The 576,716-nt window shown below is 41.4% G+C and overlaps 25 protein-coding genes across 42 annotated transcripts; 13 read left to right on the forward strand and 12 right to left on the reverse strand.

The window, feature by feature from the left end:
* Positions 1–8,839: 8,839 nt before the first annotated feature.
* Positions 8,840–70,428, forward strand: LOC138592100 (FERM, ARHGEF and pleckstrin domain-containing protein 1). Its single transcript, XM_069662723.1, has 27 exons — positions 8,840–8,978; positions 13,448–13,654; positions 42,295–42,399; positions 42,500–42,542; positions 42,825–42,903; positions 44,759–44,856; positions 46,162–46,276; positions 47,693–47,840; positions 47,951–48,046; positions 48,125–48,288; positions 48,429–48,497; positions 48,588–48,681; positions 49,587–49,800; positions 55,197–55,384; positions 56,794–56,883; positions 58,503–58,636; positions 59,723–59,804; positions 59,890–60,127; positions 60,230–60,360; positions 60,477–60,545; positions 60,686–60,775; positions 61,049–61,131; positions 62,445–62,560; positions 62,755–62,918; positions 67,187–67,294; positions 69,021–69,172; positions 69,271–70,428. The coding sequence occupies exons 2-27, from the start codon at positions 13,475–13,477 to the stop codon at positions 69,350–69,352; spliced, it is 3,132 nt and encodes a 1,043-aa protein (XP_069518824.1). The 5' UTR covers positions 8,840–8,978; positions 13,448–13,474; the 3' UTR covers positions 69,353–70,428.
* Positions 70,429–71,935: 1,507 nt separating this feature from the next.
* Positions 71,936–156,233, forward strand: LOC138592101 (dedicator of cytokinesis protein 9). 2 transcript variants are annotated; one of them, XM_069662725.1, is made up of 55 exons: positions 71,936–72,331; positions 109,748–109,864; positions 115,961–116,050; positions 119,464–119,546; positions 121,283–121,352; positions 123,059–123,154; positions 124,037–124,171; positions 127,063–127,237; positions 129,486–129,538; positions 129,932–130,006; positions 130,113–130,253; positions 131,134–131,346; positions 131,806–131,928; positions 132,358–132,440; positions 134,003–134,125; positions 134,354–134,433; positions 134,562–134,749; positions 134,847–134,912; positions 135,010–135,102; positions 135,212–135,335; positions 135,421–135,539; positions 135,682–135,768; positions 135,911–136,000; positions 137,468–137,583; positions 138,313–138,382; positions 138,478–138,603; positions 138,706–138,777; positions 140,100–140,246; positions 140,349–140,432; positions 140,546–140,657; positions 141,510–141,688; positions 141,794–141,910; positions 142,165–142,276; positions 142,363–142,496; positions 143,774–143,888; positions 144,002–144,068; positions 144,163–144,210; positions 146,202–146,269; positions 147,167–147,282; positions 147,406–147,543; positions 147,634–147,816; positions 148,654–148,767; positions 148,886–149,101; positions 149,303–149,360; positions 149,556–149,662; positions 150,517–150,639; positions 150,758–150,871; positions 151,091–151,096; positions 151,498–151,527; positions 152,100–152,246; positions 152,330–152,540; positions 153,070–153,260; positions 153,351–153,451; positions 153,528–153,666; positions 155,189–156,233. In XM_069662725.1, exons 1-55 carry the CDS (start codon positions 72,215–72,217, stop codon positions 155,312–155,314), a joined length of 6,228 nt encoding a protein of 2,075 aa, XP_069518826.1. In that variant the 5' UTR covers positions 71,936–72,214; the 3' UTR covers positions 155,315–156,233. The 2 variants fall into 2 exon arrangements, with proteins under 2 accessions (XP_069518826.1, XP_069518825.1); XM_069662724.1 differs by lacking the exons at positions 71,936–72,331; positions 151,091–151,096; positions 151,498–151,527 and adding an exon at positions 105,129–105,280 and having other exon boundaries at positions 146,133–146,269.
* A 568-nt stretch (positions 156,234–156,801) lies between these two features.
* slc15a1a (solute carrier family 15 member 1a) lies at positions 156,802–164,161 on the forward strand. Its single transcript, XM_069662711.1, has 22 exons — positions 156,802–156,840; positions 157,532–157,619; positions 157,924–158,065; positions 158,194–158,313; positions 158,424–158,523; positions 159,058–159,148; positions 159,255–159,338; positions 159,439–159,521; positions 159,636–159,722; positions 159,804–159,893; positions 159,978–160,022; positions 160,108–160,140; positions 160,226–160,314; positions 161,383–161,464; positions 161,600–161,719; positions 161,818–161,964; positions 162,056–162,102; positions 162,220–162,327; positions 162,437–162,548; positions 163,423–163,560; positions 163,688–163,795; positions 163,925–164,161. Exons 2-22 carry the CDS (start codon positions 157,613–157,615, stop codon positions 164,159–164,161), a joined length of 2,070 nt encoding a protein of 689 aa, XP_069518812.1. The 5' UTR covers positions 156,802–156,840; positions 157,532–157,612.
* A 1,905-nt stretch (positions 164,162–166,066) lies between these two features.
* Positions 166,067–181,818, forward strand: stk24a (serine/threonine kinase 24a (STE20 homolog, yeast)). 2 transcript variants are annotated; one of them, XM_069662609.1, is made up of 10 exons: positions 166,067–166,560; positions 169,701–169,931; positions 174,055–174,111; positions 174,225–174,333; positions 174,590–174,747; positions 175,723–175,908; positions 175,987–176,132; positions 176,227–176,443; positions 176,617–176,753; positions 177,728–181,818. In XM_069662609.1, exons 1-10 carry the CDS (start codon positions 166,519–166,521, stop codon positions 177,759–177,761), a joined length of 1,317 nt encoding a protein of 438 aa, XP_069518710.1. In that variant the 5' UTR covers positions 166,067–166,518; the 3' UTR covers positions 177,762–181,818. The 2 variants fall into 2 exon arrangements, with proteins under 2 accessions (XP_069518710.1, XP_069518711.1); XM_069662610.1 differs by lacking the exon at positions 177,728–181,818 and having other exon boundaries at positions 176,617–176,757.
* A 271-nt stretch (positions 181,819–182,089) lies between these two features.
* Positions 182,090–190,297, reverse strand: ino80da (INO80 complex subunit Da). The gene is made up of 10 exons (XM_069662608.1): positions 190,184–190,297; positions 188,303–188,549; positions 187,400–188,211; positions 187,195–187,288; positions 186,883–187,107; positions 186,640–186,749; positions 186,345–186,478; positions 185,976–186,199; positions 185,726–185,883; positions 182,090–185,629 (listed from the first exon to the last, which is right to left on the reverse strand). Exons 2-10 carry the CDS (start codon positions 188,518–188,520, stop codon positions 184,608–184,610), a joined length of 2,997 nt encoding a protein of 998 aa, XP_069518709.1. The 5' UTR covers positions 188,521–188,549; positions 190,184–190,297; the 3' UTR covers positions 182,090–184,607.
* A 561-nt stretch (positions 190,298–190,858) lies between these two features.
* LOC138592176 (NADH-ubiquinone oxidoreductase 75 kDa subunit, mitochondrial) lies at positions 190,859–197,536 on the reverse strand. 2 transcript variants are annotated; one of them, XM_069662860.1, is made up of 19 exons: positions 197,499–197,536; positions 196,733–196,812; positions 196,280–196,380; positions 196,087–196,194; positions 195,899–195,975; positions 195,680–195,761; positions 195,428–195,558; positions 195,150–195,335; positions 194,930–195,064; positions 194,721–194,835; positions 194,488–194,633; positions 194,267–194,395; positions 194,017–194,146; positions 193,775–193,935; positions 193,539–193,693; positions 193,017–193,192; positions 192,809–192,943; positions 192,600–192,672; positions 190,859–191,438 (listed from the first exon to the last, which is right to left on the reverse strand). In XM_069662860.1, the coding sequence occupies exons 2-19, from the start codon at positions 196,809–196,811 to the stop codon at positions 191,347–191,349; spliced, it is 2,211 nt and encodes a 736-aa protein (XP_069518961.1). In that variant the 5' UTR covers position 196,812; positions 197,499–197,536; the 3' UTR covers positions 190,859–191,346. The 2 variants fall into 2 exon arrangements, with proteins under 2 accessions (XP_069518961.1, XP_069518962.1); XM_069662861.1 differs by lacking the exons at positions 196,087–196,194; positions 196,280–196,380; positions 196,733–196,812; positions 197,499–197,536 and having other exon boundaries at positions 195,881–195,938.
* Positions 197,537–198,369: 833 nt separating this feature from the next.
* cmklr2 (chemerin chemokine-like receptor 2) lies at positions 198,370–201,236 on the reverse strand. Of its 2 annotated transcripts, XM_069663354.1 has the most exons (3): positions 201,017–201,236; positions 199,889–200,005; positions 198,370–199,797 (listed from the first exon to the last, which is right to left on the reverse strand). In XM_069663354.1, the coding sequence occupies exon 3, from the start codon at positions 199,766–199,768 to the stop codon at positions 198,689–198,691; it is 1,080 nt and encodes a 359-aa protein (XP_069519455.1). In that variant the 5' UTR covers positions 199,769–199,797; positions 199,889–200,005; positions 201,017–201,236; the 3' UTR covers positions 198,370–198,688. The 2 variants fall into 2 exon arrangements, with proteins under 2 accessions (XP_069519455.1, XP_069519456.1); XM_069663355.1 differs by lacking the exon at positions 201,017–201,236 and having other exon boundaries at positions 199,889–200,484.
* Positions 201,237–204,707: 3,471 nt separating this feature from the next.
* On the forward strand, positions 204,708–228,674 carry LOC138592917 (disintegrin and metalloproteinase domain-containing protein 23). Of its 4 annotated transcripts, none has more exons than XM_069663814.1 (26): positions 204,708–204,896; positions 205,539–205,756; positions 206,573–206,649; positions 210,362–210,425; positions 211,423–211,505; positions 211,636–211,699; positions 212,923–212,995; positions 213,468–213,535; positions 213,685–213,750; positions 213,922–213,990; positions 215,480–215,646; positions 215,955–216,039; positions 216,129–216,216; positions 217,817–217,868; positions 219,055–219,154; positions 219,260–219,331; positions 219,414–219,500; positions 219,581–219,661; positions 219,780–219,830; positions 219,942–220,005; positions 220,089–220,194; positions 220,946–221,065; positions 221,193–221,361; positions 223,447–223,558; positions 223,955–224,045; positions 226,825–228,674. In XM_069663814.1, the coding sequence occupies exons 1-26, from the start codon at positions 204,821–204,823 to the stop codon at positions 226,868–226,870; spliced, it is 2,349 nt and encodes a 782-aa protein (XP_069519915.1). In that variant the 5' UTR covers positions 204,708–204,820; the 3' UTR covers positions 226,871–228,674. The 4 variants fall into 4 exon arrangements, with proteins under 4 accessions (XP_069519915.1, XP_069519914.1, XP_069519916.1 ...); XM_069663813.1 differs by lacking the exon at positions 223,955–224,045 and adding an exon at positions 224,829–224,919; XM_069663815.1 differs by lacking the exon at positions 226,825–228,674 and adding an exon at positions 224,829–224,918.
* A 3,341-nt stretch (positions 228,675–232,015) lies between these two features.
* Positions 232,016–234,348, forward strand: LOC138592615 (protein FAM237A-like). Its single transcript, XM_069663448.1, has 2 exons — positions 232,016–232,382; positions 234,224–234,348. Exons 1-2 carry the CDS (start codon positions 232,016–232,018, stop codon positions 234,346–234,348), a joined length of 492 nt encoding a protein of 163 aa, XP_069519549.1.
* Positions 234,349–236,164: 1,816 nt separating this feature from the next.
* On the forward strand, positions 236,165–241,326 carry casp10 (caspase 10, apoptosis-related cysteine peptidase). The gene is made up of 13 exons (XM_069663817.1): positions 236,165–236,314; positions 236,683–236,983; positions 237,097–237,202; positions 237,347–237,482; positions 237,864–237,943; positions 238,027–238,075; positions 238,876–238,895; positions 238,983–239,013; positions 239,126–239,209; positions 239,348–239,433; positions 239,579–239,699; positions 239,788–240,286; positions 240,460–241,326. Exons 2-13 carry the CDS (start codon positions 236,691–236,693, stop codon positions 240,614–240,616), a joined length of 1,662 nt encoding a protein of 553 aa, XP_069519918.1. The 5' UTR covers positions 236,165–236,314; positions 236,683–236,690; the 3' UTR covers positions 240,617–241,326.
* Positions 241,327–241,715: 389 nt separating this feature from the next.
* On the forward strand, positions 241,716–248,621 carry prkra (protein kinase, interferon-inducible double stranded RNA dependent activator). 2 transcript variants are annotated; one of them, XM_069663158.1, is made up of 8 exons: positions 241,716–241,919; positions 243,728–243,903; positions 244,317–244,398; positions 244,753–244,831; positions 245,086–245,203; positions 245,305–245,399; positions 245,496–245,658; positions 247,671–248,621. In XM_069663158.1, the coding sequence occupies exons 1-8, from the start codon at positions 241,867–241,869 to the stop codon at positions 247,826–247,828; spliced, it is 924 nt and encodes a 307-aa protein (XP_069519259.1). In that variant the 5' UTR covers positions 241,716–241,866; the 3' UTR covers positions 247,829–248,621. The 2 variants fall into 2 exon arrangements, with proteins under 2 accessions (XP_069519259.1, XP_069519261.1); XM_069663160.1 differs by having other exon boundaries at positions 243,750–243,903.
* Positions 248,622–251,383: 2,762 nt separating this feature from the next.
* Positions 251,384–292,789, reverse strand: osbpl6 (oxysterol binding protein-like 6). 4 transcript variants are annotated; one of them, XM_069662826.1, is made up of 23 exons: positions 292,517–292,789; positions 283,376–283,611; positions 271,575–271,697; positions 271,142–271,195; positions 270,486–270,599; positions 270,203–270,373; positions 267,697–267,838; positions 267,414–267,517; positions 266,863–266,955; positions 264,873–265,041; positions 262,795–262,925; positions 260,831–260,938; positions 260,296–260,427; positions 259,363–259,450; positions 257,370–257,623; positions 256,800–256,937; positions 255,769–255,832; positions 255,526–255,604; positions 254,974–255,118; positions 254,738–254,882; positions 254,398–254,524; positions 254,192–254,314; positions 251,384–254,002 (listed from the first exon to the last, which is right to left on the reverse strand). In XM_069662826.1, the coding sequence occupies exons 2-23, from the start codon at positions 283,520–283,522 to the stop codon at positions 253,891–253,893; spliced, it is 2,763 nt and encodes a 920-aa protein (XP_069518927.1). In that variant the 5' UTR covers positions 283,523–283,611; positions 292,517–292,789; the 3' UTR covers positions 251,384–253,890. The 4 variants fall into 4 exon arrangements, with proteins under 4 accessions (XP_069518927.1, XP_069518925.1, XP_069518929.1 ...); XM_069662824.1 differs by having other exon boundaries at positions 267,697–267,841; XM_069662828.1 differs by lacking the exon at positions 266,863–266,955.
* Positions 292,790–295,040: 2,251 nt separating this feature from the next.
* LOC138592346 (cytochrome c-b) lies at positions 295,041–296,663 on the forward strand. The gene is made up of 3 exons (XM_069663123.1): positions 295,041–295,143; positions 295,804–295,980; positions 296,073–296,663. The coding sequence occupies exons 2-3, from the start codon at positions 295,809–295,811 to the stop codon at positions 296,216–296,218; spliced, it is 318 nt and encodes a 105-aa protein (XP_069519224.1). The 5' UTR covers positions 295,041–295,143; positions 295,804–295,808; the 3' UTR covers positions 296,219–296,663.
* Positions 296,664–298,006: 1,343 nt separating this feature from the next.
* pde11a (phosphodiesterase 11a) lies at positions 298,007–335,045 on the forward strand. The gene is made up of 20 exons (XM_069663545.1): positions 298,007–298,795; positions 299,230–299,388; positions 308,584–308,673; positions 309,263–309,403; positions 309,542–309,606; positions 311,092–311,224; positions 312,113–312,188; positions 315,809–315,876; positions 315,972–316,064; positions 316,937–316,987; positions 319,716–319,862; positions 319,985–320,092; positions 322,162–322,271; positions 322,983–323,073; positions 326,404–326,504; positions 326,671–326,748; positions 326,891–326,954; positions 327,285–327,359; positions 329,273–329,356; positions 334,812–335,045. Exons 1-20 carry the CDS (start codon positions 298,007–298,009, stop codon positions 335,043–335,045), a joined length of 2,757 nt encoding a protein of 918 aa, XP_069519646.1.
* A 3,990-nt stretch (positions 335,046–339,035) lies between these two features.
* agps (alkylglycerone phosphate synthase) lies at positions 339,036–367,501 on the reverse strand. Its single transcript, XM_069663153.1, has 20 exons — positions 367,302–367,501; positions 363,837–363,926; positions 362,623–362,713; positions 362,421–362,541; positions 362,229–362,303; positions 361,139–361,210; positions 360,809–360,888; positions 359,166–359,246; positions 357,381–357,506; positions 356,989–357,097; positions 352,024–352,151; positions 351,437–351,488; positions 350,013–350,089; positions 349,820–349,932; positions 347,479–347,548; positions 346,935–346,996; positions 346,117–346,206; positions 344,797–344,896; positions 344,638–344,695; positions 339,036–340,566 (listed from the first exon to the last, which is right to left on the reverse strand). The coding sequence occupies exons 1-20, from the start codon at positions 367,484–367,486 to the stop codon at positions 340,445–340,447; spliced, it is 1,902 nt and encodes a 633-aa protein (XP_069519254.1). The 5' UTR covers positions 367,487–367,501; the 3' UTR covers positions 339,036–340,444.
* Positions 367,502–372,490: 4,989 nt separating this feature from the next.
* On the forward strand, positions 372,491–379,275 carry nfe2l2a (nfe2 like bZIP transcription factor 2a). The gene is made up of 5 exons (XM_069663691.1): positions 372,491–372,638; positions 375,668–375,934; positions 376,208–376,300; positions 376,404–376,571; positions 377,622–379,275. Exons 1-5 carry the CDS (start codon positions 372,603–372,605, stop codon positions 378,885–378,887), a joined length of 1,830 nt encoding a protein of 609 aa, XP_069519792.1. The 5' UTR covers positions 372,491–372,602; the 3' UTR covers positions 378,888–379,275.
* A 674-nt stretch (positions 379,276–379,949) lies between these two features.
* Positions 379,950–386,583, reverse strand: hnrnpa3 (heterogeneous nuclear ribonucleoprotein A3). 3 transcript variants are annotated; one of them, XM_069663693.1, is made up of 11 exons: positions 386,532–386,583; positions 385,326–385,448; positions 385,101–385,247; positions 384,809–385,019; positions 384,641–384,730; positions 384,449–384,520; positions 383,693–383,740; positions 383,341–383,478; positions 383,107–383,223; positions 382,944–383,017; positions 379,950–381,541 (listed from the first exon to the last, which is right to left on the reverse strand). In XM_069663693.1, the coding sequence occupies exons 1-10, from the start codon at positions 386,535–386,537 to the stop codon at positions 382,959–382,961; spliced, it is 1,011 nt and encodes a 336-aa protein (XP_069519794.1). In that variant the 5' UTR covers positions 386,538–386,583; the 3' UTR covers positions 379,950–381,541; positions 382,944–382,958. The 3 variants fall into 3 exon arrangements, with proteins under 3 accessions (XP_069519794.1, XP_069519795.1, XP_069519793.1); XM_069663694.1 differs by lacking the exon at positions 379,950–381,541 and adding an exon at positions 381,550–382,842 and having other exon boundaries at positions 383,107–383,214; positions 383,353–383,478; XM_069663692.1 differs by lacking the exon at positions 379,950–381,541 and adding an exon at positions 381,551–382,842.
* A 104,517-nt stretch (positions 386,584–491,100) lies between these two features.
* hoxd3a (homeobox D3a) lies at positions 491,101–492,424 on the reverse strand. Of its 4 annotated transcripts, none has more exons than XM_069662749.1 (2): positions 491,989–492,424; positions 491,101–491,846 (listed from the first exon to the last, which is right to left on the reverse strand). In XM_069662749.1, the coding sequence occupies exons 1-2, from the start codon at positions 492,422–492,424 to the stop codon at positions 491,101–491,103; spliced, it is 1,182 nt and encodes a 393-aa protein (XP_069518850.1). The 4 variants fall into 4 exon arrangements, with proteins under 4 accessions (XP_069518850.1, XP_069518849.1, XP_069518848.1 ...); XM_069662748.1 differs by having other exon boundaries at positions 491,977–492,424; XM_069662747.1 differs by having other exon boundaries at positions 491,953–492,424.
* Positions 492,425–501,191: 8,767 nt separating this feature from the next.
* Positions 501,192–502,312, reverse strand: hoxd4a (homeobox D4a). Its single transcript, XM_069662750.1, has 2 exons — positions 501,886–502,312; positions 501,192–501,490 (listed from the first exon to the last, which is right to left on the reverse strand). The coding sequence occupies exons 1-2, from the start codon at positions 502,295–502,297 to the stop codon at positions 501,192–501,194; spliced, it is 711 nt and encodes a 236-aa protein (XP_069518851.1). The 5' UTR covers positions 502,298–502,312.
* A 12,500-nt stretch (positions 502,313–514,812) lies between these two features.
* On the reverse strand, positions 514,813–516,078 carry hoxd9a (homeobox D9a). Its single transcript, XM_069663408.1, has 2 exons — positions 515,511–516,078; positions 514,813–515,057 (listed from the first exon to the last, which is right to left on the reverse strand). Exons 1-2 carry the CDS (start codon positions 516,064–516,066, stop codon positions 514,813–514,815), a joined length of 801 nt encoding a protein of 266 aa, XP_069519509.1. The 5' UTR covers positions 516,067–516,078.
* Positions 516,079–518,162: 2,084 nt separating this feature from the next.
* Positions 518,163–519,932, reverse strand: hoxd10a (homeobox D10a). The gene is made up of 2 exons (XM_069663575.1): positions 519,176–519,932; positions 518,163–518,437 (listed from the first exon to the last, which is right to left on the reverse strand). Exons 1-2 carry the CDS (start codon positions 519,930–519,932, stop codon positions 518,163–518,165), a joined length of 1,032 nt encoding a protein of 343 aa, XP_069519676.1.
* Positions 519,933–523,814: 3,882 nt separating this feature from the next.
* On the reverse strand, positions 523,815–525,507 carry hoxd11a (homeobox D11a). The gene is made up of 2 exons (XM_069663482.1): positions 524,691–525,507; positions 523,815–524,050 (listed from the first exon to the last, which is right to left on the reverse strand). The coding sequence occupies exons 1-2, from the start codon at positions 525,505–525,507 to the stop codon at positions 523,815–523,817; spliced, it is 1,053 nt and encodes a 350-aa protein (XP_069519583.1).
* A 4,705-nt stretch (positions 525,508–530,212) lies between these two features.
* Positions 530,213–531,479, reverse strand: hoxd12a (homeobox D12a). Its single transcript, XM_069663627.1, has 2 exons — positions 530,927–531,479; positions 530,213–530,451 (listed from the first exon to the last, which is right to left on the reverse strand). The coding sequence occupies exons 1-2, from the start codon at positions 531,477–531,479 to the stop codon at positions 530,213–530,215; spliced, it is 792 nt and encodes a 263-aa protein (XP_069519728.1).
* Positions 531,480–543,417: 11,938 nt separating this feature from the next.
* On the forward strand, positions 543,418–545,424 carry evx2 (even-skipped homeobox 2). The gene is made up of 3 exons (XM_069663721.1): positions 543,418–543,814; positions 544,213–544,448; positions 544,810–545,424. Exons 1-3 carry the CDS (start codon positions 543,418–543,420, stop codon positions 545,422–545,424), a joined length of 1,248 nt encoding a protein of 415 aa, XP_069519822.1.
* Positions 545,425–557,693: 12,269 nt separating this feature from the next.
* lnpa (limb and neural patterns a) lies at positions 557,694–566,379 on the forward strand. 2 transcript variants are annotated; one of them, XM_069663083.1, is made up of 13 exons: positions 557,694–557,729; positions 558,662–558,761; positions 559,223–559,264; positions 561,258–561,445; positions 561,541–561,599; positions 561,693–561,733; positions 562,724–562,807; positions 562,899–562,950; positions 563,052–563,273; positions 564,377–564,482; positions 564,685–564,755; positions 565,062–565,217; positions 565,397–566,379. In XM_069663083.1, the coding sequence occupies exons 2-13, from the start codon at positions 558,735–558,737 to the stop codon at positions 565,570–565,572; spliced, it is 1,224 nt and encodes a 407-aa protein (XP_069519184.1). In that variant the 5' UTR covers positions 557,694–557,729; positions 558,662–558,734; the 3' UTR covers positions 565,573–566,379. The 2 variants fall into 2 exon arrangements, with proteins under 2 accessions (XP_069519184.1, XP_069519185.1); XM_069663084.1 differs by having other exon boundaries at positions 564,392–564,482.
* The last annotated feature ends 10,337 nt before the right edge of the window (positions 566,380–576,716 follow it).

Below are 576,716 nucleotides of genomic sequence, written 5' to 3' on the forward strand. Positions count from 1 at the left end.
GTGAAAATATTGTTATAACATGAAACATTTCACATTACAACATGTTACTGATCTTTTCTTTTTTCATCCAGGCTTGGCAGCAATATGCTTCCGTACATTTCCGTACACCTGTGACTGAACGCGGTGACCGTGAGTATTTATAACTTGTGCCATTCGTTAGCTTGAAGTCATCACCGCTGAAGAGAGCCGAGTTGTTGTCAGCCCACTCTCAGCCTGATGTTTCATGCCTTTTTATATTGGAAACAATGTTGATGTGCAGGAGGGGGAAGAAGGAACAAACACGCCGCGCCGGGCCTGTCAGGAGGCCTAATAACATGGTGTCATGGCAACCAGATGGCAACACATGAGCTGTCACTTTCACCGTTTGATCTGCAGATGTAACGGAGGAGATATGTGAAAACAACAAGCTAAGATTCCTCTACTGGATACACGAGTTTACGTCTTAATCCATGTTTATATCAGTGACGGCATTAAAGGGTGATTTCAGCTTAGTTAGCTTCTGGTGTTAACTCTATTTAGAAAAGATGAAAGGGCTGCATTTGTATGTCACTGATGGATTTTCTGTGGCACAGTTATCAACAATCATGGTCTGATTGTTCTCACAGAACCTAAATCTATACCATCTGTAGCTGTTATGTAACGTAATCCTCTGGTACCATAAACTGAGATGCTAATTACATGGATTTAAACAACAGCTGAAGGATTTGGTGTATCCACACACTTCGGACAAGACAAAATACTTGGACTTAATGCTTTTTCTTTGGTTGTAAGTTAACATAAACACATGGCACCATAATGCTGTTGTGTTCCTCCACAAATGACATCGGAAAGAGATATAAATGCAAAAAAATGAAAGATAAAAATATCTTTTCATAAACACTACCAAATATGGTATAAAAATCTACCAAAATCTATTTATAGGTATGTGTCTGCGGTCAGGCAGAGATCCTCCACAGTGTATTTCCCTGGAGACAATGATTTCTACCCAGACTCACTGAAACAGAAATGTGGCTGTATTAAAATCAGTGTAATCCTGCTGTCTTTATTTTACCCTCAGAATAAAAGCAGGATGGAGCGTGTGATGAGGCTCCCCCCTGCTGGTTTCTCTTTGTTGTGGAGGTGGAGGCCTCGTCAGGATCTCCGCCGTGCCCATGTCTGAGGGGAGGAGGCTTCATTCCTGAGGCTTGGATGGTCGCCCTCCGAACAAAACAGATTCCCTCCCTCTGTTTGATCAGCTGGAACAACTCTCCTCCTCCTCAACCTACCTGAAAATATCGGCTGCCTCTGTTGACAAATGCTGGAAAGACAAAAAGATGTTAAATAGCTCAAGACGGTTTCATTAATGAGCCTGCTGACAATACTTAATATCATTTAAAGTAGAGCTTGAGCGATATCTGTCGACCGATATTGGCCTGACAGATTTCTCTGTATTTGTGTTTTCCAGCTATTGTTTACAGATCATAAAGTGAACATATATTATAGAAAACATTGCATGGGATGAAAAAGAAATGTAAGCTGTGTCTCAATTCAGGGGCCTTTCAAGGATGCGGTCTGTGAAGGATGAGTCATTTGTAGTCTGTATAGGCCGCTAATGCCGAACTAAAATGAGGCAGTCTGGTCTACGGAAGACTTCCTGTTTGCATCACCAGTCGTTCCCGCCCTTAACCTTGCATCATCAAATGCCGCTCCTGTCACCTAGCAACAGGTAGCTACCGGGCTAACTAGCTAACATAACTAACGTCACGCAACTTAACCCTAACATTTGTATCACTAGCTATTTAATTGAGTGGAAAACAAATACTTTTACATTTTAAAGTTTATTCCACAGCTGTTCAAGAGTCCGTCATCTTGTTTGAATTCGAGCAATGAATCTTGGGATACGCTGGGCTGCGAAGGATGCACCCGATGGATCATTTGTGGCCCGGGAAAAGGAGGACGCATTTGTCAGCCGCATCTGAAGGAGCCTTCAAAATGGGACAGCTTTCAGTGCCTAGCTGTGATGCAATCAGCCTTCAAATACATCCTTCGAAGGATGCAGGATACCTGAATTGGGACACAGTTTCTGTCATTAAATTGCAATAACCCACAATGGTGTAAATACTGAACCAAGCAAGGACCCAAATGTAGGACTTGGGGACAGGATGCAAAATTAAAGTGTGTTTAATCACATGAGGTCAGTTAAACAGGCAGAGGCCATGTCTACATATTTCTTGGGTATGTTTCTTTGATGAATCCACTTTTGTAATATCATCACGCCTTCCTCACGCCGTGAGAACTACAATTGAATAAACATAATACAAACGCATCACCGATTTATATAGCACATGACCTAGCATGAAACAAATCATGTACAAAATGAAATTTAAATATATATAACAAAGACAAAAATAAAGAAACAAAAATAAAATAAATAAAGTTCTTAATAAGGTCCTTTTGATCGTCTGCTTTGACTTCAGACGCAAACACCTGCTCACGTATTCATTGTCCAGTGCATCTACTAATTAGGTCATAGTGGTAACAGAGAAAACTTTAGTTCCTATACAGAAACATATAAACAACAGACCAATGCACTCACTAATTTTCTGTACTGTATGATACAAACAAATATAACCACATCAGATTTAGATTTTAATTTCACATCAAATTAATTAATTATTAATCTATTTATTTATTGTACGTAATTATGGTCAAATCAATTGTGGTTCAATTATGAATTTATTATCATGAACATACGTTATTATGCAACGGCATTTACACCAATTGTAATAAAATATAAGGGCAGGCAGCATGGTTTTAAGAGAGCCAAGCCTGGAAGCACCATCAATTAGACTGTAGTTATTGTACTGTGTGTGTGTGTGTGTGGGCCCAGACTCAGACCAGACTGACTGTTACTGTGGGGGTTGTCGAAATGTAAAAGTGGAGCTCGGGCTCTAATGACCTGGTATTCAGAGAAACAGTGACAGGGCAGGAGGAGAGGCAGCGGCTGCTGCTGCAAAGATTAAAATAGAAACTGAATCTCATTTCCATCTTCTGTCCCGTCTAAAGGTGGATTCACCCTCAGGGAAGGATATTGTGTGGGAATGTTAAAGCATTGTGTCTCAGGTGGCTGTCAGGGGAATTGAATAGACAGACAGATGATTATATTCAAATGTGTCATGGTTAGGCAACGGATTTGTATAATGTACTGTATAAGCAGGTATATATTATAATAGATACTGAATATAGTCACTTCCAACAGGTACAGATTTTATTCTTAAACATAGAAACAGTAGTTTTATGAAACAAAACTACAATACTATTCCAAGGTGTTGGTTGTGTGGGTTCTCCTATTGCCTATTGGGTATTGGGTTTTGTGATTTGCTGGTGTTCTACTTGTTCTCTGCTTTACTTTACTTTACTAGCACTTTGTAAACTCTTGTTTTTAAAGGCGCTATATTAATAAAGTTATTATTATTATTATTATTACTTTTTGTTCCACCAGCCCAGCTAGTTTCACAACTCAACTGAAACTGGACTTTTGTTGCCAAGCAACCCAAACATTCTCCTGCACTCTGTGTCTACAGGTTACCAGGCTACAGGTGTTCAGAACACCTGGCTGAGGCGGAGTGATGTTATATACTCTATATCAGCACTCATGAAATGCCTCTTATCCAATCAGATTAAGTGGTCGGCAGTAACTGTTGTATAATAAGGTATATTGCTGGATTGTAATTATTTATACATCAATTTAATGCAGCAGCAGTAAAGATAGAGCTTGTTTTTATTAATTCATATATTGCTGGGTAGCTCTGTCTTTAATAAAACACCATAATGTATGTGTCGACTGGGTTTTATTTAATTCATGTCAGTCTATTAGTAACTAGTAACTAAAATGTATCAGTATAACATATCTAAAAATGTGTCCATGATCTGCACTGGGCTTATAAAAGTGCTGGTATTGTATGTTAAGGTACAATAAACCCACCTGTGTATTTGATAGTGATTCGATGTTACATACAGTACATGTAATATTCCTTCATACTTAACAGGACTGCTCTAGGATTTTTGTTTTGTTGTGCAGTGTCTTTTAATTGAATTCAATATTCTTTTAATGAAATGTAATAATGGACTCAGTGGAAAGCAAGACCTGCAGATGAAAAATGCACCTTTAAATAATTACACCCAATTTCTTTCAGACAACACCTGCAAGAGTGCTGGCTGGTAGACATTGTGTGATAAATCTTACTTTTATCTATTAAATTATGCACCTACAAACAGGTGAATTTCAGATAGCTTCCAGATAAGTAATAATAACTGGTTTTAACAACGTGTGTAATGCATGAATAGAGCGGCTACAGATAAATCAGTGGACGGGACACGTTGTCAGTGAACCAGGTGTCACAGGAATGTGTTCATTTACATAATTTGCAGGGCGCTTTTATCCAAAAACCTTCTGTATTAATTTCCGTAATAAGACCTGCTTTACTATCTCATCTCAAGGCCCTGTCTACAAAGACACCCTGTGTCACAGTCTTATTAAGTCAGAATACATGAAGGCGTGTGTGTAGTGTGTAATAAAGTTTGGCAGTGTAACTCTGGTGGTGGACATAAATGATTGGATTGTTGATGGAAAAGGTGACAATAAAATGAGTCAGATAAATGTCCAGGAAGCCAAGTGGAGATCATACAATATACCATAATCTAATGTATACAAGTATTTCCTCACTCCTTATTTCCTTTGCTGTTACATAAGTGGGTAAGGGCTCTCCAAGAACACGGCACAGGATCCTGATTGCTTACATAACTAATCCAGAACATCATCATTGTCTCCTGCCTGTTTTCTCTGAAGCTCTTGCTGGTTTTTCACGCTCTTGCTGACATGTTCTTCTTCTTCGCCTTGGCTCCAAATCTGTGCCTCAGGAGGGCCTCTGAGGCTGCCAATACGCCGAGTGTGATTTCTCCATCCTCAGTCCCACATCACCAAGGCGTAGGAGACTTCTTCTCTTCCTGCCAGTGAGAAGGTGGGCGGGCTGCAGACATGAAATACAGACAAGAAAAAAATTCACACTGTAAGCCTCCCAACACGCTACTTGTCTTTTATCCCTGCCCCTGCATGCACATACATACATGGAGGAGTGGGCGATGTGGAGGCACAGGGCCTCCAACCATACAAGGAGAAGCAGGGAATACAAGGCAATGAACACTTAGCTAAAGCTGGAGAGTCACATGATAACATGATTACGTAGTATAGACTTTCCATTGATTGATTGATTTATCCAAGGCCAAAGGGGTGGCATGGCACCTCTTAAAATCTGATTAGCCACTGTTAAAGTCCTCCTCCCTGAGCCAGAAAGTGACATATAGATGGCTTGTCAGTATCATGGATGGATTACAGAACAGGGTAAGGGCCCCTGGAACAGTGTCTTAAAAGAAATCACCAGCGAGAGACACATAAGAACCACAAAGAGACCCAGAAGGGTCACAAAGACAAGACAAACAGCCACAAAGACAAGACAAATGATCACAATAGGACACAACATAACTGTAAAGACAGACCAAACTAGCATAGCAAAAAGGGATGACCAGAAATAGATGCAAAGTAATAATAATAATGATAAACTTTATTTCTACCTTTCATACGTAAATAGATAGGTTTTTAATTTAGTGGACTGGCTTTCCTGATGTCTCTGGGTAGTGAATTTCGTAGTTTTTGGCCATAATTGAAAAACGCTGCATCCTCAGATGATCGCAGTGGCCTTGAAGGTAAATATTGGCCAAGGGGGTTGGAAATGAACTTTGGTCCTTGTCCAATAATAGCTCTATATATGAGGAGGAGGACCTTAAAATCAATTTGAGATCTCACGGGAAGCCAGTGCAGAGCAGCTAAAACTGGACTTATTTGCTCTCTCCTCTTGGTTTTGGTTAAACGCCTTGCCTGTAGACTTTTGAATGAGCTGAAGTTTCTCAGTGTTTTTTTTAGGGAGGCCAGTTAAAAGTGTGTTGCAATAATCGAGTTTGAAATGAAGGCATGAATACGTTTATTACACCAAGACTTGTAAATAATAATATATTATAAATATAATAGGCTTGGTGCTATTTAGCCAACAGAGAGACAATGTAGAGCAAAGCTCCATTATTAGATCTGTTCTTCTAAATAGTCAGTCCAGTAGTGAGAGGCATGGACTTCCTCTTCTCGCTCTCGGCTCATCTTTAGATCAGCCGCCTTCTTTACCTGTTAATGAGCCAGCCTGTGACAACAGCGAAACTCTTGGTGGCTCAGACGCACCGCAGCCGGCTGGCAGCGGATCAGGAGAGATTAACTGTACTATCACAGCTGGAACTCCAACACTTCCCAACAGCAAAGTGGAAGACAGGCAGAAGAAGAGTCAGAAGAACGAGCAGACGAAGACTAAGAAGAACAGGCAGATGAAGATTCAAAAGATGAGGCGGATGAACAAGCAGGATAGCATCCAGATAATAAAGCAGGAGAAAAGTCAGAACGATCAGGAGAACGTTAAGGAGAACAGTCAGAAGATCAGCAAGAAGAAGAGGAAGAAGAAGAAGAGGTATCAGTTGGAGTGTGACAGGAGTGGGTATAGGAATAGATAAAGAGTGTCACGCCCTCTCCCCTCTTTTCTTCTTTTTCCACTTTTCTTTCAGGGTTTACTCCGGGTGCTCCGGTTTCTTCCCACATTTTTAATTCGGCCATCGAAATAAAATAAAATAAGCTTTTAAAAAGTATTTATTCTGATGTAATGGTGTTGATTCAATGCAGTTAGGAAAATTGAGGACCGCAGTTCTGGGACCACATATCCAGTACCCAGCGACAGTGCCACCTATTGCACGGATGTAAAACAGCAACTAAGGCAGTGTTCTGCCGAAATACCACTTTTTGTCATACAACTTCTAGTTTTAAAGGTTTATTACACCCAAATACTAACTCTACAAAACGTTTAAAGGTGTATTACACCCAAATACAAACTCTATAAAACATTTAAAGGTTTATTACACCCAAATACTAACTCTATAAAACGTTTAAAGGTTTATTACACCCAAATACTAACTCTATGAAACGTTTAAAGGTTTGTTACACCCAAATACTAACTCTATAAAACGTTTAAAGGTTTATTACACCCAAATACTAACTCTATGAAACGTTTTAAGGTTTGTTACACCCAAGTACTAACTCTATAAAACGTTTAAAGGTTTATTACACCCAAATACTAACTCTATGAAACGTTTTAAGGTTTGTTACACCCAAGTACTAACTCTATAAAACGTTAAAAGGTTTATTACACCCAAATACTAACTCTATAAAACGTTTAAAGGTTTATTACACTTAAATACTAAGTTCTACAAACAACAGGTTTATTACACACAAAAAATAACTTAATAAATAATAATAATGTTTGGGGACTTTTATGTGTAAGATTTTACTTTAAGAGTGCCTGATGTAATGCATGAGAGGAAGAGGACAGCCATCTTTTAACTGAAGAACTCCACTAAATTTTTATTGTATGTTTGAACTTTTAAAAGTGGATCAAATGCAGTGTATGCAAGATAGTATTACAGGACACAATACTGACAGGGAACAACGTAGAGTTCAGCATGTTGACTCACACACTGACATGGAGTGTTTATACTCTCTGGCAATCCTTAATAAATTCTCAATGACATGGTTCCGAGGAATGGTTTAATAACAGCATTTTAATAGAGCAAAAATAAATTCAATTTTTATTCTAGTAGACATTCCAACATTTTCTAAGACGTCAGATGTCTGGCTTAATCACTGGCATGACACCTAGAATTTTGTATTTGATGAAATGGTACAGCAATAGAACTAATGCACTTTAATAATTAAATCGCTGGACATCATCAAATTTGAATGAAGGGCTGAAATAAGCCAAATAATTGTTCTGGCCTGAAGCTACTCAGTGGCGAAAGTGAAAGCTGCTTGTTAAGTAGTTTTACTGTAACTTTGTACCATAATAGATTTTGTCAGTAATTTAGCACAGTCATACGATGCATACGCTAATGGAGGCGACCAAAAGAATACATTTTATTACATTTACCATGAAGTTTTAGGACTATTACAATTTATGAGAGTAGATCCCCAATGGTATCTCAAACTAAATCTCATGGGGTCAGAGAGATTTATCTGATGATGGGGATAAACAAGAGTTTATAATATTTCTCATGTTTGCCTTTTATATTTGAAATACTTGACAAATGAACCTGTTTATTGAATGTGTTTTCACTTCAGATTGAATTTGGCTATCAATAATTGACATTATTGATTCTTGACATAATTCACTAACAAATGACAAAATAAAAGAGAAGTAAAGGAGAAAATTCAAATTATTTTAAATGATTTTTTCTTAAATTACAATTATTAATTACAATATGACAACATTTTGAAAGTCTAATGATTTTTTTTCCAATTTATACATATATATTTTTTGTTTTAAGCTATAAATAGTAAACTAATTTTTAGATCGGTATTTTTGATATAAAATATGAATATATAAAATACATAAAATATAAAATAAAGGTAATATTATAACCCAAATGTGGATGTTATATTTTGTTTGAATAATAATGAAGATAATTGTCTAAATTTCACCTGAGGACAGGCTATGGGAACAAGCGTTGTTTCTATAACGCTTATGTTGTTCTCTCAGCCACCGCTAGATGGTGCTGTTGTTCTGTGCCGCTGTGCTACTGAGAAGGTGGAGGTGCTGCACCTCCTTCATTGTCTGAGCAGAGGCACCGGGAGTGGATCCGCCGCTCGGTTCAGTGTAATCCCGTCTCTTCCCCGGCTCACTCGCTCAGTCGTCCGCCATGGCGACCGCTGAACGCCTCCTCTCCGGCACGAGCGGCTTCTAAAACTCCACCGAGGCTTCTTTTCTCAGTCTCTACCGCTGGACGTGGATGTGAAATACCTCCTTTCAGCTGGGAAATACATAACGCGTGGATCAGCCTGCATTTCCAGAGAAGGGGTAAGAAGAATCGTGCAGCCCGAGTCCCTCTCTTACCCTGTGTGCTCTTTAAGGGAAGTGATTCAACTTGTTTGAGGAGATTAGGGTTAAGTCCTGGGAGTATCTTTGCCGTGTTGTTTGGTGATCCTGTGGTTTTCTAGGGACTGAAATAACTACCAGTGTGTAAAAACCTTTATCTGCAGAGAGTTGAACTGTCCTATTTGTCCTCCAGCACACATATACCTTAGCTGTATGGATGTGTGCAGACGCCGCAGTCGCTGATGTGTCGAAGCTGTTATGCTTCATCCCTCTGTGTGACATTTAAATAATCAAATGTCTCCAGGAAGTGCACGTTTTATATGTGTCTCATAGTTTCCTCAAGCTGCCCATGTGAGTCCAGGCGGTGCATTAATGTCACATCTACTGTACTGGCTGAGAATGTCCTGAGGATTACAGCAGGCTGCTCTATTAACCTACATTACATGAATGGTGTGAACACAGACTGTGTGAGGTGGAGAAACCTCCCTCATCCCTTCATTTCACCATTTTCTTCACTGTATTCCCAATTTTTATAAGGCTGTTTTGATGTTTTCAAATGGCAGCCAAGCTCTGGTTCCAACAAGCATGTATCCTGTTGGTTGTCATTCTTTTCACTTAATGAACACATGTCGTTGCCAATAATACAGTGGGAACTTATAGTGATTCATGCAATGCCAGCCACACCCAGGTATCAGTGTCTGTAGCAGAACACACAGGAAATTGAGCTCCTTTTTCGTTGTTTGGGAGCTTCCCTCAGGTAGACAGCTGCCTGTATCAGCCCCGGCCTCTGGCCATTCAGCTGTCACTAAAGGATTCCAGCTGTGCAGAGCTGGACCGGCACCAAGGGGCCCTTTGTGCCCCTGCACACAGAGGAGCCACTGTTACAACCCTGGAGACTCTATAAGGCAGCAGTCACAGATCCATGTTGCACACTTGTGGGGAATTTCAGGCAAACAAGTTCAAAGGTAGGGTGAGAAACACTGAGGGTCTGTGAATGTCCCCCTGGCTCTGTCACACTTTGGAAAAAAAGGTCCCAGCTGCACAACTGGTGACTGTTTGGTGTGTCTGTTTGGACCTGAGTTGCCTTTTCAGAGGAACACACACACCTACACTGGTTGATAAGTGATCCCTGGTGCAGGGGAGGGTACGTGTTGGCTGAAATAATCACTGTCTTCTCTTTCACTGTCCTCTGTTTCACTGCTGCTTTGTTTGAAGAGTGTCTGGTTACGCTGCATGCATGTGCAGGTCAAATAAGTCATGAATTTACAGACTCGGCATGACACTCTTGCCACTTAACAAGGCGAGGGCCACCGATGATGTCTGTGTGGGGATCAAATGTCGTAAATGACTGGGCCCGAATGAAAAATATGCCTGTGTTTCCATTCACGCCCCCAATTAAAGCATTTGGTCTGGTTTCCATCAGCCCAAGGGAGTGTTTGTCTGCTCTTCAGATGGAGAACTCTAACAATATGCACCCACTGCTCCGTGACTTCAGTGTACAGACAGGTGACAATGATAAAGATGGACTCTGTAAACACTCTGGACCTTTTATTAGCTCATATGAAACCTGTACTTGTTGAATACTTGTTAGGGCTAGCTTTAGGCCTTAATAGGTCAACAAAGTTAAGAAGAACTTAATAGGGAGGAAGTGTAACTGAAAAAACACAACATTCAAATGTGCAAAATTCAGATAGAGTATGTATTTGATGTTTAATTTAATGACTCATTGCTTTCTGCGTATAAAAAGTAGAAGCAGATAAGGACTTCATAGGAGAATGATTAGCTTTTGAACTCAACTAATCTGGATGTTTTAGATCCAGCCATCAGAGCACGAAAAGATCAGTCCGTAAATAATCGGCTAAATGACTAATTTTAAAAAGTACATATATTTCAGATCAGTTTATTATGTCTTAAATAAACAAAAAATTCCAAATATTGGGTGCCAAAATAGGAAGATTAACTGGTTTTCCCCTTTTTATACCACTAAAAATTGAATATGTTTTTGACTGTTTGACCGACAAGATGTGAACTTATAAATTAACGAATAAGTCGTAAAATGTAAAAACAATCCATAGTTGCAGCCCTACTTGTTGGCCATGTGGCATCCTACTTAATTCAACAAATCCGGCTGAACTACAGTCTGCCATGTTTGACCGGAAACTTCACATGTCCCTCCCCTGTGCATCATAGACCATCCTCACACAGAATTAAGTGTATCAACTGTCCTTGGCCTATTTTCTCCATGCACTCTGCTGGATTACACTATCCACTCCTTTGAAATGCCTTATTCAGCGTTGGTCTCAAACTTGGCAGCAGTCACTCACCAGCGCAGCATCTGAACAACTGCCCACTGGCCTCGGTACTCCGATGAAGCACTTGGTGAGGTCTCGGGATGACATCAGCCTGCTGGAATGTGCAATGAAGTGAGAATTAAGCAGGACAGCAGGGCCTGGGGGGATCTGGCTGTGGATACTCGGGGTTGGATAGAGGGCTGCTCATGTGTCAACCCAGAGTATCGGTATACGAGTCCGTGACTTCGGCCAAACACCTGGGACAAAAGCAGACACTGAGTGAAACTGAACATTATTTCAGATTCTGCACCTTGACATTGATTTTGATATCAGACAGGAACATTGCATGAGGCAGGGCAGCTGTCAATCATTACTGCTAGCTAACCTTTGCATCAGTTCATTCATTAATTTCAGACATCTTTCAACCATTTAAACATTACCGTAAGCTAACTATTTAATCCATTATGTCATTACTATTAGCTTAGTATCCCAACCATTATCATATTTATCTGATTGTATCCATTATTTCAACGGTTAATTCCTTACTTTAAGCTAACTAGCTAATGTAAATGTGTTGCTTATATCCATTACTTCTAGTTATCTATTTTAAGCATCTGTTACGTTTATCAAAGTATTTCACCTGTTTTTCATTTATTTTTAGCTAAGTATTCCAACCATTTATCCACTTTGAGCTAATAATATACATTACCTTTATTTCAATTATTTATCAGCTACTTTTAGCTTACTAGCTATTTCATCTGTTACTTATTTCCAATAGGCTACTTCTAGCTAATCATCTAAACTGTTTACGTCAGCAAACTATTTCAACTGTTTATCTATTACATTTTAGTTGTTCTACGTCTTATCCACTACTTTAAGCTAATTATATTCGTTGGGCTACTTTTAGCTAACTATTCTCCATTAGCTTTAACTTCTTCAACCACTTACGTTTTACTTTAGTTTAGTCTTCCAACCATTTAAACCTTACTTAAGGCTAATTATATTGATTATCTTTTAGCTAAATGTATCTACCTATTATACTTCTAGCTAACTCTTTTAACTGTTTATTTGTTAGCTACTTTTAGCGGTATAATATCTTTTGCATTAAGCTAATTGTATCCAGGATTTTTAGCGAGCTATTTAAACTTTTTATCAGTTACTTTAAGCAAGCTTTTTTTGCCTCTTATGTATTACTTTAAGCTAACCATTTTAATCATGTATCTGTTACTTTTAGCTATTTCACCATTTTACTATCCACATCTTTAAGCTAATTATATTGATTAGTTTTTGCTAAGTATTTCTATTTTATGTCAGTTACTTTCTATTTTATCTCAGTGACTTTTTCATACGTTATCTGTAGCTGACTGTTTTTCTGTCTCCGCCCCCCATTACCTTTGGTCTATTTAAACCAGCTCCTATTATGTTAACTTTCTATGTGGATACTTCAAATCAAATCAGAATTTTTGTTGTTCTTGAAATGTATCAAGTTAGCCTTCTCTCCATCTTTTAATATCGCCTTGTACTATGAAATCACATAGTAATGAATGTTTAAGGCTAACTTGTCTTTGCTGGTCCGTGCTGTGTACCTTTAAAGCAACAGCATGAGAGTTGGACTGTGAATCCAATAGTCTTCCCTAATGTTTTTTTTGTTTTTTTTACCTCCATCTCTGGTAATGCAAACCCACTTCTCTTTCACTTCACCTCTCCTTCAGCATCCTTATGTATCTGCCTTAATGCCCTTGAGGCCAATTAAAGCCCTGGTACTTTATGTCTGTGTATTGTTGGCCCTGGTGTCATACGATTGCCATTGTATTGACGCATTCGTCAAATCAAATTAGGGTTGCTTGATTTGTGCTTTGAAATCAGGAACACGCTCAGATCTTTTTTTGTCCTGTAATTGGTTCTCCCACAGGCAACAATTATCAGCCATTAGCGGCGAGTGCAAATACTGCATTTACAATCGCCCTGTTAATGTGACACGAAAGGTTGTGCAGCATCTCCTCTGGGCCCTCATACATTGATTTCATTTCACCTGCTGCACCACTGATGCCCTGTTCTTACTGCTCTGATATATTTTTGTAACTCTTAAATTGCATTATTTCTTGTGCTGTTCGTATGAAGAAAATAAATGCAAGTATGTCTCCCTGACTTTCTGTGCAGGCTGGGTAGTGAGCATTGCAGCGCATAATGGCAGAGCAAGACCCCGTGCCAATGGCCGCAGGAGCAGGGCAGCGTCTTGGAGCCCCAGAGACTCTTGGCATCAGTACTCTGGACCCTGGACACAGACCCCCGGCAATGCCCCCCGGACGGCAAGTGACCATAAGAGTCCGTATGTTGGACGACACGGAGGAGCTCTTTGACATCTCGGTGAGTTGTTAAATCCTGCCAATGCCCAAGCGGATTTCTTGACAGGAATACTAATGTAGGATTGGGACTGTTCATTATTGCACAGTAGCCAAGAAGCATTTCCCTTTTTCATCATAGCAGCAGCAGTCTGGTAACAGGTTGGCATGGCAACTGCATGATGTTAAGATGTTGAATGCATGGATGCTATTGGAGGGAGCTTTTAGTAATGTCAGGGTTCCTCCGGTTTATTTTGGTGGTTTCTTTTATTCACTGCCTCCTAATCTCCTTAACCGACTCAAACCTGTTCTTCTGGTGTCACACAGACAACACTTTTCTTTCTCCACAACATTTCAGGATGTTCTTTTAAAACCACGCACACCATAACGTTTCACAGTCCTCTCCCACATCGGTGTGCTTATGACGTGCGAGGATCCTTCTGCTGTCTTGAAAATGCTGTGAAAGCAGGCATAAGACAAAAGAGAGAACAATATTTTTTTTATGTCTTTCAAAGGGAAGAGCTGCAGTTTGAATTCCATTCATGATTTCAGGATTTAGAGGATTAACGTCCTCATCACAGAGATCTATATTTAGACATTGTAGTCTAGGCAATTTGCACAGATTATGCAGAAGTTGAGCTAAAATTACCTGAATGTAGGGACATAAAGCAGAGCTTTTGCAGATTGCACTTCAACTTCTGGGAGATGAAAAGCCTTTCAAATGTATGTTTTACTCTTAACCTTGTTAAAAAAGGAAGGCTGGCGATATTTAATATATTCCATAAAGGGCCAGTTTGTTGATTTTCAACCTCAGTCCTATCATGCTATTATGGGGAGCTAATGCCATTATGGTAGGAAAAAATGCTTTTTCGCTCTGTGCCTTTGGAGGACGCTATCCGCTTCTCCAATGGACCCTGGAAAACCTCCGCCAGAGGACATAAAATGCGTCATCTGGCGGAGGCCTGGGAGCTAGCTAAACTACACTTCCCCAATCTAGGACGCCCGCCTCCGATGTTCAGTATCGTCAGGTTTGAAATGTAGACTGCACTTTTTTGACTTTTAAGATCCACCGGTATATTCTCGATGTATTTCGGATCCTGTACCGCTCTGAGCCGTTGCCTGCAACGATCAATGTCCTTGACTGGTAGTTTTTCACCCCAGCGTCTCTCACTGGACCGTTCCTTTCAGTGGGAGGGGTGCAATGCACGCTGGGTGTTGTAGGAATGTAGAATGGGTGAAACCACAAGCTATTTGAACTTTCTCCACAGCTATGGCGCCGATTTCAAATATTATTCCTTCTATCAATTACAGAGAACACCAGCTTTGACTGATAGTGGCTTTTTACAAGGGCAAATAGCTCCTTTAATGTCAACAAATCCCATGACTAGAACAAAACCAACTGTGAACTGTTTTCCGCTTTAAAAAGAAGTTATGCTCACTCCTTCATGCCATTGAGCTTCATTCTCAATAAAAAACTGATAAAACACCACTGTAGTATAAAGAGTCAGTCCCACATACGATGATCTGCTTGCTAGTTCATTAAAAGTCTATAAATCAAGGGCTGAAAATAGTCCCCAACAAATACACCACAACTGTTGGAGCTATGTTTGGTAAAAACTACAATGTCCAGCTGTTTTTGTAGGCTTTTTTTTTTAAATTAATATGTTCATGACACATTTTAAAACATGTACATTAGGCTTGCAGCTGAGTGCAGCAGACAGGGTAAGGTAAAGTCAGGATATATTGAGAGACGGACTAATGCATTGTTGGTTTTGGTGTTTTTGTAGGCTCTTCTGACAGAAAGATGAATATTGCATAAAACCAGCATCCTTCTTTAAGACTCACAAACGATGACTAGATACAAGGCCCTCTTTCCCCGAGGATTCCTTTGACTTTAATAGCATTTTAAACCGTGTCCTTGATTTAAAGGCAGAATCACAGGGTGGAGTAAGTAAAAAGACTGTTAGAACAGAAGAAGCAGCCTCATTCTGTACCCACATCCCTTCCTGCCTGCAAGAGAAGATGAGTAGATAGAGCAAAGTGAAGAGCGGTGATAGAGAGAAACACATTCAGCGACAGCCACAGAGGACGCATTTAATGTGTAAGAACGGGACCCGGCACTGAAACTGCTGAGCTTCACTGACAGTTAGTGAGTGTGCAGTGCATGGTGGATGTGTCCTCCTGGCTGTTTCCCAAGGCAGTATGGGTAAATGTTGCTCTTACAGCGCGGCGGAGCTCCCTGTGCATGACTGCTAATCTTTCCAGTGGTATCATGTGTTGTACTTAATACTCAAGGCTTACTAGATTCTCGCAGTGAGGTCCTGTTAAATCCCTCATTTAAGACACATTATTTTAGTGTACTTTGGGTTGGACGAGGCCTTAAAGCTTCATTCGATTTTGTTTTACGAGATTGTTGTTAATGTTCGGCTTTTCTCAAGTTTATGTGCCGCATCTGTCTTCTCTCTGGTTAGAGCAATGATTTCCCCTGTACTAGCCTTTCAAAATTAAATATCCTTCAGCCTACATCTGATAGGAGGTGGTAGAGGCGGGATGGGATTTTATTCAGCCTGCTTCAGGGCTTGTAATATGTAAAAACCTGCAGTGAATCTCTGCTCTCTAAAGCTCTCTAAGGAGACATCAACCTCAGAGTTTTGTGAGCATACACTAGATTTTTATGGGAGTTTTAGTATCTGGGTGTCTAGAAGTGCTCTAGCTTCCAAAAAAATACACACACTGCTGTCTTCTATGTATGTTCGATGTATGGGTTTAAAGAAAATACATTGAGTAACATGATATTTTTGTGATGCTACATTGATTCTTGTTTTATTAATTAATTGTTTACAGGCAAAGATTTTTCAGTGGGGATGCATTAGGTATTATACATAAATATATATAAATACATTAGGTATTTTGACTCCCCCTCTTCCACTCCGACATGACTATGTAAATTGAGAGGAGTGAAATGGTAAATGGACTGCACTTACCTGTATATAGTGCCTTTCTAGTAGCAGGCTGTGGCTCAGTGGGTCGGTCGTCTCTGAATCAGAAAGTTGGGGATTCGATTCCCTGACTGCTACAGTCACATGTAGACGTGTCCCTGGGCAAGACACTGAACCCCAAATTGCTCCTGACGGCATCTCCTGATTGGAGACTGGCACTTAGGCCTTTGCCATCGGTGTGTTATTGTGTGTGTGAAAGGGTGAATGTGACGTGTGTGTGTGTGTGTGTAGTGTTAAAGCGTTACGAGTGGTCGGAAGACATGAAAAGTGTCATGTAAGTTACCATTTGCCATTCAACCTTTCCAACATTCTCACATCGGAAGCAATTTAGGGCAATTTTTGGGCTCTTGGCCAAGGTTACTTCCGTATGTAGACTGGAGGAACTGGGGATGAAACCGCCGACCTTTCAAGCCTCTCAACCTCTGAGCCATAGCTGCTTAAAATATCACTAGCATGAGCAAATATTGCTAGCGTAAACAAAAGCTTTTAAATAGGCAGTCTCGTAAAGGACAAGATATCGCCTTGGTTAGGATGTCACAATATATTGTGCTTTTTTGTATGAAAACCGTTGTATCGTGATACGTATTGTATCGTGACACATGTATCATATGTGTGATATCGTGATACGTATTGTATCGTGACACATGTATCATATTTGTAATATCGTGATACGTATTTTGTAACGAAAGCTTTTATTTTGAAAGGATGTAAAAGAGACTTCCTGTCGATCATAAAAGTAATGCGACTGAGGTGAAACGGTAGACAGAACAGTCAAGGAGTTAAATGTTTTATGTTTTAGCACCCCAGAAGAGGCATAAGTTATATTTTAAAGACATATTTCATGTTTAACTATGGTTTGTGTTTAAATAAGTTTGAATTAAAAATAGCTTAATAACTCATGCTAATAAAGTTTGATAGAGTAAGCTAGTTTTGCTCCAGTTAATACTCTTTTGTGTTTCAACCAGCACTTACGTTGGTTTTGGTACTACTCCTATTCTTAGTCCTTAACTTTTTGTTTAGACTTTCGCTCTCAGGCTTCATATTTTAGAATAAAAATAATATTAAATTAATAAATTGCAACATTCCTATTGTGTATGTAAGGCATTCAGGGCCGTAATCGTGTAATGTAGCTATAGCCAAGTTTGTCACTGCAGCGGACAGGCTGTGCAGAAACAAGCTGAAGATGCTGCTCAGGAGAGGGTAACAAAAGGCCCCCGAAAACAGAACGCTTTATTCATGCTCAATTTAACTCACATTATCTTCTCTATCTCAAGTCAGCACGGGAGATAAAAATCTCAGTGGGCTTGATATTGTTTTTCGCCCAGAGGTGTCTAAGGGATACATTGTCCTCCATCATCCACTCACTTTCAGGGCGGAAAAGATCTGTTATCTTTTAAAAACTTTCTGTAAAACAGGACAAATGCTCACATTTATCGTCACTATTGGTACTTCTCAAGAAAAAACCCCAGTCGTATCGAGTTAATAAAGATTAGTCGCCCTTAAAGGGCCAGATACCTCACAAACTTGATCTACCAAGGATGTTTTGCTGCTTGGAGTGAGTCGCCCAACTTTAGCAGCATCTTTGTTTTCGTTTACATTAGTTACATCCTTTAAACCTCCGCCTTTTTGATCCAGCTGAGATGTAGGATACAGAAGACGAAGCTTACGTCAACTTGGCTCAGATCCCGCTGATGTTAATCTCCCCCCTGCAGCGTTGAAGGGAGATAACTGCACGGTCTACAGAACACGTTTGTCAAGCAATTATCAAGTCTTTCATTTCGCAACAGAAACGCACTGTATTGTTTGGGGAAAGCGGAGTTCATCTCGGGTGATTTTACAGTCAGAAATTATCTTTAATGTGTCTCTTTAAGAACACGTAAAAAGTATTGACATCACGCTGAAACTGACACTGAAGGCTTCGGTTCCTGCTCCACTGGCTCAGAGGGGTAAGTTTCCACCTCAGCGGGCAGAATATCAGATGGTTGAGAAACAAAAAGGGGGCCATGGAGCCATCTCGTGGGTCACATACCATGCTGTGGCCTACTTAGCACTCTGACACACTTGTGCGGATGCTGATGATGTTTGACTGGACAAACCTGGACTAAATTTCTTTGCTAAAATAACCAACTTTTCTTGACTTTTATGGATTTTCAAATAAAAATGGGCAGCTTCTTTCTGTCAATTTTGCCCGTGCAGAGTTCATTAGAGCAGGAAATCCAGACTGTAAACCCTCAGCCTGCACGCAGACCTCAGGCTAACACACACTCGCTCCGTCTGTGCTGATGTTTTGACGCTTATGTTTGCTGATGGCTGGTAGACGCTCTGCAGAAGTTGCCTGCGCCGAGTGTGATTGTAGCATGGATTCAGGGGATAGGAGATTGGGGGGGATGGGATGATAAAGGCAGAGCAGAGGGAGGAGAGTCATGCTCATTCCTGTGAATGAAGGAAACAGTCAGGCTCCATTAGCCAAACCTTACTGCCAGAATACTAACGAATACAACCTCACATAAAATGTTCCTCTTCTACTTCAGCAGCATTAGAAATTCACACACGACTCTGTCTCTCTCTCATGTTGCACTTCTACTTATGTTCTTGTAACTGTAATGAGCCTCTGAGGGCTGCAGTCTGTCCTCTCCAGCCACTGTGCTGTCCATTTCAGTCACGGTATGGCCCCTTTTTAAAAGGCTACTGTGCAGAGAAAAAAAAGCTTCAATTCATTCATCACAGACCTCTTCATCTCTTGGCATTTTCATTTGCTCTCCATGTTAGATTTGTACCCGGCACAGCCTCGTTAGACCACAATATATTGCTTTTGCTCTTCTAATAAGCAATTTTGTCTACAGCAAATTAAAACACAAGCACATAGTAAAACACATTTTAAAGCCACACTGGGCTTGTACACCACTTGGGTCCAACCTAAAAATACCACAACAACTGTTAGATGGATTAACAGGAACATTTATGTCTTCCTGAGAATTCATTGCTGAGTACCCCTCCGGTACCAGAGCGAAACAAAAAATACATATTATTATTGTTATTATTTTAACATCTGTATGCTACTAACATGTATGGGTGTGATATAATCGCTATCATTGTTGCATGTCCTGGAATCCTAACCAAGAAACAAGCTGAGCTAGCGTTAGCTGCAGCGCAGTTCAGCACGGCTCCTTCTGACATCCAGTGTTTGGAGAAATCCTGAATTTATTGACATCAAACTGCTTAATTTTGTCTCTTTTAGTTGTCTTAACTTTTATCTAAAAAAAGAAAATACTGCCCTAAAATGTGTGTTGGGAAAATTGCTAGCTTTGGCTAACGTCACACTCTGTGCTAGCTCTTTTACTGCTGTGTAAAGGTGTTTGCTATCGTCTCATGCTGTGTTTGCTATCTCCTCATGATAATTAACCTGAAATCTGTTCGTCTTAGCCACTCTAAAAGAGTAGTGCCAGTGACAGACATAAAATATTAATCCTGTGTTGTCTACTGTTATGGTCTGCAGCCTATTATTTGTGCTGCTAATAACTTGTGGTGTCAGATCAGGGCATTAGCTTACTTAGCTTACTTGCATCTTAGGCTGTATTAAAAGCATTTGGTTATAAGAACAACTGTTACATTTATATTAATTTGCATAAAACTTTCTAAAGTTGAAGATGATAAAATAGAACTCCTGCTAAACATCAGTATTTACACCTACATTGTCATTGTGAACATTTTAGCATAATGTTAGCTTCAACTGCTGTATACAGCCTCACAGAGCTGAGTCTCTCAGCTTTGTTTCACATCCACAGTAAAGCCAAAGATATTGTTCATTATAGCACGAGGACACAGAATAATCATCTTTGTACTGTTAACTGAATGCAGTATTTAGTAGGTGGGGAGCATCAGAGCTCCATGAGGGGGTGTTGATACTGTTAGCATCAGCTTCTGATCAGCGAGTTCAGATAACAAATCAGCAGATAAAGATGAACATGATTTTGGCTCCCCTCCTAGCTGTGTTTCTACTTAGTCAGTGCCGCCCTCTGATAATCCATCTTTATAACATATGACACTCTGATCTGTCTACAGATACTAGAAAGCACTGTAGCCTGGGGTGCATCGCTCTGTAGGAGCTTCTTACATGTTTGAGGTCGACCCACCGAGTCACAGTCATATTAGCCGCAGAGTTCATGTGACAGGGTGTAATTCATCTTTTACCGAGAAGCTGACCACACTGTCCAGGATCTCAGTGCATCATTCCCATGGCGGGACTTATAGTTTATCGCTACCATTTCCAACATTTGTCACAGCAGGGCAGAAACAGAGGTGAGCACTGAGAGAGCAGATTTGATCTCGATGCTTGTGGCCAGCAACCTATTTTGGGCCACAGAAAAGGCATCTGATGCTTTTTTCCCCCCTCATTCCCACAACGAAACCATGAGAAACCAGGGCAGCAGGGACCACCCAGGCTAAAGAGGGCCATGTCAGAAATGGAAGGACTCTCACACTAGTCCACAGGGTTTACCATCATTCCGCCGCTCGCCCCTCTGTCCCACATATGCTGTCACCCGTTCATTGTGAAGGAGAGCAATTAGAAGAGCCTCAGTGTGCCTTGTTGTCAGCTGAAAGCAATGCGGTCCACAGATAATGAGTGGAAACATGATGAAGGACTTCTTTCAGCTCTGTCTTCTGCAGCTTTGTTATGGCTCTTCAATGACTCACTGACCGGCAGTGTGGAGGAGGAGCTGAGATGTTTCTGCTCTGTTACCACCTGTGGATCAATGCCCAGATGCACACAGAGAGTTGGTTATTAAAGGTGCTTAAAGAGGTACCTTGTATTGTAAATACCAACTAATCAGTTACTAATTTGAATCGGCTAATGCTCACTAAGAGTATGTAATTCAACATTCATGCTATTGCCGTCAGTATGCAATAAAACTAACCATCATGAAAGTATGATTTTTCTAAATTTAAAGTAGGTTACAGTAGAGAAAACTGAAATGATGAACTATTAGACAATTAATCCTTTACCATTTTGTAATTAAGTAACTCACTTGCAAGAATTTTGTGCCTTTACAATGTTGGATGTCCAGAATAAACGTGGTAAAGTTTCAAATCTGTAGGTAAAAGTATGTTGGCGTAATCCCCCGGCTTCTCAGCTCAGGCTGCTGTGAACGCCAGGTTTCACACAGTTTCTGCACGCTGCACCTTGTGATGTCACAGCAGGCTTCGGAGAGCTGGCCAATCAGAAGAAAGTGGGCTTGTAGGGGCGGGGTTTTCCTAAAGGGACAGAGCTGTATGAAAATTATGCTAAGCTACTCCACAGGTGTCACAGAGTGATGCATTATTTTGGGGTTTTCGACAAAAAGGCTGTTTAATGGCATCACCTTAGACTTTATTCACTATTTCCTGACATTGACCAAACAATTGTTCTATTTCCAATGTAGAAAACAGTCTTCAGATAAGTATATAATGAAACGTTATCGTAACTATAGATTTGGAGGGAAAAAAAACAACATATATATACACTCTTTTGCTGAGCGTTAGCTTAGAGGATACAAACTACTCTCGTGTTTGTAGGATAACTTCAGCTACAAGCTATACGCTACAGTCATTAGCTTAGCTTAGCATAAAGAATGGAAAAAAGGGGATACTACAGTTATCTTCTGGACTGTACTTAAACTATCTGTACACTTTTCTTTTGAGGTTAAATGGTAGATGGACTGTACTTACATAGCGCTTTTCTAGACTTGCGACCACTCAAAGCTGCTTTTACACTACATGGCACATTCACCCATTCACACACACATTCACACACTGATGGCAAAGGCCTAAGTGCCAATATCCACTCAGTAACTATGCACATTCATACCCGATGGCCACCAGGAGCAATTTGGGGTTCAGTGTCTTGCCCAAGGACACTTCGACACGTGACTGTAGCAGTCAGGGATCGAACCTTCAACCTTCCGATTAGATACGACCGACTACCACTGAGCCACATCCGCACAATCCTTGTTTATCATGAAATGGATTCACATCCACGCAACATATTTTAAGCTCATAGCTTGTCTGTGTCTACTTTTCCATTTTTTTAAACATTGGACCTTACTAGAAATTATTTATCCTGTTATTGTCGGCATAAACACTAACTGGCAGTATTAAACTAAATAGAGCATTGCAATTCAGCATTGCCCTGGCACAGCGAGACAGGTCAGCGTAGTTGAAATTCAAACCACATATTATTTGTGCAGATTAAAGACCACCCGAGGTTCTCAGTATCTCATATTTCATGTTGTGTATCTGCAAGTACGACAAGTCTACTGTAAGTGAGGCAGAGCTAAGAGGGAGAAGCTCCAGTGTGTTAAATCCTGTTAAACTCAGAGCTGTGCTGGGGACACGCTCTGCTTCCCCCAGCCTCGCTGCGCTTTAGGGGGAGAGCTGATGGAGGGGGCTGAACGATTTGGGCACGGAGGATGATTTGGCACCGGTATTTCTTGATGAGCTGTCATTGGCTGAATACGAATGGGATTTGATTGGCTGTGAGAGCATTTGGGAGAATGAGGCAGCCGCCAAAAGCAAGGATCCAACTCTCTCCTACTTTTACACCACGTCAATGAGTTTTCTAAACTCATTACTGTCACCCTCATTCACTAATATGAGTCACGCACTAGTTACAGCGAGATCTACTTAGATTAAGTGTGCAGCGACTGGAGCGTTCCTCTAATGCAAAGGGTCATTTTTGGTTCTGTGTGGAGAATTAATTTTTTAAATGAGCTTCAGGGGCAAAAATATGCAAGTAGATGTCGATTGTGGCGATCTTCCCATCCACCACTTTAGATTGTCTTTACAGAGAGTTGTGAATGAAAGGATTGTTAGAGGAGTGAGCAGATAAATATCGCCTCTCTGATTTTTATCTCTCATGTCACCCGGGAAAGTGTTTACAGCCTGGCTGGGGAGACAATCAGAGATACAACAAGAGGTCTGGGAATTACCAGCATCCAGACATCTGACGTTTGTCACTGCTGTCTGTTCTACTAACGCGCTACATTTGTTCACTTTTGGGAGCCTTAAAATAGAAACACGTCTTGTTTTCTTACTCAAAACTACAGTCCCAATAGTGTTGCTTCAGCCCTCTTTAATTTGTTGTATTCTTTCCTCTTTTCTATTCTCTGTGGCCTCCTGCCAAGAAAAGGAATTATTCGACATCTATCACAGAAAGCACCTCGACTGCTACGACCTTTGAGCTGCAGGAGACTCTCGCTTTGGGTGCCTGAATGATGCTTTCTCTCCGTTAAACATACATCTCTATGAAGTTCTGCTTTTGAAAGGCCACATGGAGTCACGCTGGTTTACGTGTGGGTTTCCATCGCTATGCACAGAGGTGGAAGAGGAGTGTCTGAGCCGGTTGTCGTGCTGCAGAGTTCTGTCTTCCGCTGATATCAGGAGGAGGAGGAGGGAGGGCACGGGGGTCTCCATGCAGAGTATTAATGTGAGTGTAGCGCTCTAGCATGGGGATACGCTGCTGCACATCAATTATGACTAACATATTTAGGAGGCACAGCCAGCCGCGCCGTGTGCTGCGAATACGTGTGCGACTTTTCTTTTTGTAGTCAAATCCCCTGACTTTAAATATGACTGACAATAAGTTTTTAAAGGATTATTAGCTCGTCTTGCTTTCACTGCTGATTGACCCAGTTTTTCTTGAAAGATGGCATTGTGTTTGGGGTGGCGAGGATTTGGGAGGGGAGGGGGGTCATATGCTTCGTGTAAGCATAAAAATATAAATGGCGGATTTGTGCGCTGTGCTCTTGAAAGCAGCAGCACAAAGAGAAAAGCCTTTTTTCAGATTTTCCACTGGTGACTGATACACACGAGGCTGGAAAATATTAAAAAGTGTTCAGTAATGCGACCATGTGTCTTGCATCATTCTTGCACCGACTGTCTGTCTGTCTGCTGCCAGAAAACGCTCTCATACTTTCCTCACATGAACTCTGAACCCTCGGTTGCCTTTCTCTCTCATGGCATGAAATTGAAATCCCACAGCGGGATGAGGGGTGGGAGGGTTGGGGGGGGGGGGGGGGGGGGGGGGGGGGGGCGCTTGTGTTTCCTCGTACAGCCATCTTCCTCGCTCACATCCTGAAATGTAATTGGGTTGCGGAGGATGAGAAACACAGGAGAGGAGCAACAGAAATGATGTGGTGGCGGGTGGCTGAGAATACTAAAATACTGGAAGATTCTGATGCTTTAATTTAAACATGAACATTTTTCTTGATCAAATAATTGAATCATTTATGTCAGTGTTCCAAATGTGGGGTTCAAATTGAACTTTTAATTAGATTAAATGTATCTCTTGGAAGTATTTTCAGCCTTAAAGGAGCAGTTCGCCCCTTGAAAAAGCCGCTGTCAGTCAAAGCTGGTGTTCTCTGTAAGCAATAGAAGCAATAATATTTAAAATTGGCGCCATAACTGTGGAGAAAGTTGTACAAACAGCTCGTGGTTTCGCCCATTCTACATTCCTACAACACCCAGCGTGCATTGCGCCCCTCCCTCTGAAAGGAACGGCCCAGCGAGAGACGCTGGAGTGAAATACTACCGTTTTCACTGCAAGCAATGGGACAGAGCGGTACAGACTCCGAAACATGACTAGGTCTGGTGGAAACAACTAGGTCTGGTGGAGGTTTTGAAGGGCCCATTGGAGAAGCGGATAGCATCCTCCAAAGGCACAAAGCAAATTTGCGTTTTTTTCCTACCATAATGGCATTAACTCCCTATAATAGCTTGATACGACTGAGGTGAACTGGCCCCTTAATGAAACAAGGTACATCCTTAAATGTGTGTGAGGACACTTTTTATTCATCACACTTTATCGTATGAATTCTCCTTCTTCCATTTGTACTGTCTTTGTACTCGTCCACAGCAGTTAAGGAATGTTTTCTTCCCGTTTTTAAGGAGAAAATTACTTAAATTCTGCCTCAAACCTTGAGCTTGGAAAACACACCCAACCTAAACATCACAATTTAGGAGTGCTACATCTTTTGTGGTTTTCCGTGTGCACTTACACACTCACCACAGCCTGTATTTCCTAGTCAGGAGCATTTCCGTTACGCTTGATATGAGGGAATGCTTGTTCATCTGAAGCCCCAGTCTTCCCCAGATTGTGAGTAAAAATGTGCAAACATTAAAAAAAACAGTGTTATTCCCTCTCAGAAGAATGTTTCCTGATTGCTGCAGAAAAAGTGCCATTTTTAGGAGACAGCTTGGAGGATTCCTACCCCAGAAATAAAAGCAATTGACTGCTATTTTAATGCTAATGCTTCCATCATATGCCGCCACTTCCTTTACCATAAAACACCAGCCAACAGAGCTGTAAAAAAAAAGGTTTAATAGTGCAATTCATATCAAGACAGCCCTGCCTACAGAAACCCATTTCCCCTGCTGTTCCCTGATAAAAGCTGTCACTAATGCTGTCTGGAAACATTATGCCGCTCTGCTTTCTATACTGTGCACAGGTGCTTTGGGAACAGCGATGCCCTTATAATAAGCCTTGTTCCTATGGTAACCAAGATGGATGTCTCTTTGTGGGAGATGCTCGTGTTTGTTTGCTTCAGACGGCGGAGACGTCGGCTCTATCGGCCCCGCGTGTCAATTTCACAAAGACGGGATGATGCGAATGCAAACATGACCTGTGATGTCTTTGAAGGCTGGAGGTGGATCCTCTGACTTTTAATGCCTGTGCACATATATTATTCCTCTGAATGTCGCCCTTTGATGACAGCTTTCTGATCCTTTCATTAAGCTGTTGAACCGCGGCGCCGCGTCCCACTGTGTTACCAGCTCAGGTAGACATCACAGTACATGATGGGTGTGGCTTGGAGCTTATCCTCGCTCCCTCTGTGATGTCCTCCTGGTCTTGAATAAAGGGTAAAGCTCTCCTGGGAGCTGGTTTTCCTCAGCGGCTCAGCGGCTACACAGCAGCAGAGCCCCTCTTCAATGAATTATGAATTTCTCATTGAGATTCTGCGGCTAATTAACATGTCAGACCTGGCCAGCAGTGTTATAGCATCCTCATCCTTTGCCTCTGCATCACTTCTACCGTATTTTCTGCCATGTTTCGTCCTGCTTCCTGCATTTTGCTCTCTCTGCAATAAAGTCGCTCCCATGTTCCTTTTCCCTGACATGTTGCGCATCAGAATTCCTCTCAGCTGTACCTGTGCAGCCGAGTCTGCGTCCCACCGCTGCCCCGGCTGTAATTGAATTTGGGGTCTCTTGGGTAGATAGGGGTGATGTGTGGGAGGGAGAGAGAGGATGAATGAAGCAGCGATTGAGGAAAGGACGTCAGAGTGTGTGTGTTTAAGGGAGAGAAAAAAAGCCCCATCTGCTCGCATGCCTGCTGGAAAGGTATTGACCTGCTCCTCTTCTTCTCATTATTAAACTGTTGCATAAGCCACCACGGAGAATAAAAGCAAACCAGAAGATTTCATCTGTCCTGAAGCAACAACACAGCCGAGCTCATAAAGCTGAGTTTTCGCTTCCTCCTCTCTTAAGGCGTGTTTGAGCTCCTTTTCAGTATTAGTCTGTGCACTCGAGCTATTCTCTGGCTGTCTCTATTGATAAGTGATGCGCGGAAGTCCAGCGCTGAAAGAATCAAAGCTCTGTCAGTGTCGGGATGCCCCTTAATAGATATCAAAGGATTTGTCCCAGGGGGCGTCTGCTTTCAGACAACCAGTGGGGGGGTTGGTCTGAACTGAACGAGGCATTCCAGGTCTGTAAAGTCCCAGCACCAAGAAAAGCCGGTTAATGCAGCTTCTACAAGTGGAATTGGGTTGTTTGTCTCATCTTGTTTTTGCTTCCCGCTGGCGTCCCGGGTCTTGTGCTTTTAATACGACTGACTTTATTTCATTTAAACCCATTACATAGAAATGTCGTCTTAGTGCTCGTTCACATAAACTCAGTTGACGTCCATTAAAAAAAGAGGCAGAGGCAGCACGGAGGCATTTAGCCTAATTCAAATATATTCGGTTAGTGAAATTACACTCGAATGACTGTGATGTCAGAGCAGTCGTTACACCATCATGTGTTTTAAACAAGATTCTTATTAGCAGTAGAGTCAAAGTGTTAATGCTGAGTTACTAATTATCTAATGAGTTTGGAGCAGAGACACATGGGACAGGATGCAAGTTGAATTTATAGAGCTCCTGGGTTCTGATAATGCAGGATGATTCAAACATGCATGGTCACGTAAAAGAGGAGGGGCTTAAAGCATATAGCCAATCAGCATCAACAGAGCAGTGTATCTACATACATCATTTCAGATCTGAGGGTGGATCTACAGCAGGCTAGTAGAAATGAATTTGGAAGTTGGTGATATAATTGAACAAACTATGTGATAAGACATATTTATAGTTCTTATAGTTCAAGCCAAAACCTTTGGAATACTGTCAACAAATTGCCTGGGGGATTTCCAAGGCTGTTTGCACTGCAGCTTTATGTTGTCTTGCAAGATGGGGAGCAAATCTTGAAAAATGACAAAAACTGAAGGCGAGGGAGGGAGCTGGCAATAAAAAAGAAACCTCAAATTGACTTTTTTTCATAATTAATTGTTTCTGTCATTTTCTGTCATCCTTCCTGGTTCCAGCTCGGCAAATGTTACAATTTGCTGTTTTATATGAGGAAATCACTGACTGTGGCCTCTAAGAATCTGAGATTATTTTTTTGCTTTTTGCCTTTATTTATGGCAAAACGGCTGGAGAGGGACAGGAAATGTGGGGAGTAGAGATTGGGGGGTGACATGCACTAAATGATCGGCAGACCGGGAGTCGAACCTGCAATCAGTGCGTTGAAGACTGTGGCCTCTGATATGGGGCACCTGCTCTACCAACTGAGCTGAACCATAAAAAGAAGATGCTTTGTGGCCCATACTGAAAGTGGGCGACTTCTTACTGCCGACTTTCATCTGTTGTCAGTATAAATGATTGGAGAATGCACCAGACAGCCTGCTCTACATTTGAGGTAATCACTCCAAAAATAGCCTGCAAAGCCTATTAAGTTACACGATTATACATTCATAAAATCATACAGATAGCATGTTTAAAACATAATGATAAAAAAGGTGGAATTGCTTTGTGTTGTGTTGCAGAAGGTCTGTTTCCTGGCCTGTGTAAGCTACTCTTTTGATGTTACAAATCATTCACAAAGGTTACTGCTTTGTAGACGGACTCTTGACACATTTCTTATCCACTCCTCTGAACTGAATCTCCTCTAGAGCGGGGCAGCCATGCTGCATACTGTGGGTTACCATGGTGATCTTTCCTGGTTTAAAAAGTGAGCCAGCATTGTGCGGCTGACAGCCTGGGTCGCACCCAGCGTTGGCTTGCTAACATCACTCAGTGAGACAAACCCCAGGCCTGCTTTCAAACCCAAGACATTTAAGAGGGAGCTGCTTGTGCTTTTACTCACAGGAACACTCATGTTCTCCTCTCATCTATTGTTTATGTGATGTTAAATTAGTCAGAGTGGTTGTTTCTGTCTCTGAGAACCCTTAAACCTCACTACTCTTCAGCAGGAGTTCAGTGTTCCCATTTCAGGAGCCAGATTTGTGCGTGCGTGTCTGTACATCCTTGATAGCCGGCTTAAAGTCACACTGACTTTATATCACATAGATGGGTGTGCTTGAGAAGCCAGGAACAGGGTGTGGTGTTAGCACCCCATGTATTTTAGCTTAAAAAAACCATGGTTATGGTCGCAGTAATTGCAACATTATCACACAGAGAAATGGAGCTAAAAGCAGCGCTGCTAAAAGTAGAGCACACATCATTTTACGTGAGCGTAATTACTTGCTATTTAACCTTAACCACATGCTTCCTTTCTGTTCCGGATGATTCCTCCATTTTTTTCCCCCTTCTGATATAAAGAATTACAATTTCCTTTATGTTGCCATGGTTACCGGTCTTGCTCTGTCTTCCTCTGTGGAGATGAATTGGTATTCAGTTGTCACAGAGGCCTGAATTCCTGCTGGACCCGATGGCCTGCAGACATAGAGCAACAGCTGCCTTCACAGAGGCTGTGTCTGCCGGCTTGTGTTAGTGCCAGATTTCTCCGCAGACAACCTTAAATGTGGAATTTCACCTCAGGACAGCGTCCACATTTGTCACACTGTGGAGAACGAGTGACAATGTTCATCCTGCGGGGTGGTTCAGGCAGAGGGTTGAGGGTTTAAACTGTGCTTCATTAAAATTGGTAGTGCAATGCTGCAGTAAATGTTATCTGTCAAAGTGACTTAACACCTGAACTGAACCGTTTCAGTCCAACATGCTTCTGTATCCTGTTCACATATTGCTCAGTGCAGGCGCCCTTTAACCAAGCCTTCCTTTTAATTAAGGCAACGCATATTTGACTTTTTTTTGCCAACTAATGTTTTAGAAATGCATTTCTTTAAATGTTGCTATTAGGTTTTGAGTTAAATGTCTTAACATCAGCTGTTGTTGATATGAATTGCACTATTAAACCTTTTTTTAAAAAACTTATTTATTTGTGTTTAGGGCCAATTAGCAAATGTTAGCATGCTGACAAACTAGTTGTTGACCATTGTTAATGTCAGAAGTGCCATGTTAGCTGTGGCTTTGCGAGCATCTTAACATGCTAACATTTTAAATGGTGGCCATTGTTAATATCACACCTGCTGAACAATTTTGTTTTAGCACCGGGTAATATTAGCATGCTAACACACTACATATAGAAGGTGACCAGTTTTAATATCCCACCTTCTAAACAACTGCATGTTAGCATTGGTTTTGTGTGCATGTTAGCTTGCTAATACACTTCCTAAATAATTTAATAAAATTATAACCACTGCAAACGTTGGACTTTCTAAACATCAGCATGTTAGCATTGGCTTTGCGAACATTTTAACTTGCTAAGATTTTAAATGGTGGCCATTGTTATTATCACACCTGCTGAACAGTTTTCTTTTAGCACTGGCTTTTTGAGCATGTTAGCATTCTAATACGCTAAATTTAGTAGGTGACAATTTTTTATATCACACCTTCTGAACCACTGCATGTTAGCATTGGTTTTGTGTGGTTATTAGCATGCTAAAACACTAACTAACTAAATAACTAAAATGATTACCACAGTAGCCTAAACGTTTGACCTTCTAAATATTAGCTGTTAGCATTTTTATTGTTAGCATCTTAGTATTCTGGCATTGGCTCTTAGCTAGAAGCACAGCAGCTTGCAGATTAACAGCCTCACAGAGCTGCTAGCATGGCTGTAGAGTTAGCATCAAGAGTATCAATAAGGTGGCTGCGAGCGTGTTATCGTGTTAAATAAGAATAACACTGATTCAAAATCTTTTGCTGTATCATCCACTGCGCCCAGAGGCACTGAGACAGCAATTTTTAAGATATAATAACCACAAACTTTCATTTCAATGGGCAGCCAACTTGCGCACTGGGTTTCTGAACTACATCATTAGTACTTTTTCAAACCGAGAGTGCTTCTTGACTGTTGACCTTAATCCTCATTCACAGGAAGTGCAGCCTTGGTCTGAGGCTCTTTTCTCTACATCTGCGTTATCTAAGGTCAACTATATTCTGACAGGGAAATCCCAGAACACGCTCACACTGGCCAAGTGTTAATTATAGGTTCATTGTGAATACTTGAAAATGCTTGAAAATGATGACATTGATTTTTTTTGGTCCATTTGGCATCCCTGGAGAAAGTGTTTGTACTGCTATTGACTAAATACATTTTAGGGCTAAGGATAAGCCTGTGCTTAGTGTGATCTGAATATTTTAAACGTATTGTATTCTACCAAATTAGACTGTTAGTCAATGTTGGTTTTCCCCAATGGATGCCACAGTTCACAGACTGGGCAAAGAAACATTAACAATGCTGTTGCTAATTGTAGCTATATATCAGAAGGACCTATAACAAGTTTCCCATATGTGTTGGAGGAAATTCAGTCATATATGACCATATTTGGGATCTCAGGTCACACCAGCTATCATTAATACAGTAAATGGTCTCCATCACAGGGCAGAGGCGCTCGGGATTTGCTGCTCTGAGGGCTAAGTAGTTTAAGGCTAATCTTGAGGACGCCGACTGATTGGCCTCACCGGTAAAGCAGCATGTGCAGCTGTCATTATTTATTGCTGTTGGAGATTATGGGTAAAGGAACGTGTCACACGACGACCGGCACATTCCTCAAGAGACCTGCGGCTCCAGTGCTGAAAAAATCTCATTAAGACCTCACAAGCTCCCCAAGTCCCGTCTTCTTCTTCACAGTGTGTCCTCAGAAAAACCTGTGAGGTCTGAGTGAGGCGGGGAGGCAGAAAGCTGCTCTCTGTGGCCTTTGAGTGAGAGTGTGTTGATGCTACACATACAGACAGCAGTTTCTACAGTGTGAAATGATGCTCAGAGTGATGTTGCCAGTTGGTAAAAAGCTTTGTATTTGTACCATTGCTTCGTATTTGTCTTCATCCTAAATGATAAATACTCTGCTATTTGTCAGTTTAACCTTTATCGATCCAAGCTGAACCATCAATTTAACTCCGACTGTGTTGGACGGTGATCAATCAAATAAATTGAAGAAATAATTGAGAGATTAATCAAAATTGAAATAATCATTAATTTCCATCGTAATTAGGAGTGTGTGATGTGCATAAAATCATCTCTCATGGTATATGTAGTCTTCATGCAGAACACGTAGCTGATTAATCAATTAGATGAGACTATTTTGATAATTAATGTATTCTTTTAGTCTTTTAGTCAGAGAATTTTCTGCTTTTTTTTTTTACATATGATGAAAGATTAAATATCCTTAGGGTTTGGTTGAACAAAACATTTGCATATTACAGGTGCGACTAAATATCAATATGGCATAATATTGTCGTCTTTTTATCAATTGGCTGAAGAAGAAGATAATTAGATATTTTGATGTATCATTATATGATTTTCTTGCAATATATCAGTTATTGCAGAATCGGTGTATCGTGATATTATCGTTATCGTGGTCCACGTATTGTATTGCGTAACGCAACGTGTATCGTACCCGTAGTTACCCTGCGATCCCCACCACTATTAAATATGTCACCTTGAAGTCCGAGAAGTTATAATGAGCCTTTTTCTTAATTGTTATATTCTTAATATATTACATTTTAGGGCGCTTGTAAACCTGTATTAGATGGCAGATATAAGGAAAAAGACCAATATCAGTAATATACTGCATGACAGGGGCGCCCTGTAATGAGCATTCCTAATAATTTTGTCATATATGATAGAAAAAACATACAAGATTAACCTTTAGTACAAGGAAGTCGTGCTTATGTAGGAATAGCTACCTTGTTTTTTAGTAATTTCCCATGTTGAATCCCAGTTGCGGCTCTTCATTTTTTGCTATTAAACCATTTTAGTATCTGACCTCTTCTGTGTTTAAATTAATTTTGTTGTTGCAGCATTTTTATTTAATGTGCGTTAATTAATGACTGAATTTGGCAAGGCATGATCTGCATATTAATTATCTTCCTAATAATGCTTATGCACCATATCTTAATGACATCCCATATTATCGCCGTGCCCTCTCTGCTGCTCTCTCTCTCTCCCTCTCTCTCTCCAAAACACTTGCAGCACATAAGCAGATATCACAGTGATTATGCAGATCAGCCTGTCTGGTCTAATGTTAGCGAGCTGCTGTTTATACATGCAGGGTGGCACAGTAACTTTTACTTAATTAACATACCTTGGATATTAATTTTTCCACAACATTGTGTCCCATCTGTTTGTATCTGATGAATGTGTGCAGGTTTGAGTTGTGGTAAAGGATACCTGGCCTGTCACTGCTCTGTCTGAGCCTGTGCCAGGTCGCTAATTTAACAGCTGTTCATCTCACTTTAAACATATTCAGACATTAAACTGAGATTTGTGGTATTGTCTTACAGCCCCTGCAGTGTCTAATGGTTAAATTAGGAAACTAAATATTGAAACAGTCGGACCAAACACCTGTGTCCACGCAGTAACAGACGCATACATTTCTTCTTACTGTGCCACAACTGATGAAAATCTAGATAGAGGAGGTTTCACGCTGAGTGGAGACGTAATTGATGCTGGTTTGTACTGGCCTGGTTTACTGGGAGTAGGTGCATGAAACTGGAAGGTAGCCCTGCTTGGTTTGCACTTAAGCTTGGCGGACTGTGACTGATAGTGGATTGGATGTGACTTTTTAGGGTTGCGGTTTTTCCAGGTCATTAGCCAGAGGACTGATGAGTACTTTGGCCATTATGAAGCATTTCTTTACTTCCTTATTTCCATGTTTTTTCTGCCAGTTAAGAATTCATTTAACCATTTGTAACTGACTAAAACGTAACAGCCATAAGTGCGTTGTCCCCATGATAATCTCTTTGGTGTATACTTTACTAAGACCATCTGTTCTGGGGTCAAACAAGGCATGTCTGGAGCCTTCTGACCATTTTAATCAATCCGAATCATTAAGAACTACCTCTTTGACATGTTTTGTATCCAGAGTATACCGCGTATGAAAGGCTTGTCTCCGCCGTGGCCTGACCTTGTGGAAGCTGTCGCTCACAGTTACACTTAATTAATCTCCTAATTAACCTATTGATTGCTTTCGCAGTTACAGTGCTCTGATGTATTTACCGCTAAGTGAGGGAGCTCACTGTCTCTTAATTCGACAGGTAGTGGAGGTTCCCTTTCCACCCAAATAACCCACAGTTAGAAAACTTAACTCTTTTAATAACAAGTTTTAAGGTAATTTGCTAATGTTATATAAATGTACATTTTTGAAATATGTTTCTTACAAATTTGGTTAATTTTATTTTGAAGCGATCTAGGCAAAATAATAGTATTTTTCTTGTCTTGGAAATATGCGTCAATACAGTAGCTGAAGCATCCATGTGAGGTCTAAGGGCCTGTGTCCACTAACGCACTGGCAGTACCCACAACCTCAATTTAAAAGCGCTTACTGTTGCTAGGTTACGAAAGTTGTCTGGCGGCACTTCTGCTTCCCTTGGCAGTGACCGTGAAGTCTGTTTTACATTGCTCTGTACGCTTAATATTTTCTTTTATTCAAAGAAATGTAACAAAGAAAACAGAAAAACAATGGGAAGGAATTGTGTCCTGGCGTTAGCAGCAGCTCTACCTGGAAATTGTACCCTCAAAAAAACGAAAGAATGTGGTTGATAAAGTTGATATCGGAAGCTGAAAACGCTGTACTACATTGGTTTTGTATAGAAAATAGGCGCTGTCAGTCCAAAAAATGCTGTTAGTGGACACAGGCCCTTAGACAACATTGTGTCTTTAACAGTCACCTAATGAAGAGCCTGTTTAAGCTCAAAGTTTTGATTTATTTCTGTATATTATAAAGTTTTAAAGTCCTCAAACAAGCCGCAAAAATGACTGTACAATGATTTATATTGCTGGACTAAAAGGATGTAGATGTGTTTGAAAGACTGATTAAAAGTGAAAGATCCTGACATATATTTTAACTTAACTTAGCTGCAACTGTAAATGAAATTGTCATGTTGAAGTTGTGAATATTTCAGAGCAAAAGGTCTTCTCATTCTCTAATATGGTAATAGCAGTTTAACATGTATTATTCAGTTCTTCTGTCTGCTTTTATCGAGCCAAACTAAACTCTGAGTTTCAGCCTAAATGTGAAGTGACGCTTCCTCCCTCTGACTGACAGTAATCCGTGGCTCTGGGAAGATCTGCTGCTGGAGAATAACCAGCATGGGTCCAGAATTTGAAGCACTCTGAAAGAGATTGAGGCAGATGAAGGAAAAGGAGGCCAATCTTTTTTTGGTAATTCCAGCTGCTTTAAACCCCCCCCCCCCATCTCTTGCTCTCTGCTTATTTTAACGATACTGCAAGTTAAGCTGGGGCATGATAGAATTTGAAAACGTGTTGCATCAGTGCATGTTTAACACAAAAGCGTGACCCAGTGTATACAGGAAAAGCAAAGCATGTTGGGATATTTGCTCGACTCTCTGCTGCTGCTTGTTTAGCGTCTGCAGACAGCGTTAGATCTGTCTTGTGATTTATGGCGCTGTGACTAACAGTGGGAGATCCTCGCACAAATGAGCAGAGCTATGCACTGTTATTCAGCCGCACAACGGTCACAACAGGACACTTAATTATGCTTTATGCAAAATCAATATGTTTCGAGCAGCCCAGACAGGCTCGGAGGAGGGCAGGGAAAGAAAGCGGGGGAAAGGAGGGGCAGAAGGAGGAGGAGGAGGGAAGCTACCTCCAGCTAAGCTACAACCCCTATTGAATCCAGGGGACATTATTTTCATGGTTGTCCTCTCTCGGCCTGCAGGCTGGCCTACTGTGACTGAATGACTCTGACAGCTGTGGCAGACCAATCATCACTTTTCCCTTCATTTGTGTTGATATTTTTCATCTGCAGGAGTTGGGAGTTTTAGAAGAACCCCCCCCAAAATAGACCAAAATAATTCAACAGTATTTCTTGTAAGTGTAACACTACATTAGCAGGGACTACGATGAACGCATCATGTTTTAATTCATGTGTAATTACATCAAATCTGCCCCTAATTATAGCCACACTACTCCTAACATATGCACGGTCACACGTCCGTATGTGCAGCGAGGGTTTGCAGGTAATTTGACAGGATTATCCGAGGGCTCTCCTCCCTCCGCTGTTCTCTCTCTGTCAGCTTCCCGCTGTAGTCGAGTCACCCTGGGAACCTCTGCGGAACATGACCTGAATCTCAATGAGCTCTGGCTGCTATTGACCTCTCTGTCCTACCATTCCTTTACAAGGCACAGTTATACACCTGCATGCATACACTCGCAGCATCTGCACAGATGTTTACATGTGCTGTAAGGTATTTTAAATTGCTTTTTTTTTTTTATTTGAGATGGAACCCGAGGGAGGATTGGACAGGAAGTCAGTGCAGCATTCACATATGTTTTCAATAACAGTTTGGGGATGTATCTGCCTGCTACTGGAAGTTCAAATTTCAGCCTCGAGCAGTGTTATCAGAGGTTCACTTAAAAGTATCATTCCTGGAGTTTTCCACCTCTACTACTTCAGATGTGCAAAGAAGAAGCTTGACTGCATCTCCTGGAGTCCGTTTTAAGTCACCAGATGCAGTTTGAAAGATCTACATCTTCATATTTTGCTGTCTTATCAGATGAGTACTACAAACAGTCTCAAAAATGACCTTTTCCCACTTCTCCATTCGCTCATTTCCTTCTTTAAATCAAACAATCCCTTTCATCTTTGACCTCCATCAGCTCCCTGCGATGGTGCTGAATGTCATAGCTGAAAAACCTCCCGCTGTGAGATGACTGCTCCATTATCTGTCAAGCTATAACTGACCCAGCGGGGGCCCTTAGACCAGCAGGGGTCTGGCCTGGGAGACATGGCGTGAAAAAATAGCATATATTTTTTCTATCCCTGCTGATATCCTGTTGGACCACTTGGCGTTGGAAAGACGTCATCACCCACCTCCCTTATCCAACCATGATTTCCTTTGTCCTTCCTGTCTATCAGGAGCCTTAAGGTATTGGCAGTCTGTTCACCACCCGTGCCACCCACCCAGCAACACTCCCCCAGGAGAAGTTTGGTGAGCGCAGCCCGGCCGGGCTTATTGCAAGTCAAGTGGAGCGTACCAAAATCTCCTGGAGGGGAACAGTAGAGGAAGCTTCTTTACACCTGACCTTTCTGTTGTTGTTGCTGACAGGAGCTTACTAACAAGAGTTGGGGGGGCAGGGGGGGGGATCTGGTCTGGGAACCTCAGGCGGACATGTGTGCAGACATCGCTGTCATCTTTATTTAGCCTGCATGCGTCAGCTCGAGCATGTGGAGGTCAGTGTAGTGATGCGAGCGTGCTAGCGCTCACACACATGTAAACAGTAGTAGCATCCTATGAGCCCATGTTCAAGCCTAATGGACCCAGACAGACCCTCCCTGCAGGACCCGGCCCCGGACTGCTGAATCAGGATGCATCGGCTCACTCGGGACTTGGCCGCTACTGTGTAAACCGGCGCCAGTGCTTTTATGGATAGAGGTCATAAAAATGGAGATTGGTGACATTTTCTTGGCGTGGTTGAAGATGAAAGAAATGTGAGCTGCTGAGCGAGATGTTTCCTTAAGAGTGTCACCTTTCTGCTGGGGGAGAGGCCACACGACATAATTGTCTTTGCTGATCAAATATCATAAGAGTTTGTAGTATCTGCATGTGTCCTCCATCATCATCAGGTAATGTTTTTTATTTCATACTTAATGCAGCTGTAATGAAGGATATTAACAATGCATCAGTGACTATTTGAAACATGACAGTGTGAAAGAGGTCGCTGGTATCGATGAACTTACAAAGAATTAGCACCTGAATCTGCTGCTCCTCCTCCTCCAATCAGCTTTATAGTGCATTTCAGCTCATTGTTGAGTGGTTTGGCCACGTTTTTCAAAGCCCCAAAAACCCACTGTGCACTATACACCGATCAGCCATAACATTATTGCCACTGACAGGTGAGGTGAATGACATTGATTATCTTGCTACACTCCTGTCAGTGGGTGGGATATGTTAGGCAGCAAGTGAGCGTTTTGTCCTTGAAGTTGATGTGTTGGAAGCAGGAAAAACAGGCAAGCGTGAGGATGTGAGCGACTTCGACAAGGGCCAAATTGTGATGGCTGGACGACTGGGTGCAACTCTTGTGGGTTGTTCCCGGTCTGCAGTGGTCGGCACCCACCAAAAGTGGAGGCTCACTGATGCGCGTGGGGAGTGAAGCCTGGCCCATGTGGTCTGATCCAGCAGAAGAGTTACTTAGGCTCAGATTGCTGATAAAGTTAAAGCTGGTTCTCATAGAAAGGTGTCAGAACACACAGTTTGTTGTGTATGGAGGATCCATGGAGGCCCCACCTCGCAACTCACAGGACTTGAGGGAACTGCTGCTAACGTCTTGGTGCCAGATACCTCAGCACATCTACAGAGGTCGAGTGGAGTCCATGCCTCGTCGTGTAAGGGCTGTTTTGGCGTCAAAAGGGGGACCTACACATTATTAGGCAGGTGGTCATAATGTTACGGCTGATCGGTGTATGTCAGCCAATTAGCAACGAGAACGGTGGGAGTTTTAGCAGCTCAGGAGCCAGATATTTCCCTCAGAAATCGGTAGGGACCAAAAACAGAGCTTACAGAGAGAGGGACATTCATCAGGTAGCTCAAGTGTTCCTCCATAGTTCACCAATTCAACTTTAAAGCTGCTCCCAAGGGGCCTAAAAGTCAGCTCTTGCAGGTTTGAGTGTATAGCAAATGACACCTTAATTTTTTTGCGTAGTGCTTAACATTGTAATTTTGAGCCTTTTAGCACTTGTTAGCATTGATCTTTTACTGCGGTATGATTGTTAACTGCTATGAATCAGTCAATCAAAAATATCTGCTATGAAAGAGGAGTATAGATCAGATTCATCAGTGCCGATATTATCATTCTGTCTTTTGGCTTTGTGCTGCTTTTATTCCACAGCAGACACCATCATTTTCAAAAAGTACCTTATATTTTGTGATGGTTTTGCCCTTCCCCTTTTTCAACCTCACTCGCCCCAGCAAGAACCTGACTGGCCTTCAAACAGCCCTGATTTCAACCCTTTTCAGCACCTTTGGGATGAACTACAAGGCCAACTGTGAGCCAGGTCTTATCACACCACATCACTAATGCTCTTGTGTCTGAATGGGAGTTAAATCCCTGCTGCCTGATCCCAAATTCTTGTGGAAAGCCTTCCAAGAAGAGTTATATCAGCAAATTATGCCCATAGTTTTGGAATGAGATGTTTCATAATTACGTACTCGTTTGGTTTCTCACGCTTCTTTTGGGGAATTCACAGGGGAGTTGTGCTTATGTGTTGTGCCTTTTCAGATTAATATAACCACAGCAAAGGTGTGGCTTTCACCTGCTAGAGTGGGACTTTCGTGTGCTATCATTATACGTGTTCACATGTTGTGTATTTTGACACCACCTAAATATATTATAGTCAGAAATCAGGTCAGAAGACTGGAGTGCAGTTGTGTTGAAACCACTCAAACCCTAAATCCACATTAACCTTCTAACTAGGCAATTTGCAAATAGTAGTATTTTTTTTTTAAAAGATTCTTTTATGCATCTTTATTTATAGGACAGCTACAGAGAGACCGGAAATAATGTGAGAAGAGAGTGGGGGATGACATGCAGCAAAGGGCCAAGGGCGAGACTTGACCCTGCGGCTGCTGCGTCGAGGACTGTGGCCTCTGTAAATGGCTGCTCTACGCACTGAGCTAACCCAGCCTATGAGTTAGCATTGATTTTAAAAGTATAAAAACCTAACATTTAAGTGTCTGTAAACTTTCCTGAAATTGGGTTTCATTCTGCCATTGTATCTTGGATATTTACTTTTACAGTTACACAACAAATTCAGCAAATGTCAAACACTAGCTTTTTTTCTAAGTGTTGTCCGCTAATGATTTTTGAATGTCACCTCCGACTGTGAATATTCTTACGCAGAAGTTTAGTTTGGTCATTGAGCAACTATTTTTCGAGGGGGCCGTTGAGTGTCAACAGCGAGAGCTTAGTTCCGCAAAAATATGCTACTAGCTAACGCTACACAGCCGTCTTTTAGCATTGTGTTTATGGCTAATGCTGCATGTGTATGCTAGCTGCTAACTGTGACATGATTAGGGACGTTTTCTGCAACTCTTTTCAGTGACTAATTGAAATGAATAATTTTCAGATGGCTTCTGCTTTCTCCTTGGGATTCTGACACAACTCAAACATACTGTTTAGCGCTGTACTACGCTGATTATCACATGCGTCATTGCTGTGTGCTGAGCCAGGCAGATGTCACTTAAAACATGATCTGCCGCTCCCACACAGTCTTAAAAAATGGTCCAAACAACAAATTAAGCTGTTTCTGAACTAAAAATCAACCCCTTATTGTCACTCAGATTTATGTGGGTGCAAAGTGAGAAGCTCAACTTTGATATCATATACACATTCTCCCTTTTCAAGCTGAATTCTCAAAGGCTTTAAAAGTGGCACTGTATCATTACATTGTTGTAAAAACGCTTCATAGACTTCAGAGTGAAAACTGTGTCACAAAGTGTCCTCCAAGCGCCTGCGTCATGACGGCAGTCAATCTCTGCGACTCGTGCTTCATTAAGGACAGCGCTCTTATTGTGGCGGGCTGCAGCAGTGTCAAATGGCAGCACCATAACTCCAGGGCTGCAACAGCTGCATTTAATCAAGCTCTGCCTTTGCTCTAATCAGCCTCTGCCTAACCCATCTCTGCTTGGCTCGTGGTCACTTTGCTCTGACAACAGATTTATAAGTCTGGATGTGAGAGAGCTTCGCAGGAACACTCCTCGGCCTTCACTGGATTCGGCTCTCTGCTGCTGCTGAGCATATTTGTGCGCAAAAACATGAGACACACAATTCATTCCGGGGTTATATCGCCTGCTGGTTCTGGTACGAAGCAATGTGTGTGAAGCGTGTGTTTTGGCTCATGGCCTCTTTCCCTCCAGCCTCAGTGTGCCCCCCCTCATCAGCACCCTCACCATATGGAAACAGCTGGTCCTCAGTGGTGGGATGCCCTCTGCTCTGCATGAGGCAGCCAGGAGAGGGATAGCGGTGCTACACACAGGAAGGGACAGACGCAGGGAGGAGCGATGAGGATTGGGGGTGCTTGTTTGGGGAAGATTATGGATTTGGTTGGGGAAGTGTAAACCCTGTCACTAAGCTGTTAGAGCTTAAGTTTTTACTCTCTAAGCATTAAAAGGAACACGGGCAGTCATGCCTCGCCTTTGAAACAGCACGTGGATTTACAGGCAGGCAAACCCCCTTTTTGTCGGATGAAAAGACAATGTCAACATAGTTCAACTGTAAGAGGGAATCCTTGTCGTAACTCTGTCCTTTTTATGTAAAAGTAAGGGGGAAACTGCTTCCCTCAGACGCCGCCATGGATCTTTATCCATGCTACAGGGAACTGCGACTATAAACACTCACTTCTGTAGCTGTGATACGCTGCGCACTGGTGCAGACCAGTCACGAGGATTCAGCCATGCAGAAAGTCTCTGACAGAGCTCTGTGTCTCCTTAGGGCGTCTGTAACCGCAGCAGCGTTTCCGTGGAAATCCCTGACATTTATTTGACCTTGCATGGGAACGTTTCTCTCCCTCCAAAGATGCGGTTGATTTTTTTTCCTGTGTGTTTATGTGCAAGTATTTGTCAGAAAGTGGATGGTTAAGTAAGACTTCAAAGTGTTTGTGTGTACTGTTACTGTATGTGTGGAAAGACGCGGCCAGGCGGAGTCTTTATCGCATCCTGATACTGTATCAGACTCAAAGGCTGCTGGTCCTCGTCAGTGGCAGCAATGACACTGAAAACACAGATCAAAGACGAGGTCCAGCACCCTGTAGCTGCAATAGCTTTTTGTGGCCGGCTGAGCTTTTGAACGCAGGGTGGAGAGACGGAGGGGGGATACAGAGGAATTTAGACGGACAAAGTTGTCAACTATTTAGGTGACGTTAACTTCCCCAGGGTGTCACAGCTCTACAAGGCAGCTCTTATTTTGTTTCTCACTAGTAAATGCTGTCAACAAAACTTCATAGTAAACATGGACGTCAAAGCTAAGACAAATGTAGTTTTAACCAGAGTTCTTTGTTTCTTTCTTTTCCTTGTGTTCACAGCAAAAAGCCTCGGGCAAGGTGCTGTTCGACCTGGTGTGCTCCCACATGAACCTCATCGAGGGCGACTACTTCGGCCTGGAGTTTCAGAACCATCAAAAGATGATTGTGAGTCAGGATGGAACAATTGTAAAATTGAGCTTCATAACAAATTTAGTTCTGCTTCTAACCAGCTCCTTGATGTGGTGTTTTTTATCTTTTTCAACAGGTTTGGTTGGACCATATCAAGCCTATTATCAAGCAGCTCAGACGTAAGTTTTTCGAAATCTTTATGTATTTTTTCAAGGCAAGTGTCCCAGTTTTATCCTAACAATAAAACCAGCTTCCGTGGAGGTTCTCTGTTTTTGTTTGGACTGACTTGATTCAGCTTTATCGCTATGAGGATGTTGTTTGTGGTTTTGGCCGTTAAATTCGGTTGCATAATATGGAGTGTTTGTTTTGCTAAGGCTGCTCTTATTTGATCTAGCTGTACCTGATCAACTGGCAACTGGCTGCATTATTTTCTAAGTGTTAATCTAATGTTTCCCTCACAGGGCCGAAGCACACAATCCTGAGGTTTGCTGTGAAGTTCTTCCCTCCAGATCACGCCCAGCTACTGGAGGAGCTAACAAGGTGAGCGTAGTAAGCTCATTCATACAGCACATAGTAAACTAATTTCATCTCTACATCATGCACAGCTTTCAGTCTGCATTGAAATACACGTTTTATATATTTAATGAGAGTGACTTCAGCTCTGACTGAAAGCGATTGTAGAAGCATAAATGAAACATGCTCACCTGTTCCCTTAAGATTTATTCCCTCCACGGCGCTGCGATTCACACGTCACGGCTGCCATGTTTCTGATTTAGGCCTCAGGAGATTAGCGTGGAGCTAATGATTTTCTGGTTTCTGTTTCCATGTTGTGGAGCCACTTGCATGTTTTTACTGTCAGAGTGGAGAACGCAGAAACTAATATCGCTCTGACACACCTGTGAGTGTGTGTAGCTCTTGGCGGAGACACCACGCATACTTCAGATGCTTTTTTTTTTACAATGTAGCTTGCAACAGTGGGCGCAGTAATAATAATGGGAGTTAATAAATCATTTTGAAACTAGCTGGCTTATAGTGCACACACATTTTAAAGAGAATTCTGTGCACGTTTGGCGAAAAACATGCATGAAATAACAAACATGTGGTTGCATGTAGAGCCGAGGCAGGGTAGTTAAGATCACGTGGGTGCATGGCATTCAGAACAACAGCATCAAATAAAAAAGGAAAGCTTGTACTCAGTGCCTCAAATCTGGATTTTCATTAGGTTAATATTCTGAAAAAAGGAAACCACATATGTATCAAAAGCCGTCCATCAACATCGCTTAAAATCTGCAGGCATTACACAGAAATGCACACAGCATCCAAATCTCCTACATGTAGGAATGTTCATTCATGAAAACAGATCGTATCCAAACATTATTCTCTGGAAAGTTCAAATTGGTTAGCAGAGATGAGAAATCTTATCTACAGTGGATCCAAGTGGTATTGAAACTTTGTGATAAGATATTTGTGGCATGACTGAGTTTTGCCGTTTTCATCAGTGCGACTTTAAATGGATCTGCAACAACTAAGTAATCAATTATTAAAACTCCACACAACATTTTGTGGTTTTAGCTCCTTCAACATGAAGATTTGATGCTTTTTTCTCTTTTGATTTGTTGTGAACAAGTTTTGTTTTGTTTTGATTTGACAAAACACAAATTGAAGGCATCATCTCGGACTTTATTTGACATTTTTCGCTTTATTTCTGAGATTTCATCGACCAGAAGATCATGGATCAAACCATACTAAATACAAACACCTAGTTGCAGTATAAATTCAAACCCCCACAAACACAGATATATATATATATACACAAACATACAGTATATACAGCTTAAATAACTGTAAACACATACAGTATAGGGGCACTGGTTTAGCTCAGTTGGTGGAGCAGGTGCCCCATGTACAGAGGCTACAGTCCTCGACGCACTGATCACAGGTTGGACTCCCAGTCGGCCGATCATTTGGTGCTTTCTTCTCCCCACATTTCTCCTCTCTTCTCTCTCAGCTGTCCTATCGTATAAAGGGGAAAACATTCTGAATGTTTGCATTTTAAAAGAATTTTTATTATTATCTCTTTACTAAGACTCAGTTAAATTGTCTGGCAGCAGAAGCAGCACTGTAACATAACACAGTCAGTAAATCTTCTACAAACTGCTTCTCTCCACTTATTAATTATTAAACTCAAAATGTGCACATGGGCCAACTTTATTTGGAAGCCTGGTGTGAAATTAAAAGCACCAGGGTACATTGTGTTTTATCATAAATTTAGTTACAGCAGCTCCCTCGGGTGTCTTGTTTGAATTGAGCGTTCATTTGATCGTGCTCCAGCACTGGAAACCACCACCACATCTACTCCATCAGATCTGTAAACTCTGTTTGTGTTTGTGTGCAGGTACCTGTTTGCCCTGCAGATCAAACAGGATGTTTCCTGTGGACGTCTGACGTGCAATGACAGCAGTGCGGCGCTGATGGTCTCCCATATTATCCAGTGTGAGTTCCCCATGCCTGCTTCCTCACTTAGCTCCAGAGACCAAAGAGGCGATCAGATAAATGTCTCTGAAGACATATTGTGCTGTTTTTACACAGCTTATCATCAAAGCTTTATGTATAACATACATTCAGAGCTACTGTTCACATCACGGTCCTGTGCAGGGAAACAACAACAACATTAAAGACGATGAATGGTAAAGAAAATGTCAACAGACTCTGACTGATGAGACAGAAAACCTCAATCAGGTGCTGCGCTGACTCCTGCAGTCCCATTCACCATGTCTTACTTCACCATCAGTGGAAATGTTTCTTAAGTTGAGTAATAACAGCTAGGTTAGCTCATTTTAATGTGAGTAATAACAGCTAGGTAAGCTAATTTTAATGTGAGTAAAAACAGCTAGGTTAGCTCATTTTAATGTGAGTAATAACAGCTAGGTAAGCTCATTTTAATGTGAGTAAAAACAGCTAGGTTAGCTCATTTTAATGCGAGTAAAAACAGCTAGGTTAGCTTATTATAATGTGAGTAAAAACAGCTAGGTTAGCTCATTTTAATGTGAGTAATAACAGCTAGGTTAGCTCATTTTAATGTGAGTAATAACAGCTAGGTTAGCTCATTTTAATGTGAGTAATAACAGCTGGGTTAGCTCATTATAATGTGAATAAAAACAGCTAGGTTAGCTCATTTTAATTCAAGTAAAAACAGCTAGGTTAGCTCATTTTAATTCGATTAAAAACAGCTAGGTTAGCTCATTTTATTGTGAGTAATAACAGCTAGGTTAGCTCATTTTATTGTGAGTAATAACAGCTAGGTTAGCTCATTATTATGCGAGTAATAACAGCCAGGTTAGCTCATTTTATTGTGAGTAAAAACAGCTAGGTTAGCTCATTATAATGTGAGTAATAACAGCTAGGTTAGCTCATTTTAACAAGGCTACAGAGTTAACTGTTGCTATGGACGTAGCTCTCATTGTTAGTGTAACAGTATTTTTAAATGGAAAACGCAAAGATAATAATTTTTAAATTGATAAAATAATTTACAAATTAATAGGTCGGGGTCCTGCTCACCCTGTCGGGGTTTCATTCCACTATAACAACCTGCACATTATACATCATTACATAAATCTCTTCTGGAAGAAAGGTGTTTATCCCTTTTAATATAGAGTTAAAGCATCTGTGCCAATAAGCATCAAAACTCTGGGGACTAAATTTGGACATTCATTGTTTTTTTCCTTTGTTTTGTCACTTCATTCATTTTCATGTATTTATACACTAACATGCATTTTTCCTTTCTTTTCCCTTATTTAGCTGAGATTGGGGACTTCGAGGAGAGCCACTGCCGGTCACACCTCCTCAACAACAACTACATCCCAGATCAAATGCCCCTGATCGACAAGATCATGGAGTTTCACTCAAAGAATCTGTGAGTTTCCTGTGTCTTTAAAAAAGCCTTTTCTGTTACCCAGATCTTTTTTGGCTCTGTTCATAGTGTCGCTTTAGCTGTGACTGAACCCCAATTATTCTCTACACCATGAACAGGAAAGGTTGTTTCAGACTTCGTGCGTGTCCTGCTGTGCAGTTTTATTACACAGGTGACACATTCAGGAAAACAAGCACAGAGTGAATGGGTTCTTTCTCCAGAGTGCTCTGTTCTCTGTTATCGTATATTGAATTGGAAAGCTCGCCTTTGTAAGTTGTTTTACAGCTTTTACAGTTTGTCCACTACTCTATCAAACCCCTTGTCCCCCCTCTTCGTCAGACCGGGCCGAGCCAGGGGTGAAAACACAGTTAGCATCTGTTACATAAAAAAATGCTCCTTTAAAATTTGCTTATTTTTCCACCTAAGGCTCTCCTTGTTGATAACTGCAGTTCTTCCGGCAGGCTGCTAAGTTGAGTCAAATCTCTTATTAAAAACCACACACAGGAAACAGGAAGGCTAATCCACTGATAAGAATTTGGAGAGTGAGTTAGCTTTTTACAGCCCCTCCCCGACCTTCCAGCAGAGCTCCAAAAACTCTGATAAACATTAGAAACCTGGATCCACTCTGACTCGGTCTTTGACCTCAATTAGCGGGACACACAAGTAGGATGATAAGCCAGGATTTAATTTATTTGTGTGAAAATGTGCTGAAATCATAATGAACACTGCGGTTTGCACAAGTCAAAATGTTCAAACCTGGACATAAGAGAAACTTTATAATTCAACTTCTCTCCAGTCTCTTTACTGCTTTTGTTTTACATCAATACCTGGATTTACAAAAGGTTCTTCTCCTCTCATAAACTAATAATGAGCTAATCTATCACTCTTACTTCCTGACCTCCCTGCTCTTTAATGGCTCGCAGCCCAAAGCCCAATTATCACTAAATCATTAAAAACCTATTAAAATGTACTTGTTTTCTTTAATGTCTCCCTTAGTTACAAGCTGGAATCTGTACGTTAAAGCTAATGTGACTTAAGCATAATTAAATAGTGCATTTGTTGCGGTCTATTTTCAGCAGCGGATTACGACACATTTGTTGCTTAAGGGAGTATTTACAGCAGCAGGATGATCTATATAGGATTAACTCAAAGGAACCGCAGTGTCCATGTCCACGGGCTATGAACTAAAATGCCACTTAGTGCAGCAGTTTGTTTGCACTTAATCGTTTTTAGACAACAATGGGGGGTGAAGTTATATTAGTCTTTAGCTCATTAACAGACAGCTCAGGCACATAAAGCATTAACTCTCTCTTTGTTTTGGTCTTTATTTTGTCAGGTAAGTTGAGGACTATGAAAGAAGAATATCTCATTTATCACCAGCCTTTTTCTTTAACTTCTTTCCGTTGTGTTTTCTGGCAGAGGTCAAACACCAGCAGAATCCGACTATCAGTTATTAGAAGTGGCGCGCAGGTTGGAGATGTACGGGATTCGCCTCCACCCTGCCAAGGATCGTGAAGGCACGAGGCTAAGCTTAGCCGTGGCACACACGGGCGTCCTGGTGTTTCAGGTCAGTTACAGAAGTTAGTAGGTCAACACTTGTGTGTTAAATAAACAGAAACTTGTGGGATTGATTTCTTAAGGTGTTAAAGGTTTATAATTTATTTCTCATCGCTGCAGGGACACACAAAGATTAACGCCTTCAACTGGTCTAAAGTGCGAAAACTGAGCTTCAAAAGGAAACGCTTCCTGATAAAGCTGAGGGCAGATTTAAATGTAAGTTAAGCCCCTGTTTAAAATACAAAACCCATCAGTGTTTGGTGTTTTAAGTCATGTGTTTATGTGTCCTCCCAGAGTTCATATCAGGACACTCTGGAGTTCCTGATGGCCAGCAGAGACTGCTGTAAAATCTTCTGGAAGATCTGTGTCGAATACCACGCCTTCTTCCGCCTCTTTGAGGAGCCTAAGCCCAAGCCAAAGCCTGTGCTCTTCACCCGAGGCTCCTCCTTTAGATTCAGGTAGATAGAGTTGTCTCGTAAAGCTGCTCTCTGTCTCTCAGCGCCACAGCTCACACAGCAGCATCTCCCCATCACTTAACAGCCTACTACAGCGCTCCCAGAATAGCTCATTACTATCTCTCCTGTTCCCGTCTCTGCAGCGGTCGCACACAGAAGCAGGTGATTGATTATGTGAGGGAGTCTGAGTTTAAGAAGATCCCGTTTGACAGGTAAAAGGCTGCACGACGTGTGTGACACAGTTTGTGTAGGCGAGGGTGTAAGGAGTTTATAACACTGACCTTTAACATCCTGTCTTACAGGAAACACAGTCGGGTCCAACACAGCAGTCGGGTCCAACACAACAGCCGCCTGTCGCCTTTGCCTTCTCCACGCCACCATGAAGTGCCAGCGGAAGTGAGTGTCTCACTTTTTCAGACGTGTCACCTTATCAAACCTTTTTGATATTTTAAAAGTTATATAGCTAAAGTTATTTGATTGGACATGAGGCATGCCATGAGCGTGGATATAGACTACAACAGCACAGGGACTTTAAGCTATGAGTATCACTCCGCCTCATGTGCTCTTATTACCGTAAAAGTCAACGGTTTGATTGATCAATCACACAGGCCCCCAAAGCAACTGTTAACAGACTTATTTTACTAGTTGCATGAAAAATGGAAACAAGATAAATACAGATGAAGGTACATAAAACAAAGTAGCTGCTCTGCAGTTACGTGTAATTATACACAAAGAAGCAAGTGTACAGGAAAATGTCTATGTGTTGATTGGCAACAGTTCAGTTCCAGTCGAGTCCCAAAACAAGTTGCGTTGTTGAAGCCATAGAACCTTTTTATTGTTGACTGATACAAGCCGCTTGTACAACCGTTGTGTAAAAGCAATATCAGACTTGAGGTTGTGTGGTTGTTCTGAATTTCAGCAGGGGAGTGATTCGGTCATGGGCACAAGGCCGCAGGAGAAGATAATTACAGCCGTGCCGATATTCAGTACAACAACACTCCCTCTTATAAGATAGTGTCTAATTAATACTTATGAACACTACTGTTAATACTTAGCAATTAATAATTAATACACTGTTAACACACCTGTTCAAGCTGAGTTCACATGTGGTCGCAGCTCCACGCCATGCGTCCAAATTGCCTTGGACCCCAGCACACCTTTGCAGGTCTAATTTACACCCATGGTTACACGTTAACACAACCAACCAGGGGTCACACAGTTAAACTGTAGAAAGGAAAGGGTATTGTTGTATATATGTGACACCTTTCAGTCAGTATTGAATCTCTGTCCTTCTCCGTCAGCATGGTGCTCCCGGGTTAGAATCTCCTCATCGGCGTCACTGGACGGAGTCTGCGTTGGTGAGCGCTGAAGACCCCTCAGCATCGAGGACAACGAGGTTGAGCCCAACTCACCAGCGAAACGGCCACGACGACAGAGACAGAACGGGGTCTGTGTCCAGGACGGAGGAGAGAAGAGGCTCAGCACGACAGACCCATCCCGAACATCTGAATACAGGTCCAGCATTTCGGGCTTCAGGAGGCAGCATCTCCTCGATTCCGTACATTGACTGCAGGGATGTAGATAGTGAATACAGCCCGGGCAGGGACCAGGCTTTAAGAATGAATCACAGTTATAGAGAGCAGGCCTTGCTGCCACAGGGGTCGGGCACTGGGAGTGTAAACGGGCCACTGCAGGTGCAGCAGGAGCACTTTCTAGGTATGACGCGGTACAGAGAGAGAGATTCCCCCTCCTCTACTAGACAATCGCTTAACATGAATCCTGAGTTTAACGAGGCTCCCAAACACTCATACCAAAAGCTGAACCAAAGTCCCCTCCATACCGCCATGGTGGACCCTGCACATTTTAGAGAGCGGCTCTGCAGCAGCCCTCTCACAGTCCAGCATGTCGCTCAAAGGAGTGCCGTCCCCAGTCCGGTCATGGACCCCCTCCATCAATCAAACTCCCACGGTTACGCTGAGCAGAACGGCTTCAGCTCTGCTCTCCCTCCCTGCGATGAGAGCAGATACTCCCCTCTCCCGAGCCGCTCCGCTCGCTTACACAAACCCCACAAAGTGCGATACCACCCGGACACAAACCCAAACCAGGGGACGTCTTCCTCAGGGCAAGAATCGCGTCCCGTCCTGTCTCGGGCTGAACGTATGGCCGCTTTAGAGCGCCGCATGGTCGCCAACGGCCTCTCAGCACCGGGCAGACCTAGGTCCAGTCTGGGGCACAAACGTTTAGGGCAGGGTGGTGGAGCCCACATGGGAGGAGTTCAAATAAATGACTGCTCCACTACAAGTGGTTCAGAGTCCAGCGAGTCTGAGTCTGACACTAACAGGGGGAACAGCAGCAGTAGAGAAGTAGAGGCTAACTCCTCTTCCCCTATTCCCAGGAACAAGTTTTCCTTCGGCAGCCTCCAGCTGGATGAGGAGGCAGATGAGGACGGCTGCCAGGCCTTCAGCGATGACGATGGCGCACAGATTTTTAGCTGTTAGCGCACAGAGAGAACCCTCTCCACGTGGGAGTTTAAAGGGTTTAGTTTGGGTCCAGATGGAGTAAGAAAAGCTGTGTTATGTGGGTGACAGATTATATCTGTGAGAGGGCGACACAAATCTCCACACTACATGTTCACGGTGTTCTTTTTTAAGCTACTAGAAGCACTTTTTGAGCTTTCATCGAGGGGTGCATGAAGGAAGGAATCTGTGGGGGGTTATTTTTCAGCCTCCCTGCGGATACACACAAGTGCCATGTTAGGATTAAACAGTGAATAGCTACTAATCAATAAAAGCTACAGAGAATTAGTGGCTCTGTTTATGTCTGAATGATCAAAATTAATGTTACTGCTGCACTTTTTCTCACTTTTTTAAACATTTATTTGACATTTAGAGTAATTTCGAGTTGGCGTGTCTCAGATGCCTTATGAGAGAATCACATATCACTTTATTGTCGTCCGTAGACATTTCTCTTTTCTATTAGATCGATCGAGTCGTTCAGTATTCTTTCCACACTTTGTGCTCGTTATGTATTTGGATCCCTCGGATGTTTAACCGCGGCAGTAATTGTTGACTTAGTAGGATTTATTCGGACTTATCCTGTCGTCTTGTTTGATGTATTGGCGCTCTTGTTGCTGCATCTAGCTTACGATTGTTATGAGAGTAGTAATGGCGTCTCGGTGTAGGAGCGGAAACTAATTAAAACGCTGCAAATACCAATTCAGACATCTAATTGGGATATCAGGGTTGTTTACAGTCGTTCCTCTCTTGAAACAGAAACTTCCATAAACGTGGTGGGATTAGATATAAGTTAAATAGTCTAATGGCTCGGTCCGGCTGAGGTGAAATGCCTGTTGCAGGGGTGTTTTATCCACTTCCACAGCAGTTTATGGCTCTTATACCCACCATTGACGCCCTCCATCTGCACTTGACTCCCGCTCGAGTATCTCTGGCTGTAATTTGTTATCGAGCTCCAACAGCTGCGGCTTCCACAAACTCCTCTAGTTCCCAAAGATTAAAAAAAAAAAAAACCTTCTTAACAAATGGCACTGCACTTTTTTCAGTTCTCTTTTGCACGTCCGTCCTCGTCTTTATCTGTGTTCGGAAAGTGATCACATTTCTGTTCTTTCTTTTTCTTTGTCCGATGTAAGCACTTGTCTGTCAAGCATGAATCTATTCTGTTATGCTTTGTTTTTTTTTCCCAGCATGTAAACCTGTTCTGTCACTCACTTACAGTCTGTGTGGTGGAAAGATTTACCCGTATCTGGGTTCCCTCCTCTGCACCGATCCAGCTAACAGTTTATTTATTCCCGCGCAGACAGAAAAATCTGGGTAAGGATGACAGGAGCTTGGGAATATGCTGGGAAATAGAAGCAGGTTTTCGTAACTCGGTATGTGTATGTGTGTACTGTACGTGTGAAAGGCAGTTTAAGGGCAGCACCTCAAAGCGCGGAGTCTCTCGGCTCATCCGTCACTGTCGAGTGCTGCTTTGCAGTACTTGCAGGCTTTTTTAACATCGATCAAGCTGCATATCTGTGGTGACATTTTGTTGCTTTATTTGTGTATGTGTCAGGATCTGTTATTTATAAGCCATTGTAGTTACGGATTTCGTGTTATTGGATATTTCAACACTATCAAAAGCCAGATTCTTGAGTTATTCAGCATGGACATGACAACATTTTGAAAAAGAGCATCACTGGGAGTCGGTTTAGCTCAGCGGTTAAATCGGCGGCCCATGCACAGAGGCGCTTCGATGCGACTCCAACCCTAGGCTCTTTGCGCATGTCATCCTCCATTCTCTCTTCCCCTGTTCCCGACACTATCCACTGTCCTCCCCATAAATAAAGGCAGAAAAGGCCCAAAAATAATCGTTATAAAGAAAAAGTGCATCACTGAAGCCTAAAGGTTAATAAAGAGGGAAGAGAGGGGAATGGAAAAAACTAGAATTAGCCAAAATTGTTGTGGAAAAGTTGATGTCCATGTAGAATATATAAAAATTTGACAGCGAGACACACCGTTGTTTGTTTTTTGCAGCTTATCGTTTCAAGCATATTCAGCTAAATCTTGGCCAATCATGATGCTCCTTAAAATACAAAAATTATCTTTGGAAAAACATCCAAATCTGCATAAAATAGATTAGAACAGAGCTTTAAAATCCAAGATAAGATACTGTATGTTTAATCGTGGGAGTTGCTGGATCTCTGCAGTGTGAGGAAACCCTCTATGGTGCACAAAGCTCCCCATACACCTGGACTGACACGCTGTTGTTACATGGAGCAGATAGAAAATACCCATCTGTACGCTTGCACCCGGGTCTGTGGGTGTGACTTGTGTGTCAACCACTCCTTCTTCCAATGCATGCTCTGCTAAACCGGGACTGTTACACTTCTCGCTATCCTCTGCATGTACTGTGATATTCAGGTAGTTCTCTCAGTTACATCACTGTGATTTCATAATTTACTATAAGAGTCTGCAGAATGTGATGTAAGCCCAGACTTTGAGAATACTGAAATCATGCATTATCATTAGTAAACAGCATGTTCACCCATCTCTGTGTTATTGCAACAAGTACTGATTCATATTCATGGACTCAAAATGCAAATGTTTCCTCATTACCATCTGACTTCAGAACAGTAATAACATTAATGACAAATGTGTCACATGTTTGTTCGAAACATTAAATAACATTCATAAGTAGGGATGCACGATATTATAGGCACGTTATCGGTATCGGCAGATTATGGATTGAAAATGACATATTGGCATCGACAGATGTAATTTTTCCGCCGATATTTTCATCAATTAAACAAGGCTTTACTTATGCCTAACTGCTCAATGATTCCTTAAAAAAGCTGTTACGACAACTCGGCACGAGTGTGCGTGCGCACTGCCTGTGCAAAATTCTCAACAACATACAAATAAAGACTCAGTCTCAGGAACTCGAGTCAATGAATAGAAGTTAAACAACTTTCACAGCTCTTAACTAGCTAACAGTTAGCTCCCGTTCTCGTCATTTTACTGGACTGAACAACATCAAACACGCCGAAAACACACTCACGGCCAAAGCCGAGGCTAACAGAGAGTAACATAAACATCAGTGCAAAACTAACTTACATATTCATGGACGCACACACGATAAAAAGAGTCCGTCAGTGGTCACTGTTGTCTCTGTACTAGATGCAGAAAACAAGTCCGGGCATGTCTCCCTCACTGCCGTTTTTCAGGTGTCCGGTGGAATGCTGCATTCAGGTGCACTCAGAAACATGAGTGATCGCCTCTTCCGTCAAGCTACAATAGGAGTAGGCATGATATCAATTCCAATACTGATGAGACTTGATGTACTCTGTTTTTAGGTGGAGAAGAACATGTGCCTAATATATCGGCAATCGGAAAAAAGGATTAGAAAATATCGGCACAAAATCCAATATCATGCATCCCTATTCAGAAGGATCTTTTATGTATTTAATAATAGAAAAAGGCTTAAAAACTGCATGAATTCACACTCTGTTCTCTGCACCTTCACTTCAATCCTTCACTCTTGCTCACCTTGCTTTGTTTGTCTAACCATGTGTATATATGTTATTTTAGAGTCAATAAAGATGATGACCTTTATGAAGTGAGATTTTCTGAATCTTATTTCTGAGACTCTAGTTGTTGGTGCTCACTGTAGACGCTAGACTTTTTCCTTCCTACTCCCTGTAGTTTGTGGTATTGGTTGGTGAATGTCTGTGTGCAGTGTAGTCGATGGTTTCCGCTCCTCCTCCTCCTCCTTCCCTCGTAGAGTAAATCCCCTTCCACAGTTGTGTTGCACTGGTTGTTTTGCATGCTTCACTGTTGTGTTTTCTGTCGGCACGCGCGAGGACAGCAGAGAGAGGTGCAGCTAAAACATAGTAAGTAAGCTCAGCGAACACGGTCAGGGAAACGACACTAAGCTGTTCCTCTTGATCATCCAGCGAGCATGTTGATTGACGAGCTGTCTGGACTGTGGAGTGAGTCATGGCTGATGTTTCATTTTGTGCAGGAAAGTCCCTCCTTAGTGTGGCTGTTTTCCTGGGTCAAACTGTGTCTGTATATAAATAGTTTGGTTTAGCATGCATAGTTTCTCAAAGGTTGTTTTTTTTCAGTGTTAGATTCTGAACTTCCCGGAAGGTTTTTATTCGTAAAATGTCAGTGTCTTCGGAAACTGACCTTTATGTAAAACTGCAACTAATGATTATTTTCATCTCCAATTAATCTGCCAATTACTTAGTCTTTTAGCTGATTAAATGTTGAGTCTCTAAATGTCAGTAAATAGTGAAAAATGTCTCAAAATTTCATCCAAAGATATCCATTTAGAATGATGTTCATTTTTGTGCATATTTCGAATCACTCACTTTCTAATTTTCCTCTCTTGGGTTCCTCAATGACCCCGTGCAGGAGTGGTCTCCAACAGCCCTCGCCTGTCCGCGTCCTCCGGTCACTCCCACGGCATGGTCAACGGTCAGAAGTCACTGGAGCTGTGCAGCCACAGTCCTGACGGCCGGCAGCCCTCCCCTCTCACCAGCCCGCTGCTCAACGACGCCGGCAGCGTTCGCACGGACGATGAAGACGAGGTTCGGAGGAAGGTTTGTGATTTCAGGGCGAGATGCTGTTAATAAAAACAATTAAGGGCGTTCAGAGCATTTCCCACCAGCGCTTACTGTTGCTAGGACACCAAAGTTGTATCGCGGCCCTCGGTAGTGACTGTTAAGTCTGTTTTAAATTACTCTGTATGCTTATATTTGTTTTTATTCAAGTACATTTTACAAAGAAAACATGGAAAAACAAACAAACAAAAAAAAACAATGGAAAGGAATCGTGTCCTTGCGTTAGCAGCAGCTCTACACCTGGAAATGGCACCCTCGAATAAATGAAAGGATTAGCTTCTCCTCCGCCATTGTTGTTGACAAAGTTGAAATCAGAAGTCCCGCCCCTTTATGATTCTGACTATTTTTAACAAATGACTGAATATATAGATGGACGACGTGTCTCCATCTGCTCTCATTGTACGAAATTGATGCCAAAATACCCCGCATGACAGGCGCTGCCATCTTGCGATGGTGACGTCATTTGGAGCCAGAGTTGCGCTGTTGAGATCGGCAGGTATAGCCGCCGTAGCAACTTCCGCTAACTAAAACACACACTTAAATTTGGATTGAGCACGTCTGCGTATCTAACAGCAGAACAGCTTCTTTTGTTGGTCTGAAGCAGACGTTCACAGATATGGAAACTGCGAACGATCCGATTCTCTCAGATACGACTCGGTTCCCCTCGTTCGCACCAAAGAGCCGTTTCACTGCCTGTCCTAGATCCACTTCTCTTTATGCCGAAGTACTTTAGTGCTGCTAAACCTAGTCCACTCATGGGAATTTAAATTATATTGGTGGGATGTCTAAGTTCGAATCTGATCCAAATCTTACCCTATTATTATGCTAGTGATTATTTCTCAGATAAACCTAGTAACCTCCGACCCCTGATGAACAGCTCTCGGAAAGGAACGGAACCAGAAGAGCCGGCTCCCTTCAAATTCCCAACACTAGTTGACACAGGAAAAATAGGGATACTACTGTAGGTGCTCACGGTAGCAGGTTAGTTAAACTCCAGGTGAATGCCAGGTGCTCTTGAAGGCTAAAAAATTAACTTGGAAGGGGGGAACGCACTGGGCTTTCTTCTGGCCCACTCTCATCGAGACAGGGGTTTAGTTTACGGCTGCAAAATTGATGTTGTTTTCGAGAAATGCCCTGATTTAATAAAGGCATTTTAAACTAAATCCCTGTCTCGGTGCGAGTGCGCCTGAAGAAAGCCCAGTGGCTTCCCCCCTCTGACTAGTGGACACAGGCCCTAATGCTTTTTCTATCAATCTTTTAAAACTTACTTATAATAGCAGTGAGAGACTTAGACAACCTGTTCTGACTTATTCTCCAAAGGCACTAAAGCGGAGTGTTTTCTAATCCTAGTCCTGTCCCTCACTCCTTTTCTTGTGCTTCCTTCACAGAGGTTCCCCACCGATCGCGCCTACTTCATCGCCAAAGAGCTCCTGACCACAGAGAGGACGTATGTGAAGGACCTGGAGGTGGTGACTGTGGTAAGAACACCCGAGTCCCCTCGCCAACACGCTGCCCGTCTGTTTGTTTTCCCCTGCGCTGTCCTCTGGGGAGAAAACATTGATTATTCCGGTTAGCTGCTCCATCGCAGAGCGCCCGCCAAAACACAGAGCCAGGCAGTGACACAGAGATATTCTGGCAGATGCGATTTCATTTTTTATTCATTCCCAGCACCCGTGCTCTGAAAATTCATTTATCCGTCTCACTCAAGGCTTTGAATACTAAACTGTGTTTGTGTTTAAAGAGAGATTTAGCTGCACGGATGTGACTGCCTATTTCAGTCTGTTCCTTTGGATTTCACTGTCTGCGTACAAGCATATGGACCATTTCATTTGACAATATCAGAACGGAAATGTAGCAGAAAACAGGATATTAAACATGTCGCAGAGCTCCTTCAACAGCAAACAAGGAGGATGTTCTGCTGTTGTCCGATTCGGCACAAGCATGTGGAGAAAAAAGCATCACTCCTTTTTACTTTAAGGGCTGCAGCTTTTTTTGTCCTGTACTTTTCAGAGAGGCCTTTCATGCATCTCATAAATATTTGGGTTGGCTTGTGTCCTCGTTCTTTTTTTTTCCAGCTGTGTGCGCGCTGCCTTTTCCTTTCTCTCTTACCACCACTCTTCCCATTTGCTGGTCATTGCTGCTGTTCGGGGTGAAGTCATCTGAACAACAGCTGGCGCTTCTTCTAAAAAAAAAACCCCTCTCTCCCATCACGTCAGCATGATAACGCTCTCCTCTGCCCCAAACATGCAGCGTTTGACTTCAATCTAACTTAATGGAAGTTGGTGTTAGGAATGATTGGCTATTGATTCCTCCATTCATCCTTTAGCAATTAAAGGATTTAAGAGACGTCACAAGACTGAAGCACAGCGGCGGACACACAAATGAAGGGCTTTTGGAAGTATCCTGGGAAATTCTGCATTAACACGACATTGATCAGTGCTGTGCGAGCCTGAGCTGCATGCCTTGACAAGCTCGAGACCTGAAAATCAGGACTTGAGTCACCTGATGTCATGGAGGGAAAACCATTGCACTGCAGTTTAATACTTTTGCAGCTTTGTTTCACGCTTGATTTATGTGCTCTGAAGCAGAAAATTCTCTGGAAAATACCTCTGGTATTACTCTTGGTTGTGCAATATGATAGCTTACCCTTCCCTTAAACACAGGCTCTACATTTAAACTCTCAGAGCGTGTTATTTGAGACATTCAGGTTCATAAGCACGTGTTAAAATGCCCGCTAGAGGTGTACTGTAGATTTTCCTTCATGTTTCTTTTTTCTTTTCTTTTTGCCTAGGAGGCGAGATCACGAGGGCAACCAAAGATCCCTCCTCCACTCAAGAGTGTGCTTTGCTTATTGTCACTTTAAGAACGTTTTACAAGCACTGTGCAGAGTTTGACACGAGACGGCTGTTTTCCTTCACTTTGCCTTCTATAAAGAGTTTAAGATCTGCTGCTGTGACCATGAATTTTGTGACACTAGAACTAGTTAAGCAGCCAATCACGGGCCAGTATGCAACTGAAAGTCAAAACCCGCTATGCACACACACTCAGAATTGACTTAATGATGCTCAATATTATTCCTGTGTATGTGTGTCCTCAGTCTTTCCAGAGTGCTGTGGGACAAGACGAGGTGACTCCAGACTCCCTAAAGAACACCGTCCTCTCCACCTTCGAGCCGCTGCACAAGTTCCACACGGGTTTTCTCAGGGAGGTGGAGCAGAGGCTCGCCCTGTGGTGAGACTTTATTTCACTTCCTGACACATTTTTAAAAAAAAGTCCCTGCAGGGGCGCTTGTTCAGCTCAGCGGTTCGATCGCACGTCCCGTGTACAGGGGCTACAGTCCTCGATGCAGCGGCCCCATCCTCGGCCCTCTGCCACTGTCCGGTCTCTTTCAATAAAGGCATAAAAAAAAATTGATAAATACATTTTTAAAAAGTCCCTGCAGGTCAAGAAACATCCCCACGGTTTTGTTTAAGTCCAATTCTAGCAGCATTTTAATGAGTTTCATTGACATTTAGTCTTAAAGAGAGCGACCCAGTCCCTTCAGATGACCCAAGGAGCTATTGTCTCCATAGCAACAGTCGCGCTGCATCCCGGCCGGCCTTTTCTTGCCTGTGGGTTTCTGCTGTCTGATCTCCTTAATGATGTTGGGCTTTATCTTACATAAAACACACACACTCTTTCTCTTACACACACACACACATGCAGACAGTGAGGCATAAAGCCCGGCATTATTTACGGCCATTAGCTGCAGACGTGTACAGTAGCGTTTTAATTTCACAGCCTATACGGGCCAGTCATCCCTATTACTTCTAATTAAAGCTCAAAGTGCGCCTTCAAATTAAAGCTCAGAGTGATATCACAGCCCACTCTGCTGATAAGAAACCACATTTACATGTGAATGCAAATGATCCAGCACTACATGTGTCTCTTCTTTAGCTTTGCATATTCAAATGTTATGTAGAAATATACCTCTGTTGTTGTGACCTTGATTAGAAAGCTGTCTGTCACAGATTAGGGAAGTTATATTGGACATGTTTATCCACAGCAGCTGCTTAAATGCTTTAAAATGTAACACAGATTCTGAATGAATCGAGTCATGGCAGCATGTTTCTTCTGCAGCCCGTGTGGGGAATGTCGCGCTCAAGGGAGACACCTGCTGGTGGATGTGTTTCTTAAAGTTTAAAGAGCCGTGTGCAACTTTATTCTAATTTTTCTTGCATAATATGAAGCTCAACTGATCAGTCAATGAGATTAAAGTGCTTATGTGTAGCTTAATCAATGCATTAAATGTTTAAAAGATTTTTTCCACTGATTTAGGGAAGGACGCTCCAACGCTCACATCAAAGGAGACTACCAGCGCATTGGAGATGTCATGCTCAAGAACCTTCAAGGCTTAAAGGTGAGGCCACCCCTCTGTGTAAAACTCTATGTGTAATTATAGTGCTACATTTAAACTCATTAATGTGTTCCATATTTATCCACAGCCTCTGTCTGCAAACCTTCACAAGCAGTCTGAACTTCTGGTGGAGCTGGAGAAGGCGTGCAGGGCGTCCCGCAGGCTGGAGGGTCTCTGCAGGGACTTTGAGCTGCAGAAGGTCTGCTACGTCCCCCTCAATGTGTTCATCCTGCGGCCTCTGCACCGCCTCATCCACTACAAGCAGATCCTGGAGCGCCTGTGCAAACACTACCCGGCTACTCATGTGGACTTCAGGGACTGCAGAGGTACAGCACTCAGGCCAGTGTTCATAGAGTCACATTTAGGTCTTGTTGTGCTGTAGAGTAATGTTACAGTCAATCTCTGATAATCTCTTGGTTGGTCTGCAGCTGCTCTGGCAGATGTGTCTGAGGTGGTGGAGCAGCTCCAGGGAAGCTTAATAAAGATGGAGAACCTCCAGAAGCTTCTGGAGCTGAGGAAGGATTTGATTGGCGTCGACAATCTTGTTGTCCCTGGTCGGGTGGGTTTAAAGCCTAAGAGACTGGACTGAAACTATTTTAATTCTCTATCAAACATCTAAAGCAGAATGTACAGCATGTGTGTGAAAATGATGCATGTTTCTTTTTCTCTTTCCAGGAGTTCATCAGGTTAGGCTGCCTGAGCAAACTGTCTGGAAAAGGCCTACAGCAACGAATGTTTTTCCTGGTAACACTCACTTTCATACGTCCCAGTAATTATAGTTATTCATCGGATAAAATGTATTTAATTTACTTGTTTAAACACAAGACAAACACAGTGACATTTGGTTTGAAGGATTGTTAATTTTTCCGTCTCTGCCTCGACAGTTCAACGACATCATCTTGTACACGAGTCGAGGGATGACGGGGACTAATCAGTTCAAAGTGCACGGGCAGCTGCCTCTGCATGGCATGACAGTAAGTGCCGTGTCCCTCCATCGAACACAAAGTGCTTCAAACGGCTGTCACCAGTTTGTCATTACTGCGAATGAGCCGCCTCAAACAGCTGAAGTGCAGCCCCCCTTCAACCTCCGCCACAACACACACACACAACTTTTCCAACAACTAACTACACGTGTCCTTCTCCCTCACTTCCTTTTCATCTCTCCCTTTCTGTCTATTTCTGTCGCTGCTGTCCCAGATACCGCTGCTCTCTAATGTTTTCTCCGTGTCTCTGTGTTCTTCCTGCAGATCAGAGAGAGTGAGGATGAGTGGGGTGTGCCGCACGCCTTCACATTGGTTGCAGAGCGGCAGTCGGTGGTGGTGGCAGCAAGGTAAGAACAGCGCCTTAAAGAATCCTTGAACCTTGACTTAAAATTAACCCAGATTTGCTGCACTTTTCTTGCTGGAGCATGAGGATCTTTTTATAGAGACATTTAAGAATCTTCACATCAAATCGCATCAGATGACCTCTCAGAAATTATGACAGATTTAAGACATGTAGCCTACATAATTAGCAGAGAATGTAGGAGCTGGTTTCATGAACCTCATGAGCACAGCAATTGATTCAAAGGCTTTCTTTGCCCTGGGCTTTGTCGCTCAGGCTCGATAAGTTTAATGAATTACCCACTGATAAGGGAAGTTTTAGCTGCAGTTTCTTGAGGGTTCTGTAAACTCCTCTACACTTTTTAAAACATTTTTATGGAACTTTATTTTCTGAAGTTTTTTTTACATATGTAGTATCTTCAGTTTTCTAGATCTCTCTGTCGTAGCCTTCAGTTTTTGCATCTCTTAACCTTTATTGCTTTCTCTCTGCTGTTTTTGTCTCTTTATTTTTTCCCCCTCTCTAAACAAACCGACGTCAAATTTACCGGACTTCTTTCGGCGGATTGATATGATTACAGTTCCTTTGGAATGTGTGATTAGAGCTGCATCCCTAGCGACGGTCTGTTGTTCATAGCAACGGAATGCTATCGAGAAATAGCGGACCTCAGAATGCCGTAATTAACCAATCACAATCAAGTATTTAACACAGCCGTGTTATAATCAGGGATAATGCAGGAAAAGATATTAATGCAGAAATAAATCAAATATGAATGGATCCTGAAGAGTGAGGTCTATGTCAACAGAGCTAATGTGATTGGAGGTGTAGTTTATTCACTGTCAATTTACTTAATTTTTTATGAATGATTTCACTATGTGCATATAATTTATTTTTTCTTGTATTATTAGATTACCAATGTTTTATCAATTAATAATGTGTTGTCTGTTAGATTGATATGCATGTATAAATACAGGAAAGGGGATTCCACCACTTTTTTTTTGGAAGGGGGGATGTTTTTGTTTATTGTATTTTAAGCTTTATGTCTGATGTTTTTAACAAAGCTGCTTTTTCAGTCTGAGAGAACAGAAGAAGAAACCCTTTTTCTGTTCTGTTCTCTGCTTTCAAACTAACATGTATCTGATCCATCAAAGAGCAGATGGAGGCTTCCTGTCCTTTTTAAAAATGTTGGCAGGACACTGGGACTACCATGGATCCAACTGACATTCCTGTTAACTGGACTTTTCCAAACCGCCGGGCCCTCCCTGCTGTGACTAAAGATGGGAAACACTGAGCACTTTATCTGTTTGTGTGTTTTCCCTGTAGTTCAATGAAGGAGATGGAGAAGTGGATGGAGGACATAAGGGGGGCGATAGAGATGGCAAAAACCAGCAACGGGCCTACGTCTGATATTCTGAGCAGCAACCTGATAGACAGCAACAGTAAGTGACCACGGAAACACACAGTTAAATATATAACATAGCAACTTTTTGATTAATAGCCCCTCCTACTAAATCCCAGATACACAAGACTACATTTGATCTGTGAATGAGCTGACACTGTCTGTGTTTTAGCGCCCTTCTCCCCTCATCCCCCCGCTCATTACCTAGCAGTAACAACCTCCTGACTTTCCCAGAATGCCCTGAGGACTCCTCGGTGGATGCGGAGTCCGAGGACGACATAACAGCGCCGCACACCTCGCTGGACAAGCCTGCCCCTCACCGTGGTAACACCATGGTGCACGTGTGCTGGCACAGGAACACCAGTGTGTCCATGGTGGACTTTAGCGTAGCTGTGGAGGTACCAGAAAAACAACCTCAGCACTCAGACCTCAGACCTGCCTCTCTCCCCCTGCCTCACTGTTTTCTCTCTCTGTGTCTGAGTGTTTGCTGTTTCTTAATTCACTTTGATTATCTCTCTGTGGGAGCAGTATCCTCCTGCGCTGCACTCCAACATCGAACAATATATGATTAAGATTATGTTTTTGCTGCTGTGAGCTGATGAACTGACATTTTTTAAGGCTTATTCTTTTCTTTCTTTAACTTAGAATAATAAAATTCCAAATACCTCTTAATTACCTCTAAATACCTATCATTTTTCTTGGGACATGATGTTTAGGTGAAAATCTTTTAAAGGCAACCTGCAGAGTTTTCTTTAAACAAAAAAGTCGTGCAAAACGTTTTCATATTGATATTTAAACCCTATTATTCATTCGGAGTCGCGTCTCTGTCTCTCATTTTATCTCTCTGTTTGTTCCACCAAATCCTGATGGCAGTGTCCGGCCCTCTAGCTGCTTTAACCTTCACATTTCACATCAGCTAGTCTCTAACTGTGCTGTCTTCAGTGTGGCGCTGAGCAGGTCGAGTACAGAGGAATATTAAAAGCTGCTCACCGCGATTAAAGATGCTGTGAGAGCACAGAGAGTGAACAAAGACATAATATAGTGTTTACTTAAACCCTAAAGGGCTTAAGCAGGTGAGGATTCCTTGTAGTTTCACAATTAAAACTATTTTCACATTGTTTTCATGGTGCAGTGGTTAGCGCTGTCGCCTTACAGCTAGAAGGTTCCTGGTTTGAATGCTGGTTTAAATGCGGGGGGAGGTTCTCCCTGTGCATGCATGGGTTCCCTCTGGGCTCTTCCTCCCATGATCCAAAAACATGCTTGTTAGGTTTATTGGTGACTCTAAAATTGCCTGTGTGTGTGAAAGCGACACACTGCGGTTCCGCCTCAGCACCGTAATGAAGCTCCGCCGTCATGCAGCCTTTGCCATTTTACATCAGACCAAGCGACGCCGGCATTAAGCCGCCCCAGTCTGTGTTTTTACACAGCCTACATTTTGGTCGGTCAGTCAGTCGGTGGCGTATTATTGAAACACTCACGGTTAGTTGCTTCGTTCTCTTGATTAATTCCTCCTTTACCTCAAGCTGATACCTAATTATAAAAAGACGTTAGAACAATGATCAATAAAGTGTGAAGGCGGCAGATTAGTTAACCCGCTGAAATCTAAAGAGTGTTAAGAAGCATGTAACTACTTAATTCATAGTTTTTATGTCTAAATAATATTGGTAGTAATCCTATTATTTAATTTACTTAATTCCAATTATCCATCCATCCATTATCTATACCACTTATCCTGTTCAGGGTCACGGGGGCTGGAGTACACCCTCGCCAGTCAATCACAGGACCGACACATAGAGACAGACAACCTTTCTCACTCACACCCACGGGCAATTTAGAGTTACCAATTAACCTAACGAGCATGTCTTTGGACTGTGGGAGGAAGCCGAAGACCCCGGAGGGAACCCATGCATGCACGAGTAGAACATGCAAACTCCGCACAGAAAGGCCCACCTTGCCCAAACCGGGGTTTGAACCAGGGACCTTCTAGCTGTGAGGCAACAGCGCTAACCATTGCACCACCATGCAGCCCTAATTCTGATTATTTACTCTATAATGGACATTCACGAAGAAAACAATTCACTCTTATACACACTGACAGCCTTCAAATATCTAGAGCCAATACGTGTCAGCTCTATGATTGACTGGCGATCAGTCCAGGGTGTACCTCGCCTCTCGCCCAATGACAGCTGGGATTGGCTCCAGCCTCCCCTGCGACCTTGAACAGGATAAGCGGAATAGATACTGGATGGATGGATGGACATATTTACGTGGGTTTTTGTTACAAAATATAAATTATATAAGCATTATAATATTTGACATCAAGCTTTCTTTATGAGCATTCTAGTTTACAAGGACAAAAACTCTACATGGTGCCTTTAAAGTGATCGTCTCCTTAAAAAAATGAGGTATTCTGACACACAGGTTGTTGAAAATAGAAAATGATGGGCCTCATAGATTTTGCATTAATATTGTTCAATAATTGTTGTATTAGTTAAATGTTTACGTCAAGTTATTGACTGTTTCTTTGCAGCCTTGTTGAGGATACTGTTCCTTCCCTCTGTACCTACTGTATAGTAAACTTTGTGACGTCCTTATCTAAGTTCAACACTGTGGCTTTCCTGTGTGCTTCTGTCCTTTCTCTCCTCCCCTGGCACTTGAATTCTCTGATCGTCTCTACACAGAGAGAGAGCAGTACGTAGATGTGCTAACAGCTCGCTCTAACAGCCCTGATCTCGTTCTGCTCTTCCTCTGTAGCTGTAACCACGTCCTCTTCACAGCCCGGACACACCGTCGGCCTCCGTGTTTTTCCCTGTCACTGCATGCTTTTGTTTCACCTACTCAGTCTGTGTTTCTGTCCTTCCCTCCCTGTCTGTTTCTCTCTCTCTCTGTCTCTCTCTCTTTTCCCCATGCGTCTGTGCGTTCCTCCGTGGTAGAGGACCCTAGTCCAGTCAGTGAGAATAAGGCCCCCCCAGTGGGGCCCCCCAGTGGCCAGGGACCAGTGCCTCTGTCTGTTATCTGCTGGTACCGTGTTCAGAGCCTCTCCTTTAGTGAATCCTGCAGGAGTCTAGAGGTAAAGGAGCCAGGCAGACAGGATAGGCCCTGTGTGTGGGTTTACTTTAAGTGCAACATGGGAAATAAGTCACTTTGTAGGAGATTAATTATAGAAAAGAAGATGCTGTAGTGCCTCATAGATACAGTTTATAATACACATGTGTACAGCTCAGGGACACACGCTAGAATCACCTTGATTATTAGATATAATGTAACACAAGAGCCCCAAACTGTTATGTAATGGCTTAAGTTACTTAAAACAGTAGATTGACATTTTATTTTGAAGTAAGAAAATAAGCACAGAGGATAAATGGATAAGGGTTAGTCTATATTTTTGTTAATGTCAACAAATGCCATGAAAGGACCAAAACCAACAATGTGTCATCCGTCTCTCACTTCCCTACGACGTCTGTGATATTCAAGCCTGAGACTATTTGTTGTGAAGTCAGAACATTTATAAAATACATGGTTTAAATTTTTTAAAAGGCCAAGTAATACCCTAATAGCAGTAATAGATAGTAGATAGTAATACCCATGTATTTTATGGTTCTAAAGTAGGAGTAAATGGTGTGTTTGTGGGGGACTATTTTCAGGTGGATTAATACACATTTGATGCTCTAGTGAGTATTTAAAGCAGACTTACCATAGAGTATATATACTATGGTGGTCGTATCAATTTTAATGGAGGAACATGACACCAAGTGCAGCAATTTCCCTCTATAGTTTTTGGAAAACAATAGAGCTCTATGGCACTAACGGATATGCTATCTGAAGCTTTGGACTGACAATGACTGTATATAAAGACGCGTCTCCATCTGCTCTCATTGTACAAAATTAAAGCCAAAATAGCCCCCGTGACGGTCGCTGCCATCTTGTGATGGTGACCTCATTTGGAGCCAGAGCCAGCGCCGCCGTAGCCACTGCCACTAACCAAAGCACACACTTAACTTACCAAAAGAACCAGCAAGGACCGCGCATGTCGGTGTATTTAGCAGCTGAACAGCTTCTTGTGTTGGTCTGAAGCAGATTTCAATGACTGTAGTGATTGTTTTAGTTACATTTCCTCCTCTGCTCTGCTAATCCGGAACAGATCGGCTGCAGGAGCCGTATTTGTCAACAGAGCTGTCAATCATCCTTTTGACAGCATCAAATAATTAAATAAAACTAAACCTCTCAGAAAAATGAACACTTGGACATAAATAAGCATGATAAGAACTGACTTTCAAGACAGAAACCATGTTTGAGAAACATGTATTTGGCGTGTATTTTGATTTTAAAGTTTGACTCATGTCCCATCTGTTAACATGGAGGAGGCGGGCTTTATGACCTATACTGCAGGCAGTCAGCAGGGGGCGATAGAGATGTTTTGGCCTCACTTTTAGGGAGCTGTCATGTCATCCATCTTTTTATGCAGTCTATGCTTTGGGCACAGACAATTGATCAGTTCACTGTTGGTTTTGGGCTTTTAATGAGTATTTGTTACCAATAGGAAAACTCTAGAATATCAACAGACTTGTCCTTTAATTTCATAAATACTTACCACATATTTAGTGTTTTTAATGTGTGTGTGAGTTATGAAAGTTTTAGATTCCAAACTTGTTTTTTCTCTTTGCAGAATCAGCTGTCGGGAAACTTACTGAGGAAGTTCAAGAACAGCAACGGCTGGCAGAAGCTCTGGGTGGTCTTCACCAACTTCAGCCTGTTTTTCTACAAGTCTCACCAGGTGATGAACGTTCACTCTCTGTCTTGTTTGTCCAGCGAACTCATCGCAGCCTCTCCCACATTCATTCCTCTCCTCACTCTGCGCCAGTTAAAGTGTTTACCCTCCTCTGGACTTGAAAGCATCACATGTCTGTGCAGAATGTCAAATGTGCGTGCTATAACGCAGGTTTACAGGTTTTCCCATGCAGTGTTTCATCTCAGGTTTTATTTTTGTTGGCTGTCTCTGGGCTGAAGATACTGGGAGTTTCACATTCTCACAAGCAAGCCTCATTATTTAGCTATCATTACAAACCCAAAGTATACTAAAAAAGAGAGCTATCAAAGTTGTAAAAAAAAAACAGCTCCTCTAAGTTACATTTCATTTTAAAACAGCACAAATCATGTAGAAGGCGAAGAGAAATAACCACCTGATAGTTCCCCAGAAGTTCATAAGAATATGAGAAAGTCAATATGACTGTGAGAAATATGTATGTTTATACAACAGCTAGTTCAGACCAAGTGATCTGATTGGATGCGGGGCATTCCATCCATATCCATGGTGATATAGAGAACAACAAATCCAAGACTTTTCACTCTGTGTATCACTCCGCCTCAGCCAGGTGTTCTGAATACCGTTAATTAACATTACAGCAGACCGTGTATGTCTACATGAATCAAGGTGGTACCTCTGAATCACACAGCAGACTCTTATTTCACTGGTTGATGATAAATTAAAACAAACAGATAAATGTACATGATAAAAGCAACTGATCTGTGGTAACCTGTAGACACAGAGTGCAGGAGAATGTTTGAGTTGCTTAGCAACAAAAGTCCAGTTTCAGTTAAGTTGTGTGACTAGTTGAGGAGGACCAAAAAATAATCTGCTGTTGATTATAAGTGTTTATTACTATTTGCTGCTTGTATAGCTGTTGTATAAAAGCAATATCACACTCGAGGTCGTGATGTTATGCTCAATATCAGCACGGCTGTGATTCGGTCGTAGGCGCAATGCTACTTAATACATCGACTACAATTCTGATAATAAAAATACGGTGCTCTTTTCTGTGTTTATCTGACAGATGTAGTAACTGCTTACTTTTTAAGTGAGATTTTACATTTAAAAAATAACATTAAAAAAACAGGACTGTAAAAATTAGAGCCGTCGTTCCCAACTTTATAGTAAAGCAGTGTCTGGCTGTGTCTCCTTGTCATGTTTCAGATCTCTCTTTTAAGAGTGATTGCTCTTGAGAGACGTTTCTCCTCCAAACTTCTCAAATGATTTCGTTTGAATAAATGTTTAAAGCCTAAAGAGATAAAACTTGTAAACGGTTTAAGGATAATCCAAGAATGAACACAACTTTGTGGAGCAAGAATTTATATTTTTCTCTTCCATTCATCATTTCACAGTCGCTCATATTTATCTTGATAGATCATTCTCACCATTCTAATAATACAGTATTTATTGATTTATTAATTACATGTTTTTTAAGAGTAAACAATTCGACATTTAATTCTCAATGTTAATTTTGCTGATAAAGTTACGTTGACTTCGTTTGGTTAAAAACAGTTTTAGATGGAGGACTTTGACCTGTGATGGAGTTTCTTTATGGTTTTACATTTAGTTATGTTGCGTGTTTTTCTGCTGTTCTGTCTTGATTGCAGTATTTTCCATTTTTGAATCTTAATTTATTTACAGACCGAAAGAAACTTTAACACCACGTCAATGTTTATTGTGATCTTGTCCTTAGGATGACTATCCCCTGGCCAGCCTCCCTCTGCTGGGTTACTCCGTCACCATCCCCACAGAGTCTGAAAACATCCACAAAGACTACGTCTTCAAACTGCATTTCAAATCCCACGTCTACTATTTCAGATCAGAGAGTGAATACACATTCGAGAGGTAAACAGTGATATCATACACATACATGTTTACTTTTGTTGTTTTATTTTAGATTCCCGGATGTTGGAGTATTAATATACGTCTCTCTCTTCCTGCAGGTGGATGGAGGTCATCCGCAGCGCCACGCTCCCCTCCGGAGTCCCTCGCTTCCTAAACAGCAAAGAGTCCCACCCTCACTGATTGTCCCACCTTGTTTCCACACGCCGTCTCCCTCGGGTGGCCCTGGCCTGCCCCCTCTTATCCTCTGAGACTCTTTGCTTTTCTTTTCTACACATATCTGGGACATTTGTACACGTGTCCATGCACATTTGGTGCTTTTTAATGCTTTAATGGTGACATGTCCGCTGGTTTAGACTGCATCAGAGACTGCATTTTTTGGCATTTTTACTCTCAACTCTGAAACCTCTTTTTAAGGATGTCATTTTCTACTGTTTTCTAATGGTCTGAACCACTTCCTATCTTTCTGCTTTTACATTTTGTCATTGGTTGTTTTTACAGCAGGAACATGTTGATGTATAGGTACTCAGAATTCTGTCTTAGATGCTTAAACTACCACTGCATCGTCATTACTTTTATTTGTTGGTCGAATTTTTCTTTTTAAAGAAAACTGCTGCTTTGAAAATGTCCTGCAACTTCAGTGCCAAACTGGTTTGTATCAATGTCCTGGACTTTTTAATGCTATTTTGTTACATTGGAGATGAGGAGCGTCTCCTGTACTGTAAACCATGAAATCACGTCAAACATGCCACCCTTTAACACTGATGCTCGGTTTAACCCGGCCCAGCACAATGTGTTCTTGTTAAAAAAAAAAGGTGTTTAAAGTATGAAACTATTTTGTTGTGTTATTGACATAACGTAGGATTGATCACGACGGGGCCAGGGGTAGCTGCCATCACAGTTTAACACCATTTCTAGAAAATATTTGCTAATCTCTGTCGTATGAAAACAGCTCAGACGCTTTTATATTAACTAAAGTTCCCCTTCAGCTGAGAAAACGTGAGACATGTTCATAATCTCTGTATTATGCAGGTGTGATGGAAAGCTTTAAAAGATTATGTGTGAAACAAAAGAGAAACTTTCAGTTCCAAGCGCCGCTGCCTCCTGTACACAGATACCAGATCCTTTCTATGGGTCCAAAGTGATGGACATATGCATTATGACGCGGTGGATCGAGTGAAGTGGAAAACCTCAGTTCTGCAGTGTTTTTCCAGATAACAGAGAGCTCTTTGGAAATGAAAGCAATAAAAAAAATCTTATTCAAACTGAGATTCTTGTTTTATTTATTTATTTACAGAGACTCAAGAGGCAGGACGGATGCTTTCAGCCTGACAGGCAGTTCTTAAGTGTGTTTACAGCTGTGACCTACAGATGGCATCATCGATCAACACGTTTGGTTCAGTCATAACCACCACAGTCTCTATGCAGTATTTATCTTTGATCACACAAAATGTTAGAAAGCTTTGTTTTGTCCTGCACAGCAAGTGTGCTATTGCCAAAATATGAATTAATAAGTTATTTTAAATCTGATGCTAGCAACAGGGAGGCAAAAGCAATCATTATTATATCAGCTTACTTGTATCTAACCTGAGTATTGTGCAGCCAGTAGCCTGTGTGAACACCTGTGTATTTCTCTGTCTCATTTTACACAGTATGAAAGTCCTATTCACAAAAAAACATTAGAAACATACGCACTGCTCTCTTAGAATTTGTTGTCAAAGGAGAACAGGACACCGATATATGTTGGGAACAATGCAAAGTAATAGAATATTGTGTTTTGGCACCACACAGTTTATAGTCTGCAGCCTTGAATGAGATCTCAGTGTGTAAAAATGTGTAAAACATAGTTTACTAGAGCGTATCATGAAAAAAATAGGTGATCCTTTCTTGCAGGCCATGTTTAACAAGTGCCTCATCTTGCTCAACACAAAAGATCCCACTTAGAATTAAAGTCATTGACTATCATCATCATTCATGTTTTAGTAATAGAGAGAAAGTGTCATTTGTTCAGCTGATTTTACTGTGAGTAATACACCATGTGTGCATTCACACGTCAGAGGGAACAATGGCAGTAAAAGCACGACTTCTCCAGAGTTGTGATTTTTGTGGTGAAAGTAAAATATTGATTCAGTCGCTCACATTGTGAATGCTTGCTGTTCAAAGTCCAGTCCCAGCTGCGCACACGGCTACACACACACACACACACACACACACACACACACACACACACACACACATAGTCAGGAGTGGGCTGGCCCTTCAGGGGCACGTCCAGGGGGATGTCCTGGGGTGGCATGGGCCCCGCCTGAAATCTGATTGCCCACCCCAAAATCCTAAATGATGATTTATGTTTAAACCAACTTTTTGGGCAGCTTGTAGCTTTTGTGGCATTTTAATAAAGTACTTGTTCTTTTATTGGTTCCTTAAACTGACTTTGGAAATCTATTTTAGTCTTTAAAGAATTAAGAATGGAGGATTTATAAAGTTAAACACTCCTAAATAAAACACTGATTCAAACAAATTTAAGATCTGTGTAATACCTCAATGTTAGTAGTTATATGATTAGTGGAGATAGAAATGGTAAATAAATGCCATCTGGATGTGTGTGTGCACCCATACTTTATGCCCCCCTGCATAAGTCAGTGCCCCAGATGGGCCACCCCAGTCAAAAAAGTATAGACACGCCCCTGCCTGTAAGCCGGTAAGGGGCGGAACGTGCGCCGAGGAGGGAACCAGATTATTCACCTCCTGTGTGGCGCTGGACGGCCAGTGAAACCCTTCTGAAGAGGACACTCTATCATGACAACAATCACTCGGATGGAAGCAGACGGAGCGCTGGAATAATGCAACACACTTTTAAAAGCGGAAAGTATGAGACAGAGGAGTGGGAGTGAACCAACAGCCTCTCCACAACATGACCCCGCTTCAAACTCGTGGTGCGCACTAGAAGGAGAGTAAACGGATGAACCGGTGATGACTTTTCTCTAAACTTCGCTGATTGTACAAGTGGATTAAACTGGTATTGATGCAAAGTTGTGCGCAACGATGGCTACTCCTGTACACCCGGAGACCAGGAGGTTTACGCGGGGTCTGGGGAAACCTGGCACGGCTGCTGAACTCAGGCAGAGTGTCTCTGAGGTGGTGAGGACGTCCGTGCTGATTGTAAGTACACACCTAAACCCCCTCTACTTCCCCCACCTCCTCATACTCCTTCTCCTTGACACCACCTTTGCTATGGTCATCATGTCTGTTTAAACACTTGTGGACCTGATAATGGCACATTACGCATATTTTAGGCTGACTTTGGATCAGCTGGGTGGGGATACGTGGTTTGTTGAGTGAAGTGAGAAGCTTTTACATCGTTTACCGTCATGTTTACCTGTTTGGATCAGCTGGGTGGGAGCACGCGTGGGCTTTCTGGGTGAAAGTACACGTGATATTTTGGATTGAGTGACCCTGACATACAAATGTGAGAAGGAAGGAGGTGGAGTGATTTGGGGTGAATGAATGAGGTTGTGTTGTGACAGACAGATACATGGAGGAATGGAGAGATTGTGTAATATGTTAGGGCGATTCTTGCCTTTCTTTCATTTTCATTTTACAACACATTTTACAACTTGACTTTTGAACTTAATTGAAAGGCCTCAACATGCTTTAAAACATTCACTTTCATTTATTCCAAGTGTCTTACTTCCTGTAGAATCAGTGCCTGATTAAGGTGTTTTGTACTCAGTGTCACTGAAGGCATCAGTTTGCACTGAGATGACATCAAACCTCCTCATAAGGGAAAGCATGTGTCTTCAGTTTCATGCCTCAGACACATAGAAAGTGTCCAGTAACAGTGACATAACGCCGAATTGGACCGTCCACTTCAAGTAACATCTGTGTGTCGAGGACCTGCTGTGTGTCTGTATCAGCTTTCCTCAGAGCTCAGGAGGAAAAAGGAGTCGGCCCTTTTGTTTTGCGTCCATCTGATTGTTCCAGCTTTCCTGGAAGAAGTTGCTAGGAGACCGAAACGGACACCGTCCAGGCTCTCTGTCAGGGAAATGGAATCCTGAGTCAGGATCCCAGACATCCAACCACACCTTCATATTATTTATTCATTCTGACTCCGGTGCTCCGCCAGAGACGCCTGAGGGAGGAGGGCAGAAAGGGAGACAAGAATGCAAACTGAATTGTAGAAATTTTGACTGTTACTTTTTTTTGTGTTTTTATCAACAGACATCCAGCAGTTCATCTATTCATATTCTAGAGGGCTGAAATGTGCAGGGGTGGATCCAGAACTTGTGAATGAAGGGGCCAGACAGGGGCCCCGTTTTTGAGAAGGGGGGCACATTTGTTAAACGTCTAAAGATGTGTTAAGAAACAAGTTTAAAGCTGTGTATCTTGCATATAGTAAATTGTACATTATTAATATTCACAATGTTTGTTAGGTGTAACAAATGTCTTCCAAAAATCCCACTTAAATACACACTTATATATTATAGCAATAAATGGCGGTTTGTAACTACTTATAGCTTGAATGAATCATGAGGAAAATGGGCCTGGACGGCGCACGATCTCTCCGACATATAAGGAAGACACCCAGACTGACAGCTGTGGTCATTTTGCACCTTTTTTCCATCTTTTTGTGGTCGTTTTGCATCTCTGGATGGTCAGTTTGTGTCCTTTTATCAGCATTTTGAGTCTTCTTGTGGTTGTTTAGCATCATATGGCGTCCACTGTGCATGTCTTGGTGGTCATTGAGCATGTCATGGTGGTCATTGTACATCTCTCTGTGGTTGTTTTTATCTTTCTGTTGTTCTTTGCCATCTTTTTTTAGGTTGTTTTTGCATCTGTTTTTGTAATTGTGCATCTCTGCCTTGTCATTTTTTGTGTCCTTTTATGGGAATTATAGTCTTTTTGTGGTTAATTAGCATCATGGCGGTCACCGTGCATCACCTCTGTTGTTCGGCATCTTGTTGTTCTTGTATCTGATTTGCATCTCTGAATGGTCATTTTATGTCCTTTTATGGGAATTTTGAGTCTCTTTGTTGTTGTTTTGCATCATATCACGGCCATTTTGCATCTCTGGGAGTTCATTTTATGTCTTTCTCTTGTCATTTTTTCCTGGTTTGCATTTCTTTTTGTTAGTATTTTATGTCATACAGTTATTTGTGGGCTTTTGTAGTCTTGTTGTTGTCACTGTGGTCAAGTTGTGTCTCCACTTTGCTTCTACATCGATGTATGATTGACTCTCCAACCACCACTTTAAGCAGAAGTATTATGAGTTGACCCCAGTGACCCTAGATCTTAACCTGGTAGGCCGTTCACTAATCCGTCCAGTCTGACACTAATAAGCCAACTATCTTTCATTGTCCGACTCCTGTCCACCCCTCAGCACCACCCCTGTACACTTGTTCATGAAGAAGTGAATGATGTATATGTGACGCTGAGTTCACGTGCTTGCCGAAGCCCCTCAGTGGGACAGGAATGTGAGCGCACATGAGACGGCTGTCCACGCAGCTAGTGATTAATTCCTCCATGAAACATGTAAATACCACCGCAGGAATAGAGGGATCTGTTCCAGGGACATAAAGAGGGGATTGTAGCTGCTGTCACACGTTCTGACTGTTGTTTTAGTTTCGTATAGAATATTTTTCTATCCATTTAAACGCCTTGAAACACATTTCTTAATTAAGGTTATATAATAAAGGTCCTTGACTCTGTTTTGGTGTCAAGTGCTCTGTCGCTCTCTTCCTGTCCCTGTGCATTTTGGCGAAGGCACTCTCTCTGGCCTGAGCCTCTTTGTTTATTGTTGGAAGTGGAGCGCAGAGAGGTTTGTAACAGGCCGGAGCCCTCAGCTGAGCCGTCCCTCTGTTTGTGCACACTTCAGGCATGCTGGGACACTATTAGCTCCATGACGGCTGTCATCAGCTCTGAATTTGTAGAGCTGCTGATGCACGACCAAGACGCTCCTCTCTCAATCTTAACTGTGTGTGGAAGTCAAACCGTATGATGTCTTTCCTGCAGCTTTCACCAGCATGTAAATGCATTGGCTCTTTGCTATATAACAAATCAATGGTGGTTGGAAATGTTTAGTTAGCGTATACAGTGTATGGAGCAGCTCGGGGGCAGTTGTGTAATTGTAATCAATAGTTCTAACTGCCTGCCACCTAATGGGGATGTACTCACATCCTCAGTGTTCCTGCCTCATGCACGACCCGAGGGAGCTGTACGTCATTATGTAGGAGTGATGCCATTAACCGCACATGGCCTGTACACACACACACACACACACACGCAACTGACTCAGAGGAGAAAGTGCAGGTTTTATATGAGCTGCAAAAAAGTTCAAATATTGACAACATGACTATAAACAGAGCACACATGTTGCTTTTTAGTGCTGTTGTTGTGGGGAAAGTCCCATTTGCTAGCTTAATTGCTTCTCTGCGCTCCTCTGGGGGTCTTTGTGCTTGTCGAATTGGCTGATGGACAATTTAGATGCTTTTTAATCAGCTTGGCAGTTACGCAGCATTTCCTGTCCTGTTGTTTTGTCCAATTAAACTCAAATGTACATCCACAATCTCATCCTCCCTCTTCTTCCCCGTGCATCTCCTTCCTGCACGTTCTCCAAAGATCCAGCGTCACATTTGGTGAGGTCATTGCACAAACTGTGACCTCACATGATAAAATACAAATCTCGTGTAGTTTCGTCATCCGCCTGGATCTTATCGTCCACACCCGCACACCTCCACTTTGTAAATTTTCCAAAGAGATGTGGGAATACCTCACCAGGAATACCTCAGGTGGGTGTGTACGCTGTGCATTTTTCAGCAGATGTGTCATGGACTTTTTTTTCTTAACTTGTAGTTGAACATTGCAGACTTCAAGTCGTGTCTTATCATGTAGCGAAGCCGGATTTGTTAGTCATGGTGCAGCTCCACAAATATGTGCCCAGTAGATTTCCTGATTAACCCTGTCGACTCGAGATCAGTCTTCATAACAATAAGTCTACTAAAGCAACTTCTCTTGTTTGTCTGGAGCAGACGCTGCTGGCTGTCAGTCACAACAACACAGGCCTGTCAGTGTTGTGTGAGGCCTAAGCTGCTTGACCTCCCCCTGTATTCCTCACTCTGTCTGTCACTTTGAGGCCTGATGGTATCACACTAAAAGGCTGCATGCCTCTGTTACAGTGATGGTAAATGGTACTTTAGAAGAACAAACCCAGGGGGGTGGAGATGAGAGAGCAGATGAGTTCTCTGAATGGGTCAATAATACATGAGGGTGCTCTAGTAACCAACGCACCCATTAGGAGTCTCTCTCTCTCTGACTCTCCTTTGCTGTGTTTTAGACAAGCCCAAAACTTTGATACCGTTTGTTCCACAACTTTCCAACCGACGGGTGCCTCTCAGTTCAGACTGTTACAGTCATGTTGCGTAACAGCCAAACTTGTTTCTTCATAAATTAATTTTCCTCAACAGCGAGCCAAATGCACTCGGTTGCCAGTTTATCAGGCAAACCCAGTTAAAATTAATAAGTCTTGTACAACACCCCTGCAGTAAATCCTACTTTTACAGATGTTTTAATGTTCAGTTAGTGTTAAAGCTGCTTTAAAGAGGCGATGATTCATCATACAGTTTGTGTTTCTATTGAGTTATACAAACAGTTACACTATATACCAGCTGACAATTTGATGGGGTTACTTGGGGTCTAGTCCCCTCTTGGCTTCCAAACACACACACATGAAGGGAGAGCAAATAGGGCTGCTGTTTTTCCACCTGTCAGCTGGAGGAATCTCAAACTGCAACTCAAAACAAAAAACTATTAAACTAGTAAGTGAATGCTTTGAATTTGTGGTTCAGTGGTAGAGCGGGTCGTCTCTCAATCGGCAAGTTGGCGGTTCGATCCCTGACTGCTACAGTCACATGTCCAAGTGTCCTCGGGACACTGAACCCTGAATTGCTCCCGGTGGCATAGCTATCAGTGTATGAATGTGAATCTGACATGTAGTGTAAAAGCGCTTTGAGTGGTCTGATATAAGCAGTGATTCATAGAGAGTAAACAATGACTGTAGAGACGCGTCTCCATCTGCTCTCATTGTAGGAAATTAAAGCCAAAATTGCCCCCGTGACGGGCGCTGCCATCTTGCAATGATGACATCATTTGGAGCCAGAGCTGCACAGTAGAGATCGGCAGGTAGAGCCGCCGTAGCCGCTAACCAAAACACACACTTAACTTACAGAAACAAACAGAGCTGTCAATCATCTTGTCTACTGTATCAAATAACTCATTAAAAATAAACTTGTAAGAGAAATGAATATGTGGACATAAATCAGCATGATAAGAACAAACTATAATGACAGAAACCATGTTTGAGAAACATTTATTTGGCGTGTATTTTGTATTTATAGTTTGACTCATGTCCCATCTGTTAACATGGAGGAGGCGGGGCTTCATGACCCATACTGCAGCCAGTCAGCAGGCGGCGATAGAGAGGTTTTGGCTTCACTTTCAGGGAGCTGTCATGTCGTCCATCTTTTTATACAGTCTATGAGAGAAAAGGAAAAGTGAGAAATACAGCACACTCATCAAACCCACTATAAAAGTTGTCTGCCTCGGGTTTGGGCACAGCTTTTGGCAGTTGTGGTTATAACACAAACCAGATTTCCCACTCCAGGCTCTTGCACTTGGAGTGGGAAGCATGGGAGAATTACTCAACTGAGCTCACGAAGGTTGAAATAATATAAAGCACTTTGTCAAAAACTGAAAGGATTTCCTTCATCCAGCCCTGACCGACTCTGGTTAGTCCACACCACTAAATACTGCAGCAGCAGAGCCAACTCAAATGATCCGATGGCGAGACAGACAGGGTTTTTTTTTTCACCCAGTGCAGATGCAAACTGATTTAATATCGTGGACAAGAGTTGAACTCGGCCTGTTTATCTCTCTGGGACGAGCTGAAACCGCTTCATCGTGCCAGAACGTATAAAACCACATGTCAAAATAAGTGTTGAATATGAATGTTGATCCAACGTTTGAGGTCATGTTGGATTATTCACTACTTCCTGACTCAATTTGAGAAATTCACAAGTATTTGATGATATTTTATCATCAAAATTCAGTGTACTGTGTAATCTGCAATCCATTGATTTGTATGGTTCAGTGGTTGCCCCCCTGAGATCCCTGTCTATGTAATGATTTCATGCTTGTTACGTAATCTTATTTTGGCATTTCCATTACACAAATGCAGCCGTGGTTGGGTAATCTTGTTGACTTTTTCTTAGAACAGAAGAAAGCTTACTGCCACCACGAGCTAAGCCTCCCAAATCTTTCCATGCAGCCTGCCTGAACAGGAAGTGCCCATGACTTCCCGTCCTTCATCTTGGTGTGGGAGAGCAGAGGCCTGTCTTTTCCTAGATAGAGCCGGTTTCCTGTGGCTCTGTTTGGGCTGACCATAAGTTTAAGGCAGGGCTCGCTGTTAAACCGCCCACTCCGTCTGAGCGTTCTGCCTGATAGAGCGGAGCTGTTTGGAAACGCAGGAGAGGTTACCATAACAGAGAGGCAGCTGATGAAGAGCCTGGCCTGTGTGTGTGTGTGTTTTCCTGTTAGCAAGTGCTCGGCACTCTGGGATTTATTTTACAACCACCTCCTTAGAATGTATACACTTCTCTAATCCTGTTCGACTCCAGTTTTCACAGCTCATAAGGCAGTTATTTTTCTATTTTGGGAGCATTTTTCCAGTCTTATTACAGAGTAGACGTTTATTTTGAAGGCTTGAACGCGACCTCTGTGTCACTGTTAAGTTAGCCCCAAACGCTGCTTTGTAATCATCTAAATCCCTATTTCCATGTGTGTAAAGCACATCCATCTGAATCACTCCTCTCACATCTCACATCCTGCAATGGGGCCTTGAATGCAGCATGTTATCATCAGATTAGCAATCAAGCAGAGGATTGCTTTGCCTCTTTCCTCGAGGCCATTACCGTTGCTATTTTTGAGTCAACAGGGCACACACCTAAGTGCAGCTGTGGAGGACGTACTGAATCACAATTACTTTGCTGTTTCGTTTTCCTCTCTGAGTATTATGCGGTTAATCCAGTTTGCCCTCTCTGTAAACTGATAACAACTCTGGCATCATTGTCTATGATCTGATAAAGAACAAGATTGGAATGACTGGAATAGAGATGGAAGTTTAAGTGTTGCACAAAAGACTGCAGAACATATCTGAGGTATATTTATTTGAGATGTGCCAATACAACTTTTTCCTTTCAAGTACAAAGTCTGATATCTAAATTTACAAATTACAGAGTACCGATTCAATGGCAATGTGAACAGGTTTGTTTGGCACGTCTCTTTGTCTTGTTACAACCAATGATCACCGTAGAAACAAGGACTTTTAACATAAAACTGCTTTATTCTGTATTTTTATTACCAAATCATTTGTTTTAGTAAAGCAGCAATCCTCTGCTGATCATTTGGCTCTCATTAAAAACCTTATGTAACATTAACACTTAGAGAATCGTTACCTGAAAACCAATCACGGATCCCATCGGCTATAGTCTGAGTCAGGTCTGTCCTCAAGAGGAGAAGAAAACTTTTAAAATGCTCGTTTGTTGAACGGAGGTCGGATCAATCTGATGCATTCGAGGAAGTCTGAACGCTGAACGGCTTTTGTGACACTGTCAAGGGAATTCATCTGGAGTAAAATTTTTGATCTAGGACGGATTGTTAGCTGAACTTAAGCAGAGATTAATTAGATGCTAAATCATCGTCAGACGACGCTGATGGGAGCCGGGATGCTTTTGCTGTCCTCACAGACTGTTTTTCCTGCATACGCCGCAGCCTGCTGATATGTGATTGGTCAATATTACTCGGACTACAGGTACGTAGTTCAATCAGAACACTTGCCTTCCCGGAAATCCACGTCCCTGCCTACAGATTCTACATGTCTATGTAGAATCTGTAAATAGAGATAACCTAAAAACAAGCAGAGCACTAGGACACAAGCTAGGCTAACATTAGCGGGAGCTCAGCTAGCATGAGCTGTGTTAGCCAAAACCTCTGAGAAACACTGAGTTTAAACATTAAACTGCTTCATTCAGTGTAGCTTTGAGTAATGTTACACTCTCTTGTTTGCTATTGTCACGTGATATATTAGCTATAATCAGTTTTTCTTTCCTGAACAGAAGAGTTAGCCGTCTAGCTTGCTGGTGTCGATGTCAGTTTCTTTCTGTCTTTTAATTGCTTAACACCTCTGGTCCAGATTTACTGTATGGATGGATTGCCGTGAAGTTTGGTATAGACATCCCTATTCCCCTCAGGATACATTGTAATATCTTTGGTAATCCTCCATTGTGTATTTTCTGCCATGCTTAAGATTGTTTTGGGGGGGTCAGAGCATTAGCAGTCAAAGTTCAGTTTGGTTGAACTCTTGGCCTCTTAATCTGGCGGAAAACCAGAGCAGCGTGCATCACTGTGGTTTGTGCAGCTGCCTTCTCCCTCTGAAATTATGGCTTTGCCCTTTGCCATGCTGCACAGGCAATTTATCTGAAAGCCCTGCAGGTCCTGTTTATACTGGTTGAGTCGGTTATGTCAAATGCATATCGTGATCTGCCTGCATACAAATATTTTATTTTGAGAACAACCTTTTAGCGTCGTCTACATGAGATATTTGTGAGGGAGTGCAGGCCTATAAAACAGTCCCCATTAGCCCCGAGCTGCTTCATATGAATGGCGCCACTACAAACAGGTCTTTACATGGCCCCGGCCCACACATGAGCAAGTGATTCAGAGAAATATATCAAGTGTAGGTGGATGCTGCTCTGCCTGCCACCATTGATTCATTAGCTTTGTGAGAGTCCATCCAGAGTATTAGCCAACGGGTGAAACTGGGCAGCTCCACAGGCAAAGTCATTGCCCTGCACACGTGCACCGGCCTGCGGATTAAGCTCATCGGATAAAGCCCTGAAAAGCACTACAACCCTCCTGAGTGGAGCACTAAACACATAAATGTTGGCTAATGGAGAAATGTCTAGAAAGAGCAGACTAATGACTAGCATGTTTCCTTTTATGTGCTCGTGTGTGGTTTCTGTGAGGTGTATTTACTCCCTGAGCCTCCTTGATTCGTCTATAAAAGAAAGGTTTCCTTCACTGCAGCCGACCGTTAGCATGTAATTGTGGGAACATGCCTGTTACCATGACAGAAGCGATTGGAGGGCACGCTGTATGCTAACACATTTAACCTTGTCATTATATTTTCCACTCAATGGACGGTATTTTGAATCACTGCCAATTAAAGGATTTGCCCTCTCTCCTGAGTGGTTCACTCTTTTATTGACTAGTGTTTACTTTGTTGTAAGCTACACGCTAGTCTTTGAACCTTTTCAACTTTGATAACCTTGATTTATGTAACCTCTTATAAACCATTTCTATCCATGCTAGTCACCACTTTGGTTGAGCTGAAATATCGGTCAATCTATGCATTGCTACAAAAGTTTGTGTCCACCTTAATAACACAAAACAACTAGCCCATCGAGGCAAAGGTAGAGCAGCAACTCCCATGTTCTGCGATGTAAATTGACTGTTTCTGTCAATGGAGTAGGATGGCTTCGGAAAGAGCGACGTAACAGTAATTTCTGTTTCTTAAAAAAAGCCTTGTACCTTAACTAACCTTGAATAACATGTAGAGCCTGTCAGCCCACTTTAGGTGGACTTACTTCAACAGGGCGCATTATATTTTTGTAACACATGGTAAATAAGGTCGTATCCTACCTCCTTTAACGAAACCCAACCGACCCTGTTACTGTGGAGATACTGACCCGTCCCAGAGCTTTTCAGATTGTTCAACAGTACCAACAGAGTCAAAAAAAGTAACGTTAGCTAAAAATGCTAGTGTAACATTGTTATATGAGGCCCATATTTCAGGTAATTCTCCGGCCTCCTATCCCTAAATATTGAACGTCAGGGGTCACATTAACCAATTTGCGATTGACATCTTTAATTTCTATAATGCTCTTAGAGGGGCCAATGGGGCTGAAATATGGTGGATAGACATTAATGGTCCCAAGAGGATGAACCTGAGCAACTTTGGTGATCCTCTAGGTGATCGTTGGTTGCTACCATGAGTTTAACATTTTAGTGAAAGTCCTTTCTGCTTTATAACTGTTTGTGTTTACTGCTATATAGGAAATGTTAGTATGCTAATACTAATACGCTAAACCAAGGTAAGCATTATATCTGCTGAAGATTAGCATGTTAGCACACAGGTGGTACCATTTAGCTTAAAGCAGCACTGTGCCTTAGTTAAGCCTCCCATGGCTACTATGGCTGTAGAATCTTGTTAGATATTGAATACATTGACGTGCGTTTGTGGTTCTCTTTCCTTAACAAATATCAACATTAGAACAGGTTAATCATGAGAAAACACTTGCTTGTTGCGTTCCCTTTCCACCTGTCTCTCACTCTCGTTACTGATGTGACCACAGGGATTAAGTGTCAAGCGTACAGCCCTCTCTCTGTAGGTTAATCTGCTTTGAACACCATATCTCTCCCCTTGGTTGACTCTGTTGTGGTCACTGACCTCCCATTCACACCCGTTACGCAGATCACAGCGGGATCAGCGCCCGTCGGATGTGGTGTAACACAGAGAGGTGGATTAGCATACAATTAGCCAATACAAAAGATTGTTCCTGTATTGAGATTTGGAGCTAAAACCTATAGAAAGAAGTGTTTTAACATTCAAGACAAATATTAAATGTGTTTTTCACTGGAGTGGAGATGATTGTGAAGTATTTATTTGTTCTGTGTGAGGATGGAGAGCTGCGGTGAAGTGTTTAGGGAACTACTTAGAATTCCTGCCTTGTGCTGCTATCAGAGATGAAAGCGAAAGTTAACACTGACGCTGTTATCGCTCATCTGGGAATTCCCTGAAAGTTTAGGGTACTTATTCAAACTGACTCAAGCAGAGGCGAGTAAATGCATCACCATGTAGGTAAACAGATAAAAGTGAGAGTCTCCTCAACGTGGAGTTTAACCCTCCCCTGTGATGTTTCCCTCTTTCCCACACTGCACGCTGTTAGCCTAATTAAACGGAGGCTAAAGTCTCTGCCGTTCTCATCACTCAGTCGTGTGGCTTTGTGCAGCGTGCGGTGTGCGGACGGGACCTGCCACAGCCAGAGGGGATAAACTCTAATGACTTTTCACCAGGCCGGCTGCATAGTTGGCATTCCTCACTCTGACACACTGTAGGCCGGAGAGGGGACGAGGGGGAGGGGCTCAACCTACAGGAGGCGGGCCGGGCTGCGAGCTGGGTGGTTTGCATCTCACCTTTGGATTTTAATGTAAACTTGGTATGCTGGAAGATTAGACAGACTTTTGACATGGTAAACAATGCATTGATATTGCAGTAGAAGCCATTGGTGGAAGAATTACTCAAAAACTTTACTTTGGATAAAGTACAATACAAGAATGTAAAAATAAGTTGCAAAAGAAAGTCCTGCATTCAAAACCTAACCTGTGTCAAACATGGCTTGGATGGCTTTCATGCCTTATGGATGCGTGCATGTGCTCTGTCTTTGCAGTCACTGCACATTGTCAGAGTCTTCCAGAAGCTAAAGCTAGTAAGCTAGAGGGGAGTGGCTTTGGTATTACTCCAGTTGGGTGCTTTTAAAATGTAGCTTATTCTAGCTGTGTGGTTTTTTTTTAAGTTAAAGCATAAAAATAAAATAACTGCACCTGAGTATTTGATTTTATGTACCGCTGGTGGAGTTCCTGTGCAATGCTCAGCCACAAAATTTAGTCTCGATGAGTTGCCCATTCAAGAAAAAATTTACATGAAACGCTGAGCTCTTTTTTTTTTTCTTTGAAAGCTGAAACAAGTCCATTGTGCGCTCTCTGCCCACAGTAAACAAATGAGTTCTGTTTCAAGTGACACATTCAATGAGATTTGGGGCCTTTATTTATAAAAAAAAATGTGAGCAAGGCAAGTAGTGCAAGAGCTTGGAGACATTAATAAAAGTGTTCCACAGTAGGAAACACATGTGACCCTGGTAATCTGTGTTTGGTTTTTCAGTCGAAGCCGGTGCATGATGTAGAGACGGAGCTCTACGTGAGGCCTTGTTTTTGTTTGCTCCCTGTTTGTTATCAGGGATTTATGGTTAGGAGGCAGGATTGCAGTGGTGATGGATAAATAAAGTTAGCTGTTAGGTGTTTACAGAGAAGCAGCAGTGTGCCTGAAGGCCTGCTCTTCTTTTAGGATGGAGGAAAACAAAGTGATCTGGACCACAGTCGGTGCTTCGATGAAATTCAAGTTGTGTTGTATGATGTGCCTGAAAAATGTCACGCATGGTGTTGAGCAGTGTCACTTCCTCGTTGTTCACTGTGCACACCGCTGTGCAGATAAACAGCTCAGTATCCCTGACTTGACTTAATCTCCTTTTCGTGTCTCCACTCTTTAAAGTCCTACGACACCATCCCCCTCTCACGTAGCACCGTGTTGTATTTACTTCAACCGTCTGATCAGCTGAGATAACTTCAGTGTTTCTCAGAATATGACACAAGTGTTTACAGAAAGTGCTTTTCCTTCCACATTGTTCCCCAAATATTTCACAACAAAAGCCTTGGATTGTTTTGAACTTAGATTCGTGGATAAAAGATTTGATTCTGTTTTGCAGCTACTATCCGTTTTTCCCTGTCTTGACAGGCGCTTTCTTAAGTTACTCATGTAAGACTCGCAAATATGTCAAATCCATCTTAGTTGCCATGGCAGCAACACTGCTCAGGGTAGCATTAACCTGATCTTCGAGGCAGGTTAAATCTCACAAAATACCAGCAACAGCGACGAGATCAGCAACAAATAATGAGATTTTTTTATCATGAGAAAGTTCTGTGAGTCACTTTATGCGTCTGCTCTGCTGTTCCTAACATATAAAGTGTCTTATTCAACACACAGACAAAATGGGCAGTTCAATATGGACTGTTCCAGGGATGTATCCTGTGACATGTGTTTCCTCTTCCAGGAAGGGTGGGGGCTTCGGAGAGAGAGGAGGGGGGTGTGGGCAACAGATTGGTTAGCTATAAGGCAGTGCCAACAAACTGGAGCTACAACAGGAAAGTTCAAAGTCAATCCCATGTGTGTGAGCCAGTCAAAAGTAACAACAGGGCTGGGAAAGCACTGATTGGCCAAGATTGTTTTTTTAACTATAGCTGTGTCCCAATCCAGGCGCTGCATCCTTCGAAAGACGATTTGAAGGCTGATTGCGTCACAGTGGTGCATCAAAGTCTGTCCCATGTTGAAGGCTCCTTCAGATGAGGCCGACACATGCGTCCTCCTTTCCCCTCGGGCCACAGGGGGTGCATCAAGTACAATCCTTCGTAGCCCAACGTATCCTGAGATTCATTGCGTGCCAATTCAAACAAGATCGCAGACTCTTAAATGGCCGAGGAATAAACTTTTATACGTAAAAGTTTTTGGTTTCAACTCAATCAAATAGCTAACGTTACACATGTCAAAGGCCTTGAAACAGATTATCTTTAAAATAATAGGTGAAGTTATGTGACATTATTTATGCTAGCTAGCTAGTTGGCTCGCTAGCTACTTGTTGCTAGGCGACGGGAGCGGGCGTTTGGTGACGCAAAGGGTGGGAACAGGTGGTGACACGAACAGGAAATCCTCCGCAGACCAGACGGTCTCATTGTAGTTCAGCTTTAGTGGTCTACGCAGGCTACAAGTGACGGTGCCTTTATAGACCGCCTCCGTCAGCCCCTGGATTGGGACACAGCTTATATTGACTAAAGTCATGCTGTCAAGTGTTTTTTTCCACCTACAATTTCTTGAGTTATCTATGTAACTAAAAGGTTTACATTAGAACACCCTCATCATGCAAATTACTTTTAAAATTGAGGATTTAAAGTTTGTGTTTGCGTCAAATCAGGGATTTCAATGACATCCTACAGGAGTCGGACATAAGAGTAAAATCCTCTATTTTGTAGATGTAATTTTGTATTGCAATAGTGATATATCTGGAAGATAATGACAAACAATTTTGGGATGAAATAACCAGATAGCAATGTTTATTTAGGCAAATTCATCAAAATAAGTTTGATCATTTTAAAAAACTATATTAAAGCTCCTGTGAGGAACTTTCAGTTTCTGTCAATTTTCCCGCCTCCTGTGGACAAAGAAGTACCTTTTATCTCTTTGCTGATCTTCTCCTGTACATGTGTAAGTTGTGCTTTCTGGTGAAAAATCTTCTCCTGCTTTCTTTTATGATTTAAACATATAACTAATCAAGAATCTTTGGCGTGAAAAATGTAAACAAAGGCTGTTTCGCCCACGTGCTGTCCATCTCCTCGTGTGACACCTGCCCCGCGGCAGCAACGAAATAATCAATCCTGTCACTATTGGTCTTGCTTACTTCTGTAGGTCATATCGATGCATCAGTATTAATTTCAGTCTGTTTCATAACCACCAATAATCTCCTCACAGGAGCTTTAAGTTCCAGTTTTGTCATAAAATTCTTACTTCAAGTTGTCAGAGTGTTAACAGTATGGCCAGTCAAAACATTTCCTTGTATCCGAACAATGCAAATGACTTCTTCGCCCTCTCTACAGTCCCCATCATGTATGTCAGCTGCTTGTGAGTGCCTCGTCGTCCCCCGGGACCTGTGTGGTGCAGTGTTACACTTAAACCCATGCGCTGCCACTTTAGCAGAGGTGCAGGTGCACGGACATGCTTTCATCTCCCCCTCCATCCTCTGCTTCCCTTGATTGTCAGCCGCGCTCATTGAACGTGGCTCAAGAGGATTTCCACTGATTACTAACAAAGAGCCGAGTGAGATTAGCTGATCCTTAAAGGGTTCCCAAACTCCTGCCACCCCACCTGCCCACCCATTATCCCCATCCTGTCTCCCTGCCACACGGCGTCGTCAAGTCCCCGCAAAAAAACACCCCCAAAAAATGTGTGTTGTCTTAGTTTAATAACAAAAAAGATTGCATTACCTTTGCTCTTTTTCTCCTACTCTAACGCCACCTGTTATATGATTCTCTCTTCTTATGTCTCTTCCTGTTTGTTCGACTTTCACATTAAATCCTGTCTCATGCTGTTGTGCAGTTAAGAGGCTATAAAGATTAACCTCCCTCTAACTCGTCTCAGTTGTATTTACACCTCCCTCCCAGAAGGCCCGGCATAAGATGACAGCAACTTACTACAATTCACTCTTGACACATTTTACATGCTCTGCTTTATGTGTGTGCGTCCAAGTCACACCTGCTGGTGTGCTTCTCTTTAATCTGCTCTGTTTTACAAGCTTTCATTGCGCTCCAAACAGAAAGCAAAGCACCTGGATTAATGGTTAACAGCTGATTGCTTCATCCCTTTATTATGAAGCCATTCTTAATGTGTCATTTAGCTGTAAATAACTGATGAGAGTTTGTTATTAACATGCGATTTGGTCGTTCATCATGTCGACTAAAGGCTGCAATTACTCCTATATAGATGTAGCATAGCAACATTGGATCAGTGGCTCTAAATATTTGCATGTCAGCTGGTAAATCGTCTCAGGTTTCTTAGTTACAGCCTTTAAAACAATGTTAGGCCTGCACTTGACTTACACAGTGGAGCTATTTCACCTTGTGATGGCCTCATGTCAGACCAGTGCAGGCTTGTTTCAAGATTTCACAGCTCTCAGCTTCCTCGCTGCATGTCAGAGCCTGACCGTGATGACATCACTCCCTCTATAATGTGCCTCGCACCTGGGCACTAGCCACTGACCTGTCGGGGGGTTGTTCAGGCCAAAATAACACAGTGAGGACGAGCTTTTCTTAGAGGTAACATTTGTGTTCATCGCTGCAAAACATGGATGTTTTAGCTTCCTGTCTTGTACTAAATAAGTATCACCTCACCGTGTATTTTAAACCTGTGAAAACACTGTAAGCAAGTTCCTTGTAACTCTCCCGTACAGCTTGTATTCAGTCACCTCTTCTTCCCGTATAACGGCTCAAGTGTTGGGAATAATTGTTTCCACGCCGAGCTGAATGGAAATGACACACATGTGACAAACAATGGCTGCATTATACGCACAGTCGATGTGAGCGCAGGGAGGAACATGTTGCCTTCTGTTTCTATAGAATATAATGTTACACAGTGTGGCAGAGCAGTCGCTGAGGAAAGGGCCGTCACTGCAGCTTTTACTGAGCGAGATTTATCAAAATGATTGTCTGGTTTTAGCTTGTATTCAATTAAATGGCTTGCTTATTTTATAGAAAAATACTGTAGAAGTCAGTGTAGTATCATGCTCTGCCTGTAGGTGGCAGTAACAGCATTCATACACTTGTATTTGTACTTTTCCCCCTCTAGGAGAGCTCTGTGTGTGTATGTGTGCACACATGTTGGTGAACAGTATCTGACAGCTTACTTGTAGGCTCTTTAATGAAATCCGATAACAAGTTACTTCCTTAAATGTGTCTGTGTTTAATGCTCCCCTGTAGTTGTTTATTTTCTTGTGTGCTGTGCAGCTATTAATCATTCAACCTTGAAGTCGAGGCCTCTGCATTTTATCTAAAAGAAGTCCTTTCTGAACACACAGTTTGACCAGTTTTGATGTGCACTGAAAGCATGAGTAAGCAAGTGTTTTTATTGGATTACTCTGTGTTGTGTGTAGTAAAGCCAAAACACAGTTGGCCTCGGTATTAGGGTGACTGCAGGCCCTCGGGGCTTGGCACTGCTTCAGACCATCTCTCTGCTGGAGCTGCAGTGAAGCCCGCGTAAAGGCACGGCTTGGATAGTACCATCCATTAATGATAAACTGAACCCACTGCAGCAGCCTCGCTGCAGATCCAAAAGAGCGGCGTGCCACTGAGGAGCACAGAGTGACCGGCATGTGTGTGAATGTGTGTGTGTGCTTTGTGCAGCATTTACTTATTCTGCGTCTGGTGACCACACAACAAAGAAAAGGAAGCGGTACCCCCTCAGGAAAATGGGTCATTTTTTTCCTCCTGGGATAAATAAACCATCCCAAAATACCAAGTGAAAGGAAAAGGATGTGGCCCCAGTTGTATTTGGTTTGTAGGTTTAAAGAGGGACAGGATAACCTGGTGTCAGCCGCAGGTCAAAGAGAACTTAAGTTTCATCCAAGTAGGAGAAAAAAGCTACGAAATGCTTAAAGCAATTCATGAAATACATCTTTCCACAGCTCCCTGGGTCTTAATGTTGTGCATGCCACACTGGTGTGACTGGGGCACTAAAACTGAGCCAGTATAAACAACATTAGTTTCACCTGTGCTTTACTGCTATGACAAGTCAACATATCTGCTGTGGGAAAGCAGACTCAAATCATGTTCAGACATGAGTTCACTTTGTTGCCTTTGGAAGCCGACTTAATAATGCATACGTAGAGATTCAAACTCATTACTTTGAAACGGTCTTTGATTATGTGGTGAACCTCAATATACTACATCATTACTCTGAGATACTAGGTGATTGTTTTGAGATACTAAGTCCTTATTGGGAGATACTGAGTCATTATTTAGATTGTCAAGATCATTCTTTTGAAAAGCTAAGTCTTTATTTTTGAATAATACGTCATTTTTTCAAACACTAAGTCATTATTCCATATTACTAAGTCATTCATTTGAGATACTGACCTTATTTGTAGACACTAAGTCAGGGGTCTCCAACCTTTTTTCATCTGAGAGCTACTACGCTGTCACGTCGACTGAAACGTTGGTACCACAGACGAGGCACACACACTCGTCTTTCACATTCGTGAATAAAAACTTGCTGGAAATAGTATGTTTTCTGCTTTTTCTTGTTGTGGCCACCTTCATTGTCCATCATAAATCTGGCTAAACAGGCTAACAGCAACAAACTCCTCACTTTAGCTCAACTAGCGTACAGCGTAACTGACCCGACCTGTCGATGGAGGTTGCTGCAACATTGCTGTGATTGGTTAAATCCAGGTATTGACAAACTTGCCAGGAGCATCACCGTTTTTATTGACAGCTGATAGGCCTATCCTGTTATTTTGTATTGGAGGGGGTGGGAATTAAAGTGGGAAGAAGGTTACAAGGTGCATTTATTGCCGTAGCTCGTGAGCTACCTGTTGGAGACCCGTGCACTAATATAAGTCACTATTTCAAGAAACTAAGTGTTATTTTAAGATACAAAGTGTCCTACTTAGTCCTTATTCAGAGGTTATAACTCATCATGTTGAGATACTATGTCATTTTTTTGACAAACTTAGTCATTATTCCATATTACTAAGTCATTGTTTCGAGATACTAAGTCCTTATTCCCAGGATATGAGTTATTATTTGGAGATACAACAAGTTTTCTTTCTAAAAAAACCCCAAAACTTTATTATTCTAACATACAAAGTCATTATTTCAAGAAACTAAATCCTTATCTCAAGGTACTAACTCTTTTTGGGAAACTAACTATGTATTCTGAGGTACTTAGAACTTATTTCAAGATACTAAGTCCTTGTTCAGAGGTAATAACTCATTATTTTGCGATAGTATGTCTTTATTTATCACTATATTTAAAAAAAAACTTGGTCTTAATTTGAGGAATTCATTTGTCCGTCACATTGGCTGAAATAGTTTTCGGGGAGTTGCCCGTTGTGTCGTGTGTCTGGGTATTTTGGGGTTGTAATGTAAACTTGGCAGCTAAAATGTGAAGCAGTCAGGCTTTGGAAATTCCAGGCCTATCTTTGTAGCCCACCCACATGTGTAACTGTAGGGCAGATCACCTACATAACTTTCCTCTTTAAAAAACTTTAAAAAATGTCGACTCTGGAAGGCAGCACACATCGCCCAAGCTGTGTGCTCCTTCAATAAAATTTCACTTCTTCCATTTGTGTTGTTGAACTTTGGAGGAGGTTAGCTTTCCTTGCATCATGGCATATCCACAAAAAAGTTTTGATTGAGTTTGAAGGGCAGCGGGCAGCGAGAGGCGGCTGTGTTATGACAGGGTTTACGCACACACATCAGCAGGAAACAGCCACTTCCTTTTTGGAGTCCCTGGAGAGCTCCAGCTGGGAGCCAGCCTGCTTTATCTGCACGTCACTGCTGGAAATGTGGCTGATGTCACCGTGGTCCACCGCCTCTCTCTGGACAAACACACACACTTTTGCAGACCCTGGGTATGGAAGCACGACCAGCTGTGGACTTGACCTTCATCCTTGAGAGGCTCCTCAGATGAGATGCCAGCTCCTCCTAAACTCCCCTCTTCTCCTCTAAATCACGCAGAGATATATCTGTCTGTGTTGTGCGAAGGATCGTCCACCTCTTAGTGTGAAAGGGAAAACTCAAAGTTGACCCCTCTCTGTCCACATGTGCTGCTTTGATGTTGGTATTCGGCTCCACCCAGCACTCGCTGCTAACAGCTTGAAATTGCAGTATTAGTGTAAGTGGTGTTATTTTTGGGTTACAGCAGGCCAACAGTTACTTAACTTGCCGTGTTAAATCAACAATATACATACTTTACATGAACCGGAAAACTACAATACTCTCTCTGGATCTGTGATCACTTGGGTTGGGTACTACTCCCCATTATTTGGTGCAAAAAATAAAGACGTGTGTTTATTAGGGTGTCTGATAATGTGTCTCTGGAAGGGGGGTTGTAACTGGTTTAAGGGCGGTCCTCTTCCTATACTAACAACAGCTTAATTCTGCAAATGTATCAGTAATAGAAAACAGTATGAGAGTCAGTAATAGGAAACATTATGAGGGTTATTTCCAGGAGGTTGAACCCACTGCAGAGGGTGAAGCCTGGCTGTAACAACAGCAGCAGTAATCCATGCAGCTCCACACACCCAGCAGTGTTCAGATCAGCTCTTATCTCGTCTGCAGCTGCTGCAGGTTTCAGCCGAGCCTGTGCAGCAGAGCCTCCACATCCCACTGAGGATGTTCACACTCCAACATTCACAGAAAGCCCCATGCTGTGCCTCAGCACGCTTTAACCCCCCTCCTTCCACTGTACCACTGTCGCCCCTCGACTGGAGCTCCAGCTGAAGATTTAGTGTGGCTGACACAGTCCGACTGTGTGCTGCTGGAGGCTACAGTACCACTTCATCTGTCAGCTACGGACATGCACAGTATAGACGTACCCGTGCTGTGCACTGGAATATGTCACAGAAGAACTAATATATACTTTATTGAATGTACTCTGTTTGTGTCACAGTGAATAAAGATAATGTAAAGGATATCTTTACTTTCCTAGCTGCTCTTATTTTGAAGAGGCGTGTTGCAGACAGTGTAACTGACACATGGGCAGCAGAAAGAAAGTCTGCTACCTCTAATGACTCAGCAATCCTCTGTCTGACATTAATAATTTATCACCAGTGGAGGATATTGTCGGCCTGTTGCAGAATTCACTACACAAACTCACTCGAGCAAACCGAGGGGGTGTCCAATCATTTCTTTTGGCATCGAGCCCTTTTTCACTAGATCGTTTTACATGGTGAGAAACATGACATGTGGGAGAAGCCGGTCTGAATTAGAAATAAAGTTTTAACAGGTTACTGATCGAGCATTCGTAGTGATGCAGAGCTGCCACTGCTTCATGAGTTTAGGTTTTAGCCCTCATACAGCCCGAATCAGATGATGAGGTACTAGTCTGCTCACAATGTAAGTAACAAACTGGAGATCATCATGATTATTTGTACAGTCCAAACTCATTCATCACAAATGTTGCTTCAGGGGTCTTAAGCAAACACGCTTTGACCACCTGGTCTGATTTAGACTTATTAGCTTGCTATGTAGCTAAATATTAGCCCAACTTGAATTGGGATATTAGCATGTCAGTATCCTCATGTTTTTGAGTCATAGTTGCCCAGTGGTTGCTGATTGATTAGCAACTGAAAAAGTGAAAATACAGGGGCCTGTATTTGAGGTTTACACTAATAGCTAACTGTTAAACACTAGCTAACATTAGCATTTAACCATTCATAGCTAACATTTCTATTTGAAAGTGTTACATGATACAAAAGGGAAGGTGTAAATTCCTAGCTAACAGTAATGCTAGCTAGCTATCAGTTAAACATCAGTGATGTTAGCTACTGTTAGCAAGTAAAGTTAATGTAAGCTAACTTTACTTGCGGTTTATTCGAGACCTGTAGCTGCCTGTAGCTGCATTTCTCCCGATGTTTCCTGCTTGCATTTCAATATCAAATACACAAAATACTCAAAACATTAACAGTTTAATTACCGCTGTAAACTTTAGCATCATCATCTTTCCCAGCTTTACCATTGTCCCGTGTAACACCCTGACAGCAGTATAGTAAGAGCCTCATGACGTTGTTGCAAACATGTCCTCCCATGCAGAAGAAGAATCTGTGTCCTCAGGGCCAAAGATATGTGATCACCAGCTGTCACACTTCAAACACTGTCCGCCTGTAGTCGTGAATCATTATCCATTTTATCTCGCTCCTATTGAACCCACTTAGTAATAGCTGACAGCAATAATGACAGCTGGTTCTTTAAGGCAAACACATTTTTGCTTCATAAATTCCTATTGTTGTAATTTATATTTTCAACTTAAGAGTATTGTGTTTTACGCCTAGCTTGCTACAGGAAATGGCTTTACTGTATCCATATTATTCAGCTAAGTAGAACTGACACATTTGGGCTCACACAGCTTTTTGGTCAAAGGGTAATCTGCACTCAAAAAGTAAGAGTTATGAAAATCTGTTTTGCTTCTCGCCTCAAAAAGGAGATTTATGACTTTGCAGTTTTACCAGTTTCACAGCAGATTGCTTCTTGTTATTCTATACAGTAAGCCTAAAATCCCTCTTAGCAGCGACAGGGGGGTGGAGACTGGATCGGAAGTGTGAGAAAAGGGATAAACCCTGACGAGGATGTGCATTTCCCAACAGATAAAGGGGCATAATCAAAGTCTAGTCGTCCCTCCCCCACTTACTGTCTTCTTTTCTTACTCTCTCCTTCTGAATCCCTTCGTCTACAGCTGCTTTGCTCCGCAGCTCCTCGTACAGTCGAATGTAGTTCAGTGTGTCAAGCGCTCCTGAAATATTAACACAGCAGCAGTCTGGAATGTGTGCAGGCACCATCATGATGTAAGGGAGCACTCCACTTTCCCTAAATGTGCATGTGTTTGTCCAAGTGTTTGTGTGTGTGCCTGTATACATGTGTGTCAGCACCTTTTAATGTGACTTAAAGAAAGGTGGACGCTCACATCTATCTCTAAAAGACTAATGCAGGTGAGCCCAGCAGCTGCTGCCAGTGGGACTGACTTTATTTTAGCAGCAACATCATGTGCGTGCCACTGCGGTTTTTTTTCACAATTCCCACTGAGGTCTTAAGAGGTCTTTGAGTGTGTAAGTTGCAGCTGGAGGAAGGAAGAGACAGAGATAAATAAACCACAATGAACATGACTTTCCGTTGTCCTCATTATCCGCATAATTAGAAGGTGAAACACGGGCAGCCGCAGGAAGAAGATATGAGTCTATCTGGGAGGGTTTGTCACGTGAATTTAACACCTATTGGATTTATGTGTATAGTAAAATGAGAGAAAAAATTCCAGCTTTTTACAACACATTTAAGGCCTTTTATATTCCGTCTTCCTGTCCGCCATCCTGAGACATTTTAATCAAAGTCGGATGACTCATTCCCTGGCGTTTTAAAACCCAGTGTATTATCAAATTGTGCCCTTCCACTCCCAATGTATCTGTGTACTTGGCAGAAGTGGCAGCATGTGATCAAGCAGCAGCTAATCTTTTATAGGAGAAAAAAAAAACTCTATTTGATGTCTTGGCCTAAAAGGTTCAAATCCTCCCGTGTCCTTGGTGTGTTTTGTAAACATGATTTCTTTAAGGCTTGAGTCAGGTCGCTGCAATTCCCAGCAGATTAGGACATCCCAGTAAGTATGTAACGCTTGATTATATTATGTATTTTAATGATTTTCTTCTCATATTAATTTTGTTGAACGCAACATAAGCTGCCTGCTGCATATTATATGCCATCCAGTCATTGTGATTCATGCACTTGTTCTGCCATCAGCCCCTGTTTTCTCGACTGAACTAAATAAGCATTCAGCCATATTGCTGTTTGCCTGACCATGGAATCAGACTCTCCCTCTGGATATACGGCTGCTTTGAGTGTAATCCATTTATTTCACATTAATTCACCCGGCTCCCCCAAAGGAGTCTCATTTTATGGAGTAAAAATTAAAGGGATTAATTCCGTAATTTGTGAGTGGCCAAATCTATGCAAAGTGGGAATGAATGGAAAATGAAAATAGGAGAGGATTAGAAAATGCACATCGAGGCTCGGAGGAGAATGAGCAAGTGAGACAGATGCACACACGAGCTGGCGTCGCACCGAAGCTCAGCATTGGTTGAAGCTGCAGCAGAGCTCTCACAGCATCCCCCCCCATCCCTCGCTCTCTGCTCTACCTCGCTCACTTACTCACTCACTGTATCTCGTCTGCTGACTGAGGTTTTCCTACAAGCTCAGACTGGGGAAGCCAGGAATTACAGTCAGACTCTTCTCCGCGTGTGCTTAAAATTCACTCTCCAGCTTTAACTTCGTTGGCTCTCCTCTCTGGATCCTTTCGCCTGGGCAGCAGCGCTCTCTCCCCCGGGTCAGAAGCTGTGGATTTGTGGGTCAGAAGAGTCGCATCATGGACCAGGGAGGAGCAGGGGACGATCAAGGAAACTGGGTCACTGGCAGGCTCTCCTGACTGATGCCTGTGTGGACCTGGAGGAATGGGGTGCACCACCAGCACGGTTGTGTTTGATGGGCTGCGTACAGTCTTGGAGAGGAACTGTAGCGGCTACATCTGTAAGGGAGCAGCTGAGCCCATTGGGCCGTCTGAGGCTGAGCGGGCGCTGAGTCGGAGAGAGTCGCGTGTGGTGCCAACACCGAGAGTGCTTAAGGTGTGTGTGTGTGTACATGTGTGTGCACGTGTTTATTGTGCTGTTACAAACTACATGCTATTATTAGAGCTTAAATGAAGACTTGTTTCAGTTATCCATTCATCTTTTTTCATCATTATGCATCATTTAGTCCTCTACCACGTGTACCCCAAACCCAAACATGTTCTACTTTTTTTAATAAAAAACAGAAGAGAGTAAGAAATCCTTTAATTTTTACTTTGCCTTGATGGATAACTTTAACAATATGTTATCAAAATTTTAAAAATAACATTTTCCAAAAATTGTTTAATCTGCTATTTGTCTCTAATCTTTAATACGTCTTGTAAAGGAGTAGCTCAGTGAGACCCCATCTTCCCATTCATCTGTAACTGTTATAAAGGCTCTTTGATTTTGCTCAATCAGCTGTCTCCTTATGCTGCTGCATCATACAAGCAGTGATGACATTCATTAATAGCTACTTACAAATGATATAAAACAGGGAAAAGCATCAAATCCACACGTTTCAGAAGCTGTAACCTGCAAAAGTGTAATTTTTGCATGCTCGTCCATCCAAAATATAGCTACTTCTAAATGGGGTGTTAACTTACATGTTTGCAAATTATTTATGCTGCAGTTCTTCCCTGATTTCCTCTCATAAGACGGCAAAATTCAGGACATGAATATAATAAATTATTCATAAGGAAATAATTTTACAAACGAGTGCAGGTTGTGCAAAATGTTGTCAATGAAACACCCCTTATTTTCAGATTTCCTCTAATAAGACAGCAAAATGCAGGACATGACTATAATAAAGTATTCAGATGGTAATAATAGCTATATATTATAATAAAGTGCAATCTTTTCCTCTGTAAATGAAGCACCCCAAATTATGACACAATAATATACCTGCTGGTGCTTTTTTAAAGACGCAACTGCAGCAATAATATTCATCATCCTTATTTCAGGCTTGTGCATATGCATGAGTGTTAACAGTATGAAATGTAGGGCAGTAGGAGGGCTGCATCTTGCCTCTCACTATAAGCGCTGCACGGGTTAAAGCCTCTGTGGGCAGGGAGGTGGGTGAGGGGTTGAGGGGGGGTGACAGTGAGCTCTGTGTCTGCTGGAAATCAATCACCGCTCTTCATCTGTGAACCAGCGGGCTTGGCAGGGCTTCTGCTGCTCCGTACCAGCTTGTCTTGCCCTTCTTGTTTGTGTTTACTTACTGCTGTGTGTGTGTGTGTGTGATGTCTCTTTCCCGTCGCTGGTTCATCAGATTCACAGCAGAGAGCTGAGTAGAGTGACGGTGGTCCTGGCTGAGAGCAGGGAATTAGGTCAAGGGCATTGCTTCTCCTGGCTCAGGGATGGTCTTATCATCCAGGCGGGGTCAATTAATCCGCTGTCAGCATTTAGCAGTCTCACAAATCAATACTTAAATGTGAGCAGGGGAGGTGGTGTGATTAACACATATTTGTCAGAGTTCAACTTTAAGGAGCTTTGAAACCAACAAAAGGCAGTAAAGGGTTAGCAGACGAGTCAAATATAGAAACCAACACATAAATAGATCATCTAAAAATAGCTTTATAATTTTATTTAACATTCAATCACTTGTATCAAATATCGTTAGCTACTTCAGAATAAGAATCAGTAAGATGTATCTTTTATCTTTTGATTTACATTAGCTAGCCTGTCTTTTTTTATTTTATTAGCATTAATGCTAGCTCATTTACTGTTGTACCTATTGTTACAACAGCACATTTTAGTGTTTAGTTTTCTCAGCTGTGTGTTTGTGTAATATCAGGCCAGCAATTGAGAGGAGCGTGGCTAACTAGCTTAACCGCAAACACTCGCCCTTAATGTCGAACACACGGAGCATCAGCCCTTCCAGCTAGCTGATAGCTGGAGCTAGCTTTCTTTATAAACCTACATCAGCTAGTACATGTACAGTAAAGTCAATGATACTACTGCTGGAGACACTTTATTTTGAATTTTTGTTACAATAGGTAACACATTTTAATTGGCAATGTTAGCTAGCTTAGCTCTTAGCCAGATGGCTAAAAAGCTTTCTTTCTTATTGATGTTTCAGTTAAATCTTTGAGTTGTCGGATACATTTGCTGCTTCTGAAATTCACTGTCCTTTATCTTCGATAGATAGATGGATACGATGGATACGGGAAATTTAGGATTATCTTATTCCGGACTTCAACTAAGGATGTCCAAACTTCATCAGCAGCACACTGTCTGTCTCTGAAACATGATGTTGTTCGTCATCACTATTTAAACCTTGTAAACAATTAAAAAACAATACATTTATCCTTTTAATCCCCCCTTAATTGCACACTGTCATCATTTCTGGAAATTTCAAACACAGATGATGGTTTGAAGGCCAGGCACACTCTCACAATCACACAAACTAAGCTATCTTCGGAGGGCTGATCTGTACTGGTAATTAAATGCCTTATTTTTACTGCTCTGTTATTTCACACACTGATTACAACAGCTCCGCCTTTTCTTTCCTCATGGAAACTTGCATCTCATTCTCCCCAGGAGGTGATCTGCCTTCAGAAATAAAAGTCACTGATTTGAGATAATGCAGTAATGTGCATGACGTAGCAGCCGTGACATTAGCCAATGGTTTGTCATCTGCCATTTTGAAGCAGCGAGTTTGGCAGCATGATGGACGAGGCCATGTAGGTGTTTTGGAAACAGAAGTGACCAAATCTGAACGAGAGGAAAAGTTAAACGGTCTATGCCCAGGGCTAATTCATTAGCTGGCTAATTAGATCATTTAAGGCGGTGTGTCAAACAGAATGAGATTCCATGTGTGGTAGTTTGTATGAGAAACACTGACCAACCTAACAAGCTGGGTATAGACAGATATCTGCTAAGAAGTACACCACAGAAAGAATTTGACATTTTAACATGAGGTTTTATGGGTATCGACTCACTTTTGGAGCCAGCCTCAAGTGGCCATTCCAAGAACTGCAGTCTTTAGCATTTCTACATTACCTAAATTTTTCTGGTTTTTGCTTTTTTTTTCCTCTCAGAAATATTCAGTTTCCTTCCTTAATTTCTATGAAATGTTTGAGGCATTAACACTGTACAGACGCGCTGAGGTGTCTGTTGTTTTCATCAGAGGAATGTTGTTGCAGGGAAAGAAAGTGGGGGGCGGCGTCAGCTTGGTCACAGATAAAAGCACCTTTTTATCCGCTGATTTTTTTGGGAGTAATGCTTCTAACTTAGACCAGTAATGGTTTTTACTTTCAATGAATCATGCCTAATGAGTCAATTATTCTTTGTTTATCTTTTGGGGAGTTGATGAAATACAGAATGGTGTCTGCATGTCATCAAACAGAAACTATTTACAGATTAAATCCAGTAGATGTAGTGGTGACTAATACTTTTATTTCTCCTTGACTAAATTGCATCATGCTCATTATTATAGTATGCGTTGATTTTTTAATGATAAGTAGGCCTATTTTCATAGTATGGAGGATATTGTATATTTTCATAAATAATTATATATAATTACATACATTCATGCAGAAATGGAAAGGCCTAAATAAATGTGTAATTTAATATATTTCACAAGTAAAATATATGAATAAAATCCTCTTTGTTGTCACTCTAAGGTGGAACATTTAAAAATAACCCTCACAACATTTTTCCCAGTACAGCCCTGAGGACATCGACAACCTATAAGACCACCCTCCTCCTTACAGCTGTTATGTCTTAGCTTAATGGATGTACATTAAAACAACAGCACATTTGGCTCGGCTACAGCTTTGTTTTTCTTTGTGATTGCTTCCTACTTTGAGATGTTTCAGCCACCCTGACGTTACCCCAAGGAGGACTACAGACGTCACAGTATTGATGCATTTCTCTGTCGGTGTGTGTGTTTGCGTTCCACACTTGCTGACTGATACACGGGACCATTACCACCACTCAGGCTCACGTACTTAAAGACTTTCTGGCAACAGCATGTTGATTTTCCCACAGATTGGGCGGCAGCATCATTCATATCCAACACAGTTACATTTAAGGCTTGCACTGATCAATAGAGCTGCTTTACTACACTGCTGTACAGATACTGGACACTTTTGTTTTCTAGCTTTGCTGTGCGAGACCACTGTCTTTGCCTCATGATTACATCCTGTTATTTTCGATGCCATTGTGTTCAACATCCTACTACAGTGATGGGACTAACAGAGGGTGTCGTGTCATTATTACCTCTATGTTAAAACCTCATTCTCGGCTCACAGTACACTGCTCTCTGGGGGATGGATTGAAAACAGGCTGCAGGACGGAGGGTCCTGGTCGTGCTGTCGTAGCGGGGCGGCGAGGGGTGGGCCGTGTTTTTGTTACATTCCAGGTTACACCCTGTTTTGCTTTGGCTGCTTTATGCTGGGAAGGTCCAGTGATTGCATCAAGCCCTTGTTATGTAATGAAGAAGCCCGGTCGTCGTCCTGTCCAGGCTTAAAATTACGACTTGATAGATGTCGCTCACTTGGATGGGTTTCTTAATAATGATGTTGTTTATTGAGAGACAGCAAGTAGATATACAGTATACATAAATTGCACAATGGTTACGACAAGCAAAATGAAGTCAGAGACAAAAAAAGGGCCAACTATAGGCACTAAGGTAATGCATTGGATACAGCAGAATGAGGTAGCGATATTAAAGGAGCTTAATTTCAGTCTGACGTGTTTTCCACAAACCAAATTTGACCATGCATCAACACTGTAATTGAATTTAGTTTGTATTCTGTATAATTATATTGAAAGTAAGTTACACAATTCGTTTATTGGAAAATGTTGTGACATAGTGAATGTAAATTAATTCTTTTGTTGGCCTCTCCTCCCAGTTGTGACTCAGTGTTGGCACGTTTAAAGCTAACAAAGTCGTAAATGGCCTTATTGCTGTTTTTTAGCCCAGTTCCAGGCCTCTGAATCACTGCCCACATCTCTGACAATTATAACAGCGTGTAGTCATCAATGAAACAATATCTTTTTTTTTACTTATAAAGTCATCTACACTGAGTATAAAGCATTTTCAACTGCATTTGGGCAGAATGCACTTTAACCAAAACATCCTGTTGGCCTGCTTCTGGCCACTGGGAACACTTTGTTGCTCAACACAAGTGTTTGTTCTGCTGCTAAAAGGGCTTAGTTTGTCTTCCTGCTCACACAAAAATGGCAACTTGCCCCAAAGAAATACATTTGTGTCAGTTTCCATGAATAAACCTGCAAGACTTCGCAAGGTCTGATTAAAGCACCAAGCTAAAACATGAGAGCACTGTGCCCCCACAGCGTGTACAGTAGTTGTGTAAAGGGCTGCAGAGAAGAAAGGCCGTCTCTTTGAAGTGAGTTATCTCCTTTTGCTGCAGATATAAGATTTCTGGGAGAGGAAGTCTGCCTTTGTGTAAACTCGGAGATCAAAGTAAAACGTCTTGTCCTCTAATGTAGCACAACTTTCCATGCACATTTAACTACTTTAAAGGGAATGTCCAACAATGCTTGGAATATCATTGTAGCCTGGAGGCCTATGCTTTACTGTAGCTGAATGGATAGCTAACAATGTAGTGTAGCGTCTGGTTGGGCAGAATGATTTCATGGATTAAATTGTGTCTCAGTGAATCAGTGTTTAACCATAAATCAGAGTGTGTGATACAGTAAACAAGCATGTGTTTTTCAAAGATGGCTGATAAAATTGGCCTCAGGGTTGTGGTTAGAAGAGGAGGAGGAGGAGGAGGAGGAGTACACTGCATTATCTGCAGTGAGTGCCCAAACTGGAATTCTGGTTAGCTAAACATGCAATGAAATATTGTTCATTAAAAGGTTGCATGTTTCATTATCTTGCTGGGAAAATCTTCCGTGCTTTAAATAAGGTTAACTTCTGATTCCAGTTCAACAGTGTTACATCTGTTGTATGTCTTCAGGCCTATCTGAGACAAGAAGTGTATGATGAATCACTCTGTTGCCCTTGAACCCCCCTTAGAGCGCTGATATGCCCCCAGGATGACACTGATTTGTAGCTAACTCCGCTATGCAACCTGTTTCCACGTGATGAACAGGATTAGCTTATATCCCTTAAAACTCCACACAGTCACCCGTATATCGAGCTATGCTGATCTGTATCTATGCCTGAGGGCTGTTCACGTCATAGTCACCTTTTTTATGCTGTGCTTATTATGTACCAGACAGGAATGACCTGATCTTATTTCAAAGTCTGTTTTAGCCTCCAAAGAGCATTTACTGTAGAGCTGCGGCAAGTGGTTAGCGTAATGGTTTAGGTCGGGTTCACTTTATCGTAAAGTAAATCTTTGAGGGCATCCATGAGGCTAGTGTTTAAGATCCAGATGGTCACCTAGCCGGGTTTGGCTCGAGCTGGGACACTTTGTTGCACGTCATACAAATATCCCCAATTCTCTGTCTTTATGTGTCTCTAATGTCTCTAAATGTGGAATGTATTTATTTTATAGAGATAACACAAATTGATAAAGAAAGATAATTAAACACCTCAGTTGGCCTCCTTTAACAACTCCCCAAAGGCCTCTTTGAGTTACGTGTTACATTTTGTTGGTGACCTGGGGTTTTACTGATAAGAAGGCATGCAGGGCTGGCATCTTTACATTGAGGTACAGACTACTAAGATACTGCCTGTAGTCAACGGGCTCAGCTATTGTTGGTAAGGAAATAGCTAGCTATATGATCAAGTGACTCATTTAAAAAAAACCTCAAACATCTACTTTTGGAGTCGTTGTTTGCCAGTTTGCTTTGAAGGCATCAACTAATTTGTGCTAACTGTTTCAAGAGTTCAAGTTAAGCTAGCATAACGTTCAACAACATGGTCCCAGACTTCTCTGTAGGCAAGAAACAGAAACTGATAGTGATAGTTGTCTGTCTTTGGGTAAGATAGCTTACATATAGTTACGGTACTTCCTGAAGTATTTTTCAAGATGCTGATATTGCTAACTAATTTAAACTGTCATGTAGCCACATGCTAGCTTAATACACAGCACCCTCCACCCTAACTGTTACTCATAAAGCTACTATTTTGCTGCTAACTGCTGTTCGTTAGCTAGTTATTGGCTGTGTCCGATTCACATAGTAGCCTACTTGTGAAGTTGTCCACTATTTAACGAGTTGGCAATTTTAGTCAGTGGGCTCAGCTGTTGTTGGTAAGGAAATAGCTAGCTATATGATTAACTGACTCATTTTCTATTGTACAAAAAAACAAAAAATGTCTACTTTGGAGTTGTTTGAAGCTAGCTAGCTGGAAGGCATCGACTAATTTGTGCTGTCTACCCCTTCTTCAAGAGTTCAAGCTAAGCTAGAGGCTAGAGACACAAACTGATACTGATTGTTGTTTGTCTTTGGAAAAGATAGCAGAAGAGATAGTGACAACTAATTTAAACCGTCATGTAGCCACAAGCCAGCTTAATACACTGCACCCTCCACCTACTCATGAAATCGCCCCAATAATGAGTTGGCAATTTTAGTCACTGGGCTCAGCTGTTGTTGGGAAGGAAATAGCTAGCTATGCTTAACTGACTCATTTCCTATTGTACAAAAAAAAATGGCTACTTAGAAGTTGTTTATGGGCAGCTAGCTGGAAGGCATCAACTCATTTGTGCTGTCTACCCCTTCGTCAAGAGTTCAAGCTAAGCTAGAATAGTGTTTGACACAATGGTCCCAGATTTCTCTGTAGGCTAGAAACACAAACTGATACTGATTGTTGTTTGTCTTTGGGTAAGATAGTGGACACATAGTTACTAACTAATGTATTTGTCAAGGTGCTGATAACTAATTTAAACTTTAATATAGCCACAGTTGACATGAAGCTATCTTAATAAACAGTCACCCTCCACCCCAACTGTTACTCATAAAGCTACTATTTGGCTGCTAACTGCTGTTCGTTAGCTAGTCATTGGCTGTGTCCAAATCACTCAGTAGCCTACGCATGAAATTTTCCACAATGTTTTGGCAATTTTGTAATGCCTACTAATCAAGAAGGAAAAATCCCCTCATTAATCACAATATTGATCCATACCAAAAATACCACTGCCTGTGTGGGGGCCATAGGGGCATGTGACAGTGGCAGGAGAGCAGCTGGAGAGCTGACCTGGCCCCCCTCCCCCCTCCTCGCCCCTGGCCCCCCTCCCCCTCCTCGCCTTAAGCTTGGACACAAGCGTGAAAAGATAACATCCGCCCCTGCTGTGGCCCTCTGAGGAATCTGCAGGTCGGGCCCACTCCTAGGTGGGTCGAGTGGGGCTGCGTTGTGCTGGAATGCCCCTCGAGCAGTTGCATCAACAAGCAGCGAGACAGAAGCTGGTTCCTGATCGCAGCTCTGTGTGATTACTAACAGTTACTGTCTCTGCTGCAGTCATGCAGAGGAACCAAGACAACAATAAAAACTTCAGTTTGTCTCATGACTAATTGATATACTGCACTACTGATTCAGAGATAGTTGACTTATCCACGGCTGAGTCTTTAGCACTTAATTTGGGTCAAGATTTGTCAGTGTTGTCTCTAAAATCTGTTGAGCTCAGTCTGGCAGCTTATCTGTGATGTTTGCGTGGAAAATCGCTGCTAAATCACTGCCGCTGCTTCATGTTTTGGCTCCCTCATATACTGTATGTCTTCCCTATATGCTTCAGTGGTTTCCTTGAACACGGTGGCGGCACGCATGCAATTGAACTGTCCCATTGTTGTCTCTCTTCTTGATAAAGCTCTTATTTCAGCTGTCCCACACAAGGCGTGGACGGTCCCTGACCAGACTGTAATACTTGAGGAATGCGTGTCTTTTGTTTGCCTTTGTCAACCCTCTGTCACTGTGCAGGTGGATAGCATGGGGTCAGATGACTTTATTATGTGTGTGTGTGTGTTTATGTGTGTGTGTGAGGGTGTTTAACTCCCCCAGGCAGCACAGCTGAGTGTGGGAGGGGCCTTCTCTTCTCCTCAGCCTGGGTGTGAGTCCGCTGCTTTCAGAGACAGAGCAGTCTGAGAAGGGAGGGCGTGAGCACGAGTCTGTGAGGAGAAGCTTCCCAAACTTTTTCCAGCACCTGGGTTTTTCCTGGTCGGATATGCTGGCTGTCCGCTTCTGCTTGGGATCTAGCTCGGAGATATTTTACCACAGCTGTTGACAATGCAAGGACGGGCTGGTAAAGCTCCAAAGAAGGAGCTGGTCATTGAGAGTCCGCAGCAGTACAAGAGTTTGGGTGCAGCTGAGACTGAGGTAGACTCCGTGCCACAGGTGGTGGTAAGTCATTTGAGGACTTTATAGAAACATGTGAGACTTTTGTTTTATGTTATTACTGATGTTGGCTTTTAAAGCTGATCTGTTGAAGCACATCCGACAGCGTGCAGGGCTGTAAAGGTTAACCACAGTCATAAAGTCCAGAAGCAGGTGTCATGTGAGCGCCCAGGCTGGTCTTCTTTTGTCATCTCTTTCATGAAACACAACGTTGCCAACTCACACTCCAAATTTGCAACGTTAGCACGACAATTGAGCAATGTTGAACTTTACCTAGACTTGAATACCTACAGGAACACAGGGCACGGTTTTCTTAGGTTTAGTCTTAAAGATGACCTTGCCTTGTAAAACATTTTATTTGGCTCAAAAGTCAACCCTGTGATAACTTCCTGCCTCGCTACGAAGGTGTGCAGTGGTTGGATCCTCACAGAGTCATCTTAACAGTCGGTAGCAGAAGTGACAGTTAGTACACGAGCACTACACAGCACCATTGTTCGTTGCTGTGAGAGGGTGCTGTGATGGGAGGAGTGGGTGCTGCAACTAAACAGCTGCTCGATCACTGCTGAGAGGGAGTGGAGGAGATGTCATCATAAGTTTGTGTTTTATGCTCTTTCCAGGAATGGCTGTTTGTTAACTTATGTGGAAAATGCAGCCTGGTTTATATTTATACTACACTCAAAAGTGTTTACAGTGTAGTTTAGAATTTGGAGATAAAGGTGCAATATTTTTAGTCTAAAAGACATAAACTTTGCAAGTGTTTAAAAAGCTGTTTCCAAGGATTAAATAGAAGATAATTCAATACAAAGTTTGGACTATGGTCAGCACTGTGGGTTGAGGGAATGACAGAGCTCTTACTTGTGTACATACGTTTTCTTACTCAGTGCTGAGTTTACTGTGTGGTTGACCACCCTCAGCCACTGACAAAGCAGTGTGGGAGAGCCCAGAGGGGTTTGGAGGACAACAGGAGTCAGCAACGACAGAGTGAGGTTAGGAATCCATCACTGGTGAGAAGAGGGCACAATCCTAAAAAAAAGGGGTCAAAACATTTGGCACCAACTTTGCATATTAGACTCCACGTCAATCACAGGTGTTTTGAGTGAAGTGGCTCCAGCTTCCCAGACAGTTAAAGGGTTGGGACAAAATTCAAAGACTTGTTTTCTGTTAGGGTGTTGAACGCCCCAAGGTTGTTCATCATTAACTCTTTCCACTGCTCACTTGCAGAAGAAGGTGTTTGTTAATTCCCTTTCATTTCCTGGACATGGATACATGATGACAATGCAGCACTGTGTTCCTGTTGATCTTAAGGTTTCACCGTCTGGTACAGGATGTCTAGTCTGTGTATAGAGATGGAGAGATTTAAGGCATTTTAGGTCAGGTAAAGCAAGACAAAGACATACTCGCATCTTATCTCTGCCGTGTCTTTAATTCCTTCCTGAGTTACCTATCCGACCTGCATGAATCTCTACATCAGTCGCTCTGCTATTTCTCTAAAAAAGTAGATTGACAAGAAAGCCACACCACACCAAACTCCTATCAGGCTACATGAATCTCATGTTTCACCCGTAAGATCAAATTTCTATAAGCACAGGCTTTTGACTGGACTTAAAACATTTGTCCAGCTGACTACTTTCATATTGTTTCACCTCATGTCACCATCGTTTCTAACTGTATCATTTACCCAGATTAAGCATTTTAGTCACCGTGTAAGCTAAAGTTAGCATAAGCGCCACTCGCAGCCCCAGATGCCCAGCTGAAAACCTTCACCGTGACACATATTTTCAACATGAACCATATTTTTTCAGTGGTTTAACCAGTTTTAATCACAAAGTCTGTTTGGTTTGGACAGAAACCTCTGCAGAAAACTCAGCTCTCAATAAAAAACCTTCTCGATATAATAACTAAAGAAATCCAAACCTGAAAAACGACCTTGTGAACAATGATAACTGAAGGAATCCTAACCTGAGCTGAGCACCAACAAATAAGCTAGCAGCAGCTTAGCCAGCAGCTCCTTCTCATGTCCAGTGTTGAAGACAGATTTTTAACATGAACTTGATTTATTCAGTGTGTTTACCAGTTTTTATTACTTTGTCAGGAAGACAAGATCTCTCCGAATAATTTAGCTAATGATAGAAACCTTGTGAGCAATGATAACTAAAAGAATCCTAACCTCAAACAAGCTGAACATATAAGCTAGCAGCAGCTTAGCTAGCAGCTCCTCCAGATGCCCTGTGTCCGCTGACGTAGAGCTCAGTGCTACGTTTTTACCTGATAACCAACTTGTCTGTCAGTTTTGGTGAGAAAGTAATCTCTGGCTATAGTTTTACTCTGAGTAAAAATGATGAACACAATGTAAGGTCATTTTGAGACTATGTTAAGTTTTCAGCCGTGCAGTTGCTCCTGCCTTGCTCTGTTTTGGAGATTCAAAAAGGACATGTGAGCCAACTCAGGGTCTTGTTGACTGATTGACTTTAAGGTGGAAATGATAGAAAACTGTTTGGTGAAGTGTATCTGCATTTAATTGCAACTACATTTCTGTAATTGCTTTGATATATCTGTAAAAAGAAATGTGAACTGATAATGTCGTAACCTGCTGTTGCTGGCAGACAAGGTGGCACCATCTCTGGCCTGCTGTCCTTGAAACTGATACAAGGTCCCCTCTGTCCTCACTGCGAGCCGTGCTTTGTTATTAACAAGGTTGCTAGCAACATGTATTTAAGCAGGTCGATATCCACGACTCTCCCTCTGAGATCATGCTAGTATTATCAGTCCCAGATGTGGAGGCAACATGTGAGTTGTGCTGTCGCTCAGCCCTGAAGTCCGCCGATGCGTCACTGTTCATTTTGCTCTCTGCCGTCTCTCTGGCTGTTAGATTTATCCTCCCGTCCCATCAACTTGAAGTGTTGACAGCTTGCCCTCAAACTAATGGCTACTGCATCTTTGCAGCATAAGCTCCCTCCAGCCTCAGCAACTAGAGTTTAGTGGGTCAATACTTCAACATTGTGGAGGGCCTACATCACAGCGCACCATAAATCCATAATCACCTTTTGATGACATTGCCACATCTGTTCCTGAGAGTCAGCTGCAATACATCATAGCACGTGCAGACTGACTCACTAAAAGTAACGGGGGATGATGGAGGTTTGTTTGTTTTATGCGTTAGAGTATAATAGTGCTTTAAATGCCGATTATACTGAAGTGAGCGTATTTGTTTGCTTCTTTCCTTGACTTACATGTCATGCGTGATTGCTCTCACGGAGGGATAAGCTCATCAAGACTTTGCTGCTGCTGAGGCGGATGCATTTTCTGTGGGCAGATGGAGCTCTGATAGACTTATCTCAGTGTAACTAACAGATAGCATGTGTTGCTAAAGCTCAGTGTGCTGTAACAGTACAGCAAGATCAATCAAACTCAGTGTGGAGGCCTGTCTGTGCACAGGACTATCCTTGCTCCTGTGAACAGTTGCTTCATTTATTGGATTGGGTTTGGAAACTGGTCTACTTGCTCGGATCATTTGAGTACAATAGCAAACAATATTTTCTTAGTAGTACTTATTTTTAAAGTAATAATCTCGATTTTAATCTAAATAAATGTCTGCTAAGTCACTGTCTATCGCTGACTGAGGTAACACAATTGTGACAGAGCCTATGGCCCACTGATGAAAGCCTTTGCATTTGCAGTATTATGGACTGGCTGTCGGTGGCGATTTTCTCGGAAAAAATCACAAGCGGCGCCCATTTAGTGACGCGTTTTCCATCACCCAGCAGTGGTTGGTCTGTCAGAGAGGGTAGGCAGCAGCTGCTTTTCCGGTCTCTGCAAGTGTTAAGAGTAAACAGTAATCTACTATGGCTGAACAAACAAAGAAAAGGTCGATGACTACAGATACAACTTCAAAAATAAGTGAAAAGTGAACAAATTCGATGCTCAGATGAAGGCAAACAGTCTAAAAAGGAAAGCGACCGTCAGAGAGGAAAATCAAGAGTTACAACCGGAGCCAACCGTGGACGCCACACATTACCGTTTATCGCCATAGGTGCCGCCAAAGAGAACAAAACTGAGATCTTTGAGATTACCACTTTGAGTGGTATACAACTATTTTCCTAAACATGCACAGAGATAAAATTCTCCTATAGTGTGTGCACACTCGCAGCTGTTATTGCACTTGTATTAAAGTAGATGCACCTAGGCTGCATTCAGGTTGATCAAAAAAAACACTGCCATGCACCACAATGTCCCTGCTTAACGTCTAATCAGAAATCATTGTTGGATACTGTTTTTCACGTCCTAATTTCCTGTCATCTCTCTCCTTAATCTGGCTAAGTAAGGTGTAAAATGCCCCGTAAAAAACAAATTGTGCCAAGAGTATTTCCTCCCTTAAATATGCATGCATATTACCCTTTAGATTAGTATTAAAAGTACCAGTATTTGCAAATGTCAAATGTCTTAGTAACAGAGTGCTGAATCTGTCTTCTGCAGGTGAAACCGAAGGTGATCGAGCCGCTGGAGTATGAAAATGTGCTGGTGCAGAGGAAGACACAAATCCTCAGCGATGTCCTCAGAGAAATGCTGCAGTTCCCCCTGGAGGACTTTGAAGTGAGTTTAACACCTGTTGCATGCATGGATGCGTCACATCCGACACTAAGAAAAACTTGTCGTAAAAGCAGCACTGTTGTAAAGCTAGTTGTGGGTGAAAGGTGTTGAATACGATTTAACAATGGAAGTGTTGTACAGTTAGTGGTGATATTAAGCTTAGTGAGTGGTAATAACATGGCGGGAGTTACTGCTTTGACTTCCATCTGGGCTGCTCTTGTAACAGCCGTGGAACATGAGCCGCTTTGGGTGAAATATGTCTCCTTATAATGTATGTTAGCTTGATTGTTTATATCAGTCATTAAGAAGTTTTTTTGAGAATTTGCTCCGTACCCATATAAGGTCAAAACATTCATTGTTATCCGTCCAAAATCATTATTTTCCCACCCACTTGCGTGTTTTATTTGTTGTCTTTTCCTCCGGTCCGGGCGTGGCCCGCGCTGGGAGTACTGGGCGGGGTCGTTCACAGAGCCTTTCTCTCTGTTTACATCCTTCCATGCTGCAGCGAGAGCAGGGTCAGGGGCCATCTGTATAATTGGCTCATTCTGTCTCCAGTGTTGTGACAGAGCAAGTGTTATCTGCAGCCACATTGTACAGGACGCACGCTCACTCACACTTTTCCACAATGAGGACGGAAAATCTAAAGTGGAAATCTGGCCCGGTGCTGGTGCTCCGGGAAATGAGACTTCTTTGAAAGATGTGTCCTTACCGAAAGCTGCAGCAGAGAGATGTAGGATATATCATCACATCTGACCCTGTCGCTCTGTCTCACGGTCCAGTGGAAATTTTATAGAGTCTGGGCTTTTATTGTTATAGCTCTCATGGCAGTGAGAGTCAGTATTTCTTACAGTGATGACTTTAACATCTCCTGTCTGGAATTCTGACACTGGAGAAAAAGACATGTATAAATCAATAGGGATGATTTTCAGGATTTATACACTGTAACAAATATTGTTACAAACGTATTGTTTCAATACGTGGGTGGGTAGGTAGGTTTTAAGATGCTGCCTTTACTTTCTTTGCACCTAACCTGTAAATCTGGGGCAGTTCTCCATGCCACTGATTGATTTTCCATATAAGACATCGAGGATACTCCAAAAAATCTTTCACCACAGCGCTAGTGGAAATAAAATCCACAGCAACTTTATACAAAATGCAAAGGCCCAAATATCAGTTTCTGAGAAAATCAAACCACTTTCAAAATAAGGTGTTTGATTAAATGGTCGTGCAGTTGGATGATTTGACTTTTATACCTGTTACATCCCAGGGATAGAGATAGTTCAGATGTTTGAAGTGGGGTTTTATGAGGTACTTATCAATAGTAAGTGAACTACGTATAGTAGATAACAGTCAGCACGGTCGGTCCCTGTGAGGAGAGGCCGGCCGGAGTTCCTACCCTGTTGCTAAGCTAAGTATCGCTGCAGACGTTGTCAGGAGTACCACGTACTTTAGCCACTTAAAAGGGTCTTGCATATCCCCAAACATTTTGGTCTAATTGTACGCTGTATTTTATTATATGTCATCGCTTCACATTGACGTCAGACAGCCCTTTCCCACGGCACTATGGTTCACTCTGCACAACAGCCCTGTATACCTACACATGCAGCGCACGGTTAGGAGAACTCCGACCATGCTGACTGTTATCTACTGTACGCTTTCTACTTTACTTACAACTACTTAATTATTACTTATTACTTACTTACTATTGATAAGTACCTCATACAACCCACTTCAAACATCTGAACTATCTCTTAAATGTCTACTCCCGCCTGGCAGCTTTGTTGCTTGTCCGCCTCCTCAACTCTCCCTCCCCCTCAAGTCCTGTTTTCCCTTTGCTGTCTCAAGAAAGTAAAAAATACTTTTTATAAAATGCATGCTATTTTAAGACATAAAACAACACATGTATATTTGTAATACACTTTTTGGAAACGAGTACGACACTTTTTCTCAGGAATTCTGAGGACACCAGTTAGCACTACATGTAGTAGACAGTATATAATTGCACTTAAATACTTGATGGGTCTCAAATCAACCTGTCCTTTGAAATGCAACCAGGCAACACATTTTTTTAAAGATTTTTTGCAGACTTTTTTGATGGTGGCATTATTAGATCGAAGGTACTAGGATGCTTAATTTGTAACAGTGATTAAAAATAATAAGTTAAAGGTAAAGTCTGTTAAACTAAAACTTCTCTCTGACCCAGATCAAACCTGACTACACAGGGTACATATGTAATGACTATTTTTAGAGCAAATATTCCTTAAATAATTACCAGTCACTGTAATGTACAAACTATTGGCAGGTTGGAATTGAATAAAAGGGAAATAACTTTGTGTTTGGCGCAGTATAAATCCAAGTGTTGTTACAGTGTACAAAGGCCTGGCAGCTGGCTGCTCAGTGACAGCGCGGCAGCCTTGACTTTGTCTTCTCTTGTATCACACTCCTCCAGCCTGCTGCTGTGAACGTAGCGTACCAGCTTAGCACACAAACAGCACGTTGTCAGGGCCTGACAGGTGATTCTGACTGAGAAAAAAAAAAAACACTGCGGGCACATTGATTGAACCAAACATCTGTTCCGACTTCCCCAGACTCTTGTTCGAGCGCGGTCTAATCTGCTGCTGTGTCAAGGCCGTTTCGGTGCTTTTAGTGAGAGGAGGTGCAGCCAGTGTGAGTTCATACAGAAACCTCAAAATTCACAGAGACAGGGCTAAGTACACAGCACTAGTTTGGGGGGATTCACGGCCAAAAGAGGCAGAAAGAGCTCCTCTGTGTGTAGTTATTCTTGTATTAAAGGTTTTGGCTGTTCTTTAGTAATAGAAACAACTACCAGGTGGTTATTTTATCTTATCCCCAACTGGCACATCAAAAGTCATGTGTTGGTCCTGGTCTTTGTGAGCCATATATTGTCTCCATCTGGTTTTGATCTGGAAGCTGTTGGTACAGGGTAGTACGATGCAGTTCTCCCTATGCAAGCTTTTAGGATACATTTGTTGAGGATTACCAGGAGGAGGCCCTTACTTTCCTCTTCTCCTTAATTCAAGGAATACTGTACGTCTAGGTCCATCCCAGCTTCCTAAAACTGCAGAGCAGGACATCATTTTCTTTCCTTTTACTTTAACAACTTAAGAGAAACAACCCATGCTGCATGTCTTTAAGTATCCATTTAAAAGCAAGTCACAAAAATATATTGTTTCATTTATATTAAATTCTGCACCTTCCTGCAGAGTTGCACGGAGGTGTAGGCGTGGTAGTTTGTTGTTTAAGAGCGAAGATCAGAAATGATATCTTATTTTTCCATTTAACAGCTTTCTCGTCATTAGCGGCGCTCGCTCTCTCCACGTCCTGCATATGTCACTCAACCACAGCTCTCTCGCGGCAGATTCGGGTTGAAAACTGATTGTAGATGGGATTTTTTTCAAAGTCGCGGTACCTTTTTGGTTCTATCAAACGTAAAAATAACAGAGATTGTATCTGGTATCAAAAAGTCTCAAAGTATCAAACATTTTGACAACCTTAGTTTGCTGATCCCGTTAATTTACCTCTAGTGCCAACATGAGGTAAATATATTCCCAATACCTGCGGCTATAATTTTTGTTAACTACTAATAAGCAAATGATACCTATCTAAGGTTATTAAAATCCATATATTATACCTACGATATATTGTTGTTGGGAGAATGTTAGCATGCTGAAGTTAGCATTTAGCTCTCATGCTGCTGGGCCTCAGAGCTGCTGGAATGGCTTGTTGGGGACTAAACTCAGCTTTAGATTTGTTTATGGCAGCAGTTTGTATGAGATTGTGTCCATCCTCTTAATAATGAGACGTATCAGCCAATGCATTGATGTGGCTCACTTTGTTGAGCTTAGGCTTAAAAAGAAGGGATGATTTTCCAAATTAAATGTTGATAAAGTATCCCTATATCCCGTGCTAAATCAGAACTTACTTAACCAGAGAAGCTCAAAGTTCTCCCAGGCGACTCGTAGCCCAATTAAAAGCTTCCTGTTTCCCACTTCCTGGCTCCCTCTCACCTCCATGCCTGTTTATTTCTGCTGCTTAGAGTGCAAAGATTGTCATCTCGCCTGCAGGAAGCCTGGCTAGCAGAGAGGAAGTGGAGCATTCAGGTTAACAAATACGAGATCGGTGTGGAATTTGTCGTTTAAATGGCCGGCGCACAGTTAAATGAATGTATATTATGATTTGAATTTGGTCTTTAAAATGTCTGAAAATGTGTGTTACATTTTTCTAAAGCCAAAATGTGCGGTCCAAACTCCAAAAGAATGGAGGTAATTATGGTAAAAACAGAATTAAAACTTGACTTATGTTATTTTTCTTCAACAGAAACACACACTTTGTGGTCTAAACCATTTAAATTTGATTCGGCCCGCAGTAAATCGGACTGTAAACTAACGACACAGAACATATTTCAGCTCAAAGAACTCATGATAATCATTTGTCTGCATCCCTCACACAGAAAACGCACTTTCTTCACACTCAAAGCACGAGAGCATTTGACTTGCACAAAGGCAGCATTCACTTGTTTCAGTTTAGCTCAGTCAGCTGAACTGTTATCACTTAATGCTTGTATTTATATTTCACTCTTGCTCGCAGGGATTATGTGCGGTCAAATGCACTTTATTTTTGTATTTCAGAATTAATCCTCCAGACAAGACCTGATGATAATGATGATGATGGTGATGTTGTTGCACATCAGTATCAGACTCAGGGCAAGATTAAAAATAGAGCTCCGACCATCATAAAGGCACACTCAGCGAAACGGACCCGTTGGCACAAGATAAACGATATACCAAAGATATACCATTGCATGTCTTAAAATATTTAACAGTTTCTATCAGGTTGAAAATCAGGTTGTATTTTTAATTGGGACAAACTTCATAGCATGTTTTTTTGGCCATGCTAGTGACTCGGCTCTTGGGATGACAATGGGCCCGAATCAGCTCCAGCTCATCCAGATTAGAAAGAAATATTTCAACAACTCTGAGATGGATTCCCTTTAATATTTTTACAGAAATTATGCATGAGCTTATCTTTAGTTTTAGGTTGTACTTTCACTTTTCATTTTATGCTATTATCAGGTCTACATTTTAAACTGTCCAGTCCTTTGGGTTACGACTACCTCCAAAACTACTCACATCAGTCACAGCTGTACTTCATGCTTAGAGCTGATTGACAAATATTAGCATGCTAACAAGCTAAACACAGATTTTAAGCATTGTTAAAAGTGAACCTGCCAAAAAATTAGCTTGTTATTATAGTTATTTTGAGCAGTTAGCATGCTAACATTAGCATTCATCCCAAAGCCCTGCTGTTCTGATCTGAAGTAGCACCTTTCAGAGCAGCTAGCATGGTTTGGGCACTACAATGGACTGCATATAGCTCTTTGCTAGTTTTCAGGCCACGCAAAGCTTTTACACTACATGTCACACTCACCCTTTCACACTCGCATTCATACACTGATGGCAAAGGCTGAGGTGTCCATCTCCAATCAGGGTCTGACCATTTCCGCACAGTCACACACTGATGGCTTGCCCAAGGACACTTTGACTATTAGACAACCGCATGTAGCATCCAGGGATCGAACCGCAAAGCTTTGGTTCAAAGACGACCCTCTCGACCACTGAGCCACAGCGGTATAAATATGATTTTATGCTTTTTGACGTCAAAGGAAGAGCTTTGTTTTTTGTTCCGCTATGAATATGCTGTTTGGCTACAGATCACTGTGGACCTGTTGCTCATTAGCGAAAGGCCTAAATGAAGCATTAGAGGAGTGCCTGTACAACAGTGGCACAGAGCCAGACTCAGGGTGGGTCCGAGTGCCGAACAGTATGGACAAAAATCCTGCCTCCTTCCCGCACTGCCCCTTTGAACCCTCACAAAGACATCAGTCCTCTCTCAAACATAGAACAATATTTGAAAGATCACCGCAGAGCAGCTGTGTCCAGCTGAGACCACAAACTGTGATGCTGAGTGGAGGTGTCCCGATGAGCAATTCCTCCCACATTGTGTTTCAATTTCACTTTTACGATGTTTTCATGTTTGTTCTGTTTCTCTTGGTGAATAAACTATTGCTTTGATTTTCAGATTTCTACTTTGAGGAGGCACGGGAGAACTCTCCACCCCACAGTGCCTGAGAATGCAGAGAGGGAGGCGCAGAGCCTGTTTGTCCAGGAGGTGAGCTGATTTCAAGCCCTGAAAACATGTTCACCTAATCTGTGTGTCTGGGCTTTTTATCAAACTTATTTTTTAAGAGGGGGTATTATGTTGTTTGACACTTTAAGAAATATATATAATGTTACAATGTTGGATGTCCAGACTAATCGTAGGTGAAGTTTCAAATCTGTATGTAAAAGCATGTTGGAGTAATCCCCTGTTAAAAAAGTCTGTCTGCAGGCTGCTGTGAACGCTTGCTCTTAGACAGACTTCTCCAGATGCTTCACTTTGTGACGTCACAAAGTGGAGGAACTCTTTATTTGGGCATCTGTCTGAGAGACAGCAGAACTTCCTGCCCCCTGGCAAAAAGTGAAGTTTACTCGGCCACAGGGTACAAACACTGAGGTCTGTCTCTCGGCAGGCTTCGGGGAGCTGGCCAATCAGAAGAAAGCTGGCTTGTAGGGGTGCGGTTTCTTAAAGGGACAGAGCTGACTGAGTCGTTTCAGGGAGAGGCTGTATGAGGGCCTGCACAGAGCACCAGTGTGAGAAACATGAGGAGTTGTTTTAACTGTAAATTATGCTAAGCTACTCCACAGGTATCACAGAGTGAAATATGAAGCTTGAAATTAGCATAATACCTCCCCTTTAAGTAGCTTTAAAATAGTGTGATTTTAATGATTATGAGGAAAACCTTTAGCAGGTTGGTACTAAAAATAAACACACACTAAAAATACATGAATAAATTCACAAAAGGCACAAGACATTAAAGAGACAAAAATGCAGACAGCAAGTGCGAGAGGTTAGGAGCAGGTTAGGAAAGTGTCTCACCTGCACATGAAACCACAAACACACATGGCTGCAGAATAGTGGCACTAATGTAACTCATTACCCAATTTGTGTCCTAATATTAGTCGCAAGGAACACAGAATATCAAAGCCCATCAGGAAACGTCTTCTTTACTTCACGTACAAAGCTAATTGGAGCATTTATCTAACTTTAAGCAGCCTCTTTTTCTCTTGCATAAATGTTATCTGGGCTTATTACAGATCATTTGTGGAGGCAGCTGAACTATTTGTTCCAAATTTCCTCGGTTATATCTATTTATGCCGGGGGATGCAGGAATGATAAAGCACAATTAATTTCTACTCTGCAGGAGTTTATCAAACTTTGGGTTGTTTTCTGTCAGTGTTGGTTTATAGTCTGAGCTGAGCCTTGGACAAATCTGCTGTCAAACGGTTCAGTTGTGGTTCACTTCAATTCAGTTTGGCTGCAGTACGAGGCCACAAGACTAAACAAGCTGTAAACACACTTCAGTTCTTGTTGGTGCTGATAAACTTATGAATTACGGCTGCAGAGGAGGAAATGTGTTTCCCTCCAGACGTCACAGTGGTTAACCATCTGGCCTTAGCACACTTCTCTTACTGTCTTTTTACGCCACAGACCAACTGGCTGCCACAGTTCACCTTCCAGGTCAAAGGTCAGCGTTCAGGGGGCCTTGTCTGAACTCATAAAGATACTCAAACTCCCGGTCAAGTGTCGCGTGACATCACCCGGACAGCTGTGCGGATGAACCCAGCGGGAGCCTCTCTGTTTCCGATCGCTGTCCCGCTCAGGTTGCATCTCGTCTCCCTGTCAGAGCGTTTCTCGTAAACAGCACGTATCTGTACAGAAGAGATACCAGCGAGCTGCTCCCATCACTGACTCTAACAATGAACAGATGTCTCGTTTCCAAGTAAGGGAGGTGGAGAAACACTCCCTCCCAGTTTGTACTGGTGGGTGGTTAGACTGAGGTGGAGTGTGAACACTCACCATGCGCTGCTCGTTTCCCAAGGTTTTCACTGCATGTGGGAATTAAAGGATGCTTAAAACAAGCATTGTGTGGTGATTCATGAAACAACTGTATCAAAATGCTTTTACTTTCAGAGTTTGCTCAGCGGGTTTTTCCTAAAATGTGGGATTTTTTTCTGATCACCAGAAATCCTTCCACATTACGATCCATTACGATTTTGAAGAAAGAAGTGAGCTAACCTGATTTCAGAGCCCGCTTCTCATCACTGCGAGATGCTACGTCAGCCCTTAATAACACACACAAGTTGCTGTGATCTATTGTAAGATGGAAGCTAGTATTCCGATCTTACAATGGAAATGCAACCATCTGCTCGGGAAAATATGGAGGCCAAAGGCCAACTGATTTTGTTCAGAGAGATTAAGATCGACCGATTACTGTCTCCATGTTCCTGTGACATCAGGTGTTCATGTCTGAACGCTGAGTTTCCTACTTGGACTTGAATGACCGTTTTATTTCACTTTTCCACATTAGAAGTCGTTTCTTTTCCAAGTTTTAAGTAGTATTGATTGCCGCACCTTACTTAACTATCCACGTGCATTGTTGGTAATCGAAGCATCAGGTTTTTGGAAAATAAAGAAGACTACGTGGACGGAAAAGCAGATGTCTTCTGCTTCAACTTTGATCTGTTTTTCCCCTTAATTGTCCACTGTGAGTCTGACAAAGTTATAAGAGCGCAATGCTTAAATCAGTGGGTCTGTATGCTAAATGGATGATTCAACAGCACACTTTCTGAACCATAAGTACCTTCAAAGACAGATTGTCTTAAAGGGGAAATTTTTTAGCTATGCAGTCAATTGTCTATTATTCTAAAGTGTTTTTGAATCACGTTAGTAAAATGTGTTTTGTTTAAAAAATTGTAAACATATTTTAATTTAATTATTTTTCGGAGCCTCTCCTTCCTCCTGAAACGAACAAGCCGTTTTGCCATTCAAAGGTCAGACCTTAGCCACGATTGGCTGACAGTATTTGGAGTGACTGCGTAGCCCCTCCCCCACATGTGCGATCCCACTTGGGGGAGCGGCCGTCGCTCCAAAGTTGTAGCAAACATGGCTGCTCTAGGATCGATTATTCGGCCTTATATGTACGAGCAAGAATGGCCAGGAGGTATCGGAATGATAAGTTGGTAGTCTGAGGTGAATGACGGTGAATGACGATTGGTCGATTTGAGCTAAAGCAAGGTTCCATGTAGAAACCTGCAGCTGTTCTGAACGGGCCATTTCAGAGGCGACCTTTTTAAACATGTCATTCTGGAAAAACATGGAATTATGCAGTTTTCACTTTTTCGCTGTGAACAATAAACACCCAAAAATGTGAAACCCATGCAAAATATGAGAATATCCATTCAACAGATATGGCCCCTTTAACTTTCATCCCCAGTTTTAAACAATTATTGCATCTTGTAAGCTCTCTGTCCTGCCTTCAAATGTGGTCATTCTGAAGATCTATAAATACATGTAAACAAAATATTTGGTTTCAAGTTAACTGACACCTTAACAAAGCGCTTAACTGTCCTTTGTGTTTCAAAGCGTTCACAAAATGTACAGTGTGTTATAGTGGTGTGTTTTTTGTCTCCCTCTCTTCTCAGTGCATTAAGACCTACAAGTCCGACTGGCATGTCGTCAACTACAAGTACGAGGACTATTCTGGAGACTTTCGGCAGCTTCCAAAGTAAGTCTCCAATTAAAAACCTGCTGTTCACAGAGGTAATGTGCTGCTGTGCCAACAAATTCTTACGATGGGCAAGTAAGAACAGCTCCTGCAACAACTACCGCACGTAATATATGGATGCCAGAGGTTTTAAACTAAAGAACGCATGCAAACATTCTGTTGTTTTTCATGCCTCGTAGACAGACTGTCACCTTTTGTTTCCTGCTTCTGACTGAATGTTTTGACACAATTACAAGGAAACGCAGCGCACGAATACTTCTAATTTCCACACAACAAAAGAGCGTTTCCTTTTGACGACACTTTGGATAATTCCCCGACTTCAGTCAGCGTGGAAACCACCCACATTGTCCTCACATTGTGTCATCAGCTCCAGCCTCTTCCCTGCAGAGTATCTGTTTTACTGCCAGTACGCTGGAATACGAGTTGACGATGACCTTGACACCATCGCTGCTGCCAAATGTTCTGTCGTTTTACTGAAACTGGGGAAGTTAAAACAATACACCGTGACGCGGATCGCCTGTTAAAAACCTCATATTATTCTCTCTGAAGTGATTCTTACCTCTGGCACATGTTCATTTTCCAGCAGGCAGTATACACCTTTACATGTTTCCCCGAACACTTATAGTAAGTGCTGCTTTGAAACAGGCCTGGAAGCTGAATTTGCCATGATGCAGCTTTTTTAAGACTCTCTCCAGACAGCTTCCTTTATGTACTTTAACATTTTTAAAATGAACAAAAACATAAGGAAAAATAAAGTCAGTCACGTCACTAAATGTCAAACTTAATGTGCTCACAGATAAAAGTATCATTTTATATAGTGATAAATTAAGCAGAGGTGGAAAAAGTACACGCATTCTTAGCTGAAGTAGAGGTACAGATACCTAGATAAAAAAATGTTTAAAGTAGGCGTGCTAAATCAACTTCTAGTACAAGTACAGGCTCTGAAATTGATTCAAGTACAAAAGTAGAAAGTAGCCCTCTGCTGTGCAAAGCTAATTAGACCTAACGTTAGATTTGGAATACTATCTAACATTTCCAAGTTCAAATAAATTAAGAAAACATCTGTTACACCTCTCAAATGTTTTCTTTTACGAGTATTTTTCTGCCAGTTTTCGCCTTTATTAAAAGGACAGCTGAAGACAGACGGGACATATTGGGAGAAGAGAGTAGAGGATGAAATGCAGCAAAGGGCCGAGGGCGGGAGTCGAGCTTGCGGGCTATAGCCTCTGTATATATGCGCGCCTGCTCTACTGACTGGGCTAACTCAGCGGCCCACATCTCTCAGATGTGAAGTGCACCGATAAATACACCTTGGAATATTTTTTTTCTGTATTTTAATTTTGCATCCATTTAGGTAAATCCTGTCTTGATGTTGGGAAGGCAGCGAACAATGATGCAAAATAAAGATTACAGATTCCCCTGCTTAGCTAAAAAATGAAACCAGTAAAAAGTTCAGATAATTGTTTTTCAAATTTAGGAGTAAAAGTAAAAAGTCGTCCAATACATAAACACTCAAAAAGACATATCAAAAGTACCTATATTTGAGTACCTACCTAAAGTACAGATACCTAAAAAAGTATTTGTACTTTGTTACTTCCCATCTCTGAAATAAAGAAAATATATGATCTTGTGATTAAACATGTAAAATGTAATTTATCCTCCATTATTGATACATACAAAAGATATCAGTATGTTAGATATTAATATAATTTTCATGTGAATTTAATCTTTTCCAGCAAAGTGTCCCGGCCTGACAAACTGGCTGTCCATGTATTTGAGGTGGACGAGGATGTCGACAAAGATGAGGTGAGTCTTTGTCGTCTTAACATCCCATAATATATCAGTAGGATACCACAGTAGTATCTATGCAGTCTATAGTGCTAATGAGCCATTTCCTGTTCCTTTTTACCCGGGATCACATCTTTTTATTAGAAACCTTGCCCAGAAAAACACTATATTCTACTAAATGTGTCTAATGACTGTTTTTATTACAGCTCTTAAAGAGATAAAAGTGTTTTAATAACAGTGTCTAATAGCAGAATTTAAAGGAAAGATTACGTTTAATTTGATTTAAAGACTTTAAGTGGCGCACCATGTCTAAAAAGAACCTTTTATTAACACAGAAATCTTTTCATCCTATTATAAATCATGTGTGACAGAGTGGGCGTGTGTTGTTTGTTGTCTTTGGAACGGCTTGTGTAGCAGGAGCGAGTAACTGACACACACGTTTGATGATAGAAAGCTGCAGCTGAAATGTTATCTAACGCAGGATAAGGTCAAGCAGCCTCGCAAGATGTATGAAGATGATTCTGACCTTTTTCGCCTCACATGATATGTCAAACTGCGCCCCCTATAGGCAACAAAGTTTTAGCTGAGAACACAAAAAAGCTTTCCTTAAACTGCGATTGAGGAGAGCTGTTTCAGGTTGGACAGGAAAGGGGGCGGGACTTCAACACACAAAGGTCCAAATCCTCCTTTATTCACCTCTAGCCTACATTCTTTCAAACAGGGAGGATGCTTGGACAGACGAAGAAAAACTCCCCAGAATAAATCACACATCCATAATGAATGTGTGTTTTGGAGCACATCTAAATTTGGCTTCTCTTTGTTTGACCGTACATTATTTATATCCCGTCCTTCACCAAATTTTCTGGAGCTCAAATAAAACGACCCCACTTCCGAATGTAGTCTAGACAGTGACGAGCAGACACAGGCACCAAACCTCTCCACATGCTTTTCCCATCACTCCACAAAGCACCGCGAAAAAAACTACATCTCCTGCCAGCACTTTTAATATCCCCTTTTGCTTTGTTAGACCGAGAGAAGAAGAAGAATCGGTGCTGGATTATAACGATGACATCTTGAAAGGCCGTTAACTCTTCTCATTGTGAGAGCAGGATTCACTTCCTCGCTGTATTCCTTCAAAGCCGGGGAGCGTTAACTGTTACTGACACATCTTTTGCTCATACAGGCCTGATCTAAACCAGGACAGGGTGGTACAGTCTCTGGTTCTTTCATTACTCCCTTAATTAGTTTATTCGACCGCATCAAGCTAGCTGCATCATGCTAGCTTTGTGTTGAGCTCCAAGCGAAGGCCTTGATCTCACCATACGAGTGTGAGACGATGGGGTCCGTGTGTCACGGATCTGCTGTGAAAATACAGATATTTATTTAGTTTGATGGTCATAGTTTGTGTAATGTTCCTCTGCCTGCTTGTTTGGACTGAGACGGACCCACATCACGTCGGGCTCTGCGTCATCTCAAAGCACAACATCAAAGCTTTCCTGCACAGTGAGACGGGGCTGAGGCAGGGTGTGTTTGAAAGCTTTGTGATAGGATGATTCACTGCAAAAATATCCAAATTGAGGCATGTTTAGTGCATATTTCTTTGAACAGTTTTTATAAGAATAGAGTATTTTTCCCTTTTCTAAGAATTGCAGCTAGTTTGAAACATGAAATAAACTGAATGATTTATGATTTGTTTGATTTCCTTGTGTCTTTGTCTCCTGCAGGACACGGCCTCCTTAGGATCCCAGAAAGGCGGGATTTCCAAACATGGCTGGCTGTCTAAAGGCAACATGAACAGTGCCATAAGCGTCACCATGAGGGTGAGTAAGTGGTTATGCCCATACTCAGAACTGAAATGATCGGGGTGCCGCTAAATTGCATGTCCCATGTACAGAGGCTCAGTCCTCGATTTGGCGGCCCCGGGCTCAAGCTCCACCCTCGGCCCCTTGCTGCTTGTCAGATCTACAGATTATTAAATAGCAACCAATATGGTGGATTAATTATCTGAAATCAATTAAAGCAAATATGGCAAATAGTTTTCTAAAGTGTCAGGATTGCTTGCCTTGCTTTGTTCTACATAATAGCAAACCAGATACCTGTGTCTCTGGCCTGTTAGCTGGACGAATTACTCTATTTGAAGAGGCACCATTGGCTGCTGAATAATGTATAATTAAAATAACCATAGCTGCATTACTTTACGAATCACTAAACACTAAATTGTATGAACATCATTTACTTATCAGGAGAGTGTAGATCTTTATTTTGAGTCTTTCTTTTTCTTTTTTCTTGTTTTATATAAAAGCATTTTAAGAGCAAGACATTTTAAAAAAAGAAAAGATGAAACATCAGCTAAACAGAGGGTGGTTTTGAAGGTGCACATACTGTTTCTTCTCTTGTCCTTGTCCCCTGTTATGTGGATATATTTGTCCCTAAATGTTACTAATTATGTCCCTTTAGTCAAGTGTATTTTCTTTGAATAGCCCATAATCACAAACATGCTTCAAAGGGCTTCACAGCATCCTCACTTATCCATCCATTGTTTGATATTAATGGTTTAGTTGTTGTCTTTTACATGCGGGTTTCTTTTTGATAGGAGCCTTATATTATAGTGTTTAATGGAGAGGTTGTCGAGGATTAAAAAACACTGTGATTGGTTGTCCACAAATTAAAAAGTTGAACGTTATTTCTTGTTTTTGTTCCAGTCGTTCAAGAGGAGGTATTTCCATCTAACCCAGCTCGGAGACGGCTCTTATAACCTCAACTTCTACAAGGACGAGAAGATCTCGAAAGAGCCAAAAGGAACTATTTTCTTGGACTCCTGCATGGGTGTGGTTCAGGTACGCTCTGTCTTACATACTACAAATGTTCAGCTGTGATTAGCCTTGAACCTAGAGAGAAACTGAAATACTGTTTACAAGGACGAAAGGAAGGAAGGAAAAATATATTTTCCAACATTTTGGTCAACACTCGAGCTTTATCAGGCAAACTTTCAACACAGCGATGATCTGCTGCTGGAAAATATCTGTGAGCCTTTCCTCTCTTCATTTCCCTGAAACCTGAGCTCTCTGCTCCCCGGGGTCTCGCTTTCCTGCTGACTGTCAGCTGGTGAAACAAGGTGAATGCTGAGGTCTCACTTCTGTGCACTTTCCATCGGCCTCACAATCAATACCACGTGCAAACATCTGAACGCGGGCCAAGACCGACCGCATTATCATCCGTCTGTCATACAAGGAGATGGAAAGAACCTGATTTTACAGATGAGGCGCCCAGCTGGCATGAATCAGGCAGTCAGCAGGTTGACTGTGTGATTCATGTCTTGTGGTGGTGGTGAGTTATCAGAGGGGCGCACACGGTATTTGAATGCTTCTAGATTTGTGGAGGTTATGGTTTCCGTGCCGTCCCCGGAGTTCCTCAAACTTTGTGAAACCTCAGACCTTCACTCTGTTACGTTCCTCGGAGGTGGAAGAAGTAAAGTAAGAATGCACCTGGTTCAGTCTGTTAAAAATACATAGGCCTACGAAGGCCCAGAAAACAATGTTACAAAATACATTTAGTTTGCTTCAAAAATAGAAACAAACACGAGAAAAAGAAAGCAATTTTTTGTCGCCAGTTTTTTACCATTCGAGATTTTCAGTATTGAAATGTCAAGGACTGTGGCCACAAAAATCACCTTTGTTGACAGTACAGTTAAGAGTGACAGGAAATGTGGGGAGAAGAGAGAGGGGGGATGACGTGCACAAAGGGCCAGAGGTCGTAGTGGAGCCAGCAGCCAATGCAGCAAGGACTTTGCCTCTGTATGCAGGGCGCCTGCTCTACAGACTGCAGACATTGAACTCTATAGAGAAGTAACAAAATCTTATACTGGAAACAAACCTGCTAATTCTTTGATGCACAAACTATACAACATTTCTAATCAAATCAAATTTGATTTGTATAGCACCGAATCATAACCAAAGTTATCTCAAGACACTTTACAAAAAGAGCAGGTCTAGATTGTACTCTTTTTATATGGTATTTAGAGAGAGACCCAACATGAATCCACCATGAGCGGCAGAAAAACTTTCTTTTAACAGGCAGAAACCTCGAGCAGAACCAGACTCATGTTGAACAGCCGTCTGCCTCGACTGGATGAGCCGAAAAGTGGGACAGAAGGAGATGCAGGATAGAGACAGGCAAAGAGAGCAGCAACAATATGTGTTCTTCTGACATCAACTACAACAGATAATACAGACTTAAGGTCACACTGTCAATAATATTAGCAAGAACAGCATAGTAAAGATAAAAGACAATAATGTAGATACAGAATAATGATAATGGGGAAGACTGATATTTCTCTTTATTCAGATTGTAGATTTTTTGACTCGATGTCACTTTTTTTTTATCGTGCATTTTTTACTACCTCGACATCGCTGCAAATTAGGGAAACCTCTGTGATTTTCAAGGCCTAAACAAAGATTTTAAGTAATTTATCTTCAGATTTTAAGGATTATTTTTTGCCTTTATTGATAGGACAGCTGAAGAGAGACAAATGTGGGGAGGAGAGAGCGGGCGATGACATGCACCAACCTGCGCCCCTTGACTGATGCTTTTATTTAGTCCTTACCAGCCTTTTGCTCGAGATATAGAGATGCTCTCAAAATGTGTTGTGAGTTGTGGGTCTTGCACTTGTTACAGATCCTGCACTATAATCAAGAGTCATTCAATAGCCTGCTGTATACCACAGGTGGTAGCTGTGGATTATTCTCTGGTGAACTTACAAAGATCCTGTGACTCAACCTCACCCAGCAGAAACAGCTGTATGAGTGGAAGTGCAGATGTTTAACTGCGCAGCTGTAATTGCGTGTGGAGTGACATCATGCTGAGCCTCAAGCCGCTCCTGCACTTTCTTAAGATGCCAACATATGCTGAAACACACAAAGCATTCGCCCCGTATTAATGAGGTGCGCGGCGGTCCCTGCTGGTTAACAAGGAGCTGAAAGGGCAAAGAAATGTAACCTGATAATTGTGGTTTCAATTTCTCTTTTCTTTCATCTTATTCTCTGCTGTAAGAGCGCTGAAAACTGGGGACGATCCTCCCAACTATCACATGATTACGTCTGTTTATCAAGAGTCCGGTTTTATTTCCATGTTTTCTCAGGCAGGCGGCAGATAAACGAGCCTGCCTCCCGATCACTCCCACTCTGCTGTTGCAACACAACATTCAAGCTGCAGTGATAACCACAGCACAACAATCCACTGACTAATCACTTTGCTTTTCCACAAAAGAAACACTGCTTTAATACTTTGTTAAATATACCTACACATGGATGAGCTGCAGCAGATTTAAGCTCTAAGCTGGCTGCGATAAAGAGATGCTAAAACTGGACAGTGACATCACTATTTATGGCTTTTTGGAGGTCAGAGTTTGGCTCATTTTCTGTTGAGCTCCGTCCCACTTTAAAAAGTCTCTGCTGTGGTCCTGGCAGCGTCAGAGGCTTTGTTACGCAGATGGAAACACTCACATTGTCCATTTACTTTCTGTGGCAGTTAAATTAAACCTGTGCTCTCATCACTTTCCAAAGCAGTGACTCACACTTTGCAGTGATTTTTTGTTGCTGAATTGTATCATATTTGTATATATTTATTTTGCACACCCTTTGTACCCTTTTCTACCTTTTATTTCCTAAGTTTGTTTCTCTCATTTAACTCATTTGTTGTTCTCTCTTCTTTTCCTCTCTGTTGGCTGCAGAACAACAAGGTGCGGCGGTTCGCCTTCGAGCTCAAGATGCAGGATAAGAGCACCTACCTGCTGGCTGCAGACAGTGAAGCAGAGATGGAGGATTGGATCAACACACTCAACAAGATCTTACACAGCAGCTTTGAGATCGCCATGCAGGAGAAGAGGAACGGAGACATTCACGACGGTGTGTGCCTCTTTCTGTCTGTCTTTATTTTTCCGGCGCCTGAAGGAACACAAACATGAAATAGAATATTATTTTGTGTTAGTCTTAGTAATATTATCTGACTTTTTACGAGAAGTGATTCAGGTTTTTCGTAGTCTTGGAAAAGCATACATGGTTTAATCAAGAAATCTGTTTGGAGACTAAAATATGCTCTTGTGCGGCCGCAGTGAGTGAAATTATGCGAATAATTTGAGTGTGTTGCTTGTTAGAGTTAGCAGTGAAGTTGTAGGGCTACAAAGATCAGTCAAATGACTATTTTGAGAATTTTTAAAAACATTTTCATGTCAGTTTTCAAGAAAAATGTCAAATTCAAGCTTCCGTAATTCTTATGTTGAAGCTCCTGTGGGAACTTTCAGTTTGTCTTGATTTTGGCACCCCCTGTGGACAAAGCTGTACTTCTTATCTCTTTGCTGATTTTGTCCTATACATGCTTAAGTGGTGGTTTTTAACAAATCACTCACTTTAAATTTCTGCCCTGGAAAATGTAAACAAAGGCAGCGTGCAGTTAATCGCTTCGTCTGACAACTACCCACCAGCGGTTTCAGGCATTAAAATAACTATATAGAAATAATCAATCTTGTCACTGATGGTCTTGTTTGCTTTTGTAGCTTATGTAGATATATCAGAATTAATTTCAGTCTGTTTCATAACCAGTGAAAAACTCCTCACAGGAGCTTTAAACTGATCCAGAGGAGTTGCCTGGGCTCACCTTGAAATCTGATTGGCCACCCCAAAATCCTACACTATGATTGGCTGTTTGCCTTGTCAGAGGCGGTACTTATATTAAAATCAACTATTTGGTCTGTTTTGCAACAGGCTGCTAGTAGCTTTCTTTGCATTTCATTGTGACACATTTCCTTTTGGTAGAACTTTAAATTGTTACTCTGGACATACAATCCTCTGTTTGAGTCCTTAAAGACTATTTACAGTCCAAAAAGTCTGGATCCGCCCCTGTTTGGACTCTGCGTTGCATGAAACACGATACTTTAAGACATTACTTTGGGCTTTAGAGAATTTTAATGGACATAAGAGCTGCAACAATAAGCTGGTTTATCAAAATAAAATGTGATTGCCAACTATTATAAAAAACAATGAATCATTTCAGCTGCTTCTCCAGCAAAAATTCAGAACATTAATTTGTTCCAACTTAAATGTAAGTTTGTTCTTTCTTAAAATGGACAAAAGACGCAATTTGAAGACGTCACTTTGAGCTTTTGGTGCAGTGGTTGGTGCTGTCGCCTCAAAGCTAGAAGGTTCCTGGTTCGAATCCTCGAACCTTTCTGTGTGGAGTTTGCATGTTCTCCCCGTGCATGTGTGGATTCCCTTTGAGTACTCCGGCTTCCTCCCACAGTCCAAAGACATGCTCGTCAGGTCAATTGGTGACTCTAAAATTACCTGCTGTGAGTGTGAATGGTTGTCTCTATGTGTCAGCCCTGTGATTGACTGGCCCCACCTCTCCCAATGACAGCTGGGATAGGCTCCAGCCCCCCCTGCGACCCTGAGCAGGATAAGCAGTATAGATTATGGAAGGATAAACGACATAATTAATCTAATAATCGTGCAAATAGATGACATAATGATCCACAATGTTGCAACCATGAAGATTTAATTACCTTAAATAATGTCATTGGTTACTCAAGCTAAAACGGTGATATCTGAAAACTAAGTCCTTAAGACGAAATATACCCGGAGTTATTGTATCCAAAATAATAATCAACCACTCTTAAAAATCCGTTAAATCCTCTCATCATTATCAGATAATTTACTCTGGGCTACCCCATATACCTGAGGATGTTTTTTTAGATCAGACACCATTCATTCAGTCACGCCAACTTCCACTCACCACTCCTGGCTCAATTCTCCCTGTAGTAACGCAGTGTAGTCTGAAGCGATGTGATACCAGACCACCCAGGCTTTTAATACTCACCTCCTGTCTCACAGGAGGTTTAGCCATGCAGGAAAGAAGCCGAATGCCTCGGCACAAAAACACTCCACTAATCTCCCCTTACTCCTCAGGCTTTATTAATCGCAGCGTGCATGAGAGGAAAAACAAATTCTGTTTGAGGAGATCTCAGAGCTTTCTTAAAATACATCTTTAAACCCGCATCTTCAAAATGACTGTTTATCAAACTCTCACATGTCAGTAAGCGATTAAGGAGGTTTTACGACACAAGGGGGGTTTAGTTAATGTTTCTGTGTTTTCCTCTAGATGATGATCTTGCAAAGTCTGACAGTTCCTCTGGCAGTATGGACAGCTTTCAGGTAGGTCCTTCTTTCTCAGCTTGGAGCTTAAACACTCAGCACAGCACCACAAGGAGTTGCAGCATGAGATCTCTGCATCTCATTGAGGTTGAGCGAAAAACCTCTTCAGCCGCAAACATGTGGCTTGAATCTAGATTTAAGACTTACTGGTTACACACCTAATTTCTTACTCACTCATCTGTTTTTCCAGATCGTCGCTGACGTTACAGACCGCTTGTCATGTGACATCTCACAACATTTTCCATACTGAGCGTCATTTACGGATTGGCACACAAAAAAAACAGTTCTTTTGTTAAAAAAAACAACTGAGTGGAAATTTCTCAAACGATGCTTCTGATGTTTCAGACAGTTAGTGGTTTGAATCGATTCAGGAAATGCCTCTCTTCTCCTCAGAGCGCCAGAGACATCGAGTCGAGGATGAGGAACGAGACCAGACTGAAGCTGTTCACTCTGGACCCCGACACGCAGGTAATGAAGTGTAAAGCACATTTCAGTTACTCCCATGTGGTAACAAGATCCAACGTAACACTCCCTAATCAAATATAATACCTTCCTTTGTACTGTCCTTCCTTAGAAACTGGACTTCTCAGGAATCGAGCCGGACGTGAAGCAGTTTGAGGAGAAGTTTGGTAAACGCGTTCTGGTGAACTGCAATGACCTCTCGTTCAACCTGCAGAGCTGTGTGGCCGAGAACGAGGAAGGACCGACAACAAACGTAAGGATGATCTCTTTCTGGACACAACAGGCTCCCAATAACAGAAATATCATTATCCGGATTACGAGGGACGGATGAGGAGGTTTGTTAAGAGCAGCCGGATGGACTCGCCTCATTATTTGAGCTGCTGAATAAGTCCTGTTGCATAGCAACCAGGCTACAGGCCCAGTAATGGGGAACGATCTGTATAATGGACTGTGATGTCCTGCTGTCCCTCCCAACAGAAAGTGTCTATTAAAGTGTCAACATGTCAAGACTCTGTCTCCAAAGAGACACCACTGACAGGACACACACACTCGTACACACAAACACGCAGAGCAGAGTCTGAAGAGTGTTCGACCAGCTCCCTCCTCTGAAACTTTAAGGGTATAGATCATTATTGGAAATTCACTTTTTAAAACTTGAACATCTGCCAACCACTGACAGATAAATACAATTCACTCGCCACTCAATGGTAACTCATTCCATGTTTAACCAGCATTTGGCTTTGGCTTTCCCAACCTGGTATAGCTATCATCTACAAATAAGATATATCTATAGTAGCGTATATCCCTCATAGTGGACCATAGTGGCTTTATCCGTCCTGAACTAACAATAAACAATACCACAGGCAGCTGGTTTAGCTCAGTTGGTAGAGCAGGTGTCCCATGAACAGAGGCTGTAGTCCTTGTCGCACTGATCGCAGGTTCGACTCCCGGTCTGCCGATCATTTGGTGCATGTCATCCCCCACTCTCTACTCCCAACATTTCCTGTCTCTCTTCAGCTATCCTATAAATAAAGGCAAAAATGGCTGTATTAAGCTTTTTTTGCAGACTGGTTTACAAATGCAAAAGAAAAGATTAAAAAAACTAATACAAACCATCTTCTTCTCCTGCTCAGGTGGAGCCGTTTTACGTCACTCTGTCGCTCTTCGACCTTCAGAACGGCAGGAAAATCTCCTCTGACTTCCACGTAGACTTAAACCACCCGTCCGTAAGGGGCTTAGTGTCCAAAAACACCAGCCAGTATATGAACGGTGGAGGGGACGCCCACCCTGAGGGGCAGCGGTTGGTCCATGGAGTGCCAGAGGCCACCATGCAGTATCCAAAACAGGTAAGTCATGAAAAAAGACACATAGTACACAGTGAGTAGTCTACAGCCAGGATATTGGGACCAGCTTTGAACTTAACGGTAATGTCAGCATGCTAATGGGCTAACTATGCTAAATGCTGATATATCAGGTATGTTCACTACATTTACTTAGCTCGCTAGCATGCAATGTTTGATAATTTGTGCTAAACAAAAAGTATAGGTGAGGCACTATAGGAAAAATCAGTGTGCAACAATGTTGTGTTGGGATTCATCCTTTGGGGAACATAAATGTCCGCCCCAAAGTGATGGATCATCCAATGATTAGCGTTAGCATGCAGCTAGCATGGCTAAAAATACTGTGCTAGCTCAAAAACTTCCCTCCTAAGATGTGTATTTTGTTACATATTCAAATGTATCAATTGATATGTAAAACAAATACTTAACATGCATGAAATTCTAACATTATCACTGTCTCCACAGGGGGTGTTCTCGGTAACGTGCCCCCACCCAGATATCTTCTTGGTGGCCCGCATTGAGAAGGTGCTTCAGGGGGGAATCAACCACTGTGCCGAGGCGTACATGAAGAGTTCGGACTCCACCAAGGTACTGACCCACACACAAACTTTTACCACCAGCCTCTTCGCAGCTCTGCAGCATGTTCCCCACACTCAGCGGATTCCTGAAGATTATTCCACATTATACACTGATAATCATCCGTGTTTTTAAGTGCTGAGCAGTTGCACCGAGTCTCAACAGAAGCATTGACTTTGGCTGTACAAATGTGGTCGTGCACCCTGCTGGGATTGTGGTGTGTAGAAATGCGATTCTGGAAACATGTGAAATATGCACATACTGAAAACCTGTTATTATTCATGCGTGTTTGTGTGTGTGTGTCTGTGGAGGGCATTTTATCTAGACTCTGTGTTAAGACTGGCAGCATGCTGAATATGTTAGCCTGCTGCACGGCCTAAAACAACTTGTGTGTCTGAAGTGATGGAGCTCAAATCACACTGTGTTCCTGTTTTCCACCAGGTGGCACAGAAGGTCCTGAAAAATGCCAAGTGGGCGTGTAGCCGGTTGGGCCAGTACAGGATGCCCTTTGCCTGGGCAGCAAGGTAAACTATCTCTTTAACAGTTTTATCTTTATTTATTTAATCAGGTTCTTCACTTTATTTTCAGCCTTAAGTAGTGTTCACTGTATTCCAGGACCACATACAGAGACACACATAAACAGTACATACTATATCAGAATCGGCATCAGTTTTATTGGCCAAGTATCTGGGCACATACAAGGAATATGACACTTTTTTTCTTAACTCTCAGTGTACAGACACGCAAATTGACATACTACACTTAATACAAGAACAAGTTAGACAACACTAAAAAACTAAGACTGCTATATACAAGCTGTCACAGCCCGGCTCTTAGACTGCGACAAAAACGGGAGACACATGGGTATACTAATCAAAGAATTAATTTATTTACAACATAAATAATCAAAACCAACAAAAACATGTAGATATGAATAATGTGTAAAGTCAGTCGTGTGGGGTGTGGATGGGTGTAAATGTGTTGCATGGATGTTGTTGTGTAAAAACAAAGAAGAACAAACAAAAGAGCAACGCAGAGGTGTGTGGTGATAGGAGGTCTGCCCAGAGACTGGCTGCTGCTGCTGCTGCTCTGGCTTAAATACATGAGACACACCGGGCCCAGGTGTGTCCCATTCACCTGATTAGCCTGCCACCAGGTCTGCAGTCCTGGAGACAGAGAGCAAAACAGCAGTAGAGCCTACCAAGTAGAGGGGCCGTGACAAAGCCTATGAATACAATTTATTTATACATTATTTAAAAAACACTTATAGACAGAAGACACAAGACAATAGTGCAATAGAGAGTATTTTACATGACAGTACATACCGTATTTTACAGACTATGCAGTCTCTCAGTAAGGACACAATAGTAATTTAAATACAAACGATATATTAGATGTCATCCAGTTAAACCTGCATGGAGAAACAGAACCAAGCAAAGACATTTAACTTAGTTCTTTCTGAAAAATACTTGCTGCTCTTTTGCTCTGCCTTTTATTCTGTCTATAGTGTACCTGCAGCACAGTTCATGAACCCACATTACATTAGTCCAGGTTTATCATTTTGAGCGTACAAAGTCCTTCCTAATCTCATAATCTCATTGCAGTTAACCAATTCAATAATAAATGAAGCTTTTAAGTCCTTCATCAAGCAAAAATATTAATCCTTTTGATTTTGATTATTTCTATATAGTTATTTTTAATGCCTGAAACTGCTGGCGGGGGGTAGGTGTCAGACGAAGTGATTAACTGCATGCTGCCTTTGTTTACATTTTCCAGGGCAAACATTTAAAGTGAGTGATACTTATGACTGTTAAAGAAAGCAGGATGAGATGTTTTGTTAAAAACCACCACTTAAGCATGAACAAGACAAAATCAGCGAAGAGATAAGAGGTACAGCTTTGTCCACAGGGGGCGCCAAAATCAAGACAAACAGAAAGTTCCTCACAGGAGCTTTAAGATAATTGTAGATTTTAGCTCTGGGCTGTAAATTTCCTTAATTTGTCCAATAAGAAATAATCTTGCTAATTCAAACAGGGTATTTGCGGGACAAGAGATATATTCCTGACTCTTCTTCTCCTTCTCGCAGGCCTTTGTTCAGAGACGCTTCAGGGACTCTTGACAAAAGTGCTCGATTCTCGGCTCTGTACCGACAGGACAGCAACAAGCTATCTAATGACGATATGCTCAAACTGCTGGCTGATTTCAGAAAGTAAGTATCGCTTTTATGATGGCTCTGAATTATAAATTGCCTGAGTCCTCTCGCAGATGTTCTCAAAAGGTAGGTTGCACTTTGGAAAACGCTGGTCAGGTTTAAAAATCAGATGTTTGCTCACATCTGTGAATGTGGTTTGATAATATATACCATCCGTCTCTTCTCACTCTGGTCTGTGGGAGATGATAGCAAAGGCTTAACTGGAGTTTATTTTCCTTTCCTCAGGCCAGAGAAGATGGCCAAGCTGCCTGTAATCCTAGGAAACCTCGACGTTACCATTGACAATGTAGCCCCAGACTTGACAAGTAAGGCCTCTGAATTCTCTCCATGCAGCCAATATTAGTGATGAAAGCTGTTTCTGCTCAGACCGGATCGGTCACGTCGTCTGCCGGCTGTTTATTTGGTCTCCCCCCCCTCCTGCTTCTGTATGTAGATTGTGTTACCTCATCCTACATTCCTGTGAAGCAGTTTGATGTCAGTGAGAAGACCAACGTGTTCTTTGAAGTGGAGGAGTTTGTGCCGTGCATAGCCAAATGTTCTCAGCCTTTCACCATCTACAACAATCACCTCTACGTCTACCCTAAGCACTTGAAGTACGACAGCCAAAAGTCTTTCGCAAAGGTATCAAACTTTTAAATGTTACTTTTCACTTTATGGTCACTTTCCTTTCCTATTGTTGGCTAACTTGGTCAATTCCCACTCTTGTGTCTTCCCTCAGGCTAGAAACATAGCTGTCTGCATTGAGTTCAAGGACTCAGATGAAGAAGAGGCTGTTTCACTGAAGGTAAACTCAAATATGTCCTGCAAATTGCTTCCAAATCCCCAAAGCACACTCCCTCCTAACACCGGGAGCAATGCTAACTAATGCTCTTATTGCACAGTGCATCTATGGTCGACCTGGAGGACCTCTGTTTACCAAAAATGCCTTTGCTGCAGTATTACATCACCAGCACAACCCTGAATTCTACGATGAGGTAAGACTCACTGCACCAGATGTCTAAAAATACAAGAACTAAGCGCCATTCAAGAGCGTGATTTAATAAATTCAATGACTCATTGGTTATTTGCGTTCTCTTTCCTTAGTTTAAGATTGAGCTGCCAACTCAGCTCCACGAAAAACACCATCTGCTCTTCACCTTCTACCACATCAGCTGTGAGAGCAACAGCAAGGCCAGCACCAAAAAGAGAGACCTGGTCGAAACTCAAGGTGACACACTGTTTCCATATTCACAATCGCCTCATTTCAGCTGACTGTTTCGGCTGACTGTCTTGCCTTCTGTCTCCTCTCTCAGTGGGTTTCGGCTGGCTCCCCCTGCTGAAGGACGGCCGGGTGATCATGAACGAAACACAGATTCCTGTGGCTGCCAACCTGCCCGCTGGATACCTGAGCTGTCAGGAGGGAGCCAGCAAGGTAGAGTGCATGTTCAAAGCCACAACCCAGAATAGGTCAACATGTGATCTATTGTGGCATCTGTTAAGATAAAGGCATGAAAACATTACAAATATCTACTGAATCATTGAGTGAAGGATTGTTGCATTGTCCTCGTGTGCAGCACTCAGGTCCTGAAGTCAAATGGGTGGATGGAGGCAAACCTCTCTTTAAGGTGTCCTCTCACCTCGTGTCCACTGTTTACACTCAGGTTCGTTTCTTTTATTTAAAACTCTGATTCACCCTTTGTTTTTCATTATATTTATTTTTCATATCTGCAGTTCTGTTGTGATTTCATCACAACCCAGTTCATGGAATAAATTGTATTCTGATCTTCTCTGTGTCTCTCACAGGATCAACATTTGCACAACTTCTTCCATCACTGTCAGAGCATCCCGCCTGCACCCCAGGTGTCAGGAGGAGAACTGGTCAAGTACCTGAAGGTAAAACAAAAGTATACAAAGCAGAGATTAAGTACATGTAGTCTGGAAATGTGATATATTAAAGTTATATACATACAACGGAAGCCCTTAGCGGACATGCATCCATACATTATTTACTCTATTATTTCTGGTTGTTTTCTCGACTTATTTTTCACGTTATCACGAGATCATGACGCGGCACCGCCATAATGTCAGACGATCATAACTCTTATCACCAGAGTTGTAAAAGCACAAAACAAACATAGAAAGAAGCTTAACTTACCTCATTAGTGTGGGCAATGGCAGCATGGCCTGTCCTGGTCTGTAACATCACAGTGAGCAGCTTATTGTTTTGTTTTCTAGATCACGTTATAATTGGAAAACCAGCTTTGTTTTCCCGAGATAACATGAAAAATAAAAAAAGTCGAGATCTCCAGAAAACGACCAGAAATAACTTATGACCGGATGCATGTCCACTAAGGGCTTCCGTAACATACAGTCATTGTATTTAGAGGTTTATGCTTTTGCTTGATGTTGCTTTTTCTACTAAAATGTGCCCTCGTGTATTTGTTAAAGGAAGTGTTGTTGCCTTGTAGGTCAATGAATCCATCAGCTTGTATATGCTGCACATTCTTCAACCAGTCTGTTAGTGCTACTCTAAGTAATACTTAAACCACAGTTGATAGTATTGACTGTATACACTGTATGACTGACTGCACATGCTCTGCAATAATGCATAAATCAAGGTTGGGAATTCAGTCTAAACCGAGTGATATTGTATCCTGTAAGTGTTTGTTTTCTTTATTAACTTGCAAATTACCGTCACTCATTCTCAGAGACAAACCGCAGACAGTCATACTTAGCTGGTGCTGAATCACGTGCAGATTAATGTTCTACTTTGTGCCCCAGCTTGCAAACAGCACACTGTCCTGACTGTTTGCACAGAGCTTTTTTATTACTGTTTATACAAAATGTAATTACACAAATTTAAAGCCAATACCCGTAAATCTAACAAACGTCTACCCCCAGCTTTTATTTTCATTCGTGTATTTTCATCTGGTCGCTCAGTTATCACTCGCTCTTATCTGAGTCCTCCCTCAGCTGACTCTCCCCCTGGTGGATACTTGCATGCAGAGTGAAGTATCTCTAGGGCTCTAATGTAAACACAGCAGTAAACACGCACAATGGCCACAGGGTCACGCAGCAGGTCAGCCGTGCTGCCTGGCAGCTTGCCAATTGAATTGGCAAGGCTTGTGCTAGCTTCCTGTACACAGTCTGTTCTGCACCAGTACCTACGCTCTGCCATGTTCCAGGCAACTGAACCAAAACGTGTAGGTGATTAGAGCAGCGCTGTTCATCACGTCTGTTGTTGTTTCGTCCTACTGTATAATTCATTAACCTTCTGTGATCTACATCACAACGTCACTGTGTTCCACATTTATTCTCCTCATTGTAGAAATAATGCTCTGCCTTTTTTTTAACCCCCAGAGTCTGCATGCAATGGAGAGTCATGTAATGATCAAGTTCCTGCCCACCACCCTGAACCAGCTGTTTCGGGTGCTCACCAGTGCCACCCAGGAGGACGTGGCAGTCAACGTCACAAGGCAAGTTTCCCTGAGGCGATCTTTGACTTGATCTTTGCTCTGTACTTGTCAGTCTGTAGGGACTTGACTTGGGAACCGGAAGCTGGGACTGGTGGCTGGAGAGGTGCCGGCGCTCACTCTGACATGTCTCCATTAATGCATGTCCATGTTCAGGTGTATTTCAGGCCTATGTGTGTATAGCATGTTTCTAATAACAGTGAAAAAAGTTGATTTTCCCACCGGGAATTAATAAAGTATATCTTCTTCTGCTTCTTCTTCTTCACCAAAGCATACAAATTAAGTAAAATATAAAAAATAAATGGAGTTAGAGTTGGAAATATGGCATTTTCTGCATTTCTATGCACAAGCCAACTTTGTTGGAACCTGCTTTTAATGGCAAATTTTCTGTTTTTTATGACTTTTCCATTAAAATATATTTTTTTTAATGAATGACTATAAAAAAACAAACAATTTATCATTTATATATTTTGCCAGATGCAGGTCTGGTGCTGGAAACATCATAAATGATTGCCCATGTGTGCGAAATGTGTTTTTCCCACCTTCATTAAGATTTTTTGTTCAAACACATTCCTCAATAAGACTTCCTCATGTGCAGGAACATTGAAGTCGTCATTTAAATTAGGTATTAAAAAAGGGTTATGATGCAACTATGTTTAAAAACTGTTACTAAAAAAGGCCTCCAGCTCCTTTTTCTCACACATGCATTCCTTTCTCATTGTTTCCTTGTAGAGTCATGATTCACATTGTTGCCCAGTGCCATGAGGAGGGGTTGGAGCACTACCTGAGATCATATGTGAAGGTAAACTTCACGTGCTACGTATCCCAACTCTCTATCTAAATGTTGTGTTTGTATTAAGTGATCCTCATTGTCCTCTCTGCATATGTCTGACGCAGTATGTCTTCAAGACGGAGCCGCACACGTCGTCCACCTCGCGATCAGTGCATGAGGAGTTGGCCAAAGCTATGACCGCGATCCTGAAGCCTTCCACTGACTTTCTCACGAGTAACAAGCTCCTCAAGGTAACATAGCTCCACTTTTTAAAATGATTACACAGTGTGTGATTATAATTGACATGAATTTCCTTTTTATTGTTGTCTGATTGATGTTTTCCTGCCCTGCAGTACTCCTGGTATTTCTTTGAAGCCTTAGTCAAGTCCATGGCTCAGTACCTGATTGAGAGCTGTAAAGTGAAGGTAAGTCTGTCACGACATGTGTGTTTGACTCAGGGGTGTCTGCCTCTGTGTGTTTTATTACAGCTTAGCTTCTTCACTGTAGCTTAAGACATGCCAGGTCTTGTGGACAGCCACAGCACCACAGTCAGAGTATTACGTATCCACAGGCTGTCCCACACCGCGGTGCAGTTTAATTAGATGCATTTGTTCATGCCCAGTAAGCAACCACATCCCTGTGTTTAACCTCCACTGGTTTATATTGTGGAGGCCGCAGTGGAAGCACGTAAATCCTCCATGAGAGGACAGTGCACCAGCCTGGAAACTTGAGGTTTCAGCACAATGCTGGAGATTTGTTATTGTCAACCAATCCCATGTCAAGACAAAAACCAGAGACTTTTTCAGTCTGTCTCTTATTAGGTCCAAACTTCCTAACACTGTCTGTGGCTCCAGCACAAATATTTAGGTATCAAATCATTTTTCAAAACAACAGCATTTGTTATACATTACTTTATATAGAGTATATAGTAAAGAATTTAGGGACTATTTTCAGCCATGTATTAATACATATTTCATGAGATATTAAGTATTATACAACAGTTAGTTCCTACCATGTAATCTGATTGGACGAGAGGCATTCCATGAGTGCTGATATAGAGAAACAACATCACTGGGACTTTTCACTCTATGTATCACTCCGCCTCAACCAGGTGAATACTTTTAACTAACATTACAGCAGACTGTGTATGTCTACATTGATCAGGCTGGTACCTTTGAATCACACAGCAGACTCTTATTTCACTGGTTGATGATAAATTACAGATAAATGTACATCATACAAACAGCTGATCTGTGGTAACCTGTAGACACAGAGTGCAGGAGAATGTTTGGGTTGCTTGGCAACAAAAGTCCAGTTTCAGTTAAAGTGTGGGACTAGTGTAGTAAAAAATAATCTATTGTTGATTATTACTGTTTACTACTATTTGCCGCTTGTGTAACTGTGACGACCGAATCACAGCAGTGATGATATTCAGTGTGACATCACTCCCTCTCGTGTGACATTGCTTAATTTTCCGGCATTAGAACAGTGTATGTTGGACTGATTTGGATGTATGTAGATTTTAATGAGGTAACATAACCTCAGTGAAACATAGTGGCACATTGGTGTGTTTAAGTAGCTATCAGACAGCAAGGCAGGTCTATGTCACAGCTAAAAGCTCAGGGAGATCTTTCATTGCATTTTTTGACTATAAGAAAAATGTAGAAAGTAACAAGACTACTCTTTTAATGTGGGGTATATTAGCTAGATAATTATATTTGTACATACATTTTGCTATGCCCTACAGCTGTCCAGGAATCAGCGCTTCTCAGCGTCCTTCCATCATAGCGTGGAGACTCTGGTCAACATGATGATGCCTCACATCACTCAGAAATACAAAGACAACCTGGATGCGGCCAGGAACGCCAACCACAGTCTGGCAGTCTTCATCAAGGTCAGAAATCACAGTTACTGTATCTCACACGTTAGTATATTATTGAAAATGTACAAATGAATATCTATTTAATTATTGCTATTTTTCCCTATTCATGTGTAGCGCTGTTTCAACCTGATGGACAGAGGCTTTATGTTCAAGCAGATCAACAACTACATCAACTGCTTTATGCCTGGAGACCCAAAGGTACCCTGACAATACAAACAGTAAATACATTCATACAAACAAATTTAACAACAGCTTGTTGAAATGTGCAGATTCTTGTTTGGGTATTAAAGCTGCCGCTGTTTCTGTTGCAGACGCTGTTTGAGTTCAGGTTTGAGTTCCTGCGTGTCGTGTGCAACCACGAGCACTACGTCCCTTTAAACCTGCCCATGCCTTTCGGAAAGGGAAGGATACTGAGGTTTCAAGGTGAGTAGGCGCTCAAAAGTCTAACTAAACCATACATAAAAGAGCCTTTTGTTGTAGCAGCCTTGATTTTACAGAATGTACTTTTTTTGTGTTCCTTCATTAGCTTTATTATCTCCATATGATACGGTGGAGTCAAACGATACTCTAGTCGGTAGGTGCCGGGGTGTGCTGCTTGCATGTCATCTCCAAAAAGAGCAGACCTCGATCTAATCATTCAGCCATGAAAAGAATGGATAAAATTATTAACTGGAAGACGTGAATTAAATGAATGATCTTCCAGTTCCATCCTGAAAGATTATACTGTTTATAATTAGTTGCATATATAAGCTGGGACTGGCTCTTTGTGCAGATGCTGGGGATTATATTTGCAAGCGTTTCTGTTTTGAAGTGGAGAATGATTCCAAAGAAAGCAACATTACTTTCCTAAATAATCACATCTTTAGACAAAACAATCTGTTTCGTTTGATTAAAGTCTTTTTGGGGAATCGTGAGTGTGATTTGTAGTTGCTTTTCTTGTTTTAAATACGGCTGGAAGCCATCTGTGAACAGCTGTGCAATCATAAGCTTCAGTCCTGTTTGTCTTTTTCTACAATGATCACTGTTGATGTGAAGCAGCAGCTCATTTACACAGCTTGAATGTGTCAGACATGAATTCCAAGCTTATAGATGGAAGAATGTGTCAGAAACTAAGATATTTGCATCGTTCACCAGATTTTAAACGTGATCAACACTCTGTTTATGTCTGAGCTCGTCTGTCCTGTTTCATCTCTTTGTAGCAGACGAATGAAATGAAAATACTTTCATTGTTTGGACTCTTTTCTCCTCACACCTGCCTCCTCTTCATCCCTTCAGACCTCCAGCTGGATTACTCGCTGACAGACGACTTCTGCAAGAACCACTTCCTGGTCGGGCTGCTGCTCAGGGAGGTCAGTGCAGCTCTGCAGGAGTTCAGGGAGATCCGTCAGAACGCCATCCAAGTGCTGAAGAGCCTGATGATAAAGCACACATTTGATGACCGCTACACCTCCAAAGTAAGCAGCTCTTTCTTACTTCTTTGTTTCTTTTGTCTGCACTTCATCTTCTGATGTCGTTTGTTATCAGGAGAAATTCTAATGAGAGATCTATTTGTTTTTCAGAGCCAGCAAGCCAGGATGGCCACTCTGTACTTGCCCTTGTTTGGTCTGCTTCAAGAGAACGTGAACAGGCTGAATGTGAAGGAAGTCGCCCCTTTCCCCATCAACCACTCCAACAATGTAAGGGAGCCACCTAGTGGTTTCTGTTTAGTATTATATCCTCTTACATACTGTAGCTTGTATTTAATTTCTTAATACAGGAAAAAAGCAAAACATAACAAAAGCATAACTCCTTAAATCTAGACTTCTAGATCTATCTAGACTAGAGTATCTAGATCTTCTATCTAGTCTCCTGCACTTTGCTCTCTGACTAGAACCTGTGGATTTTAGGATCTGTCCTTGTATCGATTAAAATGTTGCATTTTTTCCCTCAGAATGGAAGAGAAGATTCACTTTTCACCAACGCTTTGATGACACCTCCCAGGTCCAGCACCTTTCTGGACACCAGCTTGCACAAAGATGTGTTTGGAGCCATCTCTGGCACCTGTGAGTGGAAAGATGATGCTGAAAGAATCTTCTTTTCTTTTTGGTTCCTTTATTAATAAAACACTTCTTCGTCTTTTTCCTAACAGCTTCACCTCACACCTCATCAACCCCGAACATTAACTCTGTGCGCCACGCAGACTCGCGTGGCTCACTCATCAGCACTGATTCTGCCAACAGCCTGCTGGAGAAGCACAACGACAAGGGCAACTCGCTGGACAAGGTACATCTGAGAAAGTGCTGCCAGATGCCTGCAGAGTAATTTCATAGAACTTCTATTAGAAATCAAACTATCCTAAAGATAGCAGAGGTCCCCTTGTAATGACAAAAGTACCACAAGAAGTCAGCCCTTGTTAACTTGTACCATTAACTCCCCCACCTTACCTGTACGGCTGGCCGTGGCAGAAGGAGAAGTTTGCACGGAGACACTCTGTCAATGTCCCGCGCCTCTCTACGGAGACTGATGAGACCATGCTCTCTGTGCGCACCAAGCGCGTCACCATGGACTTCTCCCTGCTGTCTGTCCCCTGGGTGTCAGAGGGCACCCTGCAGCCCAGCATTTCACTTCAAGTACAAAACCTTCCTTCACACAGTCATCCTCCCCTCTTAGGAGTGTCCCACCTGGGAGTGTTAGAGTGTGTGAGAGTGTCCTTGTGTCCTAAGCCCTTTCTTTGCCAGATGAGTCTCAGGCTTCGGCCTGTTCGTCTCTGGTGCTGTAAAGCAGCCCTGCTGTACCACAGGGCCTCACAGGGTTTGTCTCTGCTGTTTTTCCAGATGTTCCTCAGCATGCAAGGGATTTCTTACTGCTACGTGTGCCGTGTCATTTTCCGCTTTCAATGATAGACAGCCTCAAACTAAATCTGAAGGGTCCATTAAGCAGAAAACATTTGATTTACTTTAGGTTGTTTGTTTTATCTTTTGTTGAAGCTGTTTTCATTTTTGATATTTGGCGGCTTTTATAGCAATGTTGGTAAAAGCATAGAGGGGAAAGGAAGATAGAAATAACTGCAACACACCTCCACAGTTTTTTGTCTACCCCTTCTTAAAAACTAACTTTAGCCTTGAGATATCCACCCCATTACAAAGCCATGGCCTCATGCTTTCCACTCAGTCATCCCCAGCCAGTCTCATGGTCTAGACTAACTGCTGGCAAAGGAACGTGCTTGGTATACCGCCAACCCCCTTGCTGTGGTAGAGCTGTTGCTCCGCTGCTTTGGTTCTGTTTTCTTCCTGCTCTCTGCCTGGGAGAAAATGGGAGAAAAAAGCTGGGAGAGAAGGTGGTTGTTTTTCCACAGTGCATTTTTACCTGCAACATCTGAGTGAATGATGACCACTACTGTAGTGTACCTCGTCTTTTGGAATTTCAAAATAAAAGCTGTAAACAGTTTCTATCACACTGTGGTTTATCTTGAGGCATGAAAGGGAGTTAGACAGAGCTACTGACCGTAACAGGATAATCTGTGTGTCTTTCTGTGCCTGACTGGGTTCTCTCTCCCTCAGAACCAGCCTGCTTCAACGCTGGGCAGTACCCTCCTGCGATGTGATAAACTGGACCAGTCAGAGATCAAAAGCCTCCTCATGTGCTTCTTACACGTGCTCAAGAGCATGTCTGAGGGTAAAATCTCAGCCCGTCTCTTTCACACTGAGCTTATTTACTTGTCTACAATCGAAAAAATTAATTAAAAATTAAATTTATAACAAATGAATATGAATGTCTGTCTCTTCCAGATGCTCTGTTCACGTACTGGAACAAGGCCACATCCGCTGAATTAATGGACTTCTTCACTTTAGTCGAGTAAGACATCTTGAATAGCTTTAGTAACAACCCTGACATGATAAATATAGTTTATAAGTTATTGTGGCTGATGTTCACTTTCTTCTCCTCTCAGAGTTTGCCTCCATCAGTTCAGATACATGGGAAAGAGATACATCGCAAGGTAATGTTATCATGAATGCCAATCTCTCAAGGATTTTAAGTTAAATTAGTTCTTGAAGGACTTCAGCATTTTAGTACAGTGGTTCCCACCTTCCTTCTGCCATACCCCACAGCCCCTTAGAAACCAACCCTTAAAGACATCAACTGACATGTTTGAATTGTGTTCACAGATTTTAGATAGGTTGTTTAACACTATATAAAGATGTAAACTCTTAAAATATTTTTCATACAGCTGAATTTTCAATGTTTTTTGTCAAATATGTATACTAAGACCACTTGAAGTTGCAGGAGTTGAAAGGTCAACCTTTTGTCCATTAGCTTGCTAACGGATATTTTTTTCACAATTTAACCTTGTCTTTTAACTAAAGTAAGCTTTAACAATTAACCATAAACAATGTATTACTTTGAGCTCAAAACTGGATATCTATTTCTTGGCTTCATCCACTACTATAATCGACTTTAACAGTTTATCCATTGCTAACTGTCTGTTAGCTTAAGTGCGGTTACTTTTAACGTTAGCTAACCATCTCAGTGTTTGCATACTTTGACCTAATTCAACAGTTAATCCATAAAGTTAAACTTACACATTTTAACTGTTCATCCATAACTTTTACCTAATTATTTCCACTGTTTATTACTTCAGCTTAGCATCTTCACAGTTAAGTTGATATAGCTAACTATTTGACCGTTTGCGTAAAACTTTAAGCTAGTGCTTTTAGCCATTTATCCATTAATGTTACTTTTAGCTAATTAAGTTAGTTCAACCGTTTACTAACTAGCTAACTGTTTTAACAGTCTGTCAGTTATTTTTAGCTATTTAATTTTATGAGCCTTACTGTTAACGTGTCAGTTTTAGCAACACTTTAAACCGTTTATCAAGTACTTTGAGCTAGCTAGTTCAACCATTTATCCATTGCCCTTTGCTTAATATTTTAACCTTTGTTCATTTGTTTTAGCTAAGTCAAATATCTATCCATAACTTATTATCTCAACTGTTAGCCATTACTTATAGCTAAGTAACGTTGAACCTTTAGCTATCATTTTTAGTAGTGCATCCATTAGTTTTACATTAGCTTATCGTAACTCAACTTTCTCTGCACCCGGACTTTGACTCTCAATTGTGACGCATGGTGTTTCAGTTGATTTAAAATCAACTTTGATTGTTATTTGTTGATTGAGTATATTGAGCACAGTTTTAGACAATGTAATTAAAATGTATTTAAACACACATACTGAACTATCCTCACTTTTTGGGGGGTGATCTGGCCTTGACTTCCAGAGGGCTTTGGGTGTTCACTATCTCTAACCTCCCACCACTGTTTCTATCTCTATTCACTTAAATGCTGGCAAGTTTAACAAAATAAAACAAAACCTGGCTCCTGCCCTGTCCTGCTTGGGTAAGACTAAAAACTAGAACTGACTCTCTTCAACTAAATGCATGATATCTTCTCAACCAGTAAAAGTTGCAGTGTTGTGACACAACGCCTGGCTCTTAAGTCATGTGCCATCTGTCTTTCTCATTCTAATATGCATGGCGTTTGCATTAAGTCACTGCTTTATTGCTGCCTCTGCTGCTTTGATTTGTGTCTAATTAAACTGCATGCCAACAAATATACAGGGCACTGGTTTACTGCAGCAGCTGCTCAGTGAGTCTATATGTAAAAGACATACACGAATATTCAAATATTGTTTTCCAGTTGGATTTTATTTGGTGTTTTTTCATTTGAATTACATCAGTTCTGTAGTTTACAATATGTAAATACAGAATTGACCTTAGCTTTGAAAATCTAATCAAAGCAAATCTGCTTTTGCAACCAGGACAAAAAATTGGAACAAAAAAACAATTCACCCTAACCTGCTTCACTAACTCCTTCTCTGCTACTAGTCTGCCATTCATCTAACATTGTCCTGTTTCCTCATCAGGAACCAGGATGGGGCAGGACCCGTAGCACATGAGCGGAAGTCTCAGACTCTGCCTGTGTCCCGTAACAGGGCGGGAATGATGCATGCCCGCTTACAGCAGCTCAGCAGCCTGGATAACTCATACACTTTTAACCACAGTAAGTGTCCCATACTGTCATTTTTATCACAGGTCCTCTACGAGAGGACCCCCGCCGCTCTCAACCTCACCCTATTTAGTCTGACTCCTCAAGCTTTTCAAACATCATCTTCATCAACATCACCCTCTTCCTCATTCTCTGTGTAAACCCAGCCTGCTGTCGAGCAGATAATGCCTTAGAAAGTATGGGTGCATCATGAATACATTAAAGTGGGGCTAAGGAAGCTGTGTGCAGCTTTATGTTGATTTTATATAATAGTCTTTAGCTGTGTGCTCAGTCTGTTGAATGGCATCATTTAATACAGTTTCTTTGTGTTTTCAGTGTAAGAAAGATTTCAAGTATTCTTGGAATATCTGTAGACCATGGTAAGAGTGTATCAGGTTAGCAGGCAGTTTGCAGACTACTTCACTGGCTCTGTTCATTTGGTTGAATTACAAGCATGCCTATTTTAACAGAACATTAGCTTTCAGAGTCTTCACATCCATCTGGCCAGCTCATCTGCTCTGAGCCTAATTTTACATTTCACTTTCTGGAAGAAAAAAAAGCAATCCATGAAAAATATGAAAAGGGTTTCATTCCAAAACACTGCCTTTCATGATACATTCAATCTCAAAATGTTGGCACTTGAGCAACATATTTGCTACAATTTGTAAACCAAATGAGTGCCTCACCAACGTGTCACCATTCATTTGATAGTAGGTGTTGATTTTTGGATGAAACTTAACCTTTTCAACATAATGATATCCTCCATCTTTCAAGCAACAGCTTTGCCTTTAACACTAAGATTTCATATTTCCAGAGATATGATATGATGTGATATGGCCTTTCTGAAGAGTAGTGAATTAGTGAACTGGTGTAAAGTGAAACGACTACAGCTTTCTGTTTCGTCCGTTTTAGCCTACAGTCACTCGGATGCAGACGTGTTGAATCAGTCTCTGCTGGAGGCTAATATCGCTACTGAAGTGTGCCTGACGGTCCTGGACACCCTAAGCATCTTCATCATGGGATTTAAGGTAACACATGAAATATAACTCGTCTCCTTTAAACAGTTTTTGTACTGGAACTATTTTATCTTAAATACTGTGCTTAGGTTATGTAAAGATAATGTTTCTAAATGATACTCTGCTTCTCCACAGACCCAGCTGTGCTCTGACCACGGCCACAGTCCGCTAATGAAGAAGGTGTTTGAGGTCCACCTCTGTTTCCTGCGGATCAATCAGTCAGAGACGGCCCTCAAGCAGGTCTTCACTTCGCTGCGCACTTTCATCTACAAGGTGTGAAAGACGTTGGATACCTGCCTAAAAATGATCTATCATCTTAGACGTTCATTGTAGCTTACATGTCTTGTCTTTTTCACCCTCCAGTTTCCCTGCACCTTTTTTGAGGGGCGAGCCGACATGTGCGCTGCTTTCTGCTATGAGATCTTGAAGTGCTGTAACTCCAAGCTGAGCTCCATCCGCAGCGATGCGGCCCACCTGCTCTACTTCCTCATGAAGAGCAACTTTGACTACACGGGTCGCAAGTCGTTCGTTCGTACGCACTTACAGGTGAGGTCGACGTTTGAATGGGGACCCAACTGGTTTTCAATGCTGTCATGTTCATCATTCTAGCCTTGAGTCCTTAAGACTCTTTGCCCTTTTTATTAGCTCAAACAAACATAATTAACTTTATTTATTCACTTGAAAATCAACATTATCTTGTCATATAAACACGATTTTAAAGTGATGACAGGTTTCAGAGATCGACTACAGAAAGAGACGAAATACATCTTACATCTTACTTTTTGAAAAACAAAAGGAAAAATATAAAAAAAGTATTTGACAGAAAATTTAATTTGCAATAATTATTATTATTATTATTATATTTACAAACATTATATTACAACTGGGGTGGCAATTTTCTGATGACGAGACCAATAAAGTTCTTTGGGAAACAAAGACGTCTTTTGATGTAATTTAATTGAAGAATAATAGAAGATGAGTAAAAGCAATTCACAACTCGAGCTGGGTCAGACCAGTACTTCACAGTGTATGTTATACATAACAGAAGAACTCCCTCTCACAGAGACAAAGCAAGGTGTTACTGTTATGACTTTAGCAGAGGCGCCTGACTATCTAGAGTTTACCCCTTGCTTTGGAGCTCTCGACCCAGATAAGGCCACCAACTATCTCTGTAAGACAGAAGGAGCAACAGTAAATCATGCACAAGACCCTGGAGAGGAGTAGACAGTGCATATCCTTAAAATTCACCTAAGCTGATTATACCATGATTATTGACTGTATAATAATAAAGAAGTTAGAACACATCATCAAACATGTTAACATTGTTCTCTGTGGGACCTCAAAGACTAAACAATATTTATTGATTCGTTTTCCTTTCTTTAGGTGGTGATTGCTGTCAGTCAGTTGATTGCTGACGTCATTGGTATTGGCAGTACCCGATTCCAGCAGTCTCTGTCAATAATCAATAACTGTGCCAACAGTGACAAAACTATCAAGGTCAGGACTTTATTTATGCACATAATTATCTTCTGGTTCCACTTTAATAGTTAAAATAATGTGCCCAAACTAGCAACAGCAAAGCTGACTGTTCTCAATTCTGCATCCTCCCTAACAGAACACAGCGTTCCCATCAGATGTGAAAGACCTGACCAAACGTATCAGAACAGTTCTGATGGCCACGGCTCAGATGAAGGAGCACGAGAGAGATCCGGAGATGCTGGTCGACCTGCAGTACAGCCTCGCAAAGTCGTACGCCAGCACGCCTGAACTACGCAAGACGTGGCTGGACAGCATGGCACGAATACATGTGAAGAACGGAGACCTGTCGGAGGTGAGAAGAGCTCAGTCTATGATGCTTATTAACATGTAATCTACTGTAGGTTTGTGTCTGTAGATGATTCTATACGACACCAATGATCAAGCACTGACTGGATAGATTTGGTATTGGTCCAGTTAATTGCACGTGTCTTATATCATTATACTATCAGCATCTCTTTTCTTATCTGACCTGAGTTGTTATTGTTGTTTACAGGCGGCCATGTGCTACGTGCACGTGGCAGCACTTGTGGCAGAATACCTGCGGAGAAAAGGTGATTATCTTTTTTCATTTGCACGCCACTAAGCAGCTCTGTTCTGTATTTTCTCTTTAGGCCACATGAATATTAATGTCTGAAAAATATTAAAGAATTATGTTAGCCTTCTCCTCTTAGCAATCTTTCTTTAATGTGTTGTAAGAAAGATCCAGCTCACTGTTTAAATGTTATCTCCCCTCATGTTGCTTGCAGCCATGATCAAGCAGGGCTGCTCGGCGTTCCGGGTCGTGACTCCAAACATTGATGAAGAAGCAGCAATGATGGAGGACGTCGGCATGCAGGACGTCCATTTCAATGAAGTATGCATTATTAATGCAAAGAAAAAGGATAAGGAACCATGTTTAAATGTGACTGTGCTAATGAGCAATCAAAGATTTGACCAGGGATTTAGATACAGCTTCATGTGCAGATTACATTTAGATTACTAGCCCTCAAGTTGAAGGCACTTTTTGTGTGTTGCCTTGGACAATAATATTATATTATTAATATATAGAATTATATATAATAAGTCAGAATTACTGCATATTTTTGTTAATTAAACACAAGATTCTTGTGCCCTATTGATAAGGATCGGCGCCTAGTCTAGAAACCCCTCCCCTTGTGCCCTCATCCCAATACTTCAGAGCTCCAGATATTAACACTGCTTATACTACCTACCCTACCAAATGGCTCCTAATGACCCCCCACAACTGCAGTTAGATGGGCAGTGAGAGCCAGCACATCAACAGGGTTATCAAGTGGGCACCTCCCTTCGCCTGTGTTTCATCAAGCTAGGCCCACGGCTTCTCGGGGAAGCTCAACAGTTAGCTCTGGTGTCCCAGAACCACCCACCTCCATGCTAGCTCTCACCGCCCATCACACCCACACACAGAACCTCTTTGTGCTATCATGTCCTGATGGAGAAATGCAACTATTCCTGGTGCCAACGTTGTATATCTCCCAGTAATGAGATGGTTGATTGTGTTTTTAAGCTATTATAAAAAGGTTTTCTCATACGCAATCTTGCAGTCTTCTACAAAAAGGTTTGTTACTCATTAGACTGCATTTCTATGTGCATTTGATCATATCTGGTCTTAATAGAGGAGGTTTTGCCTTATCAAACACTTTCTTATGAAGCTATATATTTCATTTCCCCCTTCCGTTATTCCCCCAGGACGTCCTAATGGAGCTCTTGGAGGAGTGCGCTGATGGGCTGTGGAAAGCCGAGCGTTACGAGCTCATCTCCGACATCTACAAGCTCATAATTCCCATTTATGAGAAGCGCAGGGACTTTGAGGTACACAGCTGCCTGATTGGGAAGTTTATTTCCCCCACAACGATCAATAATAATTTAGCCTCGTGTTGTAACGTTAGTATCTACAAATTTTTGATGTGATTTTTATAACTTTGCACAGAAACTGGCCCACCTGTACGACACGCTGCATCGGGCGTACAGCAAAGTGACAGAGGTCATGCACACAGGAAAGAGGCTGCTGGGCACCTACTTCAGAGTGGCTTTCTTTGGCCAGGTCAGTTTACCTTCACGAGGGTGCTACTTTTAATTTGCTGCAAGAATTGAGTTGCTGTTTTTTTCACAAAAAAGCACAAGTATTAATTTAATTGCTGATGTTAAAAAATAATGCACAGGTGCTGCTGAACGCTGTTTTATCTTTTAAAGCATGACCACATGCTGCGGCATTTCCTGATCCACTCTAACACCCTTTTCTGCTTTTTATCCTCTGTTGAAGGCAGCGGTAAGTTGTGCAATAGACCTCGCTAGCCGCTCTGAGCAGCCTGAGTCTTTGTGTGGTGGTGTTGGTGCTGCTGTAATCCATTGCATTTTTCAGTCATAGTTTGCTGTGTAAAGTTACAGTAACCACTGCTGCTTTCTGTTTCTGAGATCTGTTGCATGGCGCTCTTCTACTCATTTACTGCTTTTGTGTTACAAATCTAAGTTTGTAGGATTTAAGTACTGACACTGAGTTTTGTCTTATCTTGTGCAGTAATACGATAAATCTGTTGGGTGTGGTATCCATGTCTCTCTTGACATGAGGGTCTAACTGGTGTTGCTGTAGTTTGAAGTGTTGATTTTATCAGAAGTATTGAAGTAGTTGTTGTGGAATAACATGATTTTCTGCTGTCCACACCCTTATAGCAGTACCAGTTTACTGACTCAGAGGCTGAGGTAAATCCATATGAAAGCCAACATAGCAGTTTTGCTGCAGTGGTGTGTTAGGTTGTGTTGTGCTCCTCTGCTAATGCAGTGCTCTTCCACGTGCATTGCTTATCTTTTAGCCCTTTAACACCTCTTCGACTTGTTGTTAATCATACTAGTTAACCCTTGAAGGGCTGATAGTAGGATTCACTCTCACAGTGTAAACGCATGGCTTCCCCCATCTGTTCATGGGACTCTCTTAACCATTTTACATACAAGAGAAATGACTAATTAACGTGCTCCCACTGACAGTGTGAAATCTGTGCCCCCCATCTCTATCATTTGATGTGTCTCACATCATTTAAACTGACACTAGTTGGTGTTAGCAGTGGAGGGTTTTGTTGTATCTGTGTTTGGATGTTAGAGCTGAGACTTGAACATTTTAGATCAAAATAAAGCTAATTTTACAACCTAATTTTAACAAACTGTTGGCACAACTCCCTCCCACAACCCATGTATGGTTTGGTGTTGTACTGTTTGCTTCTTTGAATCTAAGCACACTGTTTTTTTCATCCCTTCTGACCATGTTATGTCTTTTTTAGGGCTTCTTTGAGGATGAGGACGGTAAGGAGTACATCTACAAGGAACCAAAATTCACCCCTCTGTCGGAGATATCGCAGCGGCTCCTTAAGCTGTACTCTGACAAATTCGGACAGGAGAACGTGAAAATGATCCAGGACTCTGGAAGGGTAACACTTTGTTAATATTTAATATGTGACATGCATGACCTTAAACATCCTACCTATTTTTTAATGACATGCATTCTCTGCAGATCAACCCCAAAGACCTGGACTCTAAGTACGCGTACATCCAAGTGACACACGTGACCCCGTACCTGGAGGAGAAGGAGCTGGTAGACAGGAAGACAGACTTTGAGAAGAGCCACAACATCCGGCGCTTTGTGTTTGAGATGCCGTTCACCATATCCGGCAAAAAGCAGGGCGGGGTGGAGGAGCAGTGCAAACGCAGGACTATACTAACCAGTAGGTGACCATATATATACTGTAGGCTCTAATGGCACATGGGATAAGCTCTTAAAGGGGTACTCACGCAATTCAGAAATGCAGTACTATAAAATGTTAAAAGATTTTCAGTAAAGGAAGTCAATTTTTGGGGGCTAAATATGAAGTATCAATGCATATTCCCTGTAACCTGACTGGCATGGGCACATCTCTTGACCACGTTTGAGGCCACATACACACACGATATTGAAGTCGAGTGTTAATCACTTAAGGCCTCACATTACTCAGCCCCGTGTGTGATTGTAAGATCTTGATTAGATTGTGAACATGTCAGCTATTTGTCAAGGATCTTTTCTAATCGTAATCACAGTTTTATTGTTTTATGGTGCAAAAGCTCCAAAAGTTCAACCTCGTCTTCTTATCTTTATTATCTGAGAGCTTTCAAAGCATGTCCCGCACGCGTTTGAGCAGATCCTGAGCTGTAAAACACATGCAAGAAGATTCATCCAAGTTGGTGACCCCCCCTTCTTGTTGTCTTTCTGTCCCCCAGCCACACACTGTTTCCCCTACGTGAAGAAACGTATTGCGGTGATGTACCAACACCACACTGATCTGAGCCCCATCGAGGTGGCCATCGATGAGATGAGCAAGAAGGTGGCCGAGATCAAACAGCTCTGCTCCTCCAGTGAGGTGGACATGATCCGTCTGCAGCTCAAACTGCAGGGCAGCATCAGTGTCCAGGTGCCTGCTCTGAATTCTGTCTACATACACACACACTTAACAAACAAAATAAGACAATGAAAATAACATTGCTGCCACATCCTCCCTCAGGTAAACGCAGGGCCGCTTGCATATGCCCGAGCTTTTCTGGATGATTCAAGCGCCAAGAAGTATCCTGATAACAAGGTCAAACAGCTGAAAGAGGTCTTCAGGTGAGATTATTTGACATAAATCTTCATCAATTTTGTGTAAATTCTCCTTTAACACATTTAACGTTTTTTTAATCAGGCATTTTGTCGAGGCATGTGGCCACGGCTTAGGCATTAATGAGCGCCTGATCAAAGAGGACCAACAGGAGTATCACGATGAGATGAAAGCAAACTACAGAGACCTCGCCAGGGAGCTGTCCATCATCATGCATGAGCAAGTAAGTACAGTATCCGGAGCTGAAGGATCACTGTAATTACTTTATGCGTAATGCATTTTAACACACATAATCTGCCCCTGAGACCGGGTTTGATATTCATTAAACGTTTGATCATGTCGTTGATAACACGCTCTTTGATAACACTATTCTCTGTTTTTCCCTAATGCTGACGTGAGCAGATTGGATGGTAATGCAAGAAGCAGCAGTGTGCATATAAGAGTTGTTACTTGTTGGTCCGGCCAGAATCACGCATCAGTTATCGGATAGAAAAGTACATTATAATAGGTATAAGGTTTTGCATTATCAAACCATTCAAAATTCTGATTTTACTGTACGTTTTGACCAATTTCTTGTCTTTGGAATATCATATCAGCCACATTTTTCTATTATTTTGCTTAATTGTAAAGTGTATATAAATGTATCAAATGTTTCTAAATGAAAAACAGCTTCTAAAGGTAAGGACAATCTCTTGGCCTTAAAAAGCACTGAATTGGTTGAATTGGCCTTATCTGTACATACCTGCAATAAATATGAAATGTACTAAACATCAGTCACACGTTCACTGTGTGACTAATCCTCCTGATTAGGGACTAACATTTATTTTAATAACAAATTAACCTTCTGATTGTACTCTTTATTTAACGTTGTTTGGTCTTAAACATGCAGAAAAAGTGACTTCTACAAATGTCTTGTTGTGCCCAACCAACAGTCAAAAACCAAAGATATTCGTCTTATTATGATAGTACTCTGAACATCCCAGATGCAGCAGCTGGCAAGACCAACAATCAGTTCAAACTTGTCTCTTTTAGATTTGTGACGTGTGTCCTTCCTGCATGTGTGAATAGTATTTATGTGTGCCTGTACATATATGTATATACATGTACAATGTTTATATGTATATACATGCATCTAGAAGTGTGTGCTTGTTATACATTTGTTTTAATTTTATACTTGCATAAAAAGATAAGTCCTATTTTTTTCTGTTGATGTTACGTGGATTGATTGTTTTAACTTTTTTCTGTTATTTGTATGTGTTCATCTCCACTGAGGGAGTGTTGAGACGGCATCGTAAAGATATTGTTTGTTAAATAAGTACAGCGTCAGATGTCAACAAATGTGAACAATGTCTGTCAGTGCAGTAAACACATGGCTACAGACAGCAGCTGATTAGCTTAGCTTAGCACAAAGACTGGAAAGGGGCAGAAACAACAAGCACAGCTCCGTCCAAAGGGAACTAAATCTGCAAACCGGCACTCCTAAAGCTCATTTAATAATGTCTTATATCGTGTAATTTGCCGGAAAGAGCTATGCTAGTTGTTTCCAGGTTTAAAGCTATGCTAAGCTAACCAGGTGCTCGCTGTAGTTTTACTGTACAGACACAACAGTGCTATCAATCTTCTCATTTCACACTAGTAAAAACAAGCATATCTCCAAAATGTCAAGTTATTACCAAGTTATTATTATGAGATGGTATTTGACAATATCATTCTTATATCATTATATCATTCTTCTTTCATTTCAGATCAGTCCTGTGGAGGATGGCATGAAGAACGTTCTTCCAGACTCGCTTCACATCTTCAACGCCATCAGTGGCACGCCAACCACTGCCACCATCCAGGGCATCCCCAGCTCTTCTTCTGTGGTATGATGCACGCCTGGGCTAGCCTTGAACTCGGCACCAGCGCTACCTGCTAGCCAGGCAATCCGGTGATGCCATATTGTCCCTTCCGAGCCCGGCCCTGCTTCTCTTCAGTCGGCGTAAAAGGGAAACTGACAAAAGCACGGACAACTCTGAGCAACTCTCAGTGAACAATGAGAGGGCGGGGTCACACAGGAGAGATAACAGACTCTGATCCTGCTTTACGGCCAGACATAATGAGATATTCTGTCTTCTTCCTCACCTGTTTCTACCTGAAAAGACTGGGCAGTATTCTCCATGGAGACGTTCCTGTTGGGATCTTTAATATGCATGTCATTACTTTACACCCACCACCATCCCAGCAGCCCATTTTTGTTTGTATGATAATGTCTCACGTTGTGTTTTTGTATGTACAGTATCCACTTTTATAAGCCACTGTATTGATGTCTTGATGACCAGTATATGCTGCATACATCGACGCTCATCTCCCTGTATATGAAGTTATATTTCTACAAAAATGCGACAAACTTGCTCCTCTGACTCGTGTTAGCATTCAACCTTAAATCACTTCAATGTCTTAGAATGGAGCGTTTTTAAATATTTAAAGCCATTGCATACAAAAAAATATATACAAACTTGTTTATTAATGTATATAAAAAAAGGAGTGTGTGCAATATTTGCAAAGTTTCTTGCTGTCTGGGGCTCATACACTGTAAAGATGATGTTCACCTTCTGCCAAAGCGATGAGGTATGGATACTGTGGAAGTAATATGAAGCTTTTACCATTTTAGTGTTCAATGAAATGTTAAAAAAAATGTTTTATATTCGAGCAGCGATGTTTTTTTTATTTTTATTTAACACAAAGTCACTGTTCTGCTGTAAACAGAGATATTCCCTTTTCTTTTAAATAAAATACACTCATTCTCTGCACTTGTACACATGAATCATTTATTGTAGTTTATTCCGACAACTGTTTTGAGTTCTTCAGGCATTAATACAGTTTTATGAGGTGTCATGGACTGAACATGCCTGACTCCATATCTCGTGTATCTCATGTTCCCACCCATCATAAAAGCAACACAGTCAGCAGTGAGGAGGACGGGTGACAGGCTAATAAGAAGCAATATTACAGAAACGCTCCCACTTCCACTAGTAAACAGTGAAGGATCGATAATCGACCGCTCTACGGAGGAAATTTAAAGGAATATTGAACAGGCAGTAGCTTTACTCAGAGGTCATGGCAGGTGAGTTTGTTAACATTTATCTGAATTTTTAGTTTAAAACCACCAGAGTCTATATTCCAGAGCAGAAACCTCAAGTCAGTTAAACCAAGAAAACATGTTGCACTCTTATAAAGGCTGCATTATTGTTTCTTGATTCCTTAAGAAACTGTGGGAGAATTCGAGAGTATTTTAAAAAAAAAGAAAGAAGAAAGTTTGAGACCTATTAATGAAATAGGGCTTGTTTTTTAAATGAGTTTCTTCTTGTGTGCAGACAATGAGGATCCCAAGAAAGGGAAGAAGAACAAAGGAACGGTAAAGTACTTTATTTGTGTTTATTGTATGTAAACGCTGTTTTTGATTTTAATTTATCAGTCAGACTAAATGATCATCCGTTAAAAACAAAGCTATGACTCAACAGCCACGCAATGTACGTCCTTGTATTTTGCTTGAATATTTCCATTTTATGCTTCTTTATACTAAAATTCGGCTGCATTTCAAAAGGAAAATGTACTTTTACTCTAAGCAATTTGGTTGACAGATACGTGTACTTTTTTGGTAAACATTCTACGTGTAGGGGCGCTCAGTCAATCCCCCACTCTCTTCTCCCCATATTTCCTGTCTATCTTCAGCTGTCCTATTAATAAAAGGCAAAAATGGACCAAAAATTATTCTTTAAAGAAAAAAAAAGAAGAAATTATTCTACATGTAAAACATGATTACATTAGGAAATTTCTGAAATGTAACAGATTTAAGTTATATGTGGCTTAAAATTGGCAGAACTTTGACCAACTGCACACACTTACATGTTAATGTATCTAAAGAGTAATCAACAATACAGGCTAATATAACACTGAAGTGACTCTGACACATAAAGAACATATTGTTGGTTACACTTTTGTACCCTTATTTTAAATTTTGAATGCATGTTTTTAACTTGTAGTTGATTATACTTTGTAATACTGTAGTTGCTCATTGCTATACTGCTGTCTCTTTTATCCATCAGAGCGTAGAGGTGTGTGGCTACCCGCTCAGCATCTTCTTCATTGTTGTCAATGAGTTCTGTGAGAGGTTCTCCTACTATGGCATGCGAGGTGAGAATATTGCAGAAACCAAACTTTGATCTGTCCCTTTAGCTAAACAGTCATATTTGTGCTGAGTCTAATAAAACCTTAACGATACCTTTGTCACGTCATAAAACTGATTAATTTTACAGCTGTGCTTTGATATAGTTTTGGAAGTACTACTATCAGGAGCATTAAAAGGCACAGATAAGTGCTGTATTTTGTAAATGTGGAGAACTTGTTTGATATTGGATGTTGTAACTTTGAAGTCATACCTTGATTATTATTAAGTGTAAAATAAGAAGAGGTCTAAGTTTTCTCTACCTGTCCCCAGCTGTCCTGGTGCTGTACTTTAAGTACTTCTTGCGCTGGGACGATGACATGGCCACCTCCATCTATCACACCTTTGTGGCTCTCTGCTACCTGACCCCTATCCTCGGGGCCATTGTGGCTGACTCCTGGCTGGGGAAGTTTAAGTGAGTGGCTGCAACAAGTTCGAGTGATTTAATGCATTAAGACAATCAACATATGCAAGCAGTTATCTCTCAGTGGTGGTTGGTAACTTCCTTCATCCCTGCCATCTCTTTCCTTCTTCCCCTTACAGGACTATTATCTATCTCTCCATTGTCTATGCCATCGGCCAGGTTACGATGGCTGTCAGCGCAATCCACGACATCACTGACACAAACAGAGATGGGACACCAGACAACATGACCTTTCATGTGTGGGTTTCTTTTCTACTACACAAATAATTGAGTCAAACTCCAGAAGGTCGTTTTTTTGCCACATAATTCTACACTTCTCCCTGCTCATGCACATGTTCTTCACATTTAGTGTCATGTCCATGGTGGGTCTCTTCCTCATCGCACTGGGAACTGGCGGCATCAAACCCTGCGTTGCTGCCTTTGGTGGAGACCAATTTGGTGACCATCAGGTTAGAAAATAGCGTCACATCTGCTCCTACATGAGAGATGTTCTCCGTTAAAGTTTAACTTATAGCGGTGATAACAGCAACATGCTTTGTTTGAGTACTTCATTGCATTATTATGCAATGAAAACGCCACAATAGTCTTGGTGTAGACAGCCATGCTAGTGGCTCTGTGATGCTAATCTTCCACACAGTTGCGCAGTGAGCTAAATGCTAACGTCGGTATGCTAACATGCTCTTATTTACAATGCTAACATACTTATACTTAACATCGGTATATTTACAGTGTTCATCATGTAGATTAGAATGTTAGCATGCTGCATTTGTGCTAAATTTCATGCTAATCGATCCCGTACTTAACGAGATATTTGTGTTGTGGCTAAAGTGACAGCACTGTCCCTAGAGCTATGTTGCCAGCATGGCTTAGAATTGCTGTATCATTTAATATCATAAACGAAGATCACTTAAGAATTGATTACCCATCATATTCAGCATTACACAACACGTGATTGAAGGTCACTGATTTGTTTCTCTGTGCAGGAAAGGCAAAGGAGAACTTTCTTCTCTGTGTTCTACCTCTGCATCAATGGTGGAAGTCTGCTGTCGACCATTATCACTCCGATCCTCAGAGGTAGATAAGAGAAGGGCATAAAGTTTATGATGAACGGTCCCATAAACTTGAGTGCATGTCATAGTCCTTTAGTGAAATTTAAATAGCTGTTTGTCTCCATCTTCAGCTCAGGAATGTGGCATCTACTCTCAGCAGAAGTGTTATTCTCTGGCCTTCGGCGTCCCTGCAGCTTTAATGATGGTTGCACTTGGTATGTCTGAACAATTTAGAGACTGTAATTGTATGCAGAAAGAGGTAATGCTTGTTTTTGTGCACTTATAATGACGTCTTACCTTTGATGTCTCTAACAGTGGTGTTTATCGTTGGAAGTGGTATGTACTACAAAGCTGAACCGCAGGGTAACATCATGCTAGATGTGTGTAAATGTATTGGGGTGAGTCTGGATTACACCTTTGCATCGACACATTCTGCATTAATGTACAAGTACAGTTTTTCAAGGTGTTTCTAAAACCATATTTCTCCCTCACTTTGCTCTCCTGTCATCCAGTTTGCCATTAAAAATCGCTACAGGCACAGAGGCCAACAGTACCCCAAGAGGCAGCACTGGATGGACTGGGCGGAGGAAAAATATGAAGTATGTTTATTTCATTCTCTAAAGTTTCCAACACAGGAAATAACAGCAACTCATATAACTCTCTCTTTGTTTGTGCCGTAGAAACTCCTCATTGCTCAAATCAAAATGGTGCTGAAGGTGCTCTTTTTATACATCCCACTTCCGATGTTCTGGACGCTGTTCGACCAAAAGGTATCACGAAGTTTCTCTTCACTTTTAAAGTGAGCGTCACTTGTTTGGAGTAAAAACTTTGCTAACTCTGCGTCTCTATTTAAGGGTTCCAGATGGACTCTGCAAGCCACCAACATGGATGGAAACTTTGTACGTTTGATGATAAAGCCGACTATAAATATACTTAACATATTTAATGTGTTTATGTGCTAATAGTCAGTGTTTGTGTCTGCAGGGTCTCCTAGTTATACAGCCTGATCAGATGCAGGTAAGTTAAAAAGAACATTTTTATGATAGGCGATGTGCTGCTCTGTATTTAAGATTCTCACTGTCAAATGTCTGTTTTTTAAAAGACTGTCAACCCCATCCTGATCCTGACTCTGGTGCCGATTATGGACAGCCTGATCTACCCTCTGATCAAAAAATGTGGCCTGAACTTTACGTAAGTACAGCAGGATATCAGTGAGACTGCTTATAAAGAATCTGACACTTTATGTTTACATATGCTGTACCTGTTTCTTTTTTTAGGGGGGCTTTTTATGCTTTTATTAAGAGAGAGAGGCAGTAGATAGTGTCGCAAACAGGGGAAAAGAGGGTGGCCATGACGCACGGCAGGGGGCCGAGGGTGGGAGTCGAGCCCAGGGTCACCGCATCGAGGACTATAGCCTCTGTATATGGGACGCGCTATTTAGCCCCTGAGCTAAACCAGCGCTCCAAGCCCAGTCAATTTTTTGATGAATGAGAAAACATTTTCCATATGTCATTTATATGTAAAATAATGCAGACAGCCCGTTAGCTCAAATCAGCTTAGCTTATGTTAGCTTAGCTTAGCGTTAAGACATAAAGCAGTGAACTAGCTTTGCAGGCTTTGTCCAAAGGTAACAGAAACTCCCTACCAGCACTTCTGAAGCTTAATTTTTTACATGCAGGATCTTGTGAATGTATTCAGCCACAGTTGGCGCTTTGTGTAGTCTTTCCTGGTAACTGTTGCCTTACAAAGAAAACACATCATTTTGTATCATATTTTCTTGTTGGTTTTCTTGAGAAAAGAACAAACCATATATAACGTGTAAATTATTGAGCAATAGGGGTGCTGATAGAGGCTTCAATAAAGGCTAGCAGTTTTCACATCTGCAAACTTTATGCTAAGCCAAGCTAAGCTGCTGCTAACTATAACTTCATATTTTGAGTGTTTTTCCCAAAATCTGAAACTACTTCTTTAGCTTCTCGCAAATGTGGATGGTGCTGAGATTAACCTAGCAGTGTCAAGTGAATTTTTAATGTGTTTCCAAAAACAAACTTCGCTGAGAAAATAGTCAAACTGTTAGATTTAAATAAAACACCTGTGTGCCTTTACACAATCTGATTCAGTTCCTTAATAACCATCTTTATGTAGAAAAAATTACTTAAGATCTTTAACAAACAAAGTGTTGTTTAAATTGAAAGTCAGAGCCTTCACTGTCTCAGATTCTGTACAAATCAGTAACAGAACTTGATGTTAATTCAACAGATCTCTGAAAAGAATGACAGTTGGGATGCTGATGGCAGCCATCGCCTTTGTCTGCGCTGCTTTGGTTCAGATTCAAATTGACGTGAGTAGAAAACAGTAATTGTGTTCATTTCTTAATTGTAAAATGTTTGTTCGGGGGGAATAATTTACTAAATAAAAAATAAAAAAAGTACTCTTGGGTTACTCACTCTCCTTTCTGTTTTGCTCTAATTTTCAGTACACATTGCCCACCTTCCCATCTGCCTCCCAGGGTCAGTTGAGATTACTTAACATGGGAACAAATCCAGTCACAGTTAATCTGCCCGGTAATGAACCTCTGATACTACCTGCAGCTAAGGTATGTCTTCATATGATAACACAAAATGTTATTACACAAAAGTCCCACTGTTTATGTGCACATACTCTGCAAGCTTCAACAGCTGCTTCATTTTGCAGGCCAGTGAGGAATTCTTCACATTTGATGCAGAAAAAAGTTTCGCAGTTTCCATCGGTAACCCTCCAGTGACAAAAGATATTTTATTGGCCGAGGGACAGCGACACACACTTCTCATTCCTTCAGTACTCGCAGATGAATGGCTGTTGGTGAGTAAGAGGCACAAAGTAATGGAATAATGACAAACTCGAGGTTTTATCGTGGTCAAACTAACCAACATGCAATGTCTCATTTCCTCAGACTCGTGATTTAACTTCCAAGCCGCAAGAAGGCAACAATGCCATCCGGTAAGTTAGATCACAGATGTTTGAACTGTAACAAATACAGGTTGAATTCATCTTTTAGTTGCACTAGCTGTTTTAAAATGTTGTAAAATGTTTCTGCTCAATATGTACCTGTTTCAGATTTATAAACGGAATGAAAACAGTGGTGAACGTATCGACTCCTGCAGTCAACTTTGGAGAGATAGAGCCATTTTATTATTCCAACTACTCCCTGATTAAAAATGGAGGGTAAGGATGTTTTTTTCATCCTGACATGTCCACTCTTTTATACTTGAATCATAATTTAATGCAATTAATAATACAGTGTATTAAACTAAATCTCTTTTCTAATGCCAAGGTCCATATTTACCATAATGAGCGGTTCACAGTCGTGTGAATACAAGAGGGACTTTGGATTTGGAAGTTCATACACCTTCTTTATCCCCAGCACGTTGGTCTTTGGAGCGAATGTAAGTTTCACAAATTATTTCGGTCAGATGTTTAAGATTTTATCTCTTCTAATGTAACATCAATCAGTGTTAAATGTCATTGCAACACAAGCATTGATAACCTTGTAGGGGAAAATCATCCCGAATACTTATGTGTATTGTCATGGATAGTCTATATATTATTAATATCAAATAATCCCCCCATCAATAAGAACTATCTACGCAGCCAAAGCCTGATTATTCCTCTGTGTCATAGAGCTGCACTCTCGTCTAAAATCTATATAAAACACATGTGTGCCACATTGTTTGTGACATGTTCTACGTGTTCCTTCACTACAATTACCATGGCCATATGGCACCAGGATAGTGTGTGTGTTTGTTTATTACTAATGCAGATTAATCTGAAGCTGAAAATAGTCCCCCCAAAATGCACTATTTACTTCTGTTGGAGGAATGTTTGTTGAAAACTACAGAGCCCAGCTATGAAAGCTCTTAGCGGAAATGCATCCATACATTTTCTTTATTCTGTTTTCCCCTGATAATGAGTTATTTCTGGTCGTTCTCTTGAGATCTCCATTTATTTTTCTTGTTTTCCCGGGATAACAAAGCTGCATTTTTTGGGGACTATTTTCAGCTTCAGATTAATCTACATTATTAATATTTATGGCAGCAGTTTTATGAAAACACAAAGCTTTTATATATATAAAAAATAAAACTACAATTGTGTCATGTGTGTTAAAAGATTTACCTCCACAAACATGGATTAATACAATGTTGGTTTTGGTCTTTTCACAGGATTTTTTGACAATAATAATCTAAAATTAGCTATCCCATATATTTTATTGTAACTAACTCCCCTAAACATATAGTGATTATGTTTCTTTATGTGTGCTAGTGTCAGGAATCTATTACTGTGACGGAAGACATCAAACCCAACTCAGTTCACATGGCTCTCCAGATCCCGCAGTACTTCTTCATCACTGCTGGGGAAGTGATGTTTTCTGTCACCGGTCTCGAGTTCTCCTACTCACAGGTACAATTAAAAGAGCACACATTTCCAGGCACAAAGTTTAGGACACACTGCATATAAATATTTAATTTTGCATGTCCCCAAACTTCTATCTAATGTTTTTTTGCTTTATTCATTTTGTGTCTTCAAGGCACCCAGTAACATGAAAGCAGTGCTGCAAGCAGGCTGGTTGTTCACTGTTGCTATTGGAAACTTTATCGTACTGATTGTGGCTGAGCTTGCAAAGATTCCCAAACAGGTAAATGAAAAAAAAGACTAAGATTTATGAAGCTCAAACTAATCATCAAATACCAGAAGAGACAAAATATCTCTATTAGAAATGTTAGACATTAATAACACGTTTGTCCCTCTGTCTCCTCTGTCACAGTGGGCAGAGTACGTCCTATTCGCCTCTCTGTTGTTGGCAGTGTGTCTTATCTTTTCCGTCATGGCGTACTTCTACACCTACATCGACCCTGCGGAAATCGAGGCCCAGTTCACGAAGAAGGTTGATGACGATGACGATGACGATAAGAGCAAGCTACAGAAAGATTTTGAAATGGAAAAGAAAGGCTACATTCAAAGTCACGATGAACACAATACAAATGTACAAACCAAAATGTGAACAGTCTGAAAGGCAGATTAGCCAACCGTAAAGCACAAGAGGTAGAATTGTGATATTGTGTTATAGATGATATTATGTCTGCGTCTGGTTGGGACACATTTTAGACTAAAGACAAGTTAATTGGGGGCAAGCTGTTATTGGGTCAGTTGTTAATGTTATGTTTGAGGGTCAGTTGTTAATGTTATGGTTAGTATTAGGAAAGGGTAAAGGTTAGGCAACTAGTGGTTTGGTTTGGGGTAAATCTCCAAGAAATGAATGTAAAGCTATGAAATATCCCCAAAAAGTCACCAAAGTAAACGTGTATTTGTGCTCGAGTGTTTGTGTTTGTGTGTGTGTGTGTGTGTGTGTATGTGTGTTTTAAATATTTTATATTTGAATGACCAAATGACTCATGGGTTAGCAAAACACACTAATTCCTCCTATATTATGTTCATTGCAACAAATTCATACATTAATAACAGTCATATTATAACAATGGCATTCAAAAAAATTTTTTTTTTAAACATTTAATGTAATTGCTCTTTTGTATTTATGTGTCAGTTTTGCTCACGTAAGCAATAAAAAATAACCTGTATGCGTGTTTTCATTCACAATTTTTGTCTTGAGAACTTTTGCCAAAGAAATATTGATAATAGTTTCTTGTTCACAGCACTCTCTTCAGTTTTTAAACTTACAGCGATATAAGAATGAATGTTTTCTTTTTATAATAACTATATTCAATACTTAGAGTCCTATTATGTCACAAAAAGGATTGTGTTGCATAATGTCGGTTCTCTTAAGAAAAACACAGATCTTAAATCTGCATGCCATCAGGGGATAGATTTTGTAAATTAACTTCATGTTTTTTCCCCCAAACATCTTTTGTACAGTGTTTATGTTGAACATCAATCGCAGGTTTTATCATAGGTGTTTGCATGATGCTGCAGTAAAGTATATAAAATATGATCTACAAACAACACGTTATCACAAGTTAAGGAGGAAAAGCCAGTTGTTGATAACTTTGTAGATAAGAAAGCAATGTTTTTTGCATTATATGTTGTGTATAAAAAGTTTTCCGATGAGTGCAAATTGGAAAAAAAATTAAGTAATAACGATATATTGGTAAAAGGCCGCAATCAGGCCACTTATCACTGATCATATCTGCTGACATGTATATATTGGTTATGTGTTAAAGAAAATGTAGATAACCTTTTGTGAAAAAGGCCTTTAGTCAGCAATGACTCAAAGAAGGCATTTGTTACTGCTGTTATGCACATGAGGAATTTCTGCATATTTTGTGCTTTAGTGGTGCTTGTTTAATATATTTCCTAACAAAGTCAAAGTGACATGCTTGGGGATTTTGGGGCTACTGCTGCCTGTGACCTTGGTGCAGCTGCTAAGCTTTTGTTCAGTTGGCTATCCATGTTTAGTTGACATTAAACATTAAACTAATATGTACAAGCTACGAGAGACAATAGTGCAATGATGAAGAGTGCAAAGGATGCTGAAATTATATGAATAAAAAAAAAAATATATAGTTATGTTACAGACAAACAGTGTGCATAGAGTCATGTCAGATGAGGGATATTTACATGATTAAAAGGTGTGTCCCACAGAATGAGGTGAACAATCTTATTTACAGGTACATTGGATGTTGACTATAGTTAGTATAGTAGTAGTTAGTAACTACATCTATAGTAGTTAGTATAGTACAATAGATGTTGACTATTCCTACAGGTAGTGTAGGACATGTATATATGTCTATGGTGTAGGCTACATTTTAATTTTGAAACTGGCACCTGTGTGAACTTCCTTCCTCCTCTGTGACGCTGTTTGATTTACGTATGACGACATATGCACTGTCTACTCTTCCTCACTCTGATTGGTCCTCCGGAAAATGAAAATGACATTAACCAAGATGGCGCTGGGCGACAGAGAAAAGTGATGAGAGAATAGAACAACAAGAGATACAACTATCTAACAGTGTACATTTATTTACTCTGTGCGACTATTTCAAACCAAACCTCTACTTTATCTTCGGGAAACTGTCAAGCAAATACCGAGAGACCGCATCGGTCTACGGAGATATAAGTATTCAGCTAACTGTTTGCTAACTAGCTGCTAAAGTAGCTAACGTAGCTAACGGTCGCTAACTGCGGAAGGCGAGAGGGTGAAACTGGCAGCTCGAAGTACGAGCCGACAAGTCAGGAGTATTTTTAAAGTCAAGCGACTTGTGCGTTAAACTAACCATCTTCACAGAGTTTGCGGCACGGACCAGGTCGTCCAAACCAGGGGTTTGTCAGGAAACTAACCTTTCATATCTTATAAGGACAACAGAAAAAGACGAGGAAAGGCGTCATCTGTGCTGATCTGACGCCATGGCTCATTCCCCTCTTCAGAGCGGACTGCCAGGGGTTCAGGTAAATAAAGTGTTATTTTATGATTAACTAACTTTCAGCTGCAAGTTCATTTGACTCAGAGACACCTGACCTTTTACTTAACTTTTCCTCTTATCTTCAGCTCGGAAGTTTAACTAGATGACTGTAAATAACTTTATCTGCAGGAACACTGCATCATTATCACGTACACCACTATCAGCTTTTCTCTCCAGTGATAAATGCACCTATCTGTCAAAGTCCAACATGTGTTATGACAGTTATGAATGTGAGTCATCCATAACAAGACTGTCTTTGGTATGTCAAATCTAACGTTGCTGAATGACTGACGGGCCGTCAAATCATCACAGCAATCATTGTCTGAAAATGCCCAGCTCAAATTTACAGAGCCCAAGTTGATGTATCAAAGCTGCTATTTTGTCCGGGTCTCACTGTTGTATGTTTGACCAACAGTGCAAAACCAGATATTCATTGTATTATAATGTAAGACGAGGAAATGCAGCAAATGATCATATTTAAGAAGCAGGAAAAAAATCTGTTGTTATTATTTTGGCTTGAAAAAAACACAATCATCAAAATATTTGCCAGATTTTCTGTGAACAACTACTCAAATATTTTTTACAGCTGCAATTGCTTCTGAGACCCAAACTGATGCGACACATGTAGACCTTTGTCTGTGTAGTTCCTTTTTTCCTCTGGTGATATGTCAAATCATGAGCCCAGTGTGTCATTTGTACTCCTCTTATCATGTCTGTTGTTGTTGTTGGTCCATTTTAAGTCAGTAAATAGTAAAACTCAAGTCATTTAACGCCGTTATTCAGCATTCAAAATATTCAAGATATTTAGCCTACAATCACAGTAGTTGCAGATCAGTATTCTGTTGATTGATTCTCTAGTTTTGACATCACAGCTTTTTCACTACTTCAGTATTTACTTCTTATTGTAGTGTAATTACATTAGGTGCCTTGAATACAGTATGTTTCATTTTTTTTAAGAGTTGCATTTTTCACTTGAATTATTTGAAGTGGTTGAAGCAGCCACTAGCTGGCAGTCAGGACATGTCCTGCCCGAAGAAGAGGTATAAAGTAGGCCACACTACAGTTGATGCAACGATGACATCCTCCTAGAATGACATAACTAAGACATGCACGGCTATTCCATTGATTGCACACAATACTACCACTTATCTTGAATTATTAATGCTTCATTAGCATATGCACAGACAAATTGAACACCTTATATTTTCCACTTATTCCTACTTTTTGTACTGCAACTTCTGCCCAACAACCCCTCAGTATTTATACAGTTTTACCTTCTCTTCACTTAAAAACACAGGATTAGTTACGAAAATGGACCCGAGAACACATGTTACTGTGCAGAGGAGTGTTAGCAGTTAGAAGTCTGGCAGTGAGCCTTCAACCGAGAGGGTGTGGTGCGTGGATGACACCAGACTACACAGTTGTGTGGTGCAGATGGGAGAGCATCAAACACATGCTTTGAGAGCGAGCTTCAGGCAGCTTTAGTTGTCGCTGTAAACCTGCTGACTGTGGATATGGCAAGTACATTCCCATCATGTGTAGTCTGTGGCAGCAGCGCCATTGTTGTTTTTCCCATTGTTTTTACAGAGGTCAGCCTCAACATTATAATTTTCACCTGGATGACTGACCACACCAGTGTTATGATAGTAATTTGGTCGTGTTGTTTCTACTCCGCTTTATTCTGCACCGCTCTGTCTATTTGTCTTTGCTATCAAATTCAGCAGGACCCTCTTTGCCAGTTTTTCAAAGTGCAGCTGCTCACCTCCCCTTCCATATAGGTTTGAGCACCATGCATTAGCACTTTTACAGGAAACCGTTCTCTTGGGGAGACTAAAGCAGTCTGTGTGAGCAGAACAGATCACCCTTTTAGGTCGGAGTTACTTGGTAAATTAAGCATTGGGCCTCAGTTCTTTATGATGAAAAGCTAATGCGTTTTTGCATTTAACATTTTAAGATTACCTTCATAATACCGATGTGATACTTTTAAAAAAAATGATTTTAAAAAGCATATTTTTTCAGTTTAAGATAAATTTTGTTATATTTTTGTAATGGAAATGATGTCACTACAATACTCTACTGAAACAATGTAGGCTAATGATTCCTCTGCACGAGGGGAAATTGAACCGGCCAACTTAAAGACCATTACTCCCTCCATGGTGCTCCATGGGGAAATAAGCCATTTAGTCAAGTCAATAAGTCAGAGAGCAGTCCTTGTCTTTCTGTTGAGGCTGTGTGGTTGTGGTGGAGGTCATAAAGCCTTAGATATGTCCGAGTTACACCACGAGATTGAAGTGTTCATTTGATCTTTAAGGTGAAAAATTGGTCTGCGTGCAGAATCTGTAACACTTGTTGCTGTTATGAATTCTGGTCTTGAAGCCCACACCAAACCACTCTTGATTATTCTAGAGGACTAAGAGGTGACAGATAACATGTAGCCTAAGCAGCTGAGCTATATAGAACAATGTCAAGATGTCCCAAGCCTATTATTATTGATCAGCGTTGCTTTATGAAACCTGATTTTTTTTCCACACTGAATGCTTGTTATGCCAGTTACCATCCTTCTGAAGAGGGATCTATTGCCACACTAGTTTGTTATAATAATAATCGCAGAAGTGGGTCAAACTTAATAGTCTGTACAATATATTGCATTTGACCGTAACTTTGAAAACAATATTTGTTGAAGATACACTGCAACTGCGGTTGCAGTTTTGATGATAATTTTCACACTGACATCTGCATTTCGTTCATGCTGAATTGAAAAAGAGGCTGTCTTAACCCTCATCACATTCCTGCCACAACTGTTTCATATTGACACCCTTCTCTCCGCAGACACTATAACACACTGAGGGAAATCTTTAAAAGCTGTTAGAGAGGCATGTTTTTCTCCTCTGCCAATTTTAAACACAAAGATAAGTTAGTACTATTAGTACTACTAGTACTATCTTTGAAGAGGAGTTTTCTGATATGTTGGAAAGTGAATCTGCTTATTTTGAATGCTGATCTTTTATATTAAGAATTTTAAATCTATATTGTGCATCATAATCTAGCTCGTGAGTCGCCTGTGGTTCTACATGACTTTAAATTCACATCTCTCTCTCTCTCCTCATCCCTCTCCCTGTCACACAGAACTTCAGAGCTGATCCGGAGGAGTATTTCACCAAGCTGGATAGGATAGGCAAAGGCTCTTTCGGTGAAGTCTTTAAAGGCATCGACACTCGGACTCAAAAAGTTGTGGCCATTAAAATAATTGATCTGGAAGAAGCGGAGGACGAAATAGAGGACATTCAACAGGAAATCACAGTGCTCAGCCAGTGCGACAGTCCCTTTATCACCAAGTATTATGGATCCTATCTCAAGGTAACCTTTCAAATGATGTATGAAGTCAGTTTGTTATAATCCATGCCCGACATAATGCACATGTCAGTAGTGTGCTCCTGCAAACAAGTGTATGTGATGTAGGTCACTAAATAATGTATAAGGGAAATGGATTGCATGTGTAATATTGCACAGATTGCTGATGAACAACAAGAAGAATAGACCAGCACTGTAGTAGTAAATAGCTTGTGGGCTTTGACACTGGCGTCTGTATGTTTTTAGACATTTGTTTTGTTTGCTGCAGACTGAATGACAACTAAGCTAAAAACGCCCACTTCCTGTTTCAATATCAAGCTGTTCACTTGCATATTGGATAAACAATGTAGGAAACCTTTGTATATGTAGAGAAGTGCAGATCCTGCGAGATTCATCCTGTCTGAATGTTAACACCTGAGTCACAGGTTTTATGTCAGATTCAGTGTGTTAAAGTACAGAGCCAAAACAACCATCTTCTTTACATTAGGGGAGTAACAGTGCAGTCTAGTCATCCAGAACCTGTACAGGACGCTTGGATTGGTATGGCTCTGTGACCTTAAACAGCCTATTTGTTTCTGGAGCACGAGTTTTACCCAAGAAGTTTTAGCAATTATAGAATGCTAGTGGGCTAAGCACAGTTAGTCAAGCCGAATAGGTTGCAAAGACTGTCAAACTATGTGTCGCCATTGTTCAGCTGATGTTGTTTATGTTACTGGAAACACTTCAAACACGTCCTTTATGACGGGATCACCGAATGTGTTCATTAAAGCAGAATGAGACGAAAAAGACTGGAAGGCCAGTCCATCTCTCCATTGGCTGCCTCACACTGCAGATTAATACAATGCCAAAGCAAAGTAGTAGCAATAGTTCTTATTCGTACAATAAGTAAGACATTCCTAGAACTAACGAGCTACTGTTAAATGTTTACATATTTCAAAATGTAATCCCCTCCTTACAACAAAGGTCATGAGCTGTTACCTCAAAGCGGCGGTACATAAAGAAACTGTGGATTCTGTATACTGTTACATCCCTTCTTTGTATATAATCAAAGCCGACCTCTGATCGTAAAACAGTCTCAGTTGTTTAGATCATTCGTAATGCTGTATTGACAGCATCACTTAGTCGCAAACCACATTCTGTGACTGTTGTAGATGGCACAGGCACACCACATGTGATGGTGCTTAGAGTGCCTCTCACAGCTTTTACTACGGTACTTAACAGCAGTAAGGAGAGAAGTGGCGGTCCATTAGCTCCAGTCTGCTGCTGGCTGAAGGAGAGAATTAAGGCTTATTTGTGTGTAGGGTGTAAGCATAGTATTTCTGCTGTGTGTGTATTTAAGTGTGTGTTACAGGATTTTGAAGGGTAGATCTACAGTTTTCTAGCTGTGCATCTTCTTTGGTAACACACCTCCTTTATTAGAGATCATGAAAGAATTAATCTGTTTTTGTTTTTTTCACTTCAGTTTTGTTTAGGTTTTTGTTGTCTTGTGGTGGCATCTATTGATCATGCTAATGGCAGTGTCACTTCTTCCAAATAAACTTGCTAGTGCTGCTGCTACAAAAAAAAAAGTACATGCCAGAGGATTTCTGCCAAATAGGACGTCCCTACAAGTTTTTTGTAACGCAGAAAAACATTTAAAATCTTAGAGGAGATAGTTGGTTGAAGCATACTTGTTAAAGGTTTTGCTCGTACTGTTTATGCTAAGGTGGCTATCCTTTAAAAGCTCTGGTTGTTTTAACTGTGAGGCTGGCTTACCCAGGAGGGTCCCACAGAGTCGCACTCGAGGTGAAGAGGGAGAAACATGAGGCTAGGATACTGTGAAAGGGAAAGGTTCATGATAGTGTTCTGAAAACAAATCGAATTTGCTTATACCCCTTTCCCACCAAAATTTGTGTGTTGATGCAGGTTTCTCAGACTGCTACGTCACTGTCTGAAGTCACAAACATGCCGGAAACAGGGTTAGTAAACAGTGAAGATGTTACGGTGGTTAGGTGTTTATTGTATCTATCACTCATTCAGTCTGTTTATCAAATTTGGCGCCGACAAATTTGGAACAATGTTTGAGCGCTGCTCGGACGGAGACGGGCGAAATTTGTAGCTGAGATGATGACGATAGTCATAGCATCACGCTGGAAAGGGGGCGGAGATTAGCATGTTGACCCGATCGTCCCATTATTGGCGATCAGAGAAGAGGCGCTATATACCCGGACCTACTGCAGTCATTTGACCCGGGTCTGAATGCCGATTGTAACCTTTCCCACTAAGCAAAAAAGCCGGGTGTTAGCAGGTTTTTTTGATCAGTGGGAAAGGGGCTGTATTGTAGTTTGTCTCACCGATTTATCCTTTCCACCATCATGGTCAGCAGCAGCAGTGACTGTAACACACAGCACATAAAGACATTAAAAGTACTTTAAATATATTAACACATATATATATATTGTATTGTCTAATAAATTGTCTTAATTTGTGAAAAAATCACTCTCTTCTGAGATAAAAACTTCAAATATCAACACAGAGACGTAATACACATAGTTTTGGATTCAGTGTGACTAACACCTACCGAGGATATCGTTATCGCAGATGTCGACTGCAAAAATCTGTGTAGAAATCACAGGAAAAATAACAACAACTCAAAATAACTTCCTGAGCTTGTGAATCGTCACTTTCAAATTTTAGAAATCAAAGTTATCTAGTGATAGTGGTTAGTGCATCTATGGGCACGACAGAATGCTAAGAATAAATGTGAGTAAAGATTTCCTTTCGGTATCAAGCTCTGTTTTGTTTGGTATCACACTCTGCCCTTTAAAAAACAGATCCCACAGGTGGATGCTTGGCTGGGCTGTTTGGTGTGAGCAACATTGTCAGTGTCTGTTTTGACAGAATTAGCAGAAACAATCTGAGAAGTTTGACATCTTCTGCAGGAAACATCTGCTTTCCCAAGTTTCTGAGCAGAACTGGATCTGACAGCCGAGATGCTTTTGGTGCATCAGCAAAGTTCAGGTTTCACTCCCACTAAACTCAGTCTGCTGAAGAGTGGATGTGCAAAGGTGATGCCAGAATGACAAAACAACTCATGTTTCAAGGATTATTATTAGTTGTTAATATGATCTGTATAATGAGAGCGGCTTTTTAAAGAACTAGATTATTTTACATTTATTTAAACATGTCACACAGTAGAAGTCCTCAGTCCTCCTATGCTACAAAAGGATTAAGCAGACCAACAAACCAATAATCAATATCAATAATGGCAGATTAATTGTAAACTGACCACTTCTGTGCTATGGTGGTGTCTGTTTTACCAACAGACTGAACAAACAACTCATCAGTCTGGGCACTTCCTTAAACGAATGCTACTTCAGCAATTCACAATACAGTAGTTCCACTGTGTAGCTACATGTATACTACATCTTGTCACCATAGTAACAATAATTATCTTCCATTTATTATTCTTGGCCATGTTAAAAACAATGGTTCAACCAACATTTTTCATTGTATCAATATTATTACTATTTTTCATAGGAAATCAAATTCAAATTACAATCTATACCCATGGTTCTCTACTGGTGGGTTGAGACACTGGTGGTGTTTTTAGTGGGTCACAGATGTGTGCATGAAAATAAAAGGCAGTATCAGCTGATTGGGTAATCCCAGCTACAGTTAATGTACATTCTTGAAACTTGATCAGCCCTGCAGTAGTTGCATTTATGTTGCAGTTTTGTAGTTTATTTCTGTTGTACTAATTGTATACCATTATACTGTTGTGTTTTGAGATGTTGACTTCTTGTGACGTTTTGCTCCGTCTCAGGTCTAAACTGCACCATTTTCATGAACTAAATTTGAGTGATTGAAACATTTTATAAATTTAGGTCACGAAAGAGGTGGTAGTGGGTCCTGAGGCTAGACCAGTTAGGAACCACTGCTCTATATATTACTCAGCTGTGGGGTTTGCTTGTTGGCCTGTGCAACCTCCAAAAACAGTTTAACTGACAGGGAAGTGATAATACTTAAAAGCAGGAATACAATTTTATTTAGTTTTTATCTTGAATTGGACATTCTAAGTATGAGCTGTAGGACTTTCTTTAACCTGCAACTTTAACAATATCTAAATTAATTACTGACTTTTTTTCAGGGTACAAAATTATGGATAATAATGGAATATTTGGGGGGAGGATCCGCCCTGGATTTGGTAAGTAAATAAAGTAATTGAGCAATTTATTTGTATGCCATTATGACAGTTGTCTAATGTGAAAAACTTTTGTAATATTTAAGTAACTTCCTCTCATGTTTCTGTTCTCCTAGTTGGAACCAGGTGCTCTGGATGAAACGCAGATCGCCACGATCCTGAGAGAGATCCTGAAAGGGCTCGAGTATCTGCACTCTGAAAAGAAGATCCACAGAGATATCAAAGGTGAGTCTGGCACGAGCCGTCACATTGTTTTTACAAGGCTTGTAAATTCTTTAACTTTGGACCTCTCTCTCCTCTCCTTAAAAGCATAAAAGTGAATGCTTCAGTGATGTTTAATCAATGTTCACCATCTGCTGAGAATTATTTTTATAATTAAAGTCAATAACTTCAGATCAATTTACGAGGTCACATTTTATGTCTAAAAGTAAAGTTTAAATTTTGTTATCTAAACTGTAATTTTTTTGTCTCTTGCTTTCAGCCGCCAACGTGTTGCTGTCAGAACAAGGCGATGTGAAGCTGGCAGACTTCGGCGTGGCAGGCCAGCTGACAGACACCCAGATAAAAAGAAACACTTTTGTTGGTACTCCTTTCTGGATGGCACCTGAAGTCATAAAGCAATCTGCCTACGATTCAAAGGTCAGACTCTTCTGGATTATTGTTGTATTGTGTTATTAGTTGCTCGTAGCCCTACTTTTTAAATATAAAAATGCATGAGGTCTTGTCATTTTGTACAAGAGCAGTTGCAAGACACAGCAGCAGAGTGTCATAAGTATGTCTGCCAATCTAAAGAGCTCACTGTAGGTTTGCCACATCAACTGGGAGTAGTTGGAGTTTTCTAGGGGGCTGGTTGTCCTGTGGGCCAGCCGTGAGTCCAGTTACACTAGCACATGAAGGAAAGGGGGGGCAGTGAGAGCATAAAGTCAGCACTGTGTTTAGTGTGTGTTTAGATGATTTTACCAACTTCCTGTGGTGAAGAACAGCTGAACGTGAGCTCATGTGGGCAGACGAGTGAGAGAGATCTTATAGAGAGAATAGACTTTTTCTTATTCTATATTGTAAATGTGCAGTTTAATAGTGAAATGTCTCTGAAGCTGTTTCTGCTCACAATAAGATTTTTTTATTGAACATGACAGTGACAGTTTTTGACATGAACAAAAGATCAGCATCAAAATAAATAGAGATTATACAGAAAGAAATACATACTGTAAGTGCTTATGTAATGTGGATAATGTGATACAGTGAAACAGATGTAACGGTAAATCAAGGCCACTCTAAGACCATTACAGTCTTTACAAGCACCCTGTTTATACGACTCCTACATTAACACGACGTGAACGTTGTGTGCTTGTTTTTCTAGACTTGAAATGACCGAGTGCATATTTTTGGGATAGCCACAACATGAGTCAGTGCGGCTTTACAACACAGCCACTATGTCACAGCCTTCAGTCTGCAGAGCTTCCTCTATTACACCCATGCTGCCTAAATCAGCCGCTTTAAATGCCATTGCAGACAGCATTGTGCCACTGTGTCTATTTGTGGAGGAGTGTGTGAGATTCTGCTGCTTTAATAACCGCATCTTTTTCTTGTCCCAAATGTCTTTTTGTTTTACAGGCAGACATCTGGTCATTAGGAATAACAGCGATAGAGCTGGCTAAAGGAGAGCCGCCGCACTCTGAGCTTCATCCCATGAAGGTCTTATTCCTCATCCCAAAGAACAATCCACCAACACTGGAAGGAAACTACAGTAAACCACTTAAAGAATTCATTGAGGCCTGTTTAAATAAGGAGCCTAGCTTTGTAAGTGTAATGGAGTCTTTGTTATGAGAAATAATGCACAGTATTGTCTGAGTATAACGATTTGTTTGTGTTTTTTAGAGGCCAACTGCCAAAGAGCTGTTAAAACATAAGTATATTGTACGGCACGCCAAAAAGACGTCATATCTGACAGAGCTGATTGACAGATACAAGAGGTGGAAATCAGAGCAGTCTCGGGAGGCATCCAGCTCTGAAGACTCTGACGAGTAAGTCGTCTGCAACGTCAACAAATGTGAAATTTACACTCTGAATCAAAAACGAGCAACACCAACGATTTCCCCTCAAATCCTGTCCCTGCAGGGAGTCAGACGGCCAGGCATCTGGAGGAGATGATGCGGCCGATAAAGAATGGATCTTCAACACCTTCAGGGAGCAGGACATTAAGAAGTTTCAGAATGGGGCCGCACAGCCTGCTGAGCTCGAAAGACAACAAGACAACCAGGTGCCAGAGAGTCCAAGTCCAAGGAGGCCTTTGTCACAAAGCTTATCAACCATCTTCTCTCCATTGTTTTCTGAGGTAATGTCAAAACAACTAAGCATCATAAAACAGTTTTAAAAAAGCATCCATGCTTATCACAGAGAATGAAATCTTTGTGGTCAGATGCACTCATTTTGTCAGAGAGTACTTTATTAATATAATATTTAGGAAGTTGTTATTTCATTGTTTTCTAAAAGCTGTTTTTGTTGCAGTTGAAAGAAAAGGGTGAGACAAGTAACGGCAAGCCCGAGGCAGCGGAGGAGCTGCGGGAGGCCATTTTCCTGGCAGAAGAAACACACCCGGGGATCTGTGACTCCCTGGTAGCTGAGCTAGTGCAGAGACTTCAGAGGTAAAGTGGGTTCCTTTTTCCTTAATTGTATGCTTAAAAAATTTGCTTCCTAAATTTGATTTATTTCCTAATAAATTTGGGTTGTTTCAGCAGGACAAAAGACAGAGATGGTGTCAAAAATATGTGAGGAATTTATAGGGTGGACTATTTATTCACATGTATTAGGACACCATGAGGTCATCACTATAAATGCATTGTTTTATAGAAAGTCTAAGGCTAAGTCCCGCCCCCCTCGGTTACTGTTGCTATGCCTGTCAAGCTTTTGCACCGCCGTGTAAATATTATGGCGTTTAGTGATAGATGTTCGCGTCAGGATGTTGCGCACATATCGTGGGCTTGATCCATACACTGGATAAAGGCTGTGCCGATATTATCGGCGGTGGTAGCGAAGGCCAGACAGGATCACAAGAGGAGACCAGTCGACTGTCTTCCACAATTTTTAATCCATGTCCGACGTCTGTCCTCTTCAGTTTTTGGCTTCGGAAAAGCGAAAAATTAGACACCCCCCTCTAAACTTTGAGGATATCTGCTGTCGGACCTTTTAGATTCCATATGCACACAGTTTCTGCATTCCTCCTTGTTCTGAAAGCTTCGCTGGCCTCCCACGCCTAGTTTCGGTTGCTAACGTAGGATTGGACAGTGGCCGTTCAAGGGAGGGGCTTAATGAAGGGTCAATTCTCTTCATGTAGCACTGCCAGAAGGTCAAATTCACCTCATCCAACAGATAAGGTTATAACACAAGTTACGGATGACATCCTAGCATTTAGTATGTTAACTGAAAGCATGTTAGCAAGCACAAAGTTAAGCTTAGACTGATAACAGTTTGACAAGTCTCACCCTATAGAGCTGAGCCTGAAGGAGGGAAGGTTTCAAGCATCATCAATCTAACAGTTTGCTAGTGTTTAATGAGTCACAAGTGTGACTCAAGACTTTGTTGAGAAGATGATCTAACCGTTCTCTCTGCTGTTTCTCAGGTTTTCTGTGCCACACGCAGCTGCCACTCACTGAGAGCAGCTTCGTCCAGCTCTGCTCTAATTCTCCACCCTGGTGGCAGCAGTCAGATCTTTTCCTCTGACCTCCACAGCCGAGATGAAGTCTCCCAGGAAGGTCTCCATCACTCATTTGCCTGAAGCAAACCCTGGCCTACTTAATGTCTGTTTATACGCTAGCACACCACCAGAGGGTCCTATTCAGGACAGTGAGTGGCCAGCCTGCTGTAAGATGTCCCTTCTCAATACCTCCTTCACAGCTGTTTTCTTTTCAAGGGTGGAGTTAGCTTTCTTTCTGCGACCACTCTTGACTTATTGATTTTAGTGAGTTTGTGTCTTTTTTATAAAGGTTTGCACTCGGCATCCTTTTAGAGGAAGTACCTTGCTTAATTAATTGTGTGCATGTGTGTGTGTGGCTGTGCGAGATATCCTGTGTAACGTGCGGTGAAGAGTGACGAGTGGGGTTGAAGCATTCTATTGAAAACTCAGGTATCCTGCTTTAAGTGGACTGGGTCCTCTGGGAGATGGAAAGAGCTCTATAGGGTGGCTGTACAGACTTGTAAATAAGCTAATTTCTACAGATTCATGAAAATTAAAGGAGCGTTTCTAATGGAACCACTGTGTACAAATGGCCAAATGCAAACTGTAGATAATGGTTTTGAGGTAAATATTTTGAGAGACTAAAACGGCCATATATGAGATTGCCTTGCCTTTCTACTCGTTCTTTTGTATATCAGTCTTTGATTTCTCCAGTTGTTAAACGTTCTCAGTATCATCCAGCGAATGAAAATGGCTGCCCTCTATCATGTTTTACTCTTGATTTATGATCTATTTCTTAATTAACTTTTTGGTTTCACACTCTATGCTGTGGTTGTAATTATGTTGGAGAATGTAAAACAAACAAACAAACAGGCTGGACCGCTGAAGCCCCCACCAGTTCTAAACACTGGATGCTCTGTTGCCAGACCGATTCAACAGTCTGTTGAAAGTCTGTCGGACTTTGCCTCATCCACATTTCTTTTCTTTTGCCGTGTGTTTTTTGACTGCTTAGATAAACTGAGGTTTCGTCCATTCATTCCATTAACAGGGGCAGTGCCATCATCTAGTTTCTTAATCAGCAGACTCTGTTAGTCTTCCTAGGAGCTGCAGTGGTACTATCTATCTCCTCAGCGTACCTACAGCTTTAATTGCACTTCAAGTATAAATGCCTTTTGACTATAAACAAAGTAGCCATAAAACAGTAGCATGAGACTTACAGTATTTTGCAGGTATGCTAACTGGGACACAAAAAGTCCTCCTGAAGTCTCACAGCTTGGACTCTGGACTTGGTCATGCAGTGTAATATTTGCCTGGCTGTATCTTTCCATTTGGACTTGTGAGAGTTTTTTAGTTGTACAGTAATGAATATAGGCTTCTCACATAGTAGACGACACTGCTGTCAGATGTACATATTAACAAGAAGCCAGGAGCTGTTCAGAGACCAGCGGCACTGCTACTACTTCTGACTGTAGTTTTAAAGGAATGTGCATGATAGTAATACAGTCTAAAGCCTATCGGGTGGCCTGAGCAGTGTGCGTTGTAGCACACTGCTGCAGGGCTACGAGGAATGTCGAGTCCTGAACAGAGTTGAATCAGCCTTAGAGTATTTGTGATGAATGGGATGAATAGTATCAGCTTTAAAATGTTAGATCAAATGTTTTTGTTGTGATTTCCTCCTCTTCTTCTTCTTCTCCCTCTGGCATTAAAATGCATATGCAGCAATATTTTAAAAGACTAATGATCAAAAATATTTCTATCATTCCTTGCCAGAATAACGTGCGCATGAACAAATGGACCGATTTTCCTCTCAGGCGAGAGGAGCTTCCCTGATTCTTACGGAGTCGGATGATGCTTTTTTTGGCTTTTGCCACAGGGCAGTGCACGGCACACAATCCACAGGACGAGTAAAAGAGAGAGTCAAGTTTGGGAAATCTATAAGAGAGTTTTAAAGGTTTTCTCATATTTGTCTGCTAAAATTAAATCTACAGTTTGAAGCCAAAGACTGAAAAGGGAAAAGGCTTGCCTGGCTCTGTCCTAAAGTAAAACTCCCCACCTGTCAGCACTTGAAAGTGTTAAAGGTATGTGTAATCCTTACAATACATCTAAGTGTGAAATGACAGCTCAGACTTTTACAGGAGGTGGATATGTCAGACTATTTCTCGGCTGGGACGAGTAACTTCCTGGAGTCTCCTCTGGTTTCCAGTAAACGTCCTATTTGTTGCTTTTAACATTGTTTTGTCTAACAAAGTACAAAATGCATTTATTTGTGAGCTTCTGCTTTAAAGGGTTTTTTTCCCTCTGGATCGAGCCAAACTCGCTTTTCCCCTCGTTTCCAATCGAATTGGCTGCTATCAGTAGTTTTTATTTTATCACTCTCATGCTCGTCTCATATCCCTCTGAATACATGTGGGTTTTTAATTTCTGCTTTCTGCTTGTGGTGGAATACACAGTTAAATAACTAAAAGTCAAATGCTTGTGTTGATGAAATCAAGAAAAAGAACCAGACCTAGTTATTTTGATCTGTGAAGGCCGCTACTTTCCTCTCTTATGTTAAAAAGCTCTCTATTCAAACTTGTCCTGTGAATTGTGCCGTGCAACTCCTCCATTCCAAACTGAGACTCATTCAAAACAATTTGCACCTTTTCCATGTGCTGTTCTGACTCTTTCTCTTATGTGTTGCACTTTGCAGATTTATTTTGGTTTTAGAAAAAGGTACTTTAAAACAGCTACAACATTTTGTTGCAATGACACCAGTTTTATTTCCTTTTGCCCCCCCCTTTGTGTGCTGTATGGCAATAAAGCAGTGTGGACGCCAGGAGTCATTTCTTAGCACAAGTAGGCATATATTCTATGAAACTATTTTTATAACCCAAAAGAGCAGTTTTAAGTAATAGAGGGAGTAAAGTTTGGTTCAGTGATGTGTTTCAGTTTCAGTAAACACTGGATAGCAATCTCTTCAAATGTACATTTCATTTTGTGTGACTTTGCTGACAGTTTTATAGTCCAGTATACATGTTTGCTAATTCAGGACAGTGCTGTTGGATTTATTGAGAGTTGTCAAATGATTAAGGAAAAATAAAAATCCAGTACAAATTTGACGAACAGTTGTGCCATTGCTTGAGTTGCAGATCCGCTTGGAAATATTCCCATTTTTGGAGTTCCAACTGTCACGAACACGGTCTCAGTTTAGCTTAATTTGTGCACAGTCCATTATAGTGCTAACTGTTAATTGAGGTTCATTACCAATTAATATGCTCCAACTGATAAACAGTACAACACAATCCCTGAAGATATACTGTATACTGTCATTTTGTTTCCTTAGCTGAAAGAAAAGATAAAAGATGAAGAGAAGAAAAAAGATGCAAAACAAAGAATTTGTAATAATTCAAATTTTAACAGCAACTTAAGACATAATTGTGAATTCTAACAAAAATCACAAAATTTATTTTTACTTTAAAAATCATCAGAATTTATGTAGTTCAAGTGCCTATTTCTAGCTGATCTGGGGCTTTTGATCATATCACATGGTCTTCATCTGGAGATGGACTTGGCCAGTTGTGATTGAATTGTAGATCTTCAGATTCCCTTAAGGATATCAAAGTTCCGATTCTGTGACAACTGTGCTAACTCCATCTGCTGACAAAGAGCATGTGGTATGATCAAAAGAAACGCAGCAGCCACTAAATTAAGCGTAATTTTATTTTATTTTTTTCCACACAAATTCAGATAGAAAATCAAGTTTCCAGCACTTCAACTGACTCACCTTAACTTCTCTTTTCACATGACTGACAGAAAGAAACCTTCTGTTTGGACTCTGTTTTTCTTTTTATTTAAGAAACTTTATATAACTTCACTCTGATCCGAAATACAACAACTGAATTTGCGCATCTTAAAGTTTTCTGATAACTGGACGCTTAAAATTTAATCGACAATGGAGGCATTTAAATTGAATCCATCTGCTGAGAAAGATCCTGATACAATCAAGTGCCCCAAAACAGCTACTAAGTGGCTCTTGTAGTCCAGTAAAATGAGGTTCTGGAAAGTGTACATATTACCTAAACGGACATTTAAAGGCAGGAAAAACACATTAACTCTCATATAACACACAAACTCAGAAAGTTCAGTAGTTACATTTCTCGATTAAATGTTGAGTTTCTTACAGAAGAGTGCCTTAAGGCGCGTCTTTGCTCCCGTCCTCATTACACCTGAAATTCTGAACTATCTGCAAACAACTTGGCTGAAAATTCTTACTTATTTTGACTTCCATTGCCATGGAAAAACTTAAGATTAAATGTAACATAAGCCTGTTGCAGCGTGCACCGCACTTCATCCTGTTAGATGGAAACGATGTGTCACCAGTTTAGAAAACACCGACCACAAACCATGTCAGCAAATACCTCACAGCAAGTTTTATTTATACATCCAAAAACAAAAGATCAAATTTCTCACACTATATACAGATATTACATACAGTGTTTGTACACATATTACATCATTTGTACACAAGAAAATATACATAAAAATGTAAACCTTTGTATACAAAAAATACCTTAGACAAATTAAACAAGGACCAATAACAAAAGGTGACTAGATTAGCTCATCCTATCTTTAAAAACAGTAATACAGTACATTCAATGAGTATAGGAATTTGTCAGCCATTTCTGAATTCAAGCAGTTAAATGTGCCTACGAGCCCTGTTCGTTTTGTTCTACGTGATCTTCAAAGAGAAAACTGGTGCGGTGATTAATCTCATGCTATGTGGATACAGCAGTAATGCCTTGCAAACATTTCAGAATTATTCTTTTTAATTGAACTTTCCGGGGGCACCGTGTTAACGATTATTAGTGGAAACACTGCAGTAACTTGAGAGGCCCAGTCGTCTCTGGTGGAGCTACGGGTTTACACTTCATGATGTGTTTTCTCTTTGGAAGGGAGAGACAGAACTGGGCCTCCTCACAGCTGGAAATGGGGAGGAATGGGGAGGGGGGGTTCTGGTGCAGGCTCAGAGCCGGTAATGATGGCAGCTGTTCATTTAATGAGCGTCCGAACAACAAACTTAAAAAAAAAAAAAAGGCAAGACAGACATGGGACATGTGAACACCACCGGCCTCCACCCGCTGCTGTGCAAATCGATGTTGGAAAAACATGCTGTACTGTTTTTCTCCACAAAATGAAATGATGTGTATTCCTATGATTTATACCATCAAGAATCAAGCCAGTGACCATTACTTCATTATATTAATTACGCCCCATGCAATCCCACTTTTTTTCCCCCCTGGAGTTTAATAGCTATCAAAAGCATTCTCCATCAGAGTAAAAACAATCATACACAGCATACAAACATTGATCCCTCCAACTTCATAGAGAACGTAACGAGCGTTTTGATAGCCATTAAAAAACAAGAGACTCATTCTACAAGACACAGGTTCCACTGAATACATTGCAAATAATTTCAATCCATTGCTACTCAATAATTCACCGACAAACCCCAAGATAGAGACTGCTACTCTATATACCTAATACTCAACAATGTCTGACAATCTGTCAAATGTCTTATATAATATCTATTAAAAGCCATGGTTGTACTGCTGTGTGAGTCGTTAACAGACAGGGGAGGAGCTCTCAGTTCTCGTTTGTAATTAAAAATCAGACCCCAGGTTTGCATTTAGCTTAAAAACCACTGAGTAAAACAGACAGTAAATCACTACCTACGCCTTCACTGGGATTTTTTTTTAGTGAGTTTCCTTGAAGTCCTGAAGCTGAATTTGACTTTTCAGTGACATAAAATTCATTAAAGACCATTGTTTAGTGGACCAGAGAGCACCTTTGAGAGTAGACACTTAAAAGTCCCTGGATTGCGCCATCATCACCCCAAACATTAACACTGAAACTCATTTATTAGCCTTGAAAATCCACTCGAGAGAAGAAGTTAGGCTGACCTGATCATTGATCTCTAGAGGCTCTCCTTCTGAGAGAAACTGCTGTAAAACCAAACGTTTACAACAACCTGCAGAGGCCAAAACATCTTCCTGATCCAGCCTTGATTCAGTAAATGAAGCTACATGTAATGAGATCAATAAAATACCTTACGATGCTAGAGTTATGTTAATGTGTTTATTGCTTTAAGAAACTATATTTACCTTCAAGTGTCTACTAGGCCACTCAGAGTCCCACAACCAATGGTGAGGTCAGAGATATTTGACGTCTGAGCGAACCAATAAATGAGCACATAAACAGTATACACAATATAAAAACAGCTGTTTAAAAGTATTTTGGTAAATCCATATGACTGTGAAATCTGACTCAGTAAGATTCTATATCATGATAACAGTTAAATAGCTTGAAACATAATGGGTCACAAAGATCACAACCAGTACTCGTCTTTTTCAGAGGGTGACAGAAGCAGTGTGTCGGACAGGTGGAAATAAAAATGGCCATCTGAGCAAGGCAGGGTACAGTTGATCATTAAAGACAGGACTTTTAAGTGGCAAAGCGGCCACTGAGTGTGACACATAATCTCTGTTAAGGTCCTTCCACCATTCACCTGTTCATTTCATCACAGAGTCTCGCCCCCTGCTGAGGAAACCACAAGGCATCGAACGAGTGGACTCACACTGACTTAAAATCCCAGAGACCGTCTGGCTGCAGGATGAAAGAAGGAAAATAGAAAATATTGAGGATAATCTGAGGTTTGTGCAAATTCATTATCAAATAGTGCACTATTACCACATTGCACACATGTAGCAGATGGAGACGGGTGGTCGACTGGGTTCTAAGTGACTGTGAGTCCACAGGCCGTAATGCAGCCGCTGCAGGACGCCTGCTCTCATTTACTCTGCGTGAAAGGTGGTGTGGCGCTTTTGGCACTTGCAGCGGTGGCACTAACTATTGAAAAGCCAGCTGGGGGCGCTGTGGAGCTGTGGCTGGGCTGCACGTCTTTCGGGATGCCACTGTGGGAGGCCAATTGATGGCCAAAGGCCGCGCTGAACTGAGGGAGCTGTTGCTTGGGCTGTGTGGAGGTCAGGAGATCATGTGATGAGGGCGAGGGGGCGGAGGGAGTCGTTAGACCTGTTAGGCCGCTCTGAGGCATCGCTGAGAGCGCAGCCATGGGCTGCAGCGTCACAGAGTGGGTGGTGGCCGGGGGAGTGGACAGGGAGGTGGATATGAGATGACTTTCGGATCCTATGAGATTGCCAAACTGCGCGGGGTCGGTGAGGGGGAGAGGGAGATTGTTCCATGACGAGCGCGGGGGTCCTGGTGCCCCGCTTAGAGGGACTTCCAGCAGCAGAGGGGGGTCCGTCTGGAAGGAGCTGGCATGGGGGGAGGATATGTGGTCACTGTACGGGGAGGGCACGTGCTCACTGCTGTAGTGGCTGCCTTGGGGAGACGATGTGGGTGCGTCCGACTTGGCCAGCACATGTGATGTGTGTGTCCGGGAAAACGTTCGCTCTGTTATGGAGGTCTGAGTGAGCAGGGAGGTGGTGGAGGGGGCTACGGTAGATGAAGAGGATGAGGTCAGGTTGGAGCCCGACGTCGGGGGCTGGTTAGCGGACTGAGATGGCGGTGAGGGGGGAAACTGACCCCCAGAGGACTGTAGTAGGTTGTCCTCCAGCTCCAGGCTGGTGAAGTTCTCCGCAGGGATGCGGCTGTTCAGCAGGTCCCCCATCCCCCCCGGCTGGACCGGACCGGGGAACACGGTCATGGCTCGGTGGTCCACTCCTTCAGAGGGAGCCAGGTCTCCGATTGAGGTCAGGCACACCAGAGAGTCTGGGTAGGACCCCATAGCCTGCAGTGCACGCACCAGCTCCTCAGCCTCCTCCGTGGTGGGCAGCAACTCCCCGTTCTTACCTACAAACACAAACATTTATCATTAGAACATCCTTCGGTGGGCTTTGTTACTTAACACATAAAAGGCAGTGCACAAAAAAAGAGCTGCATGACAACCTTCAAACAAGTCAAAGTCCGGCAGGTCGTCAGGTAGTCTGGGTAACACGTCGGAGAAATCCTCCTGGTTTAGCTCAAGGTCATTTGGAATGTCTGCCATTTCATTGGTGATGTCGTCAGGAAGCTCCTCTGTGCTCAGGTCTGGAGTTGAAGGACTCCTGCAACAAAAATGAGATAAAAACATGCTTAGAGAAGAAGCATCTTTCACTGACTTTTATCTCAACAGTGTAGCGACACAGGAGTAGCAGACCTGATGCTGGCCTGCGAGGGCATGGTGAGGCTTGTAGAAGGCATTCCCAGGTTCCCCTGCGGCAACGCTGGCGGGATGGGTTTCTGAGGCCTCCGCGGCCCTCTCCTCCTCTTCTTTTTGTGTTTTTTGGTGAGCGCCGGTGGTTTGGTCTTTTTACGTGGCTTTCGCTGTTGCTGCTGCTGGTGCTGCACTCGTCTGTTACCGTCCCCTCGCAGGAAGTTATCCTGCGTGGAATAATGGAAGATCATTTAGTCGTCATGGACAGGCTTGCTGTTTCCTCTTACTTTTAATCTTTATGATAAGTCAGCAGATATTTACCCTTAAAAAAAACACAAAAAAATATTTCCCATAATGCCAAACTTCACTCACCATTTTTTTGGCATGCTCTTCACAGAGTGGTGTCTGGTGCGTGATATCAAACACAGGGATGGAGCACTGCTGACCATCTGCAAATTTGGCTGTACAACTCGCGAAGAGCTGCTGGGAACGATTCAACAAAATGTCTACAGAGAACAATCAAGGAAACAACAAGAAACACTCGACAACAGAGCATGAGATCATGATTTGAAAAAAATACATTTTCAAATAGCAAAAAGAATCACCGCCATTTTTCGACACTTGTAGCGACCAATCGGAACAATCAGTGATGTGGTGGAAAGGATACGCTGAAAGCAGTGTTGAGTGAAAGGCAGAGCTCTGTTGTTGCAGGCCTGGCCCTTTGTGCTGCCAGTGCACGTCCCTGTATCTGTGTTCTGCTGCCTTGCTGGAGAAATGCTGTAGAGATATACACAACCAGGACTCATTAGACACTGGACGTACACTTGATGTCTCTATTACACACAGGGTTTTGTCGGACTGTTTTCCTGAGAGATAAACTAAAATGACAAATGTGACAATTGTGGGGCACCTTGAGGAGCTTTGAGAGGCACCACGTAATTCCTGGATCAGCTGCCCGGCACAATCGGGGTTGTTACTGGCAGCTTGCAGCAAGGCTTTGCGGAAGGCATAGCGATATCTCTTCTGGCGGATACTCGCCCTCTCCTCCCTGCACATGTGCTTGTATTTTTCTCGGAGGTACGAGCAAAGCCGAAGTAGCCGTGTTCTCCGCGAGGAACCTCTGTCTTCTTCTAGCCTGTTTATAGAACAATTAATGGAGTCATGAAGAGAAGTGTCAAGACAGACTATACCCTATTATGGGGTAAAGCACAGGGATACCAACCCATTCTGTGGTCTCAAAGAGCTCTGGATAGGAACGAATGTCACAGCCTCCTCTTCGTCATCATCGTCAGCGCTATCTTCAGACCAGTCCAATCCTGGAAGACGATTTGTTAGAGCAGCTTAGCATCTCAGCAAGCACATATCTAATTCATAAGTAAGAAAAACAGAGTTTAAAAAGTGATGGTTAATGTATTTAAATTAGGCACCTAGATGAGGAAATAGGTCTCCATGCTCCCGGTGTCTCTTGGCACAGAGCTGCACCAGGTGTTGCAACCTGGCCAAGCAGCTGGCAGAAGGTGAGAAGGCAGCGGGACGCATGACAACCACATGCCGCTGATTGCTACTGCCACTGTCCTTGCAACTAACAGGCAAGTGCGTAGCAGTGAAAGGCATTTTCCTGCTGAGTGATGGCCCAGAGGGTTGCACTGGACTGGGTGCTGCATTTGCGGGCATCCCTGGAGGCAGAAAGTTGACCGTCTGAGGTGGTGATGGATTGCATAATAAACCCTGCTGCTTTCCTGGGAAGATGAAGGAAGTCACGCTGGAGTGCTGGGGTGGTTGAAGAAGACCTGACTGCTGCCGTGGGAGATGAGTGTTGAGCGGTGAGGAGGGGTGGACGCGGGAGACGGGGGAGGGACTAAAGTGCTCAGGAGGTGGCTGGAAGAGGTCCGTGTCATGACAGAGTTTCTGGTTGAGCACCAGGCGACTCTGTAGTTTCTTTTTGATGGCGTTGGCCTTCCGAGGAGCTCCCACATCCTCACCGTCTGTGTCATCCTCGTAAAAGGCAAAAGGGTCCAGGAGTTCCCCGTCTGGGAGGGGTAACAGGCGTGTACATGGGGGAGATGGTGGAAGTTCATCAAGACCATTGGAGGCTTTCAGAGCTAATGAGGGCACAGTTATGTTGAGAGCCACTGACTCCAGGTGAGCCCGCGAGCGCATGTCCTCCAAAGCATCATGTTTCTTTTTCCGTTCCTTCTTAGGGATAAAGCCCAGGACCTGCAGGTGGCTGTTACAGTATCTGAAAAACAAGAGCACATCCTCAGCATACTATTCACACCTGCAGCATCAAGTTTTCTGCACACAAAAAAAGTGCAAACAAACATACACACCTGCGGTCCTCAGACTTGGGGATGGGGTTGGTACACCTCTGGCTGTTGTACTTGGCCACATATTCACATTGCTTGAAGGGGGCTGTTTTATCCTCCAGGACGTGCCGGATACAGAAAGCATAGCCATTTAGTCTGCGCTGCTTGCAGAGCTTTGGGCTGTATGAGCACAACGGCTTATTGTCCACCTCTGAGAAGTGTATGTGTTTGCCTTCATACATCACGTTACTCTTGTTCGTGACAACATCAGCTGATGGGATAAAGTCAGGGGAAACCAAGAGTTACATCACAAACTCTTCATACTACAGAGGTAACCATGCATGCACATACAGGGTACAGAGGCAGGGAAACATTAAACTCTACAACCGCTGACTGCTTAATCAGCCCATTTGTATTAGATGACAACCTTTTTTTTTTTCAGAAGAAAACTGTGAAATTCAATATTTTTCGTCATGTTAGAATCTAGAGTATGCTATGAATAACACATAAAAGTTGGCAGAGGTTAAAACACATTATAGTCCAGACAAACTTTGCCTCTGAATACTGACCAGTTGCTTTTGCGCCCTCTAATTTTCAGTGTCAAAATCTCTCATTGAGAAACGGCTGGTAAACAGAAACTAGGCAATTTTATTCAACAGTGTGTTCAATTATCCTTCGAGGTAGCACTTAAAAGATAGACTGATGGTGGTAAAACAGAATATTGCATGCCTGTAGTCTGCATGACAAAGTTAAATGCTATGTAACTGTCACTTGCTAGTGTGACATTTAGGGCATCATTACAAGACAAGCTCAACACTACATTAAAATTCAACTTTCAAGTTTCGGCAAAGAATACAAAATCTGCTTTTAAATGTAACGCTTCATGATAAATGACCATTACAAATAGGATGCTACAGGTTTATCACAATACACTTAACTATTACACCGTTAGCTTCCCAGCTTCAGCAGTAGCTTAGCTGCTACTTTTTTAGAAAGAAAAAGTGTTTTCAAGTTGGCTAAGAGAGCAGTATGATCCTGACAGCTGAGGTACATGTTGGCCAAACACGTACAGGTTGACTGGATACCATTCGTATAAGCTTGGGTTAACGTAAACGACTGTAAGTAAAGACGGAGAACCGGACAGGCAGCTAACGGCTCCTAACATTAGCGAGCTTAACTGCCACTTTAGCCCGAGGAGCTAGCTTGGAGCCGAAGTGAAACTTTAAATAATAAAACTATTTACATATATGTGCGCAACACACACCCTTGTCCTGCTATATAAAACATACCTTTATCCGGCTTAAGGCTCACACATATTTTTTGGAAAAGACCAAACACGAAAAGTGTAATTTGGTGGTAAGCTAGCAAAGCTATCAAAGCTAAAAACACACATTAGTAGGCGGTAGCTAACCAGGAAACGGAAACATCAGCAAACAGTAACACTATAAAGGTCTATTTTCAGTTTAGTTTTATGTAGGGAAATGCAAGCATAATCAGACAAGGGCAGCTATACGTGATCGGCCACAGTCGTTGGATTTTAGTGTATTTAAACATGAGACATTTATGGCCAAATACTTTCTAACAAAGGGTCTACATACGAGGCTTACGGCCTGTCCACGAAGGCCTCCGTTAAAATCGATATGAATTATAGCCTCTATCGTTACATAATGTGCCAATAGCAGTCTACAGGACTTAAAACTACTGACATCACTCAACTCCCTACTTCTGCTTAAGGCCCTGAGTCATTTGTTCGGATCACAAGTTATAAAATAAATGAGTCATTATTTAGGGGCCTCTTAGCCCTGATAGCACAGCGGCCTCTACTTGGAACGTCTGGCCGACTGAGGCCCAGGTAAAACGGTTAACTCAGAAATCGAGACCGAGGCTGTATACGATTTCGCTTACCTTGAACTGGTATGGGCTGTGTAAGGTATTCGCTCCAGATAGACGGCTGAAAAGACGCTTAGGATCAGCTAGGCTATTTGTGTATCGATATTCGAGATAGGATAGTAACAGTGATCTTCATCGAGTTCAGACTATCTTGAAATAAGGATGCATGTAAATATAGGCTATCCAGAGCAAATTACAAGCCGTAGGTAGACTGCTGAGGATTTTTGTTGGATCCACAGCAGACTCCTCACAGCACCACTACAGGCACTGCGGGGACATGACAACAACCCGCTCAACAACAACAACCTCTCCTACCATATTGGAAATTCAACTTTGTTAAAAGCCCCTACATTGAAGAAATGTCATGTTTTTGTCTTTATGAAAGAAATTAGTTTGAACTAATGACAATGCAGTTTACATCTCTCCAGGTTTAAAGCAATTGCGGTAAATCATAAGGGCTGAGAGGTTCAGCAAAGTGTTAGAGTGTATATTCCACCTGGACCACGGCTATCGTCTTCCATATGAATGAGTTACCAGCTCTGCTGCCACACTGTTGCCGGCTGATCACTGATGATGAGCCACGTGCCAAGTAGATACAGAAGCAAGGGACTGGAAAAGGTAACTATTATCACACCAAAACACAACAGTAACATTCATAAATAATTACAGTACAAACTTAAATAGGGCGTTTGTAAAGATCATCAGGTTTGCTACAGAAAACGGATTTATTCATTATTAGACAAAAAGCTACACTTGTAATATACTCCATATACCTTTAGGAAAATATAATCTTAACACTTTTTTAAGCTGTTAATTTCACAGGATGACAAAAATACTAGAATTATCTTAGAAGGATAAGGATTTTAAAACCTTTGGTCACAGCTACTAATATGTAAATGTTCTAACAGGTGAAAACAAACTGTCAGGAGTGCATTTCTGGAGATTTGGTAAACCAATGCTTACATTTTCACCTTGAAAGTAGCTCATACACACATTTCTGCAGGTTAATAAAGGGAGTCAGTTCCATAATGTGTATAGATGAAGAGGCATCTATTGTATAACATCTGCTACAGTAAAACTCAAGTGCAAATAAATAGGTTTCCAGGAATGTGCAAATAGCGGACTTGTGCGTATCATTTTTTTCAGCCAGTGATGTATAGATGGCTATCCACTGGGCTTTAACATATGGCTGGCTCATCCACAGCTTGTGCTCCCTCTGTGACAGCTTTCACACACTTGGCCATCGTCTGTGAGGCTCTGCTTATCGGATCTGTGGGAAAAGATTGATAGCAGATTTTAAATCTGTACACTTAAACTGCTACAAAAATCAGCATAATTATGGGAATAACTAGAAAATCAATGCGTTATGATGGTTTGATTAAAAAAAAAAAGTTGAATGAAAATTTGCTTTTAAAACCCTGTTGTTAGGGATGCAACGGTGCTATGATAGTAGAGTACGGGTTTGCAGCAACATAATGTTTTATGTCATGTGGGTGTGTAAAACCCACATATATATAATACAAATATAAGGAAAAAAGTAATATAATACTCATAATACTTTTTTTTTTTTATGCAGACTCAGTTACATGGGACGTAAATTAAAATAATAAAAGTAGGGCTCCAAATTCTGGTGGTAAAATAATACGCATATAAAAAATTCGAAGTCAAGAAATAAAAAAGTTCCTGCAGAGAATCAGACTGTCGTGAACAGTATCAGCACTAGTAACAGCACTTAATTTTTTTCCCCATCCTCTGATGACTGAGATGTAAACAGGATGTGTTTATTCATTGATAACAATGTTAAACTCTTGGGGAATCATCATTTGGGTCTAGCTGCTTTGGAAAAAAGCTCTTTTAATAGCGGTCAATAAAGGCAAATAAGGACAAATTGCAAATTAGCTTAAGCTGTAAAAGCTTATCTTATTATCTAGGACAATTTTGACTTTAAGATTATAAGTTAATTTTTTTCTTAGCTTAGATTCTTTATTTTCCTTTGCAGGAAATTTGTTGCCAGTCTGTACAAGTGCCTCTCAGACACATAGATCACATAGATACCGCGTACAAAAGGAACATAACATAACGAGATGTCCCTCCCTTCCGTTTCAGGGCGGTGTTGTTTAATGATGCTATGGCAGAGGGAACAAAACTCCTACCATAGCGTGCCCTTTTAAAGGCCAGAGCCCTGTATCTGCGACCTGATGGAGGCAGCGTGAAGGATGAATTGAGGGGGTGTTCGAGGTCATGTACAATGATATGTGCTCTGTGTGATGGCTTTGCTGTTGAGGTTTGAGTGGTTGGGGGTGGGGAGGCCAATTATTTTGGCGGCTTATGTTATACGTATGAGTTTGTTCTTATTGGCGACATCGGTATATATTGAAATTAAGAAATTGATATAAAAGCTACTTTTTTTCCTGGAGTAGCAGTGACCCACCTGTCATATAGAAATCCTTCACAGTGAGCTGTGGAGGGACTAAGGGTTCAGTGAGGACAGCCTGGTTTACAGCCTGAAAGACATAAGCCAGATATTATAATCATCAAGGAAAATAATGTGAAGCAAAGTAAGATGATATTAAAATAAAACTGTATTAGTGCCCTCTCTGTGAGAAACTGAACACATGCTGTAGGAAGAGGAAAGCTGACCTTGGACAATTCGTTCGCCTGTTTAAAATAGTTGGCCTCCTCAACGTCATCATATCGCACCAGACTTGGGGAAACCTCTGCCAGGCGATCACGCACTTCATCAATGGTGTCATATGGCAGGGTCACTCCAGCAAGCTTTAAAAAAAGACACCATTTAGTCTTATTCTTTATTATTTTTGTGTAATGATTATCTTTTGTTGTTGTATACCTCAGATATGGCTCTGATGATCCTCCAGTCCTCCCGAGCCATGCCAGGAGAAGTCACAGCCACTTTGGTCTGCTGGGCACGGCCTTCAGTGTTCACATAGGTGCTACATTTCTCGGTATATGCAGCTCCGGGAAGTATGATGTCAGCCATTGGTGCACCGGCATCGCCGTGATGACCTGTGAGGTTTGGGCATTGAAATTGAGCAAGAAAAAGGTAAAGCTCCTTGACATAGATCCTTCAAGAATAAACCTGAAAAAAACCCACTATTTTTCCAACTTGATCTTTTTGTTGATAATGCTGGGAAAGCAAACACTCTGGTCAAAAATCCAATCATTGTTAAACTAGGTTTAGATATTTGATTGTTAAGTATCCAGCACCTGCATTCATTTAGATCCTGTATGCATTTACTCAGGGTTTTTCCTTCTGCACATGTAAAATGGAATTACATTGCCTCTCTCATCTGCCATACATAAATTACTCTAAATGAAAGCGCTTCTGATGCTGCGCAATAAAAAAGCTGACCTTGATAAATTATGAAGCTATCCTTCGGGAGATCTTGCCGAGTAATGCAGCCAGCATCAGCTCCTAGCAGAAACAGAACTTTGGGTGGGTTCTTTCTGATAGCCTCCACTCCTGGCTTGTACCCAAGATCAAGTGCAGCCACTTGACTGGCAACCCTGAAAACAACAGCAAAGATATTAGTATAAATATCCGTCCTTAACATTGTCCTGTCACTTTAAATTTTCCAAGACATTGACCTGTGAAGCACATTGAGAACCTTCCAGGTTTCCTCCACACCACTGCTGACGCGAGCATTCTGCGCAATAGTTGACACAGCAGCCATTATCGCAGCTCCGTCCTCTCTCTGCAGGCAACCGCTTCCAACCACAACAACAGGATGCTTTGCTTCAGCCAGGACCTGCAAGAGCAGATAAAAGACAAAGTATAAGGAAGAGGCACTCCAGTTGACTTATAACATTCAGTGCTTTAACAATGTTACCTGGGAAAACGGATGAGCTCCTGACGCAATTTCTTGAAGAACCGTGCCAGATTCCCCAAGATGGTCGTATGTGTAACTGAGGTCCACTTTTTTTCCCAAGAGAGCCACTTGCAACTCATTATGAAGCCAGCTGAATCAGAGGTACCAATATCATATCAGAGGACATGGATTTATGTTCAACATACATCAGATTTAATACTTTAACACTTTTCAACAACCAGTTATACTGAATTTACAGCATTTAACTAACCCTTTTCTGATTCGTGCATTGAACAGAGGAGCCTCATAGCGTGGGTTTGTGCCAACCAGAAGCAGCAGGTCAGCTTCTTCAATGCCAGCAATCCCAGTGTTCAGAAGATAGTTTGAACGCAGGTCAGATCTAAAAAATTCAGGGTCAAAATAAAAACCTAACATCAGCGCTAGTACATCTGGCTTTGTCTTTAGAAGCTTAAACTCTTTCTATAGTCTTACCCAGCTCCAGCCATTGGGAACACTTCCTCAGTGCATAAATTATCACTATTCAAACGATTTAGCAAGTCTTTTAGGGAAATGAGAGCCTCTGCATCCGCCAAGCCTCCGACAACAGCAGCAACATCTTTTCCCTCAACTCCCTGCAACTGTCGAGTGAAACAGAAGGTATTTTGAAACCAAAAGTTGCAAACTATCGCACACTGTTATGGGTCATTTAATAATAAATTACATACTGCTCCAGCAACTCGAGTCAGCACATCCTCCCAGGTTGTTGGAACCAACTGTCCAGACTCGTTTTTCATCATGGGCTGAGTAAGCCTCTGCCTCTTTAGTCCATCATAAGCAAACCTGTCGGCATGAAAGCAAGGAAGAGTTCAGATGCAGACATCTTACTAAAAATGTACGTACATCTGTGAAGAACTTAGTGTGATAAGACAGGAACCTGGTTTTGTCTGAAATCCACTCCTCATTTATATCTTCATTAAGACGAGGCAGGATTCTCATCACCTCACCCCCTCGAGTGGTCACAACAATGTTGCTACCAACAGCGTCCAGAACATCAATGGATTCAGTCTTCCTGAAAAACGAATAGAGTACATGTGTAAAAACTAACCGTTATCCCAAGATGTTAATAAAAATGTCAAGCAAAGTCATCCAAGAACCTGGTCTCCCAAGGCCGAGCAGTGAAAGCATATGGTTTAGAAGTCAGGGCCCCCACTGGACATATATCAATTACATTCCCAGATAACTCAGACATGAACATCTTCTCCACATAGGTCCCAATCTGCAGGTCATTGCCTCTGCCAGTAGTGCCCAGGTCCTCCACACCTGCAATCTCACTTGCAAAGCTGTCGGAGCAAAAGAACAAAACATAATACTTATAATTCTAAATTTAAACTGCCACTCAACTTAATCTAGATATAATTGATGGATAGCTCACCGCACACAGCGAGTGCACTGGATACAGCGAGTCATAATGGTTTTGATGAGAGGGCCAATGTTCTTGTCCTCCACAGCTCTTTTGCCCTCTGTGAAGCGGCTCCTGTCACTGCCAAACTGCATGGACTGGTCCTTCACACAAAACAGTGTTCAGTCTTATAAGTCGATTTGATATATTCTAAAGAAATCAATGTTTGACACACAATCAAGTCTATGAGAAAAAAAAATCTAGTCGGATAGTAGTTATTGTTACCTGCAGATCACATTCTCCTCCCTGATCGCAGATTGGACAGTCTAATGGGTGGTTAGCCAGTAGGAACTCCATCACACCCTCTCTGTGTAAAATTAAAAAACCAAAATGTCCCACAGAAAATGTTGTATTATTACAGACCAATATTAATACAACAAAACATATATATATTATCAGTGAAAAACAAAGCTTATAATGTCTTACTTGTGAGTTTGATCCTACCTGGCCTTTCTTGTCTTGTCAGAGTTGGTTAAAATGTTCCACCCCTTCATGACTGGCATAGCACAAGCCGCCACTGGCTAAAAGAAAAGAAAATAATTTTAAGTAGGCACAGCTCAATCTCTTTCATGGTAGGAAAAGAAATAAAGCTTGGCTACAAAATAACACACATATACAGCCTTTAAACTTACCTTTGGAACCTTCTCTATCTCCACAAGACACATGCGACAGTTTCCAGCAACTGACAAGCGCTCGTGGTAGCAGAAGCGAGGAATCTGCATTCCTACTTTCTCACATGCCTGGGACAATAATGAGTCACAGTGTTAAATCTGATAACAATGCGTCAAGATGACAGGAAATTTTTGCATGAATATACTGCATTACCTGCAACACAGTGGTTCCTGGCTCCACCATGACAGGCATCCCATCCACAAACACCTCCAGGAGGTTACTGGCAGGTGCAGTTGCTGTAGCTGCATAGCGAGCTTCAAGCAGAGACAAAAAGCAATATTGTCTCTCATCATCCAATTAAACAGTTACATAATTAACCATCATTTCTATATCACATCATGTTAACAATGTTTTCTTTTTTCAAAGTAATGACTAATTATTTCCACTGACAACTCTTGGCCTAATTGAGCCAGCAACAGCCTGGCACCAAATTTGGCAAAGCTGTAATCCTGCCTATAATCCACCAGAGGAACAAACTGACAAGGCTCCGGGTGCTAACTCAAAACACACAATTAACAAATGGGTGTTCTGCAGAAATACAGGACACACATTGTGCTTATCGAAGGCATGATCAATCAATTAGTTGATGAAGTGGCACATTGTTACCATTGTTAGCTGCAGCCGCACCCCCTTTGGTAATAGCTGCTGGCACGAGACTCCGGCTCACAGCAGACAAACGCAACATGCTGAAAGAGAGGCAGCATCACGTGCAAGGTCTAACATTAGCTCTTTTGGTTAAAACAATTGTTAATTTGACAACAAGGCTTCAAGATTAGTCTGTTTAGTCTGTGATAAAACCAGGAAAACAGTAAATCCTCCATGCGAATGTAAGTAAGCTAGCTAACGTTTGTAACACCGGGTCCATCAAGAAGCAGTAAAACTATGCTGTGGCGTATTTGGAAATCACGCCTAAACTATTTAGGGTGAGTTTCACTTCACTATAATGGTATAAACAAACGTGTCATGTTATAATGTTGGGACGTTAAGGAAATGTCGAACAGCTGGATAAATAATGTGTCAAGCTAAAGTAAAGGTTAGCAATGTTGACATTATTTATCGTTAGCCGACCGTTAGCTCACGGCTCTGACGTATGCTAACGTTTACGTTACTCTAACGTTTTAAATATCAACTGCCCGCGCGTGAAATTGTATTTATAAAGTGCAATATTAGCCCCACAAAGTTAGCATATCTTGCTACAAACAAGCTAACGGAACCAATGAAGGCAATAGAATTTAAGCCGGCTACATTTCAGAGTTTATTTCATTGAAGAAGTGATATACAGAATAGCATGCATTCAGTAATCGTTTCCGGGACGTAAAATGTCTATAGACCGAATGATATTTAATGAACAATGCGATGACCACTTGCTTACCTTGCCAGTGTTTGTCCTCGTGAGACTGCCAGCGACGCAGATTGCGCACTGTCTTGTTATTGTGCTGCGTCACGGATTAAGTAATCCTGTATACTATAATCCAAATAGGCAGGCTTCCTCTCTCCTCTAAATACTTACTAGTCTAATCGTACAGTTATTCAACAACAGCCATTACAGTGTTAATGTAAACCCTCTTCTTAACAGCTATTCATCTCATTTACACTCATTGGTGACAGGCTGTGGTGACAAGCTGTGGTGCTGTGGTAGTAACAGCAGGGCTGTCCCCTCACTTTCAGATTGTATAGTGGGTAAATATATGTCTTAATCATCTACCAGCCTTAATGAGATATTTTAAAATGCACAGACCACAAGATGGACAAAAAAGGTCCAATTTAGTTGTCAATAGAGTGCAGTTGAACATTTTTTATTGAGGGTCAAATGTTTTGCTCTATTTCCCTATTTATTGTTATTCCAGGGATTCGGCCCTTCCTGACACTAGGCGGCACTCCTGGCATCTCGCAGTAATCTAATCTATACAAGTCAGAGTTCACCGGAGAGAAATAACAGGAAATGGCTGAATTTGTAAACAGACCCTCAGGAAATGGAAAGGGTTAGGGCACTTACAAGGCCCCCCTGAAATCCACCTGGAAATCGACTCTGTCTGTACATAAAACATCAAAGCTCCCTCTTTAATGAGGTTACATTGACAGACCCCTCTTACATCAAATGAAACAATACAAAGAAGGTGTTAAAACAAAGTACAGTAGATGTTTAGAAGAAAAAATGTATTTAGAATATATTAGAATAAAACATTTATACAACTCTTAACTAGTTTAAAAATCTGACAATATATTAATAGATGACAGTAGGTATAAAACTATATAAACATATATTAATGCTAGATTACAAATAGATATATTCCACATTTTACATCTGTTACAACCAAAAATGCAGTTCGTCAAGAGTACAATAGAATAATAAAATATGTAAATACATATTTGTTCCAATGCGCTAACTGTTGTATTTTTCTTGGTCCATCAAATGAAAGAAAATTCAGAGTAATTACACATAGCTTCTTCCAAATAAAACAAAATAGGAAAACAGCTCTGATATTCTTCCACATTTATGCTAAAGTAACAGCCACTTAGCCTCGTATTTTCCATTGACGCATAGTCTTATAATGGTTGTAATCATAGAGTTGATGATTCCACAGTCTCCTCTGGCACACCATTCTGGTGACCTCCCGACACGGACTCCATCTCAGTTGCAGAGACTGACTGGCTGAGCTCTCTCAGTGACCTCTTAGTAATATCAAGGCATGCACGCTTCAGGATATGACGCACCTTTTTGCCCAGCAGCATGTACAGCAGGGGGTTAATGCAGCTGTTAAAAAAGCCTAAGCTGGTGGCGAGAGGAAAGCCGGCTCTTAGTATGTTGTGCAGATAAAACGAGGAATGCATTGATAACTCCATCAAGCTAAAAGTATGAAAAGGTGCCCAGCATAAAAAGAAGGCCAGAATAACAGCTGAGACCGTTTTGGAGAAGCTGGATAGACGCACCGAGCTCCCAGATTGATTCACTTTGATCGTCAGAAGTATGCCTGTCACACATATTGCAGTGAAAGGCAAAAGGAAGCCAACAGTAGTACGAATGACCACTATCATAATGTGTCTCATGGCTGCTGTATGTTCATCCCTTTCGTGGAAGTTGTTGAAGCACACCACCTTGTCATGTAAGCGCAATATGTCACGAAAAATCAGTGCAGGACTGCTCAAGGCAGCAGCTAGCACCCATATGCACCCACATACCACCCAGGCTCTCCTCACAGTGCGGTGCTTCTGAGACCAGTTGAGGTGAACCAGTGAAACATATCTGTCTATGCTGAGCACTGTGAGGAAGAGCACACTGGCGTACATGTTCATCACTGACACAAATGAGTTAATCTTACACATGGCCACGCCAAAGTCCCAGTGGAAGTCCCGCAGTATGTAATCAATGGAAAAGGGTAGGAACAGCACGAAAACAAAGTCTGCCATGGCGAGATTGAACAGCCAAACACTGTTGACAGTCTTTTTGCTTTTAAACGCTGTCACCCAAATGACAATTCCATTTCCAATCAGACCCAGCACGAAGGAAATAGTGTAGATGACCACTGAGATGATGTGCATGGTTGCCGTCTGCCTGTGGTCCACTTTAAGATCCTCAAAGTCGCCGTACTCCAGGTAGTAATCATAGGTGTAGTTTCCATAGTCTTCGCTGGAGTCATTCATTGTTGCAAGTGTCTCTGTGGTAGATTTATCTGTGAGAAGCGAATGATATCATGCATTCCTTTAAAATGAGCTTAAAAACATCTGCATCCGTTGTAATCAACCTGTAACATGTTTACTCACCTCACAATGTTTGTTTACGCCGGGCTGTTCTCCAGAAGGATCCTGTTTCCTGCCTTGCCCCTCTTTCCGATTATTCAGTTTCTGTGTTGAAGTTATGACTGGGTGTGCCCCGAGTAGCTGTGGAACATAGTGTCAAAATCCACTTGGATCATCAGTGTGGACAGTGAGATGCCCGACAGATGAGGCAGACTAAGCCCTCAGGGGATGATTCATGTTGTTTTTTGTGTAAGTAAGCCTGGATGAACTTTAGCGTTACTGAGTTTTCAAAAAGCACAATGTTTATGTCTGGATGATAAAAGGCAGGGTGTTTCAATGTGTGTCTTTTCCACGGTTATTACAGAAGGTTATATTTCATCACATATCACTTATATTTGTATCGTCATCAAGGCCAAAATAAGACAAGTTTTACTTAAACTAGATTAAAACCAAATTATACTTTAATTTACTTATTTATATTACATTACTTAAGATATTTTTCATGTACATGTACAACCTGTTAATAAGCTCTACAAAGGTTAAAGGAAACAGTATAATGAAAAAAGGTATTTAAACTAACAGAACAACATTAAAAACATGAATTAAATCTCAATATGCATGATAAAACATGTAACACATATCTGTAAATGTGCTGATTAATTACTTGAAAGATACTTCAAACTTGATTGCAGAATCAGTCCAGTAAACAAATAATTAGATAATAAAACGGGTATGTCCTCCTAATCAGAAAGCTACTTCATGTATGCATACCTTTGTAAACAATAGAGAAACAAGTTAATAAAAAATAGCCAAAAGAACAATACGAGTAGTTACACCTACATTTCAAAGAGAAAAAACTGTTATTTTAGAAGAAAGAAAATCACTACACTGGACAGAAAAAGTAAAATAAAATAAAAAAAGACCAGAAAGTTATCGGTGAAAAAGCGGAATCAGTGCAATCAACAAGCCTGTGTCTACATAAAATCACAGTAAACAATGCAGAAACTTTGATTGTGTAACAAATATCTAGCCTGTCGATTAGGGAATAACTGTTCACAACATTGCAAGTGCCACATACACACTATCGGCATACTTAATGGATCAACATGAAGAGTTTTTGTTCAAATCTGAACACAAGAGTCCATCGCTTACCCCAAAGTGCAGCGCTTCCCTTTTTCAGTGAATAGATGCAAACGCCGTTAGCTCCCGGATGAAAGTGGCTGCTAACTTAGCCCTTTGTAACTCCCTTTTTGCCGGGCCTCGTCCTCGATTCCCCACTCCTCTGCAGAAGTCTCTCTGCAGCATGTGTGTACTCTTTCCGTGAGTCCATCCAAGTTAAACTGTGTTGCTGTGAAGAGACGGTGGAGCTGAGATGTGCAGTGGGCGCGCCGGGCTGACGCGTCAAACACCACAGACTGAAGAAAAGTTATTGGTCAGCCGCACGGAGTGAAGAATGCTTTCATTCAGACGAGCTGCGGCTGCTTTTCACAACAGCAGGGGGAAACCCTTAGCGCCTGCCCCCCCATGGAAAAGTTTAATGCATATTTTATTGTTGACATTAAGATTTTTCCCGCCAAGTAAGGGAAAGTTTATTTGACCTTTTTGCTTCTGTATTTGCTTTGTACTTCCGTTGGAGGAAGTATTACAATCATTTATTAAAGTAAAAGTAGTACATACAGTATACTGTTAAAGTACAGCATTACAAGTTGAAGTCACATTGAAAAATTAACTCAATTAATGGTACTACTAACACCATAGTGCAAAAGATAATCCATTAGGTCTACAAAAAGTCCTACATTGAAAATAATAATCAGGTAAAAGTCAGCCATCTAAAACATACTCAGGTAAGGGTAGTAGCCTACTTATACCACTGTAAAATACGTCCTACATTGAAAAAGTTACTTTAGTAGAAGTATTACTAACAACAACCTGTAAAAAAAACTCCAGTTTTGAAAAAGAAAGTACAAAAGTAGTACAAACACCATTTTCCAAACATGCCATTACATGGCAAAAGTCCTGCATTAAAAAGATACTTAGGTATAGGTATAATAAGGACTAACTCAATTCAAAGTACTATTAACACCACACTGCAAAAAAAGGCACCATTAGGCTACAAATAAAAGTCTTACATTAAAAATAACACTCAGTTTAAAGTCCAACCATTAAAGAAATACTGGTAACACTTTCTTTGAAGGGGTGTGCATAAGACTGACATGACACCTGTCATGAACATGAATGAGTCTTTATGAATGTTCATGACTGTTGTCATTAAGTGTCATTCAGTCAAAGTTGATCTCAAACAATACAATGAAATTAGCAAAATAGTAAATAAACCTGTCAAAGAACAAATATAGAGTAAAAAGTACAAAATCGACCTCTGAACTGTTGTAGATTAGAGTTAGAGAGCTGCACAGGAAGTAGATAGATAGGAAGTGAAGTACGTTATCTTAAATGAGGTACAGTGCACTACTTGAATAAATGTATGTCCTCTTAAGAGCCATATAAGACCATGATTAAGTACTTTGTTGATTAGTGCTCATTAAAAGAGAATAAACCTGTTGTAGGCCTTCATGTTTTGTATCTGGATGTGCAGGCAGCCTTTTTGCATTGTACCATGTTGTCTAAAACAACTTGGTAAATGTTATTTAAAACACCAAATTGTTATCTGTGCCGACTCTTTCTGATTTATTGACTGTATTATCCCTGCATGGCAGTTATAGCATAGCGTTGTATGATTTATCCTTTGAACAAGAGGGACAACAGGTGAAGAACAGCAGTAAATTCCCACAGACTTAAAATTCCTTGCTGTTAAAACTTTCTCGAGATTTATATCAACAAAGGTTTTTTCCAAAATGACGCAGGTTGAACTAACAAAGACTTTTCTTGCTGCTTACTCAGCCCTTTTTCTTTCATCAGATAGTCAGACAGCCTGGTCTCAGTCGTCTCGATCTCCAGCGACCCAAAAAGACCATCTCATCCCTCTGTGGACCGTTCCGCCCTGAGGGGGGAGCTGTCACATCCTCTAATATCTATGTGTGTTGTTTTTGTGTGTGTGCTATCTGTGGCGCCTTACAATCCAAACTACAAGTCTTGCCATGGACTGATTACAGTCAACGCTCACAGTTGGATAGACCCCGTTCACTGCAGGAAATCTCATGTGTACTGTTCCAGTGATAGGACATTCTCTGGGAGGGAGTCGGCCTTTTTAAAGCAAAATAAAGTTGGAGGAAACAAATCTTACTTTATATGCATTACATAAAATGTGACAAGGAAAAGGTATAGGTAAGGTTAGCTCAGATTTTATGTTGCTGTGATTCATGGGTGATCTTTCTACTGTATCTGAGGTGGACGACTATAACTCAGAAAAGTTATTAGTCATAAGGTAAAAACTGGAACTGTATGATCTAATGTACAGGCCTTTTCAGAGAAGACAGGTTGATACATCACAAAAGGAAAAGCACAGGTTTAAATACTAAATTTTAAGATGGCTGAATTCCATTTAGCTGCCTCAGTTTCAGGGCCCTCTTGCTGTGCATGCTTAAACAATATCACAGTTTAGTGGTACACTTGAGTGAGTGGAGTCCTCGTTAATGTTATGAGTAACACCTGTGCTTTTCCTGGGCGGCCATATTGACAAACCCATACAATTGGCGACTACATTAAGTACTGCATTTTGCTATGTGAATTATTCCTCTACCAGGTCAATTACCCACTGTTTACTTGTATATTTTCTAAGAGTGTATATTTTATATATTTTGTTATCTAGTTTTGTACTTTTTATATATATATCTATATAGATAGATATATATATTTTGATCTTTATTTTTTACCCTCTGTGTGCTGATTCTTTCCTATTGTATTGTACTGTATAAGCTGCTGGAGACTGAATTTCCCAGAGGGAGTCATCCTAAAGGGATCAATAAAGTTGAGTCTAAGTCTAAGTCTAAGTCTATCATAAAAGATAGCATAAAACTTTGAAACAAAAATACATGTCAGTTCATTAACATATGTAATGACATAAAGTATTTGTATTTCACTTAAGTATTTCCATTTTATCACACTTCTACTTTACAACATTTTCGGGTTAGGCTATATTGTGCTTTCAACTAGCTAGGCTACATTTAGCTATTAGTACTTTCTGCATTTAAAAAAATTCAAAACATATTAGCTTCTACAACAAGATGCACTGTCATATGCTAAACCACACAACAACAGTATAGCCTAAGGGAGTTAACTTCCTAATGAAAATAACTAACTCCTGACCTCTTAATTCATAAGTAGGCCCATTTTACAGCTTATACCTCTGTATTTCTGCTTCAGTTAAAATATGCAGTAGTACATCTATGTGGGGAATATGTTTTACATTGTGTAACAGGAAAAAAACACTAGTTTTTCTACCACTGAGGAGCAGTGAAATTTGACATTTGTACATAAATATGCAATTAAACAAAGTAGTTGAATCTGTGATTCAATAAATCATGCCTATTTATTATAAAACACTATCATACAAGATAAAGCCATTTTATATATTCTCGTGTATTTCCTTTTACATTTTATTTTTCTTGTTTGACCATCAATGTCACCGGGTCACTTCCTGTTTCTGTCAGTTGTGCCTGTAAGGTCACCTGCACGGGGCTTCCTGTAGTCCAGGAGGGAGGAAGGACATGTTTGTCCTCGTCGAGGAGGAGTCTGCCGCTTGACTTCCAGTCGCTGCTGCCTGGCCACCGCCTTCTTTCTGCTCCCCCCTCCCTTCCTCTCCTCTACTCCCCATCCTCCTCCTCCCTCCCTCCTCCTCCTCCTCAGCCGCTACTGCAGCAGCAGCAGCAGCATCCCGGTGCCTCCCGGATCCATGAAGAAAGCCCCCCTGCACGGCACCGCCTCCGCCACGATGGGCCGCAAGCTACATACTGCGTTGATGTGTTGATATTGAGATATTTCAGTTATCAAATATGAATCATGCATTTGATATTTCTGGCCACTTTGCTCGTCAGCATCCTCTCGCCTTGGCTTCATCCATCACTAGCGTCGTCCGGTATGTATTGCTATAGCCTGCTGGCTTTTTTGGTCACTTTCATCTTATTAAATACACATTTCACTTTCTGTGTGTGGCTAAAATGATATCTGACGGTGTACTGCAGGTGCACAGCATGGCGTTTCCCCCCTCAAAAAACAGAGAGGGAGTTATTTGATGTAATATGCGGCGTCTTCAGCGTGATGGTGCATTAGGCAGACTACAGCATCTCAGCATCTTTTGTCCAGCATTTAAAAATACTGCTCTTTATAATGTATGATCAGCACTATTGAATTAGCAGACAGTAAGACTCTTCACTGAAGTGCATAACATTGTGTTCTGTTGTTGTCTGAGTCTATTTGGATTGCATAATGCACTCTGCGTTTATCTGTCTGCTGCAGAGTTTTTCACTTTGGCAGTAAGCAGATCAAAAGTACCTCTCAATGAAATGAAGCAATTTAAATTCTGTAATCCAAGCTAGCTTAGCGGTTTACTACAGCATTTCGCCAATCTTACTGAACTGTGTCCAGAAAATAAGCAGTGAAGCCGTGGTCACTTGCCTCAGTATTATCAGTGCGTTTCATGAATAAAGGATGACAGCTGGCTCTGTGTGTGTGGACCGCTCAGGTTTTTCATGTCTGTGCATTTGGGATTCTCTCGCAGTTTCTCAAGGAGTCGAGGACAAGGTTGAGAGGGACGCAGTGCCGGCTCTGCTGAAGCAACAGGCAACTGCAGCACCTGCTCCAGACAACGGAACACACCATGCAGTAGAGCATGTGATCACCTACCCCTCGCGGTTGATCTACTACCTGAACGAGGACTCAGAGAGTACCTACCATGACCTGGACACCCGGACCAAGGGCCAAGCTACAGAGGGCCAGGTGAGCCAGCATCCAGCGGGGATGGAGGAGAGAGATTGATGCTGGGATGTGGGGAGTTATTTCTCAGAGTCAGAATTTGGTTTGTTGCCAAGTAGGTTTACACATATAAGGAAATTGTCTCGGTGCTTTGGTGCATTACAGTAAATAAAGAAAAAGTAAGGAATTTAAAGCAGCTGTGCTCTTTCTGTCGAGAGCAAAATAAACAATGAAAATCTAAAAGAATATGTACAATATATCTATTATTAAAGTGTAATGAAATAGCTTTATAGTTTATGCAGCAATGCGCAATATACAGAGAGGTAATAACCGAAGGATGTGTGTTGATTTAATGCACAAGAGTGAGATGTAAAGGCTTAATGCATTAATGAAACTTTAATATGGTGTAAAGTAAAGAAGTAACCATGAGGCGGATACTGTTGTGATCATTAGTAGGAGTGTTTGGTCACTTAATAGCACGCTGTGTAAGTTTTAATTCCACATTATGTCTTGAGTTAAGCCTTAATCCTGCTTTAAAGGCCTTTTTACTGCACAATGTCATGTAGATACCCATCACCATCAGGCATAAGACAAGAGAGATAAGTTTCATTATATGTGTAAAAACTGGAATAATGCCAGAGCGACCATGCAGTAGAAGCCTTTCTTCCAGTATACCCACTGTACATTACCATCTGTCATCGCCCCACCACATCTGTTATTTGTGCACTGTGCTGAGGAGGATGTTGAAAGTGGACTCTAGAGGGTTTTGTACCCAAGGAAGGCTATTATCTATCTTACACTTGCCATAATCTGCAGTGACTACTCTTTTCTGTCTTACAGGCAGTCCATCTTGCCCAGGCTAGTTTCCAGTTAGAAGCATTTGGCTCCAGATTCGTTTTGGATCTAGCATTGAACAAGTAAGTCTTTCTCTTATACATACAGTTTTAGTTATAAAGATTGGTGTTATGGCGAGAGAAACTCCATACTTAGGTAGGTCCCTCTGCTGTTAACATTAACAGCTATTACAAGGGGGCTACTTTTTGTGTTTACTTTTGGTCAGACTCAGAGATAAGATTTTGAAATGATTCATGTAAAACTCATGTTTATTTTGAAAGCTGTGGGAGGCTCAGGCAGCTCGCCACAAAAGACTCTACAACTAAAACACAAAGTGCAAAGTTAGCACAATCCACAGAGCCACATTTATTACTTATTTCCCGGAATTTCCCTTTAATCATAACAGAACTCTACACTTGTAGTTGAACTTTTAGGGTGAGTGATTTTGTACGCCTCTCACAACAGCAACTGCTGTCAAGGTCATGTTGACGGTAATGTTACAGATGGTTGAGAATCGCAGAACATCAGTATCATTATTCATCCCAGGGTTAAAGAGAAGCAGTGTAAAGGCAGTCCAAACATTCATGCCAGCAGATCCACACTGACACTGTCTCTGGGGATGTTATAGAAAATACTGCAGCAAACTATACAAAGACATTATAGAAAAAGCATCAAGGGAAAGCTGTGATTTATGGTTTTATTTTGTAACGCAGGGCCCTTTAGTTTTACTAAATTAAATGTAGGCCTAATGTGCACTGTAAGCTATATCATTGGGGAAAAGTTGAACAAGATTAGACTTGAAGCTTACATTGGATTGGAGAAAGATTCCCGTTACATGCATCATTTAGGTCCATAAATCAGTAAACTTGCTACGTAACCAGTTTGCTTTTTGTTCCAATTTAAAAACATCAGTGTGAGACTCAAAAGTGTTAAACGAGTGTAAACGTACTCATAGGATGTTTGCGCAAGACCGTGTGAGCAAGCACTACGTGTCATAGCTGAAACAAAAACGGACATCGCTCGTGAATCACAAGTGCTTTCTGCGACTGCTGTTTGTAAAAGATATGCACTCATATATGTGATTAATGCAGCGTCAGTCCAAGATAACGTAATCAGGGAGGCTGTAATTTAATATGTCAGCGCGCTGGATCCAGAAGTGCTAAGAGCAGTTTGACTTCAGCTGCCAGACTGCAAACAAAGACAAACTGTTTAGCAAAATGATTTGGAAAACCAAAGTCTGTATATTTAATGAGCTTTAATTGGTTTGCATCAAACGACGCAGGGAGACAAGTCAGGCCCAGTCTGAGGCACGAGGCTCCGGACACTCAATGCTATTGATTTTCTCCCTTCACAAAGTAGCTGGTGTACATATGTGAAGGCTTAATGTGCATGTGAACAAGGACTTTAAAATGCTTATTGAGTTTCACGTCCTTTAATGTCATTTAAAGCTGGATTCTGTGATAAAATATGGTAATTTTATATTGTCTACACGGCTAAGTGCTGTGGGACTTTGAGTCTGTGTGACGCCATTCAGTCACTGATTTTCTGTGTAAGAATAGAGGAAGTGTCGTAAACCTAGACTGCAGAGAACTTACTTTTATATTGCAAATGCTACAAATTCAAATGCTTCATAATTTAGAGCTTAATTTGATCACTTTAGCGAACAACAAATAATGTTTCTTTGTAGGAGTATGGGCATCGTTTCAACACCACTTCTGCCAAACCTACAGAAAAGTGCAGGTTTCTGCAGCAGTTAAAAGCACGTTTTTTAAATGTGCAATTGTACTCAGATAATATAGCAGAGAAAAGATTAGTTTGCTGTTATAGCTACATGCTATTGTCATATGTTTACAGAAGAGCTGTTGTTCATGTATCAGGAAGGCCAATGGAAGTGTAATCATCCATCATATTGTCTTTTGTCTTGTTCTAAATGTATTATATTCATTGATTCTTTGTGGAAATGAGACAAAGCAGAGGTGAAATATGTCATGTTTTACACATTATGCGTACTAACACATACATTGTTTGTAGCAAAGGGACGGAAACAGGAAGAATTGAACATGCTTTATTCGTTTCCAGCTCACACAATCTCACGGACACACACAGTCCATCATGTGTAACAGATATCGCCCCGGTACATTGTCACACGTTCAGGAGCTGCCACATAACACAACAGCTACTCTTTGCAGCGACAGAGAGGCCTGAAAGTGTGACCTTGATTCCCAGCTGGCTGCCTGTACCGTAGGTTATCTGTGCGATACATGAGCTAACTTCGGTGTGTGCCTTTTTTTTAGTGTGAGAACAGGGGTTTGAATTCCGCTTGGTGTTGTAGCTGCAACAGAACAGGACTGATCTAAATATAGATGGGGCTGCAAACTGCCAATGGGTGCTGCCTTTTTTCCTGCTCACCTTACTGTACCTTGGAGCGCAAACCAAGGAAGAGATTTTTACTTTTGAAAAGATATTTAATGTGATTTAATTATGTGGAAGAGGGCAGGGAATGTCTCCATGTAATAAGACTCAGACCAGCTCATTTCCAGAAGTGTTGAAGAAGCCGTGTGTCACTACAGGATTCAGTTTGATCTGGCGCCAGACTTAAAACCTCCTGCAGTTTTTTGGTCCCCCCTCTCTGCCTCGCCTCTGTCTCACTTTCTTCTTCTGCTGCTGCATTGTAGCACTCTGCCTCCTGTGAACCGAGGCACCTCGGGGCAGGACTCCCTTCTCCTGGTCTTCACACTTTCACAGCTCTCGCACACATTTAAACATGCACACACGTATCTCGACGCACTCACATTCCAGTGCCTTACCCTCTGCGCACTGCAATGCTTTCCACCACTCACACAAACACCAGTACACTCTCGTATGGTCCACTCTCCTCGCCCTGCCTCATCCGTCAAGCTAAAAATAGCCCCTCACTCAGGAACCTCTCACAGACGCTGCTCGTGGCTCGATTCTCCTTACTTAATGGTGCACTTCCTGCTTACATGCTGCTGAGCATCACTCAAAGATGTCACACTGCTAGTGTCACAAGGCGGATTCATCACCTCCATCTTTCTTTGTCTGCGTGTTGTGACACTGCTACATGTCCATGAAGAGGAGGATGTTTTTGATTTGCAAGGTTACTCAGGAAAAAAAGCGCCATTGTGGCAGAAATCGCAGCCCCTTGAAGTCAGCTGTCAGCTAACAGATTGAGTGTGTGTGGAGCGGTGAGGGACGCTGACTCAGTCAGCGGGAACCGCCGCGAGGACCATTGTGTTCAAGGTTAAGCCGAGGCCTCGCAATCATCTATCACATTTATCACTTCATTGGCAGCTTTCTGATGAAGTGACTTGTTTCTGTTCCCGTCATGTGCTTTGCTTCTCGAGCTGTGATCTATTTTTGGGAGAACCAGATGACTGTTTTCAGGAATTCTGCGTATTAACTGAGCCTTTTATATCTTGTTATTACATTATTTATACCAAGGATCTTTTATTTTACCAATCGCTGTTTTGTTTATGGAGCCTCTGCCTGTGATAATTAATCATCCCGAGGAATAAATGCATCATAATTCTTCCTGCGGGCAGTCAACGTTTAACATCTCCGCTACACTTTTGAGATACCATGGGAGTGTTTGTGCAGGCTAATCCGGGCCCAGTGGTGATGAGTGTTCTTGTTTACATAAAGCGATACTCACCGTTAGCTTAAAACCACAATTTGTGAGTCAGATAAAGCAAAGTCAGACAGACTCTGGTGTGTTTCTATTGTCGCTGCATCACATCCTTCCACCCTAACCGACTGCAAACTCTGTTTTCACAGTGACTTGCTGTCTTCAGACTATGTCGAGATCCACTTTGAAGGGGGCAAGCCGGTTTTGTCAAAGGTAACGCCTCCTTTTGTTGTTTCGTTTTGGTGGCCTCTTGTTTTCTTTTGCTTTTTGGCGAGTACAATGTGTCCTCATGTTTCCTATTTTGTACAGTCATGCACATTGGCAGCGAAACAAAAGGCACAAAGATGTTTTGTTAAATTCTTAGGAAATACGCTTTTAAATAAAATACAGGAACCATTTGAGCATCCATTTCCTGTGAATCATCTTGCACGTCATCTCTTTTTGTGAAAGCGTCCTGTAATTAAATTGAACACTGCTGTCACATCTCATTTAAATAAGTTCAGATGCATCAGGAAACGTTCCCTGCAGACGCAAAAAAGGACAAAATGTACACGAAGAGTTACACAGATAGATGGATACGATGTGAAAATGTATCCTTTTAAAAGAACAGATATAAAGAGGAGAAAAAAGGGGAAGGAAGAAAGTACTTTGGGAATGAGAGATGGTTTCTGCTGCTGCTGCTGCTGCTGCTGCTGATTCAGGCAGAGGGCTGGGCTGGGCACACTGTAGCTGAATCAGCAGGGTTTTGCTCCCCTGCAGCCTCCTGCTGGAGCTCTGGTCACGTGACGAGGGAGAGAAAGCCCTCTGCAGTAGCGGTGCAGCGTGGGATGGGTGAAGTGAGGTGGAGAGAGAGAGAGAGAGAGCGAGAGAGAGAGCCAGGGAGAGAGGGAGTGAGGGGGGTTGGATGTCCTCTGCTCACCCTGGATCCGACAGCTGAGTCACAGATAGTTCCAGGACCGTGCAGTGTATAACTTCACATCTTAACAAGCATAGACTCCCCACAGGAATGCATTGCAAATACACCAAACAGGCATCTGTGAGTCAAGCTGTTACCTCCTCTGAGATGCTGGAAAATTCCTGATAATTAAGTAAAAAATCTGACACATTCATCCGAGCAATCTGTTAATGTATACACAGTTTAGCGTGTTGTGTTGCCAGTATTGTTGCTTTTGTTCAGATGCTGCATTAGCGCTGTGTCTTCTCCCCTCAGGGTGGTGAGCACTGTTACTACCACGGCCAGGTGAGAGGGAACGAAGACTCCCATGTGGCCTTATCTACCTGCAACGGGCTGCAGTAAGTGAACAGCAGAGTCGTGTGTAATCCTCGCCGTGTTCAGAATATTTCTGGATACACTCATCTCTGCTCCTATTGACTCCTTATCGACTGCTCTCTCTCCCTTGTCTTCTCTCCCTCTGCCTGGCAGTGGGATGTTCGACGATGGAGTCTATATGTACCTAATTGAGCCCTTACAACAGACTCATTCAATCGTGAGTTATTCCTGTCGCCCAAAAGCAAAATATGTTTCACACGAAGGTTTTGTTCTGCTTCTCATGTAGTGTCACTAACTGCTGTTTGTACTGTTTACATGTTTACAAGTATCAGTCCACAGACTCAACTGTTTTAAAAGATTTGCTTATGGTCTAGTACAATCAATTCTGTACAGTATGTAAAGGTTTACTTGATTTATAACTAAATATATTAAGGTAATTTAATGTGTTAAATAAGGTAATGTGATGTGAATTATTTAAGCCAAATCAGTCATGTCCAAAGCAGTGCACTGTGATGTATTCAACTTCCTTAAAACCTCTTATTTAAACCATAGACATTTATATATCATCATTCAGCCATCATGATACGACGAAAATCATTAAATGGATAGATTGAGATTTTCGGAAATACGCTTGTTGACCTTCTTGCTGAGAGTTGGATGATAAGATTGACGTCCCTCTCATGGCTGTACGCTAAATAGGAAGCTGCAGCTGCTAACTTAGCTAAGCATAAAGACTCAAAGCAGAGGAAACACCTAGCATGTCTCTGTCCAAAGAATTACAAAAGCATCACTTACCACAACCTCTAATGGGCACCAATTAACCCATTAAAGCGTGTGTGTTTAATCTGCTCACAAATCAAAGTGTAATAACAACCATTATCCTTTTTACGGGATGTGTGGGACCACTTCTTGGCTAGAAGCAGTGATTACTTAGTGTTGTGTTTCCACTGTGAGGTTGCCTATTAACCACACGCAACTCCAGGAAGTCACTGTGCCATGCCAACAAAAAATACTAAACAAAACCTCTGTTAAATCACAGCCAGACTTTCTTTTACGCTGTCTTTTTTCTGTGGATTAAATAGACGAGCTAACTTTATGGTCAATTTTGCTATCTGTGGATTGAGACAGGCTAGCTGTTCCCCCTCTTTACGCTAACCTAAGCAAAGCTAAGCTAACCTGGTGCTGTATTTAGCATTTAGAGGTTAGAGTGGTATCTTACCCTCTGCAGGAAAGTAAACAAGCAGATTTCTCAAAATGTCAACAATTCCTGGAAACAGTATTGAGTTTTTACACACCATGTTTCACATATAAATCTTCCTTATCATATTTCTCTTCACAGTTTAATCTCTTTAGTTTCTGTTGTTACGCCTGAGCCCCTCCTGCACCAGTGCCTGCCTGTCCCAGTTCCAGTCTGTTAACACTTGTTGCCTCACCCTGCAGGGTACAGCTGCAAGGCCTCACAGACTACGAAGAGCAGCCTCCCTTAACTGGAACAGTGATTCAGAGGAACAGGGTAAGGGTTTGGTTCGCTGGCATCCATCATGTTACATAACCTCATCCATCAGTCCTCCACCCCTAAGCATCACCACACCTCTTTTGACCCTGACCTTATGTCCACCACAAAGCACGCAAGTATGGTTCACAAGAAGTGGTTCCTGTTTTTGTACGAATGGAGCTTTTAACTTTCAGGAAAACACAATTTAAATGACGTTTCAAGCTCAACAGCTTAACAAGAAAGTGAAAATAAATGGAAGAAACAACTGGAATTAATGTTAACAATAGTTTTTCCGTCAAAAGTATTAGATATGTGTTGCTCAAGTTTAATCTCTCGACTGTATTCTAGCTCGCTTAATTAATAACACAGAACCTCAATTGAAATTCAGGGAAACAGTTTTGGATATTAACAAACACATCTCTTTGGTAATGCCTGAAAATTTCTTCATTTGGGTGTTGAAGTTTCACTCCTTCCTTCTCTGTTATGGCAGTTGATGAGGAGCAGCTCTTCTCAGAGCTGGAAGACTTGTCCTGGCTGAAGCGCAGGAAAAAGCGAGCTGTAAGTGTCGGATCTGACCTCCGTATGAAGTCATGCATCAACTTAACCCACCCTTGTTTTGTTGTACAATGAGTTGAATACAAGAACTTTGATATGGATCATATGGTTGTGGTCATAATGCAACTTGCCGATGTGTTTTTATTTTGCAGATGCCTCGCAGTATATTTGAGGAAATGAAGTATTTGGAGGTCATGATTGTCAGTGACCACAGTATGGTATGTGGCCTCATTGATTGCAGCAACAAAGAGAAACTGTTTTTCCTCATATCTATAATACAAATATTTTAAAGTCCCACAAGAGGGAGCTGTACCATTAAATGTAGCATACTACTTTTACTATAGCTTTCACATGTATGTCTGCCTTTGTTCTTTTATTGATTTCTGCAGTATAAACGACACAAGACCAAGCAGCACACCAGGAATTTTGCAAAGTCAGTGGTGAATCTTGTGGATGCTGTGAGTAAATGTTTAGTTACTGTTTTTTGACATGAAAAGTGAAGAATTTACTTTCAAACGCAAGTTATTTTTTATTAGCCACTGTAGCTTGAAGTCTCTAGAAAGAAGTCTGCTTTGGTGCAGACTGAAATTTCTTATCTATTGGATGAAATGACATGAAGTTTTTCACAGACGTTCATGATTGAAAGTAGATGAGTCCTAATTACTTTGGTTTACTTTCCCCAAAGACTTAATCCCAAATAGAGACTTGTTCTCTCGAGCTGCCTGCAGAAACAACAACCAACTCTGTTTGTTCTATTCTGTGTGATGTTAGCATGGTAACATACCAAACAAAGATAGTGATCATAGTGAGGATTATACCTGCTTAATAAACAGCTGCATGTTAATGTTGTTTTTGTGTTTTGTAATTATGAGACTGTTAGCGTTCTGATGTTAGCATTTAGCTCAAAGCTCCACTGTTAGCTCCAGTCTCCACATAGCGCCTTTTCCTGGCAGAAAAGCGCTGGCAGGGCGATGGGGAGCTCTGGGATTAAGCGCTTGTGCGGTGAGAGAAAAAATGCTGCACACGGTGATAGAAAAAACATTGCACTCAGATTTTGTTTCTATGACAACAATAAGTTTAACTTACTACACAGCTAACAGCGATAAAAGCACAACACTTACCAGCAACATTTAGTGTCCGGCCGATCTGCTCCCTCAAATGGGCTTTTTGGTCTCTATTGTGATACTGTTTGTCATATCGTACAGCTCCAGGTAGACAGAAACGGCCAAAACAAGTTGCTCCTCCATGTTTGGTGGTAACCAGGGTGACGAGTGGCGCCACATCTGATTGGTTGCCTGAAAAAAGCGGACGTGGGGACACCAGCGCCTTTCTGAAAAGTTCAGAGGGAGCTCGGAACGACCGCACAAAAAAGGCGTAGCGCTCAAAAAAACGACGCTGGGTGCAGCGCTTTTTCTCTCTGCGGCCACATGCGGCTGCATACGCTTTGTGGACACAGGGCTTTACAGCCTCTCAGAGAGCAGTGACCAGGGCTGCAGACTCTTTGGTGTTTCAAAGCTGGAGTTAAACAGAATGTGTAATATGCACCCATGATAAGGTAGCCTACATGTTGCAAGAGTGCAAGAGGTTTGAGACAATGTAACTGCACACATTTTAGCGCGTCTGATCATATAATAGTCAGTATATTGCAGTTAAAACCTTCTCATGTGTCTTACCTGAGTACAACTCTCTAACACAGAGTTAAGAGATAGTATGGTCATGCTGTAAGTCCTTATTGTATTGTGCCAGTGTTCGTTCTGCTACCTTGTCATTTGCATAAACACTCGCCTCTTCTTTCTTTATCCCAGTGTGCTCATCCCCTAGTCTGTCCTCCACAGACAGTAGAGATTTAAATTCACACCCGTTGTTGTTCTCCTCTCCCTGTGCTGTGTCTTCTGTCTCCTTCTGCCTTTCTTTATTCCTCCCATTCACCGCACGCCTCAATGGCAGATCTTCAAAGAGCAACTACATACACGCGTGGTGCTCGTTGCTGTGGAGATCTGGACTGACAAAGATCAGATCCCCATCAGCGTGAGGCCGCTGGAAATGCTGCGGGATTTCGCCAAGTACCGGCAGCAGAGTATCAAGCACCATGCCGATGCTGTGCACCTCATCTCGTAAGTTGTGTTTCCTTCACCACTTTGTACATCTTCTATATTGATGGGAACATTTTTTACGCTTAACCAAGATTGCAGCTGCAATTGCAATGTTTAGTTTTCTTTTATTCTTATATTTATTGTTGTGTATTTTTTTTTGTAATCTTACCCTCGCATCAGTAAAAATTTGAGCCTGAATCTGCTTTTCAGCCACTTCTGAAACCAAGAGTTGTGCTGGATTAAATAGCTGCATAAAATCACTGACAATAAGCGTGTTTGACATCATTTTTATGCAACCTGAAGAACGCTCATCATGTTGTTTCTTGTAGAAACGTGACCTTCCACTACCGCAGGAGCAGCGCCGCATACTTTGGAGGCATGTGTTCTGTCAGCCGAGGAGTAGGGGTCAATGAGGTGAGATTTGTTGTCTAGCATCGAGCGTCACTCGACCACAGTGTGTGAGCCTGCAGGTGAATAATTCCTGCTCTCTCTTGTGTCCACAGTATGGCACCAGCTTGTCCATGGCCGGGTCTCTATCCCAGAGCCTGGCTCAGAACCTCGGCATCCAGTGGGACCCGGCGTCCAAGAGAAGTACACATGAAACACGTATTGTTTTCTCACAGCTAGTTTAAGTGAACTAGGCAGAGCGAGCTATGAGTTAAAAGCACAGTGTTCAAATTACTCAAAACAAAACACATTTTTCCACCTACCCCCATTTGTAGATAGTTTTACTTTTATCAGTGACCCTATGGCCACTCGTTTCTTAAAGGGCTAGTTTGCCGATTTTCAAGCTCAGTCCTATCATGCTATTATAGGGAGCTAATGCCTTTATAGTAGAAGGTAAGGTACGCTCGCTAAGGTACAATTCCTCAATCTAGGACGCCCGCCTCCGATGTCTTGTCTCATTCCAAATCGTCAGCTTTGAAATGTACACTGCAGACCCAAGAATTTTTTAAAAATCCACTGGTATATTCTTGTCGTGTTTCAGATTCTGTACCACTCTGATCCATTGCCTGCAGCGAAACAGTAGTATTTCACTCCTACGTCTCTCGCTGGGCCGTTCCTTTAAGAGGGAGTGGCGCAATGCACGCTGGGTGTTGTAGGAATGTAGAATGGGCGAAAGCACAAGCTGTTTGTACAACTTTCTCCACAGCTGTGGCGCCAATTTAAAATATTTTTGCTTCTATCGATTAGAACACCAGCTTTGACTGATAGTGGCTTTTTCCAGGGGAGAATTACTCATAAATATCTCTAAAAATAACCCTTCTAATTCATGGTAACTTATAGCTGAACTATAGCTGAACTCAAAGCAGATTGTCCTGGAGTTACGTTGGACAAAACTGTCAGTTGCTGTATTTCTGCAAATTTTGTTTGATTGAAAAATTGCTCTCAAAAATTGGCCACAGGGCGGTCTGTGGCTTGTAATCCAGGACATGGTTGTTTAAAAGATATTTTCTTTTCAGTGCTTGGAACATCATAGTTGCAATTAACCCCTGTGGTGGGCAGCAGATGTCTTAAAACTTCCGTGAATAAACAGAAACTGTTGGCATGGCTGGATACCTCGAAGTTTATGCAGGAAAAATTCACAGTTCTGATCATCTGAGATCCAAAGAATCTACAATATAACCTTCTATGTGTATTCCAACAGCCTGAATAAAATATGCCAAATTATTTTTGTAAATGACTCTTGGAAAGAGTGTGGTTGTCTTAGATCTGAGTTTTAGGAACTTAAATATCTTTTGGCTTTTAAAACAGCAGATGGTGCCGAAAAAACTACAAGGTGCCTTTTGTTTATCTGTAAACTCATATCAGTGCCAGGAGTGACAGATGCACTGACTGACTTTGAATAAGTGGTCTAAAAGTAGTCTTAGCGGAGTCGTGCTCGAGACAAATTAATGCCATTAGTTGTAAGATCCCAGAGAGCCAAACAGCTGCCATGTTTGAATTCTGCAAACTCGACAATCAGAGGAGTTCTTATTTTCCCAAAACTGGCCGAGCTTTATGAGAGATCGTGAAAAATAAGGTGCAATTTAAATTCACTGATTAATGTTGATTTAAGTGGAAATACAGTCATGTTAGGCTATTTATTTTAAATACTTGTCTTTTTCTGAGCGCTGTTACATGTCTCTCTTTCTTCCCTCTCTCCGTCTCTGTCACTTTGTTTTTTTTCCCCATTGTCTCTTCTCTGCAGAGGAATGTGGTTGTGCTGACTCGTGGACTGGCTGCATAATGGAGGACACTGGGTAATTTCCAACATACCCCTGAGACAGATACACCCCCCATACACACACACACACACCAAAGAGCCGGAGAGTGAATCAATTACTTTAGTTTAACAGTTTGATGTGATCAGGCAAATTGTATTTAATACCAGTTTTAAAATGGGCTACACTGCTTTTATTAACTACTCTTATCTTTTAAATAATTGCCAAGGAGCAATGACATAACAAGCACAAAAAGCATAATAAGAAAATAGAGGTGATAACAATGAGAATAATAAAAAGCATGTAACACTAAAAAAAAATGATACTGCATCTGCGGTGCCAGAAATACAACAGTTATTTGTAATTCGCTCTAATGGAAGTGTTGATACCAAAAGCATTTATGCTTTAAGCTTAAAATTTGATATATATTAATGTAAACAGAAATTGCCACCACAGGCCCCTCCTCCGGGGCTCTTCGTCACCAGAAGCTCACTCTAACTCTCTCATGCGAGAACATGCCCACCCCGCCGAGCTAACGCCGGCAGCATCACTGTTAGTTTTGCGCTAGCATGCTAAGCGCCGCTTAGCTTGTCCTACCTGGTTTGAGGCACCTACCTGTCCAACAGAAAGAAGGACAACTCTGCATCGCTCTTTCGCCATGTTCGCCGGTCTGAATGGGGCCCAGTTGCTAATTTGAACCTCTCCAACACTCACCTATACGCTGTGATTGGCTCAGGGAAGCACAACAGCGCCCCTCCTGAAAACGTCCTGTGCAAAGCAAAACAACAGAATAGATGCAGAGGGAAGGGTCTCACAAGGGTCTGCACACGCACTCACCAACACAAATGTATAGAGGCCCATAAGTGATGATTTATATTATATTGTATTATATTTGTAAAAGTCTATATTTTATCTTTCTAGGAAAATCCTACTTATTATACCTTTAAAGTCCTGCAGAAACCCTGTGTAGGAAGTGTTAAGAATTTGTGAGCATACATAGCAAACACAAATTAATAGCAGTTACAGTAGTCAGTAATAAATAGCTTGAAAAATGCACAAAGTGTAATTACACGATACAGAAGTTAAAAACAAAGACTGTTGAACACTCATTACTCTGAAAAAACACCCTTTTTCTGGCTTAAAAAGCACTTATTAGGAAAGCAGCTCCTCACACATATGGCACCCCTGCGCTGGTTAATTATCACCTGGTTTTCTCACTACTCAGGGTCCAACATCCCCGGAGATTCTCCAAATGCAGCATCACAGACTACAAGGAGTTCCTTCTGAAAGGTGGAGGCTCGTGTCTGTTCAACAGGCCAACCAAGGTCAGATACTCACGTCTGCTCCGCTCTTTTATATGTCACTACTATCATGAATCATAAATGCCTGCTCTTTCCTTCACATGCTCCTCCTCTCTCTTTTTCCCGCAGCTGTTCGAGACAACAGAATGTGGTAATGGATTTGTAGAAGTGGGAGAGGAGTGCGACTGCGGAGCGAGATCAGTAAGTGTATTTTCCCTCAGTCTGTGTTTTTTTTTAGTCTGCATGTTCAGATGGATGAGGCTCTTTTTCTGTGTATTTAAAGGAGTGCTACAAGGAATGCTGCAAGAAGTGTTCCCTCGCCAACGGGGCGCACTGCAGTGATGGCCCATGCTGCAATAACACATGTCTGGTAAAGTTTTTTCTTTTACTGCAACAAATGTGTATTTATACTTCTGAAATCTTAACTGTGTCCTCCTCTTTTCTTGCCAGTTTTACCCGCGAGGTTACAGTTGCCGCTACGCTGTGAACGACTGTGATATCTCAGAGACTTGCTCTGGAGACTCTGGACAGGTGTTCTTGTGTTGTACTGTTACAGTCGCTGTTGTGGCTTTCATACGACTCATTCTTTTGCCTGTTGAAGATGCTATGCATGGTTAAGATGTTGTCTTATGTTTGTGACTGTTTGCAGTGCCCTCCCAACCTTCATAAGCAAGATGGGTACCTCTGCCAGGTCAACCAGGTACGCAGACTGATGACAGTAGAACACGATATCGGTCTGAAACAGAGCATCTGCATCAGAGCAGATGAGTGAGGGTGTATTTACTATCTCATTCTTTGTGTCTGTCTGAAGGGCCGCTGCTACAATGGAGAGTGCAAGACCAGAGAGAACCAGTGTAAATACATCTGGGGCTCAAGTAAGAATAGTATCATCATACAGAGAGACTGTATACAGAGATATTTGTTGCTGTGCATTTCACCCCTCCTCTCTTTAACTCAGAGTCTGGAGGCTCGGAGAAGTTCTGCTATGAGAAGCTGAACACGGAGGGGACAGAGAAAGGCAACTGTGGGAAGGATGGAGACAAATGGATCCAGTGTAGCAAACAGTGAGTTTCAAAGGAACGCAAATTAACTATGGCATTTCCTCCAGTCTGGGCTCCAGCCGTTCCTTATAAGATTCAAGTGATCTTAAAGCCAAAGTATTGAGGTCAGCAGACGGAACAGGAACATTGTCCCGAAGAGCATTTAATGTATTTAAAGAACTCGATACAAGATCCAGAGATGAAAGCTTTCGTTCTAATCAAAGTCAGTCTCCTGGCTCATATTTCAAACAGATTTTTCTCCACCAGATTTGTTTTATTGTCATGCAGTCCACTCCACATTAGTTTCTCTTCTACTTTGCCTGCAGGCCCGAGCTCATAAAATAGCTCTCCAAAACTCTAGAGATAACTGACCATTTTAACTGCAGTATTGTGTTTGGGCAGCAAGGCTCACTTGCTAAAAATCTTGGCCAACATTGAACATTACAGTGCTTTCTACAACTGTATACAAATGTATTTACGAACTATAAAGGGGCTGTCAAGTCAAGATCAGTCAGTTTATTTTTAATGTTCATCAAAGTGGCTTCAAGAAAAATGGGAATTATATTTAGATGATTGTAACAAAAAAACAAGTCGCACTAAATTAGAGCAAACATCTCGTAGTTTCATTATTCAAAAGGGCTCAAATGTAGTTGTACTAGATGGGTGTGTAGACAGGGTTTCAAAGTGATGATAGATGGGGAAGAGCTGACAAATCAATTGTATATTGAATGGAAGTTTGGCATCCGTACAGATTTCTCTCTGTTGTGTTTTGCAGTGATGTGTTCTGTGGTTACCTTTTGTGTACCAACATCGGCCGCAATCCACGCATAGGACTCATGAAAGGAGATATTACCCCTGCTTCCTTCAACCATCAAGGCAGGCTGGTAGACTGCAGGTAATTACATGACAACCATATAATGACTTGTTGATGCTGTGGGAACTTATAGAATTACTATAGTCAGTTGTTTTTGTCAACTCCTCACCTTTCTTCTCCTTTCCTTCCCCCGTACCTTTCCTCACAGTGGTGGCCATGTTCTTTTGGATGATGAGACTGATTTAGGCTACGTGGAGGATGGGACTCCCTGTGGGCCGTCGATGATGTGCCTTGACCGCAAGTGTCTGCCCATCCAGTCACTCAACATGAGCACCTGCCCCACTGGACCTAACGGACAGGTGTGCTCTGCCCATGGGGTGAGTCCTGGTGTGAATTAACCCAATTCTTACGTTTTGCTTGTGAGTCTTCTTCGTTTTCACTAAGTAGTCCAGGCCAGTTCAGCTCAATACACATTAGAGCGGTCATCTGTAGTTTTGTGTTTCAGTTAGCAAACAGTTGTAGATCTTTCCAGTAGAACCACTACATTCTTTCGGTTCCCCTCTATTGAGGCAGAGGTGGAGCTAGAAAGACTGTCGCCCTTTGATTGTTCAATTTGTGAAACAAAGGACTCAATTTTTTGAATATCCCATTGAAGAGGAAAACTTTTATCGAGGATGATTGACTGTTGCCAATTTACTGTATTAATGATGGCAGGTAACCCTCTAATGTCGGGCTCAGGGTGGGAAGCTCAAATGCTGTTGTAATGTTGCCAAGTTGCAAATTATATACACGTAGGAAATCTGAACAATCATTACCATTTTGCTTCTTCTCGATTTATCAGTAACTGAAAAGACAATGGATGGTGAAAATCTGGAGGTACATAGGTACGGAAGCCCTCAGCGGACATGCATCCATACATTATATTTACTCCGTTTTCCAGTTATAACGAGTTATTTCTGGTCGTTTTCTCAAGATCTCGACTTATTGACCGACCGATGAAAACTAGCCTTCTGGCTAACTCAGGTGCATTTACATTTTGTTCAATTGTTGATTCATGTACATTGTCCCTTTTCTTCAAATAAACTAAATCTATCATGTTATCACGAGATAAAAATGCAGCACCACTGTCGCGTCAGATGATAATAACTTGTATCCCCAGAGTTGTAAAAGCACAAAGTGAACATAGAAACAGGCTTAACTTACCTCATTGGTGTGGGCAATGGCAGCTTGGCATGTGGTGGTCTGTAACCTCACAGTGAGCAGCCTGTTGTTTTGTTGTTTGGATCGCTGGAAAATTATCCTGTCATCATGAGAAAACAAGCTTTGTTATCTCGAGATAACGAGAAAAATAAGTCGCAATCTCGAGAAAACTACCAGAAATCACTCGTTTATCACGGGAAAACAGAGTCAATAAAATGTGCTCTGAGGGCTTCCATATATAAGGCCAAGTTTTAATGTAAAGATAAATATCTGATAACCCCAAAGCCACCATTAGACAGCAGTTAACTTTTCAACATCTGCCTAGCTAACATTAGGAAAAACACAAATTCCTAGCTAACAGTAATGTTAGTCAGCTAACAGTAGTGTTAGCTAGCTTACGGTAATGTTAACAAGCTAATGGGAATGTTAGCTGAGAATTGGTTGAATGCTAATATTAGCTGTTGTCAAGGAACAACTAATGAGTTATTGACAGGGCTGGGAGGGCTACTTTAATGTATTCCGATACAGTTACTAATTACCTGTTAAAAAGTGTAATCAGTAACCTAATCGAAGTATCACAATTTTAAAGCAAAGTAACTGATTACTTTCAGTTACTTTTGGATAACTTCAAAACTAAATCTGCAAATAAAGACAAGAGAAAATAAATTTCCACCCGTTGAAAGCATTTTTTTTCACCACCACACCAAGTGTCATAACGTGTGCGAGCAGGTGCACGGTATTATCAGAGACGGTCAGATGGATGGTTTAGAAATGAGATGCCGGATGTTATCGAGCATCTTTGGTATAACGTCCTCTTCATTTTAAAATGTATTTTAAAATTGTAATCCTGCTAGTAATCCCCATTTTTAATAAATGTAACTGTAACAGAATACAGTTGGCTTTTCTTTGTATCCTAATTACGTAACGCTGTTACTTGTATTCCGTTACTCCCCAAGCCTGGTTATCGAATATGTTTTTACCTTACAATATGGCCTGATTTTTCACAGTCTGTTATCTTTTCACTTGCTGTCAATCGAGTTTCTCAGATTCCCTTTACTAATTGCATTAGTGTGTAACAGCAATACGACATTATGTCAGTATTTGAGCTTCTCACCCTGAGCGTGACGTCAGAGGAATATGGCCGCCCTGTGAATATGTTGAATGGGCATAGTTAAAAAAAAGTACCTGAGTGTGTCAGCATCTTTATTTACAGCTCCTCCTTCCCCCTCGTCCCCTCATCTATTTCTGTCTTATCTGTACAGGTGTGCAACAATGAAGCCACATGCACCTGTGACACCACCTGGGCGGGGACAGACTGTAGCATGCCTGACCCGCCTAAAGAGCCTGAGGCCACTCAGGACGAAGGACCCAAGGGTCGGTTTCCAACTTTTTCAATCTATGGCACAGATTCACATTAACTTCTATACTGTATAGTGGGTTGCTCTGCAATATTGCAATGACATTCTCAGTTAGCTCTGACTCAGCACAGACTTCTAGACATGAGTTTCACAGTTGTACTTGGGTCGTTAAGGTCTCCCGTATTAGATGGAGACAAAAGAAGAAGGTAAAGTCAGTGTTACAGTTGTTTAGTTGATACACAAGCTCAAGTGAAGATCAGCTGTACATCTAATACTTTGTCCACAGGGGGACTGGGAGGTGGATAAGGGGGCTCACAGAGCGATCCGTGTCACTTCATCCATGACTCTGAAGCAGAAGCCTGCTGTTTGTTTTTGACAGGGTGGTAATAATGCTCCTTTTCCCTCTGCACAGTGAGCGTGGCCACTAACAGGCTGATAGGGGCAGTAGCAGGGACCATTCTGGCCCTGGGGGTGATTTTTGGAGGCACAGGGTGGGGAATAGAGTAAGCATCTTTAACCCTTTCACAGCTCTTCCTCTCATAGTGGTGCCTCAGTGTGCGGGCGGTCTCGTGAGCCGGCCTGAGCCCGTGTGTGCGTCCCGGTGGCTTTGTGTTTTCTTGTGTGTTGGTGATGACCATATAATTGTCATGTGATTGGATGTATTCAGTGTTGTGTGATTGATTGATGGATTCCTCTTCCTCCTCCTCCTCCTCCTCCTGCCACTTCCTGTTGTTCCCCATTATTACAAACCTCTTTCTTCATCCTCCCTCTTTCTCTTCTTGTCCCTTTCCTTTCTCGGATTCTTAGTCGTTATGTGGTTGCTCCTGTGATCCTCTCCTTTCTGGGGCATGTGGGGCATTTAGATGGAAAACAGTCCTGAGAAGTGTCCAGTTAGTGACCTGGCTTGTCCGTCAGTGGTAGGCTGTGTGGTGACTGGGACCCCTAAAAACTTTTTCAGGCCACATATACACAACATGTCACCTTTTTAGCGATGGATACCCAGGATCTAGTCTGCTGCACATCCTTAACACACAAACCACTGATAACCTCTACCTCAACTGACACCTGATTAATAAAAATCCCTATACTTCACTATCTTCATGTTACACTCTAAAAGGGGCTGAAAAGCATGCAAAATACATTCTCGGACTCAGTCATTTTGCTGTAATAGTATACTTATGGTTATGTTTTCTGTTCCATGTGAAATCGTCATTGTATAGTTACATGTTATTTATACAGTAAGTGAGTATAGAAAATCATGTTTTTTTCCCCATAACCCTTTACAGGTCCTAGTGCCACCAATCTAATAATAGGCTCCATCGCCGGAGCCATCCTTGTGGCTGCCATAGTGCTGGGGGGGACTGGATGGGGCTTTAAGTAAGCAACACGCCGCATGCCTCTCCTGCTCTAACTCTAGCATCCCTGCTGCTTCTAGACACCAGGGTTTGAGCTCCTGCTACATAATATGGACCCCAGGGTGGACGATGCATAGAGCATTTTAACACCACACATGGAAAACACATGCTTCTCATGTGTCTGCTCACCTGGTTGTTTTATAGACGAGGATGTGGATGATGTCCAAGGGCGCACATGTGTAACGGCTGATTTGGAGAGACACCAGGCTTCATGTGAGGGGCCGTCTGTGGATCTGTAGCAGAACCTCAAACTGATTAGACGGGCAGAGCTCAATATTTGACATGCATGTTAAGTGAAGGAGCTGATAAGAGAGGGGAAAGCATACTTTTAGCAGCTAAATGGTTTAACAAAGACTTGTGTATCCTTGTATTGATACATTTAAATTTTATTTCCCCTCTGAAATCCAAAGATAGACCTTTTAATATACTGTTTATCTGTATATCCAGTTACTTTTCTGTCCATAGATTATGTTTCCTTAATTCCAATCTACCGCTGATTAGCCTGCTGTCTTGAGCAACGGGGGTGTTACGCATCTTAATCTAAAAAGGCCTAAAGAGTAACCTAGAAATACAATCCTGCAGCCACCTAAGCATGCCAGGTAGCAAAGCATCATGAAAAAAAAACACGTAAAAAATAGAATAAGAAAGAAAACATTTCTGCATGTTGACTTGTTGATTTGGAGGAGGTCAGTTCATTGCACAAAGGCTGAGCCACACCCCGAGAGATCTGCTCCAGGTTTGTCAAGCTCTCATCACTTCCATGATCTTTTTCTCAATCCATTACTGTTTGAGGGTGAGACTTAAAATGGAGTAGTGAGAGCGACACAGAGAGAGAGAGAGAGAGAGACAGAAGCGAGGACCTTAATGTTGGCCCGCAGCCTTTGTGCCATGGCTGGCCACATCCACCTCGATGGCCAGGCTCCGCCCTAGAGCAGACTCTCGGACCCGCCCACACCAGCTGCCATTGCTGCCCGCTTCACAGACCTGGTACAGACACGGCGCATCGCACTGCATGAACCACGCACAACAATAGTGCCACCTTCAACTGGCCTACTATTGGAACAGGTGCATGACAGAGTGATAGAAGCCCCACAACAAGCCACAGTACGGGGAGGTTATGCATCACTCCTGTTGTTGTATTTGTTGTTGTCCCACTGTTGTGGTAGTAGTAATTGTTGCTCCTGCTGCTGCTGCTGCTGCTGTGGTTATTGTTTATGTGGTTGTCTCCTCTTTCCCTCCTCTTTAGACTGTATTTTATGTTAGCTCTTTCCTCCCAGATGGTTATGTTTTGAGTGGAACTAATGTCTTTCCCATCAAAACTGGTAATGAGACGTGTCTCCTACACTTCTTCACCTCGTAAACTGATGTTGCACGTACAACCCGGTTGGCAGTCGTCTGCAAGAAGGCAACAGAGGATATTCATGTTCACACCATCAAATGGAATTACAGCTAAAAGCATACTTGGAGAAAGATGTAATTGTTCTGTTAGTTTTAATTGAAGTAAAGCTCAGTGTCAAATAATCTCTTGATACTGTTCTCCACTATTTTTACCCGACAGTCAATCATCATAAATGGGTTTTGAAAAGATATTAATACCTCTGACTGCCTCTTTCCAGTCACTGCCACACTGGCTAATATGGACCAGCCTTTCCTCACTTTAATGTCTTCAGCATTTTGATCTTGAAGTCCTCAAAAAAGTTGTATTTTTTGGCTTTTAGATTAAAAAAAAGGTTAAAGAATTGTTTATGCCATTATACTTATACACTAAACTGAAGAGATGAGTGTGGTTGCTTGTCCAGGTTGCACTAGCTGTGGTACCGATGTGATTCTGACATACACTGACTCCTGTTTCCTGTCTCCTTATAAGAAATGTGAAGAAACGGCGATACGACCCCAACGCCACAGCCATTTAACCCAAGGAGAGATGGCAATCACAGACGGACTCCTCCAAGGCTTCCTTAGTTGGCTACCTGACAGCTGGACTGCACTTATTGCTGCTGATCTTTGGCATTAGATTTACTTGAAAAAGACATAGTGGACATTTTAATAAATTCCATCGTAGTTACATTAGAAATGCAGCCTTTCAACTCCACCACACCCATATAACAAAACCCACGACCCTCCTCCCTGATCTCTAGAGTGACAGAGCTCCTCTTCCATCCTTTAGTGCCAGTGCACAGGCGTTCAGGCGGAATCCACACCACTCTCTCACCTGGCATGATTATCCGCACACAGCGTGCTGCTTGCTGGCCCCCTGGCATGAAGAGCCCCCTCAGCAGGGCTCTGCATGGCTACGAAAGCTATGAATATACCGCAAAAAAACATACAAAGAGAAAAAAAAAACGGAATTATCTTATGCAGGAGATAGCCTTGTTAAAAACCAAACCCAGTGGAAAGCCGGTTATAGCTCCCTATAGCTCACCTGTAGGAGCTGTAGATGAAGGGGGGCTGCATGTGAGGACCCATAAGGGCAGTGCATTTCACATAGTGAATGCACAAACACACAAATTGTACATAAATAAGAAGATCAGGTTTGGATTTACCAGTATATTTTACAAGGACATCAATTGCTTTTGTTTTTTATCTTAGCATGTTGTATAGCGGGTGTTTTTGGCAATGTTATTGAAAAAAACTACAATTAGGATTTGGGCCAAAATTGTAGACGCACGCTGCACTCAGCCTCCTGCAATAGTCTGGGCGGAGGTCAAAGGTTAGACTTACCACAGCAGACAGGGCCGCCATGGTGTTGAGGAGAAGCATGTCAGTTCTAGAGGGATTCAGACTGATATCACGTCAGATTAAAGTCACAAGATTTCCCCCTTTCCCGAGGTATCTTCAACAGTGACTCAAAAGCCAAAGATCCAATCACCTGAACATATGGATGTTGTTGCACACAGAGCACTTTCCCCTCTGTCTGCAGCCAGTGGTGCCTCTCCTACTGCTGAGGGCATGAAGTCTGTCTATGCAGGCGCTCACCTGTCCAGCCAGGTCTCACGTAACAGTCCTCATCAACACCCACTATACTGGCTTAACCTTTTTGCTCTCATAAACTCTTAGCAGAAATCAAGTTCAGCTCTACTGGAAACGCTGCATGCAATCACTATAGTGGGCTTATAATTCTATATGGGAGTCCCTAAAATCCGCAAGAAAAATATGCTACAAAAGATAGGTGCATGTCAACAACAAAAACATTTAACTTTTATTTACTATGCAAAGAGAGATATTGCACAAAAGTATGGGTAATAATAATATCAATGTAGACAAGGAATTACAAAAAACTCTTGCTAATCAGCTAATCTTTTGTATTTGGCCACTCCCACGTCTCGTTTCACTTCGCTTCAACGTACTCAAACTATCAATGGACGAATAAAAAAAAAAACTGAGTTAAAAATTTCCAATGAAAAAGCGAGAGAGCACTCTTTTACATCTGTGGAACTGAAAATCATTTCTGTGTGTTTTTCATCCGATCTGATATTTTTAATCACACACACGCACAAGCACTTACACTAACACACTGTATGGTGCCTGTGCATATTGAGGCCTGAACAGTTTCCTTGTGCAGGGCTTTTATTTCCAGTCCAGCTGATAGTTGGTGTGTTCCAGGTGCTGCCATAGCACTGGCATCGTTGTGATCCTCCATGTAACTCATTGTCTGGTGTCCCTCTCTCACTGCATCATGTACAGTTGGACCGATGAATAAACTAATGACAAATTTTACCCAAGTGGTTCTGTGTTTTCCCTTGATGTGTCATTACTGGTTGTAACCCTGAACAACATTCTTTGCTAAAATGTTATGAATATATTTAGTGAACAATTTCACTACATTTTTGACTACTGCACATTGCTGTTTCATAATTACATTTTCACAAATAGTGAAAAAAAGTACAGAAAATTGAATGAACTGGAAAGTTACAGATGACTTAGCTTGGTAGTGACATGACTCCACAAGGTCCCTTTCCCTTGTAAAAAAAAAAAAACCCTTGTAAAACCACAAAAGGCATTTTTAAACTTTGGTATTTGTCCTGTTTAAATACCATAATAGTTAACTCGAGGCGCTGTCCTATGGGGTACCTTTAGCTAATTTTGGGGGGCAGAGTCATACAGGGTGGCTTCTTGTCAGCAATTACTGGCAACAGTTAGATGAGCTAGGTAATGACACGATTCCGCCACTCTACACATAAGCCCTAAAACCACAATGCATTTGAGCTCTTTTAGGTTTGCCTATGACACAACTGAAAGTCCCTGTACCTGAAACATTTCACTTGTTAAACCACAAGTTGCTTTTTTTTCTTTTTCCACTTGGTTTTATGTCGTGTTTAAATATGATATAATATATTCATAAGTTAACTTTAGAGGAACTGTTAGCTTGTTTTCTACACCTTTGGACAGAGCCAGGCTAGCTATTTTAAAATGTTTAACTTAAGGAGGGGGCAGAGTAATACAGAGTGGCTTCTTGTTGACAGTTACAGGCAGTTTACAGTTAGTTTAGCTAGGTAGGCTACCTTTTTAGACAGAGCCAAAATGTTAGCCTACCAGCTGGTTGCTGTAACTTTAGCGCAAGGAGGGGGGCAGAGTGATACAGAGTGGCAACTTTCTCATCAAACACAACAAAATAGTTTTGGGAAAGATGCTTATTTGGCTTCTTCTTGAGAGTTAAAGGAGACAGCTGGCTTAGCTTGGCTATGACATGGCTGAAAGTCACTGTACCTGGTACATAGCCCATGTTAAACCACAAGTGGCTTCTTTTTTTTTTTACACGCAGTTTTATGTCCTGTTTAAATATGTTCATACGTTAGCTTTAGAGGTACTGGTGGCTGTTTTTTTAACGCCTTTGGACAGACCGAGGCTAGCTATTTTAACATGTTCCAAGGCTTCAAGCTAAGCTAAACGTTAGCCTGCCAACTGGTTGCTGTAACTTTAACTAAATGAGGGCGCATAGTGGCTGCTCTCTTCAAACACTAAGAAATAGTATTGGGATAGATGCATATTTGGCCTCTTGTCGATTGTAACAGTTAGCTTAGTTTAGCTTTAATTACACGACTCCAGAAAGCCACTGTCAATTTCTTATTAGTAGTAAGGAACAAATGCCATGTGTGCTTTTTAATTAAAAATCAGACGTTCTGAAATGCAGGTAAATCACTGATATATAGTATATACAATATATTTTAGCTTCTGCACCATTTTATATATTGTGTCTTGCGTCTCATTTTTACTTGCATTATTTTCTTTTTTTACATTTAAACATACTTTTTTTAGTTAGAGCCTGCAAAGAGTTTTAATGCAAAGACTGCTTTACTGTAATTGTTTGTGTGTCACTCTTGCCTCAACTTGGCTTATGAGTGTGTCTCACTGTCAACTGTCACTCACTGTGTCACTTAAAGACTGACAGCACCCAGAAGCAGCTGAGAGTCATCAACTGTCAGTGAGAGATTCAACTGTGTTTCCTGCTGGATGATCTACAGTGTGTACAGAAATCTTTCCTGTCTTACAAATGTTCTTCTTTCATAACACATGCTCACCAAACAATGATTCTCATTTAATAATAATAATTTGTGCATCTCTCTTCCTGTCTAGAAGCATCCTAACATTACATTTTGTGTTTCACTATGCATATGAAAATGGTAATCATTTAAAAGTTATAATTCAGGCCTTGCAGCGTAAATGGTCGTAAAGTCTGCTTCTTTGCATCATCAGAAAAATGAATGACTGAGTAACAAACTCACTCAGTACATTTAGAGTTGGCCCCTCACTGCGCAAGTAATTACATTCGAGATCAGGTATGCATGTGACATTTCAGTAAAAGCATATGACTGAACCACTCTCTGGAACAGCGTTCAAGACTGAGCTGGTTTTTACAGACAGCAGAACCGCCCAACTTTCTCAGGTCACATTGCTTATATATGCTCCACTAGTTTCTGACGTTTTATAGAAGATAATTTATTTATTTATTTTATTCTTAATTATAAATAATCAGCAAATTGATCATTCTAAATTCAAATTAGATACATAGATCAAGCAAATACTCACCTGGAGCCCCATGAGAATATTGTGTTTCATTAGAAAAGATCTGAGCCAACATATTAAGATAAAACACACTTTCTCTTGTTTGGCCAGATCATTTGTAGCTACAATGCACAAAGAACCCCATTTACATACATTTTCTTAGTTTGGGATAGTACCATATTTCATAAGGAAGCACCTTATCTTAAAGCACTGATCATTTATGAGTCTTTCTATAATAATTATTTGTACCCTTTAAATTGACAAATTCACCAGTTAGTTTCGCCCCTGTAATGCTGCACCTTTAATGCACAAGAATGCATTAATTTATAAATAAGCACAAAAATAATGCAATAAAAGCCAATTAATTACAAAAGTGTATCAAACAAAAAACAACAACATACAAACAAAATAATATTGCAAAGGACTGTAACTAAGATAATTGCCTACGTAAGCCTTAATAATATTGAAAATAACAATAACATGTTCTTAAAGGTAAAACTTAGGAGCAAAAAAAATGCTGTAGGCCTGTATTAAAGAAAACAATACCTATTTATTATACAAGCTGTAGGCTAACGCTGCTCGCAAAGGAGGGAGGCACTGACGTCAATTAGGACCCAACAGATATCACCAAACTTCAATCAACATTATAGTCTTTTTAACCGGGCAAGCTTTAGTGGTAAGTACATTTTTTCCACTGCAAAATAGTCTAACTGCTCTTTAAGCTAATTTTGTAATATTATTTATATTTGATCCTATAGCCTATTTAGTTTTTTGTGATTAATCTCTGGCCTAGTCTGCATGTAGATTTGAAGAACAGATTATTTTTTTTAGCATGGCAGTTTATTGTTAGTAAATTATTGTTTACACTTCATAATACACACTAATAGATAGTCCACGCCATTTCTTCTTTTTTTTGTGCTTGCAGATATAGCCTTCTTGAATGCATTTGTTCACTGAGCTACTAAATTAGAAATAGTATTGTTATTTAATCAATATCGTTATGTAAATTACTGAATAATCAATATTAGAAACAGCTGACCTGTGTTGTGTCCTAGATGGCCCCGGTGCTCCTGAACATCCACGTGGTCACAGTGTTTGTGCTGAGCTGCGCGCGTGCCGTCCACCTGCAGGGCCAGAGGCCAGCTCAGGTGGACCCCTTGACTGCCCCCCAGGCGAACCCGCAGTGCTGGGACTCGTCCTCAGCTCTGCTGCTGGAGATGCGCTCCCCGAGGATCGCTGACACGGTGCCAGCCTTCTGGGACCTGATGGTGTTCCTCAGGTCGTCGGACAACAGCAAACACACGGCGCTGTTCTGGGACCTGGCCCGGGTCTTCTGGGACCTTTACCTGGATTGCGTGATGTCCTTGAGTCACGGCCTGGGAAGGAGACACGTGACCGCGGTGCACTCCCTCTTTACTGACAGTAAGTGGCCAACACACACGCATCTGTCAGACAAGAGAGGGGGGTCATTTTAATATCGGACTATACAGTTTATATATTTTACTCATTTATTATCAATTAATTAACTAACCCTTGACCTGGCACACCTTTAAATAACACTTAAACATTGACTTTGCTGTGTTATTTGAGATATTGTTTGTAATTTAAGGTTTGATGACACTATTTTGCTGCCTATATATTCTGCAAATTAAAAAGTAAATGTAAAAGACATACGTGAATGCATGCTGTAATCAAACCAGACCTGTGAAATATGATACGTTTTCTCTTACATGTGTATATTTTAGCACACAGTAGCTCACAAACATCAGCAGTTACTTTCAGTCATGACATTTTTTTAAATGTCATATAACCAGTCACACTAGATCAGTGGTGAAAGGTAACTAAGTACATTTACGCAGCTATTGTAATTAAGTACAAATTTAAGGTACATGTACTTTACTTAGTATTTTCATTTTCTCCCTCTTCATATTTCTATCTGCTCCACTGAATCAGAGATCAATATTTACCCTATATCATTTTTTTTTTTAGCACTAATCCATAATCTATAATCAACACATACATTATAAAGCTGTATTAAAGCTTATTATAAAACTCTATTGATACCTGGGGGGAAATTCACAAACTACAGAGCAGATACATGTATATGTTAAAATTGATTCTGGGTTGCACGGTTGGTGCAGTGGTTAGTGCTGTCGCCTCACAGCTAGAAAGTTCCTGGTTTGAATTCAAATGAAGTGCATGCGTGGGTTTCCTGCCACAGTCCAAAGACATGCTCGTGAGATTAACTGGGGACTCTAAATTGCCCATAGGTGTGAGCGTGACAGGTTGTCTGTCTGTATATCAGTCCTGCAATTGAACGGTGATCAGTCCAGGGAGTACCCCGGCTCTCACCCAATGATAGGCCTCAGCCTCCCTGCAACCCAGAATAAGTGGTACAGATTATGGATGGATAATTGGTTGCACCTTTACCAGCTGCAACATAAACGTGATGTACATTAATGTATCAATCATTTTAATTCTATACTATAATAGAATTCTGAACCAGCCATTTTTCATGATAAGTACTACTACTGATGCTTGAAGTGCATCTTGATGGCGATGCGTTTTCACTCAAGTCATTTTTGAATGCATGGCTTTTACTTGTAAATTGGTGTGTCTACACTGGTATGGCTGCTTTTTCTTGAGTGCAAGATCTGAGTACCTCCTCTACCTCTTGGCTACACATGGACTTACTCCAGGTCTGAGTGGCCTTTTACTGATAAAGACAAAATGCCTTCAAAGTTATTACTTAAAGGTCATGTTGCCCTTAACATCTTCATAGCAGTGGAAGTAGTGAGAGGAATATATGGAAGCTGCAACTGCCTTCAATTGAAGTACAATGTATGAGCCAGGAACTCTGAAAGTGTTTAGGGTCAGAGGTCAGGCCCCAAGAAAAACAGTTTTCAGAAAGATTAAGAAACTCGTAAGGTTATAATCACTCTTCAAATGCCTGAAGTATCATCTTGTCAACCGACAGCAGGACTCACATCTCCCTCACTTCCTGTCTTGAATGTGTGCGCTTTGGTGTCTGTTCCATTTTGAATCATGGCCAGTGAACTAAAAGTGCCTTGTGGTGTCGTTGTAATGTTGGATATGAATAGTGGCAGAGCACAGTTACTGAACACTATTAATTTTAGTGCATTAAAAAGTAATATAGCCAAAAGTTTCTCTAGAAAGGTTTTGTTTAATAGAAGACATGTCTGAATGTGACATCTGACTGTTGTACCATTCTCAGCCCTCGTGTCTCTGTGTGTTGTTTTCAGAGTCCTTCAGATTCAACAGCTCGGGAGCGAACTCGCGGGCGTGGCTGAGTGTCCGAGTGAGACGCAGAGGACACATAAAGACCCTGAAGACCAAACCCAAATCAAACACACACTACCACAAATAATCCAGAACATATTGTCACATTGACACATTTCCCCCACAGAATAATGACAATAGTTCACTTCCTATAGATACTTATAGGTTTTGTCCACAGGCCCTGTTTGTGGTTAAGCAAACTAAAGTGTCAATAAAATAGATGAGCTCAGCTGACAACATTATTATTTATGTCAATTTATAATACACCTGGAAGTGTATTATAACTGTATTATCCATCCATCATCCCAGTAATAAAGTGCTTTTAGAATATATTGTTGCTATATTTATCCACACCGTACATACTGATTCAAAATATTTGGACCATGTTTTATGTGCTCTTATTTTTGCAATCATATACCTCAGGTGTGAGGTCCATCTGAAAGTAATGTTTTTGTGTGGATTGTAGGTAATATTAACATGGGAATAATTGTAAGATTACCTAATTGTACATTTTTTTCACTGTAATAAATTCTTGTATCATGGCTGTAAATTGTTCTCAATCCAAATCAACTATTAATCTGCAAATTTCAGCATCAGATTTATGGCCTATAACTGTGTGTAGTGTACTTGCTCTCAGTGTACTTCAAACTTGTAGTTCAATAATATTTGACAGGAAGAGACAAATATACATACAGTTAACATCAAGAGCATCAAACAGAAACAGAAAAAGAAACAATGTCCACTAGCGTACAATGTCTCTGTTTACTGTAACCTATAACAGTAAAGGTTAAAAGGTATAATTAGTAGGATTTTCTAAGAAAAATAGAATATAGACTTTTACAAATATAATATAATATAAATCATCACTTATGGGCCTCTATACATGTGTGTTGGTGAGTGTGTGTGCAGACCCTTGTGAGTCCCTTCCCTCTGCATCTATTCTGTTGTTTTGCTTTGCACGGGACGTTTTCAGGAGGGGCGCTGTTGTGGTTCCCTGAGCTAATCACAGCGTATAGGTGAGTGTGGGGGTGGTTCAAATTAGCATCTGGGCCCCATTCATACCGGCGAACATGGCGAAAGAGCGATGCAGAGTTGGCCTTCTTTCTGTTGGACAGGTGGGTGCCTCATACCGGGTAGGACAAGTTAACCGGCGGGTAGCATGCTAGCTCAAAGGTAACCAGCGGTTAGCATGCTAGCGCAATGGTTACCATGATGCTGTTGGTGTTTGCACGGCGGGGTGGGCGTGTACTCACATGAGAGAGTGAGAGTGAGCTTCTGTTGACGTAGAGCCCAGGAGGAGGGGCCCAGTTTGAATGTGCTGTTGACAAAATGCAAGGAAAAATCCTACTTATTATACCTTTAAGTTTTAAAGTACTGACAGTTGCAGTCTTTTATTCTACACAAATATTAAAACACCTGAGAGTCTGTTTTAAGTTAAACGCTCCTATAGATTAAACATGACAAAGTGCCCTCACAGTGCCTTTCCAGCATAGATATCACATAGCCATAAGCTCCCTTTAGTCATTCTTCTGCTGGTGCCCCCGATGCAGATGGTGGTCTTTTTCATTTCTGGCCTCTGCCCTCAAACAGCTTGAGTCTGCCCCTGCTATAAGCTGTTTACTTCTGCTTAATTTTATAGATTGTGATTCAAATAAAGGTTACTGAGCCTGGTTGAATGATTAAAATGCTTTTATGATTTTTTATGATAAATATAACTTTATACCGACGAGAAATCAACCCAAAGGTTATTTTAAACGGGCTTGTACACTGTCCCTGTTTCTGGTGTCAAATCTAGGTCACAGAGTGTCAGTGTTTGACGTAATCCAATAGAACTTGATTCTCAGGGCGCAAGACTTGTCTGTACTTTCGATTTCTACTTCCTCCTTCTTCTCGGTTTTGTTTGGACAGGGATTGCGAAGCCTTACGCAAAACTCGACCAAGAGAAATGTATATTTTATCGGTAGTCTGAACTCATCGGCAGCACCTCGAGTATGCTGAGGTGGACAACAAATATCCTGTTCAGTCACACCAGCTGAAAACTCGTCTCCAAACAGGTAAGAACGCGCAGCACGCCTTACAAGTGTATAAATCTAGTTTACCGGTTCAATCGAGCAGAAATGCAAGTTCAGCAAGTTTTTGGCTTTTAAACAGTGACTGAAGGTTGAACTGTTAATATGATCATGTGATGTTATGGCAGGCTATTGAGATTATGCTACTGCTTGAGATAAGACACCTATTTTGTTTTTTCGGTCACGGGATTTCTTGGCTTTGTTGATTTGTTGTAACTTCTTACATGCCACCACTCTTACATGTACACAAGGAGGTATTCCTTCTCCTAGGCTTTTGTTAACATCTGTTGGAAGATTGTAATGTAGTAGTAATAGTAAATAAAGTAACAAACAGCTGGTGTTGTGAACCACAGACTACAAGATGTCAGGCCTAAAGGACTTCCAGAAGCTGCTGTTGGATGCAGGAAAGGCCCTGCGTAAGGATGAAGTAAAAGCTGTAGCGTTTCTTTGCACCGACATCCTGGGCCGAAGCCTGACCTCAGCGGAGACAGTCAATGCGCTTTTCTCTCGCCTGGTGGCTCAAGACTCCCTATCTGCTGAGCAACCACATCTGCTGGCTGAGCTTCTTCTCACCATCCAGCGCACCCGTCTGATCCGTGACCTCGGGCTCCCTTACCCGACATCTACTACCAGGAGCCTCATCTCTCCTTACAGGTAAACCATATATGTTTTTAAGTTAATAATGAAGCAAGATTTTACAGCAGATATTTATTCTGTGCAATGTCAGGAAAATTTCGGGAAATAGTGTTGTTTTTCTGTATTTCCAGGAAGCTGCTCTACAACCTGTCTGAAGAACTAACTGATGAGGACTTGAAAGATATAAAGTTTTTGTTAAGTGGACAGCTCCCCCGAAGAAAGCTGGAGGAAAATGTTGTGAGTGCATCAATCTTTGAAACTTAAACATGAATAAAACATGTGTTGGGTTGTTATGACATATATTTGAATTTTGCTTCTGCTATAAGGGATGCATCACATTACATTCTGGCAGAATAACGTGTAATTTGCTGAACTTTTCAGAGTACACTGGAGGTCTTCCTGGAGATGGAGCACATGGACCTCATAAACGACACTGATCTAAACTTGCTGGAGACATTACTTCAGAAATGCTGCCCCATATTGATTGAAAAGATCAACCAGTTTAAAGCACAGCAGGGTAAGCTTGTAGGTTTCAAAAGAAGAGGAAGGGGGTGAAAAATACAAACAGGAAGTGGTGAGGTCGGTGCAGCAGATCAGGAAACGCTTGCTTTACATTGAATTGCATTTATAATGGAGAGACTTGCCCCCACAAAAACTACACCCCTGCATGACTTAACATAACATTTACCGCAGCTTTAAGGTTCAACAAAGTCGTAGAAGTGAAATGTAATTGTTGCATTGTGGGGATTGAAGTAGGCGGGGGAGGAAGGGACTGGAGCGGAGGCTGAAAGAACAGTAACAGTTTTTCACGCTTGAAGCATGTAATTCTGATTTCACTTTATTCTTTAATATGTGGTTATCTGTGTGTGATTCGTTTTAATACCTGTCTGTTTTTTAGCAACACTTCTTCAAAGCAACCCTGTTGCTCAGGAGACAGGTCGACCCAGATCTTTAACTTTCCCCTATGTGGAAACCCAGGTATGTTCTTTAATTCTGCTTTAAATCCCTCTGAATGACATCCTCTGTTTCTGACATTGTCTTTTTTCTGTCTTCTTTATCAGGGTCCTCGATCTTTACATCCTGAGAGCATGTTCTCAGGTGAAATGCCAGGTAAACAGACAGACATGTTATAATAACTTGTCACAACACTTTGATGGTGTTTTCAGGGTGAAGTGCTTTTCTTCATCATAGTTATTTCAAGTGGCAGGTATGGGCATAAATACTGAATTAAGATAGTTTCCTTCTTGCAAACCTCTTGCAATTAAAATGCTACATTGATAGATACTTGAAGTAATAATCTCGAATTTCTCAGTTTCTATTTTGCGGCACCTGATGGCGATAAAAGGCAATTGCGGGAGCAAATGTCCCAGACGTCCGCGTTGGCTCCGGTTGTAACTCTTAATTTTCCTCGCCGACGGTCGCTTTCACTTTTAGACTGTTTGCCTTCGTCTGAGCGTCGAATTTGTTTCTTTTTCTTTGGATTTCCACTTATTTTTGAAGTTGTATCTGTAGTCATCGATCTTTTCTTTGTTTGTTCAGCCATAGTAGATTACTGTTTACTCGCAACACTTGTAGAGACCGGAAAAGCAGCTGCTTAGCTCCGCCTACCCTCTCTGGCAGACCAACCACTGCTGGCTGATGGAAAACGCGTCACTAACTGGGCGCTGCTTCTGATTTTTTTCAACGAAAGTCGCACCAGACATTCAGTTTATAAAGGCTTTCATCAGTGGGCCACAGGATCAATCACCATTGTGTTACCTCATTCAGCGAACGATAGTGACTTAACAGACATTTATTTACATGAAAATCTTCGAGATTATTATTATTCACTCTCACGTGCACTCCTCAATGAACAGGATGTTTTTTTAAAGAATTATACATTTAATTACCTTTTTTCTTCTTCTCTGCAGAGTTGCGACCCCTGGCCGAGGTGAGAATCTGTCTTGAGTAAAACAGTTATAAGATAAAAATCGTGCAAAACAACGTGTTTAATGGCCTTTTCCTTTGTGTCCTACAGTCTACAATGAATTATTCCAACACTTCTGTGGGTGAGTCTCAAGCCGGGTTATTGTCTTACAGTTGAAACTTTTAAAAACTATTTAAATAGTTTGTTATGGTTGATTTATTTTGAATCTTCTTACATCACTGTTTTTTTTCTAGATTTTCCAAATGTGCCTGCTGGAGAATTTGAGGCCCTGACACATGGGCTGAGGGATTTACGCACCGAAACTAGCAGCTTGAAAGGTCTTTTCACATATTTTCTGTATTGAACTTTAGGTGAAACAATATATCAAACCTTTACTTATAAAAAGTATAGGTGTTTGTCTCTCTATCTCTGCTGGAAATGATTACCGTTCTACCCTGTTATTGTGTGTCCCACAGTGAGAAGTGATGCCGCTGTATTCACGCAGTCTGAAGTAAATGAGAACTCCTTTGAAGAACAGACGTCTCAGACTACAAACACTGAGGTGTGTGATACCTTAGTAATAAATCAATATGCTTAATTTATTAAGCTACTGTAATGTGTAACTTATGGCAGGAATGTATTATTGCATTACCAATGAAAAATGACACTGAATTGCCTTTATTAACTGGGTTACTGATTCTCTGTAGGATGTGGGATCATATCCCATGACTAATACTAAGAGAGGCTTCTGTTTGATAGTAAACAACTACAACTTCACTCACTCCAAACAAGGTCTCCAGAAGCGTGAGGGGACCATGATTGATGAAGGTAAACTTGTTTAATGAAACTAGCGCCATGTTTCCGTCCCTGCTCTGTCTGAACTGCCTGTTTCTACATTTATCTCTGTGCCTTCCAGACTGTCTGCGCAAAGTGTTTGAGTGGCTTGGCTTCGAGGTTAAGATCCAGATGGACTGCAAGAGAGAGCAGATGCTGTCCGTGTTTCAGGAGCTCGGCAAAAGAGACCACAGTAAGATGGACTGTGTGGTGTGCTGCGTTCTCAGCCACGGCCAAGAGGAAGGCGTGTACGGAGTGGACGGACTCGCTGTCGATCTTAAGGACCTGAAGGAGCCTTTCAATGGGATGAAATGCCCGTCTTTGGCGGATAAACCAAAGCTGTTTTTCATCCAGGCCTGCCAGGGCACCAGGCTGCAGAAGCCTGTGTACATTGAGTCCGATGGTCCTGAAAGCAGAGATGTTTTAAACGATGCTGTTGTATCGAGAGATTCCATCCCATTCGATGCAGATTTCGTGCTGGCAATGGCCACCGTTCCTTCTTATGTCTCTTACAGAGAGAGGAAAAATGGCACGTGGTTTATTCAGTCATTGTGCCAAAACCTTGTGAAGATGGTGCCCCAGTAAGTGAAACAAAGCATCCAAAACTGTTAAAAGATTTACTTTTTTTTAACTGGTGGAAAGTTACTGTGTCAATTTTCTCATGCTGTATAAAACACAATTAATTAAATTGATGTTTACATTCTGTTGCTAATCATTCCATACTACTTGTTTGTTCCACTGTTGTTTTTCACAGGCGTTCTGACCTTGTGTCTATCCTGACAAAAGTGAATGCAGATGTCAGCCAGAGGACGGACTCCACCGGTAAGAAAAAGCAGATGCCACAACCGTCCTTTACACTCAGGAAGAAAGTGATCTTTCCCGTCCCCCGAGCACCTCCTCCCAGCCTCTGACACTCACGGACCGCTTGTTTGATGGACATACAAAACACATGATTGTGAAGTGTTCTTGTATTACATTTCCTGTATACAATTTTAAATGTGTCAGGTACAATATTTTTTTAAAAATTAATAGCAATACCCAAGCTACCTCCATTAGATAATGTGGTTAAAAGCTCAAAAAAGGCTGTAAGTTTTAGTTATATCATGACATGTTTTAGGTTTTATATAAGACTTTTATACACATACTGTAAACAAAGTCCCAAGTCCCTTTTCCAATTTAGAGCCTGACCACAATTATGCATGTCTACTTGAATTTTAATGTTTAACTTTAATGTTTTGTATATGATATATGTATTTTCTTTAAAAAGCACATTTTAATATGGATATTTTACAGATGCTATTAGCAAAATATCATTCATACCACTACCAGGGCTGGTATATTGTCCTGGTATGTCTTTTAATGTTGCTTTATACATACAGTTGTCAAAAATCATAAATCAATTAAATATTCTTATGTTGTTTCATCAATCAAACAATAAAATGAACATTTAATTACATTCATAAGATGAGTCTTCAATGCAGCTGTTAACGCAATTACACATAAATCCAAATATTTGCAGTTTTTCAGCTTCTGAAATGTGAGAATATTCTGCAGTTTTTTGTTTAATGTCACTGTAAATTGAGAAGACCTTTTGACACATAATGACATCATGACTGTAATCCAACATCTAAATAATTAAAAATACTTTCATATGAAATACTTTTAACCTCTACTACACAACAATGTGGAAGCAGTTTATTATTACTTTACTTTTAGTTTTTGTAATTGTAGTATAAGATAAGATCAGCTTTATTTATCACCCACAGGGGAAATTTACTCATTACAGCAGCTCACAAAACAGGCAAATTGAATAAAGTACTCAAATAATAAAACAAGAAAAAAAGCAGGTGGCAACATAAATTCCGTGAACCGCTTTAACGATGAAGCTGACACTATGATCATATGACCACTAGGTGGCGGTAAACATTTAGGCGCCAACACATTGTCAACAGTTGACCCATCAGTGAACCGGATGTTGATATGATGTTAAATTCGGTAATTTCCCCGGTCAGCTACAATGAACAGTTGTTAGCAATTTAAGGCCATTCATACTTTTCATGATAACATAACTAAATGAAGAGAAATATAATATCTCAAAGTGGAGTCTGAGATTTTTCATTTACCCGCAATAGAGCCTTAAACAACAGAAACACATGTAAACATGTCTCAGGAGGGATTTCAATCACCAGCAGTACAAACCTCCGCTGAAACGAGGTTAGTTGTTTCATTTCTAATTTAAGATAATTTAACGTTTGTCTACCATAAACAATAATACGAAGACAGTATCTAACGCGCTCTGGCAGTGTTAAGTGAATTAATATGTAAAGTTGACTTATTATGAGACTGTTAGCTTTCTCAATTTCAATTAAATTTTACCAATGAAGCTCAAGTTGAACTCCTAAGAACTGAAACTGAAAGAAATACTGTAAATGGCTGGCTATTGTTTGAGCATGAAGAGTTTTATCGTGACAGATCTTTGGTTAACTAACTAGCTATCTGCTACCTGAGCATTGATTTATGTTTACCAGGTTTAAATGCTGCAGCTGTTCGGTTTTGGTTTATTTTCAACAAATATTGCTCAAATGTAAAGCTTGGAGATTATCCTCCAAAGTCCCTCTGTTAGCGTCATAGAAAACGTCATTTTAATTAACCGAAGGCGTTAGTTTAGTTAGAGTTACCATGATTAGCTAAACTGGCTTACGTACAGTACTGTAGGTTTTAAGTACAAAACTCATTCTCCATCTGTGCCATAACTACAGTTAAAAAAGCAGAAAAAGCTACTCAGCCAGACCAATATCTGTGTGACAGATATGGAGATAATTGTTAATCAGAATTGCAAAGGTCCAACCTTAGCCTTAGCTGTGATGTGTCAGCTAGCTGCAGCTAACTCTGTCACCCTGGCAACCGTAAACTTATTAGGACTGATTTCAAGGAAGTAGCGTATCTGATGATCTGAAAGAGACATTATAACTGTTTTCTGTTGGAAAACGGGATTTTTTGTGATTTCAATTCCTTCTTCATCTTGCTTTTGATTGTCCTCAGCATTGCGTTCAGCCCTTAAGAGTCATGTTATATATATTATCTCTCCCTCTTTCTTTACTGGTTGCTTTGCTTTGTTCATAATTAGGGTGTTTTCTTGAGACTTTTTAACATTTTGTGACTAGGGATGCACTAGGGATATTATCGGCATGCTATCAGCCTTGGCAGATATGTAATTTTTCTGCCGATATTTTCCGCGCGATAAAACAACGCTTTAATTGTGCCTAAATGATCAATGACTCCCTAAAAAGCTTTACGTAATGCTACGACATTAACTCGGCGCGAGTGTGTGCGTGCACTGCCTGCAGCCCGTCAAGCGTGAAGAAGGGTGCAGGATGTCTGCGGTATGGCAAAGTCTCTTTCTTATTTTGCCAGTGTATGTGTACAGTTTATAAAGCACTGTATTATGTAATTTCTGCATCTGCCAGTGGGCCACTACAATAAGAGTAGGCATGATATCAATTTACTACAGGGGAGACTTGATGTTCTCTGCAGTTAGATGAAAAAAAACATGTGCCTAATATATTGTTATTGAAGTTGGCAACCGGCAAAAAGGGTTGGAAAATATCGGCAAAAAATCCAATATCGTGCATCCCTATTTGTGACAGTTTCATTGGGTGGTGATTTCACAAGCAATCAATGGCTCTGACTTCCTGCTGAGGCATCACGTTTACAAGCACTAGTTCATCAGTAGTTTTCATCAATCTTAATAGGAAGCTACTTAATTAAGCCATCATCAGATTTACTGGATCATATTTTTATCTGCTAATAAACTGCCACTATCTAATTGGAAGAAATTCATTGCCATTTATCAGGTGTTAGCATATCAGTTTGTTTCGACAATACCTTTTGCCTGTTGTTTATTAGTTCTACTGATTGTATTTCTGGTCGGTAAACTTTCTGTGTACTGCATCCATATGCAGCCATGGCAGGAACCCAGTTACAGTCCTTGTAAACTGTTTATTTTTATTCAATTCACACAGTGTTGAAACAAATGAATTGCAGAAGGCCAACCCCGCCAAGACGCCCATACAAGTCCTGCATGAATATGGCACCAAAAGTGGGAACCTTCCTGTGTATGTGATGGAGAAGGCTGAAGGAGAGGCTCACCAGCCCAGCTTCGTCTTCAGCGTCAAAATCGTAGACGTAACCTGCACAGGTACGTTACAATCACACCCCTGCCGTGCACACTGCTGCCTGACACTGAAAGTAGCCTTGTGTTGAGTTGAAAATCACACATGTTCTTTAAAACAAAAGCGCAGCAAAAGCTTTTGCACTTATCGGCGACCCGCTGAAAACAGCTCCACAACCCACTTTTGGGTCCCGACCCACCAGTTGAGAACCAGGGCTCTATATGACTTATCCTTTAGCCAAGGTGCCTCACTTGAGGGATAGAGCAGTGTAGCTTCAGAGAAGAGGATGAGAGGCATTTGTGAAGTTTGAAGTGTGAGGATGATAAGAAATGATACAGCTCTCTTTCCAGTGCGTCCTGGATTAGCATCAGGTGCGGTGCTTTCAAAAAATAACTGACACAATCTGTAATGTTGTACGCTTGCTTGTATTTTGATGCAGGTCAAGGTCCCAGTAAGAAGGCTGCTAAACACCAGGCTGCAGAGGCTGCCCTGAAGATTCTGAATATAGACGCTGGAACAGTGTGAGTAGAGCTGAAATGATTATTGATAGATAAGTTTGCTTAGGAACAACTTCTATCATCTATTAATCACTTTTAATCATAACGTTCCAACATGATAATATCTGTCAATGCTTTGGTACATTTTGATGGGCATTTTTTCAGTATATTTTGGATAAATTGATAAAGAGATTGGTCAATAATTAAAGTAATTGTAAGCTGAGTTGAGTTTGTCAAAACCTGGTTTGCTATTAAAGTTTTCCCTAATGCATTGTTGCAATGCACACATCAAACTGCCTTACTGACAGCCTGTAGCGAGTGTTGATTCTGCTGCAGCTGTGGTAACTGCTTTGATGTAATTCCTCTAATTCCCAACAGGAACGTTCCTGTGAAGTCTGAAAGCAACGGTGTCGCAGCGGAAACAAACAACCATCCCAACTCAGTGGGAGTCCTGCAGGTGTGTAAATCGCTGTGTGTTCTTGTTTTTGTCTGTAATTGTGTAAAAGCAAATTTCTGCTTACATTTGTTTGAAGATTATCTGCCCTGACCTTGAGTCAAAAAGAGTTTATTTCTGGATATTGAACATTTTGTCGACACACTCAGCTGTAAAGAAATACTTTATTTTATTATACGCACAATTAGTAGTTTGAAAGAAAAACAAACTTTCCCTTCTCCTCTTTATCTCTTCTTGTTTGGGCTGTTGTTTTTCAGGAGTTAGCGCTGCAGAGAGGATGGCGTCTTCCCGAATACACAGTTTTAATGGAGGCTGGTCCTCCGCACAAGAGAGAATTCACTGTAACCTGTCGAATGGAGTCGCTGACAGAGAAAGGTACAGCTGCGTTTCTCTAAAACCTTTTCAAGTGGCTGCAGTTTTCCGTTGTTCGTCGTGCTCTTAAACTCTGTCTCGTGTTTTTTTTTTCTCGTGTTCAGCTGTTGGAAATTCAAAAAAGGCAGCAAAGAAGTCGGCTGCAGAGAAAATGGTGGCAAAGCTCCAGAGTCTTTCAGGCTGCTCTGAAATCACATGGGTACGTCAAATATTTCTGAGAGGCAGCTGCAACATTTATGAGTTAAAAGTCTTGTGTCAGTTTTTTATGTGTTCGTTTCCTTTCTTTGTTTTTCAGACTCCTCAGCCGAGTGTCCGCTTTGAGAACTTAAGGAATTCCTCAGCAGAGAAGATAACTTTGCTGAGAAGAAACCCGCTGAGCATTCCCAACACGGACTACATTCAGTTGATGTTGGAGCTGTCCAAGGAGCAGGGCTTCGAGGTCACGTACTTCGACATTGGTGAGAAAACAGACGCTTCATTAGTTGCTGAGAACAGTGTGCTATCCGTTTAGCTGTAGCGGTCTCTCATGCCCATCACTTGTGTCAATTTAGAGGGAACATTTCGTATGCTTCATGACTGTGACTTCAACACTGATTATCAAACTATTCTGGCTCGATAGAAACAACTCCAATAGTAACAAAAAGTCATCGACTGTACTCTAATGATCCGAGATGCACATGAAATAGAGCAAACTTTCATTATTTGGTGCCTAAAATGATGGTTATCTTTCTTTGTAGACGCATCTTAATGAACAATTGTCTCAACCAAAACAATGTGTTTCCTGTTACCCCCTTTTTTTGCCAGTAAAATGCTTTGAATGTAGGGATGCACGATATTGGATTTTTTGCCGTTATCCGATATGCCGATATTTTACAACTCATTTAGCCGATTACCGATACTGATACCGATATATTTTTTTCCCGCACACCTAATTGCAGAGATCATACAACGGTCGGGGTGACGGGTCTTGAGATGGTTAATCAAGTTTGGAGTGTTGAAAGACTTTGCCTTGGCTCCTCCTCGCATCACCGAAGCTGAGCAGTCATTGCAAATAGCAGTTTTGCGATCTATTTCGGACACTTTGAAAAACTTCCACACCACGGACATTTTGGCTTCTAACTCTCTCATGCTGCAGGTAGACACACGTGACGTCATCACGCTGCGCCGCGCAGGTCTTCTTCACGCCGGGGACAATGCGCCGAGGTCGGGCATTTAATCAAGTATGCAGCAGCCCATTATTTTATCGGTTAATTATATCGGTGTTGGCCGATATCCGATAGTTCATTTTTAAGCCAATATCAGCCGATACCGATAACGTCCCGATAATATCGTGCATCCCTATTTGAATGTTAAACAATGTCAGTTGGATATGTTTGGATTTTTTTTGCCGTAACTTATAACACCTCTGATACAGCTGTAGGAGAGTAAACACTGAAAAGTAAGCCTAGATTAGATACATACTGTTGGACCTCCTGTGTAGGTCCACAATTTGAATCCAGTCCAAGAAATGATGGAATATCGCCTCTACCAATGCTAACTACTATTATTATAAAACCACTACTATAAAGACAGATAATAAGGGAATAAGTACTGCAGAAAAACCGATGAGGTTTTCTTGGATTGTCTTCACATTTTGATAAATTATCTCCTCTCACTTCTTTTTGGTATTATGGGTATTCCAGAAAAAATGCAGACATTTTGCATCCAAATTGCTTCCAAAATAAGGTGAAGATTGTCACGTCAATGGACTGGAACATCCGCAATGATTGCAGATCATGATAGAAATCTGGGTTACAGGCTGAAGGATGGGCGGACGCATAAGTAACTGAAAGGATAACACCCTCGGGAACACTGTGGGTTTCCACTGAATGAAGCTCTAGCCTTACGCTCTAACGTTTCTCTCGTTCGTATTACACACCCAAAATTCCCCAGAAACGCTCGGTAAAAAGTTTTAACTGTTTACTTAGAAAAAACTGGAACAGAATAACTGTCAAAGTTTTCCAAAGAGAGAGGAGAGATCGAGAGAGCTCACACATCTGTGTGTCTGAGCAACTTAAAGGGGCTGTTACTAGGAAGCAAATAATTCTATTTATTTATTTTTTTAATTTAAATTTTAAAAAAATTAAAAAAAAAATTTTTTTAATCCGACGGCCGATAAGAGATCAATTTAAAACTGGGTTATTTTGGCTCTGATGCATATGCTTAAAGGCATTTAAACAAAGTTAAGTGTTGGAGTTTGTATTATTCAAAATTTTGACGCCAATATTTTCACTTTTACTGCAAATGAATATCGGCTTCAAATATCGGTTATCGGCCTCCTTGACTACTAATAATCGGTATCGGCCCTGAGAAAACCATATCGCTCTATCTCTACCAGATACACATCATGAACTGAATTTAGGCTCCTAAGAACACTATTATTTGTATTTGCTTGTCCTGTCATGTTAATCGTTTGGTTGTACTTTTGCAGATGAGCTGACGGTGAACGGACAGTACCAGTGCCTGGCGGAGCTGTCCACCTCCCCGGTCACCGTGTGTCACGGCACAGGCATTTCCTGCAGCAACGCCCACAACGACGCAGCACACAGCGCGCTCCAGTACATCAAGATCATGGCCTCCATCAAGTAAAACCACCACAGTCCACATGTGCTTCACGTATAATGTCACATACATCAGCTGATCATGATGAGGCTGTAGTTTACTCTTCCCACTTGTCTTCCTGTGTGTGGACGATAGGAGGTTAAGTATATTTTTATAGTTATGTATAACATTAAGAAGATCATGCTCCATAAAAACACATTAACTTGAATCAGGCAGCTTTAGAGACGAAAATACACAAAATTAGGAATTAAATCAAAATAAGTTTGTCTTCAGGTTCATGTTTTATTTGAGATTAAATATTTAAGTAAATATAAGGGTGTAAAGTAAGTGGGAACATAATTGTGCACATTATGAAGCACTTCCTTTTGACCTTTGTTACATATAGAGTTTAAACTGTCTGTTTGTTTTGTTTTCTCAGTGTCGCTTTAAGTTTTTTATCAGGATGTTTTTAGATTCTTTTCTTAGGTGCTTTTTTATTCCGCATATTTCTCCCTGCTCAGCTGTGTTTTGACAAATAGAAGACTCAAACTTTTAATTCACTTCAAAGATAACTTCCCGTCTGCTTAACTTATTGGAAAAGTCACCTGAAAATGAAAGTGAATTGAAAAAGAGAGATTATTTTGACTATTTATTTTTTGTACTCCCATTCCTCCATCTCCCATAATGCAATCTGCAGTACAATTATTTCTTTAGTCTTTATCTGGTTGACTCTTAAAATACATTCATGTTACTTTATATTCACATTCTGCTGGTCTGTCGCCATGTTTTTGCAGTGTGCCTCATAGTAGCTTGTGATATATTGAATAAACTGTCCGCTGTGCTCTGCTGTATGAACTGACCCCGGGTGGAGAGCAGCAACAACGCGTGTGTATGACACACGCCTTGTTGCTGAAAATAAATGCAAACACTAAATGTTACCCATTGTTGGTTTCTGTTAATGGTCACACAACAGTCGCAGTATTGACATTGCAGCGCTGCCTCCCAGAGCTCTTTGCAGGGTTATTGAATGAAACATCTCTCGTGGGAGCCCACCGCTCGACAGCCATCAATTCATGAGGCGGCACGTCCTGCTGTATTAGTACAAAGGCAATTACATCAGGGCCTGCGAGCCCGGTCATTCACTCTTGATTTGTGCGCTTAATGGCTAAGAGAAGAGAAACACACACGGTCGTTTAAAGGGGGAAGAAATATATATTTAAAGATAATAAACGTTATTAAAGATAATAAAGAAATCTCAGGATTTAGGGCTAAACTGACTAATAATTTTTTAAAAATAGGATCCATTTCTATTACTTAACTACAAGCATATATTTGTGTTCTACATTGAATTTTAACAGGTGTATTCGCACTAAATATAGTCACACATGTTTTGTTATAAGCAGAATCAGATTAATAATGCAGGTGATTGTTGATGAAGTCAGTTTCTTTTAACCAACCAGAGGAATCAAGTCAACTTCTAAGAAGAAGAAAAAAATGACCAACTTTACCTCCGTCGGGTCGCGGTGGCAGCAGGCTGAGCAAGTCAACACAAACGTCCCTCTCTTTAGCATCATTTTCCAGCTCCTCCTGGGGGATCCCGAGACGTTCCCAGGCCAGGTGGGATATATGATGTATGATGAGAAATGATCATTTAAAAAACTGTAATCAACATTTAAAAGTGGCTTTACATTCATTGATAACCTCATAATAACAATAACAAACTTCTGGTGTTGGATAATGACAATTATCTAACAACTTCTAACGAGTCAGCCTTGCTGCTTTAGCTAACGACAAACCAAGATAAATGTTCTTTTTGATCACTTGGGGACAACAAAAAAGGTCATAGGTCATATTCTGAGATGATATGGTTACTTGTTCAACCTCCAGCAGTTACAAAGCAACATTATCATTCATGTAGAGTTGTCAATCAGGCTAACCGGTTTGTGTTAATCCAACATTCGCTGCACTTTTTTTTTAGCTTAGTTCTGGTCTCTACTGCTGAAGTAAACATAAAGCATTTTTGCTACGGATTACTCCGGACACATTCCCCATTGGATCCCCATTGTACCTCCTTTCCCTCCTGCGGGGAATATTGATAATAATATGTATAACCCCCAGTTGCTGGGTGAAGTCAACATGTTACAAACTGGGCGTCAGTGGCAGCATCTTTTTGTTAAATCTTAAAGTCACTCAACTTTGACCTTTAAGTTTTCTAGTAAACCAGAAAGATAAACAAGATGGATCTCTTCTGATGGTGGAACAAAACAAAAGTAAAGACGTCACCCTGGGATGGGCATGTTTCAGCATGCAGCTGATTTACTTTGATGCCCTTTTCTCCAACGTAAAAACCACACGCTCGTCCTCAGTTGAGTTTTACAGTTTTATTAGAACAAGCACTATATAGCAGCAGTGTACAGTGTTCATGGAAAGATATGTACTTAGTTAAAATTGCACTTTAGAAGGTCTCCATTAGGGGAATAGGTCTGAAAGAAACTGAGCTGACACAGTGCTTAGTGATGAATGTCAGTCCAAAACAAAAACAACATGAGAGCCCAATTGAGAAAACAAAAAACCCTTTTTTTTTGTAAGGCATCTGCAACATTCATTGGCAGGCTAAGTTGTCTAGACATGCAGGCAGAACGATGGATGAAGAAAGCATGTTTTTTGTTTTTTTTTCACTACAGCCCGACTCTTTGATGCCAAACACTACGCAAAGCATCGCCCCGACCTCCACACGCATCTTCTGTGATTGTTAAACTGACGTAGGAGGAAGAAAAGGAATCAGCTTCAGTAGCAGTGACCCATCTTCTAAAATGTGCTGTATTTACAGTGATGTTGGGAGTAGCAGAGCAGTGCAGAACATCTTATAACACTGCAAGCATTTTACAGTCAAATAAACCTTTTTTTTTCTCCTCTAACGTTAAAGACGTCTCCCTTTAAATCCGAGACATTTTGTCCCACAGCTCGATCTTAACTCTGTCTATCAGTGTAATTAATCCTCTGTAGGTAAGTGGAGCCCGGATAATGTGCGGCGTTTGACGTTTTAATGACGCTCCTTCTCAGCATGGGGGGGGTTCTTATCAGTGGTGTGTTTGTGAGGCATTAATAAATGCATTAAGGCACAGCAAGTGAAACTGATGCTGACGAGTTGAAGCATTGTGATTGGGGGGGACAAATTAAAGCACATAGAAAGGGGATGTGGATGCAAAGCAGTACTACCTTTTTGGCTTGTAATCTACAGTACCGTATGAACAGTGCACACAAGGATGGATATTTATATTCACTCTTTTGTCTTCTTCTGTGTCCTCAAACTGCAGTCCTGAATGAATCAACTAAAATGTGCTCGTACATGAGGACAATGCGTTACTTATTTTATGTTTTCTTAATCTGTAACACAAAACGGGGACATGAGTTCAAAACATTAAAGCTAATCTACTTTGCAATAAATACACAAACTGCAAATAAGTACCCGGTGCTTTGCAGGAAACCAGATTTGAATATCAGTAAAGTCTCCGGGGAATCAGACACTTTAAAATCATTTTTACTGCACAGTCTTCACACGTACTATTTTTAACCCTCAGCATCCTGAAACTGCTTTTTTTTTTTTTTTTTTTTTTTAAATTGTAATGAAAATAAGACAGAGGTTGTTTTATTTGGACAGTTGATTCTCATGGATGACTGTGCTGCTGCTCTTGGCCCTCTAGCTCCCCACAAATGTCCATCTGGCAAAAATCTTTTAAATCTGAGAAACAGATCACCTCAGGTGCTAACACCAGCTTCCAGACTCCGAGCTAAGGTAGAGCCTTATCTCCGTCCGAACGACTTTGAGAGAGTAATCCATGCCTTCATTACATCCCGGCTCGATAACTCTCTGTATGTGGGCGTATAACGGTCGTCTCTGCGGCATCTCCAGCTTGTGCAAAACGCTGCCGCACGTCTGCTGACTGGGAGGAAAAAGCATGACAGTATTACGCCAATTTTGGCCTCCCTTCACTGGCTCCATGTCCGTTTCAGGATGATTTGAACATTTTGTTTTTATGGTTTTAAATGGAACGGCTCCGTCTTATCTTGTCGATCTCCTGCGATATTAAGCTAAACCCCAGTTAGAGCACTTAGGTCAGCCAACCACTTGTTCTTAGAAGTCCAATCAAGGCTGAAAAACAGAGGGGATCGTGCCTTTGCGGTGGCTGCTCCTCAGCTCTGGAACAGCCTACCGATCCGCATTAGAACTGCAGTCGCTTGACACTTTTAAGTCGCTGCTAAAGACCCATCTTTTCTCAATGGCCTCCAATTCCAGTTGAGCTCGACTCTTCCCGTTTTATCTTATACCGTCGAGCAATTCTTTTATATTCTGTTTTTCGGTTTTATCTCTGCTCTTGTTCGGTTTTATTCTTCTATTTTGTTATTTTAATATTTGCGTTACATCGTGTATGTGGATTCTCTTGGTTGTACGGCACTTGAGTTGTTTTTTAATGTGCTCTATAAATAAACTTGCCTGGACTTACACGTTACAACCACTAGGTGGCTCCGATGGTTCAGAATGGAATAACTGCATGCTCGAGGCTGAGTGAGTCATGGGAGTGCTGACATAATTAACTGATTAATTGATCAATCAAAACAAAGTGTATTCCTTTTTTGATTATGGAGCAAAAATCAACAGAAGTAATAAAAATACCAAACAGTTGCTGGTAAATGTTTAACAATTAGGAAAATTAACTCTGCCTCATTACACAGAGTTTTATATTCAGACTTTTGGTTGTTGGTAAGAATTAAGATGTTACATTAAGACATCTCTTTGGGCTTTGTGAAGCTGTGAAGCTAATTAGTCATAATTTCTGAAAGGAAATAATTTAACTTGTTAATAAAGTTTTTGATAGTTTAACAACAGTAGCATATTGCATATCTAGATTTTTGTAACTGGATTCAGTATTGAGCATTAAAATGTGCATACGTGACTTTTACCCTCTTTCTTAATATCAAGTCAAGACTTTTTAATAAAGCTCAAAATCCTGACCGTGTCTCAGAGGGATTCACAGTCCGCACCATCTACTACACATTCTTTTCTTAGGCCTCTGATTCAGCCCGACGTCTGAGAGAATCCACTACTTTACCAAGACCAGAGCAGATTCAGACAGACTGAGCGTGTGCCCACTACATATGGAGGGAGTTATGTGTGTATTTATGTAACCGTGTGAGTCAGAGGAGTTGGTTTCGTGTAGCAATGTTTAAAATTAGACAGTAGGGTAGGGCTGGTGAGGTTGTCCCTCTATTTACACATAATTCCACCATGAGGAGAAAGTCGACCTCGTGACCGATCTGTGTTGACGGTTTCAAAAGAAGAAAACAGCTGTAAAGGTTGTAGGTGTGTCCTGCGTCACATGTCCAAAACATTTGAACGGGACCTTCACGTTAATCCCACTTCTCCTTTCAGAGCTGCTGAACGTATACATTAAAAATCCCATCTATGGACACCGTACTTCCTCCTCTGCAGGCCACATTAATTTTAAATGAGCGGTTTCCCGAGAGAGAGTACTGCTATCACACAGATCCATCAGTAGTAAAAGGCAAAAATAAATAAAATCTGCCGATTCACATAATGCTATTTCACTAAAGATATTTTATAAAAATACCTCTTTTTTTTCCTACAATAATTGATGATACAGTAAATACGGCTTAATGCCGGTGAAAGCTGCTCTCTAAGCATGCATGTAATCGTAGGTAATCAAAAGATCTACGTCATAGACTACTCTAACCCAAACGGCTGTCAGAAATCAAATGGCTTCGACTAAAAAGCGCTAAATCGCGTGACTTGTTCGGGCGTCTTTTTAAGGCAAGGACATACTCAGAAGTCAAAGGAGCTGAGGGAACATCTACATAGGAGAGGGACCTTTGTTGCCTTGACAGCCCAGCTTCCACAAGCACAATGAAGGTGATCCTACAGGATGTTTCCATGGATGGAGGACCTTGACGGGGTTGCTGGGCATCAGGCCGTCCCTCAGCTCTGCGGTCCATGCACACGGATGTCTTTTCATTATCATGTTTCTCCCAACACCTTATTGTGCATAGGTAATGGCCTTCTTTTCTGGTATGATCATGGCGATCCCCATGTGCTACCACAGGTTCGCGGTAGGTTCCATATTGATGAAGCCGGGGTTCTTGCGGAGCTCCCAGTACATGTTGTTGGAGACCCACCTCTCCCTGTGATTGGCATCGACCGTTTTCCTGGAAGAGAGGACAAAGAGGTGACAGATGATGTGTTTTTTAGGGCAGTTTTCATACTTCATTACTCTTTATAATATCGAACATATAAACCATGTGTACCCAGGGCTTCACACATTGGATACAAAAGGATAAGTATTTCTGTCTCTGCATATGCACAGTAAAGATCAGGTTACTGGGTGCTGTCCTTACTTAAAGAAGCGTGGCTCCTGTTTGATGTCGTTCTCCTCTTTCCACTTCCTCCTGGTCCTCTGAAGGTCCTCTATACGCTGCTTCTCTGAGGACGCCATCTCCAGGTTCCCCTCCTCCAGATGCCTGCGTGACCACAACATGATTTTTTTAATAACAGGAACATGATGCCAGAAGATCAGTTACATCTGATTGTATTTCTGCTGTACCTTTGATCGGGCCTGAATCGGGCGTCTGTACGTGGCAGTACATCTTTCAGCTCGGGGCAGAGCTCGTTCAGTTCAATGGCAAACCTGGTGAAGCCGTAGTACAGCTCATAGTCTGTGGGCATGGAGCCTGACAAGGAAGGAAACATCAACAGTGAGCTTCAAGTCCCCAAATCTTTCCTTTCCCATCCAGAAAAGTGTAAGTGAAAATATTATATTTTATTCCCTGAGAAGCATCCCCAAGTCTAATAAAAACTCCCACTGCACCATAAGTGACCAGTTAAAGTAGGTTTGAGTCTCATTGAAGTGGAGATGTGACTTTGGATGAAGACCCAGTGCCCACCTGGCCTCCACACGCATTTGGCAGAAGGTGGGACACCGCAGTAAAGGCCCTCGTGCCATTTTCCAAACAGCCGGTGGATCACTTTCCCTTCTTGATCCATCACAAATCCTTGAACCTCATTCACATTAGAACTCCAGTAGTTTCCCTGAAACACAAACACCCCCTGGTTAACCTAAGAGGCAAATATCACATGAAATCATAGCAAGGCAACGATGTCCGTGATGTGGACGTTTCACCTTGACGAAGGTGAGTTTGCAGAGACAAGCGCTGCTCTTCGTGTTTCTGATGGTGATCTCCCCGTAGTGCTCGATCCACCGCCGTCCGCTCAGGATGTTGTGTACGCAGGTGGTGACTTTGTTCCATTCATAGTGATCTCCAAACCTGGAAGTAAACAATAACAGCTGATCGGCCTGAGGCGGTGCAGGAACGACATTAACCCAGCTGATAAAAGCCTCTTACAAACGTACAACGATAGACTTATTCTGGAATTAAGCAGCCGCAGATTTTCAGCATTAATGTCTTAATGATTGTGTGTGGTCAAAAATAGCACTCCTCCTCAGAGCTCGGTGAGGGTGTTACTCAAGGATTAGACCTTCTTGTGGATTTATATGGCTCACCTGAAGCGTTACACATTTGTATTTACAATTTTAAAAGATTTATGGAAAAGACAAAAGAAATGTGAAGGTTTTAAAGTGAAGTGAAGTGTCTTTATAATGGTAAAATAGTAACACAAGTTTGCTGAATCATTACCGGCAAGTTGACACAAGTGCTATTTACAAGCCAGTTACCTGGGAATCATGAGATTCACCGTCCCAATTGGTAAAATCTCCATCGACTTTCCCCAAAACTTGTTTTTCCATCTCACATCTGAAAAGCAAATGACAAACATCAGAAGTGAAAAGCGATTTTCTGTCAACTGTTTTTCAATCAGTATGATTCAATGTAAGAGGCTAAACTGGGCTGGCAGACTCCTCTGCTGAGCCGCCGTTCCCATGAGGAAAACCCCCTCACTAATGAGGTCTGTGACCCACCTTGCCAGAAGGTGAAGTTCTTGGACTCACAGTGGCAGGCGGAGATGGGAGGGTGGTGGCTCACCTTTGGGACGAGATCAAATAAAAATCCTTCAGGTGACAGCTGTTACTGTCGCAATTATACATCATGTGTGTACATCTCTGTCAGTCTCCAAATGATGCTACTGAAAGGCTGTGATTTATTTTAGAGCTGAAACAATTACATGATGAATCAGTAAGTTATCGGACAGAAATATAATTAATCTATTATGAAGACTAATTTCCCTCTCTAAACATTTTAACCACCTTTACTCGACTGTTTAAGACAATAAGCAGCAAAGTCAATAACATAAGTTCAGTCAGACACAGCATAACAGTTTGCGTTTGTCGTCTAGGCTCCGACCGCATCACTCCCCACAGAAATTTGAGGACTGATGACATAATATCCTCCCTAGACGGAGCCTGCATGAGGATGCTGGGGTGGTGGTGGGGCAGAAAGTAGGAGCGCAGTACTGGTGCAGGGCAGCGGCAGCAATGACTGGAAATCTTGCAGCTTAAATGGTGATTTCGGAGAATGACGCTTGTCAAGTGTGGAATCAGTGCAGCTCTCGTTGCCTGCCTGAACTGGCTCGCAGGCGTTGCTCCATACATAGTTTTTTTGCAGCCTTGGTTTGCTGTTAAAGAAAGCCTCAAGACTGCACCCTTGAAAAGTTCAGTGAAATGTGAGGGAGCGATGTGCAAATGAAATGCAAATAAGAGTCTGTGTGCCATGACCTGTGTGAGCAAGTCCAAGTGATGGAGCTCCTCTGTGCAGTAGAAACACAGTGAGAGGATGGATGCACTGGTTTGTAAGTGAGTAGTCACTTAGTTCAACCAAATACTGCACTTATTCTTTCACAAGCAACGACAAATATTGGAAGTTGTTTCTCAGGTCACGTGCTTCATGCTGCACAAACTTGTGCGACTTTAAAACATTTGTTGTAGATCACTTAGTAACAACATAGTGCTTCTGTGTAAAATGCACTTAATACAGTCTCTGTGCACAAACGTACCTGTTCCGAGAAAAAACAGAAGCCCTTGTCTTCCCGAATACATTCATAACTCTCTCCGAGCAGCGGGTTGAATGGCTTACTTCCTGCTCTGTAGTACGTGGATGAATAGCCTGAGACGGCGAAAGCTGCGACGAGAACCTGTCAGAGAGTCAGAACAACACGGCAAACATAAAGAGAGGGGATTAACCGCTTCATATTAGCAGACGGCTTTGTGAGGAGTAAGCCAAATATTAGTATGCATTGGACATTATCAAGAGGACAGGAGACAGATAAAAATAGGAGGATCCAAGGTCGACAGCTGCATCGGAGCGTAGCATCGCCTCGCAGACTTTGCCTCTGAGTGAGACTATTTATGTCGGCTCGTGACCGGCAATGTCACCTCAGAGACAGAGACAGGTATGATAGACACAAAAACACAAACAGGAAGTTAAAAAATGAGTCTGAAAGTTACAGAATTGACCAAAAAACTTCAGATTGCTTCAAGAAGAGCAATGAAGGGTCTTTAGACGCAACACCTATCCTGATTAAAATCTGATTCGACGGCGTGTTTGTGACCGGCGGCTTCTTTACCATGCGTTCAAACGGATCCTCCGTCTCGGCCGCCTTGTCCAGCAGCTCGCTGTACTCCAGCTCCTCACACATGCGCTGCAGGGTGTTGAGGGGCTCGTTGAGCTCCACAGGCATGGACACTTTGGACAGGTCCTTGCCGATGTTGTTTCTCAGGATGTTCCAGAGGTTGATGTTGCTGGTGTCGGGACACGGCGCCGGCAGGCAGGTGCGTCGCCCGTTTCGGAAGGCGCTGCCAGCAAAGTCTCCGTTGGCCACTGGGAAGAGAAAACCTCCTCATTAACAATCTGCACTTGGTTCAACGTTATCTGTGACAGTCAGTCTTCTTAAAAACATGCTTAATATTCTACTTTAATCTTCTAATCTTTGTTTAAAGAGCAAATTTAAGTTTGACAAATGGCAGCATACTAAATCCGAGACATTAACTGGATCAGAATAATATAAATGAAGCCAATACAAGTTGTATCAAATCAAAGACACGGGGAGACAAATTGGACGACCTCTCCAATAAGACAATGATTAAAAAGAAGATTTAAGAGCTTATTTTGATTAAGCTCTGATAATTTAAGAGCCTGGAGATAATCGCTGCAGAGCATCTGTCCTCTCCTGTTATCAGCCAGGTGCATCAAAGTCTCCCTCTCCACAAAGAGCCTTAAAAGTCATCAAAAAAGTCTCCAGACTGGGATGTGGTCGTGCTGCTGCGTTCTGGTTAGACGCCTGGCCTGATTTTTTTCAGCGTTCCTTGATTGGATGTGATATATTTTGATTGGTTTCTATGATGTATGCTGATGTCTGCTTGGCAATGTCAGTGTCTGCTAACTGGGGACACGTCAGTGTGATGCTGAAGGGCTCAAAACATCAAATACACTGACATGAAAGTGGGTCTACATTTAATGTGTAGAAAATGTTTCATTTGATTACTTTCCTTCCTGAACTTGCCAACCTATTTATACTATTAAAGAGGGGGTGTTACGCTGTTTCACATTGAAATATATATAATGTTGCAATGTTGGATGTCCAAACTAAAAGGGGGTGAAGTTTCAAATCTGTAGGTAAAAGTATGTTGGAGTAATCCTCAGGCTTCTCAGCTCCGTCTGCAGGCTGTTTTTTTCTACACGTCACAAAGTGCAGCCTCAGCAGGCCTCAGAGAGCCGACCAATCAGAAGACAGTGGGCTTGTAGGGGGCGGGGTTTCTTAAAGGGATGGAGCTGACTGAGTTGTTTCAGGCAGAGGCTGTATGAGGGCCTGCACAGAAAAGAATGATGAGTTCTTTTAACTGTAAATGATGCTAAGCTACGCGACCACAGAGTGAAATATGAAGCTTGAAAATAAGCATTATACCCCCCCTTTAATATATACTGTATATATAAAAGGAGATATTATTTAAACAATGTCTGTGTTTTATTTTTTATTTGTACAATTTGAGATGGAATTATCCTGCACGTACACTTGATGACTTATTAATGAGAGTAACATTAATTTAATTCTGTATACAGGGGAACTCCTGTAGGCATCATTTTTCACGGATTAGACCATTAAAAAGTTAGAATCATTATTAAAAGTCTAACTTTTATGGTAGAATGGGTATGCAGCTGTTAAAGTGTGCTGCATAAATTCAAATTCTTTGAAATGAAACATCATCAATCCCAGTTCTGCTTCAAACCTCAGTCAGTAGGAACCTTCTGTACATATCGCTGTGTGCTTTGTGACAAAGATGGAGGAGGGAGATCCCTTCCCTCCTTGCATAGATAGCTTTCATAAAGTTTAAGTGAAGCCCTTGGCACAGAGTAACCCTGCAAAGTCAACTGCCTCCGCCACACTGACAAATGAGCCTGCTAGAACTGTAATGGTGTGCGTCTGTGTGTGTGTGTGTGTGTGGATGTTTTACAGTGAGCATCCACTGAGTGGGATCCCCTCGCTTTAATTATTTTCCCTTCCTTTCATAAAAAAAGGAACTGTGGATGCTTGACTCACGATTGCGCAGGAAGGGACCTACTTTGTCTGGAGACGTTATCGGTCACGCTGGCGTTGTCCTCGGAAATGTTATCGCTCACATCGCTGACGTATGACTCATCGTCTGAGCCCTGTGAGGGGGAACAGGTACAGAGCGGAGGGAGTCAGTACAACACAAACCCTGATCAGATCTCTCTCTCACACACACAGTTTCTGCAGTTTGCCAGTGGCTAACATACTGCAGCATTGCTCTGCTATCTGTCCCGCTGCAGTAATCATACGACAAGATACTGCAGCATTTTCATACTTTATATATAGCAAACACAATGAGGCCATTGACGCCTCCAAAGAGGAGCATATTGTCGCTGAAAAAGCCCTGTTACAGTCTCCTGCTGCTGGTGAAGCGTTGGCCAACAGTGTAGCACAGGTCTGAATGGGTCTGCTGTTGGAGCTACAGGACAGGTGGTTGATGAATTTCCTCTGTGAGTAATCTTTCAACAGGGCTCAATGCCTGCCAGGGGAGCTACAATGCTTAATGGCTCCTCAGAGACCATATATATTTTGAGCAGGGTGTTCACAGGAGCTAAAAGAGGGAGAAGGCAGAAGTGATAGTTTAAAGTGATGCACCAAAGTGGCTTTTTAACAAAGCTAGAAGCTACAAATGGAGAGGAGTGAGCAGAGGATGATTGTGACATACTACTGAGGGAGTCATCCTCGGGCAATTTGGAAAAGAGCCGTTCTGTGTTCGACTTTCCGTTACAGGCTATCTCTGCTTTTCATGCTGCCCTCATTAAATGCTGACTAACTCCAGCTCCACACACAGCCACCACAGTGATGTTTTATCTGGCTTCCCAGCAGCAGCGCTTCTTTAACCCCCTCCTTCTTCGATCCACTTCCTCCACAGCCTTCGCTCCTCCGGCTCCAAACTGCTGTCATTTTTTCTAAAAAGCTGTTTCTCAAACGTCCTCTGTTGTACCTCATTCTCCGACGAGCTGGCTGACAGAAGCACTTCCTGGGCATCAAAGAACTCGGAGACAGACTCCGACATCGAAAGTCGGCTTTCATTAGAGGCCTGCTGAGTCAGAGGGATCCCCATCTGTTCCCCTTCCTGCAGGCAAACACATGCAAACACACGAGACGTTCAGCGCTCCTCAACTGCTGTGATGACAGGTTTAAGAACCAAAACAGACCTGAACAAACTCATCAGAAGACAACACAGCTGATTTGCAGCATGTGTATCCTTGCTAGAGGGCGAGCTCCCATCCGTTTCTAATGAGTCATTTTTTCCATTAACCTTGATGTCAGCCTCTGCATAGAATAATGATCCTTTAAGCTTACCTGCCTGATCACACTGGAAGGAGCGCCAATGAGTAAGGACAGGAATCAATGATGCGATTGACAAACGCAGGAGGCGAACACTAAAACTGGGCGGCCTCGGGGGCGTTGTGGTTTTATCAGTGTAAGAGGTAAAAATGAGTTCAGCCAGTGACACAGTGACCACAGTGACCTACCTCATCAGGCGTGGAGATGATGTTCACGCTGACCACTTGTTCATTCAGGACAGATTCAGAGTGGATGCGGTTGAGTCGGGTTCGAAGTTCTGCGTTTTGGGACAGGGCCTGAATGATGAAAGATGTGGTTTAATATTCTGTTAATGTCGAAACATAGTAGGTTACGCTGGTCACAAAAACACTTGAAGAACTCTTTTCTGCCTGGGTTTAATCAGTTGATGGACTCATTTCTCGCTTGCCTCTCTTTTCACTGAGCATGTGCAATGTGAAAGACATATAATGTTACAATGTTGGATGTCCAGACTAAATGTTTCAAATCTGTTGGTAAAAGTATGTTGGAGTAATCCCCAGGCTTCTCAGCTCAGTCTGCAGGCTGCTGTCAATGCCCGGTTGGTTTCATACAGTTTTTTGCACTTTGTGACGTCACAAAGTGCAGCCTTAGCAGGCTTTGGACAGCTGGCCAATCAGAAGAAAGCTGGGTTGTAGGGGCAGGGTTTCGGAAAGGGACAGAGCTTCAGGCAGAGGCTGTATGATTTTTTGAACTGTAAATTATGCTAAGCTATGGTATCACAGAGTGAAATATGAAGCTTGAAATTAGCATAATACCACCCCTTTAAGTTGAACAAGATTTGGCGGCCGTTTTTACTGTAAAGTAACTTGGATGTAGATAACCATGTAGTTTTTGTTTGGCAGTAGTGATGAGATGATCTAGTGTTTGATGAACTAGATGTGGATACTTTGAGAGACTATAAATTAAATTGTATAAGTAAACACTTTTACATTATCATTATTTGCATGTCTTTCCTCCTCTCCATGCTGGCACTGAAGATATGCCTAACTTAAGCAAATATAAGATGGAGATGAGAAACCACAGCCCTCATTCTGGGCCAAGATGCAAAGAGGTTAGCTGCAGCTAACATGAGGCTGCAGATATGGTGATAGTGTTCGTAAACAGTTGCTCCTGTAAACCCTGAATCCTGAAGACAATATCTGCCCCTTAGCTGCAAAATGCTTCACTTTGTTCGCCAGCTAGCTGCTAGCTATGTTTGATGTTTGGTGTTGGGAGAGTAGCATAAAGTGGGTTCAGCTGACCTTTTTTTTTCTGGACACAGCTGCTGGCAAAAGCGACCTAAACTACGAGCTGAAAGAGGATAAAACCCCCCTATAGGGCTGAGAGGAAGGGCAGGCGATGATGCTCGGTGGGTTTGTCAATTCGAACAACCCCCAAATAATCAAGGGATCCATTGTTAAAGTAAAGATATTGATTATAGCTGCCTAATGTTAACATCATCCAAAAATGTAGTCATTTCAGCTCAGATTAAAATAGTTGACATGAAAAGCTGTATCTGTAACAACCACGACCCCAGCCTATCAACGTCCCACCGAGCTTTAACATAAAAACCTGACCTCCAGCCTACCACAACATTGTCAGACAAGCCTCCAATTAGGAACAAAGCCGAGATAAAGCAGCAGAAACATTTCGCTGAAATGATGTCAACTGTTAGCAGAGGAACAGTCCAATTAAATCACTGGAGTAGAGAGGCAGCCCTAAGGAGCAGAGTTAATGAACTGCATGGCACATTTCTCTGTCTCCAATTAATATGGGAAAAGATGATTGAACTTTCACTACTCACTCGCCTGCGCTCTCATCTCCACACATCATTCCTTTATTGGGATTAGCATGGCTGCTTGGCATAAACTGCAGCTTGTGTGGTTTATCCGACAGCCCGTCATCATGAGCACAACTCACAACATGACAACTATAATACGGGTTTGACTTTAAAAACACGGTGCTTAAATTACTGCAGTAATTTCCCCGGTAATGTCCTGATCACTCCTCTTAATAGCATCTTAATACAGCATCATATTTAACATCGCAAATGTAGCGTGTCTAACAAACAGCTGAGATTAACCCTAACAGAAAGACAGGTGCATCATGGGTAATGGTGAAGGATGCTTGTTACCTGTGACAGAGACTTCCTGAGAGAGTTGATCTGGGTTGACTGGTCTGTCTGCTCCTGGTCCGTCAGAATCTGTTTGATCTTTTCTTTCTCGATGGCCACGGTGTTGAAGGCCGACTTCAGCAGGGAGTGCACTGAACAGAGACAAGAAAAGATAGTTTTCATCGCACTGTAAGTTTTTCTCTTTGCTTTGTCACAACCTTTAAATAAAACTGGTGGATGCAAACTTTCACACAGAATTCAAAAATAGCTTTATTTATAATCCCTTTGTTACTTTGTGTCTGTTCTGTTTTATTTTAGACTTTTTGGTTCTTTTAATTAAATATTTAATGAAAAAAGCATCTTTGTGTTTCTTGAAATGCACTCAAAAAATAAAATATACTTTATTATACCATTATTATAGGCATAGTTAAAGTGAATCTCGAAGATTTTCATATATATATTATCAATAAATGTCTGTTATGTCACTATCTACCGTCCACTGATGAAAGCCTTTGCATTTGCAGTATATAGTATTGTTATGGAGTGGGTGTCTGTGGAAACTTTTATGGAAAACATCACAAGCGGCGCCCAGTTAGTGACGCGTTTTCCATCACCCAGCAGTGGTTGGTCTGCCAGAGAGGGCAGGAGGAGCTAAGCGGCTGCTTTTCCGGTCTCTGCAACTGTTGCGAGTAAACAGTAATCTACTATGGCTGAACAAACAAAGAAAAGATCGATGACTAAAGATACAACTTCAACAAGACTAGGTCAAAACCTAGTATGTGGCGCTTTTGCGCTTTTGTGGGCAATGTGTTACAAGGACTGTCCTTATCAGGCCGATGACAACGTGTTTGAAAGCAGGTGCGCGCTGCGGACGTAGGTGAGGACAGCAGACGAGCAGCGGAGGAGCAGCCCCGTCTACTGCCCGAACAAAGTATCCAGAGCCGTATAGACAGAGAGAGACAGAGAGAGAGTCGCGTCAGTGGAGGTCCAATATGCTCCATGATCCGCCATTGTGATGTCGCAACTCTCTCTCTCTCTACGGCTGTGAAAGTACCATCAGTCAGTTACTCAGTCAGTCACATACAGACCCGTGTGTCGGGCTGACCCCGGCGGTCAGCCAAAAATAAGTGAAAATCCAAAGAAAAGAAACAAATTCGATACTAAGATGAAGGCAAACAGTCTGAAAAGGAAAGCGACCGTCAGCGAGGAAAATCAAGTTACAACCGGAGTCAACCGTGGACGTCACACATGCAACACTGTTTGGATATCTGGGACGTGTGCTCCCACAATTACTGTGCCGCCAAAGAGAATGAAACTGAGATCTTCGAGATTACCACTTTAAGTTAACCCAGCGATGCACTGAGTCAGTCTCAGTGACCAAAATGAAATGAACACAAATGACTTGTTTCTAATTTCTATTGTTCCCAGGTTTATTCATCAACATGCTCATTGGTTGCAGTAACTTGTGTACTTTAAATATAATTTCTTGTTTTTGTTCAACCAGTCTAAACGCCAAAGCCGGAACAGGCTTGATGAAGTATGAAATCATTGATTAAACTTAATTATTTGGAATTAATTTGCTGTAAACCAACAAACTGATAAATCAACTAATTGTTTCAGAAGTAAAAAAATAAATAAAATTACAGTTTATACTAACTTTAGATTTGGCTATTTTTCCCTCAGTTATGATAAATTATGATTTATTGATGAATTGATGATTTATGTAACTAGAGGTTTAGTCAGATTGCTCAAACTACTTTAAACAGCTAATTATCTCTTACTGCGTAGTTGCGCAGGACTATGGCAAGCCCTGTAGGTCAATATTGATCCAGGAAGTTGGTCTTCAATGGATGTTAACAAAAACAAACTAAATGTAACTGCTCACTTTTTTCTGTACTTCATGTTGGCAGTCACAACACTTACTTTACATGCATAATGCTATTATGTCACACCTAACAGAAACCATGAGCAAAACTAGTGCATGAAATTGACATCCAGGTTATGGAAAAAAGAAACAGATTTACATAAGAAATAAAAACACTGGTGCGTATCTCGCCTGAGAACCCTTGCTGCTGCAGCCGTGCATGCCGCCTGCCTACCTTTCTGGGCGATGGTGCAGAAATCCTCCTGAAGCTTAATGTAATCACTGGCACACTCCACACTTTCCGTCAGCCGGGACACGGGAGGCTGGAAGTCCACCAGCTCGGCACAGAGGTTTGGGTTGGATGAGTGGAGGCGGACAGGGGACATGCTGGCAGACAGAGGGACCTGGGGAGGGACGATGGCCACAGAGGACAAGTGTCAATCAGCCGAGAGGCACGACGATGTTTCGTGTGTCTGAGAGCCAGAACCTGCTCTGATGAGGCTTAGTTAACTCTGTATTATGGCACTTATGATTCAGTTTGAGCAGCAACTTTCTCTTCCTATTAATGTCCTGGAAATAATTTTGAAAAATACCAAAACAAAATAACTGCATCCTCATTCTTTTGCACCCAATTCATGAAGATTCTCTGCCATCATTTTAAATTAGTAAATCAAAGGAAACTGCATTTGCTTTTTTTTTTGAGATTTCAAAGAAGCGTTATTAGTTAGACGTTTAAAATCTCTGCTACCAAAGACTCTTTAGACTCTCTGAAAGCGAAAAAAACAAGTGATTGAAAGCACATTCAGTCTTTTCAGAATCAGCATGAATAAATATAATTGCAAAGTGAGAGGACATAAGAAAAGATGGGAAAAATCAATCATCAGATCGTGATCACCACACAAATACACACTGAAGAACACAGAAAAGCAAAAACAATTTGACTAGTAAAGAGAGCAGGAGGAGTACAGCACTACATGTGTAGGAATCTAACATGTGTCAGTTACATCAGGGTCTCTCTGAGCACTTCACATGGACTAAATGGCTGTACGTTTTACAGAAAACATTCTGTAGTTCGTCTATTGACATAAGAAACCAAGTTAAGTACGATACACAAGTGATATACGCTCACCGGCCACTTTATTAGGTACACCTTACGAGTGCTAGGTTGGACCCCCTTTTGCCTTCGTGGCATAGATTCAACAAGGTGCTGGAAACATTCCTCAGAGATTTTGGTCCATCTTGACATGATAGCATCACGCAGTCGCACATTTAAAGGGGTTATTTGAGTTGCCTGTTTGCCTTTCTTTCAGCTCAAACCAGTCTGGCCTTTCTCCTCTGACCTCTGCCATCAACAAGGCATTTTGGCCCAGAGAACTGCCGCTCACTGGATATCTTCTCTTTCGGACCATTCTCTGTAAACCCTAGAGATAGTTGTGGGGGAAAATCCCAGTAGATCAGCTGTTTCTGAAATATTAAGACCAGCCCGTCTGGCACCAACAACCATGCAACGTTCAAACCCACTTAAATCACCTTGCTCGGTTTGAACTTGACCAAAGCCCTTTTTACACTGCCAGTTCAAGGCGGGATTATCACGCCTCTGTTACATTCCGTCTTCTATGTAGAACGCACGGAGGCGTAATGGTGGGGTAAAGCCGGTCCGCCTCTGAGCCAGCATCGGAGGAAGAAACAGAGGCGAGATGGCGTCTGTGTAAACAGCGGAGCTGGCAGGGCGGAACAGCCGTGTGTGTGTATTTGAAGCATGCCTCGCGCATGTTTTGCTTCTGCAACGCCGGAACGCTCTGTAAAAACACACACTGGGGGCAGCCTGACAAAGGTGGCAGAGCTTCGTTACGGCGCTGAGGCGGAGGTGGTGTAAAAAAGGCTTAAAGTCTACATGCCTAAATGCAGTGAGTTGCTGCCATGTGATTGGCTGATTAGATATTTGCGTTAAAGAGCAGTTTAACAGGTGTACCTAATAAAGGGACCGGTGAGTGTTTATCTTTTCTTGAGGTACCAGTAAACTGTACATCTACGTGTATCATAATTTAATCTAAACATAATAAATAATAGTTTTTCATTGTGGCTTAAATTATAGCAGTTGTTCCATTAACTATGAGGCTGCATACCTGAAGAGTGACCGACTACTGCGAATATGTAGACATTAAAACTCCTGTGTGTGTTTGTGTGTGTCTTTATGTTGCAAAGCAATAATTCAAAAAATATACCTGAAGTTGGAATTTTGCATCTTTGCCGACACTTTTTGTTCTCCATCTTCTGTTCAAGCGCTTTTCTTTCTTTGACAATTCTACACAATTGGTCTTTGCGGCACACATGGATCCAACAATGCAAAGCGGTGGTTTACGGGACAAGCACATCACAGATAAAGCAAAAGTTAACACACAGATTGATGAAATGGCAAAAAAAAGACAACATGAGTCGCAAATAAAATACTGAAGCGGTGTTAAAAAGATGCAAAGATTTAGATACCACAATGTTTGAATTTAGTAGATACAGATCAGTTAGAGAAGCCGGTGGGTGTCCGGCTGAATCCGGTTTGCCCAGGCGGATAATGAAAGTGCCTGCTGGGGTTTTAAAAGACTGTATTTTTCCAAACACTGACACATCTACATCATTACCTGTGTAAGACAGGCTCCTGAACACACCAGCCTTTGAAATGAAACACACAAATAGCTTTCCCTGATCTCTGTACCCGTGCATGTGTGTGTGTGAGTTTCTGTATGTGCCTGCACGTCTATATTCCTGTTTCTTTTTGTACCTGCATTTCTGTGAAGTTGGGCGCTGACTGTGTCCTTTGTAGAATCTCCAGACTCTGCAGTAACCGGCTCAGCTCGGTCAGGTTGGACTGGCATCGTGCAAGCTCTGAAAATCAAATTCACAACCCACAGCAGACGAGCACATTCAGCGCAACGTGTCACAAAACGATCAGAATTTCTCCCCTCAGGGTTCAGAGGACTTATCACAAAGCCTGAGGCTTGATTTCATCTCCTTCTTTGTGAAGTCAGATTTGATCTCAGCATAATGATTTCAATTGCAGTTACCCTCGGCACACTTGTCCATCTCCTCGGATTCCTGCAGCCAAGCCACCACCTTGCTCTGTCCGTTGCTGTAGGAGGCAGGAAGGCTGTTGTTGCTGCCGCTGATGGGGGCCACCGGCTGCCACGGCAAACTGCTGGGTTTGGCCTGCTGTGGGGCGACACGGACACAGAGGTCTGACTGTTCTGTTGTTTACGTTACGAGATGATTTTTATAAGTAGTAGAGTATTGATGTGAAGAGTGTTCTTTATTTTAGTCTCAATCATAGACTGTAAAAAAAGACGGATGACATGACAGCACCCTAAAAGTGAAGTCAAAACATCTCTATCGCCCCCTGCTGACTGGCTGCAGTATAGGTCATAAAGCCCGCCTCCTCCATGTTAACAGATGGGACATGAGTCAAACTATAAAATCAAAATACACGTCAAATAAATGTTTCACCAACATGGTTTCTGTCATTATAGTTAGTTCTTATCATGCTGATTAACATCCAAGTGTTCATTTTTCTGACAAGTTTAGTTTTAATTAGTTATTTGATGCTGTAAAAAGGATGATTGACAGCTCAGTTGACAAATACGGATTAGCAGAGTAGAAGAGGAACAGCTACACTACACTACAGTCACTGAAGTTTCCATATCTGTGAACGTCTTCTTCAGACCAACACAAAGTAGCTGTTTTGCTGTTCAATATGCCCACGTGTGGGATCCTTGCTGTTTTTTAAGTAATTTAAGTCTGTATTGGTTAGCGGAAGTGGCTGCGGCGACACCACCCGCCGATCTCTACTGCGCAGACTCAGGCTCCAAGTGAAGTCACCAGCGCAAGATGGCAGCGCCCATCACAGGGGGTATTTTGGCATCACTTCCGTACAATGAGAGCCGATGGAGACGCGTCGTCCATCTTAATATACAGTCATTGGTTGAAACGTTGTGATTAGCCTGTGAAACGTTTTTGTGGCACTGAGCAAGTGTGCGGGCTCTTCCTCTTTTTCTTGCTGCCGAAATCTATATGAAACAATAACAAAAAACAGATAAGAACTAAAAATCACATTTGAGAAGCTGGAAGCAGCCAAAACTTGGCATTTGGGATTTTTCCTCATAAATGCCAAAATTAGAATTTATATGATTTTCTGTTAATTGCCTTATTGTTCCAGGACTACTGAGCATACAGAGACACCACTGGTATGTAAATCTATCCCTTATACCAGACTGTATGACTCATCTTTGCCCTTGACTAAGCCACCTGGCCCACCTGCAGCTGCTGCCATGAATCTTATATTAAATAAAATAACAAGAAAACGAACTTTTTCATTCAAGTGATAAAATCATGAGAGATAGAGATGTTTTATCTGCTTTTAGGAGCTTGCAAAGCTTACATGTCCTCAGTCTTTGATGCAACAGTTAATTTTGACTCTCTCATTTAAGCTGTTCTTCTGATAGAGCTGATCAGACTGCAGCCAGCTGCTCTGAATGCAGACCCCACTGATCACCTGTAACAGTCTGCATGAAGCACGGAGAGACGGCCGTGGCTGCATCCTCAGATTTTGCACACAGTTCACACAAGTCAGCGAGGAGACGTGTTCACGCTAAGCTGAAAACAGACTTGACAAACACACCTTTACTAATCCCAATTATCTGTATACAATTACAGATCCAATCAGTGTAACAGCATTGGGCTGATATCCGTGTACACATTCACAGCCACTGATTTAACCATTAGCCACATAACACGGGGCAAAGCTGCAACAACTAAGTGTTAAAAGCAGATTCAGCTTCTAGACATGTAAACTGTGACTTTAACACTAGCGATCAACAGTATATGCATGGAAATGTTACATTGAGGATATGAACAGTGCACAAAGTGAGAGGTGATCAGATGTGGGCGATCGAAGCACAGAGACAGACACGATCCGGTCTGGCCCTGAAGTCTTCCAGTTCTTACTGTTGATGTTCAGTGAGTTTTACTTCCTCTCCTCGGCGTCATAGTTTTGGTTCAGTATCTCAGTTTGAAATAAAACAGAACTAGGCAATCTTTTATTCCCCACGACATACCCGTCTTGAATAAGTAATTGCACTCTGCTCGGATCACAGAGAGATAGAGGGCTTTTAAAACTCGATGCCGACTTGACGTATGAAAAATATTCAGGCTGCTTTGATTAGAGTCCATATCAAGATCAAATCTGTGATGTAACGTTTAAGGGTTTCAGATGATCTCTGGGAAGAGCATTAACCATTTATGAATCTGAAAGATTAATAATTAAAACATTTTTCAAGCAAAAATGTAAAAAAGTCTCTTGTTCCAGCTTAAAAAATGTGAGGATTTGCAGCTGTCCTCTTTTTTATATGCTTTTAAAGTGAAAATCTAGATGGACAAAGCAAGACATCTGTAGACATAGCTCCTGAAACCTGGCATAAACATTTAATTAATTCTTACAGAAAGTAATCGTGGATGAATGGCACTTCATCCTCATAATGAACACAAAGGTGCTACAGGGAGTAAAGTAGGGCGCCTCACCTTTGCTTCCCTCGCCACGCTTGAGGCAGGTTGTGGGGACTCGATGGCAGCTGGGGGAGGAAACGTTCGCATGGTGGCCTCCCGAGGAGATCGCACAATCTCATTCTGTCGGTACAGCCGGTGATGACGCAGCTTGCACACCCAGGCATCGAAGATGTCTTGTGATTTGACCTGGACAGGAGGAGGAGGAGGAGGAGGAGGAGGAGGGACAGGTTTAAACTCCTGCTGACCTCTTGTTTATGATTGTTGAAATGAGCGTACTGACTGTTCCCATCAGTGTTACCTTCAGGTGATAGATGTGCTCCTCAGTGTCCAGGTCGATGCGACGCGCCCGCTTCTTGATGGACATGACTGAGAGGCCGACGTCGATGCTGCCATGGAGTTTGCCTTTTTGGATCTGATGCCAGAGAAGCACATACCTTTCATTGTACTCAAAGATTTCTCACACTCACAGTTACAACAAACCTTTTTAAACTACAGTCTGAGGAATCAAAAGAATCCTTCAAGGTTTTAATCTTCAGAGCTTTAACCCTGAAAATAAGTGAAGCGCACAAATTTCCTATGTGCATGTGTGAACCTGAAGTTACAAGCTCAAACTTGTTTCTTTACGCTTGAGCTAACCAATCGGCTCGCCTCCACGTTGTCCACTAACCATCCAATCAGAGGAAGCTAAACTGTCCAATCAGGGTGCAACTTATTTTGCAAGCAGTTCAGGTTGTCACAGTGTGCCTTATTCTCTTGTTTCTTCACAGTCACTTTTACATTTTCCCATTTTGTCGGTAAAACTGAAGCTCTGCTGCAAAGTGACATGGCGTGCTGAAAAACATCGAACATCACGACCCGTGTTGCAGATGTTTCTGCTGACTCATTGCCAAGCCGAGCTGATGTCAGGCCAGGCCGCCCTGTTTGTGCCTGTAGGTCATAGTCAGGGTTACTTACATCAATGGGGGACTTGGAGTACTTCAGGATACCATTGTCCAGAACGAAAAAACGCTGCAGAGAGAACAGAAAAGGAATGTTTTTGTAAAATACCAGGAAGGACAGACATTGAAAATGATCACATTGTACCCGTTTCTACCGTGGAGCCAATATAAATGCAAAGTTGTGTGCTTCTGTTCTCTTATATTAAGCTATCGGGCATTTGTTCTGCGTGTGATCTGCAGCTAACAACAGGGCCTGGTTTCCACTGGAATTGAAGAGATATTGACTTCAAAGGAAATGCGTGTAAAAGAGGCCCAGATAGGTGAAAGCAAGGTGCATGAAAAAAGGGATTTTCACTTTATTTGGCTGCTTAACATTCAAGGAGCGGCTGCGTCTGAAATGTTTTTACAGCACAAAAGCTTATGTGTATCGTTTAGCCAGTGTGTCTTACCTTGTGCCAGCCTTTCAGGGGCCATTTCCGCTTCTTCAACATAAACCCCTCGTGCTTATCGGGCCTTAGGACGTTGCTCTGACCGATTTTCAGCCCCTCGATGATTTCCCAGCTGTCTGCCTCCTAGAGAGGAATCAAAATATAGCGACGTGTCAGAACTTATCCGCTGGAGAAAACAGAAGATGCACTCGCTGTAATAAAGGGAAAATATGCTGCTGTCATGTCCACTGTCTGACTGAACAACAGGAACACACTGCTTGATTCGTTTCCCCATACACTACACATCTAAAGAAATACGGCCCCATTCAGATTCCAGCTGCTCTCTCAGCATTTCCACTCCATTAGCTCCTCCTGACTGTGCTCATCCTGCTGCTAGTGGGTCTGTAAATCAAAGTGACGCCTCTGGAGTACAGGGGCAAAGAGGTCGGGCAGGGACAGGTAAGACATCATACCGTTGTCCCGCTGGGAGAGGCACGGGGGATCATGGGATCAAACTTTTGATAGCAGCAAAATGTCTAGAAACAGATCATCAGCATCATTCTGCACTGGCCTAACATGATTCATTCAACGTCTTTAATAAGTCTAATTGATGGTTGTTTGCTAAAACTGTCAGACTACTGTCACTAACTGATAACACAACACCAACACAGTCCTGATGAAGCTAATAAGCCTTTTTTTCAGTGTTATACCCTTTAAAAAACAATGTGTAAAACATGAAGGACACAGGAGTCATACGCCCCAGCTGTAATCAGCTGACAGCCTACTGATTGAATCATCAACACACCAATCACAGCCCATTCTTCCCACAAGGCAGTCCATTTAAATAAGACTTCGGTCTCACTGATCCCTGGTACACCAATGCTGCACACACATCGCTACTCCTCGCAAAGCTTTGCCTCCATCTTTCTAGTCTGAAGCCTTTGGCCCACTCTTGTATACCTTGCACTGCGCTTCCTGTGAAGCCGGAGCATTCTGCTTGGCTAACCTAGGGAGCATCTTAAAGGAGCAATTCGCCCCTGGAAAAAGCCACTGTCAGTCAAAGCTGGCGTTCTCTGTAATCGATAGAAGCAATAATATTTGAAATTGTCGCCATAGCTGTGGAGAAAGTTGTACGAACAGCTTGTGGTTTCACCCATTCTACATTCCTACAACACCCAGCATGCATTGCGCCCCTCCCTCTGAAAGGAGCGGCCCAGCGAGAGACGCTGGAGTGAAATACTACGGGTAGCATCCTCCAAAGGCACAGAGCGAAATGGCATTAGCTCCCTATAATAGCATGATAGGACTGAGGTTGAAAATCGGTGAACTGGCCCTTTAAGAGTGGAGGCAACAGCGGCAAGCATTACTGTATTTCCATTTGGCATTGAATGGTTAAATCTATGACATGTCTGTGTGGAGTTTGCATGTTCTCCCCGTGCACGTGTGAGTTCCCTCCAGGTTCTCCGGCTCCTTCCCACAGTCCAAAGACAAGCTCGTTATAGTTACTGTAAAAAAATTGCCTGTAGGTGTGAATGTGAGCATGAATAGTTGTCTGTCTTTATGTGCCTGTGATCAACTGGCAACCAGTCAGACCAGTCCAGGGTGTACCCCGCCTCTGCCCCATGGCAGCTAGGATTGGTTCCCCCTGTGATCCTGAACGGAGTAAGCTGTACAGACTATGACATGCAGTCCCCTATTTGGGGCATTTGTCTGTAAGCTAAAGTAAGTAAAATACTAATAAAATAGAATATATCACTGATGAAGTTTGTTAGATTTCTCATTTTATATTTGAGTAAGTAGTTGTAGCCCCTTTAAGGCAAAACCCTCAACTTAGAATAAACAAGCATCTTGAGAAAACCAACAAACAGCCTGTGGCTCTCCTTCGCACGGTGTGATGATGCGACCTTCAAGACAGCTTGTTGGGTGTGTGTTACGACACAAGACCTTGGTTTGCAGGACACTTAACAAAAGGACAGCTTGTTTAATCTAATGACCCGGCCAACAGATCTGACTGTTAATGAGGTCATGTTTCTCCACAGTCGACACCCCCTCCTCTCAGTAGCCCCTCATCAGCAGAGGAGCTCAACTTCAGCAGGAAAGTGTACCTCACTCCTCGAAGCAATCATATCATAAAAGGTAGCGACCCACCTTTAATGCCTGAAGTTATCAGGTCGTTAACATTTAAACAAGTCGACCGTACTATGTTGCCTGTGAAATAATGAAATCATCTTCAGGAGCGTCTGTATTAAGAACATAAAAGCTTTAAAAAGGACGAGCCACTTCCCTCGACAGGCTGTGAGAGCCCTTCAGACAAACTTCCTGTGTTGTGTGCAGCATTACAAAGCGACTTTCAAATGGCTCTCAATTGATAAATCAATAGCGCACTAAATAAAGGATGGCTTGCCCTGTTAATAATGCAATTCAATGCATTTTCCTGCACAATCATCGAAATCAACAAACTCCTCATGAGGAACAGTCCACACAGCGTAGCTTCACATATGCCAAATATTGGTTTATTTGGAAATGACTGCTACAGTCAGAGAATTTGCTTTTGTTACTTGACCCTGGAAATAGAAGTGAATTAAGGAAGTGATTTCCTGCACTCTGCTCACAGTCATTGATCCCACTGCAGGATAATTTCAAGCTGAATGAGCCGGACTCTCTCGGTGAGTTTAATGATGGAGCTTGTGGAAGGAAGAGGCGGTCAGCTTTTTCAATGTTAACACTTAAAACGGTTTGCTGCATGAGCTTGTTTGTTAAATATCGGCTACATTTGACCTGATTAAGTTTTTGGCTGACCGCCGGGGTCAGCCCTACACACGGGTCTGTATGTGGCTGACTGACTGACTGACTGACTGACGGTACTTTCACAGCCATAGACAGAGAGAGAGTTGTGACATCGCAATGGCAGCTCATGGAGCATACTGGACTTCCACTGATGCAAATCTCTGTCTATATGGCTCTGGATACTTTGTTCGGGTAATAGGCGGGGCTTCTCCTCCGCTGCTCTTCTGCTGTCCTCACCTACGTTCGCAGCACGAACCTTCTTTCAAACAGGTCGTAATCTGCCTCCTTGTTTGGCCTATGCACTTTACTTCTCTGTGTCTACCTCGTAAAAGACTTGTGGTAATATGGGAGTATACGTTGAATATAATCCCAATCAGAACGCCAATCTAACACTCTGTCTGTCTCAGTTACATATGCCAACTTATAGGTCATCCACCAGCAGCACTGACACTCAGCGCTGTAGCAAAGTACAGCTTTTAAAAACAGCAGTGAATCAAACTATTATAGTTAAGGTCTCTCTGAGCAGCAGAAAGGACAAACACTCCTCGGAGACGCCTTAGGCTAAATCAGCTCTATAAATATCAGTGAGACAGCCCACTGCTGATGACAACTTTCTCTAACACGTCTTCTCCTCTCCAACAGACACCGACTGTCTACTTGTAGAGGGCTGTCTGACCAACTTTCCTGAGGTGCTGCAGTGCAAAAACAAAACAGAACCAATTTCATTTCTCATTTCCTACTTTACCCTCCGTGCGCTGACAGTAAAATGAATACAATTATACAATAAAAAGTAGGGATAGGCCGATTATCGGCGCCGATATTCGGCATTTTGACGCATATCGGCATCGGCCTTTTTTATTAATCCGACGGCCGATAAGAGATCAATTTAAAGCCGGGTTATTTTGGCTCTGATGCAGCCGCGCCTCTCTGTCTGCAGTCACTACTCTGTCTCCAGCATTGTCCCACCCACAGCACTGATTGGTTACACGCAGAGCCATGGCACGGGTAACAGCCAATCAGCAGTGAAAGCTGTGCATGCAGAGTGCTCACACACACGACGGAGGAGAGGAGAAAAAGTTCATTTCTTTGTTTTATTTACTTTATAAAACTTCAGGAAGTTATTTATTTATTTATTTAAATTTTCAGTTAACTTTATAAGAGACGCTGCTGACCCTGGGAACTCCCTGCGCTTTTTGTTTGTTTGTTTAATAAACATATGCTTAAAGGCATTTAAACAAAGTTAAGTGTTGGAGTTTGTATTATTCAAAATGTTGACGTCAATATTTTCACTTTTACTGCAAATGAATATCGGCTCCAAATATCGGTTATCGGCCTCCTTGACTACTAATAATCGGTATCGGCCCTGAAAAAACCATATCGGTCTATCTCTAATAAAAAGAGTGATAGAAGTAAGAAAACAGACAAATCTCTTTTATCTTACATGAGTTTAGAGCCAAGGGGTAAACGACAATCATTATTTTATATTATATTATCCCATTATCTTGTGCTTGTGTTCTAATTTTAACAGGTTGATTATGTTGTTGTCTCATGAGAATAACTGTTATTCTCTTGATGTAACAGAATATGTTCATCAAACATTTTATTTTGGGATAATGAGCCGATAATCCCACGAGCTTTGAAATCTCCTTTGTAAACGAACTGTCAAATTTCTCTGGTTAGTTGACCTTTCTATGACAGAAAATCAATCGCCATCTGATTTGATAATCGATGAATGTTTAAGTCAGATTTTTTGCTTAACATATGTTGGTTACATTTTTCCTAATGTGATGAACTGTTCTTTTTTTCTCTGTGTAACATCATAATAAATGATATACCTTTAAGTTTGTATTTGTTGGTTGGTTGTACATACTCCTTAGTTTAAGTTTAGATAAAGTTATTTAAAATGATTGCATTTATGGCCGCTCTCAGCTTCCGTAGTTTACAGTTATTCTTTATATATTCCTGACACCTGAGCAGCACACAACTTCAAATGTGATAAGGTGTTAGAGTGGGGATGTCTGAGGCTATATGAGGGTGAAATTGGATTTCTTAAATCAGCATGTTTTCTTGGGGGCAGGAAATTGATTGTACAGTCAACCTTCATGTCTGAGCCTTAGCATGGAAACATCCCCTTTTTTTCTCAGGGGATTTGCTTCCACTTAAAAACACCCTGATTCAGTTTGTCATTGTGGTTTGCACTTCAGTACAAATATATAAATATCATATTAATTACTGTTCTATGTGATTTAGTAGATTAGTCCTCAAAAGCAACAACAAGTACGACAACTACATGTCTCATCCCGTAGGCTGAACTTTAAATCTAAATAATCGTCTGTGATTGTAATGATTTATTATGTCTATGTCTGTTCTTCTCTCTCTCTCCGCTGTAGTTTGGCCTCTCTTGCAAAAGAGAACTGGATCTCAATGAGATTACCTCATCCAGTCAAGGTCTTATAAGAGTAGGATGGTGAGTAGGTGGGGTGAGGGAGAGTGGGTGAAGGCAGTGGAAGTGGAGTCGGTAGATATCGATACAAATCTGTTTTTAGCCTAAAACTTTGGATGAACTTAATTCAGTCTTAATATTCAAGAATCTCACAGTCTTTCCTCTGTCTGTGTGTGTATTTTTAGGTGCGGTGGTTAGCACTGTCGCCTCACAGCTAGAAGGTTCCTGGTTTGAATCCCGGTTCAGAGAAAGTGGGCATTTCTGTGTGGAGTTTGCATGTTCTCCCCATGCATGCGTGGATTCCCTTATCCTCCCACAGTCTAAAGACATGCTGGTTAGGTTGATTGGTGACCCTAAATTGCAATTGCATGCGTTGCACTTGTAAGGTTGTCTGTCTCTATGTGCCCTGTGAATGACTGCCGATAAATCTGGGATGTACCCCGCCTCTGGATGAATTTTTATTGCTAGTCTTATAACTATGTAGCCACAAGATACTGACTACAACATAATTACAGTTGAAACTTCCAGTATGTAGTCTTCTGTTTTACTTGTGTGCAACTTCTTCTACTTCTTGATAGCACAGCTGTAAAACTTTCCCATCTCGTCTCCCACAATCACCACTGAACAAAGACACTCCAGCAGCTAATAACCACAGAGCAAGCGTTGTGAGTGCTTGCGAGGATGGATTTCACTGCAGTGTCTGTCTGGTTCAGCAGTAAAGCTTCGAGTAGGAGGGTGGGCTGCCACATGGGTGAGAAGTTAACACCTCGAGAGACTGCGTATAAGCACAGCGTCACGCTCTGTGTAAACACCACAGCGTCAGTTACAGACCTGCGAACACATGTGAGACTTTAAGGAGACATATAGAGGTAAAGGGGTTCAACAGGAAGTTGTTTTTTCTTTTCGGATTTTAGACCGATAAAAATTGATCCTTGTACTTTTATTATTAGAGTTTTTATCTGACTCTGAATCCAGGACTTTTATCCCTAATATCCCATCCTAATATATCAGGCAATAAGCCAAAATCTCTTCATATTAAGCGATAAAGCAAAGGGATCAAGGCGGTTCAAAAGATTAAAACTACCTACGGTATGTGTGTTGTTTTTTACCGTCACACATTTGTTTGTTTCTTCTCTCTATCAAAACTATCTCCTCTGTTTTTGAGTGGATCTGTTCTGTGCTGAAGGAAATTACATTATCAGTTATTTGGCTACAGAATAAATAAATCATTTTTAATAACATTTCTGAACAGGAGAGATACTGATTTATGGAGCTGACAGTGAAGCGGCTCCTTTATTCTTTCAACTGTATTTTCTGGTCATTACCATGAAAGCAGCCGCTATCTGACATTATAGGATCTGATAATCGCATTATTGATGAGTCCACTGTCAGAGATTAAAGGGACCTTTGTATATTATTAAAAATGAACAGTGTGATTCTATCTTTTCCTTCTTCTCTCTCAAAGCTGGAAATGTCTTATCCAACAAGGAAATGACAAACAGCAAGAGGAAAAATTAATAGTTGCAGTGACATCCTGAACCAACGTGTAGCTTTGTGTGTGTGTGTGTGTGTGTGAGAGAGAGATAGAGAGAGGCTTTCTGCAGGTGGTGCCTGTAATTGCTCTCATGAGGGTCTCCAGAATGAACAGTGGTCGTCAGCAGGGGGGGAGGGAGTGACACGTATTGATTTGAAAACGGGGGCTGGATCTCATTAAGGCTTTCCCCCAACAAAATGCCCTGCTCTCATTTTTCTTCAAAATCGGGTCCTCGGTCAGGCTGGCTCAGGGTTTTTTTTTAAGCTCTACTCTCTGCTTCCTCAGGACGTCTCTGGGGTAGAGATACTGTCCTGTAGGGGGGGGAATCACAGGGTATCTCACAATACGATACGTGGCCCACAATAGCGATAATATAAAGATACATCGATTCTGCGATAGTTGATATATTGCAAGACAATCATATAAAGATACATACAATGATATATTGCCGTATCAATATTTTGTCCCACCCCTACTGTACTAGGGCTGGGTTTCAAAAATCGAATTTTCAGATTCTAATCGATTCTCATTTGAATGACCCAATATCGATTAATAAATCCCGAGATCGATGTGTAAAAACGTGTCTGATTACTCACGTTTCTGAGCGCCCCTGAACGCAGCACGACTCAGCGCATCTCCCCGAAACACGGCAGTGAGGGAGACATGCCCGGACTTGTTTACCGCAAACTACTATGAGTGATCACCGACCGAGTCTTTTGATCATTTGTGCGTCCATGAATATGTAAGTTAATTTTGCTCCGATGTTTATGTTACTCTCTGTTAGCATCGGCTTTGGCTGCGAGTGTATGTAAGTATACCTTTCCCCACATCTTCTTCTTCTTCTTGGGTGTTCTATGGCGTTTGGCACACAACGTTATGGTGCATTACTGCCACCAACAGGTATGGAGTATGGATCGGGATTCTAACTATTGTACTAAATATTTAGGGGGGAAAAAATGGTAGAATTTCCCCATTTCTTTTAGTCTCGTGTGGTTTTGTTCTTGGTGCTGTGAGATCTCGTGGCCAAATCTCGCACAAGCTGAACCCCAATTCATTTAATCAAAACCATGAGCCAGAAGTACAAAAATGATCTGAAACTGGACAAAAAAGCTCATTGGCTGCCTAATTCATAAAATTGTTATTGTTGTTTTGACTGCTGTGTGTTTGTCAGGATAAATAAAAAGTACAAGATGTAACTTCTTTGGGGTTAATTCTTATTGTAAACATTAAACATTTTGATAATGCACCAGGTTAGAGGTGCATTGATATTGTAACTGAAACACCCCTAACAAAAATTGTTATTGAATCGAATCGGGTCGGGATCTTGTGAATCGGAATCGAATTGAATTGAGAAATCCTTATCGATACCCAGCCCTATACTGTACTGTATATCTTCTCCAGCAGGGTACAAAATAATGTCTATGAGAATTCCGACTAATATAATCTTCGCAAATCCCTCCGCAATGTTTCCAGAGCCACTTAAGCAATAATCTTTTTTTATAATATTTAGTAATTAATTTATAATTTTTACCTTGGGAACCAGTCACTAGACTGTGATGTGATTGAAAGCTCCAGAACAGCTCCTAAGATGAATCTCTTGCTAAAAAAACATAATGTTTCTAGAGACAGGATTGGAACTTAAATTTTAAGCAAACAAGGCAAAGTAAAAGGCAAATTTTAGCTATGCTAGTTTAAAAACATGCTGTGTCTCTTGGTACGTTTTAAATGTATGTAAAAAAAAAAAAAAAAAAAAAAAAAGACATATATCTGCATTTATCCGATTAATTCTAATCTGGCCCTGCTAGCTAACCCTCCCGAGCTTATAAGACCCCACTTGACATGCAGCTGGCAACATGATATCATGGGTCAGAGGTGTCTGTGTGGATATCAGAAGACAGAAATGTTTGTTTACATTTCCGGGGCATGTGGTTGAGGTGTCATTTATTAATTTCTCCCTTGTGCTGAGCTAACAACAAGGGATATCTGTACCAAGCAGTTTTCCTTGAGCTACGCTAACTTTCGGGTTATGTAATCAAATTTGGAGAAGCATCGCTAAACACACACACACAGCCAGTTCCACTCAGAAATATGCCACATTATGGAGGCTTAAGACTCGATCTAATAGAGGAGGGTTTGTGGTTTGTTTTTGTTTCATACATCTGAATCGAGAGCTGAAACATCAGGGTTTGTATCGCAGACAGGAACATCACTGCCTCCTCATTAAGCAAACTTAGCTACATCATAACACAAAGCAATTAAAATGATTTGCTTCCTTATTAGTACGCTGACTCTTGTCATCTTGAGTTCTTGATCAAGCAGGTGTACACAACTAGACTTTAAAAGCATTTTGCTGCTATCTGTCTCCCTCTTTGGCTCGTACCTGACTTCATTAAACGCATTCAGAGACATGAATAACAAAAGAAGTGCTCATGGATAAGCTTGCTCCCAGATTAGGCTGGCTTTAAGATTACGGGGGTGTCTGGGAAATTAAATGCTGTGCCCTTTCACCCATGAAGGCCTTGTTATCAGAAGCCACAGCCGACATAACAGAGAGGGACAATGAACAGAAGAGCTGAAGGGTTAACTGTCTGCTTCATCAAGCAGCAGGCCTTCAACTGCAGGCTTCAAGCGGGCCTCATTTCTCAAACCAGCTCCGTTTTACTCGTCGGAGCGCCATCTCCCGCCGAGGCAAGCTGGGCATTCCAGAGAGTGCCACATGTTCAGTAGAGCACCAAGCCTCCGCCTGTCCCTCATGAAACATTCATCACCCAGTGCCGACGGAAAAGCTGTGATGTCACTGATTCCAGTTTGGGTGTCCTGTTTCTGCGCGGCCACAGTGACACAGCAGCTCAGTGAGGTAAAGAGGGCCGGGGGCTTCAGGTGGCTTACTGCAGGGGTTAAGTTTAAGCACTTGTGGTGTGAACTGTGGAAGAAGAGCCGGTCTCATTGTTTACCATGCCTCTGCAAGGTTTTTATTTACTAACCAGGGGATTAGGGCTGCAGCAGCTCGGCTGATTAGTCATCTAATCGCTTGATAATGTCTCGCAGGGTTGATTGTCTATTAGTCCTTTTTCTAATGGACTTTTCACAGTGATTTAAGTATTTATCGTCATCAGAGGAGATGGTTCTGAGTCCATTAGCAGAGGGAAAATAGAGTCCTATAAACTGGAAAGACACTGCTTAAACAAGATTTTAACAGCAAATTAGTCCCAGCAAATTAGAGTTGGGCACAGATGAGTTTTTTGCTCAGTTTCACAAACAATCCATATTTTGGCTTTTTAATTACTGCTTGGATTTCTGGCATGTCAACGTGTGCTGTCAGAGAAATAAAAGCTCACTGCAGAACTGACAAAAGATGTCTTCTTATTCTCAGCTTGGCTTCTTTTCGTCTGGCTTTTAGTTATATTCTGAGGATACAATCATCTTGTTTAAATAAACTTTAACTGAATTATCAACTAATTTTACACTTTAGCACTTTATACTGTGAAAAAGGAATGAACGAAGCCAACATGACATTGGTTTATGAACACTTTGAAGCCTTGAGTTCGGCCTTTTTGCCATCGCCATCTTGTCTTATAGAAGCAGATGTTACCATATTTTGAAAACAGGATGGATACACATTTGATATCTCTATCCTTGTTGGCAGGTCTCCGTGGCAGCGACTTGTCAATCAAATGTCAGCCACACCCTAATCTCTATTTACAGATTCTACATAAAAATGTAGAATCTGTAGGCAGGTGATGTGGATTTTATGGGAGGCAAGTGTTCAGGTTTCCCTTTGCAGTTCGCTTGTAGCCGAGTAATATTGACCAATCACGTATCACCAGGCTGCGGCGTATGCAGGAAAAACAGTCAGTGTGGAGAGCAAAAGCAGACGGAACGTAATGACATCCCGGCTCCCATCAGCGTAATCTGACAACAATTTAGCTTCTTATTAATCTCTATAAACAGACATCTGCAGCAAGTTCAGCCAACAATCCGTTCTAAAAATCAACTTGAGATGAATTCCCTTGACGCTGTGTCAAGATAACTGTCAGATTTCCCGACTTCCTGGAATGCATCAGATCGATCCGACCTCCGTTCATCAAACGGGCATTTTAAAAGTAGTTTTCTTCTCCTCTTGAGGACAGACCTGACAAAGCTTCATTTCTACTTTTTAGTAATCTGCATTATGATGTTGAAAATTCTGCAAAGGTAAGACCCGTTTATTAAAGTAAATCACAAGAAAAAACGGCATGTTCACCGTTGTGCCCAGAGGCCGAGCTTGGCCACACCCTAAAGACCTGCTTTAACATGTATTATACTCTAAATGGGTGTATTGAAGAAGTCTTGAAACTTGGGATTGAGCCCATAAACTCGTTAGGAAAATGTTTTCTGAGGTAATAAATCAACATGGAAGTAGGCTAATTTTCCCAGCTGGTTTAATACAATCAGAGTTCTTTTGTGCAACCAATAGAGACGCCCCCTGCTGGCCTTTAGAGAGAATGCAGGTTTAAGGCACTTTCTGATGGCTTTACTTTTGATCTCAGAGGCTACGGCGATCATCTTGTTTGAATACATATTTTTCACATTATTATAATAAATGTAACTGTAAGAATATTCATAGGTTTGGGCTATGTAGAAGTTAATCTTAGTTTAGTTAACAAAGAAAGTCTTAGGCCGAGGACAGCCCCACAAAGAATACAAACATAAAACGTGCAGGGCTTGTGGAGGAAACTTAGGGCTGCTCCATTAGTTTTACAAATGGTGATGCAGGACGATGGCTGGCAGCTGATTTTATAAAAACTGACAAGGTCATCGCATAACGCTTCTGACTGTTTCTGTTGAACAAACTGAAGCTGCTGAATAAATCTTTCATGATTTAATATTTCCCGGCAGGCCAATTTCCCTTCTATCCGCCTGTTTTTCTGTTGCATAAACTGTCCCACAAGAAGAAGACTGCAGCAACACCAAATAATATTCACTCAACCCAATATAACCTCTGCTTAAGTAACATTCATTCTGAGCTATCCCCAGAACCTATTTCTAGATGGATTTATCCTGTGGAAGGCCAATTACCTGCCGGCTGTCGCGCTGGGACGAGGAAGAGGAGGAGGCGCTCTTGTGGACCGGTGTGGAGGACTTGTTGCTTGGCGTGGAGCCCCTCTCCTCAGAGCTCATGGTGCGGCCGTGGGGGCCTCGCTGGTAGTGTTGGTGGTGAGACATGATGGGCACCGTGGACCTCCCTCAGCGCTGGGCCCCGCAGATCAGGTGCATCCTCTGACACGCTCTCACACTCACTGCTTTCTGTTCATCTGCAAAACAAACAGGAAGTTAAATCATTGTCTTCTCCATTCTATAGCACTAATGCTGTTTATCCCAGACAGAGACACATCGATCAAACCACGCTTATAGTCTTGTTTATTTCTTGCAGAATTGAGTGTCTGGGCCTCTTCCAGGCTTCAGAACTGTCCTCCATCAATTTCACTGTGTTAATCTAACTCGCAGATACTTAGTGGAGACGCCCGGAGCTTTTCTTTGAAGCATGGGTTTTTAAGATTCCTCTCATTACATGTGCTTCACTGAACAAGCCTTTCATTATGTGTGCTAGGAGACGGGTGCAGAAAACTCTCCCATTTAAGAAGCTGAAATCTGAGAAATCGAAGCATTTTGGATTAGTTAAACTACAGTTAAACTACAGTTAAACTGTACATCGTGGTATATCTCCAACAAGGAGTCCACTGACAGCAAGTTAATCAGCAGCTTTTAAAACAAAATATTTGTTCAATTCAAGGTTCTTAAAGGGCCAGTTCGCCGATTTTCAACCTCAGTCCTATCATGCTTTTATAGGGAGCTAATGCCATTTCGCTCTGTGCCTTTGGACACTTCTCCAATGGGCCCTGGAAAACCTCCACCAGACTACAAAACGTGTCATCTGGCCAGGGAGCTCTCTAAACTACACTTCCTCAATCTAGGATGCCTGCCTCCGATGTCATGTCTCGTTCAAAATCGTCAGGTTTGAAGAATTTTTAGACGGTCCACCGGTATATTCTCGTCGTATTTCGGATTCTGATCTGCCTGCAGGGATCGATGTCCTTGACTGGAAAACGGCAATAGTCTCTCGCTGGGCCGTTCCTTTCAGAGGGAGGGGTGCAATGCATGCTGGGTGTTGTAGGAATGTAGAATAGGCGAAGACACGCCAATTTCAAATATTATTGGTTGTATTGATTACAGAGAACACCAGCTTTGACTGACTGGCTTTTTCCAGGGGAGAACTGCTCCTTTGAATTTGACAATTTGCTGCTTTTCTGTGTCTGATGTTACGTATAGAAAATTGAGTATCTGGGTATTTGACAGTTGCTCATTTTTCAGTTCTCTAAAGTTTTAAAGAACGAAAACGATTTGCAGATTAATCAAAGACAAATTAATAGATGGTTTAGCTCATACATCACTGAACTCTGTTTGCAGTTAGGAAATGTGGTAAACGACCGTGTACATTTGAATGCAGTCACTGCCTCCACTGCAGGAGACGAGATCATCCCACAGGCTGCGTTGCAACATAAATCCTTAAACATCTAATTAGCTCCTTGATGAGGATCGTAATTAGGTGAGGATGCCAAATCAATATGGAAAGCATCTACAGCTCAACTGTATGGTCACAGAACAGCTTCTACAAATACTAACCAAAGCCACCAGAATTACAACATCCTCTTGTGTGAATAATGAAACCTCTGAGTGTTTGCAGGACCTTATCTTTAATAAGTATACTCAATCCAGAATATCTTGTTAACCTCGTGTTCAAACAGCAACGGGGCGTTCTCGTTTTCATCATTACTCGTGGCAGCTCGTAGCTCCATGCTGACACTGAAAATACTGCCTGCAGTGGTGCTGTGTAATCGCCTGAGCTCTCAGGAGGTCCCAGCTCTGATAAAACATACATCGATCGCAAGATAACAGAAAACAGAGCGATAAACAAACTCTGTTCAATTCAGAAGCAGAGATGCTCAGTGAGATACTGAGGATGATAGAGGACCTTCACGAGGGCAGATATCACAACTGAGAAACACATTACTAACGTGGATACATAGAGGACAAAAAGAAGCATTGCTTGTTCAGTTTCACTCGGCTAGAACAGACTGTTCTGTCATATAATGTGATGGAACCAGGAAAATAACAGATCTATAGAGCAGCTCCACAATGAATCATATATGGAGGAAAACATTGTTGCACTGACGTGGTTTATAACCTCCATCACAAACAAACAAACAAAGATGTACTGAACATAATTATTGACCAGTATTTTAGCCTGTGTGTAGTTTCTGTTTAAAACAAGATGGATTCATCGAAACATGATTCAATCATTATTTCTACTAGTTAAAGGGCCAGTTCGCAGATTTCCAACCTCAGTCCTATCATGCTATTATAGGGAGCTAATGCCATTATGGTAGAAAAAATGTCGCCTATGGAGGGCGCTATCCGCTCCTCTTTGTCCAGCAGAACCACAGTCAACTATTAAAACTAGGGAAAGACCGATTATCGGCGCCGATATTCGACATTTTGACGCATATCGGTATCGGCCTCCTTGACTACTAATAATCGGTATCGGTATCGGCCCTGAAAAAACCATATCGGTCTATCTCTAATTAAAACCTCAGACTTTTGAAGTGTAGGGTTCCAGTGGACCCTGGAAAACCTCCACCAGACCACGTAAAACGCGTCACCTGGCGGAGGCCAGGGAGCTTGCTAAACTACACTTCCTCAATCTAGGATGGTCGCCTCCGATGTCACGTCTCGTTCAAAATCGTCAGGTTTGAAATGTAGACTGCAGACGCAAAGATTTTTTAGACGATCCACCGGTATAATCTTGTCGTATTTTGTATTCTGTACCGCTCTGAGCCATTGCCTGCAGCGATCAATGTCCTTGACTGGAAAACAGTAGTATTTCACTCCAGCTGGGCTAGGCTCCAGCCTGCCCGCGAACCTGAACAGGAACAGTATAGATAATGGATGGATGGTTACAGATTCACAATTGTGCTGATTAGCTGCAATTTTTGGGACTTTTTTGACACTTTTAATGTCTGATATTTTAAATTGATAAATTATCAGATGAATCCATAAAGAAAATACTTTTTCATCTTGTTGTGGTAACCAGATTCAAAGAGAGCTCGTAGTAGCAGTGGAAGTAGTAGTAGTGCAGTACAGTGCAGTACAGGCTTACCAACAGAAGTGACACAAACTGTATGTCTTATTCGGGCCTGTATATGTTGACAGGCCTTGTATACAGCTCTGCAGCACCCTGTGGGTTTCACTACAGGATGTGTCTGCGAGGCTCTCCCATGTGTCAGGGAAACTCCCTGTCCGCTCTGCAGCTCCTCACGCTTCAACAGTGAGCACTCTCACATGCAACTGCACAGCACACTCACACACTATCATCTATAATTTAGATCCTTTAACAACGTCATCATCCCTGCCCCGTCTTAAGCCAACCACCATCTAAGCTACTGTGAGACAAGGTGCTAAGTCCATTCAGATAATGTGTTGCACTTAGCCTATTTAATAGATCTGCTCTCCTTGACCTAATATGGAGGCAGACAGGGGGAGTACTTTTAGTGTAGAGTTCACTGTTTAAATACACTGTACATTGTTGTCAATGAATGTAACTGCAGCACTCATTTACTGACTAAATTGGTCCTTCGTTGTTTACCAATAACTCTTCATGTAAAGCTAACAAATCACAGCAACGCAGATGTAACACCAGTAGTGCTAAGTATAGCCAGCCATAGTTAGCTCCCCGTGCACGAGTAAATAAAAGCGCCTAAATGAGAGTGTCTTAGTCGCTTCATACGAGCTTGTTACCACATTGGGGAACGTCTGATCAGGACCTGATTAGTCACTAGCTTAATCTTCTAAATCCAGTCACTGTGATTATGTTCCTTTAAGCAGGAGGACGAGGCAGGTGCTGCCATGTGTACACACCTAAACACCTGGTCAACAGCTCGGGGAAAGTGTCAAACTAAATACTGTTAAATGATGAGTGTGTGCTGTAATGTGCAAAACGTACTGTATCAGTGCAGTAAGTCTGATTCCATCCTGTTACAATGCATGCATGATACCTTTACTGGTTGTGACTTTAATTCAATTTAATGATTGATGGGACTGTCTTGATGTGTCTGTTTTTGCTATACTGCAAGCACCATTTCCAATTAAGACCATCGAGACCTAGGCCTGTCAAGGTACTGAATTTTTCTAACCCCGTTAAAGCACTAACGCCCGCTTGGGGTTCGGTGGTTGACCGCCTCCTCAGCCCGCTGCCGGAGTATGTTCTGTTTATTTAACTACAGCCCATCCCCCACACATGAGTGAACACAGCATGAGTGGTGGAAATGCGAGTTTATTAACCGCTACAAAGGTCGTATCCTTAATTGTTGAAAAGACATCCGTGGCGACAGGCTAGTTGTTGATGTAGCGGCTAAACTAGCATGCACACGGGCTCGGCTGCGTGATTCCCTGGGACGCATGGATCGTGAGTTTACTGCATCCCTTTAGATTTGAATGCATCAGAGATCATATTTAACAGAAAATAGCTGTGATAAAGGTCAATGGGTCCGCCCTGCGTTTGGCGTCACATAGGCTGTCACGGTCATGCGGTGACCGTGACAGCCCTATCGGGACCAATTGTAGGGTAAACAATCTTGTGCTTGCTGCAAGAGCAACAGAGTTTACCGAATATCTGAGCACTCAAATCCCTGTCCAGAGAACAGATTATTCAAAACATGAGGCTACAATAACAAACAAAACACAATAAGGATTATGACTAATTTAGTTCCAATATTATCTGGGGCACAAAAGTAATTTGATACGTACCATTAATGCACTTCAAAAGTCCAAGGTTTTAATAGTGGACTGTGGTCCTGCTGGACAAAGAGGAGCCTTCAGCTGCATGAAGCCACAATGGCAGCAGTATGTCACAGCGCGGGAAAATGGCCGTTCTGCCCACATTCCTTTAATGCCACAAGTTGGAGTAAAATGTCACCAAACTGAGACGACTTAAACACTCAAGTCAAGTCTACAATGAGGCCTATAGCTGCCCGAAACAGTAAACACCACTTTGTATTATATCTGCAATCTGATCTGAAGCTACACACTGCTGAGACGAGATCCAACTGATGTGATTACATTCAAATTAAACCTGCTCAAAATGCAAACAACACGAGGGGCCCTTTTCAGAGAAAGCTGGATGAGCAGTTCTATAAGGAAACATCTTCTGTTGTGGTCACCACTTCCTCTATCAGAAAAGTCTATCAAATTTGACTTTTTTAATCCATAAAAAAACCAAATTAAAATGTATTGATTTATCATTAGCCAATACACGCCTACAAGTCAAACTGTAGACTAATGAACAAAACTGCATCCCTGCAACATGTCACCTGTTTGTTTCTGCTGATGCATTAAACATTAAAAAGAAGTCTTTATGTAAATTAGCGTCTCCTCTGCTTCACTTCCACATAACCATCCCATGTTCGTGAAATGTCTGCATAAGCAAGAAGACACTTTCACTTCCCTCTGCCATCTCTCACGTTCACCCCAAAATGCACCCTCAGCTCAATCACACACACAACAACGTTCTGTCTGAACCATTTCATGCTTTCATTCAGAAAAGCAACAGCATTTTGGTAAAGACCCCAAATCAAAAGTGAGACGTTTAGGAGAGAAGTATTTAACCTCTGACCTGTGCCTCAACTGGTTATATACTATGAAATTAAATTCTTGCTTAATGTAAAAGATTTAAAGGCAAAGGGTCATTTAAAATAGACTTGTAGTTAGTGAAACACACGGCGTGGGCATAAACAGGAGACAAGGCTTCATCTGTGGCTATTTTGTCCCCTACCGCATATCTGCAGCCAATTTAGGACTTCCTTTATACGAACACAGCGAGGGACATTTCCTGTTTTGCAGTAAAGTTTAATGGCATATTGTTAGTGCTTTCTGTCACCAAAGATCTTATGGCTTTCACTGATGAGCGGATTAGCAACAATTACTCGATATACTGATGAGTCATAAAATGGAAATTAGCTTAACGGCGTCTTAATTTCCTTAAAACCATTTAAAGCTCACACTCGTGTGGAGCCGTGTCTATAAAATGTCTACATCGGCAATTAAATGCTTCCCTTTACCCCCTCTTTTCCCGACCTTTGCTGGACTGATTTGGTGCTTTTATTTTGAAGACAGTAACATATTTGGGATTTGGACTGATGATCAAATAAAACAGCGAATACATCGAGCTGTAGGAAACTTGTATTTGGCATTTTTCACTATAATCTGCAAATGAACTGATGATAAAAAATAATCTTTAGTTGCAGCTTTTAAGTGGATCCAGCGACTCCCATTTATCCTTGGCTCTGGCAGTCGACTGATTCTGCAGTTGAGGAAATTGAATAAACTGTCAGAGTCTTTCTGTGTTTCAAAGCATCAACTGAGCAAATGAGATGCTTTAGCATTATGGTCATTATTCTAAACTACTGTTATCTTTAAATTGTAAACAAAACACTGGTGTATTAGTACATTTTATTAAACAGTGACTGATGTTAAAGGCTGAATATTAAAGCTATTTCAGGATGCTGCGGCCCAGTTATGTGAAATGTAATTCTTTTAATTTATGCACTTTTTATGGCCCAACTGTTTGCTTTAAACACAGTTAAGTGTCTGTGATAATATGAATACTACTAAACTTTTACGGCTCCCCTAAACTTTCAAAGGATAAAGTCTTGAGGACATTTAAGAAGTTTGAGCCGGCTGGCACAACGCCAACAACATGCTTTGTGTTCAGTCACCTGTGATAGCAACAATCTGCTCTGCTGAAAAACGTCTTTTAAAAAGATGATGTATTCCAACAGGCTCTGGGGGCTTTTCCGTAGTCGAGTATGTGCTGTGACCTTAGGGGGGCGGTGGTGAGTGAAAAGTCAAATTTGTCCCGCAGGGATCAATAGACTATCACGAATGAAGCAGTGACTATCATCTGTCCTGACGTGGGTCAAGCCAGGAAGAGCGGCGCAGAGCTGTCTAGAGGGCCGCAGTAATCCCTCTATCTGCGCGCTGCTCTGTGAGATCTCGGAGGGATGAGGAAAATAAACTTGAGATTTAGTCACTCAATATGTCGAGCGACACAGCGAGACCTCGGGCTAGCAAACAGATGATAAATAAGAAGCATATTTGGATGTTGGCTGATGCCAGTGCACATGAAACATAAAGCTTCCATGTTAATGGCATCAAACCTGTAATATGATGAAGCACGCTGGTAACTGTGCCCTAATAGAGGAGCGAAGACATTCATGTTTATGTTGTCTCCACTTCCAAGCCACCCACAACATCACATTATCGACCAGCACTCTGGAGAACCAGGTTTGCTGTTCTCCCCTCTCTGTTGCATAATTAAAGGGGGCCCAACAAAAGCAGACTCATGTTGTCCCAAGATTATATTACAGGGTCTTGAAGGACAACAATTGTCTGAATTTACAACTGGCTTATAATGCATATCGATCAGCACAGCAGTGTTTCGACCATCTACCTGGGTTGTGCGATATAGCAGGCTGAATGGATGTAGATCTTGGGTGACATCTGGGAGCAGAGAGCAGCACATCTCTTAAAAGTAGGCCTGTTTTTCTTTTTTTATTCCAACAACGTGAACTGGACAGAGCCAGTTTGTCCTGCGCTGCACACATTACATCATCTAGGTAGTGCTGGGTGCAATACTTTTTAAGTACTCACTGTCTTTTGCCCATATTGGGAACTGTCAGGAGCGGAGAGTTGGCACTGAATTCTTGCTCAGATCCTGTCAGCTGTTGCCTTTTTTTATGAATGCACAGTTTGCATTTAAACTGATGCATTTTATATGTCTGGCTTACCTTAAGTGGTAAAAGGGGTTTTAAAATAACATCTGATTAAAACCAGGAGGTATTATTATGGTATTGGAAGTAAAAATAATTAGTCACATCGACACATCTTGATTAAAACAACAACTTGGCTCGCAAAAATTAAAATACCAAAAACTAATTAGGCTAATAACAGATTATAAAGTGACTTTTCAGACTTAAAGCAAAAGAAATGGGCAGATTTACATGAGTCATGCACCTTAAAACCACATGTTAGTCCGGCAATTACTTTAATAAGTAATGGACTTTGTGCTTGAAAATGTCAGCTAATTAAACGAGTAAGAAGGAGCAATTATCTGCTCTACTCCTCGGTGTCAATATTAATGACATGTGGCAAAAAACAGAGACTGAATCCAGTGTTTTGCGCATCAAAGTAAGGTTAGCTTCTGCTTTATTCATGCTCTCTTTCTATCAAAGCATAAAGGCATAATAGGCTGTGATAATACTTCATCGAAATGGGACTGGGACACCTTCAGCAGGAGGGGATCTTTAGGCCTGGGCCAAGCAATATATCAGAAAATCAATCTGATCAAAGCAGCATCCATTCAAGACAGCATGCCGATGACTACAACTGCACAGAACCTTCTAGTCGCCTTCTTTAATTAATGTGATATATTTGTGTATTTTAAACAACTGCAAAGTCACAGGCTGACCTTCAGTTGAAAAAGCACACTGAGTAATATTGTGGAGCAATTCTGTTAAGTGAGAGAAGTTGGCTAACTTTCAATTAGTTACCATATCAACACGGGCAGCATAATAAGAGAGATATACACGATTATGAGTGGAGATGATGCTCATCAATTATAATGTGATATACGAAGGGACAGCTGTCAGATGGGACCGTAGGGGAAGCGATGGAGCTCAGTTAAAAAGGTGAAAATGTCAGTGACGCATTACGTTTACATCATCAAAAGCAGTTACAGAGTTGGCTGCGCGGCTGCTTCATTGCTCCACTACAGCGTCCATGTTTTAAGGTGTCCTATATCATCACAATGCCCGCTGCGATGCTGGGACATGCATGTTTTGATACATAGTCAGATGCTCGTCTTATCTCTGTGTGTCAGGTTAGCAGCAGCTAGCAGCAGCGGAGGCTCGGTGGAAATGTCTGACTGGTCCTCGCTGATTCCCTCAGGATGCAAATACAAAAGGATGAGATGCTGGGGACTCCGTGTGAACACAGCACCAGAGCGAGGGTAGTGCAGCTTAAATAAACATGGCAATAACATGACACGGTGGTTTTCTCTTTTTAAGCAAGAATGGCACCAATGGAGGTAGAAAAAAAGCTTATTACCTTATCACAGACGCGTTGTAATAACCATGTCTTTACAGTTCTTGGCGCAGGAAACAATTGAAGGGGTCTCCCTTGACTGGGCAGAGATTCCCAGCTCCTCAAAGACACACGGCCTCCATTAAGGGGTCCACAGGGAGTAAATGTATTTCTTCTTAACAAAGACGAGTGATGTAAGGAGGCTAGACCATCATGAAAAGTCAAAAGAAAAAGTGCTGTGTTTGCCTGTTTCCTTGAATGCGGGCTTGTGATGCTCAGCTCAGCTCAACTGCACTCCGCTCGCTCCTCCCTGCAGCAAGATCGGCTTTGAGCGGGAAGAAATCGCAGGAGTGGATCAAACACAGGCGGTCTGAGGCTGCGCACAAAACATGGCGGCGGAGTAAAACAATTCACGGACCCGGAGTGGACAATTATCATTATTTTGTTGGTCAAAGTACTGAAAAAAAGACATAAAAACTAAGCTGAATAAACAGGACAATGTACACAAGCATGTAAAAATAAACGTATACTAGGCTATACTTATATTATAGGCTAGGCCTATGTAAATATGCTAGCAAAAAATTTACAAAAAATACACCAACAACATCAATTTAAATTATACAATCTAAATGGATAACTGTAGTTAAAACAGTGCGAAAACAAGCATATTATGGACATACTTGACGTGATAAGGCACAATATGTAGGCCAACATGTGCAATATAGGCTATTGTATACAGAAAGCAGGATTTTTATTGACAGTGGCAGTGCATGATGACATGTTAAACAAACATGGTAGGGGTAGGCAAAGCAATCGATATAGCACGTTTCTAGCTAACATAAAGAAACCAGCAGACTTAAGAAATAATCTTAAAAAAGAATAAATTACAATAAGAGGGGGCTTCATAGAAACACAATGGCAAGTCTAAAGGTGGGTCTTGAGTTTAAGCATTAGAGTGACCATGCAAAGCTCTAAAAACAAAAGGAGTAGGCCTACTTTGAGTTTACATTTCAGAAGCCTAGTGAAACGTCTTTCTACAAAACAAAATTCGGACGATAACGACGTTAAGGAACGAGACTTTGACGTAATTCCAATCTCGCGATAAGTCTAAAAGAGCGTAAGGCTGAGGTGAGAGTTACCGAAAAGAGAACAAGGGAAGTAAAGACAGTATGTCATTAACTTATATAAAATTACAAAGCGGACATTTTAGTGGGAGAAAATGCGGTTTGTGAAGAGCTTGCTAGCTACTGCAAGATAGCCTAGTTTAAAAGTCGTTAGCGGACATTAACTTTCCAACACCAAGGCTATTTTCATTTGTTTTGGTTTTCTGCACGGTCACAGGTTCGGCATAAAAGTAATTTTTATTAAGGTCACAGCAATTTTGACAAAGGCAAGGACAACAGATGCATGGAGAAGGCATTAAGACAAATATTTGAGTGTAATGAGGGTGGTCAAATGGCTGTCACAGAAAGACCAGAGACTCCCTCTCAAGTTGTTTTTGCACATAGTTAAATTAATCTCCGTAATCCCCACTGTGTGTGAAAACCCCAGGAGTGCACATGTTTCCAAGATACCATGGCACTGGAGCCCCACACACGAATGAACACCAAATTCACACACACACACATGGGTGACTTGGCCCATTCAAGCATTCAATGAAACTAGACCCCTTAACAGGCTGTCTGTCTGCTTCTCTTTATTCAATACAATAGCTAAGTGTGTGTATGATACTTTCATTGTCATTGAAGTCACCTTGTCCCACCTCTTATGTGTGCTAAAGTAACTTGAGAGGCAGTTTGTGAGCATGGATAACCATAAACTCCTCTCATCTGTCTGTCTGTCCTAAAAAGGATTGGATATCAGATTTCATGGCTGGCTTACCCAACCTGATCTCTGACATGCCCCAATTTAAGCTTTTGCTCTGTCTATGAACTGACCATTGCCAGGGTAGACTTGTGACCTTGTGACTTTGTAATGATTTAACTTTTTTTATTTGAAGCCTTTCTGTTATAGAGCAACAGATGGGTTGTATGAATCCAATAGGTAGGCGTTTCCTCGTAAAATGTGTTAGAAATAAAAATACTACTCATTATTTACATTTGGATAAAGTCTTGAAGGTCACTAGACCTACCTGTTTTGCCTGTCTATTACAGGAGTATGAAATGAACACATACTTTTACATACGTTTGCTGTTATGCATGACCATGAGAATGCAGACAAATCATATTAAATGCCCTGACTTAGGAAATGTAATGTAATTTAAATCAAATCACCCTTTAATACAGTAATCATGATTATCTGGTGTCTGATAACAGTGGACAATTTTTTTTATCATGCTCTGGTTTTTATTCATTAGAGGTGGTCAGCAAATGTGAATAATCATATTTTCTGATAATGAAATTGGTAAGAAAAATGAAGTACTGATTATAGGACTGCATTGCGCAATTTGATAACAGAAGTCACTGAACAAGTATCTGTCGTAACCAACAGTCTATGGTCGTAACGAGGATGATGAAACAGGTCAGCTGACTGATGACGTCAGCGGGAGTAACTTCAGGGGAAGGAAGCACATTTCTGGTGACCGAGCCGGCAAGAGGACAAAAGCGGAGGACCAAGTCTCGAGAAGGCTGTTAAAGACATATCACCACGAGGTAAGAAGTCATTCATCGAAATACAAAGCTTTTCTGCTCGTTGTTCGTAGTGTTGTATATTTTTATACGACTTAAATCTGCCTTTGCCGGGTCCATCTGTGCAACGTGGTCTACTACTGGTGTTTCACTGTTTCCGGAGCGAAGTCTTCACTTATATTTGTTTAATCTAATAGACCTGTATCACGTGTTTTCTTTTTAAAAGTTATAATCAAACTTACTTTCTTTACCTCTACTTACATAGTACATAGTTATTTCCCCTTTGGCATATTTAACATTAGGCCCGTCTAATATACTGTAAGTGACCGTCTTTTTCCTGGTATTCATAATCTCACAGAGCTATTATAGATAGAGATCATACTGATTGTTTTTGTTCTTTGTTTAATCCTAGAAACTGTGGTGTAATGAGTTATATTACCTCTAATCAGTTTTGTAACATTGCCAATGGCACAGTGGTTGCGCAACATTAAATTGAGCTCCCCCTTGTGGCTGAAACCGGGTATTGTTTTTTTATCGTCTTAATCTAAAGCAGGAAAGATTAAATACCTATAGTATGCAATTTTACCAAAGTATTTTGACAAAAGTCAACAATTATTCAAGATATTGTCAAGTAACAAAGTACTCAACTCTAATCTTCTTGTATGTATTGTTTTTTCTTCACAGAAACCATGCCTGCAGACATTGCCAAAGGTAAGAAGGCGTTTGTCCAGAAGTGTGCCCAGTGCCATACTGTGGAGAATGGTGGCAAGCACAAGGTTGGGCCTAACCTTTGGGGTCTATTCGGGCGTAAGACTGGCCAGGCAGAGGGCTACTCCTATACTGATGCCAACAAAAGCAAAGGTAAATACTGTACACGTGTATTTACAGTCCAAGTAATTGTGTTGTATGGTATGAACATTATTCAACACTGCGTCTGCTCCATTTAATTCCAGGCATCACTTGGAATGAGGAAACCCTAATGGTTTATCTGGAGAACCCCAAGAAATACATTCCAGGTACAAAGATGATCTTCGCTGGCATCAAAAAGAAGAATGAGCGAGCTGACCTTATAGCTTATCTTAAGTCTGCAACTTCTTAGAGAACATTTAATCTGCACATCTTTGCCAATTGTTGTGTCCTGACAAACTGCGTAAGAGGCCATGACTCGTCCTTTCAAAATCAGGCTGAACGTGAAGCAATCTGAGTGATGTTGGCATGATATGTTTGTCACAGCTGTACCTCTGTTTCTGATGATCCTCCTTTTATGGTGGAGTAAATTGATATCCCCTGGTTTTAACAGGTTACTTTTCTAAAATAAATTATTAAACCATATACTGTGTATTCAGAATGTAGGGACTGAAAGCTGTGTGTAATGATTGTTGATTAACTGTCATCCAGTATTTTTTCTCAGTTGTTTCTTGGCTTATAATCGAGATGTCTTAATGATTGTTCCAAAATGAATAATATGCCTTTTCTGCTTCCGATTGATTTTGATGATACCTCAACTGTCGTTTGTGATTTTTGAATTTGGAAGTTAAATAAAGTGACACTAAATGTCATTAATGTCAGTTTGTCTGTCTCAAACAATATATTGTCTGATCTGGTCGGTATGGTTTCTTACAACCTATGCTGGATCCTACTGTGGGCTTAAATCTTTCCCATGAAGGGGATAAATATCACTTGTTCTGTCTACCACATTTTGTGGTACATTAATTCAATCAGTAACATTTTAAGAGATCAATGGATAAGGGTCGTTCATGATAGAAGACATTTGGCATGACTTTTATCCGTGAGTTTGATGGTGTAACCTATATTTCCCGTCTAATTTGTAGCCTATAGCTCCCTCTAGCGTTCAAATGTCCCACCTGCACATAGCCCCTAATAATTTTGTATAAAGGAATTTAAGAATTTGACATCTCCCTGCCAATAAAAGTCGCTGTTACATTATTAAATGATTCAGACCCACCACTGCAGAAGTTTGGGGGGCCGTGAAACAGATGTATTGTCGAGTAGTAGTGTCTCTGATATGTTATGACACATTATTCTGCAGGCGACATTCACTCTGATTGCTCTTGTCAGCCAGCAGAGCCATCACCGAAGCCTGGTCAGGGATGCATTGGAATCCATTACGTTTGGTGCTGCATTTAATTATACTATAATCTATCCTTATGGGGGCCTTTTGCTCTAAATGAGTCATGTGCATCTAGAGGAGCACTGGGTTATTGTTGAAATTATGAGCATCCACCTCTGTAATCCACCATTTCTCAAATCTTTATTTGCCATAAAGTTTACAATGCTCACCATATATTATGCTGAAATGATTTAGCTATGAATACATCCAAATTTCCAATATCCTCAGCATCATCATCATCGTCATACTTTGAGAGCCTCTGTAAGGAGGACAAACGGTTCAAATGTCCACAGGGCTGACTGCTGAAGTAACCCGGAGCTCCTGTCTGTATGACGAAACGAGCGTCAGAGGTACCGAGCCAACCACAGCCAGCGTCATTTGCACACAAGAAGACCCATACGACGGTGATGCTCGGTAGTGGCTCTCGGGGAGATTTTCGAAGCCTTTGATGGTCTACTTGTGCCTCATTTGGCTTCCAAACCACCTTGATTTTGTCTGCTTTAATGTTCTTAAATGAAATGAACGGTTTGGAGATGCTTTGGAGGAATTTGCTTGTGCGCAAAGGGAGTCTCCATCCCTCTCCTCACAGAGTGGAAACTGGATATGTAGCCGGAGCTCCAGGGGTGTTTCCAGCATAATGCAACTTGGAAGTTATCAAATGATTCTCCAGTTTAGCCCAAAGTAAAGCGCCATAGATGAGATTTCTCTGCGCGACTTCATGGATTTGGGGTGCTGAGGACCTTCTGAAGAACAGACATGGCAGTGCCAAATATGGTGTTCTCTGACGTGGAAACTTTTCTGGACTCGCATCCCGAGTTATTCGAGGACTACCTGAACAGAAAGGGGAATTATAGCATGGTGGAGAAATGGCTCAAGAATCACCAGGCGTGCAAAAGTCCGGCGGCTGCAGCTCCCGCCGAGCCGAGGGAAGAGAAGAGCAGCGCGTGCAAGGACAGCTGGGCAAGCAAATGTGACGGTCTGCAAAGGAGAGCCTCTCAAAGGGAGCTGCGCAAAACTTTCGCCAGATCAAAGGCCATCAATGTGAACAGGACATACGACGAACATGTGAACTCCAGGGCCCAGGAGCCTCTGACCAGCATGAGGAGGAGAGCTCTGCTCAGGAAAGCGAGCTCTCTGCCTCCGACCACTGCGCACATACTGAGCGCACTGCTGGAGTCCAGAGTCAACATCCCCCAGTACCCGTCCACAGCCGTGGATTTTAAATATTACCTCAAAGAACACAACGAAAGAGCGTTTTTCCTGGAGCTTGTAAAAGACATATCCAACGACTTGGATCTAACAAGTCTGAGCTACAAAATCCTTGTGTTTGTTTGTATTATGGTCGATGCAGATCGGTGCTCCTTGTTTCTAGTGGAGGGAACAGGCAACAAGAAGACACTAGTGTCCAAATTCTTTGATGTGCACGCAGGCACCACAGTTTTACCCTCCATGAATTCAGATGAAGTTCAAGTGCCGTGGGGTAAAGGAATCATTGGATATGTGGCTGAACACGGGGAGACAGTGAACATTCCTGACGCTTATCAGGTGCCTGCTCCTCTTTGTGCATGCATGCTTGTGTGCATATGCATGAGTCAGAGAAAGAGACAGGTCATTTTCTTTCCCTCTGTTATTTAATTTGTCACAGGTGATTGATCATTAATCAAACAGAGCCCAGAGCGTGAAAAAAACAGCACCAACAGTTTGCAGGACAGAGCGTGTGTCAAACCACAGATCCACACATGTAACTCTCTGTTGTTTTTGCAATTTGACGTTGTTTTCACTGATTTTAAGACAGTAACATATATGAAATTAAAGCTGCAAGGACTTCTAATTACCTTCAGATGCCAGTTGCCCTTCATTAGTGTAGAAGAAAAGTCTAAGCAGACCTCCCTACATTAATGTCCAAACACAGACACTGCATTTTCTTACAATTAGTGCTTACAGTCTTTCTTTTGCTGCTGTTCCTGTGCCTTTTGCAGGATCGCCGTTTCAGTGATGAAATCGACAAGCTGACAGGGTACAAAACCAAGTCACTCCTGTGCATGCCCATCCGCAACAGTGATGGAGAGATCATTGGAGTCGCTCAGGCCATCAACAAGTCTTCAAGTGGAGAGCTCTTCACTGAAGATGATGAAAAGGTAATTTCATTTTTGTAGTATAAGCGCTGGGTGAAGACACAATGCTAGCATAAGCATGGCGTGTAGTCGCTGGATAGTTTGTGTTGTTTTTTTGGTGTTGAATTTCAAATTGTTGTCTCCACTTCTAACCACGTATGACCTCAGTTCTTGTGTGTACACTTGTTTCATGCACACGTTTCATCTTCATTAAAACTCCCACAGAGTTTATTTTATGTCTGAATCAAACGACTGTTTCAAGCACAAAACAGATAAATATTAAGAACATTCTCAGGTCAGGCTGTTTGGGTATAAGTAGAAAGGAAAGTTGCAAAGAAATTGTGTGCAGACATGCTGCCCAGGGGATGAAACATAACGACAAATGATCCTGTGACTTTCCCTCTTGCACCACCACAAAGTTCAAAGTTCAAAATCTCTACATCTACAATGATTGGCAGAAGGGTTGGTACTGATAATCATGGTTGGGTTGGCTTGGAATTTCATGTCTCTCTGGATGACGTGTAAAAAGTTTGCTGAGTTTGCCTTTTGCGCTATCATCAGGTGAAAGTCTAGTTATACAGTATTTTGGTATAAATACTAATGTCAATGCAATTAGCCTAGCTAGCAAATGTTAGCATGCAAACACACTAACCTAATAGGAGTAAACATTACCTGCCAACAGTCAGCATGTTGACATTGAAACTGTAATTATGTTGTCATGCTGATGTTGCACTTTGGAGTATCAGTGTCTTAGTGAAGCTTTACAGAGGTGCTAGTGTTACATTGTAACAAAGAGTTACGTTGCAGAGCAAAGAAAAAGTACTTCATGATAAGCTTCTGATTCATGTGTGGCATTTCAGAGATGCATGTTTTTGTAGGCAAATACTGTTAGCGTGGCTTTATGTCATTTTCATTCATGTTAATGTTGTTAAACTCTTGAGTTTGAAAAAGCAGATAGCCTATGTGAAAAGGGTTAGGTTTTTTGTCCCTTTTATATTTTGTATTTGGACCTGCAAGCATGCAACATATTTCAGTCATTGTTGGGTGATTCTTTTTCGTGTCCCGATTCTCAGACAGTGTTGCTGATTTTGTTTTTACTTCGATGTTTGAGCTGTTGAACAAATCTGACATGGATGGCAAGACTTCCTAGAAAGAATTGTTGAGTTATCTTTTTTGTAAATGGTTAGATGACACTATCTTAAAAAGCGTTGTTTTTTAATCACCATGACATTTTCATGTGCCAGACTTTCACTGATTCACTCGTCTTCAGTATGAAACCTCAAATTCCCTCAACTTTCCAAAGTGATAAAGTTGATCAATTAACAACTACAGTGTACCTAAATAAGCATATGCTTTTTTGAGTGTTAACAACAATGCAATGGGATTTTCAAAGTGTATATGTAGCCCTCTTATCTGTGCTTCTGTCCACATCCCATATGCCTCAGACTTTAAATTTGGCTGACACCTTGCTTATCCCTCTTTCCCTCCTCTTGCATCCTTTCTTTTTAAACTGAATATTTCACAGACACCAGCTTACATTCTGTTCCTGCTTCCAAACTGATGAATATGTTTAACTAAATAAGTCCCCCAGTTCACTCTGACATGTAACATATGTAGCATAAGTCTGAGTCTTAGTTCTCACTTCGTCTCTCAGCATCATCAACATCTCCTATGGCAGCAGCTTCCAAAGACCCTGTTGTAATTCCACAAAGAATAACAACGTTGTATAAGCTGTAACAGAATCTCTATATGTTAGATCTTTACCTGAGTGCTTAGTGGGACAGCCAGGGTGTCACTCTTCAATTTAGAGTCGATATTGAGTTCCACCATCTTTTTTTTTTTGGCAGGCATAACTTAATCGTTCTCTTTGATGACTGCTTCAGCTCAGTCTGTAACCGGATCAGTCAAGTTGGCAGTTGCAACAAATGAAACGACACAAATCTTTGTGAATGAATATTATATGCAACTATAATATGTCAAAACAGTAGGTGGGGGTGTTACATCTTGCACAGATCCAGATAGTCTTGTGTTCGAGACTGACTGTTTATTTAAATTATTGCTATCATAGAGAGGCAGGAGGAGGAGCACGTGTACGATCCATCAGCACACTTGACTGAGTGTAGCAGAAAGACAGCGACAAGCCGACACACTGACTTGTTCTCTTATTGCAGCTACGAGCCCTAAAGGGAAGAAAGGATGCAACATGAAAGCACAAAGATATTCGTGCTTTTATTATAGAGTTCGGTTTCATTGCAGAACATTTGTTCAATTGTAGCTCTGTTGTAAAAATGTCATCTCTAAACTCCATTGTTCAAGATAGATGCAGATTAGACGTTCTTTTTCCCCCCTTTCCCATGTTTTCAGTACGTTTCACATTGCATTAACATCACGCTAATGCCTGGGATGGCTGCAGCTGAATTAGTAATGAAATGCAATGCTAGCATCAGAGAACACAGTATGCTCCCTGCACAGCACAGCTGCAGCTCTGCTTTTATGGAAGGCCTTGCAATAAGAAAGCGATCACACTTTTCAAAGCATTAAATGATACTCCAATAGCAGTCTTTACAGACTTATTAAAACAAATGTCGTTCTCTATGAATTGAACCTTATAGGATATTTGAACACATTATGTGGCTGGTTTTAAATCCCACGCTTCTTTAATCGCGTCATGTTGCTACCCTGCAAGTTTGCAGTCCTTTGGGGAGCTTGGATAATTGTTCAACTCATACATAATTGCATTGTCTCATTATCTTCTATAGAGGAATATAGTTATTGACTTAATTGAAGTGTATATGCTGACCTCATTGTGCTATCTCTTCCTCTTGCGTCGTCTTGAATTGCTTTTCTTTCACTTTGCATATTGATACATTTAAACACATTTTACATTAAATATATTATTCAGGTGAGCCGTTCTCTCCTCTCACTGCTGTGCTCCCTTTGGCCGCCAAACTCTCAGTCAAATTGGCTCAGAGCAATACTTTAATAACCACTTTCACACAGTTCCCAAATGTAAATTAACAGCTAAAGATGCCACAATTTCTGCTTGGAGCCACATGTTTTCAAACTATTCCAGTAGGATATCAGATTAAGTCCAAATTAGGCAGTGTATCATAGCAAACCGGTTCATAACATAGGTGTAAATAAAAGAGCAAATTGACACAAAAAGCTTAAATGCTTAAATCTAGAGAAAACAAACATAAAAGAACAATGACATAGGTATTTGCATTATGAAGTATTTGAGTAAGAATACATAGAGCAAATTTGCAACAAGTAAGCATTACAACTGCATATTTTAAGCTTGTATTTGCAACCTAGTGCAACACCCAGTCTTTTCAAGGTTAAAAAACAAGAGGACCTAAAACTATGCCTTGGGGGATTCCAAAGTAGAACATTCATGTCTACTGCAATACATTCAGAGGAAAACAAGAAAAAAAACAATGGATGTAAAACAAGAACACATAGAACTAAATATCTGGCAGATAATGGTTATTCATTGACTTGATTTGAGCCATTTCACTGCATATATGATAGCATTGATTTTTGATTTTTTGTGTCTTTATCCAATCGATAAAACTGTGTAACTGTGTTATGAAAGAGGTTTTTCACGATGTGCAAAGCTTATAGTTTTCAGTGAAGACCATAACTCGAGTAGACTTTTTCTCTGAGCACTTAACTTTATACAATATCTTGTATAAATAATTATGTAATGTATAAAAGGAAATTTATATCCAAATTTTAATTTAACCAAAAGACAATGGCCGGTGTGACAGTGGAATCGTTTGTGGAGAAAGCACAAATGATAGTTTCTGCCTTTATCTCTGAATGAAAATTTTATTGATGCATACAATACAATAATGTAGATATCATTTATTTCTATGTCACTTTTAACTTTTGGAAGCAGCTGAATTTATTGAATTCAGTCACTAGTGAATAACATCTAAATTCAACCCCTTGAAAAGCTTTAAAAAAAACTGTGGTTTTCACATCCATAACAAATTTGACCTTATTTAATTTTTAAGACTTTATCATAAATTATTGACACAAACTTCAGACTTCCCAGAAACAGTAACTGCAGTTCATCTTTTAAAATGACAAAGGACATGTTTCTTTTGGGGTTTTGCTTCAACCTCAAAAGAGACACTCTAGTTTTAAAGGTTTCATGCATAAGCTACAAGGATTTATAATGGCAGACCTAATAATTGTCTGAGGAACATTAAGTGTTTACAAAGACTTGATCGGTCTTGATCTTCGTGCACTGTTTAGTTCTTATGGCCTCGCTTTGCTCTTGGCTTATTTCCAGGTACCTGCAATGTGAATGTAGAACAATTGAATTATTTATGGATAATAGCTATTGAGCAGCTCTCCTGGTTTTCTAGCGTGTTTATGAGCTGAGTTGTGTCCATAAATTACAGTCAGTCAGTTCAGTGTATTTAAATGCTCGATTCTGTGGTAAGAAACTTTAGTTTAAAAAAGTAATGTGACATATGACACAAGATATTTATTTGAAGTCTCTGAAGTGTCTTCTGTTATTCACTTTACTATTAATATAAATAATAATGTAAAATAACATTGATTACATTAAAGAATTTGTTGAGCTTTTTATTCCTGTTGCATAAATATTTGATGTCACCGTCAAAAGAAGCAATCATTGCTAAGCGTATTAGCAACTGTTTTGTGCTTTGCTGACCGAAGCTAGGGAGTCCCACAAGAGATCAGAGAAAATGGAGAGCTTCAGTTTTTCTTATTAGGAACAATTCCACACATGCAAAGTGAAAAACCAGTAGCTGTTTTTTCCGCGTGGTAAGTGGAGAAAGAAATGATTGGGTATGTAGTTTCCCTTTGCTTGCCTTATATGACAATCCAGTTGTGCGAAAGGAAGTCATTGAGGTTAGAGAAACTGACTGTCCCCGAGGCCTTGGCCACTTAGTTTCGTTATTAAACCACTCTTTACTGGTCAGTCCACAGGTCTCTAGGCAAAAACGTCTTGTTTGTAATGCAACCTTGTATAATGGCCTGCCTGACAGAATGTAATTAGAGAGAGCAGTGCTTTTCTTGGGTTCCACAGGCAGATCCATAGCCAGATCCCTGAAGTCCTGCTCGCTAATGAATCTGCTCCTGCTGGGCTATTGATGGCCACTGTCTTTCCGGAAGATAATTATTAGAGAATTCCACAGGATGGCTGACATGGCATCATGTTTGAGCTTATTGCTCCGTGTCATCTGTTTTCAGTCTCTGGAACCAAAGCATGAGGTGCTTAATTATGTTTGATGACTGAATGAAGTGCATAAAGTTAATTTACTCATTAGCATGACAGAGTAATATTTCATATCACATACAGATTATAAATGTTTGTAGTTATTTATTTTGTATTAGGCATAATGCTAAAGAGTATCATGTGCAGCGTGTCGGAGCACAAGAACTCGTTAAACTAGTCAAACACAGCATTTAACAAAAGGGTGACAAAGCTTATGTTTCAAACTCCCCTTTTAAGATCTGGTAATATGTATAAATACAGCTCCGGAAAAATTAAGAGACCACTGCAAAAAAAGGTTTTTCTCTGGTTCTTCTATTTATAGGTTTGTGTTTGTGCACTCTGGAGACAACGGTGAACATCCGAGGTTTAGCCAGCGGTTAGCGATAAACGACTTCCGGTCAAGAAAAAGAAACCATATTTGTGATGTACTCTAATTAACGGGTCTTACCTTTGCTGAAATTTTTGACATCATGCTGCAGATTTTTAAAAAGTAAAAATTATGCTTCGTCAGGTCTGTCCTCAAGAGGAGAAGAAAACTACTTTTAAAATGCTCGTTTGTTAAACGGAGGTCGGATCGATCTGACGCATTCGAGGAAGTTGGGAAATCTGAGCGCTGAACATCTTTCATGACACAGCGTCAAGATAATTTATCTCAAGTTGAATTTTAGATTTTAGATGTCTGTTTACAGAGATTAATAAGAAGGTAAATCGTTGTCAGATGACCGCTGATGGGAGCCGGGTTGTCATCACATTTGGCCTACTTTTGCTCTCCACACCAACTGTTTTTCCTGCTTATGCCGCAGCCTGCTGATGCCTGATTGGTCAATATTATTCGGACTACAAGTGTAGTACAAATGGAAACCAGAACACTTGCCATCCCTAAAATCCACCTCCCTGCCTACAGATTCTACATTTCTATGTAGAATCTGTAAATAGAGATTAGTGATTGTCTAAAGTTAACTTTTATTTTATTATATAACAACATTTCTCACTACTTACAAATTTGTCATTTAGGTCTTTAATTTGCAGAACATGATGACTGGTTAAGATAACAAAAAGATGTTTTTCAGAGCTCGAATAATGCAAAGAAAACAGGTTCATGTTCATGTTAAAACAGCAGAATACACATGTTTTAACTCAGGAAGAGTTCAGAAATCAATATTTGATGGAATAATCTGGTTTTTAATTACAGCGTTCATGCATCTTGGAAGTCTTTTACATCGCTGTTGGTGACATTATGCCACTCTTGGAACATAAAATTCAAGCAGCTGGGCTTTGTTCGATGACTTTTGACCGTCCGTTTTCCTCTTGAACACATTCAGGAGGTTTTCAATGGTTCAGATCTGGATTGGGCTGACTATGAAATGAAGAGAGAGATGCTGATTTAAGGAACATTTGGCGTGGTCTCTTAATTTTTTTCCAGAGCTGTAGGTCTGCTTTACATTGCCATTTTTAAAATATATTTTTTAGATACTTTTTTCATGTATTTACACAGTAGCAGTTCATACTCATAGAAGTTTGCAGTCAAAATTTTTAAACTAAGAAATTAGAAGCAAGCAAAATATAAACAAAAAACCCCACATAATAATAGTAAGCAAGATGATGATACCAGATTCAAGCGTGCACACATTAAATTCAGTACTGACACCATGGGTATAGTATCAAGTATATACACACATATCCATATCTACATATATACTTATACACATATCTACCTATTCCTTTGTCATACACATACAAATGTAGACACATACGCACATATTCAAAAACAAATATACACATATGTGTACCTACGAAAACAGTATACTCTTCACACATATACATATACATGGACCATCCAGACATTCAGGAGTGGCATCATTTCATCATATGTATATGTTTCCTCATTCTTTTGCTCCTTCGTCATTGAGTCACCCTTTAGTATCAACATGTTTTTGTTGCTATTGTCCCCATGCTCACAAGAAATTAAAGTTATGCAGCCTACCCTGTCTAGCAGTTGGATTGTGGAGATAAACTGTCGCAATTAGAGCAGGGTGTCACAACATTGTCCTGTCTGTGACGCTGTTTTTAGGTCTACTGTTATCATGGCCCCGCAATAAGAGTAGTCAAGTCATTTAGGAATCAGTTGTGAGAGGAAGAAAAGCAAGGTAAAATGTATATTTAGATATTTATGTATTATAAAAAAATATCAAACTGAAGAAACCTCCAGAAGATCTGTGGACTATTTCTATTTCAAATGTATTTAGTTTTTACAACCTTCCTACTTATCGACACCGTCCTAGAGGACACATTTGTGTCTGATGAGTCTCTAAAAGGTGAAACAGATACCCCAGTATCAGCGGCCACAGCTGAGTAACTTCCCATTCATGCATTGTTGTAGTGTCCCCACCCTCAGGTCACGCTGGAGGCTGGTAAATATTAGTGGGTTTGTTGTACTGATTGTGTTGTTTACACAGCAGCCAGATGCTAAAGATAGATTGCCAAACAAAGAGGCAGAGTGAGGAAGCACACAACCTAAATTCTATTGATCACATGTTATGGGGGTTGAGTGTCTTCCTGATAAGGCTGCATTGTAGTCGTATAGAACTCAACCTGTGTATTTACATGCAGTCGCTGCCGCCTCTCAGCAGCCTGCGCAGAGCGTGCGTGCATATTGATGTTCATTATGAATCAACTGTGGAAAGAAAATGTAGTTCGATTCCAAACTAGTAAGACGTTGATTCAATTTCAGGATACATATTAACGACAGTCATTTGGCCACATCAAGCGGTTACATTATTTATGTGAAGGAAATATGAGTGAAATAAGGACTTTATGTTATCAGCCTGAGGCGCAGTAACGCAGACTAATCAGTCAACTGGTAAAATGTCAGTTGAATTGATTAATTTGTCCGAGCAAGTAATGATGCCAATGAAAGGCTATTTCTTATTTGTCCCAATTCAGAAGAGAAGTTCTTCTTGGAGGAAAATACTACTCACTCGCTTTAGAATACTACTCAATCTCTGAGGTCAAACAAAGCTGAATGCAACATTTGCAAAGTAGTTCATTTCTACCCTCCTTTGCACTCTGCTGTCTGTAGATGCTTGGACTGGGTTAAACCAGTGGAAGGGCTGTGTATGGTGTGCATGATACAGACTAAATGGGGAACCACTCACAGAGATCCTACTTTTATTTCTAATGGCGAGTGTCCTGGCCAAGACAGGAGCAGCAAATTTTAACAAAGTTTCAGATGTACAACACACAACAATTACAAACACAAGTCAGCATTTTCTGGGTCACATAGCGGAAAGTCATTCATGAAAGCATCAACCTGATGCATCTTCATCCAACGCCTTCAGTCTAGATTTAAAGAGATCAGCTCTAGACCCAAATCCTCCTGCAGCAGGAGCAGCATTTTTCCCCATTTCAAGACGCACCACTGGGACAAATAGCGAAACTAAGTCAGAGTGTAGACTGTAGCTTCCAGCCTTATTCATACGTAATTAAGAGGGACGCAAGTTAAGAATTGCCTTATAAATAAGGACATGCCAGTGATTTAGTCTACGGTTGGCTCCCTAAGCATTCAGGGAGCAATGATGAGTTAGGGCCTTAGGATTTGTAACAAACATTAATGCTCCGTGATATACAGCATCCAGAGAGTGAAGGCCTTGAGAAGGTGCATGCATATATAAAACATCACCGTTGTCAATCAGGGGCATAAAAGTAACAGCAACAAGTCTTTTGTTTTTTGCAGCAAAAGAAAAACAGGATTTATTTCTTCTTTACGAGTTGCTGAATATGAAGCTTAAAAGATAGCCGATCATCAGTTAAGTCCCAGGTGTTTATGGGAAGATACAGACTCAATCACATCACCCTGAAATGTAAAAATAATAATAATAGTGATACCTTATAATGTACTAATATTGTGAAATCAGGCACCATCTTTGATTTGTGTGCGTAATGATGAGTGTTTAATATGTCTACAGGTGCTGCAGATGTACCTGCCATTCTGTGGTATCGCCATCTCCAACGCCCAACTCTTCGCCGCCTCAAGAAAGGAGTACGACAGGAGTCGGGTAAGGGCAGCAGGGCCGACCAGGATAATAACCCCCACCCACCCGTCCCTAGGATCAGCATTACTTCCTCCCCCCTGATGCTGACATGGAGGCTGAGTATTGATCAGCAGCGGCCCACTTGCTGCCACTGCAGTGGGGATCACAGCGCAGCATGCAGCCCTGCATGGACACTTTCTGTGGATGTGTTAGTGGGGAGGGGGGATGGGCCTGTTTCCAGACGAGGGCCTGGCCCGCGATCTAAATCTCTTTGGGAATGTTAAGAGATGCACTAATTCATGTCGCACATTGATCTGTGATGGAAGAGAACATAATGAGAACACAGCTCAGTGAATGGCGGAGAGCTCCCTTTACAGCATATGATTTTTATGTGTTTGTGTATTAAATTGGATTGGCAGTGCCTAAGATAAAGGGCCTAATTAACTTTTATTGGGCAAACTAATCATGTTATCATCCTGATGGTTTATGGGTTAAGGAGAAAAGTAAAAATCAGGCTGAGCGCGGCAAAACATCTTTATTGGAAGGGTTTCTGTGTTACCTGCTGGCAGGCTGTGGGGAATAAGTGGTGTCTTTTTCTCTCGCTGGTGTTCAGGCACTCTTGGAGGTAGTCAATGACCTGTTTGAGGAGCAGACTGACCTGGAGAAGATTGTCAGGAAGATCATGCACCGTGCCCAGACATTGCTAAAGTGCGAGCGCTGCTCTGTTCAGCTGCTGGAGGACATTGAGTCACCGGTACGGAGTCTTTTTTGAACGTTGTGCATGTTCATGTCTGTTCTTTCTGTCTGCCTTCATATTTATCAGTGAAAGCTGTCCATGCATTTCTTCCAAGAGCTTTACTTATTCTCCGCTTTATTTTCTTCCCTTTTTCAGGTGGTAAAGTTCACCAAGTCGTTTGAGCTTCTGTCCCCTAAGTGTAGCGCAGACACTGAGAGCAGGTATGTTCAAATCGACTCCACTCTTCACTAACACGCCTTTTCTTTCCCTTTCTCACGTCTAATACGAGCAACCTTTTCACTAAACAGTCATATCTGCTCCGTTGTTTGCCCTCGGCTCCGCGGCACCTTTAAATTCTGCACGGAGCCTTGTTTGAATTTGTAAAGCTTCCATCAAGGACGAAAAGTAAGGGACGTATAAAAATTGAATATTCTGTCGTGCTGTGGGAGTAATATGCGGATTGTGAATAGAAGGCATACTGTAGGAGCCCCGCTTAATTGGGTTTTGCTGCTTCTCTCGGCTGCCAGGCACGGCTGAGTGGAGAAACAGAGGCTTAATATTGTGTGGGATGTTTATGGATGAAAACCAACACTGAAAGGAAGGAAAATTATCCCCTGAGTCCTGCACTTGCCATAACTGATATGGTCACTTTAAGGCAGCAAACAGCAACATAATTTAAAAAGAATATCATACAAGGAATAAAGATAGTAAGAAATAAGGAGTAATCAAAGAAATGTCTGCTCCACTGGCCAAAAACACACTCCCTACTCATCTGTGTTTCCAGCCAGTTTGTGATTTCAAGTGTTAAAACTACACATTTCAAACGAAGCATTATCTCTGCCATGTCTTCCTAAAGGTTCACATCTGAATAACAAAGGCTGCTGTGCAAGATTTATGTGTGTAATTAAGTGAATAAATTCGGTGTCAAAAGGCGGGCGAACTGTAGGATTTCTTATGTGCCTTACAATCCCCAGCCGCCCCCATGGGGTGGATAACGCTGAGCGAGTGTACAGCGCTGCGAGCGTGTCTGTGGCAGCTAAATGACAGACATAAGACAGGGACGAGAAAGAGAGGTGAGAGAAGGAGCAGGAAAGAAAAAAGGGACTAATGCATCTTGCCCTCACACCCATGAAGTTTATCCCCCAGCGCACACCGGGTTCCATATCAACACACAGCTGTATCGCTACATCAAAGGGACTCAAAGGATCTGACATCAGTGTCTCTCCGTCTTTATTCTAATCTTGAGAGACAAAGTGAGCCGCAGTGAACATTTACCTTGTTGCGTTTGAAAGTAAAAAAAAGTCAGCAGCAGCTCGCTGCAATAAATATGAATGGGAAGTCTGTGCAGCGATGCAGGTGTTTCTGTGGCACAGTGTGGGGGCGTTTGGCAATGAGGAAGACAATCGCACAATTAACTTTTCATCATTTCATAAGCTGCAGGAGAAGCTCGCTGATATATACTGTATGAGAAGTTCATTAAATTCAAGTCAATGTAAAAGAGGCTCCGCGAGGAGACATAGCAAGCTTCACTTCAGGCGTGACAGAGAATAAAACCTCTTTACTTAAATATAATAAAAATATATCTTAATAACAACTAAATTATGAGCTAAGGAAGTGTTACAAACCTCTCTTGAGGAAAGGCAAGTGGACAAATTAGGCCCAGAACCATTTCTTTGATCATCTTCTGTTATGTTTTCTAACCCTAGTTTCAAAGACAGCATGGAGAAATCGTCCTACTCCGACTGGCTCATCAACAACAGCATCGCAGAGCTGGTAGCCTCCACAGGACTCCCTGTGAACATCAGCGACGCCTATCAGGATCCTCGCTTTGATGCTGAGGTAAAGACACAACGACCTACCTCTCAACCTCATAGATTGTAAGTGAAATGATGTGACCTCAGTTAGCAGTACGAAAGAACAGCATGAACTATCCGCTGGCTCGCGTGGAGTCCCTGGTATTTTTAACCTCATGAGGACGTTCACAAGTAGATGTCACATGCGAGTCAATGAGGTCACATGGGATTCATTAACGGCTGTGAAAGCGCCCGCGGAGCGATGATGTCAGGATGGCGTTTTGGAAGTTCGCAGACGGATGGTTTGAAGCATGAATGAAGGAGACCATCGATGTCAAACTGTAACATCCATCCTCGAGATGTTTATCTGTTTACATGAATGTTTGACATTCAAATAACATAACAATTACGCTGCTAATTGATGGAATTTTAATCTCTCACGTGTTGTCATGTGACCTTAATGACTCGTGGTGTGCAGAGTGCACACAGATGATCTTGGTAAATGTGTACTGTGTGGAAAAGCTACCACACTGCTTCTCACTTTGTTAGCGCTCTTACTGCGGTTAAGGATTGTTACTGACCTCTGCATCCTGCAGATTTTATATTTTTATGCAGCCTGCTTTTCATTGGAGCTGGAGCATGAATGCAGCAACGCTCCTCTAGATGAAACACAGTTAGTTTATAATGGCCTAAATAATGATTTAAATAATAAGATTTGTGACAAAGTGAAGTTGCAATTTAATTTGGTTAATTTTCCAGTAATTTCTTTGTTAATCAATCAATGGTTTGTCCCATACTTTGTCAGAAAATAGAGGAAAGAGTCTTCATAACCCGAAGAAACTTTGTTGATGGAATTATGAGGATAAATAGTGCAAGGAATTATTTAACGCAATGGATAATAACCCTTACTATGTACCATACTTACTCTCTCTAGGCAGACCAGTTCTCAGACTTCCACATCCGCTCTGTGCTCTGTGTGCCCATATGGAACAGCAACCATCAAATCATCGGTGAGTTGACAAATGGAGCTTCTATTTCTCTTAAATAAATTTGATTTACTTGAAGAGTTTTATTAGATATATCGTACAATTTTTGGGGGCGGCTGTGGCTCAGTGGTTGTCTTTCAATCGGAAGGTTGGTGGTTCCCTGGCTCCCTCAGTCTACAAGTTGAAGTGTCCTCGGGCAAGACACTGAACCTGGCATAGCCATCGGTGTGTGAATGTGATGAATGATTGACAGTTGGGCACTTTAGGTAGCAGCCTCTCTGCTGTGACATGTTGTGTGAAAGCGCTGTGAGTGGTCGCAAGACTAGAAAGCGCTACATAAGTCCATTTCATACGTTTATTAAAAGGAATGCAGACGGCTTTTCAAAAATGTAAGAACCTAGCTTAGAGATTTTATCCCGATAGAGCATTATTGAGGTCAGCCAATGATGTTGGGCGATGAGGCCTGGCTCACAGACAGCGTCCCAGTTTATCCTACAGGTGTTGGAGGTTGAGGTCAGTCTAGTTCTTTAACACCCATATCGGTAAGACACTTTCTTTGTGACATGAAGCACTGATTAAACAGGAAAATACCTTTCCAAGATGGCCGCCTCAAAGTTGGAAACATGCAGTAAAAAAAAAAGATAATGACTTTAATTGACGGACAACATTAGCTAAACCAATCACAAAGAGACCAAACCACCAGACATACTTCTGGCCTTAAAGTGTACATCTGATTAAGATAATTACGTAGATATTTAGCCCTTAATTCATTTTGGAATCATAATGTAGGGTTCACATTTTGTGCTGCATTCTGGACAATAAGTGGGACAGGAGCTGAGGCTGCATGTGTGTGCTGCATCACCACTCCACACTTAGAGGTGGAGTTCCCTGTTTCTGGCCGTGTGCTTCGTGTTTGTGAATCAGCCCCGGGCCCCAACACCACACTGACACTCTGATAAATCATTGATCTCTCGTCTGGTTTTAGTGCTGGATATTGCGGGGAGGAGCAACGATAGCAGCTCCGCTCGGTCCTCTGAGATCTGACGCAGGAAGTCATTAGTTTTATTCCAGTGCAAAGTGATCAGCATTTCTGCTGCAGATGCTCGGTTAAGACCTGCGTGTTTCGGTGTGTGTGTGTGTGTGTGTGTGTGTGATGTCCGTGTGTACTCGTGCTTTTTTTTTTTTTGCGTAGGTGTAAGCGCATTTGTCGGGGAGTGGAGAGGAAGGAGGAAGAGGAACAGAAAGAGTGAGGGGAGAAAGAAATGCAGCGCGTGTGGGTGGCACCTGAGGATCGGGAGTGAAAAACCATTTTACAAACAAGGCAGCAGGAGAGGAAATTCTCAAGTCAAGGATGCATTAAGTTAGAATATGAACGTCCTTGTGTCGTCTGCCAAGGTTACAGTCAGCTCCTTCGAAATGTGCGAGACATAATGTGACAATAATAAGGTCTGATGTTAGCAAAGCTCTTATAAATACTCCATGACAGTAGCTTAACTAAAAGCAGCTGGAAACACAGTTATTTATTTAGTGTGTGATTTCTAAGAATAAATGACAAGTTGGCTTTGCTAGCCTGAAATGTCGTTTTGGGTTGATTCTTGGAGATGTTGTTGGCTCTTCAGAGAAAGGCAGCTCATGTTGAAGCTCACGTTCAGCCGGCATTGGTCTAAAAAATAGCAGGTTAACATGGACATTCAATGCAGGAGTATGTAGGCTCAGGATTTTAAACTCGCCTGCTGACTGACTGTCAGATCAGTTCTTTGCTTTTATTAAACATGTTTCATTTCTGAATGTTGAATCAGGACAAATCATGTATGTGATAATTTAGTTTAAAGAGGGGGTCTTATGCCGTTTCACATTTTAAGACATAAAGTTAGTTAATGGGTGAAGTTTAAAATCTGTAGTTAGAAGTATGTTGGAGTAATCCCCAGGCTGCTGTGAACGCCAGGTTTCACACAATTTGTTCTAGAAAGTGAAAAGCCTTTAGTTTATTATTATTGTGTATAATAGCATTACAATCACATTTATTAGTTTTTTATTGCTTTACTGGCAATAATACATACATTTATCAGCAGTTAACTAAACAGTTACAAGCTTTTTGCAGCTTCAATCTAAAGTGAGAACAGCAACTTATTAAGGAAATAAATATAATAAAATTCAACTTAGCTGTCAATTATTTTATTAATTGAAAAAGGATTTCCCTTTTCCACTTAAAAATAGTCCGTTACACTCACAGTGAAAGCTGCGTCCATAGCAACGGTTAACTCTGTAGCCTTCTTAAAATGAGTTAAGCTAGCTAATATCACTCACACTAAATGGAAACGTTTCCACTGATGGTGAAGTAAAACACGGTGAACCGGGCCACAGGAATCAGCGCAGCACACGAATGAGTTTTCTGTCTCGTCACTGTCAGAGTCTGTTGACATTTTCTTTTCCATTCACCGTCTTTAAACTCTGCTGTATCCCGTACTGTGTTCTGTTTAATGTTTACTTCATGTGCCGTCTTCAGTTTTGTAGATCACTCTGTTTTAACTTTTATTGCTTTCTCTCCGCTGTTTTTGGTCTCTCTTTTTTCCCTCTGTAAACAGACCAACTTCAAATTTGCCGGACTTCTTTCAGCAGATTGATATGATTACAGTTAGTCCTCTGGATTGTGTGATTAGAGCTGCACCCCTAGCAACGGTCTGTTCTTCATAGCAACAGTCTGTTATCGGGAAATAGCAGACCTCGGAATGCCCTAATTAACCAATTAGAATCAAGTATTTGACTCAGCCGTGTAATAAAAAGAGATAACAAACATATAACAGAGCTGTGTTTTACAATCATATTATTTTTTTTCACATTTCTGGGAAACACTTGCTACATTTGTAAAATGTCAGAGTTAACAATTATTTGGTGCCACAGGGCTCAGAGCAGTCATTTAGTTCGCTTTACTCGCTGATAGATCGCACCATCATTTCTGAGGGGGCAATGATAGATCAGAAAAGACACCAGCCCTCTATTTTGAATTTAATAACGCCATAATGAAAACTGTTTTCAGCGTCAACACTAACCTCTGTTTCACCTCTGTGGATTTACAGCTAAACATTTAAATTAAAATGTCACTTTGGCAGCTTTGTTTGACCTTTTACAGATAAGTAAGAATGCTAATGTGATGTTTAATTACTTTTTAGCATCATTTCAAAGTGACAATAAAGTCTCCATCAATTAATTTTTTTTTACACCTTATCAACAAAGCCGTTCTCTGTTTTTAATTACACGATGGGAGAAGGCACCTAAACGGGGAATAATGCTGTCAAATAAGAGAAGCTTCAGTCCCGCTGCTGCATTGTGGGAAATAACTGGACGCCAAAGATTGCATTGATTGAATGCCAATTTCACCAAGGCTGCATTTAAGTCATTTTGTATAACCAAACTGCTTTCATTCACACAGCTGGTTTTGCTATACAGAGTATCTGAATATGCTGCTGTTTGTGTGACAGGATGTTATGTCTGCTTCATTTACATTAATAATGAACGCTAGAGGATGACATGGAGTGTGTGGGTTTGATCCTCTTTTAATTGCAGGCAGGTTACATGGAGACTCGTCAATATCACCCATAAAACATCAAGTTTCAATGTAGTGATAAACTGTCGTTGTGTAACAGGTGTCGCCCAGGTGCTGAACAGGCTCGATGGGAAACCGTTCGATGATGCAGACCAGCGTCTGTTTGAGGTATTATATTCTGTCATTTTAAACAACCAGCAGCCTGCAAGTGTGTGACGAACTTTTGTTGTTAAGTGTGTCTGCTTTTGCTCTTTTTTTTTTAGGCATTTGTGATCTTCTGCGGCCTCGGCATCAACAACACCATCATGTACGACCAAGTGAAGAAGTCCTGGGCCAAGCAGTCTGTGGCTCTGGATGTAAGAACACAACATTCACTTTGGTTTCCTGCTTAATATCACAATTACTATGACAGCTGCTTCAGCTTCCTGCTGTCATGCAACTTCATTCCCTCCCTCAGATGATTTTTCTCAGTGCGTCCTCTCTTTTCTTTCTACCCCATTAGCTCTAATTGTGTGTTAATTTTCATTTCCAGTCAACATATGTTCTGTGCTGAAACATTTACCCACAAGTCATTGGTATCAGCCGCTGCTGCATTGCTAATATAAACCCTTTCTTACTTACTCTCTCTCTGGGGTCTTTGTGCTTGCCTCCTTTTTTTTTTTAAGTCTCATATTTCCACAAGAACGTACGCATAATAAAAAGTGCTGATCTCTCTTCGTAGATAACCTTCTCACAAAGGTTTTATTGAAAATTAATGAGAGGCAGTGAAAAGCAATCCCTCATCTGCCCTGCAGTATGCAGCCATTCAGCACCGCTCAGCCTTTACAGTATGTCCTTAGATTACAATGGGGATCTTTCAGGTGCATTATAGTAGTTAGCAGCACTCTGTTTCACAATAGGTGAAGCAGAGAACAGAGAGAGAGAGCGTTTAAAGGAGAGGCACAGAATGAACTAATATGTAGATGCATTGCTTCTGGCAGCACTGAATAAACATGAGCATTTATGATCAAATAAGCAGCTGCAGGTCTGTGCGAGGTATTTCTCTCAGGAAATGAAGGGAACATGGCGATGGAATCAGGGCTGACATCGCTGCTCTTGTAGATCGTTCTAGAGAAGAGGGTTGACTTCCTCATATAGAGGATCCATCGTACTGTACTGCTAAAATGCCAGCGTGCTATTTTATGGATTTGAAAAAAACATTGAGTGACACTGTGTTGTTATTTTGCAGGTTCTGTCTTACCATGCCACCTGCTCCAAGACTGAAGTTGACAAATTCAAGGTAACACATTGTCACTGTTTTAATCGTTACATTTGTCTTGCAGAACTTGTGTCGACTCATATGAGACATTGCTTATTACTGAATTTGCATTGCTATTAGGAAAAGACTGGTGTGTTTTATGTGTAGCCGGGATGAGTCACACGCTCACGTTCAAATTGTCCTCTCTGATTTTTTTCTGTCAAAGCAATTAAAAGAAATCCAGTTGTCTTCCAGCCAGTGTGGTGGTACATGAGTCCATGACTCGTGACTCAACTTGGACTCGAGCACTGATGACTCAGACTTGGACTCGAGCGTTGACTGCATTTGGACTCAGAAGATGGAGAGGAGGACTTGGACTTATTTAATTCTTTTAATTTTTTTTGTATGAGGCCCAAATTATTATTTTAGTTTCGAGCAAGGGCTGGACCGTGCGTTCACCTGCACGCGCGTTTACGTGCCGTCTCGTTCAGCGACAGTTCCTGGCAGGAACCGCCTAAAGAGGCGCCACTAGTCGCACGTGTTGCTTTCAAAGATTTTACAGCAAATGCCCACAAGAGCAGAGCAACATGTTCAATTTGTTAAAAGAACCATGGAGGAGAAGATGGAACAGCCTCAAACTCCCTTATGCTGTGCTGAAGTGGAAAACCGACTCGGCTCAGACACAACCTGGAAATGGACTTGACTAGGACTTAGGTAATGGGGACTCGACTCGGACTCGAGATTATGTGACTCAACTACAACACTGCATTCAGCGTAGATAACAAACTTAGAAGCTACTTCATTTGACAGAGGAAACAAAATGTTCATACTGCTGAATAAAGTTGACAAATAAAAAGAAGCAAATAATAAATTAAATATAAAATAAAGTTTCTTCCTAAATTTCTGGATAACAACACAACATTTGGACCTCTATAAGTACATCAGATAAAAATCAACCAGCATTTTGTGAAGTAATCCTTCAACAACAGAGGATCATTCACAAATTAGCCAACCATCTGCAACAGCGTCTGCTGCTGCCAGGAGGACTCTCCAGAGCACCACGTTTATATTTAAGGCACTCTGAGGACATCTTGACCACGAGTCTTGCCAGGGAGTATTTTTATACGAGCGAGTCCCCCTCTTGCTTTATTGTGCACACGCAGAGTAATCCCCACACACGCATACCCCTCGCGTGATTCAGATCAGCCCATTGATCTCACACTCTTCGGCTGGCTGATAGTCAGAAAATGACAGCAAGCGTAACATCAATAGGAGTTTGTTAGACTTAACGGTACACACAGTATGTCCTCATGTTGGCATTGCCTTCCTAACGGATCCATAAATACAGAATATTTTCCGATTATAGGTGTTCTGATGAGGATAGTCTGTGCTTTACATCTTGCGGTGTATACACTCTCAGTTTGTGATCATCAGGTTGCTCTGTCGGTGCGTGTAATTGCCGTAATGAAATTTAATTGTTTTCTAGCACTGAAGATGCATTCCTTAATGCATAGGCTTTAAACCGAGTTCAATTAAGACGTATTAGAGAAAACAAAGATATTAAAGGCTCATTATGATGACACATTTAATACAATTATGATGCAAGGCATGAGTAGAAAAATGGACTGAAATTCCTTTGGTGCCTGAAATCTTGGAAGTTTAGCTTATAATGCATTTGTTTTGCTCATGGGCCCTTTAATTACAATACAGTATCTTTCACCAGCTTTAATAGGACGAAAACGTCCACAGCAACCGGGAGCAGTTATTGGCAGCCTTTCCTCCGGGTTTCATTTCCCACTTCCTCCTCTCTGTGCGGCGGCTACATATGTGCCGAGAATTCCCCACTGAAAACAAACTAATTGTGGTATTTGAATGAATTATTCCAATCAATAGGCAATTATTCTCAATGCATTATTTATAGAGATGAAAAAATCAAAATATCTACATTTTTAATTGGCATGACATTTCTGAAATATAGATATGACCTATTTTCCTGCACTTTCATGTGTACCATTTTCCCCTGTGGCCATTACCGCCGAGTGAGAACCCCGCATTTTCAGTTTGCTCTTGTGATCTTTCAGCCCCCACCACCCAGCGCCGCGCTCTCCTTCCTTCTCCCCCCCCACTTTCTTTCATAACTGCTCCACATATGAAGCCTTATGGAGGACACTTGACTGGGATTCCACCAGAGTGCAAATGGCAGCGGCAAACAAACCCGGCTGACATTTCTTAACCTGCGGCTGTGAATTAAGAGAGAGCGGAGTATACCTGCTGCCCTGATGAGCAAACACGGAGCTCCGGTGGCTGTTAGAGAGGAGAGAGAAACTATCACACACACGTCTGTAAGAGAGCTCTGACTCTCAGGTTGGAAAGCGTGGAACAGTTGTATTATGAAAGCTGACTGGAGGCAGATTAGACCTGTGCTCGTAGTGCTCATTAGACCACAGAGGACAGAGAAGCTTCAGGATGAATATGGTTAATTGGAGTCACGTATGTCTCGCGCATTTTTGTTTGAATATTAGTAGAAAAAAAGCAGTTGATGATTACGCCTGCACAGCTTTTTCAATGAGCTCTGAAAGTAAACAACGGTGAAATCCTCCGGTTAGCTCCCTCATTAATCTTAACCCTCTCCAAATGAGTCCTCAGAGTCTTAATTAGCATGTCTCCATATTTCCATGTATCATCTGAAAATGGCACAGCATCCCCTGACCTCTCCATCCTCCTCTGCTCCCTGACCTCATGCTCGCTCTCCTAATTAATGTTTTCTCAGGCTGCTAATATCCCCCTGGTTTGCGAGCTGGGTATCGATAAGCTCTCCTTCGACGATTTCTCTCTGGATGTCGACGCCATGATAACGGCCGCTCTGAGGATGTTTATGGAGTTGGGAATGGTGCAGAAATTTAAGATTGACTATGAGGTGAGATTTTCTCTTTATATTTGACTGGATTTGCCCACAACACTTAAAAACCTTTGGAAGCTAAATGCTAATTTAGTTTCATGACAACCGCTGACCCGTGTTCTAATTTCTTTCCCCTCCAGACCCTGTGCAGATGGCTGCTGACTGTCAGGAAGAACTACAGAATGGTTCTCTATCACAACTGGAGACATGCCTTCAATGTCTGCCAGTGCATGTTTGCCATGCTAACGGTAAGCATCATGCTATAATAGCTGTACATCATAGGATCAATTCAGTCAGAGGCACTAGTGCTGAGGAATTAACCATTTATAGAAATGATTCATAACCTTAGATTGCAACAAAGCCACACACACACACACACACACACACACACACACACACACACACACATGCAATAACATTAGATTTAATAGCAAACTCGGCTATCATCTGACGACGATATGGCCTCTGGGAGCAACGGTAAACATGTCGGGCGTGTCCGATTTAGCCAGCGTTTAGCGATAAGGACTTCCAGCCAAGGCTTCCTGTTCCGTGTGCTGCTTTGTTTACAGTCCAGTTAGCAACTTGAAAAGCAACCATGTGTTCAGATCAAAAGTGAAGCAAATTTCGCCCCTTATAAACGTTGTCATTTCTTGGTTCTGCCGGAGGAACACCTGTTTATCTGTTTGTGCTGAGTCTCAGTTTCACTGTAAATAGTAAGTTACACAGAGGCTGCAGTCTGGCTTACTGCAGCGGTATTAACCCGAAAAAATATGTTTTTCTAGTAATTTACGTGTAATTAACAGGTCTTAAGTTTGCGAAAATCACAAGGTCATGAGGCAGATTAATAATAAGTAAAAATGGAATGCAAAGTTCTCAAGAGGAGAAGAAAACAACTTAAAAATGCTCGTTTGTTGAATGAAAGTCGGATCAATAATTTGCATTCAAGGGAGTCTGGAAATCGGCTTTCGTGACACAGCGTCAAGCGAATTTGTTTCAAGTTGAATTTTAGATTTAGAACGGCTTGTTAGCTGTTAGCATGCAGATGTCTTTTTATAGAGATTAATAAGAAGCTAAATCGTTGTCAGATAGACGCTGATGGGAGCCGGGATGTCATTGCGGCATTACGTTCCGTCTGCTTTTGCTCTCCACACGGACTGTTTGTTCTGCATACGCTGCAGCCTGCTGATTCGTGATTGGTCAATATTACTCAGATACAAGCGTAGAACAAACGGAAACCAGAAGACTTGCCATCCCTGAAATACATGTCCCTGCCCACAGATTCTACATTTCTATGTAGTTACATTTAATTACATTTGAACTTGAACATTTGACAAATGAACAGTGTCATGTTTTCTAATCTGTTGTCGGTGCCATCATCCTCATTCTGGCGCACCTATAAAGATGTTATTTACATTAAGCATTAATGATATGTCTGCAAGAGCTAAGAGCAGGAGCAACCAGAAAGGGGCGGAGCCTATTGAAGTTTCTGATGCCCCAGATAAAAAAGTAACTTTGCGTTTATAGCCACAAAAAGAGTTGATCGACAGGGAGGACAGGGACTTATCCTTGTTGGAGAGCGCTGAAAGAAGAGGTCATATGTTTTGAGCGCACATCCTCACTTTTTGTGTTGTTACAAAAAGGGGAGACAAAAGTTACCCACTGCAGGTTTAATGAAGGCTTAATGTTCATTTACCAGCTGTTTTTTTTAGGTAGTCAGTACATGACTATGTTGAAATGGCTGCGATTCAAATTACAACTCGTGTATAACTAACTATACAAACAGCTGGTTGTGTGCAGAGTCAAACCAGCAACGTTTGTTTGAACACAGACCCCCAGAGAATTACTTCATCAGGCCTGTACTTCATGAAGTCCTTTGGGGCAACACACACACACACACACACACACACACACACACACTGTTATACAAACACCACAGAGTAGTTCATTTAATCAAGCACAGCATCAATGCACCGTGCCCCATCTGAATTGATTATTGGCAGGGGGAAATGAAACAGCAGAGTGTAAGCTGTTCTGTGGCCCTCCACTCTCCTGCCATGTGCTTTAATGAGTGGACTGAGGGCCGTGCTATCTTTGCCGCTATCCTCACTATGACCTACAGTGACTCACTCGGCTCATGGCCTCCAGAACCCATTCATCTATTTGACTGTGTTACTGCGGCCCGACCGGCTGACCTGCGAGACACTGTTATTTAAGGATAATGTGCTTTCGTAGAATAAGAGAAAAAGAGCTGCTGTGATCAAGGAGCGTGTGTGTGTGTTTGTTTCCTCATTGACCTCTGCTCTTCTCTTCCAATCAGACGGCGGGCTTCCAGGAGACTCTTACAGAGGTGGAGATCTTAGCGCTTATTGTGGGCTGCGTGTGCCACGACTTGGACCACAGGGGCACCAACAACGCTTTTCAGGCCAAGTAAGCGCTTTATGTTTGCCTCCACCATACACACACACACACACACACACACAAACGCGCTCCCTCCCACGCACTGTTTACAGCGTGTTTTCCCACCTGCAGCAGCAGTCTGCAGTGTTACAGCCCAGATCAGCCAGAGTCAAGCAGCAGGTTGTATAAGGCTTATATAAGGGTCTGCTTAACGAAGAGTCTGTAAACACAGCTGAGTCTGAACACAATTAGATCAGCAGGTAAAACTGCTATTAAATTCTACACCTAATGGTCTAAGTTCTCACAAAGGCTATGATACAAAACAGGATGGAAACACCGTGAAAAGAAAATCTAAACAAGGGAAAAAAAGCTCTTTATTTTACTTTGCACGTGGCTTTACTTTTCAGATTTATTATTTGAATGCCTTTATCTTTTAAACCATGTCTTTACCTTCAGTGCACCAGCTACCCGAGTATTCCCTCTCTGCATTAAATGATCATATTCAGTGTGTAACTGTTGAATTTCAGCTGCAGTTAAGATTATGGCTCTTCAGCTTCTTATGTTATTGAGCCATAAGTTGGCGACAGAGTGCGGAGAGGACTGCTGAGGGAATTCCAACAGACTCAACAGCACACTTTGTTTATCAGTATGTGTTGAATGCTGATTATGTTTCCCTTTTCTTGATCCCTGTGTGTGTTGTGTGTGTGTGTGTGTGTGTGTGTGTGTGTGTGTGTGTGTCAGGACCGGCTCAGCCCTCGCTCTGCTTTATGGGACCTCTGCTACGCTGGAGCACCACCACTTCAACCATGCTGTTATGATCCTGCAGAGCGAGGTGCGCTATGTTCCAATATCTGCTGCAATGCAGTTACCATGGAGGTTCTGCTGATGCCCAACACTGCATGTTGAGTTTGTGCAACACAAATTGTATATCAGTACTCTGCTGTGTCGTGTACTCACAAAGAGACTAGATTAAAACACAGTTTAAAGTCTAGTCCAAGCTAAAACAACAAAGACATTAAGGTACAGATACATGTTTGTATTATGTTGCATCTTGTATAAAGGTCATGGACAAAATAGTAGGAACACAACTGTAGTCAGTATAATGCAACATAATGCACCATAAACTCCAGAATACCAGTGGAATAAAACATCTGTAAAACATTTTCAACAGAAAGTGAACATTATAAACTTAATGAAGTTTGGATTTATTGTTGTTGTATGAGACTGTATTAGCTGTAGCTGCAAGAAAGTGTATTTAACATGTTCACTTAAAGTAACTTTTCATGGCACTTGTATCCTCTGAAGAAGCTACGTACTGCTATAGTTTATAGGCAATTACTACACGGCTGTGTTAAACACTTGATTCTGATTGGTTGATTAGAACCTTCTGAGGTCTGCTATTTCTCGATAACAGACCGTTGCTATGAAGAACAGACCGTTGCTAGGGATGCGGCTTTAATCACACAATCCGGAGGGCTAACTGTAATTACATCAATCCTCCGAAAGAAGTCAGGTAAATTTGGCGTTGGTTAGTTTACTGAGGGAAAACAAGAAAAAAGACAAAAACAGTGGAGAGAAAGCAATTAAGGTTAAAGACGCAAAAACTGTAGGCTACGATACAGAGATGTACAAAACTGAAGACAGCACATGAGGTAAACATTGAACTGAACACAGTACGACACAGTGACGAGACAGAAAACCTGCGGCCCCGTTCACCGTGTCTTACTTCACCATCAGAGGAATTATTTCCATTTAATGAGAGTGCAAACAGCTGACTTTACTCACTTAAATGTGAGAAATAAACCTATTTTAAGAAGCCTACAGAGTTAACCGTTGCTATGGACGCAGCTCTCACTGTGAGTTTCCAAATCAATATATTGTGTCAAATAATTAAAAAGCTGTGTAATATGCGGGATAATGTATCATGAGCAGGTTGTTATTGTTATGATAACAACCTGCTCACCAGACATGATCCCTTATTTGACTTGTTATGGAAAGAGTTTAAACGATGGCTCCATTCCATTAATTGTCCCAATAAGTAAGTATGGACCCGCCCATCTAAATGGGATGAAGTCATATTTAATGACAATAGAAACCTCTTGGCCTTGCAAAAGTTTTTCTTTTAAATGTGCTTATTTGCTTCCTTGTCAAAAGTAGGGTGAGAGGATAGATGCCCCTGTCATGTTTCATGACAGTTAGCTTATCTTAGCATGAAAACAGGCTAAAACAGCTAGCCTGGTTCTGCTCAAAGCTAACAAAAGTCTGCCGACTAACAGCCCTGAATTTCATTTGTTAACAACTTCTATCTAGTTTCATCTGTACAGAAAACAAAGTGTACAATTTGGAGGGTTACACTGCACAATCTTAACAACTTTCCAGGTCACATTGACTTCCTGGAGAATCACTGTGAGTTTGACAGCCAACCATTTTCCAGGACAGAGCGAGGCTAGCTGTTTCCTCCTGTTTCCAGTCTTACAGTATGCTGATTGATAGTGGTTTGGATCTTCTAATATAACCCAGCAAGAAAGCATATTTTCTTTGATGTTGAACTTTTCCTTTAAGGTACTATATATATTTATAGCTTCTTAGATAATAATAAAATGCTAAAGCACACTTTACCTTCACAAAGAAAATCCAAATCCATGTGGTGCCTGAAGTCAGCTGTATGTGAGCGAGTAAACAAACAGCTTGGACTGCCCCCCGAATCAATGTGATCACAGAGGCGATAGATTTGCTGGTAATTGGTTGAGAGAGACATTTTACCAGGTGACTGGGTTTGCATGAAGTTGTAATTAAAGACGTTTTTGAGGGAGCAGCTGAGACGAGGATTAGCAGGGTGGGTTCCAGTGGCTTCATTATCAAGGTGCTGACAACACAGTAAGCTGACAAATGTTTGCTCGGAATATCATAATGGCTTCTGTTGAACTAGCGCTGTCCCATTAGCATATAAATGAAGAGTGTGGCTAATTCGAGTAGAATTAGCTGCTCTGCGCGAACCGTTAGTTTAAAATGTAAACTTTTGAACGTCACTCATTCTGTTTGTGTCCCTCGCCATTCCCCCTCCCGTCTTCGTTCGCTCTATTACGTAGCTCCATATGTCATGCTAACGCGTCAACAAGTGACTTGAGACGATCTTTAAACTTCTCGGCTAATTTCTGCAGGTCCTTATCGTCCTCTCATTCTTCATCCTTTTCTGTTGTCACCTCTACATCCCCTGTTGGCGCCACAGACAGACGTATCCATCTGTTCAAACTGTCCTCTAGAGGAGGGAGCCTAAGTGCTGAATGAATGTATAATACATGATGGGGAGAGGCCTGTTTTAATGATGGAGAGCCTCAAGTGAGAGATGTTGCTTCATATTAACAGCTGCTGGGTTCCCTGCTCCCCTGCACACATCCATTCAGGTTTACTAGTGCCTGTTTGTTACACTTATGGTTTAGTTGGGCCTTTGAAATGCGAGACTTTTTAACATGTCATGGTAGAAAAAGCAAAGTCACTCCCTCGTTCACTCATTCACCTCCACCTATAATAAGTAACTTAATAGTTTGCACTACAGTAAGCAGAAATGTAAGATTTCAGACACTGAGTTATCATCGTTAAGCCTCAACACTGACAGGTGCGGTGTTGCACGTGCAGGCTATAAACACAGCTATTAGATGTGACGCATTGCATCGTGGGATTGTTAACAGAAAGTACTGAAAAAGCTTTTTTGTTCCATTGTAGAAAATTCAGATTGTAAGACGTAAATGAAACTCTGATAAATTGCACATGGTGGCGGCTCTCTGACACAGGCCTTGTGTTGTTCGTGCTGGCTCCATGTTATACTGTAGTGGCTTAATGGTTGATGTTATTAGTTACCTATAACCTTGTGTCCTGTCTTGTGTGTAAAAGGCCTGTTAACTAAAAACCAAACAGCTCCTCCGATGGCCTGATGGTTCATCTTATTAAGTTGTCTTTGATTCGTCAGCTGGTTTGAGGTCTCACCTCAGCTCTGACAAACAATGACTTCTACCTAGTGATCGTGGGGGGACTCAAGTTTGTGTCTGTGTTCACTAAATGATACCCAGGTTATATATTCCCTTATTAATGTTTGTGTGCATTTAATAAAGCGACATGTGTTCACTGCTTCTTTATCATGTTATCTCTGTGTGTGTCTCCACAGGGTCACAATATCTTCTCCAACCTCTCGTCCACAGAGTACAGCAACCTCATGCAGCTGCTCAAGCAGTCCATTCTGGCCACAGACCTCACGCTTTACTTTGAGTACGTTCTGCTCGACACCACACCGCTTATTAAACTGTTAAATCTCCTCTAAGTGGGACGTCCGCAGAGCGTCTCTGAACGCCGCTTACTATAGGCTTCTTTTAGTTAACACTGCCCCCTTGTGGATTTCAAGTAACTTACACCAATGTCTTGTTTCCTCTTTCAGGAACAGAAACACTTTCTTTGAGCTGGTCAGCAACGGAGAGTACAACTGGAATGTGAAGGGTCACAGAGACATGTGCAGGTAAAGCACATGGAAACATGGCGTCTTTGTTTCCTCGAAAATGGATTGAATAAGATTTTCTTTGTGTGTGTAAACTCTTAACAAAGACTTAAAATGGAGAAGGTTTTATAATGCTGAAATATATCTTTGTGATTGCTCTCAGATCCATGATGATGACAGCGTGTGACCTTGGTGCTGTCACTAAACCTTGGGACATATCACGCAAGGTGAGAAACACTTACAAGTGACTTCTAAATCATTCATCAGGAGCTTGAACAAGTGGTTATTTAATTGATCGTTTTAACAGAAAAATATCAGCAACTATTTTGATAATTGTTCCCTTTTTTCAAGCAAAAAAAAAAAGAAATATTTCCTCGTTCTAGCGTCTTAATCGTAGTGAAATTTGCAACTCCATCGCCTTAGCTTTACCAGCCTTTGCCACAATTTTCCTTCATTCTAAAGACCGAACAATTTATTGATTCATTAAATAAATAACAGATTAACCAACAATAAAAATCATTCCTTGCAACCCTACATCATCTATCCTTTCATTCCAGGTGGCAGAGTTGGTGACCAGCGAGTTCTTCGAGCAGGGAGACAGAGAGCGATCGGAGCTGAAGCTCACGCCCTCAGTGAGTACATCCAGCCACCTCTGCTTTTGTGCCTTTTGTGCCTTTTTTGCAGTTTGCTTCACCTCTGCGACCTCCACGAGCCGATCATGCTGAAGATAGATTTTCTCCGCAGTCTCCAAAACACACCGACTGCGTAGGAAACATGAGAGCTCGTGTCTCGTAGTGCGAGAAAAGTGAATTGTCAGCGTGACCGCTCTGCTGCCTCGCTGCGCAGTGCCAAGAGCAAACTGTGGACCCAGTAACAACCATTCTTAAAAAAAATCCTCCTACACGGGGTTCAAAGCAAACGCTGACCTTTCTGTTCAGTCAGCTGTAAACACACACAGTGTATTTTGGTCTGTTGGACTATCATTTATTATAAATTAGTCACTTATAGTTGTAAAAATAGCATCATAATAATAGCATTAGAAAGACTTTGGTCCTAAACGAGACCCTGTTTTCATTCATAACGGACTCACGCTGACCTCAAAGCAGCACAACAGAGCAGCTCTGTGTGTTTGATTGAGGAGCTTTGAAGGCTGAACTGTGTCGCGAGTTCTTAAAGGGGAAAAACCAGCAGCTTTCCGCGTGCAATTAATGGCCGTGGACTAATCGAGCTGGGCCACATTGCCTCCCCTCTGATATAACTAATGCAGCAGCCTCAGGTCCTGCCGCTTGTGTCAAACCTTTACCGCTCCGTGTGTGGGTGTTGGAAATTAAATATTAACTTCTGAGTTGTAGCCCAGTAACTATCTGTGAAGCGCAGCCTCAGTGAGCCTCTAAAGCTCAGGCTGCAGGAGAACGAGGCAGAATAGAGAATGAACACGAAGTAAAGTCGATTGTCTTGAGAGCTGAAGGAGAATTTGCTTTTAGAGAAGAGGTAACAGCAGCACTTTAGCCGAGGTGGAAGAAGCATACAGATCCTTTACTTACTTATAAGTATCAAAGCCTCAATGGGAAACTACTCTGTTACATGTAAAAGTCTAACTGGGTAGTATAAGATAAGATAGCATAAGATAAACCTTTATTGATCCCACAACGGGGACATTTTCTGTGTTAGCAGCAAAGAAATGACAGATGACATTATCAGCAATATTTTAATAGTTAAAGGAATCATTTTGCAGAAAGTAGTCCCTGCTAGTGTTTAACTATTATGCATGGTGTATAAAATCACTGCTGCATTAATGTGTATGTTACATTTAACTATTGTAGATGTTTAATGTTGAGCTAATTTTAACTTCTGCAAATGCACCATATTCTAAAAGACCATCTTATATTTGTAGCTGACTGTCTGGGGAGAGCTATACATCCCTGAAAAATCTATCCACTACCTTATGAGCTCAGAAAAACAGCCGTGTTTTAGCTTTTTGACAGCATTTCCCAGTTAATCCAAGACGTTTTTTTAATAGTAAATTTAGTTTAAGAACAAGAATTTTTCTTAACCCATAAGGGAACTTTAATATCTTCAGGTTAACAGAACATTTCCAATTTAAATCCACCAAGATTAGAGCTATATGGTTTTTACTGACAACTATTGAAAGTTAAACATTTGCCTCTGAGATGTTGCCGAGTAGAGGTAGAAAGTGTGGCATCGGTTCAGCTCAGAGGTTAAATCGGCGTCCCGTGTACAGAGGTCATAGTCCTTGATGCAGCAGCCCCGGGGTTCGACTCCCACCCTCGCCTGTTTGCCGCGTGCCATTCCCCACTCTCTCTTCCCCTGTTTCCAACACTGTCCACTGTCCTATGTATCAATAAAGGCATAAAAATGAGAAAAAAAAGAAGTAGAAAGTACCATAAAACATCTTATATGTACGTAGTCATAGTACTTGAGTAAATGTACCTTGTTACATTTCACCTCTGAACTTTAGGGGCTTTACCCCCTCCAGTGAGAGCAGAGCTGTAGGTGTAAATGAACTCTAACTTTTCTGTTTCAGGCCATCTTTGACCGAAACAGGAAGGACGAGTTGCCCGGGCTGCAGCTGGAGTGGATTGATGGAATCTGTTCGCCGCTGTACGAGGTAAAGCTACATCTCCCCCGCTCTCTGCTCTTCATTGTGTCGCGTTTGTCACACATCCGCCTCTGACATCAGTAGTCTCTGTCCGTCCTTCACTATTGTCCCTGCGCTGACGCCAGCAATGAAACTGTCACCTATATCCATTCAACTCTCTGTGCAGCCGCAGATTTCCCACTGAGAAAGACTTTTTTTTTTCTTTTCACTGAAAGCTCTGAAGCAACTTCAAGGTTGCATCCTGTTCTTTTGAGAGGAGCAGAATGAGCGTGCTCTTTGTGAAGGCACGAAAGGCTCGGAGGTAGTGGAGTGTGTGAACAGAGCGGTGATGTTAGTCGTGTTAAATCCCCTCGGTCAGACAGTGTACCCTGGGCTTCACTGCTCTGTAATGAAATAAGCAAGGCCTGACTCTTGACTGCATCACTCTTCTTCTGAGACATGTTGGCTAAAACACAGATCGAGGGACCGATTTTATCGCACGAACCTGGCTGAACAAACGTGAGGGTAAGAGTTGGAGCTAGATTCAGGGAATAAATGGAAACCTATACAGCTTCCTGTCTGGTATAGTTCTGCCTGTGCGTGTCTTTCTGAATGACGTCAAGAGAGCCCCCCACCCCCCGTCACCGCCAGCAGCAGCTGTGTGGGAGAACGACACACAGCTTACTGAGCAGATCAGGCCTGTTAAGAGGTGAGGCGTGTTGGAGGTAAATCCACAAAAGCAAACAAATCAGAGAGTTGTCAAAAGAGTCCAGGATGAAATAGTTAATTCACTGAAGACCCTCCCTCCTTTTTACGGTCATATTAAACACATTACGCTCAGCCATCATGAGCAAGAAAGCCAACATCTTTTGAGTTATCCCAGGATCAGTGACCAAAATCAGAGCAGACTAATCGCTGGTTTCACCATTGTTACTGTCTGTGTAGTGTAGATAAAAAGCATCAAAGCAGTGTGTGTGTGTGTGTGTTGTCTGCGTGGGGGGTTTGTCTCCACACACCGCCTGATATAAAGGCTGATGTTTGGAGAATGCAGATACGGAGCTCACGATCATGCTGCTGCCAATTAAATTTGCAAGGGGGAAAACAGAGGGAGTTCAGAGGCGGCAGGGTTTTTTGTCCGTGGGCGGGAGAGCTCTCGTTCTTGATCTCGCTGATCTCCTTCTCCTGGTGGTGGCTCGCTACTTTGTGGAATATTAATCCCCCCATTATATAACCTTCCATCTTTCTACCCCACAGTCTCTCTCTTCTCCTGCTTCTGAGTCTACCTCAGTGGAATAATGATGCTGTGCAAACCCACGGCGGTGTCCCACGGTGGATACATGCAGAAACTCTCCTCTTTAACCTGTTTGTAGGCCGCATGCCATCACCACAGTGTGAGGATGGTTAGAAAGAGTACACATTTTTGTAATCATAAGCACACACTTGCTTAGCACATTACACTTCATCATTTAATCTACAGCAGCACGTTTGGTCTGTTAAATACTAATTAAACATTCAAACAAGAGCCTCACTGAGATTGAGTATGTCTTATACAGGAGCCCACTGCCCGAAGACTATAAATAATATACTAACAATAACTGTTGCATTATTAGTTCTTGTTCAACTGCTAATTTATGTCAGATGTGTCGGATTATGTCACTTCTCTGAGATAAAAAGAATTACATATGAAGTGTCAAAGAATATATCATAACAAATGTCGGAGAATGGTGAAAAAACATTCAAGTCCAAGTTAATGTCTTTAAATGGCCTGTTTATTTTGATCCACACTCCAAACCATAGACTGTATTAAAAAGATGGACGACATGACAGCTCCCTAAAAGTGAGGCCAAAACATATTGAGCGCCCCCTGCTGACTGGCTGCAGTATAGGTCATAAAGCCCGCCTCCTCCATGTTAACAGATGGGACATGAGTCAAACTATAAAATCAAAATACAAAACAAATAAATGTTTCTCAAACATGGTTTCTGTCATTATAGTTAGTTAGTTAGTCCGTGCAGCGCTCGAACATCGTTCCAAATTGTCGGCGCCGGGTTTGATACACAGACTGTATGAGTAATAGATACAATAAAGATCTAACCACTGTAACATCTTCACTGTTTACTAACCCTTGCTGTGTCCAAAACCGCGTACTAACGTACTACCAACTACGTTCTCAAACAGTAGGTACTGCATACTGCCTACTCACCTGACTATTAGGATGCCGTTGGCATCATACTCAGAGCCGTCTTCTCTGTATCACGTGACTTAATCTTTTACGTACGTCCGGTCTGATCTCCGGTCCATCTCTGCCATAGTAGAAGCTGAATAGCCGCAATGCATTTTGGGGCGGTTGAGTACAACCAGTGAGCTCCCGTCTCATACTCAAATATCTGGGCTGATCTAGTATACATCCGGGCATTTGTCGCATACACAAAATTGCATACTATGAGATGGGAACGCATGACATACTCCATTTTATGTCACAGTTAGTATGATAAGTATGAAAAGTATGATAGTATGCGGTTTCGGACACACCACCTGTCTCCGGCGCGTTTGACGTCAGACGGTGACACAGCAGAAAAGAGACAGAAAGGAGTGAGAGGAGTATACTCCACTGGCAATGGGAAAAGAGACAATCGGCATTTATTAGCAGTTCTTCCCGGGTCCGAAAAACCTGCGCTAATTTAGGTGGGAAAGAGGTATTAGAGTAGGTGGAGATGTGTCGTCCATCTTAATTGGCTCAAACCCACAAAATGTCTTACATAAAATCCCCCCGGTTGAAAAGCTGGAAGCAGTGAAAAGTTTTGTTTTTTTTACTAAATGCTGCAGCACTACACTATTCACACATATAATCTATGTAATATATACAGTAGATGTGTGCAAAAACAGAAAGCTACAAACACAACTGACCCGATAGTCAGGTATCGATCTGAAATCACAGAAATGGAAATCCATGCCGTGCTCTGATGTTGCTCCTCCTCGCAGGTAAACTTCATAATCAGACGCACACGTTTCCAGCAATTACAATATAATGAATTATCGAGTCGCGCACAGCTTTTAAAAACACCTTTCAGGACACATAATGAATTCCTAATGAACAAATGTGGGCCGACGGCGGCTTTTTTTTTTTTTTTTTTACAAAGAAAATAGTCTTGATGTCTGAACTTGGCCACATTATAAAGCTTTGTTCCAGCCGACCACCCACACAAGTGTTTTAATTGTTCATATGAGTTAGTGAATACACCCTGTGAATGTAAATGCAGCTCAAATTGCTCGCCTGCATTTTAGACGTTAATTGGCAGCTGTGATTAGTCGTGTTCTCCCCGAGTGTAACAACACATTTGATTTTCCTTTCTTCCATTCAATACAAAATCCAGAGTGTAGGTGAAGCTATTTATTCCACTCATTTTCATAATAGCTGCACATTCACTCTTATATATGTGTGAATTAATGCACATTGTCATTGTTTCGTGTGTGGGACCCGTGCCCACATGTTATATTTCCATATGAATCAGGGTTAATGAAACAATAACTAATTACAGACTTAGCAGGAAATCCAATAGACAATGTAAGGAGAGCAGAGAGAAGAGCATCCCCCCTCATCTCTCAGGTGATTTATAATAATGGGGGATGACAGCCTAGACTGCACCAACACTCACAGTTCAACACAGAGGAATGACAAAAGCTACTTATCTCAGTCATACATGTGCTGCTAATCTTTAAAGAGCAGCCTTAAACCATGAAGCTACTATATGTTGCTTTTATTGTGAAAGGGTGTATTGTTTCAGTTGTTTTGCACATGAGGTGCATTTGATGAGTAATGTGCTGCTTCTCCAGCCCCAGCCCGCACCTTTTGAGGGTTATTACATTCAAGTCACAGAGCTGAGAATAGGATTTTTCCAGAAACTAAATATTTTCATATATGTTTAAACAGAAGTCATTGTTCTGAAAGTACTTTCTAGACTCCTCAATGACTTTCTAACCGCCTAGGGAAAAAAAGTTTTGCTGCACAATAGCAAAGATTTTATCCCATCAAGGTCGTTGGACATGACCTGTGTAAAATACAGGAAGAACCATAGACTGTGTATACTACGTGGAACAGTGATGTCAACCATTATTTTGTGGAATACCTTTTTGGTGTTCCACAAAGTGTTAATATTTCTCTAAACCGGACCATCCATCCATCCATCCAGCTCCTACTGGGGGATTCCGAGGCCTTTCCAGACGGGATATATAATCCCCCTGCAAGCTCGACCCGGGGTCTCCTCCCAGTTGGATGTGCCCGGAAAACCTCCACAGGAGGCATCCGGGAGGCATCCTAATCAGATGCCCCAACCACCTCGAATGGTTCCTTTCTGATGCGAAGGAGAAGTGGCTCTACTCTGAGCTCCCTCCAGCTGTCTGAGCTCCTTACCCTATCTCTAAGGCTGAGCCCAGACACCCTCACATTTTGGCCGCTTGAAGCGACATCATTCTTTTGGTCCCTACCCAAAGCTCGTGACCATAGGTGAGGGTTGGAACGGAGATCGACTGGTAAATCGAAAGCTTTGCCTTCAGGCTCAGCTCCCTCTTCACCACGATAGTGCGGTACAACACCTGCATTACTGCACCAATCCCGTCTGTCAATCTCACGATCCATTTTCACTCGTGAACAAGACCATGGAACCATGGTTTACAAGACGAGCACCATGCTGCGGTAGGGAAGACTTGCAACTAGTGAGTCAGACACTTAACTCATTAAGAAAATGTGAAGTGAGGTAATAATAAACGGAGAAGTAGGAGAAGAATGTTTTGCAAAAATTGGAGTCACCCCCTGCTGGTCATTAGAAAGAATGCAAGTTTAATGCACTTTCACATTGGCTACACTTAGGTCCTAGGAAGCCAAGAGGCTACTTCCAATTGTATACAGCCTCTAAGGATAACACATCTTTGTGTGAACATTAAAAGAAAATGGGAAAAAAATATTGGAGTTAACAGGCCGACCAAAAACGAATAATAAAAAAAAGATTTTACCGCCCAGCAAATGGTTTAAAGAGTCTTTTTGAATTCTGGAAATGCCTTCAGAACAGTGAAAGTGTTTCATTATGAAAGAATAAAATATGAGATTGGTTAATATGAAATCCTAAAAAGGTTGTGGTGGTGCTCAGACGATAAATCACACTCTTATGTGTGTCTTATGTGATCTTTTGACCTTTGATTTCCTGCTACCATACCTGCAATTCTAATGACATCCCCATCAGCCTCGACTGTACTTTAGGAAAGTATGCAATTTTATAGTTTGTTAACATGCTAAGGTATTAAACGTGGTTAAAATAATACGTGATAATATGTTGATGATAGCATAGCATCACCACCAAGTCTTATCTCTGTCACTAAAACATATAATAATAATACAACGGGGACCTTTCATACCGATGGAGTTGTCCTAAATTTTGTGTGTATTTTTCCAAACTTATCGCTGTCTGCCCTTTCCTTTTTCTCTCTCCAGACTCTGGTCAAGTTGAATCCCAAACTTCAGCCAATGCTTGACATGATCAAAGCCAACAGGGCCAAATGGGAGGACCTGAACAAGAAGAGACAACGTGGACAGAGCGTCTCTGCACCCCCGAGCCCCTGCAGTGGAGACAGCACGGATAAAAGTGACTGCATTGTGGCCAAAACCGGCAGCACACCGTGCTGTAGCAGCGATGCTGATGGCACAACATCCAAACCTGTTAGTTAGCTTGTGATGCCGCCGCTGAGCTGATCTCATTAGCTTATTTCCTCTTAAGTGCGGCCTGCAACCGAGGCAGTGCAGTGCATGCAGAGGCTCTTGGGCTCTGCTCCTCTTCGCTTTTGCTACGAGAGATGAGCTTTAGACTTGAGTGTGGCGCTATCATAGAGGTTTTTCTGCTTCCTTCAGTCTTCCAGCGCTGAAGGCTGACAGAGCTGAGTTTGGCAAACTTGTCGGAGCAGCTACAAATCAGCTGATGACACCGTGTCAGAACAGAAACACAAACCACTGTGTCAACATGTCAACCAGTGAGCTAACACTAACTATTCTGGGCATTGGGCATTGCACACGTTTTCGGCACAAAGGCATGGAGTATATTGGAGAGGAATGTTTGTCTCTTCTGTGGTTCGTTTTGCTCTCAGTACCTCCTCGTTGCCTGCATTTTGTCCGGGGTAACAGAGATATTTTTTGTAAATCTGTACATAGGCTATGAGTTATTTACAAGTGCTGTTTAAAAATCTGTGTAAGCTCTGGATTGTAACGTGGCTGTAAAGTTCAGAACGATAAAGGGGTGCAGGAACAGCAGGACCTGTGACAGCGCTTGCGATGCAAATTGAGTGCTCCTCTCCCTCCCTTCCTGTGCCTTGTTTTGAGATCCTAATGAAACATGCATGGCCTCCTCACCGAGTTTCTTAGATAGTATGGAAATCCATGACATATTTTTTGCCATAATTTGTAAAACCAATGACTGCAGTAATGACTTGACCCCATGTTAGCCACAAAGCATTAGCATTAAATACAGAATCTATTTTGCCCAGTTTTATAGATGCAGGGTCTCACTTGTCACACACACAAACACACAATGTGCCTTGAAGAAGTTGTTCTGATATCACATTAATTTCTAAGTTAGACATGAACTCCTCGCTTTCTACATAAAAAGAACAGTTTGACATTAAAAAAATTAAAGAAATAAATACTTGCTTTCTAGCGTAAAGTCAGATGGTAAATAAAACTAGCTAATGGTTAGCTAAGCTTAGCAAGCGACTAAAAAGAAAAGGAAACAGCTAATCTGAAACATCACTTCACAACAACGACTAGCTAGCTAGGCCAGCTTTAGCTAACGTTAGCATGGCACTCAACACATCTTACAGCTTACACTGTTAGCTTTCTCAGACAATCCTATTCCTCACCCTTCTCATTATCCTCTATTTGTTGCAACCCAAAGTCTCTACCACATTAGCAATTAGCATCCTTGTTGCTGGAATTAGCAGACTGTGATTGTCGCATTCGACATCATCCGCTAAAAGTAGCCTAATGCTTTCCACTAAAAGTGTGAACTTATTTTATATCACAGAAAGGATTCGTCACTTGTAGTAACTCTGAACTAAGACAAGAAACTGTTGGAGTAACATATATATGTTGTCCGAAACATGATAAACACACTAGCAACTACGTACATGAACCAGCTAATGAAATTGCACAACAAGCAACGAAGGAACGAACCTAACATGATAATTGGTGAGCAGATTATAATACCTCAGGCTACCTGTTTCCCACTGTTTCTGATCTTTTGCTAAGCTAAGTTAAGCTAAGCTAACTGGAGGCTATCTTTAGCTTCATTGAAGAAGAATATAAGAGTGGGATCCTCTCATCTTATTTACGCCAGAAAGCAAATAAGTCATTTCCTTAAATGTCAGACTTTTGCTTTAAATTTGTGGCTCATCTGAAAGCTCACACATGCTTCTTCAACAGCTTTTCAAAGACTGAAACACTGAGTACTACTGAAGTGCCCATGTGGTCACAAGCTATTATTTTGATCTAATTACTAAGTATTATTTTTTGGGTGGGGTATGCCTTATGAGTTGTGTTGAAGCTTTGTTAATTGGAGTTGGAAACGTGACTGTGCACATTGTGTGGCATGGATCTGTGTGTTCTGCTGTACTTTAGTTGGAGAGCTGAATTGAAGTCGACCAGAAACCTTTTGCATGTTTTATGCAGTATTAAATCCAACCACTTGCTAAGGATGTAGCAAACACGTGAGCCAACAAATACCTCGTATTTTGAACTTCCTCAGTAAACACGTTACGTCATCTGAAATGCATGATTTAAATTCTATTGCATCATGTTATGAATATCGCTGTTCTATTTTTCTATTAGGTCTCCAACTTCTACTCGTCTTTTTTGCTATGTAACGTGCTTCTTGTATTTCTTCTTTCCTCTCCCAGTTTGGACTCTTAGATTTATTTATGGCGGGCTAAACTGAAGGGAAGCTCAGGCATGAAAAGGCAAATGTGCAATGTTTCTGTTCAGAGTTTGAATAAAAATATGCTGCTATATGTCTTCTTATTTATTTTAACATGAAAGTACATTTACTTAAAGCTCCTGTGAGGAGTTTTTCACTGGTTATGAAACAGATTGAAATTAATTCTGATTACTTTATATGACCGACAAAAACAAACCAGACCATCAGCAAAGATTGTTTATTTCTATGTAGTTATTTTTTATGCCTGAAACTGCTGGTGGGGGGTAGGTGTTAGACGAAGAGATTAACTGCATGCTGCCATTGTTTACATTTTCCAGGTCAAAAATTTAAGTGAGTGATACATATGACTGTTAAAGAAAGCAGGATGAGATTCTTTTTTAAACCACCACTTAAGCATCTACAGGTCAAAATCAGCAAAGAGATAAGAGATACAGCTTTGTCCACAGGGGGCGCCAAAATAAACTCAAAGCGAAAGTTCCTCACAGGAGCTTTAAAGTTGATTTGTTTTATAGATTAAATTTACTTATAAAACATAAAATATGAAGCCTTGTTGTAGATAAAACTACCCAATAGTGTGCAAAATACCTCGTACCGTCTGACACCTACCCCCCGCCAGCAGTTTCAGGCATTAAAAATAACTATATAGAAATAATCAATCTTGTCGCTGATGGTCTGGTTTGCTTTTGTAGCTCATGTAGAGTCATCAGAATTAATTTCAGTCTATTTCATAACCAGTGAAAAACTCCTCACAGCAGCTTAAAAAGATTGAATTTACTTACATAAAATGAAGATAAAACATAAAATATGAATCCTTGTTGTAGATAAAACTACCTAACAGTGTGCAAAAGATTTATAATGGGCTGCTCCCTACGGAACTACAACAGTAAAAGTGCTACCTAAACTGAAATGCACCTGTAATAACAGCCTTATCATAAAATATAAAATGGTTAAGCTCAATATTTCTGCAAGTACTTGAGTATATTTTTCTAATTTGACCCTTTAAAGCTGTACTTTTAATGTTGTATTTCTAATTCCAGTAGAGCAACTTTCACTGAGGGTGCTGAATACTGTTTATAGTGTTTCTCTCAGTGCAGTGCTGACCTCTTGTGGACGAATGTGTCTCTACACATAAATGCACATATTATTGAGATGCATTTGAAGAAATTAAGAGGAATTGCCATATGCAGAAGTTACAAACATATCAGGAAAATAGGAACTAGCTGCAAATATAATCTGTAATCAATTCTACAAAACGTATTTAATTAGGATTTATTTTAAAGCCTTAATCCTTCATGTCTTATTATTATCCAATGTAATCTTTCATAATCCTTTGTACTAAACTACAACGTGAGGAGTGGGATATCTGCAGTGCATTTCATCGTCCAAGGCTGAGCTGCATCTCTGCTGATAGGTGGCGGTGACGTCAACAGGCAGCGCGTGGGCGGCTGTGTGGGTGAACATGACTCCCAAATGAGCCCCGCGTGTAGCAAAAAGAAAGAAAATCCTTCCTGTCAGGAAGCTAAACAGCGACTCAGTTAACATCCTCTGTGCTGGATCACCTTGAGCTCATTGTGGTCGCAGGTAGAGGAAAAAGCAAACAAAAGGCTGCTCCTGTTGACCCTCCGAGCGCCGTCTGACAACACAAATAAAGGCTACAAGTGAAGAGCTGAATTGGAAATGATGTACGAGAGAGGGCGGGGGATTTCTGCACTGTGAACAGAAAATCAACAACTGGGATGTTTTAGTTAAATTTATTGCACAAACAGCATTGACAAAATGTACTTGGATGTTACTACGTTGTTTAGAGAAGTGGAAAATAACAAAAAGGGACACCCATAATGTTCAAAACCGCTTTGACACAGGGGGAAAATGTCAGACGACGAGTCCATAATGAGTCCTTTTTATTTTGTGGGAATATTATGAATTAAAAAGGACTAATGGTCCAGAAAAATGTGAACGCTCAGCTCTCTTAAAGCTTTACTTTACCTCCAAAACACTGAGAAATGGTACAAGTCTGGTATCAAATTGTAGAACATTACAGTATCAGCTACAAAAACCTTCACGTAGTACAGATACACCGACGAGGGAGACCTTTCCAAGAGAGAAACCAAACATATGGAGCAGAATGTTTGAACATGTGTTTTACAGAAGTACATGTAACAGTTACAAATAGCTTTTAATGCTCTCAGAAGGATAATGTTTGCATTTGCTGATTAAAAAAAATACAGTTCAGCTGTGCAAGACGTTGCTAAATGTGTGCACACATGTAAAACATGTGTTTACAGTATGTTTGCATGATCTGATGTGTTTGTGAGTCTTTGGTACGACGTGAGCACCGGGATCCAGAGGCCTTTAACTGCAGCCACGTAGAAGCAGGCATGAAGAAGAAAAAAAAAAACCCATTTTGCTTCACTTTCTCAGTAACAAACCATGCAAGGTAAACGCTTTCAGTACAAAAACACACAAGGAATATCTCTCTTTGTAGTCACACTGGGTTCTTGCTAAAATCTGACAGGGCGGAGGGAGGGGTTAGTAGTTTGTCAGCAGACTCCAGAAACAGTCTCTTATGGCAAAAAGGTCAGTACAAGTAAAGGATGAACTAGAGACACAGAAAACTTCATTTTTCTTCAGAGTTAATTTTGCTCCACACACAGGGGTGTTGTAAGAGACGGGGAAGGCAGACAGAAGCTTTAGAAAGGCACGGAGCTTTAGAAAGCGCATTCATCTTGAACTTACTGCTAAAGAGGTGCCACACGCACACACACGCGGGCTCACACACGCACACACGTACAAGAGGAAAGTAAAAACACACTGGTGAATAAACCATGTTGATGAGGATTTTAAGGAGATGGTTAAACATAATTTGTGACAAAAAATAAATCAAGGTTTAGTTGCATCATGGCCGTAGCTCCAACAAACAAGCTGAGGTCATAAGCCACGACGAGCTTCACCGTGAATGATTGTTACAGCATGTTCAGTGCAATACAATGTAAAAGACGTAAAAGAAAAGGTTTGGGTGAAACGATAAATGGCACCGAATGACAACATCTTTGTCCATTTTAAATTCACATTTTAGTATCTATTAATCCAAAATGCACACGATGCTTGTAGAAAAAGGTGAGCTAAAGACGGACAGCAGCGGGAGTTAGAGGAGGTTCCTGTTCCCGAAGATGTTTTGGGGGTCCACGTAGTCCTTGACGGACTTGAGCATCCCCATGCCGACGCTGGAGATGGTGTCTCTCATCCACTCCTTCCGAAGTTTCCCCACTGAATGACACAGGAGAGGAAAAATAAATAAATAAATCAGCTGGAGGAAGAGGAGCGAGGGGGGGAGAAATAGAGGAATCGGCACGGCTGATTGCTCAGCAGGCTGCTGGGAGCCAATCAATCTTGTGAGAGTGAGTGAATAAACAGAGGGTGATAAATGCTTTTATTCAGAGAGGAGAAATGTTTTGCATGGCATGATTTATGGAGCTCAGCAGACTATCAAACTCATTAGGCTCTGTGTGTTCCCAGAGGAGGGGCCGGCTGGCGGCTGTGGCGGTCCGTCCCCGGCTCCCTCGCTCTTTGAGTCGCCGCTCCCCTCCGTCTCCCTCCCTCCCTCCCTTCAGAGTCAGCGGAGCGTTTTTTTTTTTCTGTGTGTTTCTGTCTCATTGTGCACACGAGCGCGCTCCTCCAGCTGACCCGCGAGGCTGTTGTGTGCCTGCTTGTCCCCAACGCAGATCTGTGCCCTCCGACACCGGCCTGATCACCAACAGGGTGCCAAAGCCAACAGTGGAGCGACACACAATGGTGCTCTATCAGCGGGACCCTGGCTTTCAGCCGCTCCTCCCTCCTCCCTCCTCTTAGTCCAAACCCACAACCTGAGGAGCGAGAGCGGCTGTGGCACCAAGCCTAGTGAGGGTGCCTATTGCTTCGCCAGCTGTCCGGTCCGACATACTCCACGGCGTCTGTAGCCGACAGGTTCTTAGCGGAGAGTCTGGAGCCAGCGAGAGGTCTGGTGACTGGGGAGAGACGGGAAAGCCTCGCAGGGAGCCAAACTCTTGTTACAGAAACTTTGGTTTTCTGCAGGCCAATGGAGAATCTTTGAAACCAATTGTACAGCCACAAGCTGAACGCCGAGGATCAACTTTGAGTCTTAACATTATCTATAAATGCTGAGACATAGCGACAGGCAAAAGGTTGGGCAATAGATGGACACCTAACGGATATCCTGCCTGAGCTAGGTAGATGACTTCCCAGGGACCCCAAAAGTCATTTTCTTTTTTTTTTTTGGTAGTAATTTATTGTTCTTTTTAAAAGATACTTTTTTTTGCCTTTATTTATAGGACAGCTGAGAGAGACAGGAAAAGATGGGAGTATGGAGTGGGGGATGACATGTACCAAATGATGACAGACCGAGAGTCGAGTGATCAGTGCTTTAAGGGCTGTAGCCTCTGTAAATGAGGCGCCTGCTCTACCAACTGAGCTAAACCAGTCCCGGTAGTAATTAATTGTTAAGGCACATCATCAACTAAGTCGGACCCTCAAGTGTTTGTATTTTGTCGCTCTGTGCTCGGTACATTTTCGAAATTAGTTGATGTTTAATAAAATGACCTTAATCAGGGTTCTATTAGGAAACTCTTGACCCTTTTCTCCCTAAAGGTTAACCCTTCACTGGCGGTCAGAATCCAAATATATGTTGATTAATCAACAGGAAATAATGACCAATCAAAGATCAATTTGGAGCAAAAAACTGCAAAACTTCTCTAGTTCAAGTTTCCCACGGTGATGCAGTGGTTAGCACTGTCGCCTCATAGCTAGAAGGTTCCTGGTTCAAACCCAAGTTCGGACCCTGGTGGGCCTTTCTGTGTGGAGTTTGCATGCTCTCCCTGTGCATGGGTTTCCCCCCCAGGGGTACTCCGGCTTCCTCCCACAGTCCAACGACATGCTCGTTAGGTGCACTGGTGACTCTAAAATTGGCCGTGGGTGTGAGTGTGAAAGGTTGTCTGTCTCTCTGTGTCAGCCTTGTGATTGACTGGAGATCAGTCCAGGGTCCATTTGTACAAAAAATAAAGGCATATTAATTGATTCTGAAAATAAGGAATTGAAGCTTTTTCAAAGGACTTAAAGTTGGCTACATAATTAAGAAAACAAAACGAGTGTAGAAAATGCAGTGAGTGACATAAAGAGTCTGAAGTCTGACATAAACATTACATATGTCGGATCCGAGCTGGGTAATGGTTAACTTCTGGAGGTCATGTCGATCAAAGGAAACACTCGATATCTATATTTCAAAACTGAAAAAGATAAACTTGAGAACAGAGCGGCTTCAAACAGCTGCAGCTCTCTGAGTAAACACGTGAACGCAGCAGTGTAATCACATGAGATTAGAGCAGAGGTGTGTGACGTTCACACACCTCTCTTTGCATCACTAGCAAAGGGGCTCCTGTGTTAATAGGGCACGTTGAGGGGGGGGTGGGCAGCCTGGTGCGTTACAGCGGCCTGTTATCAGAGTCCAGCCAGGAAACCCAGATGGGGATCGGCCGTGAGGCTGCTGAGGCCCGTCTCCTGACAAAACAGGGCAGACAGCGGGGTCACGGGGGACTCCGATAGCACACGCACCTCCAGATGGTGACGGAGGGACCAATCAGCTGCTGCCCAGTAACTAAGAAAGTCCCCTGGTCCCTACAACCTCCTCCTTTGGAGGCCTCCCTCCTTGTTCCACCTCCTTCCCTCCCTCCTCTCAGGAAACAGAGAGAAAACAGAAGGTGCTGGGACTGCATCATTGCCTCCATCACTGTGATAATTTACACATCTATCTTGTCATATGCTCCCTTTTTTGCTCGCTATTGCAATCAATCTCAGCAGGCTCGGTCTGTGCAGCTGAGACATGCAAAGAAGTGCAGGTAGTTTTTTTTTTAGGAATGACAGATTTCAACATCGTATTTATCCTGGGAACTTCACTACAAACAGGTCATTTTCTGATGGTTTTTTTAGTGACTTTGCCGAGGCAAGTTCAGCAGAGATTGAAGCTCTGCAAGGCCACAAGGTCAGGTGAAGATGCTGGGCACCCTGTGTGTCCCTCACACAGACGAGACTGTAGAGGCCAGGCTGAGGCTCGACCCCTCGACACACTGCTCTCACTCTCCCCGGGTCTTCTCTGACAAATGAGGGTCAGGACGTAAAAAACGGGCTAAGGTAGAAGCCCTGTGTTCCTGTGATATGGCCGAGTATTGGCTGAGAAGCGGCGGTGCAGGGCTGATAGATGGATGACTCTCCTGGTGATGGATGATCAACAACTCTTCACCGCTGCGACACTGGGTGACCTAGTTAAAGAGGACATTTCTTCCGATGTTCTGGCTTTGATAACCAGTGAATGATCAAAAATATAAATGAGCAATCCCCTTAAATAAGTGATAAATCTGACTCCATCTATTGTTAAAATGGTCTGTGTTTCACTGACGGACAGTATGGTGTTGCTAGCTGAGTATTATGTCAGGTAGAGAGCTCTACACGCCCAGATTCCCGTACCTACGCCCACGCAGCACAACACCGACCTGCTGTAAACACAGGGCCACAAAAATGTATATTTCCTCCGCTGCCCTCCCACCTCACCATCCTTGACTACATCTGTTTTGTTTGATACACAAAACCCAGAGAAACTAGCTCCATTTGTCAAGCGCTGATTGTGGGCAGACAAACCGGCCTGTCTGCGCCCAGATAGCAAAGCCCCACTGTTATTAATCACAATTACAGAGTGGGCCTCGCACGCGGGAGCTGCATCAATATCCCCTCCTCTCTCTCCCCCCTCTGTCACCTCCCCGTGCTGCTCGGGGTGGCCGGGCCACCGTTTGGAGGTCAGTGTACAGCCGGCGATAACGCCGGCATCATTTACCCTGGCCCCGCTGCCTCCTTTTTATTAGCAATCTTTTAATTTTGAACCCGTCCCCGCCTTCAGGAAAAATTGTGATTTAATATCGCAGCTGATTCACTGCATACTGTTTTTGACAGGTGTGATGAATAGCCTGAAGTGATGTATGAAAACAGCGAGGCGGATGGCAATATAGATAAGGCAGCCATTTCGGTTAGCCCTGATGGGGCCCAGAGAGTTGTTACACCGCCCCCCCTCCGCTGCTCACGTTTCATTTGGTCACTGCTGAAATGAACAAACAGCCGAGTCAGAGGCGGGGGAGCATATTTTGGACATGTGAAGGAAGCAGTGAAAGATCTCTGACCACATGCACGTTAACAGCGCGACTGGCCGCCTGGGAGAGCATGCTGGGAAATCTGCCACTGTATGAAACTCTGTGCAAACACAAAGTTTAACTTATGAAACGAACAGGATTATTTTAGTACCTCCATGGTGATGTGACAAGCTCCCTCCATTGGCAAGGATCTCATCTCTAGCTGCATGCTGGGAAATCAAAAAATAAAACGTATTATATTCTGACATGTTCTTTGGCTTGCGTGAGATTCATCATAACATCACATCATCATAAATTAAGCTGGTCATACCTCCACTTCTTCATACACGTGTACAGGATCACCAAGTCCTCTGTAGTTGAAGGCAAAGTAAAAGTAGACGCAGGCACCGGCGTCGTACGTCTGAGTCACCCTGTAAGACAAACAGGTGAGAGTAAATTACATGAATGCAAAGAGCAGCGTTCATTTTCATACAATAAATGCTTTTTTTCCTCCTCAGTAAAGTGGGAGGTTTGGCTTCCCCCGGTGAACCCCTGACCTCAATTCCATTCTGGAAGCAGGCACAGCGTTGAATCACCGTCAGCTTTAATAACATAACATTATCAGACATTTAAAGCTTTTACTGAATCATCTGAGCCACGTTTGTGCTGCAGGGAACAGAATGACTCAACTTTAATGCAGGGCAGTTTGTTGTTTAACGCAGAATAAATTATCCGAACTGATTATGTGTTGATAAAACGCAGCTTTGATCAACATCATGTAGAAAATGTGTTTAGCTGAGAATATAATGCTTCTGTAGTTTGCATCCATCCCTGTGGAGGAGCAGGGTGCAGAGCCCTTGTTCGTTTGACATGCCCCATCACCTGGCACGCTGACTCCTCCAGAGGTTAAATGGACAAATCAATCATGTGACAGACTGCGGCCGGGAAATGAATGGCTGAAGCATAATCAGGCTGAGGCCCTAATCTGGCCGCAGAATCGGTGCGCAGAAGCCTGGTGCTCCTCAACCGGCTCAGCGCCTGTTTGTCAGAGGGTCCGTCTGTGTGGTTCTCGCTAAGTCACAAGGGTATCGGGGGAGAGTCTTTTATGTCATTGAGCAATTTAAAGCTTATTCTTGCATCAGATAGTTCCTTTATCTTATTATTCTTGCAAACAACTTCCTGCTGAAATGCTCACAAGAACACCGAATGTATATTAATACGCTGCGGAAAATAGTCCCAAGAATGTTGAAAGACAGGCAGACACATTGTTGGTTTTTGGTCATTTTATGTTTTTTTTTTGTTTTTAAGATTATTTTTTTGGGCTTTTGCCTTTATTTATAGGACAGCTGAATATAGACAGGAAATGTTGGGAGCAAAGAGTGGGCAATGACGGCACCAAATGATCGGCAGACCGGGACTCGAACCTGCGATCAGTGCGATGAGGGCTGCTGCCTCTGTACATGGGGCGCCTGCTCTACTAACTGAGCTAAACCAGCGCCCAGTTTTATGTTTTTTTTGACAAAACCAAAAACACTGCATTCGTACTTTAATAAGAAAAAGTAAAGATACTGCACCAGAGTTCAGCACCCAAACCAAAGTAAGTCTATTTTACAGGATATTCTGCCTTGACAGTGTCACATGAACACATTACCTGCACGTGGATAATGGCGGAAACTGCACTCCTTTCTCTTTACACTCTCGAATGATGCGTGCCTTCACATTCCGGCAAATGTCCAACACCCTGGGAAAAAATTAAAGGACATCATTTATTAAAAATAAACACATTTGTAAAATGTAAAGAAAATAATTAGAAATGCAAACGCTCAAAATTGAGAGAAAGACACAAGCCCAGAAAAGAGAAGGAGGAGGAGACTGACTAACGTGACGACCACAGTGGGAGAGGTTCCCACTGGTGTGGAAATGGCCGCCAGTCCTGAGCATGTGCAGCCGTGTGTGGAGTGTGGAGGATGGGGAGGAGGGCGGGTAATGAGCCAGGCACATATGCTCGCCTCAGTGCCTGATCTCTTGGTCTCTCCCGACAGGCATGTTACACAACACGGAGCTGTGTGTGCTCCAGGTTGTTGTGTGTGTGTAAAAAAATATGATGAAACAATGTAAAAAATGCAGGAGACACACCACATGTGGATGTGAGATGAATATGTGGCTCTGAACAGATAGCTCTTCTCTACTGTGTGTTTATTTGTGCGTCAGTAGTAATGGCGGGTATTTAGGCGGAGGAGCAAAAGCTTCCACCAACGCAGGGCTGGTTAATGGGGGGGGCGACATGAAGGTGGATATCAAATACAGAGGCAAAGGGAAATAAGAGAAAGGAGCAGAAACAGGAGCAGAGGGGAGTCAGAGGGCTCTCAGAGGACTGACTGTGTGGGAGGAGAGTAAAGAGAAGTGTTTACAGCCATTTAAATCAAACAGAGGAAAAAGCCTGCTGCTCATATACTACAGTGCATTTACCTGTCCCAAGGCACAGAGGTTTCAAAGGACTCCCCGATCACATAGTAGTCCATCCCCAAGTCCTGCGCAGAATACAATAAGCGTTAGTAAGCTGAGAGAATAACTCATTCATTCATTTCAGATTGAAGATGCTACTTTAAGGCTCCTTTTCATTCTTCTTTTGTAGGTCTTATAGTGTCGTCAATATTAAATTTCTTAACCAGTTACAAACTCCTTATTGTAGAAGGTTTAAGTGCATTTTAACTCCCTGCTAGTTTACGTGTCTGTGATGATCAAAGCGCCTCTAACAGGGCTGACCTTAGACAACTCTCCATTGTCATTCTGACTGCAACCACTGAGCTCTCCACACGATGTAGATACCTCAGTGTTAGACACCCTGACAACAACTGTGACCAGATCAAATCAGAGACCTCCCGGGGTCACATTCTGCAGCCCTTCTGTGCTGCTCACTATCCTATCTGCTGTCAGGCGGCGTCCTCCCCGCCCGCCCCACCTGCCCATCAGCTCAGGCAGGAAAAAAAAAAAAGCCAGAGGAGTGACCCACCCGGAGGTAAGCGATGACGAAGGTCAACATGTAGCCCCTCTGCCCATTGTCCTCTCCAGCTGCCAGGCCCCTGGAAGCAGATAACAGGGTTAATATTTAACAGCTCTTTTCTTTTAGCTTTGTTGCTGGGGCCGCGCCCCTCACAACAGCTGCCTGGGAGCCTGTCAATCCAACAATGTACAGATCAATGAAGCTATGCTCTGTGCATCGCCACAGGTCAGCCACACATCCATCACCTGCAGCGCGTAATCAAATTTTCATCTAGCACCCAAACTAATCAGGCCAAGCTCATTACAAAATCGCTATATTGATTTTCAGCCTTCTTCCTGTTTTCTAACACCGCAGGAAAATATTCCTCACAGAACCGCCGCAATCCATCACCGGCACTTGATCTGATGGGTGATCACGATTTATTTGAAATAATGCAATAAAGCAGAGGATGCTGCATGTAACTGACAAGTTTCTCCTGATTTAATTGCTGGATATTACGAGGGCAGTGCTCCAGCTACCTGCGAGTCTGGGCACTGGGCCAAAGAGCAACACTAACAGTAGAATATAATCAATGAGCATCGGCCGGCCGGAGGGTTTGTGCCTTATTTAAAGTTCTGTTATAATTAGCTTTTTCTGGTTCTGTAGCTGCTGTAATATTCACTATTACGTCATTATTATACATTAATTATTATTATTATTGATACCCCATACTGTATATAGTATTATACTACACTATATTACATTATACGATTATACTATATAATTACAATTTTACCTTTATATTACATTTTTACTATTGACTTAATATTCCGTGTCATACTACATTACATACATACTGTATTTATTTGATCACCTTATTTATACTGTACTGTTTCATGCTGCTTAATGTTGCTGCTATCATCCGTACATGTCACTTTAGATTGTCACTTATGTCACTTTTGTTTACCAGCTGCTTATTTGTTTTGCGGCTGTGGAATAGCCTGAGGACCACCGCCTGGCTACATCATCATCATCATCTTTTAAACCACAATTGAAGACATATTTATTGAAAGGCTTTCTTGTAAATTTCCTTTTGTATGTGTTTTATTTATTAATTTATTGCTTTTTTAAAAATTCAACCATTGGTTAAAGTGGATCCTCCTTTACTTTTTACTCAATCGCTGGTTTATAAGTTGTTCCTCTTTTATTCACTGTGACTTCCTGTCTTGTGTCTTCCTGTTTTATTCTTTTGTTATTTTATTGTTGGGCTTTTATGTTTCGTAAAGCACTTTGTAACCTATGTTTTGATAAGTGATATACAAATAAACTTAATTATTATTTTTTAATCTATTCTTATTTTTATTTGTATTTACCTTCTTGCTACTTGTCTTTGTGCTGTTGCAACACCTGCATTTCCCCCGTGGGGATCAATAAAGAAATATCTTATCTTAGTTTCTGATGGTCACAATATATCCAGAATTTATTAGACACATTTGCATCAATTCCTTTGAATTTGAAAGTTTTTTTCTTCTGCAATTGCAACTTTGTTTATATATGTGCATGCAGAATATATTTGAGGATCACCGTTACATGTTTTACTGACTTACAAGTTAAATTTAAAAGATCTGGTTTGAAGGTAAAGTGGATTTTATTGTCTCCATTTATCCTAAAAGCTGTTAAACTTAAATGTATAAACTTAAATTCAAGTCAATAAATATAAAAAGAAAAAGATTATCAAATGTTAGGGTCATAACAAATTAAGAGAATTTTCAAAATAAGACCTTCCCCTAAATAATCAAACTGTTTTTCAAAATAAAATCCCAAAAAAGGAATATTTCTTCATCACAGTGACCAAAGGGACACCGCAACTGTTGCCTTTTGTTGGATGACCTCATCTATGAAACTATAGTTAGAGGTTTAAAAACAGGCACGGGATAGAGAGAGCATCCCTCTCAGCCTGACAGGTAACTGATTCCCACCAAACTCCTCATCGATCCGTTCAGTGATCAATCACAACAAGAACTGTGTCCTCTCGCCCTGAGGGGAGCTGTGCCCTACTATCACCGCCCACACCACACCTACTCCAACATAAAAGCTGGCCTGACAGGAGGACATCCACAGGTGATCCATCAATCCACACAGAGACAAACTACTGAGTGGAAGGCCAAAGTCTGAAGAGTGTGACTGGGATTCTCCTGCTTTTTTCACGGCTACTACATAAAGGCTGGTTAAATAAAGTGACACGAGGGCCTCGGGTTGCTCTAAGGAACGTTTAAAGTCACAGCAAATGGTGCTTTATCATTTCTGTGCTCCACACGGCTTGGATGTGTAACTGATCTCTGTGACGTGACAGGAGGGGAGGACTACTTACCCAAATTTAGCAGCGATGTCATAGACCTGCTTCTCGTGCTGCAGGACCTTCTCACGGTCTCCCTCAAACAGAAGGGTGGCCACACACAAGCAATTGGGGTCGAACCCTTTGAACTGTTGATTAAAGGCGTACATTTAGTTTTCATTATAACCACTCAGGGCAGCTGTGTTCACTTCTGATGATTATTTTTTACCTTGGTGATGTAAAGCTTCTTCAACCCTTCCACAAAGGATGTGAAAATTGAAGATACTTGAGGCTTCAGGGCGTGGCCTGTGAAAATATCAGATAAGAGTCGGCTCATTCACAGGGAAGTGGATTATTCTTTTCACACGTTAGTCATCGCTTCTGCTTCTGCTTGCATCCTCCGGCGTTCCGAGAGGGCAAGCCAGTCAGATTTATTTGCAGTTTCAAACAAAAGCAGGAAAAATAAATGGTAACATTTGAATAACTTTACAACTGGCCAGTGGCTGCCAGCGACAGCGACTATAAATCAGAGGGTTTCCGAAGGGAAGTGGGGTTGACACAGCGATATCCGTCTTCCTCACCCACACTTTTTGATTTATTCCTGATCGGACGCACAAAAGCGCCCGTGGACAAGCGAAAATGAGGGGCTGGGGCCAATGGGATGGTTATCAATCACAGCGGGGAAGTCACGGGTGATGTCGCCGAGACTTAACAGTTCATTTATTTCCCCCCATGCTCAAGTCTCTTCATCACTTAGTGTCCTAATTGTTTCCATTCCAAAATTTGATTGCAGGTCTTAAGGTCCCTCACAGCCATCATACTCGTTAATTAAATACTCAACATCCAGAGAGGAAGAATTACACCTAAACTGTGTAGAATTTTACTTTCTATGTTTTTTGCTCATAAACACACGCTGCTTCTGACGACAACATTCTCATTTTTCATCCGGAGCATCAGGATGCTAAATCGTTCTTGTAGTCCCAATCAGAGACAGAGCTGTGAATACATCAGCTCTCCTTACTCACAGCCAACATGATTAAAAGTGAGGACAAGCCACTAATAAGCCCAAGAAGGTATCATAGAGCCATGAGTTTTAGTTATTAGTGAAAAACCTGGTCGCTTCATCTTCCCTGCTTAATGCTAAGAAGTGCCTACTCTGTGAAAAGCGGAAATATAGGGGAGATAATGAGATCCCTGGAGACGGGGGAACTTTACAGAGATCTCTGGCAATGCCAGATGCATTCCACTCGACCTAAAGAAACAACATCATAAAATTTCAATGTAACAACTACTTCATTTTCGCTGGGGTCATTTTTCATCTCGCTTCAATTCTTTGTCTGTGTTTGTGCAGCTATTCTGCTGCAGAAATGATAATCAATGTAACAGTGCTGGGCTGAGGAAGGTAAAAGCATCGCACTGTACCGCTGCCGTTCATTGTTCCTCTCTCAGAGGGATAAAGCACATCAATGAAACACCAACCAACATATTGACAAAAAATAAAGCACACTTCAAAACAAAATAATTGTAACTATTATGCTGCTGTTTTAAAGCCGGGCATGTGCCTCATGTTGCAAAGAGAAGGGTTAGATTGGGGCCTAAAAAACACACAAAAAAAGACATTTATATTGTGAATTATGAAACAAAATTACTCACCAAATTTAAATTGTTCATTATCCATGAGTCGTATAGATGCTGGGGCACATCTCTGAGAAATTAAAGTTGGTCTGTTAGTTTGAACCACAATTCCAACAAAATGACACAATCAGGTGAAACGACTGCACCAAAATAAACTTGTTTATGTCATCATATTTATTTTCTTCAAGTTTCAACCCAGCTGTTGGAGAATGTACAAATTCATAATTCAATATCAGAAATTAACTATAGAGTACTGATGAGAGCTGAGTAGAACAAGTGATGTCTGACATGCGACGAAAACTAAGGGAAAAGTTGACACAGAGGCTCAACGGCAGACTGTTGGCTTTGGGAGTCATGGCAACAGTGGTCAATACCGCACAAGCTGCGACAAAGCACTTACTTAGAGTCGAAGCCAATCAATTGAAATTGAAATTGAAATTTAAGGATGCTGTAAATACAAATGCATCCCTTTTTTGTCGTACCTAAACAGTTAAGAGTCTCAAAATAAAGGTTTTACTCTGCAGGAGCTTAAAGTTTCTAGCCTTACATGTTGAGAAAGGGGGAGGTAACAGTGACTTGTGTTTAAGCATTGATTAGCACATTACCTGTTTGGCAACCTCTCGAAGACAGGCAACTCCCGCCTCAAAATTAGGGAACACCACGGAGCCGTATTTCTGGTACTCCGGCATGGGACGAATTTTCATCGTCACCTCTGTAACCACACCCAAGGTTCCTGTAGAAAATCACAGCAGGAGAATTTAAGTAGAACAAAAAAAAATCAGTTCCCACAATTTATATGACTTAACCTCCGTCTTAGAGCGGAACTTTAAACTGCTTTACAGGGCTCTGGTACATGTCCCGAGGGTCCTTTGGGTGACCTTTGTCTCACATTTCACCAAGTAGGTCTGGTTTTCCACCACAGACTGGAGGACAAGTAAGATTTATCAACTTGAGAGCATGAGGAAATAAAGCAGGGCTCTATCAAAGGCAGGGAGGCCAGCCGCAGCAGCACATATACAGGTAGACGGAAACCTCTGGCTGACCTGGTGACCCTGAAACTGTCATTAGCTGCTGCTGCTGAGGGAGTCACATTGCAGGTTTTAAAACCAGGGTCTACTTTCTCTTACACAGCAATATGTCTGCGAGTAATATTTTATTATACCTCAGATTTAAACACAAATCAGTCACTGAGTCAGTCAGTAGGTTTTCATTTTAACGAGAGAATTATATGACTTATAGGATCATACCCAACTACTCCAATAAAAAATATCTCTATCTGGAAAAAAATGTCTATCATCGACAAAAATTGATACAAAGGATTATGTAGAATTCAATATATATGGAGAGAAAATCAAAGACAAAGCCGGCGAGACAAGTTTAAACATAATTCATGTGATCTGTCACTGTGCTTTCGGCCTCCTGCAGCTAGTTAGCTTACATGTTCTGTTGCTAGTAGCAAAAGCTAATCGCAGTTTCACAGCAGCTGAACTGTCATTTTTTTTACACCCACCATTATCTTAATTGCTGCCAGTTTGTTGCTGGTTGTTTCAATAGTGTTTCGGCAATTAAATTAGTGCCAAACAAGCTAGCTATTATGCTAGGTTACTGAAGCTAATGTTTTGCCATTCAACATCCTGTAACTGTTAGCTCAGAAGTGTTTAGCTAACTTATGGTACATTTACACATTTGACTTTTACTCTTGTGGACTCTATTATTGTCTATCGTTGAAATTAATTGCTGTAAAATTCAGTGTATAGTGTATTTTTTTTTATCTAAGAAGTGCTCTGTGTCCTATATGCCGATGCGACCAATAAAATGCAGGGTGGTATTTTATAATGCTACAGTGTTTTACCCAGACGATGGCGCTGGGTTAAAATAATCTCGCTAAAGCTTCATCACGGACATGTGGCGTTGTGATTGCCAGTGCAATCGCTATCCAATCAATCAACGTTAACATAGGCTGCTAGCTACTGCACCAGTACAGACGAAAACAGATGGTAAGCTATAATTTGTGTGCGTTTTGAATGTGTTTCAAATGAAAATAAATTTAAATCGTTTTGAAATAACTTTTTAATAATAAATAGTCATAAAAAAAATGTTTCCTTCTGGGATACCCCCAAAAACTGCGTCTTATATTCTGGTGCAACTTATATTCTGAGTTTTACGGTACTGTGTTTTACTTCCTATGGGGACCCGCAATAACTGGCTTTTTACCACATCCAGCTGTTAAGATGCAACCGGATTATTCATTTGGGGTTGTCTCTTCTCACCTGGTGAATGTTAAAGTCCAATCTCCACACATTTTAAGCTCTATTTTTTTGTCTCCACCGACTTCTGTGGAAAATATCTGGCTCTTTAGGAGCTAAATGCTGCACAACGTTCACTCTAACTGTTTCTGTCTGCTGCTTAGGTCTGAGCAGGTAGTGTACTGTGGTAAACGACTGTGGTATGATATCAACAGTGAAACGAATATTGGCAGACTTATATTTAAAGTGAATTTTAGGGGTGTGAACTAAACCTTTTTCTCTCCCCAGGCCTGCATGTTCTTTGTTAATACAGTCCACTGAGGGATGTATCTCTCCTGAACGTAGCCTGTTCCATTAGGAGGCTTCCTCCGCCTGTTATAGCTGTTAATGAGCCCTCTAACAGTGACACTACATGCCACACGCTGCTCCCTAGTGGCCCAGTGGAAAAACATGTGACTCCATTAGACCCCAAGATAGGAACGGCCCCTCCCTCCTGACAGCATAAAGGAGGAGCTACAGAATGAGCGAGCGAGGAGGAGTCAGAGAGGGGGAGAGAGAAAGCTAGGGAGGAGCTAGAGTAGAGGGAGTGAGGAATAAAGGGAGGTAATAAGAACAGCAAGGTCAGAGAAACGCTCTCCTGGGGATGAATGCAATGCAATGAAATTGTAAAGTGCAGCTTAAGACGTTTTATGTACGACTTTCTCTATAAAACAATCCTCTTTTACACGGTTTGTATTTGGGGAGAGGGACTATTTGCGGTGAAGAGTCCCCCTGCTATCAGGCTCAAACATTTCCGGGGAACAAAAGCTGGGTGGAAAAAAGCGACCACTTTAGAATCAGAGAATTGACTCTGGACATTAAATTAACTCTGGTTGGCTTCACACAGCTACATTACATCCTCTGCGGTTGAGCGGAGATTAAAAGAAAAAGGATTATCATTGATTATTCCAATCTTTTGTTACACTGGTCGAAAGCTAGCGAGAGGAAAACACTTTGCATTCAGGCTATTTCAAGGTCAGAGCGATAGAGAGACCCGCTTGTTGTGCGGAGAATGAGAAGCTGGAGGTTTCAGTCATTTCTGATTAAATGGATGCGTTCCACTTAACATGCAGAGGGTTTTTAGTGAGGTGCTTTGTTGTTGTTGATGTTGTGGCCTGCTGTCAGAAAGCGGGATGCGGTTTCAGGGGTGATGAGGTAGATAATTTTAATGAGACCGTGCGGCTGTGTGACCTCTTGGTTCCAGCGTTAGGCCTCCCAGTAGTTCAAGTTCTCCCAGAGACGTGTGGTCCTGTCTCATTTCTGTTACGCTACCGAACCCAAGCAGCATCTCACCTTCAGATGTTCTATGCTAGTTTGTGCTTAAGTAATGAAGCACTATTACTATTAGCTTTCATTTAGAGATAGGGCCTTTTGGAGCTTTAATTCTGCTTTCACTGAATTGCCTGAATTTTTATTTTAAAGAGGGGGTATTGTGCTTTTTCACATTTTAAGACATATATAATGTAACAATGTTGGATGTCCGTACTAAACGTGGGTGAAGTTTCAAATCTGTAGGTAAAAGTATGTTGGAGTAATCCCCAAGGCTTCTCAGCTCAGTCCGCAGGCTGCAGTGAACGCCAGGTTTCACACTGTTTTTTCTACATGCTGAGTCCAGCTGAGCCAGTCAGAAGAAAGCAGGCTTGTAGGGGCGGGGTTTCTTAAAGGGACAGAGCTGACTGAGTGGTTTCAGGCAGAGGCTGTATGAGGGCCTGCACTGTAAATTATGCAAAGCTACTCCACAGGTATCACAGAGTCAAATATGAAGCTTGAAATTAGCATAATACCCCTCCCCCCTTTAAGTGTCCCAGTGTCTTTTTAAGAATGACATTTTTCACACGTAATTTATTTTGATGGTAATTATTCTGATATTACTATTAGCATGTTTTATATGTCTTTTACAGCCGAGAGACAAATGATGTGACCACCAGTACTTTGATATTTTCTGACCTGTGACATCTGATTGGAACACTCTTACAGAGCACATCCACACCTATTACATTTAACATGTTTGGACATTATCATGATGATTTTTAAGGCTTTTACACCCATGAATTTAAATAAGGATGTCTCCTTTTCTTTTTAGCAAAGAAATTATACAGGCTCTAACTATCTATAATATCGGTACAAGCAGATACTCCTGAATTCTAGCAGTATTTCACTTCACTTATATCCACATTTCAACATGCGTCACACCGTTTGTGTTTTGCAACTTAATTTGCTAGTATTCTTCGCAAAACCTAACCATCTAGTGATAAGTGAAAGGTGTACATAGTGTGTATATTTATTATCATTACTATTGTATTTTATTTACGTCATTTTGTCCTTGCATTTTTCTTTCATCTATCACTTGTTTTACCCGTGTGCTTAACTTTGAGCTGTTGTAACAAGTGATTTTCCCCCAATGGGGGGATCAATAAATTCTATCTTTATCTTTCTGGTATAGTAGAATGCCCAAATGGATTAATGGGGGATTTACTATTAAATGAACAAATATGAAAACATCAGAGTGAAATGAATTTAACAACAGGGGAAGTTCTCAAAAGTGCAGGTGTTTATGTGCTTTGTTCACTTCAATCAATGCGGAGCAAATTAGTCATTGAGAGAAGTTAAAGGGAAACTCTGACCTCTTTATAACCATGGGAACATGAAAGTGTTTATATGAAATGGCAAATATCTTTGGGACCTAGTGAAACTCTATTTGGATCAAAAACTGTGTGCAAATGTATAGACTAAAACTATATCTGGCTGAAAATCAAGAAGTTTTTATCCAACATTATTCACTTGTGATTGTACCTTTTTAGCAGGTATGATTATGATCTTATATACTGGTGGAAGTGTTGGTAAATTGAAATCACTTCTAATGAGCGCAAATGGAGATCTCGGCAGTGATCCCAGCCCAGTCAGGGAGCAGATTGCTGAGCTTTGTAGGGTGAATATAAAGTTTGCATCCACAGCTGTTTAACATAGCGATGCCAAGAGTCTCTGAACCTCCTCATTATGTAGGGGGGAACCTGGCATATGGCAGTATTCTCTGTGGGCATTCACAAGGACAGGGCACGGCAGATGGGGTGGGGAGGACACTTGCTGGTTCCTAACTAACACCCCTCCCTCACTTCTCCACCGGAGCTGGTTAATGTGTAAGAAGCCCAGAGCATGAGAACCGGCCTGATGTTACTGTTTTATCTGAGAGTTGTCGAACATGCACACAAACTCCACATTAATGCACAAACACACTCGTGACCACATGCTGCAGTGCACAGAAGTCACATGAGAAAGGGAGCGAACCTTCTGAGCCCATGATGAAGTGGTGAATGTCCGGCCCCGTGGACATGCGTGGGCCCTGGCAGCCCTTCTCTATCACCCCTCGTGGGGTCACCATCTTTATGTGGACCACCTATTCATTCAGAAAACAACATCACACATGTAAGAAACAAAGTATGCAGACTGTGGTATAACTTTTTTCACTGATGTTGTAGAATTATGATCATTTTGTTATCATGTGCTGCATGCGTGAACAGTATCATAGCTGACGCTGTGACCACTATAGTTTCCAGGTGAAGGTAAAGTCCACAAGACTTTGCTAATACTTTCCTAATTACTGTGCTGTTACTGCAGAGTCCTGACTTTCAACAAACAAACAGGAAGCAGGAAGGTAAAGGTGAGCGCGCACGACTCACCAGGTCCTCAATGTTGCCGTAGATGTTCTTCTTCATGCCTGACGCTCTGGTTGCTACCCAGCCCCCCAGGGAGCTGAACTCCATGGAGTCAGGCTCGTGCCCTGTGCAGTAGCCGCTCTCATTAAGCTGTGACAGGAAACAAAGAGAGCACGCATGTGTTGTCGGAGTTAAAAGCGAGCCAAAAATGATGTAAACCCACAAGAATGTTTTAATAACAAGCAAAAAGAATGAGCAAGCAAAGGGAAAAAAATAATTGCAGCTCTGCTCTCGTCGTGCTGCAATGCTCAAACTCAGGTTTTATGGCATCATAGATTTTTACTGCAGCTTAAAATAAACCAAGTGGAAAGAGCTAGAAAAGACTAAATAGAGAGATCAGTGCGCTATTAAGACTGAGCTAAAATCTACTGCTCTACTAGATCACTGATGTGATGTGTAAAATAAGAGCTGGTGCCTTTTTTTTAATAACATAAGTAAAGTAAAAGAAACTGCAGGTCTACGTGTTGTAGTGTGTAAATCTGAGACTTATACCCCTTTTCCGACAAAGTTAGCGCGTTGACACGGGTTTTTCAGACCTGGGAAGACCTGCTAATAAATGTCAATTGTCTATTTTCCCATTGCCAGTGAAGTATACTGCCTTCACTCTCTTTTCTGCTGCGTCATCGTCTGGCGTCACAAACGCGTCGGAGACAGGGTTAGTAAACAGTGAAGATGTTACAGTGGTTAGCTCTTTTTTCTATTAATCATTCAGCCTGTTTATCAAACTCTGCGCCGACAAATGTGGAACGATGTTTGAGCGCTGCTCGGACAGAGACGGGCGGAATTTGTAGCTGAGATGACGAGGAGTCGCAGAAGTTACTGACGGAGCATAGTATCGAGTCGGAAAGGGGGCGGAGATTAGCGCATCGACACAGGTTTTGTGTTCCCATCAATGCCAATTGGAGCCTTTCCCACTAAGCAAAAAGCCGGGTGTTACTGGGTGTTAGCCTGTATACATGAAAGCTTTTCCCACTGGTAAAAAACCCCCACTACGTGTCAGATATTGCAGCGCATTCAGCTTCTGCAGCCCCACCCATTGTACAAAATACTGTAAGTGACTTCTAACTTACTTGCCACAAAGCCAAAGTAATGTGATAATAAACTTTTGGGTTGTTTTCGGGGTGCCACACACACAACAAAAAACCCTTTGAGCGACCTCATCAGATACACAATCTCTACCGCTCTGAGGAGAAAGTGTAGGTCATCAGGAACCAGCACTTTCTCTTCAAGGCAGCCCGACTCCTAAAAGATTGCATCTTTAGGCAGAACATTTAATAGTAATGATAATAAGGACCTTAAAGTGCAACAACAACCCCCACCAGAAGCACGAGGCGGGGGTTAAGCCAGGCCTTGTTTTATCACCACACTCCCCTGGAAGGCAGTTTATAATGCCGACCCATCTGCTCCATCAAAATGGCCCGGTCTAAATGCAGAGGTGGCGTCTGCTTTAGATGCAGCTCACGCATTCCTCTACATCAAATGCCCGCTCCTTCTCCATTTTTCTGAATTAGCTTGATGGTGCCATCTGCTCATGACCGGCGCCTCACTCTCTAATCTCTCCCCTTCAGCACTCTGCTCCTGTCTCACTCTCCCTCCTCCTAAACCCACGTTAGATGTAGTGCAGGAAGCACCAAGGTGACATGAGCATGGGCAACCTGCGAGCGGTCGCACGGCTTCATTGTTGGCACAACATTTTACAGCGTGTAAGCTCTTTCAGTGAAGAAATGTGGATGGATGAGGAGCACTTACCAATCTCTCCAAATCCTGACCGACGATGCCAGCTTCCACATGGGCTGTTAAGTTCTTCTCGTCAATCCACAGGATGCGATTCTGAGGATGAAAAATATCAGCGAGGAGGTCAGAAAACATTCTGAATAAATGCTTTGTGCCATGCAGCAGGAAAGAAGTACAATCCATCTGTTTGTTTCATTAGACTTACATAAAAACACACAATTCATTTGCTGTCGGAAACTAAACATGCCTACATCTGTTTCGTTGGCTTGAAATATCCGAGCTTTGATTTTGCAGAAGTTTTGCAGCACTATGTCCTTCTAGCCTGACGGTCACATGTCTGAGGATAAATGTGTGCAGAGGGGCTAAGGGACGGAGACATTTTCCTCAAGGTTAAACTCAATTTAACATCCAATTCCAAATATATGCCTCTTATTTGGGCCGCTGGGCACGTGGCTTACCCCTACCTGCAGGAGGTCATTTCACACCTGCCATCAATTATTCTCCAGAGGTAGTAAACTTTATGTTACAGCCACGCTGCTCCTTTCATGTGCTTCCATTGGAGCCACTCCACCTCTGACCCCCTGACACACAAGGCTGGTCACTGGTGTCTGTGGCACCAAACTCAAAGAGCGGTAGGAGAGCAGCATCCGGACAGCTTATATATCACCTCTGTGTGGGCCTGGATGAAAGAGGCGTACTGTACTGGCGACAGTATTCACCATTTTATTTTACATCCAGTAAAACAACCTTGTGTTCACGGTGACATGCGTGGCATCCATTAAAATTAACCGCTGATGCACAAGTGACACATTTATCATGTTAAAAACAAGGATAAAATTATGTCCTACTTACACACAACAAATAGCTTTTGTATTAATGTTCTAACAGCTGCTGATATTAATGGTTGATTTACAGAGCGTGGTGAAAAAATATTCAAATTACTTATTTTATCTGAAAGATAGTCAAACATATTAAATTTACATTCATGTAAAATAAAAAGGCATATGATCACTTTTCCTCATCATCATTAAAAAGCAATAATCCCTTCTATTGATTGGTCGGTTAACTTAATGTATAGTGAGCAGGTTGTTATCGCAGGATGGAACCCCAACAGGGTGAGCAGGACACGGCTTTTTACTTATGAAAGCAATTATTTAAAAAAATATTGATTCGGAAATTATTTTTTCTTCATTTTAAAAATAGTCTGTTACACACTTTTTTCCTTCCGTAGACAAGCCGGAGTCAAATTGACTTCTTTCGGTGGATTGATATGATTACAGTTAGTCCTCCGGATTGTGTGATTAGAGCCGCATCCCTAGCAACGGTCTGTTATCGAGAAATAGCAGTCCTTGGAATGCCTTAATTAACCAATCACAATCAAGTATTTAACACAGCCGTGTATGCAATACATTCCCTCCTGAAAAATCCTGGGTGTGTTTTCACACTATTGTCCCATAATGCAATAGAATGTGGTATTGCTGCCACGATCAGATTAGTTCCCTGTGCTGAACAAAACAGGAAGTTGATAACTGAGAGAAATTATTCCAATGTCGATGGCCAGGTAAACATCAATAGCAGTATTTGATTTGGTTTCAGCTTGTCTCGTCTGTAGTGCAGATAACCTCTGCTGACACTTGGGGACACAGGTGTTTACGTACCATCTGTGAGGTATCCAGAGAAACGATGGAGCGAGTTTCCTCTTGGGGGCACTCTAACGCACTGGAGACACTGGTTCCTCCTGAGAGAGCAAAACAAGAATTACAACAACACTTCATGTAAAGACGCCTTTAAAGCTTATATTGTGAGTACAATAGGATGCCTATTAGGACTTTTATCTGTAACAAACATAACAGCGCAAAGCTTTATTAATAGAACAAATATTTCCACATTGGAATGGGAATAAACAATGTTTTAAATTACATTAAATGTAAATACAAACCATATGTGAGCTTATTATAATGATTACAGGCACTGATTTCATGACTCACCTCCATATGGCATCAAACAAACATTATGTTTGCACGCCAGCTCCACTAGTTTCACCACATCATTGTGGCAGTCTGCAAAGACACACAACATCATTTTAGAAATGAGTGGCCATCATAAAAGAGAAGTTTTCATTTACCATCCTCTATTGCATTCATAAATTAAGAGTTCACGTAATAACCAGAGACATATTGTAAAGGAGATAAACATGGCACATTACATTACGTGTGTACAGAGGACGATAAATAAATGTATACGGCCTGAGCCATTAGAGCCGGGGGACCGGCAGAGGGGCAGGGTGACTTTTGATTTGCCTGATAGTTGTGATTTGCCCGGGGCTTTCCTCAGGCGGAGTCACACTGCGTGAAGCTACGCTCTCTGGGGGTGGGATGTTCTGGATCAATAGAAACGTGCTTCAGCCAATCACAGAGCCCACATCCATTCACCGCTGGAGTGGTGAGCGAGTGGGAAGGGTAGCAATACCCACCCACATGGATGTGCTTGACTGGCCTCAAGTGCTTTCAGAGGCGGTGAGAAATGCCTGCATTCTGCTACATTTTGCCATCCAATTAAACACACAGTGTCTGCCTGCAGATTACAGTTCAACAAACTAAAGCTGCACTTAAAACACACAGCGTGACTTTCAGGGACTACTGAGAAATGCAAATCGCAGGTCAAGATATCTATGAGGTGCATAGAGTGTATTTGTGGGGTTGGAAAAATTTAAATGTTGTGCTTGTGCGGATGAAACGAGACCTACAGTGGCTTGCTGATTTGCTGCTCATTTGGGAGGCTGCTAATCAAGTTTCAGCTATCAGTCAACACTCATTTGCATGATAAAATAGTGCCAGCCATAACAACAGAAAACCAATCTCAGAATCATAATTCATGGGTGTACTGTGCGGGGCCAGACCGCGGAGTATTGGGTGTCAACCGTCCTCCCCCTGACGCTTCTTATTAAGCCTCCACTCATACATATTAATATCCCTGCCTCTGCAGAGATTAACCCTTTAAATCACCTAAGCCAGTAGGGGGGGATCAGTGATGCTATGTGGGAGGAGGAAAACAGACACACACAGCTTGTGAACTCACTTGGCCATACCACCATGTCTGGAACACGGCCGAATTTGCCTTCTCGCAGAGCAAAGATCTCGTTCAAGCAATGACCTGGAAGAAAAATACAGGAAAGAAAAATATTGTCGCTGAAGTAATAAGTAAATAATTTTTTTAATGCAGATTGTATTGGGTGTTTTTTCTGTAATGATGTGGCCAAAGTCTTCTTACCGTGTGCACGAAACACCCGGTCCTCTGCGTCATGAGAGAAGGGAATACCTGTGGATTTCACTTCCTCCACGAAGGCCTCGTTAAGAATGGGAGGCTGTACAGAACTGCTAGTGAGAACAGACTGAAACAAAACAAACCTAACTGTGAGTGAGCGCTCGTCTTTGCCATTCACTGGAGACAAATAAATCGAAATGACACTCACTGTTGCTGGAGTTTTGTGCTGCAGACTGGCTCCAAACGTGCCTTCAAACCAATCTTTCAGCCCGGGGATGATCATACCACTTAGCCTGTACCTGGAATGTGTGAAGGAAGACAGCTTGTGTGAAAAATCCCAACTATGCTTCATGTTTAAATGATTTCAAGTACTGGAAGTCAAAGCCCTCATTTGAGAACATGTAAATGCTTGACTGGGCTTTTTCATTTGGAAATCCACATCTGTGTCTAATAAGAATAGAGTGTGAGGTTTGAGTCCAATGAGGTTATTAGGCAGTGACAGTGCCGTCCGTGTGACCGCCCTCGCCATCCCTTGCATAATTGAGCCGCTGGCACAGCCAGGGCCAACCCATCAGGGCACTGTGCTGCGCCTTTGTCCAAGAGAGCATGAAACACACTCTATAATGAAAAAGCCTCTGTCACGGCGAGCGCGGAGGAGGAGAACAACGTCTCTGACATTCATTCAGCTGTGCCCCAGCCTCGCTTTACTGTACGCCTTCCTAGGTAGCTTTTTCAGGCGACCGGGCACAGAGCGGTCTGTAGCAACAGCTCGCACAGGAGGAAGCCATTTGCTGTGCAACATCCTGTTCAGCTCGACTCATTAGTCAAAATACATCCTCATAGGCAGTGTGAGATTCCTCTGTGTTTTAAAATGGGGCAAGCAGGGCTGTCTCTTCCAGACACATATGTCATGATTACAATAAAAATGCTCGAGCATACATCTTCCTTCCTCTTCGGAGGCAGGACTAAAGGTGCAGAGGGGCTATTCTTCCTGTAGTAAACTGAAGATAGAATGAGTTTGATCAGGAATAAGTGGATTTATTTTTAGACACTCAAACTAAATCTTCTTCTCTTCAACAGACAACAAATGTCTTTGTTTACCCACAGCTCCCCAGAGACACATCAACAATTACAAGCATAATATGTTCCATTTTTGAACAGATTGGAAAGTGGTTTCTGTTAATGAGCTACAGACTTTGAGGAAGCTGAAAATCACAAGCAGTGACCTTCTCAAATGACAGAGAGCAGTTCAAATGCCAGCCACTAGGTGGCAGTAGCACCACATTGCTGTGAGCGTAGGCAACTGGTTTCAAAAGCTGGGTTCAGAGTGTGTGCTGTGAAAAGGATCAATGCTTAGACCCAGCCCGGTCTGGTTTCTCTAATCAGTACGTCTAAGAGCAGTAATGTGGTATTATGCAGTACCTTTTGCCAGTAAATTCGGCTTGCCCTTTCTTGTTGAAGAGGAATCTTGAGTCACTGTATCCCCAGCCGTTCCATTTCATAATCTCCTGCCTGTGGGAAAACAAACAGCGGTGGTTATCAACTCATACACCTTAATGTGAAGTTAAGACATGAAAGAGTGTTTCCTGGGTTACTTGTAAGCCTGGTTACTGTAGGCCGACTTTAGCTTTTCAATTTCACCCAGACAAAGAGGAAAAGAAAGAGTCGCTTTTAGAAGTCAGATGCTGATATTTCAAACCCTAAGTCACATAGTCGCCTTATTTTATTCAGTCATTGAGGGCCTTTGCATTCAACCAAGGAGGAGCTAAACCATCCGTCAAATTCACAATATGGGAGGCTGCAGACAGACACACAACATTCCCTCGGTGCCTCTTTACCACTGCTCCGAACACAGCCTCAAAAACACACAGCTTGTTTTGAAGAAGAGGCTTCACATTTAAACTTAATCCCCATGCGCAGAGGAAGCTAGCAGACACACCCTTTGCTCTCAGCTATTTCCTCATACACATTTAAATATTTCTAATTTACAGCCCCCTGTCGCACTCTTATCCAAAGCTAGTTTCATTCCAGAATTTTTCAAACAAACACTACTATTGCTGCTATTACCGCTGAATGATATTCCATTACAATGATCACCTTTACGACCGAAAGACACTGCGTTGTCTGTGCTCCAATACTGTGCAAAGCTTGTGCTGTACTTACAGACAGACATCTCACCACCGCTCACACAACAACCATAACTCATGGGTATCTTGGGATGAGATGCTAACACAGTAGAGTAAAAGCCATAATTAAGATTAATACCTGCCAAAATGTAGTTTCTTATTAATTAAGAGCTTGTGCAGAAACAACAGTGACACACTGAATCACACTTTAATGCATCCTCACCACTGCTAATATGCTGTTATAGCTGCTGAACATAGTGAGTAACATGTATCAATAAATGGGGCAAGAGTGTGGCAAGGTCAATAAGTACACACAGATAATTTCCGGCAAACAGCATGGTCCTGTTTAAAGAGTAGGTCTTTATTAATCGCTTTAGACAGCCTGAACTATTTCCTGCCAGAGTGCATTTTAACATCTACAACAGGTCTGTCCAGGAGGAGGGATCTCTCCTCTGCTACTCTTCCTGATGTTTCTTCCTTTTCGCCCCTCATCTTAATCCAGGGTCTAGGGATAAAGACGTTGTATGCTGTGCTGATATAAGGGCCCTTGGAGGCATACTTACTAAAAGTAACTTTGAGCTATACAAATAAAATTACCCATTGACGTGACTATACTAGACCAAACTGGCTATAGAAAAGGGAAAGAAATTACCCAATAACAAAGTCTGGGTATCTGTGGCGACATTTGCGGAAAAAAAATCTCAAGCGGCGCCCAGTTAGTGACGCGTTTTCCATCACCCAGCAGTGGTTGGTCTGCCAGAGAGGGTAGGCAGAGCTAAGCCGCTGCCTCTCCAGTCTCTGCAAGTATTGCAAGTAAACAGTAATCTACTATGGCTGAACAAACAAAGAAAAGATCGATGACTACAGATACAACTTCAACAATAAGTGAAAATCCAAACAAACAAATTCGACAATCAGATGAAGGCAAACAGTCTAAAAAGGAAAGCGACCGTCAGCGAGGAAAATCAAGAGTTACAACTGTGACAAAGGGAGCCAACCATAGACATCTGGTGAAACTGTGAAGTGTCCTCATACAACTACTGCTTATTGCCAAAGGTGCTGCCAAAGAGAATTACACTGGAATCTTTGAAAATTAATTATATTATGCAAATACAACGTTTCTGCTGTATAAAGATTCTTCTTCAGACAGATAAAAGTTGAGATAGAAATTTGGTCTTTCAGCTTAGATGAGGTTATGGTATATGTGGGGTTGTTTGCACTATTATTTAAATGTGCATATGGATGACTAAATTGACATATTAAAAATACCTCCCACTATAATGTTATACAAATAAACACAGATCAAACTAAAGCCCCAAAAATGACTAACATGAATCAACACCTCTGTGAAATCAACATTTTTATCTTCATAAACGTAGGATTTATAGTGGGACTGATGTATCAGACTGTCAGTTTAAACTTGGTGGTAAGTCTATATAGTGGTAGGTCAGACAGAAACAGGCGTTGTCTCTTTTACATTGCATCAGTTTTGGTTGCGGTCGCTCAAGTATGCGTTTAATGTAAATGTGGTTTAAGTTGACGCTGAAACTCCACACAAACCTGCAAGTCAGGATTCTTGACTGAAACCACTTACCGTAACTAACCGTACCGGAAAGGTAGCAGAAAGAATTTCTGTAAAACCAGCCAAAGGCTTTACAGAGGAAGTGTCTTGGTACTTCTTCAAACGAACAGATAATAGGTGCTATTCGATATCTACCAAACTTTATACACTGTAGAGACTAAAAAAAAGACAGTGCTTTGAGCCATGACATTTAATCCTATCACCACAATGTCATATTGACCAGAACATGACATGATACATTTCACAAGGCCAATTGCTGATACTTTTGAGTGCTTGATTTCACATTTAGCTTCAGCTGTTTTCTCAGACTGACACTAGATGTCAGCACAGCGTGGTGTTTTCTCAAAAGGAACTGAGCTGCCAATAGGTTGAAAGTCAGACCACTACTTGTCCTAACCAATCAGATCAAAGGAAGTTATACAGAGGCTGTTGCTACAAATTAGACTTTTAGGTGTCTAATACCTTAAAATCGCGTTTGAAGAAATCAAAAGAATCAAGAACCAGATCTCAGTAATTCCCCTTTCAACGTGTTAACATGCCAAGCAAATAAGTAGTACATGTGGCAGATAAAATAACGTAAGTACGTGTGTTGTTGATGTATGACAAAACTAGTGAATAAAACAATACATAACTGCTGTGCCTAACAGTAACGATTACTGTAAAGGCTGCAATAATTACTCGATGAAAAACACGGCCAGTTTTTTTTTTTCTTCTTAAATACGGCCAGTTCATTTCAATGATTCCGTTGTTTGATTCATCAGGAAAGTGCCAGAAGCTCAGCCATAACATGAGCATTTGTCTACAGCCTTTACAGCCTGACTGACAGGAAGAAAGTGCCATATGATAAATGAAATAAACTACTACAAGCTTCAGAAACAGCTTCTTTAGAACAACTTTAAGAAAGTCGACCACAACAATGTTAAACTCCTGAAAGTAGCCGCACCCACTCCTTAGCAAATGAATGTCTACTCTGTAACGTTAGCTAGCAGGCTAATTAAGCCCAGCCATAGCCTTCTTTCTCTATGTTGCTAATGCTCGGATAAGAGAGGCAAGTCTGTCTGTCAGTACATATCATCCTATTAGTTCTTGTTAAGCTATTACTCCACGAATGATTGACTTAAAACTAGCTAAATCCACAGAGGATGGACCCTTGTCCACCGCTCCATCGCAGCCTCGTACCTCTTCCTCGGCACCGTCTTCCCTTCTCTGGAGGCATCTGTCTTGCTATCTTGGCCCTTGCACTCCGCGGCGAGGATGGTCGAGTCTCCGTCCACCGGTCTCTGTAAGTGCCCGGCAATTATCCTCAATCTTTGCTGTGCAATCCGCTGCCTGTCGGAGCTGCCGCCGCTGCTGTTGGACGCCATGCTGCTTCCGTGTTTGTGAAGGGAGGGAGCGGATCCATGAGCGGGCCGGCTGTCAGAGGTCAGCGCAGGGAAAGTATGCTGCGTTCAGAGGCCGTCGGAAACATCACGCTCAGTTACATGAATGACCAGAATAGCGCCAAGTGCCTGGCAACTGGTATATTGTTAGGGGGTTTTTTTGTTTTTTTTATCGTGCCACGTTTAGAAGTCGGAGAGAGAGCATATGGACAATAAAACGCAATCGTTAAAAAACATTATAGACGGTAATTTTGTGGTATCATGAATGGTTAAAAGGAATTAGTACAGACTAGGGATGAAGCGATAAGGCAGTTAATCTATTAAGGGATCAACAGATAATTCATCTAAAACTGCCCCAAAACTAAAAAAAAACTCACTTGAGTCATTTGACAACAAGAAACGTCAAACATTTACCAATTCTAGCGTCCTTAATGTGAGAATCTGCTTATTTAATTTTCTAAATTGGCAGTACACTATATGAAACGGGGGGTGGAATTATGACGAATTATGACTAAATAAATACAAGTTAGATATTAACAATAAAATATGAGGGAATAGCACGTCTGCCTTCTATTACAGTAGGGTTTAGAAAAAAATGACTTGTTTTACTTATTCCCATACAGCAGCTAGGACTTGAATGCATCATTTCACCTATTTCCCAGCATGCCTTGCGATATGCGACTGGTTACAGTCCTTGCTGGTGACATACGTTTCGTTGACAGTTAACTGGAATTTACAGTCAGTTTACATAGTTGTTATGAGATGACAGAAGATTTTCAGCCCTGTTCGTTTTACCGCTTGAAATATTCAAGAGAACAGAGACACGTGCTAAATATAGCTTTTGATACCAAAACTAATGCTTTTTAAATGAAATAAAGGTTTCATAAATACTGCCTCTGTCACCAATTTGTTAAGTAAGACATAATACATGGATAGGCAATGGACTGCTGCCTTTTAAAAATGACTGAACAACTGCTCTTATAAAAGTGTGTCATAAGTGTTAGAAGTCCTCATGCGTAAGTTTTGTGATGTGGTTTTACAAACTGAGAGTAACCTGAAACGATGTGACTTCACTGTTTACCTGTGTGCCTCTCCTCTACTCAGTCACCTGACCAGCATGACTACTGTTTCCATATGGCACACAGCAGTGCCCTTTAAGTAATGATTTAACACAAAAGTTAAACTACATAAGCTACGCAAAGCCACTCTAGAATACAAATTAACTTTGGTGAAACTCTCAAAAAAGACAGAGGCTTTGAAAAATGCTTCAAACAGAGAGAAACTTTATTGCAGAAAACCATTCATTTGTCAACAGAAAAATTACAGCGTGCTGAAAACTTAAATGTCCAGATGTTTTAGGATTTATTTCCCCACAGTTTAAAGTATTAACTCCCAAAACAAAGTTCTGTAATGCACTGACTGCGAGCAGTAAGAGTCTAAGTGTATCACAGAACTTTATTTGGAAAGCCACAGTGCCACCTCATAGGTTTGTCCTTGTGCAGGACCTTATCCTCCTCATGACTGGGTGATCCTTTGACCTGTAAGGCACAAAAAGCAAGAAAAGTGGGGCATTTACTTTGATTATCTGTCTATTTTATTGACGTCCATGCAAAACATATAAGTACAAAAGAGACAGTAGCTGTAATTGGTTTAAGACTAAAGAGCAAGTGAGATTTGAATACTCTGAGAACTCGGCCTACAGAAAGGTTGCTGTGTGTTTGGTCCTCCTAGCAGGTAAAGAAGGCCAGATGGACTCTTTTTACACACTGTCAGCTCTCCACAATGATTAATAAATGGCTTAATATTATTTTTGAATGTGCATCTGTTAATCCTGTCATATATCCTACCAAAAAATGTATCTACTTACTCCTTCAAACTCTACCATCTGGTTGGTTGCAATGTTATTAACTAGTCTCTATTTGGGCTGACATGTTTGAAATTTTCAGTTCTGGTGATATCTTTAGCCTCACTAGGATTACTTCACTCCTGTGCCCATGTGTCATTGATTCTACCTGTTGAGCTTTTACAACTTTATGAACTGAACAGGCCCTGGAGAATGAGCTATTGACTACACATCGTAGGAAGATATGATAGCAATGAGGAAAGTGCAGAAAGCTCCAGGAGTATTTAGTTGTGTCAGTTTGAAGCTACTTATGACACTTGCCACTTTAACAGCAATCAAGTGACGGCAACTTTTAAAGTGCAAAGTACACATAATGCCATGTCACTTATTATCTTGATCATTATTTACGCAAGAAGTAAAATGATGAAGGCAAAATAAGTTGTGCAAGTCATACAGTACCTGATGTAGGTAGACGCAAAGGGACCAGCTGCGATCCAACACGAGGGGGCAAGTAGTCTGAATCACAAAATGCAAAAGCAGAAAGCGATGAGAGGACATTGCAGGCCATGGCTGGATTCTCAATGCAAACGTCTGTTTTCACTGCGGTCTGTGTCCGTCTGCGGACTTGCAGCGCTCCGGTCGTAAGGTGGCTGTCGCCGCTTTTACCTTTTCTTCCCCCAGTCCTGTGCACTTCACTATATGCAGCTGGAAGAATGTCGACGTGGAGCTGCCAAACGTGAACGCGTGCTCATGAGCGCGCATGAGAGGGGGGAAAAAATAGGCTTTTTAGTGTAATTTCACGCAGTGGCACAGTGAGCTGCACTTTAGTGTGAGCTTCTTCACAGATAGGTGCCAGAGCCAGGACCAAGTCTGTCTTATTACCTTGACATATTTCTAAAGCCACTTAATTACATCTCGATCCGACTTCTTTGTTACGCTGAGGTGTCAGAATGAGTCAAATCTAATTAGCTTTGAGGATTTTATAAGCCTAACAACTTTCTTTGATAGCAGTATTCTTAAATTGGCTAATAACTAAGTATAATCAATAAACTTAAATATTCCCAAGTAAAATTAGACCACTCATTACAGAAAATAACCTCTTCCAGTTTATAAAGCTGCCTTTATAATATTATTATCATTAAACTCTCTGGTGCATTAATGTAAAGTAGAAGTTTACTATTGTAGGTCTCAACATGGAGCCAATTATTAGGTTGGTTAAGTTATAGCACAAGAGGTGAGAGGAAAATAAAGACACTAAACTAACTATACTATACTAAAAGAAGAAACACACTTTAATAATACCCTTTTACAATGTAAAGTCATAAATTATGACAAACATCCCAATAAAACTTATATTATTATGGAAAATGATATTTGAATGTGGTGCATTCAAGCCTATTTCAATGTAGAAAACGGTCAAAATGTGAATCATTCATTTACTAGACAGTTCAATCTACAAACAAGCAACAATTTCTAATACACTTTTCACATGATCGTACATTAAATTTACTCTGTATAGTCTCTACAGCTTTGAAATCAAGGTAGGCTTGTGACCAGTACATTATTACCATGTTAAATATTAGGAAGTAGAAGTATAAAGTACCAGAAAAATGGTCAAGATTGTGCTTAACTGCAGTACTTAAGCAAACTTCTCAGTTACATACCACTAGTGGTCATATTCAAATGCTATTGTTTTGCAAGCATAATTACAAAAGTGCCAAATAGGTGTTGGCTTCTTAAACTTAAAAATAGCATCAACTTAGGATGAGTACAACCAAGCCTATTTACTATTGTACTTAAGTACAGTACTTGAGTAAATAACAGAATGTAAATAGTTTCTTTACACCATTGTTATACACCCTCAGTTATCACTTAATGCTACTCTACTCTTTTTTATATATGTATATTGTAGGTTATTTGGTCATGTCTTATAGGCTGTTTTTTAATAATGAGCTTTATAACATTTCATTAGTCAGTATATAAATATAAAACAATATCAATAAACCTGCATCAATGGCAGTGCTAAAAGGTCAAGCTACATACTGTACCTCAGTGCAGTTGCAAAGTACTTCCTCTGGATTGCTTTACTTTAGTGCTTAAGTGCTAGCTCATACTTCCACTACACATTTACTAAATGAACATTGTACTTTAACTTCATCATATTTCTGAAACAGCTGTGGTTACTTTTTCAAATTAAAACTTTATGTCTAAAACACACGATTGATAATCTTGAAAGATCATGCATTGTTGCAGATTAAACTACTGCAAAAAACTCAAGCAAGCTCAAACTCAACAAACTAAAGAAAATTAAAGCACTGGTAGTCAAGCATCAATAACACTGATCCAAAAATATCATAAAACATATCATAATAAGTTATTCACAGTAACACAGCTTTACTTAGGCTATATATACACTTTATGTATGCTATGCTACATTTAGTTGCTGGCACGTTTGTACCTTTAAAAAAAGTTGCATATTAAATGCAGGACCATAACTTGTAAGTGATCAATGCTACTTTTCTTAATTATTAAATCAAATTTTTTTGTCCACTACACACCAAAGCCCAGAGCTTGTCCTTACTGATTTGTCTCAGTAGTAAGTGGGTGACTTGAGTGTTTCCAGGGGACATTAGGGCCCCAGGGCCTCCAGCTCCACATCGAGCTCGGTAACCAGCAGGGGGCACTATCCACCAATCAAAACTCTTCTAGTGACGTAGTTAAAAAAAAAAAACCCAAAACGGTAAAGTTATGAAATAGATATAATAACACATAAGCTGAATTAAAATAAGTTAGAAATGTATATTTGATGCTCAGATAAACTGTCACCTGAATATTTTAGTTGTTTATGTTTTTTGTTTTTTTAAATCAATTTTAATTTTATTTCTTATGACGTGCGGCCATATTTACGGATTATTACAACTTTAAAACGCTAAGAAATAAAGCATGTCATGTTTATTTTTTCTTTTAATTTGCTAAACAGTATTTATCATGTCGATATTTCTCTGCAAACTCTATACGCATGAACACAGAGCAGCTCACTGCCTCATAGGCCGGTGAGAGGGGGACGATCCCGGTAGGCAGGGCCATTTCCGTAATGTTCAGTACATGTTAGGGAAGCAATGTTGCTTCAGTTCAGCTGCTGTGACGGACCTTATCGGCTCCGGACGGACCGCTCGCCATTTTAATCTGTCATTTGAGGAATAACACGCTCATTTATCAGTCATACGGCGTTTCTTTACGGTGACACAGATCTCCACGATGATGGACATGGAGGTGATGCATTCCAGTCAACAGGTAAATACCATTTATTTCTTCAAAGTGACCGCACACCGGCTGACATTGACTGTTAACTTCCTTTTAGACGAGACAGACGTCCTGATATAGTTTGAGTGAACTTTTTTTTAACATTAGCTGTAGCAAATTAAATAGTAAATACGACGTGACAGCTTGGTTATGGCGTAGTTAAGAGGTTATAATGAAGAAATAGCAGCTCCAACGTGAAAGAGTCCATACAAAATACACAGTGAACCTAGCTTTCGTTAGATATTTAGGCTGCCCTCTGAACCGCTTTCAGTTCTGCAAGTCATTGACATGTGACGTTTTCCTCGACAGAAACTAAAATTATTTTTTATATAAGAAACGAGCCAATTTCTCACTGTTTGAGCTGTTTCACTGTAAAATTACAAGATTTCTATCGTACTGACAAGTTTGGGAAACAGAAAGAGAAGGTTCTCGAGCTTTTTTCCCGTAACTGTCTTCCTCCCCGCCCCCCTGCTTTCTCAAAGCATGTGATACCATATCTGATGTAGACAAGCCTGTAACGTTAGCTATTGGGAATTATTATTCACAGGCTATACTTTTTGCTCCTGTCTTTGCTGTTAACTCAATATAGACTCATATTCATTGACATGTTGCTTATGTTTCATCATGTGACCAGGCTTTACATCTTCAGTGTTTGGTTAAAGCTGCCATAAGCCAGGGTCAGTGGAAGTACACAGTTGAGTGATGGTGAGGGCCTAAAAAACAGGGCTGTTTTGCAGCTTGTGTGGCTGTGTTTCATCATCCATGGTCAAGGGTGGATGTCCACTCAAAGAAGCTACAATATACCACAGGAGTCACAAGGGCCTCCCCTTTGAGGCCCTTGTGTTTAGCTGAGGGCAGGTAAATGTACAACCAATACTAAAAGCCAATACAAGTATCACCTTTATCACCTAGTTTGATAGTCATATGAAGCTTTAGCTATTAGCTTGGTTTGTTGGATGTTTTTTTATTTATTGAAATATGGAGTCACATGTCTAATCAGCATGTTTTTCTATCCTTATCGTAGGCATGTTGTTCAGCTAGTATAGCTGTGTATTGTGTGGCAGCAAGGTGTGGGAAATGTAAGACTTTTTATGAGCTAGTTCCTTGTTCTGGTGCCAGTCCAGGTCAGGTGACAGCCTTGTTTCTGATACCACTCTGATAACCTGATCTCTTACACACTTACATTTACACAACCTATTTGTCTCTAATAAAGAACGTTAGTTATCGTTTGATACGTTACTTTGAAGCTGTGAAGTTATATAACACTCTGTGGCAGTAAAAGGGCAGATTGAACTTTCCCTTCATAGGCAGACAGTCCTTATTTAGACATGGGTTTGTTTTTTAAGGGACTTGTATGACTTGTCTGATGAGCTTAAAAGGTGTGACCAACTGGAAAGAGTGTGGGTTTTTTTGTTTGGAAAACACAGATGACCTCAAGAAGTGTGTAGAGACGTCCCACTTAGATATTTTCGGGCACTTCCTCGTTCCTACAGGAGCCATAATGCCTGGCAGTGCGCACACATCTCAGTCTGTGAGTGTGAGTTATAGTAGGCAGCCTTGGTAATGCGTAATCCTTCGGCGGTCATGCCTCTGATGCAACACATAGGCAAAGAGGGTTAGTGGGTTCTTATTTTGCTGGGCCACCGCTGGAGTCAGAGAAACTGTCAACAATGTCTTAAAATACGTATAGGTGTTTTTTGGCGTTTTTTGTCATGTTACAATTTTATTTAGCAGACGCTTTTGTCCACAGCAACGTACATCTGAGAGTTAATACAACACAAGCAACGACAGGAGGGAAGGAAGTTAGTAAGGGCCAAAACACAGCTTCAAGTGCGACACTGGTGCCAACAGGCAGTGTATAGGGCGTTTATTTTTTTAGTTAAAAATAAACATCAGCAACACCAACAAGATCATTAACGTCATCATTATCATCATCGTGAAAATCCTAGTCAGCATAAACTACGTCCTCGATGTCATAATCATCAATCAATAGCATCAATATCATATTATGAAGGTTTTCCTGACCAATCATTTTAATTCAACAAAAAAACAAACAAAGGAGAAGTTCTCTTCGTTTTACATCCCTTTTATTGTGTCCTCAGCTTCCCCCTGGCTATGTCTGCTCTGGCCATATGATGGACTGCAAAGACCATAAGTCATGTTTGTACCCAAATCTGGGGAACAAGCCAGTCACATGCTCAGACATGTTCCTGTGAGCCAGTGTCTTTGGTTGATGCAACATCCCTGGGCCTTGTGAAACGGTTTCCTTCTGTAAATAAGTTCGGGTAGAAGAGTCGAGGAAGAGAGCAGCTCAGTTTATCTTCAGACGTTCTTGTTTAGAAAGGGGAAAAACATTCAGTCTGTGGGAGGAAATCAACAGGAAAGTGTATTAAAATGCTTTCGGTTGTTAGCGCGCTGTGTCGTCTGTGTTGTCAGCAACACTTTCAGGTGTAAATATTGAATGTTGGACAAAACTAGGTGTTTAATTACACCCAGGAACCGGTCTATAGCCTTACTATTGTATTTGGTTTGGTCTGTGATATGTAATTTAATTGAAAATAGAAATATCCTATTGTCTGTCTTTCAAGAACTGAAGACACATCTAACTCTGATTTAATCACTGCAGCGAATATGATTTTTTTTTAACTTTAAATCTTTAAATACGTCCTGTTTGTGAGCTTGAATGTGACTAATGAATTCACACCTCCATTTAATTATATGGGTAGTGATAACATACCTTCGAAGTCAAGTATCAAGTGATGATGCGTGCTGGTGCGTGGTGCCAACAGGGAAAAGAGAGACGTACATGTATTATTCATGTGGCTTCTCCCCCTTGACATTAGTGCCAGCGTTGTTGTCAGTGAACAGATACAGAGGGGCAGGGTGTGGCGGGTGCAGCGGCCACGCTTCACAGCAGGGAGGCTCCTCCTTTGCTTTAACACTGCTCTCACAATCTCACTGCAGGGCAAGCATGTGCACGGCTCGCATCTCTCTGAACAGATCTGCTTTTCTCTTTCCAGGACATGAACCTGATTGACATACTGTGGAAGCAGGACATCGATCTGGGTGCCAGGCGCGAGGTGTTTGACTACAATCACCGTCAGAAGGAACATGAGCTGCAGCGGCAGAGGGAGCTGGAGGAAGAGAAGAGGCTGGATCTGCTGCGGGAGCAGGAGAAGGCCCTGCTGGCACAGCTACAGCTCGACGAGGAGACGGGAGAGTACATACCATGTCCACCGACCAGCGCCCCGCTGCAGACGTCTGTCACGCCTCTCGAGGTTACACAGGTACGTGCACGTGGACTGTCATTACTCATGTCAGAGGCGGATCACTCCCACCTTATTCGATAGGCTGCGGCTTTGTCGTAGCTAGGTAACCGCCTCGTTCTGTGTAATTACAGACACACAGGTGGGTCTGTAGTTTTGCATTGGTGTATTGTGCCTCTGAAGCTGCTCTTCAGAGACCTGAGCTTGATAAATAATAAAGCTATTCTATTCGAAAGATGCCAAAACGGATTCTAGGTGGTCAGTTTAACAGAAGTATTTGCACCTGTCTTGCAGAATGTCGGCTTCACAGAGGAGAACGGCGATGCCATGTCTTTTGATGAATGCTTGCAGCTGCTGGCGGAGACATTTCCTGTAGAGGAAGCTGAGGTAAGAACATTAAATCATTACCACACATGTGACAACACAGATTACAGTTTGATGTGACACTTAGCCGTACAACAACTGTCATATTCTTGTATTTTCCCTACAGAACACCTCAGTGTGCCTGGACACAGCTGCTGTTTCAGCGCCCATGATGTCCCCCGAGCAGACAGCCCTGCCATCGGCCACCCTCTCCCCACCACATCAACCCCAACAGAGACTGTCCCCAGATCTGGAGCAGGCCTGGATGGAGCTTTTGTCCCTCCCTGAGCTTCAGGTATATAATACATGGATTCTACTGCTTCAGTGTAGTATTTGTTGGAACAAATACCCAAAGAATGCATCAACGTCAGGAGCCGGGCATTAGAGGACAAACACCTTTTTGTTTGCTGTACGTGAATGGGGTCTCCTGTATGTGAGACGGATGCGCCGGTCTCATTCCAGCGATTATGTTTCACTGTTGAGACTTTTTTTTTGAGGATTATGGAGCTTGTTATTCACGATGTGATGCAGCTTTTTATGATTAATAGCCACCAGCTTAATCCAGCAGATTAGACAGAAATCTTGTGTAGACAGGGTGTGGCTATCTTAAACCTTTGCCTTATTGCAGCAATGTACATTTGTGCATGCTAGCTTTCAGGAGCTGCCTTATCAGGTTATATTTGCATTCTCTGACGGGTGGAGCCGTGTGGCATTTGTTGCCTTGAACTTTCACTTTGTCTCAGAGCAGACTGGACTATAATCCTAACCATCAAGCAGCATTGCATTAGCCGCTCTAGCAAGCAGCTGATAAGAAAGACTCGCAGAAACGCTGCTAGTTTAGAATTTTGTTTGAGTTCTTGTAAGCTGCTTTGGGAAGATAACGTGCTAGAGCATTAGCAAGCTGGGAGATCGGCATTGGTGATTTGTGAGATATTTCAACATATGGATATGTTGTCTTTAAAGTAACAGGAGGCTACCGTGTGCCTATACTTCCCGTATACCAGCTTTTTTTCAGTGAAATGCCAGTCAGTTGGAACGACGGGATGGCTAAATGTCACAGGCCTCGCCAACAGTTTTTTTTGCAGATTACGCACATATCTTTTCACGTTTAAATGGCACAAGGGAAACTAATTTCATCCGATCTTTCCCAGATTTTAATGCTTTGGTTTTGTAATCGGGATAATTTCTCTTTGAAAGTGGATTATTCCTTAGTTTGAAAGCTTTTTCACGTGCATTTGTCACCACACTGTGCCACGGATCAGGTTTTGGAGGCTACTGTAGGTTGATGTTTGATCACATATCTGTTAGTTGTATTAATTTTAACGTGTTTTTCTTTTTCTTTTAGCAATGCCTTAACATGCAAATGGAGGACACACTGGAGACCACAACTTATCCTCTTCCAAACAGCCCGGACGTACCGAATCCAAACTACACTTTTTACCCTATGACCAATCTCACAGAGGGGGAAACAAACAATGTGAATGTTTGTCCGGCAGAGTATATGAATACATTTGATGGCTCTGTTCCCAGCATGGCCCCACCAGACACTCTCAGCCAAATGAAAGCAGAAGCTCCTGAGATAAACACTAACTTTAATGCAGAAAGTTTCTGCGACATGTTTTACCCCAGCCCAGTTCTGGAGGAGAGCGGTGCTCAGCATGGCCTTGAAGGAAATGAAATTACCGCCATGTCTGATATCCAAAGCAAGCCTCCATTCACACCACTGGACCTTTATAGCCTCTCGCCTGGCGATGCATTTGAAAGAGACAAACAGAATCTGACGGCTGAGATGCCTGACTCAGATTCGGGGATCTCTTCAAACACAAGTCCGAATGCGAGTTCTCCTGGGAAGTCTGTGTACGGAGACGGGTCCTTTCTATACAGTGATTCAGACATGGAGGAGATGGACCACAACCCTGGCAGTGCTGAATCCGACTACTCAGAGATGTTCTCCATAAATTTCCAGCCGGATGATCTTCATTCAGCAATTAATCTATCTGCTCTAACAGGTCAGTCACAACAGCAGCCGCATGAAAAGAAGCCCAAACACCACAAGACGGATCTAGCAGAGGAGAGCGGCCATAACAACACCCCCTTCACCAAAGACAAGCAGAGGAAACGCTCCGACGTGCGTCTCTCCAGAGACGAGCAGAGGGCTAAGGCCCTTAAAATCCCCTTCACTGTATCCATGATTATTAATCTGCCTGTTGATGATTTCAACGAGATGATGTCAAAGCACCAACTGAACGAGGCTCAGCTGGCCCTGGTCCGAGACATACGCCGACGCGGGAAGAACAAAGTGGCTGCCCAGAACTGCCGAAAACGCAAGATGGAGAACATCGTGGGTCTGGAGGGCGACTTGGACTCGCTGAAGGACGAGAAGGAGCGTCTGCTGAGCGAGAAGAGCCAGAACTCGGCAGACCTGAAGGAAATGAAGCAGCAACTGAACAGCTTGTACCTGGAGGTCTTCAGCCTGTTGAGAGACGAGAAGGGGGATTCTTACTCCCCGTCCGAGTACTCCCTCCAGCAGTCGACGAACGGCAGCATCTTCCTCGTTCCTCGCGTTAAAAAGACTTTCATCAAGAGCGAAGACAAACATTTATCTCCTTAGTTGTATGGTACTGCATTATCATAGTAATACTATGCAATAACTTTGTAGTCGCTCAGCTTTAAAGCATTAGCAGCTTAGCAGGACTATTGTATAGTTTTTGCGCACTTCTATTGAATGTAATATTTTTGATATTTTACTTCTTTTGTACTCTGATATCGTCACAGATTCTTTAACCAATATCGTTTGTAAATATAAACATCACTTGCTTTTGAGATTGATAAACTGTTACTGTATGTGTGTACATAATATATATATTGTATATATCATATTTCTGTATGCTAATGATTGTTTCAATCATTATTACTCATATTTTATAACTGTTCCTTTATGATTTGCTGCCCAAGTTCTTTTTTAAAATCTCCTGTGCTTTTAAATAAAGTATTCATAGTATAGACACATGGCCTCCTGTTTTCTGAGAACAGAACATTGTGTGGTGTACTATGGCCCGCTACAGATTGATGCCAGATGGATGTATAGTCGGAGCAACCGTTACATAACTTACCACGTGTTCGAGTCAGTCGATGGCGTGAAAGCTCAAGCAAAGGGCGTAGAAAGCAGCAAATGAAAGGAATATTGTACCCAAACAAGAGTGTTACTGGCTTAAACCATTTTGTAATCGGCTTGTCTTTTATCGGACCGCGCTTGTTTGTATAGTAACCTAAATCTTTTAATACTGCAAAACTCCTGTCGCAAAAGAAGCCCCACCCACCGCATTCATTATGTTACACCACAAAGACTACAATTGTGGAGTATGCTCAGTGTAAACCATGCATGACAACTTCACAATGGTCCGCCCAGCAAGCATATACAAAAGGTAAAGCCCTACGCAATCAGTATGTGCTCTGGCCGCACTTTCACACACAAACACCACCTTTGATCACCAAGCCCGAATTCTGCTCTCATGGCAGACTGAACGGCAGAGCGGGGACACACACTCAAGGACGTCAGTGCATGAAGTACATTAAACAATGAAACCTTCTGACATTGAGGACAGTTTACATTAAAGATCATTTCCACTCAGCGTGTCGGCCTAAAGTTCCTTTCAGAAATAAACCACTCAAGTCAGGAAGAATGTTTTTATTAAGGAGCACAAGTCACACTTTACATTAACACATCTCACTGTGAGGCCAACATAGTTCAGTGACAGAGGAGAGCTTTTACCAAGAATAGTTTGTTCTTTGAATTAGAGTCGGTTAATCTACATTCATCTGTAGAAACACTATCCTTCAACTGAAAGACTAAGGGCAGGCCTCGTTTATCCTTGAGTAATTCCACTTATACAACTTCAAGCACAGTAATCACAAGCCACAAGTTCAGTCGCATACGATGTATGAATACATTTTTTGGAAAAAGCTTAGTAAATTTTCCTCGACTGCTTATTTAAACTTTTAAATAAAGTTTTTGGCCTTTGAATTAAAAGTAATCCATGCCTACAATTCCTTATTTACAAAGCATGGCTAATTATAGCACTGATACTTGGTAATAATAGTATGAAATACTGTTTTGTTTGACAATTAGTTTCAACTTTGACCACAGTTTCTCTCTATTGTGACAGTTTGCCCATCTTACCATTTGTTCCTTGGCTACCTGTCTTAACATTGTTTGATAAATGATTTAAGAGAGAAGAGTCTGAAGAACGCAGCACATTGGTCTTTGTTGTTTTGAAACTGGCCTATCAAAGTACTGATTACAAGTTCTTTAAATAAATTAAATACTATTATGCATTACATTACTTTGATCAAACTTTACAGTCATGATTAAGTTACTAAAAGTCCTTTTCTAGCATGTATAAGTTACTTATTTACAAAGACTGGTAGGGAGGTCTGACAAGGACCTTCTAATTTCCATACAGTTTGACCATGATCTAAGCGTTAGCTTAGCATTAGCATATATAATCAGTGGCCACCTGCTCTTGGGCGAGGGTGTCTGATGTCCAAAGACACGAAAAACCTGATGGCCCCAGGTCACAACACTGATGATGCGTCCCTGTCCTACTATAAAGCCTACTTTTAGGTTGCGTTAACGTTCTTTGTCAGTGTCATAGAAGGGTTAGCTCAATTCTGTTTTAGCATTAAGGTTGTAGTTTGTAATTGTTTTAATTTAAGCGGACAGAAATGTTTCTAATAATCCTTCCCACATCATGTAATAGGCGAGGACAAAAATGATAGTCCAGTACAACACCATCTTTAACTATGACCTCCATAATACGCACAATTAAATCTAAATATTTCTGACAGTGTAATTATAACTTTATTTGATTGAGCTGTTGAATTATAATAGTTTATCCAGATGTAACTGATGAAGTGGCCTCTTGTTTTATTAAGGTCTTTCTTCACTGTCTTCATCAGACTGGTAATAAAGGGTAATAAAGAGGTAATAAAACATATCGCAGCATATTTTGCCCTCAAGATATACCGAGCACTGTGCTGAAGGTCTCGGGCTGATTCTGGTCAAAGTGGAGCACTACTAGACGACGTCCTGCTGAGTTTGCCTTAAAAGGAACCCTTGCAACTTGTATAATCACCATGTGCACTTTGAGATTACAAAATGAGCAGCCTTGGATAATATTTTGAAAAAGTCTTACCCATCCAGAACCCTCCATGTAATCAGGTCTTTACAGATTTTCAGCAAGAAGAGAATTCCTCTTTCCACATCTGCAAATCAAGCAAAGTGGTTACTCTTACCTGCTCCATCTTCTTAAGTCAGCTTTTGTGAAATACTCACTCCCTTTTCTTGTTAATGTCTGAAATCTAGCATCTGCGGGTAAAACTGCAGTATCTCTGACTCAACAGGATATCCAATGTGTCCAGGAACTAGTCTTTCTTCGCTAGCACCAGCTGCTGGAGGGTTTAGCTAGCCTTGAAAAGAGAGATAGATGCTCACTACCAGGAACGATACTGCAAGCTTCCTCCATGGCCGTTGTGCTCGATGCTGCCTTCTCCCTTCTCTCTCAAAATGCTGACTGGTCCACTGTGCTGGGGCTGAAGACGTCCTGTCTGACAGTCATCTGCAATCTTCCACACTAGCGATGCTGAGGGCCCAACTGCAGGAGCTTGTGGCTGTTATAATCCTATTGGCTCAACACTGGCATATGTGGTGTATGGGCCCCTGCCCTAGGACTACACAACTCCCTTTTCTTTTGACACTGGTACAAATGAACACAGTATGTGCACAAATGTCACCCACAGAAGTCTTTAAGAAGAAGTTCTGGACAGGGTGAGTTTCTAAACTTCACAGTGACAATGAGCAGGCAACAAATAAATAATTGTTTAATCTCTTTCTGGACCAATGATGCACTGAACTTCATGTTACTTTACTACACAATTTTATTCGGTCTTTTTCTACTAATCAAAATATTCCAACAATCTAGAATTTGGGTTTTCTGGGAACAAGAAGAGTGAGGGAGTCCCTTAATTCTGATCCAGGCTGCTTAAAGTTGTTCACACTGGTACTACGAAGGATTTACATACTGTGCTTCACATACAAAATAATAGTACACTTGACACTTGTAAATTGAGCAATCAAAATAACGTCAGAAAGAAAAATTGTGTAGCTCTAGCTCATCCGTGGGCCTGATATTACTATGCAATATGACAACAACCAGGTAAAAGACAAAATATTAATTGACCAGCAGAAAACTAACTCATATAAAAAAGAAAAATAAACATATTAAGAACTGACTTCAGATAAAAAAAAAAAATTTACTCTTTACCCCTGATACCATAGGCACAATACACACACTTCAGACGCACAAAAGGAAAATGCTTAATAGGGAAACATCTATCACGATGAGGGAAGGGCATCATCTGCACTCATGTCTTGTGTATACAGTCCTTCTTCCATTTAGCTGCAGTAAAGTCTGACTTGTGTGTTCCTCTAATGCCTCAAAGTAACCTGCAGCTTTCCTGACAATTCCTTTGCTCACCTCCTCGCCTCTCCTGCTAAGAACTGAAGCCTGTTGAATGGATACAGGATAGAACAAATAGTTATTCTGCACTTTCATGGGCTCACTCTGTACTGTGCTACGAGGGTGGTGTGAAACTGAATGCAACTTACCAAAACATGAAATTATTAATATCGCCGGGAGCCGTAGCCGCCGCCACCTCCGCCGCCCCCAGAGCTGTAGCCGCCTGCGGTTAATGATTGGAAACCATAAAGTAGATTAGATACTCCTCAGGAGGAATTATGATGTTATGTAAATGAATGATTCAGGTCTCACCACCATAGGGTCCACCTGAGTTTCTGCCACCAAAGTTGTTTCCTTTCATGGGCCCGTAGTTGGACTGCTGTCCACCATAGTTTCCAAAGTCGTTGTAGTTTCCACCTCCTCCATATCCTAAAGATACAAGTGTCAACTTATAGGCGTGGCTTGACTTCAGGTATCTACTACTACTTGTCTGTGGTTGACATCCAGGACTTTAGTTGTATTTCAGCAGTCAAAAAAAATTGTTACCTCCATCATTACCTCCGTATCCTCCATCACAGCTGCCACCAAATCCACCACCCTGGTTTCCATACCCTGGACCACCACCTCCGTAGCCCCCTCGGCCCCCTCCATAACCCGGTCCTCCACCATAATTTCCCCCCGGACCTGTAAAAGGGAAAATAGCTCAACTTACATAATCTTATACCTAACAACATCACACTCTTGTAGAGCACTTTCTAAAGACACAACAGTTATTGTGTAAGTGAGCAGGGAAAGTAGACCCATGACAGCGCTGGAGGAGTGGCTCATGTGACTTCTAGCAGCAAACTGATAAAAACACTTCATGAAGCTTTAAAAGATACATTTAACAACAACTCACCATTGTCGAAATCATCGCCGTAACCCCCCCGTCCTCCACCGTAGCCTCCTGAAAACAAAGGCGACATATATAATGCATTCAAAGTGTGACACATTTGTTATTCTTGCAGCCTCGTCACAGATGAGATCATGCCCACACTAATGTCGCCTCGTCAGAAAAACAATCCCTCTCTACGTCGTTGGCGACGTCTTTAAACATACACTTTTAAGTAGATACATTTGAAAATGACAGGCTTGCATAGTCGGTTGGAAAGGGCAATGCTCTTCTGCACAGCAGCAGTGTTTAACAAACATGACTTTGTCAACTCTGACTTTCTGTAGCTACTTATTTGTCAGCACGGCTGATCCCCTTTAAAGTTCAGTCACTGAGATATAAATACGCCTTTTGTCCTACAAGAATAAAACTATAAACGAAAGTCATGTAACTTTTACAAACTTTAATCTACATGGTTTTATACTCCTTTACTCCTGAAACACCTTATAAGTGCTAACAGACAGTTGGAGGCAGCAAACCGGAGATTCGTCTGCCTAGGCCAAGCTCAGGAACCGGTTTTACCACAAGGTTAGAATCATGCACGATATTATTGTTGGCAATTTTTAAAACAAACAAGGAAGAAGATACAACCACTTTGTTCTGAAATTTCACGTGGATGTGAAACTTCCTTTTATAAACCCTGTAATAATAACCATCAACTGTAGCTGCGATAGTGTGGTTACGGCCAGAGGCACTTTCTTTTGCAATGCAAATGCTACTCACCTCGACCATAGTTGCCACCACCTCCGAAATTACTACCCCTCCCCATGAAGTTTCCAGATCCTCCACTCCTGCCTGATGTGGAAAGAGGTGCCATTATAGAGATGTTTATAACAATAATAAACGGGCAGTTGCTACATTATACAATGACGGTTAGTGAGTATCACTTTACTCTGCGTTTGATGGCGTGCTTACCCCTGCTGGTGGACATAGCACTCATTTCCTGTTTTGAGAGCGCTTTCCTGACCTCGCAGTTGTGGAAGTTGATTGTGTGGAATTTCTGGGCTGTAAGGACAACATGATCATTTATCATACCAGTGCTTGATGCTAACAAACAGCCCGTTTAAGTAAACATTCACATACCAACGATTTTGTCTACAGTGTCGTGGTCATCAAAGGACACGAAGCAGAATCCTCTTTTCTTTCCGGTGGAGCGTTCCTCCATGATGTCAATGCATTCAATCTTTCCGTATTTCTCAAAGTGCTCCCGAATGTGGTACTCCTCAGTGTCCTCCTTGATTCCACCTACAAAGATCTTCTTCACCGTCAGGTGGGCGCCAGGTTTATTGGAGTCCTGAAACAGAGTATATCAATGTGCTCACACCGAACAATAACACTGCAGTAGAGTCCGCCTTCTAGTCTGGGAATTGTTTACCTCTCTGGACACGGCCCTCTTGGGTTCAACAACTCGCCCGTCTACTTTATGAGGCCTTGCTTTCATGGCTTCGTCGACTTCCCCCACAGCGGAGTATGTTACAAAGCCAAACCCTCTTGATCGCTTGTTGTTGGGGTCCCTCATCACCTAGAAACAACAAAATTATAATGGTTATTATTATTATCAAAGGCCATGTTGCCAGGGGTTACGAGAAAACGTACGTACCACACAATCTGTGAGTGAGCCCCACTGTTCAAAATGGGCCCGTAAACTCTCCTCCGTGGTTTCAAAGCTCAGACCTCCAATAAACAGCTTTCTGAGCTGCTCGGGCTCTTTAGCGTCATGGTCCTGTAAAAAGCATGCAAAAAAATAAATACCATTACAGCTGTAAATAATAATACAGGTAAGTTATTTGTTGAAACATAGCGCAAGGTTACATAACGTTGCTCTGTTCCTGCAGTAGAAAAAATGTGAGTTCAGACACTAGCATCTGCAGCTACTCTTATGCTGCTAATGTTAAATCCAGAATGTGCAATTGAGGTCACTTGGCTAAGTGTTCTCCCCTCACTCATATCTTTACTCCATATTTATCCATATTTAATGTTAAGTTTTTATTTATTGTACAGTCATTTTTTTGTTAACACAGAGTATATAGTTTGTTTGTTCCATTATAGTGTTATTGTAGTCTATTTTTATTATTTTCATTTAAACCGGGACCTGAGTACCTACTTCCGCTCCTTTCCATGTACTAACATGCTCAGGAATGACAATAAACCTCCTTGAATCCTTGAAATAAACCGTATTGATCCTTGTAACAGGACGGGGCCATGATGTGTCCATAAAACGATATAAAGGTAAAAGTCAACTGCATGGTCGTGAATAACTTGGCAAACAAATACATATCACATGCACAAAAAACACATATGGGTCAAATATGCTTTATACCACATAGAAGGAATCTGCCGGGCTGAGGCCTGCAATCCATAACAGAGGTGAGAACAGGCCTGAGCGGCCTAACGCGAGTTTTGACAGCTAGCATTAGCTTTGACAGCTAGCATTAGCTTCACTCAGGAAGGCCGCAGGCTAAATACCTGCTTTATCAACATAACCATATTGAGGCCACTATATTGTATTTGCTTTAACGAGTATTGTTAAAGTTTACTACTCAATAGTAAAAACAGTAACCCTTCACCGAGCTCTCCGGTGGTAACACCACAGTTACCTTCTCGTAGTGTTGACCACCGTTAGCACAGCTGCTGCATAAGCTTCTGCAAACAGCGCTGAATATTGAGCTACAGAGAAGCCACAAATAACAATGCAACAACGTGCATGGTCTCGCCAATTTAACATATGCGTTAAAGAGCAACCACTGCCATGGTGCATTGTAAAAAAAACACCGTATTAAATTTGCAACATTTGAGAGCACCTCACCTCCATTTTGCAGATGTCCACGGGCACAGAACTGAGTGGATCATGTGACGCGGACACTAAGGGGGGGGGTCTGGTCGTGTCCCTGTGCTGCAGGTCAGTCCATTAAGGATTATAAACATAAAACTGTCTTAAATGAGCACATTTGTGCTTTAAGTGTACATATAATAATACCAACAATATTGTGTCTTGAAAATGTTACGTTAGGATCGTACACTTAAACATTATTGCTGCTTGGCTTTGAGATATACTGAACATACTATATATATATAAAAGAGAAAATTTGCTCCATCTACTGGTCATGTAGGAACACGTCTTGACAGAACAATTCATCCTCATCCAACCCTTGAATATAACTATATCATAGGCGATAAAAAGGAATAGGATCATGACATCTACAGGTATGAGCCAGCTGGATAACAAAAGCAAATAAAGCTAAGTTAAAGTCTAACTTTTACAATGAAAATGCAAGTTTTTAAAAGCTCTAATGTTTCGAGACTAGTTTATTTTGATGTATCAAATCGTAGGATGTTTGACATTTAAAACTGTGCCCTGCATGGCCAGATTAACCTTGTTATGTGCACAATGTGTATGAACAATGGTACCTGGTTGAGTTCAATGCAACTTGCGTTCCTGCACTGGAATACTACTCGTGAATGGTGGTTTTGATTTCATCGAATTTAAAGTATGCTTGTATGTCGGCTCAGAAATGCAATTAATAAAATAGCAAAAAGCAATGTAAATGCATTGATCCTGGGGAAGATGCAGGGCTGGGTATGCAATAGGCCCCCAGGACCTCAGGAAGGAACTGCCATGGGTTTGCCTTCATATCTGCACAGCAGCATCTGTTACAATGGGCCTCACCATGACCACAACAAGCATCATATGATCCAAAATGTTCCTGTTTCTTAATGTGTGTTTGGTATGTGACAGTGTGATTTATTTTAACTACTTAAACTGAGCCTACCTCATATAGCATAATTATTCACAGTTTGTGACTGATCCCTAAAACATTACAGAGGGAGTTCATTTCTAGATCAGAAGGGTGTGTCTATATTTTTCTCGTTTCAAATACATTATTTGTGTTCAAGATAAAGCTGCTTACAGAAGGGGGACTATTAGAGGCCAGATAGTCACTGAGGTGATGATGCATCAGATTCCGGGAAATATTTAAGGTGAAAAGACAAATTAAAACGTGTGTCATGTGACGGGAGCTACAATCTTCAAGAGGACTAGTTGCAAGTCTGCCCTCTACAGCCTTGATGGAAATACACTTGGCATACTGTACTTGCTTAACACGCTCAACTGCTTAACTCCACGGAACTTAATATTTAATGAAGTGCAGTTGTATGGTAATGTGTTATTGCAACGCAGTCACTGTTAAAAACACGAAGAAAGTAGCTAAGTTCTAGGTTAAAATAACATTTATTAAACATACTAAAAAGCAGTAGCAATACAGTATCTATACACGCAAGGGTAAAGTTATGTTTAACAAATAAATGTAAGTGGGGGCTGTTGCCAAAATTAATCTCAAAGGCACAGTTTAAAAGGTGGAAGTACTAGTCAGGGGGGAGGGCCGCTGCCTACCAAGCTGGGAGACTTAGGGGAAGACCAACTCTAGCCGCTGACACACAACAGTGCAGTAGATGAAGAAGTTACTCTACAATCTAGGTCAGCTTGAACAGGCGTATGACCCTCCCCTTCCTGGATCACGTTCCGGCCTAGAACGAAGAACCAAGTGTTTTGAAATGGGGATAAATAATCACACATTGACTGCTACTTAAGATAACCCCTCTTATAGTACAAGACAAATACAATACAAAGGTAAAACAGCAGTCAGGGGCAGTGTCTTTGCCTGGACTTTATATAGGGGAACAAAATGAGCTACACCTGTCGCTCATTAGCATCTGATCAGGCTGACTTAAGGTGGGCTGACCTTTTAAGGTAGACCGGCTCACCCTGCTACAATTGTAAGGCACTATTTTGTTTCTCTCTGTCAGCAGAATCCCAAGCAGCACTTTCACTGTCAACTCCCATTACCATATTCATTCTGTACAGTATAAATTGGCGTAATGTTACAGATTAAGCAGTAATTTATCAAACAAAGTGCCCGGTTAAAAATAACAAGACTGATATCTTTGACAAGAATACTTGATTGGGCGAGTTTGATCTATGAGCCAGATGCTACTGAACCTTGTTGAGGCTGACCAGCATCTCCAAATATATGACTGTTTTATGGTTTAGACAATGTCTGTCATTAACTTTATTGTAGTGTGTGAAGAAAATACAGCCCCAATAAAAAGGGTAATGTTTTTCTGGCACTATTAATGATGAGTATTTATGATCAGTCCATAGTTCAAATACCAGTCACTGTCAGTGTTTGGCTGCTTTTGTTCGGCTGCACTTACTGTATTTGCTCTGTAATACATCTGTTAGTCTTATATTTAGAAATGCCAATTTACAGTATTTGCAGTTCTTTCCTTAATTAAACTAATGAGTGTGAGGAATTAGTTGCATTATCTCTACCTCACAGCATATACAGTAGTCTACCATTCTAGTTAAGGAGCGTTGTGCAAAGCATTGACATAAATAAACCATCTTTATTGTTTTATTTAGTTATTTTAATACCCTGCCATGCATGATTATATGATAAACATCTTTCTCTTACAGAATCAGACCATGCGACTGTGACAGCGCTGCAGACAAAGGGTTGTATATTATCTGTGCATTAGCTGTGAACGCTTGTTCAGCAATACCAGTCAGACCCAGCATCTAAAGCCTGCGAGTGAGCTTCAGTTGTTAAAGTAGAGCAGATGGTTGAAGAGGAAAATTGTCCAAATATCATAGTGGTTTGAAGTTGTTCAATGTCTGTATTGGAACCAGCAAGAGTTATAGGACAAACAGGCTTTATGTAAGTCATTATGTAGTCAGGCAATAAAGATTTTCTCTTTAATTTCTGTACTTGTGTGCCTCAGAAACTGTTAAGTCTGTGATGGTCATGGTGTAGTATTGTTACTGAGATATTTGTATTTTAAAGTTATTATCAGGTACATTTTAAACTCCTTAAATCTGATGTTTTCCTCCTGTATTCTCATAATGTTGCACTTCCTGCTGCTCACTTGGAATTTATTTATCTATAACTCTGCAGTTTTAATGTGTTGTCTTAAAATAGTACCTGTTCAGGTTAGGTAGGTAAAAATATAGGTAAAACTATATTGTTGCTGTTATTATCCTATTATCTTATTATCCTATCCTACTATTATCTATTACTATTAGTGTTGATATTTATTATTTATCACAGTTTTTCATTTCCCTGTCTTTTTGTAGCTGTTTTAACAGGTTCATTTGCCCAAATGGGAGATCAATAAAGATTATTGTATTGTAACTTATTGTATTCTATTGTATTGTATGGTATAGTGTCATATCATATTGTGTTGTGTCATATTGTATCGTGTCATATTGTACCATATCATACTGTATCGTGTCATAACGTATCGTGTCATAACGTATTGTATCGTATCGTATCATATCGTACCTTATTGTACTGTATCTTGTTATATCACAGTGTATCGTGTCATATTGCATCGTATCATATCATATCTTATCGTATTGTATTCAACAGTCATAGACAACTTTAACTTAGCTCCTCCAGCACAACATGTAACATTAAAATGCTGCATACATCATAATGTACCGATACAGATCATAACAACGTCACAATGACAGGCTGTGTTATGAACAGTAATATGTTTGATATTTTTCTGTAAATAAACGATTGATTTTAGGATGTTCTTGTAGTATGTAGCATTTTAAAACTGTAATATGGCTGTTTTTGATTAAACAAAAGACCTTTATACTCCTTCCACCAGAGTCAGTTGTATGTACATTGTCTCTATGGTTAAGAAGATTCCACCATGAGTAAAATCGAATTGTATCGTGTCCACCGCTGGTCAAGTTTAGGATTTGCTGTTATTTAACAAACCGCACAGTTGTAGATTAATACTATTAAACTAACAATTCTTTAAGCAGTGAGAATAACCTCTTTTTTTTTGTTGGTGCAAATTGGTGTAACTGTACCTTGTTTTGTGTCACATGTTGGCCATGTAAACCCTTTGACTCCCATGAACAAATACCCAGCAATCCTTGCTGCAGGCCTGACAAATAATCTCATAATTGAAGTCTACATCTTAGATTTGCAGGGAGGAGCCGAGCCGAGTGTGGAGCGTACAGTATCAGCCTCTCACAGCTGCAGTGTGATGGATGCTCTGTGTACACCTCCTCGCCCCGACACCAGGACAACATGTTTGTTTGGTTGTTGATCACACCCCTCAGTCTTTGCACCTAACTGCCCCCTGACACAGAGATATATCACAGGTCCCACACACTGCTACCTGCCAGGGACATTTCTATTCTGTGCACACGTGTGTGTCTGCTTTGTCCTCTCGAGCAGAGAAAGTATCAGCTTCTGTTTTAATCACCTCTGTTACGTATGCCTTCTATTAGGTCCAGCGCTACAGAACTGAGATTTAAACGCAATTAGCCATTCATTTACATCAAATAGGGGAAAAAATTGTAAAAGACCTCCATAAAAAGGTCTAAGGTTTGCTCTGATTTACCTTACAACGATACTATCTGGGCCTTGATTGTAATTTTTTCTGTGACAAATGAGTGATATAAAGACCCCCTGAAATAGAGGGGGATGACATCCCGGTGTGGACTAAAAGGCAGCACTTAAAACTACGATTAAATAATTAATACAGCTTTTATACCCATTTTTACACCTCCAAATTATGGTTTGCCATATATCTGAGACGCAGCGGCCGGAGAAGACCATGTCAGCAAAAATTTCATGTACAGTAAATCTTTGCGAGGGTGGAGCCGGGGGGCTGCAAATCATGCGCGGAGGTGAGGGATGACATGAATATAACCTTTCCCCCTTTCTTTTCTTATCAGGTGGCATCGGTACAGAAACAACACACGCGCGCTCTGTTATCAAACTGTAGTCTTTTGACCTTTGTATCACTTTAATTTGATTATATCAGTGGAATTGCTGCTCTGCTTGTGTTTTTCAGCACAGTTATGCAGGAGGTGATCAAACAGTAGGTGGCACCATATCACAAAGCTCCACATTTAACACACAAAAGAACTGCTAAACGTGCAAGCTTTCCTTTCCTCTAAATCCACCCTGACTATCATAAATATGACCTTATAATGACCCCACATATGCACAAACACATGTCTTATAATTTGCACAAAGCAAATAGCCACATAACAATGTAACCTCCTTCTTATTCTTTTTGTTGGGATCGTCCTCTAGATGGCACCATGGTCCATGAAAAAAACGGGCCTTTTATTTTCTAATCACATCACCTTGTAAATGTCAAACAATATTCCTCAACACTAAATTATTATTTCCCCCTTGTGTCGCGTTTCTCGCCACTTGATTATCTGCAATCATCTTGAAATCTTAATCATATTTGTTTTGCTCTAATTAATGCAATTATGGGGAACACATTTTTATTATTGGCCTATTAGACGCAGCACGGAAAAGGGACACTTTGTTAGGAGGACTGGTGCAAAATGATTGATATATTTTCAGCTTTACATTCTAACTCGACGAGATCAACACATTTATTGCAACTGGTTTTATGTCCTTTTATTTCCTTGTCTGATCATTTCTCACTGATACATTTTAATGAACTCCTTGCCCCTCACAAACCCCTCACCCTGACTGTCTGTGCTTTTAGGCCGTTAAGGCTGACCTTGTCCTGAGAAAGCGCAGACTTGGCTCCAGGCCTCCATTAGGGAAGCCCGCCTGCATTAACCTGGGTTTGGGCAGACGGACGTACGCAAGTGGAAACTGTGAGGAAATGGAGATTCAGAGCAGGGAAACCAGGGAGTCAATTTAGTCACTGTCTACTACCTTTTCGCATGCAAGTACAAAGCCAATCTCACACGTCGGTGTTGACGAGAATCTCTCTCTGAGGAATTCAGGGAAAGAACAATTCCCAGCATCTGTTTCCTGTTCACTTGCATGGAGGAAATTGGGTGTAAATCACACCAAATATAAATAGAAGCAGCATTCAATTTACAGGAGCTAAAGTTGGGTACAGTGGCCTTGAGTTTTGCTGCTCTCTGTCACTGATGTGTGTGTATGTATGCGCAGGAGTTGACAGCATACACTCAGAATCATTTGAAGACATTTATGTCCTTTTTTAAAACATATAAAAAAACTGATGTTTAGCTACCATAAGAGTTACAATATTTGCAGGAAGAAAAAGATTAACATTTAAATAAACCCATTTTACAGGGACAAATATATATTTCCTGTTTTTTTTAACCTACTGTACATAATAATGTAATATATTTGTACCTATAAAGTCCTTTATCCTTACAGTCTGATTACACAGAACACAACACGATGATTACTCGAGTGATTTAGAGTCAAGGATTAAAGTAAAGTTGCTCTGCAATACAGATAGATCATAAATACATCTCAGTCAGTGCTATGCTAACTTTGTTAGCTCCCTGCTGTTAACAGATCTAACAGTCTGATGAAGACAAATATATTTTAAATACTATGTAGAAAAGTGTGATAACAATGCTTCTACATTTTGATAACTGATGTAAATGTTGTTCATAAAAATAAATGGGGCTTTAGCATCGCTCTAGACGAATGAAATATATTAGCCTAAAAGCATATTATATTTGCTGAGTGATGCATTTATTAAATGTGTGCGCGTGCGTGTACGTGCGTGTGTGCATTATTTACTTCCTGTTGTCAATCATGTATTATGCAAAGTTGTATTTACATTGAACTTTATATATAAACATGGAACAAACACCCTGTATGAGTATGAGCTAATGTGTTGCATGTTTTAGTGTTTAATATTAGTTTCCATCTAAAGTCTCTATCATTAATATAAATATGAAAAGAAAAATAAGTATGTTTAAAAAAGTTACTGCAGAAAGAACTGTTGGACTCAGAGTGTTGAAAGATTGTTTCAACACTGTCTAAGCAGGTGAGAATGAGACCACATGTGACTCAATGAGATTACCTGTCGAAATAAAGGCTGAATAAAATCTCTGATCATCTTTGTTCTTAACTGACTCTTTTAGTCTGATCCATGTTGGCCATCACAGTGTATTGATACAGTCAGACAGGCCGGGACAAAGCCTTTAAATGAGCTACAGGTCAGGACGGTCTCCGAGTATTTTTCTCCTTTTCCTCTGTATGAACAGATACACTGTAAAGGTTTGCTCTGAAGTCTCTCTGGGAGCAATAATGTGTGTTTGATTTGTCAATCTTTTGCCCCTGACTAACGCATTGACAGGACTGAAAGCACTAATCAATCCAAAAATGTGACAATTTTAAGTCAGTGACTGTGGCCCTCCATGCTTTTATTGTGAACTAGAAAGAGCAGGGGTGATTATGCTAGGAAACAGTCTAATGCATTGGCCTATTGATGTCCAGAGAAGAGACGCAGATAGTGTGGTGTAATAAAAACCTTTATTTACAGCTCCTCAGCAGAGAGCAACAGAGGAGTGCTGTGTTTCCCTCTGGCACTAATTGACTGCCTGCAGCAAGAGAAACATAGACTCTCACCCCTCGCTCTCAAATGTAATAATAACCACTACGCTTTCTTTAAATGTACTTACAAAGTCACCCTCCTCTATGGCTATTGTTAAAGAGGATTCATTTTGGATTGTCTAATAAAATGAAGATTTGGGGACTGTGTGTTCGGTGCTGTACCCTGCATGGCTGCTCTCTGTTTAAATGCTGGGAGCCTGTAGTGATGTGTGCAGCTCCGAGGCAGTTGTGTTGTGTGCGGTCCATTCACCCCTCTTCCTGGGTGAGAAATAAAGGAGGGGGCAGGTGTGGGAGGCGAGGGAAAACCATCTCTCCCTTCCCCTAATTTTTGTGTACGGGCAACAAACGACCACAAAAGTGCTGCTTTCACAGTTTTCTGTGGCCCCGACGTTGAGCTCCCAGCAGAACGAGACAAAGGAATGGCGGGATGATGAAGTCCCGAGCAGAGCGGGGCAGGTGTTTCCTCGCTCTCCTGGGAGCCGGGGAGTACACCTGCCCACTACTAACCCACTGTGATGGATCGATGAGGCAGTAACTGACTCAGCACTTCAAGAGCTCTACCTGGGATTAGAGCACAGAGGACCTGATTGAAACACACTGTCATCCCACAAACAATAACACACATCCATCTTGGCGGGCCGGCTCCTCTCCTCTCCCCTGTGCTTTACTCTCACTGAGAATGATTGCACTGTTGATGATGAGAGGAGCAATCTATGAGACGAGAGGCAACAGCTAAATTTGTGCAGACATGATGTCTAATGGCACCGCTTGGATCCTGTAAACACTATCTGCATCGCTGTGAAGCTGCTGAATTATGACCTCCACACCTGGTGATCCAATATTGGTTTACAGACACAGACAGCTGAACCAATGCACAGACCTATATGCACACACTCGCATAAAACCGGAAAAAATAGCATACAGAAACACGGCTATATGTGTACGGATAGTCAGATAAACACATCCCTGTAATGTTTTGAATTAGATGATACTCCATTTAAAGAAGAATAAGCATAAGGCCTGCGTGCTCCCAGGAGCCGATGACTAATGTAGTATAATAGCCGGTGCTGGCACGGGTCATTTTGCAAGTCGACCCAGGCAAATCCTCGACGGCCTTTTATCCAGTTAGAGAAAATATTACCATTGGTGTGTTTCAAAGCATATTTTAGACTTCATAGATATCAATGTACATCCCATAATAACCACACTCTTCCTATATATACTGTAACCACAGTATTTATATTTTTCACAAAGCCTCTAAAACGGCTGCTGATAAGCAAAATGATCCAAGGGGCCAAAACAATCCAAAATATCCCCTCGATATAATGTGTTACATTTGTATGCACTTTAAATCCGATTATATTATAATACTTGCATTTTCTCTTTTGATCATGATGCATCCAAATTTAGATCAAAGTTTTCTTCCTTTTAAGATAAGATAGAGCTTTACCAATCCCGAAGGAAATTATAGTGTCAGAGAGCTCCAAAAATACAGTACAATTATAGAAATGCAACTCAAATATAAGTGAGAATATAAAGTGTATGGCTTAGAGAAACAATGTTAAAATAGTTATTAATAGAAGTAGTCAGGAAGTAATGGTGGCAGTTAAATTGACAGTAGTATTGACAGTTATTACGTAGTAAGAACTTCTATTGCACCAGTTTATGAATCTAAAGATAGTGCATGATATAGTTACTGAACACAATGAAAAGATCATATTGCTCCTGATTCTGCACATGGTACTAATGAACAGGCGCTAAGTATTATGCATTCTATAAATATCAACATGAATAGAAATATAAATGTGGCCAGAAAAGTATTATTGCACATAGTGAATATAACATAGCCGGATATAGAAAAGTATTATTGCACGTGGTGAACATAAAACAACCTGATATTGAAAGTGTTATTGCACATGATATCAGAAGGTGCACATGGTGCAGAATCAAGTGAGAATTGTCACTGTATGTTTTATCACTGTAAAGGTATGTGGACGCTTTGAAAAGTAAAATACATGCAATGCTACGACACAACTTTGGAGGGAGCTTTAAGCATGAGGTTGAACCCGATCTGAGAGCTCCGTTCTCTCTTCTAAGGAAATATTTTTAGACCTAAGAAACTGAACAGAAACATGAAGCATTTTAATACTGATAAAACACTATGATTATACATTCTTTGCTTCTTAAGTGCTAGGCCTTGCATAAGACTGCCATAACGTCTTTTCTTGCAGGATTTAAATCCTGAGAAAAGCCTGCAGATTAAGCAAGTTTATTTACCTGCATTTATAACAACGCAGCAAATAGTTTCATGGGTGAACAATAGAGTAAATGAGGATGGGGTTTCATCTGGTGGTGGCATCAGAATATCTTGCTGCACTTTGCAGCAGCCGGCCTCGCTCCCTTATCTTGTCCTGTTCTGCTTATCTGGCCTGTGTACCGACAGAGCCGGGTCTGTAATGAGCGTCACGCCTGCACCTCTCCCAATGTGGACGGCCCGACCGCTGTCCCACACATCCGTCCACACAAACACCTGTGTGTCTCTCTCCACATGTGCCCGCCACATGCACGTACAAGGGCTGCATGTATGGGCGGTGTGGTCAAACTGTGGGACCCTGGTTTAGGCGGCAATGACAGATTTAGAGGATGTTGTGGACGGAGGGTGGACAGAGACTGGCCTATGGAGGATACGTGTGACATGTAACATCCAGCGGTGGCGTGGAGTGATGACATCCTCTGTTTAATGAGCAGAGTTAACGCTGGGCATGTTTGAGCAGGCTGCCCACCTCGGAGAGCTGTAAATCTGCCTGCTATCACTAATACAGGAAGTATTATCTAATAGGTGCAACTCGGAGGACTAATTTCAATAGAGGTGATACCTCCCACGAGCTGTTTTCACAGATAACCCAGATAGAAACTTTTATAACTATAAAGCAGGATTTAGTTTAGTAGGACAGGCCATGACCAGACACTTCTTTCCCCTTGAGTTGTCTCACGCTGAGGTTAGTAAAAATCAAACACGGTGCCAGACAAATCCCAGACGTCTGCTTGTTCTGCCACATTCCTTGGCCACGCTGGAACTCTAAAGGACCTCTGTGTCCGTGCCCCCCCACGTCCTGGCCTGCCCTTCAGCCCTGATTTGTGGAGTGCTGGTGTCAAAGGGGACTACTTTGTAGATGGTGTGCTCTGCTTACCTGTTTCCCCACAGCAGAGGCAGTAAATGTCACTCTATGACACTCTCTGGATTGTCTCAACCCGAGCGTTACAAGGCTCTGGAATAGTGAGAGAAAAACACATCTTTTTAACAAAAACATTTTTATATTTCTAACTAAAAAACCTAAAAGGCAGAGATAGCTGCTTTCTTTTTGTTTGTAGCGTCTGGCATTTGTCTACAGCTGTAACGCGATTGTGTTTCAGAGTTTTCCTCCTGTGAGCGGGGGGGTAATTGCTGACTAGTCTTTTAACCTTATTAAATCATCCAGAGGCAGTGTTGGAGCGAAGATGGAGTTGATGATACTGCACCTCTCGTGCTTTTAGGAAAAGGAAAAGATGCTGACTGCACTTCATCCAGGGGATTATACGCCGAATTCAAGCAAAACTGCTCCAGCTAATTAGCACCTCTGTGACAATCACCATGGGATCATCCTCAGGCAGTGCTGGTGGATTCTTTTTTAACAGCATTCTTCGTGCAAGTTAACTTGGCAGAGCCGTTATAGGTACTGTTTTGGTTATTGTGTTTACTACACACGGCATTTGCTGTCATTAAAATTTATACGGCCCCTTATGCATAACGATCGTCACTCTTTTACGACCGTGTTCCCATTGACAGCCGTTATTCTACCTATTGTGATGCGTGTTCATAAAAACACACGTGCGCAGGTTTGATCGCTCGTGGCCGTTTCTCGAAAGCCTGGCGTTCACAATATGGCTGCTGAAACTCCAAAGAGGTTTGAGTCTGAGCTTAATTAGATCCTGTGGAGCTAAATCAAATCAGTCTAAACGAGAGGAGAGAGCCAAACCCTCCCCGTGCAAACGCAGGGCTGTTGTTTGCTGTGCGCGATCGCTATCTCGACGGTGACGCTGTGGTTTGAGGTTAAAACAGAAAAGCCGCCTTTTCTTCTTCTTCACTTTTTCAGCCTCTCTTACAATTTGAGTTTCGAAGAAGGAGAGGGAAGGAATGGCGAGTTTTGGAGTCCTTCCTCCTCCCCCGGCTCACACTGCTTAACCTTGACAAGTCAATATGATGCAGACGCAATTTGCTTATCTCCTCCTGACATTACCACTGCTCTCCCTGCTGCGGGGGCATGGGGCCTGCTCCATTAGCATAGCTTACAAACACATCACTCTCTCTCTGAGGGGCCACAATCATCTAAAGGATGCTCACAGGCTGTACAGGATGCAAAACAACCACAATATCGCATCTTAAAAGGTAAAAAGCAGGCAGAATTCAAATCTTTGTCTTCTATTTTGGAGATAAAACTTCAAATTAGTCTTTTCCTTATTAGTTTCTGGCTAAGCTACAATCACACAGCCGCCCTACCCCAGAGTGCACAGTCAAATGTGGTGTGCAGATATCTACCTGTGCGTGTCAGGCCGCCGAACTGAGCCCCTCAGCATCTGGCGGCTGCTCCCTGGCCAGAGAAACAGTCAGCTCTCACGGTCTCCTGCTGCAGGGTGGCTCCAACCCAGCTCCATTAGTCACCAGACCCCGGACACCTCTCGCTCATCCCAACACATAAGGTAGCGTAATTGATACCCATCAGCCGCGGCTGTAATCTCCTCGGTGGGAAGCGAATGTTTGGTTTAGAAGGTGCCGAGCTGGGTCCAGGACTCCGGGCCTGTCTCTTTGCCATCACTCCACTTGAAGGTGAGATGATTTAGGGGCCTGGGAGAAAGTTAATTTCTCTTGATCATTGTGTGCAACCTGGAGCCTTAATGGCGGGCGTAATTAATTCTGCTGATGTTAATCACCAGGGCTGGTCCCCACAATTATCAGGCCTGTGCAGATGGGGCGCGGCGCAGACATGAAAAATTAGGAAAATGAATCTGTAATGGGGTGGCAGATCTAATCTGCGTCAGAGAAAACAAAGTTAGGAAGAGCAAAGAGCCCCAGGATTCCAGGTGAAAGCCACCAATACCGACAAAAACCTGTGTGGCAGAGCTGAAAAATGCTCCAGTGTCCAAAGTGTTTGGTAATTACTGGGGCATTGAATTGTTCTATTGTTAATTCATCACTGCAGCACAGGTTAGGTTCAACATCTCCTTCCTGGGTAGCAGGGGAGGGGAAGCAGCAGTGGTCACATGCTTCTGGAGTCACTGTAAGGTTAATCAGGTTCCACTCTCGGGTGTGTGGGCTTCGCAATCAACCTCCAGAGAGAGAAAAAAAGGGGAAGCATAAATGAATGAATGAAAGACTGACGCTCACAGCTCTGCTGTTTAAATATGAACAGGTGCACATATATTCACTGTACGGAGGCATGTGGAGATGCACACAAACACTGGCTCAAAATGAGCGCGCACACACGCTCAAACACACACTAGATTGTTTCAATCACAGGTCCTACTGATGGAAGAATTACTAAAGCATTAGTGGTCAAAGGACAGATACTCCCAGAGGACGTCTCCTGTGCCAACGTCAAACAAAATTAAGCAAAATACAACTGATTAATTGAAATAGCCGAGGAGCCATTTTTCAAGCCCTTACTTGGCTCTGGCAGTTGGGCATGCCGTCATTCCTATTTGGCCTGCTTAATTAGTCTTCTACCTATTTTGTCTTTAATAAGGCATGCCATAGGTTCTTAGAAAATCTAGGAGGCTGGGAGGAATCATTATTCATCATCACTGTTGTGAGAATGGCGAAAACGGAGGAATAGACTCAACCGCTGGCTATGATTTAGTTAAAGAGTGTTATTAATGAGTCGAATAAGTAGCCCCGTTACATTGTTGTTGCTCACACAATCTTTGAATATCAAACCGAGTTAAATATCACACTTAATAGTAAGCTGGAACAAATCTAATGGACTTCTTCATGATTAGAGTTATCTGTGCTCTAATTTATCGCACTGCAGCCGACATCTTTCAAACAGTAAAAGCAGCCTGCTCTGTGCTGTGCAGGTATTTAGCAGTAATTACACTCGAGATCAATACGCACACATTGACAATATTACACTTAAAAGTTTTTTTCCAATATACATCAAAGGTCAAAGGCTGATTTTGTTGTAATTACTCACAGGGGAGGGGGGTGAATGCAATTCTTGAGGTGAACCTGGATAAACAATAATAGATGGAGCAGCTGGCTGTTCATTGTTCTGCGGTCAGACGTCGCACAGCAGAGGTGACCAGGTGTTTACACAGGGCACAGCCACACAGCCTCACGGCAAGGGGAAGGGACGGAGGCAGCGTTTAAAGGAGCCCCTGCAAAGGTCTCAGAGCAGAGAGACACAAGAGTCAAACCACACACACATGATTCACACTAATGTTATATTTTAATCATAGCTCGGTAACTGGATTACATTTGCAAACCGTCCTTGAAGCGCTCAGAAAATTCCTGTTTTGTTTGCATCCTTTGCGCACACTGATGGAGATTAGTACGGTCATAATTCCAGGGGATTATATGCTAATGCACTCTTGCCTGTTTGTGTGAGAAAATTGCATCACGGTTATTAGCGTGACACCGGAGCTCCGAGATGCTACTTGGCAAGCGTCCTCACCGGCTCTCGGATGCCCTCTGAGGATTTACATTTTTATTACAACACGAGAGGGAAAGCAAAGTGATATAACGGCACATGCACAGAACCGACGCCCTCAACTCCAAAGATTTAATTGAATGTATTCAAATGTGATTCATTGAACAATTACACTCTCATTCTGCGGGCACACAGTGCAATTGTTTTGCCTATACCTGCCTCTCCTCCCCTTTTCCCCCTCATCCTCTTGCTAACACTCCCACTCCCTTTAAATTAGAAATCGGACTGGCCTTTGTAGGAGACACTGAGGGGGAATCAATAGGTGCATTAATTACAGCAATTCATTACCCAAATAAACATGGGACTCAACCTTTGCTGGATACAAATTCTGGGGTTGTAAGTGTTTGGCCGGAGACAAAGGCCTGGACCGGGGATCCCTATTGCATTAATCTACGGGATCAAACTCCGCTGAGTGCCAGGGCTCCTCCGGGGAGTGTCCAGCCTGGGATCAATCCCCACGCACAGGCAGTGAGTTATGGCTGGCGAATACAAACGCAGTCATGTGACATGGCACCGACACCGCTCTGCTGTTGCTCTAGTGTTTTCTCTCTCTCTCTCTCTCTCGCTCCCTCTCTCTCTTTGGCACTTTAAGGGAGTCCTGCTGGCCCACAATGCAGCGGGCGAACAGGGCAGTGCTCCCGCTCCAGAGACCCCCCAACCTCCCTGCCCATTCAGGGTCCGGTCTCCTGCATACGGGGGCCGCAGAGACTCCTGAAGGCTCCTGGCAGAGGACGAAGGTAAAGGACATCCCTCTCCCTCACTGTCATCTCTACAGCGCGTGCCTATTTGTGAATTATATCTCCAACGGTGGCCATAATAAAACATGATAATGATGGATCACACCGATAAATTACTGTTGAGTGGATTGTTAGGTCAGATGTGCAAGTGTGTGTGTGTGTGAGCTGCAGCAAATGTGTGATAGCCCTGAACACCCAGGAAAGTATGAATACCCCCCTGAGCAAGGTAAAAACACACACAAATTCAACACACAATGCAAACACACAGCATGTATGCATGTCCTGCAATATGCTTTTTAAACTTTGAGTATAAAGGACCTAAATCCTAAAGTCATCATGTATTTAGCTCAAGTTCTTAATATGTTTTACACTCATCCCTGCAGAGTGGAACATGTGCTGCACATGCGTTTCCACCAGCTCTGTTATATTTGTATAAAGAACATGCTTCAGATGTTTGTTTTACTTTTTCTCTCGTTTGCCGTTTGTTTCCATCGACAGCAAAGGTCTTGTAACTTAAGCTACAGTTGTATATAACTCAGCCGAAAATGTTCAACAGAATAAGTGTTAAATGACAGCAGGACCTCCCACAGTGTATTTTGCTGACAAATGGTTTAACATAAATGCTACACAATGTAAAAACATTTTTTCTTATGTTGCCACAAAACCTCAAATTCCTCCTTCGACTCTCTGTGGGGATAAAAACGAGAGCAGATTTCCATACCGATATATTAGGCACATTTTTTTCCACCTAAGTGCGGAGAACATCAAGTCTCCCCTGTATTGGAATTGATATCATGCCTCTTATTGTAGTGGCCCACTGGCAGATTCTTGAGATGGGCGATTAAAGTTGTAGTGTTGAATGAATGAGATTTGGCCCCTCCTCGCATGGCTGACGCTGAGCACAACCCTGCTGTCCGTTTCGGAAACTTTAAAAAACTGCCATACCGCAGACAGAAGAGGCGTGGTTCATGCAGTCTGCATAGATATCTATAAAAGTAGGCAGGAGTAAAAATAGTACAATTACGAAATGAAACAAAAGAATAGTAGGAGTAGTAAAAACATGCCAACATTTATAAGTTATGTGGATCAGGAGGGGACATGAAGCTATCCAGACAGCCTATAAATAATCCCATTTCTGGGGCGTCGGTTTAGCTCAGCGGTCAGATCTGCAGCCCATGTACAGAGGCTACAGTCCTCGATGCAGCGGCCCTGGGTTTGACTCCCACCCTCGGCCCCTTGCCGCATGTTATCCTCCATTCTCTCTTCCCCTTTTTTTAACACTATCCAGTGTCCTCTCTATGGCCCTTTTTACACTGCCAGTTCAAGGCGGGATTATTGCGCCTCTGTTACCTTCCGTCTTCTATGTAGAACGCACAGAGGCGAAATGGTGGGGTGAAGTCGTAACAGAGGCGTAACAGAGGCGAAACGGCCTCTGTGTTAAGAGCAGAGCTGGCAGGGCGGAAGAGTGCCGTGTGTGTGTATTTGAAGCACGTGTTGTTTGTTTACAGCTCGTGCATAGTGCCGGAACACTATCTAAAAACACGGCGACCGGCATTGCTTGGTCCAATGTAAAATGGGCTTCGCTACAGCGCTGAGGCACAACTGCAGTGTAAAAAGGGCTTATAAATAAATGCAAAAAAGGCCCACACACACACACACACACACACACACACACACACACTAATATATATATATTTTTTTTTAACTAAATGAATAAAAACAAAAATCCCATTTGTAGAATTAGGGTGCCAAAAATGCTTGTAAAAACATGAGCCAGGAGAATTTACAACCAAAGATGCAGTGGAATTTGCAGCACTGTTAATCACAAAAACTGATAATAATAAACTAAATAACTAAAAATCTATTTCATAATGTCAGAATATTAAAATTCAGACTTGAAAATTATTCACATTCCCACGTTTTCCTCTGCAGTGGACCTGATGAGCTCCACCACATGATTCAAAGCGAGCACATCTGCGCCTAAAATGTTGCAGATGTTGTTCGTGTCTCTTTTTACCATCATAAATACTGGCCCAGTTTATCAAAGCTGGGTACACTTTGATAGTGAACCTGCGCCAGATGAGCTCACTTAGGTACACAGTGTTGGTCTCACCTGACCTGCTTGTTTAATGTGATCTGACATTTCATTGGCCCCAAATTTTCAGCAACCCTGAGACTAAATCTGACCTGACCCACTTTTCATCTCCTCTGCGGCTTCTCAGCGGCAGAACTTTGAGAACTGTGCGGCCATCTTTGTGCTTTTTTGTCACACTACCAGTACAGGTCATACAAATGTGAGAATAATGTGAATGATGAGGTTTTTAGTGGATCATTTATTGTGAATATTCAGACATTTAAGCTTTAAAGCGTCCACTAACACCTTTTTAACACTTAAAGCTTAAAGGTGATTAGTTTTTCATATAAGTCCATTTGAGTTGGCCACCATCCAAAAGTGTTACTAATTAAAAATCAATCTGTGGGCCATTAGCGCGAAGGTGTGTGCCAAGGTTGTGTGTATCAGAGGATCATTTGTAATGAGGCTAGCTTTGGATCTGGAGGAAGGGAGAGAAGGAGGGATGGGAGCGAGGGGAGGTACAGATCTGAGATAATCTGGGGACCTGCTGTTGCTCAACTTAACAATTGATACTATGTGTAAAGATGCTGAACTTGTAGTCTCCACTAATTGATCCACTTACCCTCATTGGGAGAAAGCAGAGAAATAAATGTGGGTGTTCATTGCATGCGAGAGACTCCATAGATAACTATTAAAGCTGGATTGGTTGCCCTGATTCTGATGGCTACGGAAGGGCTTGCAGAGCAGGAAGGCATTTGTCTGCTTTAGCAGGAGTGGTGTTAGATGTTTATGTGATAAATGTTATCTAACTCAGACCAGCACCTTGGGAGCAGCAACCTGGAGCCCCACACTCTGGAACTTATTAAAGTTGCAGGGGTGTATTTCATAGCACCTCTCTAAAATTCGCCCAATTACAGAGGTGTAGCTGGTACTGATAGCTACCAATTAAGCCCCTAAGTCTAACATACCTCCACTTTTGTTAAAACAGACAGAACAATAGTACTGTTTACTGCAATACTACTGAGGGAAAATGTTTTAACACGAGTAACATAAGGGGGTTTGCAGGATACGAGCCCTGCTTTTATGTCATATTATGTCAAATAAAATGTCTTCACATGTATGCTGGTGGCCAATTTCCCCTCTTGTTCTTTATGGTACAGGAGTGGCTAATGTGGCATAAAACTCTGCCCTCTAGATCATCCGAGGTAGTAAAAAGGGGCCTTGACTGTATTATAGGAATAATTGTTGAAATTACTTTGAAGGTGGTTGGTTTAACTGCTCTTTACATTTATACACACGGTGCCTCAGCGCGTGTTTCAAAGAGCCTGTAAGCCCCAGGACTGGGCTGCAGCTAAATCCACTGATAAGTTTGTATGTATAGTCTGTATAATGATACGTGTCTAGTTATTGACCAAAGCATTAAGCTTTAAAAATAGCTAATAAAGGTTTTTGTCCTGGTGAATCAGTTGCTAGAAAACATCGTTCATGCTGTACATTCAGACTGACAGTGTGAACAGGGACATTCTGTAACCATTGTTAACTTACAAAAATAACTGTTTTATTAAGCGAAGAGACACGAGGATTAAACCACACAGTGTTTTGTATATGAGGCTTGAATCTGTTGTTTTAATACATGAAAAAATGTGTTTCGTAGCATTTATGCCCTTTCAAAAGGAAACTAGCTTAGCATCTTGTTAAGCTAACATAATCGGCGCCGATATTTGGCATTTTGGCGCATATCGGCATCAGCCTTTTCTTTTTTCTTTTTTTTTTATTTAAAAAAAAAATGTTATTATTTTTTTAATCCGACGGCCGATAAGAGATCAATTTAAAACTGGGTTATTTTGGCTCTGATGCATATGCTTAAAGGCATTTAAACAAAGTTCAGTGTTGGAGTTTGTATTATTCAAAATTTTGACGCCAATATTTTCACTTTTACTGCAAATGAATATCGGCTTCAAATATCGGTTATCGGCCTCCTTGACTACCAATAATCAGTATCGGCCCTGAAAAAACCATATCGGTCTATCTCTAAATAAAAACAACAACAATTTAATTGAATTAAACTAAATGTATTTTGCCCTGCTAGGCTACACTATCTGTCACCTGCTTAATTTACTTATCAGCGTCATAGCATTTTAGCAATCATGCTAGGAGTTTAAGTGTGTCTGTGAATCATTATATAGCGTTAGCTAGCTAACGTATTTAGTGTTTGCTGCCAGCTAAAGCGTTAGCTTACATCTTATACTCAATCTTAGCTTGTTGTATTTGCAGGCTAATGTTAGCTTTAATGGCAGTTGGTCCCTTAAGCTTTTTAACGCCAACAACTGGCAGTTAGTAAGCCCCATGTGTAAATATTAGCCTAACTGCTAAGATATGCTCGACCTGGTAGAACTAGTAGATGTTGCTCAACTCATTTGAATTCAGTAATATGTAAACCTTTTAAAAACACTTGAAGTTATAAATTGGCTAAGTTTTACCTGATGTTACTCCATCTTTTTCTATGTTTTGAGGGGAAAAATGTATATAAGGGGGAATTGGGTAAAAAACCAAACATGCTGTAGTGAGCATTTGCATGAGACTGCCAGACAAAGAGAGAAAAGGAGTGATGGAGAAAAAAGATGGAGAGAGAAAGCAGTAGCCTAGTGAGTGTGAGACGAGGAGATAGATTATGTGTGTGTGTGTGTGTGTGTCAGAGAGAAAGAGAGGGAGCGGCGTTGCGTGCGTTTGATAATACATGAGTCTTGAGAGCGATCCGTGGCTGCTGTGACAGAGGAATCTCAAGGAGAGCTCAATAACAGAGCTGTCAATGTATTCCCTATTTGAGTGTATTTTTAGTGCAGGCATCATGGGCCTCATGCATATTTCAATAGATATTTTGTATATTAGGTGCGAGGGCACACACAAACTGGAGTGAGGACTAGCACAACATGACTCCAAGAAATATGGGCTTGATTCTTAGATTTGACAGAGCGGCTCAGAGTGGCTCCAGATAGGTTGGGTTTGACTTTCAGTGGATGGCGGAGGAAGACCTTCATTGATTGCATTTTGAGACAACAAAGAGATGACATTGAACCTACTGCACGGAATGAGACAAAAAGATGTACAACATATTAAACTTGCAGCGCCAGCCAATGTGTAATAGAAGTACAGAAAACAGAAAATTAATAGATGCCTCGACAGGCAGGCAGACAGACTCACACGCACGCGAACACACGCGTACACAGGCAGGTGGTTTTGCCATAAAGATTTTTTCGTTTCAAGCTGCTTTCTAAATTAGATTCTGCGGGATCGCACGCAAAGGGATGAATTCTAATCAGCGCCGTCGCGCATCACATTCAATATATATCATCACAGAGTTGTAGATTATGTCATATAATGGTTCAATTTCTCCTGTCTGATTAAATCAAACTTTATGAAGCTGTCGTTGCTTTCCTGATGATGGTGCCATAACTTTGCAGCAACGCGTGTATTTGGTGACATCAACCTGCCTCCAGCCTCCGACAGAGAGCGAGGGTGAGGGTGTCGTGGTTGAATACCCATAACACCCCTGTGACCGCAGCCTTAAAACAGCACTAGCAGCCTTTCAGATTCCACATGAGAGGTTTGGGAACATCACACAGGCAGTTTTCCATTACATCGAGGTCCTGGAATTCACTCCTGATGATAGCTGGATTCTATTAAAGAGCCAGCCTCTGTTGCCTTTGAGGCTTTACTTTAATATGCATATATCACATTATAGCAAACGTATTCTATAATCGATTCCTGTGATGAGACAAGCGGCTGACATCTGCGAGGTCTGCGTAATGTAAAAGAGACAGTTCTATCTTTTGTAGCGCTATAAAAGATGGAGCAAATTTGGCAACAATGAGCCCTGCAGGGTTAAACAGCCTCAGATGTCACGAGGCGTTTCTTCACACGGTGGATTGCACTGCAGAGCTCTGCCAGGAGAGGGAGTGTTTCTTGTCAGGGAGGTGATTGGCTCCATTAAGGCAGTGGTGCATTGCCTTTCAGTGAGTTCACGTCTATGCAGGAAACATTCAGACACTGTTTGCATGAAGCTCCTGCAGCAGGAACTGACTTCAACATTCAGGGTTTACCAGCTGGTTTCAGATTCAGTTCAGCTAAAAGAGACATTTTCTTTAACCACAGTCTGTTACACAACACTGTGTGAGATGTATTTTGTGCGTGACTGATAGATGCTTGATAGCCAACAACAGATTCACACATCATCATCTGGATTGTAACAAATCCGCCCTCCCTGCAGCTCTCGTGTGCTTTGAGGTCACTCTTCACCTTCTGATACCTGACATGCACGTATTTTTCAGCGTGAGGAAACCGCAGAGAAAACCCACACGAACATGAGAAGAACATAAACCCCATATATAAAGTAGAAGGAACTGTGGTGAATATCTCAACAGAGTGCTAACCCCAACACCACAGCCCGTCCTTCTGATGTAAAATCTAACGTTTTATGAAGGATTGACAGAAAATATTATTTGATGCTTATTTTATGTCCACTGGTTTTACACCTGGCACTATTTTTTACATCAGATACGCAGAATTAAATTGGAACTACCTTGAAACCACTGCTTCAAAAGCTGACCAACAACGATTAAATAAAAATGATGCTCAGAAATTGTGTAAGAATTAAATCTCATGCAAAAGTCACATTGTTGTTATTATTTCCAAAGTTTTCGTCATATATTATCACTTTATGTATGGTATTTTACTATTGTACTATATTACTAGGGTGATTTTTGCATCACCAAAGTATATATTTTTTAGTTGATATGTAAATCTAAAGGTTTTATTGGAGAATTACTGGTTCAGGTTAGGGATTGACCGAAATCCGGCATTTTGACACATATCGGCATCATTTTTTTTTTTTTTTTTTTAAATCCGACGGCCGATAAGAGATCAATTTAAAACTGGGTTATTTTGGCATTATTAAGGCATTTAAACAAAGTTAAGTGTTGGAGTTTGTATTATTCAAAATTTTGACGCCAATATTTTCACTTTTACTGCAAATGACTATCGGCTTCGCATATCGGTTATCGACCTCCTTGACTACTAATAATCGGTATCGGTATCGGCCCTGAAAAAACCATATCGGTCTATCTCTAGTTCAGGTCACTCCCTTTGATTCTGTCTTTAAAAAAACCTCCCTGCAAACTAAAGCTGAAGCCCCCTTAGTGCATGCGTGGACACTGTGCACAAAGTATGCATGATCAAAGATGTACACTGTAGGCCCTCGGTTAAGTAAAGATGCAATTACGTGTCATTTTAAATCATATAATCACTCTGCCTACTGACTTGTAAATGGGCGTACACATGTTGAAATAATGTAAGGGGAGGATGAATGTGCCAAGCTGATCATTACAGTAAAGAAGGATGTATATTAAAAGGACTACAAAGGACGGATCCTGTGTGAAGCTGCAGCCGTGCTCGGAGCTGTAATTACACGGAGAATACCAAAGTCAAAATATCCCTCACCATTGGAAATCCATGGTGTCTATGGATTGGCCTAGAACTTTCAAGGTGCTCTAACGAGAGGGAGAGGAGCGGTCACATTGATGGCAGAGGGGGCATCAGATTTCCATTATTGACTGCTGCACATATTGCACTGTAGCGCTGTGTAAATTGGTTCCTGAGGGGTTTTCAGCTCTCAGTGTGCAGCTTCACCCCCCGCCCCCCGTCCTCTGTAAATCGTAGCAGCGGATCGCTTCCAGTCCCTCCCTGGCGCCGGGCCCCCCTCCTCTGATCAATACCTAATTCCAGCCTGTGCAATCAGCCTCCGTTACCCCGGCAACGCTGATGTCACACAAGTTGAGTGCTCTCCGTTGCAACAAATCATTTCCTTTAAGCAAACGTAATTGAGTATTTGTACAGTAGGCTGTCAGCTGAGACTATTTACATCAAGCCTGAACCTGCAGCACATTCGTTATGCCGTTCTCTGAGGGGAGAGCTCAGGTGACCTCACAAAAGGAGGGGGTTACCATGGCAACGTAGGCTACTCCGGAGAGGGTCGGGGGGTCACGGCGGTGCAGGAGAGGGGATGGAGCACGCTTTTTTCTTTTTAAGGAGGGGTGAAGTCGAACACTTGTGAGGAGAATGAGTCACTTGTCCTTGTTCAGCAGGTAGAGAAACATGACGGATGTTCAGACACGATAAAGCTAATATCCCGAATGAAAGGACTTCTTTTAAATCAGTTTGCTTTATTATTCCTGCTGCGACACAGACAGTTTAATTTAACAAATTAGCATATTAGAGAACAGTTTAATTATTAATCGTATTTTCAGAGAGACGCATTACAGCACGTAGCATGTCGTGTCCACCTGGACGATAAGGCAGACATTCTTCAACTAATTTAAGAGGATAGCATCACTCAAAATCAAATGAAGAAAATGGCTATAAGATATTATTTCATACATGCCCTCTTTCTTCAGTCTAAGAGGAGTCTTAATAATTTTGGCTTCTATGAAAGTGACAAAATCGTGTCACAAGGATTAAGCTGTAATTGCTGCATGTGTTTGATTGGCTGCAAATTCCATAAGAAATGGTACGCACCCTCCAATAGCATCTTTCATTTCTTTAAGTAGCTGTCAGGATAATTGTCCACACAAATATATCCCCAACGCGCTCATCCCCGTCCGTTCATCAATCACTGATCACAGATACAAGAAGGGATCAATCCAGTAAAAGCAGCGGCGTCATTTCGCAGCTTTTCCCAAACATTTAATTTTTAGAAGCACATTCATTAGTCTTGTCTGAGCAGAGACGTTAATTTAGAGTTACCCTTAAGGATACATCTTCTTCTAGTAATAACTGCCTTTATTTCAAACAATTATGTAACACAAACTTAAGCTCAAAGACAATTTCTCATCCTTTGTTTCACTGAGTAAACATGCAAATCTGTAATCTGGAATGAGACGTGATTTGAATTCCTTCCTTCCTCCTCTGCAGCTGTATAAACCAAACCTCACTTCAAAAAAGACAAATTATTCAGTCATATTTATTATGTTTTTAGGAGAGAAAATGATCATACATCCTCCATAAGCTCTCTTTTCTGGTCTTTCTGTATTCAGGGTCATGTGATGTGATCATAACTGCCTTTTAATGACACAGCTAAAACCGTTTTATGACTCCAAACGCAGCTAATCTTTATATTAAAAAGGCCGATCCTCATAACAAAACCTGTCAAATCTGAGAATCTGATTTCTATTATCTCTCTCTGATGCAATTTTAGCGTCATTTGTCAAAGTTATTGGTCATTTGTCCTGGAAGAGGCATAATATGTCTCAGTACAGTGAGATGTATTACAGTTGGCGACTCATAAAGACATAAAGAAGCAGGCACAGAGTGATGGCCGTAAATACTCTATTGTTTATGTTCGGGGAATAAACTGTAAATCAAATGTGTATTTTAGAACGATAAGGTGAGCGATAACATTTGCAACACTCAAGCCAAGTCCAAGATCATGAACTTTTATGCGCTTCATTTAAAGTTATGCATGCAAATTTAGCATACAAGATCAGATGCTAAAATAGAGCAAAAGTTGGCTGAGGTTTGGTTCAGACATTTTCCGTTTCTCTTTGGTTTGCTTAGTCAGGAAGAAGTTGAATGAACGACCGCTAAGTCCTCAAACATTGTTACAGCAGATACACTTTGAGCGACTCTGGTGCACGTTTGGTACAGACGAACTCTCCCCAGAGGCTCCCTGGCCCCTGATTCGATCAGTGCGTCTCCACGTCCACTGTTTCCTGGCACTGATGTATTACAGGGCGCAGGCGGCGGTGTGCGCCGTCACTGCGTGGATCAAGTTATGTCACAGCCGTTTCACGGCAGCTGCGATTTTTATTCAGTGGCCGTTCAGAGACGCTGAGGGGTGAAGACATTAGTTTGATCTGCCTGGTGTGATCCCTTTATCTGAATGTGGATTGAGTCAGGCGAGAGGAAGGTCGACTGGATTTCTTAGAGCACACAGAGAAAAAAGGCGGCAGAGGGACTGTGATTGGAGAGAGTGAGAGATTAAAGGTTTAATTCCATGCATTTGCTATTAATATGCTGTTAAATTGGCCATATGAGTACAATTAAAGGATAAGGTGGGAGCTATCATTGTCAACTACGGTAATCCCAACCACACACTCAGCCCAAAATCCATTCATTTCTATAGTTTAAGAGAAAGTGGTGGATGTTTTCGTTCAGGTAAAACTCTCTTTAAACAGTGGATCACTGCAGTTTAAGCAAATGTTACTCAAACATGAGCTTAGACACTCTTATGACCGAAGTCCAGGTATATTATACTCTGTTTTTAAAACTTAAGACTTTGCCTGCCATGAAACTCAGCAGGTAAATAATCTAAAACCTCACCCAGATTCCATTTATCAGACGTGATAGTAACACAAAAAAGAAGTGAGGGCTAACACACACATTGGCTCCTCCAAAAAGTACAATTTGGGGGACTATTTTCAACAGCGGATGCACATTTGGAGCACAAATAAGGACCAACACCACTGGGATCGCTTGAATCATTGTACATGACAATGCCTTTGTTCATTGTAATTGTTCCAGTAATATTCATTGGACCATGGAACATGTGACCCAGCACTGGTCAGCAGTGTTATTTAAGCTACTAGGATCTAGGATCAACTGTTGGTTTTGGTCTGTTTATGGAGTGTTGACTGTTGAACATGTCACAATGTTCACTCTTAACTGATGACCACCTGTATTTTGATTCACTCTTGATAAAGATAATAAGTATAACCTTTTCCCCATTGTATCTAATCTGTGAATTTATTAAATACTTATTTGTTGCTTTATTTAAAGCACTTTGTACCTTCTAAAGTCACATGTTTTGGAGAAATAACTATTCCCCCCTCCAGTGAAAATCAAGTGTTTCACCTTGTAAACATCTCCATGTGGTGTTCTTCATGTGCTACAAGACATATCAGGGACAACATAAGCAGTCATCTCCATGGCTGGGCCTGTCTGCTTTTAAACTGCAGTGTACCAAGGACAGGCTGAACAACACGTTTTCAGATTGGCAGGTTTGAAACGTCACAAACCTAAGGAGCCAATCCTGTTAATACCGACGGGGTGACGCTCCGCATATCATTATGTGTAACCTATGGCAACCACTCGGCGAAGCGCGAGCCAGCTGTATCCGTCATCATAATTTTTGCAAACTAACTACCGACTACTAACGTTAACGTCACTTCTGCTAATTACTACATTTCAAGCTAGTTAAGTTTCATCAAGTTGCCGCTAAACGATGGCAGAGACATGTTTTGTTTTCGCAACGGAGGGGCGGTTGGAAATTTGCATAGTGGGCGGGGACTATGCAGATTTGGAGTAGACGCCTTGGGAGGATTTTTACATCATTTATTATTTCAAGCAGAGCATTTTATATGTCTTTAAATGTCTCAGATTTAAGGAGTGCCTCAGAAAGTATCACCTCCACAACCGTACATAACTTAATCGTGATCTAAGTTTGACCATAAATGTATGTATAACAACTTAGTCATATATACAAATTTCACACGTGTGAACTGGGAGTTTGCTGACGTTGAGCTGCAGGTTTGGGCCAATGAGAGCGTTGTGTACCTGATAGAATATGGAGATATTCTAATGTGAATGTGATTCAGACCTTAGTGCAAATTTCCATATTATTACCCAAATGTATTCTTCTCCTGGATGCTTTATTCAAGGTGACATTGCCTTCTATACATTATTGTATGACAATATGCTGAATGTGATTACATGGCACTTATTCAACTTGTCATTTCCCACAAGGGTTAAACAAATACAAACTGAATTAAATGTGACTATTGAGAAGGAAAACAAAAGCTGAGACGCTGCTTTGCATATTCCCTGACACCTCTGGACTAACAGATGAGACGTGATTTAAATAAGAGCTCGCTTTCTTCACCTGTCGACCTCCTGTGAATATTATTTATGGCCTCAAACACATCTTTTAATTCCAGATATGTATTTTTTTCTGATAGCCAAGTGTCAGTTCTTCGACTTGAGGTTCTGGCTTGTGCCCATTTTTCACGACCGCGATGAATATTCAAAAGATGTGTTTGAGGAAAGGGGTGAAAAAAGAGAAGGGGGGAGTTAACATTAATTAATATTCGTTGCAGTAAAAATGAAAGCAAGGCCTGCACTAATTTCAATAGACAATTAATCATGAGGCTCGGTAATTACACCGGGGAGTTTACAAATGATTTTTTTAAGGGGCAGGAGTAAAGGAAAGGAGATAATCCCCTACCCATCACCATCACTGGCTCCCCACCAATCCCCGCAGAAAGAGCAATTAGAGCAAACAGCGGCGGAGCAGTAATTGTGTACCAGGAGAAGATGAAGGCAGAATCTTAATTGCAGGGAATGAAGATCGCTCGCTCTCACACCTGATTGTGCTGAGGGAGAGGAAATGTGCAGGCCGGAGCAGGTCTGTAACACCTCCAGGTGCCCGAGTAAAAATAACCTTAACAGGAGCTCGTGCTGTACGAGGGCGTGTAGTGCAACATGACATGTGGGCATCCACAGCACCACAGTCTAGTTCTGTCACACAGTCACAGCTAAGCCTCACAGGGCATGTTACACTTATTTCACTGCATATTTTATGTTGTTCAAATGACTCAGAACGGCCTGTTTGATGAGATTTGAGCGTGAAAATGCTCCAAAAAACCTGCTTTGATTCAGGGGTAGGAAGAGGAAGTGTTTAGTTAGAGGGTCATTTTTATAATGAGCAATAATACTGAGTCTAATTGGGCATCTAGAGCCACTAAACCAGCAATATTTATTCTTAAGAAGTTTGTTTTTACACAAACTGTTTCTAAATGACAATTACAGTTCAGTGTGTTTTTCTCAGGCAACATTACTGGTATCTTTGCACACTATGTATGTGTATCCCTTCACCTAGAACCTAAACTTCCCCTGTGAACTTAGCAGTATATACAGCGATCACACAGAGTTCATTGCGTATGGGGCTGAGTAGCCGCAGTCGGCAGCTGAAAGCATCTACAATAAGCATGTGAGCATCAGAACCGGACCACGGAGCAATGGAAGAAGGCGGCCTGGTCTGATGAATCACGTTTTCTTTTACATCATGTGGATGGCCGAGCCTGTGTGCGTCGCTAACCTTGGGAAGAAATGGCACCAGGATGCACTATGGGAAGAAGGTGATGGAGGCAGTATGATGTTTTGGGCAATGTTCTGCTGGGAAACTTTGGGTGCTGCCATTCATGTGGATGTCACTTTGACACGTACCACCTACCTAAACATTGTTGCAGACCAAGTACACCCCTTCTTGGAAACAGTATTCCCTACTGGCAGTGGCCTCTTTCAGCAGGATAATGCGCCCTGCCACACTGCAAACATGGTTCAGGGATGGTCTGAGGAACACGACGAGTTCAAGGTGTTGACTCGGCCTCCAAACAATTCCCCAGATCTCAATCAAATCGAGCATCTGTGGGATGTGCTGGACAAACAAGTCCGATCCATGGAGGCCCCACCTCACAACTTGCAGGACTTAAAGGATCTGCTGCTCACGTCTTGGTGCCAGATACCTCAGCACACCTTCAGAGGTCTGGTGGAGTCCACGCCTCGACGGGTAAGGGCTGTTTTGTTGGCAAAAGAGGGACCTACACGATATTAGACAGGTGTCATAATGTTATGGTCTGATCAGAATTCAAATGACCTCTGTATCTTAATCTAATAGTATTTCTAAGTACAGTTCTCTGGTCACTGACTCCAGATCAGCTCTAAAACTGAGCAGAAATAAGTCCAAGTCCAGGTTTCTGTATTTGAGTGTGTTTATGGTGAATCCAGTTGACTCATAAGGAATATTATTAAGTCAGCTCACTCTAAGATGGTGTTGAAATATTGTGCTGTCAGCACATTACCACACCACCTCATGACATAAAGTCTGAGCACACAGTACGAGACCCAGCCCTGCACCACAGTGTTGTTTCTGGCTGCTTCCACACTGTAACCTGAGCCACACATGCAAGGGTCCAACCCTGATGCAATTATTTTAACTGCAGGAATTTTGCAAGATTGCTAATATATACATTCCTTGTTATTGTTAAAAATATACATCAATCTATTTCTCTAAGTAATTATCGAAGGAAACGGCCACAAGCTCAGTTATAGAAACTCATTAGATTTCACCAGGGAAACTTAGTGCAAGTTTGTGATCCCAAAGCCTCTGACCTCTAACCTCTCAGAGGAACATGTCATTTTATACAGCTGCACTTACTCCGACATGACAGCTGCATTACTGTGGATTGGAAAGCATTGTGCTTTGTAGTGAAACATTACGATCAACAGAGCGATTCCCCTCTTTATATTTGTGCAATATCACACTGTACACGGTGATGTTGTACTGAAGAGGCCTGTGGCCTCGTTCCTATGACCGAGTCACGGCAGTGCTTGAATAATCAACAACAGATTATTATATACTGCTCCAACAACTCAACTAGTTCCACAACTTAACTGAAACTGGACTTTTGTTGCCAAGCAACCTAACTATATATAACTATGTATAATGATCAGTAAACTGTGAACAGTTTCTGTTGTTTAACAGTTTTATTAGCTGAATGAAAATGTCACAATGTCATCCATGGAAATATAATTCTCACATCGTTCACACACAATCTTTTGTCCCAAGATTTATACTGTTGTGATCTTTACACTGTGATCTGCACGTCTTATTCGTTTAGATTAAATGTACCGAGTGGTGTTAAGTAAGATCATGTGCTTGAGTACAATTTTGAGATACTTAAATACATTTATCCTGCAGCTGGTTGCTTTGCAGATAAAGATTTTATGCACAGGCCAGACAAATTTTAAATAATGTTACATCATTATAGATCAACACACCCATTTGCTATGAGTTATAAACACGTGACTTCTACTTGTAACAGAGTATTTTCAGGTGTCTTATATGTTTGTGCTCCTATTTTGCTACCGATAAGGGCTAATGTGTTATGGTAGAGAGAGGCCGGCCTCTAAACTAACAGTTGCTGGTTTGATCCTGGGCAGACAGGAGGGAGAGAGCTGAAGCTGGAGTGTGAGCTGAGGGCTAAAGGGTGGCTGGTTCTGCCGAAGTGTCCTTTAGCATTTTTTTAATCACGTGTTGGAGTGATTTACTCCTCATTAGGTTATCTAGTTTAAGAAAACACTTAATTGATCATTTGAAGGGTCATTTGTTATTTATTATACATTTTACCGAATGCATAACATCTAAAGTTTAGTTAAGCTTTAGATATTGATACCATCATTGCATTAAAGAGTTGGTTTCTTTTTCTCAATTGATGAAAAAAAAAGCACAATATTTATGAGAAGTAGCTCATATAGATGTTATTTAGTTAGCATTGCCAAGATAGCATCTTTCTTGTCATGTCTATAGTACAGCGTTCATGACAGTGCTTTGTCAGGTATGTCAGCACTTCTGGGAAAAGCAGGATTTTAGTGATCTGTTTAGAGAAGTGTGTCCAATCCAGGAGAGCCGATAATCATTAAGAAATGAATTAGACTTACAGTGAATGATCAGTGATCTCACTTTACTGTGTAAGGAGATACAAGGGCAGCATGTCGGGGCCCCGCGCTCCGATCTCAGCTTCCTGTGTAACGGTATAGCATTTCTGTTTAACTTTATAATCAGGCCTTTATTAATGTAATGCTTTTCTTCCGCCTAATAATGAAACAACACAAATAAAATAAATTGTGATCAATGGAGGCGAGCAGAGACAGATGAGGAGTCTGTCACACTGGGGATGATACCAATTTATCTCTTTAATGCATCTCCATGGGGTTCTCTCACTAAAGGATACAGATTACTGAAGCCCTCGTCTCAGAGGGAAATGCGTGAGAAGAATCCATATAGCATACAGAGATGGAGAGCCCTGCTTTCATCTGGTATCATTCATGCTTCCTGGTCACAGGCTATAGCGAATCCAGCAAATGTGTACACAAATTCAGAGCAGAGACGGCATTCTCTTATATCATCGAACTGAACGTTTGTTTGTGCTTTAATAATGTCTAAACATTTTTGTTAATCTCAATTTTTCACAATAAAATAATGCAAAAAAAAAACACTTGATTTCACGCCAAAATAAATATTTTTGCTTTAAATTTGTTCCTGTGTCCTTGTTTCAGTTTGGATCAAATCTTTGTTTTGCTTTTGAGAATATTTGGACAATTGTGTGGTCAGAGCGACACAATCAGCAGCCTGGGGTTTTCCTAGAAAGGATGGGCCATAAACAACCGCAGCCATAAACAACCGGAGCTCTGCGCTTGGCCGAGAGACAGATATCTAACATGTGCTGCTGAATGAAGACAAGGCGAGGCACACCCCTGCAGTAAATAAGGAATTCCCCGCGGCTCTGCACACAAACCAGAAGGCAAAAAGTCGACCAGGTCACTGTGTTGCATCAGTAACTGAAGAAAGAAAAACAGGAGAAGAGAGATATTTGAGGTCAGGCAGTAAAAATACAGTCTGTGTGTGCTCCGGGCACGAAGGACAACACTATTATCTCTAATGTGTGGGCTTTGATCCTAAAACTCCCTATTAGGTTTGAGCGTGTGGAGCAGGATCCTCCATGTGCAGCAACCGGAATGTTCTCATAATGTCAATCATACTGAAAAACGAAGAAAAACACCAAGAAAACCGCATCTTTTCCTTCATAGGGTCTTCACATTTTCTGAGGGCAATGGCATTTCAGGAGGCCCAAGGTCAAATCTAGCCCGGGTCATAAATTGTTTTGTTTGATGGCCTACATTTGCCTCAATAGCAGGGGGAAGGCCAAGCCCATAAAAACGTAAAAGACGAGCCTGCCGACTGTGGGCTCGGCTGCCAGCATTGTTGTCCCGGGGACGGCGAGATGCTCCCAGTGGAGGTTTCATGGTGAATAAAGACTGTTATGGCCCACCATTGGCATGCACAGAGGGCTCACAGAGATCATTACTGCCAGGCCTCAGTCGGAGGAGAAGTCACAATGGCAAACTCAAAGCTGAAGCCGCTCCATTGTCAGCAGCAGAAAGGGGCTGGTCACTGACAGAGGGATGTGTTTGTCTCTACTGGAGGATTCAGGGGAGGAATTCAGGGACAGATAAACAATATCAGAGATTTATGTAACAGTGTGTATCTTTGGGTTTTGGAATTTTACGTTATATTATCATTGTCCTGTCATCTGTGGCTATAATGGTTTGACTCTTAACAGATTGATGTCCTTGCCTTCTATGTTTTAGTCTTACAATTAAACTACTGCTATTACTTGTTAGCACAGTCCAAACAAATGAAAAATTATATACTTATAAGTTGTTTAAAATATATGGCCAGAAATGTTCTGAGGCCTATTCTTTGTGAGCACATCAGATGAAATGACCAAAACCAATGATGCCCCCCACCCAGGCCCAGTCACGCCTACAGAGATTTGTTGCTCCAGTGAGTTAGAGGGACAGTGAATGTGCACTGAAAATAGAGTAATGAAATATTTAATAAGTGTAATGAAGAAACATGTCATCATATACAACAGTGTGGCTCAAACACAGACAATACTTATTAGTTTAAATATTAATTAACTGCCATTTTCATGGAATTTGATGACAATATCGACAGAATCTCTGAAATGTTGCGTTAACAGCAACAGCTACTTCCAGGTATACAACTGACAGAGATAATGCTATGTGAAACAGGTAAACTTGGCAATTGTTGTAATTTTCAGCCACAACATAATGTTTTAAATATGACCTACAGTTAAACATGGCGGCCCCAGTTATGAGGTTTCTACTGTGTTTGTTACCTTCTGTTAGCTACTTTGCTAGCATCCTTGTCTCACTGATTGTCAGACTAATTTAGACACAATCTTCTTTTAGCATTACCAACATAACTAACCTACTGACCAGCTGTATTACTTTTTAAACACTGTTTACAGAAACAGAGTTTAAGCTAGCCAGCATCAATATTTGGCAGTAGGTAAAGTTAGCCTAGCTAACTGCTCCCAGACGCTAAATCCAGAGCTCTCTCTTAGCATGTTTGCTCTTAGATGAAAATTTAAATTAAAAAATAACAGCCCAACTCCACTCTATATTGTTACCAAGAACCCTAGTACACAACAAGACGTAACCCTTTCTGTTGCCCGTTAGCTCTGCATTAAATGCTGTTAGGTAACGCAGGTAGGCTAATGTCTACACAGAAATATTTCATGAATAGAATGTGGTAAAACATTAAAACACTGACAGACTGAAAGTGTTACCAAAAGCCCCAACAACCTAGCTAACATAACTTAAACAAGCAGGTTCCTCTCAGGTCTAAATCATTCATGACTACAGTAATATCCCAGTAACCTTTTAGCCCAGCCAGCGCTGAGAGGGCCTCACTAAATCACCGCGGTCGGCAGTTTTCACTGTTTGCTAATAGCACTTGCTGAGTAGATATTAACACATGAAGCGCGGCTGTATTGCTCGTAGCGAGAGGGGGGATTTGGGAATCCCTGGACGGGACCTCCACGTAGGCTTGCCCTGGACAGGCCACACCTCGCTCCTCGAGGCATACCCCCCCCCCCCCCCCCCCACACCTCCTCCTCACCCTCCTTCTTCTTCACTCAGCTACATCTGCTGCTCATTAACACCATTATAATGAGCCGCTGCACCTGAGGTAAATAAAACTCTGCACCCTCACATCAACAGATCCAACACTGGCACTCTGTGTGTGAGGAGAGCTTGGATTCACCCCTCCACCGGCCCCCCCAACTCGACCCGCCTGTTTTTTTGTTTCTGAGAGGACATTAAATGTGGTCAGTGGAGGAGCTACTGGCTACACATAAAACCCCCACAGGTTCTCCATTCACAGCCATGGCCACAAAGCGGATAATGAGTTCCATAAAGCTGTCAGGAGGGAAGAATAAATGTGCATTGGATACACCGACCGTAATTCAGACGTGGCTCTAAGTAGCTGGAAGAATGATAAGAAATGGTTTTCTGTGGCATTGATCAGACGCTGCAGAAATATTAAAGTGTTAAAACCCTCGAGGAGGCAGCGGTAAGGCTGCGTCTGGGGAGAGGTTGTGGCCTCTGGTGGTCTGGACTCCGGCCACGTCCAGCTCCAATTAATGTGAAGAAGTTAAACAAATAATTCAGCACAGTTTAAATTGTAATTATTCCATTAATTTTTGCCTTTACGCTGAAAACAACCGATTTTCTTCCCTTTTTGGAACTTAAATTTATCTGATATGTCAGCAGCTGTTTGCAGAATTACAGCATGTGTTCTGGGTGCTGATTAAATATCTTCTCTTACTGCTCATGCGCTCTTCACGGTCCAGTCATTAGTCCTCATATTTGCTTAAATACACTCAGACTGAGACAAATGGCATTTAGAAATCTGCACAATTTTATTATTCTAACATTACCATAAATACGACATCCAAATAAACCTCCCTCCCCAAATCTGATTTCGTCGGACGGGAAGCAGCAGGCAACTTTGAACGACGCTGTTTTTGACAAATGAACACGACACGCGGGGGGAAAATAATTTGACAGGTGACAAATGTTGAGCGGTGATACAATCTGAAAAGCAGGCCACCTGAAATATGACTCACTCTATTAAAATCATTCACGGAGGATATTGAATAGTTCTTTAAAGAGTTCAAATATGTGATAAGATTTACTTTCATTTCATTAAATGTTTTTATGATGATTACATTAAAGACGAAAGGGAACAGACGGGGGCTCATCGCTGCAGCGTTTGGTTTGTAGTTTGTCATCTTGTGCGTTTTGATTCTCTGTCTTTGATCATTGTATTCATTAAGACATACAATTAGTCTTTACTGTAGACAAATTATCAGTTCGATGAGATTTACTGTCACTTTAAATTGTACAGTTTAATAAAAAACACAAAAGATCTGATTTGACATATAATTGAGCAAGACTCATTTGCTATTCTTCCTGATTTATTTAACTTGAACTAAAATAGTAACATTCAGTTTGACTTGGCACTTTGTGGGTAAAGAAAGGCATTATTTAATTTACCATGAAATGAAATAATGAGGTTGTTTTGGTCACTGCAAAAGTATGTTTTTGTTTGAGCAGAACAGGCCAGGAGTTTCCTGCAGCTGCTGTTTGTCCACTGAGATCCTATTTGACCTGCAGATCCAAAAGCTTACAGACAAAAAACAGTGAAATCAATGCTCCGAGTGGAGTGATCAGCAACATGTACTGTTCTTCATTATAGTGCACTGAATCAAGATAGCGTGCAAGAGCTTCGCTTTGTTTTTTCTCAGTTACAGACCTTCATTTAGGGCTATATTCAGCACGTCTGTTCTCTTGTTAGCTTGAGTTTAAGGTTTATTTTTCAATACCACCGACCCGTGCAATGCCAACAACATTACAAAAGAGAAAGCAGTCAAAGGTTTTGTGATTTTAAAGTTTTGCTTGTTTTGTTGTGATGGATTTTAACATTTAATATCTACAGGTTTGCTTATTTGGAGAATATTGTTCATGATTTATGACCGCATGAGTCCAACAGACCTGATTCTCAGACATTTCAATCCAACACAAACAAACATCAAGCACAGCGGAGGTCGGATGTTTTAAGAAGCTGCAGCAAAGTTATCCTAAGATTGGTCAAACTAAACATTTCAAGTTGTTGGTGCATATCAGTTAAAGAGCAAAGGGAGAGTTTATTCTAACGTTAAAACAACACCTCGCTTGGAAAAAGCCGCAACTGAGGGGGAAGAAGAAGAGAGAAATCAGGACTGCAAAGTGATATGAGCTCAACTGAGAGAGATGATAGTTAGAGGCTGTATGTATCAGAGAGAGATTTATCTAAGACGACAAACAGGCAGAACAAGAAGCGTACGGAGTCCATGGCTAACATGTAGCATAAAATTTCCCAAAATAAGGTGACACGGTCCAGAAAACATTGAAAACACAAGGAATAATATGAGGAGTAGAAAACCTACTGGCACAGAAACAGGGGAAGACAGCTGTGTCTCAATTCAGGGGCTGCATCCTTCGGACGACGCTAAGGATGCATCATTCGTAGCCTACGTTTACCGCAAAGGCCGAACTGAAATGAGACGGTCAATCGGGTCTGTGGAGGATTACCTGTTTGCGTCACCAGCTGTTCCCGTCCTTACCCTTGCCTCACAAAAACATTCACATTTAAAAGTTTATCTCCTCGGCCGCTTGAGAGTTTGTCATCCAAATCTCGGGATATATTGGGCCTCGAAGGATGCACCCGATGGATCCTTCCTGGCCGTGGAAAAGGAGGACGCATTTGTCGGGCCGCATCTGAAGGAACCTTCGAAATGGGACAGCCTTCGACACGCCGCTGCGACGCAATCGGCCTCGAATTACGTCCTTTGAAGGATGCAGCCCATGAATTGGAACGTAGCTATTGACTTAATACACTGGGGAGGCTAGGATAATCAGGATCAGGTGAGACTAATAAAGGAGCAGGTGAAAATGATCAGGGCGTACAATCACAAGGGAGGGAAAACACACAAAGAGAGGAAGTAGGGTGAATGACAAAATAAAACAGATACAATTAGAGCAAAAACTTCTGAACTACATTTGAGGTACAAACTGAAATCCGTGTTAAATTATATGAACACAAAGGGCACTATTAGGATCAGAATGCTTTTGATCACAGACTTATGCAGATGGTCGAACCTGAGCACGGGATCTGGGTTTCATATCCCTAAATGACTACATACCAGTCATGATCTTTCATGTTTTGATGAGTGAGTTGTTATTTCTTCCATATTACGGTCCCTCATTATTCTCAATAAAACTGTTTATAATAATTAAATTTCTCTTTTCTTCTGTCTCTAATTTCTAGGGTCCTCGTAACTCAGCTAGCTAGAAACATGCCGTGCATCTGTTCTTCATGTTAAAATGAAGCACTTCTTTAATTCGTTAAGTGATATTTATGTGTTTTTATCTTCCGAAGCATCAATGAAACAATTTAACTTTGCAAGCAACAGATTTCTAATGCATGAAACATGTTTGTATTTGTTACTCAGTTATTTTTACTCGCATTATAAGAGTGGAAACTCTAACTCATACAAACTTTTTGATTGGTTACATATGTTCCCTGCCTAATTATCTTTTATGCATTGGTTTCTTTTCTCCCTGTTTTTGTCTTTGTTTTTTTTCAGAGGCCGGTGATTTACTGTTCATGAATATATGCAACAAGGGAAAGCAGCCAGTTCTGGAGGCCATAACTCATAGGGCAAAAGTCGGCCTTATTTACATTGTACACAATACCGACCTGATTTCTCATTTTGTTTTAAGCCTGGTGTGTAAATCTTCATGGGAATATATGAGGCCGATAATAGTGCACAAGTTTACTCTGTAGTAGCCAACAGGGAGCCGCTACAGGATCTATTTTCTGCAGTGGCAAATGTGATGATCATGATTTTCCCTTATACATATTACTTTGAATTTTGGTTGCTTTTTGACCACTGTATTATAGTTAACTATAAAGTGATGAATGCAGTTGAATCACTTAAGTTTTATTACTGTTGTCTTGTGTGTATTTCAGTGTTGTTGGCAGCGAGCGTACAGTGTGGGAGTAACAGTACAGACACTTCTCAGAGGTTAATGGATAAGCTTAAAGGTCTCTCTCACCCAAATGTTATTTTTATGGGCGACTTTGGCAGGGAGCCTTTTGTTTCATTACGCTGCGTCTTTATCATTTATGCATTGATGGGAACACAAGGTTTTGGGGTTAGAGACACATTCTCTAAATGGTGTTTCACTCGTTCAGCCACGGGGCAGAGCTAATAGCATCCGCTGATCTTTACTGCTCTAAATGTCTTCAAAGAAAGACAGCGAGTCAAATTCTGTCAGAAATTCTGTGCACAAATATTGCCAGAAGTAACGCATTAAATATTTTATATTCAAAATATTTGATGGCTATCCATAAACTTCATAACGGCCTTCATAGATCTATAAAAGTATCTTTCGGTTTGTTTGCATTTTCATCTGCAATGAGTTCTCTGTTTCCACAGGCTATGAAAGAGGAGCGTGGATGTGTTACGTATTTTATATTGATTGGGCGGGCTTATTTAATTCAATTGCTGCATATCCTTACTTGGAGGGGCAGTGAAAATCGTTTGAGAATCAATGTGCGGAAGCGAGCAAGACAAAAATAATTGACTGTTTTCAAACTCCTGCAGGCGGCAGAATAACTAACCAAAAACAGCTCGCAGGGATGTCTGAAATTGGTTTTGCAAATCCGTCACACGCGTATCCAAACCGAGAAAAATGGTAATATAGAAATCCATTTCAGAGTCTACAGCGCACATGAAGTTTATTTTCACTTTTTTATGTTTTGACACTTATTCTCTGGTATGTTAATGGTCAGTGGGGTCTGCCTCAGCGAGAGGAGAGAGAGGGTGTGTGTGTGTGTGTCGGGGTGTGCGAACCAGATGCGGTGAGGTGGAGCTCTCCCCCACGGAGCTGCCTCCCTGGGTGCCTGCAGGTCCACTTCCAATCTATTTGCTGTAATTGCCGTCAGAGTGTACACCTTGGAGTCCTCTAATTCCCTCTTTTATTTCAGCCACCATGAGGGAGACCATCTGTCCTCCTGCCTGCACTTCCCCCACCCCTTTGGCGTCAGGTCTCTCCCAGTCTGCGCAGAAACACACACACGGACACACAAACACAGCATGCTGGGGACTTTTGTCTGAGACACCGGGGCTTTGATACATCACACCTTTGTGCAGGAAGCATCACGAGGACATGAGTGCGCTTTTATGAGGTGCTGGTGAGGATGACCGCAGCGCCATGACATCAAAGGTGTCTGAATAATGAAAGTAAAGTGACACAGTTTCTCATCTGCTGACTTTTCATATTAATTCAGCTTCACCCAAAAACACACTCTTATATTGTTTCTAATGCACACTTAAGCTGGCCTTCTTTCCCTTTAAGATTCAGGTTATCTTATTGCTACCTGCTACAATTTCCCGAGTCGTGCCCCCCTGGGAGAGCAGACTCAAGCTGTTGTCTGCAGTAACCACAGCCGCGTGTTTTCTCCTGAGGTGGTCACATTTTGTTTTAGAGACTACAGCTTTGTTCCAGACCGCTGGTGACAGGCAGGGCTTGACCTCAGCGGCTTGGCGGGACAGGTGTTTTTCAGGTGCGCACCTTTAAGTCATCTGGACGTCTGGACGTCTTCCAGAGCGTCTCTGAACTTCCTGAAAAAGCAAAGAAAATCTCAGCATTAGTTCCCATTCTTTTGATCAAAAGTCACTCAAAAGGCTGAGCTACAAATATGTTTCTGCTCAAACAAACAAGAAGCAATCATAACACAAAGAGAAGCAAGCAGCAGGAGCACAAAACAGAATAATAAGTGACATTTTCTGTATCTATCTGGCTGCATCCGTGCTCTCTCACTGCGTCTTTGTTTGTGCTTTTCCACGCCGCAGCCACAGCGTCTGGGGCGCGACTGATTTAAATACCATCCCATCTCATTAACATGCACAGATAGAGCTGCGAGGGCCAATTACATTCATCTTGTCATGTGGCCGGGCTTCCAAGTCATTAATATTTTATGGCAACACGCTCCCCCAGCCGCAGCAGCAGCAACACACCAGTGCTCTTACATTATTCCACAGCTCAGGACACGAGATCAGAAACATCCCTGTGAATACACACTCTTCTTCTAGGTCATGACAATGTAAGCATGAAAAATGAGAGGAGGGGTGCAAATCCACATATAGATATGCCTCTTTTATGAGAACGGATTATTATCGGAGAATTTAAGCTACAGAAGAAAGATGTAAATTATGCTTTGTTCAAGTTTCTCCTGTGAAATTTTAAAGACATGAAACTGTAATTGTAAAAGCGAGTTAAATTAAAATGATTTTTGGGAAAATCACGAATTCTTGGAGAAATATTGAAGCTCATGGATCTTCTGAGATTTGATTAAATTTGAGTTTTAGTCCAGCCTTATGGAGACATTTAAATCTTACATTTCATCTCAGGATTCTCAGACTCCCTGAGGAAGCTCGTGTGGAAGAAAAAATATCTTCCTGATGACTCACCCTCATTTCAGTGGAAATGTTCAGTCTGTCATATTTTCTTTTACAATCTCCTCCAAAAGGGATGGTGAAGGGACTTTTTTGCCGAAGTCTGTCCAGCCCAAATCTGAAAGATGAACAAAACTTCCTTGAAGTGATCATAAGAACAGAAATTTGAGAATCTACACCTCCATGAACAAGTGACTCCATCTACAGCGGAAGATTCTGTGATGCGATCAAAAGCTCCAGACCCTGTGGGGAAGTTATTGTGTCAATATCTCAACATCTTTTCCAATTGTTTTCATTAAATTTTAATATCAATTTTATAAGATCTACAGGCTCACTTCTCTCTCAAATATTCCCCTACGTTGTCTGCCCTCTGCCCCAAAACCCAATGACACCTAGTGAAGGGGTCAAAAAGGTCACAAATATGGAGCGACGCCTGCGAGCTAGTTCAGGCTGGCAACACACATGCGTCATTCTCCACAATCACCTGACAAACACTTCCTCCCAATTTGGCGCTCTTTTTAAGCTGCAAGGTTTCCAGTCTCTCCCGCTGCCCTGCTCATACTTTTCACCACCATCCCAGCATCCACCTGCAGGCTCCGCCTATAGGGGGATATTATGTCATCACTCCTCAAATTTCTGCATGTAAAATAAATCTGCGAGGAGCGATGAGGTCGGAGCATAGACGCCAAACACAAGCTGTGTTCTGCTGTTGTAATAAACATTTTAAACTATTTCAAAGATGAGTTGTCGGACTGAAATATAGTTTAGTTTCTGTTTAAAAAAGGTGGAATGACTTCCTCTAACTGCTGCAGTAGTAGTAGTAATAGTGTATTTTTGGGGGACTATTTTCAGCCGTGGATTAATACATATTTTGTCTGCTGGTGAGTATTTACAGAAGCAAGATGCTTTTTGGTGTAACAAGGAAGACCACGATGAAATCAGGAACTCACAGGTGCAAACAGGAGTGGTATAAAAACACAATCACACACACACACACACACACACACACACACAAACATGCACACGTCAGGAGGAATTCATTGTTCTTTCTCGCTCTCCTTTTCCAACAAACACACACAGTCTATTTTACACCAACCACTGCAGCATTTCAGTTATATGCTTGATGAATTGAACTAAATCCAAATACAATAATCCGAGTAAAAAATCTTTGGCCGGGCTCCTGTAATTCCTTTAATGACTTCTCTAATGAAAGTGAGCACTCTCCAGAACGCTGGCTGCAGCTCGGCTCCTCTGCCGTACAGAGCGAGGATGGCCCGAGGAGACAAGCTCAACACATTTCTGACGGGTAACAGCGGCAGCCTGCACCGACTCGCCTCCCGGCTCTGTGGCCGTACGCACCAAGATTGATGTGTGTTCCTGACAAATAGCCCGGACGGCCATTTATATGGGGAGATGCTGCCTGGCAATGTGAGGGGAAGAGTCACTTAGCAGAACAATTTCCTCACACAGCATGGTCCTGTCGCTTCGGCGTGCCAGCAGAAATTATACTCAGAGAAATGGCCTTTGCTTTCAAACTATACTTTTTTTTTTGCCTTATTTTATTACAGATGTAGTTGACAACAAAATTATGAGAAAAGATATTGGCTCTTTTGGTTATATATCGTCTATAATGTCTATAATGTTTATGATTCACATGAAAAATGTTGCTTTAGTCTAACAAAATGCCCTGTTCCTCTGAGTGAAACCCAAGCAGTTATATCTGAATTCTGTGGCCATAACTACGCTCTAATATAATCAACACCACACTGCAAAACCCTGAATGTTTCAATTATTCTATTTAACAAGTGAAATTGGAAAGTAATAGCTTTTGAAATCTAGAAACGAGTCCTGTGAAACTCATCTCATCCTGTGCATGAGGGCGTTAGATTAATCTAGTTCCTGTTGGATCATGTGACGCCGTGAATATATTGACATTTGGGCTGCAATTACATTGTGTGTCATGCAGCAAAACTACGAGCGGTGAACATTTGTGCTAAATAATTGTTTATAAGTATTGTGGCCGATTGCTGCAAATGAATTCACACTCGAGAGAGCGATGCAGTAAACATTATCCATCGCAATTCAGCGCATACGCTTCTTTTTTCTCCGTGTATTTAATGTTTTTGTGATTATTTCTCCCCTATGATCAAAATATGGTGGAGGCATAAAGTAGATCCATTATCAAGCACCTTAAGGAATGCATATTTTATCAGGAAAAAAGTTTGATCTAATATTTTCATTAAATCCCAAAGAATCACCTTTAATAAAATACTTTCAAAATAAGAGCGCACCGTTTCCTCCAGTGACATCACTCCTACTCAGGTAGAAATAAAAGAAATACAATAAAGACTAATAACACCAAAATCTTCTGAGCATTACTCATGTCTCTTATCTGTTGTGTGGTAGCAGAGCGTTCCTCATATCTCATTTCTCAAACAGCCAGACTAACTACGAGGTGTGAGCCGCTCCACGTTTTGCATATCAACCATCTTCCTGCTGACAAATGTTAGCTTTAATAAAACCGCAGCGGCGAAGACGGGGACCGCGGAGGGAAGCCCACCAGGACGGGACCGCCGCGCAGACAATTTAGCAGGAAATGAAAAAGTAGAATTGTCTGCGGGAAAATATCAAAATCATCATAATCATTTGTCACAGGGTGATCTGTATCTTCACCGCAGCTCAGATATCTGCTGCAACGAGGACTCAATGTTTCAGAACTTTTCAGATCATGTTCTTTGTCTGCGTCTCCTCAAAGACAGTTCTGTTCAGCGAATCTTTGTTCCATCTGCTTCTGCACTCAATACAGTTTGAAGCAGAGCAGAAAAGTAACTTATCGGTGTAGCACAGAAGCATTAATATAGGACTCTACTGGTTTGCATTTGATAGAAAACAGCTCAGTTCATTATATTCTATCAGGTACTGTATGCAGCATTGGCAGACTAACAGTGGGAGGGGAATAATGTTGCATAAGAGCATGCAGACTACTCTGGTAGGTGAGAAACGTTCCCCTGCATTGAGTTTGGTAACCCCATGTAGAACCTTGAACGTTACCAATGTTACCACATCACTCAAAGTCACAAGCCAAAGGGAAAAGTCAAACTTTATTAATTTCGCTCTAAAGGTGCCATTTGATAGATTTTTTTGTCATGTTTAAACGAAGCAATGACATTTTCAGACTGTCTTTGGTCTTTAGTCTAAGCTAAGCTAAATGTCTCATGGCTGTAGCTTAATTTCTATTGTACAGACATGTCAATATGTTCATTTAGTTCATAAGACTCTGCAAGAAAGTGCATTTTTTCCAAAACTACTCCGTTCTATTTCGGGCAGCATAAATACATCAGAGGGAAACCAAATATGTACGACGCGTCTCCATGTACTCTCATTGTACAAAATTGAAGCCAAAATACCCCCTGTGACGGGAGCTGCCATCTTGCACTTGTGACGTCATTTGGAGCCAGAGTTGCGCAGTAGAGATCGGCAGTTAAAGCCACCGTAGCCACTTCCGCTAACCAAAACACACACTTAACTTACAGAAAAAACCCAGCAAAGATCGCGCACGTCAGCGTGTTTAACAGCAGAACAGCTTCTTGTGTTGGTCTGAAGCAGACGCTCATAGATATGTAAACTTCAATGACTGTAGTGATTGTTTTAGTTACGTCTCCTCTCACCGTTCCTCCTTTACTCTGCTAATCAGGAACAGATCGGCTTCAGGAGCCGTATTTGTCAGCAGAGCTGTCAATCATCCTTTTTACAGCATCAAATAACTAATTAAAAGTAAACTTGTCAGAGAAATTTACACTTGGATGCAAATCAGCATGATAAGAACTAACTATAATGACAGAAACCATGTTTGAGAAACATGTATCTGGCGTGTATTTTGATTTTATAGTTTGACTCATGTCCCATCTGTGAACATGGAGGAGGCGGGCTTTATGACCTATACTGCAGCTAGTCAGCAGGGGGCGATAGAGAGGTTTTGGCTTAACTATTAGGGAGCTGTCATGACCATCTTTTCATACAGTCTGGTTTCAACTCTTCAAGTAAAAAGGGTAATGTTTTGATTTTCCCCAATGTTTGATTAGGGAATGCTATGTAACCAAATCATAGAGAAACATATGCATTGCTAAGGTCACGAATAAGCCTCTGTGTTTGGCTGCGAATCAGAGTAGAAGAGGTAACAGCAGAGATTATGCAGAGCTAGTTCAGTTACAACTTGGAGTCCTTAATTAGGACTTGCTGACCGGATGGCCCTCAGCCATGCTGTATAGCCAAACAGGCTACTTTCCATTCGTGCACACCAGGTCTTCTGCTTTTAATTGACATAATGGAATGAAGTGCTGAGAGTCTGGTGTGTGCGCCATCTGTGTTCCTGCTGAAGCAACACGCCCCCCAGTACAAAACATCTAAAGGTAACCGACACTGTTGTGGAAAATAAGAAGTAAAAGCAGGCTGAGTGCATTTATGTTACTAAAATACTTGAGAGAAACTGAGCGTTATGAATCACAGATAAAGGAAATAAGATCATATCCTTATAGGTTGAATGTATTTTTAGGTGAAGCACAGACAGTAAACTGTTTAAAATATTTCATAATCACATCAGAGCGCATGCAAAGTGGATGGAATTTGATTTCCGTATTAATTATAACCTGATATCATCAAACTCCAGAGCTCAGCGAGCGGGGAGACGACCCCGTGGTGAGAAAGAAAATACAATTCCCAACAACTCCCTCCTGCTGCTGTCCCTCTCCCACTGAGCCGAGGAGACGGCCTATTAGAGGTCGATGTGCCAGGACAGGCTGCTCTTCAAAAGAATCTCTGATAGACACGAGAGCTTTGAGATTTTCTTCTGCATCAGTGCAGGAATGTTCTGATTAGGCGGATTTGGATTGTGTTGAACTCGGAGCTCGTGAGGATTAAAGAAGAGTAGTGATAATGTATTTATTATAACTTGTTTGTATGTGGTGAGAAGGTCTGAAATAGACCAATGGGCAACCTAAGGGGAGGAGAAATGAAGGCAAAAACTGCAGTTCCTCGAGTGTCCACTTGAGGCTGTCTCCAAAAGCCTACAACCCCCATTAGATATAACGCCCATTTTAACAGCAGACAAAAACATGTTTCCAGCCTGGTACAAAATACAGTTTTGGTCTTTATAACTAACTCACCTGTTAAAACTGTATTAAGCCTTAAAGTTGTGTATAATTAGGGGCCTGGTCGCTTTGAGTGACAGGTAGATACTACTGGCTGTCTGCTGGACATCCACACAGACAGTAAACTTAACCTCCTCGGACAGACAAATAGTCTGGCTTGCTGTGTGGTTTATGACACCAACTGGCCATCCAAGAAATATGTGCTTTTCAGTGAGATAAAATACAGTAATATGTTAGCCCTAATTAGCAGGTACCTTGTCACTCACTGTACCTGGCTTATGAAGTCGTTTGGTGTCTATCATACATCAATATTGTAACGCTGGGAATAAGTTCCTGTTTTGTTTGCTGTTGTTTTGCAGCTGTTTATTGAGGGTGGTGTCCACCACAGTGGGTAGTTGGCTGAGAAGTAGTTTCAGGGAAGGGAAGAGGGAGTTATTGTGATAATGCTACTTTTAAGGCGAGTGCGGCGTTCTGGGGAAGACGCATGTTGGGCGAATAGAGCTAAAGAGAAAAGCAGTTAGCCAACCTGCTTGTTGTTTTTCCTGGGACACCTCAACCTCGGGTTAGCTGCGCCAAGGAAATAAATCTGGGCTCTGTTCCTCTCTTCCTCGTTTTTCCTCCATCTGTCTACCCCGCAACGCTTCGATATATTTGTCGCTGCGTGTGCATAGGAGTCAGGATTGTTTGTGGCTTTTCCCTGGTATGTATCGTTCACCCGTCACTCTCTTAACGAAGGAAGTCTGCTGTGTTCTACACTCCCTCTTAGCTTCTTCCTCTGATAAATAAACAACTGCGATCAGCATCCACCACAAATAAAATCTTATACTGTGGGAAACGAGATTGCTGAGCTCATTCACCAGCTAATGAATTAGCCTCTGGCACAGACTGTTCAGCTTTGTCAACGTAGCATTCGCCAACCCCTCGCTCCTCCACAACCCGTTCATCCAAATCTAGTAACTTCTGGATCGCGGCGGCCAAATGCTGAACTCAAGGCTTCAAAAAGGCAGTCGACAAACCGATGGGAGACGCACTCCCTCTAAACACAGTTTCCCTTTGATGATGCACTCGACGGCAAAAGACAGACTCCCTGGACAACACAGACTTTCTGCCTATTTTAGTTGCAGCCTCACATTTTGCGTCCTCCTGTGGCTAGTTATATTGTTTTCTCTAAACTTCTGTAAAATATTCTAAACGGGATGCATTGTTCCTGCTCACTCTCCAATACGTCTGGCTCAAAAAAGACAATTGTTTTTGCTCGCCTTTAATTGCTCCATCTGTACTGTATCCCATCGGGACTTTTGCTGCCTCAGATACTTTCCCACATACTGGCGGATAAGTTTCACACAGATCCAGAGCAGAAGTGCAACTGCAGCAGTGCACTTCATTAAAGCAGAGATTACACTTCAGAGGAGCCCTGTGCTTCGGCTGGCACTGGCTGCTTGCGTAATCAGACGTCCCGAGCAGATGAAGCATGGGGCGGTGTGCTGGAGCCGACTGCTACATTTACTTAAAGGACGTTCCCATCAGTGAGTGTCATCTGGAATCTGTTCCTTGATACCTTTGCTCCATTCCAAACCAATTAGGACTTGATGGTCTGCGTGAAGGTGGTTTCCACTCCAGTGAGAGTTCATCTAAATAGCCAATACGTCGCCAGGCGGCACATCTTTGAGTTTAAGTTCCAGGAAATACAACGTAAAACTCTTACAGCAGCAGTCCCATGTGTTAGATGTGTTGGATTTGAAGTTGTTGATCATTTAGAGAGCTATAAATACTTTATATTTTGTTGACCACATTTTAGTCAATGTGGGGCAAATCATATAGAAAAGATATAAATCCACTACACACACAACAGAAATGAGCAAATTTAAGTATAGAGAAGGAATCACGGGAGGAGTCACTTAACTTTTGACGAGGTTGTTCGTGTCGTACAGCAAAGCAGATGTGAGGAATTCTCTGGGTAATCATTTCCAATGTTAATAGTTTACTTAATAGTTAATAGTTATTTCATGTTCTACTGTTTTAAGAGAGGATTGAAAAGTTGAGAAAAATGAACACATAAAATAACAGGACAATGGTTGTATATGTGTGTGATTACATGTGTGCACAGGGCTTGACTGGAAATCCAGCATACAGCTCCGAGATAATTAAAGAGACCACTGCAAAAATATGTTTTTATTCTGGTTCTGCTATTTATAGGTTTGTGTTTGTGTAAAATTAACATTTCTCCCAACTTCCAAATAAAATATACTCATTTAGGTCTTTCATTTGCAAAAAATGACGACAGGTTAAGACAACCAAAAAAAAGATGTTTTTCAGAGCTCAAATAAAGCAAAGAATACAAGTTTGTGTTTTAAACACATTTTAAACAACAGAACACCCTTGTTTTAATGTTTTCACAAATCGATATTTGATGGCATAACATGTCTTTCATGTTGCTGTTGGGGGACGTTATGCCAATCAGGCTCGGCTTTGTTCAAAGGCTTGTGATCAAACGTCTTCCTCTTGATCACGTTCAGGAGGTTTTCAATGGGGCTCAGGTCTGAATTGTTGTTCTTGCCATGACACGTAGAGAGAGATGCTGATTTAAGGAGAATTTGTAGTGGTTTCTCCATTTTTTTGCCGGAGCTGTATATTAAGTTTATGCAGATTTTCTGTAACTTTAAAGCATGATTTTCCTTTTACAAATATAATATAATATAAATCATCACTTATGGGCCTCTATACATGTCGTATGTCACCGGCGGTTAGCACGCTAGCGCAAAGCTAACCATGCTTTGCACATGCTAGTGCAAAGCTAACCGCCCGATAGCATGCTAGCGCAAAGGTAACCGCGATGCTGTCGGTGTTAACTCGGCGGGGTGGGCGTGTTCTTGCACGAGAGAGTGAGAGTGAGCTTCTGGTGACGAAGAGCTCAGGAGGAGGGGCCCATTTTGAATGTGTTGTTGATAAAATGCAAGGAAAAATCCTACTTATTATACCTTTAAGTTGTAAGAAATAACAGTAAGAATTCTCAAACAGGGTTTGAAGTACTTTAGAAACAGTTTCACCCGTAGGTTCTTTGTCCGCAGAAAAATGCACTGACAAGTCGTTTCCGCTCAGAACATATCACGGTCACCATTTCAAAATTAATCTATGAGTTGTGCATGAAGATTGTGTTTTTTATGTTTATAATGAGGAATAGTCAGTATAAAGTGCACATGGCTCATTTAAACTTTTGGAAAATATTGGCAGAACATCAACGGTAGAACTTTTACTGTCCGTGTATGTTCATGGGAAGGTAATGCAACATCCCTCTGTGCTCCTATTCAGTCATCAAAAGTGTATCATGTTGTATTCAGAGGTGTAACATCTTTTTTTAACAGTGCATGAACATCGATGGCTGCTGAGGAAACGACTTTGTTATCACCTCTCTCTGACAGGATGAATGTATTATTACAGGCAATTAAGGTGTCACCTGTGTTTGCACAGAGAGATGGATGACTCTTTGATGATCATTGTGAAAAGCAATATATTGACCCAGAATTACATGTCATCTCTGTTATCTGACAAATACACACACGGCTGTTTGCTCTGCCGCTTCTGATTGTTGAACAGATGACTGTTATTCTGTTTTTTGGGACAAATTGAAGTAAACAACGAACTAAACCGTTTTTTTTTAATCAATATGAGTCAAGTATAATTAGTTCAGAATTTGTGTAATATTAGGCTACATTACACTACAATAAAAAGAGTGTTTTGAGTGGCCTTTGTGAGAGCTCCAGGAGGAAAATACATCTTCAGCTTGCATCCTGATTGGCTGCAGACATACACACCCATATGTTCCTTCAAAGGGGGGGAGCCATTTCCTCCAGGCTTTTCCCATGTAAGTACAGCATGTCTCCCATGACTTTATTTACAGTCCAAAACTCTTAAGCGTGTGCATTAGCGCCGGAGATTTATCACTCCAGCCCGTTTCATTTGAGAGGCGCTGTAACTCTTCCTCTGTGTGCTCTGTAATAAGAGTGCAGAAAAATGTACACTAATGTAGCAGTGAGAGGAGTTTCTATGAAATCTGCTCTAATCTGGACGTCTGCTGATGTCTGATGTGGCAGCGGAGTGCAGAGTGATGGCGTCGGTAATTGGGAAAATAGGTCACCTGGGATATGAGGTGTTTGCAGGTGGAGTTAATGGAGGGGCTGCTTATGCTAAGGGCTAATATGAATCACAGAAAATGTGGACTAAATACAAGCGGCCATGCTGTCACTTCAGTTCAAACTGCTCGGACTGATAAGTTTACACAAGTGACAGATTGAGGTCATGGCTTTAAACTAATACTCCTTACATCCTACTGGACGCTTGCTTTACATCTAAATCTCATGTAGGAAATGAGATGAATCCACTTACCTGGCTGCTTGTAAAAGACAATATTTAGTGGCGGAGCCAAGGCCCTGTGTGCATGTTGTGGTTAATTATTATTTCCACAGGAAATCCCTGTATCCAGCCGCGACCCCCACCTGCAACACACAGACACACGCACACACAGACACACACAATATTGAATGCAGCTGCATCTCCCAGAGGGGAAAGGGTAATTTGTCCAGCTCAGAAATAAGGGTCTCTCCATTTCTCTCAGCAGGATGATGAAAAACATGAAACCGTGCTGCTAATGAAAAGAACACTCAGGATGTGTATTATTATTCCATCAGTCTCACCTAGTGAGCCCTGGCCCGGCTCCACACCAGAGGAAGGGCTTCGGCTTTTCCACCCTTCTCCTTTCACAGCGATCTGGTGGTGTAGGCTGCCACTCGCAGATTTCCTCTTCATTCATTCCACAGGAATTTGGCTGCCATTTCCTGCGCAGAGGAGAAGGTTTGACTGGCTTCGTGCAGGGCCAAGCTGGTATTTATCTAACCACACACTGGGCTTGATTCATGTGAAACAAGCACGCCCTGTAAACAGTCTCATTACTGAACTCCAACACTTCATTACTCAACGGGCCGAGTCACTGGCTGGAGAGGGAGCCCGAAACGGTGTAAAGCGCGGTTTGAACACATTTGCTTCGATATGTCCGCGAAGCGACTGATGGATTTATATCAGGCGTAATATGATCGTAACAGGCGACTGATGTGGTTAACTCCGGCTTAAATATCTCAGGGAACTGAGTGAGAAGGAGCCACAGTATGACTCAGCTGCTATGCTAAAAACAGGATATCACTGGAAGCTTTTAGCGTGTGATTCCTTGCTAGCACCGGGCGCTGGAACGACTACACTGAAGATTTAATCCTCAGAACAGAGTCCAGGGTGTCTAAAGAGGGTGTTTGTAACCTCATCCACCCCTGCAGCTATGCTAACCTTATATCCTCATTTGCCTTCTGCTAGCGCCGTCAACATGACAATTTGCAATACAACAAATCAATGTAATGCAATCTAATACCTAATTTGATTTCATGGTGACGAAAACAGACATATTCATTGCCTCCTAACCGCATTACGTTTATCACAGTGGGATTCACAAATTATTTCCTAATATCCTCTGTCATTTAATCTCTCGCATTTGCACAACAGGAATCAGGCAGAGAATCATTGCCCCTCTAAATCTATTTGTCGCACCTTTCAGACTCACAGCTCTCCTCACCGTGGGTCACCTGTAATTTGTAATGTTAAATAAAGGGCAATTCATTTCCTGCAGGGCTGAGCAGTAACACAGACTAATACTGCATCAGCCACACATTCAAATTCATTACGTTCAAGGTGCCGGGGCGCCGTTTCTGCTCGGACCCGCGCGCATGCAGGCGTGGGTGTTAGAGAGAAGGTGAGGCAGTCGACACAAGAGTTACAGCAAAACTCTTTATGTGAGGGTGCGAGTCACAGTCAATAAAGAGAGGAGATGAATGTGATAGCATCACTGTCAGCAGAGTCTGGCTCTGGTGTCATTATTTACAACTGATTGTATTTATTACCGTGATATTTTTATCTGGGAAATTCACAGACCTGCTCGGTGACTGTCAACACTTTAACCTCTCACAGTGAGGTGACGAATGGAGGAGCGGACAAGACTTTAAATACATAACAGACAAGCTTAATGTCACACAGGACTGTTTCTTCTCTGGTGTGTTTGCATGCAGTAATTGCTTCTGTGTGTAGATCAGCTCAAGTACTGTACTGTACATTTATTAAACAAGTGTTGTTACTTAGCAGGTTGAGATTTTACAAACAAAACATGATCAGTTGATTAAATAAGATGCATTGTTACGCATGAAGACAGCTAATATATAAAGTTGCTAAACTAGCTCAACTACATTAAAATGCCTCTTTAATGTTGATGTAAATAAGCTACTGCACTTTTGTTTTTAAATGTGCTTTATAAATACATTTGGACTGGAATCCAATAATCAAGTACATGATCATTAGAGGTGGGAATCGCAGGGTAACTGACAATACGATACGATATGCAGCCCACGCTAATATCACGATACAGCGATTCTGCAATAACTGATGTATTGCAAGACAATCATATAAAGATACATCACGATATCTGATCAACTGAAGAATATAAAATGCCCCTAAAAAAGGTAAAGTCGAGGATTAATGTTCTTATTTACTGCAATTTAGAGTCAGTTTCACAGAATTTGACACAACCTGAGATAAAAATGTGTTTTCAGTTTGTAAAGTAAAAAACTAATTAGGGTTCGAAAGTGGCCGGTGCATCTCTTCTCTTCTCTTCGCCGCTGTCTTCTTCTTTTATCCCGCTCTCAACTTCTTCTATGGCCGATTCATTTCCGTTCACATTACCCTCCTTCATGTCTTAAGCGCCACCGCGAGGAGTCATGAAGTAGTGACGCGGGGAGTCAAAATCACAGGGTGATCTGTTTAGATTGCCGTATATCTGTGAATTAAAAATCCACATTTTGCGCAAGCCCATTGATGATTGCATTGCACAAGTCAGGAAGACGACATATTGCAGTATCAATATTTTGTCCCATCCCTAATAATGATATAGCAATGACATGGATGATTCTACTGAGTACTAGCTGTCATATTGAAGTAAATTATGCTGATGTTACTTTTACACGAGTATGATTTAAATGTTGAATGACTAATTGGAAAGTATTTTTCCTTTTTTTTGCCACTTTTAAGTAAAGAATGTGACGACTTCATACCTGCACTACCACATGAAGAAATTCCTTTGAATCTAATGCATGTAAAGCTCTTTGATTTCTGCCTTACAAAAGACTCCCAGCCAAACTCTTGACTTTTAATGTGAACACAGTAAACAGGAAAGAGCAGCTGTGTCTTCTTCCATACAGTACAGTACAGTAGCAGTGTACCTGAGCTGAGCTCCGGAGCTTCTTTGAGAAATGAGTGTCCAGTAGGATCTGGCCATAGTGCGAGCCCCGCTGCAGAGCAGGGACTGTTGTTGCTGTCTGGCTGTATTCACCTGAGCCAAACAAATGGCCGTGTCAAGCTATCTCTGTTCATATACCCCTCCAGTCGAGGAAGCTCCATTTTTCAGCTGCAAGCGGCTGGCAAACAGCTATGGAGGGAGGTGCGTGACCCTGATGACTTCAGTGGCACTGCAACAGAGTGTGAGACAGAAATTGATTTTGAAAATAAAAACCATGTGGTTGGAAACTGTGAGGAGTTTCCCAGGAGCTTTATGATCTGATAAAGGAGGACAAATGTAGTTATCCCAAAAACAAACATCCTACAAAACAGCCTTAGATTTGGATGGGCGTGCAGGAGTTTGGGGAAAAATACAACTGGACTCATGAATATTTGCTTCCCCCCCCCCTGTGCAAAAACACAGAAAGAGTATTTTAAGTGCTCCTGATTAGAAACTTCTCAAACTCAGACGGACATCGACCCTTCGCTTCAGCGGCCGCGCGGGTTGCAGTTTATAAATGCTTGAGGCCGTGCGGCAACACTCGCCCGCGCCAAGTCAAACTGCAGCGCTGCCTGTGTTAATGTAGCATAGAAATGATTATGACAGGCTTCATCAGTCCTTCTGATCTCACAGAAAGGCTGCATTTAGTGCAGAGTGTACAGTGGTTTAAAAAAGAAAACATGTCCCCGTGTCTCCTGGTTTCTATTTGCAGCTGGGATCATAGAGGCGTTTTCTGTGTTTACAGCTCAAGAAGAGACGGACAAGCGGAGGGATTGATAGCGTGGTTATCAGATGAGCTGGGAATAAACATGTGCGTTTGTGGGAAGGATGGGACATGATATGAAGATTATGAGTCACTTTTGCACCCATGACTCATTTGTTCTAGAAAAATGTGACAACTGATACAGGGGTGCTAAAATTAAGAGCATTTTAAACATCAATTTTAGTGTTTTTTTCTTCCTTTTCTTTACCCTAAAAGAGCGTACGCCTTACGTAATACCATTTTAAAACAGTTGACACAAACACACATGCAAAAATAAAGATTTAGAGTTTCAGTGCTCACATTCCTTCCTCTGTATAAAAAAAATGGTGCTTGCAGTGTGTTCAGCTGCCCGTCCAGCAGGGGGAGCGGTTTCTGCAGGACTTCAGCTTCATTGTCATGTCCAGCCTCCTGTCTGGGCCCTCCCCTCGCCTCCCCTCCCTCCCTCCCTCCCTCCCTCCCTCCCTGCTGCTCGGCTTCCCTGACAGCCTTAAATCACATGAATAGACTGAGAGAGAGAAGCATCTGCATTCCAGAGAAGTTGTGCTCTCCTGCTGCAGTCACGGTGAATGTTTCACGGCCCGCACGAGAGCGGGGGGATCACGTAGGATAGAACGCTAAAAGAAAAGTTTGAACACAGTTTAACGGACACTGTTGGAGGCAGTGTGCTCATGTTTCTATTTTTAGAATATATGGTTAAATTACATGTTTATGTTTCATTATGATAAATATCACATGTAGAACAATAAAAAAATATAGTGAGATGTGTGTATGTTTTATTGTGTCCACTCTCAATCACTGTCTCTTTCTGCTGATAGATACTGCAGCTTTTAAAGAAGGCAGCTCAGTCCGGCCACAAGGTGGTGCTATAAGAAGAGATTTGGACGTGTTAACATCCTGCTGAAAGGCTGGAACTGTATTTATGTATTTATTGTGCTCTTTATGCTGTAATGAATGCCACATGTGACCTGATATGTGTCTGATTGGACCCATATGATGCTGTAACACTAAAACTTTATCAGCAGGTTATTTATTTGCTTTTCAAGCACAACCTTCCTTCCTTCCTGCCTTCGAGTCTTCACGTTAAGAACAAAGACAGACGAGCAGCCAGGGACTCAGGATCCATGTTTGTGTGATGAACAACAACAACATTTACAGCCTCTGAAAGCACAGGATACACAGAGCGCGGGGAGAGAACTGTGAAACTGGGCTGGGAGGGCGGCGGGTGAACAATGCAGGAGGGCGGCTGCCAGGTTTTATGGTCTGGGATCCTGCTCCCAACCCCCACCAGCACCACCACCACCAGGTCCCCTCTTCCTTCCTGCGATGTACTGTAGTTTACACTCGAGCCGCTATGAAGCACGTTTGCTGAAAGAAGCGAGGCAGAACAATGAAACAATGAGGCCGAGCACTGTAGGGAGAGGTGCCGGAGTGTAGCAGGGTGTAACACTCGACGTGGAACTCTGACATCTTCCTGACGTTCTCCTGAATCAATCTCTCTCACCTTCAGAATAAATTAAAAGCTGACAAGCCTCTGTGGGGTATTTATGTGCTTTTTGAAGGAATATATGCGTCATTTAGAATTTTACATGACACTTGATGATGTGTTGAGTGGCTCTAAAGGGAGTATACTATTTTTCTAAAAGGAAATATAACCAGTAGGAGAATAAAATCTACAAACGGAAGTGGTGCACAAAGTACACAACTTCATTACTTAAGTCAAAGTATAGATACAGCAGGTCAAATATTACTTGTATTTTGACAATGCATGAGTGCAGAGAATACATGGGTGTTCATTCTGCTACGTTATGTTTATTTAGAAGACATTATTTACATTTTTAAACTCACACGCTGCAGATTTCTAGATTTGCAGCTCCAAAATAACATGAACAATAATAGGAACAACCAAAAACGCCTGATAACAAGGGATAATGTCAGCCATTAAATGAACTGCCTGATCTGTTCGCTCTGCGTTTGCTCTACGTTCAACAACGGAGACGCGCGAGGTACAGGTACGGCAACACCACTTAGACAAACCACACGCAGAGCTGCACAAGTTTATTGTCTTTGGGGTTTTAGAAAAAAAAAAGAAAATTCATCAGCTGACTTCAGAGCAAAAGTAGCGAGTAACGAGAACATTCATAGAATTGTAGTGGAGTAAAAGTAATTTCCCAAAGTACAGATAGTCAAAAATGTTGGGCGACAAATGCGTCCATTTTTCTGACTCTGTCTCGGTCCAATGTTTTCATTTAGTTCTGAATAAAGAATGCATGAACACTGATCTTTATAACACAAATGACTGATTCATTTGATACATTTTGATGTAAGATTTAATTCTGGGATTTGTAGTTTTTAATCCCTTTTTAACCTCTGCACAAAACAAAACTTCTAACCTTCTTCCCATTGTTTTTTTTCCCACAGTTTAAAATAAATTGTAGACACAAGAACATTAAAATAATCAAAATGCATCAAAACAAACACATACTTGATATAATTGCTTCTGTCAAAGCGGCAGAAAACTGCCTCATTGTTACAGATTCGTCCCTGCAAGCTAATGATGACAGCAGCAAATCATGTGGTCACAAACTGAGAAAACCAAGGTTGACCATGGCTTTATATCCCATTTACAGTATCACTCACACACACACACACACACACACTCAGTGACAGGCTATGGAGGAACCTGTTTGTGACAGTGCTTTAACAGCTGGACCTGTGGTCATCCATCAGCATTGGGTCTGATATTAGGGCCGGCTCCCCGGTGGGTCATTGACACAGATGACAAACCTGTCTGAGGGAGTTATAGAGCTGCCAATCCCTCCACTACGTGCCCCTTACTCAACTGACATTCAGCCAATCACAGGCCAGGAGCTAAATTGAACAAGCCACTTCCACTGAAGTCTTAATACCGTCGCTGCTAACGGCGTTTCTTTCTAATAAAAGGTATAAGTCAAAAAAAGACAGTGTTGTTTTTGGATGCAAAAAGCTTCTTTAACCCAAAAAACCCGGCGTGCAAAATTCACATTAACACGTCGCTGGTGAGAATACTTGCGCGCTCCCCACAACACAAGACAATACACAGCCACACAGCCATTTACAACTCCAACTATATGACTGCAATAAAAAGCAACGGCAAATGAGCCATTCTGGGAGCCCCAAGCCAGATGTGGAGTGAGTGGTGTGCGTAATAAGGCTTAATGAAGGGTTGGAGTTACCAAAGTGTCCAGGGAATGAGAGGGAATAAACACAACATAAACAAGTCCTAAAAATTAAACTTGCCAATCTGAAACATGTTGCTTTCAAACCGCTCCGCGCTGAATAGTTGGGAGATTTCTTTACATGTACTTTTGGATCAGGTAATATCCCACGTTATTTGCCTTTTCTGGCCTGCAGAGTACTTTTCCTAAGCTCTACCGACGACCACCGTGTTTTCAAGGTGACATTATCAACAATGAAAGGCGGCTTCCTGCTCTGGGAGCCTCTCTGGTTTACAACTTCCTTCTTGTGGCGACAATCCCGCCAAAATACGTGTCAGGTTGTTGAACAAGAGTGATGATGTCCTGCACAAGTGGAAAAGCCGCACTCCTGAGGCTTCTTTTTATAATACTGGGATGAAACCAAATCACGTACTAAGATTTTTCTTTCAGCACCACCTATATTTAAAACCGCTAAGTCCCCTTTATGTACGAGCTATATATGTAGAGAACAAGCTATTAATTGTTGGCTTTAGGAAGGTGCTGGACATTTTCATGCAGCCTCCTCCAAGCCAGAGGGGAGGTCAGCGCCTCCTTCACACCGAGATAACATTTCCTTATCAGCCCTCCGTTGAAATGAAGTGTTTGATGTTTGTGTGCTTCAGAAAGGTGGCGGCAGTAAATCAAGAGCGCAGTGAAAGTTGCAGTAACTTACTCTTTATTAACCTCTCATTCGGACGCTCTAATGACGGCGCTCTGACAACAGGAAAGCGGCGCGCAGGCCGGAGTGTCAGATTCACATTTGGATGCAGTATTTCTGTGCGTCTTCAAAGAGTGAATGAGAGAGGAAACAGCTGCATCGACTCCACAACAAAATATGACTTCAGCGATGCCTTCCACTCATATTTTTCACGCAGCTCTGTGCAGGCTGAGCGCTCGCTGCAGAAGTGGAAGGACATTTAGTTGTTCCTGAGAGCTCATAACAAGACAAGACAAATTAAGGAAAGGTTAAGAGACACTGGTTGCGGCGCAGAGGTCCACTCACTTAACGTGATGCATGGCAAAATAGCTTTCCTATTGGGCGGAACATTTATTTTGTGTGACGGGTGTGGGCTTACTGTGTCAGCAAACAGGACTGGGCTTTGTGTGCGGGTGTTGTCTGTATTAGAAGGTACTTTTCAAGCTGGGTTGTTCATTATGGAACTTTGAAGTGGCTTCAAAGTTATCATGTGTGTTGTCATGTTAGCAGAAACACACCAGGGGTCAGATTTCTTGTTAGAAAGCGTCCTTAGGGAAGTCATATACTGTTGTGACCGGACCTGAACTTATACCTTAATATATTTTGTTTTTCATATCGAATTTTGCTTCATCTCACATTTCTTTTAATGTTCTTGATGCTGTGGTCTTAGCTGTGTAACTTTGAATTGCTTTATGTATGAATGTTGCTCTATAAATAAACTTGCCTTGTTCAACCACATTTGAAGTAAAAGATGGCGAGGTGCTCTGCACATCGTACCTAACCATGCTGCAACGAGCACAAGAAAATTAGTGATGTTTAATTATTCTGCTTATAGATTTGTGTTTGGTTAGCAACAATAATCGAGCAGTTACAGCAGCCTCTGTGTAACTGTTGCAGTACAGTTATAAACATATCATATAATGAGCTACATTGATTTAGCACAAATAAAAGATAATTAAATGTCATTAATACTAATATTCAATGTGTAAATGTCTGTAGGCAAAAAACACGACAATTAAGGGTTAATGTGATTATGTGGGTATTGGTAAATTCATTCAATTAAATTTGTTGTTATGAATCATAAATGCATTTACTTATTAAACCTGCAAGGGATCATACAATATTAGTCATACATGTTGCTATTTTATGTATTTTACAGGAGTTAGCTTAAAGCTAACTTTCATCTTCAGTGTCTTGGTAGGTCACAAATGAAACGCTTTAATAATAATGATAATGATATCATAGCCGTTCCATTATTATCACAATAATGGAACAGCAGTATTATTATTATTATTATAATAATGGAACAGCACTTAAAAAAATAACAGGACATAGGGCGTTGGTTTGGCTCAGCGGTTAAATTGCTCGTCACATGTACAGAGGCTCAGTCCTTGATGGGGCGGCCCTGGGTCCGACCCCCACCCACTGTCGTCCCCACTCTCTGTTTCTGACAATATCCATTGTCCTCTCTCTCAAATAAAGGCAAAATAATCTTTAAATAAAAATAACAGAGACCAATTCACTGTGCTATACACTGTAGTGCATCACACACACACACACACACACACACAGCAAAACCTGCATGTTAGACAAGGGTCAGGATATCTGAATCCAAAGCTGACTCTTCAATTTGTGTCCAAAGCTAACTGTGGGTTTACGTTCCACCCTAACAACCGTATCATTACAAAAAGCGCCACACCAACCTGCCGCTGCCTCAGTGATCTCATGCTAACATGTCTGATCGAGCGTCCGGGTGTGAAGTGACCAATGCTGTGCCAGAGAGACAAACCAGAGCAGCGAGTCAGGCCTGTCCAGTTGGTCAGGTCAAGACATCAGAGTGAGACACGCAGCAAATGGCACACTGTCTGTCTCACGTTACCACTGTTAGCGAGAGGAGGAGGTGGGGGGCGAGGGGGGCTTTTCACCAACACCAACGCCAATTTGTGAGAGCACACACACAGAAACAGCATGCAGGAAGTACCTCATCACCACCACACTGTTTCTATTTCCCAGAGCTGCAGCCAAGAGCAAGGGGATCTCTCTCCATGTCTATGTCTTAACCACACACACTCTCTCTACAAACACACACACGCAGAAACAAATGAATCGCTGTATAGAAACACACACCGCCAAATATGGGTTGTTTGATTTTTGTGGGTGTCAGACGGCCTGGAGTCGTGTCTCCTCTGAAGTTACGTCTTCACTTACACATGTATATTCAAGTTATATAACAAACCATAAAACTGATAAATCAAACAGTCGCACAGCCTGCTTCTGTAAGCCGCTTCTCTCCCCCAACATAAACCACAGTATGTCACTTATGCGTCGGTCAGAGCTGAAGACCTGCCAGGCTTTTTAGTAGCCTTGTAAATATTAAAGTCTGCTTGTAAAGTTTCATAAAGTGCTGAAGTCTCTAACAGCTAATTTCTTTTACTGTCTGTCTGCAAAAAATTACAAAGCTGCTGATGTGAAAGCCTGCGCAGACTGACAAGTCATCTTATTACATGTTCAAAGAGTTCCACTGTAAAGCTGTGGTTGGTGCTCTGGCTGCCTGGTGGTGTGTTACAGTGGAGGAGGCGGGGGGGGGGGGGTTCATGTCTGTGTGGACTCTGACACTTAGAGTTACCACTAGAGGGCAAAGCAGCTCCAAAAATCTCCCGCGACTCAACCAGCCTCAGTTGTTTGTGACTGCTGAGACACTGGAGATGAAAAAAGACAATGTTTGGCAGATCATTCATTCACGAGGGTGTAAATTACTGATTATAACATGTGTGACATAAATCCTTAATAAAATGAATGTTTGTTGCAGGAACAAGCTGATTAATTTCCCTCAATAAGATCAATCAAACTAGCTTTATGGTTAATTTTGTGGTGGAATAACTCTTATTGTTTGAAATTAAATGTGACTTCCTGTTTGCATCACATCCTGCTGTTGATAGGTCAAAGGTCGGCACACTTTTTTGGCTTTTAAGTCCTCATTTTTCCTGTAGTCAAAGTACAGTTTAAGTTGAAAGTAAACATGACTGTGTGCCTATAAATAAGACAAATATTCCTCATAGATCCTAAGATGTATTATTAAGTGCTTCCTGTCACGGACGGACGTGGCACGGCTGTAGTTTGGAGCAGGATCCACTGGTCTGCAGCTGCTCCTCTTGGCTGTGCTGTGCTCCACAGAGAGCCCCGGCTCTGCTCCTGCCCCTGTGAGTCTGGTCCTCAGGCCCCACAGCCACCTGGGCCACAGGGAGAAGGAATGCGCTGACTTAATGATGTACCGTAAATCAGTCGAGCCACACAGCGATCCCGGCACTGCCATTGGACGGCACTGAGCCTCTGAAAAAAAAGGCCCAGCCCACTGTGAACTCGAGCCCCCGTACAAAAAGCACAAAGTATGTGGATCCACTCGCAATCAGCTTTGCACGGGGACGTGTTCTGTACGGCGGCGCTCGCCGTTGTTCCACTTCTCCAGTCACCTCTGCAGAGGTCGAAGAGGTCGAGGAGGTATCAGCGAGGCAGGACAGAGAGCAGGAGGGTTGAAACAGAGTGCGAGGAGGACTCAACCCCCTCAAGGCTGATGGGAAACTAGTCGGGGGCACGGAGGGGCTGAGCGCTGAGGCAGACTGCCATAAGTGATTGCAGCTGCTGCTGAGGCCTTGAAGTTGGCTACAATAACATCCAGCCAAGTCAGGCAGATGACAAGGTGTGAGGGAGGGTGTTTGTTTGAGTCCTGCTGTAGGTGCCAACGCAAAAGTGAGACGCTGCGGGTGAATACGACAACAAAGATGCAATCCAGAGCTAAAGATTATAATCCTATTTGTTTGTGTACTGATGCTCGAAGGATGAGATCATGTTCAAAAATCATCATTTATTCAAGAGCCTTTGTTCTGGAGGAATTTGGCAAAAATGATGCATATTTTCTGTTTTGGACGGATACACATTTGGAGCAACTTCGAATATACAAACAAGCATGCAGAAGTGATCGATGCCATCTTTTCAGCTGTTGCACAGGCATCAACTTGATGCATTTGTCACACTTAAACACTCAGTTAGCATCTCTTTCCATGTATATTTCTATATTTTTATGATATTTTTATGTTGTTCTAACTGTTGAATTTGTCTCTCAGATTGATTTCAAAGCATAGAAAAAGCACAAGAAGCTACTTTAATAACTTAAGTCAGCATATCCTTCATGATCCTAAACTGATAGGAGGCGTTCACAGTGCTGTAGCAGTAGCAGTAGCTTCAGCAGCAGAGGTTGGTGCTGAAAGCTGCTTCATTTTTCTCCCCAGCGCTGACTCCTCCATGCAGTGTGGGACAGGACTAATGACAGTCATGTTAATGATGTTGACACTCCCACCAGCGCCAGCCAGCGTACAGTAATGAGGGGAAGTAAATAGCAGGTAGCTGACAACACGGCTGCTTCCGCTGCCACACAACAACTAATGATCCCTTTCACACCGCCTGAACATACTTTGTAAAGATGACAGCACACAGTTTAGGAGGGTAAATCCTGCCTTTCTTTACACCTTCACTCCACCTGTCAGAGGAGAACACCTCTGTTAAAACATGATACACTATCACATCTACATCTGTGTTCCTCGCTTAGATTCCGGGGACTTAAAGCGGGGAAATAAACGATCTCACAAAGTGATCCGCAGCTATGTGGAGGCCTGATCTTTCATTGGGGATTAGCTCTGCTTATCCTGTAAAGCCCAGTGAGTAGAGCAGGGCATTAACACTGCGGGGTTACAGATTGTATTACCATTGTATCAGCCCCAGTTAAAGAAAGCTCTCTATGATGTTATAAGGGAAGAAACTGTGTAATCATGAGGAGATGTGTGAAATTTTGTGTCAAAAACTTCAAACAAGCTGCTTATTTTTAGGCATATTATGTTAAAGTGCAACATCTGCTGCCCAGCATGTGACTGAACTTGATAACATCTGCCTCTGGATCATGTACAGTAAGATATCAGTCTGCTGAAGTGGAAGAATTAAACAAGTCATATGATACAGTGGAAGTTTACCTGCTGTGTTCCTCTCATATGTTCCCGCGTGACCCCGCTCTGAACTCCGAAGTGAAAAATTCATTCACCTCAGGAGCGTCTGTACAGCATGTGAAGATTGATGCGTGTGGCAGAACACATGAGTAATGATGTCAACAGTCGTCTCGGCAGCGGCGGCCATTATTATCATCTCTAGCATGAAATGACACGCGGCCTAATCTGATCCGTAAACAACCTATCGGAGCGAACCTGGAGCACACACACACGCAGAATCATTTACATAGCGAGATCAGTCGGAGTGTGAGATCTTCAGTATTAATGGCTCCTCCGAATGAAAATGATCCCCATGTTACGGCAGCATATCTCATGTGTAGGACATGGTGGATGTTCTGCCTAGCAGCATGTGATATCTCATGCGATGAGCAGCACCAGTCGTCTGTGGTTGTGCCTGAAGCAACAAAGCAAAGGGAAATTCAGGAATCTGCCTCGGCGGCTGAGGTCATGAAAGCTCCACTGTGACGCACACTGTAAGCAGAGATCGTTGAGCACTGTGGAAAAACACAAAGGGTCTTTTTTTTTTATATATATATATATATATTAACACGTTTAGAATTAATTCATTGGTTCTATGCAACAGGAATCGTATCATCAATAGTCTGAAGTCCAAACACTGTCAGCCTCAAGCTAGCATCGTGACCAGGTTTGAGTGTCTGACTGAGACAGACAGACAGACTAACCTAAGGGGGGGGTGGGTGGAGTGATGGGGGTTGGAGTTTCCATCAACACAGCGTCTGTGGAGGCACAAGGACTCTCTGACCCTCATGTGAACTTTAAGGGGGGTTGCAGAGGCCACCGCTGAGGTCAAAGGTCAGCATTCATGCTCATCACAAACAATGCACCGCTTTGCCCAACAGCACAGAGAGAAGACAGTCACCGCAGGCTGCTCGTATGAGCCAGAATGTCATTATGCAAAATGTGCTCGCGTGATATTTGGTTTTTAGCTTTTTGGTGTTTTAGGATTTCCTTGAAAAATAAACTAATTTACATGATATTGGATTTTTCATATCTCGATCACAATATATATATCATGATATATCATGTTTTCTGGTTATTTAACGAATAATTAGTCTATATGAAATAACCACTGTCAAATCCTGTGTGATTTCACCTGGGCTGAGCCTGAGTCCTGTTCTGCACATTAGTGTCCATGTTAATAAACAGTGCCTCCCTCTATGCTTGAGGTTCACTCCCACATGCAAGGATTAGAACGTAAAGCGTTGTCAAAATGACATAAAAATTGCCGTAAAGCAGTTCAGCTGCTGGTTTTGTGACATCACCATAGACACGATATAGAAAAACACATACGATAGACATTTTCATATTGTTTTACCGATGTACAGTATATTGTCACATTGCCCAGCCCTAGTATGCAGTAAAATTAGGGCGTTTTGTTCTGTACCCGAGTACACTTGTAGGACTCCGATGCAGAAGGTGGCGGTAATGCACCTCAAAAACAAGGAGAAGAAGAGTATCATCCACTACGTAACATTGTTTATGTTGTCGTTCCAGTGTAGACGAGCGTGGAAATCACATGATCCCAAGCCCACACAATGGAGCCGACCTTTGCACTACGCCTGCTATTATTCATATTTTGGAGAAAATCTCAACCCTCTCACCTGCGTTCCTACGGTAACAGCCATGGCCGTGCAGCTCAGAGGATGAGATCGGAGGTGCTGCGCGCATACGGTACACAGTGTTCACACTAATCAAACGAACAGGACTTTGGGGTCAGGTGTACTTGGATCCGGGCCCCTAATGTGAAAGCCCCCTTAATATACAACTATATGACACTCACTACAGGTTACTATCCAATATCCTTTGAGTATGTCTGCAGTTTCTTCTACAAATGTAGTTGCACAGCTATTGCACAATGCACGTCATGTTTATTAGATAATATTAAACTTTATGAATAGAAGGAGCATATGCATAAAATAAAGCATTAAACAAAATGTGCAATAAAAATGAACGCAGCTCTGATATGCATAATAATATATGTAGCTTTTTTAGTTTAACTTGAAAGTTGATTTTACAGTCTATAAAGTTTTAAATAGTTCTTCATCATCACTTCTTTGTTCTATTTCTCCTGTGACTTGTGCTTCTGCAAAGTTTCCCTTTAGGGATCAATAATATTTCATGTTAAAAATGATATATTGATTTATCCTGGAGGAAGTGGAGCATCAAATGGGTTTAAAGTTTAATATTTTGCATGAGTACATGTTGAATTAGAAAGACAAAATTTGCATGAAACACACCCTATATGTTGCTAATTCTTTGCAGAAGCAGAGCCCTAACATGTGCTCTCTATCTTCCACATGTTGTAGCGTGCCTTGCATCCCTGTACAAAGAATAATCACAGCAGCAATAAATCACTGCATGCTCATGTAAATGTTAAAGAGTGATCCAAACATAGCGTGTGCTGGTGGGTGGTAAATTGTAATGTCAGCACAGAGCTTTGCTGAGAAAGGAGTGCAGAAATGTCCATTTTGCCCTTGTGGCAACATGTGCACCTGCTCTGCAGTTCAGGGCTCCGAAGCTACTAACTAACACGGAGAGGAACATCAGGCTCGACGCCATGTCTGCTGCCGTGCTGAGGAGGGGGCTGCCAGTGAGGAGACAGAAGGACGCCAAAGGGATGTGTCTGCTGCGGAACGAGAGGAGTGACTAGCTCAGCTTTGCAGGGCCCAGTCATATGTCCCCCCCCCTGTGTCCCCCCGAGGGCCCGAGAAATGCTGAGCAGCAGGAAACCAGCACACCAGAACAGACCGGCCCAGCGGTGCACCCACTGCACAACAACACAACAACAAATCCCACCATCACCGCTCCTGACACTTATGAACATCTGCAAAAACAAGTTTCCGGGCTGGTTGCTGCAGTGCAGATTAAATCACACAATTCATATAGTTTAGCCGTGAATGCACTCTGAAGTATTCCTCAGAAATAAATTAAAACCCACCAAGATGCTTCCAGTTATTTTCACTCTATTACAGTAAGAAACATGTTTTTCATAATGGCTATTAAAAGCAGCTCAGGCTTGTATTCCTCCCTGAAACCACTAGGGGGTTGAGCTCCCCACACTAGATGTCTGCTGATGAATGCAGCAGGTCTAACTGCAACTAACCCTGCTCCCCCGGACCAGACCTCCCTGTGCTCTGTTATCCAGCGGTCTAAATGAACCAGTCCACCTCCGCTAGATTATCATGATGTAAGGCTCTCCTAATTGGATTCTCCGCAGAGTAAGGACTTGTTATTGTAATGCGTTATCTGTTCTCCAGATTTCTCCTGCAGCAGCATCTGGGAGATGTTGTCATTCCAATGATAAACACCATTTTCACTTGAGCCTTTATTACGAGACACCGTGTGCGAGAAATGGAGATAAATGAGCGTGAATCCCCGAGCTCTGATATGCTACCATAAGCCCTCACCTCCTGTATGCCCCGACACTCAGCCAGCCAGCGGCCTCGCTTTCCACATGGGAGGTGCGGGCGCCTAACAAATGACCAGCAGGATCACACACTTTGAGCAGGAGGGGAAATTGTTTTGGAAGCACACATTGAGGAAACACTTCAAGAAAAATGCATTTTTCTGTTTGACTGTTTGGCCTCCGTAATCCTTATCTAAACTGTGGATAGATTGAAACTACCCTTGTGCATTTGCAGCATATGTTATAAAACGCTTGTGCATTCACAGGACATGTGCATGAAAGAGGATATTCATCTAGAAGTCCTGTAATATGATGAACTGATGTGACCCCGAGCTACATTTTTGAGTGGACATTGATGCAGTGCTGTAGATATGAGGAAACAGTGAAACATAAAGGCACCCTATGTGACCTTCAGTGTGAGTGATTGTATTTGAATAAGCCTCACATCTGTTTTTCTAGGCTGGATTGTTGTCCTGGTTTGACTCCTGACCCACTGCCCCCCTGACTCACACTCTCCTGTAGATGTTTGACAGCGACACACTGTAGGAAACCACCTCGCTGCATGCAAAATGACGCAGCGAAAATAATCTTTTCACATCGCGAGTCATATCAGAATCTAATAAGAGCAGCAATTTTTTGGCCCACCTTAACCCGGTGGTGAACTCTGTAGTTAATACGCAGCGGTTATTATTTTACCATCAATCAACGGCGAGGCAGGCAGGCTGCTCTCTCACCTCACAGCGCTGCCTTGCAATCTAATTGTGCCCGAGCTTCATCAGTTTCCAGAACAATCAATTCCTCCTCTAGCTTGATGCAGGCTACCGCTACACAGCCTTTAATATGAGCTCCATCGTCCAGGCCTTCTTAACCAGAGGAGCCAGGAGGCAGCTTTGTCGGCCTGACGGGGCCCTGGCTCCTAACCTGTGTTCCATCATGCCTTTTTTTTGCGCTATCTCTCCTGACAGGTGGAGTCTCTCCGCGTAGCTTTGAAAATCAAGATGTGGCGAGAATGTGATGAGACCCTTGAGGAAGTGGCTGAACTTTTGAACCGGGGACAGTCGGGGCTATACCGACAATATTAAGTGGCCTACTGCCTCCGAGCTGTCACTAATGGGGTAAACATTGACATACGAGCGCAGGCTCAAGCAACCATTCATCTGAGCAACTTCGCTAACCTTGAGAGGAAGCAACATGCTCCTGTCTGTGACAATCCAAAACAAATAGATTATTTTCATAAACACATTTTCAAGAGGAATCCTGCTTGACTAAGATGCATGGACTCTGAAAGCACAAACTGCGTGTCTTTTACCGCTGCACTGTACCTGTTGTAAGTCTATTACAAGATTGCTTTTAATACAGCACAACAAGTGCACACCTGTCTAATAAGAAACTCATTTGTATTTCCATAACAAACTTTCCCCTCCTCTTTTATGGATGTGCTTGTCAAAGCAAAGGTTTGTATTCATTTATTTTGCTAATTCATGCAAGAATCTCACGATAATGACACGAGATGTAATGAGGTAACCCTGTGATGTGCATCAGAACCCTAAAATGTTGCCTTTGGGTTTTGGCTCACACAGTGTGGTAAACTTATTTGTTATACGTGTGTCATTGCCGTAGATGAAGACATATGGCTCTTTTAAAGCTGCTAACAATACCAATCAATAATCATGAATGTCTCAGTAGTGTCATATTTCATAAATCAACTCCATTGTTTCGGGATGACAGTGATCATTCTCTGCAGAGTCGCTGCGGGAATGCATGCAAATAATGTTGATGTTAATCACAGTCATGTGAAGTGACCACACTGATGTCGATTATTTTGTGTGGTCTAATAGTCCAGTACATCTGTGTGGAAGATGAAAGGAGCTGCAGACTTTACATGTAAATATTGATGCTAAAATAATCAACACTTAAGAGGCTCACGCCGAGATTAAGACACATTTCAGATTTACATGCATGTTACAAACATTTCCTGCTCGTCCATTTAGTCCCTTAGGGTGAACCTAACACCAATCCAACACCCCATAAGTGTTTTTTTTATTCAGGCTACTTAGAGCAACTTGTTTGCATGTCGAGGAGTGACTATTTAACAGTAGATTTATGTTTAAGAGCACAGCGGGATAACCTGCTTGGCAAACTGCGCTGGTCCCCAGCCAAAGCTATCTGTAACACACACTTTGTATCAGAGCAGCAGGCTGAGAGGGGGAAACAAGCCAGCGATGGTGTCACAATGCATGTTTTTTAGTACAAAATGAAGGAAATGCTCGCATGGACCCAAAGTGACCCCGGCGCTGCGTGAAAAAAGCTGGCGCTTCCTCTGAAATACAGTAGGTGATGATGGACAAAAGTAAAATGAATAGGCTTGTCTCTAAACGCACCTCACAGACTCATTCACACACCAAAAATAACAGAGAGGCTCTTCCTCGTGCTGCTACACACAAAGCACAATTGAGAGTGATGTGTGCTGCAGTCAGGCAAAGGTTGAAGTACGTGGGAAAAGGCACAGGCACGTAACTGCCGAGAGGCATGCGGCAGGAGAACTATCAGTCACCGGACTTGTTGCAGGGCCGTGACAGAGCAGCTAAAAATGACAATCTAATAGCAGGGATGACATTTTGTTTAAAAACGTGATGACAGAATGATCCCATGTCTCTGTAACTGTAGCTGCCGCCTGCCCAGGAGTCAGCCATTATTCTCTACTTAGCCACTGTCTGTCTTGGTGGTCACTGTGAGTGCTGCTTGTAATGGGCTATGATGAGTTTGTATGACTTATGATAGGATCTCGCGTGTCAGCCCATGTCATGCAAATATTTACGTCAAGTAGGAGCACTTGAGTGTGCGAGCACATGCTCTGATAGATGTGAATTCCCTGTTGGTGCTGGTATGATCGAACGTTTTTAAAGGCAGCGTCCTACTTCCTCTCCACCCCGTCCCCCCCCGGCATGCATGGCCACCAGCACTGTGCCCGGGCACTGCCCCCCTCTTCCTCTGAGAGATCCTGTGATTGAGAGCGCTGAACATGGTGTTTACTTTGGCCGCACCTCAGAGAGAAGCAGATGGAGGGAGGGAGGGAGAGAGACAGATAAAATACAGAGGAAGAGCGGAGCAGACAGACAGCACCAATCTCAACATCTCATTTCTCAACAGTCTCTGTCTTCTCTGTGTTTTTTGACGCCTTGATGTTGCTGCAACTCCACATCAAAACACACGATATGATATACTGGGCATGAAACCCTGTGTTTTTTCTAGAACTACTTGACTCAGTTTTATTTATTCTGAGCGTTTAACTGGAGTAATTTGAAGTGTGAGAGCTGATAAATACTAGTTGTGTCCCCCCATAGTGAGGGAGCGGTCAAAGTGCTGAACTCTCTCTTTCATCCTCTCGCATTGCCTGTGGCTTTCTCAAGCGTCAACATTCTTCCACTTATCTTTATAGCCATTAGCGCTGTCAGCCTCCCCGCGTCTCTGCTCAGGCTCACTGCGAAGCCCTCGTCCAAATTCCATGAATATCTGTTGACAAGTGGGACGCTTTTAAAACGTACGCCGCAAAAAAACAAATTGAGTTATTTGTGTTTCTTGAGGAGGAAACAATGAAGAACACGATCTGGAGAAGGCGAGCGTGCTGGCCCTTTGGTTACACCTTTGGCCCGGCTTACGCACAAACACACAAACAAACAGTACAGCCTGAGCGGGAGAGCAAAGTAAAGTGGCCTCTGGGTGTCTCGTTGAGGGCGAGTAGGAGGTGATGGGGTTAGGAGGGTGCTTCAGTGGGATGATAAATGTGAAAACTGACTCTGCATGTGCTCCACTGGATGATCACTATCATATACACATAGACTCAGTTACAAGGTTTTAAGCTCTAAATAAATGTAGTTTTATATCCAGAAAATTCACTATGGATTACATTAGCATTTGTATTTTTATATCTTTATTATCTTGCAAACTGTAGCCTATTACAGTAACTAAATTATGTTGCTTTATACAACAGTTAGCTCCAACCAAGTGATCTGATTGGACAAGTGCAATTCCATGAGAGCTGATATAGAGAACAACATCACAGGAACTTTTCACTCTTTGTATCACTCCACCTCAGCTACATGTTCCGCATACTGTTAATGAACATTACAGCAGACCCTGTAAGTCTATATTAATCAAGCTGGTACCTCTGAATCACATAACAGACTCTTGTTTCACTGGTTGATGATACATTAAAACATATAGATAATTATACAACATGAGTGGTGATAAAGAGTACAACATCACTGGGATTTTTCACTGTGTGTATCACTCCGCCTCAGCCAGGTGTTCTGAATACTATTAATTAACACTACAGCTGACTGGTATGTCTACAGTAATCAAGCACACAGCAGACTCTTATTTCACTGGTTCATGATAAAATAAAACCTACAGATAAATGCACATGATAAAAGCAGCTGATCTGTGGTAACCTGTAGACACAGAGTGCAGGAGAATGTTTGTGTTGCTTGGCAACAAAAGTCTAGTTTCAGTTAAATTTTGAATTGGTGGAGCAAAAAAAAATCTGTTGTTGATTATTACTGTTTATTACTATTTGCCGCTTGTATAGCTGTTGTATAAAAGCAATATCACACTCAAGATCAGGATGTTGTACTGAATATCATCACGGCTGTGATTATCTGCGGCCTCGTGCCTACGACCGAATCACATCCGTGATGATATTCAGTACGACATCATCACTCCCTCTCATGTGATATTGCTTAAATAGTAGCAAGAGTGCAGGAGAATGTTTGGGTTGCTTAGCAACAAGAGTCAATATCAGCACGGCTGTAATTAACTGCGGCCGACAACAGAATCATGATGATATTTAGTACATCACAACCTCAAGATTGTTATTGCTTTATTAGTATATTATTGTTTGCATGCTTGCATGTTTTTGATCAGATGACAGAGTTGCCAATTTATTATGTGTACATAGCTAACACTAATGCAGACTAATACAACAGTCCTGCCATCGTAAAAGTTATAAAGTTCAGTTTTTGTTGAAACACTTTATAGAGACACAGCTTTATGATCATTTGTTTTGTGTTTCTGTTTCACTGTGCTACATTTATATCAATGAAGGAAGACTGAATATTATGAATACCTTTTATCTACCTTCATCAATATGAATGAGGTGGACGTGATATTAGTAAAACCTCTCAGTATAACATTACCCTCCTAAATTGTTATAAACTTGAATCAACATCTCTGCAAAACAGTTTGAACAAAAACTTAACATTATAATTATTATAACTATAATAAAATTTTTAAAGTGGTACCTGGGAATCTGTGTTCACAGTATAGGGAAAAATATATTACTAAGACAGTCTACGTGCTGGACATGGTAAACAATACTACACCAATACTATGCTTAAAATGTATATTTTAGCCTGTACAGCCTGCCAAAAGTTAATATAACTAATTAAGAGAAAAGGAGATATAACCAGTTATTAAAAATCAGTGTATTCATGCTTTTATTTTCCTAGTTATTATGCTTTAGTTTCCACCCCTCACTAAGGTAACAGCACTGAAGTACCGGTGCAGTCCTATAGGGGGAGTCTGGCATCACCTCTGTGTGTCAGAAGGAGATGCACACACTAATACAAACACACGCGCACACACAGAGGACCACACACTGATGGAATGTGCAATCCTGTCATCAGCTTGTAATTACAGACTTCAGCCAGCAAAATCCAACCTTCAGAGTTTAAAAAAAAAAAGATGAAGAAAAGTGTTCTGCTGCTGTGACGTCTTTTACGCCTCCCCCGTGTTCACTGATTTCAGTTGGAAGTGGCTCAAAGCCCTTAAATTTTACGCCATGTTGTGAAGCTTACAAGCCATTTAACTCCAATTAGAATAAGGAGAGTAAAGTGAGTCTAACACCACCCTCTTAACCCAGCTGCCTTCAGCTAATACAATGTGGGACAGACAACATGAGGATTTGGCTAATCCCCTATTAAGGACCCCAGTAATCCTCTTGAAATCCTTTGTATACACGCCAGGTTAAATACTGTAGCAAGAGCAGAGGTCAAGAGGATTAACCTCAGAGAAAGTGATATGATGTTGTTTCCAAATAGAAAAAAATAGGGCTGGTTTAGGGGTTATTATTAGCTGGATTGCACATAAGAAATGTAGATTTCATCATTGAAGTGAGGCATTAAATCAAACACCAGTGTATACTACAATGTTTTTTTCCCCATCATTGAATTATACATGCAAAGTGTATTGTTGTAGAAAAATTTACTTTTCAATTTTTTTTTTATTTAATGGTAAAAGAATAAAATGATTAAGCCTAAAAACAAAACATAATGCAACCAGTGATAGTTTATTTAGGCTAAATTAGCATAACATTTTAACGTCTCTTTTTTGTTTAATGGGAAGCTTCTTCTCCCATAATCTGCCATCATCCAGTAATCACATTATTATAACTATTATTATTTTTTAATGCCAGTAATATGACTCCCTGTGCGATGGTTAAAGTCTCTGTGAATTCCTCCGTGGACAGAAAAAGTATATGCTCCATATGCTCTCTGGCTACTGATGTCAAGGCAGAGTGATTAGGTGGAAGTGGAGTTTATGTAAGCAACGCTGAGCGCAAATCGGCCCCAGATCTCCCCGCAAGATGCTCACTGAGCTCGCAGCGCTTCACTCAAAGCACTGAGATATGCGATATTAAGTAGACAGCCATAAAAACCTTGTCTGGACCCATGTGGACGACTACAAGTAATAGGGAACAGTCGAATATATATTCAAGTTTTCAATGAAAGCCTGTTGAAAGTGTAATGATGTTAAAGTGCTGTCAGGGGACGCCCGGCCTGATGTTTTATAGGCTGTTTATTTTATTGGAGGACTAGCCATGAATCTAGGTAGCCTTCAGTGGTATTGCCACAGTGTGTTTGAGCCCCTCAGTCTGCATGAGAGATTTTATTAGCCAAACATTTGTTTCTCCATTCTCCCAGCACCAAGGACTGTGTCTTTCCAGTTCAATGGTGAAAATAGCAAACAGATGTGTGTTCAGTTTGCAGCGTCCTCTACACACCAGTCTGTTGGCAGAATTGTACTCTTAATCGTGTTTTATTTGAAGTAAAATGCTGATTTTTTTACGGCTTAAACTAAATATATATGCCTCTTTTTTTTGCTGCATTTGTTGCAAAGCCGTTTACGATGAAGAAATGAGCAAAATAAAGTGTGCGGTTATGGTTAACGCAGCAAGCGCTCGCACCAAGTACTGAGTGTAATTAATTCCAATGGAATAACTGTACTGAAGCCCAACAGAACCTGAGTTAATATCACAGCCGACATGAAATTCTGCTTGCATGGAAAGCTGTGTGATTGTTTACGAGTGTTTCAAAGCCCCGGGGATAAAATAATCATTTTTACCACGATGCAGAGTGCTGGAATCTATAAACGTGGATGGGATGTTGGGCAATTTCTGCTTCATTTTCCCAGCTCACTAACTGTTGGCTACACTGCAATATGTGATAACCACGCCAGTAATATTTTTAGTCTATGGGACTGGATCTATTACAATAAGCATTTGCATAATACAGTAGTGTCGTTGAGCAAATGAGGATATATGTAATGATCCAATCTGTGTGGGACAGACTGAACACTGCGAGTAAATATGTAATGATTTCCACATGGCTGCACATCTGACGATAGGAACAAAAGCCCTCACTGTGCCTCATGAATGACCTCGATCGCACAGGCTGGTCAGCACCAACTGTATCAATGACCTCACAGGAAGTGCTGTAATTTAGGTACGCATCAGGTGAGCATCATAAAAAGACCGGCCCTGGCAAGCACACGTAATCAGCACAATAAATACTTAGCTGTTTGCTCAAACTGACAGCCCGGTGACTGATGTGGTTGCGAGTGAGTGGGCTGAATGGATGGCACGGATCAGCCCCGATGAGGTCAGAAAGCACGGCTCTTGGTGCATTTGGCCCAGCTGATCTCCAATTAAACCGGGCACTGACATCACACGACGGCGCGGACCATGTGAGCCACCTCCGGATCAGCAGCCAAGACGTGTCACAACCCACCCTCTTGGCTTTCAACGCAGAGCCCGGGACGAGAAAAAAAACACACACGAGGGAGAAAAGAAGAAATGGTTGCACCTAAATTTGTCTTAATATTCTGAAATAAGCCACAGGAAGCACAGAGCAGGTTCATCCCAGGAGTCTACGTCTCTGATGTTGGGTACATGATCTAGTTTCTGTGCGGGTCTGATGCAGCCCCTGTGGGAAGGGAAAAGAGAAACCCTTTTAAAGGCTTCCTCAAATATCACATTTCTGCCCTCAAAATACGCAGCCCCCAGTCAATATATCTATGACTATTATCTATCAATTAATACATCTGTCTCCATTGTATGGGTCCGCTGCCCTGCTAGCGGCCTGACCAGGCAGTGAACTCTCGCATTCCTAAAAAACACGGTCATCCAGCCTCTGTAATTTGTCATGTTAGAAGTTGACAGTAAAAGGTCATCCACTCCCATCGCCGGAGGCAAGAAAAAGCACCAGGATGAAAGTGCACGTTCAGACGACGGCTATTGCTGAGCTCTCCCTATTTGTATAAGACGGGGAAGACACGCACACACACACACAGCTTTATCTAATCTAGACCACCTATCTGTCTTATACTTCCCACACTATCTGAAAGCAGAAGCACAAGCAGGCGCGTTGAAAATCACTCCAGCGCTTAATAATCCACCTATTACATACCTTAAGCTGTCTACATAGATGTGCGTGAAGCATTTTGTTTGTGACAGCATAAATAACGTGTGAAAAATGAGGCTTCTCTGAGCTAAAACTCACATCTGGTCTTCACAAAAATATTTACTTCTGTTTTCACAGAATGTAATATCTGCAAACCCCAAGACATGAAATGAACTATATCCCATCTGAGGGTAGTTTGACGTGAAAAAGGGACTACTTTTAACCACTCATCATATTCATGCTCACTGTATAGATATCATGTCATATCAGTGATCTAACACCCCGTCCCACCAGCTGTATATTTCATGTTTCAGTATAGTTGTACGTTCAGTTTTCAAGGCCGACAAGCTATCCATTAAATCGGGCCACCTCTGACTCCACTACAAAGCGAGGGCAGGTCTGCCAACAGCTCATCCATCATGCACAATATCAATTGATTTCCAAACACAAACAGAACATCTTTGATATAAGGGACAGCTGGATCAGAGGGGGCACGGCGGAGGAAATGCACTCGAAGGCATCACGGCTGAATAGTCCAGCTCCTGTCTGCTGCCCTCTTTCCCGCAGAATGGCATGATTTAGCCGGGTCGCTCGCTTCCTGCAATTATTCTACTTCCGAAGCACAACATCGGCAGAGCCTATAGCGCCATGACACCGTGGGGTTGGCTCTAATGACTCCTCCGGTTCACCTATAGCTGAGCGTGGACGACTGTTAACCCATTACCTTCACTATTGTTCACCTATAAAGCAGCACACCTATGTAAAACATCGCAAGCTGTTAACAGCATGCAGGTTAAAGGGGACATATGTTGCAGTCACTATTTGAAAGACATATAGTAGGACATTATGTATGTATTAGATGCCCAGTTTGTGCTACTATGATTGTCAGGAGGCGTTTTAGAACATGGGCATCTTCTAATCACAAGCCTTAGCTTTAATCATGAAGATATGGAGAAACAGGTTTGTGATCAGTTTTTTTTACACCGTAACTAAATTATAATTCAATTCAGCTTTATTGGCATGAATGTAATAGATGCAATATTGCCAGTGTCAAATTATAGTCAGATTACAAGGAAAAGATAATGAAAAACAAACTAACAAAACAAAGAAAAATGTGTTATTCATTGTTCTCTGTGTGTGTGTTCATTATAGCGGTGGAATGTTTGAGAGTGTCTTCGTGCGTGTTTGGAAGACTGTTTATGGTCTTACTGTTTGTGTGAGTGTGTTTAATTTGATTGATTAGTTAAATGTATGAGTATGACTGTTTGCATGGACACAAGTATCCCAGAGTTTAGCCATATCCTGTTTTTGATCGTTTTCGGGATACGGTGTTCACATGAAATACGAGAAACAAGGTTATTTAAATCTCTTTTTACATGATCATGGCAGTGCTTGTTTTCTTACCATTGCACTCACTACAGTGTGCACAATCATGGTATGTTTAGATACCAGGATAGAGGTTTGCATGCCACAGTGTCGTACTCGGAGTTCTCCAGGTAGCAAATGAATACCAGGACAAAAGCCTATCCAGAGTTCAGGATACATTTGAATGTTTACATTCACAGCACATAACCCGGGTACAAGTATGCATGTAGATTCATTCATTGATTTATCTGATTCATAAAAGCTGCAAATAAAACAAACACAATTTTCCATTGCAGGAGATGTGATTGTGATTTCAGCCTAATTATAATCCAACTTCCCTGGTCAGCACTCGTTTCATCCCGTGCTTTGCCCATTACTTCCACACTCTGCAGACCCACATTGAACGCTCATAAGTTTCAATTATAAAATATGTGTATGTTTTATTAATTATTCATTGATAATCCACTTGAACATGATATGGAGCTATGCCGTTAAGCCACATTGAAATATTATCAATTATCGTGTTTTAATTCTTACCCAAGTGGCTCCCCTATCTGCACTTACATTAGCCTCCTCTGCTCTTCCATGCAGCATTAGAGAGGCGTCATTAGCGAGGACCGGTGGGAAGGCTGCCCGCAGCGGAGGAAATGGAAGTCGTAAAGCAGCACTACTCATCGCACGGACATTACACACTGACCCTCCCAATCCCTCAGCCCCTCGATTGGCTGACAGCGTGCACCAATGACACGGTAAACCACAGGCTCTTCAAACTCAATTTAGTCCGGCATTAATTATTCCTCTAAGTATTCTTTGCCACTGTTAATGTTGAAATTCATGAATGTGTAAGGTTAGGGGCGAGCATGTTGTGCTACTCTTACCAGTGTGATGATACTATTTCCGTTTGATGCGAGCGACCTAATTAAGACCAGCGAGCTGTGTACTGCAAGACTCATATATCTTTGTTATAGCAGACGAAACGCTCCCTTTGGTTCGCCAGAGCAAGCTTTAGAGAGTTTTTGATGACTGAAACTTCCACTAACTTTCATTTAAAATTCACTTCCTGCTGTATAAGGAACTACCATACCTCCGTGTCCGTCTATATCCCGATATACCGGACAAAAATGAATTACCCGTGGCTAAATTGAATTTGTTGCAGCACAGCCTGAAATCCTCAAGAACGTTTGGTGCCATAAGTGGATTAAAATCTCTATGTGATGTAAAAATATTCAATAGAACAAGTGGCTCTCTCAGTTTCAGGGGAATACCGCACTGCTGATGCACTTTAGTTTTGTCATCTGAGGTGAGAAGGGTTCACATTTGTTGCCCGAGGGTCCTGTTGTCCATTTGAACCCTTGGCCTTTGGTCCGGGGTTCAGAGGTGCAGACTGTGCTCCATCTCTGACAACCACAGCGTTGCTTTGTATGCTAATGAACAGAACACAGGTATGAGTTAACTATCTGCCATATTAACACAGTAATTACAACGGTAGGAATACTACACGTTTATATGTCAAATTAAGTACAATATTATAATTTGGTTTAAAGCTCTATTTTCAGCATGAAGGACCGTGTTCTAGAAAGAACTCAGCATGTGGTTGGATGAGCCTTAGCCGGTCCCAAACACCGTCTCTGCAAAGCTGCTGCTATTTATAGCTTAAATACAGCTGTTTCTTTTTACAAGACCATCTTTTAGAAGAGTTGAACTTGATGCCACAGAAGCTACAACTTCCTGCGACTTCTCTTCAATCACCCTTTACCCATTACTTATCAGAGCTTTGAGCAGATTACAGTATGCAAAGACCTCACACTAAGATAAAATAATATATTTCTTGATAAAGAAGACGCGAGATTACAGCACGCCTTCGGTCTGGTGTCAGGTTGAGTAAAGGGCCTCAGTAGGCCAGGAGTAATGTTACATCTGGTGTAATGCACCCGGGTGGTGTGTTTGAGGACCTGTTTATCTATGTGGGTCAAACACTGTGGAGTTAAGTGGTGGAATTGACCACACTGAAGCTTTTAATGTATTGTTCGTACTAAAAAAACTTTAATTCGGTGTGATTTTATTATTATCAAACCATTTTTTTTATGCTGCCACATCTTGAACCAGCTCTTTCTTGTAAAATAGATAAGAATTTGATCTGCTTAAATAAAATAAAATGAAATTATATATATAATGTGTGTGAAATCCCAAACACCTACGCTTTCTGACATGGAAATAGGGACGTCCAAAATGTCTATAACCATTGGAAACCGACTGTCGAATAAAGATGCTTTCTTCACACAACAATCAGCAAAGTGTGCGTTACTGTAAATGCATAAAACTGAAGCAGCGTTCCAAAAATGCACGCCAGTTATCCCTATATTGAAACAAATACCATCGCCCTCCTCTCTGTCACAACTAGCTTTTCACTTTATCTTCAAAGTCATTTTCTGAACCAGTGTTTCACTCATTAGTAGCGCTCCGTTTCGGGCCTGAATATGCAGATAGCTCACATTTATCCAACTTCATCTGGAGGTGCATCTTGAATCTTTCCCCGTCCAGTTTATGGGGGAGGGAACGAGTCGAATCAGGTACAAAGGAGATGTCGATTCCCTTTCTTTCCATGCAGCCTGCTGGGATCCTATTCTGCAATAATGGTCTGGGGCCTGTGACATTCGCTGCTGATAGAGGACATCATTTCACAGGAGACCTCACAGAGCAACTAGACCAGGAAGAATGTGGCCAGATGGAACTGGGCTGAATTGTCAACATTTCCCTGTTGACTAGCCAGCTAAGCAAGTTCCCCAATGCAGGCAGATTTTTACATCCAGGAGGCAACAGACACCGCACACACACAGACACACAAGTCCCAAAAAAAGGCACTAATACCAAACTAAAGTGAGTACACACAGCCTCCTGAGTGCCTCGTCTGAGAGAGAGAGAGAGGACAGAGGTGAGGAGTGGCTGTAATAAAGCCGTATGCCCGCTGTTAAGAAATGAAATGTAAAGCCATCACCGTGATCCATCTTCATTAAACAATTTCCCCTCTCCCCTTGCTTGCGAGGATATCAGTTTCAGGAGGTCAGGTGCTATTTCTCCTCCTCTTGGGTGTCGGCATGTGTTTAAATATACTGTAGAGTGCAGCGCCAGTGCAGTGCATCGAGGCAGAGGAATGGGAGGCCATTGGTCCCGTGCCGATTGGCTGCCATTCAAGGTTACTCTTGGAGGGTTTCCCATCACCCCCCTCTAAGTGATACATTGCAATCTGACAAATGCAAACTGTGACATTTAGGGAAGCACTGGGAGAATAACTACTGTTGTGTTGTTAATATGGGCTCCTCACTGCCAAACTAGATTGTCGGGCAGGCAGCTTTACAAGCCTGATGTCCATTACACAGCCGGATCGTAATCAAGCTGCATGCACTCTTCTCTTTTTTCAAATCCTCTGATATGACTGAGAAATTAGCCATTGCAGAAATGTAAGCCTTTGAACTGCAGTCATACTGTGCAGATATTGTGTATTATGACTGTAATGTTGCATCATATCCCTTCAAAAACAACCGTTAATGCATCAGATTATTAGTTTTGGATGCAAAGTTCACGTCCTGCTTTAAATTCAGGCAGCGATGGGTGAGTGTGAAAACTAGATTGATTAGGAACATCTAAGAGGAGCATAACCGTAGAAGTATTCGTTATAGGTAAACAAAAGTGTGTGTGCAAAGATCAGATTCTGTTTTGACAACATAATTATGTGATTTATGCTCTATTTTCTAATCTAAGTCGGGGATTGCCTCCCTTTTTTTGCTGATTCATAGTGGAAAAAACTCCATGACGGATCAGATGAATCGCCTCTTTCTCAAAGTCCTGTTTGTCTCAATAAGAACTCCGCGATCAATCTTCAGTCTTTCAGTTAGGTTTATCGTCGCGGCTGGCTCCTCGACGTCTGAGTTATAGCTCGGCGTTTTTTTGAGTAGCTGATTACATCATCACCCGGGGGGGAAATCTGTTATAATTCGAGTAATTATAACTTTTTATTCAATGGAAATTCTGCGAGCAAAGATTTGGCAAAACAAGGCAGTGAAATCATCTTGTATTCTGCAGAAAGATCTATTCAAATCAGCGGGGAACTTGTGGACTCAGGGGAGAAATTTCTCTCCATTTCTTCCCAAATGCACTGAGCTGTTCCCCATGTATGGTTTCGAGGCATACATTAATTATCGCGCTCACAGGAATTGCTCTGCTGCCATTGTCACCGAATTACCGCCTTTCGCTACAGATCGGCTTCCTCCTCTTTAATGTGCCATTTAATGCAGTTTCCCCTAATCCAGTTCATAGATGGAGGTGAATGGAAATGGTGCTGTGTGTGTTTTATGCAAATTGCACGACGAGGTGATTAATTTATAATGGCTTTCAGTGCAATTGAAGGCAGCGGGAACTGATCAAGGGCAAGGACATTATAGAATGGTACAGGCTGCATAGGGGTGGCTCTGCTTGTTCTGCACCGTACCACAGCATGACAGTATCTCATTACATCGAGACAAAACACCTCCCCCATTGATAATGAGCATTTTTCATGAGGAGCGACCGGTTTTGTCTCTTGTTGTATTTCCCCGCACTGAGCTGCACATCATTCTTCATCTGGCTAAATCATGTATTGATCCAGGACGATTTCTCATATCCATGCACTGTAATGTGTTGTGTACTGTGCATGCAGTGTGCCTCTCAAATCAAGCCACTTGGAGATTCTCTTGTTTACTGTGGATGCTACCTATGGACTAAAACAGCATCATCATCCACAATAATAATAATAACTGTAGTCTTAAATAGGCTATCTAAAATGTATTTCGTACTGATGTTTGCGAGCTCAAGCTTTAGAAATGAAGACTTGTGCACATAAACAGTTTCCTCTGTCTCTTGCTCTCACACATACATGCTGACAGCACTGTTAATGGAGCTGAATAGCCTACTGAATATAATTCATGAGGAAATACGACTGGAACACTCTGTCTAGTTTTTTAAATTTCGTTCATTGTGAGCTGCTGAAAAGGCCTGGACAGATTCTGCAGTGTCAGTTTAGATTTTCGGGTTTGTCTGATGGTGTACGGTCCGTCTTTTGAACTGTTACGTCTGAAAAATGCCAGCATTGTCTGTCTAATCTCTTGATTAATAATACATTATACAATACAATAACAACAATCAATATATACAGAATCTGATGCACACAGCTGTGATGTTCCGTCTTACAGTTAGTTGATTTAAACAAACCGCATGCTAGTATTTAAAATCCTCTGGAGTCCTTCTGTTCATACGTGATCACACTTTGCATGTTTGGATACAACTTTATTTATATACGATGTAGAGACAAGTTTAGGAAAGCAGCTTAAAGCTTTCACATAGTATCTAAGGGGGCTTTTGCATTAGGGTCCAAGTACACTTGACCCCAAAGTCTGGTTCGTTTGAATAGTGTGAACACTCTGTACCGTACTCCACTTAAAGAGGTGGTCTCGAGAACGGTTCATGTGTAGTCAGGTTACAGTACGCATCAGATGTGAAAGCTAACCATACCAAACCATGGAAGTGGACTGCTTTTTTCCCCCTCCGAAATCCACGTATGCGCACAGCACCGCCAATCTCATCCTCTGAACTGAACAGCCATGGCTGATACCGTAGGAATGTAGATGAGAGGGTTGTTCTCGATATTTTCTTCAAAATATGAATAATAGTAGGCATAGTGCGAAGGTCAGCTCCATTGTGTGAGCGTGGGATCATGTGATTCGCACGCTTTTCTACACTGGAATGACACCATTAGGTGCATTACCATCACCCTCTGCTTTGTAGGCCTACCGCAAGTGTACTCGGGTACGGAACGACATTACTAATGTGAAAGCTGACCGGCGGGGGAGAGGAGAGGGGGCGCAAGTGTACTTGGGTGCGGTACGAAGCAATCACACCTAATGTGAAAACACCCTAACTTATGCAGTCTCTTCAAAAATGTTAAAAAATGATCACAACTAAGAGTGAATTACGGAGGTAAAATGGCAAATGGTAAATGGACTGTACTTTTATAGCGCTTTTCTACTCAAAGCGACACTACATGTCACATTGACCCTTTCACACTCACAATCACACACTGATGGCAAGGGTCAAAGTGGCAATCTCAAATCAATATCTATGCACATTCATACACCGGAGGCTGTGCTTTCGGGAGCAATTCGGGTTCAATGTCTTGCCCAAGGACACTTCAACATGTGACTGAGGCAGTCAGGGATCGAACCCCCAACCTTCCGATTGAGGGAAGACTGACTCTACCACAGCCGCCACCAAGAAGAGCTTTGTCTTTCAATAAAAAGGCAAAGAAAAGACTTGAATTACAACCCCTTTACGTGTGAATAGACTGTATCGTAGTTGTCGTTCTTAAATCTTTCTGTCGTTTTTGTTGGTAAAAATAGTGAAATAGTACTTTTGATTTTCTATAATGATGACAGGAGTGATTATCAACTAAGATTTAGTCATTTTAAAGGGGCCTATGTCACTGTTTGTAGCAGCTTGTTGCATTGAAAAAGTTAAAAAAAGACTTTTGGCGTAAAGAAAGGACATCCTACATGTGGGGTGTTGACATTTAATAAACAGAGACAACAATGAATACATAAAAAGTTGGCAAAATGAACGTGAACTTCAAGGTTTGGAGTACAGTCACACTCCTTGTCCTCCACAGTGACATTAAAGCAGGGTTAGTTTAATACCACCTGAGGCCTGTGGCTCTCTGCCCCTGCTGCTTCTCATGAGTTCACAGTATTAAATATTTACCTGAGCTTTAACAATAGTGAGATGATCACATTTAAGTAAGTGCTCCTTAAAGCTGCGTAACTTGGCTACTTATAAGCAACATAAGTGTCGGTCAGCCAATAAGCTGTCACTGCAGCATTAGTTACCATTATTGTTTAATGACTGGACTGGTCTTGCACAGGTGCAAATGCCGATGCAGAAGCCCTTCAAATTAAAAGCCTGATTGTGATTCATTCCTCCTTGCTGCTTGGAGGAAAGGTGCATCGTATATTTTTCACCGAAGAGAGCCGGAGCCCGGAACAGCCCGAGAGGTTTAGCAGAGAGACACAAAGCAGCAGTGGCACCGCTCATACCTTCAGGTGACAGAGTGCTGATGATTATAGCAAGGACAATGCCCTGCATGTGTCAAACAATTGGCAAATAATTTATGTCATCTTTTCCACTGTTATTTCCGTGGAGGGCACTAACTGTGTTGCCAATATCAAACCTCCTGCAGAGGAGAGGCAAAAAAAAAAAGGGACGTGCTACAAAAGACGGATGGAGGGAGAGAGGAAGAGGGAGCGAGAGGAGTGGAAAGGGGGGAGGGGAATAAGTGCCAGGCTCAGCTTTTTTCCTGACTGAAGATGCACAGCCATCTGTGAGGAGACAAACACGCGTATGGCCATCATTTGTCCAACATCTTACGTGATGTGAAGGCTTTTCACTCGCCATGCCAACCTGTGTGGCAGATGATGTATGTGTTTCTTCAGTCCCGTGATTACTAGCATGGAGCTGCAGAGCAATGCTCTTCACCTCATCAGTTCCACAGGCTGCGCTCCAAGGTGGGTGAGGGATTCGCTGCAAGATGGCTTCTGACACACAGCACAACCAAGGCGTACCAGCATGAATATTATACAGTGCATTTCACCACAGCCACCCACTGTGAACAGATCAATCGAGGTGGATGAGGTGAATTAGAATTTTAATAGAGTGCCTAGGTGCAGTAATTAAAAAGAATGATTATATTTTCCCTAAATGTGTGAAAAAGTGGATGGACGATGGAGGGATAGAAGCTGCTTTGGTCTTATACATGATGCCTATTTGTTCCTAATATGTTCTTTGATTGTAACTTTAAAGTGGGAGTGGATTACAATAAATATAATATTGTATATCTGCATTATTTATTTTGTTTAATGCTGGTCAATGTTTCTTTTCACATCCAACGTAGCTCATAAAAACACCGCTTTGTTTATGTAGCTTAAAAAGCAGTTGACCTGTATGTACATAACATTTTTGCCTAGTCCTCACGCAGCCATTAATCACTGCCAGCACTTAGGCGAGAATTATTAAGTTTCACTTAATTTGGAAAATTAAGCCCATTGCTCCTTTTGGTCCGTAATTATCTTTCATGGCCGGTGGGTGATGCATCACAGGTTTATATATAACTAACACGGCACAACCGTAAAGGTAAATACAAAAGATGAGGAGGATGAGAAAGGAAGTCGAGACAACAACACGGAGTCATCCGACAAGCAAGTGATAATTGTTGTGGGAGCTGCAGGAGCGATAGGCTCTTTGAGAGAAAGGTAACAAACCTGAGAAACAATAGAGATGAATCACAGAGGAGGATCTGCTGCTGCAGTCTGCGTTCCACTGAGGCCCTATTAGACTCAACACACAAGCTGTTTCAGCTACACGCTCCTGATTACAGCTTTGGAAGCCAAGGCTCCAGCTCAAAGTGAAATTTCGCAACAAATCTCTGCTTTTGTGAAGTTGTAAGCAATGTCCTGCTGGTGCCTTTTTCTGTAGTGAAATAGAATTTACTGAAATTGGTCCAAACCAATACCCAAATATAAAACAATTGAGCTCCTGATAAAGGACAATGCGACCTGACAGATCCTCTAAGACAGTGCTTCCTTTACCCCTGGAGGTACTTAGGAGAGCTGATTGGGGTTACTGAGATCCTTTACAATGTAGTAACAAAACACTCATGCAAAATTCCTTGAATGATAAAATTTCAATATAACATTTTATAATGAATATTCCTATTGTCTATGCAATTTGTAACTGCCATAAATAGTCAACTGTTTTTAAATTGCTTGACAGGGGCGGCTGTGGCTCTGTGGTAGAGCCGGTCATCTTTATGGGGGTTCGATCCCTGACTGCTACAGTCACATGTCGAAGTGTCCTTGGGCAAGACACTGAACCCCAAATTGCTCCTGAAGGCGTAGCCATTGGGTATTAATGGACAAAGATCCTGATTGGATATTGGCACTTAGGCCTTTGCCATCAGTGTGTGAAAGGGTGAATGTGACATGTAGTGTAAAAGCGCTTTGAGTGGTCGGAAGACTAGAACATCGCTATGCAAGTACAGTCCATTTACCATTTAGTCCCTTTGATAGCTTTTTGTTTTTGTGATGCCAGAATTGAAAGTGACTGGAGTAATCAATAAATAATGAATGAAGAAAATGGATTAGTTGTTGAAACGTAGCATCAATACAGCTGAAAACACAGAGATCGGTGGGGAAAACATGCAGCCTAGAAAATAGCATCAGTATCAGAGGGTACATCATTAAAGCTTCAGAACCACTGCGCTAATAGAACAAGTCTCCTGCTAAGTTGAACAGCAGGACAGGAAGGATGTTTTTGCTTTAAAGTTCACTACAGGATCCTACTCTCTGAGACAAGTGAGCTTAGTCTCAATTAGAGCAACCATGGGCTGTCTGTCAACAAAAATATCTCCATTGTTCGCTGGCTTCATCCAGAGAGAGGGCCATGTTTTTGTAGGGTGACCTGGGCAACTATGCTGTGTCAACTGGTGTCAGGCTACAAGTGCGATATACCAGCTCGCCCGCAGGCTAAAGCCTGAACGAGGCCCCTTGTGTCCCAAACAACACAAGCAAAGATAAGGTTCCAAGGCCGCTCCTTGACAAATATCTCTGCTTGAAAGGGCCACAAGAGGTGACACAGCCACGGTGACTAGACAGGAAACCGGTCAGCCAACCTCTGTTTGGTATGTCAGCAGTCGAACCGGAGCGTGTGCATGAACATGGGTGCAAAAAAAGAGTAATGTCAAGAGGTATCGTTCTCAATAGCATCAAAAATTATAATCCTTTAATGTGCGCTTTTGTTCCTTCAGGGGAAAAAGGTTGATGGCTCTCCTCTAACCGGACCCTGAACCACAAAGGAAGCTTTGTCTTCATCAAAGAAGAGGAAGTCCTACGCTGCGCTGAGTGCATGCTACAGACGATTCTGCATCTTTCATGTTCCAGTTAAGGGGAAGAGGAACAAGTGAACAACCCGACCTTTGACCCGGACATGACTTTTAAGAGCATGTGGTGATTTGTCCAAAGTTTGGGCCAAAGGAAACAAAGACCAATCATTTACTGACAATAGTTAACTCTTTGAATTTGGTACATTTGGGTTCATTTTCAGAAGGTCCAATTAATTTCCTCTGAACAAAGCAAGTTATTTCTTTTTTTTTTTTTGCCTTTGGATACAAACCAGGCCATCCAGTTCAGTGGTTCTCAAAATGGGACGCAGGAAAAACTCATTAGGTTTCCCCTCACCTCCCTCAGCCGTGGTTGAGCTACAGCAGGTTAAGTGTCACTCAGAAATTAGCGTTCTCCTGGTAGAGCAGTGGACGCCACATCAGCTGCTACCATTTTTGTAACTACATTAAACAAACCCTCTGAAGGCCTCAATGATGCATGCAATCTTAATTTTTATTACAGCAATTTATTATACACTCCCCAAGCTTATGACAGCCCCGACTGTCATTAACAGATTAATTATAATTTCCCCCCGCGCTCAGAGTTAAAGAGAAACGTGAACACATACATGCGGGCCTTAAAAGCAATGAGAGTTGGGTAACCGAGTTTAGTCATTCCAGTGGCTTTACCCTTCACCCTCCCTGAAAGTAACTGAAATAAAGAACCAGGGGTCGGCTCCTGAGGTCCTCCCTGCAGCTACTGTGCATAACAAAGTCTTCAGACTTAACTCATGTACTTCAAAGAGGAACATCTCCTCCCAGTTCATCATGTGCCTGGAAACTTTAACAAGAGAGACGTGAGAGCTGTGTTTTGGTTCCACCTCCTTAGTGATGTCCACAAAATATGGCAGCAATATCAAGTACAGTAATAGTTTCCATGAACGGTTTTAGCCTGGATCAAAATGCCAAAAGCCTCTGCAAAAGGCAGCTTTCTCTTTTTCAAGTCACTTGAAAACCCAAGAGTTATTAACATACATATAGCTGTTGCTATGCCTACAGTTTTAATAAAGCTAGCAAAACAGCCAAAGCAGGCTTTGCACAATATCAAAAAAACTGTACCTGGGTTTGCAGCTGAACATGTGACTTAGTTGTTCCTTCATGATCCAGTACTTATAATGCATTCAATACTACATTTTCAGACAGAAAAAACATTGGTCTATGATGAAATATCCCCATGATATTTAATGTAGCTAAAAGCTAACCTGCACAGCTATCCACTGACGGTCTGTCGCCTGCAAATTAATACATATTGAGGTCAGAGTAAGTTGAGCTAATTTGTGTTGAAGGCCGAAAGGCAAGAACATTAAAAAGCTAGCTGGGTGGAAGTTAATAGCCCAATATTAGACAAAGGTGGGGATTAAACTCATCAGATCGCCCTGAATCATCTCTAATGACCCTCACCTGTAATTTGCAAGTCATAAAAGTTCTTTCATCTCAGAATTCATCATCTCAGGTCATAGCGATGAATTTAAAAGCACAGTTAGCGTCGGAGAGAGTATGTGTTGGTCTAACATTTGTAGTTAGCAGTGTTAAATAGGTTATTTAAAAAGACATTGAAATGTTTTATATTACATAATAGTTAATAATAGAAAATACAGTATATATAATAAAGTACATATATAGTACATACAGACTGTATAAAGACGGGTTTCCCTTATGAACACAATCAAGGATGAAAAACACATTGCCGCAAATAGCTAATTTATTGACAACTTTATAGAGATTCATTTGTATGTAGCACCAATCGTTGAAGGTACTGCATGCCACGTGTATAGTAGACATAGTGTTGATTGTACACTTCAGACAGAAGCAGTAGCTACTAGCAACAGTAATGCTCACAGAGACCAGATAAAAGTAAGCTCTGCAGGTAGTGGCAAAACAACTGTTCCAATCTCACACTGTAGATGGGCAGCAAAGGTCATGTTAGCATATAAAAGATCATATGCACTCCACTCCTGAAAGTTTCCGGACTTGTCCGAGTGGGCTACATGCGCGACTGCAAATGGACACATTTTTCACCCTGACTTTATGTGGACTTTTTCCTGCCAGCCACCTAGTCAAATGAGCGTAACAAGTCAGGGTGAGCCGATGCGTGAACACAGGCAGGTAATAGTCAGGAACATTCACCGCGAGTGAGTGGGCGGGGTGATGAAGTTTATATTGTGACTGGTGCAAAACCAGAAGAGCGGCACATAACAGGATGGATAAAAACATGAAGAGATTCGGGAGCTTCTAGCTGTCTCGTCTGGAGGTTTGCTCAGGACTTTACTCACTATTAAACAGCAAGAAATAGAGTTCCTCTGTACCTGGTCTGTTCCAGGCTGCCTTATACATAAATGATATCTTTCAGTGTGTTTGACCCTCAGCTGCACAGTGTGGTTGTTAAAAGTCACATACAGTATATCTGAAAATAAATAATTCACTACAACCACAATGCAACACTAATACAAAACTATTGACTTTGAAACTTCATTAGAGGTGTCCTGCAGTATTTTCAGAGGTAGTGCTGGAGTCCTTATAGTAATGCACTGGCTTCACTATTATTTGCAGCAGGCTTAAATAAACAATGTATGGAGCGCTGTGTGAGTACTGCTACAGTGCAATGTTTCATTTATGAGCTGCAGGACACAATAGTAAAGAGACCCACATTTCATTAAAGTTTAATTAGAACAAATGATGTGAGAGGGCACAGCATCTCTGAGGCTGCTCTCCCACATCACGTGACCACCAGCTGGACACACACACTACGGACAGAGAGAGGAGACACAGAGAGAGGGAGGAAATGATGCACACCAGCTAATGCATGGCGATAAATTTGTTATAAGTTACACCTCGGCCTAAAACAGCTACAACAGGGGTGGTTGTAATAGTTTTGTGTGAGGCAACATCCCACTGGCAGGTGGTGTGATTTATGATGGGAGGACTGTAATGAGAAAAGGTTAGCAACATGTCATTAATGAGATTTCACAGTGCCAAAGTAAAAAGGCACCCAACATTTCTCTTCCCAGTTTGTAGGGGAGATGTTGTCATGTCTTTATAATGATATTATTTCTAAATCTCAACATCACAAATCAAACATCTGCCTTCTGTGCAGCATATGACACCATCTATCCTTAGATTAGATGACATGATGATCCTATAACTGTGACAGGCTTGTGATGTCATGTATGTGAATGTGCATTATCTGCATCAACATCTATATGTAAATATTCCGTAAATGACATTTTGGCGATTTGGAAACAAGCTGTAACACTGGCATATGATCACGATTGGAGTTTATATTGTCATCGTCACAGGCTGCGAATTGTCATTTTTGATTTGTTGCCAAACTTCAACAGGGCGAGTCTTATCTTATAAAAGAGGCTAACAAAGCATTTTTTGATGTGATGAACAATGTGCGATAACAATCATGTGTGAAGCATTTTAGTTTTGTCTTTTTCTGAGTCTATTCTGCCAAGGCCTGCATCCTTCTTTTTTGGGCAGTGTATTACATGGCCTATTAGTAGCAGACACAGGCTTAACACCGAACAACAAATTATTTTGCCGGTACAATCTGTTAGGATACGGTGAGTTCGTTGGAGCCAGCATATATAAAAGATGATATAAGGAAAATGCTTCTTTAGCTCATAAATGTTGATTACACCAAACTACATTTCAGCAATTATTCGCTAACATTGTCTGTCAGGTGTTGGATGTTAGGACCAGGAGGAGGTCATACAGTTGACAGATCTCTGCTAAAAACTGCTACCTGTTGCTTCTAACACTGATTTTGTTCATATACTTTCAACCATATCTTTGAGAGTGAGCTAAACAGTGCTAAAAGTTCATCATTGTAAAGTCATTGTAATTTGACATATCCGGTGAAGAATAACAGGCTATTTCTACTTGAATTTTGAGTGTCTGCCTTCACTTGAATTGCAGGAAATACACAACAAACCATCAAAAAGGTCACCCAATAATACAGAGAGGATGTTAAGGATAAGGATTGTATGGGTTTGGGCTGACTCAGATATTTAGCCATTATTTTTTTTGAGCCAGAGTATACAATGCAGCGGAGTGAGGCTGAGGCTACCGCTGCTAAAGGACAATACATCCTGGTTCTTAAGGCAATGCTGAGTACTCAGATTTCTCAGTCAATAAAGAAGTAGTAGTAGTATTACTTCGTCTGACAACACTTACAATCAACACTGAAGCGACAACATAAAATGTACCAAAAATGATCTATAAATTGAAAAAACATGCTGAAAAACTTTCTGTAAGGCAAATAAACCAAAAACATTTCATTCATTTTTCACATAAAAACATTCGTTGTAGCAGCTTTCAGTGAGAGACACTTTTGTTTTTACATCACTTCTTGCCGATTGTTCTTTTTCATGCGTAAGAAAGTCGGAAACTCACACTGCCGGCCTCTCTGGGGCTTTAAAGCAGGTCAGATTTTGAATACATGGGGCTAATATAGTTATGCTCAATGAGACAAAATAAAAGGTGGTGCTGCTCAGTGCACAGATTCACTGTAAAGAAACTAGCTTAGAATGTGAGTCGCATTAGTAGAAAATCATGTTCCTCCAAGCCTTGACTGAAGAAGTCTCATGTCAGCACTTCCCAAGAAGAAAAACCTTCATGTCATTTATTTTCCTGTCAGGCAGAGCTGACTGGAGTGCTGTCAGTCACCAGAAGCAAAAGAGCCATTAACACACTGCTCTGCTACATGCCATTAGGATAGGAAACAGTCACATTTTCAAGAGTTACAGCACGCAAGTTGTCAGCAGCACATTTTTCAAGAGCAAGCCCTTTGGACACAATCCAGCCCTCAAACATGCTTCAGGACAAGAAGCCTGTGGATGTAACACCATGTGGGATCTTTAACAGAGCCAAGGAACTGTGATTGTCAAGCGATGAGGGACGGGTTTGACAACAACAAATAATGTTCCTTCAGAAAAACGACATTCAACTATCCCGAATAAATTAAAATGCACGTTACTAAATGTACAACGCAAGCACGATGTATACTGTACATTACTATTCAACAAAACAAATGCATTTCTACAACAACCACAACCACAAACAATTATGATCCAAATCACCACAAAAAGCATCTGTGGATTTACAAAATACTTCAGCTGTGAGCAAAAACGACTGTAGCGATGGGTTTTGATTACTTTATGGTAAAACAGATTAATCACATTTCATTGAAAACAGCCAAACACAACTCCTGCTAGCTAGCAGCTACCTGCAGCTGTAGCTATCATTAGCTCGTTGCACACAACAGTTACAGCTTACTTTTAGCTAACAATGTTAACTTACCGCAATAATGCAGCTCGTTCAGATGGTCCTCCTCTTCGTTCTACTTTTCGTCCTCATTATCCTCCATTTGTTGCAACACATGTCTTCACCACGTTAGCATTAGCATCCTCGTAGCTGGAATTAGCAGTCAGGGCAGTAGCCATAATAACCAACGGGTCCTTCGTTTATCATAACAAAAGTAAAGCGGTCATTATCAGCTGATTCGCACCAGCTTATTTTATTTCACCGAATAGTTTCGCGTTATTGTCATTGTTATTTATAGACAAGACACTTTTCTGAGTAATGTATGTTTGTGTTGCCTCACATATTCAGACACACCTGGGACATAGAAAACCACTAATTAAATCGCACTACAAGCAGCGAAGGTCAACGGTCATCAACACTCGCGTTACTGGAACGTCATCACGTAAACTAAAAATATTATATTTCGTTTTTATATACACATAAATACTGTATAAACCATATCAGTATGTATGTATGTATGTATATATTACAGTTTACAGTTTATTTATTCCATAAATATTTTCATCACAACATTTGGGTGAGTAGGCTTTTTCAGGGAGGAGCTCAAGACCCAGCCAGCTGAAAGCAATTACAGAAATTAAGTAAAGCAACCTAGATCTAAATCTCTACTGAAAGATTGTAGTTTAGGATTATTTTAACCAAAGTAACAGCAGAATTTTACATCAGCAGAACTTCTCAGTAGAAGGAGATGGTAATGTTATGTATGCAGTCATTAGAGGCCCTGTGGAACAGAAGGAGATTGATGGACTCGTGCAGCCTTGTGCGGTCTGTGCTGCCTGGACATACCAAGCCGAGCTCCTTACAGTGCTTTCCCCAGGGCTAGTGAGACTATTGGTCGAAGTTCAGATATAACTTCATTTTCTATGTGGATGAAATGCACCTTAAGGGCAGAGGCAGCGGGTGGAGGAGGGGAGGGGGGTTGTGGTAGGAACTGTGTTTCCAGCTCGCACAGATGCTCGCTGAGAGTCAGAGGCTAGGGCATAAAAGAAATCCATTGTGGCTGTGGAGCCTGACTGGTGACAGAAATTAAATTGTGTCCATGGACTTTTCATACAACAACCCAAGGTCTATGTCAATAGTAGCAGAGTTTCACTAGCATCACTGAGCTGGAAAAAAGCCTTTTTGTTTGTGCTCCAAATGTCAACATTTTCAGTTTCCTTTGTCTCTCTCTCACATGAGCAATTTCTAATAAATAAAGTTATATTGAAAACTTACATAAGCTATTTATTTTAGTCAGGTTCCATAGAAAATGTTTTATCTGATTGTTTTTGTATATTGTTTTACCGCTACATACGCTAACGTGTTAACGTGTTAGCTAACTTGCTGCTGACATTTAACTTGTCAATCTTATGTTTGGAAAAAAAACAACAACTGATGCACATGTGCATTTCACATAATAACATTTAATCAAAGGTTCAATATTACTGTGTGGACATTATTGTTTAATTGTTCAATAATATAGGACACAATAAATCATCTTACAGTGAACAGGCACGCCAGTTTCTCCTCTTTTGTTGCATTTTTGACCGAGCTGCTGACTATGACATGTTTGCTACTACCCTGATTGTTATAACGTACTGAAAGCTAGCAAAAATAACCGCAGGTGTCCAGATATTAAGGTCTTAAGGTTAAAAATAAGCTAATGCTAGCCTGGCTCTTTTTTTAGCTGAAATACAACAATAAAGCTAAATGGCACAATCAGTAATCTAATAAGAAAATACTTATGTTAAGACATGAAAGCTGTAAGATTTCTGTAAGCTGTAAGTTTTAATATATGTTAAATGCAATATGATTATGAACAACAATAGATCAAAAAACTTTCATATCTCCAGAAGATCTTATCCACTGAGACTGTACACCACAGTTTGTGTTTTTTGAATGCATCTTTACAGACTGTGCAGTAAAATCTTGATTCAACAAGACAGCAGAGTCACAAAATCCCCAGCTCACTCTCAGTCTCTACTGGATTGAATCTTGGAGACAGATACAGTGCTCAGAAGAATATCAGATTGACAGATTGATACATGAGGATGTCGGACGTGTTGATAGTAGCAATCTGTAAGAAACACAGGCCAGAGCAGCAAAGAGAAATTACTTATTTTTTTGATGCATGGATCCCGCTGTGGAGCCTAGTTCATGGAAAGTTCAGTCGCGCAGCCGGCTCTGTCATGGTCCTTTTGAATGGATTCACTCTGTGCTATCTCTCTGGCAGGCCGCGGGGTAATGGATGAGGTGCAAGGTTCCAACAAAAAGCACATCTGCATCCACACGATAAAGTGTTTCACAAAGAAGAGCCAGGTTTCTTTGAACGGGGGACCCTCTTGGAGTTTCTCACACATGGTCCTCATAAACAGCTGAGGCAGAGAAGAAGCCAAAGTGTTGCCCTTTTGAGGCAGGCTGTGGAAAATATATGCAACGACAACTTTAGAAAATTGTTACCTGGGTTCATCATAAACTTAAAACACTGAATCAAGTTTAAACATTTTAAAGAAAGGGGTCAATTTATTTTTTCAATTTATTTAGTTTAACCTGCATTTTTAAACCCCATGCAACTCATTTCCTAACCTTCTTTTAAATGTCACCTGCATGTTGCAATGAATTTTGGGTATTCAAGTCAGTCCAATGCAGTAAAAACAAGAGAAATGCCTTTATTCAGCTGTCATTATCTTATAGTTTTCAGTTATAGAAGTGCAGACTTTTTTTGAATTACTCTTCTACAAACCCTTTTCATGTCCTTAAATTAGTTATATACTCCAAAATCACTTGTCATTTATGTTGTGGGGGCAAACGTGTAATCACTACCTGGGTTGTGTTAACAGGCTACATTTTTCTGAGTGAATAAAGAGCTCTGTGCACTGGGGTAAAGCGTGGGACTTTGACTCCAGAGACTTGGATTTACATCTTTAGCCCCTTCTCCTGTTTGGGTCTAGGAAACAAAAACACATAACTAATGCTACTAAACACAATTAATCATGTTGCTTCTCAAGTCACTGTTTTCTACTAAGTGTATGTTCAATTTTACACAGAGTTTGCCATTTTGTTTTGGTGATTGACCGTAAGTGAGAAATACCATAACCTATAAGATTGACTCAAAGTATCCCCCATTGCATGTTGAAGTCTTGAGTGAGACTTGAGTGCTACATACCACCATAAATTGCACTAAAAGAAAAAAAATACTGTGAAACTTAATAAACGGCACAGAAAACTGAGCAGTGTCTGAAAATATTTTGCAGATGAGCTCACAATATAGTCCCCTACGAAGAAATCCCTACATGGTGAATAGTGAATGAGGGAATGGCGTGGGACGCAACCAGAGAATATAATCTCTGCCTAACCGAGAGCTGTTGGATCCCAAAGATAACCATAAGGTAGCTAAATAAAGTGGTAATCATTGTGACCAAATAATGCATTGCAAGAATTGAAAATTTGTAAAAACATTGCAAATTGCAAAAAACATTTTTTGCAATTTCCTCATTTTGTTCAGAGACAATCCAATGAGATGCAAACGAATGCTTGCACAGCTGACCACACAACTATGAGACAAAATGATAACATCTGCTAACATTATTCTAGTAATGGTGTGGACATTGGTATAAACCGGTCTGAGATGTGTTTCCTCTTCGCCTTTGGTCCATTACGAGCACATGCCATTGCTCAGGGTAGACAGTATTGTGTAATTGACTGGCTGGCCCTGAGGCAACTGGAGATGTTAGGCATCTCTATGGTCACACCTCAGTGCCTCACAGTTGGCAAGGCTGGGCTTGCAACAAATCACACTCCACTGACAGCAGCGCTCGTCTTTCGCAGCTCGCATCCTGTGGAACTGCAGTAGCAGCAACAAAAAAAACGCCTGGAAGAAGAGGACAGCACATTTAAATATTACTCAGCATCAGAAATCCAGGCCGAATCTATCTGCAAATGAGGACCAACTAGTTCCGATCAGAGAACTGTGAGCACATGGTGGAGGCGTTTACCCCGCCTGTAACCTTAGAAATGGCTGGGAAACCTCTGCTCCAGCAAATGGGAAGGTCTGGCGGGGGGGGGGGTGTATTGTCTGGGCGCTCCAGAGAGAGAACAGATGGGGACGTGCTCCTGTTGTTGGGCCAAAAGGACACTCGAACAAGCAGATTGCACATTTACATTTATGCTTCGGAAGCAGAGACATTACGGGCCAGTTTTTTTATACCAAGCAACATGCATGGAAGCATCCAACATGTATAATCTTTGGTATGAGCAGTTTTAGTGCAACATAAGTTTTAGTGCATCAATGTAAGGTGGCCGACAAGGGCAACATGCCGGAAGCATGCTAGAAATGCAAAAAGCCAGAACACATGCATTAACTGCAAACATTCTGCAAATACACATTTGCAACGATGCAAAGAACAAAGACAAGGCGACTATCATTTTGCTGTCTGATAATCAGTATATTCAGTGCCTTGTCTCCCTCAGTTTCTCCAATAGGAAATAAAGCTGTTCCAATTAGCGCCCCCTACAGGCCAGGAGCACCTCCGTAATGATAACTGGATTTGCAGCATTTCTCTGTTACATTTGTTTTCTGGGTTTGTGTGTTTTTGACTTTGCATCCTTTGTGTATTTGCAGCATATTTCCAGTGAATGCATTTATTTAGTTTTTTGCAGCACATTTCTGTTGTTATATTTGTTTTGGACTGTCATGTGTTTCTGCATCTGCAGCTTGTTTCTCCTATGGGAAGTTTTTTGGGCCGCCCTTGTCCTTGCCCTTGTCGGCCATCGTACCAATGTACAGGTAAATGCAATTCAGACATTAAACAAATAACAATCATTAGCTACAGAGCACACTCATTCAAAATTATCTGTAAAATAAATTCTGTCTGGCAAAGAAAAGACATAAGCACAAACAATTTAGCAAGAAATGTATTCAAATTTCGCCTGGTGGTCAGAGTGCATCCTAAAATCCTCCGGTTTGATTTTATCCCATCTATCATTATTCTCTTTGGCAAACACAATGCCATTGGTTCCCAGAAGAATTATAGGGCAGCTCTGCAGAAGACAAACAATTTACTGGCACTTTGCCTCACTGAACAGCACTGTCAGCCTGCCAGGAGCCATCCATTTTAAACAATACGTGTTTTAGTCACCGTGCTGCACATTTCTTGGAAACAATAACAGAATTCGTAGAACCATTCAAGGTAAGCCAACTACTTAAGATAATAGAAGCTTACCAAACACTGGAAATGTGAACTCTCATCGCACATTTTGTGCTTAATGAATTTAGATATATGAAATATTACAGTTTAAATGAGCAGAAGGGATGTGCTGGAAAAATAGCATCATCTTCCACACACTCTCTTGTGCTCTAAAGAAGCTCTCCTTTAGAGAGGGAGAGCAGATAAGATTCTTCTTGGCAAGCTCCTCTGCATTAACTCCCTCTCCTAGCAGAGCGTAAATTAAGAGGGGAGCTAGTGCAGTGTGCCGGAGCAGGAATGTGGGCCTGAGGCAGAGCAGAGCGCAGCAGCAGGATGCTCCAGGGGAGCTGGAGGCGACATTATGCTGCAGCAGGGCCAGAATGCTCGGCGTCTGACAGCCCTGCGCCCTCAGCGGACACACCAGGACCACTGCCACCGTATTCTCTGGACATTTACATTATTCAAAGATAAATGCATTGTCAATTCTGTGTCTCCCAACACTAGATATGTGTGCCGCTTCACTCCTCCCGCAGCCAAAGGTGGGCTCACCTCCGCACGCTGCAAGACACACTACAAATGAAATCAAATGTCTTTCTCAATGGTGCAGAATTACTTAACCCTGCTAGCTGCCACGGTGCTCCTGGATCTTAGATTGTAATGCAGGGGCCTGTAGGTAAGGAGAACAATGGAAGGGGGAGTGTGTGTTTGCATTTTGGTAGCTTGAAATGTAGGATACACACTATGTAGCTCAGCACACTGAGATTTAGTAGTGACAGTAAAGATTGTAAGGGATGGCACCAAGTGTGTTTCATTTCTACATAATGGAACGCTTCATGCCTTTGAAGCCAGAAATCAAATGTCATCTATTTTGTCACATCAGCCAGCGTGAATAAATGAATGGGGTACTTGTCAATGTGCACACAAAAACACACAAACCAACACATAACAATTTAGCTAAACAGTACTGTGCTAAATTCTGACCAAGTATACAGTATACCTATAACCTCGACCATTTCTACACCTTACTCAACTGTATATTACTTGACCTTTGACCCTGAGAGACCCTGGGCTGAGAGAATAAGCTGGCTTCACATTTGTATTAAAGAAGCCAAGGTTTGAGCATACAAACTGTAACACACTAAATAATGTTTTATAATAAATTGAACATTTATAATGTGTAAGTAACCAAAAGAAAGCATTTTTGGTGTGACAGTTAAAAGGATAAGCGTAGGGATATTCTGACTCGACTTTGTTTGTTGTCAACAGAGTATTGGCTTTGTGCCTTATCTATCCTATTCCCCTTTGTCATTAACCTCTCTATATAAAAACACATCAGTGAGTCACACTGTAGCACTTTGTAACATGTTCCTTCACTACCATGAACATGGGCGCTGTAGTTTATTTTGTCTTGCTGCTGTAAATACTAGCTATAGCATGCAGCGTGAATAAATCCTCCACTGAAAATAGTCCCCACAAAATAGGCTGTTTACTCCTGTTTGGATAACATTTGATAAAAGCTACAGTGTCGACTACTTTGTGTCGACTATGTTGTCTTTTAGCCTTTTGTAACAATGAAACTAAATATTTGTCATAGATATTTAGAGCTAGAGATAATGTTTCCTGAGTGGCATTGGGACAGTTTGAGAGACCAACAGATCTTCTATTGATCTTAATGCCAGACAATCCATAATCATTTCTCTACAATGAACTTTCCTTCAGTAAGTCATTAATATGTTGTCCACAGTAAACTATGCTGTATATATTCTGTGTCAGACTGATAAGGACCTACCTTACATCCTTAGCCGAGTTACGACCTCCAGTTTCCACACTGCCTCCACTTTGAAGGAAAAGTTGCACAGGACAGACTCTGGGTCTGATGTTGAAACTTCCTTCCACGGATGAATTGTTAACTTTAATCCTGAAACTTATGAATATATAGTTATTCATTCAACAATCCATCTCTCATATCTACGAGTCACAGACTATTTTACTGAAATAATGTGTCTGGGATTACAAATGAAAAGCACACGGGATCATTCTTTATCCAGCAGACAGATTAAATTCCAAACCCTGTTACTGTAATAGGCACACTTGTAGCTCGCCATGAATTAGAGCTCTAATTATATTAGGTACTATTTTAAACAAAATAACACATTTCTTATGATCCATAGGTGTAATTTATAGCAAAGCCAGGTTCATTTTCTTGGGCAATCAATTTGGTGGTGTAGCAGAGGACTAATATAATTATGTAAAGCGCTGAGAGCTGAGTATCGCAGTCAGCACAGAAGGCTTTTCCAAGATAAATGAAGATGCAATTTATTCACTCATAATTTCACACAGAAAATGCCGTGAAGGAAATCCATACGAGCATCAGAAAAAGGGTAGAGGCACTAATACTTTTTGATACTTGAGCATTGTAGTCAAAGCTCGGGTAATGTACGAGCTACTTCAGGTTTCCTCACATCAGCGAGCTATCTCTCTCACACGAGGAAGGAGGAGAGGAGCGTTTTGGCCAAGCCCTCTAAATCATACCCGGAGGAGGGAGTCATTTATTATAGTTACAATTATATCAATATCACTAACACATAAGAGCTGCCATAAATCCACGCAGGTAAGATTCTGTGACAATATGCATGATCAATGGAGGAGGTTTTTTAAGCTACAGCTAGCAGCTTGGATGCAGATTTCTCACGGTTTTAAGAATCAGAAAATCTACAGACTTAACAAAGCAATAAACATTCTGAGTCAAAGATCAAGATTTCAAGTTTGTACTTTAAAAAACTTACCTATAACTCTGTTGTTATGGCTCCTGAGTGTGCTAAACAAAGGAGCACCTGCCTACAATTCCAACAACCAAAATAGTTGTAAGTAAATGTAATGTAAATACTAGCTATAGTACAGAACAAGAATTAATCCGCCACTGAAAATAGTCCCCAACAAAGAGGCTGTTCCTCCTCTAACAATGAGCTAAAAACCAGTGCCCAGATGTTTTAAGGAATGTTTTATCCTTTTATCCTTATCCAATAAAGGTAAAACTTTCCATGTGTAATTGGTGTCTAAAGATAAAGATAAGACAGATAGAGTCACACTGTTGGTTTTTGTCCTTTCCTGGGATATGATAAGAGTAAGTAACATGGATTCTTTTCTATTGATTTTAATGCCACACACTCTACTTCAGTCTTAATATTTAAGATCACTCTTTCTCATAAAGTATTCTATTTCCAAAGTAAACAACGCTGTAAAGATCCTGTGTGTGTAATTCAGCCAGCTGCTGAGGCTACGAGAGCACAGGAGCTCAGCTATTTTGACGCTTTTAGGCACTTGAGATGTAGATTGTGCAACATCACTCACTTGTTCCTCGGTGCATTGCATCCAGAGCTGCAGTCTTATTTCACGCTCCTTGCCTTAAACAAACAATTTATTTGGTGAGTTAGGCCTGATTTTACTTTGGTCAGTGTGCGTGGAGGAACTTTTACCCCAATGCAATGCATATAGGGACAGACCTACAAACACACAATGAGTGTTCAGACGTGATGTAACCCTGCAGAACTTGTTTAGTGTGTTCTCTTCAGAAGGAGAAATGCAGCACAGACTTTATGAGTTGGCAAACATCACAGATGCCCCCACCATGAAGAGAGCGTCTGCCTCCTCTGCTCAGCCTTACACACACACTGTGAGTTTGATCCTTGATGACAGCAGAGGCTGGAGAACAGAGAGGACTTCTGACAATGGTGTCCTGTAACATTCGCATCCTCTGTCAGTGTGTACAGATGGTCAGAGTGTGTTACAGATGCTTCTTTTCCATGTCTGATACTGAAGAATTACTGAGCATCAACACAAATGAGGCTCTGGGAAGACATACGCTCCAGTATGGCTGGTAAATGGGCTGAAACAGGAATAAGAACACCATTTATTTTAATACCATGACTTTTATAGGCTATTAACATTTTATATAATGTGCACTGTGTATGTGTGCACTCAGATTGTAAGGGAATATGGTGCCTTTATTTGGTTGTTTTTGTGAGTGTTCTGATCCATCCAAAAATATTAAATGACAACAAAACCTCAGATGAAGAAACACACCATGTCAAGGCATGTTTATTTTAAATATAAAAACATTCTCTTTTTAATATACATACACATTTGAAATTTGCATCTTTAATAAAACAAAATGACTTTACAATAATAAGAAATGTATTTTATCTAAGCTATATGAGTAATAATTTCCTTATATCACAAGAAAGCTATCAATCTTTATAAACACAGAAAAAAAATCGTCATTGGGAGAATTAACTGGAACTTTCCTTTGACTCAAACAGTTACCATTTATTATATAATGGTTAAAAAAGATTTAAACTGAATTTTACTGATAGTGGATCATGCAGTATAAGACATTAGAGCCATATTAAAGCCACAAGTCAAGCACTATAACAAATCCTGCACTATACAGGAAGTTTCCTTAAATCACCTCCGACAAAAACTCCTCCTTTAAAGGAAATAAACGAGTAGTGGGATTCTGTGATTAAAGCAAAGCAGACCTCCAGGCCCCCTTCTTTTCTTTTCTTCTGCTCCAAAGTGTCCAGTTCGGAAACCAGTTCAAACTACGGGTCAGTCCAACCTGGTTTAGTGATGAAAATCCCTTTCTCCTTTCACTTCCGTTTACCGCTTTGTTGTGAAATTCAGTCTTAATCCGCAGATAATCCAGAAGAATTTCGTTCAGTGCATTAAAAAACAGGAAAGGAGCAGTTTAAGAAGAGTGAAAACAGTTAGAGCACGACACATCTTCTTTCTGGTCTTAATTTCTTCTGTAGCGTTTCCTCAACTCCTGCTCCCTCTGGTCTCTCGAGCCAGCGCGTGTAACAAAATAAAAGCCCTCTTGGGATGGAGATGAATGCTGCTCGCTTGCACGGAGGAATTATCGCGATATGTTCTGCCAACGCCGACGTGCACACCAAGTTTAGCGAGTGTTGATTAAAGAAGTGTCTTATATTAGTGTTGTCGTAATGAGTATTTCTCCTTGCACTTTATTGTGAAAAAAATACAAGAAGCAGCTGTGAGTGCCTCTTTTATTCTACTACAACACTTTGAATGAAGGGCTGGTTCTCTTCCGGTGGTTCATCAAATAAATCTCCACAGCTGTCCATCATCCAAACAACAACATAAAGTAAACTCTTTCGTTCAGGATATCCTGGATATAAATGAGCCTCTTGTTCTCATTAATAGTTAGCCTACAGCAGGGTTACTTCCCCACATGTAAATATTAGCCTGCACTGAGTGGGCGTGGTCTGCCCTGCTTTCATCCAATCACGGAGGCTAAATGAGCTCCCTGCTGCACTGTCTGCTCCAACAAAGCTCCTCTTGGTTTAAGTGCGAGTCACTTATTCATGGTTATGATTTACTGTTTTATATGCAGTTTAGTAGATCATCTGAAGATTATATCCAAATAAAATTGTGTTCTAGCTTTAAAAAAAATGTGCACTGGAGAATATTATCCTGTGTGGATGCAACATGATGCAAACTCATTATGACACTTAAAAAAGCCTATTAGTAGCAGGTTTTTCAGTAGTTTTGTAACCTAAATCCGCTTCGTAAAGTAGACCCCATTTTCTGCAGAGCAAAGGGACTCTGCTGCTGCTATTTCTAATGGGGTGAAACTTCCTTTTTGCACGCCTGATTGTTCAATTTGATCTCAGCTGCGCCCAAAACAGACTCATGGCAAAGATCAGATCTGATGTGTTCCATTTGGTGAATTTAGACTTTTGTTGTTTCCTAGTTTTGAGTCTAACCAGAAACAGAAATCTCGTTTTTTCTTCTTTTATACCTTTCATTTTTATGTCAATTAGTCATTTTTGGATGCAAAATACTGCAGATCACTATTTTTGTTACATAAAAATATTTAAAGAACATTTGTCTTGTTTGGAAAACCCTTTTTTCGTTCGAGTTTTTAATGAAAACCATTGTGAGGGCCCAATAAAGGACTTGTTCGCGGCAGGAAGCCGCAGTGGAGGAGAAGAAAGAAGGAGCTGCACTCAGGGTTAAAATGGCCGCCATCCTCTGAATCCTGAGGTGATTTGCAGCCTGTATTGTAACTCATATGCCCAAATCCATGAATGAAATCAACATAAAAGCTGTCACTGTTGGATTCCTTATCAGTCATTTTTTAGTTCACAGCCTGCAGCTTCTTTGTTTCAGCACAGATCACTGATGATTTCTGTGACAAGGATTTCATCTGACTTGATGCGCTCTTAAACCCAAAGATGGATCATCTTATAAAATGTGAACACAGTAGGGTTTTATTTATTTATTTTTTCCAAACTCTCCCCCACCATTAAAGATTGTGGCTGCTCGGTTTGAAATGTGTTACTTGGATTTGGAATGCAAATGCTTTGTTCACGAGGAGGAGGGATCAGCGAGGAGTCTGAAAGCGACGAGTTTTTGATTAATGAGCTTTGAAATGGCTCTCCAGGAGCAATAAAGGATGAACTGCGCTCTCCCGCTCTCTCTCTCTCTCTCTCTCTCTCTCTCTCTCTCTCTCTCTCTCTCTCTCTCACACACACACACACACGCACACACAGAGTTGCATCATTCCCAATGTCAAAGCATATTTCTCTTTCTTTTAGTTTTATTGTCACCAGTCTGCCTCTCCCATCACTAAATGAAGGGACATATTTTTCTTCTTCTACTCCTCCAATTTATGAAAACATATTTTGAAGAGGACTCCTGTGTGTGTGCTAATCAGTTTGACAGCTTTAATTAGGCTTTAGTCTACAGGAAAATGCAGCTCATGCTCGCATCCTAACAGATAGGAAGGTAATCATGTGGCCGAGTGTACAAAGTGACGTGCGGGAGACGCAGTAAGCTCATAGACTCCCTCCTATTCCAATAAAACGTCAATAACGCGCAGAGCCTTTTATTCCGCTGAAATGCACTTTGCATTGGAAGCACAGAGCCGTCTGATGACTTTCAGATATCCTGGTGTCTAATTATTGATCCGCTCTCCCTGTTTGGACTCTACAGTAGAGCTGTGGAGTCAATAAGCCTCCTCTGTTTACTGTATCCTCACAGTTTCTGTTGGAGCTGCGACTGAATGAAGAATTCTGATGATCACAAGCAGGAGGATGAGCAGCGCTGCGGGGTTTCTTCAAAAAACCAACAAAATGCAATAAAAAAAATACAAGTTTGAGCACTTTATTTACAAAATGTTAAACACAATAAAATATAACATTTCAATATCATTAGGGGGTTTCATAAATTTATGGATATCCAACCGAATGGAATAACAATGAAAGACAAATAAAAAATAGCAATGACTACACGTAATGACATGCTGGTGTGTATAATATTTCATACTTCGATAGTCTACGTTTTGCTTAAGGTTTGACACAATAGACATGGACATGTAGTGGTGTTTATACACTATCAAATGCCCCATTTATGCCGGATTTACAATTAGAAACGCTCCTGTTTCAACAATACACTGCGAGTCAAAGCATTTTCCAAAACCCTGTTTTACCAACACTTCCAAGTGCACTGATGTGTCCAATCTTACAAAAAACTTCACACGTATAAATACTCGCATATAAACGATAAATAATGTGCAATACAAACGTTATTAAATAATAAATAGGCTAATATGCTAGGAGGGAAGATTATGCAAGAAATAATAGCAAATAAATAATGCCCGTGAGGAGAATGAGATCCTGACAAACAGACAGAACATTTTCCTAAAGTCCTTCTCTCTAAACATGAGCTTCTACCTTTGTGATCTACAAGACTTACCTTCAAGTAACGCCATGAAATATTCAATCAAAAACTGCGCATTGCACTTGAGAAAACAAAACAAAAAAAGGAACAACCAGTCTGCGTCTGCGCGTCCCCAAATATTCAAGAGAAATGGACAAAGCTGTATCATTTAGAAAATAATTACACAATAGCATTAATAGTAATATCAATAATACTGTAATAATACACACGACTCGCTTGGAGTGTAGTTATTAGACTAGTGAGGTAATAAAAAGAGCGCAACGTAATTTTGGCACACACATACACACACACGCACGCACGCGCACACACAGAGGAACCACATATTACAAATGCGTGAGTTTAGGCGCTTCCTGAATCCTTCCCTGAGACGCTTGGTGAGAGGTGAGGTCTGTGTACGTGGGGTGGGGATCACAGGGTCCGTGGTGGTGGTTCCCCGGGATCTGAGCGGCACAGCTGTAGTCCACGCTGGTGGATGAGGGGTGGGGAAGGTGGCCCAGGTTGAACATAGGGCCCGAGGCTGGCATGGAATCAACAAAATTCCCCCCCACGTAAACGGGGCTGCCTTGCAAATTCGCGTTGGCAAAGCCGCCGTTGCTCTGCATGCCGTGGTGTTCGTACTCGGAGCCCGGGTACCTCTTCTGCTGCGGGATGCAGCCACCCAAGGGCGCCGTGTACGCGGCCAAACCGTACATGTTCTGCTGGGGTTTGGCGAAGGATGGGGGCGAGGGCGCGTCATAGCTGAGGCTGTTTTGGAGCTGGCCAGAGTATCCAATGTGATTTGGGCCACTCAGCGGTGGGCTCCTATCCGGGGAGTGCCCCAGGGGAGAGTGCGCGAGCCCCTTAGATTTCTGGTCCTTTTTGTATTTCATCCTCCGGTTTTGAAACCAGATCTTTATTTGGCGCTCGGTGAGGTTCAACAGATTGGCCATTTCCACTCTCCGAGGGCGACACAGATAGCGGTTAAAGTGAAACTCCTTCTCCAGCTCCACCAGTTGTGCGCTCGTGTACGCTGTTCTGACCCGTTTGGAGGCCGGACCGGGTGGGCTCTTCTCATCACTCACCTCTCCACCTGGAAAGCACAAACACCATCATCTTAGCGTCTTATGAGACATTCAAAGTCTAATTCAATCATACATGTAAGCACAAAAGGGCCCAGCTCCCCCATTCACACTCACAGGGGTCTCCATCATGATCTCTACCTGCAGCCGCGCAGTTGTTGCCCTTCTGCTTCGCGTTCTGCCGGGTCTCCTTCATCCAGGGGAAGATCTGCTTGGTGAGGGCCGGCGTGGCAGAGCTGGAGCCGCTGCTGGATGGAGATTTCTTCTTCGGTGGTGCAGATCCATTGGAGCTGGGGGAGGAGGCGGACAGCGGAGGCCCCTGCTGCTCCACAATACTGGTGGCCTGGCTGCTGCTGCTGTTGCTCTGGCTGCCACTTTGGCGCATGCAGTCCCCGTTCAGGTCGCTGTCTTTAAGGGCCGGGGGCCGGACGGCGGAGGTCTGGATGGGACACACCGAGCTCTGGTAGTCAGTCTCGATGTTAGAGGTGGGGTAGGACTGGTGAGCGGGGCCGTAGCTGTAGGAGTCTGGTTTGGGGTAGGTGTAGCCTCCAAAAAGTCCAGAGTTATCGTAGTATGTTGCTTTCTGCATTTTGGGGATTCAAAGCCAATAAGCCAGAGAAACTGGATCCAATGGCATGGATGGTGTTTATTCACGTGATTGGTGTTTCCCACCGCTGCTCCAGACTGTGACCTGCGCAGAGACATACATCACACTCATGAATAAGGCCTGCAGTCATTGTAGCTGCAACTTCCTAAACACAAGTCCAAAGATTGCTTGAGTTTAAATAAACCAAATCTCTCTCTGCTTGCAGCCCAAGTCTCGTGCTGCTACGGGCTCTACAGCAGCCATTAAATCACACATCGCCACAGTGACGCATGTCCACGCTCCACACTCAAGCAGTGTGACTCATTTCATGGCACAAAACAGTTAAAGTTTAACTTTCGCTAAAAGGACCCTCTGGGAGGCTTTAGGAGTCCCTCAGAAATAAGCTGAATCAGCATTTGACACAGTCGCGCACGCGCACACACACACGCACACAGACACACACAATACCCTTTTCACTAATCACAAGGCCTGACAAAGCCCGTCATGCATTGTTCCCTGTAGCAGAAATATAGCCCACCAAGGCCGCGCGCATGAGTTTGGATATCATGTTTTACGCACAAGAGGAGCTAAAAACCTGATCTCATCCACTGATTGTTATAAATGTTAGTATGTCAAATGTATGGAGAGAGGGAGAGGGAGAGAAAGAGAGAAAGAGAGAGAGAGAGAGAGAGAGAGAGAGAGAGAGAGATAGGGAGAGAGAGATTATCTGGATAGGTGTAGGAGTTAAATATGATATTTCATTTTCCTTTACGCAACCTGTGTTTTGGTTGTTTGGTTGGTTTTACGCATCTGCTCCTTTCATGTAACATTCACCTTTAGGCTCAATTATAAATTAAATAATAGATTTAGAAAAAGGTTGAAATATTCTGCTTGATATTTTTTAAATCAGCTACATTTATTGTAAGAATGTAACAGAGACGCGCATGTGGCATGCTGGCATTTTACCCCAACAAAAATATCAAAGGGCCCTGTACTGTATGTTGGTGGCTTGAGGAGCTGCAGTCCGCGTCGTGCATAACAATTGCACCTGTCAGTGTGGACCGCGGGCAGAATTTATGACCGCAAATGTTATGGTTGTAAACGGCCTGAGAGAGGAATGAAAAGCAAAACAGTCCTCGGGACGCGCGGCCCTCAGAAGTGTAAAACTAGGCGTAGGAGGAAGGCAAGGGAAAGAATTTCATACTCGGCGGCTTCTCCCATACAGAGGCTCGGGTTATAAATGATGCCTCCATTCTGGCTGCGCGCGAGGCTGCAAGAACTAACACAGAGAGGAGAGGCTGGAGATGTTTTACTGGTTTAAAAAGAGGGAGAATGTTCGCGTTGCGCATTTTGGGAAACCGGGTAAAAATGTCGAAATTGTGAGATGAAATGGTGAAAATCTTCTTGACTTTACATTTTAAAATGTGCATGTTCTTCCGGTGATGTTTCATTATAATTTAAAAATAATTCCTGTATTTTTTTAATGTATTTTCTTGTGGTGAAATAGTAGTACATGTGCTTTGCTGCAGCGTAAAAACGGGGTGTATTAGAATGGGACTGGTGTGCGCAAATAATTCCACGTAGAGTCTAAAGTCATCCCTCATGTCTGTTGTCGTGATTTAAGCCTCCTGTGGAACTCTGTGAGCGTTAATATGCAGCCTAATAACAAATCACCCTTTCACCTTGTTAGCAGTTGGCTGTGTTGTTCGCTCCCTTCATTAAAGGAAATGTTACTCACCGAAATCTGCGTAAATCTCTTTTATATCCCTCACGCATTCGTCACCGCTCCCACCTCGACCTGCAAGAGAGAGGAAAGAAATGTTTGTTCACATTTGTTTGTTTTTTGTTCCTTTTTTTAATCGAAGCTTTAACCAAAATATTTTACAAGAATAAGCAAGTAGCGGGCAGGCCCAGTGTGACAAAGTCACATTTTTTTTTTAAAAAGAGAAAAAGATACAAATTAAAGGTGAATTTATTTAATATAAAAAAAAAACAGGAAGAAAATTTGCACATGATTCCTGCTCAGTTGCTCTCATTCTTTATGACTTGAACATTTTCTAAATTGGAGGGATTATCTCTGCAATGACACTTTTTTTTTTTGCAGCTTGGAAAAGTCTGACATGTGCACTTTTACACAAAGAGCCAGCTCGAATATTTAGCAGTCATAAGCTTTTTTTAGTGACCTTTGGGTCATTCAGCGTTTAGTCAAAGTTTAATGAACAACGAGCTGTTTGCCTTCAAGTAGCCCCAAGTCTTCTTTAAATTCAAAGCAGCTTTTTTCAGCGCGGATGCTCGACGGACCTCCAGAAGCAGGAATCAAACGAGAGAAATGTTCTTTTTTTTTACTATGAGTTTGAAGGCACCATTTCCTCTCTTCTTTCAATTGAGGATTAAAAATGCCACCATGGAGATTTAAAATTCCTTCGATGTGGAATATTTGTTAAACTGGTCGATAATGTCCGCCTGAAGTGCCTTTGAGCACACTGGGCTGCTAGTAGCAGACATGCTCCTCTTTTCACACAGCGCTGTTTTTCGCCTACGCGCTGTTACGGTAAGTTTGGTGCACACAAAGGGCCGGACTCAGTGTCGAGTGTTATTATGTCGGCTAGTAGTTTCTCATGCTTTGGACATTCAAAGTCTGACAGGAAGTTAAAACGACTCGAAAGCTGCTTAAAAATCTCACAAATGTTTGTTAAATCAAAGAAACAAGGACAGTTTATACAAATTAATTAAAATAGTTAAGATAGTGTAAAATGCATGATGATAATACAGCTGCTCACAAAGTGCCAAAGCTCCACTGCAGCAAGAGATTTGCTGCTATAATGCTGCCTTTTGTTGAATTAAGCGGAAATGCATCTGCTACCTGCAAATACGCACAGCGAGTCTTCTTTATAAAGGTGTACTACACATTAATTAAACCTTAATCTGTTATAGTAATATGAGAAAAATGAAGATAATCCACTTTAACATAAGGCCTGATTTGATTCCAAACACAAAAAGAAATAAATGTTTACATAAGTTACATTAACAAAATAAAAGCGTGCAAAAACGCATCCAAAATAGCAGCAAAACCAAAGTATTTGCCTTAATCCGTCTTCAGTATCCATTCCGCCAATCCTTAAAAGCGTCAAATATGAATTCGTGTATAGTATAAAGTCTCAGGTTAACAAAGCCATACAGCAGAAACCACATAAATCACGCACAAACGCCACAGTGACGATAAGACAACAAATTAATGTGATTTACGATCCAAGAGCGAAAAAGAAAAGTTCCTCTCTTACTTCTTCCTCTGAGCCGCTTTTCATCCAAACGTGAAATCAGCTGGAAAAAAAGAGGGCGCAGGACGCAATCCGTCGATAATATTTGAGCTTAAATAAAATATATTATGAATGTGCTTTTTCAGGAGGTGGATGCAGACTCCATACATCCGGCGGAGAGAGCGACATTAACAAGCATCACCTCCATGAGCGGAATAAATCACATATATCCCCTTGCATTATATTAACCCGTGGTTAAAGGTGGCTTTCTGCCGTGCAGTTTCTTACCTGTGAATCAATTCATCATAAAACAGTTTCCTCTCTCAGTCTCAGCTCCTCTCTAGAATAAATCCTTCACCCTTTGTCTGCACACAATGCTGTCCTAAACCTGATCTTGCTGTTTTTCAGACATTTCCATATACCAATGGAGACAGTATTCCCGAAAGAATGGAAGGACTCGCATTCAACTACCAATAAAAAGCGAACAAGGTATCCTTATTCCAGAAAAAAAAAAATCCCTGGCAATCAATCACCCATTGGAATATACAGGAATTCACAGCCCGGATAGGCCTGCGCGGATTTGGAGCTCTAACATTAGGAGGGTTTTTTTTAGGTGTTTCGGAAGCTTTGTGATGACAAATAAAGGCGGCTGCCTTAAGATACAAGCATATTTGTTCACGTGATTGTTCTCTTCTTCACCCGAGCCTTACCTCACCAATCCATTTTGATAAAGGGTGGCGTTTATTTCCTCATCTGAGCTGCGCGAGAGGGCTTCACTGCCTATTTCTTTTCATCACGAGCATTTTTCAACTCTCGTGCACTTCAGTATTTAACACAAGCATTGCATATTGAGTCATTTTAAAAGCTGTGATGAGGATTTGCACACATTCTCAGGCTGCATCCTTGTTGTGCGTATAAATTGTGATTGGAAATTTGCACTATTTTGTGGATTTTTGCTTAAAAAGATCAGAAATTTCACAATAAAGCGTGTGACTTGGGCCTTAAACGCACCACAGCTCAGTATCTTTGCACACTATTGTAAAACAATACTAGAACGCTTCCTATCGATGTCCTGTTTGGTCGCCCAATAACTGCAAACGGAGTGGGACGTGCATCTTAAAAATGATTTATGAATTAAATGACACGTGCGTTTTTTCTCCTTCCATCTGGGACTGATTGTATTCAAATAAAGCACATTATCATCTTTTGTTTGTTGTGTCTGTCCTCACACACAAAGAGGGAGAGAGAGAGACAGAGGGGCACGTCTTCTCCTGCATTGTTTCCATTTTTCAGCTCAGAAGAAAAGAACGGATCGGTTTGCAAATATAAATATTTAAGAAAAAGAGGATGGATTGCAAGAAGCAGCTTCGGAGCCGCAGAGAGCATCGGCTGTAGCCGTTTGCTGTGAGGAAGAAGGAAGAAGAAGCAGGGATGCAGGGCTGGTAGCGTCGCAGCATATGTTCGGAGGGTAATAAAAGTGAAAGATTTACAGTTTTCGCCCGGCCCCCCAACAGCCTCGCACCCTTTCAGGAATTACTGAGAATGATTTACAAGCAGGCAGGAGTGTCAGCGTGCCCAAACTTCCAGGACTTCTTAGAAAACCAAATCATCTCACAGCAACAAATAAAACTGCAGATATCGACAATCCTCTCAATCTTATTTTGAACTTTAAATCAAGATTTCTACTGCCCAAACAAGACATCTATTTTTACTTCAAATGCTGTTTTTTTAAAAATAAAGTTATTCTTTTTTTAATTTTTAGACTAAATTGGTTCAAAGAGTGTGAATAAAGATTGAATGGGCCCAGCGCTGCTGGCCACCCTGAGCTCTATGTGTCCGAAAGAGCATTTATTCTGAGTGAGCATCCATAAATACATGTCAGTGCCCTTTACTTTTTACCATAAATCCTATCAATCCCTTTCAGCAAATCTGCCTATAAAGGAAGCCGAAAAAAAAGCCACCATTTCTGACATATTAAATAAAAAAAGAAGACATGCAAACAGCGACTAACCACAGCCTTTAGCGCACACATCAAAAGGGAGCAATTTATCAAATATCACGACATTTGATATCGTCATTTAGCAGCTCTGGCTACATGAAAAATGCTGAAATATTTACCTACCCAAGCATCCATCGGTTCGGATGTGTCGCTAAAGTGCGGGGCTACGCTCGCGCCGGGTATCGGATATTATTTTCTTGGGGGATCTCTTCAGTTTTCAAGTCTGATAGAGTCCTCGCGATTAATGACGACGCCGTGTTTCTAGGGGGACGTGCTGCATTAATTATTTAGACAATCACGTGGTCGGAGAATGGAGAGCGGAGTGGTATAGTCTCCGGATTAGATCTGTGAATGCAGACAGCGCACTTTAATATATCTTAGGGGGGTTGTCTGGCTCGGAGAGGCTTCTGCGAAAACAGCTGGAAATCAAATATGGCCGGATGGAGAGCGAAGACGGTGTATTCCTGCACTGGGTGCAGTGTCATTGAAAATGGCACTGCCTTTGGCTCCCATTTATTGCCGTTCAGACATGTAGGTCAGTGTGGCTGCACTGCTGGATGTTGGAGGAGGCTGCTCTGACCTGAAAATGGCCGGGGGAACTATTTTATGATATATTTCATTTAAAATTAACTTTGTTTTATATTCAATTCAAATGAAACTACAAGCAAGATCTTAGACTACTTATGTTTGTTTCTTAAGGGTTTTATATACTAAATAATTTAGGCTTATAAATAGTGATCACTATGGCACCCTTTAATAACTTTATACTATAAAACTTAGATTAACTGTCCAACCGTGCCAACATACCCCCCTCTCCTCTCAGCTCTCCTCAGCATCTCTGTGCACATCAGTGATGGCAGGATGCTGGATCGGTCGCATCACTTTGTCTCAGCTTCTCTCTGAATCTATATGACGCGCGCTTGTTGTGCTTTACGCACACACACACACGCACACACACATATAGAGCCCGTGCACGCCTATAACCTCGCGTGAGCTCAGCTGGGATTACACATTGGTCAGCTGGGGATGAAAACAGCCCTGAGTGACTGAAGATTGTCTTTCCACATGTCCGTTTATGAGCACGTTTGTTTGGATCAGAGCTGATGTGCTGTGTGGAGGGTCGGGGGGCGGGGGGGTCAGTGATGCAGGGGGTCACATTCAATAAAGGCAGTGCTCGTGCAGCATGAGGGGGCTACATATGAAATCTAAAGTGTAATGTAAGTGTATGTTGTATATTGAGGCAGTGTATGTAGTGGTTTATTGTGTGTGTATGCCTACATGCCAAAACAGTCCTGATTAATGTGGTGATCTGGTTTTGGGCCAAGAAATCTCAAAAGTTTTCCTTTTGTGTTTTTGGTCTATAAAGACTCATGTAACTGTTGTAACTTCATTTACTGTGTTTTTACTCAAATTAAAGCCTAATAAGAAACCTAACACAGTTCTCAATAAATAAATCACCTTGAAAAGCTGCACAAAGAGCTCATGGTGACGTTTTTACGCACCCATGCGCTCCTTTGGATACGAGCTTGTGAAAGAACCGGAGCAGAAACTCGTTTTAAAGAATGTTTTTTTAAAAGATATGCTCCATTTGTTGAAGCCTAAAAAATATATTTATGCTTGTAAATTACACGTTTGACAGGAGAAGAGGCTGACTCTGCCCAGGCAGCGCACATTTGGTGCATTTGTGTGTGGAGGTTTTTTTTGTAGAAGGGGGCTGTTTGTCCATTTGGCTCCACGTGCGCAAGAAAAACTCTTTTCCCACCAAAAGTGAGGCTTTTGCAGACTGAGCGAAACGATGCACTAAATTGCTAAATAAAAAAGGGGGGAAATTTCAATTTTTAAGAGGTAAGAGAAAAATGTAAATACCTTGTTTGGCCCGGGAAAATAAATATCCTCCAAATCTGGGTTTTTCTCTCGTGCAGAAAATAAAAAGAACTCGCGACAAAGTGCCAGCTGCAAACATATAAATGCATAATCAGTAGAAATCTTTATTTTTTTCCAATATACTTCTCGCATCTCAATGCACAATACAAGGTAGAAAGCATGTACAAAAATAAAACCAAAAAGATTGCATATTGACATGAGGAGACAAATGCACAAATCGGAACCTTTTGGGGGCTTCGTCTCATTTAAATACGGTTTGAAACACGTGGAAAACTGTGGAATTCAAACACTGAATCCTGCTTTGAATTCTTTTGGCTTTTAAGTGTGTAAAAAAAAAGAAGCAAAGCATCGCCTGGGAGAGAAAATGCTGCCTGTCCGGCGGGTCAGGGGGTGCTGGGGGTCAGTCCTCGCGGCTGAAACGTGTCCCCTGGATGAACCTGCCGCTGCTGCTTTTGTCGACCTTCGCTTGAAATACCTTTTCAAGCCTGTCCTGGCTTCAGAAAGAAAGCTCCTGGCATACAAGGAGAGCTTCTTCTTTTTTGTTTTTTGTTCCTAAAGACAATGACGGTCTAAAACAAGAAATCTGTGTGTTTGAAACGTGACGTGAAAGCCCCCTCGGTTAGCTCGCTGTCAATGAAAAACCGGAAGATTCCCACATTAACTAAGACTAAAAGTTCGCATACAGCCATGCTAATAATGCACAAACATATTTTAGATTAATTCAAATTTATTTAACGAATACTTTTAATTAAAATTGTGTGTGTGCTATACGAAAATGTACACGGTTTTTTTAACAAATAAATAAGGACGTAAAAAAAATATCAAGAAAAATAAACAATAATACTCCTTAAAATATCCCGGAAGTGATTCTTTCCGATGTGAAACATTTAATATCAATCTGAGTCCATGCAGGAACAAATGATGGTTCATATTAGATTCAGATGGCATGTACACTGTTTACAAAGACGTCAGGAGAGATTTATAAGGGCACTCAGAGGAGTATGCGCACAGGAATGTCTTGATTTTTTGGGGGGATTTATATTTAAGCTATAAAAAAAATCAAAGCTTTATTGTACAAAATAAGTTAAACAAACGAGAAACAAAGAAACGTGTGAGAGGATTTGACGGGGTTTTTTGCAACTTACGAGAGTAGGTTGCGTTTTTAGGCGTGCTCTGTGGAAATAATGTTTCCTTCAAGTATTTATATTTTGTGCGTTTTTTTAATAGAGGGAAAATAATTTGTGTGTGTGTGTAATTTAAACGAAGGGCTTCCCTGTTTGGAGTCCACGTGAGAAGGAGCAGACACACTTTGTTTAAATCCATGAAATCAGCCGAGGTCTCTCATTAAATGTCCTCAGGGTGGAGCGTCCAAACAAATCAACAAAAAGAAGATGAAGAAAAATAAGTTTGTTTCAAGGTTTTGGAGCCACTTTGAGGAAATCAAAAGCAGGAGAAGGCTCAACTTTCAAACCTCAAGACTGATTGATTTTCTGACTCAGTCTTGAGTCAACACTGTGGGGTCTTTTTTTGTTAAATAATAATAAAAAAACGACATCAGTCCATGCAAAAGTCAGATGCAACCCTCTGTCTTTTTTATGTACAGTTCACTCCTAACCCCTTCCTCTTGTTTTTATAACGCTGTGATATCAGTCTGGTTGTCCTTTTGCAGGCTCTGCAGATGGCTTGAGGCTGGTGCTGATCTGCCCTTGGTGTTGGGCAGTTTGTGATCTTTCTTCCATTTCATGCGTCTGTTCTGAAACCAGATTTTGATTTGCCTCTCGGACAGACAGAGAGTGTGCGCGATCTCGATCCTCCGCCGCCTGGTCAGGTACCTGTTAAAATGAAACTCCTTTTCCAGCTCCAAAACCTGCTGCCGGGTGTAAGCTGTCCTGGAGCGCTTGGGCTCGGGTCCTGTGTAGTCCGGGTTCACTTTGGAGAAGGAAAACAAAAGAGAGAGACACAGAAAGTCAGAAAATGTTGCCAGGCAGGAGAAAATATAGAGCAAAAGGAGTGTCTTTCTAGTCCCGGGGCGCTCAAACTTCAAAATTAGTCACGAGGAAGCAAAATAAGGAAGTGGTGGCTGATTTGAGCTGGATTTAAAGAGATTTGCAGCAGGTTTAAGCGCCATTACAGCCGGTCAATATGTGTTTTCAGTAGCTTTCAGGCGCTCACCTAGCGGCCTATTTCCTCAGCTATAAAAATTTATGACTTGTGTAATTGGCGAGGCCTTTAAAAGACTCCCATAAATATTACACTGAATGATTTTTAAAGTACACGTCTCAGCTGGTGCACAAGTAAAGAAGAGGAAGAGGAAGAAATCTTACCAGTAGTTACGTGGACTTTCTTCATCCAGGGGTAAACTACTGCTGGCGTCTTGGCTTGTATCCCATTTTGGCTCTTTGTGTTTTGCTGCTGTCCACAAGTCCGGGGTCCGGCCACTGGCACCGTAACCCCCTGCTCAGTCTGTCCGCTAAAGGGGCTCGAGTGGCCGGATCTGTCTTGCACATGACCCGGGGGCTGCTGCGCGCTCGAGTCCGGCACAGTGCTGCAGCTGAAGGGCTGCTCCGGGTAGTTTGGCCGTGGGTAGATCCCTGGATGCTGAAAGTCTGAGTCCTGCGATGGACTGTAGTAGTCCGAGCCCTGCTCAGGTATATAGTTATTTTGTGAATATTCCTCGCACGGAGGAAATTTCGGATCCACATACTTAGAGTTCACCATATACGAACTCATGGCCATTAATTTCTGAAGGTAGAAAATACTAATTTTTCTCGAGTTGTCTTTTTTTCCTCCCTCCATAAAGCCCTCCTACTTGGTGTCAACTGAATAAAGTTAGCGAACCATGTGACCAGATCGGCCAATGGAGGTGATGCTGGTGCACACACGGGTAAACATACAACTAAAAGCAATTCTATCTGACTTGAGATGGACTTTAATTAGACCCTGGTGGAAAAAACAAATATAGACCCGAAACATCCGCGTGCAGGTTTATATTGTACAAAGATATCCTTAAGAAAAGAAAGAAAAAACACACTTCCACTTCTTTTCTTTAATATTTAATTAAAAAAATATATAAAACAAGAAAAGATTAAAGACTGATTGTGCATTTTTTGGGTGTTTTATCAACGCAGGAATAAAAATACACCAGTTTGTAAAGTCTAACTCGCAGGCTTGGTGTTCAACAGAGAAAGCAACAAAAGCTACAAAAAGCCCCGCGGCATAAAAGCAGCGAAGAATGACTGAGGACAATTGATGGACACTGTCTTTGTCAAGAAGGGGTCATCCAAAAGTTACACGAATCTCATCCCTTCATCTGCTCCAGTCCCTTTGAAAAAAAAAAGTGTCTCAAGAGCCCATTGGCCGCCAGCAGCAGCAGCAGCAGCCTCTGGGAATCAATAATGCAGAGACACAAACGAGCCACAGGAGGAAAAAAAAAAGCTGCAGCTGGAGCGTGCTGTGGTTTGGTTTCTTTTTGGTAAATCCATTAGATATTCACTCCAACAGAAACTGAAAGAAGTCTTAATTACATTTATTTGAAACCTTTTGCATCAGGTTTCCTGACAGTCTCTGGAGTTTAAACGCGCCCCTGATGTATGAGCTGTTGTCACATTTACCATCAGCTCTGTCACTGTAACATCTGACAGCACGTTACGCACCGAACTGCCCGATAAGAAGGCAACAAGTCAATACATCGAAGTTTTTTCATCGACCATATACTCCCCTAGAATCGAATCTGTGACTCTGGTTTCATCACACAAATTCGGTTCTACAGGGTATATATAGACGACGGCAAGCCACACTGGCCACTTTTAGCCTCATAAGCGCTGCGTTTATTTGTGGAGCCAGACATTTACGCACGGGCTCACAGTGACCAGGAACCAAAATATCCTAAAGACAAAGTTACATAAGGGACAAAGAGGAATACAGCTAAGTCCTAACTCAGCTTTAATAATATCTGAGGGTCTTCTTTCTGGCCTGTCTCTACTTTTTGACTGTTTTTCCCTCTTGGAAGAAGATTTTGCTTCTTTAGATGATTTCGTTTTGGTGTGATTCTTTGGTGCAAGCATCTACTTGAGTTTGGGATTTTATATGACCTATATGTTGCTACTTTAAACCGATACTGGTTGCACAGCAGCTTCAAGAGTCACGTCATCTATTGCTACTAAAATAAGCAATCAAAAATGGAAAATTGTAGGTTTACAGGCTGAACCTGCAGCAAAGACAGCATGCTAACAAATCAGCGTGGTTTCCTGCACGAGGCAATCTTCCATCTTATATTCCAAAGTCACAAAAAGAACAGGAACTTTTTAATGACTATAAAAAATGTTTGCAAACTCGTAATCAAAGATAAGCTTCTGTAAAACCCAAACTCCTCAGCAGATCACCGATAGACGCTCGCTGGGTGATATAAAGGGGGGTTTACAACCACAGAGCAGGACATGAGGCTACAGAGGCCACCGAGGTCAAACTAAATCATTTACAAACTTATCAAAAAGTTCAATTATTTTTGGAGCTGCTGACAGCTCAAAGGGTGCAAAAGTTTACCAGCTCCTTCTCAGCCATTAACCAAAGCACCATGGCGGCTCCTGCAACTTCTTCTCAAACAGCCTTACAAATGAATTAAAGCGGAGAGAGCGCGCGCCTGGGTTATCTCGGTGTTTTAAAAAAGGAGAAGGAACAGCTGAGTATTTTATTTTCAAACATATGTTTACGTTTTATAATAATATAATGCCACCCAAACATGTGCAATCTGACTTCTTATGGTCACTACAAGAAGTCAGATTTAAAGAATGAAATTAGAATCTCAGGTTTGGATTTATGTCCCAAATGTTCGTCTTTATTAAGAAAAAAAGCCATCTAACATTTTGCTAACTAATTATTTAATGGCTGATGCACGAGTCCTGTAATTTAAATTACATATTTGGATGGAGTTACCATTTCTGCCTGTCAGATTATATCACAGGCCTTCACAAGCTGAGGATTAAACAGACGTTCATTTTTCATGCGTAAAGATGGTGCATGTTTTTATCACCACTCTGCACATCCCTATTTAATCTCAACAAAAGCATCAAATATTCGTTCCCACAAAAGCTCAAACAAATTTTTATAGAACATGCAACATTTCGTTCTTGCACTTCACATTTCCACACTCGTGAGACACGCTGACCTGTCTTTCACCTCGCCCTGCTCGTCCTGCAGACGGGTCAAAGCCGAGAATCACAACAAAAGAAAGATAAAGTCAGCGTTTCCTGGCTGCTCGAGTTAAACCAAAGGCTAACCAGCTCAGCTCGGCTGTTTTATTTAAATAACAAGCTTTTACGATCAAAAAAGCTCCAATTCAGCGTTGGAAGGCGACAGAAAAACACGAGGCCTATTTAATCTAATTTTCGGTCTGAGTGAAGGAGCGGTTTTCCCCGGATATTAATAGATGATATAATATGGGAGAAAATAGAGATTAAAATACATGTTTAGTTTTGTATTTAAAATAATTCAACCATTAGTAGAATAGATTTCTAACGATTAAAATTGATGATTTTAAGGCCTTCAAAATAAAGGCACCAGGCCTGGAGTAAACAAAGCAGCATCCATGTGAAAAATACAAAACAGAATGTGTCGTCAAAACCTCTGTGCTGCTTTTAGATGGTTATTCATGTGACTAGTATTAAAACTGAAGCTCACATTTGGGCACAAACGAATTGTAGGAGAGGCTGAGTTCCATATTTGCAACATTTATTTACTTAAAGCAGCCAAAATAATCCACAAAACTCCGCAGGAATCTGGAGACAACAGGTTGATTTCAGCGCCTCCAAACAAATAAGAAACCCAATGCTATCATGTAAATGCATGCAGCAGTGAACAACATCTTTAATCCTTCAAAAAGGACCGATGAGTGCATAAAATCTTTTAAACCAAACCAAGCTCAAGCACACAAAGAAGATTAAACCACATTTTAGTCACAACAGATCTTCCTCCAGCCATGTCTGCGCGTCCTGGCACACTGCTGCCGCTTACAGAGGCAGGAAACGCCATAGCCTGAGCTATATGCGCGTGACATCACACGCCCATAGCACGAGCATAATGATAAAACACAGCTTACCGCAGAGGCAGCCACACATGGCACACCGTGGAACAAACGCGACCACGCAGAGGGGGAAAGTCAGCCTGATGGTGCAGCAGCTCACTGCCAATGGAAGCTCTATTCCAACCCATCTGGACGACCTTACTAATACACAATGAGAATTATATTTTGGCTTGTCAAGTCCCGGGCCATAAAACAAACTTTAATGGCGTCACGTGTTTCCTCACAGCCACTCACAGCCGCGCGCAGGCCCATAAATAATCCGCAAAGTTGCACTTACTCAATAACGGCGATTACACTGATGTGCGCGGAGGAAAAGTGGTGGAAGGGAGGAAGCTGGGGGGTTGTAACTGTTGTGAGGGGAATGGGAACGAAACAGAGAGGGCAAAACAGAAACATGCTTTTATTTTGACAGAGCAGTAGCTTGAAAAATCAGGCTTTAAGTTGTTTTTGAAAACCAGCAAAGTCTTGGTCTCTGGCCACAAGTTAGTGCCTTAAGGATCAAAACATGACCTTTATTAATTAGAATAATTTCCACTGAGTGAGATGACTATCACTCTGATTATATAATTGTTCTGAAGCCTTTTGACCTCCAAAAGTGGGAACAAAAACACCAAACGTGCATTTTTCTCCCCAGTGAACCTGACACAATAAGACTGATGTCATTCACTCATCCGGGCCTGTCCCAGGGTGCACCACGCTCACTCGTCCTGTATTATTTCCTGTGCAACCTGCAGGAGGCTGATGATGATGTGACGGTGAGAAGGAGGAGGTGGAGGAGGTTTGGGGGGAAAGGTATGATAAATATAGAGGCTTGTCACTCTTTACATGCATGTCCTCATAAAAAGTTATTTCCCTGGAGATCATGTGAGTGGCAGGGCCCTTTAAGGCCGCCTGGGTGTTTTGGAAGAAGACTCTGTACTCTCAATTATCTGCATATAACATGTTAAAAAAGTGGATGTCAATAGTTTGTTCAATTCCATATTTGATTGAAGGGAGAATAGAGCACGCACTGTGCTGTCGTTACAAATTAATGGCAATAAACACTGTTTTGTCTGTTTTATTTTAACTGTACCTCAAATAAAGTTTTATCGTAAAAACAACACGTGGATGACAAAAGCAGCTGATCTCATCCGTAAAACAAACCTCAGCATCAGGTCAGAAGTTATGAATTTTCCTCCTCACTCTTCTCCAACATCTACTTTCAAACTTGAAGCATGTCACGTGACACGCGCCTCAGCCAATCACCGCGCTCAGGAAGCTGCCGGTAAAGCGCTGCTGAATGGGAGCTAGGAGGCGGACTGTTGGGCAACAGCGCCTTCTGCTGGCATTTTAACGACTTCCCCTTTTTTTTTTTTTTTTTTTTTACCCCACTGCAAGAAATGTCCATCAAGAAAATTCAGCCTGATAATGTTTTAGGAAAGTATTGTTGCAGATGTGCTACAGGGGAGGAAAGTGGAGAATTTTAACGTTTAAAATGTAAATAAGTTTATTTCGATATATATTACTTATTGAAGGTTTCTTTAGAGAAGTGGGAAAGAAGAGGATGTCAGATTTTTACGTTTTTTTGGAAAAGAAAGAAGCTGCAAATGAGACGAGAAGAATCATCGAGTCTTTGCAGAATTAACTGCCTTCATTTTTGGAATAAAAGTCGATTAAATGTGTATTGTTTGAGTTTGCAATCATGGCCGTGTTTTATGTGTATTACTAAGCGTTAGGCAGACAGGAAAATAATGTGGTTGCTTGTGCTGATGAACGTGAAAGTGAAAACAAGCAGCAAATGAGTCATTTTATGTAACCGGAAAACGAAAAATGTGTTTTAAAAATTCCATTATTAAGATTACTTTTTATAACACACAATAAAAAAAGAAACATTTGTTGTCTTCAGTCCTTACTAAACAAAAATCCAAACGAGCCTGACACTGGAGCAGTCTACACGTCTGAGGGAGGGGACTGAAATCAGGGTGAAACCACATCCATTCATAGAAAGTGTTATCTGCTGAGATGTGTGCAGGCCCTGAGGTCACATTCTTCCATTAAACTAGATATCAGATGTGTTTAGTTATGATGCAAGCTTTCTACATTGTTTTATTACACCACAGAGACACAGAGACAGACAGAGAGAGAGAGAGAGGCCAGTCTGATTTTCTCAGGCTCCTATAGTCCCTGTGTTGAGGCTCCATTTTGCCGCATTGCAGTAAAGCTGTAAATACTTTCGCAGCTGCCTGTCAGGCCGCAGTGAAATACTGTCTTTGTTCAGTTGGCCTCTGCTCCATGCAGCCAGCTCCACACAGGCTATGAAAAGTCCACTTTTTATACCAATAAGCTTGCACATATGCGACACAACCCGCATGTTAGCAGCTAAATAAATCTGTGAAATTATACAACAAGGATGAACCAAGTCACAGCAGATTTTATAGCACAGAAATGCTTTATGATATCTTTGTGTTTCAGGCTAATCAGATAAGCTGAGGGATATAAAAACAAAGGCTTGTTGATGTGCAATAAAGGCTAATTCAAGTGGAAATGACTGCACTCAGATATCAGCAACGAAAACACAGCTCACACCTCTCATACACAAGCATTACTGACTTATAACACACGCTATATGTCTGCAGAATAATCTTTAAATATCAATTAATGCATTTAAAGGAAACAACCTGACAACCTGTGATCGTTCCTTAAAATGTTTTCTTAGCTGCAGCTTTAAAAGCACATTTTTGAAATCATTTTCTGCCTTTAAAGTATAAAAACGATCTTTAAGAACGCATCCAGCATCACATGAGATCCCCAAATTACCCGAGAGGCATCAACCTGCTGCTAATTTACATGACTAATGAAACAGGAAGCTGTCAGAGTTCCCATGCAGACACATACGGCTTAATGAAGTCCATTATTACGCAAAAAGGCTTACCTAAAATCCGGAGGTAATCCATGTTTATTCTTTGAGCTTCACCTCTGTTGCGAATTGTGGTAAAGCTGTGGCGGAGCTGCTGCTGTGAGGATGAAGAGGTCAGACATGGAGGAAAAGTTGCGACGCTCCTCCTGGCATCCAGCAGAATCAGCAGCTCAGAGAGGGGAAACATGCGCCGATCAGACGTTTTATGAGACGAAAGCTATTTTTTTTTTAAAGAAAGCAGAGCGTGGCGCATCGGTTTGAACCTCATACACGCAGAATGCAGTGGGAAAAAAATCGCCTGGGAAATCAGGAAAAGAGCCATGAAGATGGTTGCCTCTCACACATGACCAGTGGCATCCAATGACAGGCGATGGAGGCGCATAAAAAGGTCTATTACCAAAGCTGTAAATTGTCCCCTCACAAAAAGGAATTTCGACTGCAGCAATTCTCCCCATCTTTGCGCATAATAGAAGCAGCCCCTCCGTGTGCCCGGGAGGAAAACAAGGAGGGGTTTGGTTGCTTTTACGCAAAACGGAAAATGTATTTGAATTCGCAAAAAAGAGTAGACACTGGAAATAGTTTTAGATTTATCATAAAGGGAGTTCTCCAGTGTGAAAAAGAACATTTTGGCATTAAAATGATTCCCCTTTTACCATGAGCATAAAGCAGATTATTATTATGACCCAATGTCTGCTTTGTTTAGAGGAAAAGAGGACGTATGTTTGTCAATTTTAGCAATGAAGTCTGGATGTTTTTTGTTCTAACGAAAGGAAGAGGAAACTCTGCGTTTTTAATTTCCTTTTTTCAACGTTTGTTTGTTTTTGTGTGTGTTTTTAAGTGAGCGGCCTTTGCACCAACATGGCCTTTACGCGTATTTATAACTTGTATTTACATAAATGCAAATCATTTTATAGAAAAAAGTTTTATATTTTGACCCTGGCCCTCTTAGTGCTCATTTATTGTTCAAGAGCACTAACTTGGTTTTAATAAATGTGCGTCTTGCTGCAGTGTAAAAACACGTTTATATTAATCGTCCTCCCCTCTTACTCATCCGGGCCTGCAGATTTCATGAGTGGAGAAAAATTAATAATGCTCAGGCTGTATTAAAATGTGTGGCTCTATTGTTCCTCGAGGTTTAGAACATTGCAGAAGCAGTCGGTCCATGTGTGCATGTCTGCAGCGAAAAGGAATTTCTTTCATTTCAGTCTCGATCATCTGGTGGCGTGCCAGAGTCAGCACGGTGCGATTTATAGTCCGGCCAGGGCTCCGTCTCTGGTTTCCTGTCTTATAGCTCCGTGTGCATGTGTGTAGGCGAACGTGTGTGTGTGTGTGTCTGTGTGCAATGCAAAAGATCCTGATTTGTTGCATTACACTACTATGACATTATTGTATCTCTGTCCAGCGCGCACCACACGGACACTGTCTTTCTATTGCAGGGTTAAAAAAAGGATTACATTGCTTTAAGTGCACACATGCAGAACAATGTCTCTGCTCATTCTATTTATATTATATTTATTATTTGAGGTCACTGATGGTGAGAGAGTCGTTGCACAGGAGGAATGGTATTATAGCTCTAGTATGTGATCTGGTGACGGACCAGTACGCAGAGAGAATGATGGAGGGCTAAAGACAAATCCAGCGAGCTCGTTTCCTTTGGTTAGAGAAAACAAACGGTGTCTGCTATTAATAAGAACCGTGCAAATGTCTAAACTATAGTTAAAACTGATGCAAAACTAGTCCGTTTTAGATAGCTGGGCTTAGATGACGTCCTTGGTTTTATAAGAAAGGATGCTGCAGGATTATCTTCCCCTGCAAAAATGTTCCTGACTGTTATTGAAAAAAGAAAAGACACGTGGTCTGTGGTATATATGGGTGCAGGCTGTACACAGCTGCAACATTGCTGGACACATAGAGGACTAATAAGAATTTCCCTGGCTATAGCTAGTTTCAATGTCTGCTTATCAATCAGTCTGATGGGCTTCTCCTTCCTCTTCTCTCACAGTATAAGAACGTGGTCGCTAAAGAATATAAAGCCAAGGTAGCTTACTTTAAGACCGGGAGAACTGATGAAACAAACAACCAAGTTGACCAAGTGTAAACTGACGTTGTGTTCAAATATTGAAATTCGAAAGAAATTAAAAAAAGAAATTTAAAATCACAAAATAATCGTTTTAATCGAATTAAAAAGGAAATAAAAGAATAAAATATTTAATTAAAATAAGATAAGCAATTGGTTTAAAAATGGAAGTGTAAATATAGGTTATAGTAATGTCACAATCGATTAAGGCTCAAATTATGTGGTTACCATCCTAAACAGAGCTCTGATAGTAGTTTCTGTGGGGAATGATTGTTCGGTGTTCAACTCAAATGTGTGAATTTTTTAATTTTTTTTTAAAGTTGATGATAATGACAATAAGGCCTGACGAATATTCAGATATGTGAACCATAATAAGCTAGCAAAAGATCAAAAGTCAGCTGCCAATAACAAGACACCAACATGTCACACGTCATTATTGCCAAGGAGATTACTGGTGATTGTCAATTCGTAGCATTCTGCCCTACATCCATTGCTACACCTACGCCATGATTCAATATATTTCAGACGTAGCCTACATTGTTGATTGATTACATTGTTGCATTCTGTGTTCCTCCTCCGTCTTTTCCTCCCACTGAAACTCACTGTAGAACGTCCAGGCAGTGAACGCAACACGCTACATTTCACTGCAGAATATATAGGCTATAAAAAAGGATAATCATTTCACGGCAAAGAACTCGACTGTTAAAAAAGTTATTGTGGATTTCGTTGTGGAAAAAATACGACAGCAGACTGACAAACTTGTTGTTAATGAAACGTCGCGAGACTTGAAATGTGGCTAACAATCTTACTCTGGCGCTCGTGGGCTGGATTATTGTAGTCTGACCAGAGGGATTAATAAAAAGATGTTTCCAGAAATAGGCCTAATTCAAACCCTCTTCCTCTCTCACTCTCTCGCTGACACACACACACACACACACACACACACACACACACACACACACACACACACACACACGACCAACCTCAAACTGGCTATCTACACTTTTTATACTTGTAGAAATACGTGGACTTAAAAAAACGAATAGGCTACTTCCGGTTAGCCGACACATTCCCTCCTAATTGATGACGCAGCACTAATTTTCACAGCTTCGGCCTGAATACTATAGCCTCCACATTAACAACACTGGACAGTGTGTTATTGTGTGTGTGTGTGTGTGTGTGTGTGTGTGTGTGTGTGTACATGGAGCAACATAACATTTACGGGGGTAACGTGACTGCAGCTAATGAAAGGAGTTAGCTAGCTGACCCAGCCTGTCAGGAAAGAGGCACATGACTGTAACACCGCGTGAAAAAGTCCCCTTATCTCAATCGTATCTTTGTCAATATCAAAGAAAGGATTTAATCAGTTTAATAGTTGCGCGTTATGGTGTAGCGAAGAAGCATAACATGGTAATTCTGGGGTCCAGTTTTCAGCCGTGACAGTCGCCTTAAAGTAATTAATCTGCTCTCTTACAGGCCACCGTACGCATGACACATGAATGCCAACGATGAGATGACTCTGATGAGGACTTAAATAATCAATTCAACATTTCCTCCTATTGTTTCAGTATTTTGTATCCATCCTGTGTGCTCTCTGATTGCTGCCATTGGCTGTCATTGTTTGGCTATGAATTCTCATAACAATCATCACTTTTAATGGCGAGGACGAAAGTAATGTTCACTTTAACTTAACTGGACACACAGCAAAACACACGGAGGGAGAAGGCCCTCCTTTTTTTAAACTCTAGATTAAATAAAAAACAGCAGCAAGAAAGAAAAGCAGGCTACAATGCTTTTCATCGAGTATGTGAAACTGGTGTCCGTCTGTTTTCAGCTGCTTGTTATCAACAGTAAATAATGCTTCAGCCCTGAAGCTTGATCATCAGATAATAAAAATCAGTCCTCACAGGGACCTGTGTGTGTTACTCAATTTTAAGGCTCGGATCTTTTTATGATTTTTCAAATATATTGCACTTGGATAATTTCACTTTTAAAGAAAATACGGATCAGGCTCTAGTATTTGGAAAGGATAATTAAATCACACAGGCTCTATTTTCTTCCAGAGACCCATCGTAAGCACCAGCCCCTTGGTTTTATGCAAATTATTTCGCCACGTTTCCACACTGCATCAAAATCATATTAGGATTTGAGACACACGGCACAAAGTCTGTCATGTTTGGAGGCTACAGAAGCACGACTGGGCTTTTAAAACATATTATGCACGGACAATAAAGTACTACTTTATTTATAGGCCGAAATTAAAACACAGTTTAGAGGAGCATGTGACCTTTGAAGGGAACATTTAGAGCTGGACTTCTGAGAGCGGATTATAATAGTATCTGTTGTTTTCTGCAAATGATGATGGAATGGGGCATTGCTTTAGTGACTCTTCTCTATATCGATGAACACTGGCTGCTCTGTCTGAACATTATCACGGCATATTCCCTAAATAAAAAAAAAAACTAGGACATTGGAAAACGTCAAAATGGAAAATGTAACTTTTTTATAGCAACAAGAGCTTTTGATACATATTTGTACTAACCCCGTCTCAATTTGAACGTTTGAAAAGACAATTTAAACCCTCAGTTTAAGCGCAAAAAGGGACATTCAGGGTCATCTAGTGGATTTTATATGTTAAAAGAACAGTTTTTCATATAAAAATCAATAAATCCATATTGTGTGTATGGTTTGGTTCATGTGTTTCCTACATGTTTCAACAGTGAGTGAATAGCTGGAACTCAGACTAAAAGAACAATATCGCCCTCTAGCGCTCTGAAGACATCTCCAAACGAGCCCAGTCCTCACATATATGTAAACAAAAGCTATTTATACGCTAGAATTAAGGGGGTTCATTTTTTATTTTTGAGGTATAATTAAAAACGTTACAATAAATTTGTTTGCACAAGTTTAAAAACATTAAAAAATGTCTCACTGTCTTTTTAACCAAAAGCTTTTTTGTGTCCTCAAACCGGGGCTGTTTGAGGTAAAATAAGGACACAAGGCCGATTTGTAATTCTCAAAATAAAATAAGCTAATCAGACGGTGGGACTGCATCAGACACCAGTCAAAGCGAAGGTTTTTTCTCCCCCATCTGTGGGAAGTGCAGTTGATGAATAAACGTGACCATTACGGTGGGGGTGATTTCCTCTGAAACAATCCATCGAGCAGACACCCTGAGGAAAGTGTCCACATTCTGTTTGTCACAAACAGACGCAAACGCCCCGAGAAGAGAAGGGGGTTTCAAAGGAGACTGTAATTACTGACCAGGCCCATAAACTCATTTAGGCCAGACGTCTAGCCGTTTCTATAGCTTTATTGGACCAAGTTTCTTCCTGCTTTAAAGCCATTACGCGTACAAGTTGGACAATAAATTGGAAATCCGCCGCAACACCTCTCCCAACCCTAAACACTTTATTACTTGTTCCACTGATTTTTTTTAAATTTCAAAATAAAGTTTGTCACCTCATTTAGGATTAAAGAGCAATGTTTATCCTTTAAATCTCTGCCCATTTATCTTTTGGTCACAGATAAGAAAACCTCACTTTTAAACACTAAAAATATTTGATCAGATTTGTAATAAAATGTATTTTTGTTTTTTGTGGCTGCAGAAGCAGTTTTACTGCAAACAAGGTCTCAGGGGACAGGTTATGATATGAAAGATACGAATTACCAAAATAAAACAAGCCAAAAATATACCGGAAACCAGCAAGAGTTAAAGGACACATAAACTAATGTTTAAGTGAAAACGGATATATGCTTTAACCAACTGCACTTTCTTCTTAAAGCAAAACGCACGCTCATTTTCCAGTTACGCACGCCATAGTAAACAAAGTCTTTGTAAAAAATGGGTCACTTGCGCACCGACACAGACAGCAGTCAGACTAATTTAGCTTTCAAATGTTTTATATACAATTCTTAACAACTATAAAAGCAATGATCTACACAGAGACACGTTTCCTACAGTGGGGGATGCTCCTCTGACAAACTGCTTCAACATCCCAGGGTGTGGTTCTGTAAAGTTATAAACAGGTTCAGATGGCTTGCTGGCAGATTCTGTCTGTTGTTTGCCAACACGTTCTGACTGAGACACGCAGAATTATAGAGGGTCTAATAAAATAAAATAAAATAAAAAGGCTACCGTGGCTCCTACCAAAAAGTATTTAATTGTCCAGATGGCTTCAAAAAAGGCAGCAGAGATCTCATATGTGCTCCTTGCTGCCTCTCTCTCTGTTCATCTTCTTCATCTTCATCCTCCTGTTCTGGAACCAGATCTTCACTTGCCTCTCGGTTAAACTGAGAATGCGGGCCACTTCGTAGCGCCGGTCTCTGGTCAGATACATGTTGTAGAGGAACTCCTTCTCCAGCTCTAAAGTCTGATATTTTGTGTACGGGCAGCGCTTCTTTCTCGTGGAGCGCGCGTGGATCCAGTTTGCTGCAGGATTGCCTAGAAGAAAAAACACACACACATATGAAGTAAAGACACATGTGATGGGTGTGTTTTTGATTTTAAACATCAAGGAGTTCAATAAATTAAGGGGGGAATGGGGGTGCTGGGACATGTAATGGTGTGGTTAAAGGGAAACAGGGAAATGAGAAATAGTTTAATTTGATAGAAAATTGAGAAACGCGTAAAAATCACCATGAAGATAACGTTATTCCCGTTTATATGGATAGAAAATAAAGCTAATAAAGGCTACATCTGATCGAAATGGAGCATTATGCATCTATTTGGGTTGTCCTGTGTCATGAAAAACTTAAGGTAATAACCTTTCCAGGGCGGGTTTTTCCCGAGCCGCTGCATAGTACGAGACACTTTTATAGGTTAGTAAAAGCTCCAGTTTTACGCACCCGGCTCATACAGTTCTAAGGGCTGTAAATCAGGATTTCCTTCACTTACTTGGGTCAAGTTGTTGTTGTTTCTCCTCTTTGGGCTCGCTGTGGCTCGAAAGCTCACTTCCACTGAGCTCTTTGCTCGACTTTTCCGGACACTCGGATACTCCGTGCGTAAATTCTCCCACGATCGGACGACTCTCTGCCTCCAGCGTGTCGCACTCGGTCGATTTCGGCTGCAGGGCTTCTGGTTTTGTCCCGTACGAGCGGCCGCTGGAGTGAAATCCGGAAAACGAAACGTGGTTGGAGATGGGGTCCATCCAGGAGCGGACGCCGACATATCTGCCGTCCGAGGCGGGGAGATGGGGCTGGTGGTGGGGGTGGTGGTGATGCACGTACGGGTGATAAATCCCCTGCGGGTGAACCGAGGACCAAGACGAGGAGAAAACAGCGGACTTTGGTGCAAAATTGCAGGAGGAGAAGTCTGCGTTGTCCCCGGCACCTGACGGCCTCGGGGTCACCATGTGTGGAGGCTGAAGAAAGCGAGCACCGTACACATCCTCCGGCTCCTGCCCCATTACAGCGTCCACATAGCAGTTACTGAGAGTGCCACTGGAAGACATTTTTCATCTCTTCCTACTCTTATAATAAGGCTTGCACTGTTTCGGGAAGCGTCCCTCTATGAACAATCATAGTATTTTTGCTTGGCCTGCATCTACAGGGATTGGTTACATGGATCACGTGGTCATATTTACCAATACAGCGAGTAAATCAATCCTGCCCCTGCTCTCTTCTTTTTTTCGTCAGGTTTAATTTAGCTTTTCATTCCACAAATAATAAAAAGCCCCATCAGATGTGACTGCAGGGAGAAAACATGCGCTCAGATGAACGCAAATGGCTTTTCTTCTGTTTCTCGTGCGCGCGTGGCTGCAGGACGTTGCAACAATAAAAGCAGGGACAAAAAAAAAAAAAGGGACACTTTTCAACAAGCACGGATTCCCTGCATCCCAATGTTTGAGAAAACTCTTCTAATATCGTCCCGATGCCCTCAATGCTAGTAAAATGGTTTATAGACTTACGGAGTCCTCGTAAAATAAATGTAATAACATGTTGTAAAAGAACAGAAGCCATTTCCGTTCAAACGCGGCGGATCCATTGTTAATATTCGGCGAGGAAACATATTTTCTGGGTTGGGTTTAATTTTTAAAAGCTATAAGCCGGAAACGGCAGTTGTGAAATTATTGTGTTCATTCAAAGGAGGGCAATAATGTCTTTATGTATCAATAAATGTTTTATGAGGTGCGTGTGATTATACATGCCGTCAATAAAGAAAAAGACTGGGAGAAGGAAAGTCCACCCGTGTACTGCTGTTTGGAATGTTGCATTTAAATCTATGTTTTCTTCTTTTTCAGCACAAATGTACTTTTTTCTTTGTTGCTTATTTTGAGGTAGAGTTTGGTGACCTTGAATCCGCAGAAAAAACATTTCCAGGAAAACAGATTAATGTCAGAGCTGCAGCCTGTATCACACATTCACAGTGAGATGGGATTTTGATGGCAGATTATCAGAAAAATTAAAGATTATTTTGTGCGAGGAGAAGAAAACGCAACGTGGCGTTTTAGGCCCGAGTCGCTCGGGGAGGAAGGAAGAGCTGATCCGCGCCTGTGAGCTTGAACATAACTTACTGATAGTCCCTGAACTGTATTGGTTTAGTCACGAACAGGCCTGCAAATAAAAGCTACACCATGTTTATTTGATTACACGACCTCCGCCTCTTTGCGTCACTTGCACTCTTCGTACTCACAGAAAAGGGCGATTGATAAACGGTGAAATAAGCTGCATTTTTTTCTATTTTAGCCCCTTTTTTGTTTAACTCTAAAAAATATAAGTGTGTGTTTTAACATGTCTTCAGGGAGATGATAGGATACGTTTTAAAAGCTCCAATATGTAAGCTTAGTGTTACAACCTCACTACTGAAAATCTCATGCGTAAAAGTGCAAACAAACCATGTTTTAATTTCTAAGCGTGTAGGCCCTTCGTCAGAGGAAGCCGGGATACAATTATAAAGATTTAGTGAAATAAGAAACACATGTTTAGGAGCATTTCTCGTCTTGCAGTAAAGCGCAATAGACTAGTTTCAACGTGTATTTTCTTGCTTTCCCCCCCCCTCCTTCTTCATAATTGTTTTACGCAGGATATCTGCGTGCGTCAGAGAAAATAGTCCCGCAGATTTGGAAAAGAATAAAGCAACCACTGAACACTGGCAATAATAAACTTTGATGGCATACACAACAAGATTATTTGACAATTTATTGCAAGATACATGCCACAAACATGCAGTAAACTCACAGATTAACATTGTTTGCCGCCACTCTTTAAAGGCCCAGCGAAACATTTCACGAGGGAGCAAATGGCTTGCGCTTAACACTGGAAAACAAATGTTACAATACACGACAATAAATGTGCTTTCATGACGACACAACAGAATATTCATACAGACAGAGGAGAGGCTCTACTTTCTCCAATAATTTAAGACCAGAAAGTGAAACCCTGTGGTAAAATAAAACACAAACACGACGCCACACAAAACAAATTAGCTTATATATATAATCACAGTTTCCTTGAAATTGAAGATAAACGTCCAATGCCACTAAAGCATCAAACTGAATGAGGGGGGAAATAAAACATGAAACACAGCTAACCACAGACACATGCGAGCTCACGAGAAGGTGAGATTTGAGGTGAGTTCACGGATGCGGTTTTCTCTGCTCATCTTCTTCAGTTTCATCCTGCGGTTCTGGAACCAGATCTTGACCTGCCTGTCGGTCAGGTTGACGCTCCGGCTGATCTCTAGGCGGCGCTCTCGGGTCAGATACATATTGAAGAGGAACTCCTTCTCCAACTCCAAGGTCTGGTGCTTTGTGTAGGGACACCTTTTCTTCCTGCCACTCTTCGCTGTTAGCCAGTTGCTGGTTGGGGGGTCACTTTTGCAGTCTGTGGAGAGTCAGGACAAGAGACACGATCAGAGTTATTCCGCTGAAATCTCACCTGCTGATTTTTTGGATTTGACCTCTGGGAAATAACACAATCTTAGATTGTTTTCCCAGATTAAATTAAATGTAAGGGATGTTATTAGTCAGTACATGCCACCACTGATAAAACAAATTAAATTAACCCCCAAATGATCAAAGCGCGCATCACAAATCCGCCTTCATAAAGCTGAAACATTGTCAAAAATATATATACAACCCCACACGAGCTACACTAACATGTAACCTTAAATCAAAATGTTGAAATGATCAATTACAAATTTAATTGTAATGCAGTAATCTCGCAGGATTTCTGGCTAGAAGATCAGCACCACTAAGCTGCAAATGCACCAATTTTCTAGATGGTAACGCTTTAATTTACGCATTTTACGCAATTTATGGCATCATAACAGCAGCTTATACGTTAAATTCTAGTCTTATGAAAAACGTGCTATAGCCCCAAATGTAAAGCAAACTGTTTATAAAATAAAAGCACATTATTTGAGTTTAAATAGAGGCATACACAGTGCGCATGCTGCCTGTTAAAACCATCCTGTACTGCCTATTCCTGCAACCTGAGAAAGCCTCTCATTAAACATTACGACTTTAGGGTTGTTTGTGTTTTATTCTTGCTTTTATGATGCTGGAGCCTTCACTGCAGCAGCGCCACAAGATAAAAGCTTTCATTGTGTAGCCAACCCACCTTTCCCTTCCTGCTGGAGAAGCTCAGGACTGGACACAGACGCGTCCATGGAGCAGATCTTCTCACCGGCGCTGGACTTAGGAGGATCCGGGCTTTCTGCGGGGACCGGCGTCCTGGAGGTCTCGGGGTTCTGCGGGATTTCCTCACTTTTCTTTTCCACCTCAAAATTAGAATTCACCGAGGAAGAGGAGGATGAGGAGGAAGGCGGCTGTGGTTTCGGGGTGACCCGGCTGAGCTGCATGAGTGTTGGGTTTGGACTCGGCGGCTCATGCTGGTAGTTTTCCTGGTGCTTCCCGTTCGCGTAAGTTTGGCTCAGTCTGAAATATCCCGGGACCGGGATCTCTGGACCCTCAGCCTCGGGGAGAACACTAGAATAAGCTTCTGTAGAGCTGACTTTTTGCACTCTTTTATCCGAGTACATGCAGCAGTTACTCTCCTCCTTAATGCTCTGTGAAAATGTACAGTTTGACATCTGACTGGAACCCTCTATTCTGCACGCTCTGCTCGGATCGGTCCAGTTATCTATCTGAGGTATGTACGAGTGCACATTCATGCCCATGTTTTGGTGGTTGACCTCCCCTCTTTTGCCGAAGGACGGCAGAAGTCCACAGGTTTGCATTCCGTAAGTTCCCATGTCTGCTCCGGACGGCATGTACATGTTGCTGCTGCCGGAGTAAAAACTGTCCGTCCTGCACGCGCCAATTAAAGAGTCCACTAAGAACGTGTTGGCCGCAGGAGAGCTACCGGGGAAGGACATTTTGGGGGGTTAAGGTCTTTACAGGAGAGAGGTGTCCTTTGGAAGCTGACATATCTAGGAAAAACAATCTTCAGTGGAAGTCAGGATGCCTCCCGACCACATGACAAGCCCACCAATGAGATTTGAAAATGGCCTTGAGACGCAGCCTCCTCGCCCTGCACGCGCTCGCACTGCGGAGGCAGACGTGGTCAACAGCGACACCTACGACACGGACTTGAAATTGGTTTACAGACTCGTGCAGGCAGCAGACTGCTCATATAAAACGGAAATATTACGTTTAAAGGAGGATTAGAAAGACATTAGAGAATGTTTAACTTCTTTTGGATTCAACCAAAGCTCTGTTAAAGGCTTTAGAGTGTATATTTCTACAAAGGTTACATGTCTGTTTGTGTTTAGAGACACTCTGAAGAGGGAGTGTGGATGTGTGTGTGCGTAAAATGCTGCCTACATGGCGCATAGGCGACAACTACCCTATTAATTTAAAAGGATTGTAACAATTTGTACTGGATGTAATGTTTTTTTTATTCATATAAACAAGCCACGCCGAGCCTGACAACATTAAAGCCCACATTAAATGTTTTTGTATGCATTTTGATAGTTCCATTTGAAGTTAAAAAAGGGAGGTGAAAGCGTAAAGACAACAGATTATAAATATTTTGTTTCCTCCTTCGATTTTTCCTTTGATGAAGTTTGTTTTCTTTTTGCAGTGGGATTTTTTCCCGTTCAATTTCTGTAACGTAACCAGCCGTAACAAGGCGACTGCTATTTACATTTTCTGTAACATGTCTGTATTCAAATGATAAATCTACTGGGGTAAAATGTAGGTTCGTTACTCACACATGTAAATGAATGAAATACCGGAAGCTGTGCACGCATGAAGGTCAACATCAAAGTGGAAGGTGTACTTTTCAAATAAAGGTCAAGTAAGACTGATAGAAAAATTGTCCTTTATTATTTGCACATATTATTAAGCACAACATCTTTATTTCCATTTTTACACTCGTATGTTTGATGCAAAGTTCAAAATAAAAGCCTGTTTTATTACTGTACACATTCTGTCAGGGGATTATTTTTTGCTCGGGGCTCCATTGTTTTTGTCTGCAAGGAAGGCGAATGTGCGCAACATAAACACCGTCCCTGTAACTGGGAGTGAAACCAGAAATAAATGTGGAACTTTCACTATCAAGCGAGACAAAATCAGAGGTCAGGACACGATACTTGCAATGATGGTATTAAGAAAAAACACACAGTAAATGCAGCTGGAAATAATTACATCTTTGGTATTTATGTGACAAGCTTTAAATAATGTAACAGCTTCTATGAGAGGGTGAGAAGACGTCTTAGATATTTACACTTGGTTGTAAATGAGCGTTTATAGTATTCAGATCATCTCAACATCACAGGATTCACAATCAACAGAATACAGACACGTTAACCCAAATATGGTCACGGAAGAGGTTCCAAAATATATTTCCTGTTACACATGATCGGTTATTTTAAATTAAGAAAATTACTCTTTTATTAATTTGGGAAGAATTCTCAACAAAAAACTTTTGTTTTTTAGTTTTAATAATCATGTCACTAAAGTTAACATGAAGGACTTCTTACTGATTCTGTGACGCAACCGGAAAAATAACTTGACTATGTGGATATATTGTTCAAGTACAATCAAGCGTTCATACACGCACCGTAAGTACCTTCAGTGTGGAAAAACAAATAATAATAATTATAAAGACATAAGAGTAGAGACTGTTTCATTAAAAATAAAAAGGATGCGTTTATGTGAGACGCAGACGTTGTAGTTTTAAACAAAACCGAAAGCTTGAAACTACAACCACACTTCCTAATAATATTGGCGTACATATCACTCCTATAAATCTTTAAGCAAATAGCCAAACTTTATTTAAATATTAACACTTTTACAGCTGCTAAATTGAATTTAATCAAAATGAAATATCGCGCGCATTCACGTGAATAATCCCTCACAGCGCCATGATGTTTGGAGACACGCGTTGCAGAGGCCTGGAAGACTGTGCGGCCTTCAGGTACAGATCAAGGTCTGAATTTAAAGGTTCAAGGTGACGTGAAGGATAATTATATTAATTTAGTTGAACATGACTTACAGGGCCTGCATGTAGCACAGACTGGGAGGTGCAGTATGGGTAACAATTTAAATTGACACTAAAAAAAAATTGAATTATTTGTTCATATATTCTTCAGGGAAGCTGGAGCTAACACGGTCCCACAAGCTTAAGGTTTCAACATAGTCTATAGGCTACATTGAAAAACGTGATTTTGGACATCCGGAATGTCTTTTGAATATTATTATACATTCTAAATTATTAATACTGGGTGCGTTTAGAAACTAAATATAAAAGAAAATAAATCCCCTGCTGGATAGATTACCCCTCCACAGAATTATTTCCATGCAGGCAGGGGTGGTAGTGTTAAATTAGTCTGAACTCTGCATTTCCAGTGACAGTGAAAGCAGCAAGTGTGCCCTCATGTGGATACAGCGAGTATCAAAGAGAAACGCTGCACACAGTTGGTAATGTCCTCTCTCTGCAGGACATGATGACAACCCAATTAAACGCTTAATGAAACCTCACTTTTCGAAGTGCCTTTTGGGGAAATAACTGGAGATGTGACACATTTCAAATTAAGCAAACACGAACGCCCCTCCCTAAAACTTTCCCCCCCTTTCATAATGACGCTGAAACGAGGAGTGTAATTATTGCTTCACGGAGCTAAAGCAGAAATATAATCACTTGATTGGTCAATAAAGCGACTGTTAGAGGGGATCAATGCATTTATTTACTCTGCCTCTTTAATGGAGACAAAAGTAGCACAGAGATAAACACTGCTGAGGTGAAGGCGCTCAGATGGTGCAGCGGCACGTAGATGGACACGTTTCACCTGCATTAATTAAAGATGGAACGTGCTTTTATTTTGGTAACAAACATTATATTTGCAGCAGATTGAGATGCTAAAAAAAAGCAACATTTAACCCAATAAGAAACGCAGTTAAGAGTAGAAATTACCTATCATCTCATAAGGCGGCCGTTGGTAGAATATCCTCCATTGTTTCCCAGCTAACACTGCGAGCACTCCAAGTGCTACAAGAAGCCAAAACGGAGCTAAATATAAAGTGGGAATTTCTCTAAAATCCTCCAAACATTTGTAGCCAGGAGCTACTTTGAGGCAGGAAGGAGAATCTGTCCTCTTGTGGTCTGGGGGTTGGGACACCAAGTTCCAATAGCCCCCTATTTAGACATTTACAGCTGGCTTTATTGTACTGTCTAGACGGTTCAAGGTTTAGTAAACAGCCCAGTGTTTGAAAGCAAAAGGAAATAAGGGGAACTCGGAGGCCTGCGAGCGCCAAATTTCTCCTTTCATAAATCTTTAGAAAGAAAAAAAAATCCCCTTTTCTCGCGTCATTTGTGCAGGACTTGGTTAAGTTCATGTGACAAGTTTCGTGACTATGATACAACATTTGTCGTGTCTACTTTATTTCACAGCACAGCGTGCATTGCCTACATGCGTCTTTTAAATGGGTATTATACAAGGAAGAAGCCTACATATATATTCTTTCATAATAAAGGATTTAAAGGCACAGCTCGCGCTCTGCTGGAATATTTGTTGGAGAAAAAAAAAAGCAAAATAAGTAAACACAAATAAATAAATGCAGGAATTATTTGCAAAAGCAGGATATTTTGGGGGGATAAAGAGTTCAAACATGATGGGTTCAAATACGCACAGACGGACCAGTCTTTTAAAAGATGTGTGTGTGTGTGTGTGTGTGTGTGTGTGTGTGTGTGTGTGTGTGTGTGTGTATAGCTCCTGTTTTCTACCGTGTGTGCGTGTGTGTGTGTGTGTCAGGTATCAGAATAAAGGATTCCCAGTGAAATACTGTAGACGGTCGCGGTTGAGCTTTTTCTCTTTCATTCTTCTGTTCTGAAACCAAATCTTCACCTGCCGATCGGACAGGTTTAACATCCGGGACAGCTGCAGCCGCTTCTCTTTGTTAATGTAAACGTTGAAGAAAAACTCTCGTTCAAGTTCTCGGATCTGGAATTTGGTGTAAGGACAGCGCTTCTTCCTGGACTTGGTGGATGAACCTGCGCAGGGAGACAGAAAAGTGGAAAAAATTGTGGTCTGAAAATTGAATATAAGTCAGAAAATTGTGATTGGAATGCTTTAAAAAAAGGAGCTCACAGATATATGCAGTTATTTAATTGTGCACAAAGGCCCTTCCTCTGCCCCCCTCTCTCCCACACACACACACACACACAGGCCTACACACACAAACACTAAGAGACAACAAGAGAGGAATTTGCATAAAAAACAAACCTACTGCACTGATTTCCATGCAAATGTTTGTATATTTAGACAAACTATCGCGATATATGGCGCTTTTCCTCTTAAATTGCCGTCATACCTGCGTAATATCACCTATTGGCCAATAAAATATACTTAATAAAACGAATTCTAACTTTATTGAAATCCCCATCAATACAAATCAATTCTAGCAACACAAGTCTTGTTATTAGACACGAGGCAATCTTTAAAGTCTAACAGTTTCCCATTGTAAATACCTTTACAAGCGTAACGCAGATCTTATAGGGATATAAAAGCGTTTGCATGCTTATAAAGAGCCACATAACCCTGCACGGCCACGCTGCTGGACAGAGCGTAAAGGAGACACTCTATTGTCTGTATTGTACATCTTATATCCGAGACAAAGAGGGGAAAACTTACTCTGTTGGCTGGGTTTGTCGCCGCAGTTGGAGGATGAGCAGTCCTCGTCGACGCTCGCGCCCGGGTCAGCTTTGTCCCGCTCCAGTTTGGTCTCAGCCTGATTGTTATTCGCAGCAGAGTCTGTCTTTTGTTTGGGAATCTCCGCGCTGGTCTTGTCCGCGTTAGGATTGTCCAAAAACTGGTCGAAGCCCTGGGGAAGCACCCCGTTCCGGCCGACCCCGTTGAGGAAGCTGCACGGCGAGCTCGCGCCTCCGTGGTGGCCGTACAAGGACTCGTTTTTGAAAATCACATCCGCCCTGCTGCTGCTGCCGCCGCCGCTGGAGGACTGGATCAAATCTCGGTGCATTATCTCGTCCGCTGAGTAGTAAGACGCGTAATTGCCCCTGTAGTGCCATTTGCTGGGATGGTCCAGTCCATAATCCCTGAACGCGACCTCTCGGACAGGTTGGACTTGCGTTAAGTTTGAAGAATAAGGGAAATTAATCTGACACGAAGTGGTCTGCGGTAAAAAGGAGGAGACTGATGTAAAATCGGGCGTCGAAACGTAATAGGTACAGCTCGGTAGATACATATTTGACGCACAGCTGCGATCCTCGTACTCCGTCATATCTCTTCTCCCCCTTTTTCCTCTTTGCAACAGAGGAAAAAGGATTTGGCAGCTCGGCTGTGTTAAACTTTGTCCATCTATAGCACCACAGGCGCGTGCAAAGACCCCGCCAGGGAGAAAAAATCGGAAACGCAGGCAGACCTGCAATACATCTTGATCGATTCTTGAGGTAATTGTGTCATGTGATCCAGCCAAGAAATTACCATACATCAATATCAGTCATTAAAAACTGTCCGGAGAAACTCATGTGAGCGCATGCGAGAGACTTCATTGGCTCCCTGGCTGCAGAGGAAACTCCTCTCCAGCCTTCCTTGCCCTATAGCTCACGGAAAAAAAAGAGACATTTGTGAAGCAGGGCTGAAATATTTAATTGAAAGCTTTACAGCAACATGATCCTCATCGCGTAATGGCACGTAATGACACATTAGTCAATACATTTGCGCGCTTTGGTGCAGGCACCGTGCGTAATTTTAGCAACAGTTAGATTGGAAGCATTGAAGTTGACCTCCACGCTGAAAGCTAATCTTAAAGAAAACGGCACCAAGGCCGCGGTGCATGCCTGCACATTCTCTGCACAGTCAGAGCAGAAACCTGCAGAATTATGAGATTCACAGGCGGCTCATTAAGTCACTTTTGATGGAAATTAATGTTAGGGTTCACTGCGTACAATCACCGCGCGCAGCGATGGATGGAGGACGTTTAAATACACACAAACACAGTCAGATATTTGGACTCATTATTAGATACAAACCTCTTGGCCTGCAGCAGGGTGCAAAAGAAGCTCAGGCGCCACAAAGGAAAGAACAAAAGGCAAAAATACTACTGTGCCATAAACATTCCTCCAGAAATTCTATTGCAAAAAATGCAAACTAGCTCGTGTGTGCCTCAAATTTAAACTCACACTGACACATAAAAAAATGATCCACGCATGGTTTTTTCATTTGTTACACCTTAATAATAAATGCAGCTGAACGCGCGTAAAAACAGCCAAATAAAACACTCCACGGTGTGCTGCTGCAAAGGCAGGAAAGTTGATTTTAGATGCCACGAAAACAGAAGGCAGGCGTGAATCACTAGAAGCACATTCAGCATTGCCAAGTCCAAAACAACTGACTTTGACCGTCTGTGGTGTCTGTTATGTTCACCAAGCATTCACCATCCAGCCTCTGCACCCAAATCAGTCTATTGCGCGCGGGCAGCCATGACTGCAGCGTTAAGGCCCTGTTGTTTTCGGCTGGAAACGGAGTTTAACACTGGTGAAAGGATACTAACATGTCTGCAAGCCTCCATCTGTATTATTGTTTGCTTTTGTGAGTATATTTTTTGTCTATTACGCGTAAAATAGTACAGAATGTAAGCAAAATGTACAAAAATAATCCAGAAACTCATGGTTTTTGGAGGTCTGGCTGGCACTGGAAACTGAACGCAACATTATAATGAAGGCTGTACACATCCTAAAGAAATTCAGCTTTATTTTGAAGGCCACTACTGTTTTTAAAAGGACAAGTAGATTCTTTACAGCGCAGAGCCTGAAGGTCACACGCAATGTGAAAGCAGCTCCAAGGCTGTTGGCGTTTACAATTATTGGGGGGGTAAAATCAGCTCTGTGCCTCTCTGTCTTCAGCCCAAACCACACTTCAGTTTGACACACTCCCTGCAGGCGCTGAAGAACAAGCGAAGCAAAGTTTGGATATATTTTTAAAAAAAAATCTGGTGAAAAGATTGGACATCTGGTAACGCATGGAAACGTATGACGCACAGCAAAGAGTGCGTAAAACTATCTTCTAAAATATGTTGTAGACAGGCAACAGTAATGCAGGGACATTTAAAGAATAATGGAATTATTAGCATTAAATGTATATAACTTAAGTTTTTAAACAGACAGTTTAGGCGGCCTGTTGCTTGCTGTCCCCTTTTTCTTTCGTTCTAATGTCCATTACATCCAGTTCACTGTTTAAGAAGCTTTTAGAAAGTTTCGGGTTGTCATGATTCGCGTTATTGTTATTTTCTTCATTATTTGTGTTAATATTACTCTTATTGTAATTATTTGTATTATTGTTTGTTATAATTAGATCCCCTTTGCACATTTGCTGTAAAATATTGCGCACTGTTTCGTGTTTTGAGCATTAACTGACATTAAAATGTGCGTAAAACGAAAACAAATTAGTTTGATTTCACATTTCAAAACACACTGCAGGCAACGTTTTGTTATGCATAATAACTTCAACCACTTCTGCAAATATATTGCTTCAAAATTGTGCACATTGGTGATAGAAATACATTTAAGGGACGTTCATTTCTACATCTTCACATAGCAGGAGCGTATATATATTGCAGGAAGTAGCATTGCACAGGCTACTAACTTGACCTTAACTTTGTGATGGCGCCCCTGCTATCTTAAGCAGCCGCAGCTATATGACGCTGTCTGGCCGCGTTTGGCTGTAAAGCAATAAAGCAACAAAAAGTGAAGGAAACGTTGCGTGTTGGACGCATAGAAAACTCAGAGTAGCCGGTTGAAATAGTCGGAGCAATAAAAGCTAATAGTAGGTGAAACATGTTGTGTGGGAACGACTTAAAGCGGAGGGAAAAAACCAGACACTTTGGACACAACGGGCCTGCAGCAGATGAGTGTATGGATGCAGATGTGTGAAATAATAAATTGAACATAGAGCAAGAATGCGCCATACATTGACACGTTCAGCTTGGACAGATCTACAAAATAAAAGCCCCCAAACGTGGAAAAAACTAAAAAGGTTTTACAGCCACTAATCGAAGAAGCATGTCTTCGCGTTCCATAACAAATTACAGGTTTGAAATGTTCCTCTGACTTTCATGAACCTTTAAGATGACTGCAGTGTTGTGTCCTGCAGAGAAATTTGGTTGCAGTGCTGATGACGTGATGATGATGTAATCGCAGGGTGCATTAATAAAATTCGCTCTCGTGCGTAATGCGTTGTTGGTTACAGCTTGAGCCTCTTCCACTGAGTGACCTTAAACTTTGACAGTCCTCCACCACAAAGTCAAAATAAGAACTAACTGTTTGACAATATGTAAACAATAACCCTATTAGATAGGCCCATAACGCGCGCGCGCACACACACACACACACACACACAAACAAAATAGCTCATAATACGCACAGAGAAGGCCGTTTTTGGCGTATAAAGTCTATCTAACGCCACAGAGAAATTAAAGGATGAATATCTGGCTTCAGTTCCATTTGTTCACAGCCGCAGCAACCTCATGCTGACATGTGGAGGTTTTGGCCTGTTGGTGTGAGCTGCTGCTGGGTTTTACATTCACTGGGAGCAGGAATTACGCGTCTGCGCAGAGGAGGAATAATGAAAACAAGAGCACAGAAAAGAGAAAGAAAGATAAGAAAACTTTGGAATGATTCTTCATAAACACTATATTGAAGTCCAACTAAAAGTTAAAGTGACTCCTGCGAAATAAAAGCTGTCTGTAAAGATATTTGCAGTCCTCTCTTATTGAAGCAGACACTGAGGCTGACATTTCATTTAAAAACAAATGATTTGTTTTTCCATGAAATATGTCAAAGTGTTACTTCCATATAATCACGATCAGTCCGTAAAGTGAGGAGAATTCCGTTCAGCTGAAGTGAAATTATATCAACACTCGCACGCGCTTCTCTTTCCGCCGCTGCAGCCAACAAAAACACTGATGCCTCCTCTTCACTTCTGTTTAAAATCACTGGTAAAAATGTGTCTAAACACGTGTCAACTAACTTTAACAAGAAAGTTTACATCATCAAACCAGATAAATAAACGGATTAGCAACTGACGTGGGGATAACAAGAGTAAACATTAAGGGTTGAATTTGGTAGAACAGCAATTGAATATCCTGCCTAAATATATGAAATGATTCACAATAAGTTGCATACTCGTAGTTACAACATGATCTTTATTTACAAATGTTTTCATCTGCAGGTTGCGTCCATTTTACAAAATATCATGTCCGTGCGTAAAAACATGGCTGCTGGTCTGATGCGTAATCATATGTCCAAGGTAACATGCCCCCTTTAGAATAAGTTCAGTTACACGTTAAATACTCTCATTAATAACGTATTTGTATCGACTTGATCTTATAAAGCAGGGGCGACTCCGAAGCATCTTATCCGTGATCAGGTTTGTGTGACAGGAAAATTCAATATTATTATTTAATGTTTCTAATTTAATCTTAAATTACACACAAAATGTTACAAATTCACAAATCTACTCAACAGGCATTAAAGGAAATATCTCTACAGCACCGAATGCGGCGCTTTCCTCCAAACACCGACTTAGAATTTGGACGCGTCCGTTTGGGAGCGAAACGTCACTTTAATCAGATTCACAATAAATCCGGGGCAAAATCTGAATTTAATAGAATAACAGCACTTAGAAATAAACATGCAATCATTATATATGTTTCAATACTGACTTCAGTCCATGTTTCATTCGTCCGTAAACATGAACTTGACTGATCGCTTCCACATCAGGCCTACTCTGCATGCGCAGGCCATCATACAAATACACAACAACATATAGAACCATACTTCTGTTTAAATAGGGCGACAGTTTGGATGGGGAACAGTTACGCTTAAAGGTTATTATTTTACGCAGCTGTAGGCCAGCCAGGAGCAGGGCCTGCTGCCTCAGTGCGCGTTTGGAAAACCTCAAAAAATGTTTGTACACTCTTTTATAATATCATCATCTTCTATAGATTTTTATGAGCTTTAATATAATTGAACTAAGGATAAACTTGCAGCCCATTATGTGACAGGAATAAAAACATTTTATACACATCTATAAATACAAATCCATCCCATAAAGCGGAGGGGTGTGTGAGGCTGCATCGTTCATAGTAAACAGCATATTTCTGTGCGCTTCTGGTCACGATCAAGTCCAAAAGGTCATCAGTACGCAGAGAAAACGTGCTCGCGCATCATCAGCCGCTTCTTCTTCATCCTGCGGTTCTGAAACCAGATCTTCACCTGTTGGTCGCTCAGGTCCAGCCTGTCCGACAGCTCTTTGCGCTTCTGTCTGTTGATGAATTCATTCATCAGAAATTCATTCTCAAGTTCAGCCAGCTGCGGCTTCGTGTAGGGCTTCCTCTTCTTTCTGGTTTTCACTTGGGACGAGCACCACGGGGCACCTGGAGGGACAAACAAGGTTTATACTTTATAATTAACACCAACTGCAGCAGCACTGATAGAAACTGAGGGGATAAACAGCTCCCTGGTTGCGCTGTTGCTCATATCTTAAAAATAAAAATGGTTTAATAACATTTTAATGAATATAAATTAGGGTTATATGTACGTATAGAAAAGTATGGCTAATATTACCATGAACCCCTGACACAGTGGCCTCTGTAAGGATATTATGGGAGTATAAACACACCAGTCAAGCCACAGGAGATATAAACTGCCTATATAAAAAGCCATAGACACTCACTTAAACTATAAAATCCCCAAATAACCCAAAATCACAATATCATCTTTTATAATGGTTTGACAAACAGAAAAGATGTACTTCTATAACACCTACATCTATAGTTCCTATGTGTTATTTTATGGCTTTAATACAAGGGGGAATGGTGGAGAATAGTTCTATGAAACAGGCTACTTCACCTTCTGCAAAAGTGGTCCTGGAGCACGTGTGACTGGATGATGGCTGCGCGTGAGTCTGCTCCTGTTTGGTCCCGTTTAGTGACCCTGCAGAGTCCGGATCGAGCTGAGTCCGGCTGTCCAGGTCTGAGTATCCACGGTCAGAGGCGGCCCCGTGCTCTCTGGCGTAAACTTCACCCTGTCTGCAGGACTCCTCCGTCTTGCAGCTTGCGCCCTGAAAGCATCGAACCGCCTCCTCCAAATGCGCCTTGACATGGCCGCTGCTGGAGCTTGAATTTATAGACAGCGAGTTGGACAAAAAAGGCGGACAGTAGCCTCCAAAGGCGCGGCTCTGTGGTGGTGTCGGTGGCGGTGCTGCCGGTCCGGGCGCGCACGAACTTGGGGAAGTCCACGGGAGCGTGCACACCTCTCTCCTATTGTAAGGGATCTGATGCAGGCCGGGTAAGTGGGCTCCATTACCCCGCAGGTTGGAGAAATAGAGCGACTCAGGAGGAGCGAAATTCAGCAGAGAACCAACATAGCCCGGATTTAAAGGATTCCGCTCGCACATTTCCATGGAGCTTTCCGAAAACGCGTCCTGCAAAGCCTTTTAGCAACTCCTGAAGAATAAAGGGAAGGTAATTGTTGATTTGTTAATACGGCGTCACGTGATATGCAAAATATGTTGTTCCGCCCCACCCTTACTGCCAATACTGCAAAGCAAAATACTCCAAGAGGAAATATTTTGATACTGGATGGGTGGGTGAGGGGGGGGGGGGCGAAGGTAAAGTCCGAACATCTGTTTAGTGAGGGACATTTGAAAAATATGTCAGCTCCATTATTAGGGGCTTTTATTTTGAAAGTGCTAATATCTTTTTGGCATGCTATCATTGCGCTCACATGAAGAAGAACAACAAGGTGACACATGGACTGACCCATACAGTTCAAGGGTAAGAATTGGGCCTTAAATGCAGCACAGAAGACCAGAGGCGGTTGCGCTGCATTCAAAGACTTCATGAATTACGCCTATTAACAATGATCATAGATTGATAGAGATAGAGAGGGGGAGAGAGAGAGATTATCTCCTGATATTTGCTACAGTACAATGGAGATGTTTTTCCTGTGGCCCTTCTATTATGTGGTCTCTTAGCTTCGACGCTGAATGTGACTTAACAGAAACATTATGAAATGTTTTATTTTAATATTTAGAGAAACATATTTCCCCTCATTGTTTTCTGTTTTCTTAAAATCAACTTCATAACTCGCCTAAACTCATTGTCGGCCTTACGCTAGCTCGAAAGCATCGTTTTACGCCCTTTGTTTACATCCTGCAGGTTTCTATAAAGTCCTAATTCCCTCCATTTTTAAGGCCATACCTGCAATAAACTTGACCTCTCGTGCAGTTTGGGTTGATCGTGTCTAAACACGGGAACTTCAATGTTTTCCTGCATGAAGAAAAGAAGGAAAGGAGCATTAGAACCGTTACGCTCCTGGATGGCACCCTCACTGTACTATCCACCCTGAATGCAGCGCTGTGTTACTTTATATAAGTAAGCGTAGCGTGGCAATATTGTGAGGAAAATCTGCGAGTACAAGTCCTGCGTTAAAAACCAAACTCAAGTATCATCAGCAAAAGTGACTTCTGTTGGCTCCTGCGGAAAAATAGTCCCTGCGGATGTTTTACTATTACACTTTGCTTTGGGGAAACTAACGGCTGCGCTACATGTTTTAAGGTTGATTGTTTGGCATCATATTCTTTAAGATCATATGGGTGTATGGGTCAGCTTTCTTACAGGATATTTGCCAGTTAATCCAATTTTCACTTTTTAAAAAAAATACATCTTAAGAAGTACTATGCTTTTATCACAGCGTAAAGGAACACCGTCCAATATGCCAAAAATAAATCAGCAAATTTGGCGAAATGTTTTCACTAGAAAGGAAAGGTTTTTGTTTTTTAAATGTGACCTCAATATTAAAGTATAACTGTAGCGGAAATGTCGTGAAGTGAGCTATATGGTTGCGTAAAATGGAAATACTCAGGTTTAGTACAAATACCTCAAATTTTAAAGAAGACCAAAGAATGTAGCATCCAAGTCCAAGTGCATGTTTAGTCTCCTGCCAAATATCGTCAGTGTCCCCTTCCGCGACAGGAACATAATAATGTGTGTGTGGTACACAGTATATGTGTGTGCGCTTTTTATAAATTGTAATGTGTGTTTTATAATTCTATTACCATGATATATAAGGTAGCCTTTCATTATAACCAGAAGGAACGTTTTATTTAGGTCATTATTACGCGTAAATCAGGTTCGTTTGTGGTCTGTTTGGAGTTGTTTTGGGTTTTTTTATACAATGTGCCCCTGAAATATTAGTCAAAGACTGGATGAGATAAGATGTGTGTGTGTGTGTGTGTGTGTGTGTGTGTGTGTGTGTGTGTGTGTGTGTGTGTGTGTGTGTGTGTGTGTGTGTGTGTGAGATGGGGGTGGGGAATACTTCAAAATTACAGACACTGAGGACTTGGAGCAATTTGGTGTTTTAGAAGCCTCTGATAAGGAGGATGTGTTTAGGGTGGATTTTTTAAAATCAGATTTCTCTGTATCCTCGATGATCACTTCAGGGACCATCAAAAAAAGTATGTTGCACTGATGGGACTCTTTATGACAAATGTGTTCTTCGTTGTTCTTTGTTTGTTTTATTTTAACCAAAACTCTTTAGCCTAAAAAGTTTACTTATGAAAGACATTTCATTTAAATTTCAGAGCAAGTCTTTCATAATCACTTTATTGGGTAATCTCATCGAGTAGTTGCGGCTGTAATCCACTAGGGGGCAGTACATGTCCATATACGGCCTTCATCCTGCCATGCTGTCTGTGCTCTTCTCATTATATCAGCTTCTTCATTCTGAAATTAAACATCAGCAGCAGTTTCCATCAACTTTGGAGCTGTATGTTTTCCTGCTTATGTTAGAAATATATATTTTTTAAATAGTTAACATAATAAAAACCTCATGGGCATAAAAGTGACATTTACGCACGCAGGCCTCGTGCTTGCAGAAGACAAGTTAGAAAACAAACATAAGCCGGTAAAACAGGAGTGATAGTGGAACTCATCTTAGAGATGAAAAAAGGAAGACAAGTATATACAGAGGTGTAACAACCTGCTCCGCCAATCCGGCCTGTCCGTGCTTTCCACAGTAACACCAAATGGAGCCGTCAGTCATGTAGCTAATCAGAGGAAGCGCTGATATGAGCTGAAGGACACACTGGAGGTTATACCCGGCTGAGGATGTTGCAATCAACGTGGGAAACTTCTAGAAACTGGCTGCATTTCATTCGTGCAGCACAGAAACAAAAGAAGTGTTTTAATGTGAAATATTTGAGCTTAATAAATGTGAAGCTTAATAATTATACACAATTAAAACAATGGCAACATTATTAACACAACTGGCTGCTTTTTATTTTTATTTTTTTAAAGCAAACGAAAGTAAATTATACAGTTTTAACTCTGGATCTTCTCTCTATTCAGGCCAAACGACAGATGTATGAAAGCATGTCTGAAAGACACGTGCGCAATTATAGCCAAAAAAGAAATTAAATTAGGCCTACGTACAAAAGGTAAACGGAACTAATTTCTCCTCACTATAAAACCTGTTAATTTTACAATTGAAGACAGAAAATTAAAACAGTTTCAGCTCATGCCTCCTGGCTGGAGGTGCGTGAGGTGCGTAATGTGCGTGTGCGTATTTCACCGTTTTGCGTATTTTTTCCTCTAAACGTGGTGTTTAATAATAAACGGCGCAGAGCTCCTATGAGCCAAATATCCATTAAATAAAAAGCATTGCAGTGGAAATACATTAAGTCTCCTCTTTGTCTTTATGAATATCAAAAGTTTCTATCATGTCGCCTTTAAGTCTGTCGCGTAAACAGGCTAAAGTTTGTGTCAGTGTGGCTGCAGCTCCGAGCATTACAAAATCAGAGAAGTTTTAGTGTAGACTTTTAGTGTCTTTTACAGCTCTTCGTCCTTCATGTTTAGTGTGCGAGGAGCCAAAGTGAGAATCTGCAGTCTGCGAGGTTTCCTTTGAAGGAAGCTCTCCGCCGTCTATTGTCCTTGGTAATAAACTTGCTGCTTCCCTCGTTCAAGTTCTCTGGCTCACAAACGTTGCCCTGAATCTTCCAAGTGCTGAAATCTGAACACTGCTTGGAGACTTGGGAAGACATGTATTTTTATTCCTTTTAAGTTAACAGAGTGTAGGCGAACATTTCATTCACACTTTCTGGCATAAACAGGTTCTCTGTTTTAACATTAAGTTATTTGTTTTCCTTATTGTGTCCATTTGCAGCCTACAGGAAACATTTAAACTCAATTTCTCTAAAGTGTCCACAAGTTTTTGACGGAACCTACAGGCCCAGAGGGTACAAGAGTTTATTTTATGTGTCGGCTAAAACTGGGAATCTCCCATTTATCGGCTCTATTATGAGTTCAGTTTTCTGAAGAGTCAAAACGGACATTTTCTGTACACAAAAGTGAATCGCAAGTGATAGAATAGAAACGGAAGTATTAAAAATAAAGTGGTGAAGAAGCCAGGACAATGTGAAGGTAAGTCTGTTCAATTTAATTAAGTTAAATGAGGACTTTCCAAAATAAGCTGAGTGAGTTTGGTGACTAAAAATCAGAAGAAACTGGAGCGTGAACCCACTTTTAATTTGGAAGAACAGTCTGAGACATTATCACCGGAGCAATGTTTAAAAAGCACCAACATGTGATTGAATAATATCGTGCACACGGGTTTGTTAGCAGTATTTAGCAATACACAAACGAATACCTTCGTTTTATTACAACACGTAAGAGGAGGAGGATGATAGTTTGGAGTTACTCGTGAACACACCTCGAGATAAAACAAAGAATCGCTTCAAGATGGCACAAAGCGAATAGATATCTGTTCACTTGTTTCTAATTATTTAAATTCTACTTATAAGCTTAAAAGTTCGCTCTGTTCACAGACACTTGGCTATCATTGTAATGCCTTTTTTATTTGCCACATTAAACTTTTACAGCCTTTACGGCACCACAAGTAAATAAGAAGTAGATAAATACAGAATAAAGTCATACATTATAAGAAGGCTATACTGAATAAAAGTGGCTAAGTGATAGCTGTGTGTATATTTCACATGTGAGTAATACAGTCAGCTAAAGCAGTCAAGGCTACGCGACAATATCACATCAGGCCGAAAATCATCACGGCTGTGATTCGGTCGTGTAGGCACGAGCCCGCAGGCCGAGAGCCGCAGATAATCACAGCCGTGCTGATATTCAGAATAACATCACGACCTTCAGTGTGATATTGCTTTTATACAACAGTTAGGCCTATACAAGCGGCAAATAGTTACAAACAGGAATTATCAACAACGGATTATTATTTGCTCCACCTATACAACTAGTCCAACAACTTAACTGAAACTGGACTTTTGTTGCCAAGCAACCCAAACATTCTCCAGCACTCTGTGTCTACAGGTTACCATTGTTTTTTATCATGCTCACTTATCTTTATTTAATTCTTATTTCACTTGTTGATGATAACCAGTGAAATAAGATTCTACCGTGTGATTCAGAGCTTGACTAATGTAGACACACGCGGTCTGCTGTCATATTAATTAACAGTATTCAGAACATGTAGCTGTGCTGGAGTGATACAGAGTGAAAAGTCCCATTGGTGTTGTACTCTATGTCAGCACTCATCGAATGCCTCTTGTCCAATCAGATTACTTGGTGGGAACTAACTGTTATATAATATTATACAATAGGACGATGTTATTACAGGATACAGGACAAATGAGGCCTCAGACCTTGTTTGTCGTGTGAACTATACAGGTGAAAATAAGAAAGGCTATTTTGTGTTTTGTTCTCCAGTTTTTGATTAAATAGTAAGATGTAGTTTTTAGTACAATTTACTCCATTTATGTTGATTTCTTTTAGCTCAATGATAAAGCCTGAGTTGTGCACTGATGGAACTAGTTTCGCTGCAGACTTTATTTGGAGACGAGGCAGGCCAAGCTGTAAAATAACCGCTACTTTTTTTTATGTAATATTTAACTTTTGGGAACCATATGGGAGCTGTCCTGTGCATCATCATGTCAGAGCTGTCTGTACATGGCCTCCTGTGACCAAATAGAAAATAGCTAGAGCGCTGTAATCACCTTGGTGGTCCTTAAACTGCTCACGTGACATGGTTTGGATCTGTCATTACTTCAATAGTCATATGTTTTAGGTTGGAGCAACAAGTCTGGATCCTTTCCTGCTATTTGGTTGGCTTGTTTGCAATTACAAGAAGTCGCCACTAGATGGCGCCCCCACTTAAGGAAAGAAGTCTGCTCATGAGCAAAGGCTTAAAGCAACAGCGTCATTTGGCATCGATCAGTTGGTTGCTTGGCTCTAAATTTATTATTTATTTGTTGTTTTTAAACCAGTAAATCAATCAATCTTTTATATGACAACGAGAAGTTTTTCAGAAATATTTCCAGGCACTCCAGAATTCTTATTGGCTGATGAGACTCAGCTCTCGCGTCAGTACTCATTTGACTCTTATTTTGAAGGGTATAGTTATGGTGGTGTTTGAGTGACTGATCTCCATCTGCATCCTGTAAACAACCATTTAATTACAGGTGCACGTGCAGAGCAGATATGAATTTTAATCTTGTGGCGATTTTGGCGCCCCCTGTGGATAACAACAGTACACCCTCACCATTAAATGTCCTGGCAGGAAGAGTACAGTCAAAAACATCAATGTGCAATGGCTCCTGTGAGTCTGAACAACATACCTGCAGGTTGGTGTGCATGTTCGTCTGTTTACACATGTCAGTGACAGCAGCTGCCTCTGGCTTGATGTGTTTTAAAAAGTCTGTATGGTAAAGGCACTTGACTATTTACTCCAAACTCTGGAATATGCAATGGTTGCAGGATATCCCCATCCGTGCACACAAAAACTTCTTGCAACTTATAACAAAAAAAGAGAGCTTCTAAGATTTCAATACACATATCAAACTTTGGCATTATCAATTACCTAACACATTTAATTACATAAACATGTTTAAATTATAGCTTAACAGACACCTACTTAATAAAGGACTTATATAAGGACTCTTTCAGAGTATGACAGAGGCCAGATGAACCCACACACACACTGTTTCTTTTCAGGCTGGAGGCTTTTGAATTATCTGCATATATGTGGTGATTATGCTTATTGAGTTTTCTGCTTAAAGCTCCTGTGAGGAGTTTTTTGGTGGTTATGAAACAGACTGATGTATCTATATGACCTACAAAAGTAAGCAAGGCCAATAGGGATTTTTTGTAGATGTTTTCGATGCCTGTAACTGCTGCTGCGCAGAAGGTGTCAGACAAGGAGACTGACAGCACGTGTTCGAAACAGCCTTTGTTTACATTTTTCTCAATTAGTTATGTTAAAATGATAAAAGAAAGCAGGGTGAGATTTTTCACCAGAAAACACAATTCACACATGTACAGGAGAAGATCAGCAAAGAGAGAAGAGGTGAGGCTTTGCCCACAGGGGGCGCCAAAATCAACAAACGAAAGAACTCACAGGCGCTTTAAAGAATTACCATTATACAACAGCTTTTTCTGATTGGACAAGAGCCATTCCATGAGTGCTGATATAGAGTATAACAGCACTGGGTCAGTTAACTTATTTAGTTCTATATGTAGCTGTTTATATGTAACTGTTGTATGAAAGCAATATCACATCTGAAGCCGTGCTGAATATCAGCACGTCTGTGAGTGCTAAAGATAATCACAGCCGTGCTGATATTCAGTACAACAGCACAACTTCAGATGTGATATTATTTAAAGATGTAAAAAATAATTAATTTAAATGAACTGTTAAAGGACTTAACTGTTAGTGGCAGGGACTTTTAACTCCATGTTTGTATCTGACCCACTAAGTATTAACACGCACACAAACTTGTTTAAATTACAGTTTTACAGATGTCAAGTTAATAATGGACTTTTTGGACTAAAAGTATGATAGAGGTCAGATGAAGCCATACAGATAGCGTTTCAGGATGTAGGTGATTCATTATCTGCATATACAGGGTGATTATGATTACTTTGTGCATTTTCTTAAGTTATAACCGCTAAAGGACTGCTTGCATCTCGTACTGCCCTAATGAGTGCACTCTGTCGGGTTTTCAGGAGTTTAGGTGGAGTTATTTAGCATCTGTGCTTCACAACAACAACATATAAACACAGTTTAACAAATAATTTCTCAAATATCAGCAATTAAATGAGTAGTTTTGCTAATTGCAATACAATTCAGAGAGCTGTCATAGACCCTCTGAAAGACTAACTAGCAGCCACAATGGCTCAAAGTTAAAGACGTCAAAGAGCTTCAAGGTGCAGTTCCTCTAATGGCCACTGGAGGCTGCATCCCATCAACTTCTCACAGGAAATATAGTCAATCTTTTCTTCCGATATGCCTTTAATATGCATTTTTAAAAAGGGATATTTTGACCTGCAGTAGAAAAAATTATTCTAAATATTTTAAAGCTATTGTTTTATGAAGCCTTACACCAAAGTTCTAACAAAAGGCCCATGTACCCACTACACACAGGTGATTATGAGTGGGTGTTTTCAGACTAAACCTGACATCTCTATGACTCTCCTGTGAGCCGTGTTGCTGCTGTAAGGGTGGGACAGCTTAAACCTTCATCTTTCAGGTGCAGGTGCATCGCATTCTGGCCAACTTGTATCCCAAAATGAAGTTTCATCAGCAGAATAACCAGAAAGAAATGTGATTATGCAGGCCCTTTTAAATGCTTAAAAATAAATGATAAATTATTTTTTACAAAGAAGAACAACTATTTATCCTACAAAGGGTCATTAGTGCTGGCCAGGATGCACAGGAGGGGCCTTCTGAGTGTTTTTCACTTAACCTTTAATACAATTAATTTCTGTTTCCCTAATACAATAAGATGAACAAACTGCATTTTTAAAACACTGGAAAAAATAAGTCCCCCACCTGCATCACCACACCTGACCAAGCCACGCCCCCGACATAAAGCCTGCCCTCTGACCTGTCACTCACCTCTTTCCTACCAAGCCAAGAAGAACAAAGAAACCATGTGAGATACCTTATTTGTTAATATAAGATGCATCATTTAAAATATAACACTTTGATTTATATTTACTCTGCTAGATTCCCTTTTTATTACTTTATTGAGTGGATACATTAATGATGTAAGTTTAATAAACATAATTCACTTACCTTAACATTATTATTCGTTTAACATGATGGATTAAGATTTCATTTTGTCATTGTTTTGTAGATAAAATCATCCATATAATTAATACCTTCAACCTGTTAACATGCAACTGCAATAACCTGTATAAACAGCACTGGATCTCGTGTTTGATGTGCACACAACATCAGATGTTCTCTGAACCAACGACGGCTACATCAGAGCAATAACATCGTAGCTTTTTCAGGTAGTCTTTTGGCATCTGCTCTTTTCCTCCCTCTACAGCCCAAAACTTGCTCTGGATCACCGACAGTATGAGCTGCTATTAGAAAATATCCCGCTGTGCCCGTCCTCGATCTGCTTCTTTAAAGCCCATAACTGAGAAGGTTGCCCAAATTTAACATGCAACATTGCAAAGTAGGCTGCTTATGTGTGAATTATCAAACTTCAGATTGTAAATTTTCTTTACATGTCAGCAACAATCCATTCAGAGTAGTCCAACATTTTACCTGGAGAGCACCAGTAAGAATCTATGTGCCATGAATGGACCTCTGAAGAGCCACTGCAGGTCCTTCACATGAAACACTTCACGCGAATAAGACAATGTGACTGCCAGCATGACTTTTTACTAAGCTTTAATCTGTAAATAACCTATTGTACTATTGTTATTATATTAGGCACATATTTATATTTATTTTGTATGTCTCTCTTCCCTTATGTATTTTTTGTACTCTAACCTTGGAGCAACCTGGCACAAGAATTTCCTTCAGGATGAATAAAGTTGTATTCTAAGTAGAAATGCAGAAGAGTGGAGGGAAGAGCTGTTGACTAAAATGATGTGTACAGATATGAACTCGTAAAGTGGTGATAACGGAATGTTTGCTCTATTATTAGGTACCTAATTATCTGTTTATATGGACCCAGTACTGAAACTAAAAAGAGAAGGCCATATGAACACACTCATTTAAGAATGTATATAGAATTCGAGCCATGTGACCAATCAAAGCCCTTTTAACTTTTTTTATTAGCCAGTCAAGAGAAAAGATAATCAGTATATTCAGTCTATGTGCTGCTCAAAGTAGAATATTTTTGTCACTGCAAACATGATGTGCAACTTGCCATTAATGCAACAATAAATGAGTAAATACAGCAGCGAGACGCATTAAAAACAAACGAGGTAACAAGGTCCGACACATGAAGGTGTGCAACAATAAAAAGGCAGGTGTGCCTTTAGTGGAGTAAAACTGAAAGAAATATTTAGTCGCAGGTTTTCAGTTTAAACCTTTCAAAAGTGTCTGCAGTGATAAAATATGTCAGAAGGTGAAACTCTCTCCTTAAAAAGATTCATCAGCTGCACATTAATGTATGCAAATGACCTCATTATATTAAATGTAAATTCCCAAAGCTCCAAGAGGAAATCACACATCTCCAGCACAATGTGGTGTCTTCCTTCAAAATAAAAGAAAACATTGTGTTCACTAACAAAGAGAAGGTGCGTTTTACTTTGTTAGGAAATTAATGAATGGGTTTTATCCTGCCAGTTGTAAAACACGATTCTCCTACATAAGATCAGAAAAAGAAATGACTGAGTATAGGGTGAAATATAATCACTGAAGCTGCATGCAGAAAGCTGATGAAGTGAAACTGAACCCTTACATTTGGCAGTACTCAGAGATAGGATTGAACGTGCCAGGCTCTTCCAGCGCTTTTCTGTTCATGTAAATATTTGTGTTAACTATTCATCTAACGCCATGCACTGATATCTCTGACCAGGAATGATCCAAAAGTGCTCTGGACAGACTCAAGTCATGACATCAGGTAAACTCCAGCCCACGCCTCCCATTCAACATCAGTGAGAGCAGTTAATATGTCGGCCTGCAGGAGGCGCCAGAGGACGCGCGGAGGATCATCTGATGATGCCTTTAGAGGCATCTCACATCGTGAAACCAGGAGTCCACGCATGGGTGTTATGTCTTTACACATCGAGTCCCTGTTAGAGTTCATATGATGCATCTATGTGCGCGTTATTTACATAGAAATAGCGCAACTAAAGCAGCTAATAAAGGTTTACACACAAAGACATCAAGAGGAGAGGACTCACAGGCAGATGAGAGATTCTGTTAAAAACCGTAAAATAGTAAATATATTAGCCGTTCAATGTGAGTAATTCGTTTAAATTCAACATTTCATGCAAATCAAAAGGACAAAGAAAATGTTAAGATTTTGCTGCAACGAAAAAGAAACATGCAACAGAGAGCAGAAAAGGTTGAATAAATAAGGATTCATAACAAAAAAGATACGTCTCAGTTTTGTTAAAAAGTAGTCCCCCTGATCTCCCAAATACGCTGCTTCTTTATGCATGAATAAATGTAGAAGTGTGTGTGAGTAAATGCGTAATAATGCGCGTATTATCACCACATCAGAATGAGGCTCTGACGAAGAAAGAATTTTGTGGGGGAAAAAACAAAACAAAAAAAGGAGAAAAGGTGAAAAGATAAATCAACATGATCTTAAAATGTAGAAAAAATAACACTTTTTGAGTCGTTTTACATTCTGGCACGTTTTCTCTTACGCACTTTACGCACTGATTAAGTGGCAGAAATTGTGTAAAATAAAAATTAGCAGAAAATGTAAAAGCAGAAGGATTAGAGAGAGGGAGGGCGAACAGAGAGCGGGGAAACAATAGAGAATCAAAGCATAATAATATTCCTAAATGAAGAGGGAAATGTTGCGCCGCTCATTTTATTAATCAGACTGTCAATTTCACCCAAGAGGCCAAACCCAGGAGCAATGTGAAACAGACTCAGAGATCAAGCCAGGGACACGCAGCTCTCCTCCTCACTCCTCTTCCTCTCCTCTTGGATATTATTCGTCTGACCGAAGGCCGCCTCCATCATCAAGTGACAGCCCTCTCCTATTTATTTGCTTATAAACCTGTTACAATAAATGATCATTGGAGCGACGTCAGCCGAGCATTTTAACCGCGAACAGCAGCATCCACTTTTTGATGAATGACAGCTTTGCAGCCGCGGGGAGGATGCACGCTTCACTTTGAGCAGTCGCTCGTCGATTGCATCCAGATTCTTTCACATTTTGTGCGTCTTGCTTATAAAAAGCTTTAGAGACACTTATTTAGAGACAGTTGCACGCGGATTTAGCTTCGACACAACTCATTGGTGCTGCAGCCGGCCCCCTTTTGGACAAGTGTTGTGGGGTTGTGTGAGTGTGTGTGTGTGTGTGTGTGTTTTTTTTTTCTCCGTCCTGCTTAATGATGGAGAGGATAAGAAAAGAGATGATATTGATGGAGAGAGGGCTGCACAGTCCGGTCGCAGGGAAGAGGCTCTCAGACAGCACGCCGGGAAACTCAGTGCTGGAGGCCCTGGAGAACTCGCAGCACAGCGGACGCCTAAGCCCGAGAATAACTTCGGCTTCCCTGCATGGAAATCTGGGGGACATCCCGACGAAAAGCAAATTTGAGATTGACAGTCTTTTCGGCACGCACCACAGCAGCGAAAATACCTCCTCGGCGGAAATTTCCTCGTCAGAAAGCCGAAAGAAAATGAGCCTTTACTCCGAAGTTTCTCCAGATTCTGATATTAACAGTGATGTGGAGGTGGGATGCCCCTCGCACCGCTCCCCGAGCCAGCACAAGGAGAACAACAAAGGTAACATTTCATTTTTATGCATTTATTTATTTTAAATCTGCTGCTAAAGTTTGATGTTAAAATAGCTATTTTGTGTTATTATCAATAATACTAATCTCTATATATCCATAAACAAAATAAATACATTCAAATATTATGATTAAATAACATATTATTCCACTACTATTACTATAGCTATTGCAATAAGCACTATTATTATATTTATAAAACAATGGTCGAATGTAATATTAATGAAAATACAATTTATTTGCTTTATTTTGAGACATTTTACACCAATCGTATTCGTTTTATTATTATTAAGCTGTGAAATATACTGCAGCCCCCCACTCATATGTTTTGTATATTTTCTATTTCAATAATTTGTCATTTAAAAAACAAATCATTTATTTTATTTTCAGGTTTTTCAGACAGTAACTCCGGCTCCTCCAGCTCGAACTCCCTCGCGAATATGAACGGTAACTCATCGGGAGGATCAAACAATTCCAATTCAGACCAAGTGAGGAGGTATCGGACTGCTTTCACCAGGGAACAGATCGGAAGGCTGGAAAAAGAATTTTACAGGGAAAACTACGTTTCCAGGCCGAGAAGATGCGAGCTAGCCGCGGCGCTAAACCTGCCCGAAACTACTATTAAGGTAACAGATTAATCTTCATTATTCCTGTCCACTGTGTGTGTATGTGTGTGTGTGTGCGGAGAAAATAATAGCTTATTATAATAACATGAAGTAGAATATATAATAATTCACATCAGTATTTCTGCATATTTTCTAGTGTTTTATTTGGATTTTACGCACAAAGACGCTTTTATTTATTCGCCACCACCCTGGATCAAATCAACCGTTATGTACAGTACATGCCACAATTGATCTTTTTTCTGGTAAATTAAATGGGCATTTATAGGATTTTTTTTGAATTAGTACAGGGGTAAATATGTGTAAATTTAAGCTTGGAAACAACATGGCAGCTTCAGTCTGAACCCTGTTACTCTGTGTGCAGGTGTGGTTCCAGAACAGGAGGATGAAGGACAAACGGCAGCGTTTGGCGATGTCCTGGCCCCATCCCGCAGACCCCAGCTTCTACACCTACATGATGACGCACGCAGCAGCTACAGGAAGCCTACCTTACCCTTTCCACTCGCACATGCCTCTACATTACTACCCGCACGTCGGTGTCACGGCAGCAGCAGCCGCCGCGGCCGCCACCGGGGCCGCCTCGTCACCTTTCGCCACCTCCATCCGGCCCCTCGACACTTTCCGGGCGCTCTCCCACCCCTACTCACGGCCGGAGCTCCTGTGCAGCTTCCGGCACCCGGGACTCTACCAGTCACCCGCAGGCCTCAACAGTTCCGCGGCAGCGTCGGCGGCCGCGGCGGCTGCGGCAGCGGCGGCGGCGGTCAGCGCGCCGTCAGCCGCCGGGCCTTGTTCGTGTCTCAGCTGTCACAGCAGCCAGGCCGCGAGCGCGCTCGGCTCCAGGAGCGCGAGCGCTGACTTTACCTGCACAGCTTCCGGGCAAAGATCCGAGAGTGGATTTTTGCCGTATTCTGCCGCTGTTCTCAGCAAGACCTCAGTCCCGTCACCAGACCAGCGAGAGGAAAGTTCACTCAACAGATAACTCGACATGCAGCACACATGAGCGTTTGCTATTTTGCTCTAGTCCTACTTTAGGGGATAGGCCTACTTTAAAACACACCTGGGTTTATTAGGCAGCATTTCAAAGACAAACACACACAAGAAAACATTAAGAATAATTTGATAGAGTCCAAAAAACTCTTTATAACGAATCAGACATGAATAGCTGAGCACCGAACTTTTTGCCACTTAAACTTTTGTAAAAGCGTGTGCCCTTGTGTTGTACCAGTAGAGCAGTTTTTATGGGCTGTGCTGGATTAATTTCTACACATTTGGAAAAATAACAGAACATGTAGTGTATCAATTTTGTTAAGGCATTGTGCCTTTTTAAATTAATTTATTTCTAACAACAAATTAAACCAAGAACTGTTATTGAGTCACAAAAGCTATTCCATATTTTCTGCGTCAAAAATAGCCAACATTGAGCGTGACAAACCCAGCCTGGCTACCTTGTCTCCTTTGGTTTTTAAAACAGAAACTGTGGGCTAATTATGCTACCTAAATTTAGCTAGCAGAACGTCCATGCTATTTCCGCCCAGCAGCAGCATATCTTTCTTCACTATACAGGCCTAATAGACTGAGATTTTGGCAGGAAAGCCCCCTCCAACACCCAGCCTCTGCTCTGTGGGGACTCCCCTAATCAGCTCAGAAAGGTGCATATCATTTTGCACCGCGTCTTTTGGTGTCAATTTTTATGTTAATAATGAGAGGATCATGACAAAAATTGCCAATCATGTACCTAGATGGAGCTCCTTTGAATACACGACTGTAAGAAAGTTGCTCGTTTTGAGACCCGCTGTCATGTGCTAACAACCCGCGGAGGGAAGTCATTAGACATACAAAAGAGCCGGAACAAAGCGACAGTGCTGGTACACACAATGCACCGCGGAAGGATAATATCTGACACATAAAAATATTAAAGCAGACCCTTCACATTCTGCCTGCTGATACCTCCACACACAGTAACCTCTCTTCTATTTACATTGCTGAACCTCATTATATCAAATCCAGTATTTTCATAAGTGTGTAATCCCTTTAGGACCTCTTCACACTCACACACACACACACTCACACACTGACGGGACTCAGACAAAATAGCCTGGCTTTACACTCTGTCTGCGCCTGTAAAAAGTAAAAATGGCTATGTGCTATTTTATTCGTTCCTGTTGGGACATCACCAATATGTTAATTATAAAACATGTGACCTGTAAATCGTGAAATATTTTGCAAATATTATTGGATAGTCCTACTGATAGTTGAAAACTGAATTATTGATTATTGCCCTGGAAAAGGCTTCATAAAATGTGGATGGTAGGCTATTTTTTAAATTTTTTTATTTATTTTGTGTGACTTGCTGAATGTTTTTTTTAATGTTAAAACACTGGATGTACACGCCAACAAGGACCATCAGATAGCCTACAAATTGGCCCATGCAGTCCAAATTCACGATTTGTATTTTGTGCAAAATTAACACTGAATTTTTGGAGATGGAGAACATTTCTTTTGGAGGCTTTTAAGGGCTGCTAATCGAGCACTGAAATTTAAATGATGAAAATAGTATTGGCCTTTTGTCCCTGGGGTCTCTGTTATAACTCTATATCTCTGTATTTAAATTATCAATGACTGTATGAATTTAAATATTTTAACTTGAAAAAAATGTGCAATATGAAATGTAAATCATGTTATTTATTGATCGTGTTTGTTCTTGGAAAATAAAGGGAAAAAAAACCTTTACACATTTCCGCTTCTTGGCGCTTCTTGATGACGCAGAAATTGTTGAAAAAACTAAATCGCGGTCTAATCAAAAGTTTATTTGATTGCTTGGAAGGATGTACACATTTTTTAATAAGTCAAGGACATTATATTGTATATTTAGGCATTCAACTGGGACAATGAAGACATGCTAGGCTTATTTAGGTGCTGTGACACATTTTCTATAGAAAACACCGTGTAATATTAATTAAAATCACGTGGAAAGCTACAGGGAATATGAGGCCTGCCATCACGGGTCATTCCGGCCCTATAATTTACCATTATTTTTACATTACCTCTAAATGATACAAGCTGATACTGTCGTTAATTGCACTTGGTTAAAATACAGCCTCCTCCAGAACGCCCCCGGGGGACTCTGTAAGATAAGTTGCTTTTTTGAACGTCCCCATTAAAAGAAATAGGATTAGGGCAGCAAATATGGGCGTGATATATCACCGTGTTTCCTTGCTCTTTACTAAAGCGAGGGTTGCAACCCGTACAACAAAAGCATTGAGATAGATGGAGGTGTAAAAGGGAGAAGACAAGAGGCCAGAAAAACACACTGGCCACAATAACACGATTAGTTTTGTATCCAATGTGCACGACTGCAAAAAGAATTCATCATAATGCAGAAGACTGTCTGTCACCTTCGCCGAATGGTTTTTGACAAGAAAATAAATCTTTGGGCTTGTTTAATATATTTTATATTTTCTTTATTTCGGTGCTAATAGAAAAACCAAATTAAATGTCCAGCAGCGAGATAGAAATGCAAAGATCGATGATGCTGCCCCTACTGTCCAATCAGCCCCGTTTAATTGACTGTATTTTCAGGGTAATTGAACTGCTTGTTGTAAATTGAGGATTTTATAGAAACGACATGAAAAGTGCATTTACTGACATTCATCGCATCTTTGACATTGATTATCTGATCAGCGCCGTGTCATGCTAACCTCCAATTCTTCATTACACACTGTTTATGAGCTGTTACAGAACAACTCGCTTGTTCCACAGTGATTGATTGCCTTATTAACGCGTGTTCTTGTAAGTGTGACCGGACTGATTACGATGCATATGTTTAGAATAATGTTTCATTTAGCTGACTGCGAGTAATGCAGGGTGACAGCTGCTGCGGGAGGACAAAAAAACCGAAACTACAGGGAGCAAGCGGGGCCAAAACGCATTTAAGGTGGAACTAGAAGACAGCACTGAGCCTTTAATGGTCAAATGCAGTCACTCAAGGGCCAGATGAAGGACTGGCAGCTCAGGAGGGTCTTCAATGAGCCACATGAGGACTTAAATATAACATTATTAGAACTAAAATCACTGCCTTTTGTTTGGTTCCTTTTAAAGCAGGAATTTATACCCAAAAAATGTGAGATTACACTCCAACATCTCAGACTTTTCTTTAAACATATTGTCCCCACATTTAAGTCTGATGCAGTGTTTGCAACTGACATACCAGCTGTTACATCCAAACATTGAAATCAATCAAATTGCATCACAAAAGCACATACACCTAAAATCCTCTTTAGGTTGAAAAAACCCCCCAAACATCACATTTAGCTGGAAAATGTTCTGAGCCACATGAAGTGCAGCCTGCAGAGATTTATGCCACCATTATGCTTCTAAAGTAGTCCCTGCTCTGTTTGTCTCAAATCATTGCCTCTGTTCAAATGTTACTTTCATATATTACATGACATTAATTCAACTATAGCTCATTAAGACAGAATGAAATGGTTAAATTAACTTATCAACTCATAATGATGATGAATGAGGTATTAATTCAGATACAAGCTGGGCAATTTGCAATTTTGCGCGTTTTGATGGTTCTCAAATAACATTTAATACAACGGGTCATCCCCTCAATCAATTACATGAGCGTACGAGTCGGCCGGATGGAAAATCCTTTTTTCATGCATATGTATTGAAACGTGTTCTCAATTATCTTTGGAAATTGCTTTTATTGGTTTAAAGCCCGGTTCTTGCGGTGCTCCTCAGCTCTGGATGTGGTTAAGGTGGTGCAATAAATCGTTCTTCAGCCTGGGACACTTTTATTATAAGCTGACGTTTATCTTTGATATACTTAGCATGTATTTTGAATATATTGTTTCGTATTATGTTTCAGGAATTTGGAAGAAAAATGTTTCTAAAATATAGATTTTAGAGAAGAACTTTTAAAACACTGCATCATTTATTTTGGTGTATTTAGTCCTGGAGAAAGAACATCTGTTCTAACCAAAAAGAAATACATGACAAAATATTCTTTAGAAGATCTGACGTCTTGCGCAACTGAATGTTCGCCTCCTCCAAGATCTTGTCCACTGTAATATAAATATTAGCCTCCTAGCGAGAAGCAAACATAAAATGATCAGGTCATCAGAATTTCCAAGGCATATTAACCCAATAATGTGCATCCTGTGAATGTACAGGATGCATGCCTAATTGTTATATTTAAGTAGTAACAAGTTGGGCTTTTACATGTTAATTTCCATGTATTATCATATATCCCTCTGCATCCTGAGAAGGTTCGGTCCCAGGTTAATTCTTATAGTCTCACTGAGACTCACTTTGCCGCTCTCTCATTTGAATAAGATGAGATGGGATCTCTATGGGAACTTATGACAGCACACACAACACAATTGGAAGTTGCTAAAGTCTTAACATGTTATTACGTGTTACCACTGTAACAGTCAGAGTGATTTTACGTTGGTTTTAAATTCATCATGCTTTGGTTATATTGACTATAATAAAATAAACAGTCCTATTTTGTACAAGTGATTTTCTCTTATATGCTTCTTCTCATTACAGTCAATACATCGTGGACTTGTCTCTGGAGTAACTCTTTAATAAGTCTGTGTCCCAAGAGGTTTTCCTATTGCACATTTTTGACAAAATATGCAGAAGCGAAGCCTTGAATAATTCAGGGTTATGTAAAAGACAAGATTATTTATCCAGCAATGAGACTAAAGATGAGAAAGGATCCGGACCTGCCTGAAGCTTGTGGTTACAGAACTATCAATGTTCGCAACTATGAGCACATTTCTAGAGGGTGATTGACTCAGACAAGTGTGCCGCTACTTCTTATTTTGCCACAAGATGCTGTGAGGACACGTCTCCCCAGTGACCACTTCACTGTTTGGATTTCCCTGCTATTACAGGATGTTCAAGTCAAAACGGAGACAGTGTTTGGACATGACACATTCCCTAATGCATGTATGGAGGATCCTCAATTTTTGACCTAATCCGAGATTTTCAGATGTGCTCGATTGTGAATACTTTCAAGACCAGAAATACAAAGCAAAAAAAGAAAAAATATAATCATCAAACAATATGACAATGTTTTAAGTGAGCAACCCAACCCAAGAGACCCAACAACATTGAACTAAGAGCCAGTAGTCTGACTAGGCAGAAACCTCGAGCAGAACTACACTCATTGGTGAACAGCCATCTCCGACGACCTGATGGGCTGAGCAAGTGTTAAATAGAAAAACACTAAAATTGTGTCACTTTGTACAAGCTTTTTTCTTATATTCAACTGTTGTTGTATTGAATTGCATTAAAACAATCTTTCCTAAGACCATTCACAAAGTAGCACAGTATATGATCCCAATATGTGAGCAGAGTAGGTGTCACCCTGCTGTGTTTATCCAAAAGAAAGTTATTCATTTTGCCCGACTACAAATCACCACCAGACAGACAACCAGTCAACAAAATTGCTGGTGTTTTACATTTTTCCTCCAATGACAAATTAACAAACTCACTTACCTCTCAAGACAATTACACTTCCAACAAATATGATTAAATGCATTGTCTATAAGACTTTCAAGACAGTGATATAGCGTAACACAAAAGCATATTGAGCCCTATTTCAAACAGAAAAGCTTTTTTTTTGTTTTAAACAAATGCTAACCCAGTTTCTTCAGGGGAGGCATTTTTGGACTGACTATCAGTCTATCCAATAATTCTGAAGTATCTCAACAAGTTTTAAATAGACTGACACAAAACTTCCAAAAAAATGCATGTCTCCCAGTGATTCAAAATTGGAATTATATCTAGATTTAATTAGTATGATCAAATGTTAGCATGTTTGAGCTAGATGGCTGGATAACTGGATATCTAGATAGGTAGATAGCTAGATAACTGGATAGCTGGATAGCTTGATAACTGTATAGCTAGATAACTGGAAAGCTAGATAGCTAGATAGCTAGATAGCTAAATAGCTAGCTAGATAGCTGGATAACTGGATAGCTAGATAGCTAGATAACTGGATAGCTACATAGCTAGCTAGATAGCTGGATAACTGGATCACTAGATAATGGGATAGCTGGATAGCTAGATGGCTAGATAACTGGATAGCTAGATAGCTAGATAACTGGATAGCTACATAGCTAGCTAGATAGCTAGATGGCTGGATAACTGGATCGCTAGATAATTGGATAGCTGGATAGCTAGATGGCTAGATAACTGGATAGCTAGATAGCTAGATAACTGGATAGCTAGATAGCTTGATAACTGCCTAGCTAGATAACTGGATAGCTAGATAGCTAGCTAGATAGTTAGATAGCTGGATAGCTAGATAATTGGATAGCTGGATAGCTAGATAGCTAGATAACTGGATACCTAGAAAGCTAGATAACTGAATAGCTAGATAACTGGATACCTAGAAAGCTAGATAACTGAATAGCTGGATAACTGGATAGCTAGATGACTACATTACATAACAATTTAATACTGAAATATATACTGGGATCCAATTTCATGCATTTGTTGACTGTATTGCCTCCCAAATAAAAAGTGGCCTGATAATTTTTTGTAAAGATTCAACAAACGAAGAATATCTCTACAGTATACAGACAGTATATTGTGAAATAGTACACTTTGTGGAAATTTAACTGAGAAAGAATTTACCTATAATATGTCCATATAAGATTAAAAATCAGAGTTTGATACCTGAAGTGTTAATATAAATGATTGCATAGATAAAGGCCCAGTTGTGCCACAAAGAGGTGCAAGTCATACATTTGCAGACACAAGCAGAAACACTGATTTTATACAGTCTATGGATTTTAGATTATATTTATTGATTTGACTTCACTTTGTTGGAAAGCTAACTTTGCATTAACAGCAAAACAAAATGTCTCAATTTTGTGATGTTTTTATTTATAGGTCAATTTTTTTGTTTTAATCAGTTTTTGCAAATAAGGTTCCCAGTTGGACCGGCATAAAGAACATTGTGGTTGATATGATATCAGCTACATGATATTGATCTTTACCATTTGGTCGCCAGATTATATGCAAGTACAGTTTGAAGGGTCTTGTAATCGTACTCAATAATAAACTCAGTGTGGACCAACAAGACGCTTATTCAGAATCCATGATTGGATAACTCAAAGCACTCTCTGTTGCTGTTCTATTTCAATGCTGCTCAACAAAACCATCATTCACTCATTTTATTCTTATTTTAGCTGCAAAAAAAGGCACCTGTTGGTCCTCCAAATTAGGGCATAAGAAGGTAACATTTCTTACCTTTGCATCAAGGATGTAGGATGTAGGAAGTGCTGTTGTTTCTTTTGTGTACTCACCTTGTGCTGCCGGTTCAGACATGGGTGATTCCTCATAAGCACATAGTCATTCCTTGATTCCTACCTTTTCGTGAGACTCACAGTGAAGAAGCTTCTTGTTCTCAGCAAGGAAGCCAGGTCAAGGGATCAAGTAAAGATGAAGTCAAACCAACCAGCAGAGCCAATAAAATGGAGAATCTTGAGGTTTAAGCAGATGAAAACATGGATTCCTGAAAGTAAACATATAAAACAATGCATTAAAATGACAGAAAGTGTAGTTGGCAAAACAGGAACAACAAGCTAACATTGAAAGCCACAGTGGGAATCTGTGGCTGCCTGGCTGTTGGTCAGGTGAAGCTGTACTAGTCCTGTTTTTACTTAATGTCACACCCATTTAAAATGTATCTTCAACAGCTTTGTTAATTACAACAGCCTCAGGCATAGTTAGTCACAACCAAACAAAGCTAGACAAAGCTAAAATCACAGGCCCAGGCAAAGCAAAGCAAGAGCAGTAGCAGTTATAAACACAGAAATACTTAAACCAGTGGTAACAGCCACAATCACAGCAGCAACCCTTACATCCAGTTATAGTTACACTTCCATACAAACGTTCACAGTGCAGGAAAACAAACCAACCTACATTAGTTAGCTTAGCTGCAATGATACATCTGTGTTTATTAACTACAATATTATTTGTTATTCAGCAACCAGACCTAAAAACACTTGATTGCCATTACTGATAAAATGACTATTCATGAAGATAACTATCATGAGAAATAACTGGCTACTAAAACAAATGCTAAAGTCTCCACATTAATATCAAGCTAACTGCTATAGCTCAGCCAGGCCTAGCTAGCCACAACAGAGTGCAGGCCTGCTCAGGCTTTGGCTACAGCTACTGTTGGAGCTAGTCCAACAAGAAAGTAAGAAAAGAGGAGAGAAAACAAGAACATATCTTTGCATTAAATAGAAACCCACCCACGGAAAGTTTAAATAGTTACTTGAGGAGAAACATTTCCCTGCTAGTGCTCACCTGAAGCATTTAGGCAGCGAGCCATCTCAGTACAGTGATGATATGTTGGCCTTTACTTGAGAACACATGGGGATAAACAGGCACGTAATATATAACTTCTTGTTGGGAGATTTATTTTATTAGCATTTGTGGCAAAACTATGCAAAAGACGAGCAGCAGCAACACAACACAGAGGAGCAGCAAAGCTTTTGCAACTGCCCGATCACTCCTTTTATACCTAGCCAGGAGTTCATTTGAACAGGACCAAACCACCAGTGGGGGAGTTCACAAGACACATACACAAAATTTAGTGAAATAGTTTTACAATCTATACAACTTAGTTGAATATTGCCAAACAATTACATGAAGAAACATTTATGTAATAACTAGCTACAGGGACAAAACTCTTTCTCTGTGTCAAAAACAGACACAGATGCACCCCTGCTGCTCAAACATGGTAGAACCAGGAAGTATATAAAGGCATCAGATCCTCTTGCCACCCTTTTGCCCGAAGACCAAACGGCTGGTAGGTAACAAGGGAAGACCATTTGTTTAATATAGCAACAGGGTTAGCAGTGCTAGCTAACAACCAAACTATGTTGTGTTTAGGTATGTAACAGTTTGTGCAGGACAGATTTCCATGGTTGCAGGGAGCTTCTATGAGGAATATTTATACTAAGTACAAACACACTTGGTTTACAATCATATCAAGTTATATTTGAAATGCTGCAACAAGCACTTCATAGCCTTTAGGGAATGAAGTGTATGGAAGTATATTACTGCTGTATGTCACCCATACTTGGGAAAAATGCAAGACTCTCAAGGGTTCTGTGGGGAGTGAAGTGGTCGCAAGATGCAGTTAACTAAAAGGTTAACGGGCTAAGTCTATAGTATCTAAAGAGCAAAGCAGTATTCCTTACAAGAAATTGTTTCCTCTTATGGTCTGTTGTTCTTGAGACCCTTTTGTCATATAAAAGAAGTGGTCACCATTCAAATCTTACATGTCTGCCATGATCCTCCTGAGCTCTAGGAGGAGCAACAAGCACACCTGTGCTGTCTGTAATCAGTTAGACACAGGTGACGTCAATCTGCTCTTAATTAGAGCTCTTATGAGTAGAAGAACCCCTTGTTCGGTTTGCTCAGGCACCAGTCAGAGCCAAGTTGTTGTGCATCTAAAGTGAGGTTTCCTTTAAAGTTTATCAGTTTGATGATGTCATCTATATGCCTGAATAAAGTCCTTTTCTGTGGAAGCTGCTGCCTCACTATCCTAGATGTCTCTAAACCCCAGCCCTCAATTAGGTTACACCTAAAAGTCAGCTTTATTCCAACTAAAAAACACATGGCTCAACATTTCCGCACTGTAATAAGTAACATTATGTAATGCATTTCCTGTACAACATTCTGTTTTCCTATGGTGTTCGATGCTGCCATTTGGCCCTGTCTTGGCTTTGTCTCACTTGCAAAAGAGGTGTCATCTCAATGTGACTTCCTAGTTAAATAAAGGTTGCATATACTCGGCTCACTTGCAAATGAGATCTTAATCTCAGTGGGATTACCTGATTAAATAAAGGCTAAATATAAATCAGGACTTCCTGGTGGCTCACTAAGGCAATGTCTCTGCTTTGATTCTTGAGTGGCAACTTTGGTTTCATGTCATTCCATTCTCTCCCATATTTCCTATCTGTCTGGCTGTGTGAATGAAGGGTAAGATACAATTATTTGAAAATAACAGCCCAATATCTGACTGTAATGACTTGTATTAAAATTGGTGTGTAAAATGTATAAATCCTGCAGTGTCATGCACTTGTTTCATGACCAAGATAGAATGAGGCCCGGACTGAAAGACTTCTATGCTTATAATGTTAAGGCTTCAATAGTGGGTTTACATATGTATACAGAGCTGTGTGGTCACATTTTGTTGGGACTATGTGATACAAATCAAACTTTCATAAGAGCACAATGAATGGCAAATAAAAATACCATGAGCTATGATGGTATTTGGAATAAATGTATAAGTTTATCAGCACTGACTATGTTGTTCTTGATCAGAGATTTAAGTTGTGAAAATCACAGTTGAATTTGGCCTTGAACAAACACCAAAAAGTTGCCAACCAATGAGGCCTAAGCAGAGAAGAGACAAAGGGGCCCTTAAGCACAACACTGACAGTCGCCTTCCTGTGCCATTTGGCCATGGTTGAGTCTCTGTGGTTGACCACTGGCCAGTGTGTTTGTGGTGTGTCTGTTGGCATTATTCAGTCCTGACAATGGCCGAGCATGTTGAAGCAGCGGTGGAGGAAGTCGGTGAAAATACGCATCTGACTGGCTGTTCAACCAAGCAAATACGCAAATTCACCCATTTAGTGGGGGTCTGCTCCAGTTAGTCTTCTCTTCTTCCACAATCCAAACACGGGGCTGCCAACACCAGTGCAGAGCAAAACTTTACAGCACCAGTTGTAACTTGCTTGCTTTTTCTTTAGGGATGCCAATTTGGGCGTGTTGGTCAGTCTGACCTCCACTTAGGTCCAGACTAATATCCACAACCAGTCTTAAACATCTTCCTTTGAGCCACATTAGTTGTTTTTGGAGATTTTAATGTTGTTCTAAAGTGAATCATAAAGATTCTTACCTGCAGATGTGGTGTTTGGATAGTTTCTTTAATAAGCAGTAAATTAACTACAAACTGATGTCCATGCAGTTCTTTTATGGAAGTAAAAAGCAAATGTATTGTAATTAAAGCAAATCGTGTTTCCATTGTAAAGCTCATTTTTACAATGTTTACGCTAATTGAAGCTTTTGCAATCTGCTCTAGCTTTTATGAGCACGATCAGGCTCGTGCTATGCTCACATATTCACTAATAAACCAATTGTTTAAGTTATATTTGAAACTTTATGTTAAATCTCTAAATCTAAACATCACCAGGGGGAATTACACCTTCTGGAATTTTTGATATAACAAAATAATTGAACTGGATGTGTGATGTGCAGATTGTGTTACTGCACGTTGTATCCAAACCTAATAAACACAATGCTTTCTTTGTAAGATATCAAAGACACCATTGTCAGTGGTAGTGACAATGTTGACACTGTTTAAACTTATTCTTAAATCTACATATAGCATAAAAAACTACTACATGACATTCTTTTTCCAGGGATCTTTGGCTTACACATAATATTAAAGCTATTTGGGGTACAGCGGTTTAGGCAATGACCCTTCAACATTGGGGCAATGGAAGCTGTTCTAAAAGATGTAAATGTGAATGTGTGATTGCATTCTGTGTGTAAACGCAAATTCTGATAAAAGGTCTGTGCTCCAGGGGTAGTACTTTCCCAAAGCACAGGGTCAGGGACTTAGGAAATGGCCATCTCTGATTGTTTGACTACTTGCAGCATTCAGAAGATTGACTGAGTAGTTTGTCTGGATGTGTTGCTATACTATGCATAAACATTTGCAACACTCTGAGGAAACTGTGGTTGACAATTTCACAATTGTGCACCAGTAATCTCAGTATTTAAAGCATAAGAGAGTGCACTGGATAAAAGTTGTAGTAGCTACATGCAACCTTGCAGCTGTTAATATTGCTACTGAATAAAAAAGGACATAGGTCTAACCTCTGTAAGCAGCAGCAGACTCTTTTGTCTTTAGACCTGGTTGGTAACACTGACAAATTTGGGCTCCTGTTACTTTTGGTGGAAAAGCAACTTTCGTTCCTTTCCAACAGGCTAACTTCAACTACTACACGACGAGGCTAACGGTAGTTCATAATAATCAGCAGCAGCAGTAACAATCAACATGTGTGACATAATATTCAAAGCACAAAGTTTTGGCGCTGACACTGTGGCTCTTGTTCCATGCTGCTCTTTTAGTGGACACTCCCCCATCTTGGCTCACACAGGCTCCGTCTAAAGACAGAGGGACTACAGTCCTGCCACAGGCTGTCGAAACCGGACAACTCAACTGCCAAGGTAAATTCACGCCTGTATTTCAAAGCGCATTGCTGTTATTCATTCACTTTCTCTAAATATTATTCGGTCCCGCTTGTTATACAGAGCAGGGACTAAGTTAGAAATGTCTTCTGTTAGTTATCAGGTTAAGATACGGGAGGGCTGCACTTGCGTTTAGAGTTAGCATTACCAGCTAGCAGTTAGCTGCTCATAGTTAGCTAGTGGAACGGTAATGCTAACTGCATTCATTAAGTGGGTTAAGAAGTTATTTATGAAACCTTAGCCTCAAATAGCGACAAGACAAACCGTCCAACTGATGTAACCGCTCACGTCGCTACGTCATCACTACTTTGAGTTAATATCGTTATTAAATGTCTGTTGCTTCGAAAACACTGAGAAAAGTTAGCAAAGTAAATGAGACTTAGTTCAGCCTGGGTTGACAGAAACATATTTGAGTACTTTTTTACTGATGAATTTAGGTTACTTAAAGTTTCAAATATTCATAATACTACATGTAGCCGTCAGAGGAGTCCCAGTGAAGCTATGAAGGATAAGTATAGTGGAAGTGTCAGTCTTACCTAATCTGTGCTGCTCTTGGAATGTAAATAGGCGAACAGGTACACGTGTCTTAAAGCAATGCATTCAAACACAGCAGCTCTGCAATTAATGTTAATGGAGGTGTTAAGGTTTCGTTTTTAAGTATATTCAAGTATGTTGTCCACTTTATTTACTTATTTTAATCATGGTTAACAAAATGATTAGACATTCCAGACTTTATTAGAAGGATATTAGTTAAGCTGATTGTAATTAATCCACCTCACAAACAACAGATTTCAAAGGCGAAAGTTCAATCAACACTTCCCCAAAACAGTTTTCTCTAATCCTTATCATAGTCACGTAAATAATGAATTGACAGCTGAGTGTATATTCAAGCCTATCACTGTTGTCAACAGGTGGAGCGCCTATCTGTGAGTGGAAATCAAAGAAGGGTCCCAGCAACAGAATATCCTTCACTCCCTCATCGACATGGGGGCTGTCATCTCACGGTGGAAGGTTTGTTGTTTAACCTTTACATATTTTGTCATTCCTATTATGCAGGTCTAATACAACATGCATTACTGCACATTGGAAATACTTTTGCATAGTCACGAACGATTATCAACAAAGATTAGTTGTAATCTTTTAACTTTATATTTGATAAGCTTCCAGATAAGCTGTCAGTTTGAAAGCACAAACTGTAGTGTTCACATGCTTATAAAGACTTAAAGGCATTAGGCATTAAAAAACAACTTCTCAAATGAGTAATCGACATTCCTTGGCGTATTGGCATGCACACAGGCAAGCTTAATTGTATAACAACGGAAGAGGAAAAGCTTGGTTCAAACACAAAATGTGCAGAAGTAGGAAGACAAAACAGGAAGTTTCCAGATCCGCTGAAGAAGTTGCTTGCACAAATAGTACTGTTTGTTATGGTAAATGTTGCTGACTGGGATTTCACAATGTTTGCCCTACAGGCTAAACCATCCACTGTGGAGATTTTGGAAGGAATCGATAAGGTAAGCTTAACCTAAAAAAAAGTTTTTATCAATGTTCTCTCTTTTTTCCTCTTTTGCCCTGTTTACATTTAAGCAGAGGTATTTTACAATAAATCCCTTCGGTTTGGGTGCGTTTGAGCTTGCAGAAGCCTCTGCTGTTGAGCTGTTTTCTCCTATGAACTCTGCAAAATGCTTGGAATGTCCAGGTCCAACAATGTGCGAAGTTTCACACATGTAGCAAACAACAGGAGACAAGTTCCCACCTTCAGTTTAGGGAAGGGGTGGTGCCTGGGTAGAGCAGGCAGGAAAAGGATTTATCTGTAAGGAGTTGATAACAAGTTGTTGGGATGTTTCAGCAATATAAAGAGGGGAAAGCAGAAAAGAGCATCGAGCAACTACACTTCATAAAAAAGCTTATATATAAATATACAGGTCTTACAGGTAATATCGAGATAATTTCAATATGTGACTTCAGTCAAATGAGTGAAACAGATTCAGCATTATCATTAACACTGACCAAAGGCATTTCTTAGTGTAATCAGGCGCAGCGATGTAAGGATGCGTAGTTAGTTGATGTTGTTTATTTGTTTCACTGGCACTTAGTTACCGCCTGAGCCTAGATACAACGCTGTGGTAGATATGTTCAAAACATGCATGCTTACTCAACATAAGTTATCAGATATGTTAATAAATGCTAAATCAGCTCCTCATTTGCTGACTGTTGGGGCTTTGGTGCTCTTCTACAGTTAAGCTAGTGTTAGGTTATTTTCAGCACCTGCCCTTGGAGCAAGAGACATCATCCTAAAGAGGTCAGGTAGCATTTAAGTTGTGAAGTGATGAGTCCTAGTTTCTTAAAGAAACAACTGTGATCTATAATACAAGAATATTTCAGTTTTAACAAATGTTTGTATGTGCATGGCTATCTCACACAAATGGAGGATGTACTGTAAGGCTGAGGACGAGATCTGTTTATCCAGTGTTGGAGTGACAGACACACATGTTACAGCAGCACCATAGTGACCACAGCGGGGCCCATTCTGTCCGCCAGCTATTTTTGGAGGGGGTAACCAGCACTGTAAAGCAGTGGTGTAACATTTCCATATTTAGGATTAAAAACAATAGATTAATGAGCCATTTGTTGATTTCAAAATGATCATCAATTGCATATGAAAGAAATGCATACACATGTAAATATATAGTCAGCTTTTCTGACAGAAAAGTGAAGTGGGTATTTTAACAGCTATTATAAATACAATTTGCTCTCATAGCTTCTAAGTAAAGACATGACATCCTTCCACAATGTTGAGAGAGATTTAGGAGGTGGTGAAACACTGGGTTTGCTGTATGAAATACTGAACTGCAAGTTTGCACTTCCAACACGTCCTTGCATACAATATTCTAAGGCTGAAACAAAAGTTATTTTCTTTTCTGCTTGCCTGTTTATTGCTTTTCACATTTCCATGGTATCAGATTCAGTCAAATACATTTTGTATTGATATCAATGCAAAGACAGTTATCATTATCAACGATTACTCCTCCTCCTCTTGCAAACTCCACCCAGGCTCCAACCATCACCTAAACCAAACAGATTATGTCTAGGAGAGTGCCTCGGGCACAAAAATACGCGTGTGAAAGGTCAAGGCTAGGATAGGTCTAGACCTGACTTACCGGACATTGTTCAGAGTTCAAATGTGAAAACCTCTTCTGAGAGTAAGGACAAATTAAAAGTTAATGCATTTAAATATTTTATATCTTTTTACTTTTAACACAAAGTAACACATTGCTGTTTATTTACAGTACATTTGTAATAGGAAAGGATTTGTTATATATGTGCAAAATGACCCGTTAAATGCACAGGGTTTTGTCTAAGCTAATAAAGTTGTTCCGTGGGTTAGATCCATAATTTCAAAAACATGAACTCACTTCTGACAAATGCATGTTATCAATTACAAAAACTGTCGTGCGATGACTTCATAATATATCAACATAATGCTCCTTTCCGTTTTCCTAACAGGACATCCAGACTCTTGAAGAATACAGTGAGAAGTATCAGAGGCAGCTGAAGATATGGGTCGGGCGGCTGCTTCTGTACTCGTCCCTGCTCTACCTGATCACATGTGTCGTGGTGTATTCCTGGTACCTGCCTGAACAGATGATGGGACGGCTCATTCTGTCTCTTCCCTTTGTAATATTTCCGTTATTGTAAGTGTCCAAGACAATCGTTTCGCAGCGATTGATCCACATTTTCTCAGAATTGTATATACAATGTCAAAACATTTCCCTTTTTCCCCCTTTAGAGTTTGGTTGCTCAGAAAACTGCTGATAATTGTTTTTTCACGAAGAACTGAAAAAAATAGTGAGTATATTTGTTTTTCTTTTGCTGTATAAGTCACCATATTATGCTTATTAAATGTTGAAACTGGTGTTTAATTATAATTTTATTTTTCAGATGAAAAATTGGAGGATCTTAAAGCACAAAAAAGGAAAATAGTGAGTTTCTTTCTGATATATTTGTCCAATATCACAGGAATATTCTTGATTGAATTCTCATAGTTTTGCTTTTAACTTGACCTAAAAGATCAGTTTCAACTTTAGGGTTAAAACTAAGTCTAAAGATTTTCTACAACATTTAACCAATTACCCACATTTATTTTTTTGTAATTCCAAAGCTGTAATACTAAAAGAGGGGACCTAACGCACCAGTTTACGTTGTCTTTATCACATTATGATGCATTTACTAGAGACGGAAACAACATATTTAAATTTCAATTCTCTCATATACACGTTTCCTTCAATGTAAACCAACTGTTACACATTTGTGACTCGCACACAGGTCAGATAATTGAAAGCAACAACTCATCATCTCCATAAAACTCATTGTAATTTGATTTGTAGTTAAGTGAAGATTTGCACTTCATTCTGCAAGTTACACAGGAAGCCTTGTTGTATTGCTCCCATTGATCCCCTTTGCAGCAACATACTAATATAGGATCCATACAGACAGCGTTTGATTGGTACAGTGACTTAACCCAGCCTGCTAATGTCAATTTAATTAATAGCATTTAGAGCAGCAAAGAAATAAATCTGAGAAATTGCTTGTCATCCTCTGTCAAGTCTAATAACTTTCAATAATTAGGCCTGATGGATTTTCACACTCTCCATTATCGAAGTAGTGAATGTAATTATTCTTCATATTATATGTAAACATTTAGAAATGTTTAGTGCTTAATTTAAATGAAGATATACAATTAAGCGAAGTAAGTTGACGCTGCCCTTTCTCAGTCACGTACACTTGTAATGTTATGGTAGGTGATTCTAAGATATTAATGTGTGTTTATAAAACACCTATTAATTACATCAGATGATCATTAAATAATTACTCGGCATAAGAGCTATTATAGGAATAATTTCTCTGGGCAATGTATTGGAAAAGTGATGTCAGCATCTATCTTAATATACCTTTTAATGTCTTTTTCCCAGCTTGAAGAAGTTATGGAAACTGAGACGTATAAAAACGCTAAAATGATTCTGGAGAGATTTGATCCTGATTCCAAGAAGAAAATTGTGAGTTATTTTGCTTATTCTGCAAGCGAAGTCATATTGTCAAATCGTGTCTCATATTAAATACTTACACTCTCTTGTTATCTGTATGAAGGAGCTTGAATCCACTCCAGTCGGACCACAGATGACTCCAAAACCAGGACAAGGTAGCAATGAGTAGCCTCCTCAATAAGGCTGCACTATTCTACCTATTCTCCTCTGGCATTTCATACTATTGTGAAACAACCTGCAATGTTTTCTGTGTTAGAGCTTCGCCAGCGCAATGTCATCCCTAAGACCCCCACACTGGTGGTGAATCCTGCTAGTGGGGCTGCTGCCCGCCCTCCTCTCGCCTCTGGGCCCACCTATCCTGGCCGATCTTCCCACTCTGCTCCAGGTGGACCCCCAGAGAGGGGCCTGTCGGCTATAGCTGCTCAGCAGAGCTTGATGAGGAAGCCTGTGACCCCTGGAACACCTGTTCTAGGAGTCGGTGAGTTACCTGCACACAGGGGGACCACATCATAATGTGGTCGATTAAGGTGTGATTTACTCTTCCCTGGCTCTGTGTCCCCAGTTGCTCAAGGCCCCGCGGTGTGTGTTGTCAGAAAGGTGGTATATATTATACAGTAGTTGTAATGGGTAATTATATGAATGTAGTTTTAAATATCTTACTAAAAGGTTCATCCTTCCTCAAACAAGCTAATGATTGTGAACTAAAATTATAAGTAGGCAGAAACTTTATTTCAGTCAGTATATTTATCTTGGGAATTTGATGCTTTTGCCTACATTTGCGGTTTCTTTCAAAGATTTCAAAAGCAAGCAGACACTATGAAAACTTTCCCAACAACAGTTGTTGTAAATGGAAGACATCTGTGGCGTGCAGAGGTATTGAATATTCAATATAAATTATTTCTGCACTATGAACACTCAATAGAAGATGCAAATAAGTGCAAACAGTAAAGGAAATGTGTTCCTAGAGGAAGCTGCATGCTGTAATTGCCATGTGGAATGCCAACTGTGAGGTATGCACGAATCAGGATTACATTAACTATGATTAATTAGCCAGACCTGCGTTTGTTCTCTGGGCAATGGTGGTGGAATCTCGCTAAATGTCTTTTAATGCTCGGTGAAATTGCCTTTGGCATTGGGAACACCTCACAAATGGTTTACATGACTTGATGTTATCACCTGCTTCTGTGGAAAATTGAAAGTGAAAAGCAATTTGATACAAAGAGTCACCACAGAGTTTCCATATGTTGGTAAATTAATAACCAGCAGGATACTGAGACTCTGCCAAGTCTCACAGAAATGACCAGTCATCTTCCTATGATTGCTCTTGATGTTAGATTATATTAATTACTACTCACCGACACAGCAGGGATTCTGGACGTGCTCTGCAACTGAGATCCAGTGTTAAGTCATTAAGAAAGAGGTGCAGCGTTTTATGTAAGATTTATCATGGTTTGTGCAGTTAGCTGTGAATCTCAGCATTAAGATTTCACTCAGTTTAACTGTAAGCAGCCCAGTTTTGTTGCAGTTTGTACTTAAGACTTCAGGCTGTGTCTAGCAGGCATTGATGTTGTGCTTTAACAGGGATGCACCCCCCAGGTCCACCCCTGGCCCGACCTGTACTCCCAAGGGAAAGAGGAGCTATGGACAGAGTCATTGAGTATCTTGTTGGAGATGGCCCTCAGAACAGGTACCAAAATCTCTGCTTTTAAATGGAGACTTTCTATTTTATTTGTATATAATGTCTTAACATTATGGAATAATTTTACAGTCCAGTAGAGTTAATGTATTAAGCCAGCCTTTTTTTAACAGTTGCAAACCCTGAAACGATTCCATATGTGTCTCTACGCACTGCATGCTTTCCTAACTGGCTCGTCTCTCCTCTCTCATAGATTCGCTCTCATATGTCAGCAGTGCCTCTCCCATAACGGCATGGCATTAAAAGAGGAATTTGAATACGTTGGTAAGACTCAGACAAACACAACACTCTTTGTCAGTCTCCATCAAACACTGTGCCTTCATTTGCCCTCTAGCATTTGGCAGCGTAGTATATCATATGGCTCTTAAATGCCTCTGCTACTAGCGACCCCTGTAAGCAAAAACGCAACAAGATTGAATATGCAAACTAGCGCTGCACATCAATCTGAAATGTTTATGCTTCTCAGGCATCTTTTGTCATTGCTTCATATTCATGTATATTAATCTGTGTCGGTCGGAGAATGTATCGGTGAAGTGACATAAACTATGTGTTTTATTTGTGTTGTTTCAGCCTTCCGATGTGCATATTGTTATTTCTTGAACCCTGCGAGGAAGACTAGGCCTCAGGCGCCGAGGCTTCCCGAGGTCACCGGCGAACGGAGGATGTCATCCGAAGCACCTTTTCCATCGGCTGCTGCTGACGTGGATGGCGACGGATCTCTTCTAGGTGATAATGACACCGCTCTAAAGAGTAGTTGTCAAATTTGACTAATAATAGTAAATTTAGAAATATAATTAAAAATTCTAGCACCGTCCAGTTTTCTTTATCTTATCCTTCCTTTTTTAGTTTTTACACTTGTTGGAAATTCATGCAAATCCAAACAAGAAAATGATCTCTCATTTCAGAGAAAAGCAAGCTGGCCGATGTCTCTGCTGAAACAGACCCGACCCCGGAGCCCGGCACACCAACGACCACAGAGCCCAGCTCTGCGTCAGAAAACCAAAGCACTCCGGAGTCACAAGATCCGCCCTCAGAGAAATCTGACGGAGAGCAAGATTTGTCTGCCATGGAGGTGGAGTAAAAAACACCGGAGGAGTCATTTCAATATGCTGGAACTTTGAAGAAATGCGATAACAGTTAAGTTGTAAGTAAATGCCGTGAGTTGGAATAACACAGTTACAAGTCAGCAGCTGATGTGCTTTTTTAACTTACAGTACAGAATGTCCTTTCTTTTGAGAATTGCTTTTATAGTCCGCACAGTAGTAATGAATTGAAATATCCATCACATAGCATTAGCATTTGGTAACCGCCAAACAAACCTCCTTTCCATTATGATTACATGTCCAGCCCCTTTTTAAAACAACACTGAGGGCAGACAGAATCAGGATGGAACACACGTTATATTAATTAAGTTGTTTTTGATGTTTTCTCTCTTTTCCACATTTTATTTATTATGGACTGTTTCTGGATGATTCTAACCGGGTTAATTTGAAACTGCTGAAACTTAAGAAATATTTTGTGGGAGAATCCATTTTTATTCATAGGAAATTATTTATAGTTTTCTATAATGCTGTGCCACTCATGACAGTGTTTACTAGGCTACTCTGCAGCACGGTAGTGCTAAAAACATGTTTACACAAGCATAGCATAACAATAGGAATGCACATACAGAATGTATTTATTGCTAAAAGGGAGGAAATGAGATTTATGTCAGTACTGTGCACCTGCCCTAAGTGCCTTTTATAGTTAAAGTCTCTGCTTCAGAGTTTTGTGGATAAAACCTATTTACATATAGACAGCAATGTCATTTACGTGTTTACAGACAGTATGTTTGCTGAATGTCTGAATCCCTTTGCTGTATAAATAATAATAAATAAACTTTTGAGAACGTTCGTGTACATGTGTAATCCAAATCACAACAATTAATCCACATACATGTGTGTTTTTGAGTACAGTAAGTAATTGATGTTCCAATGACAAAAAAATGATACAAGATTTTAAACGTTATTCAGCATCAAAATCAAAACAGGGAAATTCAAACTACTGTGTCAAGTGTGTTAAATTGCAGCTTTATTCCTGTGGTCAGCTTCTAACCAGGGAGCATGTTTAAACAGTCCGTTTTCATTAGCAGGCCAATTTTAGCTTGTGATCATTTTATTTTCGCTCATTGATCATTTGAGACAGCGTAAGATAATGGCGCTGACACGGAGCCCGACCAGTCTTGATTGCTTGACCCTCTTCATTTGCAACAAGAAAGTCATTGCGGCTACAAACTTGCCTTCTGCCGTCACATGACCCTTTTTTCCCCTGAAGATAAACCGTAAACTATCGGTGAGGTCAACACCCCACATCTTCTATGGGTTTTGATAATGTATGTTTACAGAGACGTGACCTCCCGGGCCTTGTAATGCATCAATGTGACATCGACAGTAACGCCTGATTCCACCGCATGCTGTTTGAGGTTGACCTCTGACAAGAGGCAAACAGGGAAAAAAATGGGACATCAATAGGACATGTTTGGATGTTTTTTACACCTTTGGGAGGTTGTCCTGTATACAGAGCCTGCACATATGTGCATCATGATGAGTAATATATCACACAAGATCTCTGTGAAGTGAAGTTTTGTCTTGTTTGCCTTTATGTTATAATGCATGAAGAAATTAACAGACATCTGGGGATTAAACAAACATCATGAAGAGTAAAAATGTGATCTTGACTCAGTTTAAAGACCTTTTTATAGTATCACATTTCAAAGGTGTTTGCTTTTGTGCAGTGAGATGATTTTTATTGGGTAAACAGACGCCCCATTTAGGCATAATCAATATTGAGGTTGGCCCTTCAGCTCTCTGATCACGATGTCCAAACTGTAGTCATCTTGTTCTGCACCTAATTGACTGTCATCTCAACCTATAACATAGATAGAAAGAAAAGATACACTCTGGTTTTTGTGTCCAATTGTCCAAACACTCAAAAAGGATTACATCTGGATTTCTATCATGGAAACACTAATTGATTTTCAAGGATGACAAATGACACACAAAGCCCCAGCGCCGAGGTAATTTTGTGCAAGCGATGAAAATGTACAGTGGGGCTGTCCCAAGGTTCATAGTTCTTTTCATACTCATCTCTCACATGTGCATTCGAGGCCACTTGACATAAATTTATACTGATCTTTTATTTATACCCAGAAAAAATGGCAGATAAGAAACATAAGTGTTCTTGATATTGTGTTTTGTCATATCTAGCAGCCAAAGATTGAAATCCTGCGAAACAATTTTCTGAAGAAATGAAAGAGCGTGCCCTCCTGAACCCTGGAGGAAAATAACCCCTCGGTGCGAGGCGGAATATGAAACAGAGGCACAGAATAAGTAAAATAGACAAGTGCACCAGGCTTGTCACTTTTCCATTTGCTGCCCCCGAGTGTGAGCACTTCAAAATTCTCCTCATCTCGGCGAAGACCTTCATCGTTATGCTCTATCTACTGTACTGAATGCGAAAAAAGTACCATATCAGACAGGGGTAATAAGGAAGGGAGTTTTAAAGATTTACCATGTTTCTGTCTCTGCTGAAGAGGAATGCAACAGGAAGAACAACACAGCCATAAATATAGAGAAAAAGCCATTGTGCATTGTAGACGATGTGGAAAATACTGAGATGAGTGTCACAGAGGCAGTTAACATGGTTGTGATATCAGACATCAGCACTGGCTCTTGACAACAGCATCATTACACAGTAATAAGAGCACAATCTCCTTCAGAGAAGCATTAAAATCAAATTAGATTATACAAGAGCTCGGCTTGATGAGCTGCGAGGGGCGATGCTTCCCGAGCAGTGGATCCCGGGTTATTACTGGAGCTCTTTAGCTGCTTGGGCTTGAATTGCCACTTGACAAAGTTGAGCAGCTTTTCACAAAAGGTCATCAGCTTCCAAGAAATTAGTTTTGAAAATTCAAGTCATTTGAAAGCCACACACACTCAGGATGGATGGCTTTCCTGTTGTTTTTTTTTCCTTCTCCTTCACGTTCTATCTGTCAAAGCCATGAATGCATGCCGCTGAATACATGATGCCGACAATAAAGCACCGCACTGTAGTTTATACCAGAGTGACATTCAGGGATCAGAGAGCATTGTCATTCTCTGTCCTATCTCGAACTCATTACGCCACTGAGCGATGACATCTGTTTGAGCACTCACACAGTTTGACAATTATTACGGCAAACAATCTGCTGTTATTTAAATGCTAAACTGGAAGAGGACACGCTCTGAAAATACATCACGTGCATGAAAATATGTATTTCATTATAGCATTAAAACAAACTGAGGTGCTAGCATACACTCATTTAGCCTCCAACACATGATTTATTTGGCTGTTTGTACTTTTAACACTCCTCCACATGCATATTTTTTGTGCTTGACAATTGATATATTGATTAATTTTATATAGCGTTAGGATATAACATGCCCTCAGAATCAATAACATAAAAACACGGTTAACCTAAATTTACAAGTCCTGTCATATGCAGGAGCATAATTCAATTATAGAGCGGAGTCAAAGTGCAAAAGATGCTTCTTTTTCTTTGTTTTCTTGCTGTTTAAGTAAAGTGTTACATATTTCTGTCGGGGGATGCACAGAAAGAACAACATAAAAGAAATAGGGAGAGTGGAAATGGAAGGCCGAGACAGCACACCCGAGCCTCTACCTCATGTGGAAATCATACAAAGCATCCTGCAGGCAGCAGGTTCATTTTATAGCTTCATCTATTACCACACTGTCATTGTTAATTGTCTTCTTTTTACCTCTGCAGGATTCTCCAAATTGGTCCTATCGAATGTGACAGGAGGAAGAGCATTAAGCATCTGACAAGATGATATCTAAGTTCAATTTCCTTCTCCTCACCTGATTTATACCTGCGGCAGATCATTTTCTTTTCTGTCATAAAGACCTCTATAAATCAGTGGTGCTTATGGAAGCACTACAGAACAGGGCCTCTGGATTTGTATCCCCTGTGTTTGCTATTAGGAAGCCATTACAGCCACATTTTCCTCCTTCAAACAAAAATGATCAAATCTAATACTGGCGAGATTAGAGAGATAAAGAGAGAAAGCGCTGGCAGAGCTGTTCAACACAGCCCCCTATCTAAACAATATGCTCTAAACTCAATAAAAACAGGGCTTTCTGCTGGTGACACCATTATCCATCTGTTTGGACAAAATTGCTGTATCATGGTATAAATCTGCGACACAAGTGACATATCCTCTAAAATAAAAGGGAACATTAACTGCTCTATCTTCTAGAGGCCATGGGACTGGCTGGCTATAAGCTCAGTCAAGTGTGATGGCAGTTATACTGTGTTTTACTAGACTGCAGACAATTATACTTTGCTCCTCTCCCCTAAGAAGACAAACTGCCATGGCTTCAGCTGAAATGATTTCAAATAGATTTTCCAAAATGTCTGTCGCCAGATTGCTTCCATACATTATTTCACTTAAATGGAGAGAAAAAAAGAGGGAGCAAATCCACAAATCAATCACAACGGCCCACTTTACCAGATGGAAAGACGGGAGCTTTCAGTGTGTGTGTGTGTGTTGAAGACCTGCAGAGAAGGACAGTTATAGGATGTGCACACTCCTGTCTCTGCTATGTGTCTCACTCATCTTGAAGGATGACATAGAGTATCTACTTTCAGTGGAGAGCTGGCAGTGCTGTAAAAGTGGAATAATGTATAATGAACTGACCCGCTGACTTCTGGCTAGTTCAAAAACTAGTTCATTCATTCCACCACGTGTAATCCATTAAAAGAAAAGGAAAATACAAATATTTTACTCAAGACAGGCAACACACAGGAGTCAGACAAAATGTAGCCTGTGAAAATACATCATGTGCATCCAGATTTGAATTTTCTAAGTGTAGCATAATGATATTGCTTTGTAACACAGGACTAAACATAATAAAAATAAGATAAGGAAAGATAATAATAATAAATAAACTATATTCATATGGCACCTTTCAAAACAAAGTTACAAAAATAAGATAAGATCTATAACATAAAATAAGACGTCACAGGAAGTTACATGAGTATACGAGTATAAAAATTGTATACAATATGAATATAACAAGGCTTAATTGCTTCAAAATGTTCTGTAATGCTTGATAGGCTTATTTAATTTATAACATTCACTAACCAATGGATAACACCTACTTCAACATTCAGCAAAACAGGTACATGTTTCCTCATATTTGTTTACAGTATTTCAGAATCTACCTGGAAACAATCGTTTACGTTCAGCCAATGAGAAGGCCGGATTTCATCCAATCAGGACACGCCTTTCTCCGCAAATTGGAAGTAACGCTCCGAGTTAACATCTTGAAGCTAGATATGCATCGCCTTTTTAATCGAGCTAACACCACTGTAGAAGTAAAAATAAATTAATACAAGTTTGAGAAGCGGGTAAGGAGAGAATGGGCATCCCTTGGAAGAAAGCAAACATGTTTTAAAGCTAGCTTGCGAGAAATTGCAAAATGCTACCTAGCTAGCTCACAGGTTAGCTCAACAGGTGACCGAAAGGTGCTGCGTATGTTTTACCTGGAAACAACTTAAATTGTAACTGACGTAAAATTAACTTGATTTAGGCTGTATTTACTGTGGGTAAATGTGTCCTTTTCATTTAACCCCTTAGGAGCAGGTCAGGGGACCAACGTCAGTTCCGGGGCGTCATCTGTGGCAGTGGCACGAGTAAGTAACCACAGATATCTCGTATAGCGATTATGTGTTTCTTGTCACCGTAGGTTTATGATATTTATGCAGAAACTTCGTAGCTTGTGTTAGGTAACAGATGTAGCCTGTATCACTTGTAACTTATGCAGAAGTTATTTCTGATTATCATGAGGATTGTTAAGATGGAGCATGAAAATATTTACTCCAGGATACCTCTCCCAGACCTGTGCAATGCTAATGTAGTTTATCATTTATTTATAAACTGTGTAGTGTTTTCCAAACTCAAGAATCTGTTACTCCAATTATATTTCCTGTATTGTATTTGGTCTTTTAAGAGTTACCTGAAGCAACAAGGCTGCTACTTTCTGAGATTTGCAGCAATGAGTGTTTGCTAAAACCGCCTCATTTAAACAAGAGAATCCCACATATTACAGTACAGCAGGTTAAATCTAGTTGTTCTTGCTAAATTGAATGCTCCTCTTAATCTTATCTGTGTATTTTCATTTAGCAAATAACAACAAAAAATGAGAACAAATTTAAATGCATTTCTGTTTGTTTGTTTCTGCTGTTTTGCTTTTGCACTCGCTGTTCTGCGTTCCGATTCAGTTCCCAATTCATTTCAATTCAAATACTTCGTCTGTCCCCTGGGTGGCAATTTGAGATAAGCTGGTTTGCAAACATAAAAACAATACCAAACTGTTTTTTTTCAAACACAAAAAAAGCAATGTAAAAATACAATATACACTCATATAATGATAAAAGTATAATGAAAAGTTACGACTATAATGTTTTTATGAGAGATCGTGTTTGAACCAAAAAAACCCCAACCCAAACTGCATCTTATAATATACAGTAGTACACCCGATCTTTTGAATTATTTTCAGGGTGTTCTTTCTGATGAGAAGAACACATCTGACACTCTCGAAGTGGGCGACGGTTGTGGACATATGATTGTTAAGGAGAATTAATTAGCTTTGACTGCACATTGTGCCAGCATAACTTTTCACACAGTGGACCCATAAGCAGCATTATGTTAGGGAAGCTAAGGCCTCTGGTTTAATGTCAGTAAAGTAGACAGTAACTAGCAGGCTGTGTTCACTCTGGTGTTACCCAAATCTGCACTGGTTCATCCAACTGAGTTAGTGTGCAAAATCTGATGTGGATGAGTTATGAGTTTCCTCCACCTGTTTCATATTATCTGCATAGCCTCTTGATAGGATGCACTGACTAAAAGTACCTTTGATATATAGAATCACAATAAGGCTGAGTGCAAGATCCAAATCGCAGGAGCAGCAATTTTTTGATGAAGGTAAAATGTTTGACAAAATAGTGTTAAACAGAATGCTGTCGAATTTCCCTGCCCAACGAATCTTGTTTGTTTGTCAGTTAAAATGATAATTGTAATGCACAAATCCGGTATCACACTTCAATTATAAGTACATTTTTCCCATGTTGTGCAGCCCTGATTGTATATAACATAAAAGGATATAAAAACATTGTTTAGTTGAAACAACGGGATAATATTAATTTGTACTTAACAGTTAAAAAGTAGCCTCCACATCAGGGAAATGATATATGTTGATTTCTCATTCAAAGTTTATAATAATGGACCAAGAAAGTGAGCAAAGCCTTCTTGCTTAGACTCTAGTTCCCTGAGACTGTAAAAAATGGCATGTTTAAAGAAAATGAATTAAACAACGACAGAAATACCCAAAGGACACGTTTTTGTCTGCTGCTGCTCTTTAAAAAACTGAGAGAGAAAAAAACAGATATTGAATAAAGCAAACACAGGCGTGCCCAAAATGCACTTAATGCTAAATTGTCTGAATAGATAGATTTTATATAAATGTCTCAGTGACACGTAACCCCCGGCACAAGCCATTTTCGCAACGCATGCCATGTTCTCGCAACAAGTAACTTCATATCCGTTTTAAAGATCTGCACCAATCCTGTGTTGTGTCGTAACCCATAAAGCAGTCACAAACACATTAAGACTCTGCTGCATTCAGCATTACAGTCATGCACATTTATTACATTTACTCTGGATGGCTCAAACAACCATGCATGACTCAATCCATCTCTGTTTTGTGCAGATATCGCTGTGTGTGAGATGAATACATGCAAAAAGAATCTGCCACAAATGTGCAAAAAAATTGTGCTGAATTCAAACAACACATAAATTAAAGAGCTGCTCCGCTGATTTCCATTTTTTAATGAAAAACTTACAGCCTCTCATGGCTTTAAATCATCGTTTTGACTCTCTCAATGTCTGTAAGATAATGTGTCTATTTTGGTGTAATGGCTGGATGAAGATGTACACTTATTTACATACATGTTAAATAATTTGTGTTTGACCCATGGCTACAGCAAAGATTCTGCTGCCCAAATGAACCTTGAAAATAATGAAAATGCATTACACAGCACAATTACTTAGACATCAGCATTTCAATCGGTGCCTTTACATATACATATGTGCATCATGCAAAATTGCAGTGATGCAGAAAATTGCTTTGTTTATGGGATTTATATGGTGGGGAGGATTTTTGTGCATTCAAAATATTACCAAAATGGTAATCAATAGTTTACAAATTACACCACACGTGCTTTTCTGTATACATTATAAACTAAAAAAAAATGCACTTACTGCCATAACTGAATTAATCAGGTAGAGTCGGTCACCTTATTGCTATAAATCCCTCGTGAAAGAGGTCATACCAGCAGGATCATTGCTGACTATATCAGCTGACAGTATCACCACACACAATCTCTTGTTAATCTGTCTCTCTTTCTACAAGTGTTTTTCTGTCTCCTGCAGTAATATCTTCCTTTGTTTTTTAATCATTGCTAAAAACGTTGGACAGTTACCACATATAACTCTAAAAAACTATGAAATAATGATAGATTTAAAACATAAAAAAATTTATTATAACATTATAGTAGTGTGGAATGACATATTTGTAAATGCACTGATAGAAAAAACCAAACCTCCGCCTTGCATATATGAGCTTGCAATTTGTCAAAATGTACTCAACTACTTACATCAGATCTTGTTATGAACTAGTCATCACAAATGCATATTACTTACATAAAATTAAATATGATGTGAATCATTCCTGCCCATTCCTTCATCCTGATGGTCACAAATAGAATTTTGGAAAAGTCTAAGATTATATCTGGTAAACACAAAATTTCAGCAAAAGTCCAAAATAGAAATGTTGCATTTAAACTAAATTGGTAAATGTTTTAGATAATTAAAACATAGTAAACACATGCAATGTTGTAGGTTTCAATCAACATTAATGTTAACTGTAATTATTGAATGTTAACATTAAGTTAAAGCTCCTGTGAGGAACTTTTGGTTTGTGTTGATTTTGGCGCCCCCTGTGGACAAAGCCGTACCTCTTCTTTAACAGTCATGTATCACTCACTTTAAATTTTTGCCCTGGAAAATGTAAACAAATGCAGCATGCAGTTAATCGTCTGATACCAACCCTCCCCGCCAGCATTTTCAGGCATTATAAATAACTATATAGAAATAATCAGTGTTGACGCTGATGGTCTGGTTTGGTTTTGTAGCTCATATAGAGTCATCAGAATTTATTTCTATTTGTTTCATAACCAGCGAAAATCTCCTCACTGGAGCTTTAAGCTAAACACAGTTGTATTTCAACTCATATAAGTTATGTGTCATTAATAGATATTATATTAATAATTAAGCCTGGATAACAGTAGCAATAGTAGCAGCCATTTCACCAGTCACACTTTAATCTTCAAGGAGAAATTTCTCTAGAGTGTCATCTTCACTGTAACACTAGTCGAGGAGTCTGTACATTATGAAGTGTTTTTAGAGCATCCTGCCTGAAAAAGCCCGTCGGGTCCTCCAGGAGTCTGAGAAAAATCCTAAACAAAAACAACACGTAGATGATGGCAGCACAAAGCATGGAAGATGGCAGTTTAACAGAATTTGAATACAGTTTTTCAGTGTTTATTACATTGCCAACAGGATGACAGCCCCCAGACAACATTCATGGCAGTAATTATCTCAATAAAGCCTAGGTACAAAAACAATCCAGCGCCTCTTCTTTGTGGACATTAGCCTGTTGGCACTGCTGTGCTGTAACTGTGCACCAGATAGTCCTTTACAGTGATATTCCCCGTTGCCAACCATAATTAATTGCTTTACAGTCTTCGAGGCCATAATGCTCATCAGTTATTAATTAGAAATTCATTTCACTGAATAAATAATGCTTATGATTGATGATGAAACTTGTAATTAGGTTCTTGGAGTAATTCACAGGGGAGAAAGCCTTTACACTTGAATCCAGGCTATTAAATACTGCTCATTTAAGGGACCGCTATACCTCTTGTCATAAACCCGTGCTGCCACAGTAGCATCTGGATTCAGGGAGCAGGAACATAGGTTGTTATTCACATATATTATGTTGGACTATCTGCCTCAACAACAAATCATGAGCCTTCATGCTACTTGAGCTCTTTTGTTCTAGAAAACTACACCATCCGTTCCCAAAGCGTCGCGTTACAGCAGCAATAACCAGTCATCAAGGTTAAAACAACAACCTCCAGTGTTTCCACCAACGGCAGAACAGATTAGGTTATTACTAATATGTGTCTTATCAAACATATAGCAAGGTTGCTACGCTACAATACTCTCATGGGTCCTCCCAGGCATCATATAGCCTACAGTCTTTTTAAATGACGAGAGAGAACTGTGAAAACTCAAGCCATCTATGGCTCACTATTGATTTTACACAGAAGACCCGACCATTTTTGATAGCCTTTTTGATATATTTTCCTCCAACCACCGGTCCCTTTGGAGTTTTGTGGAAAATAAACCAGTCAATATACACCTATTAGGATTTCTTGATCTGAGTCCATAAACCTATGAGGCGCACTGTTTCCGATGCTCATTGCATCATAATAGCAGAGAGACCGAATGCTATTACTTCTTGAAAATGAACAATCAACAATTTAATGGCTTCCTGTAATAGTCTACTTTTCGACCAATTAACATGATTGACCAGCAGCCGGGAGAGAAAGGTCCACCGTAATGCCCCTCCATAAAAAGAGTGAAGAAGAAAAAACAGCAGCTGACGATGGTGCAGCCTCGTCAAGAAGAATACGACCATTGGTCCTTTTCACCTGTCATCGTGGCTGGGAGTGAGCAATGGTAGCCCCCCCCAACTCCTCCTCCCTTTAGCTAACCAGTATCTGCCCTATTAGCAATTTATAATGGAGATCAAGAAGTAGTCAGTGGAGAATGAAGACAACTGTCTGCACCCATTCCTAATTGGCTTTATGTTCTCTTACTGATAAATGGCTCGCAACTACCATAGAGTCCCGTGGATTTTATTGCCCTAATAGGACTCAGTAACTGGATTTACTAACAGATAGCGGGTCAAAAAGGACATAGAGAGCAAAAATGTTAATTAATATCAATAATGGCCAATTATTAGTTTGACAGAGGGATCCAAGCTAGCTGTGTGCTCTAA

The sequence above is a fragment of the Semicossyphus pulcher genome, unplaced genomic scaffold (assembly GCF_022749685.1).
Source record: "Semicossyphus pulcher isolate SPU_LCO1_2020_fin unplaced genomic scaffold, fSemPul1.0.p SCAF_15, whole genome shotgun sequence".
NCBI classification, from domain to species: domain Eukaryota; kingdom Metazoa; phylum Chordata; class Actinopteri; order Labriformes; family Labridae; genus Semicossyphus; species Semicossyphus pulcher.

Coding starts and splice junctions, on each gene's coding strand:
- LOC138592100 (XM_069662723.1), top strand. CDS start 13,475: ATGGCAGAGCAAGACCCCGTGCCAATGGCCGCAGGAGCAGGGCAGCGT. Junction 42,543..42,824: donor TATTATCAAGCAGCTCAGAC/GTAAGTTTTTCG, acceptor TTTCCCTCACAG/GGCCGAAGCACACAATCCTG. Junction 48,289..48,428: donor GGCTCCTCCTTTAGATTCAG/GTAGATAGAGTT, acceptor CCGTCTCTGCAG/CGGTCGCACACAGAAGCAGG.
- LOC138592101 (XM_069662724.1), top strand. CDS start 105,167: ATGCAAGGACGGGCTGGTAAAGCTCCAAAGAAGGAGCTGGTCATTGAG. Junction 136,001..137,467: donor AACTGGTCAAGTACCTGAAG/GTAAAACAAAAG, acceptor TTTAACCCCCAG/AGTCTGCATGCAATGGAGAG. Junction 144,211..146,132: donor GGAAAGAGATACATCGCAAG/GTAATGTTATCA, acceptor TTTCCTCATCAG/GAACCAGGATGGGGCAGGAC.
- slc15a1a (XM_069662711.1), top strand. Junction 159,339..159,438: donor TTTAATGATGGTTGCACTTG/GTATGTCTGAAC, acceptor TGTCTCTAACAG/TGGTGTTTATCGTTGGAAGT. Junction 161,465..161,599: donor TGGTTCAGATTCAAATTGAC/GTGAGTAGAAAA, acceptor TCTAATTTTCAG/TACACATTGCCCACCTTCCC.
- stk24a (XM_069662609.1), top strand. CDS start 166,519: ATGGCTCATTCCCCTCTTCAGAGCGGACTGCCAGGGGTTCAG. Junction 169,932..174,054: donor ATTATGGATCCTATCTCAAG/GTAACCTTTCAA, acceptor ACTTTTTTTCAG/GGTACAAAATTATGGATAAT. Junction 175,909..175,986: donor TAAATAAGGAGCCTAGCTTT/GTAAGTGTAATG, acceptor TGTGTTTTTTAG/AGGCCAACTGCCAAAGAGCT.
- ino80da (XM_069662608.1), bottom strand. CDS start 188,520: ATGTATGAAGGCAAACACATACACTTCTCAGAGGTGGACAATAAGCCG. Junction 188,212..188,302: donor CCCAAGTCTGAGGACCGCAG/GTGTGTATGTTT, acceptor CTTGTTTTTCAG/ATACTGTAACAGCCACCTGC. Junction 186,200..186,344: donor AAGAGCATGCCAAAAAAATG/GTGAGTGAAGTT, acceptor TATTCCACGCAG/GATAACTTCCTGCGAGGGGA.
- LOC138592176 (XM_069662860.1), bottom strand. CDS start 196,811: ATGTTGCGTTTGTCTGCTGTGAGCCGGAGTCTCGTGCCAGCAGCTATT. Junction 195,762..195,898: donor GACAAGACAAGAAAGGCCAG/GTAGGATCAAAC, acceptor AATTTTACACAG/AGAGGGTGTGATGGAGTTCC. Junction 193,193..193,538: donor TAGCTTCATAATTTATCAAG/GTCAGCTTTTTT, acceptor CAAACCTCACAG/GTCATCACGGCGATGCCGGT.
- cmklr2 (XM_069663354.1), bottom strand. CDS start 199,768: ATGAATGACTCCAGCGAAGACTATGGAAACTACACCTATGATTACTAC.
- LOC138592917 (XM_069663814.1), top strand. CDS start 204,821: ATGCATTTGATATTTCTGGCCACTTTGCTCGTCAGCATCCTCTCGCCT. Junction 211,506..211,635: donor TCTACCTGCAACGGGCTGCA/GTAAGTGAACAG, acceptor TCTGCCTGGCAG/TGGGATGTTCGACGATGGAG. Junction 213,536..213,684: donor AGCGCAGGAAAAAGCGAGCT/GTAAGTGTCGGA, acceptor TTTATTTTGCAG/ATGCCTCGCAGTATATTTGA.
- LOC138592615 (XM_069663448.1), top strand. CDS start 232,016: ATGGCCCCGGTGCTCCTGAACATCCACGTGGTCACAGTGTTTGTGCTG. Junction 232,383..234,223: donor GCACTCCCTCTTTACTGACA/GTAAGTGGCCAA, acceptor TGTTGTTTTCAG/AGTCCTTCAGATTCAACAGC.
- casp10 (XM_069663817.1), top strand. CDS start 236,691: ATGTCAGGCCTAAAGGACTTCCAGAAGCTGCTGTTGGATGCAGGAAAG. Junction 236,984..237,096: donor AGCCTCATCTCTCCTTACAG/GTAAACCATATA, acceptor CTGTATTTCCAG/GAAGCTGCTCTACAACCTGT. Junction 239,210..239,347: donor CGAAACTAGCAGCTTGAAAG/GTCTTTTCACAT, acceptor TGTGTCCCACAG/TGAGAAGTGATGCCGCTGTA.
- prkra (XM_069663158.1), top strand. CDS start 241,867: ATGTCTCAGGAGGGATTTCAATCACCAGCAGTACAAACCTCCGCTGAA. Junction 241,920..243,727: donor CAAACCTCCGCTGAAACGAG/GTTAGTTGTTTC, acceptor CAATTCACACAG/TGTTGAAACAAATGAATTGC. Junction 245,400..245,495: donor GCTGCTCTGAAATCACATGG/GTACGTCAAATA, acceptor TTTGTTTTTCAG/ACTCCTCAGCCGAGTGTCCG.
- osbpl6 (XM_069662824.1), bottom strand. CDS start 283,522: ATGTCTCACCACCAACACTACCAGCGAGGCCCCCACGGCCGCACCATG. Junction 256,938..257,369: donor AGGATCCGTTTGAACGCATG/GTAAAGAAGCCG, acceptor ACTCTCTGACAG/GTTCTCGTCGCAGCTTTCGC. Junction 255,119..255,525: donor GTGAATCTCATGATTCCCAG/GTAACTGGCTTG, acceptor GTTTACTTCCAG/GTTTGGAGATCACTATGAAT.
- LOC138592346 (XM_069663123.1), top strand. CDS start 295,809: ATGCCTGCAGACATTGCCAAAGGTAAGAAGGCGTTTGTCCAGAAGTGT. Junction 295,981..296,072: donor TGATGCCAACAAAAGCAAAG/GTAAATACTGTA, acceptor ATTTAATTCCAG/GCATCACTTGGAATGAGGAA.
- pde11a (XM_069663545.1), top strand. CDS start 298,007: ATGGCAGTGCCAAATATGGTGTTCTCTGACGTGGAAACTTTTCTGGAC. Junction 299,389..308,583: donor TCACTGAAGATGATGAAAAG/GTAATTTCATTT, acceptor ATATGTCTACAG/GTGCTGCAGATGTACCTGCC. Junction 316,065..316,936: donor AGCAGTCTGTGGCTCTGGAT/GTAAGAACACAA, acceptor GTTATTTTGCAG/GTTCTGTCTTACCATGCCAC.
- agps (XM_069663153.1), bottom strand. CDS start 367,486: ATGGCGTCCAACAGCAGCGGCGGCAGCTCCGACAGGCAGCGGATTGCA. Junction 362,714..363,836: donor GCCGAATTTACTGGCAAAAG/GTACTGCATAAT, acceptor CACACATTCCAG/GTACAGGCTAAGTGGTATGA. Junction 362,304..362,420: donor CCGGGTGTTTCGTGCACACG/GTAAGAAGACTT, acceptor TTTTTCTTCCAG/GTCATTGCTTGAACGAGATC.
- nfe2l2a (XM_069663691.1), top strand. CDS start 372,603: ATGATGGACATGGAGGTGATGCATTCCAGTCAACAG. Junction 375,935..376,207: donor CGCCTCTCGAGGTTACACAG/GTACGTGCACGT, acceptor CCTGTCTTGCAG/AATGTCGGCTTCACAGAGGA. Junction 376,572..377,621: donor TGTCCCTCCCTGAGCTTCAG/GTATATAATACA, acceptor TTTTTCTTTTAG/CAATGCCTTAACATGCAAAT.
- hnrnpa3 (XM_069663693.1), bottom strand. Junction 383,224..383,340: donor ATACGGAGGTAATGATGGAG/GTAACAATTTTT, acceptor TTGTATCTTTAG/GATATGGAGGAGGTGGAAAC. Junction 383,018..383,106: donor CTCAGGTGGACCCTATGGTG/GTGAGACCTGAA, acceptor CATTAACCGCAG/GCGGCTACAGCTCTGGGGGC.
- hoxd3a (XM_069662745.1), bottom strand. CDS start 492,424: ATGCAGAAAGCAACATACTACGATAACTCTGGACTTTTTGGAGGCTAC. Junction 491,847..491,946: donor TGATGGAGACCCCTGTGAGT/GTGAATGGGGGA, acceptor TGTGCTTTCCAG/GTGGAGAGGTGAGTGATGAG.
- hoxd4a (XM_069662750.1), bottom strand. CDS start 502,297: ATGGCCATGAGTTCGTATATGGTGAACTCTAAGTATGTGGATCCGAAA. Junction 501,491..501,885: donor GAAAGTCCACGTAACTACTG/GTAAGATTTCTT, acceptor CCTTCTCCAAAG/TGAACCCGGACTACACAGGA.
- hoxd9a (XM_069663408.1), bottom strand. CDS start 516,066: ATGTCTTCCAGTGGCACTCTCAGTAACTGCTATGTGGACGCTGTAATG. Junction 515,058..515,510: donor ACAACAACAACTTGACCCAA/GTAAGTGAAGGA, acceptor TTTTTCTTCTAG/GCAATCCTGCAGCAAACTGG.
- hoxd10a (XM_069663575.1), bottom strand. CDS start 519,932: ATGTCCTTCCCCGGTAGCTCTCCTGCGGCCAACACGTTCTTAGTGGAC. Junction 518,438..519,175: donor TCTCCAGCAGGAAGGGAAAG/GTGGGTTGGCTA, acceptor GACTCTCCACAG/ACTGCAAAAGTGACCCCCCA.
- hoxd11a (XM_069663482.1), bottom strand. CDS start 525,507: ATGTATGGTAATTTCTTGGCTGGATCACATGACACAATTACCTCAAGA. Junction 524,051..524,690: donor CGACAAACCCAGCCAACAGA/GTAAGTTTTCCC, acceptor CTCCCTGCGCAG/GTTCATCCACCAAGTCCAGG.
- hoxd12a (XM_069663627.1), bottom strand. CDS start 531,479: ATGGAAATGTGCGAGCGGAATCCTTTAAATCCGGGCTATGTTGGTTCT. Junction 530,452..530,926: donor CAGGACCACTTTTGCAGAAG/GTGAAGTAGCCT, acceptor TTGTCCCTCCAG/GTGCCCCGTGGTGCTCGTCC.
- evx2 (XM_069663721.1), top strand. CDS start 543,418: ATGATGGAGAGGATAAGAAAAGAGATGATATTGATGGAGAGAGGGCTG. Junction 543,815..544,212: donor GCACAAGGAGAACAACAAAG/GTAACATTTCAT, acceptor TTTTATTTTCAG/GTTTTTCAGACAGTAACTCC. Junction 544,449..544,809: donor TGCCCGAAACTACTATTAAG/GTAACAGATTAA, acceptor CTCTGTGTGCAG/GTGTGGTTCCAGAACAGGAG.
- lnpa (XM_069663083.1), top strand. CDS start 558,735: ATGGGGGCTGTCATCTCACGGTGGAAG. Junction 558,762..559,222: donor CTGTCATCTCACGGTGGAAG/GTTTGTTGTTTA, acceptor TTTGCCCTACAG/GCTAAACCATCCACTGTGGA. Junction 564,756..565,061: donor AGAGGAATTTGAATACGTTG/GTAAGACTCAGA, acceptor GTGTTGTTTCAG/CCTTCCGATGTGCATATTGT.